The 576,716-nt window shown below is 41.0% G+C and overlaps 1 protein-coding gene, 1 long non-coding RNA gene and 1 pseudogene across 36 annotated transcripts; 2 read left to right on the plus strand and 1 right to left on the minus strand.

Annotated features, from left to right (window-relative positions):
- The first annotated feature begins 72,952 nt into the window (after positions 1–72,952).
- On the plus strand, positions 72,953–362,070 carry BBX (BBX high mobility group box domain containing). 35 transcript variants are annotated; one of them, XM_051819091.2, is made up of 20 exons: positions 72,983–73,144; positions 76,362–76,433; positions 165,971–166,043; positions 193,132–193,205; positions 208,935–209,051; positions 250,680–250,850; positions 258,958–259,200; positions 274,016–274,211; positions 278,224–278,291; positions 294,066–294,146; positions 296,168–296,242; positions 303,762–303,842; positions 321,576–322,584; positions 323,836–323,974; positions 328,343–328,491; positions 339,507–339,596; positions 340,946–341,005; positions 348,617–348,814; positions 350,931–351,117; positions 356,237–362,070. In XM_051819091.2, exons 6-20 carry the CDS (start codon positions 250,689–250,691, stop codon positions 356,322–356,324), a joined length of 2,826 nt encoding a protein of 941 aa, XP_051675051.1. In that variant the 5' UTR covers positions 72,983–73,144; positions 76,362–76,433; positions 165,971–166,043; positions 193,132–193,205; positions 208,935–209,051; positions 250,680–250,688; the 3' UTR covers positions 356,325–362,070. The 35 variants fall into 35 exon arrangements, with proteins under 35 accessions (XP_051675054.1, XP_051675053.1, XP_069928161.1 ...); XM_070072040.1 differs by lacking the exon at positions 165,971–166,043 and having other exon boundaries at positions 72,974–73,144; positions 193,132–193,406; XM_051819089.2 differs by lacking the exon at positions 165,971–166,043 and having other exon boundaries at positions 72,974–73,144.
- Positions 362,071–412,632: 50,562 nt separating this feature from the next.
- Positions 412,633–464,304, plus strand: LOC138849272 (uncharacterized). The gene is made up of 3 exons (XR_011387862.1): positions 412,633–412,942; positions 442,344–442,423; positions 464,111–464,304. It is a non-coding gene; the product is annotated as an uncharacterized lncRNA (long non-coding RNA).
- LOC100355714 (DCN1-like protein 4) lies at positions 419,471–420,985 on the minus strand (annotated as a pseudogene).
- Positions 464,305–576,716: the final 112,412 nt, after the last annotated feature.

A 576,716-nucleotide genomic window follows, 5' to 3' on the forward strand; every position in this document is an offset into this window, starting at 1 on the left:
GGAGTCCAAGCCTTCTGCCGCAAAGGAATCCATTCATTGACCTTTGCTCCTTGAGACTCAAAATTACCTCTCAAGTCTGTGCAAGGCTTAGGAGCTGAGACTGTCAAGAAGCTCCTGAAATAACGTTAAAGAAATGACAAGTCTAGGGTGGTATCTGGGCTACACTTGTGGAGTGATCTCAACAGTGCGACTAAGGCAATCCATGATGATGCAGTGAATAACAGCAGCATAGCTGGGTGCAACTAAGAGCTGCAAGTTCAAAGCTCATGTTCAGAGACCCATTGTTGGGCTGATAGGCATCCAATTCAGCAAGGGCATCATGAAGAATAGACAAGAACCTGTTAGATTTTGAGTATGGTCTTCCCCAGTGACACTACATACTGTCAGCTAGAGGTAACGATTGTGTAATTGGTCTGATGGGTGGGGAAAGCTCAAGAGGTATTTTTTTTTTTAAGATTTATTATTTACTTATCTGAAAGGCAGAGTTACAGAGAGGCAGAGGCCTTCCATCCGCTGGTTCAATCCCCAAGTGACTGCAACTGCCAGAGCTGTGCTTATCCAAATCCAGGAGCCAGGAGCTTCCTCTGGGTCTCCCATGCAGGTGCAGTGGCCCAAGGACTTGGGTCATTTTTTACTGCTTTCCCAGGCCATAGGAGAGCTGGATCAGAGGTGGAACAGCCAGAACTCAAACCAGTGCCCATATGGGATGCTGGCACTGCAGGCAGCGCCTTTACCCACTATGCCACAGCACCGGCCCCTAGAGGGATATTTAAAACTTCCTGTTTGTAGGACACTTAGTGCCTTGAGCTCATTTCATAAATAAGAAATAAAAGTTGTATTCAATTTTTAAAAATTTTTACTTATTTTACTTGTGTGAAAGACGGAGAGACAGATAGACAGAGATCTCCTATCTGCTGGTTTACTCCTCAAATGTCAATAGCCAGGTTTGCGCCAGGCAAAGTCAGGAGCTGGGAACTCAATCTGAGTCTGCTCTGTGGATGGCAGGTACCTAAGTACTTGAGCAATCATCTGTTGCCTCCTGGGTGCACATAAGCAGAAAGCTAGAATAAGAAGCAGAAGAGCCAGGATTTAAACCCAGACACTCCAGTATGGGACATGAGTATCCCAATTAACCACTACATCAAATGGCCACCCCATGTGCCCATATTTGTATTCAAATTTGTAGGACAAATCATTTCAGTTATACAGACATGACTAATTATATATATACATAGGGAGAGAGAGAGAGCCAGCATTTGGGCATAGCAGGTAAAGCAGCTGCCTACAGTGCTGGCAACTCATGTGGATGCCAGTTCAAGTCCTGGATGCTCCACTTCCAATCCAGCTCTCTGCTATGGCCTGGGAAGGCAGTAGAAGATGGCCCAAGTGCTTGGGCCCCAGCATCCGCATGAGAGACCCAGAGGAAGCTCCTGGCTCCTGGCTTCAGATCAGTGCAGCTCCATCCATTGTGGCCATCTGGGGAGTGAACCAGAGGATGGAAGACCTCCCTCTCTCTCTCTGCCTCTGCCTCTCTGTAACTCTACCTTTCAAATGAATAAATAAATCTTTAAATGTATACATATACATATGTGACTACTTTCCCAACTATTAAAAGTTATTACCACTGAGTGATATAAAATATATGTTGTTACCTTCTCTAATAGTAGTGAACTATAGAAATGATCCCTGAAAGTATAATCTTTACCTTCTCTATAGTAAAAACTGTTATCTGAAAGTAATGTGACATATAATTGACTTACATGATTAAATCTTCCAATTTTTCCAAATGTAAAAATGATATATCAGGAAAAGCATAGTATTTTTTTTTCCCTAAGAAGTGGAGGGACATATTGAGTTTAATATTGTTAGTTGAATTTTTTTTTTCATTGAATATCAAATGCCAGTGTGGTTCCCACAGAACCCATCAGGAATCAATTTATTTATTTATTTTATTTGACAGATAGAGTTAGACAGTGAGAGAGAGAGAGACAGAGAGAAAGGTCTTCCTTCCATTGGTTCACCCCCCAAATGGCTGCTCCAGCCAGAGCTACACCGATCTGAAGCCAGGAACCAGGTGCTTCTCCTGGTCTCCCATGTGGGTGCAGGGCCCAAGCACTTGGGCCATCCTCCATTGCCTTCCCAGGCCACAGCAGAGAGCTGGACTGGAAGAGGAGCAACCGGGATTAGAAACCGGCGCCCATATGGGATGCCAGCGCCGCAGGTGGAGGATTAACCAAGTCAGCCATGGTGCTAGCTCCTAGGAATCAATTAAAAAAAAAAAAGATTTATTTGTTTGAAAGACAGAAGTATGAGGGGGGTGAGGGGTGGGGAGAAAAATCTTCCATCCTTTGGTTCATTCCCCAAATGGCTGCAACAGCTGTGATTGGGCAGGCTGAAGCCAGGAGCCTGGAACTCCATCCAGGTCTCCCATGTGAGTGGCCAGGGCCCAAGAACTCAAGTGATCTGCTGCTGCTTTCCCAGGAGCATTAGCAGAGAGCTGAACTGGAACTAGCCCTCATATGGACTTAACCTGCTGTGCCACAACGCCAGCCCCAGGTATAAATTTTGAAGGGTCTTTCAGTCCTGATTCCCTTCTGTTGGCAATCCAAAGACTCCACAGATCTAGCTCGGGGGAGGCAGACACCAATAAATATAGCAGAAGTTGGACCTCTGAACATCTAAAGCAGTAGTTTATAATCACTTCTTGTGAGAACTGGGAAATGCAAGAATAAAGTAAACTCAGTCATCCCACATTACTCAAGCATTTGCATCTGAGTCGTTTAACATGGTATTAAATTCATAGTATACTCACTGACTTATTTCAGGAACAATGCTGACCTTTTAGATAACTGTCCACGACAATAGCCCCCTGCTGCAGTTGAATGTATCTCCTCCAAAACTCAAGTGTTGCCACTGTGATAGTATCAAGGGGCAGGGGTTTTACGTGATGGTTGGGTCATGAGAGCCCTCACAAATGGGATTAGGGCTCTTTTACAAGAGGTTTCATGTAGTTCACTGATTTGCCTTTCTGCCTTCCACCATGTGAGGATACAGCATTCTTCCTGTCTTGAGGATGCAGCAATAAGGCATCACGCAGGAAGCAGAGAGCAGCTTTCATCAGACACACTGCTGCCTTGATCTCGGACATCCTAGCCTCTGGATCTCTAAGACACAAACATCTATTGTTTATAAAGTACCCAGTCTGTGGTATTTTGTTACAGCAGCACAAAAGGACTAAGACAGCTCCATAAATGTACACTTGTCAAGCTGATTCCAAAGCTACCCAGATCATGGACCAGCACCTCTTCAACTGGGCGCAGGCACTTTCACACCAGCATTTCTCAGTCAAATCCTTAGAACTTCAGTGCTCACATTCCACCAAATGTAAGTCTTGGGTTTCTAGCATCCTAGTTGTGTCTTAACGACAAGCTTTTATTTCACTTAAAATGAAAGAAAAAATAAAAATTTACTTAAAATGTTAATAACCATTTATATTAATAGCAAATCTTTTTTCTTAAAAGTTTCCATATGCCTACCCATTTTCATAAGAAAAATAGGCTTTTTTTTTTTTTCACGAGAGAGGGGAAATTTGCTTTGCCGTAATACATGGCATGAGTCATGAAAAGGGCTTGAATAATTTGTAGACACGTTGCTACTGAGTCATCAGGAATGATACAAGACCACTTCAACACTGACGAAGTTAGATTCTTTAAATCACAAGAAATAAAAATACTACTTTTTATTATGTTACAAAGCTCAATTTCACTTTTACCCTAGAAAGGACACTGGAGTTGGACAGCAACAATTCTTATTCCTGAAGAAGCCAAGTGGGATCTTCAGCAAAGAGAAACAATCAGAGATATAACAGATATATGAAATTTAATATAAGTGTTGGCTTTCTTCATCCAATAGATTTTTTAATAATAATAGGTAAAACATTATATTAAAGAATAAACTAGCCTACTTGTAACTAACAAACCCTCAGACCCTGTGATTCTCATGGTTTTAACTACTATGACTGACAGCATTTGATGAGTACATTGGAATGCCTCTGATTTATTATATAATTTAAGTGCCCATCTGTGCAGCTAGGCAAACACATAGCTGATGAAAATATCAGCTGTCCAGCTGTTTTCTCTGCTCCACGGAGGTCATGAGGATTGCTTATCTGGCTGCCATCACCACTCTTAACAAGCCCACCTTCTGTCACAAGGATCCTTCATTCCCATACTCTCCCAAAAAAGCATGGGCAGCGATACTGGTCCTTAATCCTAAGGAAGAGCTCAGCCATTTTCTAGCCTCGTTGAGATTCAATGAGCCTTGACATTGATTAAAGAAGTCATTCTACAGTCTAAACCTTTGTGTCATGGAACCTCATCTCCCAGCTCACTAGCCTGGGATGTAAAGGAACTGTGGTATGGCCTAGTCTCCTGGGTTGAATTTTTGACTCCTTACTATTGCCTTTCAACCCTTTTAAGAAGAAATGTATTATGCAACACCAAAACCAGGCAATACAACATTACCTTCTGTATTAGGGTTCTCTAGAGAGACAGAACCAATGGGGTATATAAATAGATATATGAGAGGGGTCTTATTAGGGGGATTGGCTCGCTCAATTATGACAACTAAGAAATTCCAAAACAGGACGTCTGCAAGCTGGAGACCCTAGGATACCAGTAGCATGGCTGAGTGCAAATCCAAAGGCCTCAGAAATAGGGAAGCTGATGGTTCTATTCTCAGTTTGAGATTGCAGGCCTGAGACCCCAGGAGGCCACTGGTATAACTCCTGGAGCCCAAAGGCTGAAGACATGGAGTTGTGGTGTCCAAAAACAGGAGAAGAGTATATTCCAGCTGCAGTAGATTAACACATTCACTTTTTTTAAGATTTATTTATTTATTTGAAAGGCAGATTACAGAAAGGCAGAGGCAGAGAGAGAAAAAAGTCTTCTATCGACTGGTTCACTCCCCAGATGGTCACAACAGCCAGAGCTGTGCCGATCTGAAGCCAGGAGCCAGGACCTTCTTCCAGATCTCCCACATGAGTGCAAGGGCCCAAGGACCCTGAGTCCTTGGGGCCTCTTCCACTGCTTTCCCAGGGCATATCAGAGAGCTGGATTGGAAGCAGAGCAGCCGGGACTTGGCTGCTGCAGGGATGCTGGCACTGCAGGCAGCAGCTTTATCCACTCCGCCACAGCACCATCCCCAACACATTCACTTTTTCTCTGTTTTTATTCTTTCCAGATCCTTGGCCAATTGGATAATACCCACTCACCCACATTAAGGGTGAATGTTCCTCACCTAGTTCTCTCAGATCCACTCACATCTCTGCTCTGGAAACACCTTCACATGCTTACCTCAAAACAAGGCTTTAACAAATTTCTAGGTATTCTGTAGTCTAGTCAAGCTGACACCTGAAATTAACCATCACACTTCCCCTCCTTCCAGGATCTGCTTAGCTACATGGTCTGTATCCTGGTGATTATTTCCAAGGAGTCCTGCTTTGTTTTAAGATGATTTGATTGAGCCATAGGGGTCTTAGGAACCCTACTAATTATCCTTTCCACTGTGCACTAAGTACTGGGTGTTGTGGTAGTTACTCAGTACACAGGCATGAACAAGACAGTGAGTGTTGGCCGGCGCCGTGGCTCACTAGGCTAATCCTCCACCTTGCGGAGCTGGCACACCGGGTTCTAGTCCTGGTTGGGGCGCCGGATTCTGTCCCGGTTGCCCCTCTTCCAGGCCAGCTCTCTGCTGTGGCCAGGGAGTGCAGTGGAGGATGGCCCAAGTGCTTGGGCCCTGCACCCTATGGGAGACCAGGAGAAGCACCTGGCTCCTGCCATTGGATCAGCGTGGTGCGCTGGCCGCGGCGGCCATTGGAGGGTGAACCAACGGCAAAGGAAGACCTTTCTCTCTGTCTCTCTCTCACTGTCCACTCTGCCTGTCAAAAAAAAAAAAAAAAAATGATAGTGTTGACTGATACAGGGCTTGCCAAATCTAAGGTGTTGACTTTATATACCATATATCCAGGGAATCTTCTAACTTCTTATTACATTTATTGGTTACAACAGTATTTTGGACACACATTAGACAATGGAGGAGGTGTGATCTAAGCTGACATTAATTCCACAGCAACTGACCCTTTTAAATGTCTTTCAGAGCCATACTTAGAGATTTTGACCCAAGTGCCAAACAGCACAATATTACCCTCTTATCAGCAGTGTGAGGAAGAAAAGAGATGGGTGAGGAGGCATCCTGAAAGCACTTCCTGATCTTGACCTTTGGCCTCAACTCTATCATCTCAGTTGCCTGCCAAGGAGACAGCTGGCCCAAGACCCAAGGCTAATTTGCCACGTTGACTAAAAAGTCAGGGGGAGGTCGAGAAGAGAGTGGCTTAAAAATGTGCACAGTCTTTAAAAGTTCAAAGATTTAGGGATCCTTTCAATATCACTATCTTATGAAAAGAACTTATTTCATTCTAGCTTTGGATGTGGGGAGCAATTCGGACTAGACTAAGTTACTGGAATTAAGACTTATTCTATGCATCTGCTCTCCCACTGTGGGGAGCAACTCGGACTATATTGTTACTGGAATTAAGACTTATTCTATGCATCTGCTCTCCCACAATATGGCGCTGGGAGAGAAGAAAGAGGCTTCTACACAGCTGCCTCCAGTTCAACCAAGGAACTGTAGGACCTGCTCCTGGTTGGAGGAGAGCAGCGTACTCGGCGTGTGGGCAGCCGAGTTGGGATTGGCGGAGGAGGACTATAAAGGAGGAGAGAGACGGCATGCACCAGGAACATCTATGGGGAACATCTAAGGGAACCCGTGCAGCCCCCGAGAGAACCGGCCGGCGGTGTGCCGCTCCCCTGCGGAAGTGGGGAATGCGGCCAGGGGGAACTGCCCTTCCACGGAGGTGGAAGGGATAGTAGCCAACCCGGGAAGAACCAGCAGCAAACCCGGGGAGGGCCGAGCAGCAGAAGAAAGAACAGCGCAGGGTCCTGTGTCGTTCCTCCACGAAGACGGGGAGACATTTGGATAGTGACTTTTTACCCTTAAATGAGGACTGCCTTGAGAAGAGTCCTTAAGTGCTATTAATATTAGAAGTATTTAATTAAAAAAAAAAAGACAGGTCCTATATAGTATGCAAACAATCAACACTTCATCAACACTGAGTTCATTCCTAGTAATCATATGAATTATTAATAAGAGTGCTTTGGCAAAATTCATTCAGAACAAACACATGCTCTTTGGAGATCTTAGTAAAGGCAAGCTATAGGAGCTAGCTGAATTTAATTTGGAGCATTCTACTCAGTTTCTCTAAATCTCTGTTATTTTGAGGGGGAATGATACAGTTCTGGAGACTTCTCTTCAAATTTTTTTGTGGCCCATCACAGTAATATTTGAATCATGCCTTCTAATGTGCAAAGGACTTTAACATTCATTTGTTTATTCCCCTTCAGTGATAAAGCAGCGAAGGTCCCCTTTTACAGATGATGGGACAAAGGTGTAGAAAAGAATTGATTTAGACAAGGTCACACCCTACAAAGCTTTATGTCCTTCCATTTTAAGACATGTCTATTGTTTAAGCAGTAAACTCTTTTATGAGCAATTATAAGTCAAAAACTTTAAAAGTGAGGCCAGTGTTGTACATAGTGGGCTAAAACCCAGCCCACAGAGCTGGTATACCATATGGATGCTGGTTTGAGTCCCAGCTGCTCCACTTCCAATGCAGCTCCCTGCTGACAGCCTGGGAAGAAGAAGATGGCCCAAGTGCTTGGGTTCCTGCTCCCATGTGGGAGACCTGGAAGAAGCTCCTGGCTGCTGGCTGCAGCCTGGCCCAGGTCCAGTCATTATGGCCATTTGGGGAGTGAACCAGCGGATGGAAGACCTCTCTGTCTCTACCTCTCTCTGTAACTGCCTTTTAAATAAATTGAATAAATCTTTAAAAAAAAAGCTTTAGTAGTAATCAAAATATTAATTAAAATTAAATGTTAATAAATGCTTATCATTCCCTACCCACTAAGAATATGCATAAAGTTATCATTCAAGTTATAATTCAAAAGTATAATATGACAATAAAACACACATATAGGCTCACTAGGTATTTATTTGTTTTAAGCATGTTAAACCTTGTATACAGTCCTGACATATAAAGCGAGTTACTAATATAATAAGACAGCTGTTACAGGCTGAATTATATTCCCCCAAAATAATATGGTTAAGTTCTAACTCCTATTGTCTCATAATATGACTGTTTTTAGAGATGGGGTCTTAAAAAGGTAATTAAGTTAAATGAGAGGCCAGTGCTGTGGCACAGAGGATTAAGCTGCTGCCTGCAGTACCTATATCCCACGTGGGCACCAGTTCGAATCCTAGCTGCTCCACTTCTGATTCAGCTCCCTGTGAATGGCCTGGGAAAGTAGTCTAAGATGGCCCAACTACTTGTGTCCCCTTGCACCCACATGGGAGACCCTGAGGGAGTTCTTGACTTTGGTCTGGCCCAGCACTGGCCATTGCAGCCATTTGGGGAATGATCCAGTGGGAGGAAAAGCTCTCTCGCTTGCTCGCTCTCTCTCTCTTACTCTGCCTTTAAATAAATTAAAAAATATTTTAAAAACAAAGTTAAAGTGAGGTCACTGAGGGGTGAGCCCTTATCCTACACTGCTGGTATAAGAGGAACTGTGGAGACAGACATGCACAGAGTGAAAGCCATGTGAACACAGCCATCCACAAGCCAATGAGAGTCCTCTGAAGACAGAAACTCTCCTGACACCTTCATCTTGGGCTTCTGGCCTCCAGAACTATGAGCAAAACCATTTTTGTTATTTAAGACACCCAGTATGGTACTCTATAGGACAGCCCAAGTCAACTAATAAAATAGCTAAGACTTAGTAGCTTGTACAGGTTAGTAGCATAGCTAAATTTTACTGTAATATCTAGATATTAAAATGCCATTTCCTCAATTTAAAAATATGAATATAGATGGTAACCACGGGTATGTGTGCACTGTGTTTGAACAATGGCATAACTCATCTGCAACCCTAATGATTCACGTGCAAGTTAAAGTGACTTAGAGCAGCCGGCGCCGCGGCTCACTAGGCTAATCCTCCGCCTTGCGGCACCGGCACACCGGGTTCTAGTCCCGGTCGGGGCACCGGATTCTGTCCCGGTCGCCCCTCTTCCAGGCCAGCTCTCTGCTGTGGCCAGGGAGTACAGTGGAGGATGGCCCAAGTACTTAGGCCCTGCACCCTATGGGAGACCAGGATAAGTACCTGGCTCCTGCCATCGGATCAGCGCAGTGCGCCGGCCGCAGTGTGCCAGTCGCGGTGGCCATTGGAGGGTGAACCAATGGCAAAAGGAAGACCTTTCTGTCTGTCTCTCTCTCTCACTGTTCACTCTGCCTGTCAAAAAAATAAAAATAATAATAAAAAAAGAATAAAAAAAAGTGACTTACAGCATGTTACCATTAGACACTGGATTGGCATTCAGGTTTTCAGGAGATCGATTGTATATGAGATATAAGAGCAGTTACTAAGGTGGCGGGATTTACGTTGAGCTTTAGAAATGGATCAGGTTTTGATGTTAGCCACTAAGATCAACACAAGGAAGAGAATGTGAGAAATCCTGGAGGACCCTAGCCAGGCCAGTTTGGTTGAAGTGGAAGTGATAAAATTAAGTCAATTTGGCTTCTGGAAGAAAGACAGGGAGGAATAATTTCACAGTGAGAGTAGGCATAAGGACGAGCTAGGCACAGCCACTAACTCAGAAGCCAGTCTGTCACCTACCTGTAAGTACAACCTGCTGGTGACCTAATGTTTCATCCTGTGCCTGCCTTAGGCATTAATTCAATCCTTTTCCAGAAATGCCCAGGGGGACAAATGCTTCTTCCTATGGTAGCATGGCTCTCAGAATCACACAGGGAGCTCTACTCATTGTTCTCACCCTAGACACAGTGAAAGAGAATCTCTAGGGTAATGTTCTCAACCTTGGCTGCACATTATAATCACCCAGGGAGCTTTAAGATGAATTCTGATGCCCAGGTTTCGGTCAAAACCAATTAAATCAAACTGACTTATGGAGGGAGGCAGGCATCAGTATCTTTCTAAAACTCCCCCTGTGAGTCTCATGTTTAGCCTAATTTGAGAGCCACTGCTAAAGGCAGTATGGCCTGGGTACTTGCACTTTTACTAAGCTTCCCAAGTGATTCTTCTCAGGCAACTTATGAAAAGCATTTTATCGTCAGCACTGAGGCATCTCTCTTCTCTTCCTTGATTAGCTTTCTCTTAATCCCCTAAGAAGAAACAAACATGTTTTCCTCTTATTTCTCCTCTATGTCCTACCGAGAATTTCATCCTCATTTAGCGACTTAGCTCCCAATTTGGCAAGATTCTAAGGAGTATTATACACAGAACATGCAACACAGGGGTAGGCCTTTACCAACTATCCTGTACAGCAGTGAGTTTAGGAAAGACAGCTTTAAAAAATAAGACAGTTATGGACCAGATTGTACAAGGACCCATTTTTCAGCTACAGATCCAGCAGCATTGAAAAACACTGTTCAGTAAGAGACTGGCAAGAGCAATATACATTTTAAGGAAATTATAAATAAGAGAGCAGTGAAATAGAAAAATATTAAAGATAGTGTACAGGAAAAACAACTGAACTTGATTGGTAAATCACGTATGTAAGAAAGTTGGGAACTGAACAAGTCATTCTGAGGTTGTAAGCCTTGGTAATGCGAAGAAATTACAGGAATGGGAAATGAGGATAAGGGGCAGGCTTTTCTTATAGACACGAGAAGAAAACTGGTCTTATTTGAGACTTGTTTGAGGTATAATAGCATTTAGAAAGACCAGTCTAGAGACTGAGATTTGGAATCTTCTTCTAATAATCTTAGTTGCAGTCGAAAGACAATAAGGAGAAAGAGGAGTAGAAAATCAAAGACAGAAACTTGCAAAATGAAGGAATGAAGCCAGTAAGTCCAAAAGAGAAGCAACGACTAGAGAAGCAGGAGGAGAACCTGGATGGAGTCACAGAAGAAGAAGAGAAAGAGGATGGTTATAAATGATCAGAGAGAAACAGGCTTGTGCTAACAGCACAACCACTCATTTCACAGCAGTGCCTGAGCGCCATCCTTGGCCTTCCATTGCCTGCAGAATAGCATAAACCTGAGAAGAAAATTCCTTTAGAAATTGGCTCTAATACACCTTCGTGATGCCTCATGTCCATGCCACGCTGAACTACATGCTATTTTCCATGCTAATGTGTTCTTTCAGGCTTCTTTATACAAGCTGCTTCCACTGCCTGACAAAATCAAACTCATTCTTCAACACCCATCTCATAATGCCAGTTCCTCTGTGACCCCTGGTACACTCTTAGTCCCTAGCCAAGTACTGTATACTCCATGTTTTCTCAATGCTACCACTTCAGTTTGTACATATTTCAATGATAGCATAGCATCTTTTCTTTTTCAAAGGAGCAGAATTTATTTATTGATTATTTTTAAAAGATTTATTTACTCATTTGAAAGTCAGAGTTATGGATAGGAAGGCAGAGAGAGAGAGAGAGAGAGAGAATCTTCCATCCACTGTTGCACTTCCCAAATAGCCACCATAGCCAGGGCTGGGCTGGGCCGAAGCCAGGAGCCTGGAGCTTCTTCCAGATCTCCCATGTGGGTGCAGGGGCCCAAGCACTTGGGCCATCTTTTGCTGATTTCTCAGGCCCATTGGCAGGGAGCTGAATCAGAAGTGGAGCAACTGAGACTCCAGCCAGTGCCCATATAGGATGCTACACCACAATGCTGGCCCCAATGGCATAGCATCTTAATTATCTTTTTACCCATCTATCCATTCAGTTATCTATCGCTATGTAATTAACTACTCTAAGACATTGTCATTGAAACAATAATTTGTTATTCCTAAATTCTGAGGTTCGTTGAATGGGATCAGCTGTACGGTTCTTCAGCGTGATGTGATGTCAGCTGATACTACAGTCAGCTGCAGGATTCAACTACACTGGAAGTTCCAAGACAATTCACTCCTATGTCTGGGACCTTGGCTGAGAGCTGGACAACCACACAGAACATGGGATGGTGGCAAAGCTGGGCTTCGTTCTCCCCACAGTCTTCCCATATGGTCCCTCCACCAAGGTCACCTAATTTTAACACAGCAATTCGGGGCTCCCAAATAAAAGAATTCCAGAAAGAAGGAATCAAAAACTGCCAGTCTTCTTAAAGGGTAGGCCCTGAACAGACGCCGTGTCACATCCAGTGCTTTAACACAACTGCTGGGCCAGGGACTCAAAAGCATGATTCCCAGAAATCACGTTTCCATGGGAACCAGCTTTGGAACTGTCTCTTTTATTAATCTGCTATTTACTTGGAAGGCAATCATTATGTGTTTTTCATCTTTGTGGCCCCAATACCTTCCATGGAATTTAACACGTCATAGGATTCACTAAATGGAGATTGAGTGAGAGAATAAATGCAGAATCAGAACTGAGTAACAGTCCAAATCAAGAATAGTCAGGACAATGAAAAGTTGGAGGGGGCAGTAGAAGTAACTCATAGTTAAACTTCCAATGTTTTGTCAAAATGAGGCCTTGCACACTGTCATCAATTTTGTATCTGAATTAAAAATATTAATCTGTTAAGGGTAAACAAAAATAAATCACAATTTGTGTAAGCCTGTTTAGCCTTTCTGTATTCTTAAATCCGGAAATGGCCTCAGTCTCTCAGAACAATTGAGAGAGTCCCTGGGAATAACCATTGTTAAGTGTATGTGTTAGGTAATAACTTTTAAATTGTGTTGCTAAGAGATTCCCTGAGGATTCAGCGGAACTCCCTTAGGGACCACATTAGAGGGGACGGAAGAGACCGGTTTGCCACAACCTCATCCATATCCAACCAGGAAAGCTTTTATAGGTTTTATTTATTTATTTTTGATACAAGAAAGGTTCTATTTTGGAAAATAAAAGCAGGGTTTTGTTTTGGTTTTTTTTTTTTCCCCTACTAAGTAAATTGTGAAACTTACATGTTAAGAAAAAAAAAAAGAAGAGCTGAATAACAAGATTAACCATGAAGACTTAGCTGAAACTGGACAGCCTAAATTGGCAGCAGGCCAGATCAGCACAGACCTATTGGCAAGGCAAGCATAAGAAGAGATTAAAGCAACCAAGAGCCTGAGGAAGCGGAGGCAGCGACAGGGGCAGCCTTTGAGTGTGGAGCCTGGGTTTTAGTTCAACCTTGTCACTCACTGGCCCTACCGTTTTCGGTTGGACATTTAACCTCTGTGGACTTCAGTGGCCTCATTTGTAAAATAAGGTCATTGGTCTGAAGGACTTCCGAAGTTTGGGGTTCCTGCTCTAGTGACTGACAGCGATGTCTAGGCTACAGCATTATTTGGGATGATCAGAAGAAGCTCCATATTTTCAGGGTATGAGGACCAGAAGAAGAGATGAAAGGTAAAGAAGTTTGGTAATGGAATATACCTTACCTCACTCAGGTAATGTCTAATATTGACAATGCATTAAGGACTGATGTACTAGACATTCTACCCATAATACAGTGTTTCATTCTTATAACTAATAGAGCAGGATTCAAATCTGGGCATTTAAGTACATTTTGTTACTTTTCCCTATTCATCTAAAGTCTGCCCATATTAGTCTTAGAGAAGAAGGCTCTTTTCAGCTTAACTTACTTTGTATAACCGTAGTACATGGCTTTAGGCATACAAGCACCTACTGGGTACCTTTTTATAATGATGTTAGCAGTATTGACAATGTTAGAGAATTTATCTTTGAAATGCTAATTAACAAGCCAAATCTAGAAATTCAATATTGGTTCTACCTCATTGTTCTTGTGTAATTCTACAAGAAGCTCTACTGCTAAAAAGAAACTGAAAGAATGGAAGCATTTTCAGCAATGCTCAAAAATTTTGAATTCTGCTCTATGAATTAAGTAGATGTGTAAGCAGCAGAAGTGTTACACTGTGGAAACTTATAAAACAGACAAGTATAAAAACGTAATAACACTTTATAAACCATTTGAAAAATGACAGAAATCCTTCACAGATGCTGTCTCAGCTAATTCTCACAACTCCGTGAACATTATCTTTCCCATTTGAGAGATCTAAAAACTGGGGCTAAAAAAATTAATAAATTAAAACTAGGGCTAATCCAGGTTAAATTTTTGCCCAGCATGATATAGTCAGTAAGTGGAATCCAATTTTAATCTTCATCTTCCAAGACCAGTGCCCTTTCACTATATTGTATTAATTTCACTATAAAGTACTTTATGAAAACATACAATTTGGCATCACAGTAAAACACAGCAGATACTGCCCACTAGAATAGAATTGGCTAGTTTTGCCCCCTAGAGGGAGAAATTATATCCTTTTCCAAAGATTTGGTTGGCAGAGATAATGACCTACAGTTACAACATTAATATTGTGATGGATATTGATTAAAGTATTTGGTTAACATTTTAAAAGAGGCAAGTAAAAATAAAACCAAATAAAAGTTTTGAAAAATTAGGGGAGGGGGGACAGGAGGCTGGCACCATGGCTTACTTGGTTAATCCTCCACCTGCGGCACCAGCATCCCATATGGACGCCGGTTCTAGTCCTGGCTGCTCCTCTTCCGATCCAGCTCTCTGCTGTGGCCTGGGAAAGCACTGGTGGATGGCCCAGGTCCTTGGGCCCCTGCACCCGCCTGGGAGACCCAGAAGAAGCTCCTGACTCTTGGCTTTGGATTGGCACAGCTCCAGTCATTGCGGCCAGTTGGGGAGTGAACCATCGAATGGAAGACCTCTCTCTATCTCTCTGCCTCTCCTCTCTCTGTGTAACTCTTTCAAATAAATAATAAATAAATCTTTAAAAAAAAAAAAAGAAAAATTAGGACTGTGAGCACAGTTAGTTGTACTACCGGTCTGTTGAGGATTCGGTCATCAATTGCTATTTAAATGTGTTTAGGATTGTAAATTTACCCACTATACATCAGACAAAAAACATCAATAATTTTAAAGAATTTAATTTTCTTGATCTCAGAGAGAAAGCCAACATACAACATGTTTTTTAAACCCATACAGATCTGGGAATTCCTCTAACTCTATTGCTAACTACCTAGGTGACCTTGAGGAAATGTATTAATTCTTAGTTTCCTCAACTTCAAATGGTGTAATCACTCCTATACCATTGGATTGGTTTGCAAGTTAAATATGACATTGTCAACAAAGTCTACAGCAAAGGATCTGGCACTTGAGACTTCTAAGTACTGGTATGTTGATCTGCAGGCATCTTCTTAAAAAACCAAAACACAGCAAAAGCAAAACACAAAAACCCCTTCATCTCTGCTAATATCTGACATTAAAGAGTGGGCTGTTTAGCACTTGTGTATCTTGTTCACGGTCAGCAATTTGGTAGACACCCAATAGATATTAGTTAAATTAAACTGAAATCAAATTGCTCCATCCTCCCAGGGTCTCAAGTGTTCAATTAGAAGCCCACCATAGCCAGTATCTCATCAGCCTTTATTCGGCCAATATATAAAAGGATGTTGTCCTTGCAACATTCCTCCTTGGTCTCTAGGCCCTGCCTTTTTGTCATGGTTCATTCCAGCTGAACTAAAATTTCCCCAAACATGACTGAAGCGATGGGCCGAATCTAACAAGATTAAGTTTAATAGGGATAAATGTAAAGACTTATACTTCAGTCCAAAAAGAATCCTGTACAAGTGCTAGATGGGGAATATAGGGATTAGCAGCAACATGTGTGAAAAAGACTTAAGGGTTTTAGTTGATATTAAGCTCAATTAGTCAACAGTGTGCTTTCACTAACAAGCAAGTTGATGTGAACTGAGCCTGCATTAACTGAGCCCCAACCTGGTAATTACCCTACTGCACTAGTTCTTAAACTTCATCTTCACCAGAACCCCCCGAAACCTGGGCCACTCACCAGGCACGGACCTCCACCTCCAGAGTGTCTGTTTCACTCGGCCTGGGTTGGGGCCTGAGAGCTTGCAATGCGAACAAGTTTCCAGGTCCATGTAAATGTTGCTGGTCCTGGGAACAAACTCAGGAAAGCCTCTGTCCTCCTCTGTCTTGCCTGGCTGGATCACACTGGGACTGCCAGTGACAAGGATAGTGAAGAGGCTGAAAACATGAGCAGGACAAGGAAAGGAAAGGAAGGTCCTGTCGTAACAGCAGCCAAGTTGGTAATAGGTTGAGGGTGTGCTGTGAGCCAGATGTTCTACCCACCATGTCCTGCGGATTAATGATGGTAGTAATAATAACCACCACTATCTAGCATTTACTGTGTGTCAAGTTCTGTTCTGTGTGCCTTACATATCGAATCTTTACAACAGTCCCAAGAGGCGCACACAACTAGGCTCGCTTTTCAGAAAAGGAAACTGCAGCCCTAAGAAGAAACCCACAAAAGGCACATTCACGCAGCTGCGAGAGATCATGGCTGGGATTTGGATCTAGATGTGCTGACCACAAAACTCCTGTGATGTCATGAGGCCTTCCTGGAGGCACAACTGAAGACAGCATTTAGCTTAAAGAGAAGAAGAAAGCTATTCACAACATTTGATAGTGAAAGGACAGGCAGAACATGATGTTTCACACAATGCAATACTACTCAGTGATAAAAAGAAACTGATTTATTGAAAACAAGATGAAACAACAGAAGGAATCTCAAAGAGATTATGGTGAATGAAAGAAAGCAGATTTTAAAAATCAGAAAATGTTAAGAAACCAATAGTGACAGAAAGTAGTTCAATGGTTATCTTGGGGTTGTAGGAAGGGGGCCTTGAGAAAAAATAGGAAGGGAAGGATTGCAAACAGGTACAAGGTAACTTTGGGAGGTAACAGATATGTTTACTACCCTGAAGATGCTGATTTGTTCAAAGATGTCAAATTCACCAAAGTTTATCAACTTGTACACTGTAAATACTCTGGGAAGCAGACCAGTTTTATTATTTTACTAAAAACTGATTGAAAAATTGTGTTTAGGTATAGTTCATACCTATAAAACAGATATTTTGATAAATGATCTCAATATCTCTTACCAATTTCCAAGTAGAAATGTCATTTAAATCACTTCCATTCTCTAAAAACCTAATTCAGTGGAAAAATGTATTAATTAAATTCTATCTTATTAAAAAATTGGACTCAAGAGGTGATGGATTCTAAAAACTAAAATAATACTTACACCTGGCTCCTGGCTCCTGCCATCGGATCAGCGCGGTGCGCCGGCCATAGCGCGCCGGCCGCAGCGGCCATTGGAGGGTGAACCAACGGCAAAAGGAAGACCTTTCTCTCTGTCTCTCTCTCTCACTGTCCACTCTGCCTGTCAAAAAAAAAATAAAAAAAAAAAATAAAAAAAAAATAAATAAAAAAAATAAAATAATACTTAAATGTGTTTACAATAGGGATTAGTCTTGTGACACATGGGCTGCTGCTTGTGATGCCGGCATTCCATATCAGAACAGAGCACTGGTTTGAGTTCTGGCTCCTCTGCTTCTGATTCAGCACCCTGCTGATGCATATGGTTAACAAATGGAAGATGGCCCCCGTCCTCGGGGTAGACCTGGATGAAGTTCCTGGTTCCTGGCTTCAACCTGGCCCAGCCCCAGCCACGACAGCCATTCGGGGACTGAAATAGTGGATGAACCATCTCTTTCTCGTTCTCATTCTCTTTCTCTTGTTCTCTGTCAATATATCTTTTAATTAAATAAAATAAATGTTAAAAAATTTACAATAATAAAAGCAATCGTCATAGTAGAAATAATACCACTGGCTTAAATTCTTCATTTAAAACATTCAAAAAAAAAAAAGCAAAAAAAAAAAAAAAAAACCAAAACAACAAAACCTTGATGTTTTCATTCTGAAATAAGTAAGAGGATAGTTAGGATGATTTCCATTTACTAGACATTAAAACATAAATTGCCTAAAGAATGTTTTGCATAACTGCTTTTGATAAGAATCATAATATGTCTGAAAATTTCCTTTGCTCAACATTGTAACTTGGTTTAAAACTCAACCAAAACTCTTAGTTTGTCATAGGAGCTCACCAAGAAGCATTGCAGCCAATACCTTTTGAATACATTAATTTTAAAAAATGACAATGAGAAGAATTCACACAGCACATGGGTCTTTAGGACTTAGAAGAAACACGGTGTCAGTGAGGAAAGAATTCTAATCAAATCTGAAAACACTTTGAAGGTTTCAGTTTCAGATTTACTAATGTATACTATTCTCAAATTATTTGGGGATTAGTAGACACGTAAATCTCACTTGTCTCAATAATGCAAAACTAAATCAACAGCAGAGGTGGGCATGCAAACCACTTCTTTATTCCAATTTCAAGAGAAAACCTAAGTTGTTCTATTCTAAGTTAAAATAAAGAATACAAGTCAAGGATAAACTCAAGGATACAGCTGGGCCTCCCAGATAAGAAGAGGAGAGGCTTTGGGGGCAGTAGGAGTGAAGACCAAGCTAACTCATGAAGATCTAGTCTTATCTCTCTATTGCTCAGGGGGTGATATGGGAAGCAGGAAAAGACCTGGAGGGGAGTGTGCAGAATTGCCTGGAGATGGCCCTGAAAAAAAGGAGTACACAGACTCAGTGGAACACGGAGGAGAGCTCAGGGAGGTATCTGTGGGAAAGGCCATTGTGAAGCATGATCGTAGGTGCACTTGCTACTTCTCTCTCCTTCACAAACACTGTTAGGGTAGGTGAGTGCATAAACGCTCAGAATTCCAAGATTGGCTTTTAAAAATCGACAATTAGGTAAGAAGGAAAGCAAGAATATCCTTCTAGGACTAAGTAAGTATTTTTTTATTTGGAAAAAAAAAAGAGAGATAGAGAGACACAGAGAAAGGGCTCTGATCTGCAGGTTTATTCCCCAAATGCCTGCAATGACAGGGTTGCACTAGAGCCAGGACCAAGTCTGGGAACTAGAAACTCAAACACTATGGGTGGCAAGAATCCACCTACTTGAGCCATTGCTTTCCAGAGTCTGCATGGCAGGAAGCTGGAGGCAAGAACCCGAGGCAGGTATTGAACACAGGCAATCCAACATAGGACACAGATGCCCAGTGTCTTAACCACTAGGCCAAATCCCCTGCCATCCTCCTAGGATTATTGAATTTGTATTAAGAACTAGTCCTACTCCCCAAAATCTGTGATGTTTCCACCATGATGTAGATAGGTATTCTACTGTATTAAGAAATTACAGGACCAGGCTGTGGTATAACAGGTAAAGCAGCCATCTGCAGTGCCGGCACCCAATATGGGCACTGGTTCGAGTCCCAGTTGCTCCACTTCTGATCCAGCTCTCTGCTGTGGCCTGGGAAAGCAGTGGAGGATGGCCCAAGAGGTTGGGCCCTTATACCTGTGTGGGAGTCCCAGAGGAAGCTCCAGGTTCCTGGCTTCAGATCAGCCCAGCTCCAGCCATTGAGGCCACCTGGGGAGTGAGCCAGTGGATAGAAGACCTCTCTCTCTACCTCCACCTCTGTGTAACTCTGCTTTTCATATTAATAAATAAATCTTTTTTAAAAAGAAAATTCCAGAATTGTATCTATATAGCTCCTCTGTAGGCCTGTCTTAATCCAAAGAATCTGAGAAATTTCTTAAGGAAAGAAGTTTCTTTTGCTTACCATACTAGAGGTTGAGAAATGCGCAATCTGGTGGTCACACCTGGCGGGGTCCTCCTGCTGCTGCAACTCCTGGCAGAAAGAGCAGGGAGAAGCGGGGGCATGTGGAAGAGTAAAGCATGAGGCATAGCCTCGCCTTTTTATCTTTTTATTTTTTAAGATTTATTTTTATTTGGAAGGCAGAGTTAGAAAGAGGGAGAGACACATAGAGAAAGATCTTCCATCCACTGGTTGAACCCTCAAATGGCTGCAATGGCCATCTTCTATGGCTTTCCCAGGCACAATATCAGGGAGCTGGATCAGAAGTGGAAAAGTCAGGACTCGAACTGGACCATATATGGGATGCAGGTGCTGCAGGTGGCAGCTTTACCCACTATGCCACAGCGCCAGCCCCACCCTTGTCTTCACAGTCAATCCAGTCTTGTGAGAGCAAGAACTCAGGGCAGAAAGGCATCAACCCTCTCATGGAGGCTCCACCCTGTAACCCAGACACCTCCCACTGGGCCCCACCTTGCAGCAGTGAGTAGGTTTCCATGGACTTCAGGGTGACACACTCGAATCATAGCAAGGCTCAATTTTGACTTAGATTTTTAATGTGTGTCTAGGAACACTGCATTTAATCAAGAACCACAGAGAATCAAACCTTACAGAGAAGGATCCTGAAAGTGGAGGGTGGCCAGGTCCAGCCTCAAGGGTACAAGACCCATGCAATTGCCCAGGCCATATTTCATACTGCACTGGGCTTAATGCTCTACTCTGTTTTTTTTTTCTAACTTGTCAGTAAACTTTGAGCCAGGCAGATAATTATATATCAGGTCCTGAGAGCAACAATGTAAGATCTGGATTACAAATCTCTCCTTGTTGGCAAATCTCTTCGGCCTGCACACACTATTCCTAGCTATAATATGTGTCAGATAGCGCTCAAAACAGAATGTAATTCAAAGCAATGGCTACTCCCTCACCAATTGGGTTCTATTGTTCTTTAATAACAATTTGAAAATCTGGCAGGGTCCAAAGTTATTGGATCTGAAATTCATTTTTATATAAATATATATTTATATATATTTAAAAAGAATGCCAAAACTATAGTCCTAGGAGTAGAGTTTCATGCAGAATATTTTTCTTTACATACATCTGCATTGTATCTGCATTCCTTTTGGCAGAATAACTGCTTCTGAACCACAGCTACAGGCACAGCCTCCTGCTTGTATCTAGGTGCACAATCTATTCGAAAGTGTTCAGTTGACTTTATCGCTGCATGGAAGATCATGCAGATATTAGGATCATCAAGGGAAGGAAACTATGAGTTTGGAGTACAAATCAACCCCAAATTTATCGTTTTCTGGCCACCAGTGACACTGGTGGAAGAATCTCTAACAATGTTTCCTAAGAGACAAGGCCTCAAAATTCCAATCCACCAGGACTTGCTGATGACTCAAGCCAAGCCCTAATACCAAACACAGAAAAAGTTGCTTTGTGAGAATGATATACCTGGGTCCAGGCCATGCAACACTGACTTTTCCCCCCTCCTATTGTTTTCTGTTATTTTGTTTTCTTTAACTAAGCTAACTTACCTAGGATGCTGTCTACAGCAGCCAAGGGAACCTACATAGCTGTGTCTGATGCAGTGAATTAGCTTTTCTGACTCCAAGATAAGTTGTAAGATCTGCAGACTGCCTCTTTAGGATGAAGAGAGAGCTAAATGTGAATCAGCACTACAGTAGAGGTGATAACAAAGAAAGGGAAGGATGAGGACTATGCAATCAGGATATTCACAGTGTTAACTGGCATCACACACTCTACAGGATCCTGATTTCAATAACTGATCGAGTAATTTCATGAGTACAGTAAAACCTCATTAATGGGGATGCTCTCAACTTAAAATCTGTATAATATGATAGAATTCTGCTGGTTTACTTGTCTATGATAGGAATAAAAATGACTAAAGATGATCACTGAAAAATGTTTTCAAACTATGTTTTAAGAAGTAAACCATTTAGGCCGGTGCTGCAGCTCAGTAGGCTAATCCTCCACCTTACAGCGCCGGCACACCGGGTTCTAGTCCCGGTCAGGGCGCCGGATTCTGTCCCGGTTGCCCCTCTTCCAGGCCAGCTCTCTGCTGTGGCCAGGGAGTGCAGTAGAGGATGGCCCAAGTGCTTGGGCCCTGCACCCCATGGGAGACCAGGATAAGTACCTGGCTCCTGCCATCGGATCAGCGCGGTGCGCCGGCCACAGCAGCCATTGGAGGGTGAACCAACGGTAAAGGAAGACCTTTCTCTCTGTCTCTCTCTTTCTCACTGTCCACTCTGCCTGTCAAAAATAAAAAAAAAAAAAAAGTAAACCATTTAAAACACTCTCAGGTGCTTTATAACTCTCGGGTTCATTAAGTATGTTTTTGGAGTTGAGCCTATACTATGTGTGAGGGGCTGGTATTGGAAAGAAACATAAATCACAGGCCTGCCTTCAGTGAGTGTAAGGGACAGGGGCTGAAACAGGAGAGATAGATGGAGACGTGACTCTCAGGACCAAGTAACCAGAAAAGTATGGAGTGAAGGTTACAGATAATGTACGGTGTTCACTGTGGTAGAGTTCTAAATTGCGGTGTGATCACTCTTCTGCCATAGAATTACTATAAATGCTAGAAAAATTTAACTTTTTCTCTAAGTATTGAAATGCAGTTCTTCTTCTTTATTGAAACACTGGCAGGTAAGGTCCCACTTGGGATGCCCTCGTGCCGAATCAGAGTGCCTGGGTTCCTGCCAGATGCCAACTTCCCGCTAATGTGCACCCTGGGAGGCAGCAGATGAGGGCTCAAACAACTGGGTCCCTGCTGCCCATGTTAGAGACCTGGATCAAGTTCCTGGCTCCTGGCTTCGGCCTCGTCCAGCCCTGGACATTGTGGGCATTTGGGGAGTGACTAGTGGATGGGAACTCTCTTGTTTTTCACTCTGCTTTTCAAACAAATAAAATAAATTATAAAGAAAAGAAAAGCGGCACCTGCTTCAAGTAAGAGACTGTGTTAGGTGTTGAACACACAGAGGAAGAGGCCATTTCTGACCTCAAGATTTTTCCCAAATGAGTATTTCCCAAGCTGGGAAATGAAGTTATACCAGAAGTCAGTCTAAGCAGCTTGAGACAAGAGCATAGACACAGTGTATTACATTGCGTTCCAGCAGGAGCTGACCCTGAGACAAAAATGTGCAAGCAAATGGTTTATTTGGGAGGGGTGCTCCCAGAAAGCACCAGCAGGGGAGGAGAAAAGTTAGTCAAGGAGACAAAGTAACTGATAATAAAAGGTACATTATGAGCAGATTCCGCCTGGGAGCAGGAGAGCCCAGTCCTGCTGGCTATCTCTGGGAAGCAGTGCACAAGAAGCCTCAGCCTAGCTGTGTGGGCTTTTACACTCACTTGCTGCACTCATTGGCCATTGGTTGAGGGCTTCTTCTGAATGAAATCCCCTGGCACTTGCGGCTTGTCCTGGTTCCAGGTGCAAAGGGAGAGTCCTCAGGCAGCAGCTCCCCACCAGAACAGTTTAGGGTTCACAAAGAAGGAGGGACAGAGGGAAACAGGGCTGAGACAAGCAGTACTCAGAATGAGGTCTCTTTAAATTCTACGCTGTAGATATCCAGGAGACTGAATGTGCTTGATTAAATGATTAAATCCGTATTTTAGCACAATTGGTCGGGAAATCTTTCCATAATGTTCAGGATGGCCTTCAGCAGGTGGAGGGGAGGCTATCATTAGAGCTGTGGTGAGACATGACCAGTGATGGGACAAGGACAGGGACAGACAGTGAGGCCAGAGAAGAGCAGAAGTTGCCTTGAGGGAGGGCCCGAGAGCTGTACCCCAGAGAAGAAGAGGGGTCCAGAAATGAAGCCTGGTGACTCACTGGTTAGATGCTGTCTCTAAAGGAGGTAATGAATTGTAAAAGGACAAAGGGAGTTTGTGGTTGGAATTTGAATCTGTTGAATTCAAGGCAGGCTGTTCATCTGGAGAAATCTCGAGGGCAGGTGGAGAAACTTGCATCCAGAGCCTCAAGAGAGCTGGAACCATCATTTCAGGCTATTCACAAGTAGGCTATAAAATTTCTCTTTTCAGTTTTGTTGTAAATTTGAGAGCACAGCGCACATGGAGCTACAAAATACAAGGTATTTGGGGCTGGAGCTGTGGCACAGTAGGTTAAGCCACTACCTGCAGCATTGGCATCCCATACGAGTGCTGGTTGAATCCCAGCTGCTCCATTTCCAGTGCAGCTCCCTGCAAACATACCTGGGAAAGCAGCAGAGGATGGACCAAGTGCTTGGGGCCTGCACCCACGCAGGAGACCTGGATGAAGCTCTTGACTCCTAGCTTCAGCCTAGGTCCAGCCCTGGTCATTGTGGTCATTTGGAGAGTGAAACAGCAGATGGTGGACCTCTTTCTCCCTCTGTTTCTCTTTTTTTCTGTAACTGCCTTTGAAGTAAATTTTTTAAAAAAGTTTTCTTCTCTTGTTGGATATTATATATGTCTATAAATCAGAATATAGGAATGACAAGTGTAAATTAAGGATAAACCACAAATGCACTGTTCAGATCTTTGGTTGAAAGTACCTGATCCAACGTATCCTGACAGCAATGACTGACTGATTCCAGAAATACTCCAATTGTGTTCCAGGAAGGCAGCTACTAATTTTAAAGTATAGAATAAAGCAGCCACCCAATCCCCATTTACTAAGCTCTTCTACTTGACTTCCTTTTTCTAAAGGTTGTGTACCTGCTGATCTGCACCTCCAGAGGCTCTGCAGAATGTTTCTTGAGCAACTTTAAACCACCTCTCAGCTATTCCCCTTACTAAATCTCAGCCGACAATTAGTGGTGAAAACATGGGTTGAAGTTTATGGAGACCCAATAAGAACACCATTGTTGGGACTGGAGCTGTGGCGCAGCAGGTAAAGCCACCACCTGCAGTGCCGGCATCCCATATGGGTGCCGGTTAGAGTCCCGGCTGCTCCACTTCTGATCCAGCTCTTTGCTATGACCTGGGAAAGCAGTGGAAGATGACCCAAGTCCTTGGGCCCCTGCACCCACATGGGAGACTGGGAAGAAGCTCCTGGCTCCTGATTTTGGATTGATCCAGCTCTGGCCATTGCAGTCATTTGGGGAGTGAACCAGCAGATGGAAGACCTCTCTCTTTCTCTCTCTCTGAGCCTCTGCTTTTCTGTAACTCTGCCTTTCGAATAAATAAAAGAATTTTTTAAGATTTATTTATTTACTTAAAAGTCAGAGTTAGAGAGAGGAGAGGCAGAGAGAGAGAGAGATTCCCCATCTGATGCTTACTTCCCAATTGGCTGCAACGGCTGGAGCTGCGCCAATCCAAAGCCAGGAGCCAGGAGCTTCCTCTGGGTCTCCCACGTGGGTGTAGGGGCCCAAGGACTTGGGCCATCCTCTACTGCTTTCCCAGGCCATAGCAGAGAGCTGGACTGGAAGAGGAACAACTGGGACAGAACTGGTGCCCATACGGGATGCCAGTGCTTCAGGCCAGGGCGTTAACCCGCTGTGCCATAGCGCTGGCCCCTAAATGAATTAAAAAAAAAAAAACCACCACTGTTTTCTCCCTTAAGTTTTGAATCAAAGGACATCAGGCCAATGGAGAAAAACATCTCGCCTTTGTCACCACCATCATCATCACTGTCATCACCATCATCATTAATAAAATCAGGACAGAGGATATGGTTTGGATAAGTAACAATGGGTACTCCAATACTAAACATCTGAAGTAGACCATTTACCCCCCACCCCGTTATACCCAAAAGTGGACAAGCACAGACAACCACAGACCTCCTCATTTACTTTGCAAAACAATCCTCAGGCATGGAAAAGTCAACCAAAATTTATGCTTTATTTATTATTAATTTATGCTATATTCATTCTCAAGAGTAAAAGGGAAGAAAAGAGATAGGGCCATGCAGGCTCAGTTCCACATCCCATACTCACCAACAAATTATGCTTTAAGTCCTTATATACTTGGTCATCCCATGTCCTGAAAACATGAGTCCTTCTGAAGAGTTTTCCTCCTTGTTTGTCACTTTCTTCCATTCTCCACCACCTGCAAATTCATGGCCCAAGGATGTAAGAAAAGTCGGAAACAGAATCTAGAGTTAGAAATTTACTCAAAGATTTCTTGGGCTGACTTGCCAGTGCAGACAGGTGAAGTGAGTTGTCCAAAGTCACATGGTTGATTAGGGAAAGATCTTAGGTTTAGACCCCTTAAGCTCAAAGAGGAGACCTGGGAAAAATTAGTTATCTGATTTCATAATTTTATACACCACTTAAAGGTGCCTTTGAGCAGAAACATCAGCCAGATGGTGTTAACTTTTTCAAAGAATCTATAACCTAGAGAGGAAACTTAATGAAGCATCAGACTTTCACATGACCCTTATTTATCCTGATATGAGCAATGTCTTCTGAGGCCACTGGCTTTATTCCTCCTCCCATTCTGGAAAACCCAGGTCTTTCTACCCAGAAAATTGCAAAGGATTTATTCTGTCCGTGCTTCCGTAGTATCACCTCTCAACAAACCCAGTTCCTGGCTCATAGCAGGCACTCAAGAAATGGTGAATGGTGAATTAATAAAGGAATGAATGAATAAGTAAGATTTGCTTCTGCTTCACAAAGGAGCATGAGATGAAAAAAACCCAATGCTGTTCCAATTAAGGCAATAAGAAAGCACAATAGAGAAATGCATCATGATCTAAACTTTGCCAAAAATACTTTCTAAACATTCTGGGCTGAAGTGAATTATTAAATATTATCACTCAGTTTGACTTAAGTGGAGAGAATGAAAAGAAAAAGCAAGAGAAAGGAGCAGCAGGACAGAAATCTCTACCTTTTTTTAAAAGGTTTGTTTTTTTGTTTAAAAGTAGAGTTACAGAGAGGCAGAGGCAGAGAGGGAGAGAGTATGAGAGGGAGAGAGGTCTTCCATCTGTTGGTTTACTCCCCAGATGACCCCAATGGCTGGAGCTGCACTGATCCGAAGCCAAGAGCCAGGAGCTTCTTCTGGGTCTCCCTTGCCAGTGCAGGGGCCGAAGGACTTGAGTTATCTTAAACTGCTTTCCCAGGCCATAGCAGAGAGCTGGATCAGAAGTAGAGCAGCTGGGACTTGAACTGGCACCCATATGGGATGCCAGCACTGCAGGCAGCAGCTTTACCTGTTATGCCACAGTGCTGGCCCCAAATACCTAACTTTTAAAAATTTAGGAGAGCCTCAGTATTTATGAGGGACATCCCTAACAACCCCCAAATTTCCAAGACTGACAGGAAAACAGTGAGCACTAAATCAAGTTCACTCCTTAGCAAAGTGTACCGCTTCTTTATACCAGCCTTAGAGAATATAAGTTCTATATGTATGCCAGGAACTTGATATGAGTTTCTATTCTATTTTAACCTTACAACCACTCCAGGAAGTAGGCACTATGAACTCCATAATATGAGGACTATTATGCTAAGTGAGATAGACTAGACACAGGAAAAATACTTCATGATCCCACTTACACATTGCTATGGTTTGTCCCCTCCAAACCTCATACTGAAATTCAATCCCATTATAATTGTATTAATAGGTGGAGCCTTCAGGAGGTGATAAGGTCATGAGGGCTTTGCCTTCATGAATGGATTAATGCTATTATTGCTGCAGTGCGTCAGTTAGAAGTGGGTCTACTAGAAGTTTGGCCCCTCTTGTGCTTGCTCGCTCTCTCTCTCTCTCTCACTGATGTGTTTTTTGCTAAGTGATGCTTTCTACCACGTTATCTCTCTGCAAGAAGGCCCTCACCAGGTGTCATGTCACTCAGATGTCCATGCCATGCCCTGGATTTCCTGCCCTCCAGAACCATGAGCCAAATCAACTTCTGCTGTTTACAAAGTTTCCAGAGTCAGGTATTCTGTTATAGCAGCAGAAAATGGATTAAGACGATACAGAGTCTAAAAATCTAACGGTAAAACATTATGTAGAGAGAGAGAATAAAACAGAAGTTACTAAGGACAGGAATCAGGAGGAATGGGGAGATGTAGGTCATAGGATCCAGTGTGGCATACATGTAGGGTGAGCAACTCTAGATCTAACATACAACCTGAGGACTAGAGTTAATAAAATTGTACTGTGTTTGGGATTTCTGCTAAATGACTAGGTTTTAGTTGCTCTTGCCACTCACACAAATGGGTAATTATATGAGATGATGGATATGTTGATTTGCTTAACTGGAGATGGTAACTATTTTATCATCTATGTATATCCCATAACATCATGTTGTATACTTTAATTATACAAAAAGTATTACAAATAAATTATATCATAAACTGCACGTCATGGACATTCACAAATATTAAAGTGTTAAATTCTTTTTTTTTTTTTTTTTTTGACAGGCAGAGTGGACAGTAAGAGAGAGAGACAGAGAGAAAGGTCTTCCTTTGCCGTTGGTTCACCCTCCAATGGCCGCCGCGGCTGGCGCGCTGCGGCTGGCGCACCGCGCTGATCTGATGGCAGGAGCCAGGTACTTATCCTGGTCTCCCATGGGGTGCAGGGCCCAAGCACTTGGGCCATCCTCCACTGCACTCCCTGGCCACAGCAGAGAGCTGGCCTGGAAGAGAGGCAACCGGGACAGAACCCGGCGCCCCAACCGGGACAAGAACCCGGTGTGCCGACGCCGCAAGGCGGAGGATTAGCCTAGAGAGCCGCGGCGCCTGCCTAAAGTGTTAAATTCTAAGATGATGCTATATAAGTCGATCTTTAACTTACCTCTTCCTTTTTCCTTTGGCTAGTAATTTTCCACTTGCTCATTCACATGTAAGTCCATTCATTTAAAAAGGTATGCATTAAGAAATAACATGCAATAATAAATTAATGTATCTATAAGCAATGAACAACTCAGTAAGAAATTAAGAATACAACAAGGCTGGCACCGTGGCTCAATAGGCTAATCCTCTGCCTTGCGGCGCTGGCACACCAGGTTCTAGTCCCGGTCGGGGCACCGGATTCTGTCCCGGTTGCCCCTCTTCCAGGCCAGCTCTCTGCTGTGGCCCGGGAGGGCAGTGGAGGATGGCCCAAGTGCTTGGGCCCTGCACCCGCATGGGAGACTAGGAGAAGCACCTAGCTCCGGGCTTCGGATCAGCATGGTGCGCCAGCCGCGGTGGCCATTGGAGGGTGAACCAACGGAAAAGAAAGACCTTTCTCTCTGTCTCTCTCTCTCACTGTCCGCTCTGCCTGTCCAAATAAATAAATAAAGAGAAAACAACACTTTTCAAAATAGCATCTCAAGGAACAGAACACTAAGAATAAATTGACAAAAGAAATGCAAGACTTGTACACTTTTTGAAAATTACAAAAGTTTGAGGAAATGAAAGATCTAAATAAATGAAGAGACATTCCCTGTTCAGAAAATAGAAGACTCAGTATCATAAATATGACCATTCTCTCCAAATTAATTATAGATTGCATGCAAATTTCATCATGCTTTTTTTTGAAGACATCGACAAGCTGATCTATTTATATGGAAATACAAAGCACCCAGAACAGCTAAAAGAATTTTTAAAAATAACAAAATTGAAGGACTTTTACTTCTTGATTTTAAAACTTTCTATAAAAGCCATAGTTATCAGGACAGTGTAGGATTGGCATGAAAACAGAAATATAGCCAAATAAAAGAGAATTGACAGTCCAGAAATAAATCTTTATACTTGTAATCATTTGACTTTTGGCAAAGGTGTCAAGACAATTAATTTAGTGTTAGGATCAGATATCCATATACAAAAGAAATGAACTTAGGCCCTCTTCTCACTCTATATGTAAAAATTAACTCCATATGCATTTTAATTTAAATATGAATTAAAAATAAGTATTATAGAATAAAACTTGGGAGACTTTAAGACTTTGGGAGAAATACATATTTTTTAGATATGATCCCAAAACCACAATCCATACAAGAAGATCAATAATGAATAAGACCTCATAAAAATTCAAAATTCTTGTACTTCAAAATACAGTAATAAGAACATTTAAAAAAAAAAACAACAAGCAACACGTGGGAGGGAGAAAAGCAAAACTTTTATCAAAACAAAGGGCTTATGTTCTGGATTTATAAAGAATTTATACAATTCAGGAGCTGGTGCTGTGGCATAGCAGGTTAAGCTGCCGCCTGCAATGCCAGCATCCCATATGGACACTGGTTGGAGTCTGCCCTGCTTCACTCCCAGTCAAGCTCCCTGTGCCCGGAAAGGCATCAGAGGATGGCCCAAGTGCTTGGGCTCCTGCACCCATGTGGGAGACTTGGAAGAAGCTCCCAGCTTTGATCTGGTCCAGTCCTGGCCATTGTGGACATTTGGGGAGTGAACCAATGGATGGAAGATCTCTCTGTTTCTCCCTCTCTTTCTCTCTCTCTGACTTTCAAATAAATATAAATCTTTAAAAAAAATTTACACAATTCAATAAGAATATAAATGAAACCAAAACATAGGTAAAACATAAACATTTCATGAAAGAAAAGCATATATGGCTAATAAGTCATCAAAAGTTGTGCCACACCATAATTCGCTAAGTTAATGCAAATGAAAACCACAATGAGATATGATTTCACATGCACAAGTCGGTAACTGTGTGGAGGACAGAGGAACCCTCATCCATTGCTGGTGACAATGGAAATTATACATCCACAATGAGAAAAAAATGGGAAGTTTCTCAAAAAGTTAAACATTAAACCACCACACAACTCAGCAGTTTTACTCCGAGGTATCTACCCAAGAGAAATGAAAACATATGTCCACATGAAGACTTATACCAGATTGCTCATGCCAGCAAATTCTGGAACCAATTCAAATGTCCATTATTTGGTAAATGAGTAGACAAACTGTGGTCTATCAATACAATGGAATACTATCCAGCAAGGAAAGAAGTGGATATAAGCACATGCTTCATGGTGGATAAATTTAAAAAATGTGTGAAGTGAAATAAGTCAGACACAGAGATTCTATATTGTGATTTCATCATATAAAGTAGAAAAGAGAGGTGGTGGGGGAGAGAAAGTTATAGAGTAGACCAGTAGCTACCTGGGGGTGGGAATGTAAGCTGGAACTAACTATAAATGAGCATAAGGGGATGTAATTTGAAGAACAAAAATATTCTAACACTGATTTATAGTGATGATTGCACCACTCAGTGAAGTTACTAAAAATTATTGAATTACATGCTTGAAATATGTGAATAAAGTGAAAATATACTTCAAAAAGGTTGTGGAAAAAATAAACCAAATATTAAAATAAATCAGTAGCTAATGTATCTTTTGATTCTAGATGTAATACACCTATTTGCCTAAGCTCAAACATTAAAGTCATTAGTGAAACATTCCTCTTCTAATGGGCCTACAGACCACATACCAAGACTTTTTGTTGTGAACTTTATTGTTTGAACAATTTCTTTTTCCTTTCTAAAACCATCTCACTAATCCAGGTTTCCTTCACTTTACTTATGCAATTTTATTATAGTTATAGGTCATTTCCCTCATTCTACTTACTTCCTATTGGCTAGATAACATCAATTACTACATTAATTTGCCAGTGACATTGGTTTTACCAGGTTGAACTCTCTAACTGCTCTCATTACAGGCAGTAATACTGCATGTGGCAGCTGATTTTATGTGTCAACTTGACTGGGTTAAGGTTTAGCCATTTGAATCAGTAGACTGAGTAAAGGTCCAATCTCACCGATGTGAGGGGCATTATCCAATCTATTGAGGGCGCGGACACAACAAAAAAGGCAGAAGGGTGAATTTGCTCTCTTTTCTGGAGACAGGATATTCATCTTCTGCCCTCAGACACTGGAGATTTCTGGGTTCTGGAGCCTTTGACCTTGGACTGAGTCACACCCCTGCTGCCCCAAATTCTCCAGTTTGCTAACAGGACCTATGAGCCTACATTCTCATGTAAACCAATGCCCATCATATAGCCCCACATAGATTTCTCTTTATATCTCCTATTGGTTCTGTTTCTCTGGAGAACCCTGATTAAAACACCACGCACACAATAGCTTTCCTGTTTGGACCCACCCTATAGTTCCAATTTTATGTTTCACTCCTACTACAATCCCTTTGCTCTATCAGATTGGTTTCCTCATTGTTCCCAGTGTTAGTTTCCTAGTGCTGCCGTAACAAATTACCACAAACTTGGTGGCTTAAAACGATTTGTTTGCTTACAGTTCTGGAGCCAGCAGTCCGAAATCACAGTGTCATCAGGGCTGTGTTCCTAGAGTCCACAGGGGAACACATCACTGCTTCTTCCAACTTCTGGTGGCTGCTGGCCACTCATGGAGCTCCTTGGGTGTAGACACATCCATCTTATCTCTGTTTCTGTCTTCACATAGCCCTCGTCCCCTTTCAATTCTCTCAGGACACTTGTCATTGGATTTAGGGACCGCCCTAATTCTCATCTTGAGATCCTAAACTTAGTTACATTTACAAAGCCCCCTTTTCCCACTCGGGTCACCTTTACGGGTTCTAGATGGACATATCTCTTAAGTGCCACCACTCAGTCCACTACATCCCCTAAACACTCTGAATTCTTTCTATACCCTTAATCATGTTATTTCCACATTTGAAATTTCTCTCTTATGCTCTTTTCCAAATTCTGCTCAGATTCTGTGTCCAGCTCACAAAGCTCCTCCTCCTCAGAACACCCTGTATTAGAGGCTCCTTTTTCTGAGCTCACATAGCACTCACTGTTCCCTTCATTTCTGCATTGTTCATGTTCATGTCAGTAGGTTCTGCTTGCCAAACAGATTTTAATCTTAGGTAAGAGAATCTCAAACCCTAAAGCAGTGTGCCTTCGCTTTGGCTGCATAGTGGAATCGAGGAATCTTTAAAAAGACTACCCTTAGAGGTTCCAATTTAACTGTTCTGGAGGGATGGTCTAGGCATGAGCATTTTTTCTTTTCTTTTTGTTAAGATTTATTTATTTACCTGAAAGTCAGAGTTACACAGAGAGAGGTCTTCCATCTGCTGGTTCACTCCCCAACTGGCCGCAACGGCCAGCGTTGCGCCAGTCCAAAGCCAGGAGCCAGGAGTTTCTTCCGGGTCTCCCACGTGGGTGCAGGGGCCCAAGAACTTGGGCCACCTTCTACTGTTTCCCAGGCCATAGCAGAGAGCTGGATGGGAAGTGGAGCAGCCAGGACTCGAACTGGTTCCTATATGGGATGCAGGCAGCAGGCGGCAGTTTTACCCCTATGCCACGGCGCAGGTCCCTGAGCATTTTTTCAAAGCATCATCTCATTCTAATGTGCAGTCAAGTGTGAGAACCTGCTACATTTAAATACCCGCTGTGAACAGGGAGGGCGAAAATTGGTTCTTGGTGGGAAAGGTTTGCAAAAATCTTAAATACTACAATTGTTTGCCATCTTTCAAATGGCCAAAGTACATAAACAGATATATAGAGAGCTATATATCTATGATACTAAAAGTTCATGGAGGAGGAAAGAGCAATTAGGGAAATATGTCTAAAATGGAATGAAACACTGCTCAAAATCACTTGTAGAAACTTGATAAAACACACATGGCCAAGCCCCAAGAAATTCTGAGTCAGGACTCTTAAATATTCTAATTCTGAATATTTAATAACATCAAACATTTATCATGTACTTGCTATATACCAAGCACTGTCCTGAGTCCACTGCTGCATTGTCTTCCCATTTCAGATGAAAAATCACAGACAGAGAGGGCAATTTCCTCAAAGTCACTTAGTAAGTGTCAGAAAAAAAAAAAAAAGATTTGAACCCAAGCGTTTGTGCTCATGCACTTCACCCTTAATCAAGCAGCCCAACACAAGAACCACTGTCCTGTCAACATACCTTAAACTCTTTTATGCCTCTCCACAAGGAGCAGAATGCTTCTTATATAGTAGATGCCTAAGTACACTTCTTGAATTAACGATCATGATACAAATAAAGAACCAAAGAATTGACCACTAGACCAGAGGAGAGCTATGGGACACACAGTACCACAGTCAGCAGTGAGAGCCATGGGGGTTAGAGCCTGTGGGCTACAGGGTTGCTTACCATGACCCTGCTTACAAAGGCTAGGATGAAGAAGGCTTTATCCTCCATCTGACAGGTGTAGCCAGTGCTTGGGAAACCTCCAGTGTACCACTGAGGGCAATGAACACATAATCAAGCAAAGGGAAATCAAAAAATGTTCATTGCTCTTTGTTCCGAGAGCCACGTGCTGGCCTGGAAGTCCTTTAGAACAGAAGTTCTTATGTTTCCTTAAGTTTTTTTTTTTTTTTAAAAGATTTATTTATTTATTTGAAAGGCAGAGTTATAAAGAGGAAGAGAGAGAGAGAGAGAGAGAGAGAGGTCTTCCATTTGCTGGTTCACTTCCAAGATGGCCATAATGGTTGGAGCTGCCGATCCAAAGCCAGGAGCCAGGAGCTTCTTCCGGGTCTCCCACGTGGGTGCAGGGGCCCAAGCACTTGGGCCATCTTCTACTGCTTTCCCAGGCCACAGCAGAGAACTGGATGGGAAGTGGAGCAGCCAGGACTCAAACCGGCACCCATGTGGGATGCCAGAACTGCAGGTGGCAGCTTTACCCACTATGCCACAGCACCAGTCTCAACATTTTCTTAAGTGTCATAGACTTCTTTTCCAAGTGAAGTCACAATGTATAATCTATAATTAAAAATTATACTGTCAGAGGTGAAGCATACAAACCACTTCTCAGAGTGTTTCTTGATGTTTATCACAAAACTATAAGATTACAAAGACAACTGATTATACTAAATTACAGTTATCAAAATATAAGTGTGTGAGAGGGCAATATCTGTGTTTCCTCATTAACATTTTAAAAACAATCTAGTGACAAGTCTAAAAACAACTGTAATTTGAAGTTGTGATGAATGTAAATGGTATTTCATGCTATTCGTAACAACGAAAATGTGACAACAGAAATATCCGTGATTTCTGTGGGTGACAGAGTCAGAGGTAGTGTTAACACTAAAGGTTTGTTACCAATTCATAGTAGAAAGCAACGCTAATTTTCAGTTAGAAGTTAGTGAAAATAAACATGTTAATTTTTCCCATCCATGAACCCTTTGTGGTAACCAGTGGAAGCCAGGTTAAAAACTCTATTTATAGGAGGCCGGCATTTTGGCACAGTGAGTTAAGTGACTGCCTATGATACTGGCATCCCATATGAGAGCAGGTTCGATTTCCCACTGCTCCACTTTGGATCCAACTCTCTGTTACAACTCCTGGGAAAGTGCAGAAGATGGCTCAAGTGCTTGGACCCCTGCTACCTACCCATGTGGGAGATCCCGATGGAGCCCTGGGCTCCTGGCTTTGGCCTGGCTCAGCTCCAGTTGCTGCAGCCGTGTGGGGAGTGAACCGCTGGATGAGTTTCTCTCTCTCTCTCTCTTTCTCTCTCTCTCTCTCTCGCCTTGTGTGCGTCCCTCTCTTTCTGTAACTCGGTCAAAAAATAAAATAATTTTTTTAATAAAATAATTAAAAAAAATCATTTACAGCCTCTAGCTTAGCCCTGTCTTCTTAGTTCTAACCATTATGGTTTAAGAACTCACTCCACCACTGTTAGTATCTTTTAGCTAAGAACATTTCTCCAGAAGTTCAGGACACAATCTCAACACAGCAGCACTTTGGACACAATGGCCCTTATACTGGCAAGAATTAAGTGGTGCCCTGGGAATGCATTGATTAGTTAGAAAAGCATTCGGAAAAGGGAAGCAGCCTTTAACTTTACTTTGCTTAACAATCAACTGGGGAATCTACAGAAAATATGCAGATTCTTGGATTCCACTGTATGTGAGACACACACACACACACACACACACACACCCCGGTCAGAGCTTCTAATTTAGTAGATTTGGTAGAGTCTAGGACTCCACATTTAAGATTTTCAGGCCAGATGATGAAGCTGCTTCCAATCAGGTGCATTGGGCTAGGGCCTCACTTACCAGAGACCTCTTTTGAGAGCAATTTGTGTTTCCAGGTGGAAAAGAAAGAATCAGGCAGCAAAGCCTTTCAGAGCCTTTCCCAACAGTTGCCAGGTCAGGGCCTCAGGTGGAGGGTTTAGGGCTGACCACAGCCTAGCTCTAAGGATTCATCATCAGGACAGACGAATAAAAATACAAATAAAACCTTTTAACTTAATTTGTTTCTTTCACAAAAAGAGAAATGTTTTCCCTCCTTTTCTCCTCCTCCTCCCCCGACTCCTTCTTCCATGTTCCAGAGACAAAAAGGAATTCCTTGACTCCAGGGACCTGGACTCTCACAGCAGTGCCGGACAAACAGACTGAAGTTCCAGAGCCCCACAGCTTGGAGCATACAGGGCCAGGATTTCCTGGACTCAGGCTCGCTGTTCCAAGGGACAGGGCTAACTCCTTCCCAAACTCCATATCTGCAATCTGGAAGATAACTTCAGACTGTGTTAAGAGAATAATGATACAAGACTCTGCTCTCTCAGCCATTTGACCCTTGATTTTTTTCTGGGAAAAACACAGAAGAGGGACCTGTGTCTTCCTGATTCTTTTATATCTACAGTATCACCAGTCAATATTTTATAAGAAACCTAACTAAAGCTACCTAGACTCTAGAATAGGTGGCCAGAGCCTTTGTTCAGGACGGAATGAATCTAAACTGCCAGTTGGAATTGTAGGTTTTTTATGTTAACAAAGAAGCGAATAACATACTTTCCTAACAGTAAGTACATCTTTCATATATTAGACCATGCTAAATTACATTTCTTAGCAATTACACCATGATTTATCCCCCCCCCTTCTTGTTGTAGGGCTATTTATAGTGCGTGGCAGTTAATTTAATTTATCAGTGCTTTACATTTTTCTAAAGCTTCCTATTTAGTAGATGATTGGTCATTGAAAGGTATAGAGATTATGAACTTCTCTCCAACGTTCCATCCACCTCTCACATCACAACAGCACTCATTACTATTTTTGTTTGTTTTTTCTTTCCCTGATATCTCACCAGTGCTTAGAATAAAGTCTGACAAAGGCAATGTTTGTTGAATAAATGCTGTGCTGGGCACTCTATTTACTATTTTATTATAGCTAATCTCATTTGATCTGATTAATTAAATACTCCTTATCAATTCTATGTGGATAAGCAGAATTATTATCACATCCTCATTTTATAACATGACAACATGGGTCTGAAGAAGACCGAATATATTTCCAAAGTCCCAGGAACCACTGGAGAAACTAACACTAAAATTTGGAGTTGGTTAGGCCCCAAGATTTACAACTGCTAAGTTCAGGGGTCAGCAAGCTAGAGCCAAGGGTCAACCTTATCCCACTGTCTGTTCCACTGGAACTCAACTCACTCACTTGTGTTCTGCCTCCAGACGCCTTCCACACCCAATGGCACAGCTGAGATGCTGCAAGAGACCAACACCCAGAAAGCCTAAAATTCTTACATCTGGCCCTTGGGAGAAAAGTGTCAGTCCCTAGAAAACGCCGCCCTGAAAGAGGGTCTAAAGTAAGGAGTAGCACAAATTCAAAATCCTCATTTTCTATACTTCACTAGATAATAAACACTCGGAAAATATTTGGTAACCTTGGTGTAGTGACAGTATTTTATAGGAAAAGCTACATATTTCTCATACCAGACAGATATTAAAACATTAAACTATATGAGCATTTATTAATTCAGGGTTTTTTTTAAAGATTTATTTTATTTATTTGAAAGAGTTACAGAGAGGGGGCCAGAGTAAAGTGGCCACCTACAGTACCGTCATCCCATATGAATGCCAGTTCAAATCCCGGGTGCTTTTCTTCTGATCCAGCTTTCTGCTATGGCCTGAAAAAGCTGTAGAAGGTGGCCCAAGTCCTTGGGACCCTGCACCCGCGTGGGAGACCCAGAAGAAGCTCCTGGCTCCTGGCTTCAGATTGGCACAACTCCGGCAGTTGCGGCCAACGGGGGAGTAAACCAGCAGATGGAAGACCCTCTTTCTTTCTCTCTCTCTGCCTCTCCTCTCTCTGTGTAACTCTGACTTTCAAGTAAATAAATAAATCTTCTTAAAAAGAGAGAGAGAGACAGAGACAGAGAGAGAGAGAAAGAGAGAGAAAGACTTCCATCTGCTGGTTCATCCCAAAATGGCCACAATGGGCAGAGCTGAGCTGAGCTGATCTGAAGCCAGGAGCCAGCACCTTCCTTCAGGTCTCCTACATGGGTGCAGGGCCCACTGCTGCTTTCCCAGGTGCATTAGCAGGGAGCTGGATCAAAAGCGGAGCAGCCAGGTCAGGAACCAGTGCTCATATGGGATGTGGGTGCTGCAGGCTAGGGCTTTAACCCACTGCGTCACAGTGCCGGCCCCTCAGGTTTTTTTTTAATGTTCTCTTCTGATGTTCAAAGACCACTTGATTCTAAGAAACAGAAATACACTCGAGAAAGCTTAAGTGAAGATTAAATCCAAGGAAACTGCAGAATTCGCACCTGGAATAGGCTGAGAATTAGAAAGCTGTTAAGAGCCTCTAGTCAGTTATTTTTCTATCTCTTCCTCTTCCCCAAACCAGGTGATCCCTCGTCTCAACGTTCTATGACTGCTTATCAAACACACAAAGTTTACAGTTAATGCCCCTCAGCGGTGGCCTCATACTGTATGATGTTTAGCTTTTGTGGCCATTACCGCAGTCTCTGGGTCGAATACCTGGTGCAAGTATCTAAGGCATTATTCCTTGAGTAAAGGTCTATCTCTCCATCATTGTGAAGGGTCCGAGTCTTCAAGAAAGCTGCATGGAGAAGATCTAAGTGTCACTGCTAACATGCCCCATCACAGTGATTCTCAATGTGACATGAGTGGTGTCTGTCTACCTTTCAGACTGCACAAGCTATAGTGTAATGAACCATGTTACTCATATTACATATTACTCTTTGTATCATGTCCTTCCCTTTTGCTTGTGTGGATAAAATGTGGAAAAACATGATCTTGTGTGATTTGTATCAATTCATCATGCCAAGAAGAAAAAAAAAACCTTTTGTTACTTGCAAGAATATTATATTTGGAACTAATACAAATATGATAAATGCTATTCCTTTAGATATTTAACTTAGTGTGAATCCTTAAACCCAAACTGATAATTAAATAGAATAATTGAGATGATAATTTGCAGTACTTTGATGTTCCTTAAATGTCAATTTTCCTTTGGCTCCTTAATCTGACCTACATATTTGCTTGCCTTCTGTGTATTTCTTGTAATAGTCATCCTTAACAAAACAGGTATACCAATAAGCACCACAATTTTATTAGGCCTATCAAACAGCAGAATGTCTAGTCTGTTGGTAGATTTTAATGATGTTATCATGTCTCTGTCCCAGTACACCTTGTAGCAATTTTCCAACACATTCTTAGGATTTTATTTATAGTGCAGATTAATCCATTTGCAAACTCACATCTGAGGTCATAATGTTAACCTGCAAAATTAACAGTATACTTGCACTGTTGAGCTAGCGGCTAAGTATAACCTCCAATTATTTTATAATTGTTTTTGACGAGCACAGTTTCTTTTGGACATGAAAATGATAATCCTTTCCCAGCTGAATTTACACTTGGATTGTTCCCTTTGTGGACAAAAAAGACTCATATTTGTAAATCCAGATTGGTGCTATTTTCCTAGACCAAAGAACAGTGTCTTCCTTTATAAAATTCTAATTTGTCTTATGAGTGAAACTGAGATTTTGGACAATGGATTATCAGTAAACGTTAACTTAGTAAGAACCATATTGAAAACATTGAGCTAGAAGTTGGGACAAAAAAAGAATATGACAGTCCTTTTCCTCAAAGAGCTTCTGTTTATTAAGGATCAATTGGTAAGACATCTAAACTTGGGGCCAACGATGTGGCACACCTGCTAAAGCCACTGCCCGCAATGCTGGCATCCCATAAGGGTGCCAGTTAGTGTCCCTGCTGCTCTACTTACGATCCAGCTCCCTGCAAGTGGCCAAGGATGCAGCAGAAGATGGTCCAAATGTTTGGGCCCCTGCTACCCATGTAGGAGACCTGGATGACACTCCTGGCTCCTGGTTTCAGTCTGGTCCAGTGATAGCCATCGGGGTCATCTGGGGAGTGAACCAGCAGATGGAAGATCTCTTTCGCTGTCTCTCTTCCCCTCTCTCTGTAACTCTTTCAAATAAATAAATACATTTTTTAAAAAATCTAAACCTGGTTAAATTAAATGTGATAGTAGATTAGAGGGAAATGTAAACGCCACGAGAGAACAGAAAAAGAAGCTCACAAAAGAAGACTACATGAGGAAGTATGGGGAAATGAGGCAAAATAATTAAATTAATAAAAGGATTGTGTCTATGATTGCTGCATTACATTAAGGAAAGAAATAAGACCAGACAAAGAAGATGGGATCATGGTATAAAAAGCCTTACATGTCACCACAGGACATCCAAATGCATGATAAATAAAATAGAAACCATTGCAAGTTTGTAATTTGGGGATTTATGAAAGCATATTTGTGTTTTAGAAACACAATACACGTGGCAATATAGAGGACTGATTCAATAGCAATGATTCCATGAATATTCATCATCTAGTATCCATCCAGTTTCCCTCATTCTACAATTAAAATATTTATTTATCCATCTATTCATTTAACAACTGTCACCTGCCAAGAATTCTAATTTGAGTTATTACAACCAAGTTTATATTAGTTCTCTACTATTAACCCTTTGGTGTTGCTCCTACTCCATTGTCTCTTATCTCTTATGGGAATTCCAATTTGGTATATGTGAAATCTTCTCACTCAGTGTATATTTTCTGTCTCTTTATCTTTCCACTCTATGTTCTGTGTAATATTCATTTCTATCTTCCAGTTCACTATTTTTGACTTCAACAATGTCTAATCTGTATTAAATCAACCTAATAATTTTTTTCAAGTATTATATGTTTCATTTTTGGAGGGTCTATATGATTGATTTTCAAATCATCTTGGTTTGGCCTTTTATTTTTTAAAGATAACTTAAATGTACCAATTATGTTGATAATCCAAATAGTTGAAGCCTTTGTGGGTTTATTACTTCTGCTGGTTCTTGCTCATTGTAGCCAGTTTCCCTGTGTATTTTATTGTTTTTGAGGTGATTTGCTAATTCTTGGCATTTATTTGGAGAATTTCTTGAAACCTTGACTGGAGTCGTCTTTCTTCTGAGAAGGTCTGCTTGCTTTCCCATACCTTTCAGGATCACCATCAACCTGGCACCCCTTTCAATTTAATTTTTACCTTGAAGGTTTCAAACCATGTGGGTATTGTAAATTCAGGCTAAAATGTTCTAGGGTTTGGCTTGTGGTATTTCCTTCCTTCAATTAATGCCAAAGTATAACCATTGCGATTTTCTTTGAGATTCCTTTAGAAAATGGGGAGAAGGGAGGATTCACTGTCACCCTGCCTAAGTGTACAAATTCACCCTCAGTGTCTAGTGTACTTTCATACCAAATATTCTACATCATAATGAAATGTAAGAAGGTCTCAAAATCAGGCTCCCAAATTTGAGAGGACCTTGGGATTACTCTTTTGTCACCTGTACTCCAACAGACCCTGCAAAGTGAAGTTCCAGTTTAGAATATTTGGCAGTTGCAACCAAAACAAAAGACATCTGCAGTGTTCAAGTTCACGATTTCACTTACTTTTGACATCTAAGTATTCTCACTTTCTTCCTTCTCACTGATGCACTTGAACACAAGTTCCCTAATTTTCTTTAATCTGGGATATTTTATTTTTTGGTTAGCATGTTTGATAGTGGGAGTGTCATTTTGGCTGTCTAGTCCATCATGTTGCCAGGTATAGAAGTCCTTCCCACACGTCTTCACTCATATTATTACTGCTGGCGGGAAGACTCTCATTGTTTCAGATCCAAATTCACTCTTCATTGCCTGCTGTGTGAAAATGCAGCTGGCCTTTCAGACAATTTGTATTTTCCAGGCAACACAATGCTGAACCATGTCAATAGAGGGCAGTGGAAAGACGTTGCAGGAAGAAGGGATTTTCCTTCCAGTTCCTGCTGGTATGCTCCAGCAGCAGCCTGCTGCAAGGTGTGGCTTCTCCAACGCACAAGGCTTTCCAAGCACCAAGCCGCTGGTGTGCAGCACACCGGATGGCAGGGTCATCAACAGCAAGGGGCAGTCAGCACTGGCTTGGGCTGTTTGTTCTTAGAGGGTGTGCTTCCAGCACTTCCAGCACAAGAAGTTCTCTGCCATTCAGCGTCATGGCTGGACCCTCTTCAACAGGGGCTGCCTGTCAGAACAGGGAGGATGGGATATGGAGTTCTTCTATGCATGTCTAGCTCAGTGCTGATTCTTAGATCTGCTATTTCTATATTCCATAGAGTCTCTTTCTTTTTCACTAGACAATCCTACATTAATGAAAGCCCCGACCATAGTTAATAATTTCTTATATTAAATGTCTCTGGGGGCCGGCGCTGTGGCGCAGTCGGTTAATGCCTGAAGCACCGGCATACCATATGGGTGTTGGTTTGAGACCCTGCTGCTCCACTTCCTATCCAGCTCTCTGTTATGGCCTGGGAAGGCAGTAGAAGATGGCCCAAGTCCTTGGGCCCCTGCACCCGCATGAGAGACCCGGAAGAAGCTCCTGGCTCCTGGCTTCAGATCAGCACAGCTCCGGACATTGGGGCCAACTGGGGAGTGAACCATCGGATGGAAGACTTCTCTCTCTCTCTCTGCCTCTCCTTTCTCTGTGTAACTCCTTCAAATAAATAAATAAATCTTTATAAAAAAAACAAAGTCTCTGGCCAGTTTACTGGGTTTTTTGTTTTTTTAATCTCTCGACTAGACCCTGATTGATGAACAGAATTGCACCTAGTAATTTCCTCATTTCTCAGCAATTTTCAATTTATCCATTTTCACCATTTTGGTTTAGTTATATTAGAATATATAAAAAAGCCATTTTTGCAGTTCAAGTATAGTTGAAGATTAGCAATTTTAAGTGGATCAAACTAATATTTTCCCTGTAGTTTCCACTGTATACCTCTGCCAGCACTTGTTCACTAAGAGAAAATATCAATTTTCAGAATAATGTCACCTACTATAAGATTGCAAACATTTGGGAACAATTTTTAATCTTTTATTCCTAATGCTTAAATGTCTAACCCAATTCACAGTAATTACTATATGCTCAAAAAATAAAATATGCTTGTTGAAATAACTGAATACTGGCAAATTACTTAGTCTCTCTAATCTTCAATTTCTTCCTCTTCTAACTGGGATCATTAACACCTGTTCTATCTAATTCTAAAGTTCTTAAAATGGACTAAATGAATATTTTTTCCTACTTCCTTAGTACAGATGAAAGAAGATCACACTACTAAATGTGTTACTTCATGTGGCAAAAAAAATTGAAGAATCACTCTTTTAATAACAAGATTTGATTTTTCAAATATTATAATTAATTTTAGAATTATTCAAGGAACACAAAAAGTAATAAAGATTACTCAAATTCTTATTAACCAAAGAAAAAACTGACTGGCTATTTCCATGTAATAATTTCCTGTGAACACTGTTAAAACTTAAATCAGAAAAAAACTATATGCATAGTTTTATCCTGCTTTTCCTATGCAATGTAATGCTGTGGTCATTTTTCTAGATCTTTAAATACTCTGAAAAGTATGATTTTATTGGCTGAATAATATTCTAGTCGATAGGTAAGCCATTAATAATTTATCAACTTGTTTGGATATTTATTATGATTTACATTTTTGCATTTAAAACAGCATTAAGATAAATATTCTTCTAAATATTTATGCTCATCTCATTGTTTCCTGAAAAGAAATTTACAAGAGTATGAACTAGATCAAAACAAATATTTCTGTTTTTTGGAAACTCCTGCCAAATTTTCTTCCAGAAATCATGCACTAATTTGCACTCCAACATGAGAATAGCATTTCAATGCATACTTAACAACAAAACGGTTTAGGGAAAAAATAGCCAATTTAGTTGTTGAAAATACTACTTAGTTTCATTTGTATTTTATTTTTAGTATCTAGTGTGCATATTTTCATATTTGTCAGTTTCATCATTCCTTTTGATGTTAAGTATTGATATGCAGCCTGCTTTTAAAAAATTGGGACAAATATTTTTACTTAAAATTTTAAAAGTTCTTTACATTAAGCAATTTCTCATATTTTCTAAAAATGTTTTTTGTTATCTTCCTTTTAGTTTTAGGATAGATTTGTTTAGGATAGATTTGTGAAGTTTTATATCTTATATAGTCAAGTATCTTGACCATGTGTTAATATGTAATCAATTCTTTTCTTCTTCTTATATTGTCATTCCCCATCCTGGCATCACACATGCCTCTCTCCTATGTTTTACTACCCAGACCTAGTTGCTTTACGATTTCAATTTTGGTGTATCACATGGTATAGTTAAGACTTAACATTTTTCTTAAATAATATGCTAATTATTAGTTAATTATTAATTACTCACTGGTTATAGTTAATAAACACTAACCATTTCAAAACCCAAACATTGATCTTAATATATTTGTAAACTCTGAAAATACCAGACCTGGGGGCTGGCACTGAGGCACAGTGGGTTAAACCTTGGACTGTGGTGCCCGCATCCCATATGGACTACAGTTTGTGTCCTGGATGCGCCTCTTCCCATCTAGCTCTCTGCTATGGCCTGGGAAAGAAGATGGCCCAAGCACTTGGGAGACCCAGAAGAAGCTCCTGACTTCTGGTATCCGATCTGCCTAGCTCAGTGTCATTAAGGCCATTTGGGGAGTGAACCAGCAGATGGAAGACCTCGCTCTCTGTCTCTCCCTCTGGCTGTCTGTAACTCTACCTCTCAAGTTAATAGATATATCTTTAAAAAAAAATACCAGGTCTGTTTTAGAAGCCTGGGGATTTAGAGGAATTGAGTCATATGCGTAAAAGAAATTAATTTAAATATAGTTTTACTTTGTCTTAAGATTACTGATAAAGTGTATGGTGTCCATAATGGCTTAGCCTTTGTAGGTCTTTTATGACTTACAATTTTCACTAAAGAGGTCATTCTTTTTAATATGTGAATGAATCTACTCTGCTAACAAGACTTTTATTTTTAGTTTATAGATGGTAGATATGTTAATAGTCAATTATCTTTTGAATTGGAAATATTGCCTTTGCTGAGGGAGTAGGAATATCTGTTTGTGTGTGTGTGTGTGTGTGTGTGTGTGTGAATTATCTGAAAGCAATTCCAGTGGCTCAGTAGGAAATGGTAACCTTACAAGGTGTTCCTCCCTAGCCCATTCTTTTGGCTTTCAACACATTTTCCATACTTACCAAAAAAGATGGCTCTCTGTACTTCTTGCCTCTTGGCCAGCATCCCACACCCCCAGAATCCTGCACTGTGCTGTGTGAGGACCAAGGAGACTCCTGGTGAGTTGTGCTTGGCATGACGCACCCCTTCATGAGACGTATTAGAATTCCCCAGGAGACTGCATCTCCCTCATTCTCTTCAAGCTGGCTATACATTTCCCACTAGCGACCCCAATAGTTAGCCTCAGGACTGAACATTTGGAATAGAAAAAAGTTCTTACTGGTAACAATAAACTGCCACTCTGGGTGAGTTACTCAGAAAAGGAACTTAATTTTTTAGTTTCAAAACTGATTTATGAAGTGACTATCAGTGCAGCTACCATCATTGCATGCCAGGATGGACTCTGAGTGCTCCCTGCTTCTGCACAGCCTGATGTGGACTCGCAGTCTAGAGTGGGAGAATCTGATCGGTGGACTGAATGACTTAGCTGCAAAGGAAGAAGTTGCAGGCATTTTCAGTACTTAAGTAGAGGGTTACCCTTTTACAAGTGAAGAGTTCAGATGCTGGGTAAAGAAGGTCAAATGTCCATTCCATAGACTGATAGAGATGAACACACAGAGTTTTACAAGAATCTGGGTATTAGGTGACCAGAATTCTCAGAAGGCTTGACAGTATCTCCATGTACCATCTTGAGCTTGTTACTTAACAAATATTTACTAACAGAAATCTACCATGTGTGAGGCGGTACTCAGGGTACTATTGGAGATGATACAGTCTATAAGAAATTCTTGCCGTCCTCAGGAGACTAAAGTCTAGTTGTGGAAGCAAGACATACACCAGGAAGACTTTGAAAGACTGACTTAACTAAAACACAAAAGCATGCAAAGTAGTATGTAATTGTTGTCTTAGTTTGGGTTTATCCCAAAGCAAAACCAGAGATAAGGACTTGGGTCAGGCCGTTTATTTTGGAGGTGATCCCAGGAGTAAGGGAGTAGAAAGAATGTTAAAAAAAGAAAAAGAAAAAGAAAAAAGATGAAAAGTCAAATACATTAGGGCCTGTGAGAGGTCACTACTATAGGGATAGGGGTTCCTTTCAAGGCAGCACCTGGAATAGAAGTGCCCACCTGGAAAGCGGGAAGTGCAAGTATTTATCCACTGGTTCTCACACACCATCGACGAAGGGTTCTTCCCAGGAACAACAGCTCCCCTCAACTTCCAGGCTGGGCTTGTCCAGGGGCCAGTGAATTCCGTGGTATTGGGGTGAGATGGGGCGCTCACCACTGCCAAGGCTGTGTCTGAGTCTGCAGGGGCCCTCCCACCAGAGCTGCAGCTGCAATCAGCGGTAGATCAAGGGGATGGGACAAGGTCGGAGGTGCCTGTTGCAACTGTCAACAGAGCACTGCGGGCTAGGGTATCTGGGGAGACTTCCATAAGGAATCTGGACTCCAGCTGAGCCTCGAGAGAAATGATAGAATCTCTCATGCCAGAAATTTTGTTACATATCAGGATCTGGAGCCAGACTGTGCCGAAGGCAGCAGTTATATATTCCAGTGCTCTGGGCCTCTGTGATCTACTCTGTACTCTTATTTCTTCTTTGCGGTAACATCACACAGAGCTTACGACATTCAAGCATCTTTCAAATGCTTGTCCAGGCTTTGACACTAAAAAATACTGCCTCACCAAGTGGTTTCAGAGTACTAGGAATTCAGATAAACTTCAAAGTAGTTATTTTAAAATTCTTTATGTACAAAAAAGACAACCCATAATTTTTTAGAAAAAAAGTTTATTTATTTATTTGAAAGGCAGTTACACAAAGAGAAAGGGAGAGACAGAGAGATATTTCATCCATTGGTTCTTTCCCCAAATGGCTACAATGGCTAAGGTTGACCCAGACAGAAGCTTCTTCCAGGTCTCCCACTTGGGTGCAGGGGACCAAGCACTTGAGCCATTTTCCATTGCTTTCCCATGCACATTAGCAGGGAGTTGGATTGGAAGTGGAGCAGCTGGGACTCAAACTGGAGCCCACATGGGATGCCAGTGTCTCAGGCAGTGGCTTAACCTGCTATGCCACAATACTGGCCCCATCCGATGATAATTTAACTTAATGATTCTGATAAAATAAGCTATTACTGCTAAGTAAAATAGCTGATATATATTTTTCATTCTTTGTTAATGTTCATTTATTTATTTTCATGTACCTGAAAGGAATAGAGAGAGAAAGGGAGAGAGATTCTCCAACTGCTGGTTCAGCCCCCAAGTGCTAGCAACTGTGAGGGCTGGGCCAGGCTGAAACCAGAGCCCGGAGAACTATCTAAGTCTACCACATGAGTGGCAGGATCCCCAGCACTTGGGCTATCATCCATTGCCTCCTAGGATGCATGCAGGAAGCCAGATTGTAAGCCGAGCAGCTGGGATTTGAACTGGCACTCTGATGTGGACTAGAGCTCTCCCAAGCTGTGGTTCAAACCCACTATGTCACAATGTCAATCCCAGTGATATTTTTTCCCTCTGAATTTTCATAGCTTTGTTTAAAAATAATTTGTAAAATAAAAATAAATTTATTTATATTAAATAACAGCTATGTCAAAGTATGTTATTAAAGAGTTTATGATTGGGGCTGGCGCTGTGGTTTAATGGGTGGAGCCGCTGCCTGCAGTGCCAGCATTCCATATGGGTGCCAGTTCTAGTCCCAGCTGCTCCTCTTCTGATCCAGCTCTCTGCTATGGCCTGGGAAAGCAGTAGAAGATGGTCCAAGTCCTTGGGCCCCTGCACCCATGTGGGAGCCCTGGAAGAAGCTCCTGGCTCCTGGCTTCGCATCGGCACAGCTCCAGCAGTTGTGGCCAACTGGGTAGTGAACCAGCAGATGGAAGACCTCTCTCTCTCTCTGCCTCTGCTTTTCAAATAAATAAATAAATCATTTTTAAAAAGTACACATACTAATCAAGGAATATAATAGTCTATAAAGGTAGGAAATGAAATAGTTACCTGAAACCTTAACATCCAAACCTATCCATTTTATTCTTCCTCTTTATTTAAATTTTCTTACAGGTGTGGTCATATTCTATCTATAATTTTGTAGTCTGTCCTTTTTAATGAACAGTATAGTATAAAACCTTTTTATGTTATTATGTGCCCTGTAACTTCCCATAATATGAAATATTTTATTGAAATTTTACCCAACAGCAGTGCCAGCACCATTAACCTCTTAAGCCTTTTTAAGGTACTCAGAAGTCTCCTTTAAAATATCTATAAATTTCACCAGCTATACCCTCCAATTAAACTTGCCTTTATTCAAATTACGATTAAAAATAAATCCAACCATAGTAAACAGGTTAATTGTGTGGCATAGAAATTATATCTCAATAAAAGCTTTTATTCTTAAAAATTACAAAAAAACAGATAAAAATGTATCTCCCCTTAAACATGATTATATTTTAATTACTTGATAGTGTAGCAGAATGATTTGTTAAAATATTGCTTGTGTTTTTGCCTGTGCATTTTCAAGAATTTGCATTTCTACCCTTCAGAGGGATTTATAAAGCCAAAGAGAAGCTACACAAGGTAAATTCTCTTTCTATTGTATAAAATCTAAACTTAGCAAAGAGTTGACACAAGTTATTCTAGAGAGGGACAGGAGAAAAGAAAGAACCTAGCAGGTTGCAAGAGGGTTGTTCTCTAGCCTGGCACGGGTCAGAGCTAGAAGGAGAACAGAATGCTGGGGTAAATGGTGCTGGACTGGGGTACTTAGCAGGGCTGAGTCCCAAGCACAGACACAATCAGCCTTTCCCACACTTGCATTGCCCCAGTGGTGCCACCAAATCATCAGAATCCCTGAGATTAAAGGTCTGCAGGGACTGCCACAACTTTCGGTAGAGACTAGGATTGGCTTTAGGATGCCTAGAATGGCTTTCCAAGAATTTTGTAATTCCAATAGAGTCTGGAAATTTTGCATGAACACTTTTACGGATGGGGAGTAGGGAGTCCCAGTAATCACAGATTGAATTTGTCTCTAGCCTGGAGGCATATCAGTGTAGGCTCAGGTTTAAACTGGTGACAGGACAGAAAGAAATGCAATCAGTTTTACTGAGAACACTATCTGCTACACAAGTATGACAACCGTATGGATTGCAATTATCTTATAAATATCACTTCATGTGATATTATTAATCAATTTTCAAAAGGAAGGTTTTTCTCTCCATAATGGAGTAGGACTGCTAGATTTTAAATCTGGAGGGGGTCCTGTAGATTTAGTCCAATTTCTTAATTTTACAAATTAAAAACTTAAACCATTCAGGATGGGAATTGGGCACAGCGGTTAAGACACCTCTTAGAACACCTGCATCCCATATTAGAGTGCCTGGTTCAAGTCTCAGTTGCACTGCCAATGCCAGTTTCCTGCTAATGTGCACCCTTGGAGACAGCAGGTATGGTTCAAGTATCTGTCACTCATATGGCATTGAATTCTGTGCTCCTGGCTTGGGCCTGTCCCAGTCCCGACTACTGTTGGCATTGGGAAGTGAACCAGTGATGGAAGATATTTCTCTCTCTTTCTCTCTCTTCTCCCCTCCCCCCACCATCTTTCAAATAAATTAAAATTTTTAATCTTCTAATAAAAAAGACAAAACTTGATTTCAGAAGGTGAGGTGAATTTCCCAGAGTCCTGGAGTTGAACCTGGGGTACAATCAGGTATCTTCACTCCTAGGCATTTTTCCTCTACTTTCTCAGAGTAGGATTTATAGTTTTCACATGAAAGCACTAGAATATTGATAAGTTGACAGGCACAGCTAGGCAAGCTTGTAGCTGTCCACTCTATAGATATAGACATTGAATTAGATAATCATCATACATTTACTATGAAGAAGTTTGGCTTATTTGTGATTCACTTAAAAATGGTGGGCGATCAGGTTTTTATTGTTTGCCAGAGGACAACATTGCCTCCCAAATCACACATCTACTGTGGCACTTCTCCCAAGAACAATAGTGTGGTTACTGTCATCATCAACATACACAATATCAGAAAACCATTTTATTTATTCATGCGTTTTATCCAGTATTCCTACAGCGATTTCATAAAGACACACTTTGACCTACGTCTTTATACCTTCCTTAACATGACAATGATGTAATTCAGAAGTGAAGAACCAGCAAAAATGACAACATAAAATGCAAAGGTGTCGCTCCCCGTCTTCATGGGGGAACGACACAGAACCCTGCCTAGGCTTCATATCCGAGTCACGGCACCACTATGTCGCTCCCCCTCTTCGTGGAGGAACGACACAGGACCCTGCGCTGTTCTTTCTGTCTGCTCGGCCCTCCCCGGGTTTGCTGCTGGTTCTTCCCGGGTTGGCTACTATCCCTTCCACCTCCGTGGAAGGGCAGTTCCCCCTGGCCACATTCCCCACTTCCGCAGGGGAGCGGCACACCGCCGGCCGGCTTTCTCGGGGGCTGCACGGGTGTTCCTTCAGCCAGATGTTCCCCTTAGATGTTCCTGGTGCATGCCGTCTCTCTCCTCCTTTATAGTCCTCCTCCGCCAATCCCAACTTGGCTGCCCACACGCCGAGTACGCTGCTCTCCTCCAATCAGGAGCAAGTCCTACAGTTTATTGGTTGAACTGGAGGCAGCTGTGCGGAAGCTGTTTACTTCTCTCCCAGCGCCATATTGTGGGAGAGCAGATGCATAGAATAAGTCTTAATTCCAGTAACTCAGTCTAGTCCGGTTTGCTCCCCACAAAAGGGTCAGAAATATTGTGAAAAAAATGGAATGATCCATTCTGCAAGGGTTAGTTTTAGTTAAGATATGTAATACATGAAAATGCAAATGAAGTAGATGCTTTTGACTGTGGTACATTGGTTAGAAACATCAGTGTGAAATGACAGAAGTGTGCATGGTTTACTGTGACAAATGCAGAATTTTTCTTTTCCTGGTCATCTTTTGCATGATAGTTAAACATTTGTAGTGCATTTTATCACCATTTAAGTGCTTTTCCTACTTGCTAACTTAGAAGCTATTGAAGCAATCTTAAATTCCCACTGTGGGAAAATAAAATTGCCATTAGAAGAAAACATATTTACTTTGATTTATTCCTATCAATACACTTTAAGTCAAATACATATTTTTCAGATTGTATCTTGGCTCAGTAATTGTGACTACACAGTACGGTTTTTGTTAAAGAACTGAAATATAAGTTTTATCTGATAACCTTACTAAATTTTGTATCTAAGGTGTGGGCTTTATTTGTGAGAATGGCTTTTTTTTTCTTATTACAAAATAACAATATTTAACAATTTTTCCTGGTAAGTAGATTATTTTTTGAAATTATTGGGCTATCAATGAGGAAGTAAAAGATCAAAATTAGGGATGTCAGGAACAGGCGTTTACTCTACAGTTAAGGTAGCACTCAAGATGTCCATATCCCACATCAGAACACCTGCATTCAACACCCAGCTCATGCTCCTGACTCCAGCTTCCTGCCAGTGCAGACCCTGGGAGGCAGCAGTGATAGCTCAAATAATTGGGGTCCTGTCATTCTCCCATTTTGAAGACTTGGATTGAGTTCAAGCTCCTGGTTTTGGTTTTGGTCTAGCCTCAGCTTTCACTGGCATTTGGAGAGTGCATCAGTAATGGGATATCTCTCTTTCCACCTCTGTCTCTCACTCACTCACTCACTCACTCACTCCAGGGATGTCAGAGGAAGATGGTCAATCAACTGCCCTGGCAAGACCTCAGAGGATCAAATAACCTTTAAGGAGTTTCTCCAGGTCTAGGGTCCTGAGTATTCTGAAACCAGTAAGTTGATTTTAAATATACTCATGATATCATTAATTTAAAGAAGCAACCCATTTTTATTAAATTCTCAAGGAACTGATCTATAAAACCAGATGTAGATTTACTCCTTTTTAATGGTAGGAAGAAGCTGCCATATGAGGCAAGCATAAATGGGTTATGATCCAGGCTCATTAGCTATTAGGGTGTTACTGAATTTCTCTGAGATTCTGCATTTGCATCTGTAAAATGCAATTGAGATGAAGATTGAAAGAACTACATAAAATACTTAACATAAAACCTAGTTCTTAACAAATGAATGGTGGCAGTAATGATGAGCATGACAATGGTGATGGCAACAAAGGGGGAGGAGAAGGAGGGAAAAGAAGAGGAGGAAAGAAAGAAGGAGGTTGCTGGAATCATAGGGAATTAGAAGACTTATGCTAGGATCAGTGTTTTTTCTTTCTGAGATCAAAGACAGTCCAGAAAGAATTAGAAGGCACTTGGTTAGTAGAGAGTCAGAGCAAAATGAATCAAATGGAGTACTATAAAGGTTTGGATTTACAAGCCATGAGTACCTGTTAGAAATATACTGCATTCTAGGGATACACCTGGCTAGCAGAAGGGTAACTAGTTTCTATTCCAGTATCAAGAACAGTGCATGGAAAATGGCAATCACTTAGTAAATGATTAGTTCATGAATAAGCAGAGTACCCCCAGCCAGCCAGTGCTGGAGTAGTGATAATTCCTCCATCTCTAGACTCAATAACTGTATTACTCTTTCTCATTCCTCCTCAAACTCCACACTATATGAACACAGAATTTCTTTAGTAATGCAATTAAGTGGTTCACATTTCTCTGTTCCATCAATCACATTTAGACATTGCCTAATTAAACTCAGATCACTTTATCACTCTCTGCAATCGTCTTTCCAAATTCTGCGAGTTCTATCTTATAACCTAATATATACTTATAGCAGAGAGAGCTCCTGAAACTCACGCTTTCTTTTTTTCTGTGGCACACAGTTAGATTATATTTCTCATGACCAACTCAGTTAGATGTGCCAAGAGACTGAGTCCTAACCAATGGAAAGTGTACACAAGTGATGTACCATCTTTTAAGCTTGGGCTCATAAGATCTTTGCAAGTCAGTTCTCTAATTTCAGTCCTGATGAATGTAGGCAACCCAGTGGCCCTAAGGGATGGTGGAGCAAGTAAATGAAAAAGCTTGAGCCCCAGATTTAATGGCACAGAGCAGGACTTGTCTCCCTCTCATCATCAAATGCACACACCTAAGTGCTCCATTGGACTGTAATGGCAATGAGAAATGTATATTTATTGTAATAATTCACTGAGATGTGGGTTTTGTTAATATAGCAGTTAGTTCTTCCTAATTTGAACTTCACTCATTTCACTTTACTGACTTGTATTTAATTACACACACACACACACACACACACACATATTGCTCAAGATCTTGGAATGGATCATTTTTTATCTGTACTTCCTATTTACTTGGTTACCAAGCACAGCTGCTTTCCTTTTTCCTCGTATTCACCTATGTCACACCAAATATATCAATAAGCCATCAATTCTTTTTCTGTACCAGTTTCTTTGCATCTGTACTACCTATGTACTTTATTAGACCCCTGATTTTCCCATGTGGATTAGTGTTATAGCCTCCTTCATTTTATCCTTGCCTGCACTCTTTCATTTTCAATTCATCCACCAGCCATTGCCAGAGTGGACCTTCTGACATGAAAATCAGATTTTGTTCTTACCTTGTGCAGAATTCTGTAATTACCCATCACCTTATAGTTGTTAATATCTAAAGAAATTAGCCTTCTTCGAGAGCTCTTTTGCTTGCCTCTCCCTCAACACATATAATAAACTGTTAAAGTTCAATGGTATCCAATTGTGAGTCTAAAACACTGGCATTAAGCACTACTGAAAAGTTTATAAGTCTATGGATTATTTGTTAACTGAACAAATGATGAGACTGACTGTATATACGTTACTCCCAAATGAGTTTACATATTGTGATACATGAAGTATACATGAGCTATTGTCAGCACAATTATTTTTCAGAAGCATATATTTGCTATTGTGATTAATAAAATTATGTTTTAATATAAGTACTTAAAATATATTCCTCAATTATAGGATGCTAAAATAAAACTGTTGTCCTAGGCATCAGGGTCTCAACATATTTTTTTTAAAGATTTATTATTTAGGGGCGGCACCGTGGCTCACTTGGTTAATCCTCTGCCTGCAGCACCAGCATCCCATATGGGCACCCAGTTCTAGTCCCGGTTGCTCCTCTTCCAGTCCATTTCTCTGCTGTGGTCTGGAAAGGCAGTGGAGGATGGCCCAGGTGCTTGGACCCCTGCACCCGCATGGGAGACCCATAGGAAGCACCTGGCTGCTGGCTTCGATCAGTGCAGCGCTGGCTGCAGTGACCATTTGGGGGGTGAACCAATGGGAGGAAGACCTTTCTCTCTGTTTCTCTCATTGTCTAACTCTGTCAAATAAATTTAAAAAAAAGATTTATTATTTAATTTGAGAGGCATAATGATAGAGACAAGAGAGGGAGAGACAAAGAGAAAATCTTCCATCTTCTGGTTTGTACCCCAAATGGCCCCCCCAGCCAGGGCTGGCCCAGGCCAAAGTCAGGAACCAGGGATTCCACATCCAGGTCTCCCATGTGGATGTCAGGGACCATCTTCTACTGCTTTCCCAGGCACATTAGCAGGGAGCTGAATGGGAAGTGGAGCAGCCAGCCACTAGAACTAGCACTCAAATATAGAATGCTGGTGCAGCAGGGTAGAGGCTTAACCCCCTGTGCCACAAGGCTAGCCCCTTGGGCTCAACATTTTCATATTAAAAAGGGAATCACTTTTGAATATTTAGGGTCTACTGCTCTAGATAGTCCAACCAACTGTCATTCCTTGACCTGATGGTAACATTGATTTAGTATACGTGACACATTCTGCAGCATGGCCTGTTTAACTCCACTTTACTTCTAGGGTGTCTCCCTGTGTTGCAAAGACTACAAAACTAAAGGCTATTTGTTGCAGCAACAGCTCTGAATCCACAAAATAGGTGCAGATTTAGAAACCTACAATGGGGCTGAGAGCATCTTCCTGCATTTCTGGCTGTTTTTTTACTGGCAGACCATTTCATAGAGACCTTTTTCAACAGAAGAGTACCTGGGTCCACTTCTGGCTCAATAAGCATTGAGAGGCAGTCACAAAGGCAACAGCATCAGAGTTGCCTTCCCAATTCCTCATCAGCGGATGGCAAGATATTGAACTGAATCATTCCAGTGGTAACCTTGGTGGGGCAGTGCTATAGTCTTCTGGCAATCATTCCTTATTGGTCAGTCTATCGTTCACTGTTCTGGCCTATCCATGATTTTATCCTAATCACTTATGGATTACTTTGGTTTCAGATTTTTTTAAAAAGATATATTTATTTATTTATTTGAAAGAGTTACAGAGAGGAAGAGACAGACAGACAAAAAGACACACACACACACACATTCTATCTGCTGCTTTACTCCCCAAATGGCCACAATGCTCAGGACTGGGTCAGGCCAAAGCCAGGAGTCAGGGGCTCCTTCTGGATCTCCCACATGGGTGCAGGGGCCCAAGCACTTGGGCCATCTTCTGCTGCTTTCCCAGGCACATTAGCTGGGAGCTGGATCAGAAGTGGAGCAGCCAGGACTTGAACTGGTGACTATATGGGATGTCAGTGCTGCAGGTGGCAGCTTTGGTTGCCATATGGGTGCTGGTTCAAGTCCTGGCTGCTCCACTTCTGATCCAGCTCCCAGCTAATGTGCCTGGGAAAGCAGTGGAGGATGGCTCAAGTGCTTGGGCCCCTGTACATATGAGGGAGATGAGGAAGAAACTCCTGATTCCTGGTTTAGCCTGGCTCAGCTCTGGCCATTGTGGCCATTTGGGGAGTGAACCAGCTGATGGATCATCTCTCGCTATCTCTCTCTAACTCTGCCTCTCAAATAAGTAAAATAATAATAAAAACATAAAACCATATAAATTGGTAGGAGGAAGGAAGAAGGGAGGAAGGGAAAGCAGATTTGCCAATTCCTAGTTTAGAAGATTGAGGAAAGGTCTGGACTAGAAATGATGGAATAACTGAATTTTTGAGTGGGCCTTATGTGTATTTCAATTTCTTCCCATATAAAGTAAAGCTTATAATAGAAGCTTGTTATAAAATATTACTTACATAATTAACTCTGATATAAAAATAATAATGGTTACAGGAAGGTTTTATGGTTCAGCAGGTTAACATACCCCACCCCATATCAGAGTACCTGGTTCCCATCCAGCATCCCGCCAATGAGCACTCTGAGGTAGCAGAAGAAGCCTCAAATACTTGGATCCCTGCCACCTATGAGGGAGACCGAGATGGAGTTCTTGGGTTCTGGCTTTGGTCTGGTCTAGCTCTGGCTGTTGTGGACATTTGGGAAGTGAACCAGCAGATATAAGATCTCTTTTTCTCTCTATTAATCTACCTTTCAAATAAATGAAAATAAATTAATAAATAAGCATTAAAAATAATAATGGTTTAAAGGTTTTGAGAGCTTGAACACAGGCCTAGGTCACTGGAAAGTCTCTTTATATAAATGCTGAAATATTTCAAGCATTTGATAGCTAACATCTGATAGTAAGGCCTTGAAGTTTTTACATGTATGATAAAACTGCTGGTAAGCAATGTGATTAACATGTTTTCTCAGGGGCCAGTGTCATGGTACAGTGGGTGAAGCCACCACCTGTCATGCCAGCATTCCATATTGGCTGGTTCCACTTACGATCTAGCTTTCGCTTCATAACCTGGGAAGGCAATGGAAGATGGCCCAAGCCTTTGGACCCCTGACACCCATGTTGGAGATCCAGACGAAGTTCCAGGCTCCTGGTTTCAGCCTGGCCCAGACCTGGCTGTTGCGGCCATCAGGAGAATGAATTGGCATATGGAAGATATCTCTCTCTGTAACTCTCCCTTTCAAATAAATAAATCTCTTTTAAAAAAAGAATATTCTCTCCGTTTACAACATGACTGGTAAAGAGGTACCAATAACAGGTAGAAGATTACCACTCTACTCTTGTTTCTATCCAAAAAAAGGACGAATTGCCTTAATAACAATTTCTAATAAAACAGAAAACCAAGAGATTATAGTCCTACACATCATACTTGCTTTAGAATAAGACATTTCTTGAAGCTTTTCAAAGGTGCATGGAATTGGAGAGGCAGAAGGGTCACATCTCTTCATCCTCAATTCATAGTTGAGAAAATCTTGGCCACAGAACTATTGGATGACAGTGGCAGGGCCGTGGCAGATCCTGGCTTCTGAATCCCACTGCAGTACTCTCCTCACTTTATTAGGCTTTAATTTTTTTTTTTTTTTTGCTGCTATACTTTAATAAAAATTCCCAAAGATTAAATCTAATCACAGATTCATAGCTATATATTTCTCCCTGAGTTACTAAGCGCTTTAGCTTCATGTTATATAAAACATACACTTTTACATTATAGAAACTATAGGTTATATCAAACAGAGATATAGCATGTATCAAAGTTCTAATTTTTCATCTTTTTCTGATAAATTTATCCATCACTCAAGGTCCTGAGGTGTGAAACCAAGAGGGGAAAGGATGAAGATTCTATGACCTTAAAGGATAGGGGGAGCGAGGTTAGAGGGAGAAACAGAGGTGATTCTTACCACATCATGGGCAAACACCACAAGCTTCCTTTTGGTGCCTTTCTGCTGCACTGGAGAAATTCAAAATGATTTCTCACTTATTGTAGGCATTCCACCCTCTCATTTTTGCCTAAAATTGCCCAACTACACTGAGTCTACAAAACTTCATAAAATGGCATTTCCCATTCCTTCTATGTTTAAACAACTCAGTGAGACCTCTTCTGACCATTTCATTAAAAACTGGAAACACTTCTTCCCCTACACTCAGTTCCCATAGCCTTACTCTATTTTTTTCCATAGTACTAATTACACTTAGCATACTATGTAATTACCATATTCATATTAGTTTGCTGCTAATGCACTCGCTGCGGGGCAGCAGGTGATGGCTCAAGTACCTGGGTCCCTCTCACCCATATGACAGACCCAGATGGAGTTCTTTGCTCCTAGCTTCAGCCTGATACAGTGCTGGCTGTTTTGAATATTTCAGAAGTGAGCCAGCAGGGGATGATCTTATTTTCTTTACCTTTCAAACAAACAAACAAACAAACAAAACACAAACATTAAGAAAAATATGTCATGTTGCCTAGGCAGTAGAAAAAAGCTTAGCAAGCTAAATACTTGCAGATTCAACATATTGTAGGCAGCACACATCAGATATGCCTCCATATGCCTCTTAATCTCTAACTACCTAAGGATCAAGCAATATAAGGGAGAGATCTCTCTATCTTTTCCCTGAATTCAGACATCTTTCCTCCTCATCCCTTAGCTCATATAAACATTTCTACACAAATATTTCAAACCAGAATATGGAAATACACATTTTACTGCATTCATGAGTAACACATTTGTAGAAGTAGAGTCAGATCCTAATCATAGATCAAGACAGAAAGCATCAAAGAGATAGAAAGATGAACAAACTATGGTAATCCATACAATGGAAAAGTATTCATCAAAAAAGTAAACAAGCTACCAATTCATGAAAATAATTCAAGTATATTGTTGAACGAAAAAAGTCCATCTAAAGAGGCTACACTGTGTGATTCTAATAATATGAAATCTTGGAAAAGGCAGAAATAATTGCCAGGAGTTCAGGAGAGTGGGAGGGTTCAATAGGTGAGAACAAGAGATTTTTAGCATGGACAATCTATGCTATATGGAACTATAATAATGGATACAGGATACTAAGCATTTGTCAAAACTTGCTGAATTTTACAGCCAAATAATGAAATTTAACATATATAGATTTAAAAAAATCATGTAAGAGACTGAAGGAATCCCAAGATGGAGTGCAAAATGTGACCAAAATGAGCTAACTGTAATTACAAGTGTAGGAAACAACCCCACCAAAGGGGGTGTGGTAGGAAGGTGCTGATCTAAGTAACTTTGGAAATGAGTGGAGTCTGTAAGACTAAAGGAAATGAAACTCAACATGAGCAGTGCACAACAGCTGAAAAAAGTTGTTCTGATACTAGTAGTGATGGAATTAACCATGTTTTAAGTAAATGGATGGTACACAGTGGGAGCCAGGCTTCTCATTATTGGAGGAGGAACTTACAGACAAGCAAGGAGAGGAATCTAGAAACTTCTTCTATGTGTAGAAAGAGCTCACAAAGACTGCTTTAATCAAGTGATTAAGATTAATTAACAGGGATCAGCCATAAGTTTATAAGATAAGTGGATGCTTCAAAAAACTCATGGAAAAGTGGAATTAAAAAGGTTATTTTGATGCAAAAATTTTAAAACAAAATCCATGCATAGGTTTTTCATGCTACACATTTTCCATGAACTTTCTGAAAGTCCCGATGTACATTCCTCCTATGATCCAATGAAAATGGAATTTTACCTCTTTCATAAGGTTACCATGACAAGGAAGGGGCTGTGTAAGACTTTATAAGGGCTGGGAAGAGAAAGGTTTGCCTACAGAAGAGAGGCTACAATAATCTGGGATGCTGTATGGATCCCAATCATGTGGCTTTTCACTTTTGTTCCATCCGATAGTCACTTCAGTGACTAGCATAAGGTGAAAACTTAGCTATTAAACACAACATGTGGAGAAAGAAAATTATTTTTGAAGATTAGGAAAGAAAGTAAATCACTATTAAACAAGTAATTTGGAAATTGCTGTTAATGCGCAACAAAAAGTTTTGTTTTGTTTTTTTTTGTTTGTTTGTTTGTTTGTTTGTTTTTGACAGGCAGAGTGGATAGTGAGAGAGAGAGACAGAGAGAAAGGTCTTCCTCTTGCCATTGGTTCACCCTCCAATGGCCACCGCGGCTGGTGCGCTGCAGCCAGCGCACCGCGCTGATCCGATGGCAGGAGCCAGGTACTTTCCTGGTCTCCCATGCGGGTGCAGGGCCCAAGCACTTGGGCCATCCTCCACTGCACTCCCTGGCCACAGCAGAGAGCTGGACTGGAAGAGGGGCAACCAGGACGGAATCCGGTGCCCCGACTGGGACTAGAACCTGGGGTGCTGGCGCTGCAGGCGGAGGATTAGCCTATTGAGCCACGGTGCAGACCAAAAAGTTTTATAGTCTGTGAAGGTGTCAGGGTGTGTCACATAAATATTTTATACAAGTTACTATTTAAATAGTAAGCACAACCTGTTAGTGCTTTGGGAGTATAGCTTATTTGTTGAAAACCATAATTTGTGTGGTCTAGACTTTCTTAAGCTTAGATGTTCATAAAAGAACAGCTGGATTGGGTATTTATTTAAAATTCAGAGACTTTTTCACATACGAAGGCCAAGAATCTGAATTTTTAATAAGTTACCTGGGTGATTCTGATGAGCCACACTTTAAAAAATGCTATCATAAGACTAAGAAGCACTAAGGATGCATTGGGGACTTGGGGCTCAAAATGAGTTCTTGATCTACTGCAGACACACATTAAGAATGCTGAATGAATCAAGTCAGAAGTACACAAATACGCTGGAATTCGCCAATGTTGCCTAAATAATTGGGAACAACATTCTCTTTTGTAATGAAACAGAAGGGAATATTTATTTCATCCTATGCATTGTAATTCCCATGCCCACAAATTAGATTTTAGCAATCTTCAAAGAATGGTCCTCCTAAATCTCTCTAACATTTGATTATCATACTCAGAAGATAAAATTTCTGTTTGTCTTCCAAAGGTCCATTTCACTGCACACTTAACATCATTCTACATGACAAGTAACACTTACTGTCAGGAACTGTTTTTATTTCCATCATCTTGTTTAATTTTTGCAATTACCCTTAGAGATAGGAATCATTATAATTCCCATTTCACAGTTCAGGAAACTGAGGTCTGAGCCTTGGAAGGGCTAAAACCTTTGTCCAGTGTCATGGAATTAGCAAACAGCAGAGCCAGTGTTTGAATCTAGATCTTTGTCAATCTAGAAGTACCAGCTCTTAAGCTCTAAGCCATTCTGCCTCCACTGGGAGCCTTAGTTCATACCCACCCTATAAACATGCACAGATGAAGCAAATATCAATACAAATTGCATAGTTTACTGAGGATACACAATTCCAGTAGAATAAGAGGTCTATTCTATAAGAAATGACACAAAATCAAAATGTAATTATGTCTCCCAAAAATATAAACAAAAACTAAAATCTATATCAATATCCAGTGTTTGTCACTCTTACCAGACATCTTTATGGAAATAGTCACTCTTGTTGCCAGCATATTTTTGCTCCATGTAGCTGCCACCGAAACCTCCAATGTGCAATATTCACTGAGATATCTTTCTATTACCATTAATACTTAGGGTTTTTTCTTTTTTCTGCAACTCCTAATACATTTTAGGCTCTTACTGAAATTTCTGTATCAAGTAAAATCATCTTTCCCAATCACTCACTGCCACACACAAACCCAAGGGTTTAAAAAGAATAATAGTGACCACACAAACCAGAAAAAGGACATGTCCCAAAGTGGCATTTTCTTTTATTTAGCATATAAAACCAACCTAAGATTCTAAAGATCCCATAATCCCATCTTTTTCCTTAGCCAACTAAGGAAAACTTTTCTACTTTTAAAACAACTAACCCCTTAGCACCCTCAGATTCTAAGGTTTGTTCTTCTTTTATAATTCTTCCAGTGTGACAAGTGACTAGCTCTGCCTCTTCCCCAGTTCTGAGGAACAGATTCCAGCTGTTTCTGCCACTGGACCACGGGCAACACTGACACAGGTGCCACGTCTGGTGTCTCTTGCAATAACCATCATACTGAGTATTGAGAAGACACTTCAAATATGTTACTGAATGAATGAATTAAATGACTAACCCATGAATCTTGGTAACTCTTGGAGTTCAGTTCATTCTTCTATCCTCTATACGGTGGTGGGGATAAAAAGTGAGGTGTTTTCTGCTGCTTGTTTTTCTCCTCTGAGTAGAAAAAAAAAAAAGGTGACTGGAGAAGAGAAGGAATGGGATACTCAGTAATTAAGATTTAGAAAGCAGGACACACAGGATAGCCAGAGGGTAGGCTTGACCTTGTTGTGGGCACTGACCTGGTTTTCTCCAGAGTTGATGGGGACTTGGAAAGCAGAAAGACCCTTATCTCTGCATCTGGGGTTGAGACCCAGCTGTTGCTGAAGAGACTTCGGGAAGCTTCTCTGCCCTCTGAACTCCCAGTTGCCTACCTAGAAGCAGGTTTTGGGTATATTATTCCTCCCCTCTCCTCTGGCCACATCACTCTTTTCTTCTTTCTTCTGCCCCTTCCTCCTATGTTGTAAGAGCAAATTATTCAAGTTATTTTCCCTTCAGTAGTACTGGCAGAGGTCAGCACTTTAGCCAATTCCTAACAGTTAATCTGATATTAGGAAAGAGAACTTTATCAACCCAACAGATTTAGAAGTTTTGAAGGCAGAAGATGGTATTTTAAGGAAAAGTGTTAGATGATGGAAAAAGAAAACATTTCTTTTCAAAGTGGTAGATACAATTCATCCTCAGTATCTGCGGGTTGCATGAGTGGATTCAACCAAGCACAGATCAAAAATATTTGAAAAACAAAATTTTGCCTGTACTGAACATGTACAGACCTTTTTTCCCCTTGTCATTATTCCCTAAACAATACAGTAGATTGCTTAACAGCAGAGATATGTGCTGAGAAATGTGTCCTTAGGTAATTCCATTGTTGTGCAACCATCATGGAGTGCACTTTCACAAGTCTAGATGGTTTAGTCGACTACATACGTAGACCAAATGGTATAGCCTATCACTATCACTCCTGGGCCGAATAGAACTTTACAGCATATTACCGTACTGAATATGGTGGGCAACTGTACCACGGTGCTAAGTATTTGGGTATCTAAATATACCACAGTACTTTAAAAAACTCAAGGAATGTGGAATTAACAGAGAAATTCATCTTGGTACAGAAAATGTTGACATCCACGCATAGTTTTTTTGTAATATGCATTTTCCATGAACTTGGTGGAGAACTGGTGTATATAAATATAGAAAAGATGGAAGAGGTAGAGTAAAATATATGGTTTAAAAGAGAAAAAATGGCCTCTGTGTAAAAGGCATTTACCATGAATGGAGTGTACAGGACTGGAAGTTGCTGTGAGTGCTGGGGGAATGTGCAGGCCTAGGACATTACCGTATGCCACCACAGACTTTATAAACAAGGCACACTTGGCTTCAGTGAATTTATAAGAATATTTTTCTTCAGTAAGAAATAAACCTTGGGGCCGGCTCTGTGGCATAGTAGATCAAGCCTCCACCTGTGGTGCTGGCATCCCATATGGGTGCCTATTTGTGTCCTGGCTACTCCACTTCTGATCCAGCTCTCTGCTAAAGGCCTGGAAAAGCAGTGGAAGATGGCCTAAGTGCTTGGGCCCCTGAACCCAAGTGGGAGACCTGGAGGAAACTCCTGGCTCTTGGCTTTGGATAGGCACAACTCCAGCTGTTGCAGCCATTTAGAAAGTGGACCAGCAGATAGAAGGCCTCTTTCTGTCTATCCCCCTCTCTATAACTCTGCCTCTCAAATAAATAAATAAATCTTAAAAAAAAGACTCAACTTACTGCAATTGTTTTTATTAACAATTACAAAAATTGTAATTTTTTAAAACTTTTTGATTATTTGTAATAACTTTTAGCCTAAAACACAAACACACTGCAGAGCTGTACAGAAATACATTCTTTCCTTATAGTTTTATTCTACATCACTTTTTCTATTTTTAAAAATTATTTATTTTACTTTCCAAATTTTCTGTTAAAGACTAAGACAATCACATACATTAGTGTAGGCCTACACAGCATAGGACTGTCAATATCACTGACTTCCAGATCTCTATCTTGTCTGGTTCTGGGGCAACAACAACCATAGAGCTGACATATTCCACACTCACAATGTCTTCTGGACACCTCCTGAAGGGCCTGCCTGTGACTGCTTTACAGTTAACTTTAAAAAATACACATATAAAGAAGAAATTCACTCGAAAACTATGATGAAACATAGGACTAGAGGCAGGCATTGTGGCACTGTAGGATAAGCCCTGGCTTGGGACATCCACATTCCACATTGGAGTGCCAGTTAGAGTCCTGGCACCTTCTCTTCCAATCCAGCTTCCTGCTATTGTATACCCCGGAGGTGGGCAAATAATGGCTCAAATGCTTGGGCCTGTGCCACCCACATGGGAGACCTGGATGGAGTTCCTGACTCTTGGCTTCAGCCTGGTTCAGCACTGGCTCTTGTAGGCATTTGGCAAGTGAACCAGTGGGTGGAAGATATCTCTGTCTCTCTGTCTCTGCCTTTCCATCCATTTCCATGTGGGTACAAGTCCCAAGGACTTGGACCATGTTCTGCTGCTTCCCCAGGTGCATCAGCAGGAAGCTGGATTGGAAGTGGAGAAGCTGGACTAGAACATGTGCCCATATGTGCCTCCTATGGCAGCTTAAGCTGCTATACCACAACACTGGCACTCATGGTAATCTTTTTTATCTTACCCTTCTGTTAGGTCAGCTTCAATATATTTGCTTTTTGTTAGTAACTCATATATGGTGGGGGTGAGCCTAGCTATAAATTCATACAAAAGCCAGCATTTAACAAAAACTCCCCTCTCCTTTATTTTATGCTCATTCACCTCAAAACATCCTTGTTTTAGTTAACTTCTCAGTTGCATGCCTCTCATGTCTGTCCTTTCCTATTGCAGAGAAAAGCAGCTTTTCTAGCCAACTTTACTTCCTGGATAGCAACTGCACCTCTGCACAAGCTCCTGGGCTCCAACCTATCTCCCATCTCCGAGCCCTGTTAATCCTGCTTCATTTGGGGCTTTCGGTTATAGCTTTCTGTAGGTTGTTCTTTGCTGTAACCTTACCTGTGTAGGGATTCTAAGAAATCCTCCTTTTCTTTAGCTAGTTTGAGTAGATTGCTGCAGAATGTAATAGGAAGTAAAAAATAAGCTTTCAAAAATTGGAGACCACCTAGACACTCTAAATTAGTTGAGATTCCTAGATTCTAGAGTACCTGAGAGCACTGAGAAATCATGCAATTAAGACTGAACTGCTGAACAGTAATATAAGTCCTTTCCTAAGTCAAGGAGTATAGTGAACAAATATGTAAAAATTAATGTATTTCTGAACAGTTGTAAGGATAGCTCATAAACATTCTGAATAATTTTAGTTGAATTTCCTAATGTTGGTGGAAGAAAGGATTTGGCAAATTTTAGGTAGCAAATGAGAGTCTAGAACATGCTGTGCAGAATACCTGCTATTTCCCTCCATCTGCATACTCACTTTAGAGGACCTTCTACCTACAAACACCAAAAATGCAGCCCTCCTAAAGCTGAGTCCTCATCCTTTGCCTGGTGGCACTGACACCTGATGACCCTGAAGCAGTACACTTTTGTTTCCACACTTGGTTATTTTTAATACCCTTGAATTCTGGGAGAGAACTCAAAGAGTCGTACAATCACTTTCCCTTTTTTCTGAATAGGTTTTATGGCCAATGAAACAAAATGAAACCTACCTAAGACAGGTAAGTGAAGGTAAAACCTGTGTGTAGGATGAATCAACCACTAGAATCCAGCAAGGGAACACTGAAGCTAGTCTAAACACATTGTGCTTTTTAAAAAAGATTTATTTATTTATTTGAAAGGTAGAGCTACAGAGAGATGGAGAGAGAGAGAGAGACAGACAGACAGACAGACAGACATCTTCCACCTGATGGTTCACTCCACAAATGGCTGCAACAGCCGGGACTGGGCTAGGATGAAGCCAGAAGCCAGGAGCTTCTTCCAGGTGTCCCACATGGGTGCAGAAGCCCAAGGACTTGGGCCATCCTCTGCTGCTTTCCTAGGTGGATTAGCAGAGAGCTGGGTTGAAGTGGAGCAGCCAGGACTCAAACTGCTGCCTCTATGGGATGCGAGCCTTGCAGATATTGGCTCAACCCTCTATGATATGACAGTGGCCCCTAAACCTAGGCTTCTTGTAATACAGTTAATAAATGGATAGCTCAGGTACACCCTGGTTATTGGAGATTTTATAGATCTCCTGCTTTTAACCTGTCTAGTATCTATTTGCGTTCTCTTAGTATAGTTACTTTTACACTGAGATTCAAGAAGCCTTCTCTGCATTCAACCTTCTTTTCTATTATTTTCTTAAAGTTTACATTTATTTTTAAAAATGTTTGACACATACCAAAGAATAATGTAACACTTATGTGCATTATAAAATGGACACCTGTGAATCTTTATAAAGAACTAGAAAGTTACCAAAACATTGCATCCATCTAAATATTTCCTAACTCAACCTCCTGCCTCCCCACGCCACTGCTCCACCTCCCCACACTATGTAACCATGTGATCTTGGTGGGAGGGCCAAGAAAAGTGTCTTCTTTCACTCTTGTCAAAGGGTAAGCACAACACATTGGACAACTGAACTCTTCCTTTTCACTCTACTCAGTGACATGAGGAATAACTAGCAGAGAGTTTGTAGTACAGACAGTAAAGTTGCCACCTGGGACACCCACATTGCACCCCTGGAATCAAAGCCACTTCCTCTTCAGATCCAGCTTCCTGCTAATGTGTTTGGGAAAACAGCAGACATTGGCTCAGGTATGTGGGTTCCTGCCACCCATGTGGGTGACCCGGTTGGAGTTCCTGGCTCCTGGCTTTGGCCTGGCCCAGCCCTGGTTGGTGCGGGTGTGTGGGGAGTAAACCAGTGGATGGAAGCCTTCTCTCTGTATGCTGCTCTAGCTTTCAAATAGACATTTTCTTTTCTTAAAAAAAGACTAAACAAATTCACCACAGTGAAGATATCCTAAGCTAAAATGATCTCAGCTTCAGGAGGTGACACTGATCCTGGGCTTTCTGAGATCTTGTTCTCCAGATTTCCCTTTATTTCTAAGAACTATCCCTTATCTTTCCATAATTTCCTCTTTTCATCCTAATTAGCCAGAGTTGTTATACCCCACTTACAAAGGAACTCCTCTCTGATAACTTTAGTGAATGGCAAAATTCATAAAGCCTTTTGATAGAGCCATATCAAATAACTTCATGTGTAGACTACAAAATATATGGATAATACAAGAATAAAATTATAAAATAAGGGCCATTGCTGGGAGAATAGAGGAGAGGGACTGGAGCAGGCAAGGGGATTCAACTGAGGCTGCAATGTTCTATTCCTTATAAAGAAATCTAGGATGATATACTAATCTGTCAAGTTCAAATAAAGCTCTGATGATTCCTGCATAATGATATTCTCAAAACACGCCTCTAGGTTTACATAACAAAAACTTAGGTGAAAACGGATGGCTTTATGACAGGCTCAACAACTGTGGCCATGAGAATCTTGATTAATGGATCAGTGTTAACCAATTGGGAGGCACATGCTTTGGAATTGGTTTTGGACGATACTTTTGAAAACGATTTGGAAAACTGTTAAAGAACACAAGAAATTTGTGAATCAAGCAAACATGGTGAGATCAATAAGAAAATGTGTTGAATGAAATAATCAGCATATAAAAAGATATTGGCAAATGGAATGCAGGGCTGAATCTCATCAGCTAAAAAAAGAAAAGAAAATTCTATCATTATTTTTTGGGTACTTACTACATGACAAGCGCTGTTTTAAGTGTTTTACATATATTCTTTTATTTAATCCTTACAATAACCTTAAGAAGTATATTATTATCATCCTTTTTAAACATGAAGAACTAAAACAAAAAGAAGTACATAATTTGTCCAAATTCACAAAGTTAGTAGAGTTGGAGCCAAGATATTAAACTATGATAGTATAAATTGAAGGTCTTGGCTCTTAACCAGTAGAGAATACCAAGGTTATAGTGACTTGTGCCTTGATTTTTTTCAACATAAATTATACAACACAGAATAGAGAAGGCATGGTTTAACAACATACATTTCAAAAAACTTTCGACTGACGATATCATTCAGTAGAGTGCTTTTGGTAAAATAACTACCAAAAAAAAAAAAAGCGAATTCTATCTGAGGCCCCACTAACATTGTATGAAGGAACTGTGCTCATACTGTATTGCAAATTGCCTCAGCCCTCACCTGCTCCGTTTATTACAGTGGAAGGGCTGCATCAAAAAAAACAGTAGGTATGGTTTGAAAGGAGACCAAGAACAGAGAATGGTTGGTAGAAAACACGTTTTAAGGAACTGGGAAAATGAGTCTGGAAAAGGCATAGCTCAAGGCAGGAGGAAGTCTTGAGAGCACCTTCATGTATTTCAAGTGCAACGTGGAAAAGGGAGTATGTTGTTCTGTGTGACTCCAACAGTGTAGACAAAGGAACAACTGATAAAAGGAGCGAGATTCTGTTAAGTATCAGAAGAAATTACAGTGGTTGAAACTGTCAGAAGGTGAAATAGACTGACTAGAGAAGGAGGGCGTCCCCAGGAGCTGGACATATCATAGCAGAGGCTCACTGTTGGGATATTGTTGAAGTCTCTAATGGGATGACTGCTAGAAGCACCTTCCTGATAATGCTGAAGCTTACTGATTTCATGATCAAACCCATTAGTGTGAAATCACTGTCCACTTACAGGGCTACTTTAATGCTATGAATTTTAAGTGACTCCCCTCTCTCCTCTACCAAATAAAGGCAGAAAGCTTGCAGAATTTATAAGAGTCTAGAACCTTTGTACTAATCCAACTCTACTACCAGCTGTATGATATTGAAGGAATAATTTAAACTTTCCCTGCTTCCATTTTTTTTTAGGAGGTCCTTCAGTTTCACTTACCTCACATGGATTTTAGTGAGCATGTGAGGTTATCTTAGATATAAAAGTTAATCGGAAAATTAATATATGTAAGGACTGTGTTACCTCCATTTACTATTTATCTGGAACATCCAACACTTCTCTGACACCCCCCTACTCCCTGACTTCTGGCTGAGCTTTCTTAGAATGTATGATTTTCATTTGCTTGCTTTTGCTCCTTTTGGTCACTTCAAAATAAGTGACCAAATCTCTGTTGAGTTACTATTACAAGTTAGGCAATGTACTAGTTACTGTTCTATCCACTGTTGGAAAACAAAACGTTGAGGGAAACATCAGTTTCTTCAAGCTGTCTGTCGTCACATGAAGATCTCTATCAATACATAAATAATGTGTTACAAGGCAAGGTATTTGAAGTCTTAAGAGTAATATAGATAAAATGCTACAGAAGACAGGAGAGGGAATTCCAAAATGCTTTCCCGAATGCCACCCTAGAAAAATAGGGTATTCTCTTCTTTTTTATCCCTAACTCTGTTGGGACCCAGTAGAAGCTGATTCTCTTCCAGATTCTGCATCTCTGCTTTGGTGCTAAGAAGCAATTCAACTGTCTGAGTTCCAATTTTTAGTCCCTTAGGAAAGAGGTACAATTTTCCATATTTTTCTCTTATAGAGAAAAAAATGTAAAGCTCAGCAAGGTCAAGTACAAGTCATAAATAGTTATATAACACAGACCCTCATCACTGCAACTAGAGTTTCCATGCACCAAACAAGGCTTATTTCAAGAAATGATTTATGATAAGTTTGCTTTTTAAGGTGTTTAACAATGCCCACCTAATAAGCTGATTGTTTTATCCTGTGATCAACCAGACAGTCTTTTTATGTGCAGAGATGCTGAGGTTGGAAAAGTTTAGGCTAAAGACAATTGCAAACACTGGGCAAATAAGTTGCAACAGGTTCCATAAACTTCACTGATATGATATTTAAGATCTAGAAAACCTTCTGTGGAGCAGAAATTAAAAATAATAATAATTGAATGTTTAGTATGCTTCAGGCTTATACATTTAACATGTATTATTTATGATTACTCTTATTTTCCTCATTTGACAAATAAAGAAACTGAGTTTTGAAGTGAAAAATGAGTATTTCCAAGGATACACAGCTAGGAGGTGGAAAAATCAGGATTTGAACTAAATTTGTACAAAAAATTATTATATAAGGAAATAAAATTATTTATAGGTATATATTTAAATAATATAGATACTTGTATATATGCATTTACATATATATTTAAATTTACTTTTCCAAAATTATTTATATGGTTACAACAAAGGACTCACATAAAATGATAATAAAAATCAAGTCTATGAGAAGGAAGAATATGCTAACTATATAAGGTCAGCTTGTGATTGATCATCAAATGTGAAAAGAAGAAAGAAGAGAACTGACCTCTTTTAATGCCATTATACTCAGGTAACCAACAATTATGTCTATTTTCATAGTCCAACATTATAAAATTAATAAACTATAAAAGCTATGATTTTTCTTGATATCTAAAAATTTTGAGCACCACTAGTTTTTAAAATTTCTTGACATTTATTCTCATTTGAGATAATAAAAATTTAAACGGATTTCCTAAATGGTAAAACACTACATTAAAGTTAGTTCTGAGCCACTTTCCTTACTTAGATGTAAGACAATTATAACAAGTAGGAAATTAGACAATTTCTAACAAGTAGGAAACTAGAGTTCCATTCTATTGCTTCTCTTAGGAACAGGCAATTTTTCTTTTCTATGACCTGGCTTCCATAAGTGCCTAAAACCCTTCAGTCAATGCTCAGCAAAAGAATGCTGAATTATGGCCTATACTACAACATGATGCCTAACAGAAGCACATAACTAATAGATAATGTGTTAAAAAAAAAAAAAAGGTGTCATTCTCCCAGTTCTAAAGGCTCTGTCTATCCACCAATTTTCCAGTAGCAGTGATGATTAGCAAGGAGTCACCTCAAAACATTTCTTCATGTTCTCCCACATTGGTCTTGCTCAGTTCACACCTCCCCCCGTTAGAGGCCTCCAAAGTGGAATGTAATGTGCTAAGACCGTATCATAGGAGTCCACACTTCTATGGACTAAGAAAGAAATTAAAACTGATATTCAATTTTCATATGTTTTTTCCTTTTGTTTTTGTTTTTGTGAGTATATGCTGTATTACAATAAGTAACATAGCCATACTGTGGTGTATTTTAAAATGCGTACATAAATCTACATGTACAGCATTTACCTGCTCACACATTTTACCCATAGCAAAACATGGTCTAAAAGTTTGAAGATGGTGGCTCCAAATAATTCTGCCAAGATAAGCATAATTCAAACAAAAATCTCTTTGCCACCGTAAAATAATAAAAATTGTTTTCCTATGGTCAGGCTGGGGGAAGGGGCGGGGAGTAGGCTGGTCTTTTATATTTTTCAATGCTAGCAAATAATTCACAACATTTCATCTAGCAATTAAATTTATCAACTCCTGTTGATTTCTTGCTCTTCTTCAAAAAAAGCACAATAAAATCCCAAGAATTTGTTTTCCCTCCACTTGCTTTATATTCCCAAAGTTTGTCACTTGGAAGGAAAGGCTTTCAAGTTACTCAAAATTTGTGCTGGGTATTAAAATTCTGGGTTTTAGTTCCTTCTCTACTGGCGTTCCGTTTTACATTGAGCAGGCTATATAATTGTCTCTGCCTCATTTGTTTTATGGGATAGAGATGATAATACTTAACAGTGACCCGACAGCTATGTAGTGTGGATAAAAAACACTTTGTTCATTTTGTTAACTTAGTGCAGAACACTATTACTGTAACTGTTAATATTATCAGTTTAAAACACTGTAATTTTATATTTTTCCCTTTAAAATGATTTTCCCTAAAAAGAAAAACATGTTTGTAAATACGACATTTCTCCTCAAACTTCACAAACTTAATTTTTCTTTGTATCTGCTGCTTTTTTGCACCCTTACACACACACACACACACACACACAAACACACACACACACTTGATTACTTTATCATTGGAAGACAAAAATCTCAAGACGGCAGCCAGGAAATAAAAGAGGATTTGAAATAAGTTCTCTTATGCTAGTTTCCTTTAAGTTTTAAGGCTATGCATCTAGGTCATAAAATCATGGTGTGTATTTAATTTTCAAAATGCTTTTGTTGAAGAGTAATTCACAGAAGGAACCAAGAAAATGTCTATGGGCACACAGTAGATGCTGCAAAAACATTTAATGAAGGGAATCTGGGAATACGTTCTTATATTAATCCTAAAGCAAAAACAAAAAAGCAAATCTGAGCATTAAGGAAACTGAATAATTTGCTCAAGATTGCTCAAGTAGTTAAATAGTTGAGTCTAGAGATTTTCCCTCCTAATTCCCATTTTTGGCTCTTCCCCAGCAACCTGTTGACTGACTTATATCAGAGTGTCAAATATAATCTGCCAAAGATGCACTGCAGGGAAAAAAAGAACGAGAAAAGTCCAGCCCTCTATAAAGGTTCGCTATCTCCAAAAGTTACCCGACATGATGGTCACATATGATGTGAAATACATAAAGTAAGAATCCTATATTTATACAGCAGCTATGAAGTATGCAAAATACAAACATATTGAATCAAAAGTTCTATTTTTAAGGCAAAAGGTCACAGCTGGTCTTCCATGACTTACTCTGCCTTACAGCACCATATGCATGGCCACACAGGTGACTGCAGCCCTCTCACCTGCTAAAAGTAGACTGGCTGTTTCAGCGCAATGTGTATCTTTGTTTCCCGTGTGTTGTCGTATGGATTTTTCTGGAGTCACCCATGAATCAGGCATGAACAACTCCAAGGCATCATAGTCCTAATAAACTTATCTTGGACTATTTTGGCCTAGGTGATAGCTAACCCATTGATCAAAGAAATCCAAGCTGATAAAAGCCTTTCTTGGAAATTGTGAGCCAGGCCAGGCTGTAAATCATAACACGATGCACGCTTCTTCCATGGGGCACCCCACAGCAGCGATTCAAAAAAAAAAAAAAAAAAAAAACCCTCACTTCCACATCCAGTGGAGTTGTAGTTTATTACCATAACCCTCCCAAGTCAAAAGGACACCACTTTCAAGCCTTGCAACTTGGTGCAGACAGGGCTTTTGCCCTTCAGCCCTCTCCGCTGGGCCTCTCTACCTGTCCTCTCCCACTGTCTACAGGTCCCGAACATTAGAAAATAGAAAATGTGATGATCTTTGTGTGTCTCTGTAAAATGTGTGTATGTGTGCGTGTGTTTGGGTGTAACGGGCCTTCTGTTTGGCTGCGCGGCCCGTCCGTCTTGGCGCGGGCCAATGGCAGGCTGCCTTATATAAAATGAGTGTTTTCAGTCTCTCCGGGTTGCATGTACTGTATGTGGAACAGTGTACAGTGAAGCGGAGGCAGAGCGGCTCCGCGAGCTCCTCTCCACTTTCCCATAGAGGAACCCTGACTGGCCGCGGAGGGCGAGCCACACACACGCCCTCACGCCCGGCGAGCCCGCTAGGTAAGCGCCCCCCATCCCCAGCCCTGCCGGGGCGCTCTCCCCGCACTTTCTGTTTTCCTACTCACTTGCGAGCCGCCGGGCTGCAGCCCCAAGGACTCCGCGGCAGGAGCAGCGGCGGCAGCCGGTAGGGTGGACTTGAGGAAGACGGAGGGAACCCCGCGCGTCCGGAGCCGCCGCCAGCCGGCCCGCGGGCCGGGCACTTTTCCCCCTCCGCCAAAACTTTGGGTCGGGAGAGGTCGGGGGCGAGGGTCGCGGCGGCCGCGCCGGCGGGGCCCGGGGGGCGGGGGGCGCGGAGGCAGTGCCCTGCGAGCGGGAGGCTGGGGGCCGGGCTGGGGAGTAGTAGGCCAGCCGGTGCCAGGCTGCGTTTGCAACCAGCACCTCTCGGCGCACAGGCAGCGCCGCCCGAGAGGGGCACGGGAGCCGGGGCGCGGGCTGGAGCAGCCGGAGGAAAACAACAACAGAGCCCTCACGCCCGGCGGGCGGCTCGTGGCCGCCCGGGGAGCCCCAAACTTCATCGCGGCGAAAGTACGTGGAGCCCAGCCTGGGCTCGGCTGCCGGGGAGGTGGGGCCTGGGGAGCAGCGGCAGGGGAGGAAGGTACGGGGAGGCAGCCCTCGGTGGATTTATCGAACGTTTCGTGTGCGTTGGTGACCGGGAGCAGCAGCCCCAGTTGCTCGTTCATCGGGAGAGTTGGGATTTGGGTGTTCCGGCCCCGCGGCTCGGTGCCCTCTCACCCCCCACCCCTAACCAAATGCGCGGCGAGTAGAGAAAGTGCTGTTTTAGTGCCAGAGTAGCCTGGAGGAAGAATAGGGGGAGAGGGGGAAGAGGGCGAGGGAGAAGGGGAGAGGGAAAGGGGGGGAGAGGGAGGGGAGAGGGAGAGAGGGAGAGGGAGAGGGAACGGGAGGGAAGAGAGGAGGGGGAAGAGGAGGAGGGAGGCCGTGTCAGGATTTTGCTTGAATGTGGGATTATGTTGTGTCAATAAGTTTAAGGTGGAGAGAGCGAGGCTGGGGGGTGGTGGTGGTGGAGGGGAGGAGGAAGGCCTTGGCTGTTTAAAGTCTCGTTTCTGAAGGTAAGTTATGGCATTGCATGGTCGCGATGACAGAAAACTTGCAGATCCTTTATCCGGGGATGGGGTCGATGCCTCTGGAAAGAGCTCCCCAGCCCTCCTAAGCCACACTCGTGTTACGCTGTTATTTGCTGCGATCCGGGTCGCTTGTAAATTACAGAAATCAGACTCGAGGTTTCTTTTCCTCCTCCACCTCGTCTCGCTCACTCACCCTCAGAAATTTTATTATTTTTAAATTTTTTTCTTGGGGGTATTGTATGAAACTTAACGTAACTGAGACCGAACCCGAGTCGTGTAATTTACAAGGACCCTGGATCCAAGAATCTGGAACACGTTTATATGTGAATTATCCTCGATCATTTCTGCTAAATGAGGAAGGTAAAACGAAACGATGCAAAAAGCTAAGACACAACATGTACGACAGAGGGGGGGGGAGAGGGAGAGACAGAGAGAGAAGCTATTTTTTGCTTTCCTTTCTGTAGAAAGGAAAATAAAGCGTGCATTTCCCTTCCTTCCCGGTGTGTAGGGTCTAGTCAGTATTTTAACTGTCTGTGGACAGATTCGTCCAGGTGGATCTTGTTGAAAAGTTTCGCGAGGTGGGGTGGAGGTGGGGGGGGGGGGGACGAAGGGGAAGGTGGGTGGAGGTTGTGGGGGATGGGGACGGAGCGAGCTCTGCCTCTGCTAATGGTCATTGGCCTGGGGCTTTGAAACCATTGCCTGTCCTGCTAATGACACGTCCAGTTCTCGTCTCCCTGCCGCGGACGCCGGGCTTGTCGTTCCCGGGGCTGACTGACGGGGACTGGGGTACTTTCCCCGCGCGGGGAGGGGCGTTCTTCGCCATCCCCTGGGGCTGCCCACTCGCGGCGTGGGCCCCCCCACGCGCGCGCCCCCTCCCCTGCGCGCCGCCGCCACCTCTGCTCGCGCGACTTTTGTAGCCTGCTGGCGGCCAGGGGGCGCGGGGGGTCCTCGGTGCGGACGTCCCTGCGCGGCCACCCCGCGCCCGGCCCCACGCGCGCCGCGCCGCGCGGTCCAAGCCCGGAATGGCAGCGCCGGGCCGGGCGGCGGCGGTGCCTCCCTGGGGGGCAGCGGAGGCTGAGGCAGTGGCGGCAGGATCTTCGCCGGGGCCCGCGGGAGGAGGAGGAGGAGGAGGAACGGGAGAAGGAGGAGGGGAAGGAGGAGGAAGAGGAGGAGGGCAGGGAGGCGTTTTCTGCCCGGATCGCCGCCAGTTCGAGCGGGCACGGGCACGGGGACACCCCACTCGTTGCTCCTCCGCTGTGGAAAGGTGTTTAGCAGACTTTTACGCCCGGAGTGTGGGATTTGCACTTCATTTTTTTTCTTCCCCCCTCTCCCCCAAAGCAAGATGGACTCTATTGCCTTTCTCTTTCTCGGTCTGCCTCTGCCTCTGTCTTGTCAGCCTTTAAGATCGACATTTTGTACTAAGATGCAAACTTGATGGTGACCAGCAACAAAGCCGGGGTGGGATCCCTCGTTCCCTTCCTCCCTCCTCGTTTCCCAGCTGCCCCCACCCCGACATCGCAGACCTAGTGGCCCTGCGCTTGCCACCGTGGGCTCTGGCGAATGTGTTTTTCTCCGATCGGTTCCGATCTCCAATCTCTGGATTGCTGACCCTGGCAGCGCATGTGGGGAGACCGCTGTGGCTGCCCAGGTCTTCGGGGCTGAGGGCTTGGATACCTGGACCCGCTGCCGCCGCGGTGGCACCTCCCGCTGACTCCTGGGCACCGCCAAGCTCGGGCTGCTTATTGATCGCTATGATTTGGTTACCGGTGGATTTGTCCTGGGGATGGTGATCACTTGTGCAAGTTGATGAATGATCGCGATGTGGGTTTTGCATGTACAGAATGGATCAACTTTCTGCTTTGTACATACGGGGAGTGGGAAGCAAGGGTGCTGGAGACACCCTGGAATGCCAGATGGGCTGCCCCCCAGCCTCTGCCCTTTGAATATGGGGAGCTTCTCTCCTTTTCCTGCCCTCACTGTTCTGCCTTGGAGGGGGTGGAGTCAGGGGAGGGACTGTCGGAGAGCTGGACTCCTGGTTTCAGTGTCCTTCCTTCCTAGCTGTTAACGGAGCTTGGGATACTACTGTCTTCAAGCCTTCCCATACTGATGATGTACCTTTATTGGATACTTTATAGGTCACTATCATATGACAAAGGCTTTGCCGCAGTTCGTCTTCCTCACTGTGTACTTTCAATTTGCCTTCCTGAGTAAGTATGCAAACTCTTCTTACAGGGGGCACTACAGCAATTATTGATGACATAAAGGGTCCCTATTGTTCACATAAGAAGACGCTTTCTTGAGGTTTCAGACCAGAAAGCTTGCCTCACTGAGCTGCTCCCAACAGAAGTCAATTTATACTTCTCAGAGTTCAGCTGTAGGCTATTATTATGATGTTAAGGTAGTTTAAATGTTCTTTTCAGTTTTATCTACAAGTGTGTATCACTTGAAAACTTATTTTCAAATAGGCATTTTAATTGATCATAAAATTTTATACAGAGTTGAAGGCCTAGTAAATTTGATGCTGAACAACACTGTAGGAAGATTGTCCTGTATGAGGGGAAAGAATTATTAAAAACCCAAGAAAGCATTGCATAGAAGGGCCTCTCTCTTATTATAGGGGCTGATATTTGCTGCCACTGTCCCAGACTCTCTTTCTTGAATAACTGTGACATTTGTAACAGTTACTTCTAGACTGGGGAAGGGAGGAAGGGCAATATGGTAAATTGTAGTATTTGGTGTCCAAGATTGATGCAGAACTGGTCGGAATAACCTTCAAAATATATATATTTGGAGAAATTAGGAACTCTTGAGTAGTCTGAATAGACAATAAACAGCAACTTTGACCTCTGTTGTTAAGTGTCTGTTTCAGATTTATGCCTCCCAAAGGGAGAAATCTGCAAAGTATGTGTAGGATAGAAAGTGTCTGCAAAGTTTGTTTATGAGAACTAATAGCGTAGCTGAGGGTTTATAGAGCATCTGATGGCAACACGGTGAGCTGAACCTGCAGAAAATCAACTTGAAAGTTTGCCGCTCTATTGTAAAGGAACATGTGAGGCATTCGGAGGCACTGATATTTTAAGAAAACCAGTTGTTTTAAGTTGTATGGATTGATTGTGGTGCTTTGTAATATTGCCATACTGGATTTGGAGATTATGTTTTGTGAATGAAAATGGACCTCAACTCACTTTTCCATGAAAGATAATTCAGGGACCTCGCCGTTTTGTGGTTTGCTGGGTTATCATGTTTATTAACAAAATCTTGTCTTACATTAAGAGGTGTTGAGTTTGAAGACGAGGCCTTTGTGGTAGTCGCATCAGGTAACAAAATATACTTTGATAATACTAAGGATTTAAAGGATCTGTATAATGTAAGTTCTGTGTCCCAACATTTTTTGTGGAATGTAATTATTGGCATTACTGTGATTATTAAGTGATTGGAGATATCAAAATATGTCACTTATGAGAGGCTAGTTAGAATAGTCAGAATGAAATGGTTTAATAAGGTGAATTTAGTGAATACCAAAATATGTAGATTTCAGTGTCTTTGATTTTCTTACAGCTTGTTTGCAAGAGAAGTTTTTAATTTTTGAACATATGGCAAGAGTATTCAAAATGCATTCCTGATTACTAAAGAATACTAAAGAATTACTGAAGAATGTGAGGCACCTTATTTTGGTCATTGCAGCAACCTTACTTGTTTCTCCATGGAAATATATTTAACCAATTCAGAAATTAATATGGGATCAATAATTTCCAGAATAAAAGTGATCTTGTGAGCCATTACATTTCTTTGAGATATCAAATGATTGCCTCATTAAAGCAATATTTTTAAGAGTAGTCTTGAAGAGTAGTTTTGATAGTGTAAAACTTACAATCATGATCTTAAAAAGTCACCTTGACAATGAATTACCAGTTATGCACACCTAAACTGTTTTAGATTTGAGGCTTACCAAACAAAATAAGAATTTACAGAAATTTTTGTTTTTCTGTCATCAAGAGTTTCCAAACTTCCCATTTCATTATTCTGCATACCTCTATTAAGTTCTGAAACTGAAGCCTTAATTTGTGTTTCAAATTTAGTGTTAGCTACTGGAAAGGTGGCTCATCTGCTGTTTCCAAGTGTTATGTCTTTGAAGGCACTTGCCATGGTTTTAGAGAGAGAATCTCCATTAGAGACTTACATATTTTTAAAACTTTTCAGTTTTGAGACTTAAATAATCCATCTTGATCTTTGTATCCAAAATTTTTTAAGGGGCGGGTTTGACTGTTTCTTTGAGATAGCTCTGCCTTTAATGTACTTTGAAAAGTGTATAGATAGGGCCTTTGACCTTATATACCTAATCTTTGTGCTTAATCCTTTGGAACAGGGGGAATTTGTTTGAACACAGCTTTGAGTGAAAGCTAGGATGCATATATCAGTACAGTTGGTCTATGCTATAAGTAACTATATAATTGGTAAAGTTTTTTATATGTAGTAAAGAAAGAAGGAACAAAAGATCTGAAAATAATGTGATGTAGCTCGTGAAAATGTAATTCAGCAGCTAAAACAATAAAGCAATAATTTTCATAAAATTAAAAATAATTTCTAATTATTAGTCATTAACCAGCATATTTAAAGTATATTTATTCCTATGTTTCACAAAGAGCATGAGTGGATGCAAACACTGTATTTTAAAGAGGATGTTGCATAAAAAAGAATCACTTTGAAATTAAAAACAATTATTTGAAAGACAGAGAAAGCAAGAGAGAGAGAGAGGAAAGAGAGAAAGAGATCTTTCAGCCACTGGTTCACTTTCAAAGAGCTTGCAACAGCTGGGGCTAGACCAGGCCAAAGCCAGGAGCTAGCTGGGAACCTGGTCTGAGTCTCCTACGTGTGCCAGGGACCCAGCTGCCAGCTGCAACCCAGGGTGCTCACTAGCAGGAACCTGGAATTGGGAGTAGAGCCTGAACTCAAAACCAGGCACCCTGATAAGGGATGCAGATGTCCCAAGCGACATCTTGACCATTATCCCAGACATCTTTAATAAGGTTTCACAGCTCAACCTTATTTAAAAAACAGAAAACTTTTTGAAAATAGCCGCATTACATATTTGCCCGTTTCTGCTGTAGTAAAGGAAATCCCTGAAATTATTATTAGTGTCTTACAAATATACAGAATATATTTACAATCATATTTAAATGCGCTGAAGTACTGTATTTTCGCATTTAATTTTGACATATCATGTCTGTCGTTTTGCCATCCCTGTGTTTTAAGATTTAATCTAAGAAGATGCTTTTCGTCCATCTTCTTTAGCATTTCACCACCGAGGGCACCTTTTAAAATAGGTGTGAGTGGTATCTCTCCTATGTTGTTAGTCAGATTCCCTCCTCTCTTAATGAAATGAAAACAAAGGCGGCTTCAGGAGAAACACTGCCATTTCAGCGCTGCAGTGTCAGCATGGGCCCCTGGCAAGTCAGATGCAGGCGTTGCTCAGGCGAACCTCTGAGACCACTGCTCCGAAGGTAGGAAGGACTAAGGCTAAGGCTGAATGGAGATTCCCCTGGTTTGGAGAGTCTGATTCACTCAGTGGGTTTGTACCACCTCCCGGACGGTTCTTGTATACTGTGCCAAATAGTAGATATTTCTATATTTTAGGTCATTCCTGAGAAAAGTTTTGAGTATAACTTCTTTCAGCATTCATACGTGATCATGTTATCTTTTAGAGGGGAATTTGTTGAAATGCTGGCATACTGTTGGTGATTTTAAAACATCCAGAAAAATCCTCATGTATTAAGGAAGATTTCTTTTAATATTTTTTCTTTCTAAGATAAAGATGGGGTGAAAATTGAAGTGCCAATTACATGAGGCAATACAAAAGAAGACAAACCTGTGAAGAATTCTATCTAGAAGTATAAATATTGAGAGAAGATGAAAAAATGAGGGAATGAAGGACTTAAAGGGTTAAATGTATACCATGAAGTATTGACATCCCTACCAAAATATAAATTTAATAAGTTAAAATATGTGAGTCAGTTCAAGGATCTGAGTACTAAAATGACTTCAGATGATGAGAAGGTTATATAGCATACAAAGTAAAAGTGAGAATGAATCGGATTCTATGAATTATCAGAAAAATTAAAAATATTCTAAAGTATTGAGTAAATAATTAAACCAACGATAGTATATGGTCCTCAGGTAAAAATATCTTGGAGGCCGGACCACCGCTCACTACGCTAATCCTCTGCCTGCAGCGCCGGCACCCTGGGTTCTAGTCCCAGTTGGGGTGCCGGATTCTGTCCCGGTTGCTCCTCTTCCAGTCCAGCGCTCTGCTATGGCCCAGGAGTGCAGTGGAGGATGGCCCAGGTCCTTGGGCCCTGCACCCCATGGGAGACCAGGAGGAAGTACCTGGCTCCTGGCTTCGGATTGGCGCAGCACACCGGCTGTAGCGGCCATTTGGGGGGTGAACCAACGGCAAAGGACGACCTTTCTCTCTGTCTCTCTCTCTCACTGTCTAACTCTGCCTGTCCAAAAAAAAAAAAAAAAATCATGAAATAATGCAGAAGTTCTTTTAAATAGCCTGGAATAGGAGAGGAAGATGGCTCTTTCCATGTTTCCGTGTGGTTAGTTGACAGTCTGGCACATTTACTCTGGTGAATTTCTGGAATGTCCTAGAGCATCAGCTCCCAAACTCTTCCATCAAAACAAGATTCCATGTTTACACATAGGACATTTTGATTTTCCTGATTATAGACCTAGATAAATTATGCTGTGTGTGTTGTAGGTAGTTCACAGTGTGGTAAAGCTACTCCGTTTCCTATCAATAAAGCATCAGAATACAAGTGAGAATGAGATCAAAATGAAAATCTTGAGTCTACTCATAGACAATGGTAAAATTGTAAAGTGTAGTAGTTTAACTGTTCTCACTTAACTATTTGGGGCACTTGTGACTGATTTATACTTACCCTTGTGTCAAGACATGAAAGTTGAGAAGTGTTACATGTGTAATGCTTAACAAATTTCATTGCACAAAATTGGCACTTAAATAAAAAAGAGGAGCAAGCTAAGGAGAAGATGAATGGGAAATATCAATACACCAAACAAATCCCTGAAATTTCAAACAACGTGAAAACCGTAAGTTAGTGAATGCCACTTTGGGTCAAACGCAAAGAAAGTACAGAAGACTAAAGGTATCAGAGTTTACAGATAGTAATGTTTTACTTAAATGCACATTGTCTGTAACATTAAAAAAATATTTAAGTAGACACCAATCATATAATTTATTTGAATAAATGAAAATTAAGAAACTTTTGCATTTCCTGATTTTTAAGACTATAGTTGCCAGGTACATCTACCCACCTAGCTAAATTTTAATCTGCCATACTTTTTGATCTGCAGTGAATTAATAAGCCCTATTTTTTGAAGATGCCTTTGTACTTTAATGTGTAGAGGTACTAGAAATAGATTTCACAATCCTTCATCTAAATAACTGAAAAATTAAAAGCTTTTTTCCTCAAAAAGTTTAGCATCAAAACTCGTTTGGTAGTGAGACCTAACCCAAACTGTCATGGAACCATTTAAAATAGTTTTCAAGCCCACTTTGAAAGAATATTCACATATTTTGTTGTAGAAATAATAGTACTTATTTATTGGTTGATTATGAGGTATTATTTTACATCTACCTAGAAATATTACATAATATATGCTGTCTGCATGGTTTTACCTTCGTATAAAGGCATAACAATCTAAATTCTGAAGCCTGTCTTGACCTAAGGGTTTTTAATAAGGAATTCTGATCTTTCATATTCACTTCCTTAGTCCACAGTGAAATGATCTAATATTCCTACCCATTTACTTTAATGAAAATCCTTTTGCTGATTTTGATGATGGCTCATCTGAACATTTTGACTTTACCGCAAGCCGGCAAATCATAGAAAATGTCTTAATATTATATGGTAACTCAGTCAAAATGTTGAAACTCCGTGTCTCCAAATATAAGGATGGAAGGCACAGGAGTGTAAAGTCAGGTAAGCAAAATATGGTAGTCATTAATGTTTGCACTCCCTCAGTTGAGCACACACACACAGAAGCTGGTGTTCCCCTCATGTATGCCATTTTGACATTGTGATTCCCTTATTGTGGAGGTATTTATTTTATTAAACAAATACACAATAAAATTGGCATCACATGTGAAACATATACCATGATGAATATTTGAGTGATATTCAGACTACTTTCATTATGGCTTACTGTTATTAAAAATGTCATGAAGCTGTTTTATATCCTTTATTACAGCATCATTTGCACATGTGTCTTTCCATCTATCAGAAAAGTAAAAGTGGAAAATGTTTTCTGACAATTGAGATTATTCTCAGGTGAGAATGTTTAAGATTGAATTGTTTCACAGAAGTTTTAGATACTTTTATTTTCAATAATTAATTATAGAATATTAAGGTAATGACCTTTACTTTTAATTTCCTGTAAGACCATTATAGAAAAACAGGAAGTATACCATGGGATAGAATCTGTATGACACTCTAGGAATAAATAGTAGCTCTCTCTGCTTATTGTTATGGTAAGAGATTTAAATCAGTCTTCATTTGGTATAGACTGAAACTTAAGTTAATGCTGAAGATTTTATTGATACCACTTTCGTTACTCTTTGAGATGACTGTATTCATTGGTATGGGAAAGCCACAGATTAAGTAATTCAGGGGGAGTCTTATTAGCAATGCTGATTATTTTAATATTAAAAAATGCTGAGTAGTTTTGTAGATTTTGGTACACCTCTCAGAACTCATCCAAGTGTAGAGTTCTCATTGACTGCAAAGGGAATGTGGTGGAGCATAGAAGAAAATGAGAAAATAATTTTCTCTATCCAGCTGTCAAGCTTTGATTGTCTTTTGAGTCACTGAAATTACCATTTTCTTTCTTCTCTGTTTTCCCTTCCTCTCTTCCTTCTTCCTCCTCTCCTCCACTTTCCCCTCCTATCCCATCCTGTCATATTCCCCTTTCTCTGATCTGTTCCCTTCTCCTATTGTGTCCAGTAATGTGAATATTTTAGAATGGGGATGTGGAGTTGAACTTTCTTTTTACCTTTATTTGATTTTAAAGATTTGCAGTTGAGTCATTTGGTATTTGTTACTACCCATGTAATATAATTATTGATAAATGAATTTGAGGCTTTAATATTTCCCTACTTATGGGGATACTTAATAAAGTTAGTTGAAAATGGAATTAAAAGATAACTGTATTTTGGTGCAAAAAATCTTTGAAATCCATGTATAGTTCATTTTATAAAATGTGTTTTCTGTGAACTTTTTGAGGACCCCTCATATAAGTGTCAATTAAAAAGGGATTATGAAAAACTTTTATCAGGGCTATGTGAAATAATGACACCTGTTGTTTTTGTGAGATAATTGAAGTAAACTTATCCAGACACTTTTGCTTCTTAGGGTGAAAGAATGACTGCACAGTTCTCATTTATATGTAAGGCAAAGTTGAGTTTATGTGTGTGTGTTTTTAATTTGTTTATTTGAGAGGGAGAGAGAGAGAGAAAAAGAGAAGGAGGGGGGAGAGAGAGAGAGAGATCAAACATGAACGAGCAAGCTCTCATTTGCTGGCTCACTCCCCATATGACTGCAATTGCAAAGACTTTATTTGAGAGAGAGAGAGACTGAGAAAGAGAGAGCTATTATCCATGGGTTCACTCTCCAAATGTCTTCCAGGACTGGGCTGAGCTGAACCAGTGAGGTTGGAACTCAATCAGAGTCTCCCATGTGGGTGCCAGGGACTCAATTATTTGAGCCATCACTACCGCCTTGCAGAGTCTGAATTGGCAGGAAGCTGCAGTGAGGAGCCAGAGCCAGGAATCAGACCCAGGCTCTCACATAATATTGAAGCCAGGCAGAAATCTCAACTGCTACCAGGCAGAAATCTTAACTGCTATGCCCAACATCCACTCCCTGAATGTTTTTAGGATAATTTCTCAAGTGGTAGTTTATACTGGGAGAAAAGAGGAAAGATAATTTGGACTGAGAGCCTCCTTCTGTGGCATGAGTTTTATTTTTACTACTTTATTTTTCATAACTTTCAGATGAGAAGTATCCCATTGTAATGGTGAGGAAACTGAGTGTCAGGCTAAGTAACTTGTCTGTGGTTGTGCAGCCAATGATCATGCTGGCCTTGGACTGTTTGCAATGCCATACTCTCCTGGGGCTATTTCTGTATTTACCTGCCATTAAGGCCATATTCCAAGAAGTTAGAAATGAGAGTTTGGGGCAACTTTCAGTGAAGAAGTCTCCCCAATTTTTCTTTCTCCCAATTCAAAACTCAATTCAAGAGGCAGAGAAAAACAGAGAAAGGGAGAGAGGGAGAAAGTGCCAGTGCTCCCATTTGCTGGTTTACTCCCCAAATGTCTGCAATAGCCTGGGTTCAGGCTGGATCAGGTTCTGGAGCCAGGAGTGGGAAACTGGGAATGCAATCCTGGTCTCTCACATGGGAGGCAGGAACCCAGTTACCTAAACCGTCACCATTGCCTCCCAGGATCTGCTTTGGTGTGAGGCTGAGGTCCAGAGACAGCTGGGAATAAAAGAGGGGACCTCAGTTATGGGACATAGGTGTCTTTTTTTTTTTTAAAGATTTATTTATTTACTTGAAAGAGTTACACAGAGAGAGTAGAGGCAGAGAGAAAGACAGAGAGAGAGAGAGAGAGAGAAAGAGAGAGAGAAAGAGAAGTCTTCCATCAGATGGTTCACTCCCCAGTTGGCTGCAATGGCTGGAGCTGCGCCGATCCCGAAGCCAGGAGCCAGGAGCTTCTTCCAGGTCTCCCACGAGGGTGCAGGGGCCCAAGGACTTGGGCCATCTTCTACTGCTTTCCCAGGCCATAGCAGAGAGCGGGATCAGAAGTGAGGCAGCCAGGTCTTGAACCGGCAGCTATATGGGATGCCAGCACTGCAGTCAGGGCATTAACCTGCTGTGCCACAGCACGGGCCCCAAGGGACATAGGTGTCTTTAGCACCCAGTGAAACACCTGCTCGGTAGAACTCTGTAATTACTCTCAAGGGATTTAGGTGAGAAAGTCTCTTATTTGGGACCTGTTGTAAATTTTTATCTCTGAGGTCACTTTCAAAGGCATTTAATTTACAAACTGACATTTAGTCAACTTTCTAGTTGGTATAGCTAGTATAGGCCTCTATAGCAACTTTAATTCTAATATCTATTTATTACTTTAGTATAGCAGAAGAAATCATCTGTCCTTTCTTGAAGAGTTGTTTCTCCAGCTGAATATTTGTTTGTGCTCTGCTACTTTTTAGTCGTTAATCACTGAATAGATTTTATTGGAACTATTTAACAGTATAACATGGGTAGTGTTATAGAAGTTTTCTAATATTTTCTTTGAATGGAAACTCAACATTAGTGGAAAAATTAGTAAGCAACAGATTTGTGGCCTTCTCCTTGGAGTATCTGATGATCAGACATAGTTAGATACAGAGTCAGTCAAAAGTTCAAATTCATCAGTTTTGGAAACAGTTTAGAAGGTATGTACTTTTGGTTTATTTTGCCTGAGAAACATTTCTGCTGTGAAAAGAAGATTTTTATAAGTTATACTTTTGTATACAAGTAGAAAACCATTTAGAAAATACAAAGTTAACATGTTGCATGTTGGTACTAAGAGCCCTCCCTATTCATCTGAAATTATTTTCTTTTATCTTTGCAAATTCAGCAAAGTCAGAACTTGATTTAATAGTGAAGATTAGAACTTCGGCTTTTTTTAAGGGGCTCATCTTTTCCTGTGATACATGTAGCCAGGGTATTTATTTGAGCGAAGCTGCAGCTTGGATGATGATCTTTTGAATAGTGTGTTATTCTTTTTTTTTTTTTTTTTTTTTGACAGGCAGAGCGGACAGTGAGAGAGAGAGACAGAGAGAAAGGTCTTCCTTTTCCATCGGTTCACCCTCCAATGGCCGCTGCAGCCAGCACGCTGCGGCCGGCGTACCGCACTGATCCGATGGCAGGAGCCAGGTGCTTCTCCTGGTCTCCCATGCGGGTGCAGGGCCCAAGCACTTGGGCCATCCTCCACTGCACTCCCGGGCCATAGCAGAGAGCTGGCCTGGAAGGGGGGCAACCGGGACAGAATCCGGTGCCCCGACCAGGACTAGAACCTGGTGTGCCGGCGCCGCTAGGTGGAGGATTAGCCTATTGAGCTGCAGCGCCAGCCTCTTGCATTCTTTTAGCCACTGACACTTTCCTCTCGGTGCTGAGCTTCCAGTTACAGGATTTCATCCCCCCACCATAAACCACTTGCTTTCTGTTCTCAATCAAGTAGGATGGTAAAATGAATTAGTGTAAGTTTAATGGCATTTGACACTTTTCTTTCTGCTTGTTTTCATGGGTCATGTTCAAAGCACTACATTTTCTAAGTTAAATAATTTGGTCAAGTGTTGGTGAGACTCAGGCAGCAAAACCTGCTATTGGTATAATTCAGTGTTCATGAATTGAGATCCTACGGTATGTTGGTGCTGGACCTAGGCTTTAGGGATATAAAGATGAATGCCGGACAACCTTATTCTCAAAGCAAACATGTTCTACTGGCTGGAAAAGGCCAGCACATGTAAATATCTGTCATATAAGTTAATCTGTGCTAATTATTCTAATAAATACAGTGTAAAATAGTACTGAGTAAATACCAATTCCAGAATAGGAACTGGACCTTGAAACATGAAGAGAGTTTATTAATGTAGCAACATGATTGCCCTAATTGCTATTAAGATGTAAAGCTAATCTGGCCCAGGCTCTAGAGTGAATTTTAAAAATCAGGTTCTAACCCTAATTTTGCTTTTTGTTTAAATACTAGTGTTACTAGTACATCCTTTTGGCTTCTGGTGTATTTAAAAAGTCTTTGATTTCTTTTTGATAAGGCTTTCACTTAAATGTTCAGTTAAATGTTTTAGACTTCCTTTTTATTTATTGCTATTAATGTCACAATCTGTAATGACAACATGATTGAAATAAAGGGAAGTGTTTGACTATCCAACATCTCAAAGAGGGTTCATACATGCCAAATAATGTTAAAAGCATACTTAATATGAATTAGAGACACAAGGATTGAAACATATGTCAGTAAAAATATTATGAACTACTGTAACTAATGCTTAGTTTTACTTAGATTATACTAATTAGGAGTACATTGATAAGATTTCTAGTCCAAGTATTACTAAAACATAGGATTCTAAACAGGGAAAAGTAGGAGAGATTATAGGTGGTGATTATTGTCAGTGGTTCTATCAAGCAGTTTTTAGGTTTTTCTGGGATTTTTTTCAACCTGTTCTTACAGTTGCTGTCCCTCTTGTGGATTAGTAACTTGTGGCCTGTAGGACACCCATGAGTTTACCACTTTTCTTTTATGCATAGTGAACTGGAACTGGTCTTTTAATCATGGTTTTTGTGTTTGTTACGACTCACAATTTATGCATTTTCACCCAGTTTGTATTTGTGGCCCTCCTTCTGCTGGTCACTTCTGGATACCAGCCCAGTTTAAATTAAAACTTTGTTTCTAAAATATTGCACTCGGTGTTCCAGATGGGAACCTTGGGTACTTTAATAACAACCAAATATATTCATAAGTGAAATCATAAGGAAGAAGCTGATGTGGGAAAATATTTCTTCATATGCTTTCAACATCAGTAATGACCCTGATGTTTATGTTAAAGCAGCAAAGAGGAACAGAGACAGACAGAATTATAACTCTGAGTCTTTCTCCTGTGGTCTGTGTTGGGGCTTTTTGGCATTGTGGGAATACAGCCATTCAGATCTCATTATTTACCAAGCATCGTGGTAATAATGAACTTGCTAGTTTTATCTGTGGACATGTGTCCTCATCTCATTTGGCACCATACAGGCTTAGGCCCAGAGAATTTGTTTAGAGTTGTGGTAAGACAAGGGTTTTTTTTTTTATGTTAATAGTTTTCCACATTCAGTCTGTATGAATAATGCCAATCTGAACACACATTCTGTGAGCAGAGTCACATATGTGTAGATCTGGTCTTGCACACACAGCGATGAGTTTATCGTGTAAGAAACTGACAGTGAATCAGCTGTTGCTTCTGTTTCTTTACATTTTTTTTTTAACGTGACCTTATGTGTCAGTTCTGATACATATTCAAATACAGCTAGATGGCTTTCAAGTCTAAAATATACATGTTAACAATTAGAATGACCTGTACTTCTCTTCATTTATAAGATGTGCTCCTAAAAGTTTTGACTTGGTTTCTCAAAAAGTAACTATTTTTATTGACATTATCAATGAAGAATATTTCATATTTATTTCTAATTTGCCTTCAATTACCAGTGGCTGCTGTTTTGAGAGATTGAAGTTTTACCATCACCAGGTCCCTGTATTAAGTCATCAATGGTCTGTTAAGTATACATGAGGGAGTTGAGTAAAGGAATACAGTATCAGTCATTTTGTGAAGGGAACAGACTTTGGTAAATCAAATAATTGTTCTTTGTCATATCCATTTGGTAATTCTGTGTTCCATATATTGAATTGTCTCTCTTTATGCAACATGTACTTATTGAGTACCCATAATGTATAAAATTGGATTAGGAATTCAGGGGCTTGCAGAATAAATAGACAATGAGTCTGGTTTCAGGTTGTTTCTAGTATAATAATGACATACACAAAATGTGAAATAGGAAGTAAAGATTCTATAATATTCATGAGATAATGTGGATGATGAGTATAGGGCAGTAGGAGTTAAACAGGAATGGGAAATTGGGATCCACTAGGATTTTGAACTTTGGTTATATAACTAGAAAATGTCTAAGCATCCTTGTAGAATGCTTGTTTAATTTATTGGATAGAAATTGAATGTTTGGGGGAGCCATGCTAACCCTCACTGTGCCAATCAAATGTGTTACCATCTAAGCCAAATAGGATCTAGACTTTTAAAATACTGTTCTTTCTGGTAAAGCGAATCAAGGATGTATCCTTATTTATAAATTCTATATGCTTCGCTATAAATGTGTATATAACAAAATATTAACAGATTAGAAAATATGAAAGATGACATAATTTGAAAATACACAAAAATTGTGTTATTTACCTCATTATTCCAAGTAGATTGTCTCTCATGTTTTAGAATTTGACAACTCTACTTTGTAGAGTACTGGTCAAAATTGGGCAGTGTTATACTGAGTTTAGGGAAACTCCATGAGATCAGGGACTTTGTTTAGTTCACTGTCTTACTCCCAATACCTAGAACGTAGTAGGAGCTCAATAGATACCATTAAATGAATATGCACAGTTAGGATGGTTGGAAAGGGTAAGGACAGAGCCTAGCTCAGCATGAGAGTTGTGGTAAGAATTCAACTATTGAGTGCCTAACAAGTATCTAGCACATAGAAGGGATGGAGTAAATTTTAGTTGTTTGTGAAGGGTTATGGAAAGTGTGTAGCTAGCATGAGGTATTGGCAGGAACCACAGATCGAGGCATGAAAAGCTAAGTTCTAAGAGGTCCCCCAAAGCTGTACAGTATATGACTAGACTAGCTATAGGGTGGAAGAAAGATACAGCTGGTGAAGGTCAGAGTGTTAATAAAAGCATCTCTGAGAAATGTCTTTGGTGACCTTAGATCTTAAAGCAAAAACTGTGAGCATCTTAAGCAGTGAGATCTGGATTTTACTCATCTTTGTACTTGTAGTATAGGAGGTGCCTGATATAATTTTTGTTGAATCAAATTGATCTGTTTTTCCTACGTACTGAATATAGGAGGCCTTGAGCCCACAGGAGTGGATCAGTGTTGAGATTAGAGGCCTGTAAATGAATCCTGCCTGGAATGAAGCAAAGCCAGTGGTTCTGGGATTACATCATTCAGATAGGTTTTTAAATCCTGGCAATATTGCTGGTATACAGGTGCTCCGGTGATCCAAACTGCCAGATCACATTTTTTATTTATTTAAAGGTCATGATTAACACATTTGTACTGACATATTATTAATCAAGAATATGGAGTATATGAGTAAATTATTCTATGAATGCTGTTTGTTATCTTTTTCCTTCTCCCATCACTAAAGCCAGGATATGTTGTGAATCATTGTAACCTATACCTTTGGAATTAGGACTGAACTTATTTATAAATAAAGAAGGTAGTTTACATATTCTCTTTTTTGAGTTTTTTGTTCAGACTTCCTTTTTAATGATGGTAAAATTCTAAGTTTGTGGTCATAGCATAACCCTATCACACATTTTCTTGAGTGTCCTCTGAACTGGGGACAAGAAATATTTCCTCCCTGGGAAGAGGCTCTGACACCAGTTCACTTTCAGAGCTGACCCTGTGAAGGCATCCTTCTTTTGCTCTGCCACACTGGCACCCTTTTCCCCCTCTAGAGTTCAGTTTCATTTAGGACATGTTTACTTAAAGCACTTTCACATCTGCACAAGTAGTAAATTACTACACTCTAATTTGCATTTCCACGTTTTGTGGTAAATGTAGTCCTTTGTGCTTGCAAAGATAGTCTAACTGCTCAAGTTTCCCAATGTTGTATAAAAATTTAATTTTTTAAAGCACCCTCCTGCAGCTTTGGCAGGATCTCCAAATAAAGGCTTGAAGAATTAAGACTTCTTAGTTCTCATCCTGTTAGTCATTAAGTCGTGAAACCTTTATTGCAAGGCTGTCATTCTTAAAGGGACAGTAGTAATAGTATCTTACTCTTGTTATTGCAACTTAAAGCGTTTACATTGTGATTTCACTAATGCTATCTCATTTGTGCTTTATAATCATGTCGTGTGCTAGACTGTAGTGTGTCATTATTCCCATTTTACAATTGAAGAAACAGGCTCAAAGTTGTTAAGTTGCTTGACCCAGGTCACTGAGTTTGTAGTGGCTCCCCCGAGACCAGAACTTAGCTATTCTGGCTGCTCCTGTGGAGTGCTGTCCACTTACAGTACAGAATTTATCTTTTTTGAGTGAAGATTTTTTTTCTTCTTTTTACTTATTTTCAACCTGATAAATTATTATAAATACACCAAAAGCCATGACATAGAAAATATGATTAATTGCTTGTGTGCTATGGGCTACAGAATACCAGTGAAACAGGCCTTAAATTTCTGGTTTACTTACCTTTTTCTGTATTTAAATAAATGTTCTAAGATCATATAGAAAGACTGTTCAATTGACTTAGCATTATTTTAAAAAGATCTATTTTTTATTTATTTGAAAGACAGAATGACAGAGAAGAAGGAAAGAGATTTCCATCCACAGGTTCATTTTGCAAGTGGCCACAATGGCTGGGGCTGGGATAGGTTGAGGCCAGGAGCCTGGAACTCCCTCTGGGTGCAGAACTCCAAGGACCTGGGCCATCCTCCTATGCCTTCTCAGACACATTAGTAGGGATCTGGATTGGAAGAGGAACATTTGAGAATCCAAGGGTAGCTTTGATTTGGGATGGTGGCATAGGTTAACCTGCTGTACCACCAAGCTGACCCAGACTTTAACTTTTTTTTTTTTTTTAACAGCTTGTGATGGAAAACTCAATGCATAGAGATTACACACTGACAAAGAATGAGATTTAGAGTATATATTGGGATTCTTAAATGAGATTTGGTTTACATTATTAAGGCTGGTTTTTCTCTCCCATGTGAGATATTTCTGAAATTACAGTGAAATTTTTTTTGGAAACTAGGATTTGATATCTAGTATCTGAGCTAGTCACATTTCTGAAACACATTAACATTATAATTTGTCGTCAAGTAGTGTTTTCAAAGAAATGAAGGTAAGTGCTAAAGCTTTTCTCTTTAAATTTAAAATGCATTTTAATTTGGCATGGTGTAGAAAGGGAGGTTATACAGGCCAGTGGGAGAAGCCAATACAGCACCTCTGCCAACCGTAAAAGAGAAGATGTTTCTACGTAAAAGTTATTTTAGTATCCATTATTCAATTAATATTTTTCATAGTGAAGAAATTTTATTTGTATAGTTCTTATCTCAAAGTTCCTCAAGAGTAAATGTATCTAGTAATTATTTTCCTGTAAGAGAAGGCCAAAAGATTGATTAGAACTCCAGAACCTTTTTTATTGAAAATATTTAACCCTTGACACAGCAGCAATTTTTTAAGATGTTTATTTCCTTAGTTTCCTCTTATACAAACTTAATTTTTCTAATCTTATTTGAGTATTTATTCCAGCTTCTGCACATGCTGTGGATTGAGTATCTAGAAAAGAGAGTTGATAATAAGCTGCAGTTTGAAAAAAACCAGAGCGTGTGTTTATTGAAGAGGACTTGTGAAGATGAAAGTGGTCAGAAACTATGAACTCTCTCTTTTTTAGTTTGGCTTGTTATTTAAAGTGGAGTATGAAAATAAAAGTCGTGAGGATAATTAGGTTGAGTTCCTCCCTAACCCTCAGTGATGCAGATGAGGAGTCCAAGTGGTCTCAATTTTCTTTCCACCTCACAATAACCCTGCGAGTAGGAATTACTGTCTCCATTTTAGATGAGGGAACTGAGTCTCAGGCTTGGCCACCTGCCCAAGGTCGTTCTTCTGGTGAACAGTGGTGCTGGCATTCCATTCCAGCTCACTCTGTCTGCGGAGGGCATGCTCTTAACCACCCACTCCCTGGTCCTGCCTCCTGTGCTTCTCCATGAGGCATTCCTATGCTCCGTGGTGCATAGACTGGTGCATAGACTGGACTCCTGCTGAATTGTAACATCTAGGGCTTAAAGCATGGTTTTCCAGCCCAGGGAAAGTGGCCTTTTCTCTGTTTATATTCTTATATTGGTAAGCAGATTACCACTTACAAATACAACTGCTCCTCAGTAACTTATTTCCAGAACCATGGTAAACTTCTATAGTTAAAAAAGTTAGTATTATATAGACATGAAATGTTTGTGATTTTTATAAAAAAATTACGCTGCAGTAGAAAAAAGAAAATAGCTTTGGACTCAGATAACTTAAATCCAAAGAGAGTAACAGAACTGTAGGTCTAATAGGAATCTTGCAGATGATATTAAAATGCATCATTCTAAATATGAAGAAAGTAAGGCTTGAATTAAGGAGCTGGAACACTGGCCATTTGAGTGGCAGAGGTGGAACCAAGGTGTAAGAGTTGTAGTTTGGTGTTTTGCTATAGAAGTTTTCTTTTCTTTGAAATGATGTAGAAAACATTTTTTTTAGCCAATTGATGGCACCATCTTCAGGAATAAAAAAATTAAAGAACTAAAATGTAATTTGTTTTTAGAATGAAACTATTATTATGCATATTAACTTTGAAATTATTATCTTATTAGTTGATTTCTAATTTTTTAATGGTATAACATGATTTTGATGGTTTATAGATAAATGCCCCCAGACTTGTGTCCTGTGAAAACAGGGCAAGAATTTGTAAAACAATAACACATTGTTAAATGGCATGCCAGTTTATCAAATGCCCCAAGTTTATTACAGTTTGATCCCAGAAAAATCCATTCCAGCTTTGCAGTAGTTCATCCTGATCATAAGCAAAAGTTTCTTTAAAAATTATTCCAGGGCTGTTAGATTGTGTTCTATCTATGAAAGTATAAACTGCTCATAGATGTTGATCAGGAAAAAAGAAGTTTTTAAAACTGTAACAGATTTAGTTGTGAGTGATTTAATTGATTTGTGTACTAGAATATCTCATGGTATCCTTATTCAAAAAACTACCATAGTAAAATAGAGTGACCACCTTACTTTGTCATTCTGGCTGAATCCACTCAAATGTACATAGACCAAGCATTAGTGAATGAAGACCCCAGATGGTATTTTTTTTAAGGTTGATATTTTATATTTCATTTGGGAGAAAATAACTTCTGGTATGTAGTTCAGGGAGGAAGCCTGTTACATCTTGTAAGACTTCCGTTCCTGGGACTTCAGCTGGAGAATGGCCATCAACAAGCTCCAAGCTGCCAGAGAATAAGAGGTAGGTAGTCTAGGTAGCTGCTCCCCAACTCTGTGTAAATTAGAAAAAGGATAGATCTTTCTTGAAATCCTTTATTTCTGAATGTTGGACAGTTATCATTATAGATTGGTTTTGTTAGAACAAGGCACTTTATTGTCTTCTGGCAGGGAATTGTCATCATAAATACACAGATCTGTGTTCTCTGATGTGAATAGCGCCCCCTAAGGTTGTGCATGGTGCAACTTGCACAGATATATGCAGAGACCCTCCAGGCAGGTGTATCCTAGGATATCATGTCTTTTGACAGCCATCACATCTAGTAATTTATAAATGTAGTTCTTGAATATAAAATGCTAGTTATTTATGAAGCCCTTATTTTTAAATTTTTAAAGTAAATTTAAAATTTGTAAAGTTAAAGAGTAGATAATGGAGGCATGTCTTTATCTCTGTAATATACTGACAAAAACCTCTACATCTTATTACATATTTCTTGGCCCAACCAATTTAATATATTTTCAAAGTTAGTCTGTCTTTTGGAGTCTGATTAAAGGAGAAAAGTTTCCGACCTTTGTAAAGGAACTTTTCTTTGTTAGATGGGTGCAGTAATAGAATGCAAAATGACTTTAAGCATCTGCCTCTTTTATCCATCATTAAAAGTTAATTGTCACATCATATAAGTGTAACTTGATGGGATTTTCAACACACCAAAAATTGGCAGCCTGTGATGAGAAAGGTATGTGCTATGAGGACTTAAGAGAATGAAAGGAATCATGAACTTTTTCTAAATCTTAAGTGGCAGCTAAGTGGAAATAAAAGCTTTTAATTTTTGTGGGAGAATGGTGATAGTAAGTCAGCACCTTATGTTTAGTTGGATGCAGAAGGTTTCAGAATGCAGCTTGTTGGACTCTAGGGTGGGTGGTTAGGCAATAGAAGTGTACAGGTTTAGTTCTCTACATATTTGCAAAGATAGTTAATGCCACCTTTATCTTTGTGTTGGTCCATGGAGTTATTTTCTTAAGAGCAATGATTACCTTTCTGACTCTTTTTTAAGGAGTGGCAATTGGTGGGGTATTCCACAAGAAATCCATTGTCCTTTTTGTGGCTTGGGGAGTCCCATGTGCTCCTGCCCTTGACTTTGGGCCTTGCCTGGTAGATAATGATGACACATTAAGTAGTTGGAAGCACAGTTACTGTGCCTGGCTTTCATTCAGTTCAGTGACATGTTTGAAAACACAGGGCTCCAAAGATTTTGAAATGGTGCTTTTTTTTTTTTTTTTTTTTAACCAGTCTTTCTTACCCTTTGGTTATAAGGGCAGCAAAATGGTGGTTTATAAAAAAGGCCAGTGCTTGTTCACAGTGGTGCAAAGTTGCAAATTTTTTCTAGTAGGAATATTATACATGAAACCTCAAGGTAATCTTACTTTTATTTAGGTCCCCTGGCTAATGAGCAGTTTTCTGACATTGTAATACCTAACCTGTCCCAAGCTTTCCTGCTGGCTTCCCTGCTCACAGTGGACTGACGAGATAATGGTAGTTTGTTTGAGTCAGCATTTTTCTTTGCTTTCTGAAGATCAGCTCTAAGACCTGGGAGCCACTGACTGTCCATATTTTGATTCCTTAACTTATCAGACTTTGCTTCTTTAGTTAGTCATTCCTGCCCATAAATTATTAGTTGTTTTGAATATTTTTATTAATGCCACAACTTTAGGAAATGTTAGTGTGGGTAATGTAAAAAGTACAGTTTTTAAAAGGTCATTATCAGCCCATTGGTCATTTGCGGCCTTTTGACTATGCAAAACCCAAATTGTTTCAATTGCATTGTACACAGGAACACATGATTAAACAAGTCATTATCAAGCGGCTTTATCAAGTGGCAGATCTTTTTAAGGACACATCTTACCTTACAAGACACAGAAATGGTTCTGTAAGAAACTTGTCTTGGAAACATTTATCCTCTGTTGAATTGTTACTACTTTTTTTTTTTTTTTTTTAGTTAATGGAAAGTGTTGTGACTTTTGAGTCAAATGATAATTTTAAAATTACTTTTATCAAAACCCACAGTAATTTTGATTAATGTGGTTAATCCATAGGTTAACCAAAGGAAGTTTTTGTTAAATGCTTTAATATATGAGTTAGTTGATCTTGATGTTTGGGACCCAAAAAAACTATTTTATTTTGTTAGAAATTTGGTAGTTATTTTACCTGAGAATAGTATGGTTCCTTTATCCCCCCACTACTGCTATATATTCAGAAGAAAAAGTAATTACATTGATTTGCTGAGTAACTTCTTTCCCAAGCAGTTTCTGTTATAGTCTATTAACATAACTGCTCTACTAGTTTATTTATTTTGACCTATGAGTAATGAGTATTTTAGGTAAACTTTATAATGCTCAAGTCAGTTTGAAAGACTAATCAATGCTTATTTCTTTGCTTTAAAAGTGTATGAGGTATTCAAATAACAATTATCCAAACAAATTGTTTTATTAGATAGTACTAGAAAAGTATTTATCAAGACAACATGAAATAAAATTCAAACATTCTCAGATGTTTTTGTTTGTGAGATTTAGCCTTGAATCATAGCTATAATCGGAAGGAAGGCATAGATTATAGTTATATTATAGAACTTTAATAAAAAATGGAAAGGATTTGTGATGCTTCTACTTTCTTTAGTAAAGTAATGGTAGCGTGACCATTTATTAAACTCCTGTTCAGTAAATGAAATTGTTGTACCTTATTTTATTTGTATAGATGATGATTGTGCCTTGTTTGATTTGGTAATACCTAGTTCAAACCTAGTTCAGTGAGTATTCATGGATGAATGAAATATAAATTTGAATTTAGAGTTTGGTGGATTCTTTTGACATATAATTTTAAGATATAATCAAACATCTCTCAGATTCCAATGAAACCCCATTTGGTTTTCTTTTTGTTTTATGTTCGTCCTATCCTGCAAGAAATGAATGAAATATGACTTTAAGTATTTATTTATCATCTGTTGTATACCAGGCACTCTTCTGTACTTTGAAATATCTCACTTTAGTTACAAGATATTTAAAAATTGTATGTATTTATTTGAGAGAGAGGTATCTTCTGTGTTCATTTGGTATTCCAGATGCCTGCAACAATTGTGGAAGGGAACTTGGTCCAGATCTCCTAAGTAGCTGAGACCCCAGTCACTTGAACTATTACCTGCTGCCTCCCAGGATGCACATTAGCAGGAAGCTAGAATTGGAACAGAGTTGGGATTCCAACCTAGGCACTCTGATAACAGGACATGGGTGTCCCAACTGGTGTCTTAATTGCTACGATAGATGTTCACCTCTAGTTAAAGCTCAACAAATATTGGTGGTAGACATAATTTATCCAGATCCTCTTCCCTTTCCCCTCTCCTCTCCTCTTTTTATTGTTTTCTATTACAAATCTTGAAACTGATGCTCCAGGAAAATGAATAAAGTTCTTAGAATCACACAGGAGGAGCTAGCATTTAAACTGAAAGCCGCTTCCCCTTCTCCTGTCCTCCCTTGTCTAGATACTCTTACCTGGACTCTCTAATTTCTGATTCCTGGGACAGGTGTGTGTTTTCCACATCTGCTTGGTTTCTTTCTCATGATTTAAAGTAGAGTTCTGGGCCCAGCTAGTTAAGTTGGTCTTCTAAGTATCTACCTGGAAGGCGATGTGGTGTAGAAGTGTAATCATGTCAGACAAGTCACCTGTGTGAATGTCATTAATATCAAGTGTTAACGGTGTGAATTTGGGCAAAGCACTTAACCTCTTTGTATTCTAGTTTCCTCATCTATAAACAGGAGAATGATAGTTAACTTTTGGAGTCATTTTGAAAATACCTTCACATAGGCACTTAGCAGATATAAACATTTTTTTTTACCATGTTCTAAAAAGGCGCTTATGCCTCTGTTGTTGAATGTGTTCAGTGTATCTGTGTTTATATTTATATTAAGTATTTGTGTTTATATTTATATTAGTTTATTTAAAAGTATAATATGTGATCTTATATTTTCAGTAATTTATGAAAGAAGAAAAAACAAGTACAGAAAGTTAGTTGTTTTTTTTTTTTGGTGGGGAGTGATTGTGATAATGGGCAGTAGTAAACCTATAAAGATAACAAATAAAATAATAAGAATATTATGTAAATAATGAATAAATATAATATTTATTAATAAACATTTATTGGTCTACTATTGAGTTGGGTTCCCTTCTAGTCTCTGGGACTTCAGTAAATTGTAAGATGATTCAAAACACTGCCTAAATGGAGGGTACTTTCCAGTGGGAAGAAACAGGCAATATAAACTGGCTGAATGGTATGTCAGGTGGGTTATATATTATGGGAAAAATAAAGCAGAGAAGGGAGACAGGTGAGGGTTATACTCTCCAGGGTGGTTTGTGGTTAGAGAAGAGTCCAGCTCTTAGGAATTGCACAGGCCTGGGGTAGAGGAACATGCACAAAGAGGGTGAGCATGGTGCTGACCTAAGTGATGCCCAATCCTCTTCCAAGACCCATGTGTCTGTTCCTGCACTTTTTTTTTTTTAAAGATTTATTCATTCATTTGAGAGGCAAATTACAGACAGAGGGAGAGACAGAGAACAGAGAGAGATCTTCCATCCACTGGTTCACTCCCCAAATGGCTGCAATGGCCGGAGCTGGGGATATTCAAAGCCAGGAGCCAAGAGCTTCGTCCAGGTCTCCCACGTAGGTGCAAGGGCCCAAACACTTGGGCCATCCTCCACTGCTTTCCCAGGTCCTAAGCAGAGAGCTGGATCAGAAGAGGAGCAGCCAGGATGCAAACCGGGGCCCATATAGGATGGCAGTGTCACAGGTGGAGGCCTAACCTACTACACCACAGTGCTGGCCCCTCCTGCACTTTGCTTAGAGTCCCTTTGGCATTTTGGAGACATTTCTGTTCAGCATGAAAGGTGGCACAGCAGCTTGTACCTGGTGGCAGGTTTTTGAGAATCCACTGTTACGTTAGGTAGAGGATGCCTGGTATTCTAGGTGGCTGCTTTCTCCATACTGGGCAGCATTAAGGGCAAACTGTGTACATTCCTTGCAGCTAAAGTACTGCTCACTCATAATTTTTCTTTGAAATTCCTGATAGCATTTAAGTGAGCTAGTAAGTAGGCCTTTTGAACTGAGAAGAGCATCTCTAGCAAGTACATTGTTCACAATAATAGCCTCTTGTCTTTTAAAGATTGTTTATTTGAAAGGCAGAGTGATGGAGGGATGACACACACACACACACATATGCATACACACACAGATGTACCATCTGCTGGTTCACTCCACAAATGGCTGCAACAGCCAGGTCTGTGCCAGGCTGAATCCAAGAGTCAGAATCTCCGTTGTGGTCTCCCACGTGGTGGCAGGGACCCAGGCACTTGGGCCATCGTCTACTATCTTGTCAGGCACATTAACATGGAGCTGGATTGGAAGTGAAGTAGTGAGTCTCAAGCCAGCTCTCTGGCCTCCGTGTCAGCATCACAAGCAGTAGCTTAACCTGCTGTGCCAGGATGTCTTCCCCAGCCCCCTTTTTAAAAAACAACAACAAAAAATCTGAATGGGAGGAAAGATATGTTTAAACTTTAAAGTAATTTATAAAAAGTCAAGAAGAGAGAAAAAATAGTGTTTAGCTCATATTTTCTTTTCAAAAATTCTTAGAGGAATTAATGAATGCTCCCTTCTGCGCCTCATACATTTATTTGTAGATTAAACTACGAATGCGGTATACACACATTTAACATCTATTTCTGTGTTCTGTGCACTGTGAATGTTACAATGTAGTTGAAGGTGAATAAAGTTCATATATTCCTGCCTCCAAGCCTTGTATACAGCTGAGAGGGAGAGAAATACAGAAATAATCTTCTTAAAAGTCCTCAGTGAAATGACTTCAGGGGAAGAACCTAGCACATGTGTAGGTATAGTAGATGTTCAACACCTGTGCTGTCTCTTGGATAAAGTGATTAGTCACTCAGGAGAGGAGCAGACCCTGAGATGAAAGAGTTCAGATGAAGGAGTAGTAGGTTTGACTTCATTAACAGGAACATCCACATGGAAACGTGATATGGGCCTTGAAGATTGAATGGGATGTGGGCACATCCCCTCTGAGTGTGGGGAGATTGCCGTTCCTGAGTTTGTGTCTTTAGCAAGTGGTACATAATAGGTTGTCACTAAATATTTGTTGGATGAATAAACAGGGGGAAAGGACAGTCCTGGTGAGGGGAAAACTGCAAGCAAGGGTGTGTGGGAAGCTTCGGGGAGCAGAGGGCAGTGTAGCGGATCCAGCAGTGATTCAGTTCAGTAGAAGAAAGAGTGAGTTCCAGGGAAATGCGGCTTCTAAGTAAGATTCAGTGTTATGTCCTGGAGGTCACAATTGCCAAGCCAAGCAGTAGAGGATCATTAAAGCAGGCTCAGCAGGCTTCTCTGGTGGCACTGGAGCAGGGGCTGGTGGCAGGAGCCTCAGGTGAAGAGACTGTTACAGCATGGGAGCTAGAAGTAATTAGGAACTCATCTAGGGGAGACACAGGGACCAGAGAGGCAAGTGCTATTTTAGAGGCTGAATTGACAGTGCACTAAAGCACATCAACTGTGGCTCAGTGAAATGATTTTGAATGTCTTTTACTATAGGCACTCTTTTTGAGAGAATGAAAGCATCAAATCAAATTTATTGGAACAGCTTTTCCAAGAGTTTAGCACTAAGTCATTCTCCCAACAGTCCTTATAAACATTATGGAAACAAAAAAAAAAAAAAAAAAAGAAGAAGAAAATTAAGTAATTATAGTTATATCAGTGTTTAGGTAATTTACAACAGAACTCAATTTTTATATACTGTAAATATATTTTTAAAGTTCTTTTGGGTCTCTGTTTTCTGTGTTGTGAGTATACACACACACACACACATACACACACACATACATAGAAAGTAGGGAAGAAATACAAATAATCAAGTGTCAGTAACTTACCTGATGCTACATCTTGGGTTAGTAATATAGCCCATTGATAATACTTTGTTGATTTTTTTATGTGAAAATATTTTATGATCTTCAATTTTATACAGGTTTCCCAGAAGGCATTTCAGTGAGGGTTTTTTTTAAAGAAACATTCAGAATAGTAATGGTGTTTAAATTTTATTTAGTATAATACATTTTTGTTAGGAAAAGAATTTCTCAGAAAAATCCTATCAGCTTTTGCCTTCACATCTATCATAAGTGTATAAGACTATAAGAGGAGACAATATAAAAGTGTAGTATGCATGATCTTTTCCTTTCAACATGACAGCCCGCATTAATATACTTGTGTGTAAGGGTATGTAGTCCTGAAAATTAATAAGCCCAGATTTCAGTCTTGGCTATTGGATTAATGAAGTATGTAACCTGTACAGAACACCTGATGTCAACAGGCCTCAATTTTCTCATCTGTGAAATAGGCTGGCCTGGAATGGCCAGGAACTTCCCTGTGATTCTGTGTCTTGTTAGAGCTGCAAGGGAAGTAGTCTCCCATCATCATTGACAAATTGTAATATCTGAAAGTTCAAATTATTTGGTATTCTAACCAAGTTCCTGACTTGCCTCTTTTTTCGTGTAGGAGTCTGAAAGGCCCCATGTTTAATTTAGCTGGGAACATTGAGCTTTTCTGAACAGCGTGTATGGCGCATGGAAGATACCCCCAATAAATAATTGCTGTGTTTGTTTTAGCTGTGAGAGACATTAGTGTGTGAGGGGATGACTGTTGGACTTGGTCTGATCCTCTACTCGTGTTAGAGAAGCGGTTGAAACAACTCTTGCTGTATTCAGAAGTAAATTCTTGAATGGATGTTCACAAAACTCAATATATTCACTGAAGGAACATTTATTGAGGTCCTGCCATTTGCCTGGTAGGGATGGTATTAAGCCATGGCAATATAAAGTAAATAAAAATAGTAGCCCCTATCAGCCTCCATTATAGTTGGGAAAACAGGCACTCGGGACTTGGTACAAGTAAGTTTTACTTCAGTATCACAGATGGAAACATATAAAATGAAATGAGCATGCTCTCTATCATTGTTAAGAGTAAAACTGCTTTTAATGATGTCCAAGTCAATAAAATACTTGGAAAATATAGGACAGTGGGACTCATCCCAGCTTCCCAAGTAGTGGTTACTTCTGAAGTGAGATGGCATATTTTCCTCTGGTTTCTCCCAATTTCCCTTTTGTCCAGGTCTGAAGAATGGGGACATTTCAGGGATTCTCAACAACCCTTATGAGATCAGGGAGACCTACAACCTCTAAGGACATTGAAGCTCCAATTATATAAGGATTTATAGATCAAAGCCAATTTTAGTCACTTTTGCTGTGGCTGCAGGGGCTTTGTTTATCCTTTTCAGTACTGTTCTTTGTTTGACTTCATAAGGAAAAAAACTTGATTTCCAAAATTTTATTTTGGAGTAACAGAGTGACCTCAGAGTAGGAAGGATCTGCTAAGTTTGCTGAGCATAAGTGGACTGAGGAGTGTTGAAAATTTAGCTGATTTGGTATTTAGACATTGCATTAAAATGACAGTTCTTTTTTTTTTTTTTTTTTTTTTTTTTTTTTTTTTTTTGACAGGCAGAGTGGACAGTGAGAGAGAGAGACAGAGAGAGAAAGGTCTTCCTTTTTGCCGTTGGTTCACCCTCCAATGGCCGCCGCTGCAGCCGGCGCACCGCGCTGATCCTGGCAGGAGCCAGGAGCCAGGTGCTTTTCCTGGTCTCCCATGGGGTGCAGGGCCCAAGCACCTGGGCCATCCTCCACTGCACTCCCTGGCCATAGCAGAGAGCTGGCCTGGAAGAGGGGCAACCGGGACAGAATCCGGCGCCCCAACCGGGACTAGAACCCGGTGTGCCGGCGCCGCAAGGTGGAGGATTAGCCTATTGAGCCACGGCGCCGGCTCGACAGTTCTTTTTTTAAAGAGTTTATTTATTTATTTATTTAGAAGTAGAGTTACAGTCAGTGAGAGGGAGAGGCAAAGAGAGAGGTCTTCTATCTGCTGGTTCACTCTCCGAATGGCCACAATGGCTAGAGTTGTACTGATCCGAAGCCAGGAGCCAGGAGTTTTTTCTGGGTCTCCCACACAGGTGCAGGGGCCCAAATACTTGGGCCATGTTCTACTGCTTTCCCAGGCCATACCAGAGAGCTGGATTGGAAGAGGAGCAGCCAGGACTAGAACTGGCACCCAAATGGGACACCGGTGCCACAGGTGGACGATTAACCTACTGCACCATGGTGCCAACCCTAACAATTCTTTTTTAAAAAAATTTTATTTACATAAGGGAAACAGATTTCATGTATTTCATATATACACTTTTAAGAGCATAATGTTACTTTCCACCCTACCCTCCCTTCTCCCTTACTCCTTCACTCTCTCCTTCTTCCTTTGTAATTTTTCTTTCAATTTTTACAATGACATACTTATTTTCTTTATAATCACAAGCTTAACCCTAAATTAAATAAATAATTCAACAAATAGTAAATAGAAAAACCACCACTCTTCCCCAAGAGTATAGACGAGGGCTGTAAGCAATAATCGAATTATTGCTGTAAACAATAATCGACATAGTGAGTAAAGCTGCAGCCTGCAGTGCTGACATCCCATATAGGTACTGGTTTGAGTACCAGCTGCTCCACTTCTGATCCAGCTCCCTGCTAATGTTCCTGGGAAAGCTGTGGAAGATGGCCCAAATGCTTGGGTCCCAGCATCCTTGTGGGAGACCTGGAAGAAGCTCCTGGCTCCTGGCTTTGGATCAGCCCAGCTCTGGCTATTGTAGTCATTTGGGGAGTGAACCAATGGATGGAAGACCTTGTTTGCTTGCTCTCTCTGCCTCTGCCTCTGCCTCTCTGTAATTCTTCCTTTGAAATAAATAATAATCATAATAATAAAAATAGTATTTTAAAAACTCAAAATGTCAATTTTGCTCATATACACTAGTTTTTGTTGGTACTCTGTATATTAGATGCCACAAATCAGGGAAAGTATGGTAGTTGTCTTTTGGGGACTGGCTTATTTCACAAAGCATAATGGTCTCCCGTTGCATCCATTTTGTTGTGAAATACAGGATTTCATTCTTTTTTATAGCTAAGTATCATTCATTCATGTATGTATATCACAGTTTCTTTATCCAGTAATCATTTGATGGACCTCTGGGTTGATTCCATAGCTTAGCTATTGTGAATTGAATTGTTTTAAACATAAGGACACTGATAACTTTTTCATATCTGGATTTCATTTCCTCTGGGTATATTCCCAGGAGTGGGATGGCTGTGTCATATGATAGATCTATTTTTAGATTTCTGAAGAATCTCCATACTGTCTTCCATAATGGTTGTACCAGTTACATTCCCACCAACTGTTTATTAGGGTACCTTTTTCTCCATGTTCTTGCCAGCATTTGTAATTTTTTGATTTTTGGGTGATAGCCCTTCTGACTGGGATGAGATAAAACCTCATTGTGGTTTTTGTTTGCATTTCCCTGATGGCGAGTGATCCTGAGCATCTTTTCATGTGTGTGTTGGCCATTTATATTTCATCCTTTGCAAAATACCTATTCATATCCTTAGCCCATTTCTTAACTTGATTGTTTGCTTTGTTGTTGTGGAGTTTCTTGAGCTCCTTATATATTCTGGATATTAATCCTTTATGAGGTGTATAGTTTGTAAATAATTTCTCCCATTCTGTTGGTTGCCTCTTTGTTGAGTATTTCTTTTGCTGTGCAGAAGCTTCTTAGCTTGATGTAATCCCATTTGTCAAATGATTAAAATTCTTATTGCATTATACTAATGGATTTAACTTTTTTATAAATCATTTTGTTTTATAATAATAAATGCTACTGGTCATTGAGTGTTGTTTGCCAGACAGTGTGATAAGTGTTTTAAATTCTCATACTTAAACTTTATAAGAAGACTGTAAAATAGGTATATTATTCCCCATTTTATCTATGAAGAACCAAGACTTCAGGTGGTCAGATGTCTTATCCATGTAGCTGTTTCTATGCTTAAGTATTTGAATTTTTGGTCATTCTGACACTGGAGTCTAAGCCAGTAACCAGCCACTTTCTACCTGATTCTGAGTACTTACAGTTAAAATCTAGTCCCTTGCCTTTTTTTAAAATTTTATTTTTTTTAAGATTTATTATTCATTTGAAAGAGTTACAGAAAGGAAGAGACAGAGAGGGAGAGGGAGAGAGAGAGAGAGAGAGGTCTTCTGTCCACTGGTTCACTCTCCAATTGGCTGCAACAGCCAGAGCTGCACCTAGCTGAAACCAGGAGCTTTTTCTGGGTCTCCCACATGGGTGCAGGATCCAAGGACTTGGGTCACCTTCCACTGCTTTCCCAGGCCACAGCTGAGAGCTGAATGGGAAGTGGAGCAGCCAGAACTGGAACTGGCATCCATACGGGATGCCATCACTGCAGGTGGCAGCTTTAGCTGCTATACCACAGCACTGTGATCATTTTTATAGTCTGTCCCTTGTCTTTTAATGCATGAGGAAGAAAGGACAGATTGAGCCTGCAGGGGTTGTATGTGAGGGGGTTTGTGGGAGGCGAGACTTTGAGACCTAAGTAGGAGAGATGCATTTTAGAAGTTTGGGATGGGGACATGAAAAACTAGCCAGCAGGAGAATCCAAGTACATGAGGAAAGGTGGGGCTTTGTCCCAGGACAGGAAGGGATGAGGAAAGAGGTAACTGAAGCTTTGAGATTTAGCTGATAACCAACCTGTTCTGTTCCTGAACAGATCAGAATTTTTAGAGTGGGATCATTTTTCCTAAGTCCTGCTGCTGGAACTGATGTGCAGCGAATGCTGGTAGGAAACCAAAGAGGCATTATAGAGAGGGTAAAGTGGATGAAACCAGATTTGGGATCCACACCTGGGAGTGCTGGGTGTGTGGAGAACTAGTTGTCTTCTGAAGAACAGAAGCTGTAAGTCAGTCCAGGAGCGAAACAGACAATGGTGAGGGACTGTTGGTCACATGTTTGGGGTACTGGTTATTCTTCATTTTTAAACCCTTTCTTGACTATTATTGTGGAAAACACACTGGTCTTTTTTTTTACTCATTTCCTATGTGAAATGATTTGATCTTAAATGAACTGGTCTTAACTCTTAAATGAACTGGTAGTGCAAGAGACTTTGTTGTAGATGGACTGATACGATTTTACTAATTTTCTGAGTCCAGTATTAATTTTAAGCAAAAAGTTTTATGATTTACCTAGTTTGTGTATTTTCTGTTAATTCATTCTTTTAGTTATTTATCCTTTCTAGTTTCATTAGATCTTTAATTCCTGAGTACTTATTTTCTAGATTACTAACAATGGTAGACTGTGTTATTTCAGGAATGTGGTAGTATTTTAGGTTTGTTTGTGATTTTTTTTTTTGATGCCCTAGATTTGTAGTTATCATCCATGTTGCTAGAAGTATGGTTATATCATCTGGTTTGTAAACACTTTAAACTTCCTAATTGTAATTTTTTTCTCTGACACCTTGAGTAATCAGAAGAAAAGTGGGAAGATAATCCACTAGTAATATTGAGTCTGTTGATAGGGCTATCCTGAGGCCTTTTTATCCTCAGCAATTATTTTCTTGTTATTTTTGCTTTTTCCAGATTATTTAAAGTGAGACATAGATCAATACAAATGTCTAAGGAAAGCTTTATCTTAACATGGAAATCTGTCATTAAAAAAACCACTTGTTTTTACTTTGTTTTCAGAGTACTTGTTTCTGCTGGACCAAAGCTCCTATTTGAGGTTTAGTTCTTCATTTTCCCACCCGTTATCCTATTTGTACTTGCATGTAGTTTAACCATTTTGAGTAGAAGGAGTGAGAACATGGGGCTAAACAATGCAGGAAACCGGAATACTTTTTTTGTGTTTGTCCCATGGTTTAAGGTTTTAGACATACTCAGCTCACAAAGGCATCTGAAGGTTTCCCAGGGCGCTTTAGCAAAAGGAAAGTAAGGTACAAAGAGTGAAATAATCCACACAAGTTGGTTTTTCGTTAAGATGACATTGTTTAGATCACATCACTGCTATGATCATAAAAGTTCAGCAGAAACCTTATTCATCCAAAAAGCAGAAATTAAACAGAATAACTATCCCACCCCTGTTTCAGAACATGATATTCATGTGCTAGAAATATGATCTACATCTCTAGATTAGAAAGATGTGAGTTAAAGAAGCCTCGGAGAAGGGCATCATTCACATTGCTGGGATGGAGAGCTGTGCTGAAGGAGGCTCATTCTGGAATGCTGAAAACATTTCTGGTTTCAACCTGTGAAATCATGGAGGGGCCGGCACCGTGGCTCACTTGGTTAATCTCCACCTGCGGCTCCGGCATCCCATGTGGGTGCCGGGTTTTAGTCCTGGCTGCTCCTCTTCCAGTCCAGCTCTCTGCTGTGGCCCTGGAAGGCAGTGGAGGATGGCCCAAGTGCTTGGGCCCCTGCACCCGCATGGGAGACCAGGAAAAAGCACCTGGCTCCTGGCTTCAGATCAGCACAGTTCTGGCTGTGGCGACCATTTGGGGGGTGAACCAATGGAAGGAAGACCTTTCTCTCTGTCTCTCTCTCTTACTGTCTATAACTCTACCTGTCAAATAAATAAAAAAAATAAAAAAAGAAACCATGGAGAAAGCAGCAAGGACTTTTCACTCACATTCTCATGAATTTCATAAGTAATTTCTTAGGTTCCTAAAAGTTTCTGGACAAATATTCTTCCCCATTATCATCTGTGACAATCCTAGACACCAGGGCAGAAATATTTTACACTATTGTCCCTAGAGAGGAAAATAGAAAATTTACAAATCTTGAAAAATATAGTTTAAATAAATTCATTTGTGGTAGAAAAATAATGGGGCATTATAGGAAGTAGAGGCATTGGAGTTTATCTCTAATCTTGTGAGGTTTGTGTCAGGATCTAGAAAGCCGTATCCTTGTACAAGTCTCCACCGTCAGGTCAAATACTGGCTCGAATGGCTCATGGGCCCGCTCCACTTTGTTGGTTCACGTGCTGTGATATTGTTTCTCTCTTGGCTGCTGTCTTGTCAAGTTCCTCCAAGACACTAGAACTTTGCTTTTAAATCTAGTCTGTTCAACTCTCCCAGTAGATATTTGTTGATAGGTTTACATGGTCATTATTACATACAAAAATGGCCCACATGAGATTCATAATTTTGATGTATATATGTATGCATGCTTATTTTATTTATTTTAGTTCTTTTGAATTAGATGTTGTTTAGATGCTGGCTTTGAGCCAGAATCAGTTTTGCTGAGCAAACTTTCAGAGCTTTTATCCCTGCAGGGGAGTATTACATGTAAATCCTAGGTGTATGCAGCTTTAGGCAGTAAGCAGGTATTATGTACCTTTTTGCAGTTATTCCTTTAACAGAATCAATGGGGCTGTCCCACAGGGGTTACTGTGTTTGTGGTGATTTTCTTTTCTTTTTTTAAGAGATTGCTTTAGGGAGTGTATGTTGTGGTATAAGACTGTTTTAAATGGTAATCCTCCCAGGTTACCCACTTAAATTTCCAAAAAAGGTTCAATTTATCTAAAACAACCAAGGAAGATGTTGCAAATATTTCAGGAACCAAGCATCTATGAGTAGATTCTGGAGCTATCTCTTAAATAAACTGGGAAGCTAGAATCAGAGGGATCTTTGGGATTCTTAGTGTTCTGCTTCTCAGCTTTGCCTATGAAAGTACCTGAATGGATGAGGGAAGTACAAGGGGGCTTCAGAAAGTTCATAAAAAATGAAATCAAATGATAAATTTGTGTTTTCTCTCTTTCTGACTCTCCTTCCTCCCCCATAACTCTACCTTTCAAATAAATAAGTAATTCTTTTTTAAAAAGATAAATTTGCTTTGGGGCAAAAATTTTTTTTTTTTTTTTTAAATTTTTGACAGGCAGAGTGGACAGTGAGAGAGAGAGACAGAGAGAGAAAGGTCTTCCTTTTGCCGTTGGTTCACCCTCCAATGGCCGCCGCTGCAGCCGGCGCACCGCGCTGATCCGATGGCAGGAGCCAGGATCCAGGTGCTTTTTCCTGGTCTCCCACGGGGTGCAGGGCCCAAGCACCTGGGCCATCCTCCACTGCACTCCCTGGCCATAGCAGAGAGCTGGCCTGGAAGAGGGGCAACCGGGACAGAATCCGGCGCCCCAACCGGGACTAGAACCCGGTGTGCCGGCACCGCAAGGTGGAGGATTAGCCTAGTGAGCCACGGCGCCGGCTCAAAAATTTTTGAAATATGTGCATATGATGGATCTTCAGAACACATTAAAGTATATATGAAAAAACCTGTGCATGGATTTGGGGATCTTTTTGCACTAAAATATATCTATCCTTTAATTTCATCTTTTTCACAGACTTTTTGAAGTCCCTTCATAAACTTAGATTCTTTTTCTTAAAGGATTTATTTATTTGAAAGGCAGAATAAAAGAGAGAGAGAGAGAGAGAGAGAGAGATATCTTCCATCTGCTGGTTCGCTCCCCAAATGGCTGTCACCGCCAGGGTTGGGCCAGACTAAAGCCAGGAGCCAGTTGCTTCATCCAGATCTCCCACTTGGGTGCAGGGGCCCAAGGACTTGGGCCATGTTCTGCTGCTTTCCCAGGCACATTAGCAGGGAGCTGGATGGGAAGTAGAGCATCTAGAACTTGTACCAGAGCCCATGTGAGATGCTTGTGTTTCAAGTGGTGGCTTAACACTGGCCTCTATAAACTTAGGATCTTAGAATGTCAGAGCTCATACCCAAATTTTGATGTCAGAAGCTCAAATTTGTTGAAGTTTCTTGAATGTTTTATTTTAAAAGTACTTAGTACTTTATATTCTATTCCTTTATAGATACTTCTGGTTTTTGTTTTTGCTTTTTAAAAATTAACATAAAATTGGCATGGTGAAATTGGCATAGCTCTTCAATATACAGTTTGAGAATTAACAAGAGCATACACTGGTATAATTCACATTCTTATCAATGCACCTATGTTTTTATCATAGGCAGAGTGTTTGAAATTATCCTCCATGAAAAATTGATGTCTTAGGAATATTAACCTTTGTCGTTGGTTTCTACTTTGTAATACCATACTATAATCCCCAGGGATGGTGGTAGTCGACAGTGGCCTGATTATTCCATTTTGAGAAGTAGGGGCTTCATCAACAAGATAGCTGTGTAAAATGCCTGGATATTTTAATGGCCTTTCTTCAGCTCAAGTCTAACATGAGCTAGAAAAATTGACTGATATCCAGTGTCCACCAAAATAAACAAAACAAACAACAACAAAACCCAAACACTTATTGCAAACAGTATCTGTTATTAGGAAGTTAAAGGTTCAATCATACTTACTGTTTCTGCTAGTAGTAATCTGTTGTATAGTAAGGGCTTATTCACATATATGCAATTTACTTTTCAATTCCTGTAACACCCCCTTTTCTGGGAATCATTTGACGCCTGCCTTTCCAGTTCTCACTTTCTAGGGACCCCACTGATGACCTCTTCCTGGGTTTCATTCCCATTTCTTGATTTCTTTCTTGTAAACCTGCATCAACTGCTTCTGAGTGCTTGTACCTCTCTTTTCTTTTAGAATATTTCAGAGAACAGACATTAAAGCTCCATTTTAGTAGAGACCCAAGTTTTAGCTATGGTATCTAGTGTGAAGCCCAATAGATTGATTTCAGTTGTCAGTATTGATGTTAGATAGTAAAAGTAATAAAGGAGATAATATGTTGGGTGCTCAAGGAATGCTTAAAAGTAGTATTTAGGGCAGTGGATGATGGTAACTAATATTAAGAGATTTTAATGTGCCAGGCACTATTCTAAGCAAATTGCATGTGTTATCTGATTTTATTTATACAGTAATCATTTTAGTTAAGTAATACTGCACCCCTTTTATGTATTAGTAAGCTGTGTGTCTTAGATTGGATCTCCTGGAAGCAGAGCCTGAGATGCAAATTATTTTTCAAATGATTTATTGAGGGAGAGCTCTCAAAGAGGAACCTGTAATAGCACGGGAAGAAAGTATTCCTTGGACTAGCTGAGTCAGCATCACCTGTTTGAGAGATGTATTCTCAGGTGTCATTCTGGAACCCTGAATCAAAAACTAAGGGTAGGGGTACCAGTAGAGTGGGACAGCAGTCTGTAGTTTACTAAATCCTCTGAGTGATTCTGATTGATGCTAAACATTGAGATCCACTGGGTTACAGGAAGAAGTGCTGCTGAAAGCCTCAGCAAGATCCTGCATGGAGCTTTAGAGTGTGAATGGAGCCACAGGGTTGCCATTGAAAAAGAGGGCCACTTTGTGTTCCACATCAGTCAGGTGTCATCTGTGGGGGGCTGCCATGGGGACAGTGAGGAAGGGGTATAGTCTCCCAGATTCTCTGGGGAGAGTGGCTGTTGTGCAACATGGAGAATTAGCATCCAGCATTCACAGCAGCTGGGCATTGGATCTGTTGACTAGGTAAAGGGGTCACAGCATGACAGTACAGTCTCCACCAACTGAGGCCCAGGCATATTATGTAACTGGCTCAAAGTCCCCACAGATAGGATTGGAACTCAGGTGGTTTTGCTTCAGAGTCCATCTTCCTAAGCATATTCCAGTCATAGCAGTAACAGCGTGAGGGTAAATGATCAGTGGCCATTCAGAGAACAGAGTTGCTTCTGACTGGGGGAAAACAGAGAAGTTATCATGAAATGAGTGTCATTTGATTTTGCTTTGAAATAGGATAAGATCTGGATGTATCAAGGTTTGCATGAGAGCCTTTCTAGGCAGAAGGAATAGCCTGAGAAAAGGCAAGTGGAATGTGAGAGTGTGATTGTATGTGTGTGTGTGTGTGTGTGTGTGTAAGAAAACTGGCTATTCTGCTTGGCTTCAGTTTGGCTTTTCTAAGAGAGTTCTGGGAGGAAAGTCATTCAGCATTGCTTTGAAGCTAAGTCATGGATATCCTTGGATGCCAGACAAGTGAAGATTTTTAATCTAGAAGTGGCGTTGTCAGAAAGATTAATATGACAACAGATGTGTAGGCTGAATTTTAGGAAGAGCAACTGGGTTTATGCAGAAGGGAGAAAAATCTGGAAGCTGTCACTGTCTGGGATAAAGCAGGACCTGTTCTTGGCTATGGCAGTTAAACTGGAGAAAGGAGAAAGAGATGGTTGGCATCTCAGGTTCGAGCATGGGCGTCAACAAGGGCCATCCCCTGGGAAGATACAAAGAAAGTGGAAATGCTGAACTCAAACTCAGGATGACTTCTGGTAGTGGAGGCAATCAGTGGAAACCACAAGGGCTAATAATAAAATTTCCAGTGTTGGAAATACTGAGATTCAGTGTCAGGATTAGAATTCTTGATCCTGCAATTTCTTGTTTATTTTTTAATCCATTGACTCACATGGCTTCCAAATGATTACCAAAGTTATATTTTGTATTTTAAATTGAGAGAAGGTTAATCCCCTTACTGTGTTCTTTCTCAGTGTTGGGAAAATAATTTGACAAATGAAAAAAAAAAATTCTGTTGGACTGGTAAAGGCAAACATATTTCTTTCCAACTTTTCCTAGGTGATGCTTTGACCTTTAGTCTTCTGTAGTCTTCTTTTTTTTTTTTTTCCCAAAAGAAGTAATTAAATGGTTTGGTTTAAAAATAAATCTTTCTTTTCTCTTCTTAGTCTGTGCTTAGATGTATAAAAATAAAAGAAATGACAAAAATGTCAGCTGAGACACTAGGTAGTCATTGAAGACGTGAGAGCATGATTTCTTTCCGATAAGCCGGGGACTCAGATTTAGTTGTATTTCCAGTTGTTTCAGTTTAAATATGTGTTGTCAGATTCTTCAGAAAGAGATGTTGTAACTATTCTGAGCAATGGGACAGAGAATGGCTTTGGGTGTTTTAGCGCATACCTCTGATTCTGAGTTGGAAAACACTTAGATTTGAGGTCGCTGCTCATTATCATTTAAAGAATGACTTGCTGTGCCAAAAGTTTCTGGTGGTTCTATTTAGTCAAAGAGTAAAAGTGAGTTTGTGTTTCCAGGTTAGACTAGAATAAATTGGTGGATAGTCTGTTCTTCAAAGGGCAACATTAGAGAAAGTGGGTATAGCTTGGAGGAAGGTTATCCTGGGCATGTAGGAAGAGAAAAATGGAGTGAACCAGTTAAGAGAGAAGGCTAAACCAACAGCAGGAAGAGATGGGGCCATTCTGTTGATAATGTACCATGAGTGTTTTAGTTTGAAGGATCCTTTGTTGTTGGGGACTGCCATGTGCATTGTAGAATATTTAGCGGCATCCCTGGCCTCTGGCCACAAGATCCTAGTGTCATTCCTTTAGTCATGATGATCAAATATATCTCCCAATATTGATAAATGTTTGCCCGGGGCAAAATAACTTCATGTTGAGAATTGCTGGGTTAACTAACATAAATGGATGAAGGGAGAACATGAAAATGGGTAGTCTGTATTTTAGGTATTGTAAGGTGTGGAGTAAATGAAATCTTGCCATGTAAGAAGCGGATTCCTTGAACACTGTGCTTGGGACAGATTGTCCTGGTTAGGTAGAACACATTCCAATCCAGAGTACACATTGGTACAACTGCAAAGGGAGCAGTTCATCAATATCCACCAAAAGTGGAGCAAAAACAACAACGTTACATCTAGTTTCTTACCCTTAAGCAGAGGAATTCTTAAACACCTGCACAAGGGCATATATATAAGGATATTCATAATAGAATTGTTTTGCAATTGGGAACACTGAGAACACATCAGTGGCCACCATTGGGAAACATATATTATGGGGTATTCAGGTGTTGGCATGAATAGCAGCAGTTAAAATGAATGATATTGTATGGATCAAAATTGAGAACAACAGCGAGGAGAAAAAACCTAATTGTGAAATAATTGTTACTTTGTCTTCCGTATATGTTTTAGAAAACACCCCAAACAATGCTAAATATTGTTTACTCAGATTCATTACAATGTCTGCTTCTTGGGAGGAAAGGATGAGGATGAATGGGACCAGAGAGAAAAAAAGAAAACCACAATTTTATTTCAAAAAAAATTTTTTTAACAATCTGAAGTATATGCTACAAAATGTTAAATTTGGGTGGGAGTTTCATGTATTATTTGCTATTTATCATCTTTGTACTTTTATTATTTTTTCAAAAATATAAAGAAAACATTCAAAGCTTTGACAGTGTACATTAATGTTCTTGATTGTATTGTGAGCTATATTGAATTGCACCTTTTCCTGGAATATCTTTTAATCACAGATTTAATTTTCAGTGATGTATTTGAAGAAAGTGATTGTGCTCTCTACTGTTTCCTATTCACATTTCTATGTGCTAAGCCTTGGTTTCATGATTCATTTTTGCACAAATGTGTAGATCTGGATTCTCACACGTTGAAATAAACGCAGCTGTGTTTATTTCAATGCGATTACATTCAAATAAACACACATGTGATCCCTTATGAGCATGAACCCGTGAAACACTTGTTGATTTGGTTCTGAAATTGTGTGTTCAAATAAGCACACTTGTTTTAAGGGAAGTTTTGCTCTACTCAAATGTTCATGGCTTGAACATGTGCTTTGTAGAGGGCAGATGTGGAATATCTGAAAAGAATAGTAGTTCTTTAGAGTCTGAATCATTGCTTTAGACAATTGCAGAATTTAGTTAATAGGCTGTCTTTAGTATGTTGGAGATGTCCTATGTAATACAAGTGAATTTGGAGTACCATATTTTAGTTATTTCACTGATTTTTGACAGTTTATCTGATGGAATCAAATTTTTAACAAATTAAATAATACATGAACTATGTGAGTATATTTTTAAGAAGTGGTAAAATAAATGAGGGTACTTTTTTAATTTTGAAAACTGCATCTTACTTAACTAGACTTATAAACCTGTAGTTTTTTCTTTAAACCTGTGTTTTTACACTTCAGAATTTAGAACGAAACCAAAGGGTATGCTTCCCATTTAGATTTCTGCTGAAGTTACTATATGTAACCTGAAAAGAGCTAGTATGCTTCAGCCTTCTGCAAAGTATTGTAATCAAATAGAATATAACTTTGAAAATGGCAATAGTTGGGATTATCTTTCCTTAGCAAATGAATTGCAGGTCACAGCAGTCAGTGGGGGAAATTTATATGTGTGATATGCAAATATTTAGGTTCTGTTTTTGACCTGAAAGCCTGTTACTTTCCTGACCATGTAAGATTGTTGGGTTCAGAGTATTCTTAGGCCCACAGCTATGCACTGCACAGCTTTTCCTCCTGTTGTGTGGGAGGAACTCAGGGGCAGGGGTTCCTGTGTGGGGAGAGAGAGAAGTTGGCAGGCTGTTAATGGAGGAGTATTTTCAAACCCTCTGCTTCCTCTAGTTAGGGCCTGAGTGTTTATGGCCTCAGGGGCCTTCCCTGCCTGCCTTCTTCTCAAGACCCCTGGAACTTGTTCACCAACTCTGTGAGGTCTGATGTGGCTTTTGTCTTCATCTCACACGGCCAGACAGAGAGCCTGCCTTCCACCTGCTGCCACAGTGGTTGTACAACTCTCTCAATACAAAGGCTGCAGTATCTAAAAGTAACCTTAGGTTTTCTGATCAGTTTTTTGCTCGGTTTGACCTCTTAGGAATTTTCATCCAGACATTTCAGAAGGTTAAATATTGTTAATACATAAATTGTTCAGATGTAAACTATTACCAAGAAAATAAAATTTTATTAAGTTTTAAAAATTAATGTTTATGTTTCACAGGTAGTACATGAATACATTTCTTTCTTTGTCAAAGACTAGTATGTTTCAGAATAAAAATAGTGCTGTTTCACTTAGAATTTATCAATTTTGAAGTTTATTTAAAATAAAGAGTATTTTCCGTATTTGCTGCTTTGCATGTTTACAGCCTGCTTCTGCCTCTAGAATGTCGCTCCCCCTCTTCGTGGAGGAGCAACACAGGACCCTGCGCTGTTCTTTCTGTCTGCTCGGCCCTCCCCGGGTTTGCTGCTGGTTCTTCCCGGGTTGGCTACTATCCCTTCCACCTCCGTGGAAGGGCAGTTCCCCCTGGCCGCATTCCCCACTTCCGCAGGGGAGCGGCACACCGCCGGCCGGCTTTCTCGGGGGCTGCACGGGTTCCCTTAGATGTTCCCCATAGATGTTCCTGGTGAATGCCGTCTCTCTCCTCCTTTATAGTCCTCCTCCGCCAATCCCAACTCGGCTGCCCACACGCCGAGTACGCTGCTCTCCTCCAATCAGTAGCAAGTCCTACAGTTTATTGGTTGAACTGGAGGCAGCTGTGCGGAAGCTGTTTACTTCTCTCCCAGCGCCATATTGTGGGAGAGCAGATGCATAGAATAAGTCTTAATTCCAGTAACTCAGTCTAGTCCGGTTTGCTCCCCACAGTGGGAGAGCAGATGCATAGAATAAGTCTTAATTCCAGTAACTCAGTCTAGTCCGGATTGCTCCCCACAGATCCCCCTTTCTTTTTATTTTTTGGCGTTGATACGCGCCTGTCTTCGGTGTCCCGCGGCACACACTCTGCTCTACTTGCTAGAGTTGCCACAGGCTCTTACAAGTCCTATCAATCAGGCAAACCGAATCCGGGTCCTCTCTTCGCCATGTTGTGAGGAGGTTTTTAGGCACTGATGCATGCCTGTGTTCGGTGCCCTGCAGCGCATGCTCTACTCTGCCCGCAGGGGCTTACAAAACCTATCAGGCAAACCGAATCCAAGCCTTCTCATTGCCGTATTGTGGGGGAGACTTATTAGTGTTGGTTTGTGCCTATCTTCGGTGACCTGCAGCTCATACTCTGGTCGAGCTGCTTGCTGGCGCTTACCGCCTTAATTAGGCAGACCGAATCCAAGCCTCCTAATGGTTGTATTGTGGGGAAGCCTTACTGATGTTAATTCGTGCCCGTCTTCGGTGACCTGCGGCGCACAAGCTGCTAGCCGCCCAGGTGCTCATCGCCTCACTTAATCAGGCAGACCGAATCCAAGCTTTCTCATTGGCATGTTGAGGGGAGGCCTTATTTTTCTCTATTTCTCTATCTCCGGGCATTCCTATTTCTCCCATTTTACTTCTATCTTCCAGCATTCCTATTTTTCTCATCTTACTTCTAAACTTCTGTTTCTCTTATCCCCGCAGCTTCCCGCTGCCCGCCCCGAGGCTGCTTCTCGGTGGCTTCCCGGCTGAGCCGCTTCAGCCCGCGCTTCTCCGATCTGCGCGGCTTCCCGGCTTTGCGCGGCTTCCCGGCGCCTCGCCCCGCCGGCGGGTTCCCGGCTCTGCGCGCACGCTCCGCGGTCTCCACGCACTTCGCGCCCGCACCACGGCCTCGCGCCAGCCCCGGCGTTCCCCATCTATTCACGCCCCGTGCTCTCTCTGCACGCGGCGGCTTCCGCGAATGTTTCCGCCACCACCGGCATTCAGTCCAAGTTCCCCGGACTAACCTGGCGAATTCCAACCTGGCGGCCCACGTCTCTGGTTCCAGATCTTCGCCTCTTGCTCCCCGGGGTGACTTGAAGAATTCCAAGGTGGCTTATATCTCCGCCTCGGCCTGCACTCGCGGCTTCATCCTCCCTAACATTTTTCTCTACCCGGTATGTTTCCCTAAGTTTTCTTCCAACAATATTCCTCCCTCATTTCTCCTGGCCTCTCCCCACAGTCCGTATCCAAGTCTAAGTTTCTTATAGGTTTCACTTTCACTTTCAACCTGCAGTCCGTATCTGAGTCTAAGTTTCTTCTTGCTTTCACTTTAAATCCTAACTTCTTTCCCACAGTCCGTATCCGAGTCCAAGCCTCCTCCAGGTTTCACTTTCGCTTTCAATCTCCTAGCTTCCCCGCCATAGTCCGCATCCGAGTCTATGAAAGCTTTCACTTTCGCTTTCAATCCTAACTTCTTTCCCACAGTCCATATCTGAGTCTATGCCTAGGCTTTCAATAGCTTCTTCCGGCACCTTTCTCGTCCGGCTTTCCCCTAGGCTCTTCGCTAGTCTCTCTCTCCGGTATTTTCCTGCTTCTTCCCGTTTCTTCCCTCCTAAGTTTCCTATCCGAGTCACGGCACCATTATGTCGCTCCCCCTCTTCGTGGAGGAGCAACACAGGACCCTGCGCTGTTCTTTCTGTCTGCTCGGCCCTCCCCGGGTTTGCTGCTGGTTCTTCCCGGGTTGGCTACTATCCCTTCCACCTCCGTGGAAGGGCAGTTCCCCCTGGCCGCATTCCCCACTTCCGCAGGGGAGCGGCACACCGCCGGCCGGCTTTCTCGGGGGCTGCACGGGTTCCCTTAGATGTTCCCCATAGATGTTCCTGGTGAATGCCGTCTCTCTCCTCCTTTATAGTCCTCCTCCGCCAATCCCAACTCGGCTGCCCACACGCCGAGTACGCTGCTCTCCTCCAATCAGTAGCAAGTCCTACAGTTTATTGGTTGAACTGGAGGCAGCTGTGCAGAAGCTGTTTACTTCTCTCCCAGCGCCATATTGTGGGAGAGCAGATGCATAGAATAAGTCTTAATTCCAGTAACTCAGTCTAGTCCGGTTTGCTCCCCACAGTGGGAGAGCAGATGCATAGAATAAGTCTTAATTCCAGTAACTCAGTCTAGTCCGGATTGCTCCCCACATAGAAAGTTTCAAGGATCTTTGTTTTGTGTGTGCCTTTTATCCAGTACTTATAGGGCTGAAATATATTAAACGTTTAATAGATGTTTGTGTAGAATGCTGATTGAATGAAAGTCAAGAACAGATTTTCTTTTCTTTTTGAAAAATTACTTACTTTATTTGAAAAGCAGAGAGGCAGAGATATTCTACTTGCTGTTTTAACTCCCCAAATGCCTGTAATAGCTGGGGCTGGGCTGAACTGAAGCTGGGAGCTCGGAACACAATCTGGGTCTCCCATGTGGGTGGCAGAGATGCAAGTACTTAAGCTGTCTTTAGTACCGTGGTGGCTGTCCTTACTCTGTTAACTCCATCATCTGCCGCCTCGAAGGTTGTGCATTAGAAGGAAGCTGGAATCGAAGCTGAGCTGGGGCTTGAAAGCAGACATTCTGATTGAGGTAGAAATCCTAAGCAGTGGCATAAGTGCTGGCTCAAACATCTCCCTCTTTTAAAAAAGGTATTTATTTATTTGAAGACAATAGAGAGAGGGGGTAGGGAGAGTGGGAGGGGAGAGAGAGAGAGAGAGAGAGAGAGAGAGAGAATATGTCCCATTTGCATTTGCCCATAATGGCCGGAGATGGGCCTTGAAAGCCAGGGACCAGGAACTCAATCTGAATCTCCCCCATGGGTGGCAGGGACCCCAACTACTTGAACTGTTACCTGCTGCCTCTTATTGAACTCATTAGCAGGAAGCTGGAATTGAGAGCAGAGTAAGGACTTGAACCCACCACTTTGATACAGATTAAAAGTGTTCCAAGTGGCATTTTAACGTTTAAACCAAATGCCTACCCTAAGCACGAATTTTCTTAATGTTTTACTATGGCATTTCCACCAACTTCCCAAGTGAGCTACTTACAGCAAGGTGTCTGTTCTTTAGAATCCTTTACAATACATTTACTAACATGGATGCTTTCACCGAAAAAACCAGAGTATGGTTAACTATTTTCCTACACCTTTATAAAACTTAATGTTATCAAACTTTTTCCCCCCAGTCTGATGTGGGAAAAGTTGTACAAGGTACTTAAAAAATTTATGGAAATTATAGAATTAAAAGATACTTATTTTGGCATGACAATCGGTGAAAATCATATTTTTCAGGATATACTCTTTCCATGAACTTTTAGAAGATGTCCTACTGTCTGGTTTTAATTTAATTTTTCATGGTAGCTAATAAATTTCACCATACTTTGATCTGTTGATGCTCTCCCTTCTTTGCCTACCCCATAACTCTGAAACTACCTTCTTATATGTCCTTTGCCCATTTCTCTACTGTGTTGTCTTCTTTTTTGGGTAGTACTTTTAAATGAGAGTATATATGTCCATATATAATTTCCTTGTCTAATGGGCTGCATGTATGTGTGTGTGTGTGTGTGTGTGTGTATATGCAGGCACTTTAAAAAGTTTATGACAATATAAATAGAAGATGTTTATTTTGGTTTAAAATTTTTGAAATTCATGCATCCAGAAGTTCAAAAAATTCATGAGAAATGCACATTGTGAAAAAACTATACATGGATTTCAATATATTTTTATTTTTGGGGGACCAAAAGAACCTCTTTTTTTTTAAGAATTGTGTTTTGTTTTTAAAGACTTATTTATTTATTTGAAAGGTGGATTTAAAGAGGCAGAGGCAGAGAGAGAGAGAGAGAGGTCCTTCATCTGCTGGTTCACCTCCCAAATGGCTGCAACTGGATCGACCAGAGCTGGGCCAATCTGAAGCCTGGAGCCTCCTCCAGCTCTCTCATGTGACTGCAGGAGCCCAGGAATGTGGGCCATCATCTACCACCCTCCAGGGCATAGCAGAAAGCTAGACTGGAAGTGGAGCAGCTGGGACTAGAACCAGTGCCTATGTGGGATGCCGACTCTGCAGGCAATAGCTTTACCCTCCATGCGGCTAACACCACAGCACAGGCCCCAAGAAACTTATCTTTTAATTTCATTTTCCACAAACTTTTTGAAATACTCTTGTATATATTTACATGCCAGATATTTCTCATAGTTTGTTGTTTTTCTCTTAACTTTGTTTATAGTGTCATTTCTCATGGAGATGTTGACAGTTTACATATAATCAACTTAATCAGTCATTTCCTTTTTGTACTTTGCTTTAAGACCTTTTTCCAACCCAGTGTCATTGATACAGTTTGATTCTCACATTTAAGCCCTTAACAAATGTTTTGCAATTTATTGTTAGGTAGAGATAATCTTTTATCCTTCTTAACCCCTCAGCCTCCACAAAACGGGATTGTTCCAGCCCCATCTATGGACTAATGTGTGCCTTCTCTAAATTGAAATTTTTAAAAAATCATGTTACAGGTGTTTTTGAGTTGGTTTTGAACTTTTGAACTTTAGATGTTCTGTACTTTCAGTTGTTTTTTTTTTTTTCTTTTTCTTTTTGTGGAAATAAGAGATTAGTTTACAGCAGCATGATATTAGCTTGCTATCTAATGGAGCAAATTCCCTTTTTAATTATTTGTTTTCAAGATTGCTTTGTCCAATATTGAATATTTGTTTTTCAAAATAAATTTATAATCACCTTGATTTAAATTTTGTATTTGGATTTTTATCTGAATTACATGCAATTAATAGATTAATTTGGAGGAAAGTTGTCATCTCTCTTAAAATACTGGATTTCCATTCTATACCATTGATTGTATTAATATAACTTCCTTTTTCCTTTTTCAAGAAACATTTTTTTTTTTACAAAATCTTATCCCTTTCTTCTTGGATTTATTCCAAGGTACTTCATATTTTTTGTTGTCATTGTGAAGGGAATTTGTTTTCATGTTTTCAGTCATATTTTCTTATTGATTATTGCTGATGTGTAGGAATTGACTTATTAAGAATATTGATCATATATCCAGAAATCTTCACTAGTTTTGATTCTGTTGGTTTTTTCTTACAGAAAATGAAATCATCCATTACTAATGACAGTTTTGTCTCCCTGTTCAATCTTTTGTTAGTCTTCTTTCATTGTGTTTTTGGCTAATGCATTGGCTTGTACTTCTGGTATGATGTTGATTTATTTTGGTAATAGTGTACATTTCCATTGCATGCTTACATATTTTAACTTCATTTCTCACTGGTGTGAACAGTGTTGTCTATGTGTTTCTCCTAGATCAACTTTATCAGGGTAAGGAAGTTCTCTCCTGTTCTTAGCTAAGGTAATTTACTCTGAGTGTATTTGTTGACCTGCTCATGTCATATTCTTTTACCCTGTTTGTATAGTAAATTCCAGTGGTAAATTTTCTGTTAATCATCCTTAACATTTTTGAGATCAACTCTACTTGATATTACCCTGCTCATACACTATGTTTTGATTTTACTTAGAAATTTTACATCTATATTGAAGTGTGATTTGACAATTATATATTTTTTCTTTTGCTATTCTAATTGATTCTATATTAGGATTAAATGAACAGCAGCTAAAATGCTTTCCTATAAACTCTATATGCTATGGAATAGTTGCTTTAAGTGAAAATTATTTATTCTGAATATTTGATAGAATTCTTGTAAAACTGCCTCAGGACTCCTTACTGGGGATGTACATCTTTGGCAACTGCTTAATTTCCTTTTTTTATTTTTATTTTTTTGCAAACGACTGATTTATTTTATTTGAAAGGCAGTTAGAAAGAGAGGGGAAGAGAGTGATATTCCATCTGCTGTTTCACTCCCCAAATGGCCTCAAGGGCTGGAGCTGGGTCATCCCAAAGCCAGCAGCCAGGAGCTTCTTCCAGGTCTCCCACATGGGTGCAGGGGCCCAAAGACTTGGGCCATCTTCTACTGCTTTCCCAGGCCATAGCTCCAGAAATGGAGCAATTGGGGCTCGAACGGCACTCATATGGGATGCTGGCACTGCAGGTGGCAGCTTTACCTACTATGCCACAGGGCTGATTCCTTAATTTTCTTTTCTTATGATAATTATGTTACTGAATTTTGTTTGATCCTTGGTCAATTTTGATAGTTTATACTTTACAGTTGTTTGTAAACTATGGATTTCATGCAGGCCTTAAAGTTTTTGATGTAAAGTTCTTCTTCGTGATCTCTTCTAATGCTTAATCTTTTCTATGTGGTTTTTGTTTCTCATGTGTTTATTAAATTCTTTCATGTTATGCTGTCATTTAAAATTCGCCTTTCTTTTGCTTATCTCTAAGGTGTTATTTGATGCACTTTTTCCAGGGTATCATTTTAATGACATTTCACAGGTTTTCTTAGGTTTTGTGGTCATTATCATTCAGTTTGAGATGTTTAAAAAATTACACTTTGATTAAATGTGTAATCAATATATTACTTAGGAATTTGTTTAATATTTCCAGTTAATTTTTTGCTATCACTTTATTACTGCTTTCTTATGCTATGATATTTAGTTTCGTGGATGTGGTCTGTAGGATAGTAATATTTAGAAATTTTAAAATATATCCTTTGTTGTTTATGTGACTGTGACTATTTCACATATCTTTGGAAAGAATGATTTCTTCTCATGTGGGATCCAGAAAACTATGTTCTTTATCTGTTGCATTAGTCTTAAGTGTGTTAAGTGTGTTAGGTCAATCTATGTTATTCCCATTCTTCACAATATTACTTACTTTTCTTCTGAGACATATTTTAAGTATCCCAATCTGTGATTTTTCAGGTTAACATGTTTTATATGTTTTTTGTTTATTTTTATAATTCAAAGCTATATTGTTAAATGTGTAAATAATCAAGATCTGTTAGTCTTAGAATGAGACCCTTTTTGGCAGTGCAAAATTTTTTTTTTAATCCCTTGTAGTGATTGTTTTCTTTGATTACTTTTCTGTCTATTGTCAGTATTGCTATACCTAAATTCTCTTCCCATTCACCTGTTGTGTAGTTTCACATCCCTGAATTTAAAATCTTTCTGGTGTTATTTTGTTTTAGGTGTGTCTTTCATGAATATAGTTGAGTTTTGTTTTTTATTTTTTAAGTTAGCCTAAACATGACTCTGAATAGATTTATGTTTATATTTATTGTGACTTGACTCTGCTAATTTTTTTCTGGTGTCCTTTCTCTTTCTTCTTTTTTTTTCTTTTTTTTTTTTTTTTGACAGGCAGAGTGGACATTGAGAGAGAGAGACAGAGAGAAAGGTCTTCCTTTGCCATTGGTTCACCCTCCAATGGCCGGCGCGCTGCGGCTGGCGCACCACGCTGAACTGATGGCAGGAGCCAGGTACTTCTCCTGGTCTCCCATGGGGTGCAGGGCCCAAGTACTTGGGCCATCCTCCACTGCACTTCCCTGGCCACAGCAGAGAGCTGGCCTGGAAGAGGGGCAACCGGGACAGAATCCGGCGCCCCGACTGGGATTAGAACCTGGTGTGCCGGTGCCACAAGGCGGAGGATTAGCCTAGTGAGCCGTGGCGCCGGCCCTCTTCTTTTCCAGTACTTTTATTGGAATAATAACGTTTTTATTGTTTTTTTTTTTTTCTGTACTTGCTGTTAGCTTGGATAGCATACGTTCCTTTCCTATTTTGTGGTTACTTTTATGCTTTTAGTATCTTGTATTTAAACATGTTTTTCTAGCAATGCCTAAAGCTGTAGGTTTCTATAGCTTCTCTCCAAACATGAGAACTTGAACGTCCTCTTGTTTCCTCCATTCTGTCTCTTGAGCTTCTTACATTGATAAGAACAGGTATTTTCTACTGAATTATTGTTCAAATAGGAGATTTAGTGTCTCTTTTGTGGGTAATTTTTTTTCCTCTTGAGAACTTTGAAGATCTGTTTATCCTTGCTAATCAGAATTTTCCTTTGATATTTCTTAAATGCTTTTTTAAAAGATAAATTTGTTTATTTATTTATTTGGAAGTAGGGAGAAAGAGAGAGGGGTAGAGGGAGAAAGAGAGAGATCTTTTGGGGCTGGTGTTGTGGCATAGTGGGTAAAGCCACTGCCTATGACTGCTCTACTTCCAACCTAGCTCCTTGCTAATGGGAACTGGCGTCCACATGGGATGCTGGCACTGCAGGCTGCAGCCTCACCCGTTATGGCACAGCGCCGGCCCCCTAAGAAATCTTTATTCAGTGAGTGAGTGAATGAATGCCCCTGTGGGTCCTTGTCAAGGCACCCACTGCTGTGAGCGCCAGTTCCATTCCCGGCTGCTCCACTTATGATCCAGCTCTCTGCTATGGCCTGGGAAAGCAGTGGATGATGGCCCAAGTCCTTGGGCCCCTGCATCCACGTGGGAGAGCTGGAAGAAGCTCCTGGCTCCTGACTTCAGATCGGCCCAGCTCCAGCAGATGTGACCATTGAGGAAGTGAATCAGTGGATGGAATATCTCTTTTTCTCTCTCTGCCTCTCCCTCTATCTGTAAGCTCTGCTTTTCAAATAAATAAATAAACCTTAAAAAAAAGTGGCAGGAATAAACAAACATTAAAAAAAAGTGGCCGGCGCCGTGGCTCGGTAGGCTAATCCTCCGCCTTGCGGCGCCGGCACACTGGGTTCTAGTCCCGGTCGGGGCGCCGGATTCTGTCCCGATTGCCCCTCTTCCAGGCCAGCTCTCTGCTGTGGCCCGGGAGTGCAGTGGAGGATGGCCCAAGTACTTGGGCCCTGCACCCCATGGAGACCAGGAGAAGTACCTGGCTCATGCCATCGGATCAGCGCGGTGCGCTGGCCGCAGTGCACCTGCCGTGGTGGCCATTGGAGGGTGAACCAACGGCAAAGGAAGACCTTTCTCTCTGTCTCTCTCTCTCAATGTCCACTCTGCCTGTCAAAAAAAAAAAAAAAAAAAAAAAAAAAGTGGAAGGATCTCATGTACTTGAGCCATCATCTGCTGCTTCCCAGGCACATGAGCAGAGAGCTGGATCAGAAGCAGAGTAGCAGGGACTAAAACTAGCACTATGGGATGTGGATGTCCAAGGGACTACTTCGCTCTTCGTGTCACAACACCTACCCCATTGAGTGTTTTTGTTTCTAATTGATCTCTATTGGTGCTCTGAAGCCCCCTTCAATGTGAGACTTTATATCTTGCCAATCATATTCTTTAATTATGACAAATTCTCAAATATGCTGTTACCTCTCTCCCATTCTTTCTGTTCCCATTTCTTGGAATTGCCAACAGGTGGATGGAAAATAGTTTTATCCTATGTGTCTTATTTGATACATTAGTAGGAAGCTGGATCTGAAGTGGAGGTGGGACTTGCTTCCAGGCACTGCAGTGTGGAATGCAGGTGAACCAAGCAGTGGTTTAACCTACTTTGCCACAACTTCCACCCAAATACTTCTTTTTGAGCTTCAAGTGAAATTGTGCTAAAAATGCTACTCTGCTGTATTATTGTGAGGATGAAATTCTATAATTAGAATATTATCAGGTAACTTATGAGACACTGTATTCTAGGAATTATACTAGCTTCTTTTAAACACATGGCTTACCTAATTTAATTCATTTTATAATTCTGCGAGTATTTCCTTGACTTGTGGTAACTTTCTTTGGAAGCAACTGTTTCTTCCTCCCTTCCTCCCTTCTTCCCTCCTCCCTCCCCTCCCTCCCCTCCCTCCCCTCCCCTCCTTTCCTTTCCTTTCCTTTTTTTTTTTTTTTTTTACTTATTAAATTCCATGGCAAAAGCAAATCTTGGCTCTTTGGTTCTCACAGCTTCTCAAATTTAGCCAAATTAACAGTATGTTTAAGAAAAGTATGTTTGACCTGTCTTTACCTGTGTTTCTTATTTAGAGTTATTTCTTTTTATCTTTTTATTCTTTTCCTTTACAGGGCTTGGTCCATGTTTTTGTATGTGTGTGTATGTTTGCTTAGGTGCCTGCATGCATGTAGGCATGTACTTTAATCCACTTGTTGACATTCGTCAGCTGAGCTAGAAACCATTGGTGCAGCTTCTCCTGCTTGCTATTAACTGTACAGGACAATAATTACTTTTCATAAAAGGGTAAGAAATAATTTAGTGATATGTTATAATCATTTCAGTATTTAATATACAAATATATACACAAGCTGTTTTTAAAAGTAGCATTAGCATTACCACCCATTCAAATGAAATATTATTTCTGTGGAAGCATGACTAAGAAAGCCAATCTTTTTCTTTAAATATACTGAGTTTACTTCTGTTGTTACATTAAAAGGCTAATTTTAAAGAATATGCAATGACCAAAAAATTCCATTAAGTGATATTGTTAAGTGAGCTATTCAATGAGTTTTGTCTTCAAAAGAAGTCTAGATCTTCAGTTTCCCTCCACTGTACCAATACATATGTCTTATAGCTTATTTAAAAATCTTAAGTAAATTTGCAGCTAATATAATATTTTTAATCTTATCTCAATTTTGTAATGAACATATTAACAAAATGAAAATGAAACCAATTGAGAATAATCTAAATATTAGATTGAATTATTATTGAGATGAAGTCATTCATAGTAATTAAACTACACGAATGCAACTGTCTCAATATTTTAAAATTGTAATCCATTAAATTGCATCAAAACAGAATGAATTGTTATATTTAATGGAAATTAAGTATTGTCATTGAAGATTTAGTCAAATTACCTGATATCTCTTTGTATAAAATCAAAATTTATTGCGGTACAAATAATGTTTGTGAAAATTTTATGTAGTCTTTAAAAATGAAACTAAATGCAGATCAAGCATAATTGTCATTTTGTTAGCTATGTTTTAGTAAATTTTATAGTAAATACAATTTTTGTCTTCAGGAGCAGTCCTCATTTCAAATCTCCTCTCTCATTGTCTTGATAAATACATTTTACCCCCAGACCATGTGTTTCCATTGGTTTGGAAAATAAATACTAGTAATAATAAACTAAGAAAAATAACTTTAGAGCTGTCATTTACTGAATACTTCCTATGAAGCAGGTAATGTGTAAATTTAAGGACCTTTCAATGTCTATATGACTTATTTAAAAAAAGTTGGAAAAAATTATAAGCATCCTCATTTTACACAAGAGAAGGTTGAAACCAAAAAAGGTTAAGTAACTCATCCAAAATTGTGCTCCTAACAGAGGACGTTAGATTTAAACCCAGCGTCCTTTTGCTCGAAGATTAGCATTATGTTCAGTTGTATTGGGGTACATTTCACTCTTTTCACTGCAGCACCTTTAGATTGATCCTTTGAGAAACAATGTCAAGGAAATTTGAGTACATGTCTCTAATGATTGTCTATCAAAGTTTAGAGTGCTCTTTGAAAATTATGAAAAATAATGATCATCATGTCATATGTTTGGGTACTCCCAACAGCTAGCTCAGTGCCATGTGTAATAGTAAACATTCAGTAATTAGCTGTTGAATTGGAATAAAGGAAATTCTTCATTGGGAGCCTAATGAATAAAATGAGTACAAATTTATGCAGAATATTTAAAACCTAGCTTTTAACTCATCATAATTAATGTACTGAAAGCTGAAGAATGTGTTTTTACTCCTTGTTCTGTATTATCCTTCCTTATTATGAAGACAGATCTATTTTTCAGAAGGCATGACTCAGGGCTGTAGAGGGCAGTGTAATCCAGCTCAAGTGGACTTCCCTGGGTTAGTGTGGTGATGTAGTAGTTGGTAGTGTATGCTTGTTCGGTTAGGTTTGGCACCCTGACTATTAGAATGGTTTCACACTTAAAAATAAAGAACCAAAGACAAACACACAAAAAAGCTGACAATTAAACAAAAATTGTTCTTACCCTTATAAACTCTAATGACAAAACCAAGGCTATTCCTTGGAAAATTTTTGCCTCAAATCATTTTTTGAAAATATTTATTTTTTATTTGAAAGAGTGACAGAGAAGGGGGGAGAAGGGAGAGAAAGAGTGAGCAAGTGAGCGAACTTCCATTTGCTGATTCACTCCCTAGATATCCATAATGCTAGAAGCCTGGAACTTCATCTGGGTCTCCCTTACGGATAAAAAGGGCCCAAGTACTCAGGTCATCATCTGCTTTGCCAGGAACATTAGCAAGGAGCTGGGTCAGAAGCAGAAAGCCAGGACTTCAACCGGCAATCCCAAATGGGGCAGCAGAGTCACAAGTGGTGGCCTAACCCTCTGTGCCACAATGCTGGTCCCTGGTCTAAAATCATTTTTTGTTTCAATAAATTTGATCATAAAGTATATTGTAAAGAATTTTCTCTCTTGTTTAGTTATATAATTTCAGTTAAACATAGTAAACTCCTTTATTGTTCTATTAGCTCTACCTTCTGTATTTCATGGACTCTTTAGTTGTAAACCAAATGATGAACCATTACTTAATCAAAAAAATTAAAAATATATTTAACATATTAGAATATTTAAAATTGAAAATATTTTAGTATTAGCTTCAGTTGACATTTTGTTGTCAGTATTCATAGACAATATGATTATCCAGAGACTGCTTGATTATATCACTTTTCTGGTGAATAAGATGTTTTTGCACTATATTTTAGAGAAAAAAATTCTACAGTTCACAAATGCTTCATTTCTGGCAAAATTACTTGCTTTATGCCCACATTGACCATCTGATAGGGCTGATATCTGTAATCTTCAGAAGTATATTAAGTACATAATACAAGTTAGCATTCTAGTTTCTACTGAAACATCACATTAACCACATCTTTCTTCTAGATTTTTGGCTTTAAATAAGTATAATTTCCATGGCTAAAAAATTTCTTAAATAAGAATCATCTTTCACAATATCTGCTGATGTAATCTGATATTATAGTAATTTTATTGGATAATTATGTATTTAGTTCTTGAATAACATAGTTTCTCAAAACTTTTTAATAAAAGTTAAGTATCAAGTTCTCTAAATGTAGATAAATGACCACATGATAGGAATGCTTCTTGCATATTTGACAGTTTAAAATGTGATGAGAAAAACATGTGGTGATTACCAAGGAGTACACAGTGAGTTCAGAAAAACACAAACACAAACATAAAGACACCAAATGTGTTTAATGCTATCCATCCATGTTCTCATTTGATTTTTCACAACAAACTGTTGGTGGTGGTAGTCAGGGTTGTCTTGTTATTGTTGTTGATGTAGGAAAAGGAAGGCTCAGGCTACACCAGTGCCAGTCTAAAGTGGGGGTGTTTCATAATTGCAGCGCTATAACTGGAACCTCCTCCTGTCTGTAACATTTTCTTAAAGTTAAATGGTTATGGCTGGCGCCACGGCTCAATAGGCTAATCCTCCGCCTGCGGTGCCAGCACATCGGGTTCTAGTCCCGGTCGAGGTGCCGGATTCTGTCCCGGTTGCCCCTCTTCTAGTCCAGCTCTCTGCTGTGGCCCGGGAGGGCAGTGGAGGATGGCCCAAGTCCTTGGGCTCTGTGCACACATGGGAGACCAGGAGAGGCACCTAGCTCCTGCCTTCGGATCAGCGCGGTGTGCTGGCCGCAGCGCGCCGGCCGTGGCGGCCATTGGAGGGTGAACTAACGGCAAAGGAAGACCTTTCTCTCTGTCTCTCTCTCACTGTCCACTCTGCCTGTCAAAAAAAAAAAAAAAAAAAAAAAAAAAAAAGTTAAATGGTTACCTCATGAATTTTGTTGCCACAACCATTTGTGTTTTCCTAAATATATTTAAGAGTCAAAACACTATCCATGTTTTCTTGAATGAATGACTTTTTAACCAGAACACTGTGCTATCTGAAAATACTCAAAAATTTGTAATTTTGATTTATTGACTTCACGAATTCTCTGACTTGTGAAATTTTTTATCTTCAGTTTTGCTTTAGAGGTCTTTTGTATGTGTGACAGATGTATGGTGCAGTTAAGCTTGTTTGTGTATTATACGTATATGAAAGCCAAAATTTAAAAGGATTTGTAGAACTAGGAGCAAGGGGACACAAATTGGACAAAACTGTGAATTGAACGTGTATTTACTTTTGACAATTATGTATTTTTGGGGTATAAGTCAAAATTTTAAGGATCCACTGTTTGATCAATTAAACTATCCAGTTATTTTTATCTTGTTGTTACAGGTTTTTGTTTTAGCATTAGCAGTTGTTTTTTTGACTACAAAGAGCTGACCAAAACTATTAACTTCTTTTCTCCCAAAGATCTTTTTATTTTTTTAAAGAATATTTTTACTTGAAAGTCAGAGTTACACAGAGAAGGAGAATCAGAGAGAGAGAGAGAGAGAGAGAGAGAGGTCCTCATTCACTGGTTCACTCCCGAGATGGCCACAACGACCGGAGCTGCACCCATCCAAAGCCAGGAGCCAGGAGCTTCTTCCTGGTCTCCTACGCGGGTGCAGGGGCCATCTTCTACTGCTTTCCCAGGCCATAGCAGAGAGCTGGATTGGAAGTGAGCAGCCGGACTCAAACCGGTGCTCATATGGGATGTCGGCATTGCAGGCAGCGGCTTTACCCATTACGCCACAGTGCCGGCCCATCTCCCAAAGATCTTTATAAACATTAAGCCAAAAGAATATGGTACCCTATTAGAATGGTTTCACACTTAAAAATAAAGAACCTAAGAATCACATAAACACACAAAAAACCAACAATTAAACATGTTTTACTGTATCTCTGAGAGGTGAATAAAATTTGTAGCTATAAATCTTAGTAATAAAAACACTAAAATGGATCCCTAACATACGTGCTCTTTGAAGAGGAAGGAGTGGACGTAGGTCTTTTGGCTGAGTGTGGAGCACAGCATAATTCACCTAGCTAGAGAGTAAACCCACATGTTCAATGTGTCAAAAGAGCATTCCTAAAGGAAACAGTGGTAGAAACAGAAGGGGACACCAAATATGTAACGATATTCTGCTGCTGTCTTCCCAGAAGAGGGATTTGAGGTTTACATTAAGGCTGTATGACTTTGGGCAAGTCAGTTAAACTTGGTAAATCTAAGTGGGGCGATCATAGTACCTGCCTCATTGACTGCTGGGAGTAAGAAATAATGGAATAACAAATAGTGAAATAAAATATGTATATGGCTTCTGTATGTCTTAGCCCAGGGTATTCTCTCAGTAACTAAAAATAAATAAATAGTGGTTCTTATTACTGTAATAAGTTTAAATGAAAATTAATGCAGGATGTTCAGTGATAGTAAATGGAGTGGAAAAGAAATAGGAAATGAGTGAACAGTAGATATCTAGACACCCTAAAGACTTAGCAATTGATGTGATGTGGGTGTTAAAATAAGGGGACACCAGGGTGATGGTTGAATAGCATTGTCCCTTACCCTTACCCAATAAAGTAGAGTTTTCAAAGAAACATCAGTGAGGTAAAGAAGTAGGTGAAAAATATTAATAACATTTTTATGTTTTTATTACACATTTGTTTTAATGTATTTTGAAAATGTTTTTAGGTAAAGGATGCACACACACACACACACACAGACACACACACACTTTTCCTCTCCTGGCTAGCAATTCAAGTTTTTCAGTACTAATTTGTTTGGCTACTCAGTGTCCTCTCTGAAGAGTTAAATGACAAAATTCTTGCTCTGTTTTAAAGAATCAGCACTTCTTTAAGATAAACAGCATCTAGAAGCCTGGCCAGGTACACTCATACACTGTTGAGAGGGAGACATGGGGGGAGCAGTCAGGAAGCATGTAGGTGGGAAGGGTTTCCTGTTTCCAGGCAACAGCGAGGAGCTACAGACGGCAAGCAACTTGAATATAAATTCATTCAGGAGAGGACATTTTACCACCCTGCCTCCTAGGCAGTGGGGGCACAGGCTTGACTCTGGAAGAAAGGGTGGAGCTTAAACTTCGTTTGTCAATGGTCGAAGTTACTAGAAACCCATTTCTCTTTAGGTTCTGTGAGTACAAAAAGTATCACCAACTAGTGGCCAGATTAGAATTTTATAGTGTTTTAAAAATAATAGCATCACATTTCTCTTGCTTCTTATTTTCCAGAAGCACGGGGCTTTCTGAGCCTTCATTTTCCTGTCTGCTTAGAGAGCAGAGGGGCTCATTTGCCCAAGAGCAGGCTCTGTCTCCGCCTGGCTCCATCTGCAGGAAGGAGGGAGAAGCACAGCTCACCGGGCTGGAAAGGGAGGTGCTTCCTCCTCTGCAGAAGCCAGTCCAGAGATTGACAGTGAGCACCGGAGAGAAGTCCCTCCTGTTCCCGGGGTCATGGAGCGTGGGGGCTTGTCCCTTGCTTGTGATACTTCACCTGCCCATGAAACACAGGAAGGTAGCAGGTTGCCAGAGTGGAAGGAGGCATTTGCTGGAGGCAGCTACCTGATTGGGGTGGACTAGTTCCGAGGCTTTTGAGATATTAAGAAAAATTGTTGATTACATATTGCCCCCCCCCCCAACGATTTTGTAGCTGATGTGTAAATTCCATGGACCCCCGAGGGACCCTCTTGTTTTATACTCCAGTCCATTACAGCGTCGGGGGGAGGGATTATGTAGGCTGAGTAGAGGGTATGTGTAGAATGCACACGTCCCTTTTCTCACTTTCACACCGTGTCTCATCGAGAGTTGCTGAGATGAGCTCCTTTGCTCTTAAAATCTGCTTTTCGTTGTTTCATTATACTGCTTATGTTTAATTTTTTCTTGAAAATCTAAGTCAGATGACTGGTGCTGTCGAGAGGTGAGGAAGCACCTGCGCTAGCCCTGAGCTGGGATTTGTCCTCTGCTCAGGCAGGAAGAGAAAAGCGAGTGCTGCTGTTGGAGCCTGCCTGAGCAGTTGCATGTTTTATCGCTGGGTCTGGAGCCTCCGTTAGTGACTTGTGCCCTGACTGTAGCTGCCTTACACCCAGTAGCTGGCTACAGGGCCACAGAAAGAACTGCCCAGACGCTTGAGCAAACACAGGGGGTGCAAGCTTTACATTGGATCCCCTCTTGTCATGTGTGCAAGGATGAATCATTCCGTGAAGGGTCTAATCTGTCTCCTTATTGTCCTGTCTGGAAGGGTCACATTATTTAAGTGTAACTCCTGAGAGCCTGCCAGATACATTCAAACAAATGCTGATGGATGCTCTGCAGTCCCTCCCATCCCAACAGATTTCTTTATGCTTCTTTTTATGTAGACACTTAACCTATGTTGAGGGTGCCTCTTTTATTACCAGAGAGAAGAAGTTTAAGGGATTTAATCCTCCCTGTTTATAATGTTTGTTCCTCCCCAGTTTGGTACCTCCCCCCATCCCCCATTTCTGTTACTTGTGCTCTTAACTGCCTTGTGGGACATTAAGAAAGTACCTATGATAGATTAAGTATCTTTAGTTTCACTCTCATTTTTCTATAAATCTTTAAATCTAGTATTAGGAACATAAGTTGACAAGCTCTGCATTATTTTTGTTAATTATTTCATAGATTTTTTTTTGCATAACTTTGGATTGTATTTGAAAAGCTCATTTTAAATCAGCACAACAGGTTTTAAAAACCAAATAATCATTTATGTAAAAGTTGAGTTACTTATGATATTATATAGGTAGTTATTTGAGTCTAGTTCATTTTAATCATTTGATGTTAGTTATAGAGACAAATTTCAGGTATAGAAAATTATGAAAGATTAATGTAGTAAGAGGAGACTTTTATGCATTGTGCTTTTTTAATGAGAAAATAGAGTTTCACTTATGAGGCATTAATGTTGACTGTTTATGTGATTTTTAAAGATATTGCTTCTGATGCATTTTGGACAGAAGATAATTTTTATAGATAGTTTTTGTTAATTTTTTTCTTATTCTCACCATTTTCTTTGTTACTTTTCTTCAAATGTTCAATTTTGTTATTTATGTAAGTACATTTATGTGATAATATGTGCTAACAATTTACTGTACTGAAGATTCAAAAGATTTCCATTTGGGATTCAGTTGGTAAAAGAATATTATCTTCCAATATCATTTATACACCAACTCTTAGTTTAATTCATAATCGTTAAATATTTACCAAATATATGGCTGTTATATATGTATTTTGTCCAGAAAGAAATATGCTATGCTTATAAAATATTAAGTAATCAATATTTTAAACAACTGATAAGTTTTATGAGTTTAATTTTGTAATTTTACAAATAAATGTTTAAATATGAAAGACCTAAAATCAACCTGCTCTATGTTCTAAGGCTAACCTTTTTAATTAACTATTATTCACCAATGATTCTTGAATGAGTTTTGTTTGAAAGACAATCTGTATTTAACTAGAAGCAAATTTATACTAAACGTCTAATTTTTCATAGAAGCTAGTAGTTTTGCTTTAAAATGTCTTTAATCATATTTTCACTTTTGAGCCTTTATAAAATAATTGCACTGATTACACACTTATTATTATGTATTATTATTATTACATGCTTTTTGGATGCCTGGGATGGATGAAAGGGCTATTTAGGACATTTACTCTGTGTGTTAGAAAAGGAATGGGCTTTCCTCATCTCCCTTGAATCTTTTTTGGCAAAGGAGGCTGTTCTTTTTTATGATTCCTAAACCCTGAAATTCCCCTTCTGTAATCTTTCCCATCTACCGAGTCAGAAGTAAAGGCACCATTATTTCTTCATCTTTCTATCTTCTAGGGGCTAACAGAGCTTAACATATACTACATAGCTAGTAATTGTGGAATTAAGGAGAGATTTTTAAAAAGTAGCTTTGAGAATAGAATTATATGCCAAATTATAATTAGTGGTTTGCTAATTGGTCTTCTCTGCTATGTGCATGAGCTGATGTTTAGTTTTATACATTGCACCCATACTTGGCATTTAGTATTTTGAGTTAGTTTTTTCTTTTACTTTGCAAACAGAAATTTAAGGTAAGAATTGAGTTATACATAAAAATATAATGTATTAGTAGTGGAGCAGAATTTATAAACATCTTTAAATTTTCTTAATCATATGCCATATCCTTTAAGGAATAGTTGTCAAGTATTTTTAGAAAAGAATTATGCTAGGGTCAGGCCTGGTTTGTATTTCGATGGGAGAAAAGAATTATGCTATATTATTAGTGCTGCTATTAAAATGTTTTTTAGATAATTTACATTACCTTACAGAATTACTGTTGTAATGATATGTTTGTAAAATGGGCAAAGTATTTATTTGAAAACATTCTCTTTTTTTAATTTAAAGATTTATTTATTTATTTGAAAGAGTTACAGAGAGGCAGAAGCAGAGAGAGATAGAAAGCGAGGTCTTCCATCAACTGGTTCACTCCCCATGGCCGCAATGGCCAGAACTAGGCCAATCCGAAGCCAGGAGCCAGGAGCTTCTTCCGGGTCTCCCATGCAGGTGCAGGAGCCCAAGGACATGGGCCATCTTCTACTGATTTCCCAGACCACAGCAGAGAGCTGGATTGGAAGTAGAGCAGCTGGGACTCAAACTAGCACCCATTTGGGATGCCAGCATTGCAGGTAGTGGCTTTACCTGCTAAGCCACAGTGCTGGCCCCTGAAGTTCTTTTTTAAAATTATTTTTTTCTATAAAGATTAAGCAAAGGCAGTCATTTTTTCTTAGCTTGTTAGGACATCAGATATTCTGCCAAACTTTCTATATTCATGTTTAGCTTGTAGAAGAATCTTTAACTATAGGTTGCAAAAATTGAGCAAAATTAAAGTATATTTTTGAAAATATTTGGAAAAATTTGCACAACTCAAGAATTTTTAGCCACAAATGCTATAGGGGGAACATTTATGTTGTTTTTTGTAAATATCATTCATTGTATTTGGTTTTATCCCAGTATTCAATGTTTATAAAACTGATACTGTTTAAGTATTGATTTTCTTTTCTTTTTTAAAAAATATTTTTATTTATTTATTTGAGAGGCAGACACAGGAAGAGACAGAGAGAAAAGTCTTTCATCCACTGGTTCACCCCCAAGAGGCTGCAGCAGCCGGATCTGAACCGATCCAAGCCAGGAGCCAGGAGTTTCTCCCGGGTCTCCCACATGGGTGCAGAGGCCCAAGCACTTAGGCCATCTTCTGCTGCTTTCCCAGGCCATTGCAGAGAGCTGGATCGGAAGAGGAGCAGCTGGGACTAGAACCCGCGCCCATATACAATGTTGGCACCGCAAGTGGAGGCTTAGCCCACTACACCACAGCGCTGGTCCCAGTATTGATTTTCTTAAGGTAGTATGTCTTTATGGTTGAAAGACTGTCCTAGATTCTAGTTAAGTGGCTGATAGCCCACAGACACCCAGATACCAAGCAATTAATACAGATTGTAAGGTAGCTTCCAGGCATAAATTTCAACAAAGGAGAGAAATTTCTCCCAGTGTTTTGTTTGCTTATTTGTTTCTAGCCATGAATGGAAAGCAGTCTTTCCCTTATTGTTATACTAGCATTATGCTGTCTTAAAACTGCTGGCATATAAATAAGGTGGTACTTCCTGTGTTAATGTTTTGTTGCTGGGAATATAATGTACCAGTTATTATGCTTTTGAGTTTTAAGTTCCAGAATCTTTAACTTTAATAATTAAAGCTTTTCAATAAGGATGTATTTTCTTGTTTTGCTAGGAAGAATTAAACAAACACAATTTCACTGGTTTCTGTTAACTCAAAATCATTATTGTTGCTGTTAGGACTGATACAACGGTGTAGGTATGGACTTTAGAGGAATACTTGCACTATGCTTCAGCATAATTGCTGTATTGAACAATGTTCTTCTTTAGAGAATGATTGACGCCTTATTTATTTTTGTTAAGAAACTACTCGTTTTAGACAGCACTGTCAAATTATTTTCATATCCCCTCTGCTTGCCCTTTACCCTCATCTTTTAGTAGAAGAATAAAGCTTCAGAGAGGGAAACGAAAAGTCATACAGCATAAATTTCTCAGTAATCTATGGTTTTATGTTTTTTTCCTATTCTCTTTTCTTATCATTTGAGTCTTCTCCAGGCTGTTAGCAGCCAAATCATAATGATTTGCTACTAGATAACAAAGCAACCATGAAGTTTTGTTTTATTTTGTGATCAAAATAAAAATTATGTTGTGAAGTTTAAATGTCTGCCTTAAACATATGGGACTTCACAGGTATTAAATAGAAATAAATTTTGGCAAACAGAAGATCTTCAATTTTTTTCTGATTTACGACCTTGTATTTTGAAGGAGGCCTTCTGATAAACTGTGATGTTACTACTGTGTTAGGCTTTTGGTGTAATTCCTAAACTTTCAAAAGGGTAGAAAAGGACCTTGTACATCAGCTTATTTTATTTAAATTTTTAAAATTTATGTTATTTATTTGAAAGGCAAAGAGATGGAGAAAGAGTCAGACAGGGTAATCTCCCATTTGCTGGTTCACTCCCCAGATGCCCTAAACAGCTGGAGTTGGGCCATGTCTAAGCCAGCAGCTGTAAAATCAATTCATGTTTCCCATGTGGGTGGCAGGGACTCAACTTCTTGAGCCATCACCTGTTGCCTCCCAGGCTGCACATTAGCTAGAAGCTGGAATTGGGAGCAGAGGCAGGACTCAAACCCAGACACCCCCATATGAGATGCTGGCATTCCAAGAGATGTCTTCAACACCATGCCAAATACCTGCCTTGTAACTGCTTATTTTATAATACAAAGAAATGGAGCCTGAAATATTTACCTCCTTATTACCAACAGTATAACAAGGTTTTTAAGTAATTAATGTTTCATTTTAAGAGAAAAATTGATTCACTTGAGAGTAGTTTTTAAATGTTAATTCAGGCTTAAGAGATATTTATTCTAACTTATTATCAATGCTTTCTTCATTATACACCAATTTCCCTTCATCTTGCTTTAGTTTCCATTTTAACTCCATCCTCTCTTTTTTACATGGATATTATAAAACAAGAAAGGCCAATCACTTCAAACTTTGGAATAAATGGTACTTTTTTTTTTTTTTGGAATAAATGGTACTTTAAATTATATGTTAGTTCTTCCAAACTTCATTCAATGAATTTTGCAATTTGAAATGATACTGTTTTGCCTTTATTTTTGTATTCCGTTTAGAATCAGAGTTAATAGCTATCAATTTCATTTTTGAAACTCATTTATTCATGTGTTTCTGTGTGAAAAGCTATGAGCTGGACACCAAGAATCATAGTCTCTAACCTTTATTCTAGTAAGGGAAGTCTCTTTTAGTAATTAAGTATGCATTATTTGAATTCAAATGATCATAGGTGCTTATAGACAGAAAAATGGAGTGATAAGAGAATTGTGGATGTGGAGTTGGCCAAAACTGTAGGGCCAAAGAGGGTTTCTTTGAGGTCTTGATGTTTCAGTTGAAATCTTAAGAATTATCGGCAGAAAGGGTTGGGGGTCAAACAGAACAGCTGCAGTCAGTCCAGAGGCCGAGAACTGGTGAGGGAGCCAGAGGGAAGCCAAGCAATGTCCAGTCAGTGGAACCCAAGTGGAGGGAATAATAAGCTGAGCACGTAAACCCATTGTTGCTTGTAGCAATGTGTTGCCCACTGGTGGTGTTCTGAAAAGCCATTTTAGAGAAAGGGAGGGCGTGAGAACCAAATTGTAGTGGGTTGAGGAGAGGGTAATTGCTCAAGTCATTGGGTTCCTGTTACCTATATGAGAAACCTGAATTGCATTCTCAGCTCCTGCTTCTGATGTTGGCCAAGTTCTGGCATTGCATGTATTTGGGGATTGAAGGAGAGGACAGGAGCTCTCTTTCTTACTTCTGTGCCTGTCTCTCTGAAATATATATATATATGTGTGTGTGTGTGTGTGTGTGTGTGTGTATACATATATATATAAATTGAATATGTAGGGGTTGGCATTGTGGCATAATGGGTTTAAGCCGCTGCATGTGATGCTGCCCAATCCCACACGGGTGCTTGTTCATATCCCAGCTGCTGTGCTACCTGTCTGGCTTTCTGCTAATGTACCTGGAAGATGAACCCCTGCAGTCATTTGGGAGAGTGGATGGAGTTCCTTGCTCCTGGCTTTGGCCTGGCCCAGACCCAGCTGTTGTGGCCATTTGGATAGTGAGCCAGGGGGTGGAAGATTTCTCTCTCTATCTCCCTCTCTGTAAGTCTGCCTTTCAAATAAATAAATTAATAAATCTTTAAAAAGAAACTGAATATATAGCGTGATTTAAAGGCATAGTGTCTGTTTATATGTTGAGGCTAGATGTTACCAAAAGAGACTAAGCCAATACTGTAAGATTATACCAGTATTTATTGTAATAAAAATCACATATATAGTATAATGAGTGCTAATGAATATAAGATGTAAGATCTCCCAAGTTAAGTAAAATTAACATAAATGATTTTGCAAGGAATATCTTTCTCATCAGAATTAGGGATGGTGTGTTCTACTCACTTAGGTCTGTGTGTCCAAATCATTTAATTTGTAGAATTCTTAGGAAGGTAGATAAAGAAGTGTGCTTGGTTCTTTACCCTCCCAAAGCTTATAAAAGAGCTGAGACAACAAAGGTACTAGAATAAGCATCTTCAGTAGTTTAATGGTAATTCTCAAGTGTTCTCCAGATTTCCTGCCTCCCAATTCAGTGGTATTTCCCTTGCTTCCAGATTGCTTTTTCTGTCAAGTTATTTGGCCCTTCAGATAATCATTTGAAAACAAAAACCTAACAGAGAAATGACCACTGATTCATGTACTCCAGCTGCTCCCGACTCGGCAGCCCTGGTTTAAGCGATCAAATGATTCCAGTTGGCACCGTTTCAAGAAGTTCCACCAGAGGAAGCAGGAAAGCCTAACTCTTGACTTGGTTTTTGAACAGTGCCACATAGCAGTTCTTTTACAAAGTTTCAGAAGTGGAATTGTGCTCCTCCTTTTCTCTGGGAAGCTATCAAAGAGAGGAATTGAACCTGAGTATTGTGGAAGTACAGAAATATCTCAAACTTTTCCTATGCCTGTTTTGAGACCTTGGCCTTGTTAATCACCTAAAAGGCACCCAGATGTACTTAGAGAAAGTGCAAGATCTAGCAAGACGAAATTTGTTTTAAAGTGTGATTTTTACAATTGGCTAGAGGTTTTACTTCCTGCTTCGTGAATTTTGAATAGTTCCTGTATGCCATTGTTTTATTGCTTTCTATAATTTTGAGCTCTAATATGCTCTCTTCATCCTTTTCATAGCTCTAAATCCTTTCTTCTTTTTTTCCAAGAATATATGATTTCACATGTATTAGTATTGAGTTTTACAGTTTTGAATATGAAGTATTTCCTTAAAGTGAACTTTTGTGTACATCTCTAAAAATATTTTTGTAAATAACTATTCTGTGGGAACTTTGCCAGTAGGGCTACATCAGCTTTAAGTATAAAATGTTATAAACAGAATTTCTTATATACACAGAAAATTACTTATATGGATTTTTATGTGCACCTACTTTACTTCAGTTCTCTGAGTCTTCATTTCTCTTAACAGTCCCTTTCTTGTGTCTTTAAATTGCTTTGAAGTTTCAGCAGCTTTCAGAGCACCCTCTACTTGCACAAATGAATGTCAGTGACCTGGTTGGGCTGCTTGCATCAGTGTCTCACGTCTACAGGTTTATTTCCTTGTTATTTGCTACATAACCAAAAGCCCTATCAGTGGGCCTGTGTCCAGCTCCTGAGGTAGGGACAAGTAGTAGGAATTAAGCTGCTCTAGGGTAGAGGGTCAGGGGCTGCACTCATCAGTGGCAGCACAGGTTGTGTTTAGTCCCAGTGGAAGTTGCAGCTTTGCCTGCTCCAGTATTGCTGGAAACTTAGTTACTGACTTGCTCAAGACCTTTCTTCCCTAATACAACTCCAAATACCTCCAGTTTCCAGGCTTTACCCACTCCTGGGAATTGGCCAGTTTCCTAAAGGTTGATGCCATTCTGGGTAGATTTTTTCCCCCAGTTCTAAGGATAGAGTCATATGTATAGAAATGAATTATTACTTTTCAGTGTAAATTGCCCTTCTCATTGGTCCTTGAAGTTCTAAAGAATGCTTTAATTTTTTTTTTTTTTTTTTTTTTTTTTTACTGTGACACCTATCTAAAGCAAAAAGTAAACTTAGATAATTTTTCAATAAACCCTTTGACATTCTTTGCTGGACAGTGAAGAAAGTTAAAAATAATCAAAGTATAACATGGATCAAAACCATAGTTAGTGAATTCAGGGGAGCAGTGCAAGTTCATTAAAAGAAACTTAGAGGGCTGACCATGTAGCTAGCCTTTTGGGCACCCCTGTCACTGTTGGAGTAGCTGGATTTGATTCCAGACTCTGGCTCCTAACTCCATATTCCCACTAATGCAGACCCTAGGAGGCAGTGGTGATGGCTCAAGTAACTTGGTTCCTGTCACCCACCTGGGAAACCTGGATTGAGTTCCTGGCTTCTGGCTTTGGCCACAGCCTCAGCCTCAAGTATTGTGAGCATGTGGGGAATGAAACAGTGAAACAGAGTGCTCACTTTCTCTCTCTCTCTCTTTCTCTTTTTCTCTTTCTCTTTCTCTCTCTCTTTCTCTTTCTCTCTCTCTCTCTCTCTCTCTCTCTCTCAAATAAATAAGTGAAAGTTTAACAAAATAAACTGATTAAGACTTGGCTTAAGATACATCAAAGGTCCATAGGTTCCTTTCCTAGAAAGCAAAGGAGGAGACATTTTAGAAACATGTAAAATTCCTCCAAAATTTTACAGGGCTGTGCTGTATTGATGAACAAATATGTTTTTAAGCTTTCTATTATATACAAAAATAACTTGATTTTGAGTAAGAAAACCTACTTCAGCTCCTGACTTTTCTTCTTAAGTAGGTTCAGATCCTTGCTTTTCTCTGTATCTTGGTATTTTTCTCTGAAATGTGAATAATAGTTACCTTGCTTTTTTTTTCTGAAGTAAGAATTTTTTTGTGAAATATGTTTGCTAAATTTCTGTCAATAAAAATTTTAGTTTATTATAGACCACAATTTTAAATATCTGTGTAGTTAGAAGGAGCTTGTTAAAACATATAGAAGTTGTAACTTGTAAATATTGAAACCCCTTAGGGTTACAAGGATGTTATAGTAGAAATAAGCCTTTTCTTTGGGAAGACCTTATCAGATAAAAACATGCAAATTAATGACACATATAATCTGATTTTAAAAATGATATTCTACCAAACACATTTATTTTGTAAGGAGCTATAAAAATAAACTAATGTTACACCTGTTAGTAACTTAAAAGGGAGAACCAGATCTCACACTTAATGTATTCTATTTATTTTAAAAAGTCTTAATAAAAAAATAGAAATATGTCCTTGAGGGAGATTACCACAGGTGATTGAAATGTTTAGCAATATTTCACAGAAGGAGCAGGGCAAATGAAGCCTGTGGGGAGAAAGATATCCCCTGCCAGTGAATTTCTCCTGGTAAGCTTTTATAATCATTGTGGCATTGGCTTTAAATTTTTTGACGCTGTATATATAGCTTGTGGTTTTATATTAGGGATTAACTCCATCAAGAAGTCCATAGTCTTCCAATTTAGGAAAACAAAACTGTCATGCTGCAAAATGGTTCTGATTTTTTAAAAAAAGGTGTATTAAAATCACCATTTGCTCTTTATGGGATTGCTGATTTTTAAAAAGAATCTTAAGCTAATTTTTAATAGCAGCCTTAGTATTGAACAGAATGCTCCATCTTTATGTTCCCTGGAGGCCAATAATGAAATTTTAGGGGGTATTTAAAACATTTTAAAATAGATGTTTATGAGTGCACACTTTCTTGGGTACAATGTGATATGTCAATACATGTAACAGTGTATAAATGATTACATCTGGGTATTTAGCATTTTCATTTCCTTAAATCTAAAAAAAATTTAGCATGTTATAATTGCATATATTTCTGGGATACAGTTTGAATTTTAATATGTGTATATAATATGAAGTGATTAAATCAGGATAATTAACATTTCACTGTCCTCCTTAGTTTTTTTTTTTGGGGTGACAGGCAGAGTGGACAGCGAGAGAGAGAGAGAGAGAAACAGAGAGACAGAGAAACAGAGAGAAAGGTCTTCCTTTTTCCGTTGGTTCACCCCTCAATGGTCACTGCAGCTGGTGTACCACGCTGATCCATGGCCAGGAGTCAGGTGCTTCTCCTGGTCTCCCACGCGGGTGCAGGGCCCACCTCCACTGCACTCCCAGGCCACAGCAGAGAGCTGGACTAGAAGAGGAGCAACCGGGACAGAATCAGGCGCCGGACTGGGACTAGAATCCGGTCTGCTGGCGCCACAGGGGGAGGATTAGCTTATTGAGTCGTGGCGCTGGCCTGTCCTCCTTAGTTTATACTTCAAGTGTTTAAGAGCTGATCTCTCCGAATTATTCAGAAAATATCTAATAGGTTGAGAACCATGGTCCCCTCACTGTGCTGTGGAACACTAGAAGATATTCCTTTCACCTAAAGGTATTTTCGTACCCATTATCCAGCCTGCATCTATCTCCAGACCTCCTTCCCAGGCTGTAGTAATCACTGTTCCACCTTCAGATTGGCATTTTTGTTTCTTTTAGAAAGATTTTTGCATACAACCTAAAGTTTAAAGTTTATTTTTCTGTGTTTATCAGTATATATCAGCTCAGATTTTAATAATAAAAGGAACACATGCAATTTTTAGGAGACCCAAGGGTACCTTTTAAAAATGGGTATAATTAGATTTGTCAAGATAGTAATAGTATTTGAAAAGTTCTAGGACTGTTAGCTGGTCATTGATCCTAAGCATCTTTCCCCACAGTGTACACCTACAGAGTCAGCAATTTCTTTGTTGTACTACCTAGTTGTAGGAAGTGGTGTTTTTAGATCAAGCTAAAGAGTTACCGTAACTCTACATTTTTCAAGAACCCTATATATAATAAAAATAAGTATTTTTTTAATTGCCTCTGACTATATGTAGTCACAACTTTACACTTTCAAAAAGCTAATTATCTTAGAGACTTCCTGGGTTTTCTAAATCTTTTAACACCCTCATTCATAGTTCAAGGATAGTCTGCATTTGGCCTGAAGCAGTTCTAATAGCTGTAGTCAATTAATCAACCAATATGAAAGTGTTTATCTGACACTGACCTTGTGCTAGGCACTTTGCTGGATATTATGGGATAAACAAAGCCCCTTGAGCTAGTTAATAAATTTTAAGTGATCATGATCCTAAGGCATGTCTTTTATCTGAAAACTGAATACTGGGGGCAAATATTCACCAGAGTGATAGCTGCAACATCAACTCAAGGGCATTTTCTTTTTGTTTTCCCTACCAGTTGCCCCATAAGTCCTCATCACTTTTGGTGATCTAAAATGATCACTATCCAAGGCGACAAGCTTCTAGAACTAATTGAATGGAAAAGAAACCCTTGAAAGAGCCTGAAAATATTCAGGTGACATTTTTTCCAATAGCTGTTGACTGCAACATAGTGTACTTAGTGCTGGGGATAAACAAAACTTGGGTGCTCTTCTGTGGAGATCCTACAGGGTATCAGGGAAACCAGATGTGTAGTCCCAGGCGGGAGTCATCAGCACCCTAATTGTCGCTCTGCCTGAGAGAAAAAGGCCAACAGTGAGTTTCCCCCAATCTCTTTAAATGAAAAAAATAATAATAAGCTTTAGATTTAGATAGAAGCTGTAGAGGAAAATAATGAGTTAAAAGCCCAGACACAGTTATTCAAAGGAACCCAGCACTGACATCACAGGAGCCTATGATTTAAGGTTTGCCAAAGGAATAGAATTGCAGTTCCATACTTGAGAGGGATGTTTTGCTGGGCTCTGACACTTTCAGAGGCAAATGCTTTTCATTGTGCCTGCATCAGGTTATCAGTGATGGTTGATTAAAATGATCACCTCCTTCCCCAAGGGGCAGATAGCCTTTATTAAGTAGGTAGGAGTTAGGTCCCAGCCTATACCACTGGCTGGAGGTTTGCCATTTTTCTCTGTGGTATTCTTTTAGGCACCCCCACCCAGCCACTGCCAGTCTAGTAGGTGCTATTTTTCATGTTCTTGGTTCAGTTTCTCCGTTCTGCTGCACGCTGTTCTTTTCCAGCAGCCTGCTTCCTTCCTGACGTCTTCCCTGAAGCTCTCTTCCTCCCATCAGTCTCACTTATTCAGATTCTCAGTTCTGTATATTTCATCACTGAGGTGCTTCCGAGACTGAAGGCCCTCCAGGCTAACTATAGAGAAGGTTGATGATAGAGATGGAGATGATGATAATGATGATGGGAGAATAAAGATAGTGCTATAATTATAATCATTTCCAGAGAGGCAATAGTTCCAACTCTGAGCCCTAGAGTCACACTGGTTAGTCTCAGTGCTAGCACTGTTACTTCTTACCTTTGATCCGAAGCAAATTGCTTTACCTCCCTGGGACAAAATCTTTCTTCATTGATAAAACAGAAATGAAAATAGTAGTATCTACTACATCATAGGATTGTTGGAAGAATTAAGTGAATTAAGATGTGTCATACAAGAATGCAAAAAATGTTATTTAGAAGCTTAGTTTGTAACTTGAACAGTGGTAAGGATGCTATCTCATTTGATCACTTTTGTAGATGTGGAAATTGAGGCTTAGAAAAACTAGCTTGCTCAGTTACAGGATCTGGATTCAAACTCAGGTCTGAGTGACTCCACAGTGCCTGCTCATGACTAAAACTTGACGCCCCATAGGAATCACAGAACCAGCAGGAGTACTGCCACCACTGCTTGCTGCAGTCTGTTGATCCTAACAGCTGCTTCAGTGGGGCAGGCACTTGGCTGAACCTCCATCTGGAGGCTTGAGTTCTAGTTCTGGCTTTCATCCACTGCCTTTGTGATCTGAAGCAAGTCACTTAAATGTATTTGAGGCTCAGATTCATAATCAGTAACCTAGAAATGATAGTAGAGTCGTGTAGAGGATCAAGGGAGGATAGAATAGCAACCACACAATTCACTGAAGACAAAGAGGTGCCTAGCTTGCCATCCTGGGCATTTTAAATAGAATAGGTAATATAAGTTAACTTTTAAAAACTTTATCTCTCCTCTGACTTCACTTGAATGTTACTTGCTGTTTCTTCAAAGTGAAAGGTTTATTTTTGTGTCTCTGAGAATGAATCCAAGGTTCTGGGGCATCCGTTGGACTATCAACCACCATAATATGCAAACACATTTACTGGGCAGATAATTAATAACAGTAATGTGGACCTTTGTGGGTGTTTGAGAGAATGAATAGGGTCAGAAAAATATGTGAAGCCTCTCTTTGCTGTGACTTTTTGTTATATCAGAGCAATTAGAGTTTTGAGTGGAGTGCTTCGTTAAAATCTATCTATACCATTACTCAGCAGTTTCTTTCTTTTGTTTTTCAAATATTTACTTATTTACTTGAAAGTCAGAGTTACATAAAGAGAGGAGAGGGAGGGAAGGAACGGGGGGAGAGAGAGAGAGAGAAGAGAGAGAGAAGAGAGAGAGAGGAGAGAGAGAGAGGAGAGAGAGGTCTTCCATCCGCTGGTTCACTCCCCAATTGGCCGCAACGGCTGGAGCTGGGCTGATCCGGAGCCAGGAGCCAGGAGCTTCCTCCGGGTCTTCCCATGCAGGTGCAGGGGTCCAAGAACTTTGGCCATCTTCTACTGCCTTTCCAGGCCATAGCAGAAAGCTGGATTGGAAATGGAGCAGCCGGGACTTGAATAGGCACCCATATGGGATGCTGGCACTGCAGGCGGTAGCTTTACCCACTACACCACAGCACCAGCCCCAAGCAGTCAGTTTCAATGGTTTAGAACCTATATGACCTTTGGAAATAAATCCCAAACTTTTGATGTATTTTATATGTGATGAATCTATTTAACCTATTTCTTAATAATAATTTCTTAATAAACAAACAGATCTAATGAACTCTTGGGCTAATGTTAAAAACTGCAACAATTACAGTGGGATGGAGGGCTTTATCCAGCCTTTCATTGATGATAGGCGATAGGATGAGCTTGGCTAAAAGGGAAAAAAAGACAGAACTTAGTAAGTTTTCTTGATATTTAAATACAGCATATTCATGAGGAAGATGTTCGGCACAGTGTTTAGGACTCCACTCGGGATGCTCACATCCTATATCGGAGTCCCAGCTAAGCATTTGATCCAGCTTCCTGCTAATGAGTATCCTGGAAGATAGCAGATGATGGCTAAAGTGCTTGGGTCCCTGCCACCCACAAGGGAGACCTGGATTGAGTTCTGAGCTCTGGCCTCTGCCTGGTACAGCTGTAGCTGTTGCAGGCAATTAAGGAGTGATCCAGGGGATGGAAGATTGTTCTTTGCTTTCAAATACATGCATACATATGTGCATATTTTTTAAAAGTATATTCACATCTATAAACTCCTGTTAGTTTTATAAAATTTCACTTAACTAAGTGAGATTATTGACTTCTTTGTCTGGGGAAGAAGGTTGGACCAAGAAATTTCTGGTGTCTCTCAGGGTTGGCAGCTTTGACCAGGGCAATAGGAATTGAACTTAGCTCATGAGATTTCCTGTTCCCCACCTTGTTGGCAGAAATGCAGAGAGCCTACGTAGAAAGAGTGTCAAGGTCTCAGGGTCATTATGTATGAATGCCCAGCAGGATGGGTGGTATTAATAATTGCCTAGGAAACACCAATAAGGTTTAAATTATGTTGATGTGGTCTATTTAAGAAAATTGGAACAAGCATCCCATTTTGGAAAAATTTTCATTTAGAATAGTTGAAAATTAGGAAATAAATTGGTATTTAAAGAATATAACTACAGATACCTAGAAAATGTATTTCTCAAATTGGCTCAATTCCCCAGGATGTATATTGTGGTGTTTGTTTGTTATATAACTCTATGATGACATTTGAAAGATATTTTTGAATGATAAAAGGGTAAATCAGTGTAGTAGTGTAGTAGGCTTCAAGCTTTTTTTTTTTTTTTTTTTTGCTACAGTAAAAAATTCGGAAAACTGTGAATCCCCTCACATATTTGTTCATTAGCACTTAAATTTTTCAAAGTTTATTTTTTAAAAACTTCTTATTTAAATAATTTTAACATACAAATATTTTACATATTTATGGGGTACTGTGTCATGTTTCATTCCATGTATACATTATGTGATGTCCAACCAGGGTAAATACATTTTTTCAAGCCTTAAAATTTCTTTAAAGTGAAAACAAATGAAAAATTTTTAGTGAGAAATATACAATAAATTAACATTACATATCTTCATCATATGTTTATATCATTTGCTAATGGTATAAATGCCATGGACGTTGCTTAATAAATTTGTTATATATTTTTAATCAAACAATGTAACATTATAATATCTTCCATTATCCACTAACAAATTACTCCTCAACGGTTTGAAATTCAATGTTGACTTTTCTCCTTAAAGTTCTACTTTAACATTACCCACCAAAATTTATCCTTCTGTATTTTTTTTTTCACAGGCAGAGTTAGACAATGAGAAAGAGAGAGACAGAGAGAAAGGTCTTCCTTTTTCCGCTGGTTCACCCCCCAAGTGGCCGCTACAGCTGGTGCATTGTGGCCGGCACGCTGTACCTATCCGAAGCCAGGAGCCAGGTGCTTCCTCCTGGTCTCCCATGCAGGTGCAGGGCCCAAGGACCTGGGCCATCCTCCACTGCACTCCCAGGCCACAGCAGAGAGCTGGACTGGAAGAGGAGCAACCGGGACAGAATCCAGTGCCCCAACCAGGACTAGAACCCGGTGTGCTGGCACCGTAGGCGGAGGATTAACCTAGTGAGCCGCAGCGCTGGCCTGTATTATTTTTTTTAAAGATTTATTTTTTTTTATATGAAAGGCTGAGTTAGAGAGAGAGAGAGGTCTCCCATCTGCTAGTTCAGTCTCCAAATGGCTACAACGGCTAGAGCTGGGCCAATCCAAAGCCAGGAGCCAGGAGCTTCCTCCAAGTCTCCCATGCAGGTGCAGGGACCCAAAAATTTGGGCCATCTTCTGCCTTCCCAGGCTATAGCAGAGAACTGGATTGGAAGTTGAGCAACCAGGACTAGAACTGGTACCCATATGGGATGCTGACACTGCAGGCTATGCCACAGTACTGGCCCTTGTATTATGTTTTAAAATTCTATTATTAATCACCGTATCATACTTCTGTGGTAAAACATTAATTTTCTGTGACTATGGATTAATCTAAGTGATTTTAAATATGTGACTAAAAAAATGAACACTTCAAGTCTGTGTAACAAAAAATATATTTAAACCTAAGTGATCTTTGTTAAAAAAGTTACCATTAGGGGCCGGCTCTGTGGCTCACTTGGTTAATCCTCTGCCTGCAGCGCCGACATCCCATATTGGTGCTAGGTTCTAGTCCTGGTAACTCCTCTTCCAGTCCAGCTCTCTGCTGTGGCCCGGGAAGGCAGTGGAGGATGGCCCAAGTGCTTGGGTCCCTGCACCCACATGGGAGACTTGGAGGAAGCACCTGGCTCCTGGCTTTAGATCGGCGTAGCTCCGGCCATAGTGGCCATTTGGGAGGTGAACCAATGGAAGGAAGACCTTTCTTTCTGTCTCTCTTTCTCTCTCTCTCTCTCTCTCTCACTGTCTAACTCTACCTGTCAAATAAATAAAAAATTAAAAATTAAAAAAAGTTACTATTAGAGTAGTGGTTAGTACACAGTTGATAAGAAAAATCCTAAATTACAAATTTTGATAATTATTAGAGATAATTGTATAATTGCAATTTTATTATAATTCATTATTATAATTTTATAATTATAAAATTCAAAGGAAATGTTTCTTAATTCTTATTAGTGTCATATTTCTAACTTCATAATTAGATGTACACTTAGAGTGAATGTTATTATTGAAAAAATTCTGCTTTTTTAAATATATTTAATTCATTTTAATATACACACTGAAATTTTGTTTACATCAATAAGTTGGAAGAAAATGAGAGTATTAGTATAACAGTGTCACTCATTTCTTTAGATTCCTTTTGGGTTATGTTCAAAATCACAGTGATATATTATTTAAAATTATCTTTAACGATTTATCAACTGACAACTCAATTAAGAACGGGTAAAGCCACCTGAATTTTGAAAGAAGACTGATGAGTTTAGGGCCATTTCCTTTTTTTCTTTTTTTAAAAAGATTTATTTATTTATTTGAAAGGCAGAGTTACAGAGAGGCAGAGGCAGAGAGGGAGAGAGTGAGCTTCCATCTGCTGGTTCACTCCCCAAATGGCTGCAACAGCCAGAACTGGGCCAATCCAAAGCCAACAGCCTGGAGTTTTCTCCAGGTCTCCCACGAGGTGCAGCGCCCCGAGGACTCGGGTCGTCTTCTACTGCTTTCTCAGGCCAAAGCGGAGAGCTGCATCGGAAGTGGAGCAGCGCCCATATAGTATGCCAGCACTGCAGGCGGCAGCCAGCTTTACCAGCTATGCCACAGCCGCTGGCTCCAGGCCATTTCCTTTTTATCAACAATATTTCTAATTGTCTCCTTGTGTCCCTATCAGAGGTTTGTTCCTTACGCCAAGACATGCCCGAAGGTGAGATTTGTGATGGCTGAACCCTGTGCCCTGACTTTGTAGAGTGGGAAAAGCTAACCTGCTGTCTGGGGGCCCTCTCAGGCCAGGTACTCAGGAGTTTATCTGGACATGGATTTACTATGTTGTGTGCCTGCATACCCTTGGAAAGTCAGAAACTTCCAAGGCTCTGCAGATCCCAGTTTGAATAGTGGTATGCTAGTAGCCAGTACAAAGGTACTTTTCCATAAACTTTTTGAAGTACTCTCATGTCTTATGGTCTCCTAAATTAAAAAGACAGAATTTGAATCTTGGTGAATAAACAGAACACTGCTGAGCAGGTGAGTGTCATGTTCTTGATTGCTTCCATGATTGTGTCTATGAATTGCCCTTTCCCGAGTGTGAGTTTTATGATCCTGGATCTACAAATTTTCCTGATCAGGGTTGACACCTGAACTGCCTGCAACTTTTCCCCCTGAACATATTATCCTATTTTATGCTGATCTTTCTTATATTTGCTAATACTTTAGCCAAGCATACCTTGAATAGTTTATACTAGGAGGAATTACTTGCAATTTTGCAAACAGTTGGCTGGCAGTGAGGTTACTTTTTGTCTCCTCATTTTAATCTTGTGGATGCAGATCATAAATTATGATAGTACAGGGACCTCACATATAATTTATATATGAAACCAGAGAGGTTAAGCCAGTTGTGCAAGAGCACAGAGGTGGTATAAGAAAAGTAGAATCTGTGTCTCTTAACTTTAAATAGTATACCCTTTGCTACATCATACCTTCTGCTGCCTTTTGCTAAATTGCATTCCTCACCTCAATCCTTTTAATAATATTTCTCCAGGGAACCGGCTAGCTTTTGGTGATTCAGCATTATTTTTTAAATAGAAAGGCATTTACCTTCTCATTGAAGACTTTCTCAAAACAAAAACACTCCTCACCCCTTGGCAATACTTTCCTCTGCACAGTAGGACCCAGCCAGGAAGCCTGGGGCCTGCTGGCCTCAGGGCAGTGGCCCTGGGGGAGGGAGGGGATCTTAACAGGTCAGAGGAGAGGTGGATTGGCAGAGCGGGGTTGGTGGGAGGTGGGAAGCTTACATCATTTCCCTGCAGCTGGGCTCTGGCGGGGGTGTAAGGCCTTACTTTCCCCTGTGCAATAGTTTACCAGATTGACAGGGATTCGTAAAAGAAAGGAAAGGTATGGCAGGATGGATGTTCACCCTGCTCATAAATCTGTGCTATTAGATGAAACTGTCAATAAGTAACCAGAAGCAGCCAGGACTGTGTGTGCTTCGCTCTCCCCCAGCTCAGTTCCTTTCTGCTCCGCCCCATCCCTGCTCCGTGCTGCTCAGATCAGCTTCCTGCTTCTCACGAAAGCTGTTCTCCTAAAAGCTGGTCTGCTCTCCCTGAAAGCATTATATTCCTAAGACTGAGGCGGGTTTCGTGGAAGTATTGTCAGTTCCGTTTTCTTTTGTGGGGTGGAGGGTGAGGCGAGAATTAAAACAAAAACAAAAACAAAAAACAAACGAGAAGGGGGCAGGCTGGAAAGGCAATATCATCATGAATTTTGTTGTCACATCGTGCCGGTGTCACAACCAGCTCTGTAGACTGCCGCTCTGAAAACATTTCTGTGAGAGGTATGTGCTTGAAAAATGGAAAGGTGGCTGGCTGTTGGTTGTGGAGCACACTGCCTGTCCAGCAGCTGCTCAGATGGCTGTAAGATCGGTGTGCTTTCTAGTGTTTTGATATGGAAAGGGCAATCATTACTTGAAATGTTAACCAGCTTAATGGTGAAAAAACAGTGTTAAATGTGTGCTTCGTCCCCACATCAGGACTCCTGAATTGCTCATTGTGGCTGAATCCGTCTAGTCAAATCCACCGTGTTGTTCCAGCCTCTTTTGGTGGCGGTTGTCTGTAAACAAGATGATGATCTTTAATACCTCGCTCACTATTTATGAACCACATGACAAAGATTAATGAGAGAGGCTTCAAGTAGCCTAGAAGAAGCTTCAGATTTATTCAGAGTTTTTTTGCTCTGACAGATGGTAAAAGTAAAAAGGAAATGGTTGATGTTTTCCTGTAATCTAAAGTGAAAGTTTTCAAGTTTAGCGGCTGTGTCATGTGTAAGTGGAAAACTCAGAAGGGGCCACTAAAATTCACTGTCATAACCTCCCATCGTTTATGTCTGACCTGTATTAGGGACAGAAAGCTTTTGAATACATGTGAATGTGTCTTTCCAAAAGAGATTAAGAAACCCAATAAGTGTTTTTATTGAGTAATCAGAGAAAGATTAAGAACAAGAATAGAACAAACACCTAAAGAAGCACAGAGAACTGTATATTGGTTACTAAAAATCCCGACCTTTTTGCTGTAGAAAGTCTTAGAAAATGTTTAAAGTAGGAATATATACTTGTATTTATCTTATACATATGATAAAGCTACTAGTGGGAGAGATCACTTAAACCATGAAGTAGTTTCTGTGTGATTTTAATTATTTTATCATAGAAGAACCTGGAGAAGAATGTTAGCATGTTTTAAATTTATCTTACAAAACTTTGGAATTAAGTTGTTTATTTACCTGTGAAGATACTGGTACTGATCTACTCTACAGTGGTGATTAAATCCTTGAAACCTCTTCTTTAAGCTATTATAACCCAATTTAAATTTGTACCTTTAAGAGACTGCATCATTTAAACTTCATTTCTTCTCAAATCTTTGCAAACAGGAGCTAATCTTCATGATCATAGAGGATAACGCTGAGTTTACAAGTTAGAAATATAAGCCATCCTAGGACAGAGAAGACCAGCGAAATAAACCTAACGCTGGCCCCTGTGAAGGAATCCACTATCTCACACTCACATGGTGGCCACCTGATTCTATTTACCTTGGTCATTCTCAAGCATAGTGACACATTAGGAATCCCAGAGGCATTTTAGCTCCTACCCTGTCCCAGGCCCTTCCTCAGAGATTATAATTTAATTGGTTAGGGGTGGGACCCAGGCATTGATAGTTTTAAAGCTATTCCCATGTGTTTCTAATGTGCAGTCAGGGTTGAACACAAGTGGATTACCTGAACATTCCTGGTGCTGCTGATTTTGTTTGGGGTACTGTTTATATCAACACCAAATCTGCTGTGTTGTGTGTCTTCTTAGATCTGAACATGTCCGTCACACCGCAGCTCATGGGTATTGAATGTCATCTTTCCCCCACATCTTAGCTTTTCCGCACTACACTGTCCTTGCTGCTTCAGTCTTCAGGATGTGTTTTCTCCATCCTTCACCATTCTTGTCCCTTCCCCTTCCTGGAATCGCTCACTTGTCAGGATCCCTCTGGCTGTGTGGTGTGCAATGCAGGGTGCAGAGGGCTGCAGAGAATACACTAAAGCTGTAACCCCCTTGTTCTGGATCTTATGCTTCTGTTACTGGTGGCTAAGATTGCACTGTTGACTCATGTGGCGCTCAAAGTCACCTCAAGCTTGGTTCTTTTTCATATGAACTGTACCAAAATCAGACTCTCCTACTCCATGCTTGTAGACATTTTATTTCTTTTTCCACTGAAGTGCCAAGATTTATATTTATATTTGTGAAACACAAGGGGGAAACCCCAGTGAATCAATTATTCCGCAGAGAAAGTGATATATCCAAACTATATGCCAGACGTTTTCTGTATGCACATAGCAGCAATTTCACACAGTGATCTAGGCCATCCATTTGGATCAGCACTTCATCGTCTTGTTGATTCAGTCCCTCTTCCCATCTTCCGATTCATTACTCAAAACTTGCTGTTTCGAGTTATGGATCAGTTTGACTACCTAGCCTGTATTAAAGTTTGCATTCAGTACTAGGTCAAATGCCTTTACAGAATCAAAATACATTATATCCATGGTATTCTCTTAGACTATCAGTGTTTTTGACATCTTTATTCCAAAGGAAGCATATTGTATCCATCAAAACATTTTTATTGGTAACAACAGAGGGAAATATTTTACCTCAGAGGAGGTGACTTGTCCAAGATCACACAGTTCACTGCTGTCAAGGCTAGAACCCAAATCTGGCTCTGCTAGTGCTGCTCCCATGATCTTTGCATCAGACCACAAGTGCCAATACAGTTTGTCATCAAGGTAAGACTTCAGACAACTGAAAGGAAACAAAAACTGCTATGTATTCTTCACTTTTATTTTTGGATACTTAATATTTAACACCACAGCATTTTAATGTATAGCTCAGACTCAAGTCTGTTATTCATTTAGTGTTCTGTCCACAGAAGAGAAAAGGAGGCAAAATATCTAGTCAGCATTCCTCAGGTAGCTGCAGAGAATAGCTCTCAGGAATTTGGGCATTCCAGCTTCCTTTGGAAGGTAGATTGAGATAACACACACACACATGTGCACATGCACATGCGCACACTTACACAGGCACACAGTTGATGGTGGAGTAAACATCACTTTGATCTTAATGAATCACACCATGGAGAACCTTTGTAGATTAAGGGAGTGGCATATATGGCCTGTTTCCTAATTTTTCAGATGCAGGAATTAAGGCATAATCAAGGAAGGCTTGCTAGAGCGGTAGTGCATAGCTGTGTATATGGTACATGAAACATACTAGTGCATAAGCCATACTTAGTATAGACACCTGGGTACCACACAGCTTTCTTCATTGCAATTTCCCTCAGCGAGGAATTGTATTTTACCTTTCTTATTCTCCCACTTTGCCCTTGGGCACTCGTTTCCTTAACAGTGTTGAAAATGGAACAGATTTTTCAAGAATATCTATTATTTTAGAAAAGTAATTTTTCTTGCTCTTGACTTATAGGAAAATAAGCTCCTTTTCTCTTGAACAAGTTGGCTTTAAATAGTGTATTTTTTTTTTTTTAATTTACTTATTTGAAAGAGTTACACAGAAAGAGGAGAGGCAGAGTGAGCGAGGACTTCCATCTGCTGGTTCACTCCTCAGTTGGCCGCAAAGGCCGGAGGTGCACCTATCTGAAGCCAGGAGCCAGGAACTTCCTCCGGGTCTCCCACGTGGGAGCAGGGGCCCCTGGAGTTGGGCCATCTTCTACTGCTTTCCGAGGCCATAGCAGAGAGCTGGATTGCAAATGGAGCAGCCGGGACTTGAACCGGCGCCCATATGGGATTCTGGTACTGCAGGCAATGGCTTTCCTTCTATGCCACAGTGCTGGCCCTGTAAACAGTGTAGTTTTAAAAAAAGTTTGTGTGTGTTAGGGGTGGGGAGGTTTTCCAAAGAATGAATCTAACTCAAATGTCTGCATCCTCATTAGGGTTCAGTGAGAACTGATTCTAACGCAAGGCTGATCTTAATATTTGATGTGACCCATAGTCAACAATGAGAAGTTTAATTATGTTCACTATATTGTACTTACTAAGGCAAGAAAATATCCTTTAATATATTTTAGAGAGGTTTTCAATAGCAGTTCTTAAAACTTAAGGTTCTATAAGTCAGTTGGTCACATCAGACTAGGCTATGCCTCCAGCATTTTGGCTAATACACATTTGCTTGTATGTTCTTCAAAGTTTAGAAACTCTGGTTTTGTTAACCTGAGATTGGAATAATAGCAACAGTAATTCTCAGCGAAGCTGCGCCTCCAGAGCATCCTGTGGCTTCCTCTGTGCTGAGAGTTCATGTGTCTGTTTTCTATGTTGTAGCATATCTTAAAATACTCCATTAATGTTTGCTATATTTTTACATGGCTGTGCCTCTTATCTCATATCCTGAAATTTATTCTATGATCCCTTCATTATTTTAGTTTCATAAAGATGCTTTTAACCAGATGTTTTTTAACAGGAAATGAAGATTGAGAATATATAGAAACTTGAACCATGTATATGAAATCTGTAATATGACAGTAGGTAAAGGTATGATTATAGTGGAATTATATATATAATATATAGTGGAATTATACTATATATAGTATATAAGTTATTAGTGGAATGAGTAGTACTGAGTATGAAACTTGTATTTAATTTAAAACTAGAGATAGCAAAAAAAAACATTTATTTTGTTGTAAAATTTTAAAATGTAAAGATTTAAAGCCCTACTTATTTAAATTCCTATTCAAGTCATACTTGTAGACATATCTTTTAAAGTTTCAAGTTACTTTTCACAATACACATTATCCTGTGTTTTTTGTTGTTGTTGTTGATTTTTTTTTCAAATATTTATTCATTTGAAAGGCAGAGTGACAGAGATAGAGGTATGGAGAGAGACAGAGATACTCAATCTCTGGTTCATTCCCCACATGATCAAAATGGTTGGGGCTGGGCCAGGCCAAAGCCAGGCACCTGGAACTCCATATAAGTCTCCCACAGGTATGGAAGGGGTCCGAGTATTTGACCATCTTCCACTGCTGTCTCAGGGGCATTAGCAGGGAGCTGGGTCAGGAGTGGAACAGCTGGGACTCCAGCCAGCACTCTAATATGAGGTGCCAGTGTTGTAAGCCGTAGCTTAACCCTTGTGCCACAACACCAGACCCTCTTTTTTTCCTTTGTTGTTTTCATTATTAAGAGATTGGATGGAGCTTGTCACAATTTAGGAAGAATGTTGGAAATCTAAAACTTTAGGGTCAGCAAAATGTTATCTTTTATTTTTTAAAGATTTATTTACGCCGGCGCCGCGGCTCAATAGGCTAATCCTCCACCTTTGGGTTCTAGTCCCGGTCGGGGCGCCGGATTCTGTCCCGGTTGGCCCTCTTCCAGTCCAGCTCTCTGCTGTAGCCCAGGAGTGCAGTGGAGGATGGCCCAAGTGCTTGGGCCCTGCACCCACATGGGAGACCAGGAGAAGGACCTGGCTCCTGCCTTCGGATTAGCGCAGTGCGCCGGCCGCGGCGGCCATTGGAGGGTGAACCAACGGCAAAAGGAAGACCTTTCTCTCTGTCTCTCTCTCTCTCACTATCCACTCTGACTGTCAAAAAAAAAAAAAAAAAAGATTTATTTACTTATTTGAAGGGCACAGTTACAGAGAAAGGGAGAGACACAGAGAGATAGAAAGAGACAGAGAAAGAGGGAAAGACAGACACAGAGAATCTTCCATCCACTGGTTCATACTCCTAAATGGTTGCAACATCCAGGATTAAGCCAGGCTAAGCCAGAAGCCTGGAAGTCCATCCAGGTCTCCCATGTGGGTGGAAAGGGCCCGAGTACTTTGGCCATCTTCTACTTTCCGAGGCGCCTTAGCAGGGAGCTGGATCAGAAGCAAAGCAGCCGGGACTTGAACTGTCGCTTATATGAGATGTTGGTATCACAGGCGGTGACTTAACCCAATGCACCACAATGCCGGCCCCCAAATATTATTTTTTACACAGGGAACAACCTCTTTAAAGTTTCTGTGAATTTTCTTTAAATCCTATAAATTAGCAAAGAATTGTAAGAAAATAGTGTACTAGTTGTTAAAGTATTAAGAAGTCATAGTTTGATTATGAATGACAAAGCCTTGTATTATAATTGTTATTATTATTCTTGTATTTAGAAAGCTCCCGAGAAAATGGAGGTCAAGTGTCCAGCCCTTACGCCTAAGTTGACCCAAATAAAGTACCAAATATGTATATGAATTATATAGTAAAATATATGGATTTTCCCTTGGTTAATATCTTCATGAATCCTATTTAACAAGGGCCTACCCTTGTGGGAGGTCTCAGAAAACTGTGTTGGAAGTGATGGGTTAGCTGAGATCTGATGAATAGATATTAGGTAGTTCGGTTTGGGAATAGTAGGGGGAGAAGCAGAGGCTCTGAAATGAGAATACCAGGATGCCTTGAAGAGACTAGAAGAAGCTTATTACTGCTGGGCTTTAGATGTGAGGAGGAAGAGTGGCACGATGTTGGTAGAAACCAGAGATTTGGGATTTTGTACTCTTTGATGAGAATTATTAAGCATCATGGTAACACTGAAAAGTATCAAGCTAGGGAGTGAGATGTTTGCATTTTGTAAAGATTAGTCTGGTTGCTACAGGAGAAATGCTTTTGGAGGAGTACAAGTGGAGCTGCAAAAATGAGTCAAGTGGTGGCTGCGGGGATGTGAGAAACAGACTGTATGATTATGTATTGATGAACTTGAATTCATGATGCTTTATGATTGGCTAGACATGTGAGAGTAAGGCAGAGTAAACTGCACAATGACTTGAGCACTGAAGTGCATTGGATGGTATGTAAGGGATATCTTAGTCTGTTCAGAGGACATTAACAAAATACCATAGACCATGTAGCTTATAAACTGTGAAATCTATTTCTCACACTCCTGGGGCCTGGGAAGTCCAGTTTCAAGGCAGATGGAGTGCCTATTGAGGGCTATTTCCTGGTCACACTTGGCACCTTCTCACACTGTCCTCACAAGGTAGAAAGGGCATGGCTCCTCTCTGGGGCCTCTTAAAAAGCCCTAGTCCCATTCATGAGGATCCTCCCTCATGATCTAACTACCTCCCAAAGGCCTGTCTCCTAAAACTATCATCCTGATGTTTAGGATTTCAGCATAAGAATTTTGGGTGACACATTCTGTCCATAGCAACTGACACAGCAGATCTGAGGGCTGCAAGGAAAAAGATATGTTTAAAATTGTACATGTTGAACTTGAGGTGCCTGTGAATACTTAGATTGAGGTAGTCATTTAAAAGTAAAATATGTCTGGACTTGAGAAGAGAGGAACTGAAATTTAAATTTGACAGTCACTGGCATATGCTAATTGAGGGATCCAGAATGAATGTCATCAGCTAAGGGGAAGTGTAGACTGTCAGTGTAAATGGACTTGGTAACCTTAGCTTGAGGTCCTGCGAAGGAGATAACCCTAATGGGAAATGGGACCCTAGAGGGGGAAGCAAACACCTACTTACCTGCTTTGGGTCTAACCGTTCTTTCTTGCTCCCTCCCCTAAACTTTGTTTTCTCAACATAATTGTAGATTTTGTAGTTTCAGAAAAAGTACAGAGAAAGCCAGGCTCCCCTTACCTGGACTCCCCCAGTGGTAACATCTTATAAAATGATAGTACACTTATTGCAACCATGGTGCTGACGTTAAGTCCAGTCAAGTTGCAGAATGTTTACATCACCCCAAGAATCCATAATTTGCTCTTCTTATAGCCCCATCCATCTCCTTCCTCCCCAGCCTCTTTGTAACACCTTACAAACACTGTCATTTCAAGAATATTAGGAAGATAAAGTCAAATAGTGGGTGTTCTTTTGAGATCGGCTTTTTTTTTTTTTTCAACTCAGCATAATTTTCTGGAGGTTTACGCCAGCTTCAATAATTTCTTTCATTGTTCAGTAATTTTTTATTGCTGCATAATATTCCATGGTGTGGAGATACAGCATCTTATTTTGTCATATCTGTATTTTTTCCATTTTGGAACTATTAAGAAGAAAGCTGCTGTGAACATTCATGCACATGTTATCATGTGAATAAGCTTTCCATACCTCTGTGATAAACTTCCACCAGTGTAATTGCTGGGTCATATGATAATTGCATATTCCATTTTTTAAAAAAAGAAGCTGCCAGGGCCACTGTAATGTCACAGAAGATTAAGCCACCACCTGTAACACTAGCATCATTTAGAAGAGCTGGTTTGAGTCCTGGCTGCTCCACTTCTGATCCCTCTCCCTGCTAATGCACCTGGGAAAGCAGTGGAAGATTGCCTGAGTACTTGTGTCCCTGCCACCCACACGAGAAACCTGCATGGAATTAGGGCTCCTGAGTTTGGCCTAGCCCTGCCCTGGCCATTGTGGCCATTTGAGAAGTGAACTAGCAGATGGAAGCTCCCTTTCTCTCTCTCCTCTGTGTGTGTGTGTGTGTGTGTGTGTGTGTGTCCTTCTCTTTGTGTAATTCTTTCAAATAAATAAATAAATCTTAAAAAAAAAAAAAAAAAAGCTGGGACCAGCATTGTGGCATAGCAGGTTAACCGGCATCCCATATGGGCTCTCATTCCTGTCCCGGCTGTTCCACTGCTGGTCCAGCTCCCTGCTAACGGACTGGAAAAGCAGTGAAGGATGGTCCAAGTACTTGGGCCCTTGCTACCCACATAGGAGACCCAGAAGAAGTTATAGGCTTCTGGCTTGAGCCTGGCCCAGCCATGACTATTGCAGCTATTTGGGGAGTGAACCAGTAGACAGAAGACCTCTCTTTTTCTTTCCCCTTTTCTCTCTGTAACTGACTTTCAAATAAATCTTAAAAGAAAAATTGCCAACTGGTTTTCCAGAGTAGCCATATTATTTTCATTTCCTCCAGAAATTTGTGAATAATCCAGTTTCCTTCTATGCTCATAAGCATTTGGTGTTAAGCATTTTTAAAAATGCTGTTCCTCTAGATATCTAGTGATTTCATTGTGATTTAAATTTACATTTTTGTGGTATTTAATTTTTGTGGTATTGAACATCATGTCATGTGTTGACTTGTCATCTATATATCTGCTTTGGTAAACTGTTCACGTTTTTTGCCTATTTTCTGTTTGAATTTTTTTATTATTGAGTTTTGAATGTTCTTTATATAGTCACTTTATATAGATACTAGTACTTGGTCAGATTTTTTTTTCTGTATTTAACTCATATTTTAAGTTTTTGGTAGAACAAAAGTTTTAAATTGTGACGAAATCCAGGTTATCAGTTTTACCTTGTAAGGATCATGCTTTAGTTGTTAAAGCTAAGAACTCAAATTTACAAGCACTGGATTCTACAGATTTTCTGATTAATTTTCCTAAATGTTTTTGTGGTTTTGCGGTTTACATTTAAGTTCATGCTCCTTTTTGATTTAATAAGATGTGAGTCTCAGGTCAAGCTTCCATTTTTTGCCTGTGGAAGTCCACTTGCTCTAGCTTCATTTGAGTAAAAAGGCCGTCCTTTCCTCCGTTGAACTGCTTTTGCATGTTGGTTGAAAATAAGATAGGTAAGCCTGGGTGGGTCTGTCTCTGGACTTTCTCTTCTGTTCATTGACCTATGTCTGTGATCCTCTACTGATACTACATATTCCTGAATACTATACCTATTCACATGTTGAAATCAGAGCTTATGCTTTTTCTTGTGTTTCAGGATTGCTTTAGCTATATTCCAGTTCCTTTGTCTTCCCATGTAAAATTTGGAATAATCTTTTCTGTATCTACTGTGTCTACAAAAGTCTTGCTGGGATTTTTATAGAAATTGTGTTAAATCTGTGCATCAAATTGGGAAGAATTAATATCTTTGCTATGTTTAATCTTCCAATTCATGAGCACAGTATATCTTTATTTATTTAGATCCTTCTTGATTTTTTAATCATCATTTTGTAGCTTTCAGCCTGAATGTTTTGTTTTTCTTTTAAAGTGGGTGTAAATGATACTATGTTTTTCATTTTGATGTTTATATGTTCATTGCTTATATATGAAATATTTTAGTTTTAATGCCAATGTTACTCATATATAAATTTATGGTTGAATTTTGTGCATTCAATTTGTTTTCTTTGATCTTGATGAATTCACTTACTCATTTTCAAAGGTTGTGTTATAGATTCCTTGAGATTTTCTCTGCAGATAATCATAACGTCTACAAATAGTTTTGTTTCTTCCTTCAGACATATATGCCTTCTATTTCCTTTCCTTGAATACTACATCTGCTAGAACTTCCAGCATTATGTGAATAAGAGTGTACACCTCTGCCTTGTTCATAATTTCAGGAAAAAAGCATTCAGTAGTTTTCGGTTATAATGTTAGCTGTAGGTTACTTTAATATGCTTTTTTTAGAGATTTATTTATTTTTTACTTGAGAGTCAGAGTTACACAGAAAGAGGAGAGGCAGAGAGAGAGAGAGGTCTTCCATCCGATGGTTCACTCCCTAATTGGCCACAATGGCCGGAACTGCACAGATCCTAAGCCAGGAGCCAGGAGCTTCTTTCAGGTCTTCCACGCGGGTACAAGGGCTCAAGAACTTGAGCCATCTTCTACTGCTTTCCCAGGCCATAGCAGAGAGCTGGATCGGAAGTGGAGCAGCCGAGATTAGAACCGGCGCCTATATGGTATGCCAGCACTTCAGGCCAGGGCGTTAACCCCCTGTGTCACAGCGCCAGCCCCTGATATGCTTTTTAGCAAGTTTAAGTTCCCCTTTCCTAACTTACTGAAAGTTTTTATAATGAATGGATGTTAAGATTTTCTTCTTTAGCCTGTTGTTTCTTCTTTAGCCTGATATGATTGTATAATTCCTTTTTCCTTTTTTAAGATTTATTTATTCATTCGAAAGTCAGAGTTGCAGAGAGAGAGAGAGGGAGAGACAGAGAGAGAGAAATCTTTCATCTGTTGTTCACTCCCCAAATGGCCGCAACAGCCAGGACTGGATCAGGCCGACACCAAGAGCCAAGAGCGGCTTCTGGGTTTGCTATGTGGGTGCAGGGGCCCAAGGACTTGGAGAATCTTCTGCTTCTTTCCCAAACGCATTAACAGGGAGCTGGATTGGAAGTGAAGCAGCCAGGACTTGAACCAGCGCCCATATGGGATGCCAGTATTGCAGGCTGTGGCTTAACCTGCTATACCACAACCGGGTTTTGTATAATTCCTTTTTTTATATTTGTAAATTCTAATTGCTTATGTTTTAGTAGGGATTTTGCATCTATATTCATGAGGAGTGGTGGTTTATGCTTTCTTTTTTGGTACTGTCTTTGGCTTTGATGCTGAAGTATTACCAAAATTGTATTTTCGGTTTTCAGTTTCATTTATTTTTGCTCTTAACTTTATTATTTCTTTAATTTATGCTTGCTTAGGATTTACTTTGACATTTATCCAAGTTTTTGAGATGAGAATGTGAATTATTGACTTACGAGATTTCTTCTTTTCAAAAAAATATATTCAGTGGTACAAATTCCTCTGTGAGCACAGCTTTGGCTGTGTCCTGCAAATTTTGATGATTGTATTTTCACTTCCATTCAACTTTTTTCCTCTTGAGATTTTTTGTGTATGATTTCATAAGTTGATTGTTTAGTTTCAATGTGTTTGATAGTTTTCCTGTAATCTTTGTTACTGATTTCTAATTGTTTTCCACTGTGATCAGAGAACAAACTCTTACTTGATTCCAGTTGTTTTAAATGTGTGGAATGGTTTATTTTGTAGCCTAGTGTGTGGTGTATCTTGGTATGTGTTCCTTGGGTACTTGGGAAAAAAGAACGTGTGTTCTACTGTTTTAGGCTGAACTGCTTTATAAACATTGATTGGATCCTGTTGATTGATGATGTGTGGAGTTCTTATTGCATATCCTTTCTGACTTTCTTCCTAATTATTCTATTGCCAAGAAATGGGTATTGATATTTTTCACTATATTTGTAGGTTTATCTCTATTTTCAATTCTGTAAGTTTTAGTTTTATTTTTTTTTAAGTTTCTTTATTTATTTGAAAGTCAGAGTTACACAGAGAGAGGAGAGACAGAGAGAGAAAGAGAGAGAGAGAGAGAGGTCTTCCATCCTCTGGTTCACTCCCCAATTGGCCGCAACGGCCCAGCTGAGCTGATCCGAAGCCAGGAGCCAGGAGCCAGGAGCTTCCTCCGAATCTCCCACGTGGGTGCAGGAACAGAGTGCTGCATGGGAAGTGGAGCAGCCAGGTCTCAGAATATGTAATACCGGCGCTTCAGGCGAGGGTGTTAACCTGTTAAGGCACAGCGCTGGCCCCAATTCTGTAAGTTTTTATTCCACATATTCTGTAGCTTTGTTGGTGGTGGTACATAGGCATTTAGGATTGGTATATCTTTTTGGAGGCGCGGCCCTTTTTCAGATGTAAATGTCCCTTTTAATGTCTGATAATCTTTTTAGCTCTGAAGTCTATTTTTTTTTTCTAAGATTTATTTTGAAAGACAGAGTTACAGAGAGAGAGGCAGAGACAGAGAGAGAGGTCTTCCATTGCTGGTTCACTCCCCAGTTGGCCGCAAAGGCCAGAGCTGTGCTGAAGCCAGGAGCCAGAAGCTTCCTCTGGGCTCCCACACAGGTGCAGGGGCCCAAGAACTTGGGCCATCTTCTACTGCTTTCCCAGGCTATAGCAGAGAGCTGGATAGGAAGAGGAGCAGCCGGGACTAGAAATGGCACCCATGTGGGATGCCGGTGCTTCAGCCCAGTGAACCCGCTGCACCACAGTGCTGGCCCCTATTTTTTTCTGGTTAATTCATCATTTTTGCTTTATTTTGATTGATGTTTACATGACATACGGTCTTACTTTTTACCTACCTGTGTCGTTGGCATTTGAAGTGTTTTGTAGATAGCATAGAGTTAGATCATGCTTTTTTAACCAAAAAGAGATGGAATTTTATATACATTTTATATATTTATGTTTTGGATTTTATATATGAGAGATGGAGATTTAGAGATATGGCCCTTTTTCATGATTTGTCTTAATTAGTGCCAATTTATCTTGTGAGTAGTACATGTACCTCCCCTTTCTTTATATTACTTTATTTGTAATAACATTACATTTAGAACCACATAAGACAATCCTTTTTTTTTTTTTTAAGATTTTATTTATTTATTTAAGAGGTAGAATTACAGACAGTGAGAGGGAGAGACAGAAAGGTTCTCCTTCTATTGGTTCACTCTCCAAATGGCCGCAATGGCCAGAGCTATGCCCATCTGAAGCCAGGAGCCAGGTGCTTCTTCCCAATCTCCCATGTGGGTGCAGGGGCCCAGTCACTTGGGCCATCTTCTACTGCTTTCCCAGGACATAGCAGAGAGCCAGATTGGAAGAGGAGCAGCCAGGACTCGAACTGGCGCCCACATGGGATAGCGGTGCCTCAAGCAAAGGATTAACATACTGGGACACAGCGCCGGCCTCCAGACAATCCTATACTTTGTTTCAGCTATCAAACATAATTTAGGAAACTCAACAGAAGGAGGAAATGCTATTGTATTTTACTCATATTTGTATATACTGCGTTCTTTTTTTTCTTTCTTCTGGAGATTACAAGATTCTTCCTTTTATTTTTCTGTTCTGTTTATTTTCTTCAGCTACTCTTTTTAGAGTGGTTCTGCTGTGAAAATTCTTGAGTTTTCCTTTATCTGAAAGTGTTTTTATTTCCTCTCTTGAAGGATATTTTCACTGGGTATAGGATTCTAGGTTGACAGTTCTTTTCTTTCAGCACTTGAAAAATGTGCCACTCCTTCTGGTCTCCATGGTTTCTGATGAGAAATCCACTGTCATTACCTGTATAGGTAAGGTATCTTTTTTCTCTTGCTGCTTTCAATATTTGGGAGGGAGGGAATTGGTTAATTTTCAGAAGTTTGACTATGGTATGTCTTGGGGTGTGTGTGTATGTGTCTTGCCAAAGTTGGGAGTTTCCAGCCATTACTTGAGTATTTTTTTGACCATGCCCTCTTCCTTTACTTTTTTTTTGAATTTCAATGACGTTAATTTTAGATTTTTTTGCTGTTGTTCTATGGATTCCTAAGGCTTTGTTTATTTTTTTCAGCATATTTTCTTGGGTTTGTTCAGATTGGGTAGTTTCTGTTGTTGTATCTTCTGTTTGAGCAATTCCTTCTTCTTTTCCCTCCCTTCTACTATTGATCCCAAATGCTGAGTTTTTTTTTTATTTTGTTTATTATGTGTTCCAAAATTTCCATTTGGTTCTTTATATCTTCTGTTTGTTTGCTGAGACATTTTATGTTTTCATTTGATTCAGATGTATTCATGGCTGCTCATTGAAGTATTTTTATGATGGCTGCTTTAAAATCTTTATCAAATAATTCTAACAGTTGTCTCCTCTTTGTTTTGTCATTCAAGTTGAGGTAATCCTGGTTTTGGTAATATAATGAGAGTATCTTTTGATTGAAACCTGGCTATTTGGATATTAAGTTGTGTCTGGCTGCATTCTTTGAACTGTTTTAGCAATGTGAAGAGGTGGCTCCATCCGGTTAGTGTAAGATGAGGAGGCTTGATTCCCACTTGGCCTCCGCTGACACCTGATGGGGAAAGGTCTCCGTGTTACCTCTGGGCACTGTAGAAGTTCTTGCCCTGTCATAGGCTTCCACTGTTAACCACCCCACCTGGAAAAGATAGGAGTGCTTCAGCACTGTTGTAATCATGGCCTCCACTGACACTGGGCCTAGGGACAAGAGAGGAGGGAGGGCTCTTTATTGCTGGGCAGCAGTCAAAGTCCTGGTATGTCACTTCGCCTCCTGTGACACCACCAAAGTAGGAAGAGGGAAGGAAACATCACACCTGAGTTGGGGCCAGGAAGTTTGTATGTCCCCCATGCCCTCCACTGCCTGCATGTGTATGTGGTGGGGTCCTCACTTGTTCTCTCCCAGCACCCCCAGTGTGGGTGTAGTAGGGAGGGTCCTCATTTGTTCTCCTCTGCCAGGACCCCCAGTGTGGGATTCTGGCTCATCTTTATTGACTGACAAGGGTGGAAAAGGAGGTTTTCTACTTAGCTGACATCTGTAGGAAAGGGAAACAGTTTTTTCTGTGATGCTTGGCTTGTGAAGAAAAGTTATTATCTGAAAGTCTTTCCTGCTGGGGCTGCCTCTTTTCTGGTCCTTGGACTGGAGAGCTCTGGCTTTTGTTGGGATGTCTTTGTCTGTCTCCATTGGCAGTCCTGGCTTGCCATCCTCTTCAGTACCAAGTCTGGGATTTAGGAGGTTAAAAAAAAAAAAAAAAGAAAAGAAAAGAAAACCCAGGGGATTCACCATTATGTTGTTCCCTGGGTTCTATAGCTGATCTGTCATTTTTCTCCTTTTGAGAGTCTTTCTAGGATTGTTTCATATATAAAGTCTAATATTTTAAATTGTACTTGGTGAGAGGAATAGGATCATGTATATCTGTTCTATCTTTTTGGAAGTGGAATTTCCTTACCTGCTTGTGGTTTGGCAGGGAAAATAAAAACACTGCATGGATTGTTTTGTGGAGAACATAGCTTAGAATTCTGTGCGGAATTGTTAACATGGGAATGGATCTTTCAAAGACAGAGAGTCTCAATCTCAGGCAATTTAGACATCATTCAGCTTGAAGACCCGAGTTGCTGCCTGGTGACAGGCAGTAATTGACATAGTGTTCTTTGATTTTCTTTCCATGTGCTATTTTGATCTTGGCTTTATATATACAGTAGATCAGAAAGCATAAATTGGGTAGGATTACACCTTTGTAAGTCATTTTCAGTCCTGATATTGTTTAGTTGATTCCAGTGTTCTTCAGAGCAGTGATCCAAGTACCTTTCAATCATTCAATTGATATAACTCAACCCTTAGAAATGCTTTTATTCATGGCTGGCGCTGTGGCCTTGCAGGTTAAGCCACTGCCTGTGATGCCAACATCCTATATGGGTGCCAATTCAAATACCAACTGCTCTACCTCTGAACCAGCTCCCTGCTAATGTGCCTGGGAAAGCAATGGAAGATGGTCCAAAGCTCTTGGGCCCTGGCACCCATGTGGGAAACCCTAGAAGAAGCTCCTGGCTCCTGGCGTCAGTCTGGCTCAGCCCTGGTTATTGTAGCCATTTGGAGAGTGAACCAGCAGATCAAAGATATCTCTCTCTCTCCCTCTCTCTCCCTATAACTCTTTCAAAGAAATAATTTTTTTAAAAAAGAAATGCTTTTATTCATAAAACACCTGCAATTTATTTTCTGGTCCTTTTAACTTTGAGATTTAAAAAGTTTTTAGTTTCTTGGGTTACCCTGCAGTCAAATTGCATTTTTATATACTATAGTTCTATGTATAGATTTTATAAACAAGTTTATGATAACATTTAAGAAAGTTATATCAATCCCCACATTTCTTTTAGGCTATTTGCCATCACACCCATTTCCCAGCCCTAATCCCTAGCAATTACTTATCTGTTCTTCACTATATTTTTGTTTTTTGGAACATATCATATAAGTAAATCATTTTGTGTATAACCCTTTGAGACTGACTTCCTTCTGCTCATATAATACCTGAGATTTGTCCTAGTTATTGAGTGTATCACTAGTCTACTTGTTTTTCTGTACACCGAGCAGTAGTCCTTTATATTTGTGTGTGTGTGTGTGTGCATGCATTGTATGTGTTTATGAGGGAGCTTCAAAAAGTTCATGTAAAACTCACTTAAAAATTTACTTATTTGAGATGCAGCAAAAGACAAGGAAAGCTCACTTCATTCTCCAGATGCACAGAGTCACTGGGGCTGGACCCAAGACTGAAACTAGTAGCTTATAACTCAATCCACGTCTCTCACATGGACAGCCCGTTACTTGAGCTATCACCACTGCCTCCAAGGGTCTGCACTGCCAGAAAGCTGGGATCAGAAACTGTAGAGATGGTAATTGAACCAAGGTTCTCCTGTGTGTAACATGGGCATCTTAACTGGCATCTCAACAACTGGACTGAATAACTACCTCCCATATTACTTTTTAAAAAGATTTATTTATTTATTTGAAAGAGTTACTCAGAGAGAGAAGGAGAGGCAGAGAGAGAGAGAGAGAGAGAGAAAGACAAAGAGGTCTTCCATCTGCTGGTTCACTCCCCAGTTGGCCTCAATGGCCGGAGCTATGTCAATCCGAAGCCAGGAGCCAGGAGCTTCTTCCTGGTCTCCCACAGTGGTGCAGGGGCCCAAGGACTTGGACCATCCTCTACTGCTTTCCCAGGCCATAGCAGAGAGCTGGATCAGAAGTGGAGCAGTTGGGACTCGAACCAGTGCCCATATGGGATGCTGGTACTGCAGGCGGCGGCTTTACCCACTGTGCCACAGTTCCGAGCCCTCATATTATTTTTAATTCAATTTTTCTGCAAACTTTTTGAAGTCCTCTCATTTCCATGCATATTTACATATGCACATACACTATATATACTAAAATCTGTTTATCCTATTTACTTTGGAGTTGTTTCTTCTTTATGCTTATTATGAATACAGCCAATATAAGCATTTGTGTAGTCATGTCAGTTTTTGTGTGAACATAAGTTTTGATATCCCTAGGGTTAAGACCTATGAGTGGGATTGCATGGTTATATAGTAACTGCATGTTTATTTTAAAAATACCCAGACTTTCCCAGAGCAACAATGCCATTTTGTCCCCTGCCTGTAAAATCCTCCTCTCTTTTCTTTGCAAGAATATTTACCCTTTCTTATTGCAGAATTTTTATAAACCTTTTTTAAAGTATTTGTTGGGGCTGGTGCCCTGGCTCACTTGGTTAATCCTCTGCCTGTGGCTCTGGCATCCCATACGGGCGCCGGTTCTAGTCCCTGTTGCTCCTCTTCCAGTCCAGCTCTCTGCTGTGGCCCGGGAAGGCAGTGGAGGATGGTCCAAGTGCTTGGGCCCCTGTAACTTCATGGGAGACCAGGAGGAAGCACCTGGCTCCTGGCTTTGGATCAGTGTGGCTCCGGCCGTAGTGGCCCTTTGCAGGGTGAAGCAATGGAAGGAAAACCTTTCTCTCTGTCTCTCTTTCTCATGATCTGTCAAATAAATAAATAAAATAAAGTATCTGTCAAGAGTTGGTGCCCGTTGATGATTCCCTATTTCTTCATATGTTAATTTTGGATTTAATTCTGGACTTTTTATTATGTTATGAAGGTATTTCAAAAGTTCATAGAAATTGAATTAAAATAAAGTTTATTTTGGTGCAAAAATGTTTGAAATCTGTGCGTGGTTTTTCCATAATGCATACTTCCCATGAGGAACCCTCATATGCTTGGATTTCAAGACTTTTTGCACCAGAACAAGTGTATTTTTTAATTTCATTTTCACAAATGTGTGAAGCCTTTTTGTATTAGTCTCTTGTTTTTTTTCATATGCTGTGGAAAGTATTAGTTGTAGGAGGCAGCTGACTCAGTTAACTTTAGCATTCAAGTTCCAGACAACATTCTGTGAGTTGTGGTTCCTATGTCAGTTCAGTTTTCAAAGCCTTTTGGTGTACTTGGATGTGTCCCACTTATTTGTCATTCATTGGCCACCTTGGGAATTGGGCCATGCTCTGTCTGATATTTCAACTTTCAGTGTCTGCATATGCACTTCACGATCCAATCCATGCTTAAGTAGCTTGGAGTGAGACAAGTCATAAGTAACTTTAAGAAATTACTTCCCTGAGCTCATTCATGGATGGCATCTCCCCAGAAGCTTGTTTTTGGTTGATTAGAAAACTGGGCTCTTTAATTACCACACTGTGCTGTACAGTTCCCATGATTATACCCCGATCTTAGGACAAGCAGTAGGGTGATAGAGAATAAAAGCAACAAGAATTTGTTTCATCTCCTTTAGAATTTTCCTTCCTTTCTTAGAGGCTCTGTCTTTTGCTGCCTCTACAGGAAGGTTTGAGACCCACCACCTGGGAGGACAGACGACGTGGTACTACTCACCTCACCTGTTGTTCTTCCCGTTTCCCTGCTACTTTTAGCTACCACGTGCATTTGTCTAGGTTTTATGCTTTTTTTTTTTTTTTTTTTTTTTTTTTTTTACAGGCAGAGTGGACAGTGAGAGAGAGAGACAGAGAGAAAGGTCTTCCTTTTGCCATTGGTTCACCCTCCAATGGCCGCCGCGGCTGGCGCGCTGCGGCCGGCGCACCGCGCTGATCCGATGGCAGGAGCCAGGAGCCAGGTGCTTTTCCTGGTCTCCCATGGGGTGCAGGGCCCAAGCACCTCGGCCATCCTCCACTACACTCCCTGGCCACAGCAGAGAGCTGGCCTGGAAGAGGGGCAACCGGGACAGAATCCGGCGCCCTGACCGGGACTAGAACCCGGTGTGCCGGCGCCGCTAGGCGGAGGATTAGCCTAGTGAGCCGCGGCGCCAGCCCTAGGTTTTATGCTTTTAACAGGACAGGCAAGGTGAAGGATGCTGAGTCCCTTTTACCCAGAACTGGAGGCCACTGATCTTGCTTTAATGTTGAAATAATTAGTGGGAAAACCATAAATACATCAAGTATTGTGGAGCTTGAAGATGATACCTTGGAGGCCTTCTTGAAAAGTGGTGAACTTAGTTGTTGGAAGGGTCTGTGAATGTAAATGGCCCTGAAGCTCACGTTTCATTAGTTTTATTATAAACCTTCTTTTGGGAAAAAAAAAAAAATAAAACATATATCATCCCTAGTTATGACTTGGACATTGTACAAAGTGTTTTTTATTCCTATATTTATTTACTAGTCATCAACCTGTCTTCTATCCCCATTTTGGAGATGGAAAAAAAGATTTACAGTGGTGAAATGGTGCAGATAGAAGTGGTAGAATTGGGCTTTAAGATTCAAATGTTACTAATCCTGAGGCACACGATCTCTTGACTACCCATAGTACTTAATGAAATAAGTACATTACAGATTATGAGAGCCAGTGTAGGCTGTGGTTAAGAGTCTGGCTCAGAAGCCAGGTTGCTAGTCTTCATTTGTGACTCTGTTATTGTCATTGGAACCTTAACCTTTTTTACCTCTGTCGTCTGCAAAATGGGGAAAATAGAATATACTTCAGGGGATTGCAGATTAAATGGTGAATATAAAACAGAATAGCTTCTGGCACATAGTGTGTTTTATACACCAATTCCAACAGTGCTTCTAGATAAATTAAATAAAATTTGTACTTATGAGCCTTACCTCTTGAGCTCCAAAATCAAGTTATGAAAAAAAGGCAATGTTCACTTACTTTCAAATGAATTCTGGTCATATTGCAGCTTTGAAACACAAGCTAAGATATAATTGTTTGTAAAATAGGCTACATATTGTATAGTCAGTGATATTTTTTGTCAAAAATTTAAAAAAATTTAAGGTTTGGGAGCATTATTCTGTTTAATGTGCTAATCTAGAAAAAGCATACTCTCTGTGGATGACTGGAAAATCTGGAATATCATAGGTTAAATGTTTTAGTGAAATGGCCAAATACTAACAAAGCCAGAAGTTAAATAAAAATAAATTTTTTTCCTACACAAGATATTTGAAGTCCTAAACAGCCCCCGGCTTTCCTGTAAAATGGAGAGAGTGGTAGTATCAATCTGTATTTTACTAGTGCCCATCTTGTCTGCACTTTCACCTTCTGCTTTTAGGCCAAATACAGGTCTGATAGTATTAAATGGAACATTCCAGAAATGACCAACTCATTTGTTTTGTTGTTTGCACTATTCTAAATAGCATGATGAACTTTCATGCCCTCCTGTTCCATCCTAGCTGTGATATGAATCTGTGTTTTTTTCAGTGTATCCATGCTGCACATTCTATTCTCCCACTAATCATTGATAAGCATCTTGATTATCTGATCCACTACCATGGTGTTGTAGTGATTGTGTTCAAGTAATCATTATTTTGCTTAATAGTGGCCCTGAAGTGCAAGAATGGTATTGAGGACAATGTGAGTATGCCAGAGAAAAGCCATGAGGTGAAAGTACCATACGATATTTTAAGAAAAAGGGAAACCATATTTATATAACTATTATTATAATATATTGTTATAATTGCTCCTTTAATTACTGTTAATCTTTTTTCTATGCCTACTTTATAAATTAAATGTTATTCTAGGTAAATACTGTGTGTGTGTGTGTGTGTGTGTGTGTGTGTGGAAAACCATCATCTATATAGAGTTCAGAATTAGCCACCTTTCAGGCAGCCCTGTGTGGATAAAGGGTAACCACTGTAATTACCGACTGAAGTCTAACAAATTACCATGAAGCTTAGAATAATCACTCACAGCTCTTATGGGTCAGGAATTTGAGTGTGGCTTAGTTTGATGATTCTGGCTCAGGGTGTCTCCTGAAGTTACTCAAAATGTTAGGTTGGGCAGCATTCATGTGAAGCATTGACTGTGGAGGAAGCATGATCTGTGGAGGATCACTGTAATTTGGCTCACCCATGTACCTGGCAAGATACTGCCTGGCTTTCAGGAGGGCACCATGAGGTTCCTTACCATGTGGACCTTTCCATAGGGGTTCTTGCATGCCTTTGTATTGCAGTTGGAATCCCTTGAAACAAGCAGCCCAAGAGAGATGAAAGTGGAAGCCACAGTATCTTTTATGACTTAGCCTCAGAATTTTCACTCTGTTGTTTCTACAGTTACACAGGTCATCTTTGTCCAGTTTAGAAGAGGACTATCAGGAGGCGTAAGTCATTGGGACCATCTTGAATACTGGCTACCACCTACCTTATATGATTACTGTAGCAATTAAATGGCAGTATTCCAGTGAATACTTGTGGAACCTGATAGATGCCTAGTGCCTAATTGGTTAGTGTGTTTCCTTTTGACAGTCCTAGATAGTAGAAATTCATTTCTGATTGTTTCCCAAATGCAGAGGAAGGTTTAATGTGTCTATATGGGGAAGAAGTAAACACTGATCTCTGAGTGAAAAGATGAAAGTCTTATAATTATTTGTTTAGAAGCTCAGTTGGTTATTATTTTGGTATCAAGTAGTAACAGTGATTAGAATTTTATGCAAAAATGTTGATAAATGCTATAAGGTACAATTTTGACCACAGTGAACTCATTTAATTTGATTAATTCCAAGTACACATCATTGAAGAAGCATAATGTATTTTAAGTCTAGTCTATACATTTGTGGATGTGTTTGTGTATGAGATTGAGTATAATTTAACTGCTTCTGCTTTCTCGAAGGTTAAATAGACTCAAATATTCTTGCTCTTTTCTGAAGAAGTTATGTCTTAATATTGATAGTGATATAATGATTGCCTATTTTGAAGAGGACATTTACTAAATTATTTAGAAAATAGTCCATAACAAGAATATACATTGCTTTATGTATTATAAAAAGAAAACATGAACTTTCTTAATGATTTTCCTTTTCTTTTAAAGATTTATTGATTTGAAAGACAGAGGTTAGATTGAGAGAGAACAGATCTCTATCCACAATGGCCAGGGCTGGGCCAGGCTGAAGCCAGGGGCCAGGAACTTCATCTGACTCTCCCACGTGGCTGCAGGGTCCCAAAGATCTGGGCTATCTTCTGCTGCTTTCCCAGGCACATTAGCAGGGAGCTGGATCAGAAGTGATACAGGGGCTGGCACTGTGGCATAGCAGGCTAAGCCTCGGCCTGCGGCTCCAGCGTCCCACATAGGACCCCATTTGTGTGTCCCAGCTGCTCCTTTTCTGATCCAGCTCTCTGCTGATGGCCTGGGAAAGCAGTGGAGATTGGCCCAAGTGCTTGGGCCCCTGTACCTGTGTGGGAGACCCAGAAGGAGCTCCTGACTCCTGGTTTTGGATAGGCCCAGCTCTGGCTGTTGCAGCCATTTGGGGAGTGAACTGGCAGATGGAACTTTTATCTTTTTATCTCTCCCTCTCTCTGTCTGTAACACTACCTTTCAAAGGAATAAGTAAAATATTTAAAAAAAATGAAATGGAGCAGTCATATTTTGAACTGGTACCCATATAGTACACCACAGCACTGGTCCTTGAGTTTTCCTTTAAATGAATTGTTCTTGGGTATTTGAAAAAGTTGCTTCCTTTTTTTCTTACACTGATATTAAATATATTTCTGAGTATTTTCTCATTATAGCAATAACTAGTAAGGATACTATAACACTAGAAAATACTCTGCATTTTGTAACATCCGGAGTCTAATTACATCTGATTATTTATGAACAAAATTAATTGGAACAATTTTCTTCTCTAAATAGAGGATAAAATCTAGTCCATAAGGAAGTGGTATCCAATGCAGTTAGTAAAATATCATGATTTATCATGATAATATACAAATATTTGACCACTGGAGGGCTCCATATCATTAAAAAATACATTAACAGTATAAATGTTCACTGTAACAGTTTTAAACAGTACAGAAAGATAGATATGATTCTGTATTTTTGAGTCAAATTATTAATGAGCAAAGACTAAAATAGTTGATTGTAAGTGAAAACTGCATAGATGTACAAATAATATGTATTTAACTAGTGTTTACTTCTTTTTCTTGTATTGGAATGAAATTAAGTTATATTGCCCTGTTGCTTTATAATATACTGTCAACTCAGATGTCAAAAATACAAAGGTAGGGATGCCAGTTTAAAACTTGGCAGCCTCAAGACTAATGTGCCTGGGAAGGCAGTGGAAGATGGCCAAACACTTGGACCACTGCCACCCTGATGTGGTTGGCCCAGGTGGAGTTCTTGGCTCCTGGCTTCAGCCTGGCCTAACCCTGACTGTTGAGGATATTTGGGGAGTGAACCAGCAAATGGAAGCGCTCTTTCTCTCTCTCTCTCTCTCGCTTTCTTTCTCTGCCACCTGTCCTCCCCTCACTGCCCCAACTCACTGCATCTCTCCCTCTCTCTCTGATTACCCTGCCTTTCAAATAAATAAATCCTTAAAAATATAATTTCTTGAGGTTATTATTTGAAACCTCTCAGTAAAGAAATTGAGGCAGAATTTATGGATTAAATAATTTTGGTTTTCGGGTCCAGAGCTGTGGTACAGTAGGTTAAGCCTTCACCTGTAGCTCTGGCATCCCATATGAGTGCCCGTTCATGTCCCAGCTGTTCTACTTGTGATCCATCTCCTTGCTATTGGCCTGGGAAAGCAGTGGAGGATGACTCAAGTGCTTGGGCCCCTACCTGCACCCCTGTCAGGGACCCAGAGAAAGTTTCTGGCTCCTGGCTTCAGATCAGCCCAGCTCTGACCATTGCAGCCCTTTGAGGAGTGAACCAATGGATGGAAGACCTCTCCCCCTCCCACCCCATCCCACCGTCTGTAACTCTGCCTCTCAAATAAATAAGTAAATCTTAAATAATTTCATAATTTTGGTTTTCTCATATCTTTCTTACATGTACCATTTTTAATATGAGACAAATTTTGTTAGGGTTCCTTGGACCCTATAGTTGAACAGATTCTTCAGGTATCTCAGTGAAATAATAAAATTCAGAGGATATTAGTACACATTTTGAAATGGAACCAAAAAAACAAAAAAAGGAAATGTGGTATCACATAATTAGCAATCACTGATTTTTAGAGTTTTGAAATACTTTTGATACTATTAGCATTTCTTTGGTCCAGATGTGTAGTTTACATGGTTTTGCTCTAAAAACTGGCCCTCAGAAGCATACTTTTCTTTGTTAAAACAAAATGAGAACTTATAAAGCTGAGAGATTGGAAACTCTTAGAACATGTATTAGTACCTGAGGGAAGCATCTTTTTGTCTAGAAAAATTCTGAATGGGGAACTAACATGTCCCTCAAAAACAGCCTTCTTATATCCTTGATCTTTTCTACATGAAAGAAGTGTTTTGATTTCTTTATAATTGTGAAGTGTTTACTTTTTAGATGTTTGATCTGAACTCTGGGAAGTCTGCAATTTCTAGAGTAGTTAAGCATTTTCCCCCTGATAAGATTTGTGTCTCTTTGTACTGAGCTTGCACGGCTGAGGATGGATATTTGGGGTGATTTGAATAGTTAAGTTCCCTAGTTGTTTAGTAGCTTTGTCCCTTAGCACCTCTTCTTTCCAAAAAGAAGCTGAAATGCAAATTAATTGCTAATGAGAAGGAACCAAACCAAACCAAAATAAACTGAAAAACAAAACATTAAAACTTCTTTATTTGTTTATTTGAAAGCTATCCAGAAGCTATGAATATATAGAGTCTCACAATTTGTACATGTAAGGTTGTTAATATAGGAACAAAGATACCAGAGAATGGTAAAATAGCAGTCCATAAATTAATATTAAATGTGCGTATGATTTTTTTTTAACAAACTGTGGGGAGCAATCCGGACTGGACTAAGTTACTGGAATTAAGACTTATTCTATGCATCTGCTCTCCCACAATATGGCGCTGGGAGAGAAGTAAACAGCTTCCGCACAGCTGCCTCCAGTTCAACTAATAAACTGTAGGACTTGCTCCTGATTGGAGGAGAGCAGCGTACTCGGCGTGTGGGCAGCCGAGTTGGGATTGGCGGAGGAGGACTATAAAGGAGGAGAGAAACGGCATGCACCAGGAACATCTATGGGGAACATCTAAGGGGAACACCTGTGCAGCCCCCGAGAAGAGCCGGCCGGCGGTGTGCCGCTCCCCTGCGGAAGTGGGGAATGTGGCTAGGGGGAACTGCCCTTCCACGGAGGTGGAAGGGATAGTAGCCAACCCGGGAAGAACCAGCAGCAAACCCGGGGAGGGCCGAGCAGACGAAAGAACAGCGCAGGGTCCTGTGTCGTTCCTCCACGAAGAGGGGGAGCGACACAAACCACTGTCAAATCTCTTTGGCAGCCTCACAGAGGATATGGTATAGCCCTTCTCCATTCACTTCCTCATCATCCTGTCCCCTCCACTTGTCATTCCTACTTGGCATTACTATGTTAAAGGCAGTAACCAGGATGGGTGGACTTTGTGGCTCAGTGAGTTAAACTGCTGCTAGTTGGTACACCCATTTCTATATCTTGTCCCATATCATAGTGCCTGGGATCTGCTTCCCATCCAACTTCCCACTGATACAGTGTACCCTGTGAGGCAGCAGCTGGTGATGCAAGAACCTAGGTCCCTGCCACCAACGTGGGAGACCCAGAATGAGTCCTGACTTCTGCCTGGCCCTGCCTACTTGGTTCCCTCCTCACTGCTAAACCCTGGAACACCAGCTTTCATACCACCTTGCCACTTTAGCCAGACCTGTAAGCCCTTGGGCTCAGTTTGTAGATAGTCCCCATTTCACTGGCCCATCAGACTGTTGCCTAATCAAATGTACCTCACAAAGTACCCTGGTACCTGGATGAAAATAATAAAAATGTTTAGAATAAAGGAAGGAAATCAGTATAGAAGATTTGTGTGGTAGGAGAAAGTGTTAGAAAAAGATCAAAACTACAAATAAATCTCCTGGTTTAGATCATCTAGAAGATTCTAACCAAGTTTTTTTTTTTTTTTAACTTTTTTTCTTTTTTTTTTTTTTATTTATTTGACAGATAGAGTTAGACGACAGTGAGAGAGAGAGAGAGGTCTTCCTTCTATTGGTTCACCCCCCAAATGGCTGCTACGGCCAGAGCTATGCCGATCTGAAGCCAGGAGCCAGGTGCCTCTTCCTGGTTTCCCATGCCGGTGCAGGTGCCCAAGGACTTGGGCCATCCTCCACTGCCCTCCCAGGCCACAGCAGGGAGCTGGACTGGAAGAGGAGCAACTGGGACTAGAACCGGCGCCCATATGGGATGCTGGCGCCGCAGGCGGAGGATTAACCAAGTGAGCCAAGGCACCGGCCCAACCAAGTATTTTAAAAGCATTTTTATTATTTTATTTTATTTGAAAACCAGGAAGAGGGAGAAGGGGAGAAAAAGGGGAGAAAAGGTGAGAGGGGAAAAAAATAGGGGGAGAGCGAGCGGGAGCACAGGAAAGCTAGAGAAATAGAACTCTTCCATCTACTGATTGATTCTCTAAATTCCCTCAAGGTGTGGCATAGGGCCAGGCTGAAGCTAGGAGCCAGGAACTCAGTCCAGGTCTTCCATGCAGGTAGCAGGGACCCAACTACTTGAAACATCACCTGCTCCCTCCCAAGGTGTGTATGAGCAGGAAGCTGAAATTGGTAGCAGAGTTAAGATTCAAACCCTGGTACTCCAGTAAGGAGTACTGGTGTCCCAAGTGGCCTCTTAACCACTGGGCCAGATGTCCAGCTCTGAGCATTTTTGTGTTGGATATGTAGTATAGGTTTCATTCGTGCATGTTTGGGTTAAAATCATTCTCCTTTTTTAGGATTTGCTTTTTTAAAAAATTGAAAAGAAAAAAACTAGTAGCTTCAAATAAATTTTTGGGCTTTGTTTTGTTTTTAAAGACTTTTTTTGTGGGGAATCTCTTACATATAAATGTTGCACATGCATGCATTCGTTTTGCTATTTGTGAGTTATCAGTAGCAACCTAATAGCATTTGAATCTCAGTTGAGTTTTCCTTCTACTAAACACTCTTCAACTTCTCTGCAGTTGCTAACCTTTTGAATTGTGTCTAAGAAATGCAAAATTTATTTGTTTTAACTATAGGAAACATGAGTGTAAATTTATGAGAGATGAGAATTTTCCAAAGTTAATTGAAAATGATTCTCAGAATCCGTGATCTGGCCGCCTTCTGATAGAGCTGGCTAATGACTTTCAATTTCAGACCCTAGTGGGAACTTTCAGTGGAAACTTAAAAATGCTTGTTTCTTCTTGCTTATTAGTGCTTTGTGTATTGGAAGTGGCTAGGTGTTGTATCTACTTGTAATTTATTTGAAGTTAATTTTTAAAGAGAAAATATGATTTTTAAAGTTAGGATTTTTGGAGTTTTGGTTTTTGCTTTTATGTCAGGTGTTTGGGTTGACATTCACAGAAGGATTTATAGAATAAAAATGTGTGATTGAAAAAAAAAAAAAAAAGGAAAGAAAGAACGAACAAATGAACTCCCTGGGTATCACAGTAGTTATCTGTACAGTGGAATTTTAACTGAAAGGGAATGTTCCCTGGCAGGGGAAAAACAGCACATTCCCTCAGGAAGTTGATTATAAGGTATGTTAATTCTACAAAAATATTCACCTTTTGATCTTCAGTTCTGGGGTACATTCTTTACCTTGCAAGTTCAGCTAAGTAGATGCTGAAAGTACATTTCATAAGACAATGCAATAAAAATGTCTTAACTAAGGCTGTTAGAAACTAGTATATGATCAGTTCTCAGTTCCTTAAAGAATTTTACTAATACTGATATTAATTGTCATTTAAAAATCAAGTAACCTCAACTTTCCTTTGATAAATTATGGCACTAGCATGTTTGCCACAGAGCAAGGGGCTGGACCTGTGGTCTCTGGGCATCATGGCTGCTAGGCAAAGTGAATTCTAGGCCTCAGCTCAAATGGCTTTTGCTCTCTTCTGCTTCATTTTCTCTGTGAGCTAGAGAATCTTTAAATGATAGGATCTTAACAATGTAAGGCCTCCCTGTCCTGTATGAATTTGCATATAATAACTTACCATGTTTCTATATGAGCCTCTCCATTGATAGAAAAATATCCGAGAGGATATCTCACTTTGTTTTTGGATGCATCTGATGGTTAGAAGAATTTTCCTTATCCTGAAGCCTCTAAGCTACCTCCTAGAGACATCTGCTAATTGATTTCAGTTTTAAACTCTGAGACCACCATGCAAAATTATGTCTGTGGTCTCTTCCTTGTAAGACCCTGAAAGGATGTGAAAATACTGCTGCTGTTTTTCCAGAGTAACATTTTCATTTCCTTCAACCCTTCTGTCTCAACAGGATTGCTCAGGCCCCCTCTGTAATTGTCTGGCCTAGAGGCACTGGAGTTGTTTGCGTTCTTCCTGATTCAGACAGACAGTGCCAGGTAGAGTGAGCTTTCATCTGTCCTTGCTGGACAGTGTGGTTCTACTAAGTCTGATTTGGTTTTGAGTACTTCACAATGTGACTTTTTGTTGTTGTTGTTGTTTGTTTTTTTGTTTGTTTTTTGACAGGCAGAGTGGACAGTGAGAGAGAGACAGAGAGAAAGGTCTTCCTTTGCCGTTGGTTCACCCTCCAATGGCCGCCGCGGCTGGTGTGCTGCGGCTGGCGCACCACGCTGATCCGATGGCAGGAGCCAGGTACTTCTCCTGGTCTCCCATGGGGTGCAGGGCCCAAGTACTTGGGCCATCCTCCACTGCACTCCCGGGCCACAGCAGAGAGCTGGCCTGGAAGAGGGGCAACCAGGACAGAATCCGGTGCCCCGACTGGGACTAGAACCCGGTGTGGCGGTGCCGCAAGGCGGAGGATTAGCCTAGTGAGCCGCGGCGCTGGCGTGACTTGTTTTGCAATATGTCATTTAACATGCTTTTTAGTTAAGATGAGCATCTTCTATTTTCTGCTTTTGGACTTTTACCCATTCTACTTAATGATACTAAGTTTAGATTATAGATACTAGGGTTATGAACAGGTAAAGATAACAATGCTTACTTATAAAACTGTGTTGTGTTTACATGCTACTTTTGTTACTCTATAAATTGGAGATTTTTAATTTAGGCATAATATCATGTAGCATATATTGAGTTTTCATGCTAGAATTTCCAAAGAAGAACTTTTCTTAAAAAAAATTTATTCATTTGTTGGAAAGGTAGAGAGAGATTGATCTTTCATCTGCTGATTCACTCCCCAAATGGACACAATAGCCAGGGCTGGGCCAGGCCAAAGCCAGGAGCTAGGAGTTTCCTCCAGATCTCCCACATGGATGCAGGGGCCCCAAACACTTGGGCCATCTTCTGCTGCTTTCCAAGTGCATTACCAGGGAGCTGGATCAGAAGTGGAGCAGCGGTACTTGAACCGGCACCCAGCCCAAAAGAGAAACTTTTAAGTTTCCCTGTTCTTGACATCTGTCCTTTCCTCTACCTCTGTTCTCTGATGTAACCATTCTCAGCGCTATGCAAATTAACACATATACAAAATATTTAGTAAACAAATCAACGTGGTTCTGTCGGAGGGAGAAAGGGGAATGGGAGTGGGATTTGGGAAAAAGGGAACCTAATCAATTGATTATTTTGTTAGCAGTCATGTTGAACTGTGTTGCAGATTTTCCTGTAAACAAATAGACTTGAGTTTCAAGCCTCTTCAAGTTGTGTCTTACAGTATATCTTCAAGATTCATCATGTGAAACTCTTGATACTGACTAGATTCTTTTAGGACTGTGAACCCCAAGCTAGAATGGAAATGCAGTGTGCATTATTATTATTACTGCTTACCCCCAAAGTATAATATTTGAAGTTCAATTTTGGCTGAAAAAAACCTCCTTATACAAATCATGTTTGGAAATGAATCCTAGATCTGAATTTATACTTAGTTATATTCCTTTCCATGTATTCATTTTAGTTCTAAAGCAAGAAACAGATATTTGTGTTGTTTTTAAATTATGGCAAGCATTCTCTGCGTGGAATCTGAGTAATGTCAGAACTCAGTTGTTTGAAGTTTGGGTTTTTGATTGTGTGTGGATGTTCATGTGGGACCGCATCACATATATTATGTTCAGCTTTGATGAAGGTGAACTGGGTCAAGTAAACTTATGTGAGGGATTTGGTGAAGAAACCAGTTATCTCATAAATTAAATAATACCCAGTTTTTGGTTCTGTTAGCATATGCAACAGTGACTCAAATGCTTCCATGTACAAGTTACATTGAGGATAGTTTTGATGTTGATACCTTTTACTTCTTCAAAAATTGGTTATGTTTTTCTAGAGGTGTCCAAGGGAACTCACCAAAGTGATCACAGTTTTTGTTTTGTCTGTTTCCTCCCAAATCTAAGAAAAAGTAATTTCAGGCTCTACTCTTGCATGGAGAATGAATTGTGTGCCATTTTCCATTTACATAGACCACTATGCATAGGAAATTCCAAGATCCTGGAAATGTCCTTAGAATTAGTTTTACAAGTCAAATTAATTTGTGCCTGTTTTTCAGTGTTCACTTTGAAAACTGCAGCTGCTCTTTATGGGAAATACAGATAGAAGGAGAAGTTAGTCTAACAGAAGTAGAGATTTAAAACCTAAACATCTTGACTTACTGAATATCATGATGTGTCAAAAATATTGAGTACATTTCTTTAAATTAGGATTTGGAATAGAGTATGTAAAAAAAGTATTCCACTTTTTTTTTCAAGAGACTAGATTTGTGATCTAGTACTTCAAAATTCTCTCTCTCACTTAACAAAACTCCATACCCATCCTACTCGCTTTTCTGCTGTCACTTGAGGCAGTGGTAATAATATAGTATAACTTATCTATTATTTATTTTGCAAGCTGTGCTGAGATTCAGATTTCATATGCATTCCTCACCCAGCCAGTGTCCAGGAAGCTGGGATAAGATGATTGGCCAAGCCTGGATGATATTTCTATCCCTGACGCTTGGGTAGAATTAGGTCAGTCCCACTCAATGTACATGGACTCTTTTCCTAAAATACACATACACCCAAGGTACATGAAGTGTTTTGCCAAAATTAAAGTGCTTTTACATATATATATATATACACATATGTATATGAATATATGCTGAGTAGAAACAAAAGAAATAAGTATGTCTGTTATCTTCTACTTGAGTAAAGTCAGCCAAGAGGGGCTGGCATTGTAGTGTACTAGTTAAGCCTCTACCTGTGACACCCAGGAACCCCTATGGGTGCCAGTTTGAGTCCCTGCTCTTCTACTTCCAATCCAACTCCCTGCTAATGCACCTGGGAAAACAGCAGAAGATGGCCCAAGAACTTGAACTCCTGCCACCAATGTGGGAGACCTGGATAGAGTTCTAGGCTCCTGGCTTCAGACTGGCCCAGCCAGCCCTGGCCATTGTGGCCATTTGGGGAGTGAAGCAGATGGAGGATCTCTCTATCTCCCCCTCTCTCTGTGTAACTCTTTCAAGTTAAAATAAAATAAATATTTTTCTTTTTTTAAAAAAATTTATTTCAGGTATACAAATTTCATGTATACAGATTTAGGAACAGAGTGATACTTCCCATCCAACCCTCCCTCCCATCCTTGCTCCCACCCTTCCTCCTTCCTCTCCTATTCCCTCTCTTGATGTTTACAATGATCTATTTTTAGTTTACTTTATACTCATAACATTAATTCCACACTAAGAGTTCAACAGCTAGTAAGAAGAAAAAAAACAAGCCACCATAGAAAGTACATTTTTGTAGCAGATTGTTCTCTTAGAAAAACTTCTCTAGTGAGTTTCCCTTTCAACTTGAAAAGTGACACAATCTGGTTTTGTTAACTACATGCAGTTAAAATTTCAAAATGTGTATTAGCAATATTGAGAACCATGGCTACTTCAGATGTCTCTGGGGCCGCTTCAGAGTAAGCCTCTTTTTTTTGCCATTTGCCTTGCAGTTTTTGAAATTGGTGGCCCCGGGGTTGTACAACACTGATTTCTGTGGGTCACTACACTGGAATGAGTAGCAAAGGATAAGCCCCATGTCCACCAATGGAAGCAGTTGGAGAATATTTCCTTTGATATTTTTAATTGGTTTAATTTGAACTAGATGTCTTATATTATTTAAAATATTAAAAGCGAGAAGAGCAGTAGCTACTAATGCAGAGAGCATTTATTGAGAATTAATTACTGTCAGAGCATTTATTCTGTACAGAGGTGATGTAGGGCATGTGGTTAGTTTAATAGAGGACATAATTTTAATTGGTACTAAGTATTTCTAGTGGGGTGAGCATTTAAGGGAGAATTATTTTTCATATATTCACAACTGGCATTGGCTTGTCATTTTCCAGTCAGTATATAACCTAATACATATATTGTTAGAAAGAAGTAAATTGACATTAACTTTTTCTCTTCATTAATGAATTTATTTTAGAACAGTTTAAGATTTATAGCAAATTTGAGCAGAAAGTACAGTGAATTCTCAGATTATCTCCTCCAAACACATGGAATTAACTCTTTAATGTACTTATAAAAATATTTTAAAACAGAAAGAAACAATTTGTGTGCTTACTTCTATAGCTAAAAAGGCATCTTTCTCCATCTTCTGACTAGAAATGTAGAAGTGTTCAAGAGCCAGGACGCGTTCTCTGACTCAACCCTGAGTAAAAATTTAGTCTTTTTTTTCCTGTGTGTGATTAACATGTAATTCTTACTCACTTTGATGGGACACAGTGTGCTATTGCAATATAGGTTATAGCATAAGCTGATCAAACCTGGTAATAAGCCTTTATCTTTCTGCTTGGAGCCTACCAGCTCCTCTCTTCTAGTTCTTTATAAAATATGAAGTAAATTATTGTGAGCTGTAATTGCCCCACTGTGCTGTGGAACAGTAAAAACCAATTCTTTCTGTATAACTGTGTTTTGGTGCTATTAACCAACCTTTTTCTGTCCTCTTCCCTCTCCCTCCCCCAGCCTCTAGTAATCACTACTATAACTTCAGATTCTTTTTTTTTTTTTTCTTTTTATGCTTCTGCATATGAGGGAGAACATGCAGTCAGTGTTTGTCTGTGACTGGCTTATTTCATTTAACATAATGGTTTCTAGTTCCTTACATTTTGCTGTAAATGTCTTTTTTTATGTCTAAATAATATTCCATTGTGTATATAGAGCACATTTTCTTTATCCGCTCACCTGTTGATGAATACGTTAGTTGATTCCATATCTGGGCAAAGCCCTTTTGAATGATGCTTTTCCAGCTGAACCTTGCTGCTGTGGACAGCCACAAGAATAGGGATGTGATGTAATCTGGTTTAGACCCTCCTGCTATACTATAGCCGCCAAACTGCCGATCAGACTGATGGTCAAGATCATAGAAGAGCAGTGGGAAGGGGGCAGATGTGCTAACCATAGCAGGAGGCTTGGATTCTGACCTACTTCTGCCTCTTATCCTGCTATGTGGCTGAAGGGGTTGAACTGAACAATATCCAACTCTCATTTGCCTCCAACATTCTGTAATTCATAGGATGTCTAATAGGGAATAACATATCCTGAGAGGACAGCAATGTGGAGTGATGGAAAAGCACTGTGAAAACCTGGAGTGTTGCCCCGGTTGGGTCACAGGCCAGTTGCATACCTTTTGTCCTGGCACTTAAGCTTCCTAGATCTTACTTGGTTTTTATCAATGGAGATTTTATAACTGAACATCCTAAGAAACATTTCTGGGAGTTTCCTGATTTAAATAGCCAATTACTGGTGCTGGCACTGTAGCGCAGCAGGTTAAGCTGGGGGCTACAATGTCAGCATCCCATATGGGCACCGGTTCAGGTCCTGGCTGCTCCCCTTCCAATTCACCTTCCTGCTGATGGCCCATTTACTTGGGCCTCTGCATCCATGTCAGAGACCCAGATGAAGCTCCTGGCTCCTGGCTTCGGCCTGGCCCAGCTTCAACTGTTAAGCCATTTGGGGAATGAACCAGCAGATGGAAGATGTCACTCTCTAATCTCTCCCTCCTTCTCTGTAACTCTATCAAATAAATAAAATAAATCTTTAAAAATGTTTAACAAGCGGGGCCGGTGCCATGGCTCACTTGGTTAATCTTCCGCCTGAGGTGCGGTTCTAGTCCTGGTTGCTCCTCTTCCAGTCCAGCTCTCTGCTGTGGCCCGGGAAGGCAGTGGAGGATGGCCTAAGTGCTTGGGCCCTGCACCCGCATGGGAGACCGGGAGGAAGCACCTGGCTCCTGGCTTCGAATTGGTGCAGCTCCTGCCATTGCGGCCAATTGGGGAGTGAACCAGCGGATGGAACGCCTCTCTCTCTCTGCCTCTCCTCTCTCTGTCTATATACCTGTCAAATAAAAAAAAAAGTTTAACAAAAACTCAGTTATTATTTGTCCTATGAATAATGCTTTGTGAATAAATAACTTCAAAAGGAAGCAGATTAACACTCATCATGGGACACTTTTGAATAATTTAGAATTACATAAATTGCTGATGACTGACAATTTTTAATAAAATGACTTTGGATCAAGTTTTTATTTCCCGTAAGAATATGATTTGCTATATATTATAAATTGTTGCCCACTTGAAAGCTGCCCAGGGAACTCATTCTTCCTTCAGAGGACAAGGTGTTTCTGAGGTCTCTCCAGTGAGTTTCACCTGCAGACCCTTTCTGGAAGGGGCAGGCTAGTTCCTATATGTGCAGATCAGCGTTTACTGAGGTCTCCCAGTCTCTGAGAAGCATCCTACGGTGGCATTGGCAGTGGGCGTGGTAGGGCTGGGATGATCCTAACCGTTTATTTTCTAATTTAATGCTCAGTGGCTTGCTAGAGCTAATGAATCTTCCCAAAGCACCTGGGAGTTCCCTTGTCATTATTCCTGATGTAGATACTGCTGGCAAGCATGTTTTTATATTGTTCCTGGAAGTAAAACTCCTTCTACTTTAAATGTGCAATTTCCCCTGCCTGAGAAGGTCAAAGGCTCATTTATGCAGTTCATAGGAGTATAAAAGAAGCATTTAGTGCCTCCCTGACAAGCCATCTGACTGGACTAATGCCTACTCATTTTCCGCTTGTGCTCATGGAAACTGCAGAAATTCATGGTTCCACCATGGTTCTTAAAGCCACAAATTCATGGCAAATGATCATTAGAATAAAATATCCATATTTTCAAATCAGCTAAGTAGGAGTAGAAAGTGATTGCTCAGACTGTCAGAATTAAATTTATGTTAAAGCCACCTGAACTAAAATAAAATCTACGATGAAACACCATTTGAGCAAATAGCAATTCATACAGCATCTAAATGCTGAGAATATTTAAGGCAAACTTAAGTGTGTTCACAATATAACTGTATCAAATGCTTTTCTGCTACTTAGTTTTAACTCAGAGAATACTAACATTTATTTAGCACTTACTATATGCCAAGAATTTTGTATTTATAATAACTTCACTAGTTTTTAAGATACCCTGAGATAGTGGGGTCTGTTATCTCTGTTTCACAGATGAGGAATAGAGACTCAGAGAAGCTTAGGAATAGGCCTGCTATTGCAAGGCAATAAACCCTAACGCCAGTAGATTGAGCACAACACCGTGCTGCTAATCTTACTGAAGGAGACTATGGACAGAAAAAAGAGCAAATCACCTTGTTTTCTCATTTTCCCGTACTTCTTCTGTCACTTTCGTGTTTTTAAAAATTTTTATTTGTTTGAAAAGCAGAGAGAGCGCAAGAGAGAGCACATTCACACACTAGAGAGAGAGTGAGCCAGAGAGAGAAGCGCGAGCATGCATATATACATGGGAGAGCGAGCCAAAGAGAGAAGAGAGAGAGAGAGCGAGAGAGAGAGCATGCACACAGTAGAGAGTGAGCCAAAGATAGATCTCACATCCACTGGGGTACTCCCCAAATGCTCACAATAACTGCAGTTGAACCAGGCTGAGGCCAGGAGGTGGAAACTCAATCAAAGTCTCCCACATGAATGGCAGGGACCCATCTGCTTGAGTCATCACCTCCTACCTCCACCATGTACATCAATAAGAAGTTGGAGTGAGGACTCATACCCAGGAGCTCCACTAAGGGAAGCTCGCATCCCTTGCGATATGCTAACTGCTAGGCCACATGCCTGTCCCTCGTGTCCCACTGTCTGATGTGAACCCCGTGTTTCAACCAGATCTACCTCCGGTCCCTTCAGGAAGCCATCTAAACACTGAGCCTTTCCTCAGCCTCTAACACGTTCTTCGTCCCGTCTCTCTTTCTATCCCACATTGCCATCAGTGCTTCGAGTTCTGGCTTTACTATTTTGTGCACAGATCTCCTTTTAGATTCTTACCTTTTTTTGTTTTTAATTTCTTTGCTTATCATTTCAGATTTATTGTGTATTGTTTTATTGTTCTGTAACTTCTCTGTGTGTATGTGATTACCCAAACAATAAAGGGCACATCATTTCCGTTGTTGTTCTGTGGATTCGGGTAGGTTATAGTTAGTTTTGGAAATACAGTTTTATAATTGGTACAATGTTGAGTACTAAATGGGAGGGATTTCTCAGGTGTTCATCTTGCTATCATAGAAGACCTATTTTAAACAAGTGCTAGAGTTTTGTCTCTACTACTGAGTGCTTTCTTACACCTTACTGGGAAGTCCAAATAAATGGACAAATCAGTAATTACTTAGTACAGTTACTATGATTTGTTGCTAGATTTCAGGGGAACTCTGAAGACATATCTGCCTTTATTCCTATATTTAATGTTTCTTAACTGAAAGGCTCTGGGTCATGAGGACATGTGAAGGTCAAACTGGGTAGGTGACTAAGAGGTAATTCAGGTTTGCTCTTTTAAAGGTTTGCATCCTTAGTATAGCTGGCATTTGTAATGTCAGTCAAAAATTGGTGCTTGATGATCACAGATAATGATTATGTAATATATATTTCTCTTAAAACTAGAAGGAAGGAATTTGAATATTTTCACCATAAAAATGTTAAATATTTGAGAAGATACATATGTTTACCTTGATTGGATATTACACAGTGTAGTCAACATATTACATGATATTTCATACATATGTACACTTTTTATATGTCAATTAAAAATAAATAAGTACATTATATATATATTTTTTCCATTGAAGACATACTTAAAAAATTGGTACCTGGCCAGAAATGCCTGTGAAATAGCTGTGGTTCAAACCTCAACTAAAAAGGGCAGTGATCTTAACCAAAGTGTTGTATGTATTCATATTGTGTCTTATTAGTTTAGTTTATGTATATGTGTCCTTGATGTTTTCATTGTCTATGTGAACATATTTTATTTCACCAAATAATTTAACTGGAGGTCAGCCTATCCGTTTATCATTTGTAGGCCTTTGGCCTATGGTAAACCACAGTGACCTGAGACATGGGCTGCATTGGGCAAAATTACATAACAGCATCATTTTCAATACTGTATAATGTGTCAGATGCCACTGTTGAGATTAAAAGAGTACATAGAGTAGTGGAGAAACAAAACCTTATTTAGGCACGAACAGGGCAGGGAAGGCTTTAGTTAAATCAAGCAAAAATTTTTTGTACAGGCTTGAGTACATCATTCCATTACCTGGAATTTAGAGTTGGAGTTATTTTTAAGTTCATTTATAATTATGTATGTTTAGAAAAGTGAGTTTAGGATAAGATAAGAATTGTATTCATGTAGAGAAGAAGTAGTTTTAAAATAGGAAAAATCTTTTTAAGAAAAACTGCATTGTGAAGTGGAGGTTGGAGTATATTTTGTTGAGAAGATGGAGGAAGCCAGTGAAGATGGAGTGGAAGAGAGGATATTAGAACTGGTGGTTTATGACCTGGGCTTGTGTTGACTCTCAGAGGTCATGATGACTCTTGGACTAGAAATGTAGACCCTTTCAAAGCATAAACACAGTTGAAAGTAATAATTTTCATGTTTGCTTCCTCAGGTTCCTTCCTGCCCCCCCCCCCCCCCCCCAGGTATAAAACATGAGTTTTCTGTTTTCAGGAAGATGAGGGAAAAATATATTTGCTTTCTCCTAGTTTAGCTATCTTTGTTGTTCTCGCTCCATAAAGGGAGAGGCTTCGGTACTTTGCATTGTATCATGCCTAGCCACCCTCCCCCCCCCCCCCATTTGAATGTAATTGTTCCTTAGCAAATAATTGCAGTTCAGAATAACTTTTATTGGGCTTGATTGAATTAAGGATATGTATGAAAATGAGTTAGTTAAAGCTTAATCTGTTACCCAGGGATTTGATGAAAACATCAGAAAAGCAATCATTCGTGGGGATTAAATATGCTTCCGTGTAAGTGGGCAACATGGTTCCCTTGGAGTCTCTTCTGCTCTGACTAGGAAGTAGTGGGATCAGGGTGCAGAACACATGATTTTGGTATAGAATGGGATTTTACCATGATGTGCCTTTGGATGCTATATTAGATATTAACACTAATTGGGAGCTTGTCTCATTGTAATAAGTGACACCTCATATTTTCAGTATAATAAGCTTTTCAAAACATAGAACCTAAAGGGCAATGTGTGTCCTATGCCAGAGAGCCAGTTGCTTTAGGATGTTTTAATATTTACATAGACCACATCTTTAAGATATTTTTTTTCAGATATCAAGTCAGATGCCCTGTTTATGGAAAGAGGCAAATAACAGATGTCTAAGAAATAACTGTCTCCCTTGCTGTGATGAAGTTTCTCAGAGGGAGTCTTGGAGCTGTGGCAGGGCGGTGTAGGCAGGACTCGGGAGGTGGTGTCACGAGCCAGAAGCAGAGGCCTTGAAGAGGGGAAGGGAAGTTATTAACAAGGTAGTGAGAGCTCATGGAGAGTCAGAAGTCCAAGGCTCTTTGAGGGTGAAGGGGAGCTGAGAGGAAGCTAAAGTAAGACTCAGGCAATGCAAAAATTCCTGGGGTAGCCCAGACAAAATTCTGTTGAGTCTTTGCTCTAAAAGTACAATCACATCACTAGGGTTGTGTTCACACTTGAGTATTTTCCCCTTGCTGGCCCAGCTACACTTCTTACATCTCATATAGGCTCCCTTTCCAAAATAAGAATTAAGCCCACACTGTTCACATTAATGTGTGACCTTTCTCTCAATTTTGGCAGTACAAATTATATTTTTAGTTTAATATCAATTTCTTTTTTTTTTTTTTAAGATTTGTTTATTTATTTGAAAGTCTGAGTTACACAGAGAGAGGAGAGGCAGAGAGAGAGAGGTGTTCCATCCACTGGTTCACTCCCCAATTGGCTGCAACGGCAGGAGCTGTGCCAATCAGAAGCCAGGAGCCGGGAGCTTCTTCCGGGTCTCCCACGCGAGTGCAGGGGCCCAAGGATGTCAGCACCTCAGGTGGCAACTTTACCCGCAGTGCCACAGCACTGACTCCAATAAGCATTTAATTTGAAACTATTGATGGGTCCTTTGTAATTTGTTTCAAATATATGGATTTATTGTTTGACCTACATCCATGTTATCAAAAGTATGGATGAGTAAGTGGTATCTTGTGTGAAGCTACGTGGGACCATTTAATATTTTATTCATTCTTTCCAGCTATTGTTTTCATTGATAGCACTGGGTAACAACTGACTCATCTAATTCTAGATAGGATTGCTCAGATGAATCATTACACGTTCTTGATAGTTAATGTGAAGAGCCACTTCTTCTGTATTATATAGCTGATTAGAAAAAAAAAATGCTTTTGCTGAGCCTTAAAATAACTGATAGTATTGATAAGAGCTGTAAGCTAGTAAGTACTATCCAATTTCTACAGTGTGTAACTTACATATTGTAGAGAAATATGTTGTCATGATCTGCTGGGAACAGGAAATTGTCTTTTTTACTTGAGTGTGGATTTAGTATTAACACTGAGGCATCCTAGAAACTAAGTGTTCCTCACAAAGAACTGAAATGATAACTTTTTATTTGTAAAAATGATGTTACTTAAGCATACATCTATATTTACTATGTTATTAATGTAAAATGTTCCATTTATTTAATTTATATGTACACTGTTATTATTTTCAGCTTCTTTCTTGTGTTGTCTTAATCTTTTGTAGTTAGGAACTGATTTTTTTTGTAACAGTTTTTAACCTGTCCCACTTACCACAGCTGCTTTGATCTGTAGAACTCACCCCAGCTTCACTATCTGTGAAACATTAAAAGATAATTTAAAATATATTACAGTCTGAATCATAGATTTTTTAGTTGAATTGGGCCATTTAAAACAACGTGAAATTACTCAGAGTGTCAGTTTAACCCCATGTTTTCCCAAGGGATTTGCCTGTAATTCTACATTGGATTGTGGCCCAAAGGCTGAGAAATGATTATAATTCTTAGTCCACAAATAAGTAACCTTAATCTCAGATTAATTTTAGTGATTTTTTTTTTGTTAAAATTGGCAATAAACACTTTAGGCTTCTTTCTCTGAATAGCTTTAGCATAGGAATGTTTGTCTATTTTTGATTCTTTGGCTATTCATTTATCTTATTTGGGGACAGTGAGTGTCAGCTTTGTGTGAAAGGTCTTCATGGCTCACCATTTTAACTGCTTTGCTATGGCTCTTTCACAGAATCCTGCTGCATCACAGAAGCTGGAAGTGCTGATGTTCCATTGAAATCACAATGGAAAGTCTTGACTTAACTGGTAAGAGCTGCACTGTAGGTGCATCTTACAGACTTACCTGGAAACAGTGAGGCAGTCAAGAGCTATGTGCTGTCAGAGCTGGTCTCAACTTTCCCTCTGATGGAGTCACCTTCTACCTTGGTTGAGGAAGTGTGACAATTGTATATTTTTTCTTGTCAATTTTACTTATTTTTTAAGAGGCATTTTAATCTCCATCATCAAGTAAGTTATTTTTTCTTTTAAAATTCTGAAATTATTTAAATTAACTGTCTCAAAATCTCTGATTTGTTCCTCCACAATAGTGTGTTATTGGTGAAAGTCAATGTATTAAAATCCTAGATAGTTGTAGGTTATGTACCTAAAGCTATTTTTGTACTGCCATTGACTTTAATTAAAAAACAAATCAGCATTCAATCATCTTAGAGTTTTTCTTACCTAAAAATAATGAGGTATGTGTACCTGGATTGTGAAACCCCTTTATATATGAAAACCACATAATGAAGAAAATTTTAAAATACATACATGTCACAAATTATATCGAATCTGAAACTCAGATAATTATCATCTGTCCTTTTGCAATTGAGTTATTTTCAAAGCTGTTGGCTTTGAAAAAAAACTTAACTTTTAAAATAGGACAATAATACTTTAATATTAAATTTAATGGCCACTTAAATGTGTATAGTTTTCCCAATCTGGGAATAAAATGTGTGATTGTTTTACTGACATGTAAATACTTTATGGCATACTGATGATTTATAAAACTGAGGAACTTGGTGTGAATTACCAATGAGCAAATAAATATTGTTTTTAGTTGTGATTTTCAGTAAAGGACTTTGTTCTTCAACTTTCCAATTATTGAAATCTGAAGTAATCGGAAATATTTTCTAAAGTATTTTTATTTGATAACTTATTAAATATTTCTATAATATTTGCTTTTAGAATATAGCTCTGAATGCCATTGTCTAGGATTGTACACATAATAAAAATGGATGCCATTTAGCCTGAGTGTATATTTACTATAGGATATTTAAATACTAACAGAATCCTCATGCCAATGCAAAGATCAGGATTTAGTTGTCACTTTTCTTCTTCTTTTTTTTTTTTAAGACTATTTATTTGAAAGGCAGACTTACAGAGAGTCAGAGGCAGAGAGAGAGAGAGAGGTCTTCCATCTGCTAGTTCGCTCCCCAAATAGCCGCAACAGCTGGAGCTGGGCAGATCCAAAGCCAGGAGCCACAAGCTTCTTCCAGGTCTCCTATTCAGGTGCAAGGGCCCAAGGATTTGGGCCATCCTCCACTGCTTTCCCAGGCCATAGCAGAGAGCTGGATCAGAAATGGAGCAGCTGGGGCTTGAATCGGCACCCATATGGGATGCCAGCACTGCAGGCGGTGACTTTACCTGACATACGGTGACTTTACGGTGACTTTACTATGCCATAGTGCCAGCCTCTAGTTATCGTTTTTATTTTTTGCTGTGCTATCTTTTAAGGAACACTTATTAAAAATTCAAATTCTGGGGACCAGCATTGTAGTGTAGCTGATAAAGCCACCTCCTATGACACTGGCATCCCATATGGGCACCAGTTCTAGACTTGGCTGCTCCACTTCTGATCCAGCTCCTTGCTAATGCTCCTGGAAGTGCACCCACGTGGGAGACCTGGAAGAGGCTCCTGACTCTTGACTTTGGTCTCATCCAGCCCTGGCCATTGTGGCCATTTGGGAAGTGAACCAGTGGATGGATGATCCCTCACTCTCTATGTCTCTCCCTCATTCTCTCTGTAATTCTGCCTTTCAAATAAATAAATTAAACATCTCTGTTCCATGTCCGCTTCATGCCTGTACTAAACTGAAGAAGCAACCTTTTTAAGATGCACAAGTCTTGTGGAGGAAGGAGAAAACAGTGATGGTGGAATCATGACTCTTGAAACAGCTGCTTGCAAGTGGCACCTGTCACTACCTCTTATATTCCATGACCAAGTCTGTGGTACTGCTTGGCAGTAGCATTGTAGGGAAGGGTAGGGAAAGGCTGATAGGAAGGGATAGTGTATATTTTTCTTTTTAAGATTTCATTTTTATTTGAAAGGCAGAGTTACAGAGAGATGGGGGAGGGGAGATATCTTCCATCTGCTGATTCACTTCCCAAATGGGCACAATGAACAAGGCCAGGCCAGACTGAAGCCAGGAGCCTGGATAGCAGGGGCCCACGTACTTTTCCTATCTTCCAGTGCTTCCCCAGGAGCACCAGCAGGGAGCTGGATCGGAAGTGGAGCAGCTCAGATTAGAAATTGTGCTCATATGGGATGCTAGCATCGCAGGTGGTAGCTGAACCAGCTGTACCACAGTGCCAGCCCTGGTGTATATATTATAATTACAATGTTTACAAAATACCCCCTGCTGCTTTTTCAGAGGCAGGGTGCATATAGTGTATTAAGAATAACAGAAAGTCCTTCAGTAAATAAATCTGTTTAGCTGATAAAATTATTTCACCATGAATCCTTTTGTTGTTATATAGTATATGTGTGAAAAGTTTTAAAAATAGGATTGTTGATTATTTTATTTTGTTTTTAACAATTTTATTTATTTATTTGAGAGGCAGAGAGACAGATATTATTAGAGAGAGCTCCTATTTGTTGATTCATTCTTCCAATGCCCACAGCAGCTGGGGTTGGGCCACATCAAAACTGGGAACGGTGTCTCAATTCAGGTCTGCCACATGATTGGCAGAGACCCAATTACTTGAGCCAGTACCTCTGTCTTCCAAGGTATGCGTTAGCAGGACTTTGGGATCACAGTCAATGGGGTATTGAACCTGGGCACTCCAGTATGGGATGCCATGTCTTAATCTGATGTCTTAATGACTAGGCCAAACATTCACCTTTGTGACAAGTTTTAAGGAATGAGGAATTGATAAAATTCTAGAGTTTCTTTGTTTTGTACTTTAAACCTTTTTCTCATGTTTTATAAAAGTTTCTACTAGAAACTGGTAGGTTTAGATTACTAATTCATAAGTAGTTCCAGGTGTCTTTTTTTTTTTTTTTTTTTAAAGATTTTATTTATTTATTTGAGAGAGTTAGAGACAGTGAGAGGGAGAGACAGAGAAAGGTCTTCTTTCTGTTGGTTCTCTCCCCAAACGGCCTCAAGGGCCGGAACTACGCTGATCCGAAGCCAGGAGCCAGGAGCTTCTTCTGGGTCTCCCATGCGGGTGCAGGGGCCCAAGGACTTAGACCATTTTCTACTGCTTTCCCAGGCCATAGCATAGAGCTGGATCAGAAGAGGAGCAGCTGGGACTAGAACTGGCGTGCATATGGGATGCCGGCGCTGCAGGTGGAGGATTAACCTACTGCGCCACAGCGCCAGCCCCCAGATTTCTGGTTTTGGCCTGACCTAGCCATGACCATTGTGGGCATTTGGAGAATGGACTAGTTGATGGAAGATCTCTTCTGTCTGTCATTCTCCTTTCAAGTAAATGAAAATCAATAAACATTAAAACGTTTTAAAATGAATGAAAATTACCATAGACTGGACTTTCTTCAATTTGCACCAAATTAGAGAAGAGAAATATGATGCTCTTAGTAATCTTTTAACTTTGTGAAATAGGTTGTAGAACCTTGACAGATACTACTTAATTTGTGATGTAATAAGACAATGAGGAAATGGGTACTTTACTTTTTCCAATAGTGCTACAGTAAGTTTATTGGATAGAGTGGTAACCAAATGCCTTTGTCTACTTAAGTTCTATTTCAAGCAATCTTCCTAGAGATAAAGTATCCAGATACAGTAGGGAGCTTCATGACTGTATCCTAGGAGTTTTCTAAGGTATTCTACCTGAGGTCAGGTTCACTATACAGTGACTTTACCTTGTTATCTCTTATGTTTTGTAGAAAATTGCTAGGCACATAGAACTCCTCAGCTAATATTGATTTCATTAATCCCACCGGTATTAAAAAACCTTGCCACCAGTCCTGTGTGGCTTAAGATGAGTTAGTGATCCAAGAGTATATAAACAATGCTTTGTTTGATAGTTCATAGTTCCTTAAGATTGGGGAAAAGGAACATGGTTAGACAGCTGTCTCTTTTTTAATCAATAACGTAAGGTTAGAAGGCAAGACAGTATAGCAAAACATGAGTTTTATATCCAGAGAAATCCTAATTCTGGGAATTTTTAACAGAAAAAATTTACATAGTTATTCGACCTCTCTGAAATGTCTTTTTTCTCATCATCCTATGTGGATAATGATCTCTACTTTGTAGAATGGTAAGAATTAATGGGATAATTGTGTCAAGTGACAGATACAGTGCCTGGCAAATAGATGTACTCAGTGGTAGTTTTTTTTCAGTGATGAAAGCCCAAGAATCTTGATGTGCTATAAAATACGTCAAATAGAATCTGGCAGTATATATGTATCTGAAATGTATTTGTCTATTTATATGTAAACACACACACACATTCCAAGGCTTTAAAAGTGTTTTCCTAAATAGGCAAAAGCCTATTTTCCCTGCTACAGTTTTAATAAAAATTTAAAGTGACTGCTCCTACCACTGAGAAAAAGAATTGATCCTACAGAAATGTTAGCCACTTTATAATCTAGTAATTCACCTCTTACCACTGAGATTTTAGAAATCCCAAAGACAAATTAATGGTTAAGAGTAGATATATGGTCTCCACCCTGATTATTAATGAGGTCAGCATCACATTGCAAAAAAAATTCAATTTTTGATGTCATCTTGAGGCAAGGTCTAAGAAAGGTGATGGCACCACTGAAATTTTCTTCACCATGTATGCAAATATTGTTTGAGTTCAAAAGGAATGAACATTTCTATTTCATGGTTTTTATGTTACTATTCTCCAATGAGGATTTCATTAATTTAGACTCCTCAGAGAGCTTCTCTAATGAATCTGCCCCCTTGAACACTTAGAATCAGTACAATATGGTAGTATGTTTTCAGAGCCAAAGCCTTATGCTCTTTCTAAAATGACAATTTAATTTGTTAATTTAAAATAACACACACATATATAAATGTTTTTGGGTGAATTATTCAGTTATTCCAGGTTCTTCTCCTTATAGATGGACCATCTTTGTAACTATCAGTTACTCATTCAGATTGATTAATGGTAGAGTTAAATTACCTGAAAAATGGAAACTCTTCATCTTTAGAGGTTGCACTAATCAACTCAGGCTGCTGTAACAAGGAGCGCAAATTGGATGGCTTAAACAACAGACATTTATTTTCTTACAGTTCTGGAAACTAGAAGGTCTTTATTTTATTTTATTTATTAAAAAAATTTTTTTTGACAGGCAGAGTTAGACAGAGAGAGAGAGACAGAGAGAAAGGTCTTCCTTTTTTCCATTGGTTCACCCCCACAATGGCCACTGCAGAGAGCTGGACTGGAAGAGGAGCAACCGGGACAGCATCTGGTGCCCCAACCGGGACTAGAACCCAGGGTGCCTGTGCCGCAGGCAGAGGATTAGCCAAGTGAGCCACAGCACCGGCCACTAGAAGGTCTTGATTGAGAGGCTGGCAAATTCAGGTTCTGGGCAGACTCTCTTCCTGTCTTGTGTGCAGCTGCCTTCTTGCTGTGTCCTTACAGGCCTTTCCATATGTGCACAGAGAGAACCAGCTCTGGTGTCTCTTCCTGTTCTCATAATCACATCATTTCTGTTGGTTTAGTGCCCCCCCCTTATGACCTTGGCCCTTTCTCACGCATTTGGGGTTGGGACTTTACATGTGAATATGGGCACAATTCTATCCATAACAGAGGTAGCTATTTCTCTCTAACAAATAATGAAATGAAAGTACTTAAAAACACTTTGTGTTGTTCAAGCTGTAGATAAGAAATCTGCTTTATTATACTCTTCTAGAACTCTAAAAATAGATTGGTACCTTTGAGGTGGGAGACTTGAAATTACTTCTACTTTGAAGTCACTGTGCATGAAAATGAAATTCTTGCAAGTGAAGGAATCAATTCAAAGAACTTTAGCGTTAAAGTTATTGGTATAATCATTGTAAAAATTGATTTCCAAGTGTACTTGTTATCTATGAATGAAATATATTTGAAAATTAGGTTGATGAATAAGACAAGTTACTCTTTTGAGTTGTATCTGTTTCTTTTTACTCTGTCAAGCCAATTCATATTTTTTAATGCAGTATTTTACTTTGTGAATCACTTGAGAATTTCAAACAGGAAAATCTCATATACTTGAGATTTTGGTAAATAGACAGGAAAAAAGATTGTGTATTTGTAATAAGTCAGCAGAAATCAAGGGGCCATAATTCTGATGTACCTACTTATCCTACTTCTTTGTTCACTTTTTTCTTTCTTTCTTCCCTTCCTTCTGTCCTCTGATATCAGCTCCTAAATCAACTCCTAAGATTGTTTGAATTTCTCCAGTAATAGTCTAAATGCAATTCACTGAATATCTGTGTAATAACTTCCTTCTATTACAATCATACTGTAGTATATTTTTTCTATTAGGTAAGTTGGTTGATGGGTACTTGGGATTAGTTATGAATAGATAGTAGATTTACTTTTTGAGTATTGATGTAGGCTTACTTTTTTTTTTCTTCCTTTAATCTGTAGAGTGTGTATTCTCTGTTATAAGCTAGTTTCAATTTCTGGTGATTTAACATCTAAAATAGAAAATGTAAGCAGAAGAAAACAAACGTTTGAGACTTAAACACTTTTTTTTTTTTTGGACAGGCAGAGTTAGACAGTGAGAAAGAGAGAGAAAAGTCTTCCTTCCGTTGGTTCACCCCCCAAATGGCCACTACAGCCGGCGTGCTGTGCAGATCTGAAACCGGGAGCCAGGTACTTCCTCCTGGTCTCCCTTGCAGGTGCAGGGCCCAAGCACTTGGGCCATTTTCCACTGCCTTCCTGGGCCACCCTCCACTGCCTTCCCGGGCCACAGCAGAGAGCTGGACTGGAAGAGGAGCAACTGGAACAGAATCCGGCGCCCAAACCAGGACAGAATCCGGCGCCCAAACCAGGACAGAATCTGGCGCTCCAACCAGGACTAGAACCCTGGGGTACTGGTGCCGCAGGCGGAGGATTAGCCAAGTGAGCTGTGGCGCCAGCCGAAACACTTTTTTTTTTTTTTTTTTGAAGATATTTATTTGAAAGAGAGAGAAAGAGAGAGAGAGAGAGAGAGAAAGAAATCGATCTTCCATCTGCTGGTTTACTCCCCAGATGGCCACAATGGCCAGGGCTGCTGAAGCCAGGAGCCAGGAGCTTCTTTCCAGTCCCCTATGTGGATGGTAGGGACCCAAGGACATGGGCCATATTCTGCTGTTTTCCCAGGTGCATTAACAAGGAGCTGGATTGGAAGTGGAGTTAGTGGGGACACAAACTGGTGCTCATATGGGATTCTGACAGGTGGCGGCTTTACCCATTATGCCACAACATGGGTCCCAGGCTAGTTTTAATTTATTTGTAAAATTTATCAGCCCATCTTTGTGTGTATGGATTACAGGATAAATTATTGATCAGTGATATAATTTTGTGGATGTTTAATTGCCTGATTCTCATTTCATTAAACCCGTATTCCTCTGAACTTGGCATTAAGCATCCCTTGAAAGATATTTTATTTCTTTTGTCTACTTTTGATTTTAGTCATCCCTGAAAGCTCTTCAGGAACTAACTCAAACTCAGAAGCTTTATATGTATAATGAATTTCAGCCATGTATCTCCTCTCAATAAGAGGAATCAATCTACTGGTTTTGAAATTTCCTGATTAAAGATAGTATATAAATACATTAAGGTATGACTTCATGCATTGAGTGCTACTCTAAAAAGTGTTGGATAAGTTAAGTGCCTTTGTTATTGGAGTCTTTTCCCTTCTGATCTCTATAATAGAGAAGCGTGTTTCTCCAGGAAAATAATTGGGTCTAATGGAGGGAAGTTGCTCATAAAACTTCTGTCTCAGAACTTCAATGTGTTTCATGTTCTACACTTACTAAATATTCTCCATGTGTACATTTAAATGTGTATGAATAAGAGTGTATACATGCAATAATTTCATAAAACCTCCAAAATGCTATTGGACTTAGGTTTACAATAACAAGTCTATGTTATGACTATGTCCCAAAAATCTGAAAAGATTATCTGGCATATGGAAGTTGCTTGATAAATTCTCATTGTGTTAATGGAATCATTAATTCTATTGAACTTGATTTTAATAAGCATCTCCTGGTCTATATGGACATAAATCTTTTTCCCAGAATGAATTCAGTAGTCTTTAAAATTAAATGTCACTCCATGCCTTCAAGTTTGCAGTTAGTACTATAATCAATAAATGTTAGCAGGCTTGAGAAGTTTAAATGAGCAGCAAAACATATTTTTTAAAGATTTATTTATTTGAAAGTCAGAGTTACACAGAGAAGGAGGGTGGGGGGAGAGAGAGAGAGAGAGAAAGAAAGAAACAGAGAAAGAGAGAGAGGTCTTCTATCCACTGGTTCACTCCCCAGAGGGCTGCAATGGCCAGAGCTGTGCCAATCCAAAGCCAGGAGCCAGGAGCTTCTTCCGGGTCTCCTACGCAGGTGCAGGGGCCCAAGGACTTGGGCCATCTTCTACTGCTTTCCCAGGCCATAGCAGAGAGCTGGATAGGAAGTGAAGCAGCCGAGTCTCTAACTGGCACCCATATGGGATGCTAGAGCTTCAGGCCAGGGCTTTAACCTGCTTTTTTTTTTTTTCAGATTTCTCCTCTAATTCTCCTTTGTGTAGTGTTCCTTGATATCCCTAAGTAGGATATTCACTTCGAGTTTCACTTTTTAGAGAATATGAGATAAATCTTTCTATAAGGATGTTATAATAAATCTTGTTGATTGTAAAGGTGTCCCAGTCATGTCTCCTTTTATGAGTTTTTACTGAATCATCAAAATCATAGAATTCTTTAGTGATTATTTTCATTGTAATAGAATATTTTTATAGTGATGGTTATCATATGACTCTGAAAAAGTATTTTAGAACTTTTACTTTTTTTTTTTTTTTTTTTTTGATAGGCAGAGTGGACAGTGAGAGAGAGAGACAGAGAGAAAGGGCTTCCTTTTGCCGTTGGTTCACCCTCCAGTGGCCGCCACGGCAGGCGCGCTGTGGCGGGCGCACTGCGCTGATCCAAAGCCAGGAGCCAGGTGCTTCTCCTGGTCTCCCATGCAGGTGCAGGGCCCAAGTACTTGGGCCATCCTCCACTGCCTTCCTGGGCCACAGCAGAGAGCTGGCCTGGAAGAGGGGCAACCGGGACAGAATCTGGCGCCCCGACCGGGACTAGAACCCGGTGTGCCTGCGCCGCTAGGTGGAGGATTAGCCTATTGAGCCACGGTGCCAGCCAGAACTTTTACTTCTGATGCTTATAAATGTCTTTTCTTTCCTCTAGATTATCAGCCTCATAATGCTCACTTTGCTTCCCAGAGATGACTGTGAATAGGCAAAAACTTACACATTTCCTTATAGAAGACTGGTTTGAATGGGTCACATTCTGTTTTTGCTTGTGAGCTGTACGATGATCTATCAGAGGCATGGGCAATGGAGTTAGGTAGGCCTGAGGCTAAACCTAAAACAATATTTCACTAATAAGAGTTCTGAGGAAGATAGTTAAGTATCCTACTTATGGATATCAAGGAACACTACACAAAGGAGAATTAGAGGAGAAATCTGGAAGGTGAATGGGCTCCTTTTGCTGGTTGGGATGTATAAAAAGTTAAAATCAGAAACTGGTGCAAAGGCAGGTCTAAGAGGGTCTTCAGTGTCAGGGTCAGTTTACTGTTTTCCTCCTAAAGGCAGATGAACCAAAGAACAATTTTGAGCTGATGATAAAAATGGGATAGGTTGTAAGGGAAAACAAGTAAGCCTTTGGAAGACTGGTTTGACGTTACCTTAGGCGAGAAGAAATCCATTCTTCTTGTAGAGTATCAACAGTTTAAAATGGTACTGCTATGAAGGTCATTAAGTTCATACCCTACATGTATCCTGAAATATTTTGGACTGAGGTATTCAACTCATCAAATCAAATCTTTCCCAATTTGCAGGGTGAAAATTAGTGGATATTCAGGTTTAAGGATGTTCTCATGAATTTTCTGAAACACTTGATGCCTGCCATTGATTTTGCATCTGTGTGTGTGTCTGTGTTTAGTGATTATAAATTTAGCTTTTACAGTGTTTCTCAAAGAATGAATTCCAGGATTTGTCACCTGTACCAGTTTAAAAGCTGCTAATCTAAAGGGCAGGTGTTATAGCATAGCTGGCTAAATTGGCATCCCGTATCAGAGTGCCAGGTTGAATTTTGACTCCCCTTCTTCCAAATCAGCTCCTAGCTAATGTGTCTCGGAGAATAGAGGAAGATGGCCCAAATACTTGGGCCTCTGCCTAAATGTATGGTAGACCTGAGTGGAGTTCCTAGTTCCTGGCTTTAGTCTGTTGTGGCCACTTAGGGAGTGAGTCAGTGGATGAAGGATCTCTCTTTGTGTGTTTCTCCCTCCTTCTCTATCTCTCACTTTGGTTTTCAAATAAAGTCTTTAAAAAATTACTAGTCTACATAACTTGGCAGTAGAACTGAACTCATTTGGAAAGGTGGAGGGATGGATAGTGAGAGGAAAAGAAGGGATGGAGGGTGTTGAAACGTAAGTCCAAATAGATTTCTAATTTCAGTGTGGTAGTTCGTAAGAGTGCTAATACTGCCATCCAAAGTAAAGAAATAATAGTAACACGTGTGTGTGTGTGTGTGTGTGTGTGTGTGTAAGAGAGAGGAATATAGGATGGGTGGATGGGGGTTGAAGTTTGGATTGGACTTTAAGCAGAGAAGATGTTCACATGATTGTGTTTGGTCTATAGTTACCAATTTGACTTTGGTAGAGATTCAGGTTGAATTATAGGCATAGCTTAAAAGAGATGAAGTTGAAGCTTCAAAAATTGGCAAAAATAGGTAATATCCCTAAGGTCAGACCTTCTGAAAATATCTACCTATTCTTTGTTGATACAAATTTGAAGAAAAGAAAAACAATTCTGTGGTGAGGAAAGTAATAGAGTATAGTGCTTTGAAAGGTTTCAAGATCAGCAATGTTGAAAAATTGAGAGATATTCAGATGCCTTGGAAATATCTCTGGATTAGTGACCCAGTGGTGAGTATACCTTTAGAAAAAGGAGTTTTTTTTTTTTAATAGAGCATTAAAGGCAGAAGCTATGTTGTATAATGTTTCCAATATTCCATCTTTCACTGCCAAGTTCTTGATCCTCCTTCTAATTGAGACTGTATGTTGAGTCACTGTCTTCCTGGAGAAATCTATAATGATGTAAAAATTCACTCCGTGGGAGCAAAGAACTCATCTTCTTTATGTGTAGCTTTAATATTCTTTAAGTATGTTACCTTAGACTATTTCAAGTCAAAGTTTATCCAGATGTTAATATCATTTCCTCAAGTGCACTGAAGTAAATTTCTTTAAAATGTCATCAGCAAATATTCCTCTTAAATAGCTCAGCCACCCATAGCACTTATATTTATTATAATTGTCACTGCAGTGGGATGAATTATGAATTCCTGGTTGTTTCCAACTCTGGTTTTGCATTAAATGTAGTAGTCCTTTAAATAAAGCCTAATCTTTTAATAGTGATCCTTTAGAATACTTTTAGGAGTAGTTGGTCTACCTGCACATGCAGTTTTTAGATTAAGAACCAGATATGCAGGAACTTATGTGTCCACCTGCAGAAAATGGTGGGAAGGATACATAAGACTCACCTTTGATAGTGAAATGATTGCAATGATTTTATTGTAAATGCTAATTTCTATGTTTCTATATTTGTGTGAATGCATATATATTTTCCCCTAATCTTTACAATAGCCCTTAGATATGGGTACCATGATTCTCCTTCTATACTTGATGCTCAGACCATTTAAATAAATTATCTGCATTTCTTTACTAAATACAGAGCCTGATTCAAGTCCAGCTCCTTTTGACTTCCAAAGACTGTGTTCTTTACCTGTGTGGTTTTATACTATATTTGAAATGTGAGCTAATACACCTTTGATGCTAACTATTCACCCCAGCTCATGGCCTCACTATGTTTTCCCCCTTTTCTGCCATTTTAAGAAGAAAGTAGATCAGTATGTTTCATTTGCATAGATAAATATACTGCCTTATGCCATTGTTGATGGTCAGACACTGTTGTTTGTATTTCATACTGTTCTATATATTTAATAAGGTTATAAATAGTTAATCTTCTCCACCTGATGAGAGGTAGTGTATTTTCTCCTCAGCATTTTATTAGGACACTTATAATATACACAACACCTCAGTTTGGCTATTTGCATTTCACTATATGATTTTATTACATATCTATAATGTGTCTGTCTCTCAACTCATGCTTCAGCATGCATATTATCAACTAGCATTCAATATTTAGGTACAAGTTTTTTCTTTTCATGTAAAATCATCACACAATGAAATGCACAAATATTAAAAGTACATCCTCTGAGTTTCTGAAATGCATACCCCTGTGTAAAGCAAACATCTGTGAAGATATAGAACATTTCTATATGTAGCTGCCTCTTTTCAGTCCCATTTGTAAGTGAGGAAGTTGAAGCAGAGGGAGGTGAAGTACTCCACCCACAGTTACACTGTCAATAAGTGATAGAGCTGAAATTTAAACCCAGGTAATCTGGCTGCGGTGTTTGTGCTCCTAACCATACCACCGTAATCCTTGTAGGTTATCCTCGCATGTTTGCCTGTCCATTTACACTGATGTGCACACACGGAATGTTCACTTTTAGCTTAAGTGTGTAGGCCAAGAAGTGATAGACTGGATTTAGTATAAGTGAAAATATTCTAGAAATACTTCAGTTCCTTGCAAAAGGCTTATGGCAGGAGAAATTCGGAGAGTACTAGGGCGGATTTCCATATAATAACCCTGACTTAATTGACAGCCTTGATTATGTTTCCACATATATTGATGAAGTGATGAATTTGCTAATGATGATACTGAGGTTTAGGAAAATCCTAAAGTGGTACTTGAACAATTATGAGTAAACTATGTTCAGTATAATTTGTATTAAGCATTTTTGCCCTATTCTAATTAGGAGAAATTATTGAACTATGTGTGATATTGGTAGAACTACCTATCCTGATATCTCAGATTCCAGAATAGTAAAATTGATCAATTTGGGATTTATGGAGTACAATATTTATTAAGTTTTAAAAAAGGAAATTGGGTGGGATTCCTTGACCTTTCCAAATAAATTGCATCAAAATGTAAAGTTTGGCATAAATATATTAATTTTTTTCTGGTTTTCAATACTTAGGTGGATTATCACAATGAAAAGAAATTATTGAACTCTGAAGTATCTTTCCTGCACATAAAACATATCATAAAAGTTGACCAGTATTCTTTGTTCATTACTCAAATAATGAAATAACAGCCATCGTGTAATTTTAAAAAAAATCCTAAGGATAGCTTAAAAAAAGCAAGTAGTTAGCAAAACCTGGCCAGTCACTAGAGGGCAGAGCAGTACTGTACTTCAGTCCTTATTTGAAAATTTCTGATTTAAAAATTGCTGAGCTTGATGGAAAATTTCTTGATGCACAGTTGAATAGAGATTTCGTCATATTCTGTGGTCTTGTCTTGCTGTGAAATTCAGTAACATGCTTTACACTCATTATCAAAGGAGCTTTTCTGGCAAATTACATTAATTGCTTCCAAAATGGCTTGATTATTTAGAAGAATATAAGTATCCCTCAAGAGAAAATGCTAATGCTTACAAAGAGTGAGGCGTTAAATGATTTCTACTCTTTGGAGTACCTTGAAATTGGATTGTAATATAAACTTTAGCTAAGACTTTATGAGAAAATAAGTTACTTTGAGATCAGACTTTATTAGTACTGTACTCTAGGAAAGAGTTCATTGAAATATGGATCATTTTTTTCATCATTCTGTTAACTATATTGTGTTAACTCATCAAGATTCTGAAATTGCAAAATTTTAAAAGCAAGTGAGCTAACATTAGCTTCTTTTTCCTTTTATTTATTTATTTATTTATTTTTAACCATTCATTTATTTGAAAGGCAGAGAAGGAGACACACAGACAGGAATCTCCCATGTGCTAGCTCACTCCCCAGATTCCCACGACAGCCAAGGCTAGGCCATGTGAAAACCAGGAGCCTAGAACGTAGTCCAGGTCTCCCACATGGGTGGTATGGTCCCCCGTTCCTAAGTCATCACCTGCTGCCTCCCAGGCTGCACACTAGCAGGAAACTGGAATAGGGACCAGAGCCAGGGCCTGCATCCAGAAGGGATGTGAGTATCCCAAATGGTGTATTAACCTCTGTGTGAAATACCCACCCCATTTACCTTCTTCTTTTTTTTTAAGATTTATTTATCCGAAAGTCAGATTGAGAGAGAGGGAGAGAGAGAGAGAGAGAGAAGTCTTCCATCCACTGGTTCATTCCTCAATTGCCGCAATGGCTGGAGCTGTGCCGATCCGAAGCCAGGAGCCAGGAGTTTCTTCCAGGTCTCCCATTTGGGTGCAGGGGCCTAAAGACTTGGGCCATCTTCTACTGCTTTCCCAGGCCACAGCAGAAAGCCGGATCGGAAATGGAGCAGCCGAGACTCGAACCAGCACCCATATTGGATGCTGGCACTGCAGGCAGCGGCTTTACCTGCTATGCCACAGCGCCAGCCCCTTACTTTCTTTTTTGAAGGTTAAAATTTTGTCAATTGACTATTCATTTAATTTGTGTTCTAAATTTTCTGTCTCCTGATATGTTTTCATTCTGATACATTTTTTCTGACACATTTTAAAATACTGTAGTGATTAACCTGAGTAGTTCATTGTCCCATCAGAAACATTTTATCCTAAATTCTGTATAATTTGAATTTTATTTTGTAAAAATTATAATATCCATTTCTAATATGAAAAAACGTGGGATATCATAAAAAGCACTGGATTTTGACATCCAGTTTGAGACTTTATTATTAACCTGTTTTGACCTTGAGGAAATCACATGACTTCTTTGACTTTTATTTTCTATTATTTATTTACTTTGTTAAATTGGAGAGGCAGAGAGAGAGAGAGCGAGAGAGAGCAAGCAAGCAAGCACAAACCCGTGTGCTAGTCCACTCCCCGAATGCCCACAACAGCTGGTCTGGGGCCAAAGTTGGGAGCAGTCTTCAGGTCTTATGTGTGAATTTTGGGAACCCAATTACTTGAACCATCACCACTGCCTCCCAAAGTCTATATTTAATAGGAATCTGGAGTCAGGAGCCAAAACACAGAGTTGAGCTTAGATACTCTTATGTGGAATGCAGGCGTCTCAACTGTGAAGCCAAATGCTTCCTCCTTGGACATCTTTTTGAAAATTGGAAACAGTATGTCATTATTTACCACTGAATTGTTCAGAGGACTGTGTATGCCTGTGTGTGTGTGTGTGTGTGTAGAATGAAACCTTATAAAGTTTATTTTTAGTGGATGAAGCTCATTAAAAACTCAGCAATAACTTTGGAATGGCTGATTATATCATAATCTGGTAAAAGGAGGGTACCTTTTATATGAATAATTGGTACCAGAAAGTGTAGCTTCAAAACCAAAACCCAAGTCCTGATTTCCAGCTTCCTCCCTGTCTCTTAGCTATGCTGGCTGCTTAATTTTTCTGTAATTCCTGACTCTTGCTTTGTCTCAACTCTTTAAGTCTATCCTTGGTTTATTTCCATGTTTCCCCTCTCTGTGTTTCTCCTGACTGTCTCTGGTCTCTTTCTGTGTTTTTCTTATCCCAGGAACCCTCAGGAAGACCCCAAGCCTCTAGCAGTACCTGGTATCATCTCCAGCATGTTGTAGATGTGGAGGAGTCACTGGGATATTGAGAAATACCAGAGGCGAATTGTTCCACTGTAGTAAGTCAATCAGCATTTATTAAGTGACTGCTATTCACAGAGTTAGTGGTACTTCAGGGGAAGAAGAATGAATCAGGAAACAGCTTAGAAGAAACAAATTGTAATCTCTTCTCAATGATTTTGGCTTGTTGGACACACCAATGAAAATAACAACAACAAATTAAAAAGCTGACAAATAATCGTATAAATGAATTGTGTTGTGTGTCTGCTCAAGGAGCCCAGGTTAATGAAGTAGAGAAAGGTGGCATCAGTTAGGTTTCTTGCATGGGTTCAAAATTAGGTTTTGAAGTATGGTGGGAAGAGAGATGACGAGAGAGAGTGGAAGCCAGTCATTTCTGTGGGGCGTTGGCAGGTCTGTTCACTTGCTTATTATGAGTGAATGCCTGATGTGAGGGTAGTAAAATGAGAGTGAGAAAATGAGCCTACCAACAGCTAACTTTCCTTAAGCTCCCAGTCGTAGAGAAACTCAAGTTATGAAAGGTAGTACAGCCAAGTTGAGACTTTCCATAAACATAAGTGGTATGTACTGCCAGCTTTAGAATTTACAGAGTTTAAGGGTAAATTATGATTATGAAGCAATAAAGAAGTACTATGACATAAAATTACTACAGACTATTAGAACATGATGCAGGAGTGCATTTTAAATGCTAGAATGAATTAAAATAGCAAGCTTTAGTATAACAAGTCTGTTTTATTTTTGTGTTGAAAGTTTATTTTTGTTCTCATATGTTAATCTGATTCATAGATGCATCATGGTTTTTAGAGTTGAATATCAGAGTTGGATGTGGTTTGAATCCCAGATCTGCTACCTGTGTAACATTGGAAATCTACTTAACAACAATGATTCTAGTTTCCTTGTATTTAAACTAATGAGCATATTTACTGTGAAGAGCTATGTGAAATAAAATAATTTTATGAAGTCCTGAGAACCTGCTGGATACTTGTTACTTGCGCATGCTTAAAATTACCTTTAAACTAGTTAAATACAGAGTTATTTCTGGGAGTTTCTTAGAAGTAGGGGCAGTGGTTTTGGTACAGGGCGATTAGCTGCTGCTTGAGATGCACTCATCCCATTTTGGAGTACCTGGTTCTTGTCCCATCTATTCTGCTTCTAGTCCAGCTTCCTGCCTATATATCCTGGGAGGCAGAGAAGATGGCTTAAGAGCTTGGGCCTCTGCCACCCATGGGGAGACTGCATGGCATTCTGGTCTTCTGACTTCCACCTGATCCAGTCCAGCTATAATGGGCATTTGAAAGTGAAACAGCAGATAAAAAGTCTCTCTCTCTCTCTCTCTCTCTCTCCTGCTCTGCTCTTTACCTCTGATTCCATTATACCTCTCTCTACCCTTTCTCCATACTCCTGAATTCCTCCATGCTGAGTTTATTACTTTCATATTTTTCTACTTAGTTATGTACATCCTACACTAGGTTTTGCTTGTTTTGAATTTTACATAAAGTGTATGTTTTCTTCTGCAACACTTATTTTTCCTGCACAGCCCTGTGTTTGTGAGAATCAGTATGCTTATATTTGTAATTCATTTATGATTGTATTTATACATTTCATTACATGAAAATGCCACTGTTTACTTTCTTTTTATGACTATTCTGGCTACTCCCAAACAACTTCAACCTCCACAAGTTACTGCCAAATGGCTTTCCAAAGAACTTGTTACATTTTATACTCCCCTAATCATGTAAGTGTTTTCTCTCTTTTATCTGCTATAATTCTTAAAAATTACTGGATTTCTGCTTAACATATCTACCATGTATTTGTAAGTCATCTTCTATGTGAATATTACTATATCCGGACAGAAGTTTGAAAATAGAGATCATTTTCTAAGTTTCCTGTACCCCAGTCTTATTAATGACCCCAATGACCTCCATTTTTAGTACATTTATTTGCAACATCTTCTTTATTCCTTTCATTTTTCTAGTTGTTGCTTGTACCTTTTCTCAACTCCAGTTAAGACTTTGTATGCTAAAGTAGTTAGCTGTGTTTGCTCACTAAATTTTTTTCTTTCAGAAAACCATTTCATAATAATGTAATGTCTCTTATGATTAATGAACATTATTGATTGTTCCTTACTTATAAAGACAGAGACACAAACATGTGCACGACTTTTACTGATTTCTTTTTCCCTTCATGTGGGATGGAGAAAGAGTGACCCACAGAGGACTGTTTGCAAGCTGCAGTGACTTGATCAAGTTGTATTTTTTCTATATTGCCAAAGTCCCAGAAGGTTGAGTTAGTGTTTCAAGTCTTTTTGTTGCCTTTCCCCCTTTTCTATGCTTCACTCACTTTTTTTTCTTGGCCAATAATTCTTTAGGTATCTGGTTATCATTGTACATGCCATTCAAGTTTTAATCATAAAAAACTTCTGCTAATCTTTTTTTGTTAAAGATTTATTTATTTGAAAGTCAGAGTTACACAAGGAGAGAAGGAAAGGCAGAGAGAGGTCTTCCATCTGCTGTTCACTCCCCATTTGGCCGCAATGGCCAGAGATGCACCTGTCCGAAGCCAGGAGCTTCCTCTGGGTCTTCCCACATGGGTGCAGGAGCCCAAGGATTCGGCCCTGGTTGTGCTGGTTCAAGACTCAGCTGCTCCACTTCTGATCCAGCTCTCTGCTATGGCCTGGGAAAGCAGTAGAAGATGGCCCAAGTCCTTGGGCCCCTGCACCCGTGCGGGAGACTTGGAAGAGGCTCCTGGCTTGGGATCGGAGCACCTCCAGCCGTTGCGGCCAGTTGAGGAGTGAACCAGTGGATGGAAGACCTCTCTCTCTCTCTCTCTCTCTCTCTGTGCCTCTCCTCTCTCTGTGTAACTCTTTCAAATAAATAAATAATTCTTAAAAAGAAAAAAAAAAGTAAATGTGGCAAACACTGAGATGTTTTTTCCTTACTCAGTGGCCATAAGTTTCCTAAAAGAACAGGGCAGAAATCATGAGTACTGTAAAAGTTCTTCTGGTAAGTAGTTTTATGGAAACAAGACATTTCTTCTTTAGCTTAACTCTACTTTTTAGAAAACTGGGAAAGGTAGACCAGTGATTTCTAAGATTTTTTTTAACTCCAGCATTTTAAATACTGTCTTCTAAACTGACATGAAAAAAATGTTTCTCCCTGTTTGCGCATTACCAGAGTCTGAATGTATCTGCTTTACTGGGCTTTAAAGGCCCATAGCGATGTCACAGCCACCTCTGTTACTGTCTCGCATACCACAGCAAGTGGGGCATATCCTTCCTCTCTTCGTTACTTAGGGTTGATTTGGTATAGAGAAAGAATACGTTTATCTTTCTTTAAGAAACTATAATGAATGCCTTTGAATACATAGTTCAGTGTAAAAGCTTGAGTTTGCCCTTCTTGCCCTTCCCCATCTTCTCCCAAGCTTACAGTTGTGACCAGGGCAACTCGTCCTACCCTTTGTTAATTGCCATACAACTTAACTCCCTGTCTTTTCTCACACTCCAGTCACCATCTTTGAATCAGTGTTGGTTTTTCCTATTTAGCCTTTGGGTCTTCCATTATCCACTGCTGGAGGCAAATTGGCCTTCCCTTCCTGCTATGATTCTTCTGCTAGGGACACCTCTACTCCGGAAAATGGTGAGTGAGGGCCCAGGATGATTTCTTCCTTCCCTCACTCAGTCTTCCCATTGCTATTGCCGGGACTCCTTTTTACTTTTAGATGGATTAGCGCTGTCACCACTTTTAAGAAGTTATTTGAATTCTCAGGTTATTACATAACTGGTATTTCCTAAACGTATCACTTGTCCAAGATTCACTTTGAGAGTTTCTATGACCTCTGCAACAAAAGCAAAATGTGCTAGAGATCAGGCTGCCAAGCGGAGGAGACATAACCTCATCTTAACTCCCCATGGCTTGTAAATACCACCCAGTCACCCTGGAGCATCCTAGCAGAGAGCTCTGTATTGACCATTAAAAGGTCGAGTAGGTGCTTCCTGACCTTTAGCAAAGGACACAAAATAATCATGATGTTATGAATCTACTATGTGAAAATCCCATGGAGGAGATAAACCTTAGGCTAAGAAAAGCATAAGACAGGAGAACTTTGCAACTAAAATGAAAATAGAAACTTTTTTAATGAAAAACTTATTTTTTAGAACATTCACTTAATGCTAAATCAAATTTGGAGTTGTAATAAATAGGTTTTTTAAAATTTGTATAATGCTAAATTACTTTTTATTGAAAGCCTACTTGTTAACCTTCCACCTCCAGCTCTATATGCACAAAACATCCAAGACCCAATGGGCAATACAGCCATGAGCAGCAAGAAGTCACACTATTTGTGATAATTCACACCTCCCAACTGCTTACTTGACAAAACTCTAAGAAAACATATTATGCCGAGTGTTAAATTTCTCCAAAGAAGCAGTTGGTACCATCCTATCTCAAGAACAGATTACTTTTTGTTCCTCAAGAATGTAAGAAGAGGGGCCGGCGCTGTGGCTCACTTGGCTAATCCTCCGCCTGTGGCGCTGGCACCCTGGGATCTAGTCCCAGTTGGGGCACCGGGTTCTAGTCCCAGTAGGGGCTCCGGGTTCTAATCCCAGTTGCTCCTCTTCCAGTCCAGCTCTCTTCTCTGGCCCTGGAGGGCAGTGGAGGATGGCCCAAGTCCTTGGGCCCCTGCACCCACGTGGGAGATCAGGAGGAAGCACCTGGCTCCTGGCTTCGGATCTGTGCAGCGCCGGCCGTAGCGGCCATTTGGGAGGTGAACCAAGGGAAAGAAGACCTTTCTCTCTGTCTGTTTGTCTCTCCTCTCTCTCTCACTGTCTATCTCTATCTGTCAAAAAAAAAGAAAAAAGAAAAAGAAAAATGCTCATTCCGTGTTAAATTGTGTCTTTGATTAATGTAAAAAGTCTTGATCTGTTAAGTATTCACATTTATATTGTAAATTATCAGTGATAAAAGTTTATTTTATAGCATTAATTCACTTAATATTTTGTTGATTCAGACAGGCTTTAAAGTGCTTTGCAAAGCCTTTAACGCTCATTTAATATTCTTAATTTGATGTCTTCTTAAGGAGAACTCTGTGTTCCCAAATGATTTAAGTTGCAGCAAGTATCAGAAATAAACTGTTGTAATAATAAGATAACTTGTACAAATCATTTTTAAATACAGTAGAAAAATGGATAAATAAACATGTGTTTTGATTTTTTTTTTCCTAAAAAGGCTAGCAAATGGATTATGACAGCTTCTAATTGAATGGAGTTACTAGAATAGGTTTTTTAAATGTTTAATCAAGAATAAATTTTGAATGATGTATTTAATTTTTACTCTTATTTTACATCTGTTACACAACAAGTTAAATAAAAAAGATAAATAGAAAAATAAGCTCAAGATTAAGCTTTATGTAATTATTCAAATAATTATGTATAGATTTACCTATATTATTGAAAAGCATTCCACTAAAATAGTTTAGCCTCATTCAGATTTAGGTGTTGTTGCAATAATATTTATTTTGTCTTGGAGTCTATATTTGGCTAAGAAACATTAAAATGTTCATGTAAGTCTGTAATTTTGAGGAAAAAGAAGTAAGCAATGAATCTGTTTTTTGGAAGTTCATTTCCTAGTATATTACCATTCATTTAATCTTAGCTGTAAAATCCACATTTCTAAAAGGCTGACTAGATTTCATTAAATATGAAAAATAAGTCACCAAGTGTTTTCTATAAAAACAATAGACCAGAAAGTGGAGCAGCTGCATTTTCATATTGATAGATGTTTTGAGGTAGTAGGACCCTGCTGGGATGCCCACCGGGGTGCCATTCTACTGTTAAAGATCCCTGAATGTGGTTTTTCCTGTGCATGCGCCAAGCCATTTTCTTCCACCAAATCTTGCTCAGAATCTGTGCATTTCTTTTGTGCTGAGCTGGTAGACACTTGATGCTATTTTCCTGTGCTAGCCAAGAATTGAGTCTCCTTTGAATGATGGCATCATTACTCTTAGGTTAAGGTATGTCTTGATCTTAGAGGAACCTTGGCTTTCTGTTTTCATCCATTTATGGTTATTTGCCATTACTTAACCCTTACACTGAACCTTACATTGTGCGTTTGTTAGAACTAGGAAGATGGTATTGTTACTTCTGTGAGCTCAGAACTGCCCAGTAGACATGGAGTTTGCATTTTTATCACTTAGTACCATGCCAACTGCTAAGAACCATCCTAGAACTTGGGAAGGTAGCACTGGGGAACTCTGAGTCATAGACCTTCTAGATCTCCAGCAAGGAGTGGGTCTGATTTTCACTGGAGGGATTCCTCCAGTCAGCTGTGCTTTCAGGATTGAAGCTCATCAAGAACAGCCTTTCTTTCTGCTCTTATTGGAGCTTACTCAGTGATTGAGCTAAGTACATTTTGTTTTTCTTTTAAACTTCTGGAAATGTACCAGAAATTTTAGTTTATTTATATACTTTTAAATGGCTTCCAAGACCCTTTCCATCCATAGGTCTGGCTCTTTTATTCTTTGCACTTGCTAAGGTTGATGAAATTGTGATGGGATTATCTTCTTTTTCCTTCCTTTAGGCTTTTGTGAGACCTCAAAGATGATTAAGGGCCACCCACCCTTCCCACCTACTGTTCCACACTCAAAGGTTACAATTGTGGAAAGGATGAACCATGGACAAGTTTAACTTATCAGATTTAAATCCACAATCTTCACTGGAGACCTCAGGACTCATGGTCTATAATTAAGAGGCTCCTGGTGATGATATGGATGTGTCTGGAGTAGAAGTGTACAATAAGAGGCTAAGAGGCACAGATTTAAAATAATCACTTGAGTCACAACCCAATTTTATGCTGTAGGGAATTAAGACATTTTGAGGAAAGAGATGTTGTTTTGCCTAGGATCATATTTGGCCTTTGTGAACAGAAATAGAGAAGGAGCATTTTAAATTGGAGATCTCTGGGCAAATGATAAGAGGCAAAAAAGCCCCCAAGTGCAGAGAGCAGGGCCTTGAATACATCTTGACACCCAATGAAATGCCCACTTCAAACACTTCCCACCTCTCCATTCCCTGTTTGACATTCTGGGAGGCTTTTAAATTTTTTTGATTTATTAAATTTTTATAACTTGCCTTTGTTTTCTTATAAGCAATTTCCCCCAAAGTGTCATTAGGAATATCTGTTAGTTGTGTTCTGAGATTTGCTTATATACTTCAAATTGCTCTTTCATCCTTAAATATGTTAAGTGGATGCCTTTCTGGTGAACATATTTTTTGATTTTCTTTTTTAGATCTTAATTTTTAATTTCTGTTTTACAACCTGCATTTTCTTCCGCAAAGATCTTTTTAGGTTCGCAAACAAGAAGCAGCTGTCTGAAATATGTTCATTGACTCAGCTGAGTGTCTACAGTTGCCCAACAAAAGTTATTTGATTTGGGGTAGTGTAAAGAAATCAAAATAAGTGTTCAGATTAAATCTTGGCTGCTATAATGAGAGCTTCTGTCTATAACTTGAAGTTTTGAAATCCACATTTAGTGTAATCTTAGGATGAAATTTGGGGAAATTTGAGTCTAAACTTCGAGATTGTTAATAAGAGGGCTGAAGTGATAGAGTTCAGTATTTCTTCAGAATTATTTTTTTGGTCCTTAATGTAAAACCTGAATCTTCATTCAAGGCTGACCTGAAAAGGGATACATCTCAATATTATTCCAAAGGAAAAAAAATTAGATTCTATGTCTGTGTTGTTTGGTGAAAAGCAAGGAATACTTTAGTTCACCAGAGAAAATCAGTTCAAATACTAAAATGAACAAGGCCAGAGTATATTGAGAATTATGTCCCGAAAGACTTTCAGGAACTGTAAAATTGAATGCAGCAGGATGAAACTATTCACAGTTTTTTTGGTGCTTATACACTGCAAAGTGTCTTTTTGAGAGACCATTGTTCAATTTAGGAAGCAAAAGATTATTGATAAGCCTCTGACGTAACTAAATGTTCATAATGGAATATAGTATATTGAATTAATAAATAAAACCTTTAGAAATGCAGGTTAATTTTAAGATTCTGTTTTTTGATATGCTTTTCTTGAAAATCTTGTATTTTCAAAGTCTCTACTTGTGTTTCTTTATCTCTAATAGCTACAGTAGGACCAATATGGTTTAGAAAGTACTTAACACCAGGGGCTGGAGCTGTGGTATAGCAGTTAAGGCTGCCACCTGCAGTGCTGGCATCCCATATGGGCGCTGGTTCTAGTCCCGGCTGCACCATTTCTGATCCAGCTTTCTGGTGTGGCCTGGGAAAGCAGTGGAAGATGGATCAAGTCCTTGAGCCCTTGCACACGTGTGGGAGATCCGGAGGAAGCTCCTGGCTCCTGGCTTTGGATCGGCACAGCTCTGGTCATTGTGGCTATCTGGGGAGTGAACCAGCAGATGGAAGAAATCTCCCTCTCTCTCTCTCTCTCTGCCTTTCAAATAAATTTTTTTAAAGAAAGTCCTTAACACCAAATTACAACCAATGATAAACTCATTAAATTTGGCATGTTGGAAATGCTATGCTTTTATTTGAAATGAAGTCTTATGTCTGGACTGTTGAATTGGGACTGAGAGAAGATATGTTAGAATCACTTGTGTGAAATCTTAAGGATCTCTTTGCTTAAGCTACCCAAGCATAAAATGAAATACATTATTTATTTTACATATTCATATATAATTCTTAGCACAAATTACTTGAAAAACAAATGTTCTTATTTAGTAAGATTGAGAGGATTTGACCTCTTAATAGATAGGTTCCAGCTACTTTATAGACATATGATACAAAGTGGTATTTTAAGTTAAATGGGATCTAGATAATATGAAAACAGGTTTTTTTGAAAAGAAAATATTTATGTGTTTGTTTATTTGAAAGTCAGAGTTACAGAGTGTGAGAGAGATCGTCCATCCGCTGGTTCACTCCCCAGATGGCCACAATGGCCGGGACTGTGCCAGGCCAAAGCCAGGAGCCAGGGCCTTCTTCTGGGTCTTCTATGTGGATGCAGAGTCCCAAGCAGTTGGGTCATCTTCTGCTGCTTTCCCAGGCCATTAACAGGGAGCTGGATCGAAAATAGAGCAGCTGGGATGTGTACCAGTGCTCACATGGGGTGCCAACATCGCAGGTGGCAGCTTAACCTGCTATGCCACAGCGCTGGCCCTATGACCACAGATTTCAAGCATAAGCTGAATACTTCTTTTCATGGAAAGAACCTAGGTTGACAGCAAACATTTTGTAGTTCAGGTAGAAACCTTATTGAAAGTTTATTGTATTTTTGAAACTGTTGTGTTATACTATTAATAGTTCCTCAAGATAGCATCTCTTATAAGTTATGAATTATTTAGAGATTGAAGACAAGAATGCAAAGGAACAATATGAGACAATAGTGTGTTTTATTTTGAAGATATTTTATTTGTTTGAAAGGCAAAGTGACAATAAGAGGGAGAGATAGAGTGAACAAGCGAGAGAGAGGGAACCTTCCATTCACTGATTCATTCTCCAGATACATTCAGCAGCTGGAGCTAGGCCAGGCTGAAGTGTAGAGGTCAGAAACTCCATCTAAGTCTCCCATGTCGGTGACAGACACCCAGTTATTTGGGCCATTCTGCTGCCTCCCAGAGTGTATATTGGCAGGAAACTGGATCCAAAGTAGAGGTGGAATTTGATCCTGGACATTCAAATATGCTTTGTAGGCTTAACCTGCCAGCAGTGAGTTTAACCCACTATGCCACAACACCTGCCCTGACTATGGTATATTTTATATTAAGTGTTAAATAGCTCATTAGAATATGAAGTAATGTGTTAATTAAACCTTTCCAGGAGAATGTTAGAATCTTATGATAAATTTTTGCATAGATCCAAATTTGTCCTTTTTTCAGACTACCTCACATAGAGTGGAGGATCAGTATATTGTGAATGTTGAATAACTGCTGGTGGTTTAAACAAAGTGATGTTAATGATATGAGTTTTGATGACTTTTTATACTTTATAAAATCTGTCAATTATTTGCTTTTTAAAAAAATACTGTAAGTAGGGGCTTGTGCTGTGGTGCAGTGGGTTAAAGTGCTAGCCCGCAGTGCTGGCATCTCATATGGGCGCCAATTCGAGTCTCAGCTGATCCACTTCCTATCCAGCTCTCTGCTAACACACCTGGGAAAGCAGCAGAGGATAGCCCAAGTCCTTGGGCTTCTGCACTGACGTGGGAAACCCGGAAGAAGCTGCTGGCTCCTGTCTTCGGATTGGCTCAGTTCTGACCATTGCTGATATTTGGGGAGTGAACCAGGGCTGGAAGACTCTCTCTCTCTCTCTCTCTCTTTGCCTCTGCCTCTCTCTGTAACTCTGTGTTTCAAACAAAAAATAAATAAATAAAACTTCAAAAAAATGCTAAGTAAACTTTTTTGTTAAAAATTTATTTATTATTTGAGAGGCAGAATTATATAAAGAACGAGAGGGATACAGAGAGAGAGAGAGAGAGAGAGCGCTTCCATCCTCTGGTTCACTCTCCAAATGGCTGCAAAAGCCGGAGCTGGACCAGACCAAAGCCAGGAGATGAGTCTGGGTCTCCAACATGGGTGACAGGGGCCCAAGCACTTGAGCCATCTTCTGCTGCTTGCCCAGGTTCACTAGCTGGGAGTTCGATTGGAAGTAGAGCAGCTGGAACTAGCACTAGTACACATATAGGATGGTAGTGTTGCAGGCTGCTGCTTAACCTTAACACTGTGCCACAATGCTAACCCCCAAAACTATTAAATAAACTTCAGTTGCCTTTGTTAGTAGTCAGTTAGATTTTCTTGGTGATGGATGAAAATGAAAGATTAACCTCCTGTATGACTTTGTATTAGCCCCAGATCTTTCACCTTGATTAAATTTTGGGACCTTGAGCAGATTTCTTAATTTTTACTAGAATTTCTTCTTTTTTCCATGAAGGAGTTAAATTGGCTTGTCTCCAAAGTTTGTTCTAGTTCTCAAATTCTATTATTTTGAATAAAGGATAAAATGGGAGTTCAAAATGAGTGAGAGAGTATACTTAAATCCAAGTAGATGAGGTTAATAAGAAAAAGAGTTCCACATTAACTTTTTAGCAGACTTTTGATAAGGAAGAAAAGGCAATCAAATAGTAGAGGAAGCATTCCTTAAAGGAGAAGGAGTCTGAAGTACAGTAGCAAAACCTTAAGTGAAATGAAATGGCAATGAGATTTGTTTGATTAGGGCAAAGAACTTTTCTTAGGGTATGATAGTGAGTTTTCATATTTTGTGTATGAATAATCTCAACAATTTCTGCTAAAATGGTTATTTACATCTGTTCTTGATAAAACTTTATTCTGTATAGTTTTAAACTTTAGGCAGTTTTGCTTCAGAAAAACACATAAGAATCATATTATTCATTTCCTCTTTAACATTGGATTGTTTCCTTGAAAAACTCCGAGCATAGGCAAAAGTTCAAAAGTCTCAGGCTTTTGAAGATAAAAATAATACTGATGAAGATGAAAGATCGCTGTTGTAAAAAAGGGTCTCCTTTTGATCAATTACTCTTGATAGGAGAAAACAGGTTATTTGTAGGACTTATTTCAAACTTTTCCTAGACATTTCTGTTACTTTGGTTAATGTTTGTTTGCTGTAAACTCTGGAAAATGAGCATAATGTGCCACACATAGGACAGTTTTAGCAAAGGAGATACCAGCTCATTAGAAATACGCTTCCTGATGTTGAAGTACGTATCTCTTCAACATTTGGAAGTTTCTTTTCATGTAAAAGACTCACAGAAGAGCTGCTGTAAAACAGGAGTTGTCTTCAGTGATGGTCTTCAAGTATTAATTTATGGTGATGGACAGACATGAGCAGCTCTTTACAGAGTGGTCTGACCACAAAATATAAACTGAAGCACTCTCTTTTAGGGAAAAAATGCACTCAAACTTACAGATGATGTAATTTGACCAAAACCATTAATAATACTTATAATGACATGTGAGGAACCTTCAGAGGCTCATGGAAAATGTATATTATAAAAAAACAGTGCTTGAATTAAATAAAAATTTGGACTGAAAGAAACTAAAATTTTATTTTACATGAACTTTTTAAAGTACCCTTGTATTTTTCGAGGGAAATGAACCTGTAGGTGAATCATCTAAAAGCCCTCTAGCTGTAAATAAATGTCATAGGAGCCTGAAAGTGAGGCATTCACATATAAATACCTTTGAAAATTCTAAATAGTATTAAGAATTTTCTGGGCCAGCGCCTTGGCTCAATAGGCTAATCCTCTGCCTGCGGCGCCGGCACTCCAGGTTCTAGTCCCAGTTGGGGCGCTGGTTCTGTCCCGGTTGCTCCTCTTCCAGTCCAGCTCTCTGCTGTGGCCCGGGAGTGCAGTGGAGGATGGCCCAGGTCCTTGGGCCCTGCACCTGCTTGGGAGACCAGGAGGAAGCACCTGGCTCCTGGCTTCCGATCGGTGCAGTGCGCCGGCCATAGTGGCCATTTGCGGGGTGAACCAACGGAAGGAAGACCTTTCTCTCTGTCTCTCTCTCACTGTCTAACTCTGCCTGTCAAAAAAAAAAAAAAAAAAAAAAAAAAGAATTTCTGTATTGATTCTACTTGATTGTAACATCTTTGATCCAGAAGGCAGATCCGGATGTTCCTTCTGACACCCACACTGTCTTGTCTCACCGCCCTTTAATTTTTCAGATTATTCTAAGCGTATGGTAGTAGCATAAAAAGGAATCATTTGCATTAATTTTAAACTTTGCTATCACTTTGAAAGTTTTGGACTGGAAGCCTTTGGGACTCTGACCATTTAGCCAGATGACTGATCCCAGTGTATGGCTGCCAAGTCAGGGGAAGACACTGAGGAGTGCGATGCGCAGAATTGCTTTGACTCACCCCTTTGCTTTGGCAGCAGTTGTAGCCTGGCAGCAGCAGCACCAAATCTGTGTACTTGCACGTTTGAAAGCTGCTTTTCTTAGGCTGCCACAGCAGTTTGTATAGAGGAGGAGCCAAAGTAAGATGTCTGCAGAGACTTTCTCAAAAGCAATTCACATGTAACCTACAAAGAACTCCTTTTTAGATTTGGACCTGTCACTACACTCTCCAGATTCCTGTTAAAGCCTGAGCTAAAGAAGTGCTACTAAGGAAAGGCCTGATAAGTTCTGCTGCACTGAAATCTGTACTAGAATGTTTTCAACAAATACAGCTTAATATAAGTTAGAGCAGGAAGGACCATCTCCAGGGCCACATGGGAGAACCTGAGTTTTTAAGGTTAGGTGATTTAGCCAAGACATGCTTCTGCCTACAGTCAGTATTTGAATCCAGGTTTTCAGACTTTAACGGCTATATATGTTTACCGTGTCAGAATATGGTCCTATGAGTAGTAAGAAGTGCATTGTAAACAATAATAAAAAGAACATTTTAACCATAGCTTAAAAACTAAATATGAGGGGGTCTGCTAAAAAATTATGGAAAGTGCATATTATATAAAAGCTATGCATGCATTTAAAAATATTTTGCACTGAATGAACTTTAAATTTATTTTCAATGAATTTATTGATCCCTAAAGAAGTGTCAGTTGCCATAAATAAAGTAAGGATACTCGGGTAAAAGTTTGAGAGTCTGGAGATTGGAATTGGTTCAGAGCTGAAAAGGTGTGTGGTGTGCCTAACAGTTGGTGGTATGATGAGAAGGAATGATGACCGTTTTGAGGGAAATCAGAGCGTTTCTTCTCTAGTTTAACTGAGGGTTGACCCGTGAATTCCTGTTTATTGGCTGTCACTTTTTGTGCACGTGCCGAAGGTGTAGTGCTCACTCAGCTAAAATGAGATTAAGAAGGTACTGGCAGCAGTTAGCCTAGGGACTTTTATATTAACAATGAAGCCGGAGTACTTTCAGATCAGAATGGAAGCATTCCATTTTCTATTTGGTAAAGAAATAAAAGACAGTGCAGTATAGTTGAAAGAGATCTGATTTTATGGATCTTAACTCTGAAAATAATAGATTTGGTAAATTTGAGCCAGCCTTTGGCTCATGGGTCTTGTTTTCCTCCTCTGTCAATTGGAGGACTAGATGATCTCCAAGGGCTAGGTTTGCAGTTCCTAGCAATTCTAAAGGATATCATTTGTAGAAGAATAGTTCCTTAAACAGAAATTTTCCTATAAATTGAATATGACACCTAGAACAGTAATAACAAATGCAAAAAGTTTTCTAAAGGAGCCAGTTACAGCAGGCTACAGACAACTCATTTCAAAGTAAATACTTTTCATTCCATCAGTGAATAGGGTGCTCTCCAAATAAATTCATAATTTCTATTTCACAGTGTGGGAATCTGAAAATATCTAGAAAATTTTAAGCTTTGAAAAGTATAGAATCCGCTTCCAAAAGGCAAATGAAGACCACAAATAAAATTATTTAGGGAGGTATGGATTTCATGTGATTAAATCTAACTATAAACTTTTATCTGAATTACTCCAGGCTAATGTTTATAAATGCTTAATTGGACATCTCAGCTTTTCATTTTGCCTTTTCTCTTTTTTTAAAAAAATTATTTTTTTATCTTATTATTATTATTTTTTTTGACAGGCAGAGTGGACAGTGAAAGAGAGACAGAGAGAAAGGTCTTCCTTTACCATTGGTTCACCCTCCAATGGCCGCTGCGGCTGGCACGCTGTGGCCGGCGCACCGCGCTGATCCGAAGCCGGGATCCAGGTGCCTCTCCTGGTCTCCCATGCGGGTGCAGGGCCCAAGCAGTTGGGCCATCCTCCACTGCACTCCTGAGCCACAGCAGAGAGCTGGACTGGAAGAGGAGCAACCGGGACAGAATCTGGTGCCCTGACCGGGGCTAGAACCCCGGGTGCCAGTGCCGCAGGCGGAGGGTTAGCCTATTGAGCTGCGGCGCTGACCACCTTTTGTCTTTATAGCATGTTGTGTTTTCACTAATTTTTTTTTAAAGATTTATTCATTTACTTGAAAGTCAGAGTTACACAAAAGAGAAGGAGAGGCAGAGAGAGAGAGAGAGGTCTTACATCCACTGGTTCACTCCCCAGTTGGCCACAACGACCAGAGCTGTGCCAATCCAAAGCCAGGAGCCAGGAGCTTTTTCTGGGTCTCCCATGTGGGTGCAGGGGCCCGAGGACTTGGGCCATCTTCTACTGCTTTCCCAGGCCATAGCAGAGCTGGATCGCAAGTGGAGCAGCCAGAACTCAAACTGGTACCCATATGGGATGCTGGCGCTGCAGGCAGTAGCTTTACTCACTATGCCACAGCATTGGCCCCTAATTTTGTTTTAATAGTCCTGACTTGTGTGAATGTCACCCACATAGTTGAAAGAGAGCCTTGGCCAGCTGTGCACTTACAAGGACTCAGTACCTTTTAGGACTTTGCTGCAAACAGTACTGACTTCTCAGTATCAGATATAGTATTTGTAGAACAAGTGAATTTGTTTTCCGATAGCATAGAGCAGCAGTAACTGTAATTACTGCTCTGTTGTAATGATGCTAATCTTGTATTATCATCATCTGAAGTGAATGATAATAGCATGTTTGTTAAATTGGATCTCCTTTCTAACTTGTGTACTCAGCTTTTATAAGTTCCTGGACCACTTAGGAGATAATTGAACTGTTTCTTATTCTTTATAGTGGTGGCAGAGGTTCAACTTGAGATTTAAAATCAATATTACCAGTCAGAGGTGTTTTGTTTGTGCGTGTGTGCATGCGTTGTGTTTTAAAAGGTAGGCATTTGTCCACCAGCTCAGATCAGCAATTGGCAATGAAATTCTGTAAAGGATGCTGATTTCCTCATAGACTCTTATAAAGATTATTTCTCGGAATTTAGATGTAAGAGAAACTTTATAATATGTATATCCACTAGATGGCACCTTTTAATTGTGTTTAGAATCAGCCTGAAACATTCTTGACCAGAGGAGTGTAATTGAAGCAAGGTGTTTTTGTTTGTTTGTTTGTTTGTTTGCCTTTGAACGTTAGTTATTGATGAATATCTGAACTCATGGTTACTTTAAAATAATCTTAAAGTGAGAAGATTTTTATTAGTCATTTTATTGTACTGCCCACTCATTGCAGGGACCATTTCTATATCTTTAATGTGTTCCTGAGCACAGTTTGCCATTGAGAACCTGTTTTAGTAACACTGAGAAGCCTGCTTTCCTAACCATTTAAGTTCTTAATTTATAAAAATATGGAGAGAACAGAAACAAATTGTCCCCTATTAGAATTACCAATTAATTAGAAAATAATCTTCATTTCTTCCCGGTGTAGGGGATTGTGACTATAGCAGATATATCTGTCTAGTCATTTTCCAAAGAGTTAATTCTAAATAAGCTAACAGTCTTAATAGTGCACACAAGTTTGTGAATGCTTTGGTTAGTTAGCTTGCTATTTATTTGAGAGGCAGAGAGACAGAGATGGAGAGAAAGAGATATATTGGTTAACTCCCCAGATTCTTGCAAGAGTGAGGGCTGGGTCAGGCTGAAGGCAGGAGCCAGAACTCCATCCTGGTCTCCCATGAGGGTGGCAGGAGCCCAAGTACTTGGGCCATTATCCTCAGCCTTCCCAGGCACATAGCAGGGAGGTGGATGGAAGTGGAGCAACGAGGACTCAAATGGGCACTCCATTGCAGGATGTTGGTGTCACAAGTGGCGGCTTAACCCGCTGTACCACAACGCCAGCATCGGTTCTCTCCTTTTTTGATTTTTGAGTTACTAGTATTTTAAAATTTAAAAAGTGTTAGAAAATAAAATTTCCCAAAAGAAGAAAAACTAACCTGTAATTGTAGAGAGAGATTTTGTAAATAATTTGGTATTTTTTCTTCTAGGATACTTTTGTATCTCTGCATTTATAGAAGCATATATTTGTCATTTTGCAGAAAAATAATTATACTCATATAGCCCAGAGACCTGACCTTCTTTTCCACCACTTATTTAACTTGAATGGCTTTTCCTGTCAATAAATCTATTAGACTTCTTAGTCATTACAAATTGTTTTATATTAACCAATCTCCTACTACTGTTTACATTTAGTCCCTCCCCCATTTTTTCTCTAACCACAGATTTTTTTTATATGCACAGAGATATTCCTTGTATTTACTAATCAGAGCACCGCATTAAAGCAGCATTGGTCAACCTAGCACAGCAGTTAGTTAATAGTAAGTTGTCTATCATGTTGAATGAATTTGTTACTTTTGAGTTAGATGAGGTTAATGGTTAGTAATTGTTAATTGCACTTTCTTTAAAGTTGTTTTAAATGTTTATATTCCATGATTGATCATCATAATAGCAAACCTTCCTTGAACTTACTGTGTACAAGGCACTACTCTAACTCTTTATATATATATATATATATATTTGCACAATACATATTTGTATATTTGTATATAAATTTTATATATACATTTTGATCTTTCATATCTACTCTCAATTACCTTTATTGTGTGCAAGGAACTGTGTTCGTATGTGTGTGGGTTTATAAAAATAGGCTTGGTCATCCTCACCTTGTAGTAGATACTACTGTCTTCCTTTTTACAGACAGATAAAGCAAGGTATGGATGAGGCGAAGGTTACTTGCCTTTGGTCACTCAGTGAGAAAGTAACCCAATAACCTATAGGTACAGCTTTATGAATCTAGGGGGAATAAAGGGAGTCCACACTGTTAACTTTTATGCCAAATCACATGAAGTACTTGATAGAGACAAAGTGGAGTTAAACAGGATAGTCTGGGATTTCTTTTGAAGCCTTATTTAAAGACATTATTTTTTAAAAGACTGAAGATTTATGTGTCCTTTAAAATATTATCAGTGTCATCAAATTTTCTTATTGAATGTGAGATTACAAGTTATAAAGTTCATAATGTAGATAAATAGATTACTGTTAAGCCTGACACAGAAAATGTCTCACTTTATGAAGATGACATAAATATTTTTAACATGTATGAAATTTATAGACCATAGTAAATAATTGGTGCCTGTTACCCAAAATTCAGGCTCAAGGAGTTTTCTGGGCTTAGGTTCCATATTTTCTCATCTTTGTTCAGGTCATGCTGCTTTTAATGTGTAGGCTGTAATGCATTTATTAAGTAGGCATTTATTAAGCACCTAATATGTACCGCCTTATAGCATTGGGCATACAAAGATAAATATAATGTAGTCCTTTCAAGAAGGGCATGGTATGTGGCCAGTAACATTGAAAAGGTCTTAGAAACAACAGACTCCTTAAAGTTATACTGCTTCATTACTTGCTTTAGCATAGTTTCTTTATAAAATGGAAAAAATAAAACCAATGAGCAAATAAGAACAAGGAGATGGTCCAGTCCAGGTTTTCTCTTTCCTCTTAACTTGTCCTGTAGGCATTCTGTAAAATACACTCATAGTGTCTAAAATTCCTCTGTGAAGAGTTATTAAAATTACTCTTCCCTAGAGAATATTTTTAAGAGAGTGTTAATTTATTGTGCAGCATTTCACTTCTTGTCTCTTTGGGACAGCTCCTCCGTGTCAGCCTGAGGGATCAGAACTGGTGGGGAGTCTTATGGCAGTTAACAGCATCTGTAAGAAAGTAGAGTCTGAATCCCACAAATCAGGGAAGTCTGGGAGGAAGAGGTGTATAGCAGGAGCATAATTCAAGATTTTAGATGCTGAGCCTGTAAGTATTACTGTGACCAGAAGCTGATCAGATATCAACAAGTGAGTCCTGCTTTGAGATGATGGAGAAGTTAAGAGGCCAGACCTTCCTTATTGGCCACCTAGAGTTCTTTGGATTCTAGGAAGGTCTGGATAAGCTGTTCACAGAGCAGAACTAGAAGATGAGATAAAGGAACACATGTGGCTTCCCTGTGTTAATAGAGCTATACCTGACTTGGACTTACTTACCATCTCAGAGGAGTACCTCTTCTCAAGGCAAAATAGGATTTTAGAAGGCCAAGATTTCTAAAAAGAAGTCAAAGAGTGCACGTGGTGCTACAAAGGCAGAAAGTAAGGGTTAAATGCTTTCCAAGTAAAATGAGAATGTTGATTGGCTTGAAACACGAGAGTCATAGTATGAAAGCATTAGGACTTGATGTACCTGACAGTGTATGAACTGTTGTAAGAAGGAGCAGAAAATGCTGGTTTTCAGCCAGAAGTCACTGCAGGCACTGTTTATGTAGTGCATATACATATGTATGATCATTTCTGAATTACTGCGTTTTGCTATACAGTTTTTAAAAGACCTCTTCAATTGTTGGCAGGTTCGGTAAGGCATGCTGCACATGCAGATAAGGGAAGCGCTAAAGCTTCAACGTCCACACTAAGTGTGAAGTTCTTATAATGAAAAAAAAAAACAGATTTATGATTCTAGGTAGCCTTTCCTCAGTTGAACAACTTGAATCTATGTGACTCTTCTGAAAACTTTACAGTTGCACTTCATGTTTTAGAAATGACTCATCATCTTTACATTGTTCTTCTGACCAGAGGCCCTAAACTTGCAAAAATACTCTTTCCCTCTGGTTGTTGGAGGGTGCAATTTTATGTGTCTTGAACTGAAGGGGCCTATACACAGAGGAAGTAGCTATTTACTCCTTTCCTGTAATGCTTTTAAAATTGAAACCTGAAGTGTGGAAGCCATGATGCTAATAATGCTTTAGAAACCTATTTTTAACAAGATTAACCAATTTGGACACTAAATAAGTAGTCAGTATAAATAGACATGGGAATATGAATTGACTTGGAAATGTTACAGTATCCAGATTGTGAGCAGAGGTCACATTGAAAATACTCAGGTTGATCATAGACACCTTAAAAATATAGGAGGCAAACCTTGCCTGTTCTTGAAAGTAGAGGTATGTGTGTCTGTGTGTGTGTGTATGTGGAGGAGGAGAGGGAGTTTTAGTTAATGTAATCATTGAGTGAAAAACCTTATGGAACTTGTTTTTAAAGGAGTCAAATTACTTTTAAAATTGAAATTCTTATATGTTGGGTTTGTTTGGAAAAGTAATCCTCAACCAAACATCCCATCACCCCCTTGGAAGTGTTGGGAAATTTGTGGTAGGGGTCAGAGAGTGGGAGGGAGCCTAGATGTGTTAACTCAGCACAGAATAAAACAGTCTTGCTGAGTAAAGACTTGTCTTACCCAAATGCCAGAAGTATCCTTACTGAGAATTGCTGATTGAGAGTACAGAATATTCCTGTAAATTAAGCAGAACCAGATAAGTAGTTGGAACTTCTGCCCTGTGGACTCTGAAAATGCATGCCATATACATAAAGAATATGGTGGGTGGTATTGTAATCCTTTAGAAATTCTGGAGATTTGTACACACGTAAGGTGAGTTATCTTGTGGTTAGTTTTACTGAGTTGCTTAACTGAAGGTAAATTTTATTTCCTCAAGTCAGAGAAAAGCTAACAACAGAGGTTGTAGATAAAAGTCCTGGAATCTAAGGTGGGTGTTTAACTTTGCAGCTTAGATGCCTCTAAGGAGGGAGCACCACAACCCATATGGGAGTGAGTAGCTTTGAGTCTCGGCCCTGCTTCCATTTCTAGATTTCTGCTTATGTGCACCCTGGACGGCAGTGGTGAGGGCTTAAGTAGTTGGGTTCTTGCCACCCATGTGGGAAACCTGGATTGAGTTCTGGCTTTTGGCTTTAATCTGGCCTAGCCCTAGCCATTGCAGGCGTTTGAGGAGTGAACCAGAGGGTGGGACATCTCTGTCTCTCTGCCTTTCAAATAATAATTTTAAATAATGGTGCTAAGTAAATAAATTCCCAGAATCTCACCCCTGCTGGCCATAAAAGTCACTCTAGACCAGGGAGGTGGCTGCACCTGCATAGCACTCCAGCGTGTTCTCAGCAGCTATTGGTGAGGCCTGCACTGTAACCCAGCCTGAAATAAAACAGCACTTATTCACCGTTCTCCATAGCAGCGCAGTGTAATGAGATCCAAAGCACAAAACATAGTTAGGAAAAATCAGGGTGTTCTTAAAATTATTACACATAAAACTAATTTGGTTCTTCATTTCAAAGGCAGATGTTGAATGAATTCATGAATACGTTAGGAACATGGGGGAGTGGGAATAAGGGTAGAGGAAGGAAAGGAGACTTAAGTTGTCGGAAACCTTTCTTAAGAAAGGAACATTTAATAGTTTCCTTTCAGTGTTACTGATGTTACAGATGATTCACTGTGATTTCCTGAGCCATCTCTGACATTTGTCCCTAAGTTCAGTTGTTTCTAGGACAGTTCATTTATTCATAACTTAATGAATGCATTCCTTGTAGTGTGGAAGACAAATCTGCAAACAAAAATTTTCTATCCAAGTTGATGATGTCACAGTAGCTGTGTGAATAAAATACTGTGGTAACACGCTAGTAAACAACTCTGGTCTCTGATCATCATAGGGAAATCGCATAGGCTACCTGGAAATGGGACAGAGCAATGTTTCTACTCTCTTGTTAGACTGCAAAAGATTGGCCAGTAATCTAGGATGACTCTGTTACAGACAACAGAATTTTGAAACGCAGTGTTAATTAGGACATGATATGTTGAGAGTCTGTTTTATGTCTATGTGTATAGTCAAGAAAATGCTTCACTTCTTAATTCTCAAACTATAAAACCTTCCACAGTAATTGAATTACAGACAGAAAAAGCCCATTTGCTGTAGTTGCAGTAATTATGTAGTGAAGCAGTTAATTTTCAGCAAGTGTAAAAGGATGTCACATGGTCACAGAAAAGAAAATGACTTTCCACTGCAGCATATTGATTTGCTACGTCAGAAGGCTGACACTTTGTTAAATTACATTTATAATATTTGATTTTAAAATAACATATTGGCTTTCTTTTTTGCCTATGAAATGATCCATGTTGAATATAACACTGAAAAACATGAAAACCAAAATCATCACTCTCAATTAATATACTTTATGACCATTTTGGATGTGTATCCTTCCAATGTTTTTTTCTCTAGGAATAAAAATGCTTTTATAGTTTATTTTCTTTTTAATTAGAATCAGGCATATAGATGTTACTGTAAATGGATTTATTGAAAAAAAAGTTTCCTTTATTGATGTACCATGAAGCTCCTGTGCCCTTTCTTGTCAGAATTTTCCTCCAGCTTTAGTGTTTTATTTATATTTTACAAAGATGAGATTCAAGCTGTGATGATATGTGAGCTTGTATATTTTACAACTACTTACTCATATATTCCTATCAGTAAAATTACTGCTATTTGATTAAGACCGGATGCAGAGTTTTCTAATTCTGGGAAAAGACAATGGGTATTTTGTTAAAGGAGAAAAACTTCATGGTATTATAAGAATTTATTTATGATCACATTTGCCTTGGTGCTGACAGGAACAGTAACACACAGTGCTTGCTTTGATTATCATTCTTTAATTCTGCTTGCTAGAACTTGGCTACACATGTTCAGAGTCATGGGTGTTCACCTACTTAGGTGGTCAGTGCTAGTGCTCCTTTTGGAAGCCAAGTTGTCAGGCTGGGGTCAACAATGTGCTGAATCCTGACCTTGTGGATGAGCCTCGAAACTTACATTTCTCTTTTGAAGTCATGCTTAGACAATACTCTATTTTATGAGAGCAGGGAATACTTTTGCATCCAAGTATAGTTAGCAGCATCTGTCCGTCATTCAACTCTACAGCTTGTAGATGATGTGTGTGCACATATGTTAACTTTAAAAGCATAGTTCTTTTCTATGAAAAGTACTCTTTTCCTTCTTACCCAGGAGGAGTCTACTGTGATAATGGGAGCTTTCTACCAAGGGTTACAAATCTATCCTAGGGTTCAATTAGATCCTACTGTTTCTCTCTGCTAACATAACTTTAAGGAGTATTACCAAAAATTATAGCCTTGCATTATTTTACTATGTCAGTGTCTGTTATTTCCTCCTTGCATTAAAAGAACTCAGATGGTAAACCGTCTTAGTAAATTTCTTCAAGCAATAGCTGCTGCAGGTATCAAAATATGTTTGAATAAATGACGTAAATAAGTAGTATTTATCTTCTCAAGTTACTTAAAATGGACCATTGGAGATGCCAGGGATATTTTTGTTGTTTTAAAATAAGCTTGTTCCATTATCAAAGCTATATATTGTCATTGGATTTTTGTGGAAGGTTACAAATAGATTCCATTTTTAATTATAAAACTTAAATCCTGTTTCAGTTTCAGGTCCTCAGAATTTTTTTCATGGTTACGATACTTATCCTGAAATAATAGTCCGTGTTCAAGAAGATATGTGATAACTAACCCACGCTGTCTGACATCATACGGAAGAACTTGAGAGGTGGTCGGGTAGATGCTATTACTCTGGCAAGTTCTCATATCATCCCAGCAGGCAGAAATATCCTAGGAACCAACAGCGGCAGTGCAGTTACTTCTAGGCTGACAGCTAAAACCTAATAACTCACATGATTGAATTTCAGGAAACATTTGTCCCATAGTTGAGAGTTGGGTGCCTAACTGAATCATCAGTGTCAGCAGTGAGCAGTGAAAAAAAATGCATTTCCAAGATTGAAGTCAGATGTTGTATTTAGAATTTGTTCAAGAAGAATAACTTTTCTAATAAAAATATACTTTTAACTGCAGTATTTTCTGTCTTCAAAAGAAAACTTCTTGATAGGCCCCTTCTTGCCTTTTTTTTTTTCTTATTAAAGACAAGGGGGAAAACAAGAAGCACCATAGAAGTGGTAATCCTTTTTTATGAGTTGTTTTAAAACATGGGCAACTGAATGAGGCATTACAGAAAGTGAAGTTGGCTCTGGTGACTAGGCAGTTCTCATTTTGTGGTAAGGTCACTAATAGTGCCTTCTTGATGACTTCTGCCAGATCGGTAGCAGAGGTCAACAGGGTAATCTCTAGAGCAACTGGAGAATGGGAAATAAGAATTTGTAAGCTTTAAGAACCAATGGTGTGGACTGACAGGAAGTTGCCAGCGACAAGAAGCAAGTTTGAAGGAGTTGGAAAATCCTTCTGACAGGGGCCAGCATCTGACAAAGTGAAGAATTTGTTGATTTGACAGTTTCTTGAAGTCAACCTAAAGCTACCTTGATTTGCTTAACCTTAGGATGTTTAACCAGGTGCTTTCTGTAAGGAATGTTGGGGCCAGTAATCTGGGACAGCGTCAGGCTATTTACAAAGTCAAACTCGAACCCCTAACCAAGATGATTTTTCTAAGTGAAGTCGAAGGGAGGGAAGAGAGGGAAACTCACCCAGAAAGGAAGCCATCGAAGTTTGCTGAGTTACATGTGGAAGATACAGCATCATCTTTGTTCCATTCTTGTCAGAGAGGCCTCGGTGAGAGGGTAATGCAGGCTATCCTGCCACAGTAATGCACCCTGATTGCCTACTGTAATGCCTTTCAGACGTTACTGAGTCCAAGAGCTTTGCACTAATGTTCTGTTTGAGCGGAAGTCACAGTAACCACCCAATCCTTCTTTTAACTTCTCTGGCCTTTGTAATAATTTCCAGTAAAAGCTGTCAGCACAGGTTTTTGCTCCTATGTTCTGCAGCCACAAGGACTTTGTTGGCATGTGCCTTTGCTTTGAGATACTCTTTCACATGGCAAGCAATGTTGAGAATTGTAAATTGCCCTGTAAATAGATCATTTCTTGTCTGTTGCATTCTGCTGTGAATTCTCTCATTAGGGTTATAGGATAAAATTGCCAGAAACTTTCCCTGTATTTGATCAACTTCATTTCAGAGGCTGAAAGTGAAGAAGAAACTGAGTAGAGTTCTTCCTGTTATCTTATGGTTAATAAACCCGGGAATTTTGACTTTTAAAGCACAGCACGTCAGCCATTTGTTTCTTATTAATTGTACACATTCAAATTAATCTCAAGTTTATAATTTAGTAAAAAACAATATGTAAATGGGCCAGTGTTGTGGTTCAGCAGGTCAAGCCACAATTTGCAATGCCTGCATTCCATATCTGAGTGCCAGCTGTACCACTTCTGATCCAGCTTCTTGCTAATGTGCCCAGGAAGGCAGCAGAAGATGTCCAAGGTACTTGGGCTCCTGTACCCATGTGGGAGACTAGAATGGAGATCCTGGCTCTTGGCTTTGGCCTGGTCTGGACATTGTGGGCATTTGGGAAATAAACCAGCAGATGGAAAATCTCTGTCTTTCTGTTGATCTGCCTTTCAAATAAATGAATCAATAATTCATTGAAAAACATTTAAAATATAGAACCTATATAAAATAATAACCATTTGCTCTAAAGGGATCCAAACTTTATACTGCTGCAGAGAATACAGGAAATTTAGTTTTAATTTAACATTCTATAGGTTCAGTTTTACGATCTTTAAATCGCTGCTATCTGAGGTTCCTTTGAGTTCCAACATTGGGCAGTTTTATTTATGAACCCAAATGTATGTTTTATAGAATTCAGAACCTCAGAAAGGACCATTTGAGAAGAATTTCAGTTTGCCCCTGTTGATTTGAGACACAGAGTTTCCAGTTTTCAATGTAACTGCCCTCTCCTCTCCATTCCCCCTCTCAGCACAACTGTCTTCCTTGTGCAACCCAGCACATGGCATTTGCAGTGACAGCAGAGGAGAGATTGGAATTCAGAGTTCCACAGAGATCACTGGTAGCAGTGACACCTCCAAGATGAATCTCGGAGTTTTGGAAAGTTAATGTATCATGGACTAGAGGATATTTTGGAAACATTAAATCTTTAATAGTTAAATTTTTTATATTTTTATATACTTAAATTTGTATAATGTTCTATAGTATTTATAATATACTTTATTTTGCTTATACTAATAAACCTGTAAGTGGAAAAAAATCACTCATCAAAGTATCTAGGTTATAATGTCAACATTTACTTGTTATATAAAAATCGTAGAATGAACTCAAGGCTTATCTACTGGTATAATCCTTATAAACAAACCAGGTTAAGGAAGTGATTAATTATAGTTCAAGCATATAATGCTAATTAAAGTGAAATACACTATACTGAGTCACTTTAGAAGTATATGATGCATACACTTGAACAAGAAAATCAAAGATTAAAACTGACAAAGGTATTCACCCTATGTTTTACTCCTGACCCTCTGATCTTTAGGAGAATTGATAGAAACTTTCTTTAAAAAAAAATCTCATTTAAAAAGATATTGTAGTGACTGTAGAGTGTACAGTGCTCCCAAATGCTTCTGAAACCACCTACAGGTGAGGAAGCTCTGGATTTGAAGGCCCAGATTTGACCGTGTTTATTATCTGCCTGTACTGCATATAGTGGTATTTTTTTGCTCCAGATGTGGTAAGTTTTGCTCCAGATGTGGTGGAATGATTCTGACTAAATGCAAAAGTAGGGCTAAAGTAGTTTAACCCTAATGAATCTACTAGTAATCTGAATATCCTAATTTCAGAAAGTTCAGCATCTTCATAATAAGTCATATACTGACTTATGTATTAAGTGAAAAGTTATTAAGGGCCTCCATGGCTTTGCTTTAAAGGTGTTAGGAATGAACTTTTTTTTTTTTTAAAGAAAAAATGCTTTCCTGTATACTTTCTAAATAGATGTTGGAAAATCTTACTAAAGTCTTTCCTTAATATAGAATTCTAAGACAACACAGGAAAAATGTTTAATGTGTTACAAATTGAAAAACAACTTAGTGAAAGGTGTACAAAAATTGATATTTTAGACAGTTTCCAAGTTATAGGATTCAGTGTTAAACTATGTGAAAAACACAAATAATATGGGGAAAACAAACAAAATAAATGTCACAGTTTTTTTTAAACCCTACTACACAGATAAGAAATTTTTATCAGTGCTATGAAGATGGTTAATTGTCTCTGTCTTTCTGGGAGAGGGTAGTTGAAGAGGGGAAGTGTAGGGAAGGGCCCAGCTGTAGATAATGAGGTAAAATCATAGCATGGAGTAAAAATGAACTTTGGAGGTCATCTAGACCAAGTGTCCAATGCTGGGAGACCTTCCACCATTTTTCTCCTTTATCAGTTTCAGATTTTATCCTGGAACAGACCTGACATTGGTTCTTTTACTCTTTCTGTGAGGTAGAAACTAAAACTGGACATGCAGCATTCTTCTCTCAATCTGGTTGTTGTTGACTGATTCCATAGTTCCCTGCTTCTCCTATGGAAAACAAGTATGAGAAGCACAAAACATTACTACACTTAACACATGTTCTCAGATTGCCCTTGACCATTTCTGTATGAATGCCAACAAAATTTCCACTCAAGTTTTGTTCTCCCTTAAGTATTACTTTCCCATAAAAGCCTAGCCAATTCTTCTTAAGTTGAGCTTGAGATGTCAGGAATGGCCAGCTTCCTGACTTCCTTCTAGCTATTTCATCCCTTGGAAAGTTGCAGAACCTATCCCATTCTTGACTAACAGCACAGCAAGGAACTGAACTATTCTTTTCAGACTCTTTCAGAGTGTTGTTTGCTCTAATAGCCAAAGCAAAAGAAGCCAGGTCAGAGTTGGCTAAGTTTGCAGCGGCAGGAAAGCTCCTGGAACCTCAGGGTCATCACTGACTGTGACTTTAGCAATGTGAGTAAGGCTAGCCACTAATTAAAGGGTTAATTAACAGACAAAATGAGTTCATCAAAGGGAATAAAGAGAATCCTCTGAATTCCCCATAGCTTTTGTAGTTGCCAAGTATTCAGGTGCCAAGAATGTCTTAGTATATACCGTCTAGTCCCTGATGGCTTTTAACATATTTGTTGCACTCTATTACATGCTGTCTAGTTCCCAAATGATTTTATTATTATATAGGTTTTATCTCACCAACAAATCCTTTATTGGTCCAACTCATCTTTTACAATCAGTTTCACCTCACTTAATGTGACTCCATTAATCGGACCTTAGAAGGTTGATCTGGGCTCAGGAGGTTGACCCCAGAGGAGCTGTGTAAGACATAGAAGGAGTTTGCTCACTTCTAAAGTATAGATTTGACAATCATCAGAGCCAAACAGCTGGGCGGGCTCAGCAAGCAAAATTCTCCTTTGATTCTTGGATGAGCCTTATCTTAAAGTTTGAGAAGATCTTCAACACGATATAAAATGTGGCTGACATTTACTCTTAGTTTGTAATTTTTGATACACAGCAGATAATGACAGGTTTGATTTTCTTCATACAATCACAGAGGTCAAATATATTTTATTTACTCTAGATTGTTCTTTTTCAAGTACTTGCTCAAACTTGTATTTTCAAGCAGTATATTATTACATATTTTAAAACCTAGTAAATACTTAGGCAAATGTGAGGACTTTTTCCTACAATATGTGTTAAATTTTTTTGCTTGTACTTAAAAATATTTGCAGTGGCGTAGAAAGTTGTGCGCTGCTCTGGGATTAACTCGCAGACTTGTAGAGTGTACCCTTCCCGTACATGCTGTGCTGCTGATAGGAATGACGGGCTTCCATGATGTCTGTTACTCAGTAACCTGCCTGTTGTGTTCAATGTAGAATACTGAATTTAGTTAAAATGTTGAGAATTCCTGGTGTTAGTCCCACCCCTCTGCCTCAGAAAAATTAAATGGGGATGCATGTGCTCTCTGTCAATAAAGCATATTTGTTTTGAAAGACACAGCCCTTGGACTGTCAGTCACACCGCCTTTTGAAGAGTATTTTAAGAGCTGTGACATCAATATTTACAGAATGCAAAAGGAGGAAAAGTACACTGAGTCACAGATACATGTGTTGTCTTGTTCTTTATTTCCTTTCCTTCCCCTATGTATGGCTAAATCCATGTGAAGGAATGTTCTGAAATCTGAACAGAAATTTGGGAATCCTCTAAAATAAATATGAAGATACACTAATTAAATGCCAAGAAGACTTGTAAAATGAAATTATTTTCCCACACCCCCATAAATGTACTGATTAAAAACTAAAATCAGCGATGTGATTAAATCAGATGGAAGGAAGTACATGATTCTGGCTTCAGTGTCCAGATCCTTTAGGCTGTGCTCCTGCTTTGCTTATAATGACTTTGGAAAGATTATATAAGTTATGTAAATGAGCTGCAGAATGGGCATCTTGATACCCACTTCGAGGATTCTATCATATTAAATAGAGTGTAAGGTCTAAAGTTGTACCTAATGGGAAGGTGGCAATTAAAGTAGCCCATGGAGTTTTAATGTAAAGCACTATTGATTTTGTTTGTTTGTTTTAGAAAATGTACTTGGAACTTAAAGAAGTGTACTTAGATTCTTTATTATAAATCACTTTATTAAAATTAAAACATTTTCTTAGATATGTGAGAAAAATGACTTTTTTTTTTCTTATAGTATAATCCATCTTTGAAAGACAGTGAATTGGAAAGTGGTGTGGGTTCTTTGATAGCACTGTGGTTCCTGTTGTTGATTATCTATTCTGCCACTAATGTAGTGGCTGTAACAAATCACTGAACAACACTCCCTCCTTCCTGTCCCTTAACAATGCCGTTGTATCAATGTGCAAAGTCTTGGTTAGACACTCGTTGTAAAGTACTGTGAAGATTTTAGGTTGAGAACTGAGCTAATAAGAAATGGTCTTAGAAGAATTGCTTAAGGGAACAATGATAATAAATTGGAAATTCCTGAGTTTACCTCTGTACTTGATAATTACTTTTGCCTAAATTCAATTAACACCATACCTTAATGTTGCAGAAGAGCTTGTTAAGTGATTTTCCAGGTTTCTAATTTGTAAAGGAACTTTTATTTTCTTTTTGTAGATAGCATTAACTTTATATTTAAGTAGAATGCTAGAAGATGAAAAATTGGCCAGTAGAGGGAGCAGATTTGTGTGAACTGAGCTGTAGAAAAATATTTGCTCCAAGATACCTCTCGGGTATGCTATACACCAGCCTCATAGTGTGTGTTGAGAGAGAAGCAGAAGGAAGGAATGTTAGGTCATATTAAAACTTCTAGTTTTTTATATGCTTACTTGGGAAGTTTGTAAAAAAGGAGAAAGGGTAAGCAAATAAGCTACAACTGGAACTGTTTTTTTTTTCTTTGTTAACTCTGTCAATAGAAGAATTTTTTTTCTAACAAATAAATAAACTTAAAAAAAATAGTAGTTAGCCTGAGGTTAGAGCACATGTAATGCAAATCTCTAAAGGGAATATGAAATATGAAAGAAATCAAAATTTGTTAATGTTCTGAAGAGGGCACTGTTGTGACTGTGAATCATCAAATTTGTACCATATATGTATTACATGAGGAAAGTGGAATATACTTAAGAAAAATTAACCAAGTGTAAAGCAAGTGATTTTCTGCTTAATTCTAGTTCCACAGAAAAAGTATATGAATCATTCTATCTTATGCATTCTAATTTTCTTGGAAAATGTACAGGAAGATATAGAATTATTAAACACATGCATTTTCAAGCACTGTTTAATAAATATATGTTCAAGGAGTATTGTAGGAATGTGAGCTTGTCATGATAAGCAACAACCTATTTTCATGTAATTTGTAACCTAGTAAATGATGAGTTAATTCTGGTGTGCCAAAGTATAAAGCATGAGGATTTATAGGTGCTAAGATAAGCTACTTCAATAAATACTGTACGACTAAAGTAAGAAAAAGTGGTTCTTTTTTACTTTGAGGAAAAATTGTGGGGAGCAGCCCGGACTGGACTGAGTTACTGGAATTAAGACTTATTCTATGCATCTGCTCTCCCACAATATGGCGCTGGGAGAGAAGTAAACAGCTTCCGCACAGCTGCCTCCAGTTCAACTAATAAACTGTAGGACTTGCTCCTGATTGGAGGAGAGCAGCGTACTCGGCGTGTGGGCAGCCGAGTTGGGATTGGCGGAGGAGGACTATAAAGGAGGAGAGAGACGGCATGCACCAGGAACATCTATGGGGAACATCTAAGGGGAACACCTGTGCAGCCCCCCAGAGAACCGGCCGGCGGTGTGCCGCTCCCCTGCGGAAGTGGGGAATGTGGCCAGGGGGAACTGCCCTTCCACGGAGGTGGAAGGGATAGTAGCCAACCCGGGAAGAACCAGCAGCAAACCCGGGGAGGGCCGAGCAGACGAAAGAACAGCGCAGGGTCCTGTGTCGTTCCTCCACGAAGAGGGGGAGCGACAAAAAATAAGTATTTTTGGTTTGCAACCATTAATATTGAAAAATTTTGATTTATAAAGTAAACTCTCATGTTAACTATTTGGAGTAAAAAATAGTAGCTTAGGAAAAAGATTCCACTTGGTGGTATTATTGATTGTTGATTCTTAACCAATTTTTCTGGGTGTTTTAAAAAAATATGCTTAAAAATTAGGATGACAGACAATATCCAGATTTTAAAATTATTTTTAAACTTAAAAAACAACAAAATCATAAAAGAAAAATGATCCTTTTAAACATAGATCATTTTAGATAAATTTAATATATACTTTTGTAAAAGTATGTGTGATTGGCCGGCGCCGCGGCTCACTAGGCTAATCCTCTGCCTTGCAGCGCCGGCACACCGGGTTCTAGTCCCAGTCAAGGCGCCAGATTCTGTCCCGGTTGCCCCTCTTCCAGGCCAGCTCTCTGCTGTGGCCAGGGAGTGCAGTGGAGGATGGCCCAAGTGCCTGGACCCTGCACCCCATGGGAGACCAGGATATGTACCTGGCTCCTGCCATCGGATCAGCGTGGTGCGCCGGCTGCAGTGTACCAGCCATGGCGGCCATTGGAGGGTGAACCAATGGCAAAAGGAAGACCTTTCTCTCTGTCTCTCTCTCTCACTGTCCACTCTGCCTGTCCACAAAAAAAAAAAAAAAAAAAATTATGTGTGATCACTCTTAAAATTCAAATGGCTATATGTAAATTGGAACACAGAATATTAATCCATGTTCAGTGGTGAGTATCAAAGAAAAGAGAGTATATAATTACTTCTTTTGTAAGGTAAAAATTAAGAGTTCTTTTTCATGTGCTGCTTAAAATCTGTTCCTGAGTTAATGAAGTCACCAGTTCTGAGTGCTAGGAATTTTTGAAATGGAGGCTCACAGATCAGGGTGTGATGAGGATGGAGTCAGAAAGAAGCAGTGGCAAACAAGGAGAAGGGCTAAGGGTGAGAGAAATACACCGCAGGGACCTGACCTAGAACACAATCATTGAACAAGTATTTGCCTCCAGCATGCCCAGTGCTGGGTCAGACCCTTTGTATGTATGGATGTCAAAATTTGTTTGCACGAAAACAGCCTTATCTTTTATATCTATCTTCTGCAAACTTTCGAAGTGCCCTGGTATGTTATGTGAAGGATCAAGTTTGGGCTGTTTCCTTAGTACCCTGAGGGAAAAGGGCATGAGCACATATTTGTAGTATGGAGAATTGAAGTCAGCATAGCCATAGATTAGAACAGATTGGGGAACCAGTTCAGTGGGATGAAGAGTAGAGCAGACCTTATATGGGAGATAGAAGGGGCAGGCCTTGGGAGAGGTTCTATGGTGGGCAAAGCAGCCAGTTGCAATGATTTCAGTTTGTGGAGAGACAGTTAAACACACACATGTATGCACGTATATATCCTTATTTCAAAAAGGTCATTGGAAAGTAGAATTAAAAATAATATTTTGGTGTAAAAAATTTGCTATCCATGTATAGCTTTTCTTTTTTATTTATGTTTTTTGAAGATTTATTTTATTTATTTGAAAGGCAAGAGATACAGAGGGAGGAGGAGAGACAAGGAAAGAGAGGTCTTCCACATTCTGGTTCATACCCCAAATGGCTGCAACAAGCAAGTTTGGGCCAGGTGGAAGCCAGGAGCCTAGAGCTTCCTGGAGCATTCTTCCGCTGCTTTCCCAAGCACATCAGCAGGGAGCTGGATGAGAAGTGGAGAAGCTGGGAATTTAACTCTTGACCACATGGGATGCCTGCACTGCAGGCAGCAGCTTAATCCACTTATCCACAATCCACTTAATCCACATCGCCAGCCCCTATAAGTTTTCATATAAAGCATTTCTCATGAACTTTTCAAAGTTCCCTCTATGTACAGATTTCAGATTTTTTTTGCACCAAAATTAACATACCTTTTAATTCAATTGTCTATGAATTTTGTACTATCATATATATCTGGCTATCATTGTTATTATCCTCACTCATTATCATCAACAGGAGTTGTGAAGAAACTGACATTAGAATGGACTCTATATAATTGGATATGTAACTGAATAAAACAAGTATAAAAGATTACCAGTGAATGATAAGATCAACCTAAGATTGGAAGCTTTGTGATAGTGTCAGACCATGGGAGAGCAGCTAGGAACCTGGGGATAGACTTCAAGGAAGACATGTGGTTGGATGGGTCTAGAGCACAGGTTTATTAGCTGTTAGTTAAGAAAGGAGTGCTCTGAGTTCTCCTGTTTTGAGAGGATAATGAAGATCATTGACAGATAACCAGAGAAGGGAAGAAAACTACTGGAACATGTTTAAGACTAGTATTGACAGTGGTTTTGAAGTGACATTGGTTTCATTATAGTCATTACATCATCCTGTTGATTATTTATTTCTTTTTCTCTTTCCTCTCAAACAGTCCTTCCTGGCTTCATGTTTTTCCCTCTCTGCATATTTAGTTTCCAAGCTTTATATCTCTTCTGCCTTTTGGCAAAACAGCATAAAGAAAAATGTAGTAAGAGGAGAAAAGTATTGTTTCTGTGTTCAGTTGTCCATATATTCTACCCCAGTCTGTTAAAAAGATCTCTGATCTGATAGATCAAAAAACAACAACAATAAAAAGTGAAAAAAAAAAATACACCCATCTGACATGCTCATTACCCTCAAGTGTCTCTGTTGGAGGAATTTACATGAAATCTTTATATCTATCTATCTATCTATCTATCTTGTACAAGGAAATGATACAGATATCCTAAGGTTGAGTGTCAAAAAATACACATAACCGTTAGGTGTGGCTGGTGGCCAGAAAAACTACTTAGGAAGGAGAGAGACATGAACTGGCGTAAATACAGCTTTTTAGAAAAGAGGATTCGGAGGCCTTGCCTAGAAAGTGAGAGTGGAGGTGTAGGGTAAGATGTGCAGGCCTGAGGAAGCGGAGAAAGGACAGTGCACAAGCACCTGGCAAGTGTGGAAAACAGGGCAGGCACCAGCCCAGCAGGAGGGCAGAGGCCAGAGGAGAGTTGAAAGGGCTATAAGTCTGGATACTTAACTCCCACAGTTCCTGGCCTGCCAGCTGATCAATAAGTCTTCAACTACATTAAGATTAAAGGGAGGGAGAGAGATTTAATCACTGCTATGGTCTGATTCCAGATTTCTTGCTAATGCCAATGCAGGCCCCACATCAACTTCTTGTCAGTGTGATTATTGTATAGCCTTGTAATAAATGCATATAATAAAAACTTTTCTAGTTTTTAAACTAAAAGATGCAAACACTGTTTTGCTAGGCCTGTTGAGGAGTAGGAATTTGATGACTTTCTAAGAATGTAAACACATGCATAAAATTACAAAAAACAGAAGGTTGTAGTTTTGAGGGATATGATGGATAACATGCCTTAGCCTGGTACAACATTTGCTGTGTAAGTAGCTTTTCCTCTTTAAGCCCCCTCTCTTTGTACACTGTCTCTTTCAAGATAGCTGTTGGCTCTATCTGTTGCTTAGAGTAACATTCCATTTTAAGCACCATGTTAATCTGTCCCAAGGCTAAGTGCCATGGAGTGCAAGTATTAAGAGATCTTGAAAATGCAGACTCCTTCATGAAGAAAGGGCAGAGGGACCAGAACTGCCAGTACAGCTTAGCCGTTCCTTGAATAGTAGATGCCTTATTAGTATTCATGAAGTGCTTATAGATAACATCATGACTGAGTTAAAGTTTCAACTTGAAGAGCTACTGCTTTTCAATGAGGAGCACATTTAAAGACACTCTTTGCATGAACAGTGACTGAATTGCTTCTAAAATGAAAGTATTAATTTATTGGATGAGATTTTTTCACTTTAAGGTTTAGGATTGTTATTAGGATTACAATAAATAATAATCATTAGCACTTGTAAAGCTTTTAGCAGCAATGAGCTTTAGGGTTAATTTACTTGTCATTTGAAGTTTCAGACTCAAGTATTTGCCTTTCCACTATGAATCCCAAAAATGTTCCTTTACCAGGCCCTGGAACTCCTTTTTGTTTTTTTCCATGACCCAGAAACTATTTGTTGTATGGGAAATGGTTGGAGAGTCCACAGATTGGAAGGCTCTGTGTGTAGAGCTCCTTTCCCTAGGTAAGCATTTGGGCTTTTGAAGTAGGCTTCCTGCTTCCAGTTCCAGCTTCTCAACTCGCTAACTGTGTAACCCGGGGCGAGTTACTTAACCGCCATTTTCCTTATGTGGGATTCACAGTGGTATCTGCCTGGGAGGGTTCTTGTAAGGAATAACTAAGATGGTAAATATCAAGTATAAAACACACATTTAAATAATTAAACACAAGTATCTAATAAATGTTGTGTATTGGTATTGTTTATAAAATATGAGGGACACATGTGACTGAGAAGTTACATGTGACCGTCAGAAAAACTAATTATAAACCAATAAATACCTTTTCAAGGACTGCTGTGTGTCAGGTTCAGTACTAGGGAATGAGACAGAAAAGAAAACCATGGTACCTGCCCTGTAGAAGCTCACCACCTACTGGGAGGAAGTGGGATTGGAAAGACACTAGAAGTGCCTTACCTGACAAGGTCAAGTTCAATCAAATCTCAAAGCAAAGAGTGGTGAACTTTGACTTAGGGCATTCACAGAAGTCTTTGGAGAAGAAGGGGTATTGGACCTGGGTCTTGGGGGGATGAGAAGAACTTTGACAGAAAATGGGAGAATTTTAGAGTGAAAAGGAGCAAGGCTTCCAAGCTGGGGTGTGTCCTGGCTTTTTGTGGCAGCAGGCCCCCTCTGGAAGACTGAAAGCAGGTCAGTTCAGTTTGTGGGGAGATACTGAAGTCGCTTCTTGGTTCTTTGGGTTGTTTTCTCTCCTCTTCCCTGGAGGCTCCAGAGAAAGCATGAAGCTTTACAGTCCTAGGTGGACCCAGGAGAGGCCCTGTGGTTAGACTGTGTGGTTGTCTAACAAGGATGTTTCATGGGCCTCCCTCACCTTTCCCTATTTCACTGGGTCTGAATTTCCATTACCAGGGTTTGAGTAAGATTGTCTTGGGCATTTGGGACACAGTTTAGACTCTAAGATACCCCCTCTAGCCGTTAACTTCACACTAGTGTCTTAAAGACTGAGGTGTACTGATGGCCTGAGCCGTAAGACAAGACAATAGAAAGATGAGACGATCCTGTTCACAGAATTTTTCACTGCCTAAAGAAAGGCACTGTGTCTGACTGTCACTCAGGCGAAGGAAAGGAAGTGCTCCGTCCTTCCTTTTTGGCTTCTGAGCCTGGAGATGAGATCATCTGTGAAGCATGTGGACCACAGTTCATTCGGAGACATCTGTGCTTTGCCATGAACAGCATCTTAAGCTGCGTTTAAGCCAGCAGATGCTGCCTGTTAAACCCATGTACCCTCTAAAGGCTTGTGAGTAAAGAAGGGGAGTGAGACCCTTCTGGGTACCGTGCTGAGTATTATATGTCTTCTCCCAGTAGGCAGTATTGATGACTTTGCAACAGGTAGTTAGTGAGAGAGGCGGGATTCCAAACCAGGCCAGCAGGCTCCAGTATCCTTTTGTTTTCTTTTATTTAAAGATACCTGTTTTGTACTGTTTCTTCTATGATATTCTTTGCATTTCTCATGGAGTTTGAACCTGATAAAAGCCTTCATGGGCTTAGTACATTTGAAGAATGTGGTTAAATGAAGCTTTTCCTAATTTGTCAAGTTGATTTAAATTGAATTCAGTACAATGAGTAACTATTTAAGGTTACTCATCTTGGTATATAAAGGGAGCACATGTGGTTTGCTTTCTTTTTACAAGACAAATGAATATTCATTCTTTTGGATAATGACCTTGATATCATTATTTGACAGTCTCAGCAGCATAATTTGATGATACTGAGTCTTTCAAGCACAGAGTCCATTGATAGTTAAATAACCTGATTTTAATAATTCTAGAGTTGCAGTACAGAATGGAAGAATGACTCCTTTTGAATAAAGACAGCCAATTGTTTTGTTTATTGCATATAGATTGTTAGCTTAATTTGTACTTGTTCCAGAACAAGAAGCAAACTTTAAAACATGTGAGATTTTTAGAGGCAAAATAATTACAAGGTTAGTCCTCGGTCACTGTCAAAAGTTAACAGTTTATCCTCCTCACCATTGTTGAAGTAAGATAAATAATAGCATTGTCTCAAAATTATGCTCTTTGTGCACGTCTTTATCTTTTTTTAATCTTTCATTCTTCATTCTTGCCTTCTCACTATTTCTGAATGATAATCAAGAAATCATTCCCCTCCACTATGTTTTATCTTATTTCTACAGTTTGAAAATAGATCCATAGAGAATTAGAACATAATTAGGTAACCACAAATCATAAAAAATATCCAGTTTATTTCATAGTCATTTAAATCATTACACCTTTCTTGATTACTTAATCTGAGTTATGTCATCTCCAAGTCACTCATTTCTTCATATTTCGTCCATGCTAAAAATGTACCTACTTGTCCAGGCACCATTTGGGGGTGGCCAACTTTATTTCCCTCTAAGCCCAGGTGGGAGGTGGTTCTCACAACCTGTGCCACCTTGTTCAGCACGTCAGAAGTACATTTTCAACCCTCATGTATTCCCCCTCAAGATAGAATATCTGAATAAAGAGAAATGAGAGAGGGTAGTTCATCTGAAGCCATCTTACTGTATTAAAATAGTGAATCATGACCACAGTTTAGCACAAGGGTCCTTACTGTCGCTTGTGACAGCTCGAACAACTAGCGGGTCCTCACGTTGTGCTGTGCCAGGATGCTTCTGAGCTGACAAAGAAAAGGCCAAGTGGTGGAGGCTGGCTCTACTCAAATCATTATAATTCAAGGGAAAATGTGGTAAGGTTGCTAGCAATATAGAATCATTCTAGTGTATTTCTGGATAAGGAGAGACTAATTTTTGTAGTCTCAGAAAAGATATGGTATACAAAGTAGCATGTGGATTAGTTACATGGAAAGAACTGGGGGTGGGGGGAGTGAATGTGATTATTTTTAACTCAAAAGCCATATAACTGCCCATTAATTTAAACCTTGAGATTCTGTTTTCTCTTTGAATATTGAAGTGATACAAATATACACAAAGGCACACATCTGTTTATATATACATGTATATGTGTGTATATAAATACATTTATACCTAGGTAAGTAGCATAATTTAATTAAGAATTCCTGGAGCTAAATATACATTTTTCTCTAGGCATTGGCCATCACTTCACCATCTCTGATTGATAAAAACGGCCTGATTTATAATTTTTCATTGATTTCTTTTACTGTTTTTTTTTTAATATTTGTTTTTATTTATTTGAAAGACAGAGTTACAGAGGGAGGTAGAGACAGAGAGGTCTTCTATCTGCTGGTTCGCTCCCCAAAGGGCAGCAGTGGCCAGAGCTGAGCCAGTCTGAAGTCAGGAGGCAGGAACTTCGTTCAGGTCTCCTACGCAGGTGCAGGGGCCCAAGGACTTGGGTCATCCTCTACTGCCTTCCCAGGCCATAGCAGAGAGCTGGATCAGAAGAGGAGCAGCCGGGACTAGAACCGACGGCCATATGGCATTCCCATGCTTCAGGGCGGGACTTTAACCAACTGTGCCACAGCACCAGCTCTTTTACTGTTTTTTAAAAAACAGGTTATCCCATAAAATACTGTGCCCCAATATGGCTTTAATTACCACTCAAGCAGCTCACCCTAAAGTGATTAATAAGCCACAAAAATAACCAGTTTCTCCTCTCTCTGTATAACATCAGTATTTTTGGAAAATGGGTTGCTTGTGCCAAGTTTTCTTTGCAGATAGAATGGGAATTGTTGAATGGTCTGTCAATTCACAAGAAATCTTTGTTCCTTTACTAAGAGCACACTAGGTAACTAATTCCATTTAGAGTTTTCAGTAACTTCTTGCACTCTTGAGGCAGCCACATGAGCCATGTAATTGCTTCAGATATTCAGCAGAATTTTCTTGCCAAGAAAGCCACAGGAATGTATTTTGCTTTCCTTCCTTTTGTATTCTTTTTTTTTTTTTTTGGGGGGGGGCTATACATAGCATTTAATATATTTATGATGATTTTGACCAAAATGAACTTTTAAAAATGATTTTGTTAAAATGAAGGGTTTTATATCAGTGAAGAAGTAATCTGAATATCCACCAATAGTGGAGTGATTTGGGTTATTACATAGGCAGTACAAAAACAAAAACACCTTGATTGGGGATGGCACTGTGGCATAGCAGGTAAAGCCTGCAGTGCCTGCATCCCATATGGGTGCCAGTTCAAGACCCGGCTGCTTCACTTCCCATCCAGCTCTCTGCTATGGCCTGGGAAGGCAGTAGAAGATGGCCCAAGTCCTCAGGCCCCTGCACCTGCGTGGGAGACCCAGAAGAAGCTTCTGGCTCCTAGCTTTCGATCCACACAGCTCCGGCTGTTGCAACCACCTGGGGAGTGACCCAGCAGATGGAAGACCTCTCTCTCTTTCTATTTCTACCTCTCTGTCTCTGCTTCTGTGTAACTCTTTCAAATAAATAAAAAAATCTTTAAAAAAAAATAACACCTTGAGAGTGATGCAGGTGGGTTGACCTAGGGAAAATGTGATTATTTTTATTAAAACTTATAAGCTTTAAATGACTACATATTCATATATTTAATTTTAATTTTATTTCTTTGAAAGACAGAGTTACAGAGAGAAGTAGAGACAGAGAGAGAGGTCTTCCATGTGCTGGTTCACTCCCCAGGTGGCTGCAACAGCCAGAGCTGTGCCAATCCAAAGCCAGGAGCCAGGAGCTTCCTCCAGGTCTCCCATGTGGGTGCAGGGGCCCAAGGACTTGGGCCATCTTCTACTGCTTTCCCAGGCTATCCTAGAGAGCTGGATGGGAAGTGGGGCAGCTGGGACTGGAACCTGTGACCATATGGGATGCTAGAGGTTCAGGCCAGGGCTTTAACCTGCTGTGCCACAGCGCCGGCCCCCATATTCATATATTTTTAAAAAGTGTAGAATGACGTAGTCCCTAACAACACTGCCATTGGTCAAAAGATAGGCAAGCAGCTAGAGGGAGATTATTTTTAATGGAAAAGTATCTAGGAATAGACCATATCCATGTGGTAGTTTAGTATAGGAAAATGGTGACATTCCGAAGGAATGGTAGAAAACTGGAATATTTAATAAATGCTATTGGCTTAGTTTATCAGAACAAATTGAGATTGATCAAATATTTAAAATATTCATGATAAAGCCAGGTAAATTCTAGGAGAAAACATTACTGGTTTTTGTCTTGGTTTTTCAATTTCTTAAAAAATTGTTTGGTTTTAAAGTGAGGGAGATCTAAGTTTGACATGAAATTCAGAAATAATTAAGACAGATTAATTTGCCTATGCCACTTTGTTGGGAACTGGATGAATCTGGACACTATAGGTTCCTGGACCCCAGTTCCAGTTTTAATATGGCATTAAAAGTTTAATGATATTACTCAGCAGGCACTGGACCAATACAAACACGTATGGAACAGAAAGGCCACTGCCCAATGATTTTATCAACTGCATTTGTATTTGTAATTGTCAGCATCTAGGAATCATTGACATTGATGGCTTGACTGTATTGTTTGATTTTTTTGCCAGAGTATGTCTAAACAGTATTGTAATGGTATTTTGAATGAGTGATAAAGAATAAATCAGAAAAAAAAAGACTCAAAGTATATAGGAAACTGATGTGTAGTTGCTCCTTGGACTGTGGGGCTGGGCATATGGAGAGGGCACTCTTCATTTTAGTTATTTTCTCTTAATAAAATGAGTATGTGTTGCTTTTAACATCAGCAAGAAGTTGTTTTTTTTTTTTAACTCTTCAAAAAGTAATCAAGTTTGAGATCCTAAAAACTTTTATCATATTCATAGCTTTGCTATCTCTTAGCTATTTAGTCAATCATTTAATAATAATAATAATAACAACAACAACAACAACCCAGGAGCAAAAGTTGGTTACGAGATTTCTGTAGGTGTTGAGAAAGGTGAAGACATTGTTCTGTGTTGTGTTAGGTAGGTATCTGGGGTGCTCGTCTTGCTGAGTGACCCACAGTGTGTTTAAGCAGCAAATCCTTGGAGGCAGCCTAGACGGTGTTTGAAAAATATGTCTCATCTTATGAGGTAGCTTTATTTCAAATTTAAATCATTTCTTACAATCATTTTATTTAATAATCTTGCAAGCACAGATTTATTGTAGTGTAGAATGCAAAATTCACATAGATTGTTGTAATAAAACAGGAGCCATCAGAGAATTCTGGAAGGCCACCTCTGAGCATTTCTGCTCCCGTGGCAGGAAGCTTACGTATTCCTTTGTTGGAAGGCCGAGAAACATGAGTAGGTGAAGGTAACTGGTAATCATCCCAAAGCTTGTTTTGGTTTTTCATTCAGAAGTTACAGACTAGTGGGAGAAATATATTTCCTAAAAGGCAAATTTTATTAGCTCAGTTTAGCCCATTGAAATGAAATGTTTGATTATGTACTTAAGAGTCTCACTGAATTTAGTAAATGCTTGAGTTGGTAGGTAGTTTAGTCATTAAAACTATAATCCAGTTAAAGCTCAGGGAGTTAAATAAATGAATTTTAATCAAGCTTACTTTGATTTCTCTCTCCTTCTGTGTGTGTGCATCTGTCTGTCTGTCTCTCTTCTTACTGCAGGTCACAGTAATGAAAGGCAGTAATAGAAATAAAGATCATTCAGCAGAAGGAGAAGGGGCTGGAAAAAGACCAAAGAGGAAGTGTCTTCAGTGGCATCCATTGCTGGCCAAGAAACTTCTTGACTTTTCAGAAGAGGAGGAGGAGGAAGACGAAGAGGAAGATATTGATAAAGTAAGTCTTCCATTCACTCTAAAAATTTCAGGTTTTTTTTTTTTTAAAAAACTCATAATATTATAGAATCAAGGATGAATATGTATAGTATGAAAAATAGCTTCCTAAAGGTCCATAAAACTTAAATTCTATTCAATTAATTTACATTTTCAGTCAATTTTTTTAAAGTTTTTATTTATTTTTATTTACTTGGAAAGCAGAGATAGATTTCAGGCACTCTAATATGGGGTTGCGACAGCCTGAGTAGTGGCTTAACCAGTTGTGCCATAACGCCCACACCATTCCAATTATTGATCTCCCTTAAATTATCTGTACCTTCTAGTAGTTCGGACAGAGACGGGTCCTTCTGAAATGCTATTTCTGTCAGTCACCTAGTGATCTGTAGGTAATGTTTAGGTGTGGTGAAATGGGGGTGTTCATAGAACTTGAGCTCTCCTGTCTCCCACCCCGTTGCTCCTGTGACCCATCTTTCTTCACTTCCAGCCTAGCCCAGCCCTGCCACCCAAGGCTGCCCCTGAGCTGCTCTCCTGGTCTTGATTTCTGTGGCATTCATAACATTTGACTGCGCTGCCCTGCCAGCCCCCAGTGGTCAGTCTGTCCTGCAAGTCTGCTTCCCTAGCCTCACATCTGAACAGTGGGCCCATGTTTAGAAAGTCATCCAACCATGCAGCTGACTTTATTTTTTTAACTTTTATTTAATAAATATAAATTTCCAAAGTACAGCTTATGGATTACAATGGCTTCCCCCCCGCCCCCATAATTTCCCTCCTACCCACAGCCCTCCCATCTCCCGCTCCCTCTCCCATTCCATTCGCATCAAGATTCATTTTCAATTCTCTTTATATACAGAAGATCAATTTAGTATATATTAAGTAAATATTTCAACAGTTTGCTCCCACACAGAAACATAAAGTGTAAAATACTCTTTCGGTACTAGTTATAGCATTAATTCACATTGTACAACACAATAAGGATAGAAATCCTACATGAGGAGTAAGTGCACAGTGACTCCTGTTGTTGACTTAACAATTTGACACTCTTGTTTAAGGCATCAGTAATCACCCTAGTCTCTTGTCATGAGTTGCCGAGGCTATGGAAGCCTTTTGAGTTCGCTGACTCTGATCTTTTTTAGACAAGGTCATAGCCAAAGTGGAAGTTCTCTCCTCCCTTCAAAGAAAAGTACCTCCTTCTTTGATGGCCCATTCTTTCCACTGGGATCTCACTCGTGGAGATCTTTCATTTAGGTTTTTTTTTTTTTTTTTTTTTTTTTTGCCAGAGTGTCTTGGCTTTCCATGCCTAAAATACTCTCATGGGCTTTTCAGCCAGATCCGCGTGCTTAAAGTGCTGATTCTGAGGCCAGAGTTGCAGCCAACTTTAGAAAGTCACGCTTCATTCCAGGTCTTGTCATAACTGGGTCGCCTTCATTATTCACATTTCAGCATGAGGACTCCCTCACCAAGAAATGGCACCTAAGCCACTCCAAGTGGCTCTTCTACCCAGCTCATTCAAATCGAAGGGTTCCCTTCACAACACTTGTTACTGTTTGCTGTGAGTTTAGCTGTGTTGTTGTTTATGTCAGTCTTCTCAGACCAGAGTAGCAGATCAACAAGAGCAGGGCCCTTGACTCTCTTGCCTTCTGTCTTTCTCCAGAAAGACACATAGTAGGTATTGTGTATATGTGTGTGTGTGTATTGAATGGAAGAGTAAGTGATTATACATTTTGTACCACTACAAACATTCTGAACATGTGTTTTTAATCTTTTTCAGAACTTTGACATCTATTCAACCTTTTTTTTTTGTATTTAAAGATTTATTTATTTATTTGAAAGACCCAGTGAGAGAGAGAGAGAGAGAGAGAGATCCTCCATCAGCTGATTCACTCCTCAATTGGCCTCAATGCCCAGAGCCAGACCAGTCTGAAGCCAGGAGTCAGGGTCTCCCACATGGGTGCAGGGGCCCAAGCACTTGGGTCATCTTCTGCTTCTTTCTCAGACACATTAGCAGGGAGATGGATAGGAAGTAGAGCAGCCGGAGCTTAAACCAGCACCCATATGGGATGCTGGCACTGTAGACAGTGGCTTTACCCACTATGCCACAGTGCTAGCCCCTCAACCTTTTTTTCTTGGCTTTGGTAAACTCTTTCCACTTGTCTCAGCAGGAATTATAAACCTTTTTCCTCTTTCTCAGACATCATCTAAGAATCTCTGAATATAGTCTATGGTCTCTCTCACTGATGGCCCTTTCTTCTTATTCACAGAGATGCCAGAAGCCACCAGGATGATCCCTTTAGCTTCCTTATGCATTTAGTTCACTTCTTACTCATTTCTTTTTCTGTTTCTTTCCTATTCAAGGAAATTACCAAGTTCATACTCAATGATTTTCTGACACATTTGCATCCACGCTCACTTGGTCCTTGAAGCTGTCTCCTGTTTCTATGAGGGCACTCACTTTTATTTCTATTTCTACTTTCCTCCCTGTTCCTATCCAGTTTCTTTCATTTGATGCCTCTCCATTATTCTGCCCTCAAATACTGTTGTCCTCTAGGCCTCTAAACTTTATTTTCATATATAAAATATTTATTTCCTTGAAAGGAGGAGTGACACAGGGAGATATCTTCCACTCAGTGGTTCACTCCCCAAATGCCTGCAATAGCCGGGGCTGGGCCAGGTTGAAGCTAGGATCCAGAAACTCCATCTGGGTCTCCCACATGAGTGGCAGGCCCCCCAAGTGCTTAGACCCTCATCCTCTGCCTTCCCAGGGTCATTGGCAGAAAGCTGGATTGGAAGTGGAGGTGCCGTTATTCTCACCAGCTCTCTGATATGGGAAGTGAGTGTCTCCAGTGGTACCTTAACTTCCTGTGTCAGAATGCCTGCCCCTGGACTCACATTTCTGGCTGTCTACTTGCTGTATCCACTATCATCCAGGAATCTATTTGAAACCTTCTACATCTTCCCTTTCTTGGTATATGGACACTGCAGCATTTTAGTTTGTCAGCCCTGCAACTTTGCACATCATATTACATGCTTTATTTTGCTTAAGCCTCACAGTCACCAGGAAATCCTGTCAGCCATACCTTCAAAATCTCTCTCAATTTTATGTCTTCTTAACAGTCCCCTGCTAACACTTTGATCCAAGCTGTACCATTTCTAGTACAGACTATTGTTCCTACCCCTCTCTGTGTCTCTGATCTTGCCCTGCTACCATCTGTTCTCAACAAAGCAGCCAAAGTAATTCTTTCAACCAGTAAGGCTGATCATGCCATTCTCTGTTTCACACAGTGGGCTTTTGTGTGATCACTGCTCTAACTGCTTCACCTACAACAGTGCCTGGCCCGTCACAGGTGCTCAGTAAATATTAATTGAGTGAAAGATAGAAGTCATTGAACCTGTTTCTCTTTTCACTCTTAATTAGTGATCTTATCTACCATCATAGTCTTACTGTCTTCTCTATATTGGTACCTGTTGGATCATCCTTTTACAGACTTGGGTATCCACATAGCCTGCCCTATAGCCACTTCAAAGTCAGCCTATCTAATTCTGGTCTTCTGCTTCCCACAAGATCTGATTTCTTTCTTTCTTTTTTTTTTTTTTTTAAAGATTTTTATTTATTTATTTGATAGGTAGAGTTACAGACAGTGTGTGTGTATGTGTGTGTGTGTGTGTGTGAGAGAGAGAGAGAGAGAGAGAGAGAGAGAGAGAGAGAGAGAAAGGTCTTCCTTCCATTGGTTCATCCCCCAAGTGGCCACTACGGCCAGCATGCTGCGCCTATCCGAAGCCAGGAGCCAGGTGCTTCCTGCTGGTCTCCCATGCAGGTGCAGGGGCCCAAGCACTTGGGCCATCCTCCACTGCCCTCCCGGGCCACAGCAGAGAGCTGGACTGGAAGAGGAGCAACCGGGACTAGAACTGGCGCACATATGGGATGCCGGCGCCACAGGCAGAGGATTAGCCAAGTGAGCCACGGCGCCGGGCCCCCAACAAAATCTGATTTCTATCAATGGAGAAAAATTATTCTCTGTTGTACATGAAGAAACCTTACTAACTGAGCTAGAAATACTCTTTTTGTTTCAACCTTCAGATCTGACTAGATACTAGCAACTGTTGGTTCTACCTCAAAAATGTTCTCTCTCTTTCTAAATATTTTCTAAACATGTATTTATTGTATTTGAAAGGCAGAGTTACAGAGAGAAAGGGAAAGATGGAGGTCGGCCATCTGCTGGTTCACTCCCCAAACGGTCGCAGCAACTAGGGCTGGGTGGAACCAAAGCCAAGAGTTTCATCCGTGTTTCCTATGTGGGTGCAGGGGCCCAAGCACGTGGGCCATCCTCCACTGCCCTCTCAGGCCTACCAGGAGGGAGCTGGATTGGAAGTGGAACAGCCAGGACTCTAACCATCACATGAATGGGATGCCAGCATCACAGGCAGTGGTCTAACCCACTAACCCACTAACCCACTAAGCCCCAGTGTTATCTCTTTTCTCACATATTCATTCCTGGCCTTCAGCCTGACCTTTAGTCCTGTCCAGTTTTTAGACTCTGGCTTTAATTGCCACTAATTTTATTCTTAAAACACATGCTTTAAAATATTGACAGTTCTTTCTTAAATCTAATGATGTTTTCCCTCTACTTAAAACCCTGTGTGACTCTCCGTTATGTCCAGTTGTGGTTCCTAGTGTTGACCCCTTACTGTTTTAATGTTTTAAAGTGTTAATAGGCCCTTGGTGAAAGAAAAATGAGTCAAGATAGTTTTTATATTTATTTTGTCACTTATTCATGTATTTGTCTACTTTTTGGTTAATGAATTTAATAAAATAGTGGTAATCTTAGATAGCTGTTTAAAAATTTGGGGGATAGTGTCTATACTTGATAAAATAAAAAGTTGATAACTCATGTCAAACCAAGCTTTATTATTGGTGCATACAGTCCAAAAACACTCGTTTACAGAATTAAAGGCCAGTTTGTTAGCATGATAGAAGACATTCTTTATGAAACAGCCCAGACCTTCTATAACCTTATCTCCCAGAACCCTCTTCTGATCTTTTGTGTACTATTGTGCCATCGATTTGCATATTGATGTTCAACTCTTAATCCCTGTTAGTTTTCCTGTTTATGCTCTAATTCATCTTGCAAATTTAGCTCATACAAAATCTTTTTTTTTTAAGATGTATCTGAAAGGCAGATGTTATCTGAAAGGCAGAGTTCCAGAGAGGCAGAGGCAGAGAGGGAGAGAATTTTCCATCCACTGAGCACTCCCCAAGTGGCCGCAGTGACTGGAGCTGGGCCCATCAGAAGCCGGGTGCTTCTTCCAGGTCTTCCACATGGGTTCAGGGTCTCAAGCCCTTGGGTCATCTTCTGCTGCTTTCCCAGGCCATAGTAGAAAGCTGGACCGAAAGTGTTGTCAGGTCTCAAACCGGCACCCATATGAGATGTCAGCACTGCAGGCAGTGGCTTTACCCACTATACTACAGCATCTGCCCCAGACATCTTTTCTAGGGATACTTTCTTGTACTTCTATCCATAAACTAGTGCTTTATTATCTCACTGGTTCCTTGACGTAGTCATTGAATAACTTTTTAATTTATTTGTTTATATGTCTTTATTCCTTCCCAAAACAGAAAGCTCCTTCTTCTAGGTTTTACCTTGAGTTTTTATGCTTTAGTAATGGAATCAAAACATTCTATTCTGAAGAGAAGATGCAGTTACTTCCTTAACATGTTTTTTATTTCTACTTTTTCTTTGGCTTCTTAGTTTCAAAGTTCTAAATAAATGTCCCTTGAAAATGCAAATCACTCTTAAGTGACTGTATACATAATGAGGAAGATAAATCTGTAGCTTTCTCCCCCAATAATTACCTCTAATACATTTCCAATGAGATAGCTATGGCTTTAAGATTATTCTGCAATATTTGTTTTTTTTTTTTTTTTATTTTTTTTGACAGGCAGAGTGGACAGTGAGAGAGAGAGACAGAGAGAAAGGTCTTCCTTTGCCGTTGGTTCACCCTCCAATGGCCGCCGCGGCCAGCGCGCTGCGGCCGGCGCACTGCGCTGATCAGATGGCAGGAGCCAGGAGCCAGGTGCTTTTCCTGGTCTCCCATGGGGTGCAGGGCCCAAGCACCTGGGCCATCCTCCACTGCACTCCCTGGCCACAGCAGAGAGCTGGCCTGGAAGAGGGGCAACCGGGACAGAATCCGGCGCCCCAACCGGGACTAGAACCCGGTGTGCTGGCGCCGCTAGGCGGAGGATTAGCCTAGTGAGCCATGGCGCCGGCCATTCTGCAATATTTGTAGTTGAAGGTAGTTGATGATTAATTACATTTCTAGTGGTTACTTAAACTTGAAACACTTTTTAAATACCAATTTGGGTTAAATGTGTGATTTTTCCTAGTTTGTGCCTATTAGAGTTGCCCACTAAATGTTGTGTGAAAGAACATGGTTGCCTTAGAGTTTTGGTTCTCTAAGTGTGGGCCTCTCAGATGGGCAGCATTAGCAACACCTGGAAACTTGTTAAAAACAGCAAGACCTGCCAAGCCTGAATCTCTAGGATGAGACCTGGCAATCCAGAAGCAATTCCAGTACACACTCAGATTTCAGAACTACTACCTTACTGCATAATGTGTACTGAGGACAACCTTGATCCATCTTGCTATTTTTAACTGTAAAACAACTAGTTAAAGAAGGGATCCTAGTAGGCGTTCTGGACTTACACTCCTCATTGCATTGTTTGTAAGAAACATCATAAGATTGCATTTTAGCCTTGAAAGATATTTTACAATTTTAACATGTTCTGAGATTTTTTTATCTGAGATTTGCTTTAATATACTTACTCTGGCAGCCATATGAGAAAGTATTATAGAGAAGATTAAAACCAGGAAAGCTAGGCCATAGGCCAAAGTGGTGGTAAGGACACTGGCATTGAGAATTACATACATGGGATGAACAGATTTAGAACTTTGTAGAAGTCCTTGAAGAACTTGAGCAATGATTATAGGAAGTTCTTAGGAAAAGGGAGGACTCAAAACTGATTTTGAAGGTTTGAGCTTAGGGAAGCTTATTACTATCACCACAGCATTTCACCAGACAAGAAAGTTTGATATTTCCAAGCTTAAAGAGTTACTGTGTAGTTCTTCTTTGAAATGTTCATGTCAAATGTCTATCTTTTACAGTAGAAAGCTCTACTTGTGATGTGCACAAAAACGTTGAATAGTCTTTTAGCTTTTTATCATGTGCTTTCATGTTAAACATTCTCAGATTATTAGCTATTGAAAAGTACTTCCGGCCGGCGCCGCGGCTCAATAGGCTAATCCTCCGCCTAGCGGCGCCGGCACACCGGGTTCTAGTCCCGGTCGGGGCGCCGGATTCTGTCCCGGTTGCCCTTCTTCCAGGCCAGCCCTCTGCTGTGGCCAGGGAGTGCAGTGGAGGATGGCCCAGGTGCTTGGGCCCTGTACCCCATGGGAGACCAGGAAAAGCACCTGGCTCCTGGCTCCTGCCATCGGATCAGCGCGGTGCGCCGGCCGCAGCGCGCCGGCCGCGGCGGCCATTGGAGGGTGAACCAACGGCAAAAGGAAGACCTTTCTCTCTCTCTCTCTCTCTCTCTCACTGTCCACTCTGCCTGTCAAAAAAAAAAAAAAAAAAAAAAAAAAAAAAGAAAAGTACTTCCTGAAGAGGTGAAAGACAAGTTGATGTTCATGTATTTATGGGCGTTGTTCATCTTGAGGCCCATAAACCATAGGTTTATTCATTCATTCATCAATTAGTTACGCACTAACAATACACCAGATACTGAGCTAGCTGCTGAGATTATAAAAGTAAATATGAGAGTTTTTGTCCTCAGAGAGCTCACCATTTAGTGAGAAAGAAAAAATATAAGCATTGTAACACTATGTAAAATATGCTGTCATAGAGACATGCACTTGTTGCTATAGAAACTAAGCAGAGGATAGATAGGTCCATCATAAGTTAGTTACCAGCTACTGACAATAGTTGATGATTTTTTAAGAAAAAATTTTTTTAATGTGTAAATGGAGATAAGAAAAATTTGCAAACCAAGACTAATTCTTCAATCCAAACTGTCCAATATATGTTAAAAATTTGCTTTTTGTTTTGGTTGGTAATAGGTTCAACTTCTTGGGGCCGATGGCCTAGAACAAGATGTTGGTGAGACTGAAGATGATGAATCACCAGAACAGCGAGCTCGGAGACCAATGAATGCATTTCTTTTATTTTGTAAACGACATCGCTCTCTTGTACGTCAGGAACACCCTAGGCTTGATAACCGAGGTGCTACAAAGATACTAGCTGATTGGTGGGCTGTTCTCGATCCAAAGGAAAAACAGAAATACACAGACATGGCCAAGGAGGTAGGTTATAATGTCATAGTGTTACGGTGGTTATGTGCAAATAGCCTGTAACTACTACGTTACAAATATGGAGAAGTTCTTAGAATGAGAAAGTGAGTCTTGAAGCAGGTTCTAAGTGGAAACATAAGAGATTTCTTTGTTCTTCCTGTGTTCCAACCACACCTTGCAAATGCTGATGAACATACCAAGAGCAATGGATTACCAAGAAGTTTTGTTTTTTTTTTTTTTTTTTAAGATTTATTTATTTATTTGAGAGACAGTTACAGAGAGAGAGGGAGAGACAGAGAGAGAGTTCTTCCATCCACTAGTTCACTCCCCAAATGACCAAAACTGCCAGAGCTGGGCCGATTCAAAGCCAAGAGGCAGGAGCTTCTTCCCAGTCTCTGATGCAGGTGCAGGGGCTCAAGCACTTAGACCATCTTCCACTGCTTTCCCAGGCCATAGCACAGAGCTGGACTGGAAGAGGAGCACCCGGGACACGAACCAGTGCCCATATGGAATACCAGTGCCACAGACGGAGGCTTAACCCACTATGCCACAGCGCTGGCCCCCAAAGAGGTTTTTTCTCTGTGTAAACCCCCACTGATCAATATAAATAATTGCTTTCTTACGATAGGCAATTTTTTATCATGATAATTTATTATGAATGATTTTTTTAAATCCTAGGAATTCAGCCTCTGCTGTCAGAAAATGCCCATGATAACAATGACAATGTGAAGTTTTCTAATTGTGTCGTGAGAGTCTTGATCTAGTTCTGAAATTAAATAGCTTTGAGATTCTCTCTCACTCTCTGTCTTTAAATTATGTATCTATATTTATATTTATATACCAATCTCTGCGACTATCAGCTTTTTTATTTAACTAGAATGAGGAAGTTAGACAAATATTTTTATTCCTTACAGCTTTAACATTTTTCATTTTTATAATAAACACAATTATCAAGAAATGTGTATTGACTAGTTCCTGTTCTGTAGGGAATGCAGCATGAATATTTAAAACCAATAAATGAATGAAGGGCAGTGGGACAGGATGTATGCATACACATCAACACTGTGTATTCAACAGTTGGTAAGAAACGTTGCCATGGGGCTGGCATCGTGGCATAGGTAGGCAACACCAGCATCCCATGCGTCCTGCCAGGTAGCTCCACTTCCTATACAGCTCCCTGCTAATAGCCTGGGAAAGCAATTGAAGATGGCCTGAGTCCTTGAGCCCCCATAATCCATGTGGGAAACCCAAATAAACTCCTGGCTCCTGACGTAGGTCTGGCTCAGCCCTGGCCATTGTGGCCTTCTGGGAAGTGAATCAGCAGATGGAAGATTTCTCTTTATCTTTCCCTGTCTTTCCTTCTCTTTCCATAACTCTGACTGTGACATTGATTAGTTCCAAAATGGTAACAATTAATAATTTTCTTCAAAAGTTGTATATTGGTCTGTTTCTAAATTAATCTGGAATTAATATGAGATCATTACACATTTAAATATATTGTGAATGGATTTAGCCCAGAATAAGGGATAATAAGCAAAGTAACATCAATGTAGTTAAACCTGAAAGGAATAATTCTGATAGTATGTCCTCACTGTTGCAATTTGAAAAAAAAAAAAAATCTCCATTCATTAAAAAACTTTGCCTCCCAATCATTAGGTTAAGTTTAGCAAAAAAAAAAAACAAAAGAAGGTGGACAAAATACAGGGTTTCAAGACATTTTATTAGACACCTCTGTGTGTGGGAAAATAATACTATTGATTGCCATGGTTTTACTCTGTTGTTTAATAAGCTACTATGAACATAAAAATTTCTTAGAAAATGTTCAGGGAAATTTGAGTAAATGATTAGCATAGTTGCTGTGTAATTAATGGTTACCCAAGGCTTCAGGAATTAACTGAACTATGTAGGGCATCTGGAAAATTTAAAATCAATTACAATTACCTATATGATTTTAAGTGTTTTCAGTGGATTTCCACTAGCATAGCGGTAATTAGCAATAAAACTTTCCAATTAAATAGTCCTACATCCTCTCATAGTCATATGATAAAACAAACAATTATCTGAAACCTCATAGGGAACTGCATAAGCTTCCTGTAATTAAACACTTGAGTTTGTTTTTAGGTTGCTCTTTTTGGGTAGTATGCAGCCTGTCTCCCCATATATTGTTTTCCTTTTACTAAAGACTGCTAATTTACAAACTCAATAGGTGGCCACTTTTAAGAGGAGGAAGTATTATTTTTGTACAGGAAATCCCTTTCTAATTACTTAATTAGGTTCACAATATTTGCCATTGTGGTGCTATAATGAAATCTGCTAAGGTGGCCCCCTGGAATCTACTGAAAGTGGAGACATAACTGGATGTTCCACATTGCCACTTGCTTTGCCTGTGAGTTATTCTTATGAGATGTTACCTCATTTACGATGCGCAGAGTAGAATATTTAGCTTCTTTTGCAATTATTATACAACTGGGCTGTAGTTGTAAGTGAATTGACTTGTTTCAGTAGGTTTACTGAATGGTTTTAAAATTACGTTAAAGTGCATGTAATTGTGCTGATGCTGTTTGTGTTAATATCCTGGCCTTAATTGGAATGTCAGTTCATTCAACAAGAACTTAGGGAGTAGTCATTTGGCCTAGTAGTTAAGACATCAGTTAAAGTTCTGGCATTGTGGCGTAGCTTGCTAAGCCACTGCTTTGGACTCCCACATCCCATATCAGAGTGCTAGTTTGAGGCACAGCCGCAATGCTTCCAATTCAGCTTCCTGCTAATGCATTTGGGAAAGCAGCAGATGATGGCCCAAGTATTTTGGTTCCTGCTCTTCATGTGGGAGACCAGGATCAAGTTGCTAGCTCCTTGTGTCAGCCTGGCCCAGACTTGACTATTGCAGTCATTTGTTGAGTGAACCAGTAGATGGGAGATTGTGTGTGTGTGTGTGTATGTGTCCCTCTCTCTGTGTAACTTTGCTTTTCAAATAAATATTTAAAAAAAAAAAGACACCAGTTAAGATGTCTACATTCCATATTAGAATGTCTAAATTTATTAACTCTCTCTGGCTCCTGACTGTAACTTTCTGCTAATACGGACCTTGGGGGCCAGTAGTGATGGCTCAAGTAATAGGTTCCTGCCACCCATGTAGAAGACCTGGATTGAGTTTCTGGCTTCTGTGCTAGGCCTTGTCCTAGCAAGGGTCATCATGGGCATTTGGGGAGTAAACCAAAAGATGGCAGCACTCTCCCTCTCTCACTCTTTCTCTCTTTCTGGCTCAGAAATAAAAGAAAAATAAATGCTTATTAATTGGCTTCAATGTACCAGATATTGTGGTAGATGCTGTTAATGCGAAGTCAGTAATAAAAGCGGCTTCTATTCCACCACACACAATCATTTTTAAATTTTTATTTTAGATTTATAGGATTGCTTCAAAAAGTTTCTGTAAAATATTTTAAAAAGAAGTTTATTTTGATGTAAATTTTTTGAAATGGAAAAATAGTTTTTTTATAATACACATTTTCCATAGACTTTTTGAAGATCCCTTACATAGATGGATTTTAAAACTTTTTGTACCAAAATAAACTTATCTTTTAATCATTTTAATGAATTTTTAAAACCCTCTCATAGAGCATTTTAGTTTTAAACCCTGTGTTTTACATGTTCTCTATTATGCATAAGACATGTTCTTTCAGCAGAATGTGTGTGTGACTATGAATATTAAATGATATTCACCCATATCTTCCCATTTCAGTTGAGTGAGAAATAATTTTTCCTTTTTCCTCTTGGTTTTAAAAGAAACCTACAACAAAGAATACGACTTGGAATAGATTGTGTTTTTTCACCTGATAGCTCATGAAAATCTTCTCTGACTCTTCCCTTACTCCCTGTGCTTATTTTAGTGCATCTGGTAAGACAAAGCATCCATTCTGGGATTTGTTTTCAGTTTCTTGAACTATTGTTTGGTGCTAATTTGCATTGTTGGGAAAAAATAGTGTTAAATGAGAATTTCGTGTTATCTGGTAAATCTCATTAGAGCAATAATTGGTTTTAAGTAATAAAAAAAAATACCACTCTGAAGCTATAACCTGTGTTGCTTTCTTAAATTTAGCAAAGTGCATGACAGTGTGATATGAGATTGTCTGTTAAGAGATGCAGAGGCAGTTTTACCTTACCTTACGACATGTTTATATATATGTACTCTTAGAAATAAAGGAATACAGAGCTGGCATGGCTGTGCAACAGGTTAAACTGCTGCTTGGGACACTGGCATCCCATATCCGAGTGCTGGTTTGAGTCTTGGCAGATCAACTTCTGATCCTACTTCCTACTAATGTGCCTAGGAAAGCAGCAGAAGACAGCTCAAGTGCTTGGGCCCCTGCCACCCATGTGGGAGACCAGGATGGAATTGCTCTTGGCTTCAGCCTTGCTCAGACCTAGCTATTGCATCCATCTGGGAAGTGAACTTCCAGAGGGAAGATCTCTCTCTCTCTCCCCCATCCTCCTTTTTCTCTTTCTCTGTCACCCTACCTTTCAAATAAATAACTAAATAATTCTCTTTTATAAAAAGAAACAAGTAATATAAATCTTTACATTTTTGCCCAGAATAGCACTGAAGCCTTCAACTTGTCACTTAATCACTAGTGATCATAATAAATGGACAATAAATGTAGAAGATCACATAACCTGACCTTCAACTAGAACAGAGATAGTGCAGAGAGGAAGGGAAGATCTGAATAATGAAAATGATTTGAATGACTTTTATGATATTCCCTCTTTTTTATTTTAGGATCAGAGGCATAGGGAGAACGCATATGTTTTGATTGATAGGTTGATTCTGTCATCAGCATTTCAAGTAAGCACAAACACATAACTTTTGATTACTTCTGTTCTTAACAGCAGAACAGAAGCCTCAGAAGTTGACATCTTGACCAGTCATACCTCTAGTGAACCGTAGTGCTGGGATACTCTTTGTTGTTTGACCCTAGTGCTTTATTATTATTATTATTATTATTTATTTATTTGAAAGTCAGAGTTACACAGAGAGAGGGAGAGACAGAGAGATCTCCATCTGCTGGTTCTCTCCCCAGGTGAGCACAACTGCTAGCACTGTGCCAGGCCGGGGTCAGGAACCAGGAGCTTCTTCCAGGTCTCCCACGTGGGTGCAGGAGCCCAAACACCTGGACCATCTTCTTTTTTTTTTTTTTTTTTAAGATTTATTTTATTTATTTGAAAGACAGAGTTACAAAGAGAGGTAGAGACAGAGAGAGAGAGGTCTTCCACCTCCCCAGATGGCCACAATGGCCGGAGCTGCACCAATCAGGAGCCAGGAGATTCTTCCAGGTCCCACATGGGTGCAGGGGTCCAAGGACTTGGGCCATCTTCTACTGCTTTCCCAGGCCATAGCAGAGAGCTGGATCAGAAGTGGAGCAGCTGGGACTAGACCCGACACCCATATGGGATGCTGGTGCTTCAGGCCAGGACTTTAACCCGCTGAGCCACAGCGCCGGCCCCAAATCTTCCACTGCTTTCCCAAATGCATTAACAGGGAGCTGGATGGGAAGTGGAGCAGCCTGGACGTGAGCCAGCATCTATATGGGATGCTGGCATTGCAAGCAGAGGCTTAACCCACTACACCATGATGCTGGCTCTCTAGTACCCTTAAAATACAATTTTATCTTACCTACTTTAAATGTCTGAGGACTAAGAGGATTTGTATAAATATGGCAAGAATGGTAGTGGTAAAAAGTGAGTCCTACTGGAAGAATCTGCCTGTGCTGAGAGTGAGAGTGGGTGCTACATGGGGTTAGATCAAGAAAAGCTTTATAAAGGAGGTAGTGTAGGATTCAGAAAGATAAGGATAAAAGCAGCTGTGGGAAAATGAGATCAATTTCAGGAACCAAAATGTTTGTTTTACCTAGAGCCTAGGTTATGTATGGGAGAGTAACAGGAAATGTTATAAAGATAAATAAGGCAAAAATCATGAGAGGCTTCCCTAAAACGTTGAACCTTTGGTTGCATGCAAATTAAAGCCATAGAATTAAATGCAGGAAAACACAACCTGAAAGTAAACTGTACTGGACCCTTATTCAGTAAATGTCGCTATCTGTAACTGTCAGTAGCAAAGATTATCATTGCCACCAGCCCATGGAGTATTTATTGATTACTTCTACCTCCATATTTCTTCATGACAAAATTAATCTATTTTTGACTATTTATTTGCAACTGGGATAATTTTTGTAAGGACCATTCATTCCTTTATTTTGGTTTCATCAGAAATGAACTCTTCTCCAAAAATAATATATTCTCCATTTCTCAGGTATTATAATGTGGAGAATTTTTAACTGTTACGAGTCATGCTTACTAGATAGAATTGGTGTTCTTATGAGCAAGCTGTAGTACTTTGCATACTGTTAAAGTGGCACCTCATTTATCCTGCAGCCTTGAGAAACAGTTGCTACACATGAGTGATTTCCAGATGGATGAAATTTTATTGTTCCTTTTAAAAATCAATTTTTTAATTTTACATATTTAATCCTGGAAATTTATTTAAAACTTGACCTACTTCCTTATTTAAAATATTCATATCATTTGAGTTTGTTTGAAGACTTTAAATCATTATTTCTAAACAGGGATAATTTGATAGTCTGTAATTCAATGAGACTTTTATGAATAGCTGAGTTATATTTGAATTTGGGTCCACCCAAATTCTCCTCTATCACCTCTTTTGTCTGTCTCAGATGTAATGACTTATACTCTCTGTGGGGCTTCCTAAGTGTGATTCATTTAGGAGTCTACCACGTTGGGGGGATGTGGGTAGCAAAACCAGACATTTAGATTTCTTGTTTAACAATATTTCTTTTTTCTGAAGCCTTTGCCATTCTTATGTCCCAGATATCAGGACTTTCTTAGTGTATTTTTAAAAATTCAGATGTTTTATTTTTAAAAGATGATAAAGTTTTAAATATTGCTTTATTCTAGACAGAATTATTTTACAAACCTTTAATTATCTTCAGAATAATTTCATGAATTATATTTTATTTTCTAAAAGTTAAAAATGAGAACACTGAGGCTCAGAAAAGCTAAGTGACTCATCTAAGAAGTTGAAGGTGGTGTGGTAGTAGAGTCAGGTCTCAAACCTGATCTTCTTTCCCAGGCTTTTTGAGATTTCCACATCTGTAAAATGGCAATAAAGATGTCTGCCTTCAAAGGGTCAATAGAAGATGCAAGTAAGGAGATGCATATGTAACCGTTATCCAAAGTTTTAAGCTCTACAAATGTTAGGTGTCAGAGTTATTCCAGATAAACAACTTTGTTTCTATTTAGTACTGCTCTATATCACAATTATTTTCTATTTTTATTATGAACAGTTAATAAGCTAAAGGGTTATTAAAATGAGAAGCTTCTGAACTGCAAAGGGAAGAAAAGGAACAGGCAGCTGACAGAATGAGAAAAAAAATATTTGCAAACTATGCAACTGATAAGTGACTAATATCCAGAATCTATAAAGACTTCAGAAACTCAACAATAGCAAAACAAATAATCCAGTTAGGAAATGGGCAAGGTGCCAGTGCTGTGGCATAGTAGATAAAGCTGCTGCTTGCAGCACCAGCATGCCATATGAGCTCCAGTTTGAGTCATGGCTGCTCCACTTCTGATCCAGCTCCCTGCTAGTGTTCCTGGGCAAGCCCAAATGCTTGAACCCCTGCTCTCATGGGAGACATGGATAAAACTCCTGGCTCCTGGCTTTGGATCAGCCTTGCTCTGGCTGTTGTAGCCATTTGGGGAGTGAACCATCTGATGGAAGACCTCTCTCTCTCTTTCTCTCTCTCATTTTCTCTCTCCCTCTCATTCTAACTTTCAAATAAATAATTTTTAAAAATAATTATTAAAAAAAGAAATGGAGGGGCCAGCACCATGGCACACTAGGTTAATCCTCTGCCTGCGGTGCTGGCATCCCATATGGGCACTGGTTCTAGTCCCTGTTGCTCCTCTTCCAGTCCAGCACTCTGCTGTGTCCTGAGAAAGCAGTAGAGGTTGGCCCAAGTGCTTGGGCCCCTGCACCCACATGGGAGACCCAGAAAAAGCACCTGGCTCCTTGCTTCAGATGGGCACAGCTCCGGCCATTGCAGCCATTTGGGGCGTGAACCAGTGGAAGGAAGACCTTTCTTTCTGTCTCTCTGTCTGTAACTCTACCTGTCAAATAAATAAATAAAATATTAAAAAAAAAAAAAGAAATGGAGAAAGGACTTGAAAAGGCATTTTCCAAAGGATGAAATTCAGTTGGTCAACTGACACATGAGAAAAATGCTCTGGGTCACTAGCCATAGGGGAAATGCAAATCAGACGCACAGTGAGGTTTTACCTCACCCTAGTTAGAATGGCTGTCATACAGAAATCAAAAAAAAAAAAAAAAATGCTGGAGAGGATATGGGAGAAAAGGCACCCTAATCCACTGTTGGTGAGAATGTAAACTAGTTACAGCCATTGTGGATGACAGTATGGAGATTCTGAAATTTGAAAAGAATATATCTGAAATCTGAAAATAGATCTACCATATGACCCAACCATCTCATTCTTCTTGGGAATTTACCCAAACCAAATGAAATCAGCATATTAAAGAGTTTTCTGTACCCCCATGTTTATTGCAGTTCATTACACAATAGCTAAGATATATTAATCCTGATGCCTATCAACAGATATATATATATATACATATATACACACACATAATAACATTTATATGTTAAACTACTCAGTCATGAAAAGAATGAAATCCTTTCTTTTGCAACAAGATGGATGCAACTGGAAACCATTATACTTAATGGAATAAGCCAGTCTCTAAAAGACAAATAGCATGTTTCCATGATCTGTGGTAACTAAGAGTACAAAAAAAAAGTAAGGTATATGAGTGAAATTGACATTTTGAGAATTGATTAATGTTTACAGTTGTCTCTACTGTTGAGGATCAGTGTTTGTTTTTTTTTTTTCTCCTTACTATTTATTGAATTCTTTATTTAGTGGAGGGTTAAGCTTATGATTATAAAATAAACTGAAGTATGACACTGTTAAAAAAAAGAATTAATGATCATTCAAAAAGACATGGGAAAAAGTTAGCTTTGCACCATTGGAAAAATTTGAAAATTCATTCTGTAAACAATTTTGGAAGCAGAAAGTTCAGAGTGTTTAAGGAAATTATTAAACCTATGTGAACATAATTTTAAGAAAATGTAAGGATTTTATAATTCAAATTAGTTAACATGAATCTTTGTCTTTTATACATTTCCAGAAAGTAGTTGTTTACTAGTTTTCTCATCTAGATCCTTGTCTATTTTTTAAAAATGAAGAAAATTGTACTTTTAAAGAAATTCTTAAATTTTTACTTTTTAAATTAATAAACTGACTTTTTGCGTAATTACCCAAAATAAGCACTAAAATCATATTTTTAAAATTATATGTAAAAAGCTGTTGTCAGGTTAAAAATCATCACGCTCATAGCCCATTTAAGTAGCCATATCTATAGACAACTGCCTTGCTTTCAGTTTTTTTCTTGATGACTTTCCACAATAAAACAACCAGACACATATTCAGCCATGGTCACATAGTCAAGCCACATTTTCAAGTGAGTTGTTTCTGGTGGAGTTGTTTTATCATAAACATTGTGCAGATTTATATATAACTTATTCAGTCAAAACCATAAATTTAGTTCAATGTTCTGTCACATGAAACATCCTAAATAATTTTCCTCCCTATTAGAAACAGATAGCAAGAATAACTTAGATCACATAGTTCTTCAAGTCATGTTATCTTCATGATAATTTTAAAATTTTTGTGAAGGAAAGGTCTTCAAACTAAGGAAGTACAGATTAGTGCTACTTCTCAAGTCTCTCCCTGTCCTCTTCTGCCCTTGTAGAATGTTATTGCTGCTGCTTATGGGAAGTGAGACAGCTGGCTCAGAATATATTAAGGGTTCATTTAGCCCCCTGCAGAGTATATGCTTATAAAATAAAATATGTGCTAAATATTTAGTTCACTGTAGAGAATATGCTTATAAAATGAAATGTGTTAAAGATTTAGCTCCCTGTAGAGTATACGCTTATAAAATGAAATGTGTTAAATATTTAGCTTCCTTTGAGTATATGCTTATAAAATAAAGTGTGTGTTAAAGAGCACCCAGTGGAATATATTCTTATAAAATTAGTGTTGAATCACTGTTAAAAATCAGATAGTTTCCTGTAGCATCTCTTTTCACGATTATGGTAGATTTTATTTTGTGGTAATATTTCCCAGTTGTTTTTCTTTATATACACATTTTCCAAGCCCCCTATTACTGGGTCACATTTGGATTGCCATGTCTCTTTCAGTCTGCTGAGAAACCTAGACTGTAATAATAGCTAGAAATGCAGGTGGGCTTTTAGATACTACCCCATCCCCATTAAAAATAAACAATTGGAGATCAGCTGGTAAATATATCTTTCATGAATATTAAGGTGCTTTTCAGATCAGATTTACATTTTTGTAAATGATCTACAAAGTATTTAATGTTGAGACTACTCCCTTTTTTTTTAAGTTTTATTTATTTATTTGAAAGGTAGCATTACAGAGTGAGGGAGAAACAGAGAAGAAGGTCTTGCATCAGCTGGTTCACTCCCCAGATGGCTATAATGGCCAGAGCTGGGCTGATCTGAAGCCAGGAGCTTCTTCCGGGTCTCTCACATGGGTGTAGGGACCCAAGCACTTGGGCCATATTCTATTGCTTTCCTAAGACATAAGCAGAGAGCTGGATCAAAAGAGCAGCAGCCAGGACAAATATTGGTGCCCATATAGGATGCTGCTGCTATAGGAAGAGGCTTAGCCTACTATGCCACAGCACCAGCCCCAAGACCCCCATTTTTAATATAATAGATGTCTTTTGTTACATAATACAATTACCATATATGGAGGTGGCAAAATAGTGTGAATGGATATGTATTTAATGCCAATACCAAATAACAATACTATCAGACACTGAACTGATACATTGTTACCATTGCTGATGAAACATGGGGATGACTGGGGCACAAGAGAGCCAGCATTTATTGAGCACCTTGTATGAGTCAGGAAGTGTGTCTGACTATCCACTTTACTGGAAATTTGCAGTAGGAAATTGGAGGCCATGGGGCTGGTGCTGTGGCATAGCAGGTAAAGCCGTTGCCTGCAGTGCTGGAATCTCATATGGGCGCTGGTTTGAGTCCCAGCAGCTCCACTTCTGATCCAGCTCTCTGTTGTGGCCTAGGAAAGCAGAAGATGGCCCAGGTCCTTGGGCCCCTGCACCTGGAAGAAGCTCCTGGCTCCTGGCTTCTATCGATGCAACTTTGGTCATTGCAGACAAATGGGGAGTGAACCAGTGGATGGAAGACCCCTCTCTCTCTCTCTGCCTCTCCTCTATTTGTGTAACTCTGACTTTCAAATAAATAAGATAAATCTTTTAAAAAAAAGAATAAGAAAGAAATTGGAGGCCATGAGGTGAATTTTCATTTCAGCAGAATTTTTAAAAATCAGTATTTAATATGAATTTAGTAGTTTTCTAGTCATCTTTCATTGAAGTCTTAAAACCAGTAGCCTGTGATTGACTTCCTCCTCCATCTCTAACATGGACAACCTAAATCTGGATATGGTGGGACCTGCCTCTCTGGCCTTTTCAATCTCATGATGGTGGATTTTGCCCAGGTGGTTGGACTTCATGCTAATAGTTGCACACAGCTATGTCTGTCAGCCTATACACAAAATCTATGCTCATTTTCCCTTATTCAGCTTTCTCTTTCCTAGTAATCTCATCAGTACAGGTGACTAGGCCTGTGTCAAACGCCCAGTCCCCAGGACCCATAGACCCCCTCCCTCACATCCTGGGGCTGTTTTCTGCCTCGCCTCGCCTCTTAGTGCTCATGCACTGCTTGTATTCGCCTGTGTGCTTTGACGTCTCCATGTAAGCTTTTAAACCAGGACTATATGCTACTGTTCTCTCTCTCTCTCTCTCTCTTTCTCTCTCTCTCTCTCTCTCTCTCTCACATTATTAACCCTTATGCCTATTGTATGCTTCATTGAACTAAAACATATCGTCATGATATTGAATGTTTACCTTGAGTTTGAGAATCTAATGATTAATATTGAATTACAGCTACAGAGTTTTGGCCCTCAGAGTAAACACTCAATTATCATTTTCCACAACAGTGTACATATTCCAGGTCTTTGTCTTGCCCTCTGTTATCTCATTCATAGGTTGCATCCATTTTTATATACCTGTTGCAGAACCATTTTTCATGTCTGAGTCAAGAGGAGGGCTTAAAGAAATAATATGTTTGGTGTTGTTCAGGGTGGACTGTAAGCGATGTGAAGGTAGAGACTTCTCTACTCCATACTCTTCTCTCTCCCCAGTATCTCAGTGTCTGTGATTTCTTAGTGTTCACAAAGTACTTGAGATGCGGTTTTGAGGCCTCCGTGCCAGAGAAAGAAAGATGATTGAGGTGTGGTGATTGTCACTGCTTTACTTTGTCTTCAGCACCAGTTACCAATTATGAATTAGTTGAAGCTGGCGTTTATTAGTGTCATCAGTGTTTTAAAAATAGTTGATGCTGGTACGAATGCATTCGTTAGGATGACAGTATTATTGCCATTATACTTACTGATCTTCACTGAAGCAAATTACCAAATGATTCTTAGCAGAAGATAGAACGTCTTGCTGAGAAACAGCATATCCAGCAGATCAACCCAGGGAGGATGGAAGGCAGCACTGAAGAGAGGGAACTTTGTTTCTCATGACAAATATGTTAATCAATTTGTTTGAAAGTCTTTTGTCACTTTATAGAGCGGTGACCTTTGTCCAAGTGACTGTTCATCTCACAAACCCAGCCCATGTGCCTTTTACTGGGACACAATAATGATGCATGTGTCTGCTACTTTCATTTCTGCCTCACCCAGCCATTCATCACTTTCCCCTCCAGACAACAGGCAAGGCTATTTGTCTGCCTCAGCTTAATATGTAAATCCCCCACGCACATGAATGCACTGTGGCAGTGTATCTCTTCTGTCACAGTTGATACCTCCAAACACGTTTTCCACTATGTGATGGTAAATTCTAGTTTGTCTCTGGCCTTGAATCCCAGTTTCATTATTTTGCTGAGATAGGTGAACTATATCCTATAATTTTTTATGCTTACCTTTCGTTTACATACGTGTCTAAGTGTCAGTAGGTAGGTTTATTTACATCTTACATGTCAAAAATAAAAATATTCATAAAATTAGAGTTAATGTGACTTTGGAATAATTCTAGACAATTAGCTATTAACATGCATTATCTAAATTATAATTTTCATTTATGTGTTTTAAATTGAAATGGTGGAAAGAAATTAATCTAAGTTACATATGTGAAATCTTCAAAAAGTTCACAGAAAATACATGTTGTGGAAAAATTATTGATTTCAAGTTTTTTTTTTCCACAAAAATAAACTTCTAGTTCCATTTTTCATGAAGTTTTTGAAGTGCTCTTGTACTATTTAAACCAAGTTTAAAAGGGATGCTTTTGTTTCTTATTGGGTTAAATTTTAAAAAATATTTTGAGTCACTATTTTAAAAGGCAAGCCTTTGGAATAGAATGATTATATTAATAAAATATTGAGCAATAATAGCATATAAAAGTTGAAGAATACATGGAAAATACATTTTTTCAGGAATAAATAGCAATAAAAATATTTGTTATTCTCGTCAAAGGGGAAACAGAGTTGGCAGAAAGTAACAGGAAAAAGCCACAGAAAAAGAAAGGAGAAGGAAATATGTCATCAGTGAAGGTTGAAACCAAGTAAAACATGAAGTTTGTGGTGGATTAATTGTACTCTCACACATCAGAGCTCTTGGAGCTCATTCATGTATCTGATCATGTGCAGTTATTACAGAACTTTGGACATTGGCAGGTACAGTTATACTTTATAGATGGAGAAATTAAAGCTGAGAAAGCTTAAGAAACCTGCCTAATCTTCACAACCAGCTGAAGCAGACATGCATTTTGAGCCAAGATTGTCATAAATCTGCATCTAATGCACATTCCTCTAAGTGACCTTGTGTCTTCCAGTTGCTGGAAAGAGCCTATCATGTTGCCCTTTCTGCCACCTGTGATCCTGACTCCTTTAACCAATAATCGTGTAATTTGCTCTCTAAGTTTGCTTGCATCTGTCAAACTACTAGTATATCAAAGCACAAAATAATTTTTTTTCATATTTATTAATTAAATTAAGCAGTGAGTAGAATCTGTTCATTGGCCCTGGTGTTGAGTCACACTTTGTACTGTGTATCTGAAGCTTACTTTGAAGTAGTGGTTGCACTCTGCAACACTGTTTATCCTGGGCATTTGGAGCTGTTATCCTCAGTTCATGCAGTCTAAGGTTGAGGCCCAAGTAGGTTGCTTTCTCTGACTTTAGTGACCATCCCCTATGTAGAAATGCTGGGATTTGAACTCTGCTTGTTCTCTTTTCTGGTTACTTAGCTCTTTTCATTGCAAACAACAACTCTTCTCCTCCAAAGCCAGGCAGTTCCTTGGTTACTTAAAAAAAAAAAGAAGTGAGAATTAAAAGATACAAAGTGTGCAGCCTCTGTACCCTCCTCCCACCAATGGGGTTTCTAATAGATCAATGTCAGGTCCTGTCTCTAGAGGCCTGTGCTAGGATTGCCACTTCTCTGCAAGGAAAACCACAGAAGTCATGGAAAGTGCTTTCCTTACTCATTATGTAAATGGGGCAATGGGGTGAAGCATATTAGAACTTTTTCAGTCTATATGTTAATGAAAGCCTGCTGTTTGTTGTGTTATTTATAGTATAAAGATGCATTTATGAAAGCAAATCCTGGCTACAAATGGTGTCCTACCACAAACAAGCCTGTGAAGTCTCCAACACCCACTGTCAATCCACGAAAAAAACTCTGGGCCTTCCCATCTGACTCGTCAAGAGATTTGCCAAGCCCCAAGAAAGCCAAGACTGAAGAAATGCCTCAGCTTAACTTTGGAATGGCCGGTAAGTTTAGACACGGTTTCTGCCCATTTGCCTAGGATGGGGTGATGCATTTAGGTAGTATTTTTTTTTTAAATAATAGAAACAGGAGCAAAATTTATGACCAGTATGAAGCAGTGGCAAATATGTAGCATATCTTAATGAATTGGAACATATATAAATAGAATTACGTATAATTAAAGGAAGGAGATACAGACTGAATGGTGGAATCATTATAAGGGTATTATTTGATTCTTGACATTGACAGTTTGGAAAAACAGACAGTAATTTGGATGTTGTTAGGAGCTTATGAAATTCTATAATGTTAACAAAATAGCTTACTATTAAGCTGTGCCAGTAGGAACATTAGTTATCATGGATACTTAAAAAGCCACAATTATGTAGATCATCTGTGTATTTGAAACACTGAGGTCACCGAATGAACAACTTCATCACTAGTCTGAGATGAATCTGACAGCTGTGCCTTAGAATTCCCATCCTGTTCCCCCTTCCTACCCTCATTCCTGTGTAAGCCAGACAAGTTTAAAATTCCAGATGGTCCCATGTGTCATGAGACCTTTAATACTCTTTGGGTGGTAAGGAATGCTATTGTATTACCATGAAATAAAGTATGTATTTTCACCACACAAATGGCTGTTTTTCCTGACTGCTACAAATGCGGCAATCAGAAAAGGAACTTTCCAGGATGAGTTTGGGAAGATTGGGCAGGGTGAAGAGGTGAAGTTGTGTGGAGCTGTAAGGTTCTATTTCAGTGTTGTAAGCAAATTTTCTTCAGAGTACTAAACCATCCTCAGTATGGAAAGTTTGGGAAAGAAGGTTGAACAACATTGTGATGCCACATTTTTTTTAAATAGCTGGCAGACATAATGATACTTAAATAGTTCAGTGTGTTTTTCATGGTATAAAAAGTCTGTGGCATGCTCGGTATAAATGCTTTATGCTTTTAAAAGGTGAGTCTCACATTAATGGTAGCATTATGGGAAACAAAGTCTTCAGGTCCTTGTTATGTATGTGTTTGTAGCATCATTCTATGTGAGCTCCCAAAGCAATACTTTTACCTACAATTCTCAAAACATGGAGATCTGTCCTTGTTTAGGTATCATTTTAAACAATTTTAGCTTCCACTTGTTATTAGTCTTAGCTCTCTAGACTTCCCAGGTTGTACTATTTGGAGTATTTTCTAAAAGATTTTATTATCAAGACCAAAAAGGGGGTGTGGTGGACTGGCTTGTAATCAAATCACTTAGTATCCAGTGTTGTTGGTTTTTTTTTTTTTTTTTCCATTTCTAAATCTAGATCAGTATATGTGGGTATGTGGGACTTTTTTTTTTGTATATCTGCTCTTCACAAACCAGACAGTAACTGTAGGTAAACCACAGAAAGCTATGAAAACTGTATTTTTGGAGCATTGTTTCTGATACTTTATTAATCAGTCTTTTACCTATAAAGTGAAAGTGGAAACTGGATTCCAACCAGGGTATTTACAATAAAGTTTTTTTTTTTAGGATTTTATTTATTTGAGAGGTAGAGATACAGACCATCCACTGGTTCACTTCCTAAATGGCTGCAATGGCCAGAGCTGGGCCGATCTGAAGCCAGCAGCCAGGAATTTCTTTCAGGTCTCCCTTGTAGGTGCAGGGGCCCAGGCACTTGGGCCACCTTCTACCACTTTCCCAAGCTATAGCAGAGAGCTGGATCAAAGAGGAGCAGCCAGGACACAAATCGGCACCCATTTGGGATGCCAGCGATGTAGGTGGAGGCTTAGCCTACTACACCAAAGCAGTGGCCCCTTACAATCAGCTTTTAAAAGCCCACTCTTTAAGGCAAAGTACAAGAAAGAAGGAATATACCTCAGTCAGAGTTATCTCATTAGATAATCAAGGATCAGAGCTTTGGTTAAATTTGTATATAATGGATAACAGTGGTCTGATATTTCTAATTATGGCCCTTTCCAATAAGATGAAAGTGAATGAGTTTGCCTGTAATTAAAACCTAGTGCTTAGCTATCTGGATTTGGGGATCATGAAGGGCTTTTAAAGGCCAATTTAAATTTTCTTTGACATGAAATTTCTTTTGCTTTGCCCAATACCCCTCGTGACTTGATGTTTTGTAATTTTGAATCACCTATGTGATTTTCAATCAATGAAAGGAAAACTGTAATATAAGCCCTCCTGGAAAGTGTGCTATTTATGTGAATATATTTTTTATAATTCTAAAAACATTGGGGCCGGCACTGTGGTGCAGTGGGTTAAGACCTTGGCCTGAAGTGTTGGCATCCCATTTGGGCGCTGGTTCTATTCCCAGCTGCTCCTCTTCTGATCCAGCTCTCTGCTATGGCCTGGGAAATCAGCAGAAGATGGCCCAAGTCCTTGGGCCCCTGCACCCACGTGAGAGACCTGGAAGAAGCTCCTGGCTCCTGGCTTTGGATCTGCACAGTGGCCATCTGGGGAGTGAACCAGTGGATGGAAGACCTCTCCCTCTGTCTCTACCTCTCTCTCTTTAACTCTGTCTTTCAAATAAATAAATAAAACATTATATAACTATAAATTAATATAAAAGCTGATGGTAAGTTTTTGGCTGAGGTTTTAGGATCTATGCAGCAAACTTCTTGCAAAATCACATTGATAGATAACTTACCATGTAATGGGGCTCCCTGTTTTACTTTGTAACTTGAATTAGCGTATTCTTATCTTTCAAATGCTGTCATCCAACCCATCCCTTAGGATAACAGCCACAAAATATTCTCAAATACCAAACTAAATTTGTCCTTTCTACTAAATTCACGTCCCTCTTTTGAGTTTTAAATAAATTTAAGTATCTATTTTAGCAGCCACAGTAGTTCTTAAGCTGAACATTTATGGAATATTAAACCAATAATAAATATCTTCATTTCATTCCATAAGCCAGTGTTGCTGTATATTTTGTATGTGTTTCTGTGTCACTGCTTCCCATTATTGAGCTGTTTCTTAAATAATGGATCATTTGGCAACAAATTTGTCCCTCTAACAACTCTAGCTTTTTTCTACTTCAGAATTTTTTTACTTCTTAAAGAAAATGTATCTAAAATATTAAAAATGGCTTCCAGGACAGGTTGTATACACAGATATACTTAGAGGCATAACCTTTAACCAAAAGAAACAAAAAAATAAACAACTGAATGTCTATGAACATATAACTTATCTTCATTTTCAATCATAGAGAGATTTCTAAAATACACATTTATTGAGGACCTGTGTGTACTATGAGAGGCAGTGAGTTGGCATTTTCACATATGTTCTTTCATTGCATTTCTGAGTTTTAGTTCATTTAAGATAATCTTGGAGGATGTTGGTTTCTAATCTAATCCTATCTTTGTTTAGATACAACTTGGGTCATGGATCTATCAGTTTACTATTTTTATTTTGCCTTTCTGTTTCTGTTGATTATTGAAAGAATGGAAACAGAAACCTTTGATAACAAAAATTATTAATTTTAAATTTTTAAGGCTTTTTGAGCAAAAACCTGGCTACTCTTAAGATTCAAAAAGTCAAAAATCATCAGTTAATTTAAACTTGTTTTGAAACTGTTGGTGGACAGTTATTTGAAAAAAGCCCAGTAGTTTAGAGACCCATTTGGTAAATTTTTCTGTGTTCTTCAGCCTGTTTTTTTTTTTTTTTTTTTTTTGCAATGCAGGAATAACAGTCTCAGACTTCTTGGAAGACAAGCATAAGCACTCTTTTTTTTTTTTTTTTTTTAAATCCTATTTACACTCCCATGTAGTAAGGAAAGAAGTCTCCCATTAGGAGATAATCATGCTATAAACAGCTGTGGTATTTGAGAAAGTTCTGTGTTGGAATGGCAGGACAACAGTAGAATTTAATAGGCACGTGTGTGCCAGGTTACTGTTTTATAAAGAGTGTAAAAGGTTATATGTGGTTTTGTTGGATTTCTGATTGCTCGAGTATTCTTTTTTACGGTTTATGGATTGTATGGCCTTTATGCTTATACATTGATGGTTTGTTTTCACCTTATTTAGATCCTACTCAAATGGGAGGTCTGAGCATGCTGCTGTTAGCTGGAGAACATGCTCTTGGCACACCAGAGGTAAGCCAGCGCCCACCCCCTCCACTCAGCACATGCTGGAGATTGAGAACACAGCCGTTTGTATGCTGTTCACATTGTGATCTCTGCAGTATCACTATTTACAGCTCATGAACAAACTTTACTATAATTGTTCTCATTAAGATCTGTCGGTGCATCTGGTGCATTGAGGGTGACAGAAGTGGTGTAAATAAAAGCAAGAGGACACAAACACATTCAGACTCTGAGGTTCCATGGGAACATACGGATAAGAAATGCCGTGTATAGAGAGGTATGCGTTGTCAGCCACTTGGGATAGCTGTATCGCCTATCAGAGTACCAGTTCCAGTACTGTCTACTCAACTTCTGATCAGACTTCTTGCTAATGCATCCTGGAAGACAGGAGATGATGGCCCAAATGCTTAGCGCCTGCCACCCACATCGGTGACCTGGATGGCAGTTCCAGGCTTCTGGCTTTGGCCTAGCCTAACCCTGGCTATGCAGGCATTTGGAGAATTAACCAGCAGATGGAGGATTATTCTCCCCTCCTTCTCTCTCTTTCACACACACACACACACATTCTCCTTGCTTTCACTGTCCTTCTTTTTCAAGTAAGTGAAAGCAAACATTAAAAAAAGAAATTCAGTGTGCAGATAATTGGCATTAACCATGACTGTGTCATGAGTCTGTAAGTGAGGTCCTGTGATAATGCATCTACTGCCTTTGTGATGTTCTCATTTAGATTCACTAGTGGAAAGCTGATAGTTTAAAAATAAAAAAAGGGAAACCTGTTGGTGTCTTTAGTCTCCTATTTCCAAACTCCTGTTTGAAATCCAGGAAACATGGCATTACAAGATTGTTTTATTCTTTAAAATGAAAAGGACCTAGGCCCTTATGACCTCAGTTTCATTGTCTGGTTACTGGACCGCTTTTGCTAAATGCTTTCGTATATGATTTTGATGGGCAGGTAGTGGCAGTTAACCAACATAGTTTACATTTGTGGGATTCCTCTATTTTCCAGGCCCAATTAACAGAGGCCAGTCAAATTAACCTGCAGCTCATGTTATTTTACTACACTTAGTTTCTTAAGATGGAAATTTTCTAACTCCAACTAGCAGAGCCCTTAAAGGAAAAAGAGCAGTTATCTGAATTTTATTGCAGATTTTTTTTTTTAACTTTTGTTTCAAAGTTGTAAGTATGCCATACAGATTGCCGGGGAAGCCTGTTCAGCTTCAGGTGCTATTTACATTATATAAGGCTTTTATTAGTTACAGTTTATATTTGCAATCCTAGTTACTCACTGTATATTCACTTTAAGTTTATTTTGATTGTGTTCAATTCAGTGTAGCAAAAAATGTACCAGTTGGTATACTGGTGGTTATTTACATTGTGCTAATCTATAACTGAAAAATGTGTCACTTTGTGCCTTTGCCTACTTGTTATTCAACTTGTTTGTACTTCTTAACACAATGGCTTTGTCAGACATTGTTTCACTTTCTAACACATGGCTGCTAGCTCATGGCAATTCACACTATCCGTTGCTTAGGTGTAGAGTATGCCAAACATGTTCCAAAAGTGAATGTTGCATTAATAATGCACACTTGACCTTTCCACTAAGTCTGACTCATACTCTTTCCAAGAGTGTGTTGTATTGGGAAAATCAGCATCATCTTTCCTAACAGATTAGAATTTGGCAGTGTTTTAGTCCCAACACCTTTTAACATTCTTTTTAACTTTCAAATACTCATAGAAACAAATCAAGGTCTGCAGAACTTAGGCATGTTAGTCAAAGTAAAAGATACATTCCACCACCACCACTTTGCTTACAGTTTTGCCTTTTAGGTTTTTTTCAGTGAGAAGTTCTCCCACTCTCTTTCAAAAAGGCAGAGTTCTGACACAAGCAATTAAAACAGTGTGGAGGTAGACCAATGTTTAAAGAACTCTTAAAAGAGAGAGAGATCGCTAACTGACTTAAAGAAGTGACCCTTACAGAAGAAAGAAATCTATGCTCAGAAGGTGGCAGTGTTAGGTCTTTAGGAACCATTTCTGAGAACCCATCTGTCTTTATATCCCCTACCTCTCATCTCAGGAATACGTAGGTAATTATTGGAAACAATTTGAAGTATATTGAAACAATAAAGCAGTGAAAGTTATATGAAATAATGCTCTATGTAAATACTATTTGATATCTGTGAGAGTTTATCTCATAGATAACTGTAGACTTCACTTAACACTTGAGATATCTGTGTAAAGTCTTATTCCAGATAAGTGGACATGGTCATAGAATTTCAGACACTTATATCTGTAAGCAGATGAAAATAAGACAAAGAGATTAATGTGTACTTATGTTTTCCTAACAATTAACAGGACAAGGAGACGAGAGAGGCACAGAAATTTCACCTTTCCAACATTTGGAATAATTACTGTGAAGTCTATTGATATTAGAAGGTGTGACCAGTCAAAGTGACATTCTAAAAAATTTCTGCCAGAGAAAAGATCCAGTCATAATGGATACATGCCATGACAGAATTCTTATTCTGCAATATTATTATTCTTTTAAAAAGGATGTATATATTTATTGGAAAGGCAGAATTACAGAGAGAAAGAAGAGACAACAGAGTAATCTTCCACTTGCCAATTCACTCCCCAGATGGCCACAATGACCAGGGTTGGGCCAGGCCAAAGCCAGGAACCAGGAACTTCTTCCTGGTTTCCCACATGGGTACAGGGCCCCAAACACTTGGACCATCCTCTTTGATTTCCCAGGCCACTAGCAGGGAGCTGGACAGAAGTGGAGTTGCCAGGACTGGAACTGGAGCCTACCTGGGGTGCTGGCACTGCAGACTGCAGCTTAACCCACTGCTCCGCAGTGCCAGCTCCAGAAATATTATTCATAAAGAGAGGAGGTTTCCCTGTTCATTCTGCCTGAGACTTAATCTCACAAAAAAAAAAAAAAAAGTCTGTAGAAGATCATTTTGATTTATAGATTGATTGCTTTGGGTCTTTTATTTTTCATACAAATAATCAACTATGTATTTTCTTTATCCCAAAGTACATTGAAATGCAGAACTATTTTAGATTTTAAAATTCAGTGTTTGTTGGTACAAAATTATTCATTGAGGAAACAAAATTGATGGATTGGGCAAGAGACATAAAGGAGAGGACCCTGACTCAAATGTGGCAAACTAAGTGAATCAGCTGAGCGCCAGTAAAATATAAACATAGAAATCTCATTAGGAAATAAATAATATGCTGTAATTACATAGCCATCGATAACACTGCTTTCTCTATCCTTTACTGCTATGGGGTTAAGTCAGAAATCTAAAAGCTGTTTAATCAATCAAATATGTGTCAGATGAATATGGACTGGCAGGGAGCTACAGAGGAGGTGAAAACCAGTCTCAATGTCCAGAGATATGAATGGATGTCTTTTTTTTTTAAAGGAACCTGAAACAAAAAAATATACTATAACTGATAATGTTTTCATCACCCACAAACTCTAGGAAGAACTGAAGTGAAGGCAGTTAGTTATACCCTTGTATTTCATATCAGGGAATTACTTAAAGAAGAAAATACAACGAATAAAGTGGAAAAACTTTATCTGAATTACTAGCCATCATCTCCAGGACAAAATATTATCTGTTACACTTGTTACTTACTTTAGTAAAAATGTGAATCTAAATTATATTTGTAAGATGAAGGCAGGGAGGTAACAATTGAGAAGATGTGGAAGGGACAGGTACTCAGCATATAATGTATAGAAAGCCTTGGGTTAATCTTGAAAAGATGGCATTTAGTGTTAAACCTAAGTGAACAACAGAAAGTCATCTTGGCTGCAACAGAAGGAGGCTAATTGGGGGACATGGAAAATTAGAAGTTAGGCAGAGTAGTCAGGCTGATAACAAGCTTTAAAAGCATCAATTTCTATTAGGTGAATGACTATGGGAAGCTATAGTTTCAGATGAATGGCAAGTACTTTAGGCTTTGGGTCTGTGATTTTAGAATGCCTGGCTCTCTTGTGGAATCAACAAATAACAGTGGGAAAGTTCTGACTGAGCTATTTTTTGTTTGCCCTCTATCCTAGGAAATAGAGTTAATAATAATACCTGCTTGCTTCTAACTCCCAGACTACTATGAACATTAATTAAATAAAACCTGTAAGGCATTTTTAATTCTCTTGGAAAGAATTCTTGCAGGTATATTAGCATTATTACCATAAGTTATTCTAGGCGTTTCATACTCGAAAGCTTCAATTATATCAGGCATTACTCCCACAGGCTGTAATGTGCTTTAGCAGCACGTGCACTCGTACACACACACACACACACACACACACACACACTGACTTCCTTGTCCATTGAAACCTTGTAGGAAATTACAGTTATAATTTATTCTCTTTGTTGCAAGGTGCTCAAGAAGGGAACGACTTTTTCATACCTGGAGAAATCAATACTGAAAATATAGCTTCAGCAAAGTAGCTGAGTTAGCTTCACAGTTAGTGGAGAAGATGTCAGCGGATAATGGCACACTTCCTTTAAGACCATTAAAGGGCATGTTGTGTAATTGCACAGGCAGAACTGCATACCATCTTTTCCTGCACTTGATCATTTGGAAAGTATTTGCGTGCCTTCTGTGTACAAGGCATGTCAGGAAACAAATAAGACACAAGTATATGCCCATGCAGCTGATTCTGTCTTAAGATTCCAGTTTTTAGAGATCTTAACTCCTGTAAGTGAACTTAAAGCTTCAAGAAGAATCTCTGATTTTCACTTGTTGACTATTATCTGCCATTTAAAAATTTTAGATCACATGTATCTAAATTTCTATATGAGTGAAATTTAAAAATAATTTTTATATATTAAATATGTATTTTTAATTTATTTGAATGATAGAGTTACAGACAGAGAAGGGGGGAGAGATTGTCCATCTGCTGATTCACTCCTCAAATGGTGGCAATAGCGGGGGCCATGCCAGGCCAAAGCCATGAACCCAGAGCTTCTGGGTCTCCTGCATGTGTGCAGGGGCCCAAGCACCTGGGCCATCCTCTGCTGCTTTCCTTGGTATGTTACCAGGGAGCTGGATCAGAAGTAGAGCAGCTGGGTCTTAGACCAGCACTGATATGGGATGCTGGCGTGACAGGTGGCGGCTTTTCCCTCTACACCACAACGATGGCCTCTGTTTTGTTTTATTTGTACTATCGCTCCTTTGCCTTCTCCAGGCAACACTTCATAATTTCTTCAGCTAAGTTAGAATCCTGCTCTTCCTAATCCCTTACAACCCTTACTATTAGTATTATATGTTCTAGCACTTAGATATTTTTAGTTTTATACTTTATTATAAACTCAATGGTAAAGATCTTATTTTAAAAATTTTTTCTTACCATACTATGTGTAAGTATTATATCCAGAAGATTTTTTTTTTTTTTATTGTCAGGTTTACTTTGTATTATCTGGGGTCCCTTGAGACTCCACATGAATTTTAGGATGGATTACACTGTTTCTCCAAAAAGCAAAACCATTGACATTTTACCACCGTTAAGCCTTCTGATCATGAACATGGGATGCCCTTCCCCATTTTTTTTTAAACTTTTATATAATGCATATAAATTTCCAAAGTACGACTTATGGATTACAATGGCTTCCCCCCCATACCGTCCCTCCCACCCACAACCCTCCCCTTTCCCACTCCCTCTCTCCTTCCATTCACATCAAGATTCATTTTTGATTATCTTAATATACAGAAGATCAGCTTAGTATACATCAAGTATGGATTTCAACAGTTTGCTCCCACACAGAAACATAAAGTGAAAAATAATAGATGATTTTTTTTAAATGATGATGAAATCAGAGCAGACCTATTGTCATGTTTAATCCCAGTGAGAGTCAAGTTGGGAATTGATAATTTCTTTTTTTTTCTTTTTTTTCTTTTTTTTTTTTTTTTTTACAGAGGATCAGTTTAGTATGCATTAAGGATTTCAACAGTTTGCACCCCCATAGAAACACAAAGTGAAATATATTGTTTGAGTACTCGTTATAGCATTAAATCTCAATGTACAGCACATTAAGGATAGAGATCCTACATGAGGAGTAAGTGCACAGTGACTCCTGTTGTTGACTTTACCAATTGACACTCCTGTCTATGGCATCAGTAATCTCCCTATGCTCCAGTCATGAGTTTCCAAGGCTATGGAAGCCCTCTGAGTTCTCCGACTCTTATCTTGTTTAGACAAGGTCATAGTCAAAGTGGAGGTTCTCTCCTCCCTTCAGAGAAAGGTACCTCCTTCTTTGAAGACCTGTTCTTTCCACTGGGATCTCACTCGCAGAGATCTTTTGCCAGAGTGTCTTGGCTTTCCATGCCTGAAATACTCTCATGGGCTTTTCAGCCAGCTCCGAATGCCTTTAGGGCTGATTCTGAGGCCAGAGTGCTATTTAGGACATCTGCCATTCTATGAGTCTGCTGAGTATCTCACTTCCCATGTTGGATCACTCTCCCCTTTATTTCCTCCATCGGTTAGCGTTAGCAGGTACTAGACTTGTCTATGTGCTCCCTTTGACTCCCAGTCCCTCCACCATGACCAACTGTGAACTGAAACTGATCACCTGGAACAGTGAGATGGCATTGGTACATGCCACCTCGATAGGATTGAATTGGAATCCCCTGGTATGCTTCCAACTCCACCACTTGGGGCAAGTCAGCCTGAGCATGTCCCAAATTATACATCTCTTCCCTCTCCCATTCCCACCACCATGTTCAACAGGGATCACATTTCAGTTAATTTTCAACACTTAAGAATAACGGTGCATCAATTACAGATCTAAACCAGTCATATTAAGTAGAACAGATAAAAAAACTACTAAGAGGGATAATGTATTAAGTTGTTCATTAACAGTCAGGGCTATGCTGATCAAGCCACCGTTTCCCATAGTGTCCACCTCACTCCAACAGGTTTCCCTCTTGGTGTTCAGTCAGTCGTCACCGATCAGGGAGAACATATGGTATTTGTCCCTTTGGGACTATCTCCAGAAGATTTTAAGCAAGTTAGAGTCAGGAACAATGACACAATTTAAAGGGTACAAAGCTCCTGTCTTACCTGCAGTATAGTTATTCCAACAACTAACATTTATTGAGCACTGTTTGCATTCAAGGTACTGTTCTTCAGTATTTTGTGTAAGAGTAACTCTTAATCCACAGAACAATCCTGTATGTATTACTTACCTTGTAGGTAAGTATTAAACCATTAGGAAAGGAATCAGAGACAGAAAAGGATTAAATTTTTGCTCATGAAAGTGCCACTATGAAGTGTCAGAAGTGAGATTCAAACCTAGGAGGATGAGCTTCAGTCTTTGTGTAGTACACAGGGGACTCTGTGATGCATTTGTCACCTTCATCAACTCTGCCCACTTTTCTCATGGCATCCGTTGCTGCACCCTGCTGAGATCAGTAACAGCCACCACAGGCATTTTCTATGTGCTTTCTAGGGTAGAGACTGTGCTGAGGGCTTTACACTGATGACTTCATTTCATCCTACCAAGAACCCCATGTGTCACTTTATTGATGTCCTCATTTCAGAAATGAAGAAACAAGGCTAGAGAGCTGGAAAAACTTCTCCAAGGTGGAGGAAGTCAGGACACTAGTATTTAAACCTACGTATTTTCTGTTAAATGATGAGATAGACAAAACACCGAGATAGAAGACAGTAGGTGGTAATAATACTTATCAAATGAACAAATGATTACACCCACATTTTAAACCCCGGGTTTTAAATTTAAAACATATACAGATTTAGAGAAAATTGAAGATTTTACCTGTCTCTGTCACAATTTTTGACATCAGTAAAATGGCAAAAATTATTTTCCTACCTGTTATATATTGGAGTTCATTTGATAATGCCTCTCTTAGCCTACTATATTTGACTATTTCAAGATACTTAAATCCGCTGAAGTCCAGTCTGCTTGTTCCTAACTCCTACCCCTACCCACATCAAAGCTTTTGTCCCCTTCTCAGTTTTATAGCTTTTCTTTAAGATGGGAGAGGCAGAGAAACAGTGACAGACAGAAAGAACTCCTATCCACTGGTTCACTCTCCAGATGCCCACAAGAGCTTGGACCAGGCGAGAGCTAAGGCCAAGAGCTGGAAATCTAGCTGGGTCTCCCATGTGGGTGGAGGACCTCAGTCACATAAACCATCACTGCTACCTCCCAGAGTCTGCACCAGCAGGAAGCTGGAGTCAGGAGCTACAGCCAGGAATTAAACCCAAGCACTATGATGTGGGACATGGGAATCAACATTTAGACTGAATGCCTGCCCCAGGTTTTACAGCATTTAAACACATTTTGTGAGGAAATATACTATATTAAATATAGTATAAATAAATATATATTAAATATGCTATATTAAAAATTACACTGTAAAGAGAAATAGGATCTTTGAGCTTTCTTAGGGGAAATAACTCACCCTTTTGTATCACTGTTTGCTGCCTGTTTGGACAGAACTGCCCTTCCAGCCTAAGAATCCAGCCTTTTACATCTGTTGGGCTCAAAGCAGGGATAATCGGGTCCTTGCACCCAGCCTGACTGACACCTGCTGTTACGTCCTCAGTGGTTTTCCAGGGTGCACTGATGAGCTCCCATGGATTTCTTGGTCTCTGGGAGATGAAGGGAAGGAGCACTGTGGAAGGGGGCAGGCAGAGAACTGGGATAGAAAGATGAGGATAGAGAACAACAACGACAAAAAAAGAGGCATCCTTCCCAAGAGAAGAGTGTTACTGTTGAGAGAATCTTCAGTATATTATTGCATTCTGTTCTCACAGTGTCCTGTGAAGACGGCAGAGTAGCATTGTTAGCTACTTTCTCAAATATGGGAACTGGGGCAGAAAGATGCTTTCTTTCTGTCTTAGTTGTCTTAGCTGCTACTGCAGTTGTTTGTAGAGTTGCCTGGAGTCTGTTCTGGACCCCTTATGAGCACTATGCTATGTCACACAGAATGAAACAAGAGAACCTTAGTATAGAGTGAGGTCAGAACTGATGTCTTGAGTTAACAGCAGGTGGTACTCTTCCTTCACCTCATGACTGGGCATGTATTCCAGTGTGGGGATCACTCAGCTCTGTGGTGCTGTCTGGTTGTACCCTCCATGCAACCCACTGCTCTTTTCAGATGTAGGATGCACTGGTAGCCCAGGATGGTGCTTTGGAACCCAGGGCTCCTTTAGCTTTCAGATGAAATCCTATGCCCTCAACTCTTCTCTTCTCATAAAAGATCTATCCTGTCCCGAGCAAGCTGCCCTCCTCTCAAATGCCCATTTCCAGTGAAAGGGTTCAATTGACCTTAGAAACACTGGCATGATCCGCCCCTTCTCCCTCAACCCTGACATCCTTCCAGACAATTACTGAGGATTGGTGTATCCCTGATTTAATGGGGCCCCATGTATCAGCTGACTTACTTCCCTAACCTGCTAATTGACCTCCTGCCTCCATTCACTCCTCAGCCAACGCCATCCTCACACTACTGACAGAATTACTGAACCACACATCTCTCATCATGCTCTTCCTCTGAGTAAAAACCATGGCTGACTCCCCATTTCCTCCAGCCTCATTTTCAAACTTCAGAACATAGAATTCAGATTTCTCTCAGTCCGATTATCTTCCACTATACTCTTGTACATCTCATGTTTCACCCACATTGGGAAAGCTGCTGGTTCTCAGATACACAAAGTACTTTCTTGCCTCTTCACTTTCCTACCTGCTACACCATTTTCACACTTCTTGTAAGAGCAGTTCTTCCTTCTAGACATATTTCAGACACTGCCTCACTACCTTCTGTGACAGAATAAAGGCTGGTTCTCTCTTCTCCAGGGGGCCTGTCACATTCCACCATTGTGCACATAGCACTCTTATGTATAGCTGTCCCTTACACTTGAATTGCAAGCAGCTTAAGGGTCTGGTGCATTATTTTAGTCATCATTTCATTTTCAAGCATGTCCTGGATACAAGTAGAATCTAAGCTTCTTGAAATCAGGGTCCATGTGCTGGCACATATTAAATGCTCATTGAGTATTTATTGCAGGTAATCAATAAAAGTTTGAATTAGCAAGGGTAGGAATCTTAGGCTTAGCTACACAATGCATGTGCCTTTCCAGTTGATCATTGTATTCATCACAGTGCCAGCAATGCGTCACTATGGTCCTGTGCCTTGCAAGGTAGGAATAGATTCTTGATAATACTTAACTTTCCAAGCCACTGAAAGAGCGTAACTGCCTTGATCTTGTTCAGATCAGGAGACTGGTTCACTTTTCTGTGTCTGTAATTCTCACTATCCGAATTGCTCCTGTGGAAAGAAATAACTACTTTGTCATAATTCTTAATTATACTAATCTTTCCCCTTGCTTGGTTATTGAGAACTATAGCAAAATCAAAGGAAAAATTGAATTTAAGGGAAGTTGACTATGTGATTAGAAAAAAAAAAAAAGAGCCCTTTAGTTATTTTCTTTTTTGGGCATAGAGCAACACCTAGTGGCTTTATAGATTAATTCAGAGACTTTTTCTAGAAACAGCTTCTTGGATTTTTCTTTTCCCTTTATTCAGCCACTGCTTATTTGGTATCTTTTTTTTCCCTCTCTAAATTATTTCTTTAATAAGTGTGTGTTTAGCAATGTTTATGCTAATTTACACACTTTTTTGTTTTATCATATATATATATATATATATTTGCCACATCATTGAACCATTCTTATATTTTGATATTTTACATAGAAATATATCTAACATGTGTCACAACCATTTCTGCCTTCTTAATAAAGAATTTACCTTTTATTTACCTTATCTTGCCAACTTAGAATCATAGTTATAAATATTAATTACTCTGTTGAGTTGAGATTTTTTTTGGTGCTATTTTGATTTATTATAGATAGCCTACAGTGCTTTATGAAACATTTGTGTGTGTTCTTTACAATTTTTCTATCTTCTTCCTCTGTCTAACCTTGCTGCTGGCATTGTTTCTTCCTTTCACAATCCTCTTCCTTTTGCTTGTCTCTACTCCCAGCCCATTCTGATTTGCTGCTTCTATGCTATGCATTGAAGAACCAGGTAAACAACTCAGGTAACTACATAGCACAGCCAGTTCTTCTTGCTCCTTTGTTTTTGTGTTGTTTCATTTATACAACACTGAAGATATATGTTAGGTCCACAATGCTTTAAAGTAAGAGTAATTGTATTTTGAGAGAGAACATGGTCCACCAGTGCAAAATAAATTCCATTACTATGTTAGCCATTGGACAGCCTTTGTTGTACTTTCTGGCTGGGTTGTTGGAGATTCTTCATATTCACATAGACAGAGAATCAAGTTAGTCAGCAGATAATCATTATACACCTACTCTGTGTCAAGTTCATGGTGAGCACAACAACATGCCTAGATTTCTTTGATTGCATAGTATAGTAGACAGACCATATGCAGGATTAGAGATGACTTGACTAATTATGTATATCTGAATTTGCCACTCAGAAAAATTTGAGATAATCCATCCTACAAGTTTGCAAAGTTCATTTAACTTTTAAACTTTGTGATTTTATATGTGGTTGTCACCAAATAATTGGTAAAGTACACTTTAAAAAAAAATGTTGAGTTTTCTTAGAGTTAATTGAGCACTAAGCTTTTTTTTTTTTTTTTTTTTTGACAGACAGAGTTAGTGAGAGAGAGAGAGAGAGAGAGAGAAAGGTCTTCCTTTTTCCCCATTGGCTCACCCCCCAAATGGCCGCTACGGCTGGCGCACTGCACCAATCCGAAGCCAGGTGCTTCCTCCTGGTCTCCCATGCGGGTACAGGGCCCAAGGACTTGGGCCATCCTCCACTGCCTTCCCTGGCCACAGCAGAGAGCTGGACTGGAAGAGGAACAACCAGGACAGAATCTGGCGCCCTAACCAGGACTAGAACCCCGGGGTGCTGGCACCACAGGCGGAGGATTAGCCAAGTGAGCTGCAGCGCAGGCTGAGCGCTAAGCTTTAAAGCAACTTGCCTCTTCATAAATGGTAACTGTTTCTCATAGGTCATGTATCTAAAATAAGAATATAAGTTAGAGTCTATACAATGTAGCTATCCTAATAGGTAATATATTTAATTCCAATGATCTTTTTTAGATGTCTGTCACATATACTGCCTTTTTTATTAAAGTTTTATAAAAACATTTAATTCTTAACTGGATTTTAAATGAAATTTTTATTTTTTAAAAGATTTATTTATTTATTTGAAAGGCAGAGTTACAGAGAAAAAAAAAGAGAGAGAGAGAGCGAAATCCTCCATCCACTGTTTTACTCCCCAAAGGCCACAACAGCCAGGGCTCAGCCAGGCTGAAGACAGGAGCCTTGTGCCGGTGCTGCAGCTCACTAGGCTAATCCTCCGCCTTGCGGTGCCGGCACACCGGGTTCTAGTCCCGGTCGGGGCGCTGGATTCTGTCCCGGTTGCCCCTCTTCCAGGCCAGCTCTCTGCTGTGGCCAGGGAGTGCAGTGGAGGATGGCCCAAGTCCTTGGGCCCTGCACCCACGTGGGAGACTAGGAGGAAGCACCTGGCTTCGGATTGGCGCAGTGCGCCAGCCGTAGCGGCCATTTGGGGGGTGAGCCAATGGGGAAAAAGGAAGACCTTTCTCTCTGTCTCTCTCTCTCTCACTGTCCACTCTGCCTGTAAAAAAAAAAAAAAAAAAAAAAAAAAAAAAAAAAAAAAAAAAAAAAGGAGCCTGCAGCTTCTAGATCTCCCACATGTGTGCAGAGGCCTAAATATTTGGGCCATTTTCTGCTGCTTTTCCAGGCATATTAGCAGGGAGCTGGATGGAAAATGGAGCAGCCAGGACTCAAACCAGTGCCCATATGGAATGCTGGTACTGCAGAGGGTGGCATAATCTACTATGCCACATTGCCGGCCACTATTATTTTCTGCAATATCTAGGAGCCAAACATGTAAGATTTCTTCATAATCCAAGGAAATTTTCACTTTTAAAACTTATTTGTAAATTATAAAAATACATTTTGTTCATGTATTCTTTCTAAAATGGAATTCCTAATCCTTTGTGGCTACTAATTTCAGGATTTGTTGATTTCTTTTCAGCATATTTTGTGTCTCCTTGGTAGGACATTTGGCACAATAGACCAAAAAGTTAAGTGAAAATAAAAGGGATTCAGGCTTGGCAGTGAAAGCACAGGTGGTAAATTAATTAAAGATACTGTACCTCCTCTATGGTGTTTATCACTGGGAAAAGATGGCCATTACTCTTTAAAATCCAGAGGTGACCATTAAAATTTCAAATGCTTGCTCCTGCCTCATGGCCCGTCACACTGTTAGAAACTCAGGCTCAGTGAGAACTATTTAAAGGAGCGTAATCTGGGTGACTGGCAGCTCTTTCCTTGGGACTTAACCATCTAATATAATTACATGCAGCCATTAAAATTACAATGGAAAAGCTTTAATAACACAGAAACATTACTGTTAAGTTTAAAAACAACATTCTATAACTTTAGTATAGAATCTTATTTTCACTAAAAAACTCTTTAAAAATTTTTGCTCCGATATAAACTTACCTTTTAATTCTCCTTTCCTGTGAACCTTTTGAGGCACCTCATATTAACCATGATTATCTTTGGGAAATAACATGATTAGTGATTTTTCTTCTCCATTTTTCTTTCTTCCAGTCAAAATATTTAATTTTTTTTAAGAGAGAGCGTGCATTCTCTTTTCTACTGGTTCACTCCTCAGATGCCGACAAGAGCAGAGGCTGGGCTAGGCTGGAAGCCGGGTACTCGAGTACCCAATTATTTGAGCTGTCATCTACTGTTTCCCAAGTTGTTTATTACCAAGAAGCTGGAATCGGGATCACTGCCAGGACTTGAACTCAGGCACCCCAGTATGGAAGTGGAATTTCTTTTTTTTGACAGGCAGAGTGGACAGTGAGAGAGAGAGACGGAAAGAAAGGTCTTCCTTTTGCCATTGGTTCACCCTCCAATGGCCGCCACGGCTGGCGCGCTGCGGCCGGCGCACTGCACTGATCCAAAGGCAGGAGCCAGGTGCTTTTCCTGGTCTCCCATGGGGTGCAGGGCCCAAGCACTTGGGCCATCCTCCACTGCACTCCCTGGCCACAGCAGAGAGCTGGCCTGGAAGAAGGGCAACCGGGACAGAATCCTGCGCCCCGACCGGGACTAGAACTCGGTGTGCCGGTGCCAAGAGGCGGAGGATTAGCCTAGTGAGCCGCGGTGCCGGCCTGGAATGTTTTCTAATTGGTCTTAAGCAGCACCTTAATTGCTAAGCTTAACACCCATCCCTGTTTTTGTTTTTTTTTTTTTTTAATTTTTCCAGGTTTTTAATGGTGAATTTGGATTATTTTGTAGTCAGGAAACAAGTTATTTAAAACTATTTTCCCTTTAAAGGAAAGATAATTTTTTTCCTCTAGGTTCCTTAATGCCAACTTACAGGAAAGCAGGGAGGGTACACACTGGTGTGAGATTTGGAAGACCTGTTCTCAACTTACATTAGCTAATTCAACAAATACTTGTGGAATATCTACAAAATATCTTGGCAGTGCTGGGGATAATGAATTAAGCAAACCTCTGGGAAAAAAGATGTACAATAGACAAATACTGTGGTGACAAGTGCTATCTAAAGAATAAGAGGATTATTGAATGTTGGGGAAGGAAAGTGTCATTTACTTCTGGTCCCAAGTTCTCCAACTTTGAAAAAAAAGATTGGGGCCAGCATTGTGGCGTAGCAGGTAAAGCTGCCTTCTGCATGCCATCATGCCCCAGCTGCTCCACTTCCAATCCAGCTCCCTGATAATTGCATTGGGAACACCAGTGGAAGAGGGCCCACGTGTTTGGGTTCCTGCCACCCAGATGGGAGACCCGGGTGAAGCTCCTGGCTCCTGGCTTCAGCCTGGCCCAGTGTTGGCCATTGAGGTCATCTAGAGGAATGAACCAATGAATGGAAAATTCTCTCTCTCTCTCTCTCTCTCTCTCTCTCTCTCTCTCTCTCTCTCTCTCTCTCTCTCTCCCTGTGTGTGTGTGTGTGTATCCCTCTCTCTCTCTAACTCTGACCTTCAAAATAAATAACTAAATCCTAAAGAAGAGACATTTGAATTACAGGTAGCTACCTAAGTGATGATATCACCTAAATGCAGAAGTGGACGGTTTTTAGAATGGAGATGAAAGAGGAAACATATATCCCGAGAAGAAAACTTGATTAGAAGAAATTTCTTAAAGTAATGTTTCTGTACCTGTTGTCAATCATGAAAATAACAAAGGAAGATAGCAGAACACTACCTACTACTATGTAGTACAAAAGAGAATATAAAGGAAATGTCTCTTAGGTAAATACTAACCTTTCTAAGAGGGAGACTTGTATATGAACACCTGAAAACCCTGGAAAACAGGAATTTGACTTTAGCTTTGTTTTCCCAGAAGATTTACATAATCAGATCTTAGTTGTGTTTTCTTGAAGTCAGGTAATATGAAATATTCAAGAAGCACAAAACATGAAAGAAGTGGGTGTGGTTTTTTTGATCTGGTAGCAGAAAGCCAAGAGATTAAATGGGCATCTCTGTGTGACTTCCGCTTAGGTGAATATTGACCTCTCTGAATTGTGTGTGCTATCCATCTTCTCCAGACTTTGCACAGTAGCTGTTTCTCTGGTCACAATTTGAGTTGACCTCACATTAGGGGAAATACCATCATTCTTTCCTCAAGATAGTGTCATTTTAGGTATCATTTGTCTTTTCTCTTGTCTGCAGATACTGCTCTATGATGCCTTATGCCATCTTTCCTTGTTTCAGATAACTTCTGGGACTGGCAGGCCTGATATTTCAGAGTCCCCTGAATTGCGTCAGAAGTCACCATTGTTTCAGTTTGCTGAGGTAATGTGTTGCAATTTATATTCATTAATGAGGAAATTTTAATTGATCTGAAATTTCGGTTGATGACAGTACTTGAAAGCAGTAAAAAATTCTGCTCAGCCCAATTAGACATAAATGGGAACAGAGAAGTTTTTGGAAAAGATATTTTTGGAACTCCTGAGTGTTAAGTAAGCAATAGCAGTATCATAGTAGATATTACTACACTGAAACCTCACCACTATTTTTTGTTCATGAGTAGTAAGGTTAAGAATATAGTAAGGGCACACATTGTGACCCAGCAGTTTAAGCCATCACTTGTGACACTAGCAGCCCAAATCAGAGTGCTGTTCTAGTCATGGCTACCCCACTTCTGATCTAAATTCCTACTAATGTGCCTGGGAAGGCAGTAGAACATGACCCATGTACTTTGACCACTCACTTTTGTGGGGAAACTGGGCTGGAGTTCTGGTGTCCTGATTTTAGCCTGGCTCAGCCATGACTGTTGCGGTTGTTTGGGGAGTAAACCACTGGATGGAAGATCTCTCTCTCTTTTTTTTTTTTTTTATCCCATCTCTGTGTTGCTTTTTCAAATAGATACATAAAATTTTTTTTTTTTAATGTATGAGGGTTGTTATTAGAACTTTGGCATTTTTAATCTGTTGATTTGACAAATCAGTAGACAGATCAATTCGTGACTCAATGCCTATGCATCCCAATCCTCCTTTTGAAGGGGATATACTTTCCTTTTGGCTTAATTGAAATTTTAGTGCGAGTTATCAAAGACTTTTGTTTTTTTATCAAAGTTATCAAAGTCTTTTGTCTTTCGCCTCTTGATACTGCTTCAAAGAGATAATATAGAAAAACACATTATCCTTGATATGAAGTCTTTTAAGTTAAGATTGCTTCCCCAAATATCTTCATTTACCCTAGAACTCAATATGAGCTCTCATTGATTAAGTTTTTTCTAAACTTTCAAGCCCCTGGTCTTCTTCCCTTGATCTTTTGAATTATCTTTCAGTAGACTTTCTCTGCTACTGTCTTCCTACCTGGTAATGGCCCATAATGCTATTGATTTGTACAGGGGGATATTTTTGGATTCACATCTGTCCTCTCTGCCCTTCCTGGTGGTTCTTAATATATCATTGGCAAAGTGACTTTTCATAGTGGCATATTAGTCCATTCCTTTAAGAGTTGCTAAGAAAATGCCTAACTGCCTTGGTGATATCACCAGAATGCTATATATTTGCTTACATGATAATCTATTATCTCTTTTCTTTCTGCCTCATATGAGATCAGCTGTAGATTCTCATTGTTTTGTATGTTGTTTCCTTAAAAAATTCATATAGTAGAGTGTTTCAGCTGCAATTACAGACATGTTAAATAAGGTTGGTCCAAACTTTGAAAATAGAGATGCTTGATGAATAATCCCACAACATCTAAGCATGTGATGAAATATTCAAAATTTTATATGAAACTTTGGGCTTATTAGCATCATCAATTTAAAGTTAGGAAAAATAAGTCTCAGAAAGTGTAGCTTAGCTGCCAAGGTGATATAGCTAGTGAGTGACAGAGCTCAGAGTTAGCCTCAGTACCCTGACTGACCCACATCAATATGCTCCTCCCACCGTGTTTCCCAGCTGCCTAGAAGTAGAAAGCAGCTTGAAGGGAGTGATGTAGAGGAGAGTGATAGACCTGACACGCAGCCTCCAGCATTTGAGTTTTTTTTTTTTAATTCACTGACATAAGGAAATTCATTTCAACAGGTCTCTTTTACTGTGTTTTGATACATGCCTGATACACTGATAAAGGACATAGCAAATGAGCCAAACTCTGCCTGTTTGTTCTGTCCAACCATCTGTTTTTAGAAACATGGCCTTTGTCTTCCTTTATCATTTCTACAGTTCTTCTAAAAGAGATTGAGGGTGATGACTCATGTCTTACTTTTTAATCATCAGTGTCTACAGCGGAAATATATGGCGAACTCTCAAAGTCTGGTATGGGAAAATGTCCTTGTGCATTAAAAATTACTTGTCTCCTTTCAGATATCTTCAAGTACTTCTCATCCTGATACTCCTACAAAACAGTGTCAAACATCAGCCTTGTTTCAGTTTGCAGAGGTATGGCTGCATTATTTTGGGCTCAGAAAAATTGTTGGGTTCAGTAAACATTGAATTACAGTAATGTGTCATGTACATTGGATGCCTCTTGCCATTACTAATATAATACATATGACAGTATTTATTGCCTTTTGCTGTCTTTGGTGTAATCATTGTCAGATTAGCTCCAGATTTTATGCTTATTTTCCTACTGTTCATTAAAGAGTTCATTCAGTATAGGAACTCACTGATAATTCATTTCATTTTACCTCATTTTTAATGTATTTTAAAAACTTGGAAGACCTGTCAACATGAAAGCCAGAGGATTCCAGTTTATTACATTTTTCCAATAGTGAAATTAGATGTTGTCATTCATGAATAACTCGCAGCAAATGCAGTGGTGAATTTGACCTGTTAAATCATCAGCACTTGATTTTCGATGTGATGGAGCTTCAGCCGATATTTTTATTAGTGTCTAATCCCAGGCTTAGGTCAGGTCAGCTTTTGCAAGATCTCAGATTTCTTTGGATTGTCAGCTGGAGAGCAGGCACACACTGGAGAGTATTTTCTTGGTTGGTCTGCTGGAGAGGCAACTCTGATATGCTTGATTTTTCCACAACAGCCTTGGCCTCAACCATATGCTCCCATCTAATGAGCACTATATGACTAAATATAAAATGAATACAGTTTTTGAAAATAAGGTGCTGTCTACTTTAGGTTTTTCCCCTTTCTCATTGAATTAATTCCAAAAAAAAAATGCATATCATAAACCAAGCAATTTCTTCTAGGATTGAGAGAAAACGACAAGCTGGGCTGTTCTGTTTAATATTGATATATTGAATCACTTTGATTCATTTGAATAAAGAGTGCTGCATAAATGAAATGTAAAATGATACCCTTTTGGCAGGAGGAACCCTAGCATCTTACTTTGAAAAGAAGAAAAAATTACTTTCAGCTCTTGCATTTAAAAAAGTATATATGCTGTTCCTCTTGGAGCACTTGTGTCACCCACGATGATTTTATCCCATCAGTGGGACTTCTGAGATGTTAGGCTTTCCGCCACAGGTTTTGCTATAGCTGCTGAGGGCTACTGTATAAGCCTGGTAACCCAAACACAGAATGTTATTTTATGAAGAACAATTTGCTTGATAGTCTGAATAAATTAAGATTTCATTATAATTTTCCATTCTGATAAATAGCCTGTTATTTGTACTGTCTGAGGAAATAGCTTTGTTGAATAATATGTTCTTGCTTTCCTCTAGTTGTTGACACTCATTTTTTTTGATACTAATGATTTTTTTTGAGAGTTAAAAGAGAATTTTGGCATGGTGATTAGATTTATTTTTTAATGTTGGCATGTGAGCCAATCCCATCCATCTTTTTGGAAGCATTTCATTCAAAACAGAATTTACTTACCATATATTCTGTTTGATTAAATTCTGCACTCAGTGGCGTGAATATTAGAAAAGGCAGTGGCTCATCTTTGACATACCTGATATTTCCGTATGCATCAACTGCCAAGGGTATCCAACCTAATGTAAAATGCCAGTGTGAAGTAGCTCAGCTGGGGCTGGTGCATTTTTAACAGTTATCACCATTCAGAGCCTGATTAAATGTTATTTAAGTGATACCGTCATCAGAATCATTAGGAGCTCCTGCAGCCCTGGGGCAGCTCGGAGGAAGCAGTTTGATGGTATGGCAGCCGCTATCTTGCAATGCTGCACAGTGAGCTCCTGTACCTGTCAGACTAATAGGTCCTTGCTGCTCAGGACCTCATTTCTCCAAGTGTGTGAAGAATTGGTCCTCGCCTCTTCATTGTATTAAGCTTTTGTCTGGAGAAGGAAAGAACTGTGACTTGGGAGAGTCCTTCAGGAAGGCGTTGGCATAGGCTGCACCTCTGTTCAGCAGCGCTTGTCCCTGATGGCGTTGGAATTATATACAGGATTTAAGAAAGCTCTAAAAAATTAATAATTTGAAAACTTACTGCATTTCAAAGTATCATTAGAAGAGCTTGCTTCATGGAAACCTAAAATAAAATGAATAATATAAAAACTATGTAATTTGTTTTGACCTACAATCAAATGCAACCCTCCCAACTCAGTATTTTACTTTTTCTAGTTATATTTTGCATAGGTTAATAATATAAAATCTTGTAATTTCTAAGAAAATTAAACAAATTATTACATCCTTGGTTATTTAATTGTAAATGTTATGCTCTTATGTGATTATACAAGAGAAGTTCATGGTTCTCATTTTCCTCATCTGACACAGGAGAACCTTAAGTTCAGTCCCTAACATCTTATGATCTGACCATATTGTCAGCCTAATTAATTCTGGGCTGGTTTATTTAAAGCTAAACAAGAGCTAACTAGGTGATCTAATAAGATGTGCTATGAGCACAGATACTGCAGTAGAAATAGAATAGGCTATAATTAATAACTGCAATGATGTTCCTAAAGCTCTTAATAATTATTTCATAAAACACCATCACCTTTGAGGAAATTCAGAGACTCTTGAAAATTTCACTCTAATTAATCTGTAGCAAAAATTTTCAAATATTAAAATGCCTAGAATCACCTAGAAGGTTTGTTCAAACCAACTGCTGTGCCTCTGTCCAAGAGTTTGTGATTTAGGAAAAGGGCCCAGTGTGTCACTTGATACCCCCAGGCCTGAGAGAGGGATCCCCTAACCTTTAATCACTTACTTAGAGAGGAGTGGATATTTATTTAATGTAGGAAACAATGAACTCTTTAGAAGTGTTTAGTTTTTTAATATTTTAAGGTCAAGCATACCAAAATCTTAGAAAGCATTCCTGCTAATTTTATTTATAAATTGTTGAACTTGAGGAAGAGATTTAGGTCAACATTTTCCTGGAAATTGGTCATTTACTGTGAAATACATTTATCTGAGAAATATTTTTTTAAAAACAATGAGCCCTGAGCATTTCTTTAAGATGAAAATTTAATTTGTTTGCTTATTTCTTCACATCAAGTGCTGAGTCTCTGCCGTGCAAGCTGAGAAGGGTATTTTTGCTTCCTAATCTAATCTGATCATTTTAAAGCACAGTGAAGTTAACCTATGTGAAACCTAATAAAGCCTGTTTAGTGTGTAACTTCCTTATGAATGCTTATATTTAAACAGAGAACAATAGTGGAGTTGCTTTATAGGATCTAGAAAGAAATAGAGTACAGAGAATGTGCCACCCCCCACCCCATCTTCAGCCTACCTTCCATTCCATATTAGCACTCATATTTCATCCAGATTGAACTTGGCTCATATGAAGTGCTATCACTCTATGTTTCCAGGCTCTGATCCACCAAGTTGGTCAGAATGAGTTTTCTTTTTTATCTGCATTTTTCATTGTTTACAAGTGGAGTAACATACCAGTCACTTATTAGATCTGGTTTACTGAAGGCTAATAACCAAATATGATACCAGAAGGAAGCTGTTGTCTTCCACATATCCTCTTCTCTACTGTGTGGCTGACTCTTACGCCAGTCTTTGCATTGAAAAATTACATTATTTACTTTGAAGATGCATAAAGCTAATTTAGATGATTTACACAAACAGATTTGAGCATTAAAACTTTCCTTAAGAGATATTTACTTTACCAATATAAATACAGCCATAACCTCACCAAATTTAAGGCTTTGTCACAGTTGGATATGAGCAATAAGTACAAATTTAAAGCATTCATTTTCATGATGGAATGCTCAATATGTTACGGGGTATTACACTCTATAGGAACAATGTACATTTTCACTTCAACTAATCAGTGAACGTATTATGTCTTTTATTGGAATCATTCATATTTCTTTGTACAGAAGACCAGTTGTCTTAAGATTGTTCGTTTGCTCTTTGATTCATTTATTCGTTCAACAATCACCAGTCGTTTTCTCCCAGGCTTCAGTGTTTATGATATCCAGCATAATTGTGGAAGACTTCCACCATTAGCTAATTTATTTCTGATCTTTGCCACCTGTTTCTTTGGTATACTCATCTACCTCAGGCAGCCATAAAATTAATAATTTAATATACAGGGTGATAATTTTTCTAAGCACTTTGCTGTACTTCATGTACTGTTAACCCACCCTTCTGCTAGCTTTTATGGATGAATACTGTTTATCAGAATGATATATAATAGCCAAAAAAGAGACTACAGGGAAATTTAAAAATCATTCAATTTCAGGAAAATAAAAAGCACAGCCACAATATACTATGCAGTATGGCCCACTAGTGCCCCCAACTCACCAGTGTAGCAAACACCAGCTTCCCTCCACAGCCAACAGTCCTTGAAAAACATGCTCATATATTAACTTTGTTTATTGTTCTTACTTGAAAGGCTGCATATGTCTCGTAAACAAGAAAGTACTGATAGGATTGAGCAGTGGAATAACAAACCAGCACTAGACGAGCTATATTTGGAATTGAACCCATCATTGCAGAAGAGATTACTGAGAGAAAAATGTGTAAAATAAACAGAGAGCCCTAAGACAAAACCTTGAGGAAAAATAATAACTTTTAAAGCAGGGGTGGGGAACCTGTTTTTTCCTGCTGAGAGCCTTTTGGATATTTATAACATCATTCACAGGCCAAACAAAATTATCAACCTAAAAATTAGCCTGCTGTAGATTTATTGAATTTAGAGTCCCACCTGCAGTTGCCTTGGCAGGGCCAAAGCAGATGATTTTGTGGCTCATGGGCAGGACGTTCCCCAACCCTGATTTAAGGGATAACTCTAGTAAGAGCCACCATAGGAGAGCAAGAAGGAGTGCCCTGAGAAGTCGGAAAAAAACAGAGACTCCGCTGATAGAAGCCCTGGGAAGAAATGCCCAGAAAAAGATTATTAGCATCACAGTCTGCTGATGAATCAAGATGAAGAATCAAGCCATTCTGGTTAACATATGTCTAGCTTTCCCTCCTAACTAAGAAGTCAAAAGACATTCTTGGAGAGCATATGAGAGTTTTTATTGTTAGGAGATTCTGGAGGTGTTGAACTGCTAAAATATGTTGAAATTCCCTTTCCCCTTCGACCTCGCTTTCTTGGAAATCAGGCTTCGAGCAACCCTGAGCATTTAAAACATTGCCGTCCACCTATAAATACATAAAAAAAGCCCGCAGAAGCAGTGAGGAAAATTGTTCTTACTAAGCCTAGGTAAATCCTTCTCAAAGGCAAGGAATCATTCCCAAATCTCCACTCAGACCACTGTGCTTTAGCGCAGAGCCTAGATACTACATCCGTGCAGTCAGTGGTTTTTCCTTGAACCTCTCTGTGTGCTTTAGGCACAGAATATATGGAAATGAACAAATACAATCAGGAGCAAAACACTGTAAAAAGCAACAGCAGAGGGAGCCAGTGAAAGAACAAGAAAATGAATGTGGGCCGTGGAGTGCAGGGATACTTAGGGTGTTGTCTCTTGGTAATTCTTAATTGGGTGACAAGTTTAATATTCTATGAATACTAAATTTAATAAGTATCATCCTCAGACATTGCAACTTTTAATTTCATTCAATTTCATGGTATAATTAATTTTTGGAATTGTTAAAACGATTTATTAGTGTAAATATTGAAAAATCATTATTAATCATTTATGAGCATATTACCATAAATTGAGAGCAAAATATGGCCTCAGTCCTGTGCCACTCACTAACATCAAATCTAATCCTCACAGTGTAATACGGGGCAGGTAATTACTGTTTGTATTTTAAAGGTGAAGTAAATGACACTCACAGCTTTAATTATTTGTTTAAGTCCACCCAACAGAAAGTAATGAAAGCATCTCTGTCTGGTGCTGAGGCTGTGTCCTTTCTGTTACACAACCCTGATTCAAGAGACTGGCATTTACGTTCAGTCTTTCATTCCCTTAAGTCTCTGAGTCAGTGATATTAATGTGTTTTCTCTTAGTCTAAAGATAAGGTGAGTAATTGAATTCAGCTTGTCTAGAAAAAGTAGAAGTGGCATTTATCAGTGAAAATTTAGCTAGAGAAAAATATTGCAAACTTCAGAAAGATTGAGCCCTGTAAGTTTTTTCCCAAAGAAAAAGTAGATGATTCAAATGGATAGGAAGGGACTCTATTAAAATCAATTCCACCTGGGAAGAAAGAATCCCAAAACTTGGTTGCACTATACCCTTTTTAATAGACTGAGTACCTTAGTAAGCATTTGTGTCTACAAAGGCCTCTTATTAAGCAGGTGTTCTAGGGACAGTTCCCTGCAACAGCTAACCCAGTCTCTCCTGGGCCTGACAATCCCATAGACTTCCCTGGGACCTTAGACCACCTGTAAGGATGGAGTCGTAAGGCGGGATTGCCTCTTAAGTAGAATTGAGAAATAGCTCTTTTTTTTCTACTTTTTTTTTTTTTTTTTGACAGGCAGAGTGAGTAAGAGAGAGACAGAGAGAAAGGTCTTCCTTCCGTTGGTTCATCCCACAAATGGCTACTACAACCGGCGCGCTGCGCCTATCCGAAGCCAGGAGCCAGGTACTTCTCCTGGTCTCCCATGGGATGCAGGGCCCAAGCACTTGGGCCATCCTCCACTGCCCTCCCGGGCCACAGCAGAGAGCTGGACTGGAAGAGGGGCAACCGGGACAGAATCCTGCACCCCAACCAGGACTAGAACCTGGGGGGGGGGGCTGGCACTGCAGGTGGAGGATTAGCCTAGTGAGCCGCGGCGCCGGCCTAGCTCCATCTTAAATTGAGAAATAATGCAGAACCATAAAGAATGTAAAAAAGCTTTAACTATAGCTAGTGTCTCTAAGGATCACAGAAGAGAAAAACAATTTGTTAATATCCTCAAGACAGAGTGTCCTGCTTGGCTGTTACTGAGGCTAGAAATTGAAAATGAAATTTTCATCTAAAAATTAGAATTGTATTGATCATGCTTATCAGTGTTCAGCCACTGTTTAGCCAAACTTGCAAAAGAGTAGCAGTTAATACCATATTGTATGTTGACATATGGTGATATAACATAGGTCCTTGACTATACAACTTACATTTGTGATCTTGCTGATCTCGCATGTACTTTAAAGCTTACTCTCAAAGCTGGGGTCCATGTTTTATATGTAACTCTCAGCTTCCCCAGCTCCTTGTCATATTGGCTAACATTTCTTTGGTGGATTCTGGAGGGAAAAATTTGTTGATTGATTTGATGTTGAAGATGGAATTTTCCACAGAGATCCCAAATATGTTTCTTAAAAACTGGTAAATACAAAATAGCTTGGAATCTGTTTTGTATTTGGCCAGTTTATAAGTTAGTACTTAAATAGAAATGGAAATGCATGTCTTTGTTTAAGGTTTTGTAAAATTAAATTTAAAGCCTGGAAAATGCAAAATAATACTCAACATTAAACAGCTACCAAAGTCTACTTGTTCTTTAATATTTCTTAGCTTATTTGCTAAGAGTCGTTTTCCAAATAGTCAGCAAAGCGTGACATGGGATATTCTGATGATCAACTAAAGAAAAGTCTTGAATGCCTATGTGTGAGAAACAAAGATTCTAGTATCGCTGTTAATACTCTTTATGTGAATTGTTCTCATATAGATTTCTTCAAACACTTCACAACTGGGTGGTGCTGAGCCTGTAAAACGCTGTGGAAAGTCTGCACTTTTTCAACTGGCAGAGGCAAGTTCCTAAGACTATATCAAGTTAAGATTTGCAGTGGTGGAAATCACAAAATATGTAATTATGACCATATTCCTTAACTGGACCATCTTACCTGTCACCATAAAATGTATTGTATCTAACTTTGAACAATGAGAGCATTAACCTTTACTTTCAGAAAAATAGGTTTTGCTATTAAAAGCCATTAAAAGTTTACCCAGGAATATTGTTAAAAATCTTTCTTACAGGTAGTATTTTTTTAAAAAGATTTATTTATTTATTCGACAGTCAGAGTTACACAGAGAGAGGAGAGGCAGAGAGAGAGAGAGGTCCTCCATCCCCTGGTTCACTCCCCAATTGGCCGCAACAGCCGGACCTGAGCCGATCTGAAACCAGGAGCCAGGAGCCTCTTCCAGGTTTCCCACGTGCATGCAGGGGCCCAAGGATTGGGCCATCTTCTGCTGCTTTCCCAGGCCATAGCAGAGAGCTGGATCGGAAGTGGAGCAGCTAGGTCTCGAACCGGCGCCCATATGGGGTGCCGGCGCTTCAAGCCAGGGTGTTAACCCAGTGTGCCACAGCTCCAGCCTCACAGGTAGTGTTTAAAATAATGTTAGTTTTTATCTCACTTAGATGAGTAAAATAAGTCCAACCTGGACAGGAGAATGGGCTCATGGGTTGGAGTTGAGGTTCAGCAGGTTAAGTCCCCACTTGCAACACTAGCATCCCATATCAGAGCGCAGTTCCAGTCCTTGCTACTCTTCTTCCTGTACAGCTTCCTGCTAATGCACCTGGGAAGGCAGCAGATAATGGCCCAAGTGTTTTGGCCTCTGTCACCCATGTGGGAGATGAGGATGGAGTTCTTGTCTCCTGGCTTTGTTCTGTGCCAGCCTTAGCTGTTGTGGGCATTTGGGAAGTGAACCAACATATAGAAGATCTCTCCCTCTCTCTCTTTTTCTGTTGCTCTGCTTTACAAATAAATGATAAATAAATAAATCTTTTCAAAAAGGTTAGCCTCCGTTATTTTCCTCTTCTCTAATTCTCATAAGCCATCTGTATATCCCTGGGGGGAACTGTTAAATCATGTGGTTGATGTTTCAGCTTTTGGGTTTTTTAGTGAAGAAATATGAGATGTTCTCAAGTCTGGGTTTGTAACATCTATCAGTTACACTTTGTTTCTAAAAGATTTATTTATTTATTTGAAAGGTAGAGTTGTAGAGAAAAACCTGCCATCTGCTGGTTCACTCCCCACAAATGGCTGCCCCGGGCAGGACCAGGCCAGACTAGGACACTGGAACTCCATCTGGGTCACCCACATGGGGGCAGGGGTCCAAGCACTTGAGCTGTCTTCCACTGTCTTCCCTGGGTGCAATAGCAGAGAGCTGTATCAGAAGCCAAGCAGCCAGGACTTGAACCAGTGCCTGTAAGGGATGCCACCTGTGGCGGCTTAACCCGCTGCACCACAACAGGACTGGTCCTATCAGTTACACTTTTGGTGTGAGATGAGAATGAAATTCTACTATTCCATTAATAAACCAGGTAATATGCTTTCATAAAGCCTCTGAGGGACAGAGCCCTTCCTTGGCAGGGCGGAAGATGCCAGAAGCAGTTGCTGCTCCTGTGAGCATGAGCAGTGGCTTCCTCTGCCAAGCTGTGACACCCAGCCTCAAGGAAGGTGTCGAAGAGATATCTTCCACACCATGATACTCACCATCTCACCATGGTGCTTTGGTGTGTCGGTGAGATAAATTAGGAGATACAAAACAGATCATCAAGAATCTCTTACACTAAGCTTTTTATTCTCTCATTTTTCTGGCTTTCCTTCCAATGAGTTCCCTCTGTGTTGTTTTGTGAATGACATAGTTCTTTCATAGATCCTTTGTGATTTTGTTTAACCCAATTATGACCTATCATTTTCTAAAATTTCTAAGTTTTATGATAGCCTTGTAAAATAAAACTGGCAATTTTAAATATAGGATATGTTTAAACTAGGATTTTAAAGCTTAGCCAAATGCAAATTGGAACTATAAAAATACAAAGGCCTGAAATAACAAACTGGATAAACAGTTGAACAAACTAACCCTTTGGTGTTGGCTCTAAGCTGACATGTGCTTCTTTTGTGAGACAAATTCATATCTAAATAGAGGGCTCTGGATGACTGGAAACTCCATGGAAATCTTGGGAATACACAGGAAATGCTTCTACAGGGAAGTGAGTCCATGCCATGTTCAGCGTCTCACACAGCTGAAGCAGTGAAGGCCTGACCAGGAGAGGCCTTGGGAACTGAAGCTGTAAACAGATCTTAGGAAGTGGAGACTGTGAGGTTGTGAGTTGGTCTCATACATTTATGACTGCATAGATTGTCAAGACAGTTTATTTTAAAAAATGATTTTTCCCGGATGATGCAGATGTCTGTCCCTCTGCCTTTCCTGGGTGTGTAGTACTTGCATGTGTTCATATGTCTGTACACACACATATATAAACATACATAGGGATGCTTACATAGTGAACTCTTAGTTATGAAAAAAGCTTTCAAAATATTAAACAATTTTTGTTAGAAATATATGAACTTTAGAAATACTTTGCTATGTGGGAGTGTTAAAAAGATGAATTTGTCTTCTCATTTTCTTTCTTTGGTATGACAGTTATTTTAAGAAGGATTCCTTATTAAATCAAAGCTCATTAAAAAGACCACTTTTCTAATTTGTAGGGATACATCCCAAATATGAAACAGATGCTTAACAGATGTTAATGCTGGTATCATAATTTAAAGGGGTAAAATGACTGAAATAAGCCTATTCCAATTATAGCAATGCAGCTTATACTCAGAGTTAGTTTCTTATTTGAGTAAAAATATATGCTTTTGATGAAAAATAATTTACCAAGAAAATCTTTTCACATTATTTTTTGTGCCACATGAGTATTATGCCATAATACTAAAAAGATGTTTTGAAAGAACATCCTACAGCCTTTCCAATTTCTAGTTAAACCTAAATATGTGCCCAACAGATATATTAGCATCTCCAGATAATCACTGGTAGATATATGCTTCTTTAATTTTTTACTCCATGTGAATTTCAAGTTCATTTTTTTTAACAAAATCTAACATTTAACTATTTCTGGAGACTTTTGAAATAAATACATGTAGATATTGGAGGAGCATTTTTCCTGTTGCCCAGAATTGGTACCATTATCTGGAATCTGAAGAGAGAGCTTTAAATTCACACATCCCACAGGGAAAGTCACTAAGAAACTGCTTCCAATTTGGGCCAGACCCTTCACTTGGAATTTACAATCCAACAATCATCCCTTACAGCAGAAGAGGGGTTCCTCCTCTTTTCCCCTCTCAAACCTTCCAAGGCATCCTTTGTAGGATATCATAGGTTCTGCAGTCATTGGGAAGATCCTGTGATTTTCTCTCTGTCCCAGGAAGGAAAGAAGTGCTTTTTGTTCTTTATCCTTACCCCCTATCAAGAGAAGGGAAGGCAACTCTGAGAGACCCACAGTTAAAAACAGGGGAGGTACACACAAGGTGTCTTCTTTGGTGAGATGCAGGAAATGTTTCCAACAAACTGATTGCAGCATCCTTCATCTATCTGACCAAGCAAAAAGAGAGCTGAGGAAGCTGGTAACAGGAAGAGCCTGGAGTGGCTGCCACACTGTCGGACTTGGCATCGTAGAGATGTGCATTTCCCAGGGGTCAGGTGGATAAATGGAAAATAATTCAGTTTGATGAGGCAGGAAGCCACTGGACAGTAATGGGGAGAGGTTGGCAGAAGGCAGGCTTGGCACAGGGTCTCACATCAGACACCTTTGCTCAGGAACTTCTCAAGTGCACCCCCAAGCAGGAGTGATAATCAGCTTGTTCACTTCAATGCAGCTGTCTTGATACTTAAATGCCAAAGTACTTCTTACTGTTAGTAGCAAGCTTGCGACCCACCCCTGAGTACTCTTACAGGAACTCGGCCACCATCCCTAAACTCCCCTGATCTGTCCAGTAACTGGAGGGCACAATATAGGACCTGTAGGACCCTGCTGCGGCTCTGAGGCCACTTCCTTTCTAATCAGTGGAAATTACTTTTACCTCTTATGTTCTCTAAACCATAGACTTCAGGGCTTGTGAAGGCCAGGATCTGGCCCAAAGGAACCACTCCTCCTTCTCCCTCTCCATTCCCCGGGGCTGGAGTGGCAGAAGGAGGGACTGAGCAGGCCTCCCAGAATTGTGGGTCACTGCTTCCAAGAAATGTCTTCTCCTTGATGAGATGCAGGAAGTATTGTGGGCATGTCTTTACGCCTAAGTGAGCAAGCACAAAGAAAACTGGACACTGGCAGCAGGCACAAAGAGACTTGATAGGCCTGCACCCCCAGTTTTGGTGTTTTCAAGGACCCTGTCATTGGACCCTGGAGCTGGATGTCTTAAGAAAAGCCCTGATGTGAGCATATGATTGGCATTTTAAACTTAAGTATACTTTTTTAAAAACATTTTTATTTATTTATTTGAAAGGAAGAGTTACAGAGAGGGAGAAACAGAGAGAGGAGAGATTTTTCCATCCAATGGGGTTCACTCCCCAAATGCCCTCAATACCTGTGGCTGGGCCAGGCCGAAGCCAGGAGCCAGGAACTCCATCCTGGTCTCCCACGTGGACAGGGGCCCAAGCACTTGGGCCATCCTCTGCTCCTTTCCCAGGATCATTAGCAGGAAAGGGTATCAGAAGTGGACCAGCCAGGACTTGAACCTGCACTCACTTATGATGCTGTCTTCATGGCAGTTCAACCTGCTGCACCGCAACACCCAGCACCTAAGTACATTTTAAACAACTGAAAGTGATCTGAACATTTTGGGATCTTTTCCAGGTTGTTTTAAGGGATCTATCCAGCCAGGAAGGGAGATTCCTGCTGAGGGTAGAGAATTAAGGAAAATGATACTTTATACTTGCACCTTCCTGAGGTTCATGTGCAGGTACAATAATATACCATGTTTCCTTTTGCTTTGAAATTCATTAGAACAGGTCACATAAAGAACAGCACATCATCCCTCCTGCAGATCATTATGCATAATAATTACCATGGTCAAAGGACACCCTGATGTAAATCAGCAATGTATGTACCTGTACATTTCAGCCAAGAAAATTGTACGCTTGAAGATCTCTGGTACCAAAAGTGCCTAACATAACAAATGGAGCAATTATGCTAACAAGTAATAATTACTGAAGGTCTGCTCCATACCAAAAGTGGTATGAAGCTGCCTGCATGTGTATGTACACATATTTTTAGTATGAGAACTAAAACCTGTAAACAAAATCACCTTATTTCCCAGTGTCATTTTGGTGTTTTAAAATACGGGTAGATGGTAGAGCACAAACTTAAAATACTGCTATTGGTTCTACTTCTGATTTTTCTGAAATAATTTTAAATGTCATTTAAAAGGGATTATAAATTTTTTTAAAAGACTTGAACCTTTAAAAAAATTATTCGAGAGGCAGATCAACAGAGAGAAAAGAGAGAGAATCCCTATCCCCTTGTTTACTCCCCAAATGTGCCTAATAGGCCTGCCTGGAGGCTAATGCCAGGAGCTGGGTAGGTGTCCCCATGGGTGGCAGGAACCCAAGTACCTGACCCATCCCCACAACCTCCCAGTATCATCATCACCAGTAAGCTGAAGTCAGGAGCTAGAACCAGATACAAAACCCAGGCACTCAACGTGAGATTCCTAATCAGTGCTTTCACTGCTAAGTTAAATGCCTACTCTGGATTATAAATTTTAACAGTGAATTTTTCTTCTGTAGGTAAATGTTCTTATCTAACCTAAGGTAATAATGGTTGTGATTTACTGAGTACAGTGGATTAGACACTATTGTTAAATACTGCATGTGGACTAATTCTCACAGTGTCCTCTGAAGTAGGTACCATAATCATTCTACTTTTACACATTAGGAAACCAAGGGGCATAGAAGTTATATCACTTGCTTAAGAGAATATGGACAGTAAGTGGTTAGAGCCAAGGTAGATTGAAACCCAGGAAGTATCTTTCTTTTAGTCCATGCTCTTAAACACTGGGCTGTTCTGTCACCTTGTTTTAAGACTGTGCAAGTTGCTTGTTATAGTAGTATGCATATTATAGAAGTCGCTGTGAAGACAGCTTACTCCTACACATGCATGTATGGCTGAATAAGATGACAGATTGTTCAAGACTGCTGTCAATGACATGGAGCTTATATTTCCTTTTTTAAAAATGTCTATACTTTTGAAACTACCAAGAAATATCTTACATTCTTAAATAAGTGTCTGTGGTGAGTGTACTTTAGAAGATACTGTGAAGATTGTAGAAATTATGGTTACCAATGCTGTCCTCAAGAAGGTCATCTTCTGGTTACACAGAAATAAGATAAAAAAATAAAGGAATAATAAATAAAAGAAAAGGACAAGTAATTTTGCAAGGATTCATGCAATGAAGTGACAAAACCCCACTTGAGTAATGAGTGATATCAAAGAGAATGTCTTAAACTTTTAATTACCAAAATTTAAGATTAGCAAGAATGTTCTGAGGATCAGTCATAGAGGAGAGAGTGTGGAGATGGTTCTTGGTGAAGGAGTAGGTTAGGAACAACCAGAGGTTGGGACTAGTAGCCTTTGGGCCATATCCAATCTGTAGAGATTTCTTTGATCATCATATGTTGACCTGTGTTATATTTTCATTTCAATTAATGGCAAATATTTTAAACTTAGATTTTAGGTAAATCCAGATTTCTGACTTTCCCTGAAAACTGAGGGGGTCTGGTGACAAAAGGCCAGCCTTCCTTCATGAGAACAGTTGGTCAGAGCTGATTAGGGGCTGCCCTCCCAGGTGTTGGCTCTCCCAATGACACTATCCTCTCCTTTCCCTGCTGAGCCTAGACTCTGAGGCCAGCAGTCATTGCCATCCTCTAGCTACACTTGTTCACTTCCCTCTTTTATACCTAACTACCCATTTTGAGTGGAGATTGTGACTGGAACAATGGGGAAGATAAGAGCAAAGATACAGGCAGATGGCAGTGTGTATAAATCACACTGGCAGTAGTAGAGGGCTGTAGGAGATTTATCAAATATATAGTGTGGCCCAGAGTCAACATTGGGAAGATGCTTAGTGTGGAACAGAGAATTTGCGTTTGAAAATGATGAAGAACAATTAAAGATTTGGGACAGGGGTATGCAGTGATGAAAGCAACACTCAGAGAAAAATCTCTTGGCCACTACATAAGAACTGGAGTGGGAAGCCTCTGACCTCAGATGTGAGAGGTTAAGAAACAGGGCTGGGGGCGCTTACCCTGGGAACCAAGTCAGAATCGTGGAATCAAAGATGATTCCAGCTCTGAAACTGAGTGTTTGAGAGAAGGATGCCTTCCAGATGTTTTACTCTAATCTTGGAGCTCTCCTTCAGGGAGCCTGGATGTTTACAAACAAAGGGTAAGTGCTGCTGGTAGAAAAGGAGAGAGGAAAGATGTTAAGGGGGAAGGAACAGTTGAGGAAATTCAATGCCACAAGAGTCAAGAGGGGAGGAAATTGACGGTTGAGTAAACAGTTGGATTTGGAAAGCAGAGACCCATGATCCCCTGAGCGCACAGAAGGCACAGTGGGCACAAAAGACATTGTCAAGTCACTGAACTTGGCCTGTGGACCACTGTCTGTGTTGCACTCTTCTGTACTTAATTTATGAGTTAAGGTGAAGTTGTGGAAGAAGATGCTGGATTTCTACAGATATACTCATCGTATAGAAAAAGTCAAGATTATAGATCTGGAGGGTCCAAGGGAATTGGATAAGTTGTCCCTGTAGGATGGAGATCTTTCAGAACCCTCAACTCTCTAGTTTTTCTTACATTCTCACTTTCTAAAAACCACTTAAAATCCAACAAATAGATAAGAGAAGATGAATATATTCTAATATCTATGAAAATTAAATATGGAAAATTGTGACTGATTTTAAGAATAATTGTGTTATGATACGGTTATGTCCGATGTGGAAAATAGTAGAAAATCCCGTGAACAATCAGCTGGCTGGGATCCCTCCAGTCACATTAGCATTCCCCACCACTACCAGTACTGGTGGTGTTTGATTGAGGTCTGACTCTGTTTAAGTTTTCTGTTATATCTTCCTGTATTATTGATAGGCATTATCCCATCCATCCTTATTGTAACTCCTTTAAGCTCAGAATATAAACCTGCAGATCTCAGCTCAGCTCCTCCTACATTGTCATCATATAAATGAATTCTAGGACTTCAGATACATTCAAGGAGACCTTTTATTTGAAAGTGGTGTATTTCTTTCCTTATCTTTTTATGCAGAATTGTGAGCCGTTTTTAGAAAACTCCTAAAACTTTTCATCTCATTCCCAATTGCACCAGTTTATTTTTGGAGGAACTGAAATATAGGAATGCATTTAATGACTGCCTTTAACATCTTTGGGAGAGAGTTTAGCAGATGGCCTTGTAGAGCAAAAAACACCCCCACCCCATCCAGAATTCTGACAAACTATACTGTTTCTGATGAAATAGTGAGTGAAGACAAAAAAAAAAAAATGAAATAGTGAATACAGAGAAATATTTAAACTACCATTTCATCTGGCCCAACTGTTTAATAAACCAAATAGGAAGCTATGCCCACATTTTGGTGTTGAGAGTTGCTTAAGCCACTGTTCTGTGGTCCGTTATTCTTATGATAAAGAAAATTGAATTTTCTTTGCAGCAGTGCTATTCTTTATTCTCAGGAACTGTCAAGCTATATGTAGTATATGGCAAAAAAAAAAAAATTCTGATTTTATTTAATTGTAAGAGAAAAGCACATCTTAGAAAACTCTTAGGGTTAAGTCTACTGTGTTTTGACAGATAATAAGACATACAAAGTGATTATAAATATACGTTGGCTGCAAAGCATTTGTTTTATACTAAGAAGCAGATATTTTGAAATTGAAACTTCTTGATTAGTGTCAGTAGGTCTCTTTTCACACTGCCTTGTTTTTAATCTAGCTGCCTCCTTTATAATATACCATGAAAGACAAATTATAATTAAGAATGAATAATATGATACATTTTTGAACTACTCATCATTTCTTAGTACCAGTTAAATGACTCCAGCTGTGATACTACTTCTTATCTATACATATGATTTATTATTGTTCATTCATTTCACTAAGTCTTTTTAAAGCAGGACACACTAAAGAAATGAAACAATATCCTCACATTAGTAGAAGGGAATATATTTAACATGTCTCTGATTCAAGGAGATAGAAGCTTGAAGCAACACTTGCTTTATGACTTTAAAGCAAGTCCCTGATAACAAACTTGAAGCGTAAGATATGTCTTGCCGGAACTAAAGCTGGCAACCTGCCTGTACTCAGGTACAAAACTATAATCCTTCTGCTGTACATCTTATCTCCTTCAGTATGTCTATTGAATTTTTTCTTCCTAGTCATTTTTAAGAGGAACTTTTTTTTTTTTTTGACAGGCAGAGTGGACAGTGTGAGAGAGAGACAGAGAGAAAGGTCTTCCTTTTCCGTTGGTTCACCCCCCAAAGGCCTCTGCGGCCGGCGCACCGCGCTGATCCAAAGCCAGGAGTCAGGTGCTTCTCCTGGCCTCCCATGGGGTGCAGGGCCCAAGCACTTGGGCCATCCTCCACTGCACTCCGGGCCACAGCAGAGAGCTGGACTGGAAGAGGGGCAACCAGGACAGAATCCCGTGCCCTGACCAGGACTAGAACCCGGGATGCCGGCACCGCAGGCAGAGGATTAGCCTGTTGAGCCACAGCGCCGGCCAAGAGGAACTTTTTATACATGGGTCCAACATGTCTACCCATAGGGACTCAGTATCAGCACCAGTTTTTGTTCTCCTTTTGGGAGTGAGTTATATTGCTTCCTGCACATCACTATCAGATCTATCTTATTACACAAAACAGAAATCTCAGTGTGATTTCTTTTGTCAGAGGTAAAATTAAAACATTGGTGATTAATTTTTACTGGTGTTTTAAGAAGGTGTAACTAGGGGCAGGGGATTGTTGGTCTGGGCCAGGCAATAGCTTGATCATAATTAGCATTGTTTTGTATCCTGGTAAAGTAACTCTTTCCTGTATTAATGAGAATGCTTTTCAGACTCATCAATCACTTGAGAATTAATGAGCCATTCAATTTAACACAATTATCTGTTGAATGCCTTCTTTTTGAAAGCTGCTGGGATATTTTTAGAGAATGCAAAGGTGAACAGAATATATTTTATGCCCTCTGAGTTCATTTTTTTAAAAAATAGAGAAGTACCTAAGGATATAGATAATAGGTATCAAATATTTATGCTCATCATTTGATTTAAAATATTTACATTTTAACTTGTTTGAATACAGGCATGAGAATTCCATCCCTGAAAGGTGTCCAGGTGGTTTTCCATTCTTACTATTAAAGAAGGTTATGTTAAATTTAAAATAATAATAAAAGAATAAATTGTCATTTGCTAAGGAGTGCACTGTGTGAAGGCCTGATTAACAACCAACCCCTCTAGCCAGAGAAACTTGACTAAATTAATAAAAGTTAAGTCTATGTTTCCCACAGCGAAGTTTTATTCCCTTGAGTTCACACTAATTTGTGTTCTTTCATGTTAGCTGTGTGGTTGTGTGCATGCCTGTGCTTATGTGTATACTGTAGTTTGTATAAAGCACATTTGTTAAGCCCCACTAAAATGTTGATATATGAAGCCACAGTGGATGAAAGTGGATATACTTGGATCCAAAAGGAGAACTGATTTTACTTGATGTATTTCTTAGAGATGCCTCTTGAAAGGTAACCGATTTCAGATCTTTTTGAATATAATTTTGTTGTGTCTGGTTATTTTTCCTCAGCTGCAAAATCATTCAACCTTAGAATTAAACACTAGAGCCAGACAGTTAGTGTACCAAAGCCATAGCTTGCTATTAATGACACTAATGTGAACATTACTATGAATAGTAATGATAGTATCATTGTTCTAACATTTATTCTGTATGGCCTCAGGCTCCAGAGAAGTGGTTATCACCACAACACATTATTCTTGCTCTGTGCTAGGCACTATTTTCAGTGCTAAATCTGTGCAGCTGTTTGAACATCACAGAATTCCTACGGCAAGTAATGTTAATGTCCACATTTTAACAGTTAGGAAACTGAGGCATAGAAACACTCAGTGAAATCCTACATATCTTACTAGGCCATGACTTTGATCCTAACTACTCAGTGTCAGAACCTGTCTGCAGTCTGAGACAATCTGGCTTCAGCATCCCTGCCTTTGAATCCACCTGTCAGTGTAGGATTTGCTCACATTGAGTGAAGGCGTTTTATGAGTTATTACGTCATAGCTATTCTCAGGTACTGTTTATGTCACGTGAAGAAGGCTGTTATGATAGACTATCAAAAACCAAAGTCATGGAGTTTATCTTGAGTGATCTTTGTAGTAATGGGCAGGAGTGGCCGGCGCCGTGGCTCAATAGGCTAATCCTCCACCTAGCGGCGCCGGCACACCGGGTTCTAGTCCCTGTCGGGGCGCCGGATTCTGTCCCGGTTGCCCCTCTTCCAGGCCAGCTCTCTGCTATGGCCAGGGAGTGCAGTGGAGGATGGCCCAGGTGCTTGGGCCCTGCACCCCATGGGAGACCAGGAAAAGCACCTGGCTCCTGGCTCCTGCCATCGGATCAGCGCGGTGCGCCGGCTGCAGCGGCGGCCATTGGAGGGTGAACCAACGGCAAAGGAAGACCTTTCTCTCTCTGTCTCTCTCTCACTGTCCACTCTGCCTGTAAAAAAAAAAAAAAAAAAAAAAAAAAAAAAAAAAAGGAATGGGCAGGAGTCTAAAGTGCTTATAAAATGCTTAGAAAGGGGCCAGTGTTTGCTGTTGTGGCCATCTGGGGAGTGAACCAGCACATGGAATCTCCCTCTCTCTCTCTCTAACTCTGACTTTCAAATCAAAGACATAGAATGCTTTAGAACAAGGATACTTTAAAGATTCAATCTAACTTTAGGCTTAAGGAAAGGTGAGTTTCAAAAAATCCAGAACAGGTCACACAAATAAGCTCTAAAATGACATAAGGCCTGGGATTGATGAAAATACTTCCCTTTAACTGCCACCATGTATACACGCACACACACACTCTGTCTCTCTCTCTCTCTATATATATATATTTATCTTTCTATATATATATATCTATCCTTCCCTTATCCCCTCCAGTATAAGAATGAGGAAAATATTTTTTTTCTAGTAGAGATTGCCCACAAACACTTGTAAAAGAATAGGAACCTTGGGGCCAGCACTGTGCTGTAGCAGGTAGAGCTGCCACCTGCAGTGCCGGCATCCCATATGGGTGCCAGTTCGAGTCCCTGCTGCTCCACTTCCAATCCATGTCTCTGCTATGGCCTGGGAAAGCATAGAAGATCGCCCAAACCCTTGGGCCCCTGCACCCATGTGGGAGACCCAGAGGAGGCTCCTGGCTTCTGGCTTCAGATCAGCACAGCTCCGGCTGTTGCAGCCAATTGGGAAGTGAATCCGCGGACGGAAGACTCTCTCTCTGCCTCTCTTTGTCTCTCTGTATAACTCAGACTTTCAAATAAATAAAATAAATCTTAAAAAAAAAGAATATGAACCTTTTACAACAGAGATCCAAAGAGGAATATAAAATAGTGCATCAATTGGTAGGCGGGAAAATATTCTAAAGTCCAATGTGAGCTAGGGGTTAGCAAAAATTAAAATAGGCTTAAAGCTATTTTTAACTATTTGGAGGTAGATGAAGATAGGAGGATACTGACAGTGTCTAGATTAGAGAAAAGAAAGTCAACAAGAGAGAAGAGAGATTTAATTAGCTTGCCCTCATTGGGGGAGGGGAAAAGTAAAATTATTTTCAAACCAGTAATGTGTGAAAAAAGCTAAGTGACTATTAAATCTCTTAGCAAAAGCTAGGTTAATATGTCCTTAGTATATTAATTCAGGCTTCTAGCAGCAGAAAAACCAGATTGTAGCATGCTGAAAGACCTTGTAAGTAAGATTTCAGTCTCACTTTTGGTAATCTGACAAATTTTGGAAAATAGGAGAACTCAACAAGAACAAAAGGAGTCAGTGTGTTATGTCAAATATAGATAAACCCCTACAAACATTTGAAAGTTATGCTAGTAATACAGTGTTTGAAATCATAGAAAAGGAGATGAAAACTGGGAATCCTCAGAATTTTTTGGAAAGGGGCATTGTTGAATGTAGCATCCCAGGATGAGTCTATCCCAAATGTCTGCAGACTGCCTTTCTCCTGCTCTGCTGTTTCCAGCTTCCACCTGGGGTCAGCCAGTGGGAGACACTGGTGAGAGATTAAGGGGTGAAGGGAAGAGGGACCAGGGTGTGCAGGCACAGGGATAAGGAGTCATCAGGACAAAGGAAAGTCAACATCTGTTCCCTGTTCCAGCTCCCTCCAAGGGGACACAGTGCTTCATCTTCCTTTGGCTTTAGTCTCTTTCCCTCACTTACCTCTGTGTGGCTTCCTGCGAATGCTAAAGCCCGGGTGGCCATGCCACCTCCTATTCATGTGTCTCACTGACCTGTAACCTACCGGCTCCCTATGTTAAATTCATTCTGCTAGTTGTGCTTTAAGTTGTTTCTGTTTGTTTAGACACCAACTGGCACACAGTCCCTCCGGCTCTCTATGTGGTCATGTTGGCTATGAAGCACGTTAAGAGAATGCTGTTGTGTGTGGTATCAAGATTTCAGCAAGACTTTTGGCAGATGGTCGTATGATGCCCTTGGGGAAATTTGGACAGACTGATGATAAAACATTCTTAGAAGTTCATTAGTGTTCAGATCAACTTGATGAAAGCTCTCCAGAAGTTCCAGAAGGCTCAGTTCTTGACCATATCCCACCCAACATTGTTACCAAAGGTTTCAGCAGAGACATAAAAAACAACTTTATCAAATATTTATGTAACACAAAGCTGGGAGATAATGTAATGCAAATTTTGAAAAGGTAAACATTATCCAAAAGAATTCAAAGTCTTGTATCTAAGTGCAAAAAGTAAATAAATTAAAAAATACAGGAGAGACCAAGCCTCAGCATATTATGTGGGTGAAGAAATTCAGGATTGTAATCGACCACAAACCTAATAGCAGTCAGACATGGACCTGTTTGAAACAAAGAACTCCTCTTTGGACATGCTTATGAACTGACTAATAGTCTCACTTCTCCTCTGGTATAGTATGAGAAGGCTAGGAACATAATCTAAGACAGATATTACTAAGTTGAAATATCCACTTTCCTCAGCCATCAGAAAGATTTATATCATTTACAAGTTGTGTTTGTACACATTTGTTCACTTTTGCCTCACAGTAGCCCAGTGAAGTTGTACTGTTGGGTGTTTCTTTTTTTTAATTGAAATGTGTTTATTTATATTTACTGTAAATATCTAGCTCATTTTGTAAGTTACTTTACAATTACTTTTTTATTTTTTAAATTTTATTTAAGATACACAACCTTCGTGCATTTCATAAATACAAATTCAGGAGCAACATGTTTTGTCCTCTGGGTTCAAGTCTAGCTTACCTAGTTCACTGTGTGGCTTTAGACGAGCTATGGTGCTTGGTCGCCATCCAGACCCTTTAATAAAGCCCATTCTCACTTCAGAACACCAACTGCATCTAATTATCTATATGGGGACCCAACTGCTGAAAGATCAGAGCCTTTACACGTGATGAGCTTTGAGGGAACTGGGGTGTTACACCAGGACAAGAGACTTATGAGGACATAGAGTCTGTCTTCACGGATTTGAGAGTAAATTAATTTAAGTAGCTTTAAGGAACAGAACTAAGACTAGCAGGGTAATCAGTTTTTGCCCAATATTTTAAACATTCAAATAGAACAGCTTTTTAATACAGTAACATGCTCGCTGTCTTTGTATAAAAGTTGGTTAAGTCTCATGAATTCCTGCATTGGGAAGGTTAAATTAGATAACCCAACTCTTTGAAAGTCTAGTTTGGTTTTTGGCTTGTGAGTAGGTTTGTGATTTGTAGTTTTTAATTCAGAGTTATTTGTTTTCTTTTACAGTCTTACTTGCAGCGATATAATTGTTTTTCTTATAATTTAGGATTAACATACTCTATTTGTGGAAAAAAAAAACCTTTTAAGATCCTGAAACAAGGAAGTAAAGCATGACTGGTGTTTGGTGTAATTACCTACACAAGAAATATTATGCTATTTCCCAGAATATGTCCCCAGAGTGAATGTCTGCATGTGTTCCATTTCATTCCTAGCTGTAGAATCCTATCAGGGGTGATGGAATCACTTTGAAAAATATTGAGGCAGAGAATAGAGTTTGCAAAGTATTATTAGGTTTGCTAAGATGAACCTGTTCAAATGCAAAGTATTGCTGTGGCACTATAAAAACCAGTGCCTATATGGTAAAAGGTCCCTGAAATGACCTATTAAAGGCTACCACAGTGCTAGTGGTCTAAAAACCATAAAATTTACCCTGAGAATGCCTTTCTGGCCTTCTTTTCAAAACTAATAGTCTCTCTCCTATCATAGGATAGTTTATTCATGAAGGGCTAGGATAGTTTGAGGAAGGAAAATAAAAATTATTTCAAAATTTATACAAAAGCAGCACGTTCTCCCATAAGAATAAAAACATGCAAGGAAGATTAAATATATCAGTGCTTCAGAATTAAGATAGCATTTTGCTTTAGCCTATTTCTGGTTAGTTTTAATAATGGGAAGTTCTCAGTCTTTACAGTCACTTACTCAGTTCTAAAAGTTAAGTTGCACATAAGTTCTTGAAAAAGGCAGCTCTGTTGTGAATTCCTAATATTTCAGATCTTCCTTGGTAAATGATTTGAAGATCTGGACACTCTTGTCATGTTCATTTTTTAAAATTTGTACTGTCTGCCTTCCCCACCCCTCCTCCAATTTCTTCCCAGACTTACTAATCATAACATAATCTCACAGAAAGATTCATGGTGCATTGAAAGTACTAAGGAAAAAAAAATTAGGCAAAAGAGCATCTGATACTTAATTCAGTGTGTTATCTATTTTAAAAGTGAATGTTACAGATGTTAACGATCTCTGACAACTTGCCATTTGATAAGTTGATGATTTTTAAAAATGGATCTGTTTCCTGCTCATGTCCTTGATTTTGTATTGACTAAGCAACACCATACTCTGTTTTCTCTAAATTGTTATTGCAAAGTAGATCAAGCAAGTTATGACTAAGATGTCTATGCTGCGCTTGGCCAAATCAGCATCACCAGGGTCTTGGTAAAGTCCTCAAAGGCAGAAAGCTGATCTTACTAATTTTGTATCTTCAGTGCCACTGTGGTGTGTGATATTTGTGATTTTTAATATTAAGTGTTTATGACTGAAAACCAAGAAACTGAAAATAAATTTTATAGTAAGTTTCAATTTCCCTTGTAGAAAATACTTGTAGATTGAAGCTTTAAGAGACCTAAGTAGCTAAAGAGAAACATCTACTTTCTTCTTGAGTGTCCTGCATATAAAATATGGGGAGTTTTGGTGAAGAATTTAAAAATCTAAGTGAGGCCAGATATGATTTTATATTCAGAATTTTTCAGGTTTTAGAAAAATGATATGGTAGATGTATCTTACTTCATGTAATTTCCCCATTTTATATTCAAATGCATTACTATTCCAATAACAAAATATTAACTGAGATAAACTATTCAACCTTGGTTCAGTTCAGAATTTGAAGCCAAATAAGTATAGATCAGATTAAATTTGCTACCAAAATTAAATGAGTACAAAACAAATAAACAAAAACAGGTATGGGCTTTTGGCACAGTGGTTAAGGCACTGCTGAATGCCCACATCCCTTATCAGAGTGCCTGGGTTCCAATCCTAGCTCCACTTTGAATTCCAAGTTCCAGCTGTTGTGCATCCTGGAAGGCAGCAGGTGATGACTCAAGTATTTGGGTTCCTGCCACCCAGGTCTGGCCCTGCATTGAATTCTATGCTCCTGGCTTTGGCTTGGCCTAGCCCTGGCCTTGATTTGGGGAATGAACCAGAGGATGATAGAAGATTGGGCTGTCTCTCTCTCTCTCTCTCACTCTGTGCTCTTCTGCCTTTCAAATACATTAATAATAAGTTTTTTTAAAAAAAAAAAACTTTGTTTTTGAGCTTTTATGTCTTTAGATTTGTCTGTCAGTCTTTGTGGACCAATAATGTTTTGTTCGTTAACTAAAACGTTCAGCAGTTGTTTAATGAATCATATCATTTCTAATTTCAAATGATTAGGTAGAAATTATTGCTATTTTCCTCATTTCCCATGGAGAAAAAGTAAAGGTAGTCATCTGAACAGCGTTTTGGGGTGGTTAACTTAGTGCTGCTCTGAGTACAGTATCTCACATGATGCCTCCTCTAAAATAGGATCATTTCCATTTCATAAAGGCCTCAGAGAAGTGAGGACTGAGGTGACTTCTTCTGTGTCACAAGTTAATAATGGGTTCTTCAACCGTGGATCACATCCTCTTGTCTTACCAAGTTTTGTTTTCATAGGAAAAGCATTTGAAAAAGCTGTAAAATAATAAGTCGTGTATATGTCTGATGTTTGATGCATTTTGCAGTGTCTACAACCTTCTATTAATTTGAATCACTTAAGTTAGTTTAACAAAAGTGAGCTGATCATTGTTCAGTTTGAAGCTTTAGTTTTTTTTAAAAGGGAATTAATGGAAAAGTTTAATAATGAATATGGAACAATGAGCTTAATTTTTGAGTTCTTCCATTTTGTTTTAACTGTTTAGATGTGCCTGGCATCAGAAGGAGTAAAAATGGAAGAATCAAAGCTAATGAAAGCAAAAGAAATGGATGGTGGAAGAATTAAAGACTTGGAGAAGGGAAAGGAAGAAAGAGAAATAAAAATGGAGAAAACAGATGAAGCCAGGTTACCGAAGGAAGCAGAATTTGAAAAGTCATCTAAAGAAAATGTAAGGGATTCTAAAGAATTAAGAAATTTTGAGGAGTTACAAATGGGTGATGTAATGGCTATAAAAATGGAAGACTCCAAAGAAATTAGAAAGGAAGAATTAGATGAAGATAAAAAATGTAGTCACTTCCCTGATTTTTCTTATTCTGCCAGTAGCAAGATAATAATCAGTGATGTTCCCAGTAGAAAGGATCACATGTGCCGTCCCCATGGAATCATGATCATTGAGGACCCCACAGCATTAAACAAACCAGAAAAACTAAAAAAGAAAAAGAAGAAAAGCAAAATGGATCGACATGGAAATGATAAATCCACACCCAAGAAGACTTGCAAAAAGAGACAGTCTTCGGAATCTGACATTGAGAGCGTCATATACACCATTGAAGCCGTTGCGAAAGGAGACTGGGGCATTGAGAAACTTGGAGAGGCCCCGCGCAAAAAGGTCCGCACATCTTCAGGTGGCAAGGGAAGCACTTTGGATGCCAAGCCCCAAAAGAAAAAAGTGAAATCAAGAGAGAAGAAAATGTCCAAGGAGAAATCCTTGGACACCACCAAAGAGTCAAGACCTCCAGATTTCATTAGTCTTTCTGCCAGCAAGAGCATTTCTGGTGAGGCGCCAGAGGGAATCAAAGCAGAACCACTGACCCCTACGGAGGATGCACTACCACCCAGCCTCTCCGGACAGGCCAAACCTGAGGACAGTGACTGTCACAGAAAAATAGAGACTTGTGGCTCCAGGAAATCCGAGAGGTCTTGCAAAGGTGCTCTGTATAAAACCCTGGTGTCGGAGGGCATGCTCACCTCTCTGCGAGCTAATGTGGACAGAGGTGAGTGACTTCTACAACCTGTAGAGTACAAAAACCAACCTGAATTTTTCCTTAAACCTATTGAGCAGAATTGCTCTAAAGAGCAACATGGTATCAAAATAATATATTTGTGTGCATTTGTTGTTTTTCCTATGTATTTTCTAGTACCCTTAAGGAAAGGATGTATTTTGTAGATAGTTCTCAGCTTAATGTAATTCAAATCTTTAAAAAAAAATGATATGGACTATGTCTTTGTTTTGAAAGATTAGTATTATATTTAGAGCTTTTTTTTTTTTTAATAGATTGATTTGTTTGAAAGACACAGAAACAGAGAAGAGGGAGAGAGAAAGAGAGGAGAAAGTGAGAGAAATTTCCATCTGCTGGTTCACTCCCCAAATGACCACAACAGCTGGTGCTAGGCCAGGTTGAAACCAGGAGCCAGGAACTTCATCCAGATTATGTGGGTGGCAGGAACCAAGTACTTGAGCCATCATCTGCTGCTTTCCAGGCATATTAGCAGGAAGCTAGATTGGAAGCCCAGACTAGCTGGGACTCAAAATTTGACACTGAAGTATGGAATGCAGGTGTCCCAAGTTGTGGCTTTATCCACTGAACCATAATGCCTGCTCCTGGTTTTTAAAACTGTTGGCATTTCCTGTATGCAGCAAATCTGTGAATATTTGGCCAAATCTTGTCCTGAAGACTCCAGATGCAAATGCCCTTTCTCCACGAGATAAACAAGACTACAGTTGAAGTGAAGGGCCCTTTTAAACATGGTAGAATCCAGAAAGTAGTTACTGTAAATACCTTTATTCCATAGAATATTTTGTATAAACTCATCTATTTTAAAATGTAGCATATGACTAGGTGACTGCCTCCTGCCAAGTATATTCTAGCAAGAGATGTGTGAGTCACAGGTCTAACAAGCCCTGAACAAAGATACTGAGTGGTACATAGTTCTGTAGGGATGTCGTTCCAGTGACTGTTGCAGAAATGAGAATTAGTAGAGTCCATCATCAGAAGGCTCCCATACTTTAGTTGATCTGTCTCTTAAGTCACATGATACCTGTTGAATTATAAGACAGTCCATCTCAGAAACTGTAAGTCACTTTTTGCATGTTCTGTGATTAAAGGTGGTCCAGCAGAAATCACTCTGAATTTTTACAAATAGCATCATGTGCTGTCTGAGGAGTCGAGAGGTTACTTGTGAAGCAGATAATCTCCCACTTCCCTCAGTGTACTGAGCACATCCTTGCTCTTCGCTTTCCTTAGGAAAACGAAGCTCAGGAAAAGGAAACTCCTCTGATCACGAAGGGTGTTGGAATGAAGAAAGCTGGACATTTAACCAGAGTGGAACCAGTGGGAGCAAGAAGTTCAAGAAAACAAAGCCAAGGGAGGACTCTTTCCTTAGGTAAGTGCCTGTCCCGTGAGCCTAGTCCAGCCACACTGCTCCAGCCCTATGGGCAGAAGGATTTCCAGGGTGGCCATGAGTCACTAACTGCTTATACACTGACTATCCACTCAGCATTCAATACAATCTTGACAAGCACGTTAGTGAACACAAATCAAGTGTATCACTTGATGCCTGCTGTTAACATAATTGTATGAGTGATGATGTCATTCACATTTTAGATATAGTAGAAAATGTGTAGATTTTAGGCTTGGGCCTGCTATTGAATCAGGGTCCACTATGAAAAAGTGGTGTGACATGGTAAATCCTTTAATATCATCAGAATTTATTCTCCCTTCTGAAACTTAGGATGGCTATTACTAGTGTGTTTAAATTTACCCATTTTACCTACTATTTATACTTTGCTTAATATTTCTAAATGTGTGTACATCTTTGCAAAGTAATATGACAGCTGAAAATGTAAAGCAAATAAGATTATACTTTGGTACTTAACCTTGTTTTATTTAACGTGAGTTCTGTTGCTATAAGATGAAAATACTAGTTTGAATATTCTTCTGGTACAGAGCCCATTCAATACATTAATTATGTATTGAAATGTAGTACTAAACAATGGCATACATCAGATAAAATCATTAAGAATTTTTTGGTATTTAATGTTATGCCAAAGATTCTTAATAGTAATCTTAATATGAAGCATTTTGTTAGCAAGTTAGGAGATCCCATACTTTATATTGGTGAGGAAATATCTGCTTATTCAATTGTGCTGTTTTGAAAATCCTTTGAGATTTCTCATTAGCCTCATTTGAAAAGAATGTGTTGAATAGAAATAAGTACATTTTTACATTCTCCATATTTTTTCATAAGTGTATTTAAAGGTATGCAAATTTTATGCATTAGATGAATTGTATTTGGTTTATTCATAATATTTGCATTTATGTTTATGGAATAATATAATATTTTTTGGAAGTATACGTGCTTTCAAGTCTGGTTAATTCTAATTCTGTAGGTTATCTCAAAGTGAGAGGATATAAATTATTTCCCATGGTGCTGGCTCTTCAAGATTATTTATATAAATGATATGTTTATAATTTTATATATTTCACTTCTAATATTTTTAAAAATTCAAAGTACTTCAAATTAGTTTTGCTTACTGTATGCTTAAATAATGTCATGAGAATCTCCACATTTGTAATTATCAGATGATACTTTCACTTGCAGAATTTCCTAGGAAAAGTGACCACTGAGCATCTAGACCAATTGTTAGTCTACACATGTTGGAGACGATGTAAAATCTTAGGGCGAGAAGGCAGTGTTAAGGCTCTCCAACAGAAGTACCTCTGATGCTTCCATTAGAAACTCCTGAATGGGGCTGGCATTGTGGTGAAGCAGGTTAAGATGCCACCTGCATCACTGGCATCCCATGTGGGTGCTGGTTCGAGTCTAGGCAGCTCCACTTCCAATCCATCTCCCTGTTAATGTGCCTAGGAAAGCAGCGGAAGATGGCCCAGGTGCTTGGGCCCCTGCAGCCATGTGGGAGACCCAGAAGAAGCTCCTGGCTCCAGGCTTTGGCCTGGCCCAGCCCTGACTGTTGTGGTCATCTGGGGAGTGAAACAGTGGATGAAAGATTTCTCTCTCCCCTTCTCTCTCTTTCTTTCCTCTCTCTCCCTGTCTCTCTGTAATTTTGACTTATAAATAAATAATAAATCTTAAAGAAACTGCTGAAGGTATATGAGAGATAAGAGGATACTTCAGAAAATTCATAGAAAATCGAAATAAATTAATTTGGAGGCAAAAAGAACTGAAATCCATTCATAGTTTTTTTCCCCCATAATATGCATTTTACATGAAATACCCTTTGCATTCTCACCAGTCTTCTTTAGGAACAAGTTGAATTGTGTGTGTGGTCTGTTCATTTCTGAGGAAGCTGCATGTGTGCCCTTTACTCCCTCCCCAGTTTACATATTGGCTGGTCAGGGTCAGACTATTGGGTCTGACTTATTTAGAACACACCAGTGCAGTGCCTGAGCAGTGAGAAATGTGAGGTCATTTGTCTTCTCTGGTGTTTGTAGATGAACATTGCAAACCTTTTTAATTTCAGAAAATGTGCCACCTGTTTGGTTAACAGTGGCCAAGAAAACCTCACATCCGGAATAGCAGTGCTAGTTTTATAGATCTCTCCAAGAGAAACATGCAAGAAGAAAAGCAACAGTCCCAAGAGATCTTATGAATTACAGCTGGCTTTTTAACAGTTTTCTTTTGGGTATTAATAATGTTTGAAATTTTGTATCTTTATAGATAACTTTCTAATAGTGCCTGCTTAGTATCAAAATTTCCATCATTATAAACATATTTCTGACTGAATGAGAAAAGCGATTAAGGAAGGGTTGTCACCATCCACTCCCTCAGCTTTGATAAAACTTAGTAATGGTCATTTTCTGTTGACCATTCTGAGACTGTCATCTAACTGTCTTACCTCTTCTTCCCAAATGTTGTATGTTCCTCCAACACTGAGAACAGTCATAGGTGGTAACATCTCAAGTATATCCCTTAGCTAGAAACCTAACACATTAACTTCCTTTTTTTAAAACTTTTATTTAATAAATATAAATTTCCAAAGTACAGCTTTTGGATTACAGTGGCTTTTTCCCCCCATAACTTCCGAGTTATACAGAGAGAGGAATAGAGGCAGAGAGAGATCTTCTGTCCACTGGTTCACTCCCCAATTAGCCTCAACGGCCGGAGCTGTGCCGATCCGAAGCCAGGAGCCAGGAGCTTCATCCAGGTCTCCCACACGGGTGCAGAGGCACAAGGGCTTGGGCCATCTTCTACTGCTTTCCCAGGCCATAGCAGAAAGCTGGATCAGAAGTGGAGCAGCCAGGACTTGAACAGGCGCCGATATGGGATGCCAGCACTGCAGGTGGCGGTTTTACCTGCTACTCTGCAGCGCCAGCCTCTTACATTAACTTCCTATAAGTGGGCACTAAAGCAGTCCTTCTGCAGCTTCTCCCATCTAAGTTGCATCTTCGTTAAAAAGCCAGTAGCCAGCCTGGAACCCAGAGGTACACTGCCATTGCTGGAGGTGGTAGGGAGGGACTTTTACAGGCAGTTTCAAAATCAGCCCAAGGATTTGCCATCTTGGCTGGTAGCATTTTATTTTTTGTTTTAAGATTTATTTTAGAGGCCGGTGCTATGGAGTAGCAGGTAAAGCCTGGTACATGGGTACCAGTTCAAGTCCCGGCTGCTCCACTTCCAATCCAGCTGTCTGCTATGGCCTGGGAAAGAAGTAGAAGATGGCCCAAGTCAAGTCTTTGGCCCCTGCATCCATATGGGAGACCCAGAAGAAGCTCCTGGCTCCTGGCTCTTGGCTTTGGATTGGCACAGCTCCAGCCATTGTAGCCATTTGGAGAGTAAACCAATGGATGGAAGACCTCTCTTTTTTTCTCTCTGCCTTTGCCTCTCTGTGACTCTGCCTTTCAAATAAATAAATAAAAATCTTTTTTAAAAATGGTTATAATAATAAAGTTTATGAAAAAAGATTTATTTTATTTATTTGAAAGAGAATTACAGAGAGAGAAAGAGGTCTTCCATCCACTTGTTCACTCCCCTAGTGGCTGCATTGGCCGGAGCTGAGGTGACCCAAAGCCAGGAGCCAGGAGCAGGATCAAAGTTGAGCAGCTAGGACTTGAACCGGTGCCCATATGGGATGCTGGCGCCACAAGCCAGGGCTTTAACCTGCTACACCACAGTGCTGGTCCCAGGGCCACTGGCATTTTTTAAAGTCATTGGTGGCTTAAGTTAAAGTGGGGTTGTGTCTGCCAGCATGTTTGCATCAATAGTACTCACTCTAATCAACTAGTTCTCTACTATTCAAAATTGGTTTATTTTTTATTTGTGCATATCTATTTTAATCAAGCATTAGCCAATACATTTTTTAATCAAATTTTTCAAATCTATCAGTATATCATATTCTTGTATACATATACTTGTACACACTTGCTTGTACACATTTTTATGAATCTTTGGAATGAGAAATGAGCCTGTATAGAGTATACTTTGCACTGAACCTTATGAAAGATTATCATGCCAAAGGAGAGAATGGCAAATTCTCTACTTGAAAGAGTTCTAATACTTTGAATGATATTTCTACTTTTCTATATTACTTGTCATGTGAGTTTACTAAGAAACTGTGTTGATAAGTCTTCTCAAGCTTCTGTGAAAAGATGTGTTTTGCTTGCACAGAATTTATTTAATACTTCCCAATTCCCAAGGACCTATTTTCAAACAGAGTATCCTCAGTATGTATCTCTTATCATTTTCTGTTCAAATATTTGCTCATGTATTGATTAATTCCCTCACCCCTTTTCATAGCTCATCGAAGCTGGATGAAGAATTTGAAAAAAAATTCAACAGCCTCCCTCAATATAGTCCTATTTCATTTGACCGGAAATGTGTACCTGTCCCAAGAAAAAAGAAGAAGACTGGGAACATGTCCTCCGAATCCACTAAAACCAGCAAAGGTTAGATTTGACCTGTACATCCCTACAACACACTCACAATCTCCGCAGACCCCTCTGCTAAGCTTAGGTCTCTCCCTTTAGATATGTACAGTACTTAGATTTAGGATTGAGACAGTAGAGGGAATTTCAGGTTGCTTTCTACAATAATCATGGCTCCCACCTCCCTTTTTTCCTTCTTGATTCTCCAAGTCTCCGTCCACTGGCATCTCAGTGTAAGCATTTGTCGTTAAAGGTGCAGTCAAGCTGTATTTGAATCTGCTGGTTGAGTTCAATTCTTCTGTTCCCATTTCTCTTACAGCTTGGATTCCAGGACTGAAATCATTCTACTCACCTGATAACCAGACCCTATTCTTTATTGGCAGTACAGACCAAATGAAAATAAATATATACTACTCCGGTAGTATATATAGGGAGATATCGATACATAGATATAGGTACTGGTTTAGTTAAATTTGGAAAAGTGCTTGGTTTAGCATATTTATTTTCAAGGATATCAGGGAATTTTTTTTTAACTTTTATTTAGTAAATATAGATTTCCAAAGTATAGTTTATGGATTACAACGGCTTCCCCCCACCATAACTTCCCTCCCACTCGCACCCCTCTCATCTTCCGCTCCCTCTCCCATTCCATTCACTTCAAGATTCATTTTCAATTATCTTTATATACAGAAGATCGATTTAGTATATATTAAGTAAAGATTTCATAGTTTGCACCCACACAGAAACACAAAGTGTAAAATCCTGTTTCAATACTAGTTATAGCATTAATTCACATTGGACAACACATTAAGGACAGATCCCACATGAGGAGTAAGAACACAGTGACTCCTGTTGTTAACAATTTGACACTCTTGTTTATGGCATCAGTAATCTCCCTAGGCTCTAGTCATGAGTTGCCAAGGCTATGGAAGCCTTTTGAGTTTGCCGACTTCGATCTTATTCAGAAAGGGTCATAGCCAAAGTGGAAGTTCTCTCCTCCCTTCAGAGAAAGGTACCTCCTTCTTTGATGGCCCCATTCTTTCCACTGGGATCTCACTTGCAGAGATCTTTCCTTTAATTTTTGTTTGTTTGTTTGTTTGTTTGTTTTTCCTGAATGTCTTGGCTTTCCATGCCTAAAATACTCTCATGGGCTTTTTAGCCAGATCCGAATGCCTTAAGGGCTGATTCTGAGGCCAGAGTGCTGATTAGGACATCTGCCATTCTATGAGTCTGCTGTGTATCCCACTTCCCATGTTGGATCATTCTCTCCCTTTTTGATTCTATCAGTTAGTATTAGCAGACACTAGTCTTGTTTGTGTGATCCCTTTGACTCTTAGACCTATCATTGTGATCAATTGTGAACTGAAATTGATCACTGGGACTAGTGAGATGGCATTGGTACATGCAACCTTGATGGGATTGTATTGGAATCCGGATATCAGGGAATATTTAATGTGATCAACTTGACTTGGGTTGATGTCAGCATTCATCAGAAGCAGCCTTGCAATCCAAAAGGGGACTTTTTTTTTTTTTTTTTTTTTTTTTTTTTTGACAGGCAGAGTTAGACAGTGAGAGAGAGAGACAGAGAGAAAGGTCTTTCTTCCGTTGGTTCACCCCCCAAATGGCTGCTATGGCTGGTGCACTGTGGCCAGCGCACAGCACCAATCTGAAGCCAGGAGCCAGGAGCCAGGTGCTTCTTCTTGGTCTCCCATGCAGGTGCAGGGCCTGAGCACCTGGGCCATCCTCCACTGCCCTCCCAGGCCACAGCAGAGAGCTGGACTGGAAGAGGGACAACTAGGACAGAATCTGGCGCTCCAACCAGCACAAGAACCTGGAGTGCCAGCGCCACAGGCGGAGCATTAGCCAATTGAGCCACGGTGCCGGCCCAAAAGGAGACTTTTTAAAGAGTATAGGAAGACATTTTCAATGATCTCAAAACTCAAAACCACTGTTGACAGTTGTGGGGTAAGGAACTAGGGTGCTAAACATCTTGCCCTGCGCAGGACATTTCAAGCAAGATTTGAAGATTTGTCACCTTCCCAACCTGACAGTGTTGTCATCAATAGGAAACTTGTCTTCTGGTGTGACTTTAGTTCTAAAGCTTGATAGAGAAATTGTATCTCTATTTTTTTTTATACCACTTTGAAATTCTCCATTAATTTAGTTCTCCTGTAATGACAGGGAATAGAGAGCTGAAGAACTGGTGTGGCTGAGCTGTAGTTGCTGTCAGGATCAAATTCTGAGCAGGGTTTGATGGAGGAGTTCTTGTAATTATCCTTCAGGGTGGCTGCTTGTTGCTTGCTCTGTGTCAAATCAGATTAATTTCCTTCTTTTGTGTATTTTTGTTAGATAGATGATAGATGTAAATATTGATGTGAGAGATAGTTTCAAAGATTTTGAGGGAATATTTAAGGCCTATTTCCTAGGGAAAATTATGGTTTCTTCTCTAAAAAAACCCAAAACCTCTCTCCCTCAAGACCTAAAAACCCTTTGCACACTGGAATTGCCACAACATAAGAGGCACTCTTTGAGATCTGTACCTGAAGACAGAACTGAAAGACTGAAGAAAACTTCCCCTACATGATTGAAGGCAGGGAGGTACATAAAAGTCATTTTAGAATTAGCTTGGCTTTCCTCTGAGGCTAATAAAAGCAAGTCTAGTGAATAAAGAACTAAAAAAGAAATGTTGTTGCACCACCAGGTTTGCTCATCTGGGAAAATAGTGTTTTATCATGGGTCATCCAAGATAGGTAGGGAAAGAAATAAAGTAGACTTGCTGACAGGTAGGTAGCTGAGTGCCATAATGGATTACCAGGTGAAATGATAACCTATGCCCAGGAGATATTTAGGAATAGGCAGAGTAGTCCATGAGCCCAAAGATACCAGGCATCTTGAGCTCCCATAATTCTTGGACTTAAAGTTGCTGATGAATACCTGACAAGCCAATAAAATGGAACTTAATTGATTGATGTCTAGGATGTACTCTTTCTTCCAATTCTTAGAGTTCAAGACGTTCATTTTAGAGCTCTCAAGTTGGCCAAATTATCTATCAGGGAATGTAACAATAAGTGTACATTTGTAAAGCTATAAAACCCTGAAGTTAGGTTCTATTTTCATGAAACCTTCTCTTGGGTCTTAATTGTCTGTTATGTGATTTTCCTCTCCCAGCTGAGATTAACAGTAATTCTTTTGATGTCAAATAGCTTTTGGGAGCTTTGGATTATACTTTGTGCAATATCATCTGTCTCATTATTCCTCTCATGCCACAAAGTCAGTGGTTCTTAAGCAGTATATCAATAATTATGGACATATGTAAGAAGACTTAGATTTTGCTCCACAATATAATTCATGGAGCAATTAAAATAAAACAGAAATTAAATAATGTATTCTTTATTTAACAAACGAATGAAATAGTATTTGAGACTGATTGTAATTTTGGCATTAGCAGCACCAGTGTACTACACTACAAGTTATTAATGAAATTATCATACCAGCTGTGCTATAATTGCCCAATCTTTAGGGGATACATTAGATTGTTTTCTTAGACTCTAGACCCTTGGTATCTTTGCATAATGAACTGTTCAAAGCAAACACTGTGTATGAGATCATTACTTCATTAGTAAAAGAGCCTATGTCCAGAGGAAACCTCATTTTTGCCCTAAAATGTGCCGTTTTTCTGCATTTGATTCTATGCTGTATTTGTTACCATGCAGCATTCATTATATTTGTTTCCTGCTTTATATTTGTTACCTTTATAGGTACTTTATGTTACATAAAATGAGTTTTTCTGAAGTATAGTTTCTTACAGAAATTATTATGTGTGCATTCATACAGTTATTATCAGAATCAGAATCATAGTATCTGCTCGGTTTTACTCTCGTATTTTCCCAGTACCTCCCTTTCTCTGAGTGCTCTCTGCACCTTTCCCATTGTCCACTCTCTGCCTCTGCCTTTTCCTTTATGTCCAGGTAAGAGGTCTTATCAAAAACTCTGCTGTGAAAATAACTATAAATGCCATCTTCCTCCTACTGAGCTTGGGCTATTTTATGATAGATAGGACTACAATTTAGGAATAGAATTTCTCTTTACTTCAAAGAACATATTATCCAGTAGATTATAATCCATCAAATTCCCAATGCAGTTCAACTGGAGCAATCCAATCTTAGTATATTTTCTGTTATCTCTCATAATTATTTGTGTATATTTTTAACTGAAAGCTGTACGTGTAAGTCTAAATTTAGTGGCAACTTCCTAAGAGATTCGTTTTGACATATTATTTGTACTGCTAATGTATAAGTATTGTTTACAGAAGTATCTGAAGTCAAGAGTTCTCTATATAATAGTAGTTTTAAAACAGATGTGGGGTCATGGAAAAAAAGAAAACTGAGTTCATTCCAAGTGTTTAAATTATGCCTCACCTTGACCCTGGACTTCACATCTCCTTTCTCCTTTGTCTCTTTACATAGTTCCTGGGCCCATTAACAAGCATACTGTTGGTCTTTCTCATTTTTTTTCCAAATCCACACTTATATTTTAAGATTGAAATTAAAAGTGGCTAAGGATTTGAGAGTTAAAAAAAAATCTCAGAGACAGATTTATAGAATAAAACATTGAAGACAAAATCCCCTGTTTGGAATTGGGCCAAAGTAAGGATACTTTCAACCTTAGAGAACTGAAATCTGATGCAAACTCTCCTCCAAAGAAGATAGTTTTGAGGTTGGACAGAACTCTGTATTCCCTGTATCTGTCGGGAAATCTTCAGTGCCACCTAACTTTTTCATGATAATGGCGACAGCACATTTGCAGATATAAAAAAGGTATTCTTAATATAAGCTTGTGTTCCATAATAAAGCGTGCTTATTCAGCCCAGTAAGGTGACTCCTCCTCCTCAGTCAATCTTAACACATTCATGTCAGCAGATCTACGTGCCCAGCTGCTAGAAGCACTTTGCCATGACTTATTGCAAAGGACTTTATTGTTTCGTTGGTAATTTATTACTTATGTGTCCAAAACAAAAATGACAGCCTAGTCTTAGAAATAAACCCCTAACTTTTATAGCTTAAAAACATAAAAACTGTAGTACCTGGCCAAAAGCCACCATCGTCAGCATTATGCTGGGCATTTTGTTTCTCACAACAGTTCTCAAGATGAGGATTTGCTCAATTCCCTGCTGACCTTGAAAAATTATCATACCAGTTTAACACGGAAGTTGCTCCCGTGTCACTACAACTTCTCACCCAAAACAATGGCCATTTTCCAGCAAACTTTGAGCAGCATTAATGTTTTGGAACGCTTGTTCCTGATGTCTGCAGGCAGCCCTGTTATCCTGTTTGCTTGTGGTTTGGCACTGCTATTCCTTACCCCACCCTGAAGCAGAGGTGCAGAGGAGATTAGTACCTTTAGAACATGGATCATTTTATGCAGACTCGTAAGTGGAGATTTAAGCTGCTTTGTATACTAGCAGCAAGTGCTTCTGTCATAAGGAAGCTGAAGCTGATGCAAATATTTTCTCAAGAAATTGGGTGGAGAAAGAGATTGAGTGGAAGCTTAAGGTAGTAGTAAAGTAAAGGTCCTTCTAAGACACTTTTCTCTGCTTTTCACTTCCTGCCTTTTTTCTCCTCCATGGACACTTTTGTGTTAATGTTAGCAATAATCTAAGTAAAAAAAAAAAAAAAAAAAGCTAGCAGTGAATTCCCTTATACTTACTTTTATTCCAATTTTGACTTATTTCTTTTGACTATCAAACATAAGTGTACCACACTGATGGGCAGAAATCAAATTGTTCACTCCTTGACTCTAAAATTGCTGTTTATTGACTGCAATTAGATCGTATCAATTACTTTCCTTTCAAGCATGTCATTTTTTTATCTGAAGTTGTAGTTTATTTAATGTAGTTATATAGCTGTAGTTTGGGGACTAGAAACAAGGAATTTTAAAAATGTAAGTTTACATAAGCTCTTCTATGTATAAAGCCTCTCTGGATGTTCTTTTCTCATTTTAAAATTGACAAGCTTTATCTTTAGCTTTGTTCTTAAATTATACTTTCTAGATTGCTCTTAGTATGGTTGGTTCTGCAAAGATATATCCTTTTTTTTCATTCCTAACCCATTTCATATATTAAAGCTGTTTGCTTCTGTGAGCAATGTTATTTTCCTGCAAGTAAATCCCCAGGATCGCTGTGATCCTGAGAAGTCTCAGAATTGTTTCTCTTCTTTTTCCTGCTTCCCTTTTCAGGATTGCCTATGTGTCATTCAGGTGCACTGGTTTGGAGTTTCTTAGGGTGCAAAAAATACAAGAGGAAATGATTGCAAAAATTTAAATTAAAACAAACCTGTAATTTAGTGTCGTATGTACATGGAAACATTGTCTTTGTGCTTGATAAATTTATTTTCTTTTCTCTTCTTTCTCATTTTTCCCAAAGAAGTAAACAAGGGAGCATTTTGTATTTCCATTTCAAACCAGTTTCAGCCAATCCAGAAGTTTTACTATTGGTTATTTAGAATGATGACTTGGTGTAATCATCAGAAAACACTATGCAGATGTGATATCAGTTACATCAGCAGCAAATGCCATTTCTTGAGCCCTGCTTCATGCCAAGCAGTGTTTGAAGAGCTTTGTTTATTTGTATGTGAAACAAATGTTTATTGAGAACCTGTGGTGTACTCAGCTCCATAGATTCTATCTTAGATCATATCTGTGAATGAAAACAATGTTTCTTATTTAAAGTCTTCTCTTCTCCTTGTTGATCTTATGCCTTGCCGCTCTATCACTCTTTTCTTTTTTTCCATAGCACTTCTTGCCTTCAAGCACATTATATACTTTCCTTATTGTTTAAGACTTACATATTGTCTGGAGATTCCAGACAATAAATAAGGGAAGAGAAGACCCGAACAACACTATAAACCAACTCACAGACATATATAGGATACTTTCCCCTAGAACAGCAGAATATACATTCTTCTTAAATGAACATGGAGCAATCTCCAGAATATACCATACACTAAGCCATTAAAGCAAAATGTGATCGTCTCAGTAGATGTAAGAAAAAGCACTTAGCAAAATCCAAAACCTTTTCATGGTAAAACACTCAACAAACTAGTAATAGAAGGAAGCTTCCTCAACCTGGTTAAAAGGGTCTCCAGAACCATATACCTAGCATCATATTTAAGTGTCAAAGAGTAGGTGTTTTCTATGTACCAAACAACAGACAAGGATGTCTCCTCTCACCATTTCTATTGAACTGGAGCTTGTAGCCAGCATTGTTAGGTAAGAAAAAGAAACAAAAGGCATCTGGATTTGAAAGAAGGTGATAAAACTATCTCTAGCCTCACGTGACATGATCTTACATATAGAAAATCCTAAAAAAAAATGCTAAAAACTATTATAACTAATAATAGAGTCGCATGAATTAATTTGACAAAAATTAATTGTATTTCTTTACATTTATACTGAACAATCCAAAGATGAAATTAGGAAACAATTTCATTTATAATAGCATCAAAAAGAATAAAGTACTTACTTAGGAATAAATTTAACAAAAGAAATACAACACAGTGAAAACGACAGAAACATTGCTGAGAGAAAGGTGACAGAAATAAGTGAAAAAAATGTTAATGGGTTGTAGGATTTAATATTGTTAATATGGAAATATGCCCCAAACAGATAGATGTAGATTCAGCTTAGTCCTCTTAGAACCTGAATTCACTTCTTTGAAGGAATTATTAAAGAAATCCAAAATTAATATGGAATTACAAGAGATTCAGAATGGCCAGAATAGTCTTGAGAAAAAGTATTAATTGATTTCCAAACTGACTACAAAACAACAGTAGTCAAGACAACTTTGTACTGGCATAAAGACAGACATATAAATCAAGGAAATAGAACTGAGAGTCCAAAAAATAAACTCCACATTTTTGGTAAACTGATTTTCAACAAAGGAGCTGAAACTATTCATTAGGAAAATAATAGTCTTTTCAAAAAAACTCATATTGGAACCACAGGATATCTACATGTCAAAGAATGCGTGAAGTTGGACCCGTACTTTCCTTAGACAGTATATAAAACTTGACTGGATCAAAGACTTCAATGTGAGAGATAAAACTGTAAACTTTTCAAAGAAAACATAGGTATAGATTTTTGTGACTTCAGATTTGGCCAGATCCTTAGATATGTCCCCAAAAGCAACAAAAGATAAAATGACAAATGACTGTATCAAAATTAAAAACTTTTATACTCCAAAGGACACTGCTAAGAAATCGAAAAAGATATCCCACAGAATGGGGGAAACTATTTGCAAATCATATATCTGATAAAGGACTTTTATCTAGGATATATAAAGACATGTACAATTCAGCAATAAAACAGATAACTTAAAGATAATTTTTAAAAGTGCAAGCAATTTGAATGGACATTTTTCTTAAGAATATATACAAATGGCAAATAAATTCAGGAAAGGATCATCAGTTGTCAAGGAAATGCAATTCAAAAACCATAATAAGGGAGATACTATTTTACATCTTTATGATGATCAAAAAGACATAACAAATTTTGGCAAGGATGTGGAGAAGTTTAAACCTTTATCCACTGTGAGCGGGGATGTAAAATGGTGCAGCTACTTTAGTACTTAGTTTGCAGGTCCTCAAAAGGTTAAGCCTAGAGTTACCATAGGACCAGCACTTACCCATTATGGCATATGCAGAAGAGAAATGAACACATTCATCCACACCAAAGCTTATATATAAATGTTTATAACTGCGTTATTTATCCTACCCAAAAACTAGAAGTGATCCATATGTCCATCAGCTGTTGAAAGGGTAAATAAAATCTGTTAGATCCATATAATGGAATATTACTCAGCCTGACGCATGATACAGTGTGGATGAGTCTTGAAAACATTATGCTATGTCAGAAAGCCACTCAGAAACCACCTATTGCATGAATCCATGTGTCAGAAATCTCCAGAATAGGGAAATCTATAGGGATGAAGTAGATTAGTGATTGCTTGGCGGGTAGGAATGCAAGTATGAAAAGGGTGATAGCTAAAAGGTATGACGTTTACTTTTGAGGTGATAGAATGGGTTAAAATTGGTGATGGTTGCAAATATCTGGATATAAAACTATTCAGTTGTATACTTTAAAAGAGTTGTATAGTATGTGAGTTATATTTCAAGAAAGCTGTTTTCAGAAATCAGTTAAAAGAACAAAGTTTGTGAGGGAAAGGGCTATCACTAGTGATAGACATGGGGTTAGGTTGCAGTTATAATCAAGTGGTCCTGAGATACTTGAGCAAAGCCTGGAAGAAGGTAGCCATGTGGCTACCTAGGGGAAGAGTATTTTCTAGGCAGAGGGAAGAACAACACAAAGGTCCTAAAAGCAGGAGCAAGTCTGCATGTGCAAGGGACAGCCAGGATGCCAGTACTACGGCAGGAGTAAAGTGAGGAAGGAAGTGTCAGGGTATGAGGTTACAGAATTAGTGGGGCTATGATGCACAGAGGTTGTTGTGAGGTATTATAAGGTTGCTGGCTTTTCAAATATGCAGAATGGAAGAGTCTTGGTCTGCTGTGCATTTGTGAGTCATTAGCCTGTAGGTATCTGAAGCCCTGAGACTAGAAGTAGTGTCCAGAGTGTGAGAATAAACAGAGGACAAGGACCAAACCCAGGGCATTTCAAAAGTATGACGAAGAAGCAAAGGAGGCAGAGAAGGGAATGTCAGTGAGTGAGAAGAAGAAACAAGAGAAGGCAGTATCTCAGAAGGCCAGAGGTGGAAACATTTAGACAAAGGGTACAGCCAGAGTTGTCAGCTGTGTCAGAAGCTACCAACAGAGCCATGTACCACGAGGACCGACAATTAGCCTTCACAGCTTACCAGTCATTGACGATCCCGAAAGAGCAGTCTTTGTTGAGTGCAGTGCGGAAGCCTGGTTAGACTGGGTTTAAGATGGAATGGAAAGAGAAATTGCAAACAGAGAAGGCAGGCGACCCTTCTGAGGGGACTGCTGCTGCAGAGGGAAGCAAAGAACTGGGCCAGGAACCAATGGGAGGAAAGTTTGCGTGGAAGAGGCCTTTCCTTTTCTAAGTCGGGAGAACTATCTGCGTTTGTGCACGGATGGAAAGGCCCACTACAGAGAGAGAGTTGATGATGATTAGCAGCACAGGGAGTGTAGGGTGAAGGGACTGACTGAGGGTACAGACAGCTCTCTTCTGGCCAGGAGGCCGCATGTCCAGACGCTGGTAGGTATGAGATGCGGTAAGGGCATCTTAGGGAGCTGCTGACTTTAAATCCTCACAACAACCCTGAGAGTAAGACACTATTATGATCCCGTTTCCAGATGAGGAAACAGCAGCTATGTGAAATTACTAAGTCAGTTTCACACAGGATTATCCACAAATGGTGGAAGGCCATGTGCCTGACTGGGGGGATATCAGTGCTGTTGATATTTCTGATTGTTAACTGAAAAAAAAAAAAATCTTGATTCTGTTTTCTTTATCTGAGAAAACAAAAATAGAATCTGTGATTTCTTCCCCTCCTGCCTGCCCAGGAAAGAAAGGGTTTTGGCAAACGTTTTTTTCTATTTTTAAGTTAGATTTTTGTTTTTTTCTAGCATGTCCTCAGAAGCAGCCAGAAAGCTATCTAACGCTCTCAGGCCAGCTGTTGTCCTGAGAGAGCTGGTAGAAGAGGGGAAATGGACATGGCCTCCCCTGCTTCATGGTCTCCAGGAGGCTATAGTCACCTCTTCTCCCTTACAGACTCGGCTGTGTGCTGTTATTGGCATAGTCTCTTTCCAAGTCTGCAGCTTCTGCTGGGGAAGTTCCCAGCCCTAACAGAGACTTCTGCTCAGTACATTTCTAAGAAAAATACCACTGGGTTTAAATAAGCTGCAAGAAAGGAACTGAGCGCTCCAGTTAGATGAGTGAGGATGCAAGATTCAATCTGCTTCTTCCACAGGAGGGAGGAGGGGAAAGTGTTTAAAAGCACACCATATTGTTCTATGACACCTTGTGAACTTAAAATATATTTATATTAATATTGTCTGTAGGTCCTTTCCAGTCTCAGAAAAAGAACTTATTCCACAAAATTGTCAGCAAATATAAGCACAAAAAGGAGAAGCCTAATGTTCCGGAAAAAGGTATTGGTGCCTTCCACCCTCCGCTAAGGTTTTGTGGCCGCCTCCGTTGTGAATCCATCTCTGAGGAATGCTTCTGTGCACCGCCTTCGCTTTCTCCTCCCCTGTGCTTGCTTCAGTGCCATTCGACCCCCACGCGGGCATTTTCATTCGTTCTAGACTCCAGCTAATTGCAAATCTCCTTCGTTGAGATGCCCACTCAAATCTGTATTTGTCTCTATTTTCAGAGCCCCGTATGATCCCAGAACTGCTGCTGCTCATCTACATTTTGTGAATTTTGTAATTCAGTCTTCTTGACCTCTTACCCATTTATTTTCTCGGACTGTTCTCGTTTTTCTCACGTCTGGCAACCCTTCAGACCGTGGCCACACTCTGCTGCTTCCTTTCACATTCATGTGAGAGCCCCAGCACTCCTATACTTCCTCTGATACTCGAGGATTCTTGTGGGCCTCTTTGCTACTTGGAAGTCACAACCTCTCTCTTCCCCCATCTGTAGACTTTGCCGTTTGCCAGACTCTTCTCCCAGCCTCCTTCAGTCACCTGTTATTTCCAGAGAGCACTAGAGACTCACTGCACTCTTCTCCCCTCCTTTCCTCTGAATGCCTAGGTCATTGTTAGGATCTGGATGGGCCCTTGAACCTCTTCAGGGCTCATCTCAAAATCTCATAGTTCAGGACTGCTTTTCTTCTTTCTCATAATAGGTTACATCTTCCCATCTGGCTCAGTGCAGCCACAGGTCCTGGAAGTTGGGCTTTCATTAGCCTCTCCCTGCATGTTGGTGTCATGACTGCCATCAGCCTACCCATCTGATGCCCATTTGCATCCAACTTGCATGGCCAGATGTGAAGCATTTCGTGTTTCTTGAATGAGGCTTTAAATGCAGCAATCTTCTGTGTGTAGACATATGTGTCTATGTGTTCCTGTATGTAACTTTTTACTTAGTGGGGTTTTATTTCACATCCACATTGGCTTCTTAGTTTTGTTTTGTTTTTTTTTTTTTTGTATAATAATATCATTTTTTCCTTTGATCCTGGTAAAGAAACATTATTCCTGAGGTTAAAATGTCAGCTTTTGCTTTTACCAATCTTTAGATTATCAAAGTACAGAAATTACCCAACAATATATTTCATAAAACAAAAATGTGCTCATTTTTAATTCATTTCCTGTGCCGTCTTATTATTTTTAGTTAGCAAATGCCATTTTGAGAATTAAATAATTGAAATATAATATGTTTCATTTGTGTGGTATTTCATATTTAAATTATTTTCTATAGTGTCTTATTTTTTGTAGTCTGTATGTTTATACTAGGAGTACAGTTTCACTTTCCTTTCCTTTTCTGTCATTGTTTCTAGGAAGTGGGGATAAATGGTCAAGCAAGCAACTCTTCTTGGATGCCATTCACCCTACAGAAGGTAAAAGAAGCCATGTATTTGTTGTTTAATTTCAGATATTCTGAGCTGGAAATGTCGTAACTTTTAGAGGCCAAAAAGGTATAACTTATATATGTTGAACCAATAGTAAACCTCTGTGTTCACAGTTAGGTTTATGTTGGGTGCACTTGCCGAGATCAGATGATGTGTCACACAATACTTCATTAAAGGGGGATTTGTAACCTTTAAGCACATTAACCACAGAGTAGAGTTGCACATGACTGAATGTGTTGAGCATTGCAGTTTATGTTTCAAGAAGATGCTTATGTTCATAGGGGGTCAGAGTAGGGCTTTCTTTTTTAAAGATTTATTTGTTTATTTGAAAGTCAAAGTTGGGGGGGATAGACAGATCTTCCGTCTGCTGGTTTACTTCCCAGGTGGCCATAATAGCCAGGGCTGGACCAGGCAGAAGCCAGGAGCCACGAGCTTAATCCAGGTCTCCCACCTGTGGCAGGGTTCCAAGTACCTGGGTTATCTTTTGCTGCCTTTTCCAGGCCATTAGCAGGGATCTGGATCAGACGTGGAGCAGCTAGGACTTGAACCGGCACCCATATGGGTTGCTGGCATCACAGGTGGTACCTCCACCAGCTATGCCACAACACCAGCCCCCAGATTAGGGCCTTATGGGTTGCCTTGGCCTGAACAAGCCTGCTAAAGTGGTTACTGACTTGGATGTTTCCCTAAGCCCACTTCCCACTATCTATAAATATGTTTGAAATAGAGTGTGACTGAGGCAAACATATGTATGGCAAGTTTCAGTGTCAACCATAGTCTGAGGAGATTTCATTTTGAGATTCCCCATAGCCAGATTCATTTGTGGCTTTATATGTAATTACTATTAAAAATTGAACCCTTGGGTGAATGTTAATTTATGTGGTGGTTAAGCAGCCATCCCTCCCTTCCCGTTGACCTCCTTTTTTCCATTAAAGTTATTTTTAAGGAGGTGAGTATTTTTGTAATGCTTAAATAGGAGTCACTTCATTGCAAAATTGGAAAGGATCTTAAAAATTATCCAGTTTGAACTCCCCTTTTTAAATTGTTTTACTTAGTTATTCGAGAGGCAGAGAGAGAGACAGACAAGAGGGAGCTCCTATCTTCAGATTCTCTCCCTAAGTGCCCACAATGGCCAGGAGCCAGAAACTCAATCTAGATATCTCCAATGTTGGTAGCTTCAGCCATTCAGCACTGCTGCCTCCAGGATCTGCATTAGCAGGAAACTGAATTCAGGAGCCAGAGCCGGGGACTGAACCCAGGTACTCCTATATAGGATGTGGACAACTTAACCTGCATCTTAACTGCCAGGCTAAATGCCCACCCTCGGCTTTTTAGGGGAACTTAATCACCAAGCCCATGTCTCTTGATTCTTGTTCTTTTACTGGAAAGGAGAAAAGAAATTAAAATGCATATGTGGCCTAAACCACCCATCAAAAATACTCATGTTTTAAAGATATTTATCAAAGTTTGATCACTACAAAGATACTCAAATTTGAGTTACTATTAAACGTAATTGTTTTTGTTTGTTTGGCACAGTTCACATAAGCTACATCTGCTTTCACGTCATTTTACTTTACAGAAAATGCCATCATGATGTCTGTTTCCTGACCTGTTGTTTCACATTCACAACCTCTGTGCAGTGTTTTTTTTCTGCTTAAGTATTGGCAAAGCAAGATATGAATTATGCTCTCCCAGGTTTAAATCTTAGCTATTTTAGAACTACATTCCCTCAAAAATTAATAAACATAAGGCATTAATGAGCTATCAGAGAAATCTAAAAGGCATTTAAAATTATGTTACTCTTTACTTACAATGATGCCACTCTAAACATTTTGTTTTGTGTTTTAAACACTGAAAACTCTACTGAGGTGCCAAAACATGTACAGCGTGGTGGAAAGTGTGCTTACCTAGCAACGGGGAGATCTGGGTTCTAGTCTCAGTTCTACCACTAACTATCATTTTTCAGTAGGACAGATTCTCCGATCTCACAAAGATTCACACTCCACTAAGGATTTCTACTGAGTATGTATTTGAGTCATCTATGTAGAGAAAGAGTTAAATGAAGAGATGTCAGTCGGCGCCATGGCTCACTAGGCTAATCCTCCGCCTTGCGGCGCCGGCACACCGGGTTCTAGTCCCGATCGGGGCGCCGGATTCTGTCCCGGTTGCCCCTCTTCCAGGCCAGCTCTCTGCTATGGCCCGGGAGTGCAGTGGAGGATGGCCCAGGTGCTTGGGCCCTGCACCCCATGGGAGACCAGGAGGAAGCACCTGGCTCCTGGCTTCGAATCAGTGCGATGCAGCCGCGGCGGCCATTGGAGGGTGAACCAATGGCAAAAGGAAGACCTTTCTCTCTGTCTCTCTCTCTCTCACTGTCCATTCTACCTGTAAAAAAAAAAAAAAAAAAAAAGATGTTGTAATACCTAAATCATAGATGTCATTTTCCCTCTGATGCTCTGATCTGATTGCTATAGTGCCATGAGTGAGTGGGGTGATGCCAGAAGCATGGTATTGTGCATCCCTAAATTTCTGCCTTTGAGTCTTATAAACAGTCCTAAAGATTTAGTAGAAAGAGTTACTATTGGTGATATTTAGTTATATATTTATTAGTGGTGTATATATAATAAAACTTTAAATGTACTTTAAAAAATGCCTGTCCTTTGTTGAGTGTAGAGTGCACATGCTCATTTTATGTGAACGGGAGAAAAGGAATCAATTTAGGCATCAGAAAATTACTTGTAATTTAAAATGACCTTTTTGGCTATTTGTTTTCATACATACATTTGTTCGAGTGGTGACAATGTGCTTTGTGAATTAACTAGGCCCTTTACTTCATCCTCTCTCTCACCTATGGCTGTATCACTGCTTATTAAAACTTTGCCTTGCAGGGTATAAATATAGAGGGACAGAAAATGAAGGCATAATACAGTATGATTTTGACATGTGTAAGCCATCCCTTGCAAAGGTTAGGCAGGAATTGTTTGTAGCTGATGTCTGCAACAGAAATGTTGATTCCAGAGGCTATGCAGCTGTTCTGCTCTTCCTGACTTCTGTTAACTGGATGACTTAAAGTTTACCATGCTTTCTTTACACCACCCTGTGTGTAATTACCTTGCAATTCTTTTTTTTCTTCTTTCAAAATATTAGAAATCTTTAGGTGCTTAGTAATACATCTGCAGTTTAAATGCTAAGCTTATCATGTGTTTTAAGTATTTTCCCCTACTTTTTGAAAAGTCAAAATAACCAAAGAACTTTTGCATATTAAAAAAAGATTGCCCAAGTCCTAGTAGTAAACGTAAAATTTTCAGATAAACCAAGATCTACCTCTGTCATTGTGTTTCTTTCCACCAAGTTCCAAGTTATTGTATCATATACTATTATGTTAGCCAGAGGTTTCTAATTATATTAATAATGATGATAATTAACACTTAGTTTATAATTTATAGTGGGTAAAATATATATGTGATATATATTTATGTTTTTCACATATATGTTTTGTTTTGAATTTCTTTTTGAATTAAGAGGGGCTTATCAGCCCTAAATAAATGGGAAAGAATTAAAGGTCAGTCAACTCAAGTAGGAAGGGACAAACCAGGACTCTCTCCACTTAAGCACGCGGACCACCACCATTTCCATTTTTGAGGCATGTCTGTAGTGTTTTAACCTTCATTTGATGAAGACTCTTGACTAGGAATCATTATCACATTAGTTTCTTTACAGTGTATAAATCTCATTACACAGGGAAAACTCTGGTTTATGGTTGGATTTCCAAACAGCATCCACAGTGCCCCGTCTAACTTGATCTGTTTTCTTAAATTAGAAATAGTTGCTGTGCAGCAGTCTCCCAGGACCTTAGATAAAGATCATTCATGTGGTTCTTTTTCCTGTGTTCCATTCAGCGTCTCACTGCTGCTGCTGCTTTGGTTCACGGGAGGCCAACCAAAGGCAGTAAGATTCCAGATCTGGCTTTACTTATTGCAGTGCAAGCTTGAATCCCCCAGCTGGAATGAATGCATGACCGGGAGCACTTTAGAGGCCTCCTGGGATACAAGGATAGTGCTGTTTTCCCCTCTGAAAAAAAAAACTTACTCCACGTTTGTGTGCAGTTTGGAAAGCAAGAGCCTCTGATTGCCACTTCCTAATGTGACTCCAGGAGTGAGCTGGCGGTATCACCCTCAGATGATATGCTCCAAGTGTGTTACACTTATTGCTGAGTGTAAAAGCTAGCCCTGTGGACTTGTTCCACAGTGCTCGGGTAGTTCAGTGTTCAGTTAAAAGCTGTAAGAGAAATGACTGATTTGTTTTGGGAGGACAAGGCTTTTCTTTCCTCACATTTCCATTAGTGTAGCATTGTGGGTGGGGTACTGGCTTTGTACACCACGTTTAAAAGGCTTGTTTCCCTCTCTGGGCCCTTTTCAGTGTACTTCCCTCACCACCTGCCCTTTGCTTGCCTGGCCAGTGTTGCAGATTCAGAATCACTGTTTTGTCCCAGAGAACTGCTGCTGTGACTCGGCCTCTCCTTCCTTCCCTAATTCTCTGTCTCAGTGAGTCCTTTCTGAACTGTGCACCTGAAGCTGGCCTCCATGTAGACAACCGCACAAAACAGTGTGTTCTGGGGCTAACCCCTGGGTCCAAGCACAGGCCAGGGAACCTTACCTTGTGCAGATCCCAGCACAGTCTCCTTATTTACGTTTTACAAACATGTATCTGCTTGATGTGATAGTTTGGAGGAGACTTCTCAGCAGACTCGCAGTGCCTCCCTTTCTGGCACGTGTGGGAGCTTCCTTCGTGTTCCTGGTTGCCTCTTCCTGATCCACTGCTTTTCTGTCGCACAGTATCCTGACCTCTAAGCGAGTGTCACTGCAGTCTCTGGCCAGCCTGCGTCTGGTCCTCCTGGCCCCCTCTCTGCTGGTTGCCGAGCTTGCCCTCGTCCCTTAGTGCTTTTAGGCCTGCCCTGTACCTCCTATTTGCAATCCCTCTGCAGCCAGGGGCCTGGCTTCTCATTGTGTTTTTACCAATTTATCTGGAACAAACTAGAATAGGAACAACCAATGAAGAGAAATGAAACCATTTGAAAGCTCACCAGTAAGAAACAAAAACAAAAATACAACAGTGCTTGTCAAGGGCATACTGTTCCCCCGCCTTGTGACCCTATATCCAGCTTTAGGCTAGTTTTTCCTTGGCAGGGGCCCTAATTATAACTATGTGGCAAAAACCAACATTATTTTGGGGTTGGGTGGCTCCTTTACAGCTCAGTTCAGCTTTCATCTTTCCTTGATGGAGTTGAGACCCATGGTCCCACTTAGTTAAAAATTCAAGAATAGAATTCAGATCTCTATATATTTTATTTCTACTTCCCCAATCCATGGTCTCTGTAGAGATCAGGTAGGTCATCTTTCCCAACTCACATGTCCATTTACTGGTATCTGCGCCTTTGCTTTCTCATTCTCAGTTCTTCTTTCTGTAAGAAGTTTCATCTTTGGATCCCTATTTCCCCCAGTTCTGACTTTTTCTGGGCAGAGAAAGTAGAAGAGAGAGGCATTAAACTCTTTCTAGAATGTCTATGTGTAATACAGTGGTCATATTTAAGAGGTATACAAAACTTCATCAGTAATCAGAAGGGACAACTGACAGAAATCTAGAAATGTCGAAACTTTTGAATGTGCAAAAGTTATTTAATGCTCATTGTAAATGCTCATTGTAATTCGGATTTTGGTTTCTTATTCTTAAAGGAGGTGTTGAATTTTAAGGCTAACGTAGAGTCATGAAACTTCTTTGGAGTATTTCTAAACATGTTATCTTTTATTTTGCTGAGAGTTTTTATTGAATTTTAAACTAAAAAATCTTAAAATATATACTACCACTGACCCTCTGTTAGCTAAATATTAAATTATGAATAAGTAAATGGCATTACCTAAATTAGGCCATCATTGTAGTCAAAGTGTGACCTGGGTATAGATTTACAATTTAAAAGGAGCCTTTTTTTCTAATTTTTAATTACTTACTCAAAAAAGGTGTTTGGGAGCATTGCCAAATAGTTGTGTTTTGTTTTTTTTTTTTTGTTTTTTTTTTTTTTTAAATAGCTGTTATCTTAAGCCTTTCCCCACACAGCCATCTGTTATGCAATATTGAGGTAAGGCCAAGCCACAAATCATGGTGATTTCTGCTTTACATACTTTCTTTTGATGTAATTAAAATTATTTCCCACTTTGGGAATGTAAAATCTAGGGTCAACTTCTTCTTTTCAACTGCCATGATTTCCCAAACCAGAGATTGCATTCATTCATAACCCTCCTTTCTCAGAAATGTATCTAAACCTAGTAGAGAGCTATTTTAAAATTTTCCAGTAAGGCTCAACAAGTACATTTTTTATACCCAGCGTTACTCTTGCTCCCTTTCTCCCCTCTAAAGTCTTTTTTTTCTTTGTATGTTATATGTACTGCTTTGTTGTCAGTAGCATCCCTCAGGCCTAGCTTATAAGTCCCTTTAGTTGTCCTCTAGGTTTAGTTTTCTTGGAGTTTGTCATGTAGACCTTAATTTTCTGAGGCATACTTCCTTGTTCTTGGTCAAAAATTATTCCAGCACCTGTCCAAAGAGATTGGATAATTAAAAAATAGAAAAGCACTTCTTTGCCCTGCCTAAAAACCTTTAGGCTACTTGGAAGTTTAAAAAAAAAAAAAAAACGCTAATCATAAAAATTGACTTTATGTATCTACTAATAAACTCATATTTGCATTTTTTTCTTACTTTTTTGGGGTGGACTCCAAAATGGTGGTTATATAAGGAAGGGCACAAACATTCCCAACCTATTTAAACTGAGAATAAAGACTTTGGTGGCAGGTTACCTCCTAAATCTTGATGCAGTGATTCAGACTGTAATACTGTGCTACCAAATGATATATTGATGTTGCAGTTAGGGAACCTAAAACTAGCTTCTCCGTGAGCTGACTTGACATGCGGGACTTCATTAAATTATCTCACTGAACATGTTCACCTTGTCCTAGAATTCAGTGAATGGGAGTTTCATTTTTGTGCTGTCTTTACCAGTATTCGTCCTGTCCTTACTAAGCAGTCAGTTTGCATAAAAGAAGGTCTGCCTTCACAATTTCTTTTTTGATTAGCCCAACCTGGTGCTTGAAAGCAAATGCCCCAACTATACATGTAAGTTTAAGAATTTAATCTCAGTGTCTTCAGATGAAAAGCAGCTTTTTTAGCTGTCTTCTCCAAAGTAAATGGCCAAAAGAATCAGCTCAAGACCCGCAAACACTATAGGACTTATGGTCTCTAGGGACTCAGTTTACAGAGATTTGCATGCATTATCCCCCCACCAGCTTGCAAGGACCAAAGACCTAGAAAATATTCAAAGAAAGAGAAGATGTCTTAATCCTCTGTACTCGGTTTATCAAAGCAAATCTAAGAGTAAGGGGTAAGCTTATTTATAAATTGTGGGCAATGTTTCATTTACTTTTTCCATCTATACTCAACCCTCTGAATGCAAACTCCCCATTCTGATGGGTCAGACATTTGAAAACATTTCCTTTCAGGAGCTATGTTGCTGCCTGTGTTTTTGTGTGTAACTATGTATGGTTTCTCTTATTTCAGCCATATTTTCAGAAGACAAAAACACCACAGAGCCTGCTCATAAGGTTAAAAATGCCCTATCCCTTCCCAACACTCCAGAGCCAACAACAATGCAAGAACCGTTGGTGGGCAGCCAAAAGAGAAAAGCAAGGAAAACCAAGATCACACATCTTGTCAGGACAGCAGATGGCCGGGTATCACCAGCAGGAGGTACTCTGGGTAAGAAGAGCTTTAGTCAGAGATAATCAAAACCAGCAAATGACTGTAAGACAACTGTGGTTCCTCATTGAAAAATGAGTCTGTTCTGTAGCTTTCCGTAGACTTCCAAGCATATTTATTCTGTTTTAAAATCATAACTACTTTTTCATAAGTATATCTGAATTCCTAGAAAGGAAAGGTAATTTTTAGGACAGTCAGCTTATCATTCTCAGCATGCACAAAAAAACAGTCTTGATTAAGTAAATTCCAGAAGATCCTAGACTTCTAAATATCCTACATGAATCAGTGTTTCTCCAGGGTCTGCTATTCAAGCGTTGACAAGCTAGATTATCAGGTATTCAACCAGTGATGAAGGAATATTTAAATATACCCACCACTTCCTATAAAGCTGATTCAGAACACTGAGTGATTCTAAGAATGCTTTTTTCTAGATTTTTTTAAGATTTATTTATTTGAAAAGCAGAGTGACACAGAGAAAGAGAGGTAGGAGTGGGGGGAAGAGAGAGGGATGGAGATAGATCTGTTGCCTGTTGGGTAACTCCCCAAATGCCCAGAACAGCCAGGGCTGGGCAGATTGGAGCCAGGATCCTAGAACTCCATCCCATGTGGTTGGCAGTGACCCAAGTACTTGGGCCATCATCAGCTGCCTTCCCAGGTATATTAGCAGAAAACTGGATTTTAAGTGGGATAGCCAGAACTCAAGCCAGCACCCCAATATGGGATGCAGGCATCCCAAACTGTAGCTTAACCAGCTGCACCACAGTGCCTGCCCTGCTTCTAGATTTCTTGAGTTCTCTGGTCTAATCCAACCAGTGAATTTCCCCATTTACTGTCATGGCCTGGGATCTATTTCCTGTTTCTGGTGACCTCCATGGCAATCTAAGGAGCCCAACATTAGGAATAGGACAGTGAGTGATACCTACCACCCCCTTCAAAATCTTGGAGTGCCATACCAGCAAGGCACTGGTAGTCTTAGCTGGTGCCTTTCTGCCTTTGAATGCTTCCAGCATTTCGTTTTATCTGATTTGAGCTGATCTAGGTGTTGCCAGAGTTGAGTAGTTTGCTAAGATAGAATTAGAGGAAAATTAGTGAGTTTTGCATCTTGTGTTTAGCATTTTCAGATTGCTACAACTGTAAATCATATTAAAGACCCTATATTTGACCCTGTCGACTCCAAAAAGGTGGAACTTTGTGTCTGAGTACCTTCAACTGAGGAGAGATGGGATAAGGACTAAAATCTAGGTGTCCTGCTATTTACTCCAGCAGACTCTATCCCTTTCCCATTTCTACTCTGGGTTCTGTGCTCCGACTTTTATTTGTATTGTTAGATCCTCATTCATTTATGTAATTTATTTTCACCTGCTTGGAGAATGAAAGATTTTAGAAAATTTTCCTTTCACATAGAAAAACATTATAATTTTATGTCCTAATATGTGACATTTATAGTTTTTATCAGTTGCTTTCTATATCTAAAATGATTTAAATCCATGATAAAACAAATCTGCCTGTTGATAATGGCTACATAATAGAGAGTGTATACTCACTTTTAGCAAGTATATTTACATGGCATTTTATCTGTCTCCTCGCCAATGACAGAGGACCCTTTGTCTTCTTTCTGGTGGAGCTTCAGAACAAAATAACAACTTGAATCCTATTGAGACTGATTAACCTGATGTTTAGGCCATCCTTAGTATTTGTATACCAAATGTTCAGGTTGCCATAATATTGCCTGCTGCAGCTTCATAAGGAATGCTTAGTCGGCTGGCTTTTAAGGGTCTTTTTACAGTGTCTCAAGGCCCCTCAGTGGGGGTTTTATTTTGACCAAGGTTTATTTTTCCTTCTCCTATACAGACTCATTCTTTGACCTGTATAAAACACAGCTTCTGCAGCTTAGCTCCGGGCTGCAGTACTATCCGTCATTGCAAGTTAGCTTAGTAAAAGAGCTTTGTTATTATGGGAGAAGAGATTCTGTAAAAAGCTTCGTGTTCGATGGATAGCACAAGCGAACAGTGAAGAATGTTTGCTCTTTTCACCTTGTCTGCATCGTGTCTTCTCTGCACCCTTCTCTGGAGAGAATAGAATGCTCGTGTTTTGATGGATCTCCCTTTTGTTACAGATGACAAACCAAAGGAGCAACTGCAGAGGAGTCTCCCTAAAGCAGCCGAGGCAGACTGCAATGATGAATGCCCACACAACACCGAGGTCCAGGAGACTCGGAGCAGCACTCCAGAAATGCCTGCCGTGTCTGCGTTCTTTAGCCTCGCTGCGCTGGCTGAAGTGGCAGCCATGGAAAACGTGCACAGGTTAGAACTGGAATGGAGAAGCAACACAGAAACCAAATCAGCCTTTCTGACCTGCTTGGTGACATTTTTCACAATGCATTAGCATCCAGATGTGGTTTGCGAGCACTATTGATTATATGAGGTGTTAGAAAAGTCTTTGAGCTAATTAGCAGTGTTGGAAACAGAGGGAACAGAGCTAGCCAGGTATTTTGTATATGTTATCTTGAGCTAAACTTCCTTTCCCTGTAAGGCCTGGAGCAGGGAGGCAGTGTTGCCTAACTTAAACTGGATCAACATAACACCCCTGCAGTTGCAAGTAGGGAATCACCCCTGTGGAGGACGGGTTTGGTGGCTGTGGTGGTCCCAGCTGTCAGAAGACAGTGGTTCAGGGCAAAGAGCAGCTTGACATCTGACTCATGACAGGCACAGAAGGCCAAGATTTTTCTTCAGCCCTCTGTTTCACTTCTGGAGCTCAGTTTTCACATCTTACAAAAAGCATAGTGATATCCCCAAAGAATCACAAAGTCATAAGGATCAGACGTGGTCCTGACTGTGAAAACACTTCGAACTCAGCAAAGTCTCACTGAAATCATAAGTTTTCAGTGTATAAAGGGGTATTCTGCTGCTTAATGGAAACTGTAGGAATGTAAAAAAAAAAAAAACCTTTTGTAAATTCAGGTATTTCATATTTTTATTCAAAATGGATGACCCATGGATGAGGTACTTCATTAGACTTTTAGTCTTTGGTCCAAGAGATCTTGAGACCTACCACAACTTGTGTAGCCACCTGTAGAACTCTGTGCCCCCTTGTCATATCCATGTGAACCAGGAGGCCCCAATGTGAGCTATGTTTGCTTTTTGCTCTTTACCTCTTAAATTGCAGTTCTAGTGCTTCCTCATAGATAGCCCCTAGGTATTTCCAAGAAGTCACATTCCTTTTCATATGTACACTGCAAGTTCTGATAGGAAGTGAGTGCTGACAGATGTTGTTAAAATCCACCAATGTCTCAGAGGAAGGTGATACACAGATACTGTTCCATTCATGGAGTTTTACAGACACATAAATGTGCAGAGAATTTTTTTTAAACTTTATTTTTTTGAAAGGCAAAGTTACAGAGAGAGGTAGAGACAGAGAGAAAGGTCTTCCATCCACTGCTTCACCCCCCAAATGGCCCCAACTGCCGGGGCTGAGCCAAGCCAAAGCCAGGAGCCAGGAGCTTCTTCCAGGTCTCCCACATGGGTGCAGGGGTCCAAGCACTTGAACCATCCTTCACAGCTTTTTCAGGCACATTAGCAGGGAGCTGGATTGTAAGTGGAGCAGCTGGGACTCAAGTCAGCACCCATATGGGATGCCAGCGCTGCAGGCCAAGGCTTCAACCCACTGTGCCACAGCACCAGCCCACAAAGAGAATTTAAAATACCTGCCTTAATCTTTCAAAGTGTTCCAGTGAATTGCAAAAATAAGACGTAATGTAAGAATTCAGAGGGGTATTATGATTCAGAGCTCAGAAAAGTTATCCTCGCTGCTGCCTGCATCTCCTTCTAACATGGTTACGCTTGTTCCATTGCTCTGTTAACCAGCCTGCCATGATTCCCAGCATGCAATAGCAGAAAGCCACGATAAACCTTTCCATCCCTATCCTCCCTTTCCACCCTGCACACTGTCAGCCTTGCAGCCACATGGAATCACTTGATCATATCCAGATAAACTAAACCCTCGCCTTGCTATACCCTCCTCCCGGGACAACTGCTGCTGCCCCTTGCAGCACTAGTCCTCGATTCTCTTCCCCCAGGCCTCCTCCAGTGCCCTAGGCCACCCCTGTACTCTCTGTATGTACCTCTCTTAGACAAGCTGTCCAGAAGATTGTCATCATCTGTTGATGCTTCTGTCTCCTTTCAGTATATTTTGAAAGGCAAGCACTGGTTTTATTCATGTCCCCAGCTTACTTAGGCAATTCCTGTTACATCAGTGGATGGATGAACAAATAAATGAGTGAATGAATAAATGTAGTTCTGGAGGTATGACTGCCCATGTTAGGTAGCAGTCACAGAAGCAGTAATGGGAATCAAGGTTCTAAAAGTTCTTTTTTCAACTTCTGTTTAGAAAGAATAATACAGATTACTAGAATGTTACCATCAAACTAACAAGCATTTAGGAAAGGCAGATCATGCTGGAGAGGGTTTCTTCTAACTTTAGCCCTTACCTTTTTTAGTATATCTTTTTATAATGTGTTTAATATAAAGAGAACAGATTTCATAGGTACAGTTCTTAAAAAAAAAAAACATACTTCTCTCTCCCTCAATGTCCCCCTTCCTTCCTTTTTTTAAAAAATTGTGCAATGACATACTTCCAATCCATTCTGTCATCACAGGCTTAATTCACCACTAACCAAAATATTCAGCAAGTAAAAAGTAGGAAGACCACAAGTACTTACCTCTTAAAGTACATCTACCAGCCAACCCTTGGGTTACAAAATAATCGTTACTTAGGCATCACCTTGGTCCATAATTTAGAGAGTAGCCCATGGATTTAGTGGTAGAAATAGATACGTGCATAAATGTGTATATTTTAAAGATTTATTTATTTACTTGAATGCCATGTTATACAGAGAAAATAGGCAGAGAGAGAGCTCTTCCCTTCATTGCTTCACTCCAGTGGCTGCAACAGCAAGGGTTGGGCCAGACAGGAGTCAGGAGCTTCATCTGGGCCTTCCACGTGGGTGCAAATGCCCAAGCACTTGGGCCATCCTCTGCTACTTTCCAAGGCAAGCACATAAGCAGGAAGCTGGATCAGCAGTGGAGTGGCCGGGATGAGAACTGGCATGCATATGGAGTGCTGGCGTTGCAGACAGCAGCTTAACCCGCTATGCCACAGTGCCAGTCCCCTGGGGTAGAAATATATTATCCATACTTTTGCCCTGAAATGTCTAACATTGGGTTCAGAAACCCAACATAGAAAGAATTTTACAAAATGCAGGGAGTTGGAAAAACCTTTGTTAAATGTCTGTTTACTAGTGGTTTTTAAGGAGAAAGGCTCACTAAACTGAATCCTAAAATTAGCCCTCACAGGTGTGATAAGAAGTCCCTTTTTGATGATAGTGCAGACACTTAACTTACCAAGAGCACACCAACAACTCCTGCCTGCGGCCAGATTTGAACTGAGGATTTTGCTTCTTGCTCTATTCTGCTGCCTAAGCAAGCATCAGTCACGCCGTAGAAAAGCATGGAGCATCCTGGCTGACTGCCCTGCCAAGAACACAGGCCATCAGTTGCCTGTGCCACGTCACTCCTTGCTGTGTTGCTGTGAATTCCTTGCCCTCTTCCAGGGAAAAGCTGGGCTTTTACCTCTGTTCCTCTCTATTTCTCTTGCTCTCTTTTTTTCACACTATACTTTTCATCTTTTACTTTCTTCCTCCTCTTGCAATACTTACTAAGCTTTTTTTAAAATGTTTAATATTACTAGATATATAAGCTTAAGGGTAAAAAATAGCATTTTAATTTCATCTTTGTTGAACAAGAGTTAAACATGTTGAACAGTTTGTGCTTATAGCATCACTACATGGATAAACAGATTAATCCAGAGGTTTGATTATAGTTTTTCTAAAATCCTTAAGCATCTTGGGCTATTAAATGGTCATCAGAGTCTAAAGCCCCCAAATGTCATCATTTGTCTGCATTCTTTTTTCCATGAAGACAAGCAGGTATAGTTGTAAAGCAGATACTATTTGAATCTTTAAGTAATCTCCTTTAGTTCTGTGTACTCTGAAGAATATACTATATGGAAAGGTCAGACCAATGGAAATATTGCTGTTACTTCACATTAACTCAGCTGAGTGTTTTGCACAACAGACTTGTGTAGGGGACAGAGCCTTGTGTGTGCTTTATCTCCACTTGGCAGGCCTATTGGCAGATGTCTAGCACCTATCTAAGCCTGTCTTTTAAGGATGAAAAGCTCTGTAGACATTGCAAGAAATTTTGAAGAGTTTTCTCATAATTACAAAGTAAATTGTTTCTTATTACAAACTACACAAAAGCTGAATGAAAAATCGCTACGTTCGGCATAATACAATCCACACGGCAGAAGTTGCCATGAATTTCCTGGTCCTGTCTGGATTCTGGTCCACAGAGGCCAGGTTTTCTTTTTTGTTTGTTTTTAAGATTCATTTATTTATTTGAAAGGTGGAGTTACAGGAAAAGGGAGAAACAGAAGAGAGAAAGATCTTTTATCTTTTATCCTCTGGTTTACTCTGCAGATGGCTGCAACAGCCAGGGCTGGATCAAGCCAAAGCCAGGAGCCAAGAGCTTCTTCCCAGTCTCTCACGTGGATTCAGGGGCCCAAGTACTTGGGCCATCTTCCACTGCTTTTCCCAGGCCTTTATCAGGGGTCTGGATCTAAAGTGGAGTGGCCAGGACATGAACTGGCACCCATATTTGATGCCAGTATCAGAGGCAACAGCCCAGCCCACTACTCCACAACACCAGCCCCTGGGTTTTCTTTTAATCTGAAATTCAGCATCAACATTTGCCTCCTTCCCCACGTATGCTCTGTGTACCTAGGAGACCCTTTTATTGGGGGTGAGGGGGTGGTTATTATTTCTTCACTCAGTGTTCACGTTTCATTCATTTAGAATCACAGTCTTTTCCTACTGGTTATGGCTATGCTTGCTCTTAAGTTTTATATTGAGTGTGTTATTATATATCTTAACAAATGAGACTGGAGGCAACCAATTATTAAGGGAGAGCTATCCCCTGGGAAAGTCAAGGAATGTGTCATTTTTAGCACCTTCTAGTTAAGAGGAAGGTAGTTGTCCCAGAATTCCTGTCTTTTAAAGTTTTGCACTTCTTAAGAAGTTGCCCCAAATCTGTTAGTGCTTCAAGTTTCATGTCCTCATAACAGAACAGAGATTATGTTGAGCTGTGTATGAGAGCCACTGAGATAAAAACTTTTAGGAGGGAAGAGTGGAAGGAAAAGAAAAGAAACTTTTAAAGGGACAAAATAGTCTTGATTAAATGGCATAAGTAACAGCAAGTCAGCAACAGCTAATAGACAAGATACTGGAGAGCTTTCACTCATTATTCAGCATTCTTCTATCTCTGATAACATACCTTGAATAAGTGATTTTTTTTTCTTGTTTTGCAGAGGTCAGAGATCAACTCCGCTCACCCATGATGGACAGCCAAAAGAAATGCCACAGGCTCCTGTACTTATTTCTTGCGCTGACCAGTGAAGCGCCCTTTAATTGTAAAACATTGTGCTTTACCTACTACCCTAGCCTTGTCTTTACCAAGGGATGCTAGTGAGTCCATGTGGTGGAAAATACAGACTGCAAACAAGTGGTTTTATGCCCTACATGGTGGCCCAGATTCACTTGAAGCAGAATTTAGCATCCTGGGCCAGTTTGTTCTTTCAGAACCCAGAATCTTTGAGGGTGATGTTATCTGTTGATAATGAGCAGAAGCAGAACGAGCCTGGAGCTTTGCTTTCTATTGAAGGCTTTTGACGGTAACAGGTGGTAACTTGGTAAAAGGCTGCCTTTACTGTAGTTCATCCAGCATCTCTTTTACCAACAGAGAGTGTGAAACTAGTTTCATATATTACCTAGTTATTCTTTCAAAACAAAACAAAAAAAAACAAACAAAAAAAAACAAAAACTGACGCACTGCACTAGTTATTATTAGATATTCTTAGTCTTTTTTGTACATGGAGATTTAAGTTCTAAGATGGTTTATATAATAGGTTATACCTACATTTATACTGTAGAATAAATATTAAAAAGCCTGTTCCAGAGACTCCCAAGCAGCACGGGCAGGCAGATGTACCATTGTTAGCGGTGTATGCTCGGCCTCGTGGTCCATATATTCTGCACTTTTATATTTGCCACCAGAGTGGTAGTTTGCTGGCAAAAAAAAAGAAAAAGAAAAAAATTACAATTCTTACAATCTGAATTTTTTTCTTAGCCTTGAATGACCAAGAAGAATTTGCTTGGGGCAAATTGTGGCAAATATTTTCCCAGACAGGGGAAGAGTCCTGCAGATTACAGAATATTAATGTTTTCATGCCTTGAGGATTCTTTTATTTTTACACAGGGGTCTCAGTGACCATGGATCGTTCATACAAACAAACAAAAAAAAAAGACAAAAATATTATTCAGAAGTGACCTTAGTATTGCTTCACTATTCTAAAAACATTGAAGACACTCACTTCATATGGACTTGGAGCTACAGACCTTTCACATTCATAACAGACAGACTGGACGGGTTGCAATTGCTATGCACAGCCTAATGGCACCGCAGGTTTTTAGAGCCATTTCGAGTTTGTATTGTGGAGGAGGTATTGTATACATGATGAGGGAGGTGTGCCTGACCAGAGTGGATCTCTCAGTTGTAGATCCACCTGCAACTTTCTGTTTCCTTTTTGTGTTTTGTTGCTTTTGAATATAAAACCAACCACACATATGCCAGTGCCAAGTGGATTAACTGGCTTAGAACATTGAACATATTGACTTAACCACCTGACGTTCACAGTGTCTGGTTTCCTAGCAACAGATGCAAAGTGATAAATCAAAATTAGTCAAAGGCTACAGATTTAACAGGGTATTTGTTCCATAGCACAAAGTATTTCCCCACTCTTGCGTCACAGCACAAACTACCAAATTTTAATTATTGGATTCCAGCAATAATTTTTAATGGTTTTCAAAACTGGCGGAATTTTGATAGAGCTAGTTCGAGTTTGAAGCTTTTGAATTAGATCTCTAAATGGTGACAGTTTACATGGTTTTATCTAGCTTTCTTATTTATACTTGACTGAATTGTAATGATGATTTGTTTTCTAATTGTAATTTGACCTAATAGCCATACAAAAAAGTGACTCTAATAATACTGACTAGGTTTAGCTTTTTGTGGTTGTAGATATTACTTCAGTTTCGGTGCTGGAAAATATGTACAACATACTAACAGGATTGGAAAAAAAATAGAGTTATTTCTTTTTTCAAAGCAGGCAAAGGGCAGCAAGCATTGGAATGATGTCCTCCAAAATGCATGTTCCTTATGGGGATGAAGGAAGAAGGAATTAGTAGAAGGTTAATCAGTGGCTATAGCTTAATCCCATTCACAGAGAAATAAATCGAGTGAGCAGCCCCAGGCTTTAGCATAATATTTTTACTATGATGCTCTTTTATTAATATTTTCTAAATTTCAAAACAAAAGTAGATGTCTGAAAATTTCCGGGTCCTGATGTTGGTGGCTGTTGGAGTTTTGGACCACATGCTAGCAGAGATTTAAAAATTATAATTAGCTAAAATCCAAAAAAAAAAGTGAAAAACCAACAACACAAATGGTATGGTGCAGAACATGCATCTTGACAATGGTACTAACTTGTTATTCTATAGAACACGGTAGAATAGATCTATTTTTGCCAGAGCACCCTCCTCAGTCCTCCGATTACATTTCACTAGAGTTCCTTAAGAGATTGCTGTATATTCATGGGACCTTTTTTTAAAATGAAGCAAAACAGAATATTACTTTTTTCTATGTGATTAATATCTTACTTGACCTGCTTTTCCTAAACCTCAGTGGCTTTTCCCTTAGTCAGGGGTGGGGGTGTGAGGGCAACTTCCTGGATATGACTGTTTTCAGATACTTTAAAACAAAACTTTTTTTGTAGAAATGCTTAATTTTTGAGCAGTTAGGCTCTGAGAGTAGCAGAAATCCTGCAAAGCTTTATAGTTCCTTAGGCGCTCACCGCATCATTTCTGAGTGAGCTCTTGATTTCCATGATAGTGCTTCTCAGGCCCTGAGTCTTTTGGAGAAGGGGGTTGGCGTCTTCAGGTGATGACGTTGGTTAGCACAAATATTTTAGGCCGATATTGTAGTGCTCGTCCCATCCCCCGCCCCCAGTTACCATTTGTCATTTCATTTTTCTCATTCTGTTTGATTGGGGAAAAATCATCCTATTGCTATGGTGTGTACTTTAATCTGCCAGCAAACACCATCCACACTAACATGGGTCCCACAGCATCCTCGAGAGAGAGTTGTTGCACCTTATGTATATCTCAAGCAAACCAAAATCGCGTGCTCTTCTGCTTTGTGTTATTCTAAATTGTTGTATCATATCTTTCTGAAACCATTCTGAATTTAGTTGAAATTACCAATATTTATGCTTTCAATCTTATTTTCTGGATTCAAACCTGTATATAAATCTTTTGGAAAAAAAAATTGTCCTAGCCCTTCTCTGCGATGCTGGAAGTAGAAGATTTCGTCTCTGATGGAGACGCAGTACTGTTCCAGTTTTCTATAGCCTTTTATTTATTTAGTTACTCTGGGTATTTCCTATGTAATTTTGAAGTGTGTAGAGTTTATTATAGTAAGTGAAGCTGCAGCTCTAAGAAGCTGAGTGAAAGAAAAAATACTGTAAGACATCCTTTAAGTTTTTATTTGTTTGGGTACTGTATATGAGATCGGGAAAAGGAAAAATGTCCCATAGCCACATTGGAAATACAGGTTCTTGTCCCCAGATTAGCTTAGTTCCCATACTTTAGATCCAAATTATAAATTCATGAAAATCCCTCTCGAAGGATAAATCGTACTATTGTAATTCTGACAGTCTTTTCCCCACAAATCAGAAATTATTTAATTCTGTCAGATAAGCTCTCTACCAATGCCATGTCCTGAAGCCATGCTGAAATAATTCCCACCTTATCATTGTTGCTCTGGTTCCTGCCGTTAAAATTGCTGGAGAATAAAGTAGTGATGGAACACTAGGAACAAAAGGAGCATCTGAGCAGGTCTGACGACGTGGAACCCAGCCTGTTCGGCCCCTGTCATTTTCTTAGTAAGTCAGATGCTTCTCTAAGTCAGATAAAAATTTGTTTGCACCCTGCCATCTTTGGCTCACCATACAGAAAAGTTTGCACCTTTGTAAACTTTCAAGCCAATTATTAATTGTTCAGGACGGGAGTAAGCTGAAAACTGAATGACATGTTTTGTGTATAGGGTGGGGTGGGTGGGGAATACCAAACAGCTGTGTTCCAAGCTTGGCATTTGGCGTTAATGTGAAGCAGTGGGACCATGCTGCCTGCTATACTACTGTATGAATCGTCAGTGTTCTGAAGACCAGCAGCTGGAGGCTGGAGCGTGGCGTCCACCCAGCAGAGGAGGAGCACCACCGCTTGGTCAGGGAAGGCCTGGAGTCGCCGTTGGTAAAGGGAGTGTTGGGGTGCGTGTGATGCTGTTGGAGAGTCCCCTTTGATTGCACTGCTCCCCAGAGCCCTCACACAAGGCCAATCCTCATGGGCTACCTCGGCTTGCAAAGTTCATTTCAGTAAGTCCTGTTTCAGAAGTTTGTCTTTGTTTTGCTTCTGCCTTCAGTGCCACTATTTTTCACTGCAGTGTTTTGACTTCACAAACGGCCTTCTCCAGAGAGAACAATGTATTGCTGAAAATGGGCAGTAGAAGCAAATGCTAATATTACGTTGGACCTATAAAGTATTCAGAGTGACTGCTAGGTGGAAATGAAAATGTAGCTTTCCCCACATAGGTCCTTGTTTGGCACCTTATAAGAAGTGTACTAATTGTTCATTAGGTCTTGCTTTTGTTTATACAACCATTCCCAAAGAATTTGGTTTGAATTTTGTTTTTATTTGAGTTTGGGGATTTTTCATAATTCTCATATTTAGATTGACTAACAGCATACTTAACAATAAAAGAGAAGCAGTTGTTCAGTTCCTCTTAACCAGATATGTCTGGTGAAGTATTCAGGGTTTGATGGACTGCTTGGCTTAGTGTGGAAGTGATAGCTAAGTTTATTCTACTCTGTGTTAAATGACTTTGTCCTTTTCATTGGGGACATTATTCTTCCCCACATTTCAGAACAAAGAAGCAACAGACGAGTGAGTAACACACAAGACAAATACGGTTGACTCCCTCATACATCTCCATCTGTCTGTGCTATCCTTTCCTTCAAAGATAAACAGACACATTTTTCTAAAATTAAGAGGTTTCCTCTTGTGGCCAAATTTTTATCTGTGATGGTATAATTTATACTAATAAATTGAGAGGCAACCTTGTAGTTAAAAGTTCGACGGCCACCGTTTTCTCTTGCAGTCAGTGCTCAAAACTGATCGTGGCCTCAGTTGATTTTTATGCATAGAACGTGTTATTGTGAACATTACTACACCTTCCAAAGACTTCCTGATAACTTAGGCCAGAACTGGTTACTGAGTAACAAAGATCTATTTCAATGCCTCCAAACCCTTCCACCCTGCGACTCAAATCTTACCTCACTAGCTCAAACCTAAACCACAGAGACGCGCAGGTTTCATGAATTAACACTGATTTCGCATTGCAGCCCACCGGAAGGGGGCCTCACGTCCCTGACACCTCACATTAACGTGCCTCGGCTCTAAGAGTGGCAGAACAGGGGTAGGGAAGGTTTGTGATCTGGAGCTCAGCAACATTTTTTTTTTTTCATTTCATTAGCTCTAAACACGTCTCTTGCTCTCAGGAATTTGTCAATAAAAGATTAAAACCACCTGAGATTCCACCAGATTATGAACTTTTCTCATAGGTTTGAATTGCTTCCTTACATGTCATAAATTAACCGTAGCTTCATGTGACCGCCAGGTCTTAAGTCTGTTGACAGTTTCAGCATGACCGAATTGCTCATGTTTTTAAATTTTATTTTATTTTTTTTCTTTGCTTTCAGAAATTGGCTTGGTTCTCTTTAGAGTTGGTGTAAACATGCCATGTAATAAATGATTTCCACTTAATGGTACAACAAAATTATTGCTTTCTTAGATGTATGTGTAGTAAAAGTCAATATACACATTTATATAATTTCTTTATTCAAAATCTTATACCTAATTTGATATTTCTAAAAATTGCACATGTAAGTCATGTGTATAACATGCTAAAGTACTTTAACTGTGATCTTAAAACTGAATAAAAATATTTAATAAAAATTTGAAATATTTTAAAGATATTATTCAAATATATTTATTTATGCTCACACTCCCAGCTATAGGTTTTATACCTACCATTCACTGTGTTCACTACACACAGGAGGAAGCAGGACTTCAATAAATATATATCACCCATTCCAGAACACCGAGTGATAATCTCCCCCTAGACTGTGTTTGCCTAAGATTCACCACCATCTGTGCAGCCATGGCTGCCTTTTCCAAACACGCGGAGTGGAGGTGAGCCCAAGAGAAGAAAGAAGAGATGCTCAGGTCTAGCACTTGGGACGAGAGCCTTTTGGGGCATCTCCCTGGGAAGAATGATCTGAACAAACCACTCTTATCCCAAGCTGCAGCAAAACGATTAAGACTATACCCTCCTTGAAAGCCCAGCCCTCAAATATGTGGGATATAATATTCCTGAGCCTTAGATTCTATGTGTGTGTATTTGTGTGTGTGTGTGTAGGTGTATGTAGTTTCCCTAAGAAACACACAGTAATTATCAGTCTTTGTATTTAATCTTCAAGTTCTGACTCCACCCACACGTTGGTATGGTTTGGTTTTGTTTTTTACTTCCATGGACCTCACTTCATTTATATAAATGATGTTGGTGATAAAACCACCTCAAACCATTGCTATGGGCATGAAAAAAATAGATATGAAAATATTGGTGTGGGGCTTTGTCTAAATGCTCATTAAATGACAATTGATGTTTTGATTCCAACCCTAAGGCTAAGTATATTCAAACCTTCAAAATAGACTTGTAGGATCCTGGTGCTTAGAGATCTCTTTCAGGAGATTTGATGGTATAAAAAATGCAGACTAGGTTAAATTCACAGCAGTTAACTCATATGTGTCACTCAAGATTTTTCTATATACTTTTTCTACCTAATGAATTATACAAGGTACCCCAACACACTGCCTTTCCATTACTGACAATAAAATGTGTGTATGTAAGGAGGTCCATCCCAAGGATGAAGATCCTGGTAGAAAGTCAGTAGCAGAATAGACAAGTGTGATTTTATGGTCCTATATGTAGTATACCATTGCATCTGTCCTTTTAAATAGAACATGAAGTCTTTTTCAAGAAAAAAAATGCTGAATAGGAAGCTACAACCAATACTATAGACTCCATTCCATACATACTAAAAAATTAACACTGAAGGAGACAAAAGTCATTCATCATAATTTATCATAAACTTTTTAAAAAAGGTTTTATTTATTTATTTGAGAAGTAGAATTAGAGAGAGAGGGAGAGACAGAGAAAGATCTTCCATCTGCTAGTTCACTCCCCAAATAGCTGCAACAGCTGGAGCTGAGCCGATCCAAAGCCAGGAGCCAGGAGCTTCTTCCGGGTCTCCCACACAGGTGCGGGGGCCCAAGGACTTGCGCCTTCTTCTACTGCTTTCCCAGGCTGTAGCAAAGAGCTGGATTGGAAGTGGAGCAGCCGGGACTCGAACCAGCGTCCATATGGGATTCCAGCACTGCAGGCGGAGGATTAACCTGCTGTACCACAGTGCCAGCCCCTATCATGAACTTTTTACCTTTTTGAAATTACAGAAATTTTCAAATTAAGCAAAAGAAGGAAGATTATTATTTTGACCACTATGTGTCTATCACCCAATTTCAGGGAGTACCAACGTCTCTCTAGTTCCTATTTAATCTATAACCCACCCCATTTTTCCCTTCTACCTCATGCCTCTACCCTGGAAGATAGGCACAGCCCAGAAGCATTTCATCTTGATTGCTTCAGATGGAACATTTACAGGTGAATCTTTGAATATGCACAAACTTTCCTTTTTTTTTTTTTTTAACGTATTTGCCTCCTCACCACTCATTGTCCAGAACAAAAAGAAAGGAATGAACTTAAAGAATAGAGGTGGGAGAGTAAAGGTCATTTGGAATTAACCACCAAGATCAGCTATCTCTTTACCTTTTTTGTTTCCAAAGATATTTTAAAACATTCATTTATATGAAGGGAAGAGTAACAGATCTTCCATCCACTGTTTGACTCCCCAAACAGCCGTAACATCCAGGGATGGGCCAGGCTGAACCCAGTACACTGGCACTCCATCCAGGTCTCCCACACAGATGGCAGGGGTCCATGGACCTGGGCCATCTTCCATCACTTTCCAAGGCACATTAGCAGAGAGCTGGATCAGAAGCAGAGTAGCCAGGAATTGAACCTTAATGAAGTGCCAGTGTTGCAAGCCATAATGCAAGTTCCAATATTTTTAACGTATTTGTTCAAAAGGAGCCCTTATGATGTCTTTTTTTTGGGGGGGGGGGGTCTCATTTTCTGTCATTTCTTTTTTCCAGGCTTAAATGACTAAAAAAGGCCCAAGGGCTAAAACTTATAATTGTGTGTGTGTGTGTGTGTGTGTGTGTGAACAGTATGTCCTTACACTTGCCCTGCAACCCAGTTCCCACTGCACTTTCATCCTCCCCCACACTTTGCAAGAGTGAAAATCTACTGGGGGAGTAGAGACAACATTTTACATGAGCTATGAAAGGCAAGTTGCCTAAGATTAAAAATCACAGTCCTAGGTCAGCAAGGCCAGAAATTAAAGCATTATGTGAAATCGCTTTCTGGAAGAGAGAAAATTAAGACTCAACTTGAAGATGCTTTACCCTAGGGAATTTCACAAAAGTTCTTTTTGTAGCAGAGTTCTATGTCAGAATAGAAGAAGGTGAGGACTGGAAGTCTCTGATGACAGGAGTGAGAGGGAGCGTTGTGTAAACAGGTCTCACAAATCATGTTTAGAAGTCAAAATGGTTTTAAGGCCAGCATGAAATATATTCAAGAAATATGTTCAGTTGTTTTTCCGGATCGTGTTTATAATTGGCATCAATGTCCACATGCTTATAAAAGGCCTATTAAATACAATGCATATCTTCCAAAAATAAGCATAGGAAAATAAGAATACCTATAAGCAATAGAAATAACACTAGTAGGGGGTGGTCACCCCCTACAGTAGTGATAGTGTGACACAGCTGTTAAACCACCTGGTCCCCCCACATCCCATTCTGGAGTGCCTGAGTTTGAGTCTCAGATTCCCCCTCCACTCCAGCTTCCTGTTAATGCACACCCTGGGAGGCAGTGGTGATAGCTCAAATACATGGGTCCCTCCCAACCATGTGAGAGACCCAGATGGAGTTCCGGGTTCCTGGCTTTGGCCTGACCCAGTGCTGACTGTTGCAATGTTGAGAGAGTAAATCACTGAAGGATTTTCTCTCTCTCTCCTCCTTTCAAATAAAAAATTTTAAAAAGGAAACTTAATAGTAGGTGCAAAACCATATAATGATTTGCCATATTATTTGAAACATCCATTGAAATACAATTTAATAGGAAAGCAGAATTGATTTAATAAAAAAAATCCTTCCAGAATGTAATCCTTGAGATAAATACTGGGAAAATGTAGATATTGTTTTAGAAAATGAAAACGTTTTACTTCTCATTCTATATCCTGTCTTGGGGATTTAGCAGTGTGTTAAGAATACATTTAAGGGCAATATTTGCACATGAATACTTGAATATTTAAAACCTTTTTATAAATAGAATATAAAGTATTTGACACACTGATGCCAGCCTCACCTGCATTAAAACCTGTTATATGTCAATCAAAATCAAAGCTGTATTGTTAGGATAAAATTGCTTACAAACAGTGTTTCATTCCACTCCTCTGCTGCTAAGCCCATGGGATATTATTTCAACTCATTGCCCTGGCTGCACAAGAGTTCTCCATTACTCACAGATCATATGGTCTCAAATTGCTTATGGCATGCTCCCCTGACAGTAATCCACTCACTCAGCCAGTCTGCATCGGATGCCTACTGTGTGTAAATACCAACAAGCCAGGCTTCTGGGATGTGTCATCTAGTAGGGTTAGAGATGGTGTTGAAATGCAATACAGAGGAGTTTGGGATGGCTGTCTAGGACTGTCAGGAAGAAACGACAGATGAGCTCGTTGGGAACTTGATCATCTACAGTTTGAAGACTTGAAGAAAGAAAATGGGTATGTGCTTCTGTTCTACATTAAAAGTTTTATTTTTAAAGCTCTCTCGCAGAAGAGATTTTGGCATAAGGAAAGAATGAGCTGCGGAAGCAGGGACACAGAGTTGCAAGCTGACAAATCCATGACACAGCCTTTGGGGAAGATGCGTGGTGCCGTCTGGATTTCCTTCACGTACGTCCTGGGCCATGGAGCCTCAGAGCTGTGTTGATTCCAGGACTGAAGTCACTACCTGCTCAGAGAGCACACCAGCCACAGCCTTGGCAGAACCCAGTGCTATTTGAAATCCTAAGGTCAGGAAGTGCAGCTGAAGCATTTGGCCATAGACTTAGGTAGTCCCGGTGGCTAGATAGTGCGATTCCCTGGCTTCTTTTTCTTTCTCTTCTTGCTCTACCCTTCTTGGCTCACCGTGGTTCCAACTCTTGCATGTTGGCTGAAATTTAATTTTTTCGATCGTTGAATTTTTCTTCAGCAATACCCTTCCCCCTAAAAAAAAAGCTATTTTAGATTTCCCTTTCTTTTTCCTGTCTTTCTCCCCTACGAGGAGATGGCATATTTTTATGGCTGGGTGAATGACTCAGGAAATCTGTAGCCAGGGGATTCCTGGAGCAAAAAGGAACTGCTGTGAAGGATTGTCCTTTTTGGTGTGTGCTGCCCCCACTTCGTTTTGGGTCCAGCGTGGGCCTGTGCACCTGCCTTTGGTGATCCACAGCCTTCGCTGCCTGAAGGATCAATATTACAGTACTCTGCATGAGTACTCTTTGGGAGCAAGGGGGGCTTTGTATATAATGTTTAAATATATATATTTATATATACATTATACAAATATATATATGTATATATATATATATTTGAAAGGTAGATTTACAGAGAGGCAAAGAGAAAGAGAGGTCTTCCATCTGCTGGTTCACTCCCAAATGGCTGCAGCAACTGGAGCTGGGCTGATCTGAAGCCAGGAGCCAGGAGATTCTTCCCAGTCTTCTATGTTGGTGCAGGGGTCCAAGGGCCTGGGCCATCTCCCACGCTTTCCCAGGCCATAGCAGAAGCTGGATCGGAAGTGGAGCAGCTGGGACTTGAACTGGCACCCATATAAGATGCTGGCGCTGCAGGCCAGGGCTTTACCCACTACACCACAGCACCAGCCCCTGTATCTACTTTTTAAACTGAATATTTAGGCCGGCGCCGCGGCTCACTAGGCTAATCCTCCGCCTTGCGGAGCCGGCACACCGGGTTCTAGTCCCAGTCGGGGCGCCGGATTCTGTCCCGGTTGCCCCTCTTCCAGGCCAGCTCTCTGCTGTGTCCCGGGAGTGCAGTGGAGGATGGCTCAAGTACTTGGGCCCTGCACCCCATGGGAGACCAGGATAAGTACCTGGCTCCTGCCTTTGGATCAGCACGGTGCGCAGGCCACAGCTTGCCAGCCGTGGCAGCCATTGGAGGGTGAACCAACGGCAAAGGAAGACCTCTCTCTCTGTCTCTCTCTCTCACTGTCCACTCTGCCTGTCAAAAAATAAAAAAAAATAAAAAAATAAACTGAATATTTAGCTCCATCTGCCCAAATCAAAAGCCTGTTTAGAGACTGATAAAGGAGTTATCTTCACCCTGGAAACATCTGCTTTAAGAAACCAGATCATCTCTCTTAGATATGCAAACAGAACTGTGATTTATGTATGAATTCAGAAAAGTTTTAGAAATTAAAGGATCTAATTTGAAGTTCATCAGGCATCTGCCTATGGCCCAAAGACAGAGTCAGTAAAATCCATGTGCCCATAAGATTTATTTTTCTAAAAAGATTTATTTATTTATTTGAAAGTCAGTTACACAAAGAGAGGGGGGAGAGAGAGAGAGAAGTCTTCCATCCTCTGATTCACTCCCCAACTGGCCACAACGGCCAAGCTCCGCCGATCGAAGCCAGGAGCCAGGAGCTTCTTCTGGGTCTCCCATGTGGATGCAGGGGTCCAAGGACTTGGGCCATCTTCTACTGCTTTCCCAGGCCATAGCAGAGAGCTGGATTGGAAGTGGAGCAGCCGGGTCTCGAACCCCACGCCCAAATAGGATGGGGCGGGTATTGCAGGCAGCAGCTTTACCCTCTACTACTGCACAGCGCCAGCCCCACCCATAAGGTTTCATTTGGGCTTCCTCTCTCCCACTTCCAAAAGACCTGACTTTTGAGTGGGTGACACACACAGCAACATCTCCTGCAGGAAACCCACACTGGCGTGTGTGCAGAGGAGGGAAGACCGCTACGTGCAAACACCTCCACAAGCCCACACAATCTGACACTTAGAATTCTAGCCCAAATGTACAGGGATGACTATTAACTATAGTACATTCCAGCCTACAACACTGAAATTGGAACAAGACCAAGAGGGTTTTTTTTTTTTTCTTCTATATATGGGCATTTATCCACGTGAGTTACTTTTTTGGGTTCCCGTTTCACTCCTACCCACACATCCAATATTCCATATGCCTTCTTTTAAACAACAAATGGTTTTCTGGTCCGGGTGTGCATTTTCCCAAGTTGCCTTTGCGTGACATTCTAGCCTGCTGCCACCACTGCCAACTCCGCAGCCAAAGATCTATTTTAGATAGACTTTGGCCCAGCTTTGGAGCCTACCGCGGAGAGCAGCCACAGCAGTGACTGGTGGTGGCTAGACGAAGGAAGTCACGGATTAGCTAATGAATAAACTTTCCCGCGGTAGAGCAGGACTTTGCTTGCATTCAAAGGCAAGGCAGAAGCAGCCAGGAGGCAAGATTCCATAGCAGGCGGATCCCGGAAGCCACCCTAGTCGCTGGCTGCGCAGAGTACTTGTTCCCAACCGTTCACCTTGCCCTGCGGAGCAGCACTGGTGTTGGAACAGAGCCGGGGTTCCGAGAGTAGACGGCTACAAATGAGCAACGCGAGTCACACTTCTCATCCCTTTTCTTTTTTTCCTGGTCAATTCCATTTTGAGGTTCCAGCTTCTTAATTTGAATGTTAATTTAATGTAAGCTTGTCGTAAGCCATTTTGTCATCTGAATTTACAATGTACACGCACAGTTCTGAGTTTGATGAATAGGCAGAAAGGTGACCCAATTTCATGTAAGCAATGGACTGTGTGCCCAGCACAGCGGTTCCACCTTTCACTGTCGGGCAGCTTCAGTTACCCTCAGCCGATGGAAGTCTGAAAACTATTAAATGGGAAAATCCAAAAGGAGGTTTTGTGTTTTAAGCAAATTTTATTACATCATATTGTCATAATTATTCTATTCTATTATTGTTATTAATTTCTTTCTGTGTCTACTGTTATTAAACTCTCACTGTGTTTTTAATCTCTTACTGTGTTACTTCCAAATTAAACTATCATTGGTATGTACGTATGTATACAGCAAAAGCCTAGCATATGTAAGCTTTGGTATTACCTATAATTTCAATCATCGCTGGAAGGAAAATCTTGGAATGTAGACCCTCCTGCAGACAAGGAGGGAGTACTACATACAAAATAAAAGCTAAGAAATGAGCACTTCTCTTTTTCTTTAAATAAAGCAAATTTTTTATAACACTTGGGTTCCACTACTACCCAGGAAGTTTAAATTGAATTATATGTGCTTTGATTTCGCTCTGCAGCCAGAGCTACATGTTTCAAGTTTATAAGAATATGTTGGGGTGCGAATTGGGCATAGAAGCCGAGACACCACTTGGGATGCCCGGATCCCGTATCAGAGTGCATGGGTTCAAGTCCTGGCTCTGGGTCTCCATTCCAGCTTCTTGCTGAGGCACACCCTAGGAGGCAGCAGGTGATAAATCAAGTAGTTGAGTCCCTGCCACCAACATGAGAAAATTAAGGTGTTATTGTGGGCAATTGGGGAGTAAACCAATAGAAGGAAGATTTCTCTCTGTGTCTCTGAAACAAAAATTATATGCGTGTGTGTGTGTGTATGTGTGTGTATGCATGTGGTTTTTTTCCCCCCAACTGCCCAGGAGCTGCTGCTTTACTGAGCAATGGTAATTTCAGTGTGGTAGCAATCTAATAGTGTTCCTTTCTACACAGTCTCCTTGCCTCTGACATCCATCCCAGATAAACATGACTTAGTTTAAAATCATTCGAACAGAGTCTCCTCCGAACCTCCTTGCGCTTCTTGTTCCAGAATTGGGGGACGACTCCTCACGGCCGTCACTGGCTGAGTGTCTGGCTTCCTCCCAGATCAATAGGTGCACAGTGGTCATGCAGCCAGGCCTCCTGGGAGCCAGCGAGAGAAAGGCCCCACTGGACAGCTCCAGTTCATTTGTGTATTCCACTTGGCTGTGATTATCAGTCTAAGAATATTCTCCCGAGACGGCTGAGACCAGGTCTGTTTCAAATGACTTCGAAAGGACAACGCTCTCATTGCATACTTGAGGAAATTGCTGGCTGTACAGAGGAAGAGAAGCGACATTCTGAAATGCGAAAGTGACACATTAAGTATAAAATGGAAAGCAATTTAAATGGATTACTGGACAAAAACCATTAGCCCATGAACATAAATAACGTTATTGAAGGAGGGTATTGTTCCCAGATATCTTCTCCTTGTTTGGAGGAAATTTCTTTTTTACTTTGAGTGTCATTAGAGAGATTTGAGACTGAAACATGTTATCAAGGAGTCAGATTTTTCCACTTGTGTAAACAACTCCACTGGAATGACTCTGACATTTTTGCAGGCAGGGAAGCCAATAACAACTGGTATCACCAGGACCAGGCAATTTTGCTTTTCTGAAAGGAGGGCTGTCAACCCTTGATTGTTCCTCTCAGATTAGCCTCAGCAGATGCTGCCAAAGTCCTGTCGACATCACCCACACCATTAACCACTCTGTTAAAGACTCTGTATTGTTAATGCTCGCTTTATTTTAATCTGATTCAGCAAGAACTAGAAACCAAATCTCCAAGCTAGAAACCCAGTTCCGCTTTAGGCTGGACCTGCACTTCCAGATGGGTAGAACTGTACGTGGGTCCCTGTGTAAAGAAAATGTGCTGAGGTTAATCCGTGGTGCATGGTGACTATCATGACTTCTGTGCCACACTGGCAATGCACACAGAGTACCCAGCTTCCCAATGTGCTCAGAAGTCTCAAGGGGTCGTACCTGCCTCCCAGAATCGGAAGGTGGTGACAGCAAGTCCTCATGTATGCACAACTGAGCAAAATGCAGCCTGTCCGTTCATAAAGAGAGAAGGTTTCACTTTTTTTGTTTTAGTATCATTTGTTTTGGTTTTTGGCAAACGAAGAGGGGAAGTTTCTAGGGCAATCACCATAGTCTCTGAAAAAAACTTTTTTTGTAAATTATATTTTTAAATGTTTTAAAAACTTTAATTGACATAAAACTGTACATGGCATACAGTGTGATATTTGAAGATCTGTATACAGTATGCAATGATCAGAATAGGGTTATAGTTTATCCATTATCTAAAATATTTTTCATTTCTTTATGTTGGGAACATGAAAAATCTTCTCCATTATTTTCAAATATGCATCTAATTGTTGTCAACCATAGTTACTCTACTGTGCTATAAACATCAGAAGTTGTTCCTCCTATCCAACTAAACTCTTGGATCCATTCATTAACTATCCTCTCGCTGTCCCTACTTGACCACCACCCCACCCCCACCAAAAACTTCTGTGAAATCTCTTGTCTCCAAGTGTCTGCTCCCTAGGGGCTCAGGACCACAAACACCCCAGCATGGCAGCTGAGAACTAGTTGGAGGGGATCACCCCTTGGGAGAGGTGCCAAGTGAGCACTACTGTGGGTTCACTGAAAACCGGAATCTCTTATTACCAAGCCTCAGTGCAGCACAAGATGAAAACATACATTCAGAGAGCCCTGCTGGGAGGAGGGGGAGCCGCAATGTGCAGCTCTGTAACACCTCGAGCCCAGTGCTGGTGCACACCAGGCAGCCCAAACCCCTGCTGTTCGGGAGCAAACTCACGCCCCAGCGCTACTGCGAACCCTTTGTGCGACCAGCATCAGATCACTTTGCTTCCGTATCTCTCATGTGGATGTGATAGCACCTTCCTGCAGGGGTCATTCTGGGATGCCATAAGGTACTACATTTGAGCACATCTGCACACTCTAAAATGTTATACACAAATATAGTGAGTAGCAAATTAGAAAGCGTTAAGAGAACAAAAAGGCAAGCCACGGTGCAAAACACATCTGTCTGGAAAAAGATTTGCATGCAAAATATACAAAGACCTCTTAAATTTAACAATTAGACAACAACCCCATTAAAAAGTGGGAAAAAGGTATGAGTAAACACATTAGCAGATCTACAGATGGTAAGTAACTCCATGAGAAGATACTCAGCATGTTAAGTCTTTAGGGACATGTAGATTAGTGCAAAATGAGATACTACTATATTAGAATGGCCCAGATTCAAAACACTGATGCCAGTGGAGTAAGTGGAACCCTCATCCATTGCTGGTGAGAATGCAAACTGGTGTAGCTAGCCACTTTGGAAGGGAGTGCAGTTTCTTACAAAGCTAACATAGTCTGACCGCATGATCCCACAATTTCCCCCAGCTACTTGCCCAAGTGAATCGAAACTTATGTCCACACAAAAATCTGCACTTGCCTATTAATAGCAGCTTTGATCACAGTCCTCAAAAACTGGAAATAATTAAGATGTCCTTTAATAAATTACTGGATAAACAAAGAGTAGAGCATCCATAAGTGAATATTATTCAGCAATAAAAATAAATAAGTTATAAAGTCACATGAAGAACTTCAAATGCATATCATTACGTGAAGGAAGTCAATCGAAAAGGGCTACACACTATGTGATTCCAACTAAATGACTATATGACTATATGCTTTTTAAAAAACTAATCTAAAGGCAGAAGTACAGAAAGAGAGGGAGAAGAGAGAGAGAGAGAGATCTTCCATCCACTGGTTCACTCCCCAGATGGCCAAAGCCAGGAGCCAGGAACTTCTGGGTCTCCCACACAGGGTCAGGAGCCTAAGCACTTAGGCCATTTTTAGATGCCTTCCCAGGTCCACCAGCAGGGGGCTGAATTAGAAGTGGAGCAGCTGAGCCTCAAACAGGCACTTACAGAGTCCTAAGAAGGAACTTAACCCGCCGTGCCACAACACTGGACCCTTTGTCACTGTTCTAGAAAAGGCAAAGCTATTGAAACAGTACGAGAATCTGTGTTTGCCAGGAGTTCAGGTTCAGGGTAGATAAGGTGAAGTTCAGCAGATTTTTAGGGCAACAAAGCTATTCTCATGATACTGTGATGTTGGATATTTGAGATGATATGTTTGTGAAAACCCTTGAAAGCTGTAACACAAAAAGTGACCTGTTAAGAGCTAACATTGTGGCCTAGCAGGTAAAGCTGCCACTTTCAATGCTAACATCCTGTATAGCTCCAGTTCATCTTCTGGTTGCTCCACTTCTGATCCAGCTTCCTGCCAGTGACCTGGGGAAAGCAGTAGAAGAAGGCCCAAGTGTTTCAGAGAAAAGAGAAACCCAGGTGGAGCTCCAGGCTCCTGGCTTTGGCCTGGACTAGACAACCCATTGTGGCCACTGGGAAGTGAACCAGTGAATGGAAGATCTCTGTCATTCTCTGTCTCTCAATTCCCTTCAAAGAAAGTAAGTAAAGAAACCTTTTTTTTTTTTTTTTTTTTTTTTTTTGACAGGCAGAGTGGACAGTGACAGAGAGAGACAGGGAGAAAAGTCTTCCTTTACCGTTGGTTCACCCTCCAACGGCCACTGCGGCCAGTGCGATGCAGCCGACGCACTGCGCTGATCCGAAGCCAGGAGCCAGGTGTTTCTCCTGGTCTCCCATGCGGGTGCAGGGCCCAAGGACCTGGTCCATCCTCCACTGCACTCCCGGGCCACAGCAGAGAGCTGGACTGGAAGAGGGGCAACCGGGACAGAATCGGGCGCCCCGATCGGGACTAGAACCCGGTGAGCCGGCGCCGCAAGGCGGAGGATTAGCCTATTGAGCCGCGGCACCAGCATTTTTTTTTTTTATAAAGTCATTTCAGGGTCAGGCCTTTGGCGTAGCAGTTAAGACACGTTCTGTACTGGGCTGCAGTTCTGCACATGGCTCCACTCCTGATTCCAGCTTCCTGTTAGTGCAGAACCCAGGAAGCGGCAATGATGGCTCAAGTGTTTATGTCCCTGCCAGCCACGAGGGAGACTGGGTTCTGGAATCCTGGCTTCTGCTCAGCCCAGCCCTGACTGTTGCAGACATTTGAGGAGTGAATCAATAGATTTCAAGTCCTCTCCCTCTCTCTCTCTCACTTCCTCTCAAGTAATTTTTTTTAATTAAAATAAATAAGAAGTCATGTTATTTTTCTCTCACTGGCATTTTTTCTACTTAAAAAACTAAGTAAACTCTTTTGGCTCTCAATAAGATTTTTTTCTTTTCTATTTTAAATGGAAAAACAAATTTCTGGTAACCTGCTCCTGAATTGGCCCCATCCCCCCACCCACCCACCCACTTAGGCAAACTCTGTATCTCAATGAAAATGAAAAGAAAGTTAAGCTCTGTGGAGGACAACTACCATACTTTACACACACGCCCTGCTCGCTCTTTGTTCCGGAGATAAGAGAACGGTCCCTAACGCCTATGACAAAGTGGCCAAAGTGGCCGTGGCTTGTGGTCTTTGGGTTTGGAAAGGAATGACGCACAGACTCTGCCACTGTTGTGACTCCCACTCCATACCCGGCATCCCGTAATACACCTTTCATTACGATCTGGGTGCTGGAACGTTGTTTTGAGAGGTGGCATCACTCTCACACGGACTCATTTATCTAAGATTTACTGAGCCTGCTGAATACTGGGCAGGTGAAGTGGACGTGGGAGGTACCAGGGGAGAGGTCTCATTTCTGCCCTCAACGAAATCACAACCTGTTGGGAGGTTGGGAAAACAAACAAACAAAAAACCCTTATGATGACAATGTAAAATAATGGCGCTCTCATTGCCTTACGGGCAAAGGAGGTGGGGGGTTCCAGCTCATGCCGGGCGTGGGGGAGTAGGGGAGGATAGGCAAGCCTGAGTTAGGGTGAGCCCTCAGAAACGACTGCTCTTCCAGCGAATCAGGATGTACACTGCAGACCAACGCATCCTTCACTGTTGATAGGCTTCTCTCCGTTTCTCTTCTGCGAGAAGCAGAAAGACTAGATAAAGAGAGAGAACGTGCGATGGATTTCCAAGTAAACACAAAAGTTACAAAATCAGATAATTTCATAGGATTCTTTTTACAATGTTTTACACTCCATGCAATGTTTCAGCTGGCATTGCTGAAATAGGCATAATTTTTATTTAATTGTATTTTTGCAATAAAATTGTGATCTTCAGCAATACTAAATTAGAAATTGTAATTAATATGAATTTTTATAAGGAAAGTACCAATTCTTTTGCTTTTTAAAAATATTTATTTGAGAGGAAGAAAGAAGCAAATGATTAGAACTCCCATCCTCTGGTTTACTTCCCAAATGCCCACAGCAAGCAGAGGCTGGGCCAGGCCAACACCAGGACCTGGGAACTCAATCTGGTTCTTCCAGCTGGGTGGCAGGGATCCAAATACTTGAGCCATCTTCCACTGCCTCCCAGTGTGTATATTGGTAGGAAGCTGGATTGGAAGCAGAGCTACAACTCAAACCTAGGCACTCCAAATGGGACCTGGGCATCTTACTCAACATCTTAACACCTAAGCCAAACACCCACTGCTTCTTTAGCTTTTTATATTCGCATCCTGGGCTCCTACATTGGTTAGCAATGTGCACCTGCACTTGCGTGACTCTGCACTGGTTTAAGGACATGGGGCAGATCTCTAGCTTGCAAAATTCAAGAGCTGTTCTTTTGCACTACAAACCAGCCCTCAGTTGAGGCACTGAATAATCAAGAAAAACAACTCAGCATATTCTGAAAGCTTCAACAAAGCTGGGTACCAAAAGAAATATTTTTGAAATAATTTGAAATTTTATATTATAAGGGAGAAAGAATATTTTCCTCTCTCATCCTAGGCTCATGGCTGAGGCCTCTGTAACAAAAGACCAATTAGCAAGAAAAAAAGTGTACAAATTCATTTAGTGTATTTTTAAAAATATTTATTTTTTTATTTGAACGTCAGAGTTACACACAGAGAAAAGGAGGCAGAGAGAGAGAAAAGGAGGCAGAGAGAGAGAGAGAAAGAGAGAGAGAGAGAGGTCTTTCATCCACTGGTTCACTTCCCAGTTGGCCACAATGGCCATAGCTGTGCCAGCCCGAAGCCAGGAGTCAGGAGCTTCCTCTGGGTCTTCCCACGCGGGTGCAGGGACCCAAGCACTTGGGCCATCTTCTACTGCTTTCCTAGGCCATAGCAGAGAGCTGGATCACAAGTGGAGCAGCCGGGACTCGAACTGGCGCCCATATGGGATGCCGGCACTGCAGGCAGCGGCTTTACCCACTATGCCACAGCACTGGCCCCTTAGTGTATGTTGTATGTGACACAAGAGTCTTTAAGGATGTGAAGCCTTGAACAAATTGCTCAGCTTGTGTGCTTCTATGCTAGGTTTGAGGAAGAGTGGACAGTCATGAAGAAATATGACAGGACAGAAAGCAGTGATCCAGCTGGCAATACAGTGGGGAAACTTGGCAAGGCTGCTTGTTCAGATTCTTCCCTGAGTGCCCGGTCTTCAGAGAGAAGGAGATCCCTTTCCTTCACCTACAGGGAGGGCTCCTCTCACCTGTAGTTCTTAGGAGCTGCTTCGGGGGAAGGCCAGGGAGTCCTCCTTAGGTTCTGTGACCTCCTTTGGGGAAGAAGGGCAGGGAAAGGGAAGAGTGCTTTTGCTGCTGCCTCAGCTTCCTCGGATCACTTTAGCTTAACATATTCACTATGTCCAGGTGCCATACTTTGGGATAGTGTGTCCTAAAACTCGTCGTTGTTATATTGGTCAAATCTCAACAGGAAATATGGCACAATTGAATTGGACAGCTTTGAGTTTCATAAAAGAATTATTTACCAACCTGTAATGGGAAATCACAAAAGCAGAGTGTAAGGTCCTAAGACTAGGAACTCTACGCCTCCACCCACCACTGGTGGGAGTCCCAGAAGATGACCTGAACCTGGAAGACACAGAGCCATAGGCAGCCTGCGATGACACTGACTTCACCCCGCTTCCTCCCTCTCTGCTCCTACTCCATTCCCTAGCGGTCAGACCCAGATGGAAGCCAGAGAGCAAGGGTGCTTGCTGAGTCTGTTTCTGCAGGCTCCCAGGACACAGAGCAGGGTGGAGAAGCTGAGACCAGAACAGGATGCAGACGCAGACACTTGGCACATAGCTCACTCGTCAATGGCATCAAAGCAGCCTTCACGTAACTTTACCTCTGAGTACATTATTTTCAAAGAGATGGTCAGAGAGAAGCTGTATTATTTTTTCATGCCTCTAAAACTGTTTGTTGGGTCTCCCCGTTTGGTATGCCTGACCTGGAAGGGTTAGGGTGTTATGATTTGGTACTTGTCAATCAACTCTAGCCCAGAATATCAAAAGCTCCCAGGGCAGGACTATCCATTTTGCTTAGTCTGAGCTCTGACCTGGGGAGGGCCTCTGCTGTCATCCTGAGGGGCGGTGCAGAGCAACAGCCCACCGAGCAGGCCACACACAGGCCCTGCCACCAGCATCCTCCCTCATGTCTGTCCCATGTCAACAGCACACTCCAGCCTGTCAGGACTGTAGCGATGCACCCTTCAGATGGCAAGCTGTCCCACTAGAGATAAAGCGAAACACCTGGAGTCAACACACAGGCAATTTAGACAACAATCGAGGTCAGAACACAGCACCTCGATGGATTTTTCCAGTGGAAAGTGCTTGTGCTATTAATACTGTTGATATCACTCATCAGCTCTCAGCACTGAAAAGCAGTGGGGCGTTTTCATCAGTACTCAGCACCAAAACAGAGCATTTGTATTTCAATATTTGAGTTAAACATATCTTCTGTTTGTGGAGCATTAATGCTGTTGACATTGTTCCCTAGCTCTAGTCTTTAGGGAGTTGGAATCTGTCTTCAATATTAGTCAACAAACCTTAGAAAACACTTTAATAGGAATCAGAGCTGTGTAAGCTGCTCAAACGGATCTTGGAATTGGAGAACAGAGAAGATTGACGGCTGCAGGGGTGGTGACAGGAACAGATCTTAGAGAGATATAGGCTGCTATTCCTGCTGCTGCTAATTTGACTTTCAAAGGCAGGCACTTGCCCTTTGTGCCATACATAGACTCCACTTCCAGAGAAGGGCATGATTCTTCCCCAAGGTGATGTCTCTTTCTCCCTTACAGTTGAGTATCTACCCTGAATTGCTAGAAAACTCATCTCTAGGGGTGGTTTTTGGCACGGTGTTAAGATGCCGTCTGAGTTGCCTGAACCCATATAGGAGTCCCTGGTTGCAGCCCTGGCTCCTCCATTTCTAGTCCAGCCTCCTGCTGAGATACACCCTAGGAGGCAGCAGATGATGGCTCAAGCACTTGTGTCCCTGCTACCCATGTAGGAGGCCCAGATGGAGTTCTAGACTTCAGTCGGACTCAGTCCTGACTGTTGCAGGCATCTGGGGAGTACATCAGCAGATGGAAGATCTCTATCTCTCTGCCTTTCAAAATACAAGGAAAATAAGTAAATTAGAATTTTTTAAAAAAGAAAGAGAGATAAAATTCATCTCTAGCTTGCTGAACTGGCCTGTCATACTTGACGCCACTTCTCTCTGCTTAACCTGGCCCCTACATTCAGAAACCATGTGTCAAAGCCACGGAAAGGGAAGTAACTCACCATCTGGTAGCTGAGCCATTGAGCAAGGTGAAAGAGGTGGCCTATGTACCTGTGTTCATACATCCTCTATGTCCCACTCATCCTGCTGTATCTGTAGGGCCCCCGTCCTACTGGCACATGTTTCTACCCCATGGACACCATATGTCACCTGAGGTCTGTGGGTAACAGGGTGCCGGGCTCCAGGACTGCAAAGGGAGGGTAATGGATTCTCTACCATCTTTCCTAGTCTGACCACGCAGCCTATGAGCCATTTCTGTTTTAAGAACCTGAGTTTCAAGAGTGCTTAATTTAATTGGCCTCATGTGGGTTAAGAAGGAAATGAGAGTGCCAACCGAGAGCTGTACGTTTTCGTCAGTGACTGGGGCTGAACCGGTGCATCTGGCAAAATCAGATCTGTGTTTTCAAGAGTGCTTAGAGCGACACGGCTCTGTGGGAGCCAGGGTTTGGAGTCGGAGGTGGCAAGGCAGCAGGCATTCCGGGGAGAGAAGGGAAACAATGATTCATATACCCACTCTACTTCCTGCTCCCCCAGTGTTCTCCCCACCCCTCTCCCCTGCAGCTGCCTTCCCCATGCAAGCCCAAACCCTCAGGTAGGGGTGGGCACAGGAGCTCCAGTGCCCAGACAACATGGGGACAAGGAAAACGCCTTTGTGGCACCAGGACTGGGACTTGGGGTTTGCTTGGGAGAGGATAAGTTCCTGTCCTACACCAGGGACTGAGAAAGGATCTGAGCCAGAGAAGGGGATGGCGCCACCGGGTTGAGTGACACACACATCCCTTAGCCAATCATTGGTGAGCCTCCGATCGTCCTTTTGCTCACACTCTCCAGGGTGCCCTGACTCACCCTGCCTGACTCAGAAACCACCAGACATCGTTCTTGATCTGTTTCTCCTGGAAGAGGATCCACTTCCACAAACACCGTTGCTGTTCCTAATGCCATCAACACTCGGACCTGCAAACGGCAGGCGAGACCTCGCGGTTCATCGCTCTTGACCTTCAGCAGTTCCATCAGTTGACACCTCTGCCTTCTCTTCTTTTGACATCCCTGCCTCTTGGAGCCCTCCTTCTCCTTTGTCCCTGGCTAAGCCCATCCTATCACCTTCACTCTCCTCACTAGGTTATTGAGGCCTTTTGGTCACGAGCGAGCGCCTTCACCAAATCAGTGCCTGAGGCTGCTGCCTAACAATCTCCTTCCTTGATTAGAGCATCTTAATTATGCTCGAGGAATTTGCTTAAACAGATTAATCATTTTCAGCGACAAATTTAGAAACTGTGCTTGCTGAGGGATCTGCTCTGAATGTCCCCTGGGAAATTCTGATTGCACCTGCCTGTTGGGTCCTTGCTAGGGCCTTGGGTGCATCAGGGACTCGGACACTGGCTGGAAGAGCTGTGTGCCGCCCTCCCAGGCTTCTTTTTGCTCTTCTAGACCAGCAGAGAGCAAGCTTTGAAGAGAGTGAACCCCTAGGGTTGGAGAGCAGGGATTCTTAGTGCCGTCTCTCTTCTAGAGTACTCTCCACAGCCTGGGGTGTGGGTTGATGCTCCTGCTCAGTGCAATTCAAGCCTTAGCCCACTCATTTGTGGCAGCCTGGACTCCACAGTGGTTCTTGTTAGAATTCCTAGCTTTCACAAACCACTGGTATTGAAGCCTGACTGCAGGCCAACTTAATCAGAAACTTGGGGCTTGGACTTCTCTATTTTGTGAAGGCAATGTCTGCAACCCCTTCAAGTAGTTCTAACGTGCACACACACACATACACACACACATGTTTAGGGATCACAGCAAACTCTGAGCACTCTCAGATGGTCTCCTGTGCACATCAGCTGTAGGGAGTCCTTTTACACTGGGGATAGATGTGATACTAACAGGAAACAGTATGTGAGCTGCTGGCCCCAAGGTGGATGTTCATAGCCCTTGATGCTGGGTAGGCAGTGTTTCCCAGAGGTCTGGATCAGACTTCCTGGATTAAGTACAGTGCCACCATTTCCCACCTCTGTGACTTGGGGAAATGAATCAGCCTACGTCTCCACGTAAAGAAACCTCACAGGATCATAGAAGTTGGTGAATTCGATTGAACAAAGTATTTCAAAAAGTTCACCCAAGAAATAGAATTAAGAGGTAGGTCAAGGAGCAGGTGCTTGACTAGTGACTAAGACACTGGTCAATATTCCCTCATCTCACAGTGAAGTGCCCAGGGTCAAGTCGTGGCTCTACTCCTGACCCCAGCTTCCCACCATTGTGGATCATGGGAACAGCAGGTGATGGCTCAAGGACCTGGATCCCTGCCACTCATATGGGCACGGGAGACGTCGATAGAGCTTCTGGCTCCTGGCTTCAGGCTGGCCCAGGGCCAGCTGCTGCAGGCATCTGGGAGTGAACCAGTGAGTGGATGGGCTCTCTCTCTCTGTCTATCCATGTCCCTCCTTCTTGACTGATTAAAGAAAAGCAAAAGATTATTTTGGGTGCATCAAATTTTGAAGCCCATGCATAGTTTTTTTCACAGTACACATTTCTCATGTATTCTTTGAAGATCCTGTATATGCATGGATATCCAAACTTTTGTTCCAAAATCAACGTATCTTTTAATTCATTTTTTCCATGAACTTTTTGAAGTTCCCCCACACATATATGAAGTTTAGAACAGTGCCAAACATAGCACACGCTTGCAGGAAAAGCTAGCAATGATTATTTTCCTCATTATTCTCAACATCACTATTTGGCTCAAAGAAAGAACAGATGTTTGTAAGAAGCCAAGTCAGGAGATCTTCCCAGTGACAGCTAATGATGCTTAACCTGGAGCAAACCAATGACAGCCACCCTTCTTTCACCAGCCCTCTCCCTGCACAGGGAATAACCAAGAATAAAACCGTGTTCCTTTCTGGCTTTTTAGTCCTATAGGAGAGTCTATTGTTTGAAGACTGTCTTTTGGAAAATTTTTAATAGATTGAAGAAGAATCAAGTCCAAGCCAACATAGATCATCTACTCAAAAGAGTAAATTTCAAAAACAAACACAACTAAATAATTGTCCTTAGCAGAGCACACGTGTTTTTCAGATTGCCACTGTCATGGTGGCCCCAGGCTTTATTCTCATACAAGGACCTACTAAGATTTCTGGTTTTGCAGGCTGGCAGGAAGAACAGGCAAGGGCAGCGCAGGGCAACTGGCGTGGGCTCAGAGAAGGCTGAGAATTTCCATCTGGCTGGGTACGCACAGTGTCTGCTTGGAGGGTGAAGTGGGACAAATGTGCAAGACCGCAGCCCTGGGCTGTGCCAAGGAGTGCGCGACTGACGCGGGAGCCTGGGAGATTCATCTTCTTGTGCCAGTGTAGTATACCAGGAGTGAATAAGCAGATTCAAAAGAAAGGAAGGTTGGAAACAGAGAAGACGGTCAGAAAACATGTTTCAGCAGAGAAACAGACACATGCAAAATATTTAGGCATTTGTTAGCATTGTAATTAAAACAATCATGCCTTCGGGAAAAAATAAAGGGATGCAAGTGTTCAACTGAGACGTGTCTTTGGCAGCAGCAACTGCATAGTAAATAAGACCACATTTTTATTTTTCAAAATTAGGAAGCTACATTTCTAGATTGATGTGACTTTCCTTTTTCTTATTTTAATCTTTGTTCATTTTGCAGACAATAAATTGTCAGCACAAAGATATTTGACTTTTCACCTCACTTCAATAAATATTTCCTTGCAAATCTCATCATGTATGTTATTATGGCAAATTCTGGACACAATCAAACATCTTAATAAGGATGCATGGGAAAACAGGTAAACAATTCACCATGGAGAGCATACTGGTGCAGTAAGATAATCTGCTGTCTATTAACAATGGAAATTCTAGAAGATCGTACCAGACTAGAGCATGATATTATGGGGCAGAAAGAACAGAATTTGGTATAATATGATCTGGGCTGAAGCCCTAGTCTCTTCAAGGATCAACATTGTCAACTCTGGCCTTATGCTTGTTTTTCTGCCTCCATTTCTTCTTCTACAAATCAGAGCTAAATTGCGTGGGTTGAGTCATGTTTTTCCAATCTTGTGCTTATACAGCTTGTTTCTTAGGCCCCAGTAGAAAACTTTACATTTATTGCAGTGAAATTGCATCTTGGTAGCAATTTTCAAATAAGTGAAGGGTTAGTGTGTTTGCGGAGGGATTAGACATGGCCTGTGTGACAGGGGCTGGAAGCCAGACAGATACAGGCAATAGAAAGATAGAGAAAGGGTCAAGATGAAAAAGTAATTTTCTAACCCTCAGAACAAAAATAGAATGCATCCTCAGTGTCAGGAGAGGTGGTTCCATGTCACTGGAGGTGATCGCTCAGAGATGGGCGACAAGGAGAGGGACCCTATCAGGAGCATTCAAGCATTACACGCTATCTTTTCCAGACACAAAGCGGAATTAAAAATGGCCCCCAATAAGGTCTCATCCATAAGCAATGAGAGCATATAGGTGGAGGTGGCCTTATGGTTGAAGACTGACAGGAAGGTTTTGATTCAGGAGATTTTTACTGACTTTGCACCTAATACCTTTCCATATTACTCTTGTCTGAGATAGTTCTATTTTAAATAATCTTTGAAATACATTCTACCAGCTATAAATAAATATGAGGCTCCCCTTCTTTCTGAAAGAAACAATTTCATTGAAAAGTTATTTAACCCTAATGTGAAAAAGGTAAGCTTAAAAATACTAAATAGGGATCTTCATTGTGGCACAGTTGATTAAGCCACTGCTTGATATAGGAGTGCTGGTTCGAGTCCCTGCTGCTCCTCTTCAGATCCAGCTCCCCGCTGGGAAGGCAATGGAAGATGGTCCAAGCTGTGGGCCTCTGCACCTATGTGCACCGGATGGAGTTTCAGGCTCCTGGCTTTGACTTGGCTGGTGAGGCCACCTGGGGAGTGAACCAGCAGTTGGCTCTGTCTCTCCCTTTCTCTCTCTCTTTCTGTTGCTCTGCTTTTCAAATCCATAAATTAAAACAAATATTTAAAAAGAATACTAAATAACTTAAAAACGAACTACTAGGTAGGACCTCTAGGAAGACACACACGCACACACACACACGCACACACACACACTGATGGAAGGATGGTTACACAGACACATAGATATGACGGGTGTTCAAAAAGTTCACACAGAGCCCCACCCAGGAGCCAGAGGTTGGGCAGCAGTTGCCTCTGCATCCTCTCCAGGTCCCTGTGGCCCCCTCAGCAGGCCACGGAGTGCCACCACCATCTCTGCAGAGTCTGCCCCACCCGAATCAACCCTGGAGCAAATTTTTTAGAACATAGAACAAGAATATAGCAGTTCCCAGAGGCAGAGACATTCAGAAGTTGTTGTTAGTCATGGTAAAGTTTTTACTTTGGAAATGATCCACTCCATCAGGGCTCACAGCACCTATTTCTCCAGCTTCAGATGAAGAAGGACAAGCCCACCTTGACCCTCCAACAAGTTGGAATAACAGGAGAGTATCTCTTAAAAGACCACGAAGATAGGGGCCAACACTGTGGCGTAGTCGGTAAAGCCCCCGCCTGCAGTGCCAGCATCCCATATGGGCACTGGTGTGAGTCCTGGCTGCTCCCCTTGCAATTCAGCTCTGTGCTATGGCCTGGGAAAGCAGTAGAAGATGGCCCAGGTCCTTGGGCCCCTGCACCCGTGTGAGAGACTGGGAAGAAGCTCCTGGCTCCGGATTGGGTGCTGCTCTGGCCGTTGCATCCATCTGGGGAGTGAACGAGTGGATGGAAGACCTCTCTCTCTCTCTTTCTCTCTCTCTCTCTCTGCCTCTGCCTCTCTGTAACTCTGTCTTTCAAATAAATAAATAATCTTGAAAGAAAGAAAGAAAGAAAGAAAGAAAGAAAGAAAGAAAGGAAGGAAGGAAGGAAGGAAGGAAGGAAGGAAGGAAGGAAGAGGGAAAGAAAGACTATGAAGATACAATTTGGGAGGATCATGGGAAAATCCTGAATGCCAAACTAGCAGAACACTATGAATCTTCTGTGAAAGTCACACATGACCTTTTTTTTTAAAGATTTATTTATTTTATGTGAAAGAGTTACACGGAGAGAGAAGGAGAAGCAGAGAGACAGAGGTCTTCCATCCGCTGGTTTACTCCCCAATTCGCCACAATGGTTAGAGCTGCGCCCATCTGAAGCCAGGAGCCTGGAGCTTCTTTCACATCTCCCATGGTGGGGTACCGGGGCCCAAGGACTTGGGCCATCCTCCACTGCTTTCCCAGGCCATAACAGAGAGCTGGATCAGAAGTAGAGTAGCCGGGACTCTTACCAGTGCCAATACAGGATGCCTGAACTGTAGGCGGTGGCTTTACCTGCTATGCCACAGCATCAGCCCCACACATGACCTTATTATGGGAGGATCCAGGACAAGGCCAACAAGCTATGCATCCTGAAGCATTTTTCATGTTTGAGTACCACATTTGACCTCAAAAGGTGGCTGCTGTACATTTTTTGCGATAGGTTTGATTTCATCTCCAACATTGCACCCTGAGAACACTTAAATGTTTCTGCGAGTCTATTTTATACAACTTGAAACTCAAAAACTTTCTGGTTGCTGCAAGCAATCTCTCTTTTCTGCTCATCCAAGACACTAGCAGAGTCCCACTGTGGGAGATTTTCTGAACAAAAATACCTGGAGGAGGAGTTTAGCAAAATACGCCTTCAGAGGCACTCACAAATGGAGTTTCCCCCTGCACAGTTCTGTAAGAAGTATGTGAGAGGTGGGAGACCTGGGTGAAGCTCCTGACTCCTGGCCTTGGCCTGGCCCAGCCCCAACTGTTGGGGCCATCTAGGAAGTGAATCAGCAAATGGAAGACCTCTCTTTCTGTCTCTCCCTCTCTGCAACTCTGACTTTCAAATAAATAAATAAATCTTTTAAACCAAAACAAAAGAAGTGTGTGTGAGAGAGAGTGAGAGTATATGCGTGTATGTGCCTTTTAAGTGGCTGCTTGTATTGTGCAAACTTTTTAATCTTGAGGTTCTGCTGTGAATTTGGTGCATGACAAATGTGGTTAAAAGCATGTGCTTAGTCTAGAGAAGATCAGTAATGTTCTGTGACCATATAAATTGTAGCAATGAATTGTTTTATGTGTCGGTATTATTGTTAAACACAGGACTGTTTCAGGCACAGAGTATAAATCATAATTTAAGATGGACATTAGATGTGATTATGATGATAGAGTGGAGACACAACTATGGTCCTAGATCTACAAATGCAGGGCGAGAAATTAGAACAAACTGGAGATGGGCCGTCGACACAGGGAGTCTGCCTAATCGTGTTAGAAAAATATTTCGACTCCTGAGCTATAGGAAAATTAAAGAAGTCATTTATTTTTTAATACATTTAATTACTAACAATGTAGCAAGAGGAATTAATTGTAGACCATGCAAGCTATAAAATCGAACCAAATCAGTGTTTTTCCACATGCTTCTTATCAGCCTCTTAAAGATCTGCTCCTGTGGCAATGAGTTTTGAAATAAATGTTGAAAATGATTTATTGTGTTCAATCTGAATACTTGACAAAGTGGAAGCATTTATGGCTGTGTCATAATTATATATTTATCTGAATTTTCTTCAAGATAGGCACTCAATATTTATTTTAAGGAAACTTCTTAGTTAAAGATTCATATAAATACAAAATATCAATACAAATCTATCTCTGTGGTCTAAAATGCTCTCCATACAGACAGGGCTTTAATGAGTCTAACCCCGTGGTCAAGTCCTGAATGCCCTGACTGGTTATCGGATCACCTGCATCTTGACCAGGAGAGGCAGGTCTTGGGGGCCAGGGTCAAGGGTAACATCCCATCTGGAGAGATGGCCACATCTATTCCGGTCATTAAGCACGTCCTCAGCAAGACTCACTGCCTAGTTTTCATCACAGAAGTGCGTTTCAGGGGTAGGGTGGACAGCTTTCCTCTGGATAGAGATTTAATGTGTCTGCCTCCTATTTCTGCAAGTTCTTCCTTTTTTTATGCCTCTGAAGTTATACAGCAGTACTATCCCAGTGATTCTCAACTGTGAATGCTTATTTAATCTCTGCATGTTTTTAAATATACAAATAGAATCCCTGTAGAGCTGTGGTTGTCAAACTGTAGTATTAGAATCCTGGAGAGCTTGTTGTCTTCCCTCCCTCCTCCTTGCTGGAGGTAGAATCCAGTAGGTCTGGGCTGGGAAGAGGATTTGCAGTTCTAACCTGTGTCCAAGTGATACGAAGTTTCTGACCCAGGGACTGCAGTTTGAGAACTGTAGACCTGGGGAACTGGAATTCATGGTCTTGAATGAAGCCTGGACAGTTATAGTCTGAGAAGCTCCCTGGGTAAGTCTGCTGTGCAGTTAGGGTTGAGAACAACCACATGACATTGGGTGGACTTCTTTCCGAGGCCTCCATAGCTTTTTATTGTTACATAAAGGTTAAGTGTGATGTGAAAAATCTAGTGCCAAATACAAAGGAAGCATGACGCCAACAGCTGAGTGTTGAGTGTGACCTAATTTTAGATGCTTATTGATGTAACTATTACACCAACAATAGCTCTAGTTGTTAGCACCTGTAGTATTTGTAAGGCTCTGAGTATCTTCTTAATATAATTCTTACTGCATACTTAAGGAAATACAAAATAAGTTCATTAAATTTCACTTCCAGATATATATATTTTTTACTTATTTCTGAGACCACACTAAGGTACTTCCAAGAAGCTAACGAAGTGTTTAACAAACACCAAGAAGCTAAATAAACAAATGTGTTATTGACTGGAACATGAGGTCCATATAAAACATTTAGATTACATAGGTTCATTTCAAATTCATGCCTATAAAACCTTGATTTAGAATGAAATCTTCTGTTAGCATGTGGCACACTGGGCCAACAATGACAGGACAAGAAAAAGGATTTGGAAAACATTTTCATTTTTTAATTTGATAAATCATCGAAAGAGTAGTGGGTAGGTGGATGTGTTTCAAGGTCCACGGGTGGGTTCCTTTCTACCTACTTGCTGTGGGAACACGAATCAGAACTCCTCTGGGGTATAACAAAGTCTTCTGGTGGGCACTCCCCTAGGGAGCATTCCTTTTAGCAGAAAGCTGAGATTCTTGCTGTCAGGGATCAACAAGACTGCCTGGTGACTTTGTATAAGAGGGTGCTCAGAATGGGAGTCTTTAAAACAAATCTGATAAGAAATACATGCCAGGAGAACTTTAAAAAATTAAATGGCATTTGAATTTGAAGAATCTTTTGGAAGAACAAAATCTTAGAGTGAATATGCATATACTTTCTGGAATTTTGCTCCCACCCACTAGTGTTTATAGAAGGATTCCTTTGGATGGATTGTAATAGTTCACATGGGCACAGAACTTTCCAATTTTCAATGCACTTCCGTCTAAGTACTCACAGGACCCTTCCTACATAAAAGAGAATGATATGTTACAAAAGCTATGGAGGAAAGGAGCACAGGAAATCATGTGTTTGCTTCTGTTCAGTGATGTTTGCACATGAACTAGGTATGTTTGGCAGCAGCGCAGGTGGGCATGGGAGGCCACCAGGGTTACAGTGAACAAGACGAGGTGAGGAGAGGGAAAGGAGGGAGTTGTTCGCTGGCAAGGTACCAGTGGAAGTTTACACACTGTCCGGGGATGCTCAGCTCCAGAACGGGACAGATCTGAAGTCTGCAGATGACGCAGCCGAAGTGCGGAACCAGGGAAAAATCCCAAGGGAGTGCTGTCATCCAGAAAAGAGCCTAAAGCCAGCTGAAAAAAAGTAGACACCGACAGAGATTCAAGATCGAGGATGACATATCCAGAAGGGATTGGGGCACAGAAAACAAACAAAACGAAAATGAACAAAGCAGGAGGATTGAGAGAAGGAAAGAACATAGGATAAGGGCACCGCGGGCAGACAGACGGTCGGGTATTGACAACCGAGGCGTGGGGGCCAGGCCAGGCGTGACGCTCCTGCTGCCGTCTGCACGCCTGCTTCCTGCCACATGTCTCACAGCTTGCTCAGCCGCATCCTCCGTCTGGCGGAGCCAATGCCAAGGTAGGTTTCAAGCTTAAACTTTTCCACCGGCGCTTGTCTTGATTTTATGAGGGAAACCCCGCCTTGGGTAGCAGGTTCTTATAAGTGGGAGTCTCTTGCAATCGTTAATGTTTTCTTTCGTCAAAATAATAGGCCATCATCGCAGTTTAGTTTAACAGGCTTACATGATCCCAACTCATACAATTAAGAAATCTTTTTTCCCCTATCGTTTTTACGTGGTGGGAAGATGGGTTCGTCGCTGTCCCTTTCCTACTGCTGTAGAAAATAACAAGGCACTCACACAGCTCTGAAAGCACATTTTCAATCCCCTTCGTTACCAGACTAGAAAGGGTATCAAGTCTCTTCTTCCTACAAGACCATAATGAGCCGCAGGCAGGAATCCTTATTGGCCATCCTCATTCCGATGCACTAAACACGCCTACCCAGGCCGCCCCCCTCCACCTGACTCAGCTCCATGTCCCAGCTACAGAAAGAAGCATGATACTGCTTTCTACTTGCAAGAACGGTTCCTTTCACCTCCGGAGTCACATTTGTTATCTCTCTTGTCACAGTCGCTGATTCAACAAACGCATATTCAGTTATACCCCTCCCCCCACCCCGACTCCCTCTCAGGCAACAGTGGGAGTGGAGCCAGGATGAACACAGCATTTAAACCCGAGTGCTAAAATGCTCTGCACAGCGCTTTAAGGAGCTAAGTATTCCCGCACCAGCATCTGCGCATCAGCCCTGCCTTGGTAAACGAATAATCGGTGCTTCTTGAAAGGACAGGCCGGCTCTTTCCCTGCAGCCATCTTTTCTTTGTAGGCAACCCTCTGAGTAGTCCCCCTTAAGTGGTGCTTAGAAAAATGTGCCTTCAGGTTCTGAACGGAAGGACAAATAGCAGCATCCCTTTTGTCCAGTGAGCTGGTCTTGCTGTTGAGAGCAAGCCTGAGAAGCAGCAGGTGGGGGAGCAGAGTGGGGACAGCACGCATGGGTACTGAAAGGCTCTGGGAATGAGAAAGGGCAATTCAGGACCTGCCAGTGGACCTGTTCTCATGTGGAACAGGAGCTGGGGAGTGGGCCTGACTGCCTTCGGAGGTTCTAGGGGATCGCAGGGGGCTCAGGCTCAGAATTCAAAGGGCTAAGCCAGCTTCAGCCATGTAGAGGCCAACAGGCAGTAAGTACCCTCGGTGGCAGAGGAGCAGCAGGGCCTTCTGCTGAATGAACTCTAGCTAGGAGTCAGGCAGTCCTTCAAAGGTTTGGAGGTGCTAGCTCTGGGGCGGAGGAGCTGAGCAGGTGCTCAGGGGCCCTGAGTTGCTTTAATGCTCTGCTATCACCAGCTTGGAATTTTTAATAATTCTTTAACTAGGGGCTTGGCATTTTAATTTTTGCACTGGGCCAATCTTGAGCAGATGGGTCCTGGGTGAGGGGAGTGGAGGGGAGGGCAATGTTTCTTCTCATGTGATGGGACCCCAGTCAGCTATTAGGCCTCTAGTAAAACTCAGTCCTAGCGTGGTATCTCTAGTCCTCCCTCTCTCTTTTCCCTCCTTGAGGTTTCTTAGAGCAGCCTTTGCTGCTTGCAATTAGAGCAGCCGTTGTTTACTTGTTTGTTGACTGTTGTGATTTGGGTATGGCTCCCAAAGTCCACATGTTGGAAACTTTGTCTGCAAAGCTACAGTGTTGGGACATGGGGCCTCTAAGAGGTGACTAAGAAACAAGGGCTCTGCCCTTATGAGTGCGTTAGTGCATTATTCTCACGGAGGGAGTAAGTTCATTAGGAAAAGATACATTCAACCCGTTTCCCTTCTCTCTTTTGCCCATGTGATGTCTAACATCACGTGATGATGCAGCAAAAAGATCCCAGTGCGTGTGGCCTTCTGATCTTGGATTTCGCGGCCCCCAGTGCCATGAGCCACAGCAATTTCTATTCTGTATAAATCACTCAGTCTGTGGTGTTCTGCTATAGCAGCATAAGGTGGAGTAAGGCAATAACCTTGTCCTCTTCACCTATAAGGGGCAAGGACTTTGTCCATGTTTTTCATTGCAGTGTCTAAGTTCCTACAAGGGGGCCTGGTGCATGTCAATACCTATGGAGCGAGTGGTTGTCTCCAGGCCTTGGGAGAGGTAAGGTCCTCAGGACCCCAGAAGAATTGCCAGACTCAACCACAGATGCAGGCAGAGCTTGGAAGGAGCCCAGTCCTATCCACGAGGCTCACGGGATTGGCCTAGAAGAGGAGGAGATCTGTGTCAGGGAAGGAGGAGCCCACGTACCGGGCCGGCACAGATTTGCCGTCAGGGCAAGATGGAGGTGTAGGCTGCGCATGTGCACCCTGCCGCAGGTTCAAAACTTGGAGACAAAGGAAGTGTGCAGGTGGAAGAATCTCTAGAGCACCCGAGGCAGCTGAAGGCAGCTTAAATAAGGCGGGGCACTGATGACGCTCCGATCGTTTTGACTGCCCAAGGGTTATGTCCACATTGGCAACTCACAAGCTGGTTTAGGTTGGCTTGTGTCCTAGAGTAAAACTGAAAGGAAAATGTGCTGAATTTTCATTTCAGTTGCATCTTAAAGTTCCCACCTCTCAGCACCATTGCTTTGGGGCTTAGGTTTCCAACACATGGACTTTGGGAAAATGCGCTGAATTGTTCTCGCTCCAGCAGAGCACAGGCAACTTCCAAAATTTCACAAAAAGCCGCCACGGATTGGAATTGCCTGGGAGGCTCAATGCCAGCCCTCACTGGTAAGTCACTCTGCAGTGTCGTAGGACTGTCATAACACTAGCTTTCATCAGTGCACTTTTCATTATTTGTAAATGCGCTGTGTCAATGGCTGCAAATACTTGCAGGGGTGACCTGACCCTGGAGTCACTCTGGTCTTTTGGAACTGTTCACCAAAGGTTGCAAAATGAAACGGCCTCTCCTGCTTCTGATCAGGTTAACTCCAAAATCTTTCTTCATCTTTGGATTTTCCCTCCTCCCACCTCCGCTGACGTGCACAGTGGACAAACTAAGGCATTGGAGCAGTGTTCTCCATAAATGGTGAGCTCGTGTCCAGTGAGCACACCTTGATAAATGTGGAGATATTAGGCACAGAAAAATTATGTTGATTACCAATTAACCTGAATGACATGCTAAACCAAGAAAGTCCTTCAATCACCAAACGCGCCGCTGTGTCAAGTGTTGGTCACTCTTGCTGGTTACTTAGAAAAATCTCCCACCTTGCCAGTTGCGTGCCCCCAATCAGAGAAGGTGAGAACCCATCAAAGGATACGAGACTATTGATTTTATCATTTAGACTGGACATAAGTTCCATTTGATAAGGAGGAAATTATTTTTCAAGTGTTATGTTTTATCTGGCTTCATTGGCAAATAATGGTGTATTACTTGTAAACAACATGATGTTTTGCTATTCACATATGTTATGAATTGACTACCACAATCAAGCTAATTAACATATCCTCACATAACTACCTTTGGGTGTGTAGTGAGAAAGTTTAAAGTCTATTCTTTTAGCAAACTTCAAATATATAATACTGTGTTATTTACTGTAAGTAGGGTGCTGTAGGTTGGATCTTCAGAACTTATCCATCTATATCCCTATACCCCCAGGAACCTCCATTTTACTCACTGCTGCTTTTTTTTTTTTTTAAAGATTTATTTACTTGAAAGAGTTACACAGAGAGAAGGAAAGGCAGAGAGAGAGAGAGAGAGAGAGAGAGAGAGAGGTATTCTATCTGCTGGTTCACTCCCCAGTTGGCCACAGTGGCTGGAGCTGTGCCTATCCGAAGCCAGGAACCAGGGACTTCTTCAGGGTTTCCCGCAGGGGTGCAGGGGCCCAAGGACCTGGGCCATCTTCTACTGCTTTCCCAGGCCATAGCGGAGAGCTGGATCAGAAGAGGAGCAGCAGGACTTGAACTGGTGCCCATATGCGATACTGGCACTGCAGGAGGTGGCTTTACTCACTATGCCACAGCACCGACCCCCTGCTGCTTTTTTAAAAAAATATTTATTTTTTTGAGAGGTGGAGTTACAGACAGAGAGAATGAGAGACAGAAAGGTCTTCTATCTGCTGGTTCACTGCCCAAATGGCCACAACAGCCGGAGCTGGGCCAATCCAAAGACAGGAGCCAGGAGCTTCTTCTTGATCTCCCATATAGGTGCAGGGACCCAAACATGTGGGCCATCTTCTACTGCTGTCCCAGGCCATACCAGAGAGCTAGATTGGAAGAGGATCAGCCAGGATATGAATGAGTTGCTGGCGCCACAGGCAGAGGCTTAGCCCGCTATATAGTGCCAGCCCCTACTCTCTGCTTCTGTGAGTTCAGCTTTTTTATTCCACATACAAGTGAGATTATGCAGTATTTTTCTTTCTGGTATCTGGCTTATGTCACTTGATACAATGTCCTCCAGCTTCATCCATGTTGTCTTAAATAGCAGAATTTCTTTGTTTTTTTTTTTGTTTGTTTGTTTGTTTTTTGATACTGAATAATATTCCATTGTTTATTCAAGGGTACTTCAAAAAGTTACTGAAATATATGTACTACGACAAAACTAGTCATGGGCTTCAAAATTTTTTGTACCAAAAAATCTTTTAAAGTTTTTAAAAAGTATTTACTTATTTTCATTTATTTGAAAGGCAAATAGACTGAAAGAGAGACAAAGATAGATAGACAGATCTCCCGCCCACCTGTTCACTTTGCAAATGCCCACAACAGCGAGGGCTGGGTTAGGCCAAAGCCATGAGCCTGGAACTCAGTTTAGGTCTGCCACGTAGGTGGCAGGGACCCAAGTACTCAAACCATCACCTGCTGCCTCCTAGGTGTGCGTTAGCTGGAAGCTGGAATCAGAGGTGGAACCAGGACTCCAAAACCAGGCATGAGGATTTGGGATGCAGGAGTCCCAAGCAACATCTTAACCACTGTGTCAAACACTCACCCCAAACCTTATTTTTTGATTCCATTTTTACCTGTGAACTTTAATTCATCATTGATGGACTTTTAGGTCATTTCAATCTAATGTCTATAATGAATAATGCAGCGATGGACATGTATCTCTTTGTGACACTAACTTCCTCTCTTTTGGATACATACACAAAGTGGGATTGCCGGATCTTTCAGTGTTTTATTTTTGCCTTCCCTACAATATAGTGGTCAAGTCCAAGATCTCTGAATCCCTCATGCCTGAGTTCCAATCCCAAATCTGACATTTGTTAGCTCTGAAGCCTTTAGTCAATGATTCAACTTCTCTGTGGTATGTTTCCTTATCTGGAAAAAGAATTTTTGCCCTACTGGTGAGGAGTCAACACACTGGTACACAGGAAATGTCTTTGGGCATGGTGAATGTTGGTGCATTCTTACTGTTTTGTTTTCTTGTCACCACTTCGTTCTGCTTGTCTTTTGTAGGGGAAGTAAATTTCTATTCTCTCATTTATCTTCTTCCTGGTTGGATTTACAGCTCTTGAGGCCTGGGCATGGCACTTCTCATCAACTAACCCATATTTAATCAATCAGTAAACATCTCCACAGCTTACAAAATGGCATAGTATGATTATTTTGGGTGCAGGGAATAGAGTAAGTGTTGATTCTGACCTCTGGGGACCTGACCTAATGATCACTTTAGTGACTGAGTTTCTTGCCTTTTGGGCATAAAATGTTTGATGTGGTGACCAAATACACCAGGTGACAGGCAAAGTGAGATGGAGTGTCAACATGGAGTGCATCATTTCTGATGTTCATTTAGGGTTCCCTGGAGTCTCATCAAGTCTAAAACTTACTGGAAAGAATGGGAACAAAATCAAACCCATTATCAGAGTGAAACATCTCTTTCCAAGCTACCTTATAACCAGGCTTACCTCCAAGTCATGGAATCTGCAAAACAGAGATAATTACACCTGCCTGCTCTGTGTCGCACAGAGACAGCGTGAGGATTAATTAAACAATGACTGCCAAGAACACTGAAGTCCTTTGAGATGAGTGCTCTACAAATGCAATCTTGATGATTATTCAGAATTGCATTCTGTAAATATCAGGATAGGCCTTCAGCTTATGAGGCCAGATTCATAGAGACCGCATCTGCACTGCAGGAATTCCCCCAGAGGATAGAAAGCTTGACTGGAAAATTCCTGACCACCACACTGACGCGTTTGTAGAGGACCTTTGCTCTATGCAGTCTCACACAACTCGACAGATGCTTTCTTAGCTGTTATCAGAGTCTCACACCAGGTACCTGCGTTTGGAGTCAGGTCCTTGGTAGTAACATTGCTCCCTTCCAATTACATGGAACAACTCTTCCTTGGTGAGGGACTCATTCAAACAATGCCACTTCATGTGATTTTATCCTCCTGCCTGCTGGGTGGCCAGCCATTGACATTTGCTCAGAATGTAAGACTTCCCAGCTTATGAAGAGCCCTGGCAGCTCTGCCAGCCAAGAGTTGGATCACTGGAAATGGAACTGCCCTGGAGTCGAAAGACTTCAGGTCAGAGCCACAGACCTTGCGGGCTCTAAGCTGAAAAGCTCTTCAACTCAGCGCAGCTTCGAAGGTGACCACCGCTGCTGAGAGGAGATGGCCAAGTAGGGTCAGTAACACTGCAGGCAGAGCTGTAAATTTCCTGTTAGAGTTGCCACCTGCCTTTACCTGGCCAGCTCTCCTCCCAGGCCAGCTGGAAATGGAAGTCAACAGGGTGCCTTCCCCAAGAAGGTTCACATCTCCCTTAGGATGTACCCCACCTACCTGATTATTATCAAGCCCCTTCTGTCAGGTTCTATTTGCTTCTCAATCAAAAAACTTAGTTGTGGCTTAGATAGCACCTTTCTTAGGTTCTCCAATAATGACCATCTTTTGTTCTAGACCCTATCTAGCCCATTTGGGCCTCATTCCTTTATAATCATAGTCTCTAACATCAATGGCTCTACTCCCAACCTGTATGTACTGATGGTCCTTTCACCCACTTAATGTTGTATGATTGTTCAGAATTTCTCTATAGACCAACCCCTCTACCTGCAAAAGTTGAGTGGCCTTTCTCCTGGTCTTGGTTGGGATTAGCTTTAAACCATGTCTATCAAACAATCCTCACAAGGGTCCAGAGACGCCCCCCCCCCCCGCCCTCCACCATTTCCTCTCCTCTACGAAATCCTCTCATTACCTGGTTAATGCCACTCTTAGGATCATTGGATACTATTCTCACCCGGACTTTTATACTACAGTGTCTGTTTAAGTGTTTACAGCAGGTGATAATGGAACGAACCAAGGCCTTCAGCAACCAGGCGGTCAACCAAATGCTGCTACAGGGATATACTCAGCTCCCCACCAAGGAGACAGTGGCTTGAGACATCACCCCATGCCAGCAAAGAGTATCTCATCGCCCCATGTCAGCAGGAAGTAGCTCTAAAGACAGATCATCGTCTCACTACCCCTCCTGGGCTTTTGGGACTAATGTAATCCCATACAACTCCTGCTTTATAAAAAACAAAAGGGATGAATGTTAGGAAAATGGCACAGTTTTATCTATGGTGCGATCTACACCCTGACACCATCCTAGGCTCTAGCCCCCGCCGCCATTGCTGGAAGCCAGGTGGCCACATGGCCCAACCGCCCATTGTCAAGCTCTACCCCCATCCTAACGGGATTCGCTGCTCCTGCTTTCTTGCCCGCCCTCCAGCAAAGTTTTAAAAGGACCTGTTCCTGAACATGTGGTTCTCTCTTCTCTCCTACTTTCTGCTCTCTTCTGCTCGCTCTCTCTTCTCTCGTCTCTCTCTTCTCTCCTTGCTAGCTTCTCTCCTCTCTGTCTCTCTCTCTCTCTAACACTCTCCTTCTCTCTCTTTTTCCTTCTTTGCCCCTTCCCTCCAGCCTGCTGGGTTTCCCCAAAAACCTTTTCCTTAAAAAAAAAAAGAATGCAAGACTTCCAGTGCTAAAAATGGAATAGTCCAAGAAAAGCCAGCTCAGTTGGTCACCTTAATCTGCTCTTAATAGTCATGATACCAAATTTCTTTTAACTTTGAAGAATTACTTCTTTTTAAATCTTTTTTTAAAAGATTTTATTTATTTATTTGAGAGGTAGAGTTACAGACATAGAGAGGGAGAGACAGAGCGAAAGGTCTTCCATCTGCTGTTTCGCTCCCCAAATGGCCACAACAGCCAGGGCCGGGCCAGGCCAAAGCCAGGAGCCAGGAGCTGCTTCTGGGTCTTCCACATAGGAGCAGGAGCCCAAGCACTTGGGCCAGCTTCTACTGCTTTCCCAGGCTGTAGCAGAGAGCTGAATTGGAGGTAGAGCAGCCGGGAGTCAAAACAGTACCCACATGGGATGCTAGCGCTGCAGGTGGATCCTTAACCTACTATGCTACAGCACCGGCACCTGCTTTTGCTCTTTTAGACCAGAAACAAAGTGCTAGTCACAACTCTTTTCTTTTGCAATTGACTTACCTGCTCACAGCCCAAAGGATAGTTAAGCTAGCCATCTTGGGTTGCCACAACAAAATTCTAGACTGGGTGGTTTGAACAACACGGATTTGGGAGCTGACATTGTGGTGCAGTGGGTTAAGACAGTGTTTGTCATGTTAACATACCGTATTGGAGAGCCGTTTGGAGTAACAACTACTTTGCTTCCAGTCCAGCCTCCTGCTGATGTTCTGGGAGGGCAGTGGAGGCTGGCTCAGGTGTTTGGGCCCTGCCACCCATGTGGGAGAGCAGGATGGAGTTCCTGACTCCTAGCTCCAGACTAGCTTAGCCTTGGCTGTTGTAGCCATTTGGGGAGTGAACTACAGGTGGGAAAATCTCTCTCTCTTCCTTTCTTCTGCGGCTCTTTTAAATAAATACATAAATCTTTTAAAACATCAACACAGATTTATTTTCTCGCAGTTCTAGAGATGACTGGCTGTGATCAGGTGCCAGCATCGCCAGGCTCTGCAGAGGGCCCTCTTCCAGGTTTAAAAGAAGGTGGCACTCCCTGCGTCATCACAAGGCAGAGTGGAGAAGGCAAGGAAAGGCTGGAGAGAGAAAGGACAGTAAAGAGAGCTGCTTGCGGGTATCGCTTCCCTTTATTGTAAGCATCTTAATCCCTCTCTCGTGACATTGTATGAATCTGATTCTCTCCCAAAGGCCCCCATCTCTGAAGAGCATCACATTGGGGGTTAGAGTTGCAGCATATGACTTTGGGGGTGGGTAAGTGGGGCCCAACTGAGCCTGTTAACAGCTGGTTATCTTCTGGGGACCCGTCCTCCTCCCCTGCTAACTTAAAGGTGATTCTCTCCCCCTTCCTGTGCCCAAGCCAGAGTGACTCTCAGGATCCTCTTGTTTGTGTGTAAAAAAAAAAGAACAAGAAAATCAATTTTACTATCTAGGATGACACTTCTCTCTGCCTGTGACAAATAGCATCACAATCACATCTTCACTTACATAGTTTAGTGCTGAGTGACTTAAGGATCATAGTTCCAAGCAACCTTGGCGTAGTCCTACCCTTGATTTTGAATTCAGCATTAAGGTTAAAGTGGCTCAATCAACAGCAAAGTATTTTTTTTTCTATCCTATGATTAGCCATCGCTATTAGCTAGATGCTAATTCCTGTTCACAGCCCGCGTTCTTCAACATTTGCAGAATTGCTCACACGAATCAGAGAGCAGAAAACAGATACCATGTGGAACAGAACGGGATATGATTGGATTCTTGATCCAGGAAGATTGGGCCATCTGGACAAGTGGACTCTGATTCACTCTGAATGCCAACTGATTGGAGGTGTTCCACACATCAGGAAGCTCCACAGGTGCTTCTAACACCCACCTTGTTTGTTTGCAGCACCACGCCCCAGCCATCTTGCTACTCAAGCTTTGCTTCCATGAAAAAAGCAAAGCATTTAAAAGTTGAATGGACCTTTCTGGTACCATGCCATCTCCCTGGAAATACCTTTACTAGTTTATTTTCTTAGGAGAGTAAAAAGTGAGTAAATTATAGGATTCTATGCTAGAGGTAACCTGGTATTAATCCCACCTTCCCTACTCCTAGTTGGATGACTTTATCTTAGGGTTGTTGCAAGTAATAAATAAAATACTTTACATATATCAATCAGTTAGCATAGTGTCATGTGCTATGAATGTTAGTTAATTTCATTGCTTGTATTATTCTATGGTAAAGAGTTATTTTGCCTTTGTATGACATAAGAACAGGCAGCTGAAAGAACATTTGTTGAATGAGGATTTTCTAGACCACTGGTTCCCAGAATTTTGGATTTCAAGGCCCATTAAAACTTTAAAAAAGACATTGGGATGGATATGGGGCTGCTTACTTTTTATTTTTCCAAGCTAAAGCATGTGAAATTAGTTTCCAACTACCAGCAACAATATGGTGTTACCAACAAAAGGGAGTTGCAATACAGATATAAAATCTATTTAAAATGGCATCAATTTCACTTATGGGAAAACACGTCTACCGCTTCCATTTTCCCATTTTGCTGAAGAATGGTGGAAGCAAAGCAGTCTGGCACCAGGACATGAACTTGCATTCAAAAATCATTAATGCCGCCCAAACTTTAGCCTTCATAAACCATCTGAGCCAAGTGGCTGTTGCTCCTAATTTTAGGGATCTTTAAGCATGAAGATTTCACAGTCATCTTGGCAGTTTGTTCTAAAGTTTAATCATGCTTAAGTTATGTCTGAGCTGCCAAGGGATTGAATCCAGCCAGTAGAGAAAACGCAGCCTGACCTGTGTGCTTTCTGGGCGGGCTGTGCCTTCTGAAGTGTTAAATTTATAACCAAATCTCCTCGTGGTGCTTCAGATCTGAAGACAGGGCCCACTCAGAGCAAGTAGTCCTCAAACTTCGATTCAAAGACAAGAAGGAAGCAATATGTGACTTTTGCCAAAGGCTTCTTGCCCATTCTCTCCAGGGACATTGAAGTATCCTGGAAGTATTTGAAGTGATGCACAGTCAGCCCTCGTGTCCAAGAGATTCAATCAATCTCTGAAGGAAAATAATGGAAAAAAATGGTCTCTGTGCTGAGCACATTTAAACTTTTTTCCTTGTTATTATTCCCTCAACAATACGGTATTACAAGTATTTACATAGCATTTACATTGTGTTAGATATTGTAAAAAGATATGATTTAAAGTATAAAGGAGAAGTGTGTAGGTTACATGCAATTATCATGCCATTGTATATAAGGGACTTGAGCACCCTTGGGTTTTGGTTTCTACAAGGGGGTCCTGGAATCAATGGCTGGCATTCACTGAGGGCTACTGTCATTCATCCCAAAGCCAAGCAGTGAGAATTGAAACAAAGTAAATATAGGATTAGAGCCAATTCATCTTCTTGGCCCGGTGTGCTTCCACATGAACCCCCAAGCAACCACTTGAGCCACTGGATATGATTTACTTTTCATCCGGATTTCTGAACTTCATAAATAGCTTTGTCATAGTTAAAGTCGTCGTAAGAAAATATAACCAGAATCTTTCCAGTCAGCATTTGTAACAATTAATGCAAGAACCTGAAGTTCATTGTTATTCAGAATGTTCAGAAATAGAAGTCTTAGAGAGTCTATCTTCTCTCCAGGGTCAAGTAAAGTAGCAAGATTGAATTTGTTAAGAAGATTAATTCGGGTTACCAGTAAGCTCTGCCATGTGTTGAGTTTTCTTTATCCTTTAAAGATAACACTACAATACCAGTGATTCAACATTGTTTGTTTGTAAGATTTATTTATTTGTTTGAAAGGAAGAATGAGAGAGAGAGAGGGAGAGATAGAGGGAGAGAGAGTGGTCTTGCATCCACTGATTCATTTTCCAAATGGCTGCAAGAGCCCAAGTCTGGGCCAGACTGAGGCCAGGAGCCAGGACCCTCATCTGGGTCTGCTACGTGGGTGATAGGAACTCAAGTACTTGAGCCATCATCCGCCGCTTCCCCAGAGCGTTAGTGGGGAGCTGGGTGTAGCTGGGAGTATCTGGGACTCGAACTGTACTCTGATATGAGATGTGGGTTTAACCTGCTGCACCACAACACCTTCCCATTTCCTTTATGATGGGTCTACACGGCAGCTAATTTCAGAATATGCTTCATTATTTGCATGCATTTGGTACCTACATATAGCCTCAGACAGGTGAAAAAATGAGAGAACACAAATTTAACTTGAAATAAATATAAAGGACAATCAGACTTCATTTGTATCAAAACTCATCCTAACATATACAAATAAATATTTGGAAATAGGGGTTGGGAAAAGGCTCTCTTAGATTCTATTTTTTTTATTATGTTTGCAATTGTTCTCTTTTCAATCATGCCCAGGATGGTATCTTCTCTGTACCCTCAAATCAGGACAAGTGATCTAATACAACAAAACACTTGAAATTTTGATTATCCTAGAAAACATAAAATATGGGGTCACCATATCTGAATCTTAGGGGAAAATGACATTGTAAAATACTGAACTGTGGTCTCAATGATCAGAATATTAATGTATGTGTTTCATTAAAAAAAATCTCCCTGAAGGTAAATCAAATGAATTTTATACACACAAGACCCATACACTCAGGCCATGAACCAGAGAATTGCCAAAATTACTCTTTCCTTTGTTGCTAAATGTTACTACCACATTTAACATTTTTGTAGCTCTGAATCAATAAAGAAAGGGTTTTTTTTTTTTTTTTTTTTTTTTTGATCCAGTTGAAAAACAGGAAACGTGTCAGCTTTGTTCAATACACACCATTTTAAGGGAAAGCATCATTCCTCACAAAGGAAGTATGCTTTGGGGAAGGCAAAAGTGCCTTATTCTGCAGGGGAATTCTCCACACGCAGGTGACTTGGCAATAAATTCTGAAAACTAAAATTATCCAGTACGTGTCGAGTCCCTCTATGATCTGTGAGTGTTCTGAATAAAGGTCTAATTACATTTAGTCCTCTTCCCTCCAAAAACAAAATCCCAGCTTTTAAAGAGAACAGAGACGGGGGCCATGACTGTGAGAATTCACACAATAGGGCTCTTGCCAAAAGAAAGATGAATCACTGTGAAAGTGGAAATACAAATGGCTGTGGGGGGCTTTCACAACCCAGTGCTCCTGCTCCTAGCAAATTCAAGAAAGTGGGACATTACCAGGTCCATAGACTGCCCAGGGATCATCTTTTGAATATAAAGCGCAGCCTGGACTGCGTGAAGGACACTTGTGAAAACCGCAGAAACACCAAGCAGGGAGAATGGTGGTGATGTGCTACAGGAAGCCTGTGCTGTACAGGAGTGGCTGCAGAGAGGCCATGTGACGATAGCACTTTCCAGGACAAGCTTAAATGGTCATCCTCAAAGGTACTACCCCTGTGTGTACGGAGCCTGGCTCCAGAGCGCTGCCAATCTTTGCCAGTGTATTATAGCAGCAGTGCTATTTATAATCAACAAAATTACTAACACTGTAATCATGCAAGTTTGGTGATAGCAATTATGACAGAATAAATAGCAGTCAGAATGCCTTTGCTGCAGTAATTGATGTTGGTGGCAAACAGCCAAGGAAGGTTGTTATTTTTTATTTTTTTTCTTTTTTCTTTTTAGGGACACCATCCACGAGGGCAGAACCTGCAAGTGTTTGCCAGAAGAGAGGTTTTCTATACCACTGTAAAAATAGACTTTCCGAAAGGAGCTGTCAGAAAAGCTCAGTCCTCATCAAATGGCTAGGATTTATGAATAGTTCGCTTATTTTTCAAAAATGATCACATATCTGTCTACATAAATTACACCTGCAAACATTGCTCACTCATGGCCTTGTGGAAAGGTGTGGCTTATCCAAATTTGGCACCAGCGCTGCCTCTCCAAGGCCCTCCAGTGACATCACACTGCTGTGCCTAGGCACAGAGCCCCTTTCGTTCCATCCTGAGCCCTTACTCAGACATTTCTTACCACCAAAGCTGGTGGAAAAAATAAAACCCGGAGACGTTATTCCCTATAATTAAGAGCTTCGATGCTACTAGTGATAGAAAGATTGAGCTGTTGGAGAGACAGACTTTTTATCTTATGGTTGGTTTTATTTCCTTGTGGCTTAAATTATGAGTGAATGTTTTTCTTATTTCTTACTTCTTTCCCCATAAGTAGTCTTTTCGGCAGCAAAATTACTACTCGTTCCTAATAACTACCAGGCAATAAAGCGAGATGTCTATTTGAGAGACAGTGGGTGTGCATTCCAATTATTCCATTCATCATGATTTCAGAAAAGCAAAAGGCAGGGATTTCCGGGGCCTCTGGAGAGGGTAACTTAAAACACTACAGGAAGTGAGTATCAGTGCTTTGCCTCCTGATGGAAGAGAGCTTTCATGATAGCTCTGGGAATGAACAGGCAACGGAAAATAAAATCAAATCTGTCCCCTTACGGTTCAGCACTCTGTTAAAGACAGCAGTCATTTGAGCTCGCTTTGAAAAGTCCACGCCCTTCGATTCAGCACTGTGCGTTTCTAGGGAACTGACCCCAAGGAAGTAATTAGCTACATGGCAGAGATCTGCATTCAAGGGTATCTTCTGCATCCTTGTTTATCGTAATCCCTAGCCCGAGAGAACAGGGCTTGTCTGGATACGGGTGGTTTATTTCCAACACAATCCCAGGAAATGGCAGAGAGAGCAGATGTAATGAGGCCGATGTTTTGGGCTCCCAGGGTTCAACTCCACAGCATCCCCCAGAGCAACACGCCAAGGCCTCCTGAGGCTTCCTTCTCGAAGTCACGGAGGTTGGAGCGTTAGTTCACCAGTTCTGTCCCCCATTGGTTGCAGGTTGCCTGGAGCCGGAGAATAACTCTCTGTCTCTCTCGCCTTTATCTCCAGCTCTTCAGAGCTGGAAAAGCCCCTGTGCCCACCGGAGCTGGGAGTCAGCAGCAGCCAGGGAGTTGAGCTCTTGATGCTTTCATGAGAAAGTGGCCGTGGCTGAAGCCAGTGGCAGGTCAAGGAATAGAGGTGTCCGCTACAGCCCGGAGTGAAAACACCTAAAAGATTCACTGATTGGAAACTGTTTAAATAAACGGTTTTGGGGCAAGCATTTGGTGCAGAGGATAAGACACTGCTTGGGATGCTGCCCACAGCCCGTATTGGAGGACGTGGGTTCAAATCCTGACTTCACTCCTCGTTCCAGCTTCCTACTAATATGCACCTTGGGAGGCAATGGTGATGGTCAGGTAGTTTGATCTGTGCCAACCTCATAGGAGAGCCAGTTGAACTCCCGGCTCCTGACTTCAGCCTGGCCCAGCCCTCACTGTTGTGGACATTTAGGGAATGTATCAGCAGATAGAAGCTCTCTATTTCTATCTCTGTCTCTTTGCCTTTCAAGTAAATAAAGTGGGTAAGAGTTTTTAAAAAATAAACAAGTTTTTATAGATTCCTACAACGGTATATTTTGTGCCCATCAGCACTTACAATGTCTGCACTTATTTATGGACAGAAAGAGGCATGTGCTAATAAAAGCAGCAGGTTCTGGAGGAGGATTTATCCTGTAAGTTTATTATTTTTGTTTAAAAAAAAACCATAAATATACAGATGTTCCCCAGGTTATGGAACACGCAAAAGATACAAAGTTGTTTTATGCAAATTGCACCATAAGGCACATAATTTAATTTTAGAGCTGTGGCCACTTCCCCATTCGGTGTGGAACACAAGGCAGCCAGTGCAAGGGTGAGCAGTGAGCAGCGCGCGTCAGAGCCCGAGAGAAGCCTCCCCAGCCCACTCCCCGTCTCCATCTGCTTCTGTTACCTGCTGTGCTCGGAGTGCGTCAGCCACGCTAATTCTGCTAATTCAGTGTTGCTTGTGTCATTTGCCTTTCCTGTGTTCTAATCGCGACTGGCAGGTGGTGATAAGGCCCGAGGAGGCTAGCATTCTGTTTGAAGGCGTAAAAAGGACAAATCCAGCATCCCTGGTACAAAGTTTGTGGCTAGTCATGGGTGGCTCCGTGGTTTTAAAGATCTTGTCTTTAAAAAAGTCGTTTGAAAAGAGAACGGCAACACTGCGAATGGTGGCTACAAAAGCAGCAGAGGCAAACCTAAAGCATTGCAATGTATATGCAATGTGATTTTCTCAAGACCTTTGAAAAGCAGATGATTGCATAAATTGGTAGAGGCCTACGTTCCCTAGGGAAAATGCGTTTCTCTGGATGGTGAAATTTCAAATTCTGCTTCTTTGTTGGCTTTTTTTCCAATACAGCTCCCAAAGTTATGTTAGTTGAGTAACAAAGCAGGATGATGAAGGGGACAAGGATGAAAGAAAGAGCGTGGTCGTAGTCACTTGTTGTGTTTGTGGGCAGTTTCTATTCAGAAACACGCAGAAAGAGGGAGTTTCAAAGCATCTACATCAGAATCTGTTGGGAAGCACAGGCTGAAACTGTTTCCCGGCACAGGAGATAAAACAGAGACCACGGAGAGAGAGATAATGGCCAAAGGCGTCAGACCACTGCTGGCTCCCACCAGTCCCAGACATTTCCTTCAGTTACCTTAGAAGGTGGTGCCCAGGTGACCCTCCACGCCATGAGAGTTTCAGCTGGATTCTCACATGTTTCCACGATGGTACAATAACCATCTCTCTCTCTCTCTTTAATCTTGAAAACTGTATTTACTTGACAGGCTGAGTTACAGAGAAAGAGAGAGAGAGAGCGAAAGAAAGAACTGTCATCCACTGGTTCTCTCTCCAAATGGCCTGGCCACAGACCTGGCCAAAACCAGGAGCCTGGGACTCCATCTGTACCTCCCATACAGGTGGCAGGCATCCAAATACCTAGATCATCTTCTGCTACTTTCACAGGCACATTAGCAGGAAACTGAATTGGAAGCGGAGCACCTTAACCTGAAGAGCTACAATGCCAACCCCAAGGACAAAATGATCTTTTGACCTCATAGCAGAGCAAGGCCTGCTGTCCTAGTCCTGGAACTAACTTGACTAAGGCAGACTCTCTAAACAGCTCCTCTCTCCCACCAACAACACTGGCCTGGGAAATCAGTCCAGCTGGTGATTACTCCAATGTGAATAACTCTATTTTTCTATGTGAAATAGTTCCAACTGTATCTGGCTGATCAAACTAATGTGAACCTGCTGTTTGTAGGCCCTTGTGCAAAAAAAACCACTATTTTTGTTTGCTTTATTAAGCCAGGTAGTACTTCATGAACTTGAAATAAAAACAATTATTTCCTAATTATATTAAATGATGCTATTTTAAAAGTGACATATATTTTAGAACCACGTTTGGCTCAATGCAGCCTTTATAAATTCTGTAAATCAAAGTTAACAAATATTTAGACTTTTCAGTGCATAAAAACAGAAGGTTGATGGCACAGAGAACAGGGACATTATTTCAATTTCATGCATTTTAATGAAAGAAATGGTTCAGTTGTTGTCCTCCCTTTCTTCAAAGCAATGATTTTCAGGCTTGGATTTTCAACACCTCGTGGGCTTGCCAATTATCCCAAGGGAGGCCACAGACTTGCCATTGTTTTGTGTTCTGCTCATCACATTTGTTGATTTAATAGGTCCACCTGGATGTTTTTCAAAGGCAGTAATTGAAAATGCAGCCTGACATGTTAGCAGGGGTGGCCGGGCAGGAAAGCAGGAGTGGAGCCAAGGAGGTGGCTGCTTATTCATCAGCTACCAAAGCAGATGCCTCCGGAGCTGGTGTTGGAGCAGGAAACAGGTGCGAGTGTCCTGCCCAGAACTTAGTGGCCTCAGAGGTAGGTTGAGAGGTAGGGGAGCCATGTGTGTGTGTGTGTGTGTGTGTGTGTTTTTCTGAATGGTCTGTTTCAAGCTCAGCTCATACAGTTCTATTTCCACACATCCATTATTATTGTTGGTAGCAGTCACAGGACTTAAAATATTAACTTTTATAAAATATTAACTGCTGTTTCCAACTCTGGCAGTATTTCCGCTTCTGCCTCCGTCCCTTCAGGCACTGAGACAGCTCTGTGCTCCTTATCTCGAGGGAGGATGTGACTGCAGAGAGCGGGAGAGAGAGCTGGAGCGAGTGACGAGTGACGGAGCCGGAGCCCTCAGGGGAATAATGAGGGCTTCGAGGAAACACACCATATTTGGGAAGGAGGATATTCTAAGAGATTCTAAGAGGAGTGATGCGCCTCTAGAGACGGGAAGGGATTGCCCCGATTGGGTGAGCAGGGCGAAAGACACGCTTCTTTCCTCGGTAACAAGCTAACCTTAGAGACCCTCTTTAGAGCCAAAAGACAGGTAAGAAGAGCAGCTGAAGAGCTCTTCCCGGGAGGCCCCAGGGAGGGACTTCTGAGTGCGGTTAGGAGGAAGGACCTCAGATAGCCTCACAGGAGCCCCCACCTCTTCCAGGAGGCACAGACTCTGCAGGGGGAGGCGTGTGGCCTCGAGGGAACAGTGGGATAGAAAGAAAGGCTATGTCACTGGCCCCCTGTGTGGGTCAGCAACCGGGGGGGCGAGTGGACACCAGTGTGGAGAGATGACTTTGGCAACCTGGCCCCCACTGCTATCTTAGCCACATGTGGGGAACCTACGGACCCCCAACACTCTGCAGAAAGAGAGCCCAGGAGGGACTGAGATGGGACTTCCAGACTTGAAACAGACATTAATTTTAGTGGTAGAAAATAAACAATGGGTTTTGTATATGAATTGTGAACAAGACTCATTGTCATCTGTAGGATCACTTACCCTTACACTATTGTACACATACATATGTTAAAATGATTAGACCCGGGGCTGGCACTGTGGTGCAGTGGGTTAAAGCCCTGGCCTGAAGCACTTGCATGCCACATAGGTGCCAGTTCTAGTCCTGGCTGCTCCTCATCCAATCCAGCTCTCTGCCATGGCCTGGAAAAGCAGTAGAAGATGGCCCAGTCCTTGGGCCCCTGTACCTAGGTGGGAGACCTGGAAGAAGCTCCCGGCTCCTGGCTTCGGATCGGTACAGCTTTGGCCATTGCGGCCATCTGGGGAGTGAACCAGCGAATGGAAGACCTCCTCTCTCTGTCTCTACCCCTCTCTGTAACTCTGTATTTCAAATAAATAAAATAAATCTTTTTTAAAAAAGAATGATTAAACCTGTAGATGTAGATTTTACCATTTCAAAGCATTCCCATGAGCTTTAAAACAACAACAAACCACCTTGGCAAAGTCTGTGAGGTAAGCAGGCAGAGTATTATGCTCTTAGCAGAAATGAGGACGCTGGAAGCAGGGTAAAGCTAAGGAACACGCTCACCATCACCAGAGGATGCTCACGTCCACTTTTGCTAGACCAGTGCCTCTCAACCAGTCTCAATACTCCCCCCGTGACATTGTTCCTCCTCCACCAACCACTCTTGCACTCCTTACTTATGGTGAAAATAACACAGTTTGCATCTTCTTTCATGTTTTTGTTTCCAATCATTGAAAATGAATTAAATTGTGCATTTAAAAGAAAATTTAGGCCAGCGCTGCGGCTCACTAGGCTAATCCTCGGCCTGTGGCACCGGCACCCTGGGTTCTAGTGCCAGTTGGGGCGCCAGATTTTGTCCCGGTTGCCCCTCTTCCAGGCCAGCTCTCTGCTGTGGCCCCAGGAAGGCAGTGGAGGATGGTCCAAGTCCTTGGGCCCTGCACCCCATGGGAGACCAGGATAAGCACCTGGCTCCTGGCTTCAGAGCAGCGTGCCAGCTATAGCGGCCATTTGGGGGTGAACTAATGCAAGGAAGACCTTTCTCTCTGTCTCTCTTTCTCTTCTGTCTAACTCTGCCTGTCAAAAAAAAAAAAAAAAAGAAAAAGAAAATTTAAACAGCAAAACAAATAACTGCTTCATTTTCAAAGTCTGTCCCACCTACCCCCCACTGTTTTTTTAAATATCATTAGGATGCTTTTCTGTCTTTTTTTTTTTTCTAAAGATTTTATTTATTTATTTGAGAAGTAGAGTTACAGAGAGAGGGAAAGACGAGGTGAGAGGTCTTCCGTCTACTGGTTCACTCCCCAAATGGCTGCAACAGCCAGAGCTGGGCCAATCCGAAGCCAGGAGCTTCTTCAGGGTCTCCCACATGGGTGCAGGGGACCAAGCACTGGGACCATCTTCCACTGCTTTCCTAGGCCATTAGCAGAGAGCTGGATCAGAACAGGGGCAGCCAGGACACAAACCAGTGCCCATATGGGATGCTGATGCCGCAGGTAGAGGCTTAGCTTAGTGCACCACAGCTTAGTACACCAGCCGCCCCCTCTTTTTATTTATTTTATTTGAAAGGCAGAGTTACAGAGAGAGAGAGAGAGAGAGAGAGAGAGAGAGGGATCTTCCATTTGCTGGTTCACTCCTAAAATGGCGGCAACAGTTGCAGTTGGGCCAAGTGGAAGCCAAAAGCAAGGAACTTCTTCCAGGTCTCCCGCATGGGTGCAGAGGCCCCAGCACTTGGTCCATCTTCTGCTGCTTTCCCAGGCACATTAGCAAGGAGCTGGATAGGAAGTGGAACAGCCCAGCTGGCGCCCATATGGGGAGCTAGCCCCGCAGGCGGCAGCTTAACCCACTCTGCCACAGCGTTGGCCTCACAATAGGATGCTTTTCAAGGGCAAAGGCTACCTCTTTGTCATCCTTTACTGTATTTTGCATGGAGTCAAATCAGAGTAGTCCTCTGATTGGTTCATCCATTATGTTGTTAAGGCAACCTAGCTGTAAAGGGTACAGCAAGGAAGACTTCCTGGGGCCACCTGCTACAGTCTCCTTCTATCTGTAGTGAGAAATGGAGTCGTTGGTCAAGGTCACACAACCATGTGGGGCAAGTTGAATAGTAATAAAACCTGGTATCCTATTTCCTGTCCAATATTCTCCCGTATACACGAGAGTGCCAGTTAGCTCAAGTGAGAATAGGTTCAAACTTTGAAGAATTTAATACTGTCCACCAAACTTCATTTATAAAATACAGCCCTTGAACCAAAACAATTTCTTGGCTCCCTCCTATATTGCTTTATTTACTTGAGATGCCTTTAAAATTTTTCCACAGAAAAAAAGTAGTCTCAATAAATTTCTCAAATTGAAAATGTCAAATTCCTATTTGTTATATGATGATGTCAGTGACTACAAAACGTGAATTTCTGGTTGAGGATATAAACTCTACCAAGATTTGGATTCCAATATCTGTAAAGATAGGAGTGATAACTAGGAAGTTGCTTTGCGTGAGTTGTTTTGGAATTGTTGTGACTGTCATTGTTCATAGCAAGTCTGTGTATGTGCATGTCTGAAAGAGAGATTGCAGTTGCTGATATTTGTACTCATATTTGTCACTGTCACCAAACTCTAAAGCAGATATTGCCTAAGGGATTCATTCTCAAATGCAAGAGATTGTGGCTAACAACAGGAAGGACAAAGTACCCGTATTTGCTGAGTATCAACTAAGCCAGGGCCCTTGCTCAGAAGATGGGGTATTTCCCTTTGCAGAAAATTCACTGGCCTGCAGTCACTTTAACGCACTGTGACTTATATTGATATATCCACAGAGAGTCCTCCCAGGGACTCCTTGAGTATTGCAGATATTGTTCTAGGCGCTGGGGATGTAGCTGGGAAGAGAAAAATTCTGTGTTCTGGAGTTTACATTCCAGAGGGGAAAGGAAATATAACAAAACATAAGCAAAATAAATGAACAAGCTAAGTACCCTCTTTTTGCTCTGTGTTAAACATTTCACTGCACTATATCATTTACTTATCAGAACGACTCACATGAATACTACTATTCATTTCCTATTGCAAGTGAGTAAAATAAAGGGCTGAAAGGGTAACTCTGCTTAAGATCTCAAAGCCCATGGGTGACAGAGATGAAATACTAACCCAGAGTTCATGCTCTGAACCACTATACAATTGCCATAGACTGAATGTTTCTGTCCCCTGCCCGAGTTCAGGTTGAAGGCTGATCCCCAGTGTAACGGTACTGGGAGGAGGGAACTTTGGAGGTGATAAAGTCATGAGCTTAGAGACCTCCTGAATGGAGTTAACGCCCCAGAGTGTTCTCTCTTTTCTGCCATTGGAGGACACAGCAAAACAACGGCCATCAATGAACCAAAAAGAGCACCCGTAATTACCAGTTACTGAATCTGTCAGTGCCTTGATCTGGTCTTCTTAGCCTCTAGAACTGTGGAGAAGGAACTTTATAAGCTTAAAAAATAAATAAAAGAAATTTCATAAGCTACCCAGTCTATTCAAATAACAAAACTTCCTAAATGTTGAGACTGGTGGAGAACATAGAAAATGGAGAGCTCATGGGTAACAAGTGGCATCAGTTAGGTAAGAAAATTCTCAGACTGTACATATCGAAAGGGCAACTCATATAAAAGCTTTCTGGAGATGTTGAGGCCTAATATGAGTCTTAAAAAATAAATGAGAATTAATCAGGGAAAAGGAGGTGGAAGAATATTGTAAGCCAAGAGTGTAATTTTAATTTTACTCACTGAGTTTATAGTGTTATCAGGGAGCCAAGAGGCACGAGGCCAGAAAGAAACGAAGGGCTAGGGAGCAGCCTAGGGAGTAGCGCCATGGTTCTTGGACTTCTCTAGGGGAAATGGGGAGCTAGCGACTGATATTAAGAAAGAGAGTGCTATGTTCCCATTTGCATTTTAAATAGCCCCCTTTTGGCTCCCTGTCCCCTAGGAGTTGGTAAGAGTTGAGTTCTTTTCTCTTGAACCTTCCCAAACCCCAGCTCCCCAGAACAATCTGGACCAACTCTGCAATACTCACCCCTGGCTTCCTGCTGCCAGTGCAACAAGCTACTACTGATATGAGGAAACAGATTTGATCCTGTTGAATGAAGAAAAGTGGAAAATTAGAATGCAAGCTGGCTAGAAGATATGGTGATCAGAAAATGTTCTTGATCTTGGATCTGCTCTTTTTTTGTTTTTAATATTTATTTGTTTATTTGAAAGGCAGAGTTACAGAGAGGCAAAGGCAGAGAGAGAGAGAGAGAGAGAGAGAGAGAGAGAGACTTTCATACACTGGTTCACTCCCCAAATGGCTACAACAGCCAGAGCTCTGCCGATCTGAAGCCAGGAGCCTGAAGCTTCTTCCAGGTCTCCCATGGTGGGGTGCAGGGGCCCAAGGACTTGGGCCATCCTCCACCACTTTCCCAGGCCCTAGCAGAAAGCAGGATCTGAAAAGGAGCAGCCAGGAGTTAACTGGTGCCCATATGGGATGTCAGCACTGCAGGCAGCAGCCTTACCTGCCATGCCACAGCGCCGGCCCTGGATGTGTTCTTTTGATTATCCTTCCTTTACCATATCTAATACAAACTTTTATGTCAACAAAACTGGGCCAATCTCATATGAGCCAACCAGTGTACTTCAGCTCATCATCAATCCTATAGTCTCAAGGATTAGCATAGCAGGGACGGTAAAAACTATTCGGTCGGAACATGGACCAATATCTAAGATATGTTTTTAGCTTCTCTCTAGTTAAGAAAAAAAAATCTGTGCTGTGGAAAAATCAGCCTCTGAAGTCTGGCAATTGGATTCAAATTCTTCCCATGAAGGCACAAACTGAGTGGTAGCATACTGAGTCTTTTTAGATAAGTGGGAGTGGTAAGACTATACATACTTCTTGCTTTTTATGCATTAAAAACCTGGAAAGATACACAGAACTCAGTAAGTGTTATGGGGACTGGGAGAGTGAGAACAGAGTATATAGGAGAAGAAAATTATTCATCTTCATGAGTAAAGACATTTTTAATTTTTGAGTCAAAGGGTTAAATTGTTCATTCAAAAGATGCCTCATGCCTAAAATGAGTACCAGCATGACCCCTAGTTAAGTTGTTGTGAGAACCAAGGTAAACCATGCGAAACAATGGGCACTTGAATCATAGGGAAGAAACAGATGTGTTCTTTGCCCTCAAGGAGGTCATGGAGCTCTGCGTGTGGGGTTTAACAAAGATGGTAAACCTAGGAATGCAATTCCTCCTGGGCACAGTGCAGAAGGCACGAGATGGTACCAGAAGGTTACTGCCTTAACAACCAGGAATCTGCTACTGAAAACACAGCATGAAAAGTGACACTTTTCCAGAATGATAGTCAGTAGCCACTCATTTTTCACCTCCCACAAATGCATTTCTTTCTTTTTTTCATTTTTTTTGTTTTATTTATTTAGTTTTTTGAGCTAACTAGATTGTTTTTATTGTTTCTTTGGGATTTTCTACCTAGACAGTTATGTCACCCGTGAACTAAGGTAGGTTTGCTCTTCTCTCCCACATGTAGACTTTCATTTCCTTTTCTTGTCACACTGCATTGCTGGGAAGTCCAGCTCAGCTGATGCTTGCTTTGTTTCTGATCTTGTGGAGACAGCAGCTAGTTTCTCACAGAAATGTATGCTTTTAGCTAAAGGACTTTTATAGATGGTCTTTATGTACAAATAGATTTCTGAGCTGCAGAGGCACCTCATTGGGTCCAAATGGGAAAAATTTGGACATTTGAATTGAAAAATATCTGCTCAACAGGTGTAAAAGGACATGATATAGTTTCCTTCAAAGCCCAGACATTTTGGTTTGGATGAAAATCTATTTGAGAAATATATAGATGAATGAAAAATGCCAATGTCAGATAAATGGGATTGTAGTAACTTAAAGCAATCCTGGTGCAACTATTAGCAAAAAACAAACAAAAACTTTAATGGTCTCAGTGATTCATCAATTTGAGCCCGAATTAAAATTTGCCTCTAGTTTTGATTTAATAATTATTTATGGAAGGACCCTATTCACCTAACACTGTTTTAGATGCTGAATGGACTTAGAGTTACTGTATATGATTTAGTCTCGATAAAAACATACAGAGCGGTATATGAGTCTTCACGATACATAATAAAGCAGCAGGACAGAAAGAGGTTTGTTTTGGATGGGGCTGGGTTGGAGAGGTGGAGCCCAGATGAACTTGAAAGGATCAGGCTCCTACTGTGAAGAGTTAGGCCAGCAATTAGGTCAGGTCCCTGTTGGAATGAAAACAAGCACAGTCCCTTCGAGAGTGGACAAAGTGCTTGCCTCCTCCCAGAGGCTGACTGGCTGATTATAGCAACATTTCGGTTTTTTGTTCTGTCATAAGAATAGGCTAGGCAAGTTACCAATCCCCACCCTTCTGGTGGTTGGTTTTGTCCTTGCCTCTGATCAGTTGTTATTCCAGCCTCCTGGTTGGTTGTTATTCCAGTCCTCTGATTGGTTGTTAGCTGTTATTCCACTTCTCTCCTGATTGACTGCATGTAGGCAGCCATTGTTGTGTATGAAAGTCCCAGCACTAGCAAAGTTTGCCAGGTAACTCCTCCTCTGGAGATCCCTTTCCTGACTGCTGTGGCAGGAGGTTTCTCACTTTCAATACTCTTGCTTTGCTCACTCTCTCTGTTCGTATGGAAATCCTTATTTACGTGAGGCAAGAACTGAGACGGCCTTCATTGTTCCATACGCTACAATGTGAGATGACACCAAAATGAATGATTTTCAATAATTCATGTCAGTTCTATTTCATCACAGCTGGATAGACTCAAATGTTAATTGTACTTTGCAATGGAAAAATTAAACACTGACTATAACACTAAGTAAACATGAGGATGACTAAATGTTTCTGCTAACCATTTGCTCCTTGTTAGGTCACTTTTCTATAATGAAGCGTTATGAGAAAACTGAAGGCAGGAACTGGCTTCTGAAAACAGCAAAACAAACTCTCTCAGGTGTGAAAATGAAAGCTTCTACTTTTAGCTTTGGAATTATGGTAGCTCCAGACACAACAGAACAGGCAGGCACTTCCTGGGGTGTTGACAGAAGCTTATCACGAGCCCTCTTGGAAAGGGCTTAAAAATCCAGTTAAAAAGTATCTTGTCTGGGGGCAAATTGGTTTGAACATTCACCGCTACGTAGATTATAAATTTGGTACCTGTTCTTAAACAATCAGCACCTTTTCTGACCCAGTGGTATATATGTGCATTCAAATTGTTATTTAATTTAAAAAAAAAAAAAAACAAATATCCATTGATAAAGCTGTCACCCAGTATCCCCAAACCACAAGTGGCAAGATGGGGGAAACTTGTTCCCTCCCTTCTCTCTGGATTTGCCCTGCTTTCTCTCCCCATAGAGAGAGAGCCTCAGTGGGACCGACCATGAAGGAAATGAGAAACGCAAAGCAGAGATAGCAAGGCCATAGTCATCTTTTGTAAACTGCATTTCTCCCTCCGTTGGACAAGGGTTTCTCTGCAAGCCTGGAAGCCAAGGGCAGTTCCTTTGAATTAGGCCAGTGGCCATCCTCGGGACTCCGATAAAATTAATGAAATGACTAATTAGATGCAGAATATTATGTTATTGTTACAGTCCACCAAGGAGGAAAAACGTGACAGTGTCTGCTTAAGAAGCTTATGGCCTAAAGGAAATACAAACAGACCTCAATTTCCTTTTTTCTCACTTGAGTGAATATATCTTACACTGTTCTGTCAAATCAGAAAGGCTCTGTTAGGGAGAATAAGCTCCTTTTAATATGTATTCAGAAAGAAACCTGAAGAGCTAGAGCAGTGAGCACAACAGTCGTCTTTTCCAAGAGCTTAGTAAGGTCTTTACAGGAAACAGCCTTGGCATCAAGATTGCCGATTCTCTCATTCCCAGTCCTGAGTCCAAAGCCTGTACCATCCACCTAAATCACCGCCGAACAGAATCTTCGAAAGACAGAAAATTAGTGGTTGCAAACCTTCTTAAAAAGATGTTTTATTTTACTTCCCTAAATTACTATTATTTTCACTGCAAAATCATGGTTCTTTATATCTACTGACTTAATGCTGTAATGCATTGTGTACCTGAAGGGAGAGCCTCCTGGTACCTGAAGAGCAGTATCTGATGGACAGAAATGTAAACTTCAGTGCTTTTCTCCAAGAACAACCCTGTAATTTCAGTAAGAATTGAGCTACATGGTGCTTTTATGCACCCGGAGTGAAGGGCTGCTGATTGTAAAGGAAAGAATTAAAACATTTCTGAGAATAAACACTGATGATATCTATAAGGATGGTTTTCCCTAAGTCGTTTTCAAGGAAAAATTTGGAGGCATTTGTTTAAGAGTTCTGTTCAGTGGTTCTCTGTGGGTTCCTGCCTTTCCCCCTACTATGACAGTTTCCTGAAGATAAAGGTCAATAGCATATAACCTATTTAGGGATCTGATCTGAATTTGTGCACATGAAAGAAAGGATGCATTCCTGAAAGGCAAATCCTCACAGATCCTTCGATCAGGCAATTTTAAGACTAATAAGTCCATGTGACCTTCCAGAAAGTGAAGGCACTCTCAGACCAGTGGACCCTCAAGATCAACTTTAAGGCCTTGCATTTTTCTTCTTCTTTTTATAGACCCTTTGGAACTGGTCCCCGCCCACCTGGTACCTGACTGGGAGTTGTCCTATTTGGTCCTGGGACTTTGCCTTTTTGTCTTTGATCCCTGATCTACCCTTCCTCCAGCTGCCTTTTCCCCCCTAAGTTCTCTTGATTGAGTGAGGTCAGCCCTTACTGTTGCTTTTGTGTCTCAACTATGCACTTTCTTCGTCCTCAATTTTGTACTCTGAAAGCCTTCATTTTTTTTTTTTTTACTCTAAGAACCCTCAATTTCAAAGTTCTTGGGGAAGAAATGCACTATTGCTGGGGTAGGGAGCCTGCTATCATCACTAAGGCATCTCTCAGAGGCCTGCTGCTGATGTGGGGGTGAGTTGAGGCTGTTCCCTCTGGGCTCCTCACAGTAGCACTTGTCAGGAAACTGGGTGCTCCAGTTAGTATTAACCTGTTGTGCTCTAGAATAGAGAGAAAGCAGAAGGCAGAGTGATAGGTACCCTGGGAAAAGTACTTTGAAAAATTACTTGAAAAGATTTGAGTTCAGTGTCAAAGTTTGTGAAACAAATTGCTTGATTATCATAAAGGGTGAATGCAACAAAAATGATGTGGGACCAAACATCTGGCTATTCAACATGTCATGGGATTAATGAGATTTAAAGGCCTGGTTGATCGAAAAATAGCCTCCCTCCCCACAGTGGCCCATTGTTGTGTCTTAAATTTCCTATTTTCATAAAGCATCTCTTAAAATGCTACCATTTTTTCTGGAGGTACACATATAAATTAATCACTGACAGTGTAGTAGAGGCAGTAAGTGATTCTGTGTCCAAGAGAATAGGCTCTGAGAAATAAAACATGAAGGAAAAAAGTGCAAACACTGAGTGAGCTGAGAATGGCTCAGAGCTGTCCTTTCAAAACATTGGACATTAGCCCCATATAGCTGCTTAACTTCATTACAATTAAATAATTGAGTTGCTCAGTCACATAGAAGAGTTCAGTCTGTACATATGGCTACTGGCTGCCATACTGCCCAGTGCAGATTTTTTTTTTTTTTTTTGACAGGCAGAGTAGACAGTAGGAGAGAGAGACAGAGAGAAAGGTCTTCCTTTTTTCCGTTGGTTCACCAACAGAACCAACACACCGCACTGATCCGAAGCCAGGAGCCAGGTGCTTCTCCCGGTCTCCCACACAGTGGAGGGCCCAAGCACTTGGGTCATCCTCTACTGCACTCCTGGGCCACAGCAGAGAGCAGGACTGGAAGAGGAGCAACCGGGACAGAATCCGGCGCCCCAACCAGGACTAGAACCCGGTGTGCCGGCGCCGCAGGCGGAGGATTAGCCTACTGAGCCGCAGTGCCGGCCACCAGTGCAGATTTAAAACATTTATTTTATTATGGAAAGTTTCATTGTGCAGTCTGGTCTAGGATATAGAGGATTTATTGGAGACAGCATGGCTAACTGGACTATTGCTGTTTTGTGCACAAATTCAAGAGAAAAACAAAGAAAGTACTAGAAAGCGGTAAAGGAGGAGAAGAGACCAATAGAGAAAGGATCCTATCAAGTAGGGTAGGGGGACAAAGGCAAGCGTTGCGTATTTCACCATTTTACTTAGTCTTCCTTTTATGTGTTCTTTTTGGTAAAGGCAGAATTTTTTTTTTTTTTTTTTTTTTTTTTTTTTTTTTTGACAGGCAGAGTGGACAGTGAGAGAGAGAGACAGAGAGAAAGGTCTTCCTTTTTTCCGTCCCCGACCGGGACTAGAACCCGGTGTGCCGGCGCCACAAGGCGGAGGATTAGCCTAGTGAGCCGCGGTGCCGGCCAGTAAAGGCAGAATTTGCTATCAAATCATACCTGAGTTCCATCTTGGGGTCTGCAAACAGTAGCTGGCAGCTGTGTGAATTCTTAATATTTCTTCATCTGTAAAATAAAATTGTGACTTCAGCTCTGCACTATTGTCATGATGATAAAAGGTAATATGAGGGGGCTTTAAAGAGTTCATGGAGGGAGTAGGTGTTTAACCTAGCAGTTAAGACGAAGGCATCCCACATCAGAGTGCTTGTGTTACAGGAGTTGCAGTTGGTTCTTGTCTAATGGTAACTAAGAATGATGACGTGGACAACTAGGGTGGGTGAGCAAAAGCAAAAGTACATTTTATTAAAGAACAAAAACTCTTGCTACCCAAGAGGGTACTCAAGGGAGAGTTCCAGAAACGGCTGGGCATGAGAGTTTGTATAGGGAGTGCATATCAACTGATTAATTATTTTGCATAGTTTTGATATGTCAGGGATCAGTTTTGTTTTCCTGTGTCTCTTGGGAACCAGTCATGGTTGCTAACCAAGAAGAAATGCTACCTTGCAGAGCAATTGAAAAATGTGGCAGTTGAGAAATGTTGCTGACCTGATCAGGTAAGAAAGGTTAGGTTGACCTAATGAGCTCTTAGCACTCGAGACATGCTGCTTGGTGGTGTGGTACTATCTGGCTTCAGAACCTAGTTTCTCACATGTGACCCATTATGTGCTCTATTCCTCTGCTTGTTACTTCTCGGACTGTCTCCTTACACTTGACTTTGATTCTAGGCTCCAGCTGCTGACTCCAGTTTCTTGCCAGTTCATTCCCTAGTAGGCAATGGTGATTAATGCAAATGATTGGATTCTTGTCACCCTGTGTGAAACCTGCATTGTGCTCCCAGCTTCTGATTTTGGTTCCAGCCCAACCTTGGCCATTATGGGCATTTGGAAAGTGGACCAGTGAATAGGAATGCTATCTCTTTCTCTCTCTCTCTCTCTTGCTCTTGCTCTATCTTTCTGCCTTTCAAATAAAAATGTTTTTTAAAGTTCATAGAAAAATTAAACTAAAAGACAACTTTCTGTTAGTGCAAAAAAATTGAAACCCATGCATAGCTTTTTCATAATACACATTTCCCATGAGTGTTTTGAAGACCTCTCATATATGTTGGTCTGATATACTGGTGTATCAGGTTGGAACTCAACAAATTGGAGCTGTGATATCATAAAGCCCATTGCCCTTCCTAGGACACTGACCATGATTCATACATCTTACTGTCTCTAGGTCCAGTATGCAGCCTGCATTCCATAAATTTCCATTGGATTTCTTTTTTTTTTTAAGTTTGTAGACACATATACAAAATTTAAATGGCAATATACACATAACCGCAGTGAGAACACTGGCAAATTCACCAATCTGTAGTCTCAACACAGGCTGCAAAGCAGCCTTTCAAGAGAACAATGCTGCACAGCAAGCAGAGCTGGTCCAGTAAAAAGCAAACACCGAAACATCCCTGCCAAAAGGAGACCGTGCAAGAAAAACAGCACGCTCCTTGATACACACAGCAATTTACGACGAATGCTTGACATAGCTGTGGTCACAGTGACTCTCCCTGCTATGCATAGAGTCCCAAGACTTCTATTTGTCTTTATACTGCTCCACAAACTCGTCCAATAAAACTGGCCATGCTCCATCTTCATGGTAGTTGCTGAGGCCAAGACTAATTGTTCAGCTAAGCTATCACACTCCAACACTGGTCTTTGTTAATAACTTTGTTATTTTTTTGTCTTAAGATTTACTTATCTATTTGAGCAGCAGAGTTACAAAGACAGGGAGAGACAGAGATCGGTCTTCCATTTGCTGGTTCACTCCCTAAATAGCCCCAGTGGCGGGAGCTAGGCCGATTTGAAGCCAGGAGCCAGGAGCTTCTTCCAGGTCTCCCATGTGGGTGCAGGGGCCCAAGCACTGCAGACCATTAGCAGAGAGCTAGATCAGAAGAGCAGCCCAGAAAGGAACCGGTGTCTATGTGGGTGCTGGCTTAGCAGGCAGAGGCTTAACTTACTATGCCATAGTGCCAGCCTATAACTCTGTATTTTGATTGCTCTGAGAGTTGATGGAAAACTGGAGAAAGAGGCCAGCTTTTTCCTAATAACAGTCCCAACTTGCACTTCAGTGTTTATGTCTAGATTGTGCTGCTCCTTTTCCTGTGCAAAGTTAAATGCATATCTTTAAATAAAGTTTAAAGTTTATAGAACTCTTTAATAATGATCTTAAGTAATCCAAAATATTTCTGAGTTTTTCTGTTGTGCCACATTGTTGGGAAATCATTCCGTTTAACCATGCCTGTAGAGTAAAAGAACCCATGTCCAGAGCATGCAGTTTCCAAGCTAGGACACACATAACCATAATTTCTGGTTCAACACCAATGTCTTCACAAAATTTCTCCATGCCTTCAGGACCTGCAACGTCATCAGTACCTGGATAGTCATTGAACCACTTTAGGTGCGGTGCCTCGTACTTGGAATGGCTGATTCCTCAGTCTTTATTCTAGTTGGAGCACATATTCTTTTTTTAAAGATTTATTTTATTTATTTGAAATACAGAGTTACAGAGAGGGGTAGAGACAGAGAAAGAGGTCTTCCATCTGCTAGTTCACTCCCCAGATGGCTGCAATGGCTAGAGCTGTGCCGATCTGAAGCCAGGAGCCAGGAGCTTCTTCCAGGTCTCCCACCTAGGTGCAGGGGCCCGAGGACCTGGGCCATCTTCTACTGCTTTCCCAGGCCATAGCAGATAGCTGGATTGGAAGTGGAGCAGCCGGGACTAGAACCAGCATCCATATGGGATGCCAGCACTTCAGGCCAGGGCTTTAACCTGCTGCACCACGGCGCCGGCCCCAAAATCACATTTTCGATTCATGCTACAGTGTCTTCTTTTCTTGGCAGATAAGTCACCTCCAGAGGCAGGTCTTCCCTTTTCCTTGGCAGCAATCACTTTATTAAAGCAGCACAAAGAACTGCAAGATGGCAGATTCCCTGTTTGGTGAACATCATGGCCAACATCTTCTGTTAAGTTTCCCTAGATCTTATGAATATTTGCCAGTGTTGAGTGATGAGAGTTCACCTGCAAGTTGACGGCTGCGGCGTCCGAGTACATTTTCAGGCCACTCACACCCCGCTAGCCTCCCAGGCTCCTGGCTCCCCTCGTGGTCGCCCCACAGGCTCACTGCACCTCTGCTATTGGATTTCTTTGAACGAGAGCATGCCCTACTTCTCCACGTTGCACTCTTGATTCCACTTTGAATGAAACCCAGTGGGGGAAAAGTGCTGTGCAAACTCTGACATTATTGGTATTTCAAGAGTAATTAATGTGAAATAGGATCAGAAGACAACAGTCCCTTGAAAGCTAATCCTTTTAAGTTAATGGAATTTAAATATTATAATTAATGAAATAGCACTTAAATAATACTGCTTGGACAGTTACTGCATATTATTTATATTTGTTGAATGTTCAAAATTATACCCTTCACAGAATTGCTTAAGGGTGCAAATACAAAGAATTAATACATTAATTATCATAAATGAATCATTTAACAGCAACAGCAATTAACAGCTTAAGCTAATATCTTAAAAAAAAAAACCAAAAAAAAAAAAACCAAAAAAAAAAAACCAGTAGTCTTAGAGTTCCTTTCCAGGGAAAAGCTGGGTAAAAGACGAGCTGACTGGTAAAATATTGGCTGGGAAAGTAAATCATGTGAGTTCCTCTCATCCCTTCCACTGCCTTCAAACTTAAACTAATGTGGACAGATGAGCCTTCACCTACTGTTCTTAATAAGATCTTATCATCTTTGTTAGATCTACCCTCTATACTTCTCTAAATAAAGCCTAGTAATCTACTTTTAAGTGCTAATGAAGGGCATGTGGGTCTTCACTTCCTAATCTAGGAAATGAATTGCACAAAACTTTCGGGTAAAAAATTTTCAAATTTGCTCCCAAGGAGTCCAGAACTATTCAGGGCTTGGAGAACAGAAAGGGAGGAGTGTGTGCACAAGAGTGAATCTGACCCATTAGCTTCTCAACCTTCACCCTCCCCTCTCAACCTCAATTAAACCAGCACAGCCCACACTTCATATATTTAACTGGTTTGTTTTAATTAGATTTGAAGAAAGCACTCCAACAATTTAAAAATAGGTATTTTCAAAATCACTGAATTTGATAATTCAAAATTTCTGTTCACTTAAGCCTTGGAGTTCTTCATTTTCACAGTGAGATCATACCCCCACATATTTTGATTCAGTGAATTTGTCAGAGAATTTGGCTTTTGAAAATATTTGTTTGAAAGACAGAGTTACACAGGGCCATCAAAGAAGGAGGTACCTTTCTCTGAAGGGAGGAGAGAACTTCCACTTTGACTATGACCCTGTTGGAATAAGATCGAAGTCGGCGAACTCAAAAGGCTTCCATAGCCTTGGCAACTCATGACTAGAGCCTAGGGAGATTACTGACGCCATAAATAAGAGTGTCAAATTGTTAAGTCAACAACAGGAGTCACTGTGTACTTACTCCTCATGTGGGATCTGTCCTTAATGTGTTGTCCAATGTGAAGTAATGCTATAACTAGTACTGAAACAGTATCTTTACACTTTGTGTTTCTGTGTGGGTGTGAACTGATGAAATCTTTACTTAATATATACTAAATTGATCTTCTGTATATAAAGATAATTGACAATGAATCTTGATGTGGTTGGAATGGGAGAGGGAACGGGAGATGGGAGGGGTGCAAGTGGGAGGAAAATTATGGGTAGGGGTAGGGGGAAGCCAATGTAATCCATAAACTGTACTTTGGAAATTTATATTTACTAAATTAAAAAAAGGAAAAAAAAAAGAAAGACAGAGTTACAGAGAGGAAGGGGGAGACAGAGAGAGACCTTCCATCCACTGGGTTCATTTCTTAAATGGCAAAGCTGGGGCTGGGTCAGGTGGAAGCCAGGAGCCTGGAAATGCATCTGGGTCTCCCCTGCGGGTGTCAGGGGCCCAGGCATTTGGGCCATCCTCCACTGCTTTCCCAGTTGTCTTAGTAGGGAGCTGAATTAGAAGTGGAGCAGCAGAAACTTGAACCTGCACTCAGATAGGATGTGGAGATATGATGCCAGCATCATTGCTGGCGGTGGCTTAACCCACTATGCCACAACATTGGTCTCGACCCTGACATTTAAAAAAAACTCCCCAGAGGCCAGCGCTGCGGCTCAATAGGCTAATCCTCCATCTGCAGAGCCGGCACACCGGGTTCTAGTCCCGGTCGGGGCGCCGGAATCTGTCCCGGTTGCCCCTCTTCCAGGCCAGCTCTCTGCTGTGGCCTGGGAGTGCAGTGGAGGATGGCCCAAGTGCTTGGGCTCTGCACCCTCATGGGAGACCAGGAGAAGCACCTGGCTCCTGGCCTCGGATCAGCGCGGTGTGCCAGCTGCAGCGCGCCGGCTGCAGTGGCCACTTGGGGGTGAGCCGATGGAAAAGGAAAACCTTTCTCTTCTCTGTCTCTCTCTCTCTCTCTCTCACTGTCCACTCTGCCTGTCAAAAACAAACAAACAAACAAAAACAAAAAAACCCTCCCCAGAGGATCTTAACTGGAAGCCATAGTAGAGATCTACTGTTTTAGTTCAACTGCATTGATCTTTTTAGAAGTAGACTTGAGTTTGGTCAATGTCTCATTGTTTTTCTGCCAGAGAACTGTGTTTTGCCCAAGAGAACTAAAGTTTACAGAGATCATTTTATTCTTTCTTTCCATATTCCTACATAGATCAATATTCCCAACTTGACATGCACCAAGTATAGCTGCTCTGACTCTCAAACTATCTCACTCCAGTTTTAACTACATTGATTCCCATCTGTTATCAAGAAGAGATGTGTTTTATTTAATTACAATGTAAATCTGCAAGTACCTACATATAAACACCAGTGTAGAGATGACTACAAAGGTGTTAGAGTATATTTTGTCTTACATGTGTTATTTTTTATAATATTGAGTCTTTTGTTGTATCTTGCACAATAGTAGGTTCACAATGACTGAATTTCACAGTGGGAACTCAGACATAATTCTACTTCTTTGCTATAAAATATGTAAACTTTTCCTGCTACCATGTACCATGTACTCTGAGCTGAGTGTTTGTAGGATGAGGATCAGTTAACAATGTCTGCATTCCAAGGCCTTTTTCCTAGTACTTTTTTTTTTTTTTTTTTTTTTTTTTTACAGGCGGAGTGGACAGTGAGAGAGAGAGACAGAGAGAAAGGTCTTCCTTTGCCGTTGGTTCACCCTCCAATGGCCACCGCGGCCCGCGCGCTGCGGCCGGCGCACCGCGCTGACCCGATGGCAGGAGCCAGGAGCCAGGTGCTTTTCCTGGTCTCCCATGGGGTGCAGGGCCCAAGCACCTGGGCCATCCTCCACTGCACTCCCTGGCCACAGCAGAGGGCTGGCCTGGAAGAGGGGCAACCGGGACAGATTCCGGCGCCCCGACCGGGACTAGAACCCGGTGTGCCGGCGCCGTTTCCTAGTACTTTTGTGCTCTACTCAAAGGGCTCCAGGTTTGGTAAACAGGCAACAGATGGATAAGGGAATCTGGTACAATCTTCTGTTCCCAAAACCTTGATATGGCATTGGTTTGGGTAACCAAGAGGAAATAGAATCTGCTTCTTCTCCCTCTTCTTTCCTCCCTTTTCCTTTTCTAATAATTCAGGAAGTAAAAAAAAAATAGAAAATAATATTGCAAATACCCATATACCTGTTACTTAGCATTATCAAATCTATTTGATCTGGTACTTATTTTAATATATAGAAATAAATGGAGCTGAAGCTACCAATATAACTACCCTGCCCTTGGCTGATATTCTATTCATTGGTTCCCAGTCATTGCTGCACATTAGAATCACCTAGAGAGGTTTAAAACCTCCATTGCCCAGGTCTCATCTCCAAGCAATTAAACTGTAATATATGGGGGGACAGCTCTTAGTATTTTTAAGTTCCTCATGTAGTTAATATAATGTACAATGTACAATGTACTCTACCATCTCCCACTCAAAAGAAAACAAACATTTTACACTTGACATTTATGTTTTTACTACATATTCTGGTATGTTTTCATAAATGATATACAATTTTGCATTTTAAAAATATATAAATTGTGTAATACTGAACATTTTCTATGACATACATTTTAAACTCAGTGTCATATTTTGAATTCTATGTTGATGTATGTAGCTAGAGTTTATTCTTTTCAATGTCTGTACAGTATTTAATTGTTAAATAAATTATATGCTATTTTTTCACCTTCTGGTATTTTTCTCTTTTTAATAATGTTCATACTTACATATTTTTTTCTAAATTTGCTTTGCCCAAAATTAATGTGACTATTCCAGTTTCCCTTTGATTAATGTTATCATGGTATATTTTTTCTATTCTTAATATGTATGTATGTATGTATTTTTATTTGAAAGAGGGACAGGGAGATAGAGATGTCTTCCATCTGCTGATTCACTCCCCAGACTTCTGTTACAGCTCTTGCAGGCCGAAGCCAGGAGCCCAGAACTGCACCCAGGTCTCCCATATGTGTGGCAGGGACTTATGCACTCGAGCCAGCTCTGCTGCCTTCCAGGGTGCACAGGAGCAGGAAGCTGGAGCCGAAGCAGAGACAGGACTTGATACCAGGCACTCTGAAATGGGATGCTGGAGTCCCAAGAGGTGACTCAACTTGCTTCATCACAATGCCCACCCTTCTGTTTCTTTGTTTTTAATTGATTCAGAATCTTTATATTTAAAGCTTATTTCTTACTAAAATGTATGGTTGAATTTTTTAAAAATTCATTTTGCTAATCTCTTTTAATGCTATATTTAATTGTATTTAATATCAGTTTATTGATATTGTTTTATTAATATCTACCTTTTTGTAACTGCTATGTGTTGCATTCATTCTTTTATTCCTCTTCTTTTTTTGTGCTCTCTGATTTTAATTGAGCATTTAATAAAATTACATTTCTTCTGTCTTGGCATATCAATTACACCTTTAAAAAAACATTTTTCAGGGGCCGGCGCTGTGGCATAGTAGATAGAGCTACCACCTTCAGTGGCGGCATTCCATATAGGTGCCGGTTCGAGTCCTACCTGCTCCACTTCAGATCCAGCTCTCTGCTATGGCCTAGGAAAGCAGTGGAAGATGGCTAAAGTGGTTGGGTCCTGTACCCATGTGGAAGACCTGGAAAAAGTTCCTGGCTCCTGGCTTTGGGTTGGCGCAGCTCTGGCCGTTGTGGTCAGTTGGGGAGTAAACCAGCAGATGGAAGACTCTCTCACTCTTTCTCTCTCTCTCTGTCTCTCCTTCTCTCTGTGTGTACCTCTGATTTTCAAATAAATAAATAAATCTTAAAAAATAAAAAAAAATTTTCAGTGATTTCCCTTGTATAATGAGTTTGCAATATACATTTATAATTAATCTATTTTCAAAGAGCACTACACCATGTCATGGGTAGTTTAAGAACCATACAACAGAATACTCTCAATTCTCTGTTGTCCTTTTGTGACATTTCTGACACTGATCTTACTTATTAATCTGCTCCCATCACCTTGTACAGTCATCCCTCGGTATCTGTAGGGGATTGGTGCCAGGAATCCTTGTGAATACCGAAATCTGCCAATGTTCAAACCTTTCTATAAACCTGAATAGTATTTGCATAAAACCAATGCACAGCCTCTCATATGCTTTAAATCATCTCTAGATTACTTGTAGTACCTAATACAATTTAAATGCTATGTAAATTGTTGTTATACTATATTATTGAGGGAATAAAGACGAGAAAAATAGGCTGTACGTATTCAGTACAGATACTTTCCCTCCCCCCGCCAAGTATTTTCAGCCCCAGGTTGGTTGAATCTGTGACATAGTTCTCACAGGTAGGAAGGGCTGACTAAACTCTTATTGTTTTAAACAGCTATCTCTTAGATTTATTGAGACTAAGAAAATGAAAGTTTTTTTCCTTCACTGTTCTTTCTTCTTTCTAAAAATCCGAATTTCACACCTGTATCATTTTCTTTCTGTCTAAAGAATTTTTAAACATTTATTGAAGAGTAACCAATGACTTCCCTCCACTTTGCTTGTCTGAAAAATCTTTATTTCTTCTTCACCTTTGAAGTATAATTTCACTGGCTATAGGTTTCAGGTCGATGGGTTTTTCTTTCAGCACTCTAAATCTTTTACTCCACTCTCTTCCTGGTGTTTGATCAGAAGTCTTTGTAAGTCTTGTCCTTTGTAGGAACTTTTTTTTTTTTTTCTTTTCTGGCTTCTCTGTGACTTCATGCAATTTGCATATGATGTGCTTAGGTGGTTTTTACTTCTTCACCATTTATCAAGCTTTGTGTTTTCTCAGCGTCCAGAATTTGTGATTTGGTGTCTCTCCTTATTTTGCAAAATTTTCTTTGTTTTCTTTTTCCTCATTTGTTACTCCAATTATTTACACCTTTGGCAATTGTCCTACAATTACTTTTGGAGTTCCACTTTAAAAACTCTTCTGTCTCTTTGCATTTCAGTTTAGAAAGTTTCTACTGGCCTACGTTTAGGCTCTCAGACCTTTTTTTCCCTTAGTTGTGTCAAGCTTACTGCTGAGCAAATTAAAGATATTCTTAATTCTTGTTATAGCATCCAGTGTTTTTATTCCTAAGATTTTTGGGGGGCCCTTTCTTAGAATTTCTGTATCTCTGTTTAATATTTACTGTCTGTTTGCGTGTTATCACCTCTTTCTGTTACAGCTGAAGTGCATTAATCATTGTTATTTTGAATTTGCTGTTTTGTAATTCCAATATCTTTTTCACTTCTGAGTTTGGTTCTGATGATTGCTTGCCTGTTCAGATTGTATGGTGATGATGATGATTTTACCCTTTGGCACGGCTTGTAATCTTTTGCTGAAATCTGAAAATGTTGCATCAGGTAATATGAGTTGAGGTAAATAGGCCTGGATGTGGAGTGGGTTGTGTTATAGTTTCTATGTTTGTGTCTCCCCAGAATCCCAGTGTTGAAACCTAATCTACAATGGAATAATATTAACAGGTGGGGCCTTTAGGATTTGTTTCGGTCAGAAGGCTAAAGCTCTTATAAAGGAGGCCTAGGGAAGCTCATTCCACCCTTCCGACATGCTAGGACACAGCTAGAAGGCACCAGCTTTGAAGCAGACAGCAGGCCCTCACCAGGCAATGAGTTGGCTGGCACTTTGATCTTGGACTTCTTAGCTTCCAGAATGGTGAATTACACATTTCTCTTGCTTCAACTTACGCAGTCTAATTTGTTTTAGCAGCACAAATGGACAAGACAAGTTGTGTTGAATGCTTTCCATAGCAGGGCCAGTGTTGTGGCAAAGCAGGTTAACCCAGAGCCTGCAAGGCCTGTATCCGTTACTGAGCCTGTGTCTCATGTCTTTGACCTTCAGACATTTTCCCTTAGTGCTCTTCCTGACTACTGGTTCCCAATCTATTTCCTCAAAGTCTTGACTCTTGACCACAACCCCATTTGCCCCCACACCCACACCTGCACTTTACACAAGATGGGAAGATTTAAAAGGGGAAATATTGAAGAAATGCTCTTTCTTTAGCTGAGATAAGGCTCTGGCAAAATCCTTTCCTCTGGAGAGCATAAGTGTGGGCATATTTCACAATGATACTCTTGCATGCCAGAGTCATAAAAGAATCTTTCCTAGATCTTCACCATGAGAATCTAGTAGAGTTCCTGGAAACAAAGACCATAAAGGTGTTCCCTGTCCCCAGCCCCCAAGACTGCCATGGGAATTTCTAACCCTCAGGTTACTCCATGCTCAGTCTGCCTACACCATCAAAGTGACCAATTAAGTGTTCCTAACAACAGCTTCAGTTTCGCGTAATTAGATCTCAACCATAACTCAAGGGATGTACCTGCCTCTCCAGAATTTAAGGCAGTGATTTATCCTGAAACTCAGGTCTATGGTGGGTACAAGAAAAGGTATTGATTTTTCTTTCATTCAACTTTATCTTCCTATAAGGATGGCAGTAACAATGTTTAAGCTCTTTACAAGTTGGAGTAGAACCCAAAGTTTCAAGACCAGACTTTGATAATCTATTTCAAGGGTGCTGAACTCACAGAGGAGTGGTTGATATAGTTTTATTCCCTCTCCCCCATTATGTAGGTGGAAGATTTCATCTCTCGTTCCTATGTGGGGCAACATCCAGTCCCTAGGACATGCAGGAGACACTATTCCATATTTACGGGTGCCACAGCATCACCTCATGCAAATTCTGTTTTTCCATGCCCTCTTCTTTTTTGGCCACTGAGAATTTCCTTTACTTTCTAATATCCTCTGATGAAAATTTATAAGGGCATGTTCATCTGGTTCTAGATATTTGCTAGATGGAAAATTTTCAGGTTAGTTCACCTGTAATATTGTTGCTGAATCCAGTCTCTAACCAAACCAATTTTTCTGTTCAGACATTGAGTGAGCTAATGGAAACTTCTGAGATCTTACTGGCGCAGGCAAAGCCCTGGGCAGGGAGTCAAGTCTCCCAGACACTGCTTGCATCTCTGCCCTTGACTACTGTGCCATAGCAAAGCCTCCTGCACCAGTGACACCATGGGCCTAGCGTGAAGGCAACAGTGATGCAGGATGTCCCCAGACTGTCCTGAGCCCTGGGGCACTGGCCACCCCAGCCACTCCTGTGTGTGATCCTGATCATGCTTAGCTTCTCAAACACCGTAACTCTTCACTTTGGGATTTCTTTTGACTTTGTCTTGATTGAACTTGCTGTCTCATCCTAAGCAATATAGGGATAGATCTTGCCTGACTCAGATTTTGTTTTTTCTACCTATCCCTCCTCCCTCTGCCTTATCCTAAGACTTCAGTTTATGACTTCTCCCAGGGAGAAGGGATTTCACAAATCCTGTCTCCTTCTTGGTGTATAGCTTGCTCTTTTTATATCTAGCTCTGAATCAGGGACATATTGAAGTTGAATCTACACAATTACTTTGCAGAACTCGGGGATACACAAGTAGTGAATCTCTGGGACTTCAGGTACCTAGATGCCTCAAGGCCTTATGGGGGAGGGGAGGTGCATGAGAAGAAGAAGTCAAGGGTTTTGTCAAATACTATGGTTTACTGAGTTTAGTCACTGCAAGAAGGAATTGATGGCCATGGGTCTGTAATTCGCAAGAAAGAAACTTTCCTGTGTTGGAGGATAGAAGCTACCTATTTCAGTATTTAAAAAGAACACTGTAACTATCTGGATTTCTGGTCAACACCCCTTAACAAGCACCATGGGTGGGATGGGTTCTGTTCCCTACCAAGGAGCCACTCATCAAATAATCTTTTTTTTTTTTTTTTTTTTTTTTTTTTTTTTTTTTTGACAGGCAGAGTGGACAGTGAGAGAGAGAGAGAGACAGAGAGAAAGGTCTTCCTTTGCCGTTGGTTCACCCTCCAATGGCTGCCGTGGCCGGCGCGCTGCAGCTGGTGCACCTTGCTGATCTGATGGCAGGAGCCAGGTGCTTCTCCTGGTCTCCCATGGGGTGCAGGTCCCAAGCACTTGGGCCATCCCCCACTGCACTCCCTGGCCACAGCAGAGAACTGGCCTGGAAGAGGGGTAACCGGGACAGAATCCGGCGCCCCGACTGGGACTAGAACCCGGTGTGCCGGTGCCGCAAGGCGGAGGATTAGCCTAGTGAGCCGCGGCGCCAGCCCAAATAATCTTTTGAAACTGAACCAGTAGAGATTGTAGGAAGCAAACTAAGGCCACACATGTTAGAGGTCGGTTGATTGAATTATAAGGCAAGCTGCAAAGGGACAGCAATTTACTGCAACTTCCTGAGATACCCAGAATGAAAAACACTCTTTCCTTTAGAAGAGCTTAAGTTGGCCTGTTTTCAAAAAGTTTTTACAAAGTGCAAGTCCTTGAGTTCATGTTTCTGTATAAATGTGATAGAGTGGTTAGTGATAAGATGTCTTATCCTACATAGGCTCACGATGTCAATCTTTCGAACGGACTCAGTTCTTGAGAGATTAACATGTCTTTAAACCTTTGAAAATAGAAAGTTCCCAGTCCTTCTTTCTGTGTGTCTTTTGCAAACAGAATATCCTTGTCTGCTCCTCTCATCTCATTGCAGCTTTCAAAATAGACTGACTTAGAGACAAAGTACTCAAGACTATAAGGGGAGTGCATTTTGTGGCCAGTGGCTGTTTCAGGTTTCTGGGCTAAAGAATTTCCTGCCATAAATAGGTTGTGTTGGCGTAGATGATCTCAATTTTTAGGCAGAAGCTTCTGAGACGTCATCTGTTACTCACTGAGATGCAGTTGGAGACCTTAAAGGACTTTTTAACCTCATTTTTGATACCTAAAAGGCTCCTCTGTGAGCCTTGTTTTTGGTGGGGCCCCCGGGACTTTGCCCTGGGCAGCCACTCTACCTTCTTTATTAGGACATCCAGTTCCTTGTTGTCAGTTCAGTCAGTTCAGCCGTAGACGGACTCCCTTGGGGACCTATTCTGATTGCTTTCCCTACTCACATTGCCCGATTCAAGGGCTCTGCTCTGGGGCTCCCAGACTGTCTCTCAGTCATTTGGTGCTGTTTAAAATCATTTCTTTCTCTCAGGACCGGCATTATGACGTAGAGGGTAAAGCTGCCAACAGTGATGCTGGCATCCCAAACGGATGACTGTTCGAATCCTGACTGCTCCATTTCCAATCCAGCTCCCTGCTAATGCACCTGGGAAAGTGATAGAGGATGGTCCAAGTCCTTGGGCCCCTGCACCCATGTGGGAGACTCAGAAGCTCTTGGCTCCTGGCTTCGGCTTTTGGGGAGCAAACCAACAGATGCAAGATTTCTGTCTCTCCCTCTCTGTGTAACTGTGACTTTCAAATAAATAAAATAAAATCTTAGAAAAATCATTTCCTTCTCAAGGCTTTGAGCTTCTGGATGGCAAATACTCTACAATTTGTTTTTCCTTCTATTACACTCTAACGAACACACTGTAAATTGCTTGCTTTCTAATGTAAAAAGTTCATGTAAACTTTTTGTCAAGCATTATACAATGCAAAAAATTGCAGAATTCACCTCTGAGTACTTCAAAAAGTTCATAGAAAATGGAACTAAAAGATGAGTTTGGGGGCCGGTGTTCGGTGAAGCCATTAGCTAAGTCCCTTGGGATACCCACATCCCTTATCATAGTGCCTGGCTTCACATTCTGGCTCTGCTCTCAAGTTCAGCTTCCTGATGGTGCTTACCTAGGTATGCAGCAGGTACTCAAGTACTCAAGTACTTGATCCCTGCCACCTCTGAGGAAGACCTGGATTGATTCCCAAATCCTGGCTTTGGCCTGGCTCAGTTCTGGTCGTTTCACTTCCCTGCAGTTGGGGAGTGAATCAGTGAAGGCAGATCTTTCTGTCTTCAGTCTTTCAAATGAATAAAACTTAACTAGGATAAGTTTATTTTGCTGCAAAATTGAAATCCATGCATAGGCTTTTCATAATGTGCATTTTCCATGAAATTTTTATTTTTTTAATATTTATTTATTTGAAAGGCAGAGTTACAGAGAAGCAGAGTCAGAGAGAGAGATAGAGAGAGAGAGGGAGAGTCTCCCATCCACTGGTTCACTTTCTAGATGACTGCAGTGGCCGGAGCTGTGCCAACCCGAAGCCAGGAGCCAGGAGCTTCTTCCAGGTCTACCACACAGGTTCAGGGGCCCAAGGGCTTGGGCCATCTTCTACTGCTTTCCTAGGCCATAGCAGAGAGCTGGATCAGAAGTGGAGCAGCCGGGACTTGAACTGGCACCCATATGGGATGCGGGCACTGCAGGAGGCGGCTTTACCAACTATGCCACAGCTCTGGCCCCTCCATGAACATTTTAGAGATTCCTCTTACATGTAGGGCCCAATTAATTTTTTGATAATGTAACCACACATGTAATCATCACCCAGATCGCTGAACAGAATATTTACAGAACAATGAAAGCCCATTCAGATTCTGTGCAATCATCCCCACTCTCCCAAAGCTAACACCTATCTTGACATTTAACACTATATAGTTTTGCCTATTTTTAGACTTTATATAAATAGAATAATATAATTTTCATTCTCTTGATTGTGCTTCTTTCATAAGACACTACTTGTAATAATCATCCTCATATTTTTGAGTGTATGCAGTGAATTTTCATATATATGTTCTATTAATATTCTATAATTTATGCAGTCTCTGTGCATTTAGGTTTCCAGTTCAGGGCTCTATGAATAGTGATGTTATGAATATTTTTCTATATGATGTTAGACATAAACTTGGGCATATTAAGTTTTTAAAGAATTTATTTGAGCGACAAATGATTCATGCATCTGACAGCACCAGACCACAGGCCGTTGGGCTCTTCTGAGGGGGGTGGGCTCTTCTGAGGGGGTACAAGGGCTGGACCATTATAAAGTGTTCTCAGAAGCAAGAAAGGAAAGCACATTGAATCAGTTAAAGGAGAAAGGACCTAGTTGGAGGCTAGTTTGTATTTTTAACCGGGTAAGCTTAGGCTTGATTTTACTGTTAACACTGAGCTTGGCTTCAGTTTACCTATACAGGACCCCAAGGCACTAGAACTATCTTAGCCTAGTAGTCTTCCCATTAATTTTTTGGGGAATATGTTTTGGTGCACATGTATTAGAGTTTCTAACTCAAAATTTGACTGATAATGTTTTTTGTATGTCTTCAGGTTTCACAGTAATCAAGTTTTCCAATGCAGTTGCACCAATTTTCACTCCCAGTAATAATTTATAAGAGTGCAACAAATGTGTTTTGAATCAGTGACTAGGAATTAAGAGTGTTTCTTCTTAGGAGTGTGGCTCTTAAAGGGAACACAGTCTCTCTGGCTACCCTAGAAAAGACAGTCTTCTGTTCTTTCCTTCTTTTTTATTTTTTGCTTATATTCGTTAATGAGTGACTCAAACTAGGGCTAAATGAGAATGTATACAAATGTTACTTATGAGACATTCCCGAAGTCATTGAAACAAAGCTATAACGTGGATGTTTCCCTTCCTATTTTTATATTACAACTGCACAGCACCATTCAGGGAACAACCAGCTTTGCTGGAATACTGGGTTGTGAATAATTCCGAGAGTATGTTTAATTTTTCAGATGTGTGTGAATAATTGATATCTTCCTTTGTGGGCTGACTTAGCCTCGCCTCTTGCTGTAAACATATCTTAATCAAAAGTAATTGTGAATTTAAACAATGGAGACCAATTAAAGTGCAGTTACGATTCGCTATATGAGTGCATCAGTGGAAATGCCCCTCTGTGATGGGACTCCTGTACTATCTGGTCTGAGCATGATCCCAACGCAGTGGGTGAGAAAAACTGAGGCAAGAGGAAAAAAGTTAAGTGTTGCTAAGAAGGGCAGTAATTTGTTCGGGAATGTGCCTTGTTCTCAAGATCTCACCTTCCTGGCCTTCCCTGCCTGAATGTTTCTGTATTGCTGGAGGGCACCTTAGAGTTTAGCACAGAATCCACAGAGAATGGACTTTGTCCGGTTAGTGCGCATTCAGTTATTCACAGGGTCTCTTCTTTGATGTGTCCCAGAGGAACCAATTGAGCAGCCTCCTACGCTGGCCTTGTGCAGGGACTCACCAAGTAGTTGGTGCTGTTATCACCCTTCCTAGTCATTAGGAGGAAAATCTGCATTAGTCCTGCCTCAAATCACCACGTCTCTGTAGCTCACATCCAAAACCTTGCCTGAAAACCTAGTCAGTGAGACTGACAAAAGCTCAGTGACTTAGGTTCAAAGGTTAGAGAGAATTTGGTGGCTGTGTGGGAAGGTTTAAAATCGTTGGGCTTTCTGCCATGCCTCAGATGTCTCTAATCTGTGGGCCCACCTGGACACTGGAGAGAAGGCTTTTTGCCTCTTGGGTCGCTGTGGTAAAATCTCCATTTCTGAGCTGCCAACTCTAGAAGGCACAGTTCCTGGAAATGTGACATGCAGATTGAATCAAGCAGGTCAGAGAGTTTCATTGTCTTTAAGTTGGATCTTGGTGGAGTAATGAAACTCAATTCAATTGGTACTTACAAAAAAGACACCATGAAGAGACAAGGGCACATGTTCTGCCCCATCAAACCTTTAATCTCACACTAAATTTACACGAAGTACCTATGGCCCCTGCTGTCTTCTCTGGGAAGCAAGGCTTTCTACTGCATAATAGGGCCAGCCAAGAAAAACTGCAGACCTACCATCATGGCCCCTTAGATTAAGACTTCCAGGCCGGCGCCACGGCTCACTAGGCTAATCCTCCACCTAGCGGCGCCGACACACAGGGTCCTAGCCCCGGTCGGGGCACCGGATTCTGTCCTGGTTGCCCCTCTTCCAGACCAGCTCTCTGCTGTGGCCAGGGAGTGCAGTGGAGGATGGCCCAAGTGCTTGGGCCCTGCACCCCATGGGAGACTAGGAGAAGCACCTGGCTCCTGCCTTCGGATCAGCGTGGTGCGCCGGCCACAGTGCGCCAGCCGTGGCGGCCATTGGAGGGTGAATCAACAGCAAAAAGGAAGACCTTTCTCTCTCTGTCTCTTTCTCTCACTATCCACTCTGCCTGTAAAAAAAAAAAAAAAAAAAAAAAAAAAAAAAAAAAAAAGACTTCTAGAAAAAGGGAAAATGTCAGACTCTTACGCAAGCCCTTGGGAAAATACACTGGTATGGGTAAGTTTAAAGGATGTTCTCCCTTTCTGGGCATAAGTTGGCATCAATGAAGTGTGAGGGAAGCAGAATTTTTCCTCTACTCTGTTAGGACCAGCAACTGGGGGTGTGAAAATGAACAAGCGACAGATTTACAGAATTCTTATTGATATCTTACATGCATGAAGGTTCACAGAAAACAAGTGAGATTCAAAAAAGTGATTAGACTCAGGAACCTAGACTTCCTTCTTGACATAAGAAAGAGGGCTTGGGCTTCAAGGGCTGACAAATTGTGGGGCAGTGACTACACAGTGTATGGGAGGACTAGTAGAAAATAAGGGCTATTTTCAGTAAAGTCTGTGCAGACAAACTCCTCTTGGTGTCAATGCCCCCTTTCCAATGACGAGAGTCACTTACATCTTCCTGGTACAGAGCTGTGGGGGACACCTTCCTCCGAGGGGAATTTAGGGTGGTCCTCTTGGCAGATAAGAAAAAGGCCGATTGTTTTTGTAGCTATTGTGAATGGGATTGATCTTAGAAGTTCTTCCTCAGCCATGGCATTGTCTGTGTATACAAAGGCTGTTGATTTTTGTGCATTGATTTTATACCCTGCTACTTTGCCAAACTCTTCTATGAGTTCCAATAGTCTCTTAGTAGAGTTCTTTGGGTCCCCTAAGTAAAGAATCATGTCATCTGCAAAGAGGGATAGTTTGAGTTCTTCCTTCCCAATTTGTATCCCTTTAATTTCTTTTTCTTGCCTAATAGCTCTGGCTAGAACCTCCAGAACTATATTGAATAGCAGTGGTGAGAGTGGACATCCCTGTCTGGTACCAGATCTCAGTGGAAATGCTTCCAACTTTTCCCCATTCAATAGGATGTTGGCTGTGGGTTTTTCATAGATTGCTTTGATTGTATTGAGGAATGTTCCTTCCAAACCCAGTTTGCTTAGAGTTTTCATCATGAACGGGTGTTGTATTTTATCAAATGCTTTCTCGGCGTCTATTGAGATAATCATATGGTTTTTCTTCTGCAGTCTGTTAATGTGGTGTATCATGTTGATTGTCTTGCGCACATTAAACCATCCCTGCATACCAGGGATAAATCCCACTTGGTCTGGGTGGATGATCTTTCTGATGTGTTGTTGCATTCTATTGGCGAGAATTTTATTGAGGACCTTTGCATCTATGTTCATCAGGGATATTGGTCTGTAATTCTCTTTCAGTGCTGCATCTTTTTCCGGCTTAGGAATTAAGGTGATGCTGGCTTCATAGAAAGAATTTGGGAGGATTCCCCCTTCTTCGATTGTTCTGAATAGTTTGAGAAGAATTGGAGTTAGTTCTTCTTTAAATGTCTGGTAGAATTCAGCAGTGAATCCATCTGGTCCTGGGCTTTTCTTTGTTGGGAGGGCCTTTATTACTGTTTCAATTTCTGTCTCAGTTATGGGTCTGTTTAGGTTTTCGATGTCTTCCTGGTTCAATTTAGGTAGGTTGCATGTGTCCAGGAATCTATCCATTTCTGATAGGTTTCCCTGTTTGCTGGCATACAAGTCCTTGTAGTAATTTCTGATGATTCTTTTTATTTCTGTGGTGTCTGTTGTTACATTTCCTTTTTCATCTCTGATTTTATTGATTTGGGTCTTTTCTCTTCTTTTTTTAGTTAGTTGGGCCAATGGGGTGTCAATTTTGTTTATTTTTTCAAAAAACCAGCTCCTCGTTTGGCTGATTTTTTGTAATGTTTTTCTTGATTCAATCCTGTTGATTTCTTCTCTGATTTTAATTATTTTTCTTCTCCTACTAGATTTGGGTCTGGTTTGCTGTAGGTTTTCTAGATCCTTGAGGTGAATTGAAAGCTCATCTATTTGGTGCCTTTCCAATATGACCTTGTCTAAACAAGATAAGAGTCGGTGGACTCAAAAGGCTTCCATAGCCTTGGAAACTCATGACTGGTGCATAGGGAGATTACTGATGCCATAAACAGGAGTGTCAATTTGTAAAGTCAACAACAGGAGTCACTGTGCACTTACTCCTCATGTAGGATCTCTGTCCTTAATGTGCTGTACATTGAGACTTAATGCTATAATGAGTACTCAAACAGTATATTTCGCTTTGTGTTTCTATGGGGGTGCAAACTGTTGAAATCTTTACTTAATGTATACTAAACTGATCTTCTGTAAAAAAGAAAAAAGAAGAAATTATGAATTCCCAACTTGACTCTCACTGGGATTAAACATGACAATAGGTCTGATCTGATTTCATCATCATTTAAAAAATCATCCATTATTTTTCACTTTACGTTTGTGTGGTTGCAAACTGTTGAAATCTTTACTTAATGTATGCTAAACTCATCTTCTGTAGATAAAGAGAATCGAAAATGAATCTTGGTGTGAATGGAAGGGGAGAGGGAGTGGGAAAGGGGAGGGATGCAGGTGGGAGAGACGGTATGGGGGGAAGCCATTGTAATCCATAAGCTGTACTTTGGAAATTTATATTCATTAAATAAAAGTTAAAAAAAAAAGAAAAAGGCTGAGAAAGGGTCCAGAATCTGTTGGCTCTCAATTGACTCCAGCTCAAAATATGCCAAAGTGGAGTATTTGGGGGTAGTCTACTCTGGTCCTCTCCAGAAGGTACCATGTTTGGAAGTGCAGTGGAGTGCCCTGGTTAGTCTCTGCAATGCCTGGCCTTAAATCTCCCCCCGTGGCAGCAAAATCACTAACTTGGAACTCTAGGCAACATGTATTTCAGGCCACAGGAAACTTCCTGGGAGCAGGGGAGAAGGTTCTGTGGAGTGGTGCAGAGGCAGCCGGAGGAAGAGGGCCAGAAACAGAAGGAAGGACTGCAGCGTCGTGGCCTCGGGCAGGGCGGCACCAGGAGCGGGTCTGGTAGTGGTTGAGAGATCTCCTCCTTCAAAATTCCCAAACACGGGGGGAACAGGGGACTGGGGGGTTCTCTTCCAAGAAAAAACATTTTCTTAGCGTAAAAAAGGAAGAAAATCTGATAAAGCTAAAGCCCCCCCCCCCCCCAAAACCTGGGTGAGGAGTCAGGCCTGGTGGTGTATGAAGCAGAATCCAGTCTTGGGTCTACACCTGCAGCTGAATCCTTAGAAACTAGGTCAGGTTATCCTGATGTAACATGACATAATAGAAGAGTTTCTTCCCAAGACTATTCAGAAACTGAAAGCAATTTTCCCTGAAAGTAGGACAAAGAAGATGTAAAGAAAAGGCCTCCGGTGATTTCACATAACATGACTGCATGGCAGCAACTTTCTCATCAAGTTCCTGCCGACACTAGTAGAATGGGAGGAGATGTTGACAAGGTGTAGCCGGCAACAATTGGCAAGATGTAAATATAGACGTGGAGAACAGTCATGGTTACTAATGGTCATTGGATGCCTCCATGTGTGTTTCTCCCTCTTCTGATGTCTCAAAGATCCAAAGGAGTGATCACAGTGATCAGACTATTTGGGGAACACTATAGGGAATGCACGCTAAGTTTGAATTAGGAGATCTGGGCTGCAGAATATTCTGGCTATAGGCAACTCATTCAACCTTCTGAGTTTGAGAGAAAATATTACCTACCTCCTAAGCCTATTAAAAACAGATCAGCCCTCACCCTGACTGTTGATGAGCAACTTAATATGCTATCCCTCTTAGTATTTTTGTTTGTTTGTTCTACTTAATACTTTTGGTTGAATACTGTAATCAATACACAATTCTTCTTAAGTGCTGAAACTTAACTGAAAAGTAATCACTGTTAAATATAAGAGTGGGAATAAGAGAAGGAAGAGATGTGCAATTCGGGACATGCTCAAGCTGACTTACCCCAAACGGTAGAGTTAGAAACACACCAGGGGATTCCAATTCAATCCCATCAAGGTGGCATGTACCAATGCCATCTCACTAGTCCCAGTGATCAATTTCTGTTCACAATTGATCATAATGATAGGACTAAGAACTAAAGGGATCACATAAATAAGAATAGTGTCTGCAAATACTAGCTGATAGAATAAAAAGGGAGAGAACGATCCAACATGGGAAGTGAGATACACAGCAGACTCATAGAATGGCGAATGTCCTAAACAGCACTCTGGCCTCAGAATCAGCCCTTAAGGCATGCGGATCCAGCTGAAAAGCCCATGAGAGTATTTCAGGCATGGAAAGCCAAGACACTCTGGGGAAAAAAAAAAAAAAAAAAAACCCTAAATGAAAGATCTCTGCAAGTGAGATCCCAGTGGAAAGAATGGGTCATCAAAGAAGGAGGTACCTTTCTCTGAAGGGAGGAGAGAACTTCCACTTTGACCATGGCCTTGTCTAAATATGATCAGAGTCGGTGAACTCAGGGGGCTTCCATAGCTTTGGCAGCTCATGACAAGAGCCTAGGGGGATTACTGATGCTATAAACAAGAGTGTCAATTTGTTAAGTCAACAACAGGAGTCACTGTGCACTTACTCCTCATGTAGGATCTCTGTCCTTAGTGTGCTGTACATTGAGATTTAATGCTATAACGAGTACTCAAACAGTATTTTTCACTTTATGTTTCTGTGTGGGAGCAAACTGTTGAAATCTTTACTTAATGTATGCTAAACTGATCTTCTGTATATAAAGAGAAACGAAAATGAATCTTGATGTGAATGGAAGGGGAGAGGGAGTGGGAAAGGGGAGGGTTGAGGGTTGGAGGGACGTTATGGGGTGAAAGCCATTGTAATCCATAAGCTGTACTTTGGAAATTTATATTCATTAAATAAAAGTTAAAAAAAGATATATATAATATAATATAATATTATAATATTATAATTGTATATAATTATATAATTATTATAATTAAAAATTAAAGTAAAAATAAAATAAAAAGATATAAAAAATAGTTTATGTAAAGGTGCTTTGTGAAAAAGTTGCAAAATGCATACAGATAAAAGTAAGGTGTTATATGAACAATTTGAAGTTAAAAAAATATATAACCTATTACCACTTCACAGTCTTAAGATGGTTATAACCAGGAAAGATATATAAAAAGTGTTAGTGAGGATGTAGAGGAATTAGAACACTTACACCCCACTGATGGAAATGTAAATGTCATTATAGCCACTTAGGAAAACAGTCTGACAATTTTTGAAAAGGTTAAACACAGATTTACCACATGACTCAGCAATTCTACTCCTAAGTATAAGCCCAAGAGAAACAAACCATAAGTGCACACAAAAATTTGTACACAATGTTTGTAACTATATTATTACAAATAATAACTAAAAGTGGAATAAATCCAAATATCCCTGAACTGATGATTGGACAGACAAAATGTGGTGTATATGCATGATGGGATTTTGCTTGGAAATAAAAGGGAATGAGGTGTCAATATATACCAAGACACGAGTAGACCTTGAAAATATTATGCTGAATAAAAGAACCCAGTCATACAAGATCACATATTGTATGATTCCATTTGTATGAAAAGTCTAGAATAGGAGAATCCATAGAGACAGAAAGTAGGTTAGTGGTTGCCTCGGGCTGGGAGTAGGGTAGGGAGAAATAAAGAGTGACTGCTAATGGGTAGCAGGCTTATTTTTGGGGTAATTGAATTGGTCTAAAATTGATTGTGGTGATGGCTATGAAACTCTGAATATACTGCAAACCACTGAATTGCATACTTTCAAAAACCCGATGAATTCTTACTCTCTTTGTGAGCAAAATCAATTCAACAATAAATTTATTAACAAGAAAGAGAATTTAGACATCATATACTCCAATAAGTACATTTTTTTTTTTTTTGACAGGCAGAGTGGACAGTGAGAGAGAGAGACAGAGAGAAAGGTCTTCCTTTTGCCGTTGGTTCACCCTCCAATGGCCGCCACGGCCGGCGCGCTGCAGCCGGCGCACCGCGCTGATCCGAAGGCAGGAGCCAGGTACTTCTCCTGGTCTCCCATGGGGTGCAGGGCCCAAGGACTTGGGCCATCCTCCACTGCACTCGCTGGCCACAGCAGAGAGCTGGCCTGGAAGAGGGGCAACTGGGACAGAATCCGGCGTCCTGACCGGGACTGGAACCCGGTGTGCTGGCGCCGCAAGGCGGAGGATTAGCCTGTTGAGCCGCGGCGCCGGCTTCAACAAGTACATTTAGATATATTTTATACTGTTTCCATATTGGTAAGATTTTGATTTTTATGTTCGTATGAACATGATAGTTCTAGGGCTAAGACTGATGGTTTGTTCCTTATTCACAGTTAATAATCTCTGCATTCTCCTTTGTCCCAGTTCTTCCCTTGAAGTGAGATAACGAGAGCCAAATGCCATGCTACACATACTGGGGTCTGTGCTGTAGTGAGAACCCCCTAAAACTGTGTATCTGCAATTGATATAAAATTTTTGTTCCTAAGTGCAGGATCACTCTCCCTAATGTAAGAAAATTCTCCTTGAGAAGAGAAGGCGAAAAAATGACAGCTCTGGACTTAGCTCCTTTGGCTGTCCCTGAGGCTTTGGGTACTGCCCCCCCCCCCCCCCCGCTATACACACACACACACACACACATACACACACACTGCAAATGTGGACGATACCTCCTGAGTGTGAGCCTCTTCCCAGCCATTCAGTCATCATTTGCCTTCTGGGGCCTGTCTTTTCACCAGGTCTCAGTCAAATCTCCCCAGAAAGTCCTAACCACATGCAAACCTAAGGACGCTCCCTTTCTGAGCTCTGTCTGCAACAAGTAAGTGTGTAAGAGGGATGTTTGGAGTATAGTCTCTTTTAATCACTGGTATCGTATTTGCGGGAAATGTTGTTAAATGTGTTAAAAATCACCGAAATGTTTCTTGCTCGTCCCTTGCAATCCCTATTCCTTTTACTCTCCAGCTCACAGGGCTATGAGGAGACGCCGTGGAAGAGGGGCTGGATGGTTAGCACTCAGTGCTTCTGCAAACGGGCATTGGCTGGTGAGTAATAACACCCTTACTCCTCTAATGAGCAGAAGAGAAGACTGACTTTTGTGGCAGATTGCGTTTTCCAGAACTGTCTGCAATGATATTTCCAGCCCCAAATCCTCCTCCAGAACCCTGGCAAGTGTCCTTTCCCCCTGCATGTGGGCGGGCCTTTGCATTTCTCCTGACTGACAGTTTAATGGGGGTGAGGCCAGAGGACTGCTGAAGCTGAATAGTAAATTGCGACACAGCTTCTGTCCAGTTCCCTCTCACGAAAGTAAGACCCCTGGAGCTGGCAAGTAAGACCCCAGAGCCGTTTGTAAGATGACAAGTGACCCTGATATTGCTGCGCTAGAGAGACCACGTGGAGAGACAAAGAGACCTGCCCAAGGACCCCTACAAGATCCAAGCCCCATGTGTTTGAGGCTTTCCAGCCGAATGTCTGCCCAGTGAGGAATGGGCACTCAGAATAGTTCAGCACCAGCCGCCATCTGACTGCCACTGCACGAGACGCCCTGAGTGAAAGCCTAACTGAGCCTAGTCAACTTCCAAACTTCCAGTGAGAGTAATAATAAAGTAACGCTGTGGTTTCACAGCACTCATTTTGGAGATGGTATGTTAAGGGGCAATAGTTATAGTTTTTGATGGTTTAATTAGCAAAACACTTTTTGATTGTTAACTTAGCAAAAATAGATAAAAGGATGAGATTAATGACCTGCATGGGTAACACCAAGTGTGCAGTGAAGGTGACTTAGGAACACCAAATTCAGTAAAACCAAAATCTCAAGGAAGACAGAACAATTGCAATTGCAACTAAGAAGACTAAATCCGCCCATGGTAATGTACGTGACCTTGAGAAAGAGTGAAGAGCTGGAACCATGTTGTTGACAGAAAAGAGAGCTCCAACAAGATTTCATTGACTTTGATCCCATATTGTTCAATAAATAAAGGTACTGAGTCTGGTGAATTGTGGGAACAGGAATGATTTAAGAGGCATTTACTGTGGTGTTTTTTTTTGTTTGTTTGTTTGTTTTTTTTTTTTTTTTTTTTTTTTTTACATATAGAGTTAGACAGCGAGGAAGAGAGAGAGAAAGGTCTTCCTTCCGTTGGTTCACCCCCAAAATGGCCACCATGGCCGGAGCTATGCCGATCTGAAGCCAGGAGCCAGGTGCTTCCTCCTGGTCTCCCATGTGGGTACAGGGGCCTATGCACGTGGGCCATCCTCCACTGCCCTCCCGGGCCACAGAAGAGAGCTGGACTGGAAGAGGAGCAACCTGGACAGAATCCGGTGCCCATATGTGAGCCACGCACCGGCCCCAGGCGTTTACTCTTACCGGAATATTATATCCTGTAGGACTTGCTGTGTGACCTAGTGCCCACCCAGGAAACTGATTAGTACCAGGTTTCCCTCTAGAGCAGTGCACTTTGCTAATTCCAGTGGCAGTTACAATTCTGTATGTAAGCTCCTGGAGAGCTTTGCCGCTCTGGCTTCCCCCAGAGCTGGCATTGCACACAACCTTGGCAACACCTGACTCTCACCTGATCAACAGGTGCTATTTGTAATGATCTCTACTGTTCAGCAACATTTCACCTAACTCTTTTTATTTTATTGAATTAAAATTTTGAATCTGTAGGAACAACAAAAATTCTGGACTCTTAAATCGATGAGATCTCATCCTGGGTTCTCTCACAAATGGAACTGTCCCTAATTGTGTAGTTTTTCCATCTTCTTTTGTTGACTTAACTTATAGTAATAATAACAACAGCAACCAACATTAAGGGCTCACTTAGTGCAAGGCACACTTACAGACGGTTCTTAAATTTTTTTACTCAGTATTTAAAGGTATTGGTAGTGATTTTTAAAAAGCTCATTTATTAAGGTATAGTTTACATATAGTAAAATTCCCCCTGGAAGAGCATAGTTCTATGAGTTTTGACAAATTTATGTAATCATGTAATCTCTACCTCTAATGAATGCATTTCTCACCAAAAAGTTCACTTGTTCCCATTTGTGATGAGTCTCCTGCCCCAACTGTTAGCCTCTGGCAACCAAAGAACTGGTGTTTGTCCTCATAATTTTGCCTTTTGCAGAATGGCATGTAGGTGGAATCAGACAATACATGACCTTTGCAGCTGGCTTCATTCTCTAAGCATTATACTTTTTTTTTTTTATTTTTATTTTTTTTATTTTTTATTTTTTTGACAGGCAGAGTGGACAGTGAGAGAGAGAGACAGAGAGAAAGGTCTTCCTTTGCCGTTGGTTCACCCTCCAATGGCCGCCGCGGCTGGCGCGCTGCGGCCGGCGCACCGCGCTGATCCGATGGCAGGAGCCAGGATCCAGGTGCTTTTCCTGGTCTCCCATGGGGTGCAGGACCCAAGCACCTGGGCCATCCTCCACTGCACTCCCTGGCCACAGCAGAGAGCTGGCCTGGAAGAGGGGCAGCCGGGACAGAATCCGGCGCCCCAACCGGGACTAGAACCCAGTGTGCCGGCGCCGCTAGGCGGAGGATTAGCCTAGTGAGCCGCGGCGCCGGCCTAAGCATTATACTTTTGAAATTCATCCATGTCAGGACATGTATGGGTTGTTTCTTCTTTTCTATTGCTGAATAATATTCCATAGCTTAGACATACCACATTTGGTTTAGCTATTCAAGAGGTAATGGACATTTGGGTTATCAGTTTTGGCAATAATTAATAAAGTTGCTGAAAGAAAACTGTGCGTAGGGTTTGGGGTGACATATGACTTAATTTCTTTTGGATAAATACCCAAGTGTGGTATTACCAGTTGTAAAACAAAGGGTTGGTATCTTTAAAGAAATATTGTATTTATTTGAAAGGCACAGAGAGAAAGGAGAGACAAAGATGGAAAGAGGTCTTTCATCTGCTGATTCATTCCCCAAATGGCTGCAATGGCCAGGGTTGGGCCAGGCAGAATCCAAGAGCCAGGGGGCTGAGTATTGGACCATCCTCTGCTGCTTTCCCAGGAGCATTAGCAGGGAGCAGTATTGGATGTGGAGCAGCCAGGCTTCAAACCAGCCCTTGATACGGGATGCTGGCATTGCAGGCAGCTGCTTACCGGGGTATACCAGGACGCTGTATTTTAAAAGTATCATGTAGCTTAATTGTCACTAGTAGTACATTGTGAAAAGTATTATGGTTATTTCTTTTAAGAGATGAAAGCTAAGACTTATAGAGATTATTTAATTGCTGAAAATCACGTGACCAGTGGGAATAAACCCAGGCTTGTTTTACTGCTGAGATTGAGGTCTTAACTACTACTTCATTGTTGCTACTGGTAACTTATCCCTGGCTAATATCTAAACGCTTTGGAATAAAAGTAAAGCTGTGTGACCTCATCGCCCCCATTATCGGGTATGATAAAGCCTTGGTTTGAGATGGAGAAATTAAAAGATTAGAATAGAACACGAAAAGCCTTTATAAAATCAATGTGGAGTGGATCACAAACTGACAAATAGGTGAAGATAGCGGGGAGAGTCAATTCTGAACTCAATTCAGTGATGAGACTTGACCTTTACCTTCGGATCCAGTTCAAATAGTATAGGATTGCACCAGGCTCCAGCATTGCAACAGAGCTGCGGTCGATGTTGTCTCATAAGGCTCCTTGGCCGTGAGCACACGCTACATAGCACATGAGCACCAAAGCAAGCAGGAACAGCGCATCGCCTCAAACGCACACATCCAGTCGTGAATCTGCAACATTCCTTTGTCACAATAATAATCGTAAATAGCTTTAGTAACTGAATAATTAACATCTTTAACATTTGAATTTTCTATTCAAATATATATTGCCTTGGATTCTAAAATGAAATCCATAATGCGAACAAAAGAGAAATTGTGGCAAAGATTAACCTTCCAAAATGTATTGTGAAGATTCTGGAGCCTTCTGTAGAATTGGACATAATAGAAAATTGACAGTGAAATATAAAGGTAGATCATGAATAGTTAATACCTAATTCTTTCATGATGAAGGAATTCAAATAACAACTAAGTAGTCACCACAGTGACAATTTAAGTTACATTTGTCATCTTCCATCCCTAGTACAAGGTCTTGCATTTATTATGAGCTGAATAAACATTTGCCGGGTTGAATTAATCTTTCTAAGATGGATGTTTTCGGGAAAAGTGAAATAATCGTGGCAACTACTCTGTATAAAGTCTGTGAGTTTATCATTAATAAAGATAATATATTTATCCTACTCACAGAAACAAAAGGGCATATAAATGTTATTACTATTAATATGATAACCAGCTTCCCCAAAGAAGTCAGGCTGAGAGCATTGTTGACAGCTGTGACTGATACTCAGCCTCGCCCAAGACATTTGAGCATTAGCGTAGTCCTTTCTCATGGAATTTAGACAGTAAGGGAAGCCCTCATAAAGGCCCTCTGAGAATTAGACAGGAGACCCTAGCAGAACAAAAGCCAACGTGAAAGAATCCAGGCTCCAGAATCTTCCACGTTGTGAAGCAAATCTCACCACCCACCATGATCCAGGTCACATGGCAGAGGGTTGAACCGGGCTCAGCACTGCTGAAACTAACAGAAATTCTCCCTTGCTTTCCTTGGAGCCAGGGCATTGCCTTGGGATGAAGGCTCTGCCTACAGAGGCAATGTCCCTGGTTTGAATTCTAACACAGAGACTTCAAGAAGGAACTCTACAGAATCTGTCCTGGCAAGCTTGGGGGCAGAGGCAATAAGACATCCAGCTTCCAGAAGCTTCAGTGGAACAATTCCAATGGCAGCTTCTGGCCTCTGCTGCCTGAGCATTAGCAGTTTATGCACCAGTCTCTATGCACATTGTTGGTAGCAGAAGTGTCTTTCGTGGGACTAATTGTGTGGCGTGATATTGGATACTATTCAAGGATGCTTACTCTTTTAATCTGGAACTGAGAACAACTGACATGTGACCAATTTAATAAAATAGCTGGGGCTTACTAAACACATAATATATTCTTGAGGCAGGAAGTACATCAAGGCATGCTGATTACTCCAGAGGAAAACAGAATGAGAGATGAGGGTAGATGACAGTTTGGAGCTAGAATTGGTAAAAAAACAAACAACGCAGAGAATTTGTTAACAGTGCAAAAAGATCGTTCTAGTATTTGCAAAATAAAGTGCCTGCAGAGGTGGTGTTCATGGAACTAGGTACTGTAGTTTGCGCGGCCAGCCTGGATTGTAGCCTCACACTGGGTCTTTTTCATGGACCACTGGACTACAGCAAGAGTCCATTTCAAAACGTTACTGTCCTGGACTGCTTCCTTTTCTTAAGAGAAACCACATTAAAGTAAGCATCCAGTGGACATGTGGTGGCTGCTCCCCCAGCGTTCATTCTCAGTGGCTTTTCTAGTGGGAAGTGCAGATGGATGGACCCCAGGCGTATCCTAGGTTGAGAGCATTACGATCCAACAGTGTCAAAAATGGCAGAAAGATGCTTGCTGGGGAGCATCTAGCGAGGAAAATCACCCCGTCGCTCATGAATGCTACAGAAAGATGCTCCCTTCTCCCTTCGGTGGTTAATGAGGAAGCAATGGCCCCTGTTGCTCTTGTGACTGTGTTGCCATCATGAGTGACAGCTTTATAGCCCTTCTGCTACTGAGGAAGACTGACTAGAGACAGAGGAAAATGAGTCCTGTAGCCTGGTTGAACTGCCGGGCAAAGCTTTGCCTAAGGGTCCTTCCAGGTCCTCCAGTTGCAGGCAGGGAGATGGGGTTACCGTGTCTAAGCATTGCTAGGGCCACACCTATGAAATAGAAAAGCAGAAGAAGCATGGACAGTGAGATGCTCAGATCTTAGGGCATGTCTGACACCCAGGAAAACATAGAAGTAAGGAGAAGGATTGGCTGGAGAGAGCCCCTGTCTGTGAGGCAGATTTGACAAAGGCTTGGCCAACCTACAAAGGAGCTGCAGAGCAAAGATTGCCTGTTGGAGGAAACTCACATTAGGCAGAACTACCCGAGCTCTAGTACCCCTGCCAAGCTGATTGGCTAGGACTGTCCAGAAAGCTCCACTCTGTTGTCCCAGCTCAGCACTAGGAAGGAACCTGATGGTCCAGTGGCTGGTGGCTATCAATTACCTACACTCCTCACAGATGAATGGTCCAGTCTCTTTTTTGTTTTTGAAGGGAGATCCAAATGATAAACCAGGAGCTGGGAACTCAGTCGGTGTCTCCTATGTGGGTGGTAGAAGCCCACTTACTTGACCCATCATCTGCTGCCTCCCAGTGTGCATATAAGCAGGAAGGCAGAATAGCAAGTGGAGCTGGTACTTAAACCCAGGTACTCTTCTATGGAATGCAGTTGTTCCAGACGGTGCCCTAACTACAGTGCCAAGTGCCTGTGCCTTAATTTGTTTTTCATTCCATTTTCCCATGAGATTTTGGAATTCCCCTCATATTATCTCTTATCAAACACAAGTAAATGAACAAACCCATCAACTTGGCACATATTATAGCAATGCCATGTAGCTAATATATAACCTGGTCAGTGTTTTATCTCTATTACAGTTACATTGTTCTTCAATGTTTAATAACAATTGGCTTTTGAGAATCCATAAGGTACCCTTTTTTTGCACAGAAAGTAATATATGTTTTTTTAACTTTTATTTAATGAATATAAATTTCCAAAGTACAGCTTATGGATTACAATGGCTTCCCCCGCATAACGTCCCTTCCACCTGCAACCCTCCCCTTTCCCACTCCCTCTCCCCTTCCATTCACATCAAGATTCATTTTCGTTTCTCTTTATATACAGAAGATCAGTTTAGCATACATTAAGTAAAGATTTCAACAGTTTGCTCCCACACAGAAACATAAAGTGAAAAATACTGTTTGAGTACTCGTTATAGCATTAAGTCTCAATGTACAGCACACTAAGGACAGAGATCCTACATGAGGAGTAAGTGCACAGTGACTCCTGTTGTTGACTTAACAAATTGACACTCTTGTTTATGGCCTCAGTAATCACCCTAGGCTCTTGTCATGAGCTGCCAAGGCTATGGAAGCCCCCTGAGTTCACCAACTCTGATCATATTTAAACAAGGCCATGGTCAAAGTGAAGGTTCTCTTCTCCCTTCAGAGAAAGGTACCTCCTTCTTTGATGACCCCTTCTTTCCATTGGGATCTCACTCACAGAGATCTTTCATTTAGGGATTTTTTTTCCCCCCAGAGTGTCTTGGCTTTCCATGCCTGAAATACTCTCATGGGCTTTTCAGCCGGATCTGCATGCCTTAAGGGCTGATTCTGAGGCCAGAATGCTGTTTAGGACATACGCCATTCTATGGGTCTGCTGTGTATCTCACTTCCTATGTTGGATCATTCTCTCCCTTTTTGATTCTATCAGCTAGTATTTGCAGACACTAGTCTTGTTTATGTGATCCCTTTGGTTCTTAGTCCTATCATTATGATCAATTGTGAACAGAAATTGATCACTGGGACTACTGAGATGGCATTGGGACATGCCACCTTGATGGGATTGAATTGGAATCCCCTGGTATGTTTCTAACTCTACCGTTTGGGGTAAGTCAGCTTGAGCATGTCCCGAATTGCACATCTCTTCCCTCTCTTATTCCCACTCTTATATTTAACAGCGATCACTTTTCAGTTAAGTTTCAGCACTTAAGAAGAATAGTGTATTGATTACAGTATTCAACCAAAAGTATTAAGTAGAACAAACAAAAAAATACTAAGAGGGATAACATATTAAGTTGTTCATCAACAGTCAGGGTGAGGGCTGATCAAGTCACCGTTTCTCATAGTGTTCATTTCACTTTAACAGGTTTCCTTTTTGGTGCTCAGTTAGTTATCACCTATCAGGGAGAACATGTGGTATTTGTCCCTTTGGGATTGGCTTATTTCACTCAGCATAATGTTTTCCAAATTCCTAACAGGGATCACTTTTCAGTTAAATTTAAACACCTAAGAATAATTGTGTGTTAATTACAGAGTTCAACCAATAGTACTAGAACAAAAAAATACTAAAATGGATAAAGTATTACATTGTAAATCAACTGTCAGGACAAGAGCTGATCAAGTCAACAAGTTTCCCCTTTGGTGCTTGGTTAGTTGTCACCGATCAGGGAGAACATATGATATTTGTCCCTTTGGGACTGGCTTATTTCACTCAGCATGATGTTTTCCAAATTCCTCCATCTTGTTGCAAATGACCGGGTTTCGTTGGTTTTGACTGCTGTAAAGTATTCTATAGAGTACTTGTCCCATAATTTCTTTATCCAGTCTACTGTTGATGGGCATTTGGGTTGGTTCCAGGTCTTAGCTATTGTGAATTGAGCTGCAATAAACATTAAGGTGCAGACAGCTTTTTTTGTTTGCCAATTTAATTTCCTTTGGGTAAATTCCAAGGAGTGGGATGGCTGGGTTGAATGGTAGGGTTATGTTCAGGTTTCTGAGGAATCTCCAGACTGACTTCCATAGTGGCTTAACCAATTTGCATTCCCACCAACAGTGGGTTAGTGTCCCTTTTTCCTCACATCCTCTCCAGCATCTATTGTTGGTAGATTTCTGAATGTGAGCCATTCTAACCGGAGTGAGGTGAAACCTCATTGTGGTTTTGATTTGCATTTCCCTGATTGCTAGTGATCTTGAACATTTTTTCATGTGTCTGTTGGCCATTTGGATTTCCTCTTTTGAAAAATGTCTTTTGAGGTCCTTGGCCCATCTCTTAAGTGGGTTGTTTTGATGTTGTGGAGTTTCTTGATTTCTTTGTAGGTAATATACGTTTTAAAAAAGATTTTATGTATTCCTTATTTTAAAGGTAACGTGATGGGGAGAGAGAGAGAGAGAGAGAGAGATCTTTCATCTGCTGGTTTTCTCCCCAAATAGCTACTCCCAAAATAGCTGGGCCAATACAAAGCTGGAGCCAGGAGCTTCTTCAAGGTCTCTCGTTTGGGTGCAGGGGCCCAAGGACTTGGGCCATCTTCTACTGCTTTAGCAGATGCAATTGCAGGGAGTAGGATGGGAAGTAGAGCAGCTGGGAATTGAACCAGTACCCAGATGGGATGCCTGTGCTGCAGGCGGTAGCTTAACCTACTATGCCACAGCACCACCCGGTAATACACATTGATAGTTCTTTATGATTGTGTTTATATTCAACTGATAAAACATATAAATTTTTAAAAGATTTTATTCATTTATTTGAGAGGTAGAGTTACAGACAGTGAGAGGGAGAGACAGATAGAAAGGTCTTCCTTCTGTTGGTTCACTCTTCAAATGGCCGGAACAGCCAGAGCTGCACCGATCCATCCCAACCCAGAGAGCTGGGTTGGAAGTGGAGCAGCCGGGACTAAAACCGGCACCCATTTGGGATGCCGGCGCCACAGGTGGAGGATTACTGCACCATGGCACTGGTCCCAAAACATATATATTTTATAACTAACTTCAAAAAGCCTTTACTTTTTAACTCACAAATCCTGTTACTATATTTGTAAATCTAATAATTTGTGTTACAATTTTAAACATTTAACTTCATTTGGTAATTAATTAGTACACAATTGGCTTATAAATTTGATGGATTAAATTACTTTAATATTAACATGATTTGGAAACTATTAACTAGATTTTCTTAGACATTTCAAACCATCATTACCAATTTCATAAACTGAGTCTCTCAAATATTTCAAAAATCTAATCAGCAAACTAACACATCTAGCATATAAGATGTTTGCAATTGTTATGAAACTGTAAATTTACGACATCAGATGCAAATTTAATAAAGCATATTTTCTTATCTATTCCAGGCATGTTAAAATGCATAAAACATACCCAAGGCATAAAGTATATACAAGACAGCAAAATAACTATAAACCAGCTTACAAGAAAAGATCAACTCTATTTAAATTTATGCTTTCCTGGAGGTGCACCATCAAGAGCCTACTGTGGTTACTTGTTTAAAAACTCAGAACTGGGGAGCCAGCACTGTAGTGTAGTGGGTTAAGCTGTCATCTGCCGTACCAGCATCCCACATAGGTGACAGTTCGAGTCCTGGCTGCTCCACTTCTGATCCAGCTCCCTGCTAATTCACCTGGAAAAGCAGCAGAAGATGGTCCCAAGTATGTGGGCCCTTGAACCCACATGTGAGACCCTGAAGAAGCTCTTCCTGGCTTGTGGTTTCTGACTGGCCCAGTTCCAATCATTGCAGCCATTTAGGGAGTGAACCAGCAGATGTTGGTTCTCTCTCTCTCTTTCTCTCTCTTTGACTCTCTCTCTCTCTTTGAAACTTTCCCTTAAAAAACATTGGGACCATTACAATGTTCCTGATTCAGGTTAGGATAGAAAATGTGGCTGCAGATGGTCCCTAGGTATCACTTCAAGAACAATACTCCCTGGGCCACAGGGTCACAGCCTCCACATCGCTTCAGCTTTAGTTTTAGCTGCTTAATCTCGGGCAGACTCCTACCTTGTACTTTTTCAGCTGGGATAAAATTTGGTTTCACGATTCAATGTACCATGTGTCTCTTGTGTGTATTCAAGTTTCATCATCATCTAAATGTTCAACTCTGTATTATTTGATTTCCTCACACAGAATTCTGAATCCTTTCCCTAAACTGCAACTTCTACCTTTGCTGCCAGATTTGACTTAATAAATTCTTATATTTTACCTCTTTATTTATCTTAGCTGTACTCCAAAGTAAATTATTGGGAAAGAAAACACTTTCTCTGCTCCTAAGGAGTTATCTTTCTATTAGAAATGAGTAAGACATGTACATAAATCACCCATAATAAAAGGCAAAAGGCCACTATGAAAATGGAAAACTTCCATAAGATCACCGTGGTAGATAGAAGTCTAGGGTGGTCCCTATGAACCTGATGTTACTTGGGAAATTTTGTTGCCTTCTGTGACCAAAAAAAACCACCAAATTTTCAGATGTAACAAAAGTTACTGTTCAGCTGACTTTAAAATAGGGATACCTTAAGAACTCAACGACAACAAAACAAACAATCCAGTTAAAAAAAAATGGACAAAGGATTGAACAGGCATTTTTCAAAAGAGGGAATTCAAATGGCCAACAGACACATGAAAAAATGCTCAGGATCACTAGCCATCAGGGAAATGCAAATAAGAACCACATGAGGTTTCACCTCACCCCAGTTAGAATATCTAACATCCAGAAATTAAAAAAAATAATAAATGCTGGTGAGGATATGGTGAAAAAGGTACCCTAAACCACTGTCGGTAGAAACGCAGACTAGTATAGCCATTGTGGAAGACAGTATGGAGATTCCTCAGAAATCTGAAAATAGATCTACCATATGACCCAGCCATCCCACTCCTGGGAATGTACCAAAATGAAACAAAATCAGCATATGAAAGAGTTATCTGCACCTCTGTGTTTATTGCAGCTTAATTTGCAATAACTAAAACATGGAATTAACCAGATGTCCAGCGACCAATGACTGGATAAAGAAATTATGGCAGGGGCCGGCACTGTGGTGCAGTGGGTTAATGCCCTGGCCTGAAGTGCCAGCATTCCATATGGGCGCCAGTTCCCATCCCAGCTGCTCCACTTCTGACCCAACTCTCTGCTATGGCCTGGGAAAGCACTAGAAGATGGCCCAAGTCCTTGGGCCTCTGCACCCGCTTGGGAGACCAGGAGGAAGCACCTGACTGCTGGCTTCAGACTGGCACTGCATGCCAGCTGTGGCGGCCATTTGGGGGAATGAACCAATGGAAGGAAGACCTTTCTCTCTCTCTCTCTCTCTCTCACTGTCTAACTCTGCCTGTCAAAAAAAATTTTTAAAAAGAAATTATGGTATATATACACTATGGAATATTACTCAGTGGTAAAAAAACAACAAAAAAGTCAAATACTGTTTTTTGCAACAAAATGGATGCAAATGGAAACCATTATACTTAGTGAAATAAGCCAGTCTTCAAAAAGACAAATATCATATGTTTTCCATGATCTGTGGTAGATAATAGAGAATAAAAAATGTAATATATATAAGTGAAATTGACATTTTGATAATTGGTTATTGTTTATAGCCCTTGTCTCTACTGTTGAGGAACAGTGCTTTTTTCTTCTTTCTATTTGTTAAATTCTTTACTTAGTGGGGAGTTAATCTAACGATTATGAAACAAACTGAAAATATGCCACTGTAAAAATTAAAAGAAAGAATAAGAAAGGAAGGAGGAGGTAGAGTAGCAGTGTGGTCACAAAGGAGGGTAGGGTGAGGAGTATCACTTTGCCCCTAAATCTGTATATCTGAAATGCATGAAATTTATTCACCTTTTATAAATAAAAAAATAAAATAAAATACAGACACCTAACTAAATCCCAAAAGCCCTTTGAAAGGAGGACTTTTGGGGCCTGTGCTGTGGTGTAGCAGGTAAAGCCATCACCTGCAATTCTGGCATCCCATATGGCCACCAGTTTGAATCCTGGCTGTTCCACTTTTGATCCAGCTTTCTTCTGGGGACTAGAAAAGCAGTAAAAGATGGCCTAAGTCCTTGGCCCCTGCAAGTACATGGGAGACCTGGAAGAAGCTCCTGGTTCCTGGCTTTGGATAGACTCAGCTCTGGCCATTGCTGCCACTTGGGGAGTGAGCCAGCGGATGGAAGCTCTTTCTCTCTGTCTCTCTCTCTCTCTCTCTGTAACTCTGCCTCTCAAATAAATAAATAAATCCTAAAAAATAAAAAAAGCAGGGACTTTTTTCCTGGCTGGTGGCAGAAGAGGAAGTCAGAGAGACTATAGCATGAGAAAGAACGAATGTGAAGAATGTTGAGTAGAAGGAAACTCAAGGGAAAGACCCAAGAAGAGTCCCTAAAATGACAGCCTCCAAGGACATGGTGATCGCAGTCCAATAACCAGGAGGAACTGGATTCTGCCAACAACCTGAAGGATCTGGAAGCAATTCTTCCACAGAGGCCCCGAAGAATGGTCTGGTCAGACTGCATTTGTAGGAATAAAGAGATCTTAAAAGTAGGAAATCCAAATCTAATGTTGTTTGACAGAACTAGTTGATGAGGCTGGAAGGTCAAGTCTTGGTTGAAGGCTGCATCTTGGATTAAGAATCTAGGTAAAAAGGTTTTTTTAAAAATACTTATTTTATTTATTTGAAAGACAGAGTTACAGAGAGGTCTTCCATCTGCTGGTTCACTCTCCAAATGGCCATAACAGCTGGAGCTGTGCCAATCAGAAACCAGGAGCCAGGAGCCTCCCCTCGGGTCTCCCACGTGGGTGCAGGGGCCCAAGGACTTGGGCCATCCCCTACTGCTTTCCCAGGCCACAGCAGAGAGCAGGATCTGAAGAGGAGCAGCTGGAACGAGAAACAGCACCCATATGGGATGCTGGCGCTTCAGGCCAGAGCCTCAACCCGCTGTGCCACAGTGCTGGCCTCAGTAAAGAGGTTTTATTGGAGAAATTTCAGGAGATCTACAGAGTTTTCCTCTAAAGCCCCTGCTAGAAATGTCTACTCCATTTTCTTTTTGGAACGAGGGCTGAAAATGAAATGTCTTCTAAGATGGCTAACGCACTTTGCTGAGAAACATTCTTCGTTTATATCAGAGATCCAATTAGCAAGTTAGGTAGCTAGACTCTGAATGAATGAAGTTCTGGGCAGGTCAAAGTTGATAGGGAAAGACAGGAAGAGAGAAGGTAGAGCCATGGAGGTGTGCTCTGGAAGGCAGGTGGGGTGAGCTCCACAATGGGAAGCTTTGCTCTCGTGCAGGGGTTGGGCTACATCAGAGAGACGCAGCAGTGTAGGCAACAGAGTAAAGATGGACAGGGTTGTGTGACTACGTTGTCATTTTATCCACAGCTTGCCTGCCCTGAAAGAAGCATGGGAACAAACCCGCTCTGCCTTTTATTTTCCCCATGAAAGCCTCATAGACAAAGAAATAGAAAGTTTTAAAACAAGCACTTTTCTGTTGTATATACTTTCCCCCTTGTCTTCTCTGGGAAGCTGTAATGACCTACGATGTCTTTAGCTCATGGAGCACTTTAACTTTTCCAAAGCACAGCTTGCACAATGATCTTTCATTTCCTGACTGGTCATGAGGATGAAGTTTATAGTCATTTTATTGCTGCTATTTTGACATTTTTATATACTTTTTCCCATACAGCATAGAACACGTTACCCCTATAATTGCTTTTATATACTATTTGACTTAAAGATAGTTTCAAACCTTCTTGTTTCTAAATCATTTTTATTTTTAGGCAGTTAGAACAAGGGCTAGATGGTTCTTTAAAAAGTACCAGAGTCTTCAAGTTGAAGGCATTGTTTTTCACTCCCTTCTTACCTTCACCCACCTAAAATGATGTTAGTGGTTTCTTAAAGGAATGCCATGAAAGATAGTTTGAATCTTTACCTGACCGAAGCCCAACTGTTATTTTATTTATAAATCTGTGTGTGTGCTTGGTGTGGTGTGTGTGTGTGTGTGTGTGTGTGCATTAAATCTTCTAGTAGTATATCTAGAAAGTCATTTTGATGTACCTTCTTGTACTCGGAGCATTTGTTGATTTTTTTCTACTAGGATTTAGATTAGACAGTATGTCTGATGAGCTCATTCCTGATATTTTTGTGAGTGAAAATAACAATTAACATCTGTGAGATATCTTTAGTGTACCAAGTCTTACAAAATCTATAACATGAAAAGTTTCTGCCTATGGACTTACTCAAAAATGTATTATTCTATACTTTATTATTTTTAATGTTGAGAAAATAACTCAAAATTTAAGTTACTTTATCCGTAATTTTTTATGCTTGTAATCTACTTAAGTTTTGTTTCATAATTTTAAAATTAATTATTTGAGAGACAACGAGATAGTGAGAGAGAAGGGGACTTCTCCCATCCATTCATTCCTTGAATGTTTGTCACCTCTGGGGCTCAGCCCGGTTAAAGCTGGGCACAGGGAGCTTGTCGCTCCCCCTCTTCGTGGAGGAGCAACACAGGACCCTGCGCTGTTCTTTCTTCTGCTGCTCGGCCCTCCCCGGGTTTGCTGCTGGTTCTTCCCGGGTTGGCTACTATCCCTTCCACCTCCATGGAAGGGCAGTTCCCCCTGGCCACATTCCCCACTTCCGCAGGGGAGCGGCACACCGCCGGCCGGCTCTCTGGGGGGCTGCACAGGTGTTCCTTCAGATGTTCCCCTTAGATGTTCCTGGTGCATGCCGTCTCTCTCCTCCTTTATAGTCCTCCTCCGCCAATCCTAACTCGGCTGCCCACACGCCGAGTACGCTGCTCTCCAATCAGGAGCAAGTCCTACAGTTTATTGGTTGAACTGGAGGCAGCTGGGTAGAAGCTGTTTTCTCCTCTCCCAGCGCCATATTGTAGGAGAGCAGATGCATAGAATAAGTCTTAATTCCAGTAACAGTCTAGTCCGAGCTGCTCCCCACAGAGGAGAGCAGATGCATAGAATAAGTCTTAATTCCAGTAACTTAGTCTAGTCCGAGCTGCTCCCCACAGATCCCCCTTTCTTTTTATTTTTTGGCGTTGATACGCGCCTGTCTTCGGTGTCCCGCAGCACACACTCTGCTCTACTTGCTAGAGTTGCCACAGGTTCTTACAAGTCCTATCAATGAGGCAAACCGAATCCGGGTCCTCTCTTCGCCATGTTGTGAGGAGGTTTTTAGGTGCTGATGCGTGCCTGTGTTCAGTGCCCTGCAGCGCATGCTCTGCTCTGCCTGCAGGGGCTTACAAGCCCTAACAATCAGGCAAACCGAATCCAAGCCTTCTCATTGCCGAATTGTGGGGGAGACTTATTAGTGTTGGTTCGTGCCTATCTTCGGTGACCTGCAGCTCATACTCTGGTTGAGCTGCTTGCTGGTGCTTACCGCCTTAATCAGGCAGACCGAATCCAAGCCTCCTAACTGTTGTATTGTGGGGAAGCCTTACTGATGTTAATTCGTGCCTGTCTTCGGTGACCTGCGGCGCATAAGCTGCTAGCCGCCGCAGGTGCTCATCGTGCACATCGCCTCACTTAATCAGGCAGACCGAATCCAAGCTCTCACAGTGCAGTGTTGTAGGGAGGCCTTTCTATTTCTCTATTTCTCTATCTCCGGGCATTCCTATTTCTCCCATTTTACTTCTATCTTCCAGCATTCCTATTTCTCTCATTTTACTTCTAAACTTCCCGCGGCTTCTCTTATCCCCGCGGTTTCCCGGCGGCGCTCGCCCCGAGGCTGCTTCTCGGCACCTCGCCCCGCAGCAGCTTCTCGGCACCTCGCCCCGCCCCGCGGCAGCTTCACGGCTCCGCGCGGCTTCCTGGCGCCTCGCCCCGCCGGCGGGTTCCCGGCTCTGCGCGCACGCTCCGCGGTCTCCACGCACTTCGCGCCCGCACCACGGCCTCGCGCCAGCCCCGCGTTCCCCATCTATTCACGCCCCGTGCTCTCTCTGCACGCGGCGGCTTCCGCGAATGTTTCCGCCACCACCGGCATTCAGTCCAAGTTCCCCGGACTAACCTGGCGAATTTCAACCTGGCGGCCCACGTCTCTGCCTCTGGTTCCAGATCTTCGCCTCTTGCTCCCCGGGGTGACTTGAAGAATTCCAAGGTGGCTTAAGTCTTCGCCTCGGCCTGCACTCGCGGCTTCATCCTCCCTAACATTTTTCTCTACCCGGTATGTTTCCTTAAGTTTTCTTCCAACAATATTCCTCTCATTTCTCCTGGCTTCTCCCCACAGTCCGTATCCAAGTCCAAGCCTCCTCCAGGTTTCACTTTCGCTTTCAATCTCCTAGCTTCCCCGCCATAGTCCGCATCCGAGTCTATGAAAGCTTTCACTTTCGCTTTCAATCCTAACTTCTTTCCCACAGTCCGTATCCAAGTCTATGCCTAGGCTTTCAATAGCTTCTTCCGGCACCTTTCTCGTCTGGCTTTCCCCTAGGCTCTTCACTAGTCTCTCTCTCCGGTATTTTCCTGCTTCTTGCCGTTTCTTCCCTCCTAGGTTTCCTATCCGTCCTAGGTTTCCTATCCGAGTCACGGCACCATTATGTCGCTCCCCCTCTTCGTGGAGGAACGACACTAAACCCTGCCTAGGCTTCATATCCGAGTCACGGCACCATTATGTCGCTCCCCCTCTTCGTGGAGGAGCAACACAGGACCCTGCGCTGTTCTTTCTTCTGCTGCTCGGCCCTCCCCGGGTTTGCTGCTGGTTCTTCCCGGGTTGGCTACTATCCCTTCCACCTCCGTGGAAGGGCAGTTCCCCCTGGCCACATTCCCCACTTCCGCAGGGGAGCGGCACACCGCCGGCCGGCTCTCTGGGGGGCTGCACAGGTGTTCCTTCAGATGTTCCCCTTAGATGTTCCTGGTGCATGCCGTCTCTCTCCTCCTTTATAGTCCTCCTCCGCCAATCCTAACTCGGCTGCCCACACGCCGAGTACGCTGCTCTCCAATCAGGAGCAAGTCCTACAGTTTATTGGTTGAACTGGAGGCAGCTGGGTAGAAGCTGTTTTCTCCTCTCCCAGCGCCATATTGTAGGAGAGCAGATGCATAGAATAAGTCTTAATTCCAGTAACAGTCTAGTCCGAGCTGCTCCCCACAGAGGAGAGCAGATGCATAGAATAAGTCTTAATTCCAGTAACTTAGTCTAGTCCGAGCTGCTCCCCACAGAGCTCAATGCAGGCTTCTCATGTGAATAGCAGGAACCTGACTATTTAGCCATTTCTTCTTCCTCCCAGGGTCTGCATTAACAGGAACCTGGAGTCAGGAGGCAGAGCTGGGTATTGAACTCAAATACTCTGGCTTAGGATGTAGGAACCTTAACTACTAGGTCAAATGCCTCTCCCATCTCCCCTTCAGAATTTCTTAAAGATGTCATCAATATTTTAGTATGCTTTTTGTTATAAAAACCTAAGTCAGAGTAATAACTATAAACAATCTTTTCCTAAAAGGAATGCAACTCCCAAGCAACCCCAGGGACTCAGGGTGTTGGTCCTCAGTGGTAGACATTACTTCTCAAGTCTACAGTTCTGCCCTTAGGGCTCAGGCTATAGAAGGTAAACAAATGTAAACTTTTGACTATTTATTCATTATTTTTCCAATTATTATGTACACACTTATTTAAAATATTATAGCAAGAGTATTATAGTTCCACTAGCAAGTCAAGTTCTACAAGAGAGGGAAGGTTTAGTTGAGGAGGAGGAGGGTTTGGAGCAGGGGGAAAGCGTAGTCATCACCTTGGGCAGTTCATGGGGCTGGCCCTGGTTCTGACCCTTGGTGAAGACACTTTGGACCTCATGTTGCTAATCATTTCTAGGCTTTGGCTTCTTTACCTGTGATAATAAAAAATAATGATAACAATTATAAGCATTATAACAATAACAACAACATTGATTTTTGTTTATGGGAAAGTTAAGAATTAAAGCTGCTGATATTTACAAATTGAACAATAAATATTATTTTGTTTTTTCCTAATGTATTACTCATAATATCACTTAGAAATTAATACTAAATTTTTTTATGAAAAGATTCTTACATCAAAACAATTTTGGTTCGTATGGGTCACATGTCACATAAAGTGATAATGAGATTGGAGAGTGATTATATTCTTAGAGCAGTTTCTATGAACTACATTAAATCTGTGCTCTTTGCATTAATACTACATTAACATGGGAAAAAGTATCCCCAAAAAAGGAGAAAAAAGAATGGAGAGTAAGGAATTTGTAGGGTAGTTATTCCAAGGAAACTTTTGATGACTTAATGGTACATTGGTATTTATAAGCCAAAAATTAAAACACGATTTTAATTTTGAATGACTTTGGCTGCAACTCATTGATGTCCATAAAACGTTGTCTTAATGAGTGAAGTCATTTGATTACTATTTGGAGGTAGACAGTTCAAGCTTGATGCAGGGACACAGTGGCACCACTGGCACTTTAGTTTCTTTTCATCCTTTCACTTTATCAACCCAAGTTAATCAGGTTCAATCCTTAAGCTGTCCCCTGTAGGCCACATGATGCCACAAAGTCTGGCTGTAATGTCCTAGCACCAGCATTTTAAGCAAGAAAGAATGGGTAGAAGCAAAAAGGTTTTTGGATCTTTGATGCGCTTGGGAAAGAAGGTTTCCAGAAGCTTCTTTATAGCTCATTTGCTAGATATGGTTCATGATGACCCCTAGCTGAGACGGAAACTGGGAAAGCAAGTAATCTCACTTTTGTAGCCTATAGAGTAGAACTTAGGCAAGGGAAAATAGAGGTTAAAGATAACTGCTATATGAGACAAATAAGAGTATCACATACTGTGTGAGAACAGGACACAAATCAAGATGCGCTTGGAAATTATTGAACATCTGGTCTACCAGTATAGACACAGTGCAAAGACAAATGGTTTATTGCCTAAAATTTTGGGCATTGTAGTGCCAGTATTTACAGAAATCAGAAAGTTTCCGGGAGAGACAGGTCAGGAATTTTAAATGTTGCTCTGCCATCCAGGACTACCCCAAGAGTGCTGCGATCATATGATCTCTGGTATGGGTGGGAGTATTTTGTAGAAGCAGGTGGGAAATGTCCCCAGAAGCTTCTTTTCCAGTCTGGCTTCCTCTCCTATCTCCTCAACCTTACAAAGCTGCTCAAGAAATATCCCTGTGTGATCATAAGAATAGGCTTAGCATAGCTTCTAGAATCATTTCTTGGGTTATATTTCAAATTATATGACATCTCAAAAGAGTTCAGAACCACATTTGTTATTCATTTTTGACCATTTATTCATAGTCTATCGTTCACTACCATTATACCAGAAACGTGACTATGGAAATCCCATTTGCTAAACATTTGGAGAGAAGAAATCTCACCTTCAGAGCTATAATACTGGGTAGTTATGATTAAAGAAATTACAGGTCAGTTTCCTGGGATTAATGACACTTGTGGAACAGAATAAGCATGTCAAGAAAAACAGTGAGATATCTGATTTCTGTTTTATTCATGCCCTGACAGTTTTGCTTCCTGTTGCTTATAATAAGATGACACATGCAGTTATTTAGTTCTTTGCATTTGTAAGTCGGAAGCATTGTACTAACATTAGCTTAATAGCTCTGAAAGCCTTCAATTGAGAGGCTATTTTATTTAAGTGGAAGCCATGAGTCCTCCTCCTCTTTAATTCTGAAGGAAGGTTACATTTTCTAAGCAAAGAAGTTTGAGTGACAGGAAGAAATGATGCCGTAATATCGTGGTCCTCTATCTGTCTTTGCCCTCAATCCAGTGCTAGCCTGTGATGCCTGGTTGTGCCTGTTTGATGTTGGATAAATACTTTCCTCTATGTGAGATGATATTACTAACACATACAGCATTGCCTGCATGCCCCTTGCCTCCAGAAGACATGACTGACATTTGAAACATGATAAACTAGTCTCAGTTACAGTACATCTCTAGTAAGTTTAGGGTTAGCAGATAGAGGCTGACAAATTTAACCATGGCTCCCGAGACAAGTTAGATAAGTCAGGAAGCCATAAATTCTCATCTGAAAGTAGAGAAGCATAATAAATTATTAGTTTATAACCTCTGCAAACAACCAAGTTTTCGACCATTCATATTATTCTATAAACAGCCAACAGAATGGGATTGTTCATGACTCATATCTCTGTCAGCAGTTCTCAAACCTCCACATACTTGAGAGTCACCTGAAAGACTTGCTAAAATGCTGATTGCTCAGCTCCGACCTCAAAGATTCTGACTCAGGCGTTCTGGACTGCAGCCTGAGAATTTTCATTGTTTTGTTTTAATTTTTTTTAAAAAAATTTATTCATGGGGCCTGAGCTATGGCATAGCGGGTAAAGCTACTGCCTGCAGCACCAGCATCCCACATGGGCACCGGTACGAGTCCCAGCTGCTCCACTTCTGATCCAGCTCTCTGCTATGGCCTGGGAAAAGCAGTAGAAGATAGCTCAGGTCCTTGGGCCCCTGCACCCACGTGGGAAACCCAGAAGAAGCTTCTGGCTCCTAGCTCTGGCTGTTGTGGCCAATTGGGGCTGAACCAGTGGATGGACCTCTCTCTCTGCCGCTGCCTCTCCTTCTCTCTTTTCGTAACTCTGACTTTCAAATAAATAAATAAATCTTTAAAAATTATTTATTTATTTATTTATTTGAAGGGCAGAGAAAGATAGAGACAGAGTGATAGCTTGCCTCCCCTGGTCCATTCCTCAAGTGCCTACAATGGTTGGGCTGGGCCAAGACCAGAGCCTAGATGGGATGTGGGCATCTTAACTTCTTTGTTTTTTAGGATTTATTTATTTATTTATTTGAAAGGTAGGGTTATATAGAGGGAGTAAGACACACACACACACACACACACACACACACAGAGAGAGAGAGAGAGAGAGAGAGGAGATTTTCCATCTGCTGGTTCTCTCCCCAAATGGCTGTAATGGCCAGTGCTAGACCAAACCAAAGCCAGGAGTCCAGAACTTCTTCTGGGTCTCCTACGTGGGTATAAAGGCCTAAGCACTTGGGCCATCTTCTGCTGCTTTTCCAGGTGCATTCTCAGGGAGCTGGATTGAAAATGGAGCAGCATGAACTTGAACCAGTGCCCATATGGGATGCTCGTGTTGAATGTGGTGGCTTTACCTGCTATGCCACAGGCCAGTCCTGGACATCTTAACTTCTATGTCAAATGACTGCTTTTTTTTTATTTTTTAAAATTTACATGGTGCAGTGCTATGGTATAGTAGGTTAAGCCTCCACCTGTGGCATTGGCATCCCATATGTGTGCCAGTTCGAGTCCTGGCTACTCCACTTCTGATCCAGCTCCCCGCTGATGACCTGGGAAAGCAGCAGAAGATGGTTCAAGTGCTTGATGCCCTGCACCCATGTGGGAAACCTGGAAGAAGCTCCTGAATCAGCCCAGCTCCGGCCATTGTGGCCATTTGCGGAGTGAACCAGTGGAAGGAAGACCTCTCTGTCTACCCCTGTTTCTCTCTCTCTGTAACTATGCCTTTCAAATAAATAAATCTTTTTTTAAAATTTACAATTAAAATGTGTGCATATTTGTTGTGTACAACATGTCATTTTGAAATAGGTGCACCTGGTTATATTTCTTTATGTGCCCAGTGAATGCTGATGCTGCTAGTCCAGGGACCACACTTTGAGAACTCCTATGCCAATGAAATAATATGAAAATACAATTCTATCTATATCACACTGTTTTGATTGCATCTCATTTACTAAAGTATAATAAGGTCTGGACTGCTTTTCTTTAATGACAGTGAGGCTGTGCTCTTCAAACACATGCATTGTGAGTTAACACAAGGAAAAGAGCCTTGGCAATGGCATTGGCCTGGTTAAGCCTTAAGGGTGCCATCTGTGCCCCGTTTGAAGCTAGGGCATGAAGGTGTGACTCAGGAGAGGCTGCAGGCGTGCAGCACACTTGTGTACCTAGTGTTAAGTGAAGGAGAGGAGTGGCACACCAACCCCTTCCTTGGCTCCCTATGAAAAACGAAAACACATTTCCCCTGCTCAGCAGCAGGTTTTCCCAAGCATCTTTGTTTAGGGTTCGGAGGAGAAGTGGCGGGCTCCTAGGGAGGCGCTGCTGTTTGCAGACTCTCAGAGGTGCAGCAAATTATATCTTTGTACTGCTTAGATTGACTCTACCTGGGCAAGGCTGTGGAGGTGGCGGGCCTGTGCCTTCTTAAGGCAGAGAAACAGCTCTGCACACCCACATTTTTCTTTTATGAAAGGGGATGGATTTCGTTGCGAGTGCATGTGCGCATGTGTGTATGTGTGTTTAAGAAAAACTTCCAACACCTCAATTGCAGGTTCCTTAATAGCACTGTATGAAAACATTCACAGCTTACAAGCATTTATATAATCTGGGGCCTGAGAGCATCTCTCTTACACAGGTTTTTTGATCTTTGAAGGCTTTTCCCCTTCGTTTACTCGTTTAACTTAGATGAAATTCACTTTCCATCATTTGTGCTACAAGATTCCCATGGAAGTGTCTAAAAATCTCGGGCTGGGAAAAGCAGGATGAGAGGCAAGTGTGCGGACACTACTGATGTTCTGTGATGTGTGGCTTGCCTTTTCATGTCTGGAGACGGCACACGTATTCTGTGAAAATGAGAAGAGCTTCACGTGCTGCTGCAGAGATGAAAAGCTGTGGGTTTATTAGTGAGAAGTCAGCGAGTGAGTGAGTCAAAAGCCTTAAATACAAGGGCATAATTAATACTCTCCTAGTTCCGTTCTTCGCAGCCCAGTGCCTGACCAGAGGAGCCACTCTGATGTGGTTTGAGGAAGGTATGGTTATCTGGCATTATATCAAATTCAGAGGGCTTTGCGAGGGGACTTCAGAAAGTTCATGGAAAACGAAATTAAAGATGTTTACTTTGGTACAAAATAATGCATACATGGTTTTTCTTCATAATACACATTTTCCATGGACTTTAAAAAGTCTATTGATTTAGGCAGAAAGACAGTTGAGAGACAGAAGAAGAGAGATCTTCCTTCTGCTGGTGCACTCCCCAGATGGCCACAACAGCCAGGCCGAAGCCAGGAACCTGAAATTCTATCTGCATCGCCTATGTGATGGACAGGAACACAAGTACTCTAACCACCATCATCTGCTACTTCCCATGATGCTCATTAGTAGGAAGCTGGATTAGAATGCAGTGGCCAGGACTCCCACCAGGCACTCTGGCATGGGGGGGGGGGGGCGGGGTGTGGTGCAAGCATCCAACAGGTGACTTGACCCTTGCATCACATGCTTGCCCTTTCCATGAGCTTTTTGAAGACTCCTTATATATGCTTCCCCTAAGTATAAGCAATTTTCCTTAATAACCAAGTAGGATACCATAATCAGGCATAATGATTGACACAGAATAAGTGCTTTTAAGTGATTTATGAATGAATGAATAAATGAGTATCATCCATAAATGTAGCTGAGCCCTTCTTGAACTGAGAAATATGTTCAATCTATAACACTTTGTGGAGTTAATGAGTTCCATAAATTTGCTTCCTGCCTTGGAAAATATTCACCCTCTTATTTTTTTCCCTTAAAGTCATTTTTTACAGAGCATTGTGGGGTGTGTGTGTGTGATATTTCCAATATTCTGGGAGTTAACTCAAAACAAAGAAAGTCAATGCATGTGTAAGTTATCTTTTGATGCCTAACAAATTACTTCAAAGTTCAGCAGCTAAAGACAATACACATTTATTATCTTACAGGATTCCTGAGGGTCAAGAATCTAAGTACTTCTTAGTTGAATGTGTTTGGCTTAAGGTCTCTCATCAAGCCCCAGTCCTGAGGTTTTGGGGTTAGCAGGCATCTGAAGGCTTGCACGGGGCTGGAGAACCTGCACAAGGTGACCCACTCACATGGCTGGCCCACGCTTCTTTACCACACAGGCCTCTGGGTGATGAGCATGCAGCAAGGCTTCCCTAGAGCAAGTAGTCACAGAGAGCAAGCAGCTAAGGAGAAAACCACAGTGCCTTTAAGGTCCTAAAATTCTAGACAAGGAAGGCTCATTTTGTCACCTGTACTTTAATCACTTAGAAGACAGTCACGGGGCTGACGCCGTGGCTCACTTGATTAATCCTCTGCCTGCGGCACCAGCATCCCATGTGGGCGCTGGGTTCTAGTCCTGGTTGCTCCCCTTCCAGTCCAGCTCTCTGCTGTGGCCCAGGAGTGCAGTGGAGGATGGCCCAAGTCCCTGGGCCCTGCACCCGCATGGGAGACCAGGAGGAAGCACCTGGCTCCTGGCTTTGGATTGGCGCAGTGCCAGCTGTAGTGGCCATTTGGGGAATGAACCAATGGAAGGAAGACCTTTCTCTCTCTCTCTCTCTCTCTCTCTCTCACTGTCTATCTGTTAAATAAATTTTAAAAAAAATTTAAAAAAAAAGAAGACAGTCACAAAGTCCAGCTTGCCTTCAGGAACTGAAGAATTGGACTCCACTTTAAAAAAAAAAAAGATTTATTTATTTATTTGAAAGTCAGAGCTACACAGAGAGAGAAGGAGAAGCAGAGAGAGAGAGAGAGAGAGAGGTCTTCCATCCGCTGGTTCACTCCCCAATTGGCCACAATGGCCGGAGCTGCACTGATTGGAAGCCAGGAGCCAGGAGCTTCTTCCAGGTCTCCCATGTGGGTGTAGGGGCTCAAGGACTTGGACCATCTTCCACCACTTTCCCAGGCCATAGCAGAGAGCTGGATTGGAAGTGGAGCAGCTGGGACTCGAACTGGCACCCATATGGCATGCTGGCACTGCACCCACTATGCCACAGCGCCGGCCCCTGGACTCCACCTTTTAAAGAGAGGAGTAACAAAGCATTTGGATGCATATGTGTATTTTTAAAAGATCTATTTACTTATTTGAAAGTCAGAGCTGCAGAGAGAGAAGGAAAGATAGAGAAACAGAACTCTTCCATTCATTAATTCACTCCCCTGGTGGCCACAATGGCCAGGGGTGGGCCAGGCCAAAGTAAGGAGTCATCCGGGTCTCCCACTTGGGTGTCAGGGGTCCAAACACTTATACCATCTTCTGCTGCTTTCCTAGGTACATTAGCAGGGAGGTGGGTCAGAAGTGGAGCAACTAGGGCATTAATTGGTGCCCATATAGGATGCGGGCATCAGAGGTGTTGGTTTAAAGTGCTGTGCCACAATGCTGGCCCCAACATATATGTATTTTAAAACCACTGCAATGAACCAAAGAATTAGAGGATAGCATCACTGTAAGCACATTTAGTGTCTGATAAAACTAAGTAGCAGACTTACAGGACCTCAGTACTCTTCCATAGACCCTGAAGGTGTCTTACTAGGGGGTGACATGACATGCTAAAGTGGAAAGGTCTTGTTGGAACACACATGTTGTTCATGTATGTTGGAGCATGTCTATACTATGTAGTCATGTTTGAATTCCATAGACACAAGGGAAGGACATTTTCTACTTTCTGGAGCAGCCCATTATGTTTTCAGAGAACTATAAGTAAGCACAGGTTATTCACAATCATTCACCCATTCAACTGTCGCAAAGCACCTACTATGTGTCAAACAATCCTAAATCTTTGGTTTTGCAGTTATGATGTTGCAGAAGAGTGAGGTGAGCAAGAAATGATTTTTACTTCAGAGAAAGTAAAATCTAACAGGGGAGGGGAACCTTGTGGGAAAAAAAAAGACCCTGACAAGCTTGGGAAAGTTGTGTGTGCTTCATTTGGCAGGAGCTACGGAGCCATAGTACACAGAGGTAGCAGCTCTTGCCTGCATGGTAGCTGGGCATGGAGAGGATTAGAGAAAGACTGGAGGAAGCCTGACAGAAGAAATAATCTTTGAGCTGAGCTTTGAAAGATAAGGAGCAGTGCACTGGGGAAAGGAAGGGTAAGGAGATTCCAGATTGTCTTGGCACATGCAAATGGACGCAGGCACGAAGCCAAGTGGACCCATTCAAGAAACACCGAAGACAGGGGCCAGTGTTGTGGCACAGTGGGTGAAGCCACTGCTCGGAATGCTGACATCCCATATCCAAGAAGCAGTTTGAGTCCTGGCTGTTCTGCTTCCAAACCAGCTGTGTGCTAATTTGCCTGAGGAGGCAGAGGAAAATGGCCCAAGTACTTGGGCCCCTGCCACTTATGTGGGCGACCTGGTTGGAGCTCTTGGCTCCTGATTTTGGCTTGGCCCAGCCTCAATTATTGTGGTCATTTAGGGAGTGAACCAGCAGTTGGTGGATCTCTTTCTGTGTCTCTCCCTCTCTCTGTGTCGCTCTGCTTTTCAAATACATAAAATAAATCTTGAAATAAAACACACCAACTACTGTGCTTGTGGTAAAGGAAGGGGGAGGATGAAGCGTGGAGTTGCAAGGCACTGATGGGTTCTGTATGAACCGAGGGTCAGTATATTAGGTGAAAGCACTTTGCCTAACAGATATTTCTGTCAAGAAATACAGTACAGATATTTCAAGGATAAAAATAGCCAGAACTCGATACCTGAGTAGTTGTAGAAGTGAGGACACTGAATTTTCAACTTTGTTTGAGTGCAAGGAGACGGTAGGACCACCTGCTGTAGTGTTCAGCATACGTACTCCACAGAGACACCCAGCAGAGGAAAGGCAGGGGCTAAAGTGTTCTCTGAGCATTCCTGTCCACTCTGTGGGGATTGAACCAGCCTAGAGAAATGATGCTTTTCTGTTATTCACCCCAGCCCAGGTGCTTCCACTAAGGGCTCTGATGGTAGTACCACTCATTAAAAAGAGATTGAGGAGGAGTAGGATGGGGAGTACAGGGAGAAACTTGGCTTTGCGTTCAGGCATGTTGTCTTTGTATTTGAGAAGGACTTTCAGCTGGGGTGTCCAGCGGATAACTGAGAGTGTAGATGTTGAGCTCAGGAGTGGGATGATGGGAAGGGAGGAGGATTGTGGGATAAATTAGGGAATATGTAGGAACTGAAATCATGGACATGGTTAAAACCATGGGTGGGCACATGGAGTGAGAGGAGCAGCGACGGCCTAATTAGAAGGGTAGGTGGAGGGAGGGCAGCCAGCAAGTGACAGGAAACCATCCAAGGCAGAAAGAACAGAGAAGGCTACAACACAGGAGCTGCAGGAGGAGATAACTTCAAGAAGGGAATGGCCAAGACAGAAAAACCAAGCATGAGAGAAGAAACATTTCCCTATGGGGTTTGGAGTTAGACATTGTTAATTCCCCTAGAGTTATTTCAGTTGGCAATGAGTGCAGATATTCGATTAAATGATTATAAGTTAAATGGAGATAGGTAAATCAAAACTGGAAATATAAGATATACATATATGTATGTGTATGTATGTGTGTATCTCATTGAGAAATTTGCACAACGAAAGGATGGAGTTTAAAGTCTAGAAGGGCACTTTTGATGCAGCTTGGAATGCCATTAAACTACCCATGTTCAATGTCATGATACTACGTGTGTCTCGGCTTCAGTGTGAATCAGTCCTTTTGTTGTCCCAGTACATTTTCCCTGCTAGGCGCTTCCCTGAATTTCTTTTCTTTTCTTTTCTTTTTTTCAAAAAATATTTTATTTATTTATTTGAGAGGGAGAGTAACAGATAGTGAGAGGGAAAGACAGAGAGAAATGTCTTCCATCCCCTGGTTCACTCCCCAAATGGCCACAATGGACGGAGCTGAGCCAATGCGACTGAAGTCAGGAGCCAGGATCTTCTTCCAAATCTCCCACGCGGGTGCAGGGGCCCAAAGACTTGGGCCATCTTCTACTGCTTTCCCAGGCAATAGCAGAGAGCTGGATCAGAAGAGGAGCAGCCAGGACTTGAAACAGCGTCCATATGGGATGCCAGTGTTTCAGGCAGAGGATTAATCTACTGTGCCATAGCGCTGCCCACCCCCCACCTTGCTTTTCTTCATGTCCAGAACTGAAGCAGTTTTCTAGATGTGTACACACCATGGCTGTGTGCAAAGCTGAAGAATGGTTTGTATTTTGTTTCTACTTCTCAGTCTGATCATAATCAGTTCATTCTCCCTTTCAACTTCAGCAACACATTGGCCCCACATCTTTGGGATGCTTTGTACTGCAACTTTGTTCCTTGCCAGATCTTGCTTGCATGTACATTGCATATAAAAGACTCTAATATATTTATATTACATTATCTTGCATATAAAAGACTGTACTATATAATCATATAGGAGGCTAACATTTTCCAAGTAATTAAATGTATTTCCTCTGCACTACCCATCCTGAAGCTGGAATGTCATGTTGTGTCCCATGCAGACTCAAATAGTTCCTTCAGTATATCATTAAACTATCTAGAAAAGTTAAAGGCTTTAACCTGCTACGCCATGGCTCCAGCCCCTCCAGATCATCTCTTAATGAAAGATATGTTCCCCCCAAGGTTGTAAATCACCTCTGAAATAAAATCTTGTTGAAGGTTTTTTAAAAATGGAAAAAAAGTGAGTTTCCTGAAATCTATTTTTATGCCTACCACCTCCAAGCAGTGCAGTGGCTCTATCAGGGATAATTTCCTCTTATAGGAACCGTAATGCTTTATTGGTTACATGTACTGAAATAGTTAGTGATTCTACACTTGATGGTTTTATAATTTTGCTCAGTTTTCTGAGATCTGCCTGCCAGGGACCTCATTGACTGTGGCAAGATGCCTGTTTGATCAATATGTACACTATTCTCACTATAAATTTCCTTAAAATGCTTGGGTGGGTGCCCATGATTTATTTATTTCTGTTTGCCAAAGAGGTCTAAAGAGTTATGCTAATAGCCTCACTAGGAAAAAAAAAAAACACAGAAAGAAATCTTGGAGGGAAAGAACTGAAACAAAAAAGAAAAAAAAAAACCTTTCTGCTGTCTAAATTTAGAATAAATCCATTACTATTTTTGTTTTACCTCAATTAACTTTCTCCTTCTGAATTCATCTAGACTCCAAAGAAATCTTCCAGCTGGGAGAATTCGTCCATTAGTCTGGACTTTCAAAGTTCTTGTGAAATGTATGGTCCGTGTGACCAGGGAATCTGAGCACACTGTTGTTCATTACTATGATGGCGCTTGTGGGCGTCAGGAGCGATAATATCTGTATTTAATGGTATTTGTGGCTTGCCCCTGGCTTGCAATTACCTGCCAAGTGGAGTGGCTGGAGTGAAAGCGTGATTGCAACAGCCCATTTTAAGAGATATCCTACTGGCTCCTTGATGATAATTTGACCTAAAGCATTCTCTCTCTCTCTCTCTTTCTCCCTCTCCCTCTCTCTCTTTCTCTCTGTGTGTGTGTGTGAGAGAGAGAGAGAGAGCGCACAAAAGCGAGCAGTGCACGACCATTTCCTCATTTTTCCTTAGCAGTGAGAGAAACTTCCCAGGGAATGGAACAATTCAAACAAATCCCTTCAATATTGGCCTTGATCAGCCACCTGCATATTCCTGATAAAACAGCAATTGGCTGTCCCGAACTCACACCTTAGGCAAGAGACCTGGTGTATGGAGAATAGTCTGCATTCGCATGTGGCCACGACAGCACAAGGCTGTGATTGAGGTGTCTGGTCTCAGGAGAGGTTTATCGTCCACAGGCTGAAGTCTGACAAGGCGCTGCTGCTGAACTGGCTATTTGGTATTCATTTGTCTATGGCAAGTGGGGTAGTGCTTGTTACCTTCTTATGCTCTTAGAGCTGTGCACAGCTTAGACAATTATGCGAGATTACACCCACTACTGAACGCTGAAACAGTGATGTTGCATTTACCCAACAAAGCAACACACAGACAGGACTTCAGGTTCCCACTGCTGTGCAAATACAGAGATAAAAATAATAGCAACAAAAGTTCACGCAAATATATAAATCCAATTCTAAGACTTCTGTGTTTCTGAATGGAAGGCTAGAAAATTTATGGTCATTGTTCCCCATTTGATGTATTGCTTTAACAATTTTAATTATTTCATTCCAGTTAGAATAGAAATCACCTAAAATGCCTGTCAGTTATTAACAGTTCAGATGTTATAAAGAACTCTTTTTTGTTTTATATATCGGCCTTATTGCAAAATTAATGAGTATTCATTGAAGAAAAACTAGAATAAGCAAAACCAAAGAATATAAAAGCTGGCTCCTGGCTTTGGCATGGTTTAACCTGTCCTTTCTGGTCTCTCGGGTAGGGGGAGGGAACCAGCAGATGGAAAACCTCTCTCTCTTTTTCTTTCTCTCTCTCTGTAACTCTGACTTTCAAATACATGAATAAATAAATCTTTTTAAAATATATTAAAAAACAGTATGGAATGGAAATCTATGCTATTTGCCAGCTTATTGTACTCCCTGTATAATGTCATACAGTACTCCTCACTTACAGTTAATGTGGTGGGTAGCATTCTAGATCTTTTTCTATTATACAAAAATATGAAAATGTAACCTCTTGGGTATCACATACCAATATGTCATTTCTTATATCTATTTTCTTCTCTGTCAGAAAAGGCATTTGAATGTTTCTGATTTTGTGGGTGAGTAAACAAGCCTGCAGGCACTAAGTGGCTTGTCCCAAATCTCATGATTTGGGTGGAAGAGAAGCCTTTTTCTGAGTTGCTATCTCCACCAGTGAGATCCAGTTCTCTGCACTAAGCTACCTCAGTTTTGATTCTGAGAACCGCACATTGCTTTGTTGTAGCACGATAGTGTCCAGTGTGAAGGCTACTGGGAGTAGGCTCAACTCAGACCTGCTCTACCAGCAGGTGCATCTATCCTGCAGAGCTGCAATGCGGGCTAATAACTGTGTCTAGATGCTCTCTTCTCTGGAGAACTGCCTGTGGTCGTGACCCGTATCAAGTCTGCCCCTAGAAAACTGAATCTGGGCCAAGTAAGGTGCTTTGGTGTTGATAAGATGAATACCCTCTGTGGAACAAATATCAGCACCCACATTAGGCAAGAGCTGTCTCTTGGAGCCCTACAGCAATTTTCATAACTTTGAGTTTTACCATTTACCTTGAATCAGCAGGGATATTTTCTTCCAAAAAGTCTGGAGACTAATTTTTTCAAGAAATATTTTATTAAAATATTTTGTTAGGGTGACTTATATGGACCAAAAAAAAAGGCCTAAAATCCATTTCAGATATTTAATTCAGAGACATTTCTTATGTTTCCATATTTCCAAGCTTTAATGCTTTCCTATTTCAAATCAATTACTTTCTGTTCATTCTTTAAGCACACATATTTCGGAGTTACAATAGAAGAATAGCTATGAATAACTACCTTGCCTTCTTCTTTAATTTCACAGTACCCCCATCTGCCTTCCATCTCTTGCTGAATATTTCCTTTGCTCCATCACTGTAATTTCACAGTTAGCTTTCTCCAACAACTTATGGTACATCTAGCTATTATCGTGTTCTCTATTGTAGTCATCTCACCATGTCCCCTCTCTGAAATGAGCACTTTACTTCTGCCCCAACTTTATTCCTTTGAAGTTGAATGTAGGTACAAAATCTAAAAAATGTTAACTGATTCCTGAACATAGTCACCACCATCATTTTATAACCCTTTCTGAGGTTTGCTAATAGAACTACAAGATAGAAGAGGACCTGGAATTGTTTGGGCAATACTGTAATTCTTCCAAAGCGGAGATTACATAACCCTGCAATTTAATGGTGGTTGAATTTTCCTGAATTTCTCTTTTCACCTCCGTCCCCACTGAGTCATCACTTCTGAGCTGAGCTGCCTGCTCTCCTTCTTGTCCTGATCAATCCATCCTCTCTAGGGCTGCTAAAGAGCTCACAAACCCTTCCTTGTCTCCCTAAAACCCATGGAACAGCATCTTAAAAACTCTTCTCACTGATCAGGACAAGCCTATCATGATGGGACAGGAATAAAAGGACCAATAAAATATCTGACTCACCACTCTTCTCATCCTCAATCCCATCCCATTACAAGAGGCCTAGTATGTAGGTGTGTGAATATTCAGCCTACAGCCCAGGCCCATCCATAGTCCTCTAGTCTCTATTGACTGTGATCCAGAGGTATGCATGCTGGTAGGAGAGGAAGATGCCTCTTCAAGCTCTGGAAGTAGACTCAGGGACATTGAGGCAGCAAGTTCCAGGGTCCAGAGTATGAGTATTATCTGGGAGGGAAGGATAGTCCTGGGTTCCAGTGGCTATGGCATCTTAAGTGTGGCTGCAGGAGGGACAGTAGGGTTATCTCAAACTCAGTATCTGGGGCAAGGTTCTCATCCAAGAATTTAAGGATAATATGAGTCTGACATGGAAGACTTGTCATGATCTGATTCCAACTTTTTCATACTGTTTCCAAGTGTGAACATTCCACAGTGACCAGTTTGGTTTACCTATGTTTTTATGGGTATGATCTTCCTCATCTACCCATGAGACTATCCCAAATTCACAAGGACTAGACAAAGCAATGAATGATATAGACCAAACGAGGACCATGGCACACTGGAGAGAGCAAGTCTCATTTAAATGGCAGAGATAATTTTCAACTCTAGTCGATGGGACAAGGACAAGGAAGACTATGCTCTTAGTATTGTCAGGTCTTCCTTTTGTTAAGTCAGAAATACAAATTTTTTTTAAAAGCGAAATCTCTTGATTTTGAATTATTGACAATTAAATAAAGTTTAAAAACAAAACCACTCTACTCTACGAATCCAACTCCATTATGGGATGTAACCCATAGTCTGCAATACGCTGTACCTCCTCTTTACTCAGTGTGTCCTTCCTCTCTTCAACCATGAATTCAGATTCCGTCTCCCTCATGAAACTTTCTGGATCACCTCTAACCCGTATACTTTTCTTCTTTCTCTAAACTGCTCTAGTATTTGTGATCCATCCCAGTAGTGTGACACCCTTTGGAAGTCTTTTTATATCCCTAATTGGATTGCCAAGTTGTTGGACCATCACCCTATTTTTGTTAATCCTTCAGGGCTTAACAGAATCGCATAGTAGGTATTCAAAAATAAATATTTGTTCAATCAAGAATAAATAACAAAATTGTACAAAGCTTAAAAAGTGTACAAACTTCAGATAAAAGAGTTAATTTCTAGAAATTTCTCCTAGAGAGAGAAAAAGACATAGATATGTGTCAAGATGGATGCCGTAAGATATTTCTCATAGTACCACCAGTTCAAATAAAAAATTGTGTCCATCAAAAGATCGTGAATAAATTAAAATTATAATAGACAATGTGGTTGGTTGAATGTTTTAAGTTCCTTTCATCTATGGTTTCCTCCTCCATCTATTTTTTTTTTTAAGATTTATTTATTTATTTGAAAGTCAGAGTTACTGCAAGAAAGGAAGAGACAGAAAAAGAGAATCTTGCATTTGTTGGTTCACTCCCCAAATGGCTGCAACAGCTGGTGCTGGGTCAGGTTGAAGCCAGGAGCCAGAAGCTTCTTCCAGATTTTCTGTGTGGGTACTCTTGGGCGATCCTCCACTGCTTTGCTGTGCACATTATTAGCAGGGAGCTAGATTGGAAGTGGAGTAGCTGGGACTTGAACTAGTGCAGTTATGGGATGCCAGTGTTGCAGGAGACTTAACCCACTATTCCATAGGGCCAGCCCCCTTCATCTATATTTTTATTCTTGTTAATACTGTGGCAAGGAAATTGGGTTGTCTGTACCAGAGTTTCTCATAGTCTGGGTTTTCCAAGTGAATCCTCTTGATGTTATTTCATATGTTTGTCCCTTTGATTTCTTATAACTGATGGCTTTGGAGACTAAGGCCAGGCTTGACATTTTGGGCAAGGCTATTACTTTATTAGTGAAGTCCTCCAATCTCAGTGGCTCACCACATCCTGCTTATTGCTGACAAGGCTTGCAGCTCTGCTCCCGTTCTGCTCCAAGTTGTGTTCACATTCGCTCTACATCTTCTCATTCTTGGACTCAGAGCAAAGAAGTGGCAACTTCCAGGTAATTGTAATTTTCATATGGAGAACAGATGCTCAAGGAGGGCAGAACAAAACCACACAACTGAACTGAAAGCTTTTCTTTGGAAGTGGCTTATGTCAAGTTTGTGTACATTCCGTTATTCAAGAATAGTCTCGTGGCTAAGTTAAATGTCAGTGGGGCAGGCCAGGAAAGCATAGCCAGATCGGAGAGGAGATGAGTAATTATGATTAAAAAAATGTGGGTAGTTAATTTTCTTTGGTTTGCTCTTGTTTATTTGCTCTTTGGTGATGCTACAGTCATTAGAGCATAAAGTCTGCAAAGGGTGATGTTCTAATCACACCATTTTTCTAACTTGCTGAGTTGGAATATTATATAAAAATAAGTTTTCCTCATTATTTATTTCTCTGAAGATACAATTTCTAAGGAAAAACCAAGATGAAAACTTCATGCGTTCTCTTTAATTATTTTGTAATGAAAATAATAATTTTGTTCTTTCAAAGTGACCCGTGAATACTTTGAAGTGAGAAGTATCACTGTGAACCCACAATGGGTCAACACATCTTTGATACATTTCAATCCATTGAAGTTATTCCGCTTGGTGCTCAAATGACCACAGCTTTGATGGTGGGAGCCTATTCAAGTCCCCAAATCCTTTTGTACTCTTTTTTATTCTGGCTGTCTGGTGTAAGATATTCCAGGCTCATCTTGCTTCTTTCTTGCCCCAGATAAAGAATCCAACATTTCTCTAGGAAACTATTTTCTTCCAGTGGAAGATGTTAGAGTCTATAATCTGGGCACTGAAGGTGTTCTTTGCTACTGGATTAATCATTGTTTTTAGTCCTTTTCAATGTATAGAGATTAAAAATGCATCTCTCTCCTTCCTTCCTTCCTTCCTTCCTTCCTTCCTTCCTTCCTTCCTTCCTTCCTTCCTTCCTTCTTCCTTAGATTTTATTTCTTTATTTGAGAGGTGGAATTACAGACATAGAGAGGGAGTTACAGAAAGAAAATGCTTCCATCCGCTGGTTCACTCTCCAGATGGCTACAATGGCCAGAGCTCAGCTGATCCAAAGCCAGAAGAAGCCTGGAGCTTCATCAGGGTCTCCCACATGGGTACAGGGGCCCAAGGACTTGGGCCATCTCTACTGCCTTCCCAGGCCATAGCAGAAAGCTGGATCAGAAGAGGAACAGTCAGGACTAGAACTGGCGCTCATATGGGATTCTGGCACCGCCAGCAGAGGCCTAGCCCACTATGCTCTCAGCTGTTCCACTTTGGATTGGCCCTGCTCTGGCCATTGAGGTCAGCTGGAGAGTGAACCAGTGGATGGAAGACCTCTCTCTCTCTCTCTCTGCCTCTGTCTCTGCCTCTCTCTAACTCTGCCTTTCAAATAAATAAAGAAAATGCTTTAAAGAGCATGTAGGTATGCTACTTTTGTAAAAGAAGGCCAACTTTGTAGTAGAAAAGAAATGTAAATATAGATAGGACTACAAAGACTTAACTCTAAATGAAGAATGAGCCTTCCTGCGTTATGGATTATTTTCACATCAGACTGTGATTTTCTGGATATTCCAAGTTTCCAATCTGAGCACGCACTGCTTTCATAATCAAACGAAAATATAAATGTCATTGACTAAGTGACTTTAAAACAATGAATATTCCCGCACTTCCTTTTTTGTACGCTTTTATGATAATGGCTCTCCCATTTTCAAGCTATTACCAAATACTGCCTGAAAGCCTGTTAACTCCACTCATCTCTCATTTTCCTCCTGGAAGTACATTCTCCTACACAGGCAGCTCTTAGCTTTCTTCTGCTACTGGGTGCCCAGTCCTGGGAGTCAGGACCTTAACTCACAGCAGGAAAGTGCACAGCGCTGCCCTTCTCTGCTCAGTGTTTCTTCCGGTTCCCCACTGGCTTCCTTTTTTCATCTTTAGTTTTCTTTTTGAAGGTTTTCTGTTTTTATCCAGTATTGATAAGAATGCCTAGCATTTATAGAACCTTGGTATGTGTCAAACATTTACTAATTATTTGAGATACACAAGGAGACTCCCAAAAGTATGTGGAAATGTGGAGCTGAAAAATAAGTGTACTATGGCATAAAACATTTTTTTGAAATTTTTGCATGCTTTTTTTCTTAATATGCATGTCCATGAACTTTTTCAAGACTCCTGGTATGCATGGATTTTAAAATTGTTCTGAGAGAGAGAGAGACAGAGAGAAAGGTCTTCCTTTGCCGTTGGTTCACCCTCCAATGGCCCCACGGCCGGCGCGCTGAGGCCAGCGCACCGCGCCTATCCAAAGGCAGGAGCCAGGTGCTTACCCTGGTCTCCCATGGGGTGCAGGGCCCAAGTACTTGGGCCATCCTCCACTGCACTCCATGGCCACAGCAGAGAGCTGGCCTGGAAGAGGGGCAACCGGGACAGAATCCAGCGCCCCAACCGGGACTAGAACCCGGTGTGCTGGTGCCACAAGGCGGAAGATTAGCCTACTGAGCCGCCGCGCCGGCCGAAAATGAATCTTGATGTGAATGGAATGGGAGAGGGAATGGGAGATGGGAGGGGTGCGAGTGGGAGGGAAGTTATGGGGGGGGGGCATTGTAATCCATAAACTGTACTTTGGAAATTTATATTTACTAAATAAAAGTTAAAAAAAATTGTTCTGCATCAAAATAAACATCATTTGATTCTCCAAAAAGTTAAGTTATTTAGTCCTCAAAGCAGTCTTAGGATTTAATAATTACTTTTCCTTACACCAACTCTGCAGCGTAGGGATTTCTCCCAGCCAAGTACTATCCAGGCCCGACTCTTCTTAGCTTCCAAGGTCAGAGAAGATCGGGTGCACTCAGGGTAGTGTGGCTATAGACCATCGCGATTTCTATTCCTAACAATGGGTGCAGCTCAGAGAGAATGTACACAAATTGCCAGCCACACTTAAGCATGAAGCAGGGTTGGGTGAAATTCATGTCTATCTGCTTCCAAAGCTCATGACTTTCCCACGGTGTCCTGCTGCCTTCTTTGAAAATGAAAAGAAAAGAAACGGGAAAAAAAAATCTCAAATTACCCTAAAGTAGAGCTTTGCAAAAAGCTTATACAAGATTTAAAAACAGATTGTATTGTATTCATTTGATTATTCTGCACCCTGTATGTATTTCACATTAGCCCTATAAACCAACTTTTTTGTCATTGGCTTCATCCTCATAAAAGTGGACTTTAAAATGCATGATGACAAAATTAGGGTTCCAACAAAAAGTCTTTATTAGGAAGGATACAGAGAGAGAGAGAGTCAACCCTCCAGGGTGCTCTATGCAGTAAGGAGAGGAGCCCCAAGGGCTGGGAGAGCATCAACATAGAGGACAGAATAAGGAGAGAAGAGTTAGACACCAGCAAGGCAGGAAATTCTTGAGCCCCGGGGCTGTGCCTGTCTCTAAAACCAAGCAAAGGAACGAGAATTCTTCCTTTCCAAGGCGAAGTCTGCACACCAACTCTAACACCATGAGTAGCATCATCTTTGGCACACCGCTCTTTAATGCAAACATGCTGTTTCAACTTGAAAAAAAAAAAAAATAGGAAGTCCCTAAAACATAAAACACGCCTTTTAGAATTCAAAGCCCAAACTGAAGAGTGTATCTCACTGGGGACCCCTTGCCAACACATTGAGTTCATCTGGTTTTCCCTCTTCACGCTTTGGGACAGTACTCTCCCACATCTGCGGGCCTAGCACCACAGCGATGCCAGCCCTGTAGTCATAGCCAGGTTCAGCCCCTTGGTAGCCTGTGTCCTTGGGCCAGTGTGACCTGCTGGACAGGAGGATTTTTTTCTTCTTATCACATCGCATCACACCACTCTCTCCTTCACAGAGTAATTTGGTGCCTGTGGGGCCCTGCTGCCACACTTTATCAAGTAGGAATCTAACAAGCTGTTGGAGGTTGCCAGTGAGCTAACTTTCCTAGGGAAGGAAATTATATTTGTACAGGAGTCTTTGGAAGAAAATGCCTTAAACCAGAGGAGAGTGTTTAACCACAGACATTTCACATTTTGGCAGCAGCTGAAGCAGTTGATGTTTGGGGCTGTATTTAGCCGCATGCACCCCTCAACTCACACTGTTGAGGAAGCACAGATTAGTGCTAGTGCTGTCCTTCTCCTCAGAGGGAGCGTCTCTGTCCATTGTCTTGGAAATTCAGTATGACTCTCCCTCTGGGAATGCAGAATTCTCTTTTCATCATCTTTTTTTGAGACAGCTTCCCTTTTCTGCTTTGCTGAGATCCTGTGACTCACTTCTTGCATACATTCCTATCTATTTTTTTCTCTACCAAATGACCACCAGCCTTCCAGGGAGCTAAGTTCTTGAGCAATATTGAAAAGAGGCTGAAGAAGGGGAACCAAGGAGGAAATGGGATGCTGTTGCTTAGTGGGTTAAGCCATTGCTTGTGATGCCATATCTGAGTATACCATATCTGAGTGCCAGTTCAAGTCCTAGCTACTCTGCTTTTGATCCAGCTTTCTGCTAATACACGTAGGAAGGCGGTGGAAGGTGGCGTTCCAGGCTCCTAGCTTCTGTCTGTCCCAGACCTGGCGATTACAGCCATTTGGGGAATGAACCAGTAGAGAGAGCAGCTGTTTCTCTCTCTCTCTCTCTCTCTCTCTCTCTCTCCCTCTCTCCCCCTTTCTCTCTTTCTCTCTTCCCTTTCAAGTAAATATTAAAAAAAAAAAAGAACGGGGACGAAGTATTTTGTAAGGTCTTTCTAATAGGATACATGGGAAATAGAACAAAGCTGTAACTCTTTATTATTTAGAACTTGTGCACTTACTGAATTGTGAATAATTTATTTCTCTGTCCTGCTTTATTCACTCTTTTCTGTAGTTTTCGGTGAGTTCTGGGGGAAAGAGTGTCTTCAGCTACTATGAAGGGGAGATATCTGAGTTGGGTAGACTGTCCTTTCCCCACTACTGCTCCTACCAACTTGTTTACAAGAAAATCTTAGTGCTCAAGGTGTACAGAGGGGATAACAACAAGTGCCCTCCACTGCAGTGGCACCCAAGTGAGGCTGTTCTCAGATGCCCCTGGGATCCGTGCTTGCTCTACACATCACCAGGCAGTGTAGGTCACCTGTTGCTCATTCTTAACCATTTCATCTCTCCCACCTCTGCAAGAAACAGTGCTACTCCGAAAATGGTGTTCCTACTGAGGGGACCAGTCTGTGCCCTGTGGTCTAAGAGGAATGGAGAACCTGGGTCCTGGCCTGCTAGCCCGCAGTTCCACCTTGCTCATAAGTGGCACCACAGTGTCGGGTTGAAGGCAGTACCTGCAGTCCAATTTGAATAATGTTCATCTCGGCTTCCCTGTATCAAGGCTGGTGTCCAGGGCTAACTGTTGGCACAGTAGTGAGGGGATCCCCTCCACCTTTCATTCCTCGTCTCTCTTCGCTAATTTTCTTCACTACACACCAAGTCCCTTCTCTTTTTCCTTTCCTTTATCTACATCTTCTACTCACCATATTGTGAAATGACTGGTTTTGGAATGAATCCCCTGTTTTTCTTTTTTTAAATTAAAGACTGCGAATATCAGCTTGGCTACAAAGTGTGCATTCCAAGGGAGTGGCTCTCTTATCCTCCTCCCCAGGCTATCTCTCATCCAAAGGGATCTACACTGTGAACAAGATCCTGTAGGGGATTGTAATGCTGGTCATGAGACTGAGAGGACTGGCCAAAGGTTAAAAGTGTGACTATTAAGGGCATTACCACAGGGAGGAGTAAGCGGCCAGGAGACCTGAAGGAGTTGGGCATCTCTGGGTCAACTGCCTTCCTCTCTCTTACCACCTCTTGTGCCTCCCAGAAAGACACGCTGAAGTTCTAACCCCTAGAACCTGTGAATGACCTCTTATTTGGAAATGGGGTCTTTCCAGATTAATTAAGCTAAAGTGAGGTCACAGTGCAGCAGGATAAACCCTGATTCAATATGATCAGCATCCTGATAAAAAGAGAAGAGACACGGAGACACACAGAGAGGATGATGTGAAGATACAGGAAGAGTGCCACGTGGTGCCAGAAGCAGAGGGTGGAGGGATGCAGAGGGAAGTAGTGGGAAGAGACCAGGGGGGATGCTCCCCTATAGGCTGCAGGTGAACTTGACCGTGCCGACATTTTGATTTCAGACTTGCAGCCTCCAGAGCTGCAAAACAATGGATTTCTGTTGTTTTAAGCTATTTAGTCTGTGACACTTTATTAGGGCCTCATTAGCAAATTAGTATCCTCTGCCACAGTGCTCCCCATCCTCATGCCCCCAAGTGACAAGGTGCAGGCAGGCAGTCACCCTCCATGCACGTCCAATGACAGCCTTGCTGGTGAGTTAGTACCACAGGCCATCTTCCGCGCCTCATTGCGCCTTGCTCTCCGGTCTGGCCTCCCGAGCAGCATGGTGCCCATGACCTTGGGTTACTTCCTGACTTCTTAGAGAAAGATAAACAAGATGTCGATTTATTCACGCACATTCAGGATTAAACCAGAGGCCTGTCTGTCAGCTTTGGGCGAATCAGAAGAGAAACCAATTAAAGCTGTGACTTCAATCCTAAATTATCTATTTTCCTGGAACTAGAGAAGATGGACCTTTGGACTAGAGGCAGGGCCACCTCAGGGTACTGCATGCCTGAGAATCCCCTGCACTCTGTACTTTGCCTTTGGAATTGCATTCCATCTACGTGCATGGGCGAGTTGTCCCAGAGGCCCCTGGATTTGTGTGCAAAGGGAGAAGTGGACAGGAGTAGCGCCGACATGGTGGCAGGGCCTGTTGAGTATCTCCTGGGGCAAGCACACTGGAAACATTAAAGGGGATACCTGGAGAAGAGATGGGGGCCACAGGGATTATTTTCAGAAGCTTGTTGTCTACTACTTCTCACTCCATTCTCTAACATTCTTTTTCTATAATTAATTAATTAATTTGAAGGGGGGGAGGGAGAGAGTAGCCAGAGCTGGGCCATCTGGGAACTGAATCCAAGTCTCCCATGTAGGTGGCAGGAAATCAACTACTTGAGCCATCACCTGCTGCTTCTCAGGATGCATGCGAGTGGAGCCAGGACTCTAACCCAGGCACTCTGGTGTGGGATGCAGGTGTCCCAAGTGGCATCTTGACCACTGCACCGAATGCCCACCCCTGTCTGACACTCTTATTCTTGGAGTATGTAGCTGTACAGTGTTCCAGAAATAATGACAGCAGTCACGAAACTATCATTTATGAAGTGCTGATTATTTTAAATCCTCATAGAAACTCTGCAAGGCTCACTCAATCCCTATTTAAAAGTGAGGCTCAGAGAGAATACAAAATTTGCTCCAGTTCACAGAGCTGGGGCGGGGAAGCAGCAAATCAAAGCCAGACTTCGAAACACTTGGCTGTCTTTCCGCTAGACTGCACCACCTGTCCACAAAGACAAACACACCTTTCACTAGCTTTGGGCAACAGAATTCTCAGGTAGAGACATTGTCCTTGAGTTCAGATAGCTATCTGGAAGCTTAGCCCTTTCTTTATAGCTCTCAGAGCCATTCTGTGTAGTCTTTGCATTTTTATTGAGAACAATGTACATCAAGGAAAATGAAGTAAATAAATTAGAGCCTGCTCAGGTCATGTCAAAAGTACAGAAAATTTCCTAATAATTTCATGGTTTTGCAATAGTTGCATTTCATTGAAACCCAACTTGCACTTTATTTTTGAAAGCCGTTGTTGTAACTGTGGTATCCCCACCACACAGACTGCCCAAAGCATTTTCATAGATCAACAGTATTGTGAATTTAGGGAAGCAGAGAAATGGAAGTGATCCAAGCCTCCAAAATGTGTCTCACTTCTTTACACGTTTAAAGGCCTCTGGTATGGGAGAAAATTTTTATTGGTGCTAAATTTCTGAATAGTTGGTGATCTACACTTTAGGGTTTCACATATGTGTTCATAACCCTTGAGCCTTTGTAAGCAATTGAGCATATGAGGGAATTGTGTATTTTGTAAGAAAGTAAGAAAGGTAATGTTAAAACAAGGAGATGAGATAAATGGGGTGATTTACTCTTAAGAGTGGGTATTTAAGGCTCCTCATATGAAGGTTATTCGGAGAGATGGCATTGAAGGGTGGTTTTCTAACTCCCTTGAGGCTGTAACTGAAGAAATGATCCAGCGTTGTGTTAAGCTTTCATAAAATCTTCTGTAAAAGGCCCAAAAGTAAATATTCCAGCTTTTGCAAGAACTCAACTCTGCCATTTGAACAAGGAAACTGACATGGATGCAAACATAAACGTGGGGCTGATTTCCATGAAAACGTTATTCACAAAACAGTCAGCAAGCTAGATTCAGCCTGGGGACTGTGTTTGCTGCCGCTGATACAGAGCACCCGGAGAGCAAGGTTATCTAACCACTGGAACAACAGGCAGAGCTGCTCCTTCTGTGGACGTTTTCTCAAGCCAGAATGGGCACTCACCCGTTTGGGTTGACTTACATTGGTTAGTTTCTTCATCTGTGTCACCATTGGACCTTCGCTTTAGAGAGCTCTGCATGCCACAAGCACCAGATGGTTCTTACAGGATACAGTAGTGCCTCTGACACTTAGGATCTTATACTCAGTGTTGTCACAGACCTCCCGTCACCTAAGCCTCTTTCCCCATCAGCACTGTTCAAACCCCAAGCCTCTCTCAGTCTTGCCCTCTGTTCTGGAAACAGAAGACTGCATCCGAATGCTGTGAGGGATGTGGCCACAGAGAGTGGGAAGATGAACCTTGCAAGCCCTTGGGTAGGAGAAAATGCAGATTAATGAATTCATCAAATCTCACAGATAGCAAAAATGCAATAGACTGATATTGCACAAAGAAGAATCCTCTGCCAATAAGAGTGGAATATCAACTCTCCCGCTTTTTTTGTGTCCTGTCTAATTCACAGTCCAGAAGGGTTCACAAATGTGGCATTCACAGCATCTGCTCTTGTGACAAAGAAACATTTTATATCACTAAATAGTTTTAATTACTCTTAAATGTGTATATACATATATGTGTTTAGATGGTGTTTAGGTAGATGTCTTTGTCTGTTTTCTATTACTATAACAAAATACCTAAAACTGAGTACTTCATGGGAACCAAGAAAGAAGGATTTATTTAGCTCACAGTTTTGGAGGCTGAAAGTCCAATATTAGGCAGCTCCATCTGTTTGGTCTCTGGTGAGGGACTCCTTGGCTGTGTCACAACGTGGTGGAGAGATGGAGAGGGAAAAGGCTGCATGCAGAAGAAGCCAAGAACTTACACCCACCCCCTCTTGGAAGGACTTGTTCACTCCCTAAGACCAGCACTAACCCCTACCCTGGGTGGTTACTCCCACTAGGCTCCATCTCCTAAAGATTCTACCCTCTCTCAACACTGTCACTCTCGTGACCAGGAATCCGGCACATGAACCTTTGAGGGGCACACCGAAACCATGCCCAGACTCAGCAGCAGGTCAAGAAACACCACCAGGAATCAGGGTGTGATTCTTTACACCAGCAACCAGAGAGACAGCAAATGTTAGAACTGTGCTGATGTTTTTAGTAAGTATACTTAAGAAAAGGTCATCCCCTTTTTAAAATAAAAAATAAACTTTAATATGCATTTTATTTTTTATTATTTTTTTTGACAGGCAGAGTGGACAGTGAGAGAGAGAGACAGAGAGAAAGGTCTTCCTTTTGCCATTGGTTCACCCTTCAATGGCCGCAGCGGCCGGCGCGCTGCGGCCGGCGCACCGCGGCCGGCGCACCGCGCTGATCCGTTGGCAGGAGCCAGGAGCCAGGTGCTTTTCCTGGTCTCCCATGGGGTGCAGGGCCCAAGCACCTGGGCCATCCTCCACTGCACTCCCTGGCCACAGCAGAGAGCTGGCCTGGAAGAGGGGCAACTGGGACAGAATCCAGCGCCACGACCGGGACTAGAACCCGGTGTGCCGGCGCCGCTAGGTGGAGGATTAGCCTAGTGAGCCACGGCGCCGGCCAATGTGCATTTTATTTTAACATTTGTTAATCATATATTCATATTTTACCTTTAAATGGGACTAGTTATTTTTCAACATACTAGAGAAAAATATTTTTTGAAAACACAAAAAGCCTTTGAAGATCTTATTTACTTATTTATTTAATTGGAAGGTAGAGAGACAGAGATCTTCCCTCTCCTGGTCCCCTCCCAAATTCCTGCCCCCGCCAGGCCTGGGCCAGACAGAAGCCGGGAGCCAGAAGCATGATCCACGTCCTCTGTGAGGGTGGCAGGAAGGCACGGACTCCATCAGCGCTGTTGCCTCCCAGGGTGCACATTAGCAGGAAGCAGGATTCACAAGCAGAGGCAGGACTCACCCCAGCACTCACGCGGGCGTGAGCATTCCAAGTGGCATCTGATCACAGTGCTGAATACCCACCCCATGAGGAAGTTTTTATTTTACATCTTCTTTTAAATTTTTTATTAATATACTTGTAAATTCAAAATGTTAACTCATTAGCTCATCACTGTCAATTATGTGTAAAACTTGGTTACAGCAGCCGGCGCCGCGGCTCACTAGGCTAATCCTCTGCCTGCGGTGCCAGCACCCCTGGTTCTAGTCCTGATTGGGGCACTGGTTCTGTCCCATTTGCTCCTCTTCCAGTCCAGCTCTCTGCTGTGGCCCAGGAGCGCACCGGAGGATGGCCCAAGTGCTTGGGTCCTGCACCCTCATGGGAGACCAAGAGAAGCACCTGGCTCCTGGCTTCAGATCAGCGCGGTGCGCTGGCCACAGCAGCCATTGGGGGTGAACCAATGGAAAAGGAAGACCTTTCTCTCTCTCTCTCTCTCTCTCTCACTCTCTCACTGTGGGGAGCAACTGGGAGCAACTCGGACTAGACTAAGTTACTGGAATTAAGACTTATTCTATGCATCTGCTTTCCCACAATATGGCGCTGAGAAGGGAAACAGCTTCTACACAGCTGCCTCCAGTTCAACCAATAAACTGTGGGACCTGCTCCTGATTGGAGGAGAGCAGCGTACTCGGCGTGTGGGTAGCAGAGTTGGGATTGGTGGAAGAGGACTATAAAGGAGGAGAGAGACAATATGCACCAGGAACATCTAAGGGGAACACCTATGCAGCCCCCGAGAGAGCCAGCCGGCGGTGTGCCGCTCCCCCGCGGAAGTGGGGAATGTGGCGGGGGGAACCGCCCTTCCACGGAGGTGGAAGGGTCAGTAGCCAACCCGGGAAGAACCAGCAGCAAACCCGGGGAGGGCTGAGCAGACGAAAGAACAGCGCAGGGTCCTGTGTCGTTCCTCCACGAAGAGGGGGAGCGACATCTCACTGTCCACTCTGCCTGTCAAAAACAAAACAAAACAAAACTTGGTAATAGCAATATAGTTTATGTTTTTTCTATATCAAAGGACAGAGAAATACTCAATTGTATGGAACAAATAAGAGTTTATGAGTTATATTTATTTATTTATTAATGACTCACCCATCTAAGACACCCAGTTACATATAAAAAATTAACCAAATGCAGTCATCTTTAAAAATAATTTACATAAAAGAGAGACAGATAGAACATACTTATTCAATAGTTTGTTAGCATATGTTATGTAGGTCTCCATTGCACTTTTGCTCCAAACTGCAGAAACGGTAGCAAAGGCCCTACCTCAAATCACGATCTTTCAGAGTGAAACAAGAATGTTCTGGTTGAATTATTATTTGATTAATTTATAGATAACTCCAAAACTCCTTTTAGTTCCAATCTTTTTGGTGAAAATTATTTCAAGCATAACTCAGCTTGATAACCTCCTACCTGCAATTTCAAACTCATCAAATCTCTGGAAATAAAAGCTCTCTTTTAAAAAACATATTCTGTGCCAAGTTCATTTGGTGACAAAACCTAACTGGTTTGACATGAGGTTATTTATAGTTTTTCTGCACACCATCTATATTCAAATATTCACTTAGCGATATTAATGAGTTTGATTTTGGGATGTGTCCCAGACCTTGCTTGGGGAGTTATGTAATATACTGTTCATGCATTATATTACCTTTCCAAAATCTAGAAAAGTCTGAATTTGAAATACATCTGGTCTAAAGGTTTCCCAGCCTTAGTAAAGGAGCAAACTGGAGAAAACTTTGCAATGTCTTTTACGACTCAGTGGATTATCTTAGAACAGTATAAACAGTAACTTTTATGGTGAGCGAACTCTGGATAGAGATGGCAGAGGACTTTCTGCTGAAGGTGGAGTGACAACTGTGATCAGTTTTTAAGGTAGGTCTTGAATCAGCTTGCTTTCATCTCACTAGATTTTATTCACAAAATCTGAGCTTATAAAACAATTATAGTCAACTGATACCACTAACTGATTCTAGTTCACCCTGATTTTCATCGTATTAAGTTTATTTTCTGGGATTGGGTCATACCCTGGTTCATGTTGCCTGCTGTCATTGGCTAACAGCCAGAGTCACAGGAGCTAGCAGATGGGAGGAGGCAAGGGCACCACCTCCAGTGCATAACTGTTTATGGTTTAGGCCCAATTCCTTTCCAAGTTTCTTCTTAGATGCACAGATGGATTTTAGATTCAGGGAAGGGAAAGAACTAGATCTGCAATTAGCTTGTTGGTTTGCAAAGTTACAGCTACAACCAGTCCAAAATTGACTAAGGTCTATTACCTCCACATGGGAAGCTATAATTTTAGGAAAATTATGGTAACTCTGGTTGGAGTCTCCTGTGGAGGCTTTGATAAACTTAAGCGCCCAGGGTCCACCCAAAGCCAATTGCCTCAAGCTTCCCTGGAACTTGTTTTAGTCTGTTTGCGAAGCTGTAACAAAATACCTTAGACTGGGTAATTTATGAACAGCAGAAATTTATTGTTCAAAGTTCTGCAAGCTAGGAAATCCAATAACAAGCCCCTGGCAGATACGGTGTTCACTGAGGGACCCCTCCTTGCTTCATGGATGATTCCTTCTTGCCATGTCCTGGTGAGGTAGAAGAGGCAATCCAGCCCCTCTCAGGCCTCTTTACTAAGGACACTGATCTCATTAATGAGAGTGGGACCCTTGGGACCTCCCGAAGACACCGCTGATATGGTTACCTGGGGGAGGAGGTATTGGCACAACCATTCAGACCATAGCAGTATTACGATGTTCAAGTCAGGGCTGAGACTTTCTATCAGTGGTTCTCAAAATGTGGTCCTTGAGGCTGGTGCTGTGGTGTGGTAGGCTAAGCCTTTGCCTGCAGCACTGGTATCACAGATGGGTGCTACTTTGAGTCCCGGATGCTCCTTTTCTGATCCAGCTCTCTACTTATGGCCTGAGAAAGCAGTGAAAATGGCCCAAGTGCTTAGGCTCCTGCATCCACATGGAAGACTTGGAGGAAGCTCCTGGCTCCTAGCTTCGGTTCAGCTCCAGCTGTTGGGGCCATTTGGAGAGTGAACCAGCGTGTGGAAGACTACTCTCTCTGTCTCTCCCTCTCTCAGTCTGTAACTCTGCCTCACAAATAAATAAATAATCTTTAAAAAAAACTGTAGTCCTTGAATCAGTACCACGAGATCAGAGGTTGTTTACTCATCCTGAAATAATATGACAGGAATATAAAAGCCCATGGCACACTGAAAATGATCTTGGCGGGATTCAGTTCTCAAGATTTCCCTAAATAGTTTGCTTTTTTTGTTTTAAAAAACCTAATTTTTTTATTTACACATAGTATCTCCATTCCCCATTTTTAATACCTTTTACAGTACCACACACACATGCACACACATACACACACACAATAACCCTAAAAGAGGTGAAAAGAGCCCAAGCAGTGAACAAATTGTAGAGAGAGAAAATATTAGAGCTTCTATTTATATTCTTTCATATCTCACCCTGTTAAAATTTCTATTTTCATATTGAATGTAAAATAAAATATTCAAGCATTATTTATAAATGCTCAAATCATATTGGTCACATTGACACATATCACTAGTATTGATGAATAATTTAAAGAGAGTCATGTGTTTGGTGCACTGGTTAAGACACTATTTACGATGCCCATATCCCATATCAGGATGCCTGAATTTGAGTCCTGGCTCCACTCTCAATTCCAGATCTCTGCTAATGTCCATCCTGGGAGGCAGCAGGTGGTGGCTCAAGTTGCTGGGTCCCTGCTACCCATAGAGGATGTCTGGATTGAGCTCTTGGCTGCTACCTTTGGCCTGGCCCAGCCCCAGCTGTTCCCAGCATTTGAAGACAGCATCTGTCTGTTGGTTGGTCTCTGCCTGCTTCTCAAATATATAAAATAATAGAAAATTCAACAAATATCTAGAAATTATTGTACCCAAACTGTAAGCTTCAAGAAAAAAACAATTATTTTTCATCTTTCTTTTTCCAAATGCCTTCCCTACACATAGTAGACATTCAGTTGATGTGAAAATGAAATTGGGGGTCAGTGCTGTGGCGTAGCAGGAAAAGCTGCTGCCTGAAGCGCCGGCATCCAATATGGGCACTGGTTCGAGTCCCGGCTGCTCCACTTCTGATCCAGCTCTCTGCTATGGCATGGGAAAGCAGTAGAAGATGGCCCAGTCCTTGGGCCCTTGAACCCACGTGGGAGACCTAGAAGAAGTTCCTGGCTCCTGGCTTCAGATTGGCCCAGCTCCAGCTGTTGAGGCCATTTGGGGAGTGAACCAGCAGGTGGAAGACCTCTCTCTCTCTCTGCCTCTGCCTCTCTTTAACTGCCTTTCAAATAAAAATAAAAATAAATCTTAAAAAAAGAAATATCTTGGCTCACTTCTACCTTTTCAGAAAATGCTACTAAAATTTTGACCATTAGAAAGGACTTAAAACTAGCAGAACTATACTATCACTGCTCATCCTCCTCTGGACTAATGAGTAGATACACAAACTTCTTTTCTGATTTTAACCTAAAAACAGCAGCCATATTTGTCATAGATTTTTTTTATTTTATTTTATTTTTTATTTTTTGACAGGCAGAGTGGACAGTGAGAGAGAGAGACAGAGAGAAAGGTCTTCCTTTGCCGTTGGTTCACCCTCCAATGGCCGCCGCGGCCGGCGCGCTGCGGCCGGCGCACCGCGCTGATCCGATGGCAGGAGCCAGGAGCCAGGTGCTTTTCCTGGTCTCCCATGGGGTGCAGGGCCCAAGCACCTGGGCCATCCTCCACTGCACTCCCTGGCCACAGCAGAGAGCTGGCCTGGAAGAGGGGCAACCGGGACAGAATCCAGCGCCCCAACCGGGACTAGAACCCGGTGTGCCGGTGCCGCTAGGCAGAGGATTAGCCTAGTGAGCCGCGGCGCCGGCCTGTCATAGATTTTTTTAATGTCATATAAAACAACAATAATCTCTTCATTTTAGTTTTTATTGAAGCTACTATGTACTTAAGCCTTTGTAGAGTCACATTTTTTTAAAAAATTGATTTGGCAGAGTTAGACAGTGAGAGAAAAAGACAGAGAAAGGTCTTCCTTCCGTTGGTTCAACCCCCCAAAATGGCTGCTACAGCCGGAGCTACGCCGATCCGAAGCCAGGAGCCAGGTTCTTCTTCCTGGTCTCCCATGTGGGTGCAGGGGCCCAAGCACTTGGGCCATCCTCCACTGACTTTCCAGGCCACAGCAGAGAGCTGGACTGGAAGAGGAGCAACCAGGACTAGAACCCAGCACCCATATGGGATGCTGGTGCTGCAGGTGGAAGATTAACCTAGTGCGCCACGGTGCCGGCCCTGTAGAATCACTTTTGAATTTCACATTTCTCCAAGTGTCACACAACCATTATTTCCACACTACTGCTCATCCAAAGAGAAACAGCAAACACTGGGGCACTTTCTTTCTCCAAGACTTGTGAACACTAAGGCAAAAACTACAAATCCAAAAAACAAACAAACAAAAACCCAAAACAACCAACCAAACAAAAGGCTAAGCATCAGGAATTTGATGCAAAAAGTATTTTAAATTAATTAAGTTAGTTATTTGTTAGAGAGAGAGCAAGAGCCAGAGAGAGAGAGAGAGAGAGAGAGAACATGACAGCAAGATCTTCTTTTCCATCTGCTCGTTCACTCCCCAAATGCTCAGAATCACGTGGCTAGACCGAGGCTGAAGCCAGGAGCTGGGAACTTGATCCATGTCTCTCGTGTAATTGGCAGGAATCCAATCACTTGAGCCATGACTGCGGCCTCACAGGGTCTATGTTAGCAGGAAGCTGCAATCAGGAACCAGAAGTGGTTATTGAACCTAGGCAGTCCAATATGGGACACCTTTACCACTAAGCCAAATGCCCCCTCCAGTAAACAATATTCTAAAAGGTGCCTCTGGTTTCCTGATGAGCCTCAACCAAGTAACCAAAACAATTCTCTATTTACAACAGTTCTATCTCCTTTCTTCCTTTCTCCCTACCTACTGCCTCCACTAACCACAGAGAGAAAATATTCACAACATACATATCAGATATAAGAATTACATCTAGAATTTAAAATACAAACATTACCTCTTATAACTCAACCGTAAGAAGACAAACAACTCAATTTAAAAACAGACAACATATGCCCCAGTAGCAATGAACACACCCAGAATCTACATCTGGTTTCTCATAACATTCTCCATTAAAGAGATCCAGGGCTCTGCAGAGAAATAGCTGGTTGTAGGCCTCGGGCAAGGAATATACTAGATGAGCCTAGTTCATTTTGTACTTCCAGAATGTAAGGAAGTACACGAAAAACTCACTGATGGCGTTATGTCAGATGGACAAGAAAATAAATAATGAAGTGATTTATAAACCAATGTATAAAATAAATAGAGTGCAAACTGTCTCTAATGATATAAAAATTCTTGAATAAATAAGTCAATAGACATGTAGACAAATCCACCACAAAGAAGGATTTAAAGAAATTTATTCTAATACTCTACCTTGAGATGGTGGAATATTACGTTCCATTCTTTAAGTGTGGCTGTGCACAGTGACTTCCTTCTAAAGTGTATAGTATGGAAAAGGAGAAAGTAAGAATAATTTTTGAGTGCAGAAATCTGACAAATACAATCTTAGCATTCTAATCAAGGTTAATATCAACAGAGATGAGGCATGCTGGTAGCATGTACCCTTGATGTGATATGATGAGAATGGTCTTTTACTGCCTCAGAATCTACAACCCATGTCTAGTCATGCAAAGGATATCAGAAAAACTCCAATTAAGGGACATTCTATAAAATGCTTAACCAATACTCTTCAAAATTGAAGAGGAAAGTCTGAGAAAATGATAGCCTAAAGGAGCCTAATGAAATATGCTTAATGTGTGTCCTGGATGAGATCTTAGGGGTGAAGGGGATAACACTAGTTTAAAAGAATGGGAATCAGAATACACATCAAACTTTAGTTAATAATCATTACCAACTTGGCTTAGCTGAGATAAATATACCATTCTAAATGCGTACACACTTCCATGAAATTCTAGCAAATGTGCGCTATACTTGTATTCTGCAGGACGAGAGGCAGATCAGTAGCGTCTAAGATAGGGGAACAGATATCAACCTAGAAAGGGCTAGACAGGTCCTTTTGGACAGATGAAAATGTTCTGTATTTTGATTGTGGTGACGGGTGTGTGTGTGTGTGTTAATACATAGCAAACTAAACATTTATGCATCCTGTTGTTAATATGTAACTGTACATTTCTACAAATGCAATGTGATAAAGCATATTTTGTTTAAACTGAAGTGTCTTGTAGGGATTCTGAAGCCGACTCTTTGGATCCCTCAAGGATGACAAACTCTGCCTCTGGTTCTTTGCCCTAAACCACCCTAGTGCCCCCCCCCCCACCTCTCCCACGTCCCTTCACTCACATGAATGTCCATGCTCTACTTAACTAACCAGTGCCTTAGAGTTGAACATTGAGGTGCTTCCAATTTTTCAGTAATATAAATAAGTTTGATGAAGAATCTTACACAACTCTTCACCCAACTCTAATTGTTCCCATAAGATAAATTCACAGTTAAAAAATTACTGGGGCATTGAGTGTTTGTGTTTTAAAGTTGTTAACATCATTTAGAAGGTGCAAATTAGTTTATACTTCCACTAGAAATCAACAACTTTTAAAGGCTAGTTTTCCATTTGTTTATATCTCCATTCTGGCTGAACAAGAATTGAACTTTTCATTGTTATATTATAGTCAGGGTGAATCTAGAGCTAGGAAAATTAAGCAACACTAATTTTTGTCCTTTTTAACCATAAAAATGTTTATGTCCATGTAAGGATAGCATTCAAAAAGGAGTTGGGGCATGTGGTTGGCCTAGTGGTTAAGCTGCAGGATAGAATGTCCATGTCCCATTACAAAGTACCTTCAAGTCCTGGCTCCATTCCTGACTTCAGCTTCCTGCCAACATGCACCTTGGGAGGCAGCAGGTACTCAAGTACTTGGGCCCCTGCCACCCACATGGGAGCTCTGGATTGAGATTCTAGCTCCTGACTTCAGCCAGGCTCAGGCCTGCCCATTGTAGGTACTTGGGGAGTGAACTAACAGATGGGAGCTTTCTGTGTGTGTCTTGTTCTCACCCTCTGTCTTTCAGATAATTTTTCTTTTTTCAAAAAAAAAAAAATCATTGAGTTAACCTCTACAGAGAGAACAGTATTCACAGTGCCTTAGAAGTATTAATGGTCCTATGAGGCAAGTGCAATTACTCACTTCATTTTTAACGTAGAGGGAACTGAGGCCAGCATGGCGGTGTAGCGGTAAGGCTGCCAGCTGCAACTCTGGCACCCCATATATGCACTGGTTCCAGCCCAGCTGCCCCACTTCCAATCCCACTCCCTCCTGACGTCCTGGGAGAGCAGTGGGGGATGACCTAAGTGCTTGGGCCCCTGCACCCATGTGGGAGACTCAGATGGAACTCCTGGCCTGGCTCAGCCCTGGCTGCTGCAGTCGCTTGTGGAGTGAACCAGCAGATGGAAGATCTCTCTCTCTCTGTGTTTGTCTCAGTATCTCTTTCTGTAACTCTGACTTTTAAATAAATAATTTTTTTTTAAAAAAGAGGAAACTGTGTTAAGTGCCCTTAACCAATCTAATTTTTACTATATCTCATCATATCCTGGATTGTTTCTGCATTTTGTGTTTCTTTTAATTGATTTTGGATTTCAAAGAGTTGATTTTGTCTCATATAGATAACCATCAGCTCACAGAGAAACCTGTGTGTTACAGCTCTAATTCCCAAGCACAATGAGAAGCATGGGAACCCACACTGAAGTTTAGAAAAAGGGAGGAGGAAACAACCAAAATGGCCAGAGTGGGAAAAGGTGCTTTGGCCTCAACACAATAGGAAAAAAAAAAGACATTTTCATTCCTGATCTTCTTTCTCCAATTAGCATCAAGAAACCAAATTCTGTGCCCACCACAGGAAAAGATGAGGATTCGGGGCAGAGGTGGGAGACGGAAAGGCTGTTGATGCTGCAGCGTGTGGAAGGCCATCAAGATGACCGTGAGAAGAGGGGGCCTTCTAGAATCTTTGCTGTGAAAGAAGTTTTTCTTATTAATGAGCAGCTTGCCAAGGCCAGAGAAGCAGTACATGCACAGGAAAAAAAAATGCTTCTGCTTGTTTATTCAGAAAGTTGTGCTTAATAATTCGGCTGCTTGCGATTTCCTTTTGAAAATTGCTATCCTCGTCCATTGACTGGTTGGGGAAGGCATTCCAGCCCTTACAGTGTTCTTTTTCTTTGTTCATCTTTGTGCCTTAGCTTGTGACAGCTTGTGATTTTTTTTTTTATTTGTTTTGTTTTGTTTTTTGCTGGTGAGCAGTTAGGGTCTCTGTCTACTAATGAGGTCACTGACTGTAAACCTCATGAAAATGCATTCATAGTTTGAAACTAACCTCAGGAGACCATGCCCTGACTTAATATGGATGTCCAGGGTCTGCACGAGCCACACCTCTAGGAGAGACAGCAGTGTTGCTTCAGTGTGGAGTTGGGGGTAGGAATGATAAATCACTGTCAGGCTCCAGTGTCAAAGAACAAACACTTGCCTCTTCAGCGCAGCCTCATCAACAGTATTCCCAACTCTTAACTTTTCCCCTCACTCAACGTGGCCGGCCTGCCTTGCTTTCACAGATATCTTGCCCCGAAAGACTTGTGTTGGGATTGATATCCAAGGAGCGCCTCCCCACTACCCCCTGCTATTCAATGTGCCTCTAAATTTTGAGGTGGTCTTTTCAATGTGGAATGAATTTTAAAAAATGTATCTGCTATTTTTCTCTAGATAAAGGTCACATATTTGCATTGTAGAACTCATTGCGAATGCAGAAAAAAACTAAATAAAAAATTAACTCTCAGGGGCCGGTGCCGTGGCTTATTTGGTTAATTCTCCGCCTGTGACGCCGGAATCCCCTATGGGCGCCGGGTTCTAGTCCTGGTTGCTCCTCTTCCAGTCCAGCTCTCTGCTGTGGCCCGGGAAAGCAGTGGAGGATGGCCCAAGTGCTTGGGCCCCTGCACCTGCATGGGAGACCAGGAGGAAGCACCTGGCTCCTGGCTTCAGATCAGTACAGCTCTGGCCGTGGCGGCCATTTGGGGAGTGAACCAACAGAAGGAAGACCTTTCTCTCTGTCTCTCCCTCTCAGTGTCTGTAACTCTTCCTGTCAAATAAAAAAAAAACCCTCTTTTAGTCAGTGTTTGGAGGATTTTTTAAAGGAATTATGGCTGAATGATAAGGCAGTGCTTAGCATTTAAATATCTTGATTAAATTATGGACAGTCCTCAGTGATTGGATTCTCTGCTACTGCAGTGATTCATAACTGTCTCCCTACGCCATTGTTTTTACCTAGTTGTTTATTAAAAAGTCATATGGCTGTTTTCTGTAGCATAAATGCCAGTCTCTACTGAGAAATGCCATAAGATGCTTTTCTATAAATCACGCCATATAATGTATCCTTCTTTAGAAAACCATTGCCATTAAATATCACTGTCCTTGTTATAGAAGAAAGAAATAGTGATAATCCTGGAGATGAAATATTTCCAAAGAGTCACGTGTGAATAAGGATAGCGGTATTTGCCATTTGAAGAGATAAAAAGAAATTAATGAATTTGAGCTGACTGGACTGTTTATAACTAACATCTGAGTCCATAACCCCTACAAATCATAGATGTAGAAAACCTTATTTCAGAATGGTGTGATAGATAAATAGATTTGAGCCATTTTTATCTCTCGCACTTTACCTTGGTAATGGCAAAATTAAATCATGGTTCCACTCTTAATAAGTCAAAGCAGTGAGACAATTGATTTCATCTCTTGTTCCTACACACATTCGGAAAAAGAAATAGACACTCCCAGGAGTCTAAAGCAGAAATGCTTCCTTAGCATTGGATGATGACTTCCAGTTTCAGTCTCATTCTAAAGTGTTCTAACTAAAGAAGCCAAGAAAGTAGACTGAGGAAGAGTGGAAGGGCCAGCTGGTCTTTATTATGTCATTAACTTGGACGAGTCTGACGGTAAAGGGTTTGGTTCATGCCAGAGGACCAGCTCTTCTTTTATAACTGGGGACTTGCACCAAGGCAAGAGCGCGTCCGACTGCCCTGATGGAAGGAAGTGCTCTTCCCAGCTCCTCTGCCTAGGGCAGCTGGATGAGCACTGCTTGATCCAATGCCAAGGTTTGCTAAGGGAAGGCGGGGCTCTTGTCCAGGGGAACTGAAGAACAGGGAGAATTTAGTGTCTAGAGATATGCATTTCTCTAAGAGTTTGGATGAAAGTATATATTTCTAGGCTTAATACTAGCCCTGCAACCTCTTCTTATGAAAAAGGCTTGTGTGTGTAAGAAAGAAAGCCTTAATCCTCCAGAGGTTTGTTCCCCTGTTTACTTACAAACTTACTGTGTGACCCTGGAGAAATCACTTCGTTTCTCTGGGTCTTTAATTTCTGAATAGATGTACTGAAATCCTTTCCAATTCTAACACTTTGTGAGTCTCTTATATTTCAGACTGTATACCACTATGCTGCCAGCTTGTCCCACAAGTCCTACATAAGTAGAGAGTTCCCGCTTGTTGGTTTACCCTCTTGGGGAACACAGACGAGGGGTTTTTTTTATTAATGTAAAGATAATAATTTTAATGTAGTTCATAGATACAATTTTTAGAATATAATGACACTTCCCGCCCCCTCCCTCTTTTCTTCCCTCTTCCATCCTTCCTTGCTCCCTCCCTCTCTCTCTTTCTCTTTTGATTTTTGAGATAACATAGTTTTAATTTACTTGGTACTCAAAGGTCTAACAAACAAAGAGTTCAACAAGTAAAAAGACCACAGTTCAGCAGGAATACAGACACAGGCTATAAACAATAATCAAATCAAAAGATGTCAATTTCACTCACACAATGAACTGTTTTGTACTCTGTCTACATTAGCTACCACAAATCAGAGAAAATGCGATATTTGTCTTTTGAGGTTTGGCTTATTTCATTAAAGCATAATGATCTCTAGTTGCATCCATTTTGTTGAAGACTAAATTTTACAATGAAAGTAAGTGCATATAACACTGCCTCATTTTCTTCTTACATTTTACTCACAATGATGCTAATACTTATCTTTTTGACTGCAAAGGCTGCAACAACAACAAAAAGATCATTTCAATAAGGAAATGAAAAGTCACTCAGAGCTTAGCTTTTGAAGGCCCCTCTTTAGCTGGGTAGCTGGCAACTTCTGCTGTTTAGGAAAGGGTCCAAACCAAGGGCTTGCCCACTTGCTCCTCTTTCCAAGTCATCTGGAATAGTCAGGGCCACTTCATTCAGTCCAGTGTTGCAAGCCAGCAATGGGACAAACCCTTGATCTTTTCTGTCCCCTTGGATATCCTGTCCAATCCATCACCAATCCTTGCGAATAGTCCGCCCCCTTCCCTCTACCTCTAACGTGGCTGGCCTTGTCCACTCCCCATTATCTCTCCTTGAGCAGTGACCTTAACTTCCTGACAGTCTTTCCATGCTCACTTCCTCATCCTGCCTCCCATCCACTCTCCTTGTTGCAGACAGAGCAATCTTTCTACAGTAGGAATCGAATCACTCCATTCTCATGCATCAATCTCTTAAGAAGGTCTTCCCTTTGTACTTAACATGGTGTCCAACCTCTTAACCCTGCTTTGCAAGAAGCAACAGGTCTTCAGCTTGCTTTCCCACTCACTCACTGTTGTGCTAACACCACTTCCTGCATACAACTGCCCACACCTGTCCACAGCAGCACCTCCTTCCCACAGCCCATCCTTGACCTGGCTGACTCCTATCAGCCCTAGTTCTCTGCTTCAAGGTCATTGTTCAGACAGGACTCCCTTGATCCCATACTCCCAAATAATCCAAATCCTTTTATAACCACCACACACTGTACTGTCCTTGGTTGTTCACTTTTATATAATTCCCTTTCCCCATGAGGTTTCATGAGAAGGACCCGTATGTCTTCCTCATTGTGGAATTCCAGTGCTCACTTTCATGGCCAGTCCAACAAAGACGCAAATATTTGTTGAATGAGGGGACAAGTGAGGGCCCTTTAGTGAAAGTTCCATTCTTCTGTGTATTCTCATCCTATCAGCTAGCATCAAACGTGATGTTGCAGATGGTAATTTCCTTGCTAGGTTTCCCTGCAAAGAGCTTGCAGGTTTTGCCCTGGGAAGGCCTTATTTGACAACAGCCATCTTGTCTTCACAGGCACCCCCCTCCGCTTAGGGTTCCAGAGAGTTTAGGACTTTGCCACGGGTAGGAACGTCTCAAACACACTTGCCCCGGCAAGCTAGATACCAGGGCTCTGGGCCATTTATTACCAAGGCTTGAATTTCAGCCCTTTCAAGGTATTCCACATCGGGAAAGCAACTTAGCCTCAGCTTCTTCTTCAGCTCTGAAATGGGGCTAACCATAGAATCTGAGTCGTGGTATTGATGTGCAATGGCTGACACATGCCCGGCTTTGGTTCCCATTAACGCCTGCTAAAGCACTCAACCTTGGAAGGCAAGTCCACAGGCTGAGTCCTACAGCCAGGGAGGCATCTTAGTCTTTCGTTTCTCTTCCCTTCACACGCACCCTACCCCATACCTTTGCGATGCCAAATGGTGGCAAGCAAAAATATGACAGACTTTAACTGCCAATCCTATTCCTTTGAAGATATAAGCAGATCTGAAATTTGCAAGCTAGCAGGCTAATGGCCATTAAACCTTGACGGCATGAATTATGTGTGGGAATAGCTAATAATATTTTAATGCCAAGCCACTCGTTCCTAGAGACTCTTGGTGTGCTGCTGCACTTGGTGGGAGCTCAGTGGAGAGCTCCCCTAGGCAGACAGTAGGTGATCATTTACCTTCGAAACCCAGTCTGCAGCACACCCAGCCCCAGAGCACCGGGAAGAATTTAACATTTCACTCCCACCGCCCTCCCCCACTTCCCGGAGCCAGCCAGGAGGTTTTTCAAAGGAGACGCACATCCCCAGTGTTCTGTGTAGGTGGCCGAGGGGGAGGAGGTGAAATGCAAGCTTTATTTTCCCGGTTGCCTGTCATCCAATTCCTCGCTCTCCTCTGACTTTCATGAGTGATGAGGTCATCTCGGCGCAGGAAAATCAAACTTGTATTTTTCAAACCCAATAAAGGCCAGCATTGTATGTCTGCGTAAACACAGGGGCCAGACGGGTCGGGCGGCTGCCAGACGCGCGCTCCGCCCCCTGGCGGTCACACGGAACTGCGCGTCCCGCTCGGCCGCCGCCGCTAACCAGGGAGGGCGAAGCGAAAATGCAAGCTAAAATTAGATCAATAGTCAGCGCTGCTGTCTCAATCAATGCTTCGCAGGGAGAGCATACAACCGTCTATTTATAAGCTAAACCCAGCATTATCTTCCTCCAGTAGGACGTGGAGATCCATTACTGCGCGCGGCAGGGGAGAGGCTGCTGGCGGCGCCCTGCGTGCCGCGCTGCCGCCTCGCCCGCTCCGATCGCTGCCACCCGCGCACCCGCGCCGGGCCTGCAGCTGGACAGTCCGCACCGCTGATCCGCGGCCCCTCTGCTCTCAGCAGGACTCTGTTCCCCGGCCTGGCCCCTGCCGACTCACTTCCGCCCATTTCTTGCCTGGCCGGAATCCTAGGCCCCTTAAGCAGAGAGGCCAAGGGCTCCCCCGCAGGGTGCACGGGGCCTTGTTGTGAACTTGGCGGCCTGTTGGCAAAGGGTTGCAACTCGCTTCCCCAAGGTGCCCTGCATTGCTCAGCCCTTGCTCAGACGACTGCGGCTGCAGCCCGCCCCCCCCCCCCCCCCCCCCACAAAGCAGGATAGCAGTGGATTTCCTGCTGGAACTCTGCAACTCTGCATAGTGGTTAAGGTCTTGGCGAAGTGGAGGGGCTTCCGTCAGCCCCAGACTCGCTGCGATAGCTGAGCATAGCCAGGCCCACCACGTAGCAGACGTCTCTGATAGACGAAGAAATGTGCACACCCAATGTGCGTTAACGCTGTAAATTGTTTCGAGTTTGGAAAGATGCTACAGAGTGAGCGGCGAAACCTGACAGCGCACGACCGCCTCCAAACACAAGACCCAACATTATTGTTTTAGATAAGATGCGTATATATATAAGAGATATTTTGTTATATATTTGTTTTTCTTAAAACTTGCTTCTCTGTATTTTACAACGTTCTATAAGCACATGCTATTTTTATGATAGAAAATCTGTAAAGACTCCAAGAATTTTAACATCAGCTTAAATGTACATTAGCTGTATTTATAGAATCAATTTATTAGCTGCTTTTTCCTTCGACATAAAAGGCTTTTGAGCTAAAGATAGAAACAGAGCATTCTTTATTGAGAAGCAACCTTTTTTTTCCTCTTCCAATTCTTGTTGGCTTACTTCCAAAATGTAGCCTGTGCCTGCCCCTTTCTCACAGGCTGCCTTGCTACCGGCTTAACTAGGGGTCATCATTCACTATCCACCTGGATTCCAGAAATAACCGCTTCTCTCTGTTTCCTGAACCCACTTTCTCTGCTCCTGACCACAGGCCTTACTTTACTCACAGCAACCAGGTTGCTCTTTCGAAATGTAAATGAGATCCCAGTCCTTCTCTTTTGATTTTCGTTTTTGCTTTTAAAAAAGGTTTATTTATTTGAAAGGTTGTGTGTGTGTGAGAGAGAGAGAGAGTGTGTCATGCCATGGGCTGGGCCTGGCAGAAGCCAGGAGGCAGGAACTCCATCTGGGTTTTCCTTGTGGGTGGCAGGGACCTCAGTACTTGAACCATTACCCACTGCCTCCCAGGCACCTGTGTTAGCAGGGAGCTGCAACAGAAGCAGAGGAGCTGGGACTCACCCCGGCACTCGGATATGAGATGTGGGCATCCCGTGTGGCCAATTAACTCATTGCACCACAATGCCTGCCTCTCTTCTGTGTTTTAAAAGCTTTGTTTGGCTTCCCAGGGCACTGTAACTCGACCCCAGATTCTTCGCCATACCTTTGCTTCTCTCTCCTTACCTTCGCTCTTCTCTCCTCATCATGGATCGTCTCACTTTCTGTCATAGCTCCCACATATCCTCTGTTTTCTGATCGTTAAACCCACCAGCTCCTTCCCTTCTTCTAACCCTAGCATTTGATGTCACTCTGTGCAGATCTTCTTTTCCAGGAGATCCCAGGTCTGCTTCATTCCCACGGTTTGGGTGTCAGCTCAGATACCAGATACCTTCGCTGACCACCTTCTGCTACTCTAGAATTTGTTTGCACAGTATTTATTTCAACGCAGCAGTTAACTGAGATTGTTTTATTTATCCACTGGTTGATGAACATGTTATCTCCCTGCACAAATGTAAATCTCATGAAAACAAGTTCCTTCTCTGTCTTCGGGTTCCAGAATACTGCCTGGCCCATAGATGGTTTTTGATAAATATTTATTGAATAAAATTGTTGAGTGTGATTTCCTTGTATCCTGTTTTTAAAATGTCAGCAATAGCATTCTGCATGTCTGCCTTGAATTTTGCAGTTATTTTTATGCCCATATGCTTCTTTCTCTGAAGTGTCAACTCTATGAGGCAGGATCATATTTAGTTCATCATTTTATTCCCTGTGGCCTTATGGAGTCTGGCATATTACAGGTGTTTAACATATTTGTTGGACTGAACTGCAGTAAATGAATGAGTTAACTAGATGATACCAACTTTTCACCCAGGGGAATGCAAAGGGTATGACATCCAAAGGGTTGGGTTATTGGTTTGGTCCTTGTAACATCACAAATACACACACACATACACACACACTCACATGTTTGTTCTTAGTATTTTTTAAAGAATGTTCATATTCATTATTTTACTTGACCCTCATACCAGCTGATATTAGGAACAGAAGCTCAAGGGCATTAATTGGTCTGCTCAAGCTTGCACAGCTAATATAAAGCAGAGACTCCTAGGGCTAAGGCCTGATAATTTCAAACACCCACAAATGTGTATACATGAAAGCACACATGTCCATTCCCACTATTATCTTCCCTCCTCAACCTCATTTGTGGTTTGGTTCAAATGAGATCATAAATGCAAGTCTGGCATATGACAAACTCCCAATAAATGATCATTCCTTCTTCTTGGCCACCTTACAGTTGCCATAGTCTTCTCTATCTTTATAAAGAAGAATGTGTGTGTCTTCACTTCTTTTTTCGTGCTAGACTGATGTCTGGGATCCTCCTTATTGTGAAATTTTAATGCACAATATTAATTGGATACTCACACAGACATGAGCAATATTAAATGGATTTTTGCTAGCCAGCAACCTATTGCTCTTTTAATCTTTACTCTGAACACAAACCAATGGAAACACTTATGAATACCAATCAGCCTAGAGCTTAGTTTAGGTCATAGAGTATGCTGTCAATGAAGAAATGACACATACAATACCAAAGCTTATCAGTCATAAACAAACACTAAACAGCACATAGCCAGAGGGGACAAGTAGTATGCAAAATTACTTTTACTATAAGCAAAACAAAGTGAGAGCCCATTTGGATCATTTATTCATTCATTCTTTGTTTTGTGTGTCAGGAGCTGTATGAATACAGAGGCAAGCAAAAATACTTGTGGTCTCACTACTGATATGGATACAGGAAAAGATAGGGCGTGTATGGTAGATGACTTCAAAGAGGTATCCAGAGTTCAAAGTGGTGGTAGATCTTGAGGGATTACATAGGTTAGGGTAAAGACTCTGGCTTTTCGTCTTAGTGGAATGGAAGGCTTCAGAAGCTTTTGAGCAAACGAATGGCATGATATGACTTATATTTTAACCATCACTCTGGCTACTGTGTAAAGAGTTCTCAGCATATCCCGGGTCAATGTGGTTAGTGGCTTAAAAGATGATTTCATTTGACAATTCTGAGAGGTAGCTCTTTTACAGGTGAGAAAACCTAGGTTGTAGGGAGTTTAATCACTTCACTCAAGGTCACATGGCTAATAACTGACAGAACTGGAATTAAAAGTTGATGTTCTCTACCACTGAAGTCATTAACCACAATATTAGAGGGGCTCCCTAAAAGAGACTGGGATCATGAGTGGTAGGGGGGAAAGAAAACCAATGTTTGTTGAAGGCTTAAAAGTCACTGCCCTAGATTTTCTCGCTAATTTTATTTCATTCTCCAAACAATTTTATCAGATAGGTATTCTTGGCCTTTCTTTACAGACAAGAAGAGGGAAGTTACGTACCTAACCTAAGTTCAAATAGTGGTTAGAAGTCAAAGTTCAAACCCAGGGTGCTTCATCTCTGAAGTCCATGCCTTATTGCCTCCCAGAGAAGAGTATCAAACTTCAAAATATGCTTCTTTATTAAAAAATTAATATTCTGTTTGTTTGAAAGACAGAGAGAGAAAACGCAAGAGCGAGCTTTCATCTGTTGGTTCACTCCCCAAGTGCCCTCAACAAGTGGGGCTGGGTCAGGCTGAAGCCAGGAGGCTTGAATTCAGTTTGGGTCAATTGTCTGGGTGGCAGAGGCCCAAGTACTTAGCGCATCAGCTTCTGCCTCTGGTGGTACGATAGCAGGAAGTTGGTATCTGAAGCAGAGCTGAGACTCAAACCATGCCCTCTAACATGGGATACAGGGGTCCCCAGTGGCATCTTAATCACTGTGCCAAGTGCTCACCCCTCAAAATGTGTTTTTCATAAAGAAATTGTAATTGCATCTTTTGCCTTTAAAAAATCTGTTCTATCATTTTTATTGGAATTTTTTAAAAATTTATTTGACAGATAGAGTTAGACAATATGAGAGAAAGACAGAGATAAAGGTCTTCTTTCCATTGGTTCGCCCCCCAAATGGACCCATGGATGGCACTGCGCCGATCCAAAGCCAGGAGCCAGGTTCTTCTTCCTGGTCTCCCATGTGGGTGCAGGGCCCAAGCACTTGGGCCATCCTCTACTTCCCTCCCGGGCCACAGCAGAGAGCTGGACTGGAAGAGGAGCAACCTGGACTAGAACCCAGCACACATTTGGGATGCTGGCACCACAGGCGGAGGATTAACCTAGTGAACCAGGGCGCCGGCCCCTTTATTGGAATATTTATGACATTTATTTACAGACTTACTGAAAATTTAGTTTAATTCTCTCTACTTACTATTGTTTCCATTTATCCCATTTGTTGTTTGTTCCTTTATTCTTCCTTTCCTGCATGTGCTTGCACTAAGTATCTTTATCCCAGTTTTCTCCTCTATTGGCATTTTATTATACATTCTTGACATATGCCTTCCTAACTTCTCAAAGTATATTTAAGTTACTACTAGTCTTGTGGCTTCAGAAACACTGAAGGAAAGTTACAATAGTTCACCCTCATTAAGACCCTCCAAGTCTTTGTGATATGAATGCAATTTTATTTCAGCCTGAAAAATTTCCCTTAGTAAATCTGATAGTGTCATTCTCTAGGTACAAATTGTTTCAGGGCTTATTTGTCTGAAAACATATTTATTTTGATTTAACTTTTGAGTATATTTTCACTTGGTATAAAATCCTGGGTTGCCAATGTTTTCCTTTCAACCCTTTAAAGATGTTAAAACATTATCTTCTGGCTTACATAGCTTTATGGAAAAGTCCATTGTCAGTCTTTTTGTAGTTACTTTGAAAGTAATGTGTCTCTCCTCACCCTTTTGCTTTTTTTCATATTTTTACTTTATTCTGAATTTCTAGTACTTTGAATATGGTGTGCCTACATTATGTTTTTCTTCTTCATTTTGGTATTCCCCATTCTTGGATCTGTGCATTGATATCTTTTATCCACTTTGGAAAATTCTCAGTTTTTATCTCTGTAACAATTCCTTCCTCTCTAATCCCTTCATCTTCTCCTTCTGGATCTTAAATTATACATGGATTAGATATTTTAACTATGTACATGTGTCTCATGTTTAATTCTATCTTTTCTATCTTTTCTCCATTTTCATGTTTTAATATGGACATTTTCTTTAATCCAATCTTGTCTTTGAGTTAAATGTGCTGTTATCCACATGCTGTTATCACCAATTTTCTAAGTTTAATTATTATATTTTCCAATTGTAGGCTGCCCCTTTGATTTTTTTTAGCCATTTCAGTTCTCCATTGAAACACTGAATCTTTCAATACGTATCCAGTTCCTCTATTTTCTTTAATATAATATTAAATTTTTAAAATTAATTTCCTGATAATTCCAAGAATATCTACGGATCTTCTTCTATTCCTTGATATTTTCCTCCTTAATTATAAGTCATATATTCAATTCTCTTTTCATGCTAGTAACTATGGGTTGTATTTGATGGTGGATATTCCAAGCAGTCTAAAACAAAACAAAAACCAGAATGTTCTGATGAAATTTCTAGCAGAAAATATTTCTCCTTTCCTCTAACAGGCAGACTGGCAGAGATTGAGGTGAGGATGAGGTTAGCTTGTAGGTTTTAGCAAATATCAGTTCAGCTCTGATTTGTTCCTGTTCTTTTCAGAGGTTACTTTTGGGCTTTGGATGGGAATTCTAGCAACTCCTTTTCTCCTTAGCTGTAAAATTCTCTCTTCATAGGTTCTGAGCTTACATCTTAGACATTCACTCTACACAAGTTCAAAATCTGACAAATAGTTTAAAAGGAAAAATTATTGTGCATTGATTTCAAATCAATATTTCTAGCTAGATTTTTGTCTCTTAAACACTGCAGACTACAAGAGATTTTATTCTCTTTCTGGTTCAGCCACTTTATGCCTTCCCCAGCACCTCAAAACCTATGTAAATGAACCTTGTGGTTTGAAATTTGTCAGACTCATGGATCCAGTCCCATACATTCACTAAAAGTTCTGCTGGTTTCTTATTAACCCAGTAGAGTTCTACTGCTTGGCCCACGTCTAATCTTTAGCCTATACAAGCAATAAACAAAGCAAGCAGCTGATGATTATCAATTCACTGAGGAATTTAAGTTAATCTAATTCTATTTGCTTCTACAGATCTTTGGTGTTCTTAACTATATTTGGGATTTATGTGTTTCATTTTTTCTTTTTGCTACAGTGTGGGCATTAGCCTACTGAGAACATCTTCATTCTGTCTAGAAGTGAAAGTCCTTCTTAGGTGCATAAAGCATCCGAAATTTGGAGCTGGAACAGACTTTGGTATTTATCTAGTACAGCAACCTAATCAGACAAATGGAAAACCCTGTGCTCAAAATTGCAAAAGTGTTACACTCAAGGCCAAAAACTAACAGGGTTAGAAACAGGACGGGAACTAAACCTCTAGATCGACCTCCTGATGATTCCAAGTCTATCATTCAAAAGGACAAGAGAGAGAACGAGTCAGAGGGAGAAGATACTATGGAAAAGACTCTACCTGAGCAATTTTGGATTCTTTGCAGAACAGTCTAACTGACCTGCCTCAGATATTCATGTTGGAAAACCAAAGCTGAGTTGTTTTAACTCAATCACTTAATCTAACATCTGTTTATTCCTTATTTTTCCTACCTTGTTTGAAAGCATGATTTAAAATGAATTACCAGCTCCTCTGAGAATGCTTTAGATGAGGCACACGGAGTTGTGAAGAGGATGGTGGGAAGGGCTGCTGTCTGAAATCTTTGACGTCACCTTTGACAGGGGGATATTGGTAGCTGAGGGAATTTCAGGACCTGGGTCTTGCAGGCTCATGCATTACTCCACTCAGCAGAACAGCTGAGACAAATAATGGGCCCGTGTCCTTTAAAAACCTGAAAAGTAAATGTTTCTATCCTGTTCTACAGGGAGAGTTTGTCACTGTCACTCTTTGCCACTTTGTGATGGTTGAGCTGGTCCGCAGTGTGAGAGGAAGGAAACAGAAAGTGCATGATTAATGATGAGATGGGACGGTGGAGCAAAGAGCAGAGAGACTCCTCCTTCCCCAACAGCTTCCACCTTCCCATCAACATGTTGCGCTAATGCGGTCAACTTTTCCCTCTCACACAAGGTAGGAAAAAGTATTTGAATTTCCCAAAGTAAAAATCCTGAGAAGACACTTTAAAATAAATGGGATTTGGATGTTGAATCTTCAGGGTAGTGGTAGTAGATTTATTTAAAATTTGTAGTATTTTGTCCTGTGTTTGGAATTGTGTGTGTCTGCTTAAGTCTAGAAGAGAGAGGTTGCTAGGCAATTTAACATTGTAAACAAGTAATGGGGGAGTGTTCAGGATCAATGAGAAGTAGTATGTTCTTGCATTCTTAGGAAAACAAACCGTATTTAAGGATATTAGCACATTATTGTCAACATGCAAATGTGTGCTGCTATTAGAAAATCACATCTTGGCCTGTGCCGAGGCTCACTTGGCTACTCCTCCGCCTGCGACGCTGGCACCCTAGGTTCTAGTCCCCGTTGGGGCGCTGGATTCTGTCCCGGTTGCTCCTCTTCCAGTCAGGCTCTCTGCTGTGGCCCGGGTGTGCAGTGGAGGATGACCCAGGTCCTTGGGCCCTGCACCCACATGGGAGACCAGGAAGAAGCACCTGGCTCCTGGCTTTGGATCGGCGCAGAGCGCCGGCCACTTGAGGGGTGAACCAACGGAAAAAGGGAGACCTTTCTTTCTGTCTCTCTCTCTCTAACTCTGCCTGTCAAAAAAAAAAATCACATCTCTTTATTAAGGAAGGACATGCATTTACCATCCTTGTAGCAATTCCAGTGATTTTTAAAAATGCTCATTTCTTTAAAATAGGCACTATTGATGCTAGCTAACAGTTCTGGATTACTTACTATGAGCCAAGCACTCTCCTAAACAAGGAACACTTATGCAAGCTACTGCCTTTAATCTTCCCGAGAGTTCTATGACGTAGGTTCTAATATTATCCTCTTTTTTAATAAGTGAAGAAATTGAGACTTGGCAAAGTGAGAAAGCTCTCTCAAGGACATACAAGAGTCTTCAGAAAGTTCAGAGAAAATATGTATCATGTATTCAAACAAACTTAGCTTTTAATTCCATTTTCCATGAAGTTTTTTCTTTTAAAGATTTTATTATTTCAGAGGTAGAGTTACAGACAGAAAGAGAGGCCGAGAGAAAGGTCCTCCACCCACTGGTTCACTTCCCAAATAGCTGCAATGGCCAGAGCTAGCTGAGCTGATCCCGAGCCAGGAGCCAGGAACTTCCTCTGGGTCTCTCACGCATTGTGCAGGGGCCCAAGCACTTGGGCCATCTTCTGTTTTCTCAGGCCATAGCATTCTACTGCTTTCCCAGGCCATCGGAGAGAGTTGGATCGGAAGAGGAGAAGCTGGGTCACCGGCATCCATATGTGATGCCAGCGCCACAGGAGGAGGCCCCATCACAGTGCCGGCCCCCTTCCATGAAGTTTTTGAAGTACGCTCGCATACTAAAGTATAAAGGCAGTCAAAACTGATCCAGAAGCCTGTGTACTAATAATTTTTCTCTTACTAGAATGGTTGTTCGATGTCCCAAGTTAGTGATGCCAATCTTTCCCTTACAATTATTGTGAACCCAGTGGTTTGGATGCTAAACTTTCTGTTTTACTCATTCTCCTCTGTGCCTCATCTTCTCTCTCACTCAATGTGGTCAAACTACATCACCTTTGGCATGAAAGAGGGAAATGAGCAGTTTTGGGAAGCAAGACTGACTTGGTATCTTCTCTAGAATAGCCCCCTTACTGGGTTCCAGAACAACATCTTATAATTGTATAGCTTCGAGCAATTAACTTGGGTCATTCTCATCTGTAAGACTAGAATCATATTACCAAGTTTGCAAGTTTGCTAGGGAAATGAAATGCATAGTGCAATGCAGACCCATGATGATTATTTGATATGTTTTCCATTACTATCCTTAACATATCCTATGTCATATCTGTCTTCAGATTTAGCACCTGGTCTCTGATATTTTTGAGCACCTTGTTGATATCCAGGATTTGCATATAACCTGAGGAGGATTCTGAGTGACTAACGAGAGGACATCAACATGCAATTATTCATTCCCTACTTGATATGACCTCATAATTTGAATGCTTGCTTTGGAAATAGTCATCCACTTTTAACACTACCCAATTTTCCCATTTCACATTAAGACTTTCCAATCTCCACTGCAACCCCCACTGCCAACAAAGATATCCATGACAACATACCCAAGAAGAAGAATTCAAGACCCCTTGTCTTCATTGGGAGTCCCCTGGACTTTAGCAGCAATCCTGGAATGCAGGGTGGGGGTAGGGTCACTTTTCTGCGGTGCTAAATTTGTCTTCATGACAAACTCAAGCCACGGCCTCCAGGTGGAGCTGCATGAAAGAGAGAAAGGGAAAGGAAAAAAAAGAAAGAAAGAAAAACAAGCCAGCACTGATTGGTGCCCCAGAGAAGCAGATAACCAGAAAAAGACACAATGAAGCAAAAAGATGGAGCAGGGTCCTTAGGGGATTTGCTGGGAAGAGAAGTGACATCTGAACTCATTCAGCCAGTTTAATTCCACTAGAATTTGAAGAGACTGTCAATGTGTTCAAGCAGCCTGGGGTAGGACACAAGAGAAATGAGACAGAGTTCCCCAGGAGCTGGCCATCTTTGGCAGCACACAGGCATGGAGGGAGAGGAGCAGAGGATTGTGTGACTCAGTGGTAAACTGCTGTGCAGCTGGGACCCTCGTTTCAGAGGTGAGAGAAATGCTCTTACCATATTCTGTGTATGCTGCTATATTTCAGATGCTAAATTAGGTAAGTTAAATAAATTATCTCATTTAATTTAATCCTAAAAACAAACCTTTCATAGGAGTTCCTTTTGATAGTGAGGAAATTGAAATCCAAAGATTAAATAACTTGCCCACGATCCAACAGCAAGTGAGCTGTAGGATTAAAAGTTCAATCTGTCTCAATACAAGACTCACGCTCTCAGAAGGCCACAGCCACTTGCTAGCTATTTGATTAAACCCTCCGAACTTTTGTGTGCCTCTGCTTCTTCATGTGATGAATGGACTTACGAATGAATGTTGTACTAGGGTCGCTTGGGTAATTCTTTGCTCATATTCTCTTTTCTAGCTATCTGCCCCTTCTCACTAGCCTCTGATAACTGGGCAGCTCTGTGCTCTAACCATGTTCCCTTGCTTCCACGTGAAGGCGGCTCAGAGCAGGGTGGGCACTTAACTCAATGGAGGGAGGGGCAAGAAGAGAGAGTGACAGGTCTCACAGCCATGTCCATTTTGTTCTGAAGCCCAATTGCTCTGCTTTTCCTAGATTATTTTACAGTAACCCTCTGAACCCCATTTCTCTCTGCTTGCTTAGGCTCCTTTGAGCTTCTGCTACCAGCAACCAACAGGTGCCTGCATAAAACAAGTACAACCCTCACACAGTTATGATGAGAAACCCATGAGATAAGGTAAATTACGGACGGGAAGATCAGTGAGACTATAGCTATTTATCTTAGTGAGTAAAATAGCAATTTGGCCTTTATAATTGGCTCTGGAGATTTCCAGTTTATGAAATGCTTCATTATGTCAAAAGGAAGATATGCACAAATTTTGCTGTTACTTTTCCTGCCAGGAGGAATCAAAGTGGCTGATGGTCATGTCAAACTGAAGATGCACAGCCTGCTGGTTCTCTGTACTCTGGAGAGAGTGGCTCCAGGCTGGTCATTTGATAACTGCGTTAAATTAGGTCTTCACTGGAGCCAGACGTGCCCTGCGGATCCTTCTACAGGGATTCATAGAGAGTCTGATGGAATGATGGACCACCTGACCGGCTGGCTGGCCGCACTGTTGTCTTTACCTCTGCGAAGGTTCTGAGAGAAGCATGCAACTCAGATCCAATACTTCTGATTTAATTTGGACACTTCTTTGATTCGGTTCAATTGCATCGACTGGCTGTGTCACTCAAAATGGCCAGAGCAACTCTACAGGCATAGAAACACAGCCTGGGAATGGTACCAGGCTGCTTCTTTTCAACAAACAAGACAACAAGCTTCACACTGAACGTTTTAAGGCTGGGTTAGTTAGGATCACAAATGCTTTGGGCAGATGACGCAGCTGTAGGTTGGAAGATGTGGCTGGAAATAGCATCTTGCTTGTCCCAGGGCTGCATGTGGCTTAGTTGATCATCAACCTCAAGGTGCCAAGCCTGCATTCATCTCTGGATCATTTGAAAATCTCTCTAGGTTTAAGGGGGAGTCGTTTTAACCTGACCTCCACCGGGCCTTGCTACCTGACCCCACATCCTCTTGCTTTCCCTGGGAATCGTATTGCTGCTCACGTTGGCCACCACCGGGCGGGCAGCAGAGGTAGCGACAGTTTTGTTAGTGGGTTTTCCCCTATGGTGTCTTTATTACAGAACGTAGGCCATGGTAATCACCAGACAGAGGTGAACCTCACTCTGAATCTCAACTGAGGGTTGCAAAGATAGCGTATTTGCCTGCTGCCTTCCACTGCTTTCACTGTTTTCAATTTTTGCTCATTAGGATCAGTTCTGGTTCTTTAGAAGAAAGTGTCTTTTGTTAGTATTCTTAGCGCTCCCCTACTCCAATCAGCTGCACGTCTGTGCTTACTCTTTGTGGGAGAATTTTGTGGAAAAAAAAATCATGGCAGAGGATGTGGTGCCTGTAGAAACTCTGATAGTCTTTCATCCATAGAAATTCTTAGAAGAAAATGTTGAATCCTGGATTCTGCTCGGCGTCCTTGAATTACGAATGTCATCAGAAAATAAAAAATAACCACACCATAATCTTTACGGTAGATTACATTGCAGACACCAGACAGAACTCTTTTAAAACAGCTTTCTCCAAAGGAGGTCAGAGTTGGAGGCGGTGGTACTTGCTCAGTTGCCTATGCTGAGTACTAGGCTCTTGGTGGCAAAGGTCTGATCGGTTCTGCCTGAGCTAGGTGTCTGTCTACCACTGTGCCTCCATGGGTTCACCTAGGGTTTGATGACCAAAAGCCCACCAGGCCAGGGGATGATAAATACATGCAGTATAAAGTAATAGCAAACATTTATCAAGCACTTAGCATATGCCAGGCATGAGTCCTATCTCATCTTGCCCTCTAAGCAATCCTATGAGGTAACAACAGCTAAGATTTATTGAGCTCTCACTATGTGCCCAGAACTATGTCAACAGCTATCCATGCACTATCTGGCTATTTAATTCTCCCAATAACCCTATGAGATGGGAACGCTTGTTTTTGATGCATTTTATAAATGGGGATATTGATATACACAGAGAGATTAGGTAAATTGTCCGAGGTCGCACGACTGGTGCTTGGTGAAGCAGGGGTTCAAAGCCAGGGTCTGATTTCAAATTCCATGTAGTAAACTACAGGCACAAAAGGACGCAGGGTGGATGTGACGGGTAAAGCCCTCCATTCCTTCTGTGATGAGGGAAACGGTTGCCGCCTGCACACGGGCAGGGCTTCCGTGTTGCCCGATTCTGCTGGTCCTCACTGTGCAGCTTGCACTGTTTCCCACTGCGAGCAGCTTGTGCTGGAGTGGTGGCGGCTCCTAGCTCCTTGAGGGGCCATGTTGCTCTCTGGAGATTAGCCTGCTTCTCTGCAAATGAAATTTCTCAGATTTCCCTTTCAATACATTCTTTGTTGATTTCTATGGAGATTGGCTCCTCCAATTCTTCCTGCAAAATACCTGCTTCTAATTGCCAGGAAATGCCTCTCTCCGGGTTTGTTTACATGACACGGTGACTCTGTCTGCTCAGAACTGTGCCCTCCATGCCCTGTGTGTGTCTCTCTCCTCTATTAGCATTCTCTGCCACACTGAGGTGGTGAAAAGAGCCATATTTCCTTGCCTTTGCCGGAGAGAAACATTTTAATATTGGGATTTCAGCTAAAAAGTGAATGTCCCATTGGGCACCTGTGTGATGCCACGAACTCTTCTAGCAATGGAGGGTTCTTGATTGCTGTAAGCCTTCGTACCCAGTGTCAAGCAGGTTGCATGAGAAACAGGAGTCCTGCTTCCTAGGTTGAGACAGCTGGATAGTCAAGCTTTTTTGCAGCCAAATTGGCTCGGGTTTGCCTCCCAGTTCTAGGGCACACGGGCTGTGTGTCCTTAACATTTAGTGGACCTCTCTGATCTTTCTGCTTCCATAAAACAGAGAGGATACTCCATAGAAATTTTTAAGGCTCAAAAACGATAGTAGATGAGGTGTTTCTGGTATCGAGTAGGTAGGCAATGTTTTTTTTCCCTCTTTCATCAAATTTCCTATTCTGCAATATTTGGTTTTTACCTATAACCTGTCTGGCTTTCACTTTACTCATTTTAAAAATAAGAATGAGTCAACTTCCGAGACCTCTCTTAGCTCCGAGTGTTTTTTATATATCAGTGTTTGTAAATGCACAAAAAAAAAAAAAAAAAAAAAAAACAAAACAAAAAAAAACACAAAAACCCTGCTTTCCTGGTGTCGTCTCATGTGACCCTCTTATCAGTTCTTTGTATCAGATCCTATTATAATTCACCTTTTAAAGATGAGAAAACTGAAGCTCAGGAGAAATCAATAACTGGCTTTGGGTTGTCTAACTGGAAGTGGCTGGGGAGCAAGGATTTGAACCCAGAGCCTGCACACCAAGGTGGTGTGTGGAGCTGCAGGACTCCGAGCCATACCCAGTAGTTAGGAACAGTGGGAGCTGCACCGAATGCTCCTGAGCACTCGTCCTGGGGGCCACCTTGGTCCATGATGTGTGACTTGTTCCCGCCCACCGGCTTTCCTAACAGGGAGCAAATGCAGGGCAGTGCCTTAAACAGGACAGAGGCCGATGATGAGGATTTAATGGGCAATAGGCTAGATGCTCAGCAGCCACCTGGTGAACTTGGACAGACGTTGCATTTGGACGAACACCGTGATGGAATTGATTGCTGAACAAAATAGCACGCGAGCACGTCGCTGTCACTGTTTGGCGATACCAGGGCGACCATGATAGCAGCCCTGATCTTTTATTTGTTTTCTTGCCTCTCATGTGCCATGGATTTAGACCCTGGTAAGCAAACTTGCTGGAGGGGTACCTTACAGAAGAGTTAGTATGCGCTGAGGAAGCGCCTGAGTGGCTCTTTGAGAGGCATTAGGGTTTGGAGATTGTGACATTTCAGTGTCATCAGAGAGAAGGAAAAGCCATTCAAAATAATTTGAAGCCTATTAAATGTTTATACTAATTTGCATACATAAGTACATAGATGTTGATGTCTGTTATGCTCACATTTGGCTCTGCTTAAATGTTCTGTTCCTTGGACTTGCTGATCTCAAATTCAGATTCAAACAACAGCTATACGCAACTTTCTTACATAAGTTGCCTTATACACCTGGACAGATTCCTGGTGGTTTTATTGGCACGCCTCTAAGGAATCCACAATTGGCATTACAATTATCTGTTGGCTGGAAGCTGATATTCAATTTTCTGGGCTTTGGCATCTTTTATTTCTTCTGCAGATATATTGGGTTATAGTTTAACAATACTGCAGATATACTCATGCGTTTAAGTGATTTTAATGTGCTATTTTCTTGAATTTATTAAGTAAAAAAACTCACCCAACAGCAATGTTTCAGATCCAATTGAATTTTATTTCACTTTAAAACCTTAACGAATGCTAGGAAAATCCTGCTGTGAGACTCTGACTGGCAGCCAACACCTTTCATCAAATAAACTCACACTACTTCCCAAACATTAATTAAACCCCACCACATTGTAGCCTAGTCCTTGTTTGAAAAAAAAAATCAATGCAAGCAAGTAGGTGACAGATGTACAAGACAGGGGGAAATGAAAACTTCTTAACGAAACAGATTTGAGTTCTCAAGTACCAAGGGCATTTACTCCATCTTAATAAAATTATATTGCCCGTTCCTGATCACATTCGGCTGCTCATACGCTTACATCTATAGCTGTTGATCAAATCTTCCTTTCTGGGTAGAGGCAGAAACACTTGCTTTGGGGTTTTACTGCAATCAGACTTGGGAAGGCTGTGGCCCACAGGAAAACTTGCAGAGATGACAAAGAAGTTGGAGACTTTCCCAGAGTCCTACCTGGGGTGCCTGATCCCCTGGGAATGGAAAGATTCTAAACCAGACTGAGTCCCTTGGAAACAGCAGGATCTATGGAATGAAGTGAGTCAAATCCAGGCTTGAGCTTTGAACGGTCCTCAAGGTCATGCAAGGAACCAAGAGGTACATAGCACAGGTGGGGGTTGGGATGCACGAAAATGTCTCCTCTGCCTCCCTCTTCCATTACTGCTCACCCCTCTTAACTTCTCCCACAAAGAAGAAGGCTAAATTGCTAAGCTTGAAACTGCACAGATCTTTCTCCCAAAGGCCTCTGATTCATCCAAGCAGCAGCCCCACCCTTAGAACACAAGTTGGCTGCCAGTTTGCCAGAATTTTTGACTGGCCTTGGTTCAGGACTTATTGATCCAATCCTCATTTCCCCTGATGCTTCAAATCATTCCTCTTGATATCACCATTTTTGTGAACAGTGGGCCTGATATTTTGGGTATGGCTTCATCAGTTATATTTTGCACCTGAGCCAATCACTGATCATATTGGCTTAGATACAAAACATAATTGGTGAAGGCATACTAAAGTGCTAAAGTCATTGCTGTTATTATTATTATCAGTGTACTTGAGACTAGTTCATCATCAAGCTTAAAGAATTGAGTACCAGGGATGGGCATTTGAGTCAGTCTGGCCCAATCTTGGTGGTTGTAGTAATTTGGGGAGTGAATCAGCAGATAGAGTTTTTCTCTCTCTCTCTCTCCTCTTTCAAGTAAGAACAATAAATACATTTAAAAAGATTATATAAATATGATCCTTGGCTTACAATGGGGCCACATCCTCAGAAACCCATCATAAGTTGAAAGTTCATTTAATCCACCTAACATACTGAGCATCATAGCTCAGCCTAGGATAGCATAAATGTTCTCAGAATACTTTCATTAACTTACAGTTGGGCAAAATCACCTAACTCAAAACCTATTTTGTGATAGAGTGTGGAATATCTCATGCAATTTATTGGATATTATACTGAAAGTAAAAGAATGTTTGTTAATGTATAATTAATGTACATTAAAGAGTGGTTTCTACTGAATGTGTTCTGCTTTTGCACTACTATGAAGCTGGGAAGCTTTCACGGAACCATCATAAATCAGTGTCTGTGTGTATAACAATAAAAATATTTTTCATTTTGGGGCCAGAGGAGTACAGTGGATTAAGCCTCCGCCTGTGACACTGGCATCCCATAGCAGCGTTTGCTCAAGTCCTGGCTGCTCCAATTCTGATCTAGATTCCTGATAATGTGCCTGGAAAAGCAATAGGTGATGGCCCAAGTGCTTGTCCCCTGCCACCCACATGAGGCCAGGATGGAGTTTTGGGCTCCTGGCTTTGGCCTGGTGCAGCCAGGGCTGTTGAGGCCATTTAGAGAGTGAACCAGAGGATAGACGATCTCTGTCTCTCCCTCTCTTTATAAAATAAGTAAAATACCTCTTAAAAATACTTTTCATTTAAAAAATGCTTTTACTACCATTTTCCCCCCATGTCTTGGATTCATTTCTTTATTTGCTCATTTACTCACTTATTCAACTAGGAGACTTCTACAGTCTCACTGGGAATAGAATGATAATGAAAATATGGTTTCTGGTTTGCAGGAGCTAACAATGCAGAGCAGAGAGGAGACGAATAAACAGACACTGAGAAGCCAAGTGCGGTGCTCCACTTGATTCTCATATCATCTTATTTACCCATGAGCAAAAGAGACCTTCTCAAGGTCACACAGCTTGAAGAATAAAAGCTGAATTCTAGATTCCAGACCTCAGACCTCTGCTTATTAAGACATGGATTTTTTTGTGTGTGTGTGCTAATTCAGCCATTCTCTTTCCCTTAGAGAAGAGGTTCTCCGAAGTGTGGTCCAAAGACCAGCAGTATTGGCATCACCTGGGAATTTGTTAGAAATACAAATGCTCCGATTCCCCCCTCAGATCTGCTGAACAGAAATTCTGGGAGTGGGCCCAGCAATCTGTGTTTCAGCAAGTTGTCCTGGTGATTCGCATGCACTCTGGAGTTTGAAAACCACTGCTCCCTACAGTGCTTCTCAAACTTCCATGTGCATAAGAATGTCACTTGGGGATCTTGCTAAAGTGTAGAATTTGAATAAGTCCTGGAGGAGTTTTTTGAACCTGAATTTCCAACAAGCTCCCTGTTTATGCCAGTGCTTCCAGTCTTTGGGTCCTTGATTGAACAGCAGAGTATATAAGGAATTAATAGCAACATACCTCAGTTAGTCCAGCTGATGAGTAACGTTGGGGTGTCAAATGAATCCAATGCAATTGTTCCCTGTCATCAAGGAGCTTAACTACTAACATAGACAATGCTCAGATGGATTTGCTTTGGAAGATATCAAAGCTATTAGGTAACTACTGAGTGTGTGTGCATGTGTGTGTGTGGGTGTGTAGGCATGCACATGCATGCATACACACAAATAGAATGGGCAAATACTTAAAGAGAGAGAATCATTTAGCAAGACCTCTCTTAGTGACAGAGCCCTTGAACATAATCAAGAATCAGGAGGCAAGAGATATTTCTCTGGGCAGTCAAAATAAATATCATGAAGTTCTTCATTTTAGCAACAGATTAGCATTTGAAATCATTATTTAGGGTCATTTACTCTTATTTTTGACAAAATGCTGACACACTCAAAACAGATTCCAGGGACCGGCGCTGTGGCATAGCGGGTAAAGCCGCCGCCTGCAGTGCTGGCATCCATATGGGTGTCAATTGAGTCCTGGTTGCTCCTTTTCTGATCCAGCTCTCTGTTGTGGCCTGGGAAAGCAGTGGAAGATGGCCCAAGAGCTTGGGCCACTGTACCCACGTGGGAGACCCGGAAGAAGCTCCTGGCTCCTGGCTTCGGATTGGCATAGCTCCAGCCATTGTGGCCAGCTGGGGAGTGAACCAGCGGATGGAAGACCTCTCTCTCTCTCTCTCTCTCTCTCTCTCTCTCTCTGCTTCTGCCTTTCTGTAACTCTGCCTCTCAAATAAATGAATAAATAAATAAATCTTTTTTTTTGACAGGCAGAATGGACAGTGAGAGAGAGAGACAGAGAGATAGGTCTTCCTTTTCCATTGGTTCACCCCCCATCACTGCTGTGGCTGGCACGCTGCGGCCGGCGCACTGCGCTGATCCAAAGGCAGGAGCCAGGTGTTTCTCCTGGTCTCCCATGGGGTGCAGGGCCCAAGCACTTGGGCCATCCTCCACTGCACTCCCTGGCCACAGCAGAGAGCTGGACTGGAAGAGGAGCAACTGGGACAGAATCTGGGGCCCCGACTGGGACTAGAACCCGGTGTGCCTGTGCCGCAGGCAGAGGATTAGCCTAGTGAGCTGCGGCACTGGCCATAAATAAATCTTTTAAAAAAATTTAAAAGAAAACAGATTACAGAGAGTAAATTAAACAGATGGGGGTAAAGGATACTATTGTCAGGCATCCTGAGAGTAAAGCAGTGTGCTAGCTGGTGGGAAGGAAAAGTGTGTGAGTGTGTATAGACATATACACACACATATATTCAGACATATGTTCCCAAAACCTAGCAGATTGGAACCCTTCAATGTAGTGGAAACACATCAGTAAACACCAATGAAAAGCATTGTATAGGAATCACAATGAAGTCATCGCAGAATCTTGCAGAAAATATTCAAATTACAAAATGTTTGGGCTCTATGGAAAGCATGAAACACATTTTAGACCATTTACAAACAAAATCATGGGTTTGCTGGATTTAGCAAATGAAAATATTTTATCTGGCAACTCTGAAAATGGTAGAATATAATAGGACTTTGATGATTTCTTGAAGTTTCGTTGATGTGGATTTTCAGTTTCTCTGATAATACCTGTCAATCATTAATTTAAAGACAGGTGGTTAAGTGGTTGTAATAATTAATTTTATGTCAACTTGGGCCATGGGTTTCCCAGACATTTAGTCAAACATTACTCTGTGAATATCTGGATATTATTCAGCTTTTCACTACTACAGTGAAATGCCTGAGGCAGGCTAACTTTATAAAGAAAAGGGTTGGGACCAGCACTGTGACATAGTAGGCTAAGCCTCTGCCTGTGCTACTGACATCCCATATGGGCACTGGCTCATGTCCCAGGTGTTCCTCTTCTGATCCAGCTCTGTGCTGTGGTCTGGGAAAGCAGTAGAAGATGGCCCAAGTGCCTGGGCCCTTGCACCCACATGGGAGACCTGGAAGAAGCTCCTGGCTATTTGGGGAGTGAACCAGTGATGGAAGACCTTTCTCTCTGTCTCTTCCTCTCTCTGTAACTGTACCTCTCTAATACATAAATAAACCTTTAAAAAAAGGAATTTATTTTGGATCATGAGAATCATGTATCAAGAAACAGGGAACATGCATATTAATCTATTTATGTTTCTTATAAAGCCACCAGGCTTTAATCATGGGGCCCTATCCTGATTATTTAACCTAATCTAATAATTTCCTGGAAGTGTTGCCACTTCTTCCAAACATCATGATTGGATTAGGTTTCTACTCTGAATACAAGTAACCTAAGACTTTGGGGACCAAACTCTGGAGTTGGGAAGCAACAAATATTTAAACAATAGCCGTCTATGAAGGTGCTTCTGGGTAAGTTTAACATTTGAATTGGTAAAGGAGTAAAGGGATTGCCTTCCGGAATGTGAGTGAGCTTCATCCAACCTGCTGGGGACAGGAATGGAACACAAGGCTGAAAGGGAGCTGCCCCTGGCTGACTACTTGAGCTGGAGTATTGCTGTTTTTCTGTTTTCAGACTAGATTGCGCACATTTAGCTCTCCTGGCTCTCAGATCTTTGAACTCAGATTGGAAGTACACAATGGGCTCTCCTGGGTCTTCAGTCTTCTAATTGCAGGTCTTGGGGCTTCTCAGCCTCCATAAATGCATTGGCCAACACTGGTACTGGAGGCTACTTCAAAGAGTTCATAGAAAAGTGAATTGAAAGATAACTTAATTCACACATGGCTTTTTCATAACATGCATTTTGCACGAACTTTCCAGACCTCCACACTGTGTGTGTGTATGTGTTTGTGTGTCTCTGTGTGTGAAATAGCTGTTGGGAACATCCCAGACAAATAATTTCCTTTGAACCTTTCCAATGGTTAAGAAGATTGTGTAAGTCAGGAATTTTTATACCATTGCGTCACCGAAGATCAGAGCCAGACAGTCCAAGACAACTGTAGTGAATCAGCAGTGCCATTAAGGGCCTAGGTCTCTCTGGTTTTACTATTTCGTCACCCCAAATGCTATGTCTGTGTCGCAAGCAAGAAGAAGGGAAAAGGCAGGGATCAAGATTAAAGGACCACAGAGCATGCCCAATGAAGTGTCTCCGTGTGCTCCACGGTAAATTCTACATCTAACTGATCAAAACTGGGTCATACGGTCATTCCTGATGGCTGGGAGCCTGGGCAGTTAATGTAAATTGTACCTTGAATAAATTGATAAGAAAATAAAAAAGGAGTGAATGAATAAACATTGGTTGGTGATTAGTAATGAGCATCTTAAAGGTATTCATAGAAGAGGTAATATTTTAACAGAATGATGAATTGAAAGGGGAAAGGATAAATGTGTAACTGAGGAATCCCAAAGATACTGGGCAGTATGAGTGGAGAGACTGTACTAGGTTGGATATTCACAGAAACCATTATACAGCCTTAAGGAGCTGAAGAATTGTCCAATGCATGTTAAACCTCCAGTTCTGAGATCTACAACACATCATGTTGCTTGATTCTCTGTACCCCAATCTCTTCTGGAGAATAAGCGTTGTGTTAAGTGCCTAGTGTTACATATGTATTTGACCCTCACTTACTAGTTCACTATGTTGCCTCTCAATCTACTTTAATTTCCGAGAGATGGTAGGCAGTTGAAAAATTTATTATAGAAGTGATCCTTGTGATGTAATATTACTTTAACTACCATTAAAACAAAATGAGAGCATCTTTGCGGTTTTCATAGCTTCCCTTGCGTAGACTAGTGAAATCTGTGATGCTGTATAAAACAAATGGCCATGTTACATCAGGAAAATGGTGAGACATTAGGAAAAGGTTCTTAAAATATCACTTAAACCAGTTCTTAAAGGATGAGTAAGACTAACATGCATACACTAAGATACTGCGAAAGCCTGCATCATTGGAGAATTTCTAAATTATGTTGAAAAGACCTACCTTGTATCAGAAAGACTGTCTACAAAAAAGCTTGTAAGAAAAATTAGATAAAATTAGTTTTCTGGACTCCTGCATTGATATTTTCTGCTTTAATTCTTATGCAATTATCCAGAAAAATCATTCCTGCAAGTCCTTTGAAATAATGCAATGTTTCATCTGAATCTGGACGCATCTTTCTGTCATGGTGAGTTTTGTGAGCACTTCCTTCCCTTCTCTCCGCAGATATTGTGAGTAGCCCAATTTTGTTGCTTTCTTGACAGACAAAAAGGTGGCAGTCTCTTAGTTCACTTCCATCTTAGCAACAATGTCAGGAATTGTTCCTCTCTGGCTTGATATTTGTATGGTGTGGAGAAGCAAAAGAAATGAAGAACAAAATTGGGAAACAAGGTTAGGAACGTGTGGCTCCAGACCCTGGGAGCAGTCAAATCAAGCTGCCAGCTGCAACAAGAATCTCTCTAATAAGGAAATTAGAGCATGATCATTTCTGGCTATGTGACTCTGATTCTAAATAGGCTTTACAAATAGATTGTGATTGAACTTGGAAACATAAACAAATTGGCTTTGCGGAATAAAGGCTGAACTACATTTTGGTTAGAGAATTAAAATGCTTTTATGGAAGGCTCTCTGGGAGAACGGATAGCTATTTTAATGACAGCATATGCATTTCTGAAACATCCCGGTTTTGTTGACTTCCCTTTGGAGAGTCAAGTCTGATAAACTCAAAAGAAAGTTCCCCAATAGGGTTCCTAAGAGAACAGCTGATAAAGGAAGGGGATGGGGCAGTGGATATTTGAAATTTTCCATTCATATGCTGGGAGGAAAGGTGCCATTTAAAAATAATAGATTTAAAAATATCAGAAGCTTAGAAAATTCTAGTCAGCTGTCTCCCTTGGACATTTCTTTTGTCTCGTGGAGGGTTGGGGATAAAGCTTCTTTAAGCTCTTCTAATACATTTTCACTTATAAATATGCATGCCATGTTCCCAAGGCCTCCCCCACTGACTCAGTGCAGACTCCCCACCCCGCTAAGATTCCTGTTAGAGGAGCTGCTAAATTTCTCCTAAGGCCCTGGTTCAGCCTCAGACAGCCCAGAACCGTTTGAAAACACTGAAGACTTTTCAGTCAAGATAAAAGGTTATAAATGTCTGTGTGTCCAAGCTTATATTCCACGTGAGAGGATTAGCTTTCACTGTCTGCAAACTCTCCCAGTTGCTGTGAGTGGTCATGGTTTTGTGTGTTTTGTGCTTCACACAGTGAGAAAATGGATCTGCCGACTGGAAAGATGCTCTTTTTTGTTTTCCTTTCTCTAAATCCACTAGTTACTCACCAAGGCCTGATCCGTTATTGAGTCCAAGTCAGTGAAATCTCTTTGATAGCGATACGTTTGTACACTTAGAAACATAAGTGTTAGACCTTGTAGGGACCACAGAGGTCTATCCTGGCTGTATGGAATGTGAAAGAACTTCAAAAGAGTTCATACGAAATGGAATTAGAAGATAAGTTTATTTTGGTGCAAGTGTCCTGAAACTTGCACACCCACAGTGTTTTCAAAAAGTTCATGGAAAATGTTTGTTCTGAAAAAACGTTTGGATTTCATAATTGCTTGCTCCAAAATTATCTTTTTTTTTAACTTTTATTTAATGAATATAAATTTCCAAAGCACAGCTTATGGATTACAATGGCTTTTCCCCCCAATAATGTCCCTCCAACCCGCAACCCTCCCCTTATCCACTCCCTCTCCCCTTCCATTCACATCAAGATTCATTTTCGATTCTCTTTATATACAGAAGATCAGTTTAGCATACATTAAGATTTCAACAGTTTGCTCCCATACAGAAACATAAAGTGAAAAATACTGTTTGAGTACTAGCTAGAGCATTAAATCTCAATGTACAGCACACTAAGGACAAAGATCCTACATGAGGAGTAAGTGCACAGTGACTCCTGTTGTTGACTTAACAAATTGACACTCTTGTTTATGGCTTCAGTAATCACCCTAGGCTCTTGTCATGAGCTGCCAAGGCTATGGAAGCCCCCTGAGTTCACGGACTCTGATCATGTTTAGACAAGGCCATGGTCAAAGTGGAAGTTCTCTCCTCCCTTCAGAGAAAGGTACCTCCTTCTTTGATGACCCATTCTTTCCACTGGGATCTCACTCACGGAGATCTTTCATTTAGGTTTTTTTCCCCCCCAGAGTGTCTTGGCTTTCCATGCCTGAAATACTCTCATGGGCAATTCAGCCGTATCCGCATGCCTTAAGGGCTGATTATGAGGCCAGAGTGCTGTTAGGACATTTGCCATTCTATGGGTCTGCTGTGTATCTCACTTCCCATGTTGGATCATTCTCTCCCTTTTTGATTCTATCAGCTGGTATTTGTAGACACTATTCTTGTTTATGTGATCCCTTTGGTTCTTAGTCCTATCATCATGATCAATTGTGAACAGAAATTGAACACTGGGACTAGTGAGATGGCATTGGTACATGCCACCTCGATGGGATTGAATTCGAATCCCCTGGTATGTTTCTAACTCTACTGTTTGAGGTAAGTCAGCTTGAGCATGTCCCGAATTGCACATCTCTTCCCTCTCTTATTCCCACTCTTATATTTAACAGCGATCACTTTTCAGTTAAGTTTCAGCAGTTAAGAATCATTGTGTATTGATTACAGTATTCAACCAAAAGTATTAAGTAGAACAAACAAACAAAAAATACTAAGAGGGATAACATATTAAGCTGCTCATCAACAGTCAGGGTGATGGCTGATCAAGTCACCGTTTCTCATAGTGTTCATTTCACTTTAACAGGTTTCCTTTTTGGTGCTCAGTTAGTTGTCACCTATCAAGGAGAACAAGTGGTATTTGTCCCTTTGGGATTGGCTTATTTCACTCAGCATAATGTTTTCCAAATTCCTAACAGGGATCACTTTTCAGTTAAATGTAAACACCTAAGAATAATTGTGTGTTAATTACAGAGTTCAACCAATGGTACTAGAACAAAAAAAAATACTAAAATGGATAAAGTATTACATTGTACATCAACCGTCAGGACAAGAGCTGATCAAGTCACTGTTTCTTATAGTGTCCATTTCACTTCAACAAGTTTCCCCTTTGGTGCTCAGTTAGTTGTCGCCAATCAGGGAGAAAATATGATATTTGTCCCTTTGGGACTGGCTTAATTCACTCAGCATGATGTTTTCCAAATTCCTCCATCTTGTTGCAAATGACCGGATTTCGTTGTTTTTGACTGCTGTGTAGTATTCTATAGAGTACATGTCCCATAATTTCTTTATCCAGTCTACTGTTGATGGGCATTTGGGTTGGTTCCAGGTCTTAGCTATTGTGAATTGAGCTGCAATAAACATTAATGTGCAGACAGCTTTTTGTTTGCCAATTTCATTTCCTTTAGGTAAATTCCAAGGAGTGGAATGGCTGGGTTGAATGGTAGGGTTATATTCAGGTTTCTGAGGAATCTCCAGACTGACTTCCATAGTGGCTTAACCAATTTGCAATCCCACCAACAGTGGGTTAGTGTCCCTTTTCCCCACATCCTCTCCAGCATCTATTGTTGGCAGATTTCTGAATGTGAGCCATTCTAACCGGGGTGAGGTGAAACCTCATTGTGGTTTTGATTTGCATTTCCCTGATTGCTAGTGATCTTGAACATTTTTTCATGTGTCTGTTGGCCAGTTGGATTTCCTCTTTTGAAAAATGTCTATTGAGGTCCTTGGCCCATCTCTTAAGTGGGTTGTTTGTTTTGATGTTGTGGAGTTTCTTGATTTCTTTGTAGATTCTGGTTATCAACCCTTTATCAGTTGCATAGTTTGCAAATATATTTTCCCATTCTGTTGGTTGTCTCTTCACTTTCCTGACTGTTTCTTTTGCAGTACAGAAATTTCTCAATTTGATGCAATCCCAAATGTTAATTTTGGCTTTGACTGCCTGTGCTTCTGGGGTGTTTTCCAAGAAGTCATTGCCGGTACCTATATCTTGCAGGGTTTTTCCAATGCTCTCTAATAATTTGATGGTGTCAGGTCGTAGATTTAAGTCTTTAATCCATGTTGAGTAGATTTTTGTGTAAGGTGAAAGGTAGGGGTCTTGCTTCATGATTCTGCACGTGGAAATCCAATTTTCCCAGCACCATTTATTGAATAGACTGTCCTTACTCCAGGGATTGGTTTTGGATCCTTGATCAAATATGAGTTGGCTGTAGATGTTTGGATTGACTTCTGGTGTTTCAATTCTGTTCCATTGGTCTATCCATGTGTTTCTGTACCAGTACCATGCTGTTTTGATTACAACTGCCCTGTAGTATGTCCTGAAATCTGGTATTGTGATGCCTCCAGCTTTGTTTTTGTTGTACAAGATTGCTTTAGCTATTTGAGGTCTCCTGTGTCTCCATATAAATTTCAGCATCATTTCTTCTAGATCTGAGAAGAAGGTCTTTGGTATCTTGATTGGTATTGCATTGAATCTATAAATTGCTTTTGGGAGAATGGACATTTTGATGATATTGATTCTTCCAATCCATGAGCATGGAAGATTTTTCCATTTGTTGGTATCCTCTTCTATTTCTTTCTTTAAGATGAAAATTACAAAACCTTAAAGAAATTATATTTTTTTTTAAAAAAAGGATTTATTTATGTATTTTGGAGGAGAGGAGAGACAGAGAGAGAGGTCTTTCATCCACTGGTATATTCCCAAAATGGCCACAACAGCCGAAGCTGAGCCAATCCAAAGCCAGGAGCCAGGAACTTCTTCCAGCTCTCTCACATGGGTGCACGGGGACAAGAACTTGGACCGTCTATCACTGCTTTCCCAGGCCATCAGCAGGGAGCTGGATTGGAAGAGGTGCAGCTGCGACCTGAACCAGCACTCATATGGGATGTTAGCACCACAGGTGGATGCTTAACCTACTACGTCATGGCACTGGCCCCATAAACTTATCTTTTAATTCTGTTTTTCACAAACTTGTTGAAACTTCATATATTCCAATGTCTCAATATGCTTACATGATGGAAATTTTTCCTATGCTCCAAGTCTAGATTCCCTGTGTTCTCCCCAAGTCCCAGGCACACACATGGTCTGAAGGGGCATGAAATCTGGAGCCACATTTCTCACTCTTCCTTCTTATTGGTACATGAGCATGATGATTAATTTATGTGCCGACTTAACTGGACTAAAGGACGCCCTGATGGTTGGTGAAACATTACTTATGGCATGTCTGTGAGAGTGTTTCAGGAAGAGATGAGCCTCTGAATCAGTAGACTGAATGAAGATCACCATCATCTGTGTGGGTGAGCACCATCTAATCCATCAAGAGCCTGAACGCAACAAAAATGCAGAGGAAGGGTGAATTTACCCTCTCTCTGCTTGAATTGGGACAGCCATCTTCTCCTGCCCTTAGAGCACCGGGCATCAGACTCTGGGGCGTACACCAGCTTACCTCTCCCAGCACCTGACTTTTGCACTGAACTACACCACCAACTCTCCTGGCTCTCCAGCTTGCACAGGGATATCTTGAGACTTCACAGGCTCCATAATCATGGAAGGCAATTCTCATGATAAATCTCTGCAACCAGTGCATATCTGCTGGTATATCCTGCTTCTGTTCCTCTGAAGAACCCTGACTAATACAGTGGGGTCTTTCACATCCCCAGGGCCCAATTTCTCCCATGAAATGCCTTCTGGGCCCAGGTTAATGAGGCTACAGAGTTCACATCTACACTTATGGCTGTGACCTACTTTCTAAAAAAATAATTTCTTAAATTGTACAGGGAAATAAAATATTTTGGTAAAAGCAGCCTATCTTGTCTTACATTTTTATTTCAGAGATACTTTATTTTCATTTATGAGTCAGCTCTAAATGGGTATTTAGCTCTAACGTTTCAGTCCCCTGCTGACACTTTTGCTGTCAAGCATATAGAAATTTATAAATGAATTACCAGGTGAACTCTGTGTTTAAAAGGAACACTTAAATTAATTCATTGTGAAAATGAAATTGCTGTTCTCCTCAGCTTACTCACTCAACATAGTTTATTTTCTTTACAGTATGTCCTCCTCAGCAAGAAAACATCACGCTGAGCATCCTATGACCTAGATTCTAGACATGGCTCTTCTCTCCACAGGTGAATGTGGACAAACCATGCATAAAAGGATGGAGTTATGCCAGGTACATCTAAGGGTGAGCTTCTCAAACTTCACCATGTGTATTTGTCAGGGTTCTCCAGAGAAGCCAAACTAATAGGATGTGTACATATAGAGAGAAAGAGAGCAAGAAGAGAAAGAGCAATAGCTGTGTTTTAAGAAGCTGAATTGACTCATGCAATTGTGGAGAATGTAAAGTCTAAGATCTGCACGCTAGGCTGGAGACCCGGGAAAGGCTTGCACTTCCAGATCCAAAGGCAGTCTGCTAGCTGAATTCTCTCTTCCCAGGGAGGTCATTCTTTTCTCTATTAAGGTATCAGCACGACCTACATTATAGAAGGTAATCTAATCTACCCATAGTCTATTGATTCAAATGTTAATCCCCTCCCTAAAAATTCTTTCACATAAACATCTAAAATAATGTTTGACCAAATATCTGGGAAACTGTGGCATTGCCAAGTTGACAAAGGCAATTAAACATCTCACCTTGCCTATGGAGCTTGTTAAACATAGACTCCTGAGCTCCAACCTCAGAGGTTCAAATTCCAATTTTCAAATCTAATGAACTTGGAGGTGATATGGGGGCAAATCTTCCAGGAATTATTCTGTGGGTGATATTGTGCTAGGTACATTTTTGTATTAGGATACTTCAAAAAGTTCATGGAAAGTAGAATTAAGGATATGTTTATCTTGCTGTAGAATAATTGTGAAATCACTGCCTAGTTTTTTTCATAATATGCAGTTTCCACAAACTGTTTGAAGGTCCTCAGTATGCATGGCTTTCAAATATTTTCACACCAAAGTAAATGAGTATTTTAGTTGTATTTTCCATGAAATTTTTGAAGTACCTTCACAGAACCATTGTCCGATCTCCTCTACAGACATGGAAACTGAAGCCCAGAGTTAAGAATGGGCTTGTCCAAGGAAGATATTATAATCCAGATCTTCAAATTTTAGTCCAGGTCTCTTCTCACATAACATACTGCCTGATCTATAGTACAAATAAGCTTCCTGAGGATGAAATCCAGCTTGGTAGTTGACCCTGCCTCAAATCCAAACCTTCATACTAAACCTTCCTCAAGTACAACCCTTCATACTCAAATTCATGTATAAAAGCAAAAGGCCAGGAATAGACAAGGCAATTTTGAATAAGAATAAGGAGAGAAGATACATACCACCATAGCTGCCAAGGGTATTATAAAGCTTTTATAATAAAATCTATATGATGTTGACAAATGGACAGTTGGAGCAGAATTAATAACCCACTGATCCATGACAGAGGTAGCATTATAAGGAAAGATAATCTATCAATAAATACTGCTAAAACTGGTTACCCATGTGAGAGAAAAACAGACTTCCTCTTCATATCACACTTACAAATAAATTCCATATGGATCCAGATAGAAGCAAAATTTGGGAACTTTTAATAGAAAACTTAAGAGGATGTTTTCATATCAGAGCAGATAAATATTTACTAAATGAGTCCTAAAAAGTACAACCCACAAAAGTTAGATAATATAAAAATAAGCCAATATTTATTGAGCTATTTTATGTACTACACAATACTCTGAGTATATAATATATACTAACTCCAGTAATCCTCATGAAATCCCCCTGAGAAAGTCATTATCATGATCCTCACAAAAGACAGAGACCTGAGAGGCCATTAACTTCCCTACCCATCCAGTCAGTGGGAGAGGAGTCAGCTGACTCCAGTCATTCTGAGGCCAGAGCCACTGCTCTATAAAATTTCTCAAGGAGGAAAAATGAGTACATTCAAACTACACCCATACACATGACATAAACTTACCCAAACTACAACTCTAATACTAAGAGAAAATTCTTTGTCTCTCTCTCTCTCTCTTTTGATTTATTTTAGGAGCCGGCACTGTGGCATAGGGGTAAAGCTGCTGGCTGCAGCACTGGCACCCATATGGGCACCAGTTCAAGTCCTGGCTGCTCCACTTCCAATCCAGCTCCCTGCTAATGTGCCTGGGAAATCAGCTGAGAATAACCCAAGTGTTTGGGCCCCTGCACCCACATGGGAGGCCTGGAGGCCTTGGATCATCCCAGCCATCTTGGAGTGAACCAGAGGATGGAAGATCGCTGTCTCAGTCTCTCCCTCTCTGTCTCTCTGAAACTCTGCATTTCAAGCACTCTGCTGCATTCCTACGTGTATTAGCAGGGAGCTGGATTGGAAGCAGAACAGCTGGGGCTCAAACTGGTGCCCACATGAGATGCATTTGCCTAACCAACAATGCCACAGTATTGGCCCCAGAGAAAATATTTTCAATGCATATGTTTATTTGCAAATCAATATGAAAAAAGTAACAACCCAATAAGAAATGCATGCAAGTTATGAACATGCAATTCATTGAAAAGGAGAGTCATATGGCCATAATCATATGAAAATATTTGTGCCAGTAGGCATATGAATCAGTATAATCACTTTGGAGGGTAATTTGGCAATAGCTACTAAAGTAGAAATGTGTATGTTCCTTACAATAGAGGAAATCCTTTGTGTACATAAAAATAGCTTTTGCAGAGTTGTTACAACAAAACATTGAGATAATAACTCAATAAAGAAATGGGATAAATACTGTCGGAAAAAGATCGAAGTCAGCGAACTCAAAAGGCTTCCATAGCCTTGGCAGCTCATGACTAGAGCCTAGGGAGATTACTGACGCCATAAACGAGAGTGTCAAATTGTTAAGTCAACAACAGGAGTCACTGTGTACTTACTTCTCATGTGGGATCTGTCCTTAATGTGTTGTCCAATGTGAAGTAATGCTCTAGCTAGTACTCAAACAGTATTTTACACTTTGTGTTTCTGTGTGGGTACAAACTGATGAAATCTTTACTTAATATATACTAAATCGATCTTCTGTATATAAAGAGAATTGAAAATGAATCTTGATGTGAATGGAATGGGAGAGGGAGCAGGAGATGGGAGGGTTGCGGGTGGGAGGGAAATTATGGGGGAGGGAAGCCATTGTAATCCATAAACTACTTTGGAAATTTATATTTACTAAAAAAAAGAAATGGGATAATTATATTTTAGAATATAAGACAAAATGGATCTAGATAGAATCTACACATATAATATTCTAAAACTGAACATTGAGAGAAAAAAGATAAATTGAAGAGGATATGCATTATATGATGCCACTTGAGTACAGTCTAAAATCTCACAAGATCATATGACATGTCATGAGCGCATACCATTGTCGTAAGATGTAGATCAAATTGGTTACTCTCGAGGAGCTAGAGGAGAGAGCAGAGCATGGGAAGAAATGTTTAGATTTATCTTATTTTCTTTCTTTAAAACAAAAACACTCAAGGAAACATGGAAAAATGTTAATATATGTCAAATCTAAGTAGCGAGTACCTACCTGAGTGTTGTTATTTTCTATATATTTGAAATTGCTTATAATGACATTTTTTTAATTTAGTAAATATAAATTTCCAAAGTAGTTTATGGATTACAGTGGCTTCCCTCCCCCATAATTTCCCTCCCACCCGCAACCCTCCCATCTCCTGCTCCCTCTCCCATTCCATTCACATCAAGATTCATTTTCAATTCTCTTTATATACAGAAGATCGATTTAGTATATATTAAGTAAAGATTTCATCAGTTTGTACCCACACAGAAACACAAAGTGTAAAATACTGTTTGAGTACTAGCTAGAGCATTACTTCACATTGGACAACACATTAAGGACAGATCCCACATGAGAAGTAAGTACACAGTGACTCCTGTTGTTGACTTAACAATTTGACACTCTTGTTTATGGCGTCAGTAATCTCCCTAGGCTCTAATCATGAGTTGCCAAGGCTATGGAAGCCTTTTGAGTTCACCAAGTTCGATCTTATTACGACAGGGTCATAGTCAAAGTGGAAGTTTTCTCCTCCCTCAGAGAAAGGTACCTCCTTCTTTGATGGCCCCATTCTTTCCACGGGGATCTCACTCACAGAGATCTTTCATTTTTTTTTTTTTTTTTTTTTTTTGACAGGCAGAGTGGACAGTGAGAGAGAGAGACAGAGAGAGAAAGGTCTTCCTTTGCCGCTGGTTCACCCTCCAATGGCCGCCGCTGCAGCCGGCGCACCGCGCTGATCCTGGCAGGAGCCAGGAGCCAGGTGCTTTTCCTGGTCTCCCATGGGGTGCAGGGCCCAAGCACCTGGGCCATCCTCCACTGCACTCCCTGGCCATAGCAGAGAGCTGGCCTGGAAGAGGGGCAACCGGGACAGAATCCGGCGCCCCAACCGGGACTAGAACCCGGTGTGCCGGCGCCGCAAGGTGGAGGATTAGCCTATTGAGCCACGGCGCCGGCTTAGAGATCTTTCATTTAGATCTTTTTTTTTTCAGAGTGTCTTGGCTTTCCATGCCTAAAATACTCTCATGGGCTCTTCAACCAGATCCGAATGCCTTAAGGGCTGATTCTGAGGCCAGAGTGCTATTTAGGACATCTGCCATTCTATGAGTCTGCTGTGTATCCCACTTCCCATGATGGATCATTCTCTCCCTTTTTGATTCTATCAGTTAGTATTAGCAGACACTAGTCTTGCTTGTGTGATACCTTTGACTCTTATAATGTCATATTTTTAAAGAGAAAAAATACTTTCACTGTGGTCATTATTTTGAATGTACAATTGTAATTCTTTCTCTTTCTAAGGACTAACATACTTGGGCTTTCTCCTTTTTGCAAGTTATATTTTCTCCACTATCTTTTTCCACTCACTTATGAAAAAATTTTTAGACTGCATAGGGAATTTCAAGGGTGTTTGTTCAAATCCACTACTTAACACAGACACTTTTATGTTCAAGTTGGTATTCCAGGCAAAAACCCTTGCTAGGATATTCCTTTATGCTTAATAATCTAGAAAATGTGGTTTTGGTTAACTGGATATTTTGTTTTAACTGAGCCAAGGTCCACAGATAATAACCTTTTAAAAGTAGGACATAATACATAACACTTAACATTAATCCTATGCTGAACACATGGTTTTATCTGTAATGATGCAGAAGGCTGTGAAGACTCTCAGGGTCATTATCATCACCATCAATGCTTATTACCTTGGTAATATGTAGAAGTACCAATTGAAAGAGATCTGATTGGCAAAGAGTCAGATAATATAGAATAAAGGGACTATAAGTAGATAAAGGAATTACCATTTATTGAAGTATTGTGGGAGATGTTTCAACATATAATTTCATATCAATCTTACAGCAAGTATAAGATAAATATTACTGTTTCCATTTTTCAGATAAAGATGAAATAATTCTCCACAAATCCTACCAAGAAAAATTACCCTGAACCTGAAAGTAAGGAAAAAATCTGTCTATGTGTGCTTTTAACATCATAGTAGAGCACATGGACTATTCATTCTCTAAGAGAATGTACCTTTGTGTGAGTTACTGCTTATTATTGATTAGAGCCCGTGAAGTTAAGTTGTCTGATATAAATGAAATTTCTTTCTTTTCAGTAGAAAATATAAGTCCAGAAGATAGATGGATTGAGCCATCTGTCTATAGATATATACTTAGTCTCTCTAATTCTAGAACCAGTTTTATAATCCTAATGCTTCCACCATTAATAAGTCAAAGAAATTTTATCTTATTTTTTGCATGTATGCGTGACAATCAAGTTTCTAGCTTATTGAAAATTACACTTTGACAATCCCACAGCTAATAAATTCATGGAGGGCTTTAGCTTCAGAGCCCATGCTGTTGCTCATGCATACACTTTTTCTGACCATATCCACTGTACTTTGTTAGTGAGAACTTGTGCTCTATTAAGGAACTAGTCTTCCATGTTGGGACCCTAGTTTTCATTTATCAAAAGAGGTGAAAACAATATGGAGAAATTTCATCTCTGGATGTCTCTCCTAATACAGAGGGGCCTCATCACTTGGACACACACTGTTGCTACCTCTCCCTCCTTTCTATCCAATAAATAGAGGGATTGAATAGACTAGCCAGTTCTGTCCGAGGTCCTTGGGTACTCCTTACTAGTGTGGGTTGTTCTGAATGTGTACTGTGACTGCCATCAATGTTCTCATCCATAATTGCTATCATCATCTTTACCCAATCAATTTCTAACTTTATACCAAATTCCCATCACCCAAACACTTTATAAGGATAGGTTATATTCCATAAACTCCAACAACATATACTCACAAACCTAAAACATGAAATTCCACTCACTCAGTGTAATAAAGGAAGACTAGACTTAGTGAAAATATGGAATGGTGAACTATTTTTTTTTTTTTTGACAGGCAGAGTAGACAGTGTGAGAGAGAGACAGAGAGAAAGGTCTTCCTTTTGCCATTGGTTCACCCTCCAATAGCCGCCACGGCTGGCGCGCTGCAGCCGGCACACCGCGCTGATCTGATGGCAGGAGCCAGGTACTTATCCTGGTCTCCCATGGGGTGCAGGGCCCAAGCACTTGAGCCATCCTCCACTGCACTCCCTGACCACAGCAGAGAGCTGGCCTGGAAGAGGGGCAACCGGGACAGAATCCGGTGCCCCGACCGGGACTAGAACCCGGTGTGCCGGCGCCGCAAGGCGGAGGATTAGCCTAGTGAGCCGCAGCGCCGTCTGAATGGTGAACTATTAAAGAACGGAAGTAGTATTATTTCCAGGTACCTATATGATGGCATTCTGTTATGAAACTATACCCAATATTTGTCCTTGGGGGCTTCAATAATGGGGAGATAAAACAATTAGTACATAATACTCCTTCTTCACTAAAAAAATTAACTGAGTTATTTCAAATGCAAAGCAGGGATATGAGAACTAAGGAGGTTTCATTGCTTCTATATTTTTTCTTATAGGTTCTTTCAATTAAAGGAGCTATGGGCTTAGTCTGCATTCCTGTAGCATCATCTTGAAGCAAAATGTTGGACAAGGTCTCTTGGCAACTTGTGACCACCACCCTTTTGCCCAGAAAAGGGGGCTGCTATTGTACCAGCTGGAGCCCAGTGGACATGGGCAGGCAGTCTGGCAGAGCTGCCTACTCGTGCTAATTATCCTAGTCCAGGGCTTCCTTTCTGGGGAAGTGGAAGGAGAGAAAATGATTCCAAGTTCTTGCACAAGGTCAAATGTTTCTGGAGGAAGGGAGCCAGGGTTAAATTAGCAACCAGAAGGAGGTAGGAGGCTGGGTGGAGAAATGCAGGCTGAAGAAAAAAGTCTGGAAACTCAAATGGAGACAGCAATAAAAAGTAATTACCAACACATTTCCCAACTTGGAAAGTCAGCCACATCCTACACCAGGGCCAGACTCGGAGCTCTTCTGTTCCAGGGAGGTTGGAGCAGGCTCAGAAACAGGAAGGGATTGTACAAGCCAGCCGCCTCTTGCTGGCTTTGGAACTGCGCTCCCTGAAGAAAGTGAAATTCATCTTGAAAAAGAATGCAAAGGACATTTCCGCCTGCATTCTCCATTAGGATAAACATTTCCCATACGAGCAGTGTATCCATCCTCATCCTTTTAGGGCTGTGCTGTAGCAAAATGCAATCAACATCAAAACAAAGGAAAGGCAAACCTTTTAGCAAAATGTTAAGTCTTTGCAAACCTAAAATATTTCTGTTCTTTGCGCTTTATCAACATCACTGGAGGAGAGAAACTCTTTATGGGAGAGACAGATCCAAGGAGAGGAGGAGGAGGAGGAGGAGGAGGAGGAGGAGGAGGAGGAGGAGAAGGAAAAAATAGGCAGGGAGGGGAAGCCTGCTCTCCGGTGTCAGGAAGAAATCTGTGATTGGAGTTGACTGTTTGGGATTGACTGTTTTGACAGTCGATTTTTATTTTTTTCTCTCTCCATCTTCAGAACCATGACAGACTATTGCTGAACATCAAATTGATGAGTGAACACTTCATCAGATCAAGTTGCCTTAACAACTAAAATAGCCTAAATGTTAAGACAGTCAAATAAGATTGATTATTTTGATACAATCTGTGGGTGGTTGACCCAGGAATTCTCTGCCTAATCACACAGAGACTGTGTCCACAGATGCAAAAGCAGCGGAGGACAAGGCAGAAATTCATCAATCACCTGACTCTTCATCTCCATACTGCCACTGAATAGCATGTGGAAAAACACCCACAAAAGTATCTGGATTGCTTCTGGGTGCTGGGTGTCACAGGAGGCTGCCATCCATAAAAGCTGGGAATTCTGCTCTTTCGGTTTCTAGCAAGACGACAGAGTCTGGCTTGCAATGGGAAAACAGAGTCTCCCAAATTGCTGTCTGGAGATGCTGAATCATGCATGAATGTCAACAGATGAAGCCAACGATAGCATACTGTTCTGGGGACTTTATCTGGAGTGAACCAAGAGAATGGTCCTTTATGAACTTTAAAAAAAAATCCACAGATAATTGTTGTGCTATGCCATAGACCAAAAGGGAAATTAAATCTGTCTCATAATTGGAGTTGGTATCTGCAGCCTTTCCTGAAGACAAGGGAAAGGAAATTCATTTCAGAATCTTAAAAAAAAAATCCTGAATTAAAAAATTTCTATCAGCAAATCAAGTGCCTGTCTGAATTCAATGATATCATGATGGCAGAGAGATGGCAGCCTTAGCATACTGGGGCAGGTCCTGACGTTTCATTCTTGCTTATTTGTTTAGTTGGTTGGTTGGGTTTTTTTCTTTTCATTTCAAGTTCTAAAAAAATTATTATTTGATAGCTTGGTGGCAATGCAGTCTGTGTTGAGAAAATAGAAATTGATTAAGAAGTGAGAGACTGAGAGACTGAAAATGAGTGGAAAAAAATACCTGCAAAGCATTTACAGTGTAATTTTCCAATACAGATTTGGGTAGATACCACATGCAGTTAGAAACAGATGCATTTTCATGCTTTATTATTGAATGAAGACTAATTTCTGTTTCCCCATTTTCAAGAAAAAATTCCAAGAAAATACAATGCTAAAATCTATATATTAGCACAGCATTCATTTGCTTGAAACTTGAAAGATTCAATCTCAACTGTTAGAGGTCCCGACACAGCTAGCATATGGCAGGATGTTAAGGAAGAATGGTTGCAATAAGCATTTATGGAAACAAAACATTAATCTTTAACTACCAGTTTGCTAGACTAATTACCAAGGATGTTAACTTGGTACACTGATTCTTCAAAAATAAATCTGTGGATACACTTGAATGTATGTTTAAATCATACTATCACTTCTTCTTAAACCTTTTTATATGTTACAAAACCTTTTGCTTTTCTTACTTAAATTGATCACCCACAATGCTTTGGAGGCTGACATCCGCATGGGACTGTTCTGATGAATGTGCAGCCATGCTGGTCTGCCTGCCGCTTCCTTCCAGCTCACACTGCTACTGCTACGAGCTGAGCTGTTCTTTACACAAGAGTGGTTGCTAAATGAACAAGAAAAGGATGTGACCCAAACACAGTCAGCCCACTTTAAGGCCAACAAATCATCCCTTTCCTGGGAATTTGAACCAGGAAATTCCTAAAGAATAAGATCTTGGTGAGACCCAGTGTTGAAAGGTCTTAATGTAGAGAGACAGGAGAGAAGCCATGTTGCCAGCTCAAGGTCTGGGAAAACAGTCAGCAGAAGTGATAAGGAAAGGACATAGCGATAGAAGAAGGTGAGCAGGGAGGAGGAGGGAGATAGTGTAAAGTAGGGAATAATCAAACCAAATAGATTCAAGAGCACTGCAGTGAGACCCCAAGACCTGCTGCTGCTGCGGTCCCAGAGACCCACCTCCAGTTGCTGGGCAGCTGTAGTTTCTGCTTTTAGTTTGCTTTTTCCTGACAATGCTTGAAATCATAAGTGAGTTGCTATTCTTCGCATCCAAAGGAGTTTAACTAAAATGCATTGTTATCCTCCATGTTGCTCTTCGGGAAACTAAAGCAAAAAGAGGTTATAGTTCATAGTCAATACAAGCAGAAAATCCTGGAGCCAAGACACATGCCCAGATTGGGGCCGATTCCAGTTTATCACACTAGGGTAGGTTAAAACATAGCTCCTAAATCCTTTTGATGCTTCTTCCATCAAGAGATGGCATCCATGTCTGCTGCCCTTGAACCCGAACGGCAGCTGGGACAGCTCTAACTGATGGAGTAGGGCATAAAAGATCATGCAACTTCTGCCTGGCCTTCTGGGAATGTTTGCATTCTGGACTCAGCAACTACCTGTGAGAAAGCCTAACGTGCTCTGCATGGACAGACTTGCTGGAAAGATCCAGAGACTACAGGAGGAAAAGCAGGCAAGAGGAAGAAAGAGAGGATATCTGTATCTGGCCAGCTCTTAGCAGTCCTCTCTCCCCTTTTCCTGCCTTTTTTTTTTTTTTTCAGGCAGATTTAGACAGAGAGAGAGAAAGGTTTTCCTTCTGTTGGTTCACTCCCCATATGGTGCGCTGCGCCAATCCAAGCCAGGAGCCAGGTGCTTCCTCCTGGTCTCCCATGGGGTGCAGGGCCCAAGGACTTGGGCCATCCTCCACTGCACTCCCAGGCCACAGCAGAGAGCTGGACTGGAAGAGGAGCAACCAGGACAGAATCCGGCGCCCCAAGCAGGACCAGAACCTGGGGTGCTGGCGCTGCAGGCAGAGAACTAGCCAAGTGAACTGTGGCGCTGGCCCTCCTGCCTGTTCTTTCTGTAGTCTACCCTGCCTGACCATCCCATGTCTAACCACTCTCTGACTATGAGTGCATGAGAAACTCAAACCAGACTTGCTCACATGGGCCTTTCCTGGAATCCTGTGCCACAGAAACTGATAATAAAATGATTCTTGTTTCAAGCTAAATTTTGAGCATTATCATTATCAGGTATTTATCATGTTAAAGAGGCCTAAGAACCAAAAGAGGCCCACCAGGCATTGGGTTTATTCCTCAGTGGTGGGAGGAGTATTATAAAATACTTTGTTCTTTTCTTTGAAGATATTGTTCTGGCATATCCAAAATACTGTACCCCCCAAAATATCCTTTTTAAAAAATATCTATTTATTTATTTGAAATTCAGAGTTACACAGAGAGAGAAGGAGAGGCAGAGAGAGAGAGAAAGAGAGGTCTTCCATCCACTGGTTCACTCCCCAATTGGCTACAAGGGCCAGAGCTGTCCCAATGTGAAGCCAGGAGCCAGGAGCTTCTTCCAGGTCTCCCACACGGGTGCAGGAGCCCAAGGACTTGGGCCACCTACTATTGCTTTCCCAGGCCATAGCAGAGCTGGATCGTAAATGGAGCAGTCGGGATTTGAACTGGCACCCATTTGGGATGCCAACATTGCAGGCAGCGGCTTTACCCTCTACATCACAGAATCAGCCTCCAAAAATATCTTAGAATCCATGCATAGATTTTTTTCATAATATGTAATTTTTATGAACTTTTTGAAGACTCTTCTTACACATGGATTTCAAATTTTTTTTGCACTGAAACAAACCCATCTTTTAACTTCACTTTCCATGAAGTTTTGCAGTATCTTTGTATTAGAGAGAGAGAGAGAGAGAGAGAGAGCGAGTTGACACAGTTCTGGGGCAGGACCATAAGTATACACTCTGGTTTACCCTAATACAGATAAGTGAATGCATATGGTGTGTGGTGAATGGGAAGAAAAGCATATAAAAATGCTTTTCCAATCCTGTCATTCGACATTCATCACAGAGCCCACAGGTTGAGTGCTCGATCCTGCAAAACTACCCTCACCGTTCTAATGCCAATCATAAGCTTAAGGCTTTTTAACTCTGCTTCTGACCTATCAGCTGTAAATTGGGTTCCCACAGCCTCCTCTTTGGGTTTAATTTGCTAGAGTGGTTCACAGACCTCAGAAAAGTATTTACTTACATTTTCCAATTTATTATAAAAGATGTTACAAAGGATACAGATGAATCGCCATATGGAAGAGATACGTAGGGTGAGTATGGGAGAAGGGGCATGAAACTTCCATGCCCTTTCCAGGCACACCACCCTCCAGGAACCTCCATGTGTTTAGCCATCTGGATGCCTATCTGAATCATTTCCTTTGGGCTTTTATGGAGGCTTCATTACACAGGCATGATTGATTACATTATTGGCCATTGGTGATTAACTCAACCTTCAACTCCCCTCCTTGAAGGTTAGGAGGTGGGCTGAAAGTTTCAACCCTCTAATCACATGGTTGACTCTCCTGGCAAGCAGCCCCAATTCTGAGGCTACCCAGAAGACTACCAAGAGTCGGTTCATTAGGACAGAAGATGCTGCTATCACCCAAGAAATTCCAAGGGGCTTAGGACCTTAGTGTCAGGAACCAGGGGCAAAGACCAAATATTAGAACCAAAAATGCTCTTAAGAACTCTTTTTGAGCAGAAAAATCACAAGGATTTTAGGAATTCTGTGCCAGGAACTGGGGGCAGAGACCATATGTGTAATTCTAATTTTTTCACACCATGTATTAGATACTACATTAATCCATTCTAACAAAAATACCATGTTTTGTACAGCAGTGACAATGGGGCTACCACTTGATTGCGTTTTCAGTAGTGCATTGATATACTACAAGACCCATCTGGCTTTTGTAGGCATCAGATGGTCAATTAAGTTGGGTAGGATAGTGGCTACCAGCCCTGCATCTTTAGATCTTTAAGACCAATTTTAATCTTTTTCACTTCCTCCATGATGCAGTATTGCTTTTGGTAAATAGCTTTTCTAGGGTAGAGGAATAATATCAGAGACTTTCATTTGGCCTTTTCTATTGTAATTCTCACCACACCATCTAAGAAATAGTCATATAATTTCTGCTGTTTTCTTATTCCAATTATGCATTCAAAGACTAGGGAAATGATCACTGCTTGGGTCCATAGACCTGATTGATCTACTGTGAGCCAATTTGTAGCCTGTATTCTATTCAATCACTTTACTTCATTTGTACCCTTTTAGATAGGGGTGTGTGTGTGTGTGTGTGTGTGTGAGTGTGTGTGTGTATACCTGATGGTGACCTGGGTCTCCACTCAGGTATCAATGTTAGCACAGAGATCTTAAATGCTTGAGCATTCCCTTTCCCCCAGTATATAGTTACCTAAATAGATGATTGTAAGTCTTCTTGAAGAAGGACTGGAAGAATTATTAGAATAAATGCTTGCCATGAATTTGCAGGGGCAACTCGGTCTTTCCTTCGGTTAGCTGGTTCAGAGTTTAAGAGGTTCAGGTCCAGATACTCAACAAGGGATTATGACATTTCTTTGGAGTAGCAGGCCTCAGCCTTTTTAATTTTTGCTGTTTAAATTGAGAAATAACTTCCCTGCCTAGTCATTATGGCTTGACCCTGGAAATGCAGTATTCTATCAACTATCTCCATAGCACCACGTAAGTTGTACAGCCCTCCCACAACCTGGCCACATGTGCAATAACTGAGTTCACCTTGCTTTTGAAAGTGAAGGACTACCACCTGGCCTTTATTTTTTTTAGGAGTCTATCAATGCTTTTCTATTTGAAAGCCAGTGAAACAGTGTCCACTAAAGTCAGTTCTGGTGTCTTGAGGTCAGCCACAACTGAGACTCTTAACAATGTTGGTGTCCCCATGCATCCTATTTGCTTTGGTAAATGAGATGTCCTCTGAACTCTGTCACAGGACATAACCAGCTAACAGGTTTTCTGACATTGCATACTCTGGCTACCTCAGTATGCTCACTTTCCTAAGCCTTTCAATCCTTTCCTCCATCATTCATTCCAACACTAGTGGTGTGTCAAGTTCTTGTCAGGATCTGAGATCCTGTATCAAAGATGACTACTCTAATAATAAACCATCTTTTATACTACTTTCCATTCCACCTCCCTTAATCCAGTACTTCCATGAATCCAGCTTATTTATATTCTCCTGGTTCTTGCAGGTACATGTCAGTTGTGTCCTTCAACTCATCTGTATAATCGCTTTCAATCTCATTACTTCCTAAACTGGGTTCTGCTGTAGCTTGGGCCTAAGTTATTCATCTAGTGATTAGCAGGTGAGGCAGCAGAGAATGTGAGGGGTGCACATTGACTTGCAAGGTAGAGGCTTCTGCAACATTTTCAAGTAAGGAGAAAGCAATAATCTTTAACAGCAAGGACTGAGTTTTGCTTTGTGTGTAGTCCCAGAGACCACAGCAGAATCTGAGGTTTTAGATTCACAATCCTAAATCTCAGGGTCCCACTCAGTCCCAAACAGGAACATGACCTAGGTGTAGCCAGCTTGCCAAGCTGAAATTTCAATCTCATACCTTGGTCCTGACCCTCAGACTTTTTGCCTTTCTGCTGCAGGAGATGAGAATCTTCACTGTCAAGAAAGTCTTCCAGCTTTGACATTTTGCTTATATTGATGGTTAGTTGCCTGTAGCCTTTCATTGACTTTCTCTAATGCACAGATGTCTCCCAGGCTTTCTCTAATGCATGGGTGGCAACAGTTATCCAACTCCAAAGTCCTTATAATTCCATTTACCACAAAATTCTCAGATGCCAGAAATATTGTATTTGCTAGTGCATTCTCCTCCACTATTATCTCATACCAGTTCACCACTAATAAAAATTTTAATGATTGTACTGCAAGTAGATGCCAAAGGCTATTTATGCTTCATCTCCCACTGATAATAGAGTCATCATTTCCAGCTGGTCATAGTCTGCTTTCTTGGGCCATTTCTGGTCATATCTGTGACAGGTCAGGTTCCCTAGGAAACAGACTCTGATATTCTTAGATTTGTGTGCAGAGGGGTTTATCGGGAGTGTACTCTTGGGGACAATAACCATCAGAAGTGAAGGAAAAGGAGAGGGCCTGGGAAGAAAATGAAACATAATGCAATAGCATCAGAGGCCTCAGTCAAGTCAGTGAGTTCGGGAGGTCAGGCGGTCCCTCAGTGTTGTCCTGCTTTGAGGCCTGGGTACTGGACTTTCAGAAGCCACTCTCCTGCCAGTGGAGTATCCTCTAACAGCGATAGAAAACAACTTTGGTGAAGGCAGCTGTCTGCTGTTCTGTTTCCTAGACAGGAAGTAAGCCCAGTGTGCCCAGATTCTGGGGGAAGGAGAGGTTTTTGTTCCTACACGAGGGATCTGTTTGGTCGCTGCAGCATCCATGAAAACCCATGGGATGAAAAGTCTTTGCCTTCTCTGCACTTGAGCCCAGCAAATATTCCTGACTCCATTCTGGACGTAGGGAGCAATAGCATGGGTAGAATTAGGGAATGGCAACACTAAAAGTATGTGCTGTTCTCACAGGGACTCCGGTTCGTGCCCACCCAGCTTTCCTTGGGTAATTCCCATGCTTCCCGGTATTAAATGGTTCAACAGCACAGGGGAAATGGTTTGGAAACAGCATTCTGTTACAGGCTTTCCAGGAGGTTCTTACATCAGATTAGGAATATTCACATGCCCATATGACCGGTGAAATAAAGGAAAGGCAACAATGTTTGGGGTTTGAGCACCATTTGGACATAGTTATAGGATAGCAGCAAGGTTCAGGGCCCTTAGAATTAGAAGAACGAACTTTGGAGTCCAGCACTGATTTTCCTACTCATTAGCTAAATTATATAATTACATTGAACAAATCATTTAATTTTTTTACATCTCATTTTTTTTCCGGCTGTAAGATGAATGTAATATGAGGAGGTTATGTTATACTCATTTTCCAGGTAGTGAAAGCAAGGAGAGGAGCAATGTGTGTGACATATAGAGTGTTGTTATAATTTTGGCTAAAACGAAAATTTCTTCAAGGATTGTGACAAGGGCTCTAAATTGCCTTTATTTTTATATTTCAGTAGTTTTGAATCCCTAATGGGAAATCCTTCCAAGTTATACTTACTAGTTTACATTGAAGTGGTTGTTTTCTCCTCGCCTGCAGGCCTTTAAGGTAAACCCAAAGAAAACCTAGCCCCACTGACAATCTGTCCAGGGTGCTTTGGTTTGGAAACCTTTCCTTGTCAGTGTAGAAAAGACCAATTTCAATGAAGTCATTTACTATTAGGAGTTGGCTGTTTTCCACAACAGCAACCAAAAGTAAAACCATGAGTAATGCTTGTTGAGTCTTCCAGGAGAGCAATCCTTTGAAAGAGGGAGAGTGCAAACAGGAGGGGAGAGAGGTGAGCAGACAGGAATGCCAATACATTGCATTCATATTGATTTTCCCCTCCATTGATTCCCAAGCATTTGGCAAACTTTAATTGGCTAATCCTCACATATCCTTCGAGGTTAAGTAGGCGGTAAGTATGATCCCTGATTTTCAAATGGAGGAATAAAAGTATAAAAGGTACAAAGCGCTTAAGTGCTCGCCTGAGGTCACAAACATGGTCGTGTGATAAGGCTAAGAACCAAGGGGCCGCAGGACCCCTCGACTCCCAATCCATAGCCCAAACTCTGAGACCTCACTCCGCAGAATATTTGGGTCTTTTGTTGATCTTTCTGGAGCAAGCTCCTTGACAATTCAATTCTACCGAAGACAGATGATATGACATCTTTATTCCCATATCACACTAGCTTGTGATCAAAGGCAAAGATACAGATTTGCAGGCGTGATGAACTTTTCTACAGTTAAGCAATGCTCAATGCAGACAGAAAAGACTGTGTGTGTGTGTGTGCGCGCGCGTGTGTGCGTGTGTTCAATTTTCAAGAAAGACAGTGATGTTCTTTTCTGGGGCCAAACACTCTTTGAATCTAACAGCAAGGCAGAGCCTGGGAACAAAACCTTGCCTATTCACTTCCAACTGTAGTATCTTTGCTGAACATTCTTCAGAGAATTCTCAGCTTTGTTTAACAGGCTACCAAGGCTTCTCTTCAAACCATCCAGCTGACCCTTGTTCATCTAGTAGCCTTGATGTTGCCAGGAGAAACAGATTGTCCTTACAGGATTAAAGCTTGCCATGGAGATATAAAACAATTTTGTGTCTTAAAAAAAAAAAAAGACCACGTTGGTGGAAATCGCAAAAAAGCCTTTAGGTATATATGCAGGCAGGAAATCTATGCGTCAATAAGACCAGAATTATTTCACCTTAATGAGACACATAGAACGTTGAACATTTTAGAGCCCAGTCATCATGTGGAGAAAATGAAATTTCTGTCCAGGATCTGTAAGCACTGTGGTGTGTTCAGGGCATCCTGCTCTTAGCTTAGCCTGGACTTCATCACAGACTCCAGGATCCTACAGTTCAAGGCTTACTGCACCCTTGATGCTAGTGCAGCCCCTTGAGGAAATAAAAATCGGGTTACTTTGAATTGGAAGTGCTGAGGAAGAGTAGGGGATTTCTTTTTGGAGGGAAGAAGGCAGGAAAAAGGGCAAATTGAAAAAAGGCCACTTGCATACAACAAACTATAATTCTCATGTTTTAGTTAAGTTAAACTGTTTCCAGTTTCCATATGAGGGTGAGTATGTCATCAGTCCAAAGCTCACTGGAGTTGGCCCCGGATATCCTGGATTGAAGTCAAGCACTGCCATTCACAAGGTCTATGACCTTGGGCAAGGGTGTTGGTATTTTTTTTTAAAGATTTTACTTATTTATTTGAGAGGTAGAGTTACAGAGAGGGAGAGACAGACAGAAAGGTTTTCCGTCTGCTGGTTCACTCTCCAAACTGCTGACCCAATCCAAAGCCAGGAGCTTCTTCCAGGTCTCCCATGCTTTCCCAGGCCATACTCAGAGGGCTGGATTGGAAGATGAGTAGCCAGGACTCAAACCAGCTCCCAAATGGGAAGCTGGAGCATCAGGCAGGGGCTTAGCACACTAAGCCACAGCACCAGCCCCAGCGGTTTTGATATTTATGGGCTTTGGTTACCTCATCTATTAAAGAAGAGAATGAGAAGCTTTTAAGGCCCTTTCTCACCATCTCTGAATCACCTCCCTTCCTCCTTACTGTCTCACTGCTGGTCAGTGCAGGGCCTGTGACAAGACCACAGTTGTCTAGCCATTTAGGGCAGGGGTCCTCAGTCGGTTGTCCAGAGCTGGGTGAGGCCCATCTCCTGGGAGAGAGGAAGCAACAGTACTCAGGGAGAGAAGGCAACTGTCTTTGTTGGTGACTCCCTTCTGTGGAGCTAACCCTTTACATATAAGTCACATTTGCTCTTCAACCCTGAGAGGAAGAGTATTAATGCCATTTACAGATGAGGAAACTCAACGGCAGATGACTGTCAGATTGTCAGATGTGGAAACAAAAATAGTCAGGGCTGCCTGTGTAAAGTGTGGGGTCAAGTGCAAAACAACCATGAGAGGCCCTCGTTCAAACAGTATTAAGAAACCCAAGGGCGGATGTTGTGATGCAGCCAGTTAAGTCACTGCCTGGGGTCCTGGGATCCTCTATCGAAGGTCTGGCTTGTGTCTCTCTCTACTCTGCTTTGGATCCAGCTTCCTGCTAATGCATCTAGGGGGCAGCCGATGGTGCCCCAAGCACTTGGGTCTCTGCCACCCAGATTGAGTTCCTGGCTCCTGGCTTCAACCTAACTCAGCCTGGCTGTTATGGACAACTAGGGAGTGAACAAGCAAATGAAATGTCTCTTCCTTTCTCTTTCACTCTGCCTCTCAAATAAATAAATAAATCTAAAAAACAAGGAATTCTAGGAGATGACAGCAGAAATTGTACCAAATGTGAGGTCCATCTAAGTTCAGATGGTCTATGACTGCACAGATTGCCGACTGGCAGAGCTGGCCCCAGGGGGAGCCAGAACATGAAACGTGCCCTGTGTGGGCTTGATATCTGTATTACCTCGCTTTATTGCTCCTGATCCCCTCCATGCTGTGAGCCCAAGAGGTTGACCTCATAGTTGGGTTTGACCAGAAGGCGGCCCTGGCAGGAGACTGAAGGGGAAAAGTTTGAGCTTCTGACCGTAGGCTACAGTTAGGTGCTTACTGTAGCCTTCCTGCTTCTTCTAGTGAGATGGCCAGGCTCCTTGTCACAGTCCCTGCAGATTTAATTCATGGTCCCCTACCCTGCAGGCTTGTTTCCCCTGTTGCTAGTCCCACCTTCCTCTCCACCCCTCAACACTGTGTGCACCTTGGGAAATAGTCATCTTTTAAGATTGATGTCTGCCTCCTACAGGGGATCTAACGGGCTTGTCAACAACTTTCCCTTTTCCTCTTGGTAGCTGCAACCTGCTTTGTCTTGAGAAAGTTCCTGTTCTGCCCCCCAGGAATCCAAGGGTCACAGGATTCAAGCCAGGCCAGCCGGCATCCCCAGCCTCCTTTGCGTCACTGACCGCCTCCGAGACACTCTTGTGTCCCTGAGTCATCTTTGCTAGAACTGGTGGAGGAGGTGAAGATTGTCTCTCACCTTCCAGGAGTCAACAGACTTCCTCTGTGAAGGGCCAGAGAGTAAGGCTTTGCAGATCCTGTCTCACGGCTTCTTTGCATTTTGCAAAGTAGGGGGTAGGGGATGAGCAAAGACAAGCTATCAGACTAACAGCTTGCTATTGACCTTTTAGGGTGGTCATATACAAAAAGGGAGATAAACAGCTACTTGCAGCTATTTTTTCCCTTGTAGTAGAGAAGGGACAAGCATGTCACTGTTTAATAAGTCTTCGCCATTAACCAAGAACATGCAAACATGTAGGCATGTGGGTGAGCATGTGTGGTGTGATAAAGATACACACACATACACACACACACACAGCAAGAAGAGAAACTCCTGAAAGCATTAAGATTCCCATTGTCATCCTTAAAGGCCTGGTACTGAAACTCTTTCTTCTACTTGTGAGTCACTGAGAATTCTTCCTAGTTGCTAAGCTAACCTGAGCTGGTTTGAGTTGGCTGGCACATACAAATGACCAAATCCCAGAGGATCTATCATCTACCTCCAAAGCCCACAGCCAGTCTCTCCCTTGATTCCAGTGGTTTCCAGAGCAGTTCTCTTGGAGCTGATAAACTGCACGGTTCTTAGTCAAGGGTACCTGACTTTGAGGATCCCTCTTGCTGAAAGTTTCACACAACGAACATCCATGTAGTTTCAAGACAAAAGATTGGACAAACAGAAACTTGTTACCAAGAGATTATCTTACTCCTTCCTGGAGTTTCTCTTCTTGCTCGGTTTGAGTGTTTGTGTATGCATATGTGTGTATTGTACCATACCCGCTTATATGCCTGCATGTCTATGTGCTCTTGATTATGATGAAAACTTTTGAAACGGTGGCATGCTGGCTCCTTCAATGTCACCAGAAAAGAGCTCTCTGTGTATAAACATTCAGAGTCATAGCTCAGGGTGCGGGAGGCACTGCTGTTCCTAAACAGAGTCTCCATGGTGCCACATGTGGTAACCGGAGGCCTGGGACCAGGAAACAGAGCTTTAGCGGCAGCAGCTGTCTCGGTCTCTAATTCAGTCGGGCCTGATGAAGTTGCTGCTCGCTGGCAAGTATGCATTGCAGGTCACGTTCAGAAATGGCTGTTGCCAATGGCCTGGTGCCCTGCGTGTGCAGCTGAAAGACGTGGGCATGGAAAAGGCAGGGCCTGTAGCATTCATTAGGGGGTAAGGCCAGGTTGTCACATGGGCTAGCTCCATCAGTGCAGTGACAGATCTCTCAAAGCAAGCAGGGAGAAGGGGGCAGATTCCTATGGAGAGTCTGCTAGGGAATCTTTTATCCTTAAATATTTGGGCAGAAAAGTTTATAAAAAGCCACCAGATAGAATCATCCAAGACTAGAATAAAAGGGGCTGGGGAGTTGGAGTCTTTTCAAATAATTCTCTACATTTTTTTTTTAGAAATATGGAAGCAAAATGGGTGTGAAATCAAAATTAAACAAAGTGATGGTAAAACTCAATGTCAACTATTCTGTCCTGTTGTTCTCTTTGAGCAAATCCATATTTGCGTTGGCCATGTGCCTGGATTTGGGTTGTAGGAAGAATGTTCACCACAAGAACACTAGGAGTGCTTGTCCTCCTGAATAAAGCAGAGTAGAGGGGGCGGGATTGACTCTTTCAGGGAGCCAGGAAGTGCTGAGGAGGCGGCAGTGCCTCTCAAATATTGATGCGTGTAGGAACCTCCTGGGGAGCGTGCTACAATGTAGATCCTGATTCAGTGGTTCTGAGGCGGGGCCTGAGGTTCTGTATTTCTAATAGGCTCCCAAGGGAAGGGGAAGCTGGTGTTCTGAGGATGCACTATGAGTTGCAGGAGGGATGGTGAATGGAGGACAACAGTGCCTTAATGTGGATGCATTTGTTCCCTAATAAATGTTAGAAATAGTAGCTAGCAAGTACTGAGTGCAACTATGAGAAATGGAGTCACGGAGCAAGTAGGGAATAGGGAATGTTGCTAGAGACTGTCTCTAAGCTCCATGGGTTGTTTTGTTTGGTTTGGTTTTTTTTTTTTTTTTTTTTATTGTTCCATGATGCTTCACTGCAGGGTACCGAGGCCATCCTCCCCACCCAGACCACTTGCAGCCTGAGGAGCCGGCGGCCCAGGTGCAACACCTGGCCCACTCCCTGGGTAGCCACTGTGTGGCTGGAGTCTTGGCTGGATTCAATGAACTGAATTCCAGGCCTTAAAAAAAAGTGCATCTGGCATTTCCAGACACCGATGAACAAGCTAGCCTTTCTGCTCAGCCAGTCTGACTGATTGCGCCGAAGTAGAGTATTAGAATGAATGGAAGTAGGAGAGCCGCTATCGCATTGAAAAATGGCTGACTGTATACAAAATACAGTGAAATGATAGATTGTCCCTACAGGGCAAACGCGGGCTATCTCTGCAGTTTCCCCAGCAGATGGATTCCTAGAGCTTGAAGCTGACCCCTGCCTTCAGCCTCCAATTGACAGTTCGCTAAACACAGGACCATGATGAACAAATTATCAAGAGGGGAACTGTGTTATTTCAAGTGACTTGGAAAAGAAGCCTGCATCCAGAAAATTTTCTTGATGTGGGTTTATCGTCTGGGTCTTTGTGGACCTGCAAGATTGAGAAGAAATAAAACTGGCTTTTCAGAACTGTCTACCCCTGGAAAGCTTCACAGAGGAGTTTCTTTTGTGTGTGTGTTCGGCCTCCTTTCTGAGCAGTTCCTCTTGTAGAGCTCCAGGCAGGAACAGCTCCAGGCAAATTGGGACATGAGGGAAATTTCTCTCTGACATTTTCCCACCTCTTCCATCTGGGTCCTTTCTTCTTAGTCTCCACCCCCTCCAGCCTCCTCCAATTCCAATATTGCATTCTGTCTATTGACAAAGGTGTGTATAACACCTTCAGAGGAGAAAGGAATATTGTTGTGAATTTTATTTATTTTCTATCTCTGTGGAAACTTACTCAGTTTTTAGTTGTCACAGAACAAATAGAATCATGACTTACATTTGATAACTTACATAACTGATTTCATGTACTTGTAAAATTTTCATCACATTCCTGACAGTTGCAAGTTATTTCCCCTTCTGAAAAGATAAAGGAGCGTGACCGCCACATTGTGCCCACCTGTAGCCATCTCTGGGCTTCTAGCTCCACATTGTTCCTCCATGCATGGTAATCAGGTGTCTGAAATATTTACTGACAAGAATCTAGTTCTGTACAGACCTCAAAGATTGTTGGGCCCATGGAGACCAAGCACTGTGCTGGTGATAAGGCACTGAAGGAGCAGCAAGGTAGAGAAGCTGGCCTCAGGTCATTTGCATCTCTGTTCCCTCAGCACAGGGCTTTATGTAAGTGACTACTGAGAGGTCTAAGGTTAAAAGGCTTGTGGTTTGGAAGACTAACATTTATATAAAACTAGTGATGAAGTCATGGAACTTCCATCTACTGAAGCCATTGGCATAATGAGTTAGAACTCCAAGTGCTGTCAGCAAAGATCTCTAATCGTATTGTTAGGTAGGAAAAAGTAAGACAACTTACATAATTTACTCCTATTTCCATTAAGAAAAATCCCATAAGTCTATCATTGAATACACATTTAGCATTTTTGGAGTAACACATGAGAAAACATGAATAATGGTTACCATTGGTAAGAGAAGCTAGTGTTTTTAATACACAAAGTAATTTCAAAATGTTCAACAAATGTGTATGATGAAAAAACTATGCATGGATTTTGAATTTTTTTGCAGTGAAATAAACTTATTTTTTAAAGATTTATTTATTTATTTGAAAGGCAGAGTTGCAGAGAGGCAGAGGCAGAGAGAGAGAGAGACAGAGAGACAGAGAGAGAGGGAGAGGTCTTCCATCCACTGATTCACTCCTCAGATGGTTGCAACGGCCAAAGCTGTGCTGATCCGAAGCCAGGAGCCAGAAGTTGCTTCTGGGTCTCCCACATGGGTACAGGGGCCCAAGGACTTGGGCCATCTTCTACTGCCTTCCCAGGCCATAGCAGAAAGCTGGATCAGAAGAGGAACAGTCAGGACTAGAACTGGCGCTCATATGGGATTCTGGCACCGCCAGCAGAGGTCTAGCCCACTATGCTCTCAGCTGCTCCACTTTGGATTGGCCCTGCTCTGGTCGTTGAGGTCAGTTGGGAAGTGAACCAGTGGATAGAAGACCTCTCTCTCTCGTTCTCTCTCTCTTTTTCTCTCTCTCTCTGGGTCTCCCACGTGGGTGCAGGGGCCCAAGGATTTGGGCCATCTTCCACTGCTTTCCCAGGCCATAGCAGAGAGCTGGATCGGAAGTGGAGCAGCTGGGACTCATATGGGATGCCAGCACTGCAGGCAGTGGCTTTACCCACTATGTCACAGTGCTGGCCCCAATTTATATTTTAATTCCATTTTCCACAAAGTTTTGAAAAACTCTATATACCCTTTGGTAATATTCTCCCTGCTATTAGTGATAAAGTTAACATTTTTTGAGTACTTGTCCTCCACCAAGCAGTGTACTAAGTGCTTGATATGTATCATCTTATTTCATCATTCAGAACCCGCAGGATAGGTTTTAATTTACCTTTGTATGAACTTCGTCATTGTACCTGTGCACAAACCGAGATACAGAGAAGCCAAATAGCTTTCCCAAAGTCACACAGCTAGTAGACGGCAGAGTCGGGACTTGAGAGTCAGGCTCCAGAGCACTTGCCCTTCACCACTGCACAGCTGTGCTTCCACAATCACCTCCTTTATACACTGTGGAAATGGTGGCACATTGTGGGGTGAAGCAGTGAAGCCTGAACTCAAACTCAAGTAACCATATCCTCTGTGATACATGATCTTTCTTCATGTATTGTTCAAATTCTTACCAAGTAGATTCATTAAATTTGAGAGTTAGAAAATCTTGATAAAAACTGAAGATATCGTATGGTTTTAAAATTTCTTGAGTCCTGTGTTGGGAACACATAAACCAGCCTCCCTGGCCTTCCTTTCGGGGCCCTCAGTGTAATGGGAGAGACTTCTGTGTAGAGAGACCTGTGAAACTCAGAGAGGTAAGTGCCGATGCTGTAGGACCTAGGCCCTATACCCAGGCTAGAGAGTGGGGGGAAAGGAGGCAACCCCAGCCTCGGAATGTCTGAGGTGAGCCCAGAATGACGAGCAAGAAGAAGTTAGCAAATTGAGAAGCTGGTGAGTATGGCTGGTGGGGGAGGGGAAGGAAGCAAAGCCAGAGGAGTAAGTACTTCCAGGAACTGCAGATTGCAAGATGGCTGCCATATAGGATGAAGGATTTTGAGTAGTTAGAAATTAGACTGGAGAGGGATTCGGTAGGCAAGCAGTGTATTTCTATTCAAGAGCTGTCTGTTTTTTGGATAGACAATTACTCATTGGGCAGAAGTGGATCTTGCATTTCAGAATATTTAGTTAGTGGAAATGTCTGTAACATTTGGGTCACTGAAAAACCCCAAATGACCCTTAAAAGGGATGGCACTGCTAGATCCCAATCTTCTTTGAGAACCATGAGATACAAAGTCTTGTGGAGCAAAAGGGGAGACGACTTTCTGCTGAAGGCACCAGAAAGTATGGAGGATGAGCAACACGATGAGATTTCTGTTTCAGAAATAGTCCTTTGGGGGCTGGCCCTGTGATGTAGTGGGTAAAGCCACTGCCTGCAGTGCTGGCATCCCATATGGGCATGGGTTCAAGTCCTGGTTGCTCTACTTCCGATCCAGCTCTCTGCTATAGCCTAGGGAAGCACTGGAGGATGGCCCAAGTTCTTGGGCCCCTGCACCCACGCGGGAGACCTGGAAGAAACTCCAAGCTCCTGGCTTCAGATTTGCCCAGCTCTGGCCATTGCAGGCATTTGGGAAGTGAACCAGCGACTGGAAGACCTCTCTCTCTCTGTCTCTGCCTAACTCTGCCTTTCAAATAAATAAATAGATAAATAAATACATCTTAAAGAAAGAAATAGTCTTCTTGTTGAAGGAGTCTAGATGATTAGGGCATGTGAGGAAATGGTAGGCACCAAACACAATTTAGGCCGTTCTTGCTAGGAGGCAAGTGAGAGGTTATGAGAGTTAGGAAAGGGCAGTGGTGAAGTATGCACTAGATTAAACACCTCTAAGGAGACTTTTTTTTTCAAAGATTTATTTATTTATTTGAAATTTGGAGTTACAGAGAGTGGGAGAGACAGAGAGAGATATCTTCCATTCACTGGTTCTCTCCTCAAGTGTCCCTAATAGCTAAGAGAGAGCCGGGCCAAAGCCAGGAGCCTGGAACTTCTTCCGAGTCTCCCACAAGAGCCCCAAAACTCGGGCTGTCTTCTGCTGCTTTTTCAGGTGCTGCATCAGAAGTTTGGTAGCTGGGACAAAAGCTGGTGCCCATATGGGATGCTGGCATTATAGACGGTGGCTTTACCTACTACACCAGAATGCTGGCCCAGGAGACATTATTAACATTTGTATCTACCAATGTAAAATAGAGGATTAAAGGGAGAACAGCCAAAAATATTCCCTGGGTTTCAGAACTTGGTAACTTCGGCTAGGCAGTGGGTCCATTTTCCACAAAGGAATACAGAAAACACAGGTCTGAGAACAGAAGGGTGATTTTACTTCCCAATGAGGATGTCTAGGGGCTGGCATTTAGCCTAGTGGTTAAGACACCAGTTAGGGCACCTGCCTCCTACACTGAAGTGCTCTGGTTCCTGACTCCAGCTTCCTCCCATTGCAGACTCTGGGAGACCATGATGATGGTTCAGTAAGTTGCATCCATGTGAGAGGTGTGGACTGAGTCCACAGCTTCTGCCCCAGTTATCCTGGGCATTTGGGGAGTGAATCAGCAGAGGCAGGTTCTGTCTCTCTCAAATAAATAGTTAAAAAACAGTAACAGTAACAATAACAACACAAACTAATGGGAATGTCTGGCAGATCAAGTCAGGAAGAAGAAGTTGGAGCTGGAGATACATGCTTAAGAATCATCCATGGGTGTGCAGTAGCCGAAGTGATGGGAATCAAACGAATCCGCTGGACTTGGGTAATCGATGTATTCCATACATTGCCTCCATAGGGAAGGAGCATTAAGTGAATCATATGACATGGGCAATATTTAGCTGCTTTGTGACCTACAAAAAAATCTTCTCATATGATTTAATTTAAAAGCAGTCCCATCTTTATACCTCATGATACTATTTTCACTCTCACCAACTGCAGTAGGGGTTCAGATCGTTAATATACTACTCGGGAGGAGAGAGAGATGGAAATGATGGGTAGGCTGTGAGGTGGAATCTGGAAGTTGTTTCACACCAAAATAAACTTGTTTTTTTAAATTCAAATTTTCATGCTTTTTTTGCAGTGTATATATATGCACATATATATGCACATATGTTTATAAATAAAAATATATGCACATATAAATAAAACTGTGGCCAGCTAACTCATTAGTTCACAAGAGAAAAAAAAAAACTCAGTCTCTTCACAAAATCTCATGTAACACTTTTATATGAGGAGCCCCTTTGAGGAAATCTGCTTCTTATCTACAAGGATTCTTGTGGCCGAAGAGCCACCCCATTCTTCCTCAAGGAAATAGTGGCAACAGGGACTTAGAGAATTTTTCAGGATGGATTTTGGCATTCCAAGTCCATGACTCTTTGCTGTGTTCCCCACAGAATGAGCTACACATTACCTCCTCACTGTTCAAGGTCATCAAATGGGTAATCATCGTGTTGTGCCTGAGCGAGTGCTGACAGAGGAGCGCCACACACTGAAAAAGTTTTAAAGTCCTTTATTGCCAGCGGCCGAGAGTGGGCTCATGCCCCAAAGAACTCCTGACCCCGAGGCCCAAAGCTACAGGGTTTATAAAGGCAAAAACACAAAATTGGGAGGGAGAATACATGGTTGCTAAGATCAAAAGAGAATACATAGTCACTGGGGTCAAGATAACCTAAGACCTAAGTGAAATTAATATCCATTATAATCTTGACAATACCAGTTACAATCTTAACAATTATCAATATGATCTTGACATTAATCCAATTATTAGTTTTAATTATATGTAAGACATAGACAAATCACAGCTTTATCATTAACCCAGGTGCAACCTTTCTACTTTCAAGCTTGAGCGATCATGCTAGGGGGTTTCCGTGCTCTGCCAAGGGTGATGTAGTGCACTGCTATTGTCCGACTATTTGAGATCATAGTTTCAGACCAGAGTCTCACAGTTGGGGGGGGGGGTGCTTTCCCAGAATGGAGTCTCAAGTGCTCCAAAATGGAGTCCCTACTGTCAAGGTGCTACTTCAATTGGATCAAATGAATCAGACTCTTCACAGATAAGCCCTGGGACCATCATTAATTATCAGAGCCACAAAGTCTGCTTTTCTCATGGCAACACTAACCTTGCACAACGCACACAGCCTTAGCACTGACATCTACGTGCAGGGCAGCCTTCAGCAATCCTTTGTTCTCTTCCACTTCCTCACCACGACCGTGCCTCAGGGCCTACAGATGCCAGGGAGAGGGAGCTTTTCCTCAGGTGCTATCACTTAATGGCTGTTGGCTACACAAAGACCTGACAGCTGTGTGTGTGAACGCTTACACAGAACACTTTCAATGGCATTCAAACCAGTGTGCTGGTCCAGAAATATATGCTAACTGCAAGCTGGCTTCCTCTCCCCACCTAGAACACTCAATAACTCCCAGCAACTCCGGATGCTCACAGAGGGCCAATCAAATGAGCAAATATAAGCTGTCTTAAATTTGTAGAAACTGATTGAGAGTTGCTCATCTCCATCTAACAAAGCCAACCTGGACCATGCCTCAGATGGCGGTCAGTATGGAACTTTCTAGCCTTGCCTTTACAGACACAGCTAGACTCATTCTCCGTGCTTTTCTCCAGGATGAAATCCACACTCTGCTCCCAGTTGTCTGCCATGTCATTCACTAATAGAAAAGACTTTAAGTTAATCCTACTTCTTCCGTCCAGGAAGGAAAACAGAACCCATCCAAGCCCTGGTGTGCTGCACCACCTGCCTATTTGTCCAGAGCCAAGTCTTGATGGATTTGGAGCAAGGGGATGAATGGGAATTGTGTTTATTTTTTGAGCTGCAGAAAGTTGGCTGGGGAAATCAGTGGGAGGCTTAGCTGGGGAAAAATGATTTTATCTTATGTTGTGTATCTGCTCTTTGCAAAAATATATGACATTATCCCTCCTGGAAATTGGGAAAGAACAAAAAGGAAGACATTTTCTCCAAATACTAATTTGAAGGCCGAGCTTCAGTTTGGCCTCTCTCTGTTTTCTGGAATGTTCTTTTCAAGCCAAGAGCCTTCTGCTCTGACTGGTTGGTGTCAGGAAGGGCATAGGGATGAGGGCCTGATAGAGGGTCCCTGGGCCAGTGATCAGTGACCCGTAGAGGATTCCATAACACTGGCAATTTTTTGGATGGTAGAAGGGAATGGCCAACCTTAAGAACTGATACTTATTCTCCTGGCAATATTCTGGCTTGCTTTCTTCTGGAAGTCACCACCCATGTTTAATGAGGACATAGCTGAACCATCCACTCCATAACTGCTTTAGAGAATAGTCTAAAGAAGAATTCCTGGTTGGAGTCTACACTTTTGGTTTTCATTGATTGGAGAAAAACTGTTAGTTGCTTTCTTGCTCAAGCTGTTTCTGGAAATTTCACTTTGTACAGTTGACAGGTTGGGAGAAGAGGGCTTTGGTGTGGGCATTTGAAGGAACATCATAGTTGCAATTCCTGCCTGGAAAACTCTTGAGGAAAGGGAGGGACACTAAGAGAAGAGAGGAATAGTGATGAAAGACTCTTACTGATGAAAAGAAGCAATGCCAACAGAGTCAAGGCCAAATGGGATTTTGTTCTTAAAGAAGTATAGCTCTAGCCATGGACCTGCATTGTCGCTCTTGTTTAGCCTCATGAGAAGAGGCAGGGCAAGAGAAGGAAGGAGACTATGGATGCAAATTATAGTTATTTGAGAGTCCTGAAAGGATGGATGAAAGCTGAGCCTTTAAGTTGCTCTACCAGCCCAAGCAGTGGGTCCTTGCTCACACTGGGTGAGTTGAGGATCACCACTAATCCCACACAGTGCCTTTGTGCAAACTGGAACATGTCCCCTTCCCTCCAGATGGTGGGATGAGCAGAGTGAGGGCTGAATTTTAGTCCCCCTGCAGCCCCTCTAGACAATGCTCTGTGTGCTGAGCAGCCAGGAGCACCAGAGACATGTCCCTGTGGTGAGCAAATACCCACACACTTGAACGACTCCCAGGGGGTCCTTATTCCTGGGAGTACTAGCCTTCCAGACTGGAACAGAGCTCCAGGACTTCGGGGCAACCCAATTAGATGATGGCAAATGTCACAGCCATAAAATGTCTTTTTCCCCCATTTAGTAAGAAGCCCTTTCCCCTCAGAGGCCACTGCAATTAACCCAAGAGAGAATAAGCCATCCTTGTAGCCAAGCAAGTAGCTACCTTTTGGTTTGACATATCCAGGTCGGAAACCTATTTCCAGAGCTCAACCAGGTATATGTCTTTGCACATATAAAAACCCTTCTAGCTGATGCTAAAACAAGAAAAGGAAATCTACATTAGTAGTCCCTTCTGCTTTTATCCCCCACTTGCAGCATCCACACAGGATCTAACTGTATGATAATCCACATGAAGGAGTTGCTATGCTCATTAAGAAATGTGACAATGACAATCCCATTGCCTGTGCCAGGGTGGGTGCAGGCTGTGAGCTCCTCTGTCTAAATGCCACAAATTGTTACAGTTTTGCTCTGCACTTCCGGTTGGCTTCCTCACCCTTTAATTGGCCAGAAGACTGTGCTGTAACACTCAAAAGGAATAACAACATTCTCTGTCCCTGTCCAGCTTTTCAATATAATTATTTGTCAGAATCATATTAACCTGATGTATGACAAACCCATAAAATGGATTCATTTACATCTCCAGGAGTCCTCCCTCATTAAGTTGGATATTTATAGCTATGGCATCAGTGCTGCAACCCCTCCTCCTGTGGAACACAGTGCAGGAATGTCAGATCTCTCTGAAGCTATTAGGCGGCTCGTTTGTTTTCCATTGTTGTAAAGAGGGGTGGAAAAGAAGTGGTCGTGGGTCCAGGATCCTGTGAACCCTGATGAGCTCCTCTGAATATTTCTTTCTTGATAGGGAAGGGGGAGAACTATAACTGGACATTTGCACACATATCTTTCAAGTTTAAGGACTTGCCCAAGGTAATGAGGCTGAACTAATTAGAAGATGATCTTCAGATGACTGGTTCTGAAATCCATCTTTCTGGGACCAAAATCTGACTGTAACATTTCCTGCTTTGCACAAGATGCTATAATTCCCTCAACCTTGTTTTTCTCACCTGTCAAACAGGGGTAATGATAGTTCCTAACCCGTGTGGTTCTTGTGGAGATTGGTACCCAGTAAGTACAAGGTAAATGTTCCTTAAAAATGTGATTGCAATTACCTTTATTGCCATGCACCACAGCTAAAACAGGTGTTGGTCTGTAGGTCTGCAGTCTATCCCAGTTGGTTTTACACTGTGTTCTACAGAGTACTGGGCTTGGGCAGAGGAGACTCAGGTCTTCCAGAGGTGGAGGTGTGTTTGCCATTGAATGGAAAGCAGGGTGAGCAAAAGCCCATCAGAAAGGACTCCCCTTTACTCTTCAGCCAGAGCCTTGACAGTTTTATACATTGCGTGCACTGGAATTGGAATTCTAGATGAATTCTCATTTAAAGAATGGATTCTGTGCTCAAAATGTCAAAAACTAAAGCTCTGGGTATTTGTGACCTGCACAAGTTTCCCAGTTAATCTAAGTGGTCCTGTGAACACAAAGAGAGTAAAATCAAAATGACATCAGGTTTGATTTTATTGGAAAAGAGCGCTGCAATGGGAAAAATAGAGCATTGCGATAGGAACAGTAATAGGCAACCATCGCCTATTCAAAAAGGGGAAATTTTCAAGATATTTTGAAAGGATCATCTTTGATCACAATGATTAATAACAAGACTGACATCTGTCCGAGGCTGAACAGGTTGTTGCTGAACAGAGTGCTTTTTGAATAAGGTTGTGACTTCCTTTGTGCGAGACTGTGGTTCTGGTAGAATCTTTTGTGATAGTTACCATCAGGCACTCCTGCGTAAGAGTTCTTCTTTCACCACCTTCCGACATCATTTTTTTGGGGGGGGGAGGGGAGTTGACACAAGTGACTCCATCTCGATTCTGACAACTTTCATACCCTGGTGCTCACTCAGGATTCTTCACGAAATGGTGACTATGAGGTCCATGAAAACTGTCTTTTTCTTTTAAAATTTTGGGCTGCAACTTTGATTGCCTGGCATGGCCAAGTGCTGAAGATGCTTCCAAGGACTTGCAAGTGCCTGTATTGGAAATGTTGTCCATGACAACAACAAAACCTTGAGCAGGCTTGACAGAGGTGGGCTATTAATAATGGTGGGGCCTAATTTCACTGGGGGAGTTCTCATGTTACCTTCCTGGTGGCTGAGCTTGCTTGCTGAACCCAGAGGCCATTGTGTTCTTGGATTCTCCACCTGTCTCCTGAAAACTGAGCGGAAGGCACTTGCTATCAATCAGCTCACACCTTTGGGAAGAGCTCTGTTTGACTCCCACAAAGTCTTTTGCTACTGATTCATTAATTCTGAGCAATAACCAGAATGCAATGCAGCCCTTCCTGCTCGTATCAAATGATCTAAGGAAAATACCGATTCCATTCTGTCATTCTTTTGCTCAGAACTTTAGTATCGCCAGCATCAGCCTGTTGGATGAAGTCCAAATCCTTCAGCATGGCTTTCAGGATGACCTAACCAACTTTCTCTCTCATAACTCCCCCAAAGCAACTTCCTCTGAGAGCAAACCCTTCTTTGTCCGAGAGCAAAACCAGCAAACTCTCCATACTCTCTTGTCCCTGTCCTTTCCACAATTCCAAAGCTCATTTTTTTTTTCATTTGAGACCCACCTCTGGGCCTCTTTCCATTCTGAGCCTCCCATGAGTGTTCAAAACAAAATGAGTGTTCCCTTCTTTAATCTATAGCTGTGAATTTTGTCTGGTTTGCTCATTCAAGCCTTTATCCTCTGATGCCAGTTGCAGGAATAAAGGGAGGATGAATTAGGAAGATCGGTTGCAGTCACCAAGACAGGTTTCCAAAGGGTGGCATCTGACCCAGGGAGATGCAGGGCCACTAAGTGAACAATCCAAGTGCTAATGTGGAAATCAGATTGCTCATTATAGAGACACAGGCTATTCGCATGAGCAGAGTGGATGGGTCCCACATCAGGGCTCCTTTCTCCCTGCATCAAATGTCAGGGAAGCTTAATTGGTCATTAGGGGGTTAGCAGAGAAGGAAAACAGCCTTGTGAACTCTAACATGGGTTATAGTGAGAGTTGGTTACACACCCCTGCTCCCGGCAAAAATGGGGACCCTGGTGAGCATGCACTCTGCACTCCCCGCAAATTCAGCATCCTTCCATTAAATATTGTCATATCAACCATGAAAATATTTGCCTCTGTGTTTCTTCACGTTTCTAAGTTCACATGGATGTCTTTTTTCCCTTCTGCGACTCATTAGTTTTATCTTTTTATTTCAGGAAATATTTGTTAAACATCATCTCCTTTGTGACAAGTGCTGGGAATATAAAGGTGAACAATACCCCAGACACTTTCACATCACTGGTTTTACTACAGCCGAGTTTTGTTATAGATCTAAAAGGCTTGGTTTCTTTTTAAGGTGACTTTGGTGTATTTGGCCTGATCCATTTAGGCCTTGAAATAAAAATCCTGCATAGCACTATTACCTAACTTTCCTGAGCGGAAATTTTCTTATTGCTTCAACAATATTTTAAGCACCTAGAAGTCAGAGAACAACCTAGAATCTCTCCTGGATCTCTTGGTATCTAGGGTAACATTATGTACCTAAAGGGAGCTAAATATATGCCTTTTTTCCAAGAGATACCATGTTTTTACCAGCTATATAAGGGAAGGCCAGGAAGTTTCACATGATTTTTATTTCAAAGACACAAAACCAGTGGTCTTCAAATTAAATCCAGGCAGCAGACGCGTTATATTTTACTTGGATCAACATTTTAAAAATTAAGGTCCTTTCCACACAGCCCCGAGAATTCCAAACTCCTCTGGATTCTCAGCTTTGCCTGAGCATTTGGAAGAGTTGCAAGCCTTGCCTTATACCTGTTGGGCAAAAGTGCTGGCACAAAGGCGCACTGGATCACTTTGGAGAGCACCTGCCCCGGCTACGCTGCAGTCCCTGTCGCTCTGTGTTTCATCACAGCCAGCCTGCCTGACTTACATAACAGCCGAATCCTGAGGCATTCGAACCCGTGACTTCTGGTTGACGGGAAGCCAGGATGTAGGGGAAGGGGAGAGGAGACAGACCCCAGAGAAACAACGCCTGCACGGCTCCCGTGTTTCCTGGCACACTGGAAAGGAGGCCAGACTCGCAGGTCGCACACTTGGCTCTGGGTCTTCCTTGCAGTCAGCCTTCTCTGGAATGTTGGTTCTCCCTGCTGGGGAGCCTACTGGGGCTCCAAATGGCCTGTCTCACCTAAGCCAAACGATTCCAACCTGCCTTCCAGGCCCTTCTCCAACCCAAACCCCATCTCTGCAGCTTCCGGCTCATGTGACCACCCTCTCTCCCGCCTGCGTGTTGTCCCCTCCCTGCCTCCACCTCATTTTAACTTCTAAGAGAGAAAAGCAAACTAGTAAATTGTAATATTCAGTAGAAAGACTCAGCTACATAAAATAGTATGCATTATGCATGGAAATGGGAAATAGATTAAAAATTATGTCTCCATGACATAACTATGTGTCATTTTTATTCTATTTCATTTATGTTTTAGCATTTTATTTTCCAAGTTTCTACAACAATAAAGTAATTAATTTATAATTATAGTCTAAAAAAAGAAATGTGTGCATACATGGGCATGTCTATTCCTATGAATACACACCTAGACACGTGGTCTGGAAGGGAGGCAGCTCATGTTTCCAGCTCAGTATTCTTAGTGCTTTTCTCTCCTGGCTTGGATTTTGGCTGCAGATACTGCTTGCTCTGTTCCTTTTAATTTTTCTCCCCATCAAAGCCACACACACACCACTATGGCAAATTCCTGCCTGGATAGTAGATTTTTACTTTTAAAAATGACATGCTAAGAAACATCTCCATGCCTAGATCTTTGCATTTGGTATTATTTCTTTGGGATATTTTTCTGAAAATGGAAATTATTGGACTAAGAGTAAAAATGTGTTTGAAATTCATGAGTTGCATACTGGTAAGTCACTCTCCTAAAGGGGATACTACTTTATCCTCCCAATATCCTTGTATGAAAGTGGGCACTAAAAAGCTCACAGGAGTTTTCAGTTGGATACACCTAGCAAAGGGATCTAACAATACAAAAAGAGGTTATCTCATTATGTAATGTCTGAGTGACAACAGAATACAGATGATACCCAACTTGCAGTAGTTCAACTTATGATGTTTTGAATTTAGGCTGGTGTGACAGTGATAGGCAGTCAGTGGAAATCAAACTTGGAGTTTTGAGTCTTGATTTTTCTTGGGCTAGTGATATGCGGCAGGATGATGCTAGACATCAGCACGGGCTGCAGCTCCCTGTCAACCAGGCGATCATGAAAGTGAACAGCTACACTCTGCACTGCGCAGTGTGGCTAAACTAGCGTGTTCATAGCTTATGCGCATTAAATGCACTTTCAAAGACAATACTTTTGTAAAAAAGATTTATTTATTTATTTGAAAGATGGGGGGGGTGGGAGAGAGAGAAAGGTCTTCCATGCTCTGGTTCACTCCCCGAAAGGCCGAAACGGTTGGAGCTGGGCTGATCCAAACCCAAGAACCAGAAGCTTCGTCAGGGTCTCCCACATGGGTGCAGGGGCCCAAGGACTTGGGCCATCTTCTACTGCTTTCCCAGGCCATACCAGAGAGCTGGATTGGAAGTGGAGAAGCTGGGACTCCAGCTGGAGCCCATATGGGATGCCGGCACTTCAGGTGGTAGCTTTACCCACCATGCCACAGCGCAGGCCCCCAAAGATAATATCTTGAGCTTGCAATGGACTCATGAGCATCCATATATCATTGAGAATAACTAAAGTCACTAGCTGAAAAGGGTTTGCCCAAGTCACACCATAATTCAGTCTTTCTAAGAGAAGTAATCCCTTTCTCCCCAGTTGTCATTCCAGAAACTTCACCCTTCCCTAATCCCATCATTGATTTCAGAGCAAACCCATAGTGTTGGAAAAAGCCCCACAGTGTTGGAAAAAGTAGCTCACTGTTACTGCCAGTGACTGCCTACCCACCATCCTAGCAGTCGGAGGAGGAAGTCCTCACTGTCACAGAAGTACCCTGCAGAGCCTGTGGGGCTTCATTTTCTTCTACGGTCCATTTCATTATAAATTCTCTCTTGATCTTCCAATGTGTGATCAATGACTCCACTCCTTTTCATACCAAGTATCTCTCTCCGAAATGAAAGCAAAGAAATTCACCTCCAAGGTATACTGCAAGTTTCCAAAGCAGTGCTGTCTCGTGCTGTTAGTTTTTTTTATTTGTTTGTGTGTTTCCTTTTTACTCTTGTTACCTTTTGTTCTTTGTTAAAGAGCCTTCCCTCCCTGTAACTCACAGAACCGGTCCAGATGGGGCTGGCTTGGTAGCCGATCTGACAGCAGCCACTGAATGTCAATGCCTAAGGAAATTGTCTCTTACCTCAACTCTCCTGTTCCCACTTGTAGGGAATTGTTGCCCTGTCTTTTATGCTGCAGGAAGCAGGTGAGGGGAGAATAAGATTCGGGGCTCAGTAGTCATTTCTCAAAATACCCAGGCAGTTTGCTATGCTATGAGGTTCCTTGGTTTCCCATGTTAATGTCTGCTGCAAGTTTGCCCACAGGCCTACTAGACATCCCTGACGTTTCCCTTCATATAGAACAGAAGTCCTTCCTGGGGACCCTGTTATGGGCTATTCATCTTAAAATGTACAGTCTGGTTCTTAGATCAAAATCCAATCTCTTCATCTCAAGAAATAGTAAACTATCTCTGTTCCTATCCCCTGTTAGACATTGTTATCCTGATTCTCTGTCATTTGGTAATCCTCTTACAGTTTGATTCAGACATGGCTGTTTTAATTGGTCATTTCCTTTATCCCAGCAATTTTTATAATAATTGCAAAATATTCTCAGTCTCTCTGTCTCTGAGCTTTAGCTCTCTCCAAATTTGGCAGTAGGAGATTGGTTTTGATGCCTCCTCCTTCACTGGTCAGAAGAAAACAACTTTAAGGCTGAATGCAATATGGAAAGAATTAACCTACAGTCACCAAATCATGAATCTGTGTTGAATTCTGAGTCATAACATTAACCATTTCCCTGGGATGTAGCTCCCTGGGCATCTTACTGTTTGGCTGAGCTAATTCTCAAGCAGACAAGCCCTATGCTTCCGTCTTGAAAACTCTGGGCCCTGGCCGGCGCTGCGGCTCACTTGGCTAATCCTTCACCTGCGGCACCGGCACCCTGGGTTCTAGTCCTGGTCGGGGCGCCGGATTCTGTCCCAGTTGCTCCTCTTCCAGTCCAGCTCTCTGCTGTGGCCCGGGAAGGCAGTGGAGGATGGCCTAAGTGCTTGGGCCCTGCACCCCATGGGAGACCAGGAGAAGCACCTGGCTCTTGGCTTCAGATCAGCGCAGCACACTGGCTGTAGCAGCCATTTCAGTTGGTGAACCAATGGAAAAAGGAAGACCTTTCTCTCTGTTTCTCTTTCACTGTATAACTCTGCCTGTCAAAAAAAAAAAAATAATAATAATAATAAAGAAAAGAAAAAAAAAAAAAAGAAAGCTCTGGGCCCAGACTTAAGGACTGAATTCAGCTTATCTGTTTTTGATATTTTCCTCACATTATTAAAGTAATTCAGTTTTTTTTATAGGAAGTTTAGAAAAACCAGTTTGCCAAAAATAAAAATCAATTAAAAAATTACCTGCAATTCACCAGAGAGGGTTGATTATTTGCAGATTTTATCTTAGACATTTAAAATACATACATTTAAATCAAATGGGCTCTTACTGTTTGGTAATTCTCTTTCTTTTGATGAGTAATGGGTAATATTTGCCTTGGATTTGAATGTCGAAACTGAAAGTGAGAATTTTAAAATTTTCTCTGTAGTGAACAGATTTCTTTTCTGAAAGTCTGGTGAAAAGAACCAGAAACAAATGCAAGGGCTCATAGCTTCCCTACGTTGTGTACTTCTTGCTCATTTTCCCCCTTATTTTTCTAGTACCGGTAAAGAAAAGTAATCAGTTGATGAGAAGAAAGGAGCCGATGTCTCGTCAGGGCTTTGTGCCACCTGCCTCTGCACTGGGCTCTGGCTTATCTGTTTTTAGTGAAGGCAGGAACCTCTTCTGGGTAGCATGGTGGGACTTCAGTAGCTTTGGGCTTTTGGGACAGCAATAGTTCATTTGTTGTACACTTTTGAGATGTGCATGATCTGTAAGGGTGCCTCATGTTGCCTGGACTTGTAAATATTTGACTTTGCCTTGACTTGTAAATACGCAACTGGATGTGGCCATGACATGAGAGGTGATGACAGAGCCAACCAGAGTGAGTGTCCCACCTTCTTTCTCCCGTGACATGACTACTTCATCCATCTTGTCTGCATGTTGGAATCTAAGACTCAGCAGTCACTTTTGAGCAGTGTTTCAATTATTTTAGCCAGCCTTCTCCACCATCGACTTAGGCAGTTTATAGAGGTCAACTTCATATGTTTTAATCATCACAATCCATATTGAGAACTACTTCCACAGCTGCATGGTATGAGACTCAGCCTACAGTTATTTTAAAGGGTAATATTTCTAGATAGTTTAAAGTATGACACTCAGACAAATATCAAATGAGCAAATGTCAAAGATTTTATTTAACTCATTAGTTAATGAGACAGCCAGTAAGATGTGAAAACCAGTTCCAGAGAGAATTCAGAGCAGACACGTAGATAAGCAATCAGGGATGCTGAAATGAATAGATGAGAATCTGGTGAACAGCCACAGAGCAACGTCCAATTGCATTCCAATAGACACAATTTATTTTCCTTTTTATGGATAAGAGCATTTTGCATTATTATCAGTTTTCTGCAACCTCTGGAGTTGTAAAGTAGCTCAGAGACAATGAAAGATGGAGATGATCCCCAGAAAGGACATCCCGTAGTTCTTGTTGCCCACTTAAACACCTTTCACATTTGTAACTGGAGTTTGTGTGCACCTGCCTTGGCTGCAAGATTATTTTCAACATAGCTATGTGCTTTAGAGAAATGCTGGTATGGGCAAGGGAGTAAACCATTCCCAGTGGGGGAGCTGCTGGCATGCAAAAGTTCAAGCACACCCTCCAGACCCCTAGCTGTCCATGAGAGATTGGGCAGAAGAAAGATGAAGAAGCTTCTAGGGTAAGTTCCCTTAGTGGCAGTAAAGTATCTGGGCAGTCAGTGGAGTTCTGAATTCTGTCCCTTCCGATTGTCTTGTACCATCAGCTTCATTTTCATCAGAGGCACACTCTCCTTTGATTGGGTGAGGCTGTTAGGTCAGCAAGTCTGCTGGATACCCAGAGCCTGACTTCAGGACAGAGTTAACCAAATACCCATTTTTAAGACATGATTTTTCAACTTAAATAATTAGAATATTTCAATCCTCCTTGCCAGTTTCTGCTTCACTAGTATTATTACATCCTCCAGTTATAACTATAAGAACAATCTTCAAAAAAGCCTATGATGCTCAATTTAAGTCATCCCTTGAACACTGTGTGTTTACAGAAGTACTTGGCATAATGAGTGACCTCTGGAGACCAGGAAGGGAAGTATCACGAAATTTCCTGTTAGAAACAGCAAACTGCCCTCAAGGGGGTTTCCCAGACAGCCCAGGAATGTCGGACTTCCGGGATGGGAGGCACAATCCTCACCAAGCATGGTAGAGATTTGTTTTGGTGATAATCTGGTTACTGATTGTTAATCATTTCCTCAAAATCAATTGTACTGTAGCTTGATTAAAACAAAACACCTTTCCCTTTCTACTTTGCCCAGATGGGAGTTCTGTGTCTGTAAGAAAGAAGTGGAGCAAAAATAGGACTTTTATGATTGTGAGACCAGGGGATCTACTTTCCCAGGAGGACACAGGCTTTGTGCAAGAGTCAACACAGGGACAGCATGGAAATATTGGACGACTTTCCAGCCAGGTGTGAGTTAGGTTATTGTTAGACAGTTTCATCATTTTACTTCAAGGGAATTCCCAGGACTTCAGCCCTACTCAGTTTCGTACAGAAATGCATTATGGTTATGAAAGAAAGATACAATTAGTGTAACTTGGGGATTTCCATCCCTCTACCTCTGGCCACTCACTAAGATACTTATGCATGTTGTATGATTAGAGTGTGGTAGGAAACACACATGCATCTTGTGTGTGGGCTAGTAGACATTCTCAGATCTGTTTGGGGGCCCCTTGAGCCATGATACCATGGACAATTTCTTTGTGGCTATCTCTATGTCCTTTTTTGAACTAGGGGCAGGGAGACCAGATGGCCTTTCAACTCCCTCTGACTCTACACATGATTTCCACCTCCAAACCAAGACTGAGTTCCTTTATAAAGGCTGCAAAGAGCACGGTGCCTGGCTAGGCTCCTGGAGAATGATGGTATTGCACTTACTCCAGTTATGTGATTGGTATTAACTGATGTTTCTATAATTATTTAATTCTGTCTCCCTTGCTCAACTTTAGACCTCAGAAGGAAGAGTTGTTGTCTTTCTTGCTCAGTTCTGTCTCCCCAGGCCTAACACAGTACCTGGCACATACGAAGCACTCTATAAATATGAGGGTATTTCAGAAAGTTCACGAAAAATGAAATTAGATGATACATTTATTTTGGTGCAAAAAAATTTTAAAAGCCATGCCTAGTTTTTCATAATACACATTTTCCATGAACTTATGATATTATCCTTGCATATGTTGAACATATGAATGAATGAAGTTCCCCTGGGACTTGGATTTTTATCCACTCAACAATGACTGTGAGAAACCCTGGCTTGGATGTGACTGGGACAGCTTTCCGAGCTGCTCTGACCTCAACAGCAACAAAAACCTTCAGGCAACTGTCATCACTGTGTGGGGCCTCCTTCCTGTGGCTCGAACTTCAGCATCTGCAACACCCAGTCCCGAAACCCTTCCTCACCACGATCTGATGCTCTGGGACTAAGAACAGTAACATCTCTGCTATGCAGCTCTATGCTTGCTCAGGATCTACCTGCAGAAATTTTGGGTACACCTGGGTGTGTCAATGCTTAGGGAGCACTGGACATGATTTATAAGCTGCCTGTCACCTTGATACACTCACCCAGGCTTGCCAGACCGACGCTGACTCTCAGTGCTTCACGCTTGTCACCCAGGGCTGGGAACTCTCCTGCCAATCCCAGTGAAACTGGCAAGGCCAAGCCACCACAAGGACACCCAGATAAGGGGCAAGTGGGGCAGGAATTCCCCAAATTCCCCTCACCAGCACTGAGCCCTGCCTGGCATGGAGATTTGCCCAGTAAGAGAAAAGGGAAACTCTGAGGGTGTGGTTAGAACAAACCATTACTCAGCTGGGTCACTTTTAATGCTTTGCATAAAGGCAATCCTGCCAGAACACTCTTTCTGTTTTTTTTTTTTTTCCTTCCTTGTCCTCACTCCTTCCCTCCCTTACTTCCTACTTTCCTTCGTTCTTCCACCTTCCCTCCTTTTGCTTCACTGCTCTCTCTCTCTCTCTCTCTCTCTGTGTGTGTGTGTGTGTGTGTCTCTCTCTCTCTCTCATGCTAAAGAGCTAAATGTCTTATCTACCTAGTTAAGTCCAGGATTTGAGTTTTGGGGTAGAGTATAGGACCTGCTCTGTTTATTGCCAGGTGTGAGCAGGACAGCTCACCCTCCTAGGTAGGTTTGAGCTTTCTTCTTCCAGGAGCAACTCAGAGGAGGGAAAGATGGCTTCTGAGAAGATTTTACTCCTCTCTGCATCTTTCAAAGCACTAGGTGCCTCGTAGTCATGTGAGAACTCTTCCTCATATGATGTAATAGCTTTTTTCATAATATGCATTTTATATTAACTTTTTCATGAATGCACAGATTTCAAAATTTGTTGCATCCAAATAAGTTTATCCTTTAACTCCATTTTTTCACGAACCATTTTGAATACTTTTTTTTAAATGTCCTGTCACCAGCTCATGAACCAAGATATTTTCAAGTAATGCAAAGTCAAATTGTCCCTCATGATTCTCACAAGCATGTTGTCTCATTCTTTTGAAATCTGTGATCTCCCAGCAGATTCATAAAATGACAATTGCTTTAAGTAACACTCTGACCTCAGAATCAGCCCTTAAGGCTTCCTGGTCTGGCTGAAAAGCCCATGAGAGCATTTCAGGCATGGAAAGCCAAGACACTGTGGCAAAAAATGTTCCACATGAAGTATCTCTGTGAATGAGACCCCAGTAGAAAGAAATGGCCATCAAATAAGGGTGTACTATTCTGTAAAGGGAGGAGAGAACTTCCTCTTTGCTTATGGCCTTGTCCAAAAACTGACGGAGTCTGTGGACTCAAAGGGCTTTTATAGCCTAGTCAGTCCATGTCAAGAGCTTTGGGTGGTCACTGAAGTCATACGTAAGAGTGTTAATTGTTAAATTAACAACAGGAGTCACTGTACACTAACTCCCCATGTAGGACCTCTGTCCTCAATGGGTTGTATTATGAGAGTTAACTGTAAAACTAGATATCAAACAGTTTTTTTGTGCTTGTGTGTGCATGCAAACTGTTGAAATCTTTACTTAGTATAGAGTTGGTCTTCTGTGTACAAATTTAATTGAAAATGGATCTTAATGGAGAATGGGACTGGCAAGGGGAGAGGGAGGAGGAGGAGGAGGAGTGGAAGTGTGGGTAGGAGGGCTGGTATGGTGGGAAGAATAATTATATTCCTAAAGTTGTACTTATGAAATTTGTATTCCTTAAACATAAATTAAAAAAGTAAATCTGTCATCTCCATTAGAGATCTGTAAGTATAATCAGAATTTGCAATAAAAATAATTGGAAGTCACACTAGCATTGCGATTGAGAGGGGCCTGGGAGGCAGAGAGAGGAGTCAGCTATATGTCGCAGGTTCACTTTTATCTATGAGGCTTACATGTTTCCCAGGACTAAGCTGTGTAATATGTGATTTTTCTGTAAACATTGTCCATAGATTATGATCAAAGACATTGTGCACATAAACAAAGAAGGGTAACAACAAATGAGTTTCTTTCTTTCCTTTGCTGAGTCTAGGACTCACCATCCTGTCATGCAGGAATATTTAAGTCAACATCCATTTTCAAATGCCTAGCAATTTACATGTATCACGCATGTAGGAAGAAAGCTAACAAAATGCATATATTTTGCAAACTGCTGAATAGAAGACTTGTAATTATAACAGGCATCTGAAGTTCACACTTTTTAAAAAAACATTTTCTCAAAATCTATGGGGAAAGGCAAGATTGCATTTTAAGCACACACATGGGTGTTTGTGTTTGTATATGTCTTTGTGTGGGGGGTGCAAATTTTACAAAGGACAGGAGAAGGCGAAAGGAAAGTGATGGCGGAAAGTGCTTTTCTTTTAATAAGGAGAAGCCGAAATGCAGATGATTTGGTCTGGGAAGTCTTACTGTACTTCTGCGAAGTCATCTGTATATTGCTAAGTGATTTGCATACTGCTGGGGTTACTGGTCCCTGCACTGCATTCCCCTAGGCCTCCCTTTCCGCTCCTACTCCTGCCTCCCTCTTCCCACTAGGAATATGCTAATAATTAAGGTAGCAGGGAAATGCAGCGAACAAAAGATGCAGTGGCAGGCGCTCAAAGTCACCTCTCTTAACTCCATAAAGATCTGGGGACACATCTGCCCTGTCAGCTTCTCAGGAGAAGAGGAGACATTATTTTCTCTCTTCCAGAAAGGAAACCCTTTCGAGGGATTATGAATGCTACTCTGTGTCTCAGTCTGAAGTTTAAATCTTTTCAACCATGCAGTTATTAAGATGCCAAGTTGCCTCACTTAATTACAACCTTTATTACAGTATTGAATACTTTAAATGCACTATTTATCACACCTGAAGAGAAGAGCAGTCCCATTTTAACGGACGGACCACTCATGGTGGGCCATCTATTGATTATCTTCTCTACTGAATTAAATCCTGGTAATCACCTCACGAGCAGTCATTAACAGAAGCTCTTCCTGTGTGTGCAGGGCTGGGGTTGCCGGGATATGATTGGCATCTTGAGGAGCAGCAGCTTTTGCATCCCTTGCTGCAATGTGAACCCATGTCCTTGCTGAACTAAGACCTCGAGACCACTGTGGGGTCTTCTCCGTAGAAACGCTTTATTTAGAGGGGGCCTCCAGACACAGCATCAATTCCTTCCTTGAGAACTTCTAACCCAGCCACGACGCCTCTCTTGTTCTCCATTGAGGATCCCTCTGACATCAAAAGTAAAAGACTGCTCTGTTGACGAAAATCCGAGCCCGGAAGGGAGTTAGGATTTTTGGAGTTTGCGCCATGGGATGGGTCTCACATGACATACATGACCTTATTTCAACTAATTTGATTCAATCATAGAGTGAGTTCCTTTTCAGGAAGCGGACTTCAAAGTATGTATTATTAGTGCACTTTTTGGATGAGCTACCTGAAGTTCATAGAGGTGACGCAGGTGTCCAAGCAAACAATAGCTGCCAGGTGGTATTTTGTCTGATTTCAAGGAGGAGATCAATTTAGAGAAACAGCATGCTAACAAGGGGGACATGAAGGTGAAGTCCAGAGCTGTGACTTTGCCTTTCCCTGGTGGTGCAAAGCAGTCCCCACAGATCTGGCATCTCCTGGATGACCTCCATTCTCTTGTTCTTTGATAAATCCCATTCAGGAGGCACTTTATAACACTCAGTAGAGACTGCTCATCACCAGCACCTCAGCCTTTTACAAATGAACTGTCTCCTCTAATTCAATTGCACTGCTGTGCCCAGCAGCCACCAGAGAGGCATATTTACAAAGCTGAATAATGAATAGTCTAGTTAGCTGTTTCTTGTCCAACTTTCCTAATTTTTTTTGTTCTGGACCACGCCCAAGCAGCTTGCTCTAATCCTTTTCCTCCCTCTCCTTTTGCTAGGTCATAGAAGGTGGCAGAATGGGAGCTCAAAGATCAGGTGTGGGCCTGGAGATGGAGGTGCTTGGGGCCACGTCAGGGCCCTGGGGTCCCACAGGGGTCCCAGTGGGGCCATGCTCAGCATAATAAAAACGTGTCGAAGTCCGAAGAGTTAGATTCTGCCACCATAGGATGCCTCGAATTTTGGGTTTATGACCTGAAATATTCCCCCCTACCCCGCCCCTTGCATCCTTTTCTCTCCTTGTGGTATCTTATAATAGCAGCAGCAGCAGCAGCAGCAATAATAATTCAAAAAAATAGCTACTTATTTAATGCTTATTGAGAACCAAGCACCACGCCAAATGTATTATGTGTATTATTTCATTTAATTCGGACGAAAACCTAATGAGTCCAGTATGGCCATCTCCTGACTAAGGATAGTGTGTTTGTCCACCCTAGCTGAACATATAAGCACTCAAGAAGCTTTTGAGAATGTGGATTCTAGTTCTGCCCTGTGGAGATTGTCTTACTTGCCTGGGGATAGAGCCTGAGTATTAAATGGTTTCTAACAGGGGCTGCACATTGCAATCACTTGGAAGAGCTTTAAAAACCTACTGATCCCTGGCACTTCTCCCACAGACACTGGTTTTTGTTAGTCTGGAATGAGGTGTGGGCATTGAATGGATTTTTAAAGTTTTCCCCAGGTGAGTTTAATGTACGGTCAAGGGTGAATTTTGCTGCATGATCTATTGAAGTTGGGGGTGCACCTGGGATTTGAACTGGCTGACCTTGATTTGTGGGCTCCTGTTATGCCTCCCCACCTTTCCCCATCATCCCAACGCCCACTCAGGAGCTTTTATCATTGACATCTCCAAATGGGTGACTTCTGGTAACATTTTAATTTTCCATTTCCTGTTGGAAGAAAGAAACTCTCTTCTCTATGGAGGTTAGTGGAAGCATTTTGGAGGGTAGAGGGAGCAGAAGCCTGCTGCTAACTCTCTGCACCTGCATAAATCCTAAGGGTGTCCCATGGCTGCCAGGACCAGAGTGAGACCAGAGAGTCCCTTAGGATCTTGGCAAACACTGTTCTGAGCCTCCTTGCTCCTGCTCGTCTCATCCTGACATCAGAGTTGCTCTCACTCTGCAGTTTAATCCTGGCTCAAGAGCTGAAAGAAACTGTTACCTTCTAATAGAGTTGAATTTAACAACAACAATAAAAATGTAAAAAATCTCCCATGTCAGTGTTTTAATCTAGTTAAGTCTCCCATCCTGGTGTGGATCCTGTTATCCCCTTTAACACCAAATTTAGCCCCTGGCATTTCATACCTGGGGCTGTCCCAGCTGATCATGTGCTGCCAGTCCTCTTCCCAGGACTGAGTGGATGTGACAGGCTCTCTTTGTAGTGCATGCAGGCCTTTCCTTGCATGACAAATCACTGCTTAATCTGAGACCTACACAGACCGGTTTCCTTGGCTGTTATTCCAACCCTGGGGTGCAGACATGTTCCCACTAGGTGTTTCTAGGGGTTCCCAGCATTCACTCACGAAAGAGTCCTGTGCAAGGTGTTTTTCTTTTCCCCCAGATCCTGTTCTTCTCTGTGTGCCCCAGGCAGCCCCTGCAGGAGATGCAATGTGGAGGCAGCACGCGTGCTGAGTCTCCCCATGAGTTCACAGTGGGGTACTGCTCATGGCAGGGGTGCCATGGAGATTTTAATGCACACTGCTCTTTCAGGTGTCACATCCTTCTCACTCCATAGGACCCAGACTGAAGTCAGTGACAGTCTGGGCTGGGGACAATCCAAACACAAGCACACATGGATTTGGGAAATCTCCCACCCCTTCTAGAACCAGTGACTAATGGTGTCCATCTGGTAATGCTTACTTTCATGTGCTTAGAACAATTCTCTTCTGAGAAATGCCTCAGTTCCTCAAGTAAGTCAAGTCCTCACTCCCTACCCATCCTTGGTGCCTCCGACGCGCCTGTGGATTGCATCTCAGCTGCTCTCAGAGTCACACCCCAGACATTCCCTTGGAATTGCCCAGAGGATGAGAAAGACTGCCCACCCACTAATTCACTGAGGCTTGTCTTTACAATTCCAGGAAAACTGACAGCTGAAAAGTTCACTGGAAGAAGAAATTTGATGAAAAAGACTTAGTATGCCAGCTGAATTGTCCTCGTGGCTCATGGCCACAACCTTGGCAATTGTCTTGCATACCCTGGGTCTGCAATTCCTGAGGATTCCAACTTCAATACACATCTGGAGTCTGATCCTTTCTCACCAACTCTACTGCTCCTACCCTGGTACAAAACACAACCCTCTCCCTTAACAACTTCTGAACTCTCACTTCTTGCTCCATCTTTGGTGCTCTGGGGTCTAATCAACCCAGGAAAATGCTGCTGCCCAAGTTAAGTCAGATCATGTCACTCCGCTACACTTGATCTTAGCCAAAAGGCCGAGAAGTGATGTCACTCTGCTTAAAACTCTTCCACCAATGGCATTCCAGCGCCTGTAGAGTGAAAGTCAAAGTCTTTACAATGACACAAGGCCCTACAAGGTTTGGATATCTGGGACATCTCTGAACTCCTCTCCTACTACTGTCCCCTAGCTCATTCCGCTCCACCCACAGGGCCTTCGCACTTATTTCTTCTGCCCGCAATGCTCTACCCCAAAGGACAGGCATGACCCACTGCCTCCAGGGCTTTGTGCAGATAATCGCTCAGTTTCTTTGCATTGAATCATAAATCTATCTATTTGACTTTAAGCCTTTCTTTCTCATTAATCAGTTAAACCAGTTAGGGAGAAACTGACCAAAATCTACATATGCAATTCCTTTCCCCATTCCTTTTATAAAGGAGATTTTGTTTGTGGTCCACATGTGGGTTATATATTACGGCACATAGAAGAAATCTGTCTACTCGCTAATAGGAATGTACCTAGGGAGTATCAAGATGAACCCTGGGCAAGGTCTGACAACCGTTTATGACCACTGAGAACCAACTGAAGTGTGAATTTACTTTGAAAAATGACCATTAGTAATGAAAATGTCAAGTGAACTCTGACTTTCTGTAA

Source organism: Oryctolagus cuniculus, chromosome 4 (genome assembly GCF_964237555.1).
Source record: "Oryctolagus cuniculus chromosome 4, mOryCun1.1, whole genome shotgun sequence".
Classification (NCBI taxonomy): Eukaryota; Metazoa; Chordata; class Mammalia; order Lagomorpha; family Leporidae; genus Oryctolagus; species Oryctolagus cuniculus.

Coding starts and splice junctions, on each gene's coding strand:
- BBX (XM_070072034.1), top strand. CDS start 199,944: ATGGCCACTACAGCCGGCGTGCTGTGCAGATCTGAAACCGGGAGCCAG. Junction 303,843..321,575: donor CACTTTTTCAACTGGCAGAG/GCAAGTTCCTAA, acceptor TTAACTGTTTAG/ATGTGCCTGGCATCAGAAGG. Junction 339,597..340,945: donor GCCTAATGTTCCGGAAAAAG/GTATTGGTGCCT, acceptor CATTGTTTCTAG/GAAGTGGGGATAAATGGTCA.